The following is a 576,716-nucleotide window of genomic DNA, read 5'->3' on the forward strand; positions in this document are numbered from 1 at the left end:
CATCTGATTTAGAAGAATTTGTATTTTTAAAATTATACTAAACTTTAAGGCAAACATCTGGGTTGTATTATTTTAACTGAGTATTCTAAACCTAGCAAATTCTTTGATCCACATATAATACTTCAGCATAAAAGGCTAAATGATTTCTGCTTTCTGGTAAGGTATAGTACAAGAAAGTATTAAAGGAAATATGCAATCTTTCCTATGATATTAAGCCAAAGACACATCTTTTTATGACTTTAGCTTACTAAATTTAGTCATCCTCCCATGAGAAACCCACATGACATTTTTATAAAATCATCTTTGTATTTGGTCTTAAAACTGCAAAATAGAAGTAGCATTTTAAATGACTTTTAGTGGAGTTCCCAATGCCTTCTTGGCCAGTCTCCAACATCAGTGTTCCCTCTGTGAACTGCAAAAGGAAGAAACAGTACTTGTTCCAAATGAGCTCCCTGGAAACTAATGACTGGGAAAGTACCCAGGACACATCTGGCTATAGAAAAGCACTTCAGTGTCTGGTGTCTTGTTCTTGTAATTTAATCTCTTAGAAGGCAGGAAAAAGGGGGCATCACTTGTACATGGCCTCATTGGGTTACAGCAAATTTGTGAATGGCAAGACTCTTTCTAAAGGTGTCAAAACAACTCTGCAAAGATGATACTCTCTAATTGAATTGGAAAAGACTCAGATTGCAGGCCTGGTGTAGTGGCAGTCAATGAAATTAGACTTTATCAGAAATCCATTGAATTTCTGATTTACAAACTCCTCTTCCAATACCCAGTGCAAGAAATTACTCAGGGCTGCAAAACAGGTTTGTACCATCCAAAGATAAACTATTGGTGCTTATCAGGAACAAGAGAAGCCATAAGGCTATGCATTTTGAGGTTACAATCCTTTGTAGATTACATAACACATGCTTAATAGTTATGTCAAAAAATCTTCTGTTAGTGTATTCTAGTAGAGGCAATATGGTAAAGAATTCACTATGATGGGTAACATTTTATTCTTATATTTTTCTTTTCTTCTTATGATGTGGGATGCCCTTCTGTATATGTGTTGTTTTTATTGGTTAAAGAAGAAAGCTGTTTTGGCCACTGACTTAGCAGAATATAAGCAGGCTGGAAGAGAAGTATAGAGAGAGCAGGCAGAGTCAGGGTGGAATCATGTAGCTGCTGAAGGAGAAAGATACCACCATTTGAACCTTACTTGTAGTCCACAGCCTCATGATAATACACAGATTAATAGAAATGGGTTAATGTAAGATGTAAGAGATAGTTAATAAGAAGCCTGAGCTAATAGGCCATGCAGTATGGTAATTAATATAGTTTCGGTGTGATTATTTGGGTCTGGGAAGCCAGGAAATGAAGGAACAATCATGGTTTACAAAATGGCATGCAACCATGAGGCAACTACATCCACATACAACCTGAGAGAATTTGGGAAGGGACTCTAGACACAAAAGAACAGAGGTAAGCACTCCTTCTTGGTAGCAGTATTTTCTCAGGTGGTCTTTGTTTCTAGAGGCAAGCAGAGGTGCAGCTCCTTTAAGAGAATTCTTGCTGACACATCTCTAGCTACAAAAACTGAACAGTTTATTGAAGAATCAGCTTCCTAGTTTATGTGGGTAGCATAAAACTCTGGCAGTCTTTGGAGGTCCATCACTTAAACTGTGAGAAGCTTGGTACTAATTGCTTATTGACAACATAGACTTGTTGAGTTCCTGGAGCAGGGGCAGTGAGTATGGCTCACAGAGGTAGTGAACATGTCTCTGCCATGTTTGACAGGGTGGAACAAACAGACAGGGCCTCAAATTTGGTCCTAGTAATGCCCACATAGCATTAAAAAAGTGCACCTGGTCAGAAAATGTTTCAAAGAGTCATAGCTAATTTAAGATGTAAGAGTTAGTTAATGAGAATCCTGAGATAATAGGCCAAGCAGTATTAATTAATATAGTTTCTGTGTGGTTATTTGGGTCTGAGAAGTCAGAAAATGAATGAGCAGAATCTGTTTATATTCTTACTGTTATTTTTTTTCTGTCGTGTCAGCTATTACCTGTGTTTATATTTGTAAATAGAAAATTGGTATACAAAAATCAAGCATGGGAAGTTTACACATTTAATTTGTGTGTCAATTTTAATTTAAATAGATATATTAATGTAATCAATATGTTTGTGTGGAATTTACAATAAAATAAATGTATAGACAAATGGGCAAGCAAGTGAAATTTTTGCAAGAAAGATAGGACAAATGAAGGAACTACAGTGATTTCTTTAAAAGCACATGGGAAACTGCTATTTTTATAAATCATGAATCAATATGGATATGGGAACCATTGAAACAAAAATATAATTAAATTTATTCCATATTTAAGCTACTGTTAATTGTAAATATATTAAATGCTTCCTACAAAAAGAAAGAGAGACAGAAAATAACTGAATGGGGTTCATGGAAAAGGGATATCTGCTATATGCATGACAGATATTAGTCTTCACTTCATTTTGTGAAATTTAATTAAGAAAAAATTGTGTTAGACAATTTCTCAGGTAATGTTGGCTAGAATTAATCAGGATTTCTGCACTAAGATGCAGTTCATTAAATTAGTTTGGCAAGTTTATACATGAATGAGCACTTATAAAACCTTGAGAAACAGAAAAATGTGGGAAGGACAAATTATACATGAAATTTAAGGATTCACGCAAGGATGCTCATAATGAAAAGATGACAATTTGTTTTTAGTTAGCAGTTTTCTAATGTGTGGGTTTCAATCACTAAAGCCACTTGGGAAATAAGTGCCTCAGTAGTAGTAATAAGTGTCAAACTTAGAGAGGGCTTTTGTAATAGGGGTGGAATGAATCAAGAACACAAGAGTAAATAGTCTGCATGTGCTAAAAAAAGAAAACTAAGTCTGTGTCTTAAGTTACAGGGAGGCAATTAAATGTTTGGTGGTGTTTCTCTTCATACTGAGGCAGGAAAATGGAATGAAGTCATTGATTGGCCTGCTATAAAATGCCATTTTAGCTAGCAATTTACTCAGTTGTGCCTATGCACAATTACATTGTTTCTCTATTATTAGTAACCTAAGAGAGTATTTAAAGGATAAGTGTTTCTCATTCTTTTTGGAGTTAAAAAAAGTCATTGTTTTGAGAGAAGCCCAAGGGTGAATGAATTCAAAAAATAGAATTGGTAACCAAAAATGTTACAAATTAATATCACTATTTTTCTGAAACACATTTTATTTTTATTCTTTCCATAATTCATATAAGGTAGTTATATCACTCATAACTCCCCATCCTTGAACTCCTTTGAGACTAATGAACATGGAGGGTTCCGTGAATGTTGCTTATTTTCTTTTGCTTCTCTCTGATTGTTAAATGGAATAATTATATTGCTTGTGGAAATATTAAATTCTCTATAAGAATAAATCCTGTGCATTTTAATATTTTTTTCAGTAAAATTGAGGTACTTGGTAATACAGTAATTTTTGGTGTATTTCTGAGTAAATAGCAGTGTTATCTTAACCTGCACCTCAATTTAGAATAATATAGAACTGTTTTAAATGTGCAAGTTTCATCAAAATTATAAATCCAGTTTGTTATTCTCACATTTTATTAAAAACATGGTGAGTGAAATGTATTAGTAATAGAAGAAATAATGAATGCTAGATTTACCTATTTCAAACTCATTTAAATTTTATTTCTAAGTAATGTCATTATTTTATTTCAGAAACTTTAATTCTCTCACAAGAAATGTTAATAAGATTATAATTCTATTAATCATAGTGCTAAACATGAAAAATATTTAAAATATTCCCAGAAATATTGTGAAATTTCTTAAAATCAGAAAATTTCATTAGTTAATTTGTGTAAGTATTCAGAAACATACTCAAAAAACTTTCTGAGAGTTTTGTTATAGCACATTGGGGAAAGTTTATAAGTATAGAGACAGATATGTAATAATAATTAAATTTTGCAAATGTCTCACTCAATCCATTTTGTGACTGGTGCTATCACTTTGACTGTGAGAAAAAGAAGAAGAACAAGAAAATTAGAGGAAGTAGAAGAAGTAGAGGAGGAGGAGGAAGAGGAGGAGGAGGAAGAGGAGGAGAAAGAGGAGGAGTAAGAAAAAGTAGCAGCATCCATGGCAGCCCATTCTCTACCTGCCAGCAAGCAGCACAGGGATACAGGAAGGGGTCAAATCAAGTTATCCAGCCCAGTCATGTACAATTACCTACTTACTAGAGTCAAGCTGTTGTTTTTAACCTTACAAATTTGTCTATATAATATTTCCCCAAAATTTCAAAATACAGAGAATCAAAACAAGAGACTGAAAGACTATAATAGTTACAACTAACGTTAAGATCAAGTCAGACCTGACATTGATGATGCTAAATACTCTGTAAGAAAAAAAATTTAAATTTTTCTCTTTTAATATTGTTCTGCTTTTTTTCCAGTCAATGTTTTTTTTAACTGAGTGGATTAAGAATGTGCATTGCATTAAAGCTACTGTTATTGAAAACAATGGAAATATAGGATGAGATTGAAATTATTCTGCTTTTTTGTTAAAACTAGGTTATCTTTATCCATTGAGTTCATCCTACTCACAACTTGAATTTCTTTCCAAAGATCCTCCACACAATTATCTACAGTGTTTCTTAGCAATTCTGTAGTCATGTACTCAGTGAAGCTTATCAATAATAACTTCATTCTGCTTTTGTTTGCTTACTGGTATTACAGTATATTATCTTGACCCCACAAAACTTTTGAAAAATCCTTGTAAACAGACTTTTAAAAAGTCTAACTTTAGAGAAATAAAGTACTTTTGGGGAAAAGATTTTAGCGCAGAGTTTTATTCTTATTTAGTAACATGATGTTTACTTGAATAGATATTGCAGCCAAAGAATATTGTATTTTATATTTAGAAAATCAGCACAATATTCTGTGAAAAAATACTAAAAATATTTGTAACCATCTAATACATGCTATGGAAAGTTAGGCATTCTTTTTAGGACCCCAGTCATATCTCAGCAACTTAGATTGTTAGAAGAATTAGAAAAAAAAACACTTTTGTAAGACTTTCATCAGTATGACAAATACCTATGAAATATAATAAGAAAACTGCTATTTTGATTCATTATTTTAAAGATAGAACTCGTTTTTTTGACTGGTGCTTTCACTTTGAGTATAGCATGAGGAAGAATATTATGTCACTCAGTGTGTGATAAATAGACACAAAACATTTTTCTGGCTGCCAGGAAGCAGACAGAGATATAGGATGGGGTCAGAGCAAGTTACCAACCCATACAAGCCATAACTAATCATCTACATATTGGAGCCAAACTTTTGCTCCTAAAATATCCATAAACTGTTATACAAGCCTTGAGCATGTGAGCCTGAATGATTGCACCTTACACTCAAGATTTAACTAACTAAAACACGTCTTTTATCTCGAATATGTATATTACAATAAAAATCTTTTTATATTTCTTTCTGTGTTTCTCTGCTGTATTTGTGTCTCCTTCTTATGTGCTTTGCTTTTTCATTGTCTTTCATCTGCTTATTTGTCATGATATAATATTCTAAGATAAGATGCAATCAAGTAGGATCTCACTGATGGATCTATTATTGAAAACTATCTACATCTTTCATTCTAAAAATTTTTGAGATGAATATGTTTTTTTTTTTTTTGGTTTTTTTTTTTTTTTTTTTGGTTTTTTTTTTTTTTTTTTTTTTGGTTTTTTTCGAGACAAGGTTTCTCTGTGGCTTTGGAGCCGGTCCTGGAACTAGCTCTTGTAGACCAGGCTGGTCTCGAACTCACAGAGATCTGCCTGCCTCTGCCTCCCGAGTGCTGGGATTAAAGGCGTGCGCCACCACCGCCTGGCCTGAATATGTCTGTTTTTTTAACAGAATTCCCAAACCCATGTAAATTGTTACAAAAGCAGTAAATGTATTGATATTGGTAATCATATTAGTTATTAATTAGCCATTAATAGAAATTATATAAAACTTTATTATTATGTGAGATGATTCTCTTTTCTAATTATATTTTCTCATATATTTATAAATATACAATACAGAGCATCCACATGTACACAGATAACTTAATGTTTCAAAATCTATCATGCATTGTTTCAGCTCTCAATGTAAGAAAAAACCTGATAATATGGATTGTAATACAGAATTATAGATTTTCTCACATAAGCTTGATACCTAATGATAGAAACAGCATAATCGTCTCATTTTCAATATTTACATATTTTTCAAAATTTCATATTGAACGAGAAAAAATTGTCAACATATTCATTTGAGGATTAAAACCTGTCTAGAAGGTACATGTAGAATATTGAGCGGCTCCACTTATTTCTGCCTTATATGCCTCTCTATCAAATTATTAAAGAAACTTGAGAACAAAAAAGATTATTTTTTCTTACGTCTGTCATACAAAGATGGCAAGATTTTTCTGATTTTTGGCTGGATTATAATTTCTATTCTTTTGCTTTACTAAAATATTAAGTTTTGAAAATTGAATAAGTCATCAATAAAGCTGTTGTTTATTATATGACTTGTTCTTTGTTTGTTTGCTTGGTTTTGACTTATTAAAGGGTCTTACTTTATGACCTGGAACTCATTGTGTATATCAAGCTGGACTTGACTTTATGACAAACCTTCCACCTCTGTCTTCCTAGTGCTGTGATAACAGAAACACCAGCAATTTCAAGCTCTTTTCACTAAAACAGTAAAAGTTTAGGTGTATCCCTAAAAATATGATCATAGTTTATTTGAATCTAAAATAAAGCAGATTCTTTTAAAATACAAGCTGTGTTTTTTATTCAGAAAGAATTATCATCATCATCATCATCATCATCATCATTTGGTTTTTTGAGACAGGGTTTCTCTGTAGCTATGGAGTCTGCCCTCCAACTGAATCTTGTAGAGCAGGCTAGCCTCCAAATCACAGAAATCTGCCTGGCTCTGTCTCCTAAATGATAGAAATAAAGTTATGCTCCATCACTGCCTGACTGCCTGGCTATATATATATATATATATATATATATATATATTATCATAGTTAGACACCAATGTCACAATTAATATCTGAAAAGATATTTCTTTTAAAATGGAAAATTTCTTTTAATTTACTTATCTCTGCTGCAATACTCTGTGACATATTTAAAGCGTGAAATACCACAAAGTCATCATTGTTTTATTGATGCATTATTCTGATCTTGAGTAATTATTTGAACATATTTTTATATATGTATATGTGGTAGTTTGAATGAGATCTGTTTTCAGTATGTGCATATATATGAATATGTTTTCTCCATGGATCTGAAAAATGTCATCATTTTGCTTCCTACATCTGCTGCTATGCCTTCCCAGCCACTATTGACATTATCCCTCTAGAAACAAAAGCCAAAATAAACCCTTTGTTCCTTAAGTTCTTTTTGGCCATGGTATTTTATTACAGTACCAAAAGAGTAGTTAATATAATATATTATCATATTTATATATATGCTATATAATAATATATTGATTATTATAAATTAATATAATTATATAATATAATATTATATTAATGTTTAGTAATTTAAATAAACATAATACTATATTAATAGGTGCTATATTATGTTTTATAATATATGGTATATAATTATAATATATGATATTATATTATATATATGATTGTGCATGTATGTCTTTGAAGTCACATTTGCTCACCACAGATAGTTGCATTTTGAAGACATCTATGATGTCAATGTCTATCACCCTGTAGTATTTTGACTGTAAATATTGTATGTCTCTTAAATGTAGTTTGACCATCCATACTTATATAAAAATTTCTGCAAATAGCATTATGATGCACAGCTATTACTTCATAGTTTCACAGTTTTGCCTACATTTAGTACCTACATGACACTGCATATTAACATCTTCTCAAAATAAATTTAAAAATGTTCTCCAATACTAGATTTGTACAGTTTAATAATAATATCATTAATTCTTTCCCTTCTCTCATGAAGAATTTCTAAATTTTACTAGAATATGAAAAGGACTTTTTTTATTTTTAAGCTTTGTTGAAGATGATATCAAGATACCTGTATGTATGTTGAAAGTAAATTTTTGTAATAATTTTCATTAGAATTAGTTATTTAAAATTGATTAGTGTGCCTTCAGGATGAAAAAAATTTCAGATATAGAGCTCACTTTTTGCAACTTATTAAAAATCTCCATTCTTCACTGATATAGCAATACCTATCTTAAAATATATTATTGTTTCTACCAAAATAATTATATTAAAATTGTTTTAATAATAATATAATTAGTTTTGCTACTCATGTTAGATTTGGACTTAGCCCTGATTGTGGAAGAATAACATTTTGTATACTATTATCACAAAGAGATTCTTTTATTATATTCCAAAATATACTCACTTAGCTAGTATAATGTAAATTGATTGAAATGCATACCTGAGTATTTCCTTTGCTTATGATAATATTACATCCCAGATCTGCCAGTGATGTCTACTGAATAATCCTCAAAATAGCATCATATGTCATTGCAAGCTTACATATTTTTATGAGTCTGTCTCTGAGACTCTTTTGACTTTTTCTCAATATGTACACTGCCTGTCATGCTATCTAGGTGCATCAAACTTTCTCATGAAATTATGAAACTTCCTCTGCTCTTCTGTTTCCTTTGAACTAATTTCTATCATCACAGCATCATAGTCTTTTGGGGGAATTGTTATACCTTCCTAATATATACTCAGATTCTAACTTATCAGCACTTCCACTGTAATATTCTAGGCCTAAATGCCATCAAATGTGCACATTCATTATTGGCTAGCACTTAGAATATTTAACAGCATATTTTGGTCTACTTATTATGTTTTCTCAAAACTCTAGAGGAAGGAATTCATTTAAATTTCTTAACAATGACATAGAACTCTCAGTTGACATTTAACATGAGAAAGGATATGTAAACATTTTTACATTATCCTTTATATATTTTTTTAATTTTCTAATGATGTCTTTATTTTTAATTTCATTTTACTTTATAACCACAGTATGCTTTCCATACCTCCTCTCTCCTCCCCTCTCCTCCAACCAATCTCCCATCCATTCCTCCCAATGCCTAAGGTCTCCAGTGTGGTACTAACAAAGTCTGCTTAGATTAAGTTGGATCAGGACAAAAGCCCCTCCCCTGGCATTAAGACTGAGCATGACATCCCAACATAGGGAATAGACAAGCTAAGTCATGGACATGGAATAAATACTGGTACTATTGCCAGGGATTGCTCAGATAATCCAGTCTTCACCACTGTTTCTTCAATATTGAAGGCCTATTTTGGTCCCATGGAGGATCCACAGCTGTCAGTCTACAGTTTGTGATTTTTCAAGTTCAGCTCTCTCTGTAAGTTTTCCATCATCTTGAACTGCCTTGCTCATATATCATTCCTCCCTCTCTTCTACTGCATTCTCAGAGCTTGGCCTCATGCTTGGTTATGGATTCTCTGGTTTCATCACTTATTGAATGAAGGCTCTATGACAATAGTTGGGGTATTCATCAATCTAATTACAGGGGAAGGTCAGTTTGGGAAACTCCAACCTATTGATAGGAGTCTTAGTTGGGATATCTTGTGGATTCTTGCAAATTTCCTCTAACCCCATAGTGACATTCTCTATCAAAATCTCTTTCATCACCCTCCCATATCTCTCTATATGTTATTTTTTCATTGAGAATTTCATACATGTTTACAATATGCATTAATAACATGCATCCCTTTTACTCCTCCAAGTTTCCCAAAATTCCTTTACTTCATCCCTTCATGTCCTAATTTCTTTAAATAAAATTATGTATAAAATCTAATTGAATTCAGTAGGTTTTCTTTAAAATAGTCTCTATGACTGAATTTGACATAGACCTTTGTCATTCCCAACATTTTTCAGTAACCTTTTTAATATTCTTTAAGTACACATCTACGCCGATATTGTTTTCACTAATGATGTTTATTTTAAGAAATTATTATTTCCTTGGATGTCTAAATGACTCTTTTCCTTACTTATTTCATTGTTTTGTTCAAACATTACTTTTCAGTGATGAGCCTACTAAAATTTATCTCCTTTTGATTAACTACCAAATAATATCAACTTTTGGTTTGGTATTTGCTCACCTTCACTTCATTGTTCACAGTGTTTGTTGTTGTAGATCATGTGCTTATGCACTCGACTACTTATTTACCAACCATTTGTTTATCTTTAAATATCTTTTCATATACTATATTCTGATAACTGTTTCCTTTCCCTCAACTTCTTTTAGAATTGTTAGCCATTTCACAAACTTTTCTATTTTTTCTATAGTACCCAAAGAAATACTTTTTTCTTGGGGGGGGGTATTGAGATCTAGATTGTTCATTGTTTTAAATTTAGTTCTTAGGGTATTTATAATTACTGGAAATAAAATAATTTTATTCAGTGTTCAGCATATAAATAAGATGAACAGGTGATTATACTTAAAAATATTTCTCTTTAGTCCTCAATGGTTTCATACAGAGCAAAGAGTCAAAGTAAGACATAACAGAAATGATACACACTAATCAGGGACTTCAAATTCTAAACCAGAGCAGGAACATTGTGTGTTTAGCTGTGTGTTCAAGTTTCAAAGCATGAAGATCTTTTCTTTGTTTCAGTTTTTCCCTTCTGTCAGGAACATTTAAATTAACCTTGGTCTCTTCCGGCCAGTTCCTATATTTTCTTTAAGAAGACATATTATTTTTTTCAATCTATACAATAAATGATTTTACAAAGTTTCCATTAGTTTATCAAATGTAGTTCAGCAGTTCTAAAAATGTAAAAAAAAATAGTGTTATCTGGCTGTAAACAAGATAAATATTCACTATGGCTTCCTTTCAAGATTTAAAATACCTGGATGAAAGTAAGCTTTATAGTCTATAAAAGACATGGAGGGAACATATAGCCTTGCAGAAAAGCAAAGCAGTGAGAAAAGAATTAACTCTGCAAAGAAAACTTACAAAAGTGGCAATAAACACATTATTTTACAAATACATTAATATAAACACACTCATACACGCTCTTATTTTTTCTTACCTGTTAACTATAGGAGTGACTTTCAATGTTGTTATTGCTAAGGCACAGTAATTGTATATCTTTGTTAAATTGACAAAAATATACAATGTATAATAATCAAGAAAAGATAAAAGGTATTACTCTCTTTAAATATTTATATGTTGGGAATTTAGCATTCATTTTCAGTCATTTTAAGTATGCCAAGGATTATTTTAAACCAATAGTTATCCAATTACATTTTAATAAACCTAACAGAATTAATTCTTGCATTGTTTGGTATATTTTACTTAATATTTTGTCAATTTCTTGTTTCATGCATTTCTCAGTGGCTAACTGAGAAAAGAATTAACTCTTTATAGTCACTCAAGATGAGGGTATGTGCAAATCATAAGATTTCCATAAAGCCCCAATACAAGAGAGAAAAGGGGCTATATAAAAATCCTGGATATTGAGTAAAACATTTTGTGAAGAAAAAGGACAAAAGAAAATGTGATACATGATCAATACCTTGATATTATGAACAACACAAAGTAACATCTCTGGTTTCAGAGGCTTGCATTAGATATATGGGTAACTCAGTGGTTTGACCTGTGATGTTCGCATAGGAAGAGTTACCAATCTCAAGGAAAATAAACTCATTGTCCAAATATTTCTTATGATAAAATAATACTAAACTGGACAGCATGGCAATACCCATCTGTTGGGTTGATCTCTCTATAAAAAGAAAATTTCTTATTTTTTCTGAATAAATTTATTTTTTCCTTACACATATTTATCATTCATCTTGTGCTTGAGACAACAATTATGAAAGCTTCTGCCTATGGAACATTTGGTGAATCTGAACATTCTTTACCCTAGCTTCATGAAATAACTTTATCAATAGACAAAAATGGCTATATCACACTCCAGTACCTCACAACATAGTGATTATGCTTCAATTTCAATTTTCAAAGATATCAAATTTCTGTTGTTGCTTTCACAGTTGATGAAGTATGTGCCATTATATTAGAAACTGATTTTTAAAAATTCACATTTTAAAAAGCTTGAATTACTAGAAGTCTATAAAGAAACTACAATCAAACTACCAAAGTTGAATCAAGGAACAAGCAGAAAATGTAGCTACCCTAATAATTACCAAACATTAATCAGTTATTGAGGGTTTCCATTTAAATATAGCTCAGAATACAGTACCTTTGCACCTTATGCTTTAAAATACTTACCTAAATTTGTTCACAGAAGCAGGCTATTCAGGAAGTCAAGCATATCAATGTGGTGTGTGAAATGGAAAAATAAGAACTAAGTATATGTGAAATTGCCATAATGAAACTTAATATAAATTAATTTTGAAAAAAAAACCACAAAACCTCCCTTATCCAACACACACAGACTTACAAGAAATTTTCCTTCCCTTGGAGGACTTCTGGTAAACTTAATCTCAACTCTTCCATAGCTAAACAACTTATGAATTTTTATACACCCTGGTTCTTCCTTTTTCAAATAAATAGTATTTAACTTTTTTGCATTTTGTAGGTTCCCAAGGTTAAAAGATTTTAGATTATTTTAAATATCCCTTGAGCCGGGTGATGGTGGCGCACGCCTTTAATCCCAGTACTCGGGAGGCAGAGGCAAGCGGATCTCTGAGTTTGAGGCCAGCCTGGTCTACAAGAGCTAGTTCCAGGACAGGCTCTAAAAACTACAGGGAAACCCTGTCTCGATAAAAAAACAAAAAAAAAATCCCTTGAATGTTTAAATTATGTAAATTATAAAGATAGTTAACTTTTGAAAGTTGGAATATGTTTTATGTTGTGATATTAAAATAAGGCTTTTGGGACAAAAATTTTAAAAGTACTGCTTAGAGTTTTCTGTTTTTGTGTCAGTGCTAACTATATGTGTAAAATCCTAGCTTTTGTCAACTTGACAGAATTTTCAAAGTTGCAATGTGTTTTATATTGTGATATTAAAATAAGACCTTGGGGACAAAGATCTAAAAAGTACTGTTTAAAGAATTCTGTTTTGTGTCAATGTTAACAATAAGGGGAATGTCAAAACTTTTGTCAACTTAGCACAAATCTTGACATTTATGTAAGAGGTTATCTTAAGTGAGCAGTTTCCTCAAACATTGTGGGATTCCTGTGAAGCATTTTATTGATTGTTGGTTGATGTAAGAGAGTCATGTTCTTCATGGTTTTTATCACTCACAGGAAGGTGGTCCTGCATTTTATGTTTTAAAGCAAGACATACATAGCAAGGCAAGAAAAGCAAGTCATAAAGAAGTGATCCTCTGTGGTTTCTGCAGTATTCCTAGTGGTTTCTGCTTCAGTTCCTGCTCAGAATTGCTTGGATGATAAACTATAATATATAAATTGAAATAATTCCATCCCTCCCTATTTGCGTAGGAGGTTGCTTTTTTGTGTCCTGGGCAAGCAGGATGAACAAATGGTTCCCTGCAAATGATTGATGCCTCCGTGGCCAACTAAATCCAAGTAAGAATTCTAGACAGAAAAAAAATACAGAGTTTTACACAGCTTCTTGCTGTTTGTTGGTAGTTTGCTGGAGCTCCTTTAAGAGAGATTTTCCTGGCTCAGCCACAGCAGACAAAAAATGCTGCAGTTTTGAAATGCTGAGCTGTGTTAACAGTGTGAGCTCTGGCTGTGGAGACACAGACCATTTGTATAGAGTTTGTGAGCAAAGTGTTACTGCTTGCTTGGTGGAATTGGGGTAGTGTGCATGCAATTCAGAGGCACAAATGGCTCTGCCATGCTGGGCTGGGCAGAACAAGCACCAATTTACTATATTTGACCTAGCAATGGCAAAAACTTAAGATGTACTTATCATTTTAAAAAGCACTCCTGCGCCGGGCGGTGGTGGCACACGCCTTTAATCCCAGCACTCGGGAGGCAGAGGCAGGCGGATCTCTGTGTGTTTGAAGCCAGCCTGATCTACAAGAGCTAGTTCCAGGACAGGCTCTAAAAAAGCTGCAGAGAAACCCTGTCTCGAAAAATCAAAAAAAGAAAAAAAGAAAAAAAAAAGCACTCCTGGACAGTTAATAATTATAGATATGCAATAAAGACAAATCCAGATGATTCACAGTGTGGATAAATATACATAGGCTTGGGAAAGAGAAGAAAAAATGATAAAGAGTTATAAAAAGTAGTAATGGTTTATAAAAAAACAAAACAAAGTCGATAAAGAGACAGAGCACAGATAGTCATAGATTAAAAAGAGGAAAGGAAAATAAAAATGGAAAATCCACAAAGAGACTGGATTATGTATGTTACTTTGTTTTATTTATTTAGATTATAATATTATTTGAATTTTTGACTGTGAAGGAGCTAAGTACAGAGAGACATTCGATTGTATGAGATGCTAAGCTAAATCAGCATGTATATTATAAAGGTATAATGACATCCAAATTTGAGTCTAAGGATATGATATATTGGAAAAAAGGTTATTCTTTTTTTCTCCACAAAAGATGAGACCTTGTGGATTCATTCCAGGCTAATATGCTTTGATGTACCAAGATCCCCTGAAAGGTTCCAAAAATTACTTTGGCTAATAAACAGAAGGAAGCACTTTAGAGAGAAATAACTTCCCAAATATTGTTTATAATTATTTGTGTACATTCAAAGGGAGATATGCTATAGAGATGAGTAATTTGCTTTGGTAGAGATCTTGGTTTATTGATAGAAATTTAAGGTAAATTTTTGTTATATTATATATGTATATTTCTGATCTTGATTAAGGTATTGTGTTTTTGTGCCTCATGTAAAAATGTAATGTATAATTAAGAAATATAGGTAAATAGAGAATCCTCGATAATAGTCAAGCTTTTAATCATGTTAGTTAGATTTTCTTGATGTACAGAGATGTATTTCAGATAGCTAGGTATTCTTCAAATCTTTCAAAGACTATGGAATATGTCATTTAAAATGTTTTAATAACTTAAGACTTTTCATGGCAATGAAACACATTTGTTCCTGGCAGCACTAATTACTGCACAAGGAAGATTGGCAGTGAAGAGACTCCTTATGGTGTTGGTTAGCAATTTGGGAAATAAACTGCTATTGCCTAGACTGCTAAGCTGGACATGCAGGTTTCACAGAGAAATGACTGCAGAACTTGCCTAAAGGTAAGACAATCCTTTGTAGTTCCTGCTTCATGAAAGAGTCTGCGAAAAATTCTGCATGATACAGAAGAAAGTGACTGGACAGTCTTTGAAATTTCCTGCTTTGTGGGAATGTCTGCCAGACACTATAGGCCTGTAGGCTGAATATGGATACCCCAACAATACAGAATAACTTTGGTTATTCTTTGGTTATACTTTGCTGAAGTAGTGAGATGACTATGTCATTTCTAGAGTTTTGGAAGCTGCTTACAATGTACTTCCTGTTTACATAGGTAATATTATATCCTTCTGGAATCTTTGATGGAGTTGAAGAATTTATACTTATAGTTTTCCTTAGTTATGATAAAAGATGAAGTAGATATAAATACTGTAAATGTAATTCTTGCTTGATAAATTTTCTTATATGTAATTTTACTATGTTAAAGTTAAAACCTTCTTTTATTATTTAAACAGAAAAGGGGAAATGGTGTGAGAGGTCCTTCTGTCTGTGTGTTGGGAACTAGGGAAGGCTGAGAGGTTGCCCTCAGAAGGTGAGGGTGGATTGGGGTATATGGTTAATCCTGACGTCCTTTGCTCAGTTTGGCAGCAAAGGAAAGTCCAACCAAGAAAGAGGGGTGAACGAACAGGGTTGTCTCCGGCCGGGGGGGGGGGGGGGGGACGGGGACGTATGTATTGGGAAAAAATAGAAAGTATATAGCTTAAAAAGATAAGTGTACAGGTGTATGATATGTTGATTGTGTTGTCTTTTGTGTTCTGGACTGGAGAAAGACATTTGATTCTAGGAACTGCTAAGAAAGGTATCTTGACTTTAAAATATGGGCTTAGGAATTTGATGTTTTGGAAAGGAGGTTCTGTTTTTGTCTCTACATATGATGAGAGCCTAAGGATTTATTCGAGATTCATGTGGTTTGAATCCCCGAGACTTCCTGAAATGTTTCCGTAGAGTGTGAGCAGTGGTGGCTCCAAGGCCAAGTGGCTCCAGGCGGGTGCTGAGGGGCTGCTATGCATGCAAACCCTGGGACCTGCCTCAAGGACTGAAGAGGCACTAGGCCTGCTTCCAGCAAGGGCCTCAGGGTACAGAAGCGCAGCATGACCATGACTGGCGTCTGAACATGACTGGAAAATGGCAGTGAATTGCTGTAAATACCCCTAAGAATGCAGAGTCCCCACTCAGCAGGAAGTAGCCAGACAGAATAACAATGCCCAAATTCCCTAAGTGGGGCCCCTACAGTGGTTGCAGAGCAGCAAGCTAGCTTCCCTGAGTTCTGCTCCACTTCATGCACCAGTTTGGACACAGAACAAATGCAGCCAGGGCTAGAAGGCAGCTGGAGCAGAGCTTTGCTAGGTGGCTGTGATGGAAGGCACATTGCCCCAGCCCAGCCGGTGCCTAGCCTGGCAGATGCCACAGCAGTGCCAGAAGTATCAGCAAACGCAACAAGAAGTGCTGGAGCTGAGACAAGCTGAAGCACAGACCCCACTGGGCTGCCCAAGAATGCAGCAGCTGGACAAGGAAAAGGCAGTGGCAGTTCTAGGATCTGCATGCCAAAGTCTGCAGCAGAGCAAATTTAAGTCAACAGATTGCCCTATTGTAGGAGCAGGTGGATTTATTGCTAGTACAACAAATGTTCATTATTCCATTTGTATGACATCTGCTAATATTGCTAATTCCTCTTATGTCGTGAAACAACTCCATGGTTACTTGACTAGCCATTGAAATGTTACAATTAGCACACCAGATTGTACTGTTTATGCAAAGGGATGATTGAATACCATAGCTCAAATGAGAGGTGGGGTCCAGTGGTGACTGGGGACCCTACTGGCAATCTTTTTATCTTATTGTATTTTTCTTTCTTTTTTTTAAATTTTTTTTACCTTTTTTTCTCATTTTTTTTTATTAAAAATTTCCATCTCCTCCCCTCCTCCTCCCCCCTCCCTCCCCTCCCCTCCACCCGGAGCTGGGAGGACCTTGGACTTGGCAAGGTGAGGGGAGCCCTGATGGCTCTTTGCCTACTGGCAATCTTAACGCATGGTGCTGATGGAGGAGAGTTATCTGTCTATGTTTCTTTCATTGGTTAATTAATAAAGAAAACTGCCTTGGCCCTTTAAGAGAACAGAAAATTAGGTAGGTGGAGTAGACAGAACAGAATTGTGGGAACAAGGAAGTAGAGGGGGGGAGACGCTTCAGGCAGTCACCATAGTGAGTCTCCATGCTGCTCCTCTCCGAGATGGACGCAGATTAAGATCTCTCCTGGTAAGCCACAACTCGTGGTGCTACCCAAATTACTAAATATGGGTTAAAGGAAGATGTGAGAATTAACCAATAAGAGGCTGAAACTATGGGCCAGGCAGTGTTTTAAAAGAATACAGTTTCCGTGTAATTATTTCGGATAAAGGTAGCCGGTTGCTGGGAACTGGGCGGCGGGACGCAGCCCCGCCGCTTCACACTACAGATTGGCGCTCCAACGTGGTCACTAAATCCACTTAAAAACCTTGCCCGCTTGGGAAAAAAAGTACTCTGAGACCATGCCAATGGCTCACTGCTCCCTGCCTGCACCTGGGCAGATGGCGGAATCAGGCTTAGGCGAGCGGGACAGCATTTGCGGATTCCTGCCGCCATAGAGAGAGAGGTGTTTTCAAACTGCGCGGTGCTCTGCGCCTCAGATTCGGCTGTGACTTGGATTAAAAGAGTTTCTGTGCTGCACGCTCAGTCTCAGAATTAAACTGCTGAGTGCGGCTCCAATGTCGACTGCTGTGTGCCTGGAACTGTGTGCGGCTCAGGGGCACCAAATGACTGAGGCAGGAGCGGCTTTGGCTCTGCTCCGCCATGCTGAATTGTGCTGACCTCAGGCAGGAACTATCGTAATTACCATGATAACAGCGCAGTTAAGGTTTAGACTTGGCTATAAACAGGCAGTACCGTATTATTTTAAGAAGTGGTTAACCTTTTAAGAAATGCTCCTGGATAGTAAAAAATTACAGATTCACAATAGAAAAGATTCAGACATAAAAGACTTTTAAATGAGTCACAGTGTTGGATGAATGTATGTAGGCTTGAGAGAGAGAGAAGAAGAAAATATAAAAAATAAAGTTAATGCCTAAAAAAAAAAGGCTAAAGTCTTTAAAGAGACAGAATAAAGTAAAGTGATAGAATGAAAATAAGCCGCATAAAAATGGAAAATTCACAGAGAGTCTGGATTATGTATTTTGTTGTGTTTTCTTTGATTTTTTTGACTGTAAAGGAGCTAAGTACAGAGAGACATTTCATTATATGGGCTGCCAGTCTAGACCAGAATGGACATCTTAACGGTATGACTTCAGGATTTGGATCTAAGAACATGATGCTTTGGAAAAGAGTTTCTTCTTTTGTTTTCACAGAGGACGAGACTCTGTGGATTGCTTCTATCCCAATATGGTATGATAGACCACGCCCTCCTGAAAGGTTGCTGTGAACATCTTCAAAAAATTACTTCACTCAACTGCCAACTGAGAGGAACCTAGCACACAGGTTATACCATAAAAGACCTAAATAACAGCGCCCCCATTCAGCAGGAAGCAGTTTGGAGAGAAATAACTGCGCCCATTTTCCCAAATATTGCTTATAAATGTTCTTTTACATTTAAAGGGGGAGATGATAGAGATATGAATTTGCATTGGTATAGATTTTAAGGTCAATTTTGTTATATGTATATGTATTTCTGATCTTGATTAAGCTATTGTGATTATAGTTCATTTTAAAAACTGTAATGTATAATTAGGAAATATAGGTTGTTAATGGATAATCATTGATAATAGTTAAGCTTGTAGTCATGTTATTAGATTTTCTAGATATGTAGAGATATATTTCAGTTAGATAGACATTCTTCATATCTTTCAAAGACTGCAGAATATGGCATTTAATGTTTTAATAACTTAGGGTTTTTCATGACAATGAGACACGTCTGCTCCTGGCAGCACCAATCTACTTCAAGAGGAAGATGGGCATCGAAGAGGCTACTTATGGAGTTTGTTAGCCATTTGGGCAAGAAACTGCTCTTGCCTGGACTGTTGCATAAACTGGACACAAGGAACCCACAGAAAGAGGACTGCTAAACTTGCCTAAAGGTGAGATGGTCTCTCAGGGTTCCTGATTCGTGAAAGAGTCTGTGAGACATTCTGCAGGACACAGCAGAAAGTGACTGAACTGTCTTTGGAATTTTTCTGCTTCATGGAATTGTCTGCTGGATACTGTGGGCCTGAAGCCCGAAGATGGATGCCCCAACGGTACAGAGGAACTTTGGGTGACTGTCCAGGCAGCGAGTTGTCTCTGTCATTTCTAGAGTTTTATAAGTTACTTATTTCTTGTTTACTTAGGTAGCATTATATCCTTCTGGAGTCTTTGATGGAGTTGAAGAATGGTTCAATAGTTATAGATTTCCTTAGTTATGATAAAAGATAAAATAGATTTAAATATTGTAACTGTAATACTTGCTTGATAACTGTTTTGTTATATGTAATTTTGCTATGTTAAAGTTGAAGCCTTTCTTTTTTGTTTAAACAGAAAAAGGGGAAATGATGGAGGAGAGTTATCTGTCTATGTTTCTTTCATTGGTTAATTAATAAAGAAAACTGCCTTGGCCCTTTAAGAGAACAGAAAATTAGGTAGGTGGAGTAGACAGAACAGAATTGTGGGAACAAGGAAGTAGAGGGGGGGGAGACGCTTCAGGCAGTCACCATAGTGAGTCTCCATGCTGCTCCTCTCCGAGATGGACGCAGATTAAGATCTCTCCTGGTAAGCCACAACTCGTGGTGCTACCCAAATTACTAAATATGGGTTAAAGGAAGATGTGAGAATTAGCCTATAAGAGGCTACAGATAATGGGCCAGGCAGTGTTTTAAAAGAATACAGTTTCCGTGTAATTATTTCGGGTGTAAAGCTAGCCGGCGGCGGGTGGCGGGACGCAGCCCCGCCGCTTCACACTACATGGTGCCATGGGCATTCATCTTTAAATCCTGTGTAAGATCAGACAACCCATGAGAATGTAGCATATGGTCACTTAGCAGAAGCAGGATCAGCTGGGCTGCTAGGGAAGCCAAAAAGGTGCCTGAGCTAGAAGGTGTTTTCCATGCACTCAGCTGACAAGAATGAATGTGCCACGGGGGTATGGCAGCTGGGGTATGTTATTTAGGGGACTGCTGAAGGAGGACTGGTTTCTGACTGCTCCTGGGGTCATGGCAAAACCACTCCTAAAAGTCCCGAGTCTAATATGGTCACACTATAAAAAATTTAGGGGAGAGACGTTTGGAGCAGTGAGACCCCAGATCCTGAATTTCTTTTAATCCCCTGATCTGAGTGCCTACAACTGCTCTGAGCAGGAGACCTTCAGGAGTTCCTGATGATAGGAGAGTGGTTTCTGTTGGGTTTGGCTGGGGCGTGGCTCTCTCTATATAATCTGCCCCTGAACACAATAAGGTGGGGATTCTTGGGGAATTCAAGGATGACCCGTGTCACTGTCTGTCTGTCTGTGTGTCTGTGTATTTTAACCTCCAGCCCCTTGCCCGAATCTCGCGAACTGGGTGCCAGCGCACCAAATGCAGACACGGGGGCGTGGTGCGTGACAATATACAAAAGAAAAGGACAAAGACACAGAAAAGAGTCAGGATGGAAACTTAATGAATACTAAATTTGCCCATGTGTAGTTTTCATATGCTTTATATACCCCAACCCAAAAGGTGGGAACAAGGCAAGACTTCCACCTAATAAAGTAATTGCCTCCTCAATACTTGAAACATGAAGTAACTATATCTATGTTAAATAATTTGTTGTTTAGGCATAGCATGCAGTAACCAAAACTTAGGGCAAGCATCCTGTAGACAGCCACAGCCTGTGTCAAGCTTCCCATCATAACCTTGAAGGAACAAGATTAGGCCTGAATCTCTGAACTTTGTTCAAAGTGGAATGAATCCATGTCCATTGACTCGGACATATTCACCCTTTTAACAGTATTTATTAAAGCCTGTACTTCTGCTACGAGATGTATCTATGCCTGGCTTAGCTTGTCTTCTTCCACCTTCCAGATTTACCCATTATCAGTATATAAATTTTCTTATGCATGCTCTGTCTTAGATTACATGTACATGGAGGGGCCATTGACTACCATCCTCTAACTGTAAAGTGATAAGGGAGGGAGAATAGCTAAATGCAGTGCACCTCTGAGCCATCTTCCATTGACAGAGTTCCCTAATAATTAGAAAATCATAGGCAAGCAGATAATGTTTGGTGATACACATGATATGGCCACAATATCTTCTAATAAAGGAGTATAGGATGACCAAGATGAGATGGCCTATTTTAAGTCGGTCTAGGATGTCTTTAGCAGTTTTAGCTATGTTAAAATCTAAATTTGTCTTATTAAACATACCAATTCTAAGGACTCATTGGCATCATGTTAATTTTTCTCTGATAATCTCTAAACATTTTCAAATCAATAACATCTTCCTAATGAACCAAAGTAGGCACAAACATTAACAGGTCCATATCATAATTCTAGTATGAAAAATTAATGATAAAACATAATTTTTCATAATTCTCTTTTCTTTGTTCTAATCAAAATACATGAAAGTGTTTCAGTAATGTGTGATCTGTGTGTTTCTTTTATCTCCTATAGTTCAATAGCATTGATGTTTCTAACTTTCAAATATTAGTTTGAGCTGTTAAATTCCCATCAACAAAGCTTTTGTACTATTACTTCCCCATCAAATTGTGGGCTCCCTTTAGAACTTACATGAGGTTTATTATACTGAGGAGGGACTTTAGCTGCACATCATCTCTAAAATGGTGTTCAATTGTTTTAATGAGTCATTTTTTCACTGAGGCACCTGTTTTCCATGGTTTACATTTCAGCAGCAGACAAATGCTATACTAACAATAATGAGTTCTATGTCCGAAGATATAATATGTATAAAGTCCCAAACATTCAGTCAGTGTTCTTGGGTTGGCTGTCAAGTAAATACGATTCACTAATTTCTGGAAATCTGTGTAGCAGGTCTATCAAAAAGGCAGAAATCTTCAACTATAGCTATGATATACTTACCTTATCAGACTGCAGCATGATGACACCAGAGGAACAGAAAGTCAGGTTTTATTCTAACTCCTCTGTGGGGGCCTCAGCAGCTACTACATCAAAATGTCAGGCGTCCTTGGGCTGTACATATTTCAAAAAGAGTTTGGGGAGGCATCAAGTCTCATTTCTTCATACTCTTGACCACATATTGAAACAGAATTTGGTCCTGTCCATCATAGATTGTGGGTATAACACCGTCTTATTTCTTTTTTGAAGTTGTGTTTGCAAAGTTATATGAGCATGGTAATTGCATGCTTCTTCTGATCCAGCATTTGTTTTGGCAGCTTCCATGAGCTTCCTGGGGGAGCTAAAATCATTACTGCCTTTAAGAATCTCATTGAGGCCGGGCGGTGGTGGCGCACGCCTTTAATCCCAGCACTCGGGAGGCAGAGGCAGGCGGATCTCTGAGTTCAAGGCCAGCCTGGTCTACAAGAGCTAGTTCCAGGACAGGCTCTAGAAACTACAGGGAAACTCTGTCTCGAAAAACAAAAAACAAAAAACAAAACAAACAAACAAAAAAAGAATCTCATTGAGGGCCTCAAGATCCTAAGCAGACAACTTTAAATAGAGTCATAGCCACTGAATATCTCCCAATAACTTCTGAACATCATTCATAATTTGTAAACTATCTTTTTAATCTAAGTTGCAGCCCTCCAATTAAATGAAAGACAGCAAATTGCATTCTCACAGACTCTTAGGTTGGGATGTATTTGCATTTTATTTATTTATTGAAAACCATCTTTTCTCATTTTGCATATCAATCCCAGTCCCCAGTTGCTCTCTTCCTCCCATTTCCTCCACCTTCCCCTGCCATCCCATCACCCATCTACTCTTTAGAGAGGGTAAGGCATTTCATGAGGAGTCAACAAAGTATAGCACATTGATTTGAGGCAGGACTGAGGCCCTGGTCACTGTTATGTAGGCTGAGCAAGGTATACCTCCAAAGGGAATAGGTTCTGAAAAGTCAGTACAAACAGTAGGGATAAATCCACGTCTCACTGTCAGTGAACCCATAGTCTACCATAGCCATCCAACTGTTACCCACATTCAGAGGGCCTAGTTTAGTTCTATGCTGGTTCACTCATCATCAGGCCAGAGTTAGTGAGCTCTCATTATCTCAGGTAAGCTGTTTCAGTGAGTTTCCCCATCATGATCTTGACCTCTTTGCTTATATCTTCAATCACTCCACTGTTTGACTGGACTTTTGGACCTTGGCTCAGTTCTCAACTTTGGATCTCTGCCTCTGTTTCTATCAGTTGCTAGATGAAGGGTCTATAATGATATTTAAGATAGTCATCAAAGTGATTACAGGGTAAGGCCAGTTCAGGCACCCTTCCACTATTTCTTAGGGTCTTAACTGGGGCCCTCTTGGGAACTCCCGGTAATTTCTCTGGTCCCAAGATTCTTGCTAGCCCCATGGCTTGTTCAATCAAAATATCTTCTTCCTTGCTATCCATATCTATTCTTCTCCGATCTTAACAATTCTGTTCCCTCAGGTTCCCCTCCCAAATTTTGGTCTCCCCTCCTCCTCCCCTTCTGTCCTCTTTTTCCCCCATATCTCCATAATCCCAATTTCCCTAAGGGAAGTGTATTTGCATTTTCAGATGCTTGGCTGGCCTTGCATATCCTTGATACTGCAAGATCTGATGAAATCTTCTTAAATCCTGCATCAGTCTCCATTCTTCAGATTTCTTTTGAACACCCACAATGAGAGAATCCCTGCATCCCCTCCTCTGCAAAAGACCCACTCATATTGGCTCATCATGTTCACAGGCCATGCAGCCTCTTGCCATTTCCTGGACTTTGGAACTGAGAGCACATCCCTCCAAATTTTTCTGTCTCCTGTTTTTCCAGCTCCATGGACCAGATTCAGCCATGGAGGTGAGGAGTGTGATAACCTAAGGGGCAGAGAAGCTCACTCCCTCACTTGCCAACCAAGCAGCATTGCCAGCTAAAGAAGATGCTTGTAAATGTAGAAAGCACCAGCTACTGTCTGAGAATGTAGGGGCTTACCATCTCAATGGCATTTCATTGGCCATAGGCTTGGTCTGCCAAGAAGGACTGCTCTACTTTCTGCCTGGCTTGAGGTAAGTGGTGGCTGCTTGCCCTGTACTCTGTTGGCTCTCTGGCTTTTTCGCTCACTCAGCAGGCTTCCTAGTTTACTCAGCTGCAGCTGCTTCACCAAGACAACAGCTTCTGCAGATCAGCTTGACCTGGAGTGTAGTCCAAGGAGTGGTGGACTGTGTTCCATCTGGCTGGTTAGCTTAGTCCTGAAATAATCACATAGAAACTGTATTCATTCAAGTACTGCCTGGCCCTTTATCCCCAGCCCCTTATTGGCTAACTTTCACATACTAGTTTAACCCATCTCCATTAATGTGTATTGCCACTTGACTGTAGCTTACCAGCATGAGTCTAACCAGCATCCATCTCGGGCAGGAGAATCATGGCATCTGCCACACTGCCCTTCTTCCCAGCATTCTGTTTTATCTACTTTGCCTATCTAAGTCTGCTCTATCAAAAGGCCAAGGCAGTTTCTTTATTCAACCAATGAAAGCAACACATAGTAAGAAGGACCTCCTACACCACTGGAGCATAAACTGAGCCACACTTTGATTTCTCTAAGTCATGGAGCAGTCTAAAAATAACAGTGCTTGGGCTACCAGTGTGGGTGATGGACCAGAAATTTATGCCACCTGCAAACTATAAATCTCTGCATTTGCTCCACCCCAGCAAGCTCCTCTGGCTAGCAATATATATCCAAGCAAATGGACAGACAGCTGACTACTCTTTTCTAGTCCCATAAGTATAATTTTTATTTATAAAATTTTAGTCATGATATTTCCCTCCACTTTTGTACTTTTATTGTCTATTTGAGTAATCACTTCTCACCTCTACACCTGCAGTGTGATATTCATGTTCATGGTCTACTATGTTCTCCACCTGTACATATGTGCAGGTACCATCTTTCACAGATACCACCTTTGGGCGACATCTGTGGTCTTCAGCCTTAATGAGTTCTTACAATTCATAGGAGGGGCATATGGATTAGAAATTTTAGGCAGAGAGAACAAAGATACAAAAGAAATGGACAGAGGCACAGAATAGAGTTGGTAGGGCAAATCAGTGAATATTGAATTAGCCCATATTTATTTTCCATATGTTTTATGTACCCCAATCCAAAAGGTGAATGAAGTCAAGACTTCTAACAAGCAAAGTAAATGACTCTTCAATACCTGGAACATCAAGTAACTATATCCTGAGCTAATTATTTTGCTGTTTAGGCAGGACATGAAGTGACCATATATAAGGTGAGGTATCCCATAAGCATATACAGGCTGGATTAAACCTTATATCATAACCTTGAAGGAACAAGAATAAGCCTGAATTCTCTGACCTTTAGTCAAGTTGGAATAAATCTATATCTATGTGTTCAAACAGATATTAATTTTATAAACTTGCTTTTACCCTAAATTGGCCATTTTTGTTAAACAATTATCAAAATACACTAACATACACACATTATATTTTGGTCTAATTCATGAAAAATTATATAATTTAAGATTACATATATGCATTATCTTAGAGTGTTAAAGCTGTTTACATGGAAAAAAAGGCAAGTAAGATTAGGTACATTGTCCTCTTAAAGACAAGCTAAACAATCATATTGAACACAAAGTAGGATAGCAGTATTAAGAATGTGGAAAATATTTGTTATAATATTGTTTTTATATAACTATAATAAAATTATATACAACAACAAAAACAAATAAGTGATTATGATTTAGAAGACAGAAAGTGATGGAATTGAAGGGTGAAAGTGATGTAAGTATAATGCTCATATATGAAAATCTCCAAATAAATAAGTAAATAAAGAAGAAGTCTATACTGTTTTTAAAAAGAAAGATTGTTATGCATGGATTAAGTCTTGGAGAGGTTTTTAAAAGTTTTAAGGTAAATAATGTACTATTGAAATTTTCAAATTTATAGTGTTAGTGAAATTAAACTTCAAGGAACCTATATGTTCTTGCATGCCCATAGAAAGAGAGGAAATAAGCCGGGCGGTGGTGGCACACGCCTTTAATCCCAGCACTCGGGAGGCAGAGGCAGGAGGATCTCTGTGAGTTTGAGACCAGCCTGGTCTACAAGAGCTAGTTCCAGGACAGGCTCCAAAGCTACAGAGAAACCCTGTCTCGAAAAACAAAAACAAAAACAAAAAAAAAACAAAAAAAAAAGAAAGAGAGGAAATATTGAGATTGAAAATAGAGCAATTAGTAAACTGATTCATTACATGTATGATTTTTAAACAACTAGTATCTTTGGGTTCATTTTTCTTAAGGTGATACAAACTATGAAACTGTTACTTGATTAAACTGACCTTAAGTAGTACTGTGTACAGAAATTGAATGGCAGTTTTTTGATAGAATCACAATGTGACAGTTGTCTCTTGAAAATTTAGTGAGTTATGCATGAGTTTATTTCATACATCTCTAATTACATTTGAAGGTTTTTGAAATTCTATTTTACTCAAGAGGATTTTTGATGTTTTTTCTTTAAGTGAAAGAAGTACATATAACTAAAGCACTTTTAAAAGAAAATCTAACAATTTAACTACTTTAATTATTTTTTAATAAGATAGGGTAAAAGCTACTAGGGTAAGAGTTTCTCTTCCCAAGCTTTCTGGGGGTATTTATAGAGCTGCACATTCAACTGGGAACTCTACACAGAATCACTGCAATATATTTCTATAGCATTCAGATATTCTTTTCCTGGGGCTTCTCTTTGCCATTCTGATACCTTTTCTGCTTAGTGGGACTAAAATAATGGGATGAAATCTGCTAGTATTACCAAGAATACTACTGTAGTAGAAGCTGTGGACAGGCCTGCTTTTCATCCCCGCCTGGCTCCTGGCTGCCTGGCTAGCTTTATACCCGAAATAACAACACACAAATAGTATTCACTTAAACACTGCCTGGCCCATTAGCTCTAGCCTCTTATTGGCTAACTTTCACATCATGATTAACCCATTTCTAATAATCTGTATAGCACCATGAGGTGGTGTCTTACCGGGAAAGATTCAGTATGTCTGACCTGGTGGCTGGCTCCATGGCATCTGTCTCAGAGAAGAGAGGCACAGCATCTGACTAACTTCCCTTTTTCCCAGCATTCTGTTCTATCTACTCCACCTATCTAAATCCTGCCCTACCAAAAAGCCAAGGTAATTTCTTTATTAACCAATGAGAGTCCTTCATCATTTCCCCCTTTTCTGTTTAAACAAAAAAAGAAAGGTTTAAATTTAACATAGTAAAATTACATATAACAAAATAGTTATCAAGTAAGAATTATAGTTAAAAATATTTATATCTATCTTATCTTTTGTCATACCAAAGGAAAACAATAACTATCTATTCTTCAACTCCATCAAAGACTCCAGAAGGATATAATATTACCTAAGCAAACAAGAAATAAGCAACTTCCAAACTCTAGAAATGACAGAGACATCTTGCTGCCTGGAGAGTCACCCAATGTTCCTCTGTAATGTTGGGGTATCCATCTTCAGCCAACAGGCCCATAGAATCCAGCAGACTTCCATGAAGCAGGAAATTCCAAAGACAGTTCAGTCACTATCTGCTGTGTCCTGCAGAATGTCTTGTAGTGAGGAGCTGTGGGCTGTGCTCCTGCCACCCAGCTCCCGGCCACCTGGCTAGCTTATGCCCCAAAATAACAACACACAAATAGTATTCATTTAAACGTTGCCTGGCCCATTAGCTCTAGCCTCTTACTGGCTAACTCTCACATCTTGCTTAACCCATTTCTAATAATTTGTGTAGGACCACAAGGTGGTGGCTTACCAGGAAAGATACAGCATGTCTGTCCTGGTGGCTGGCTTCATGGCAACTGACCCAGAGAGGAGATGCATGGCGATTGACTAACTTCCCTTCTTCCCAGCATTCTGTTCTGTCTACTCCACCTATCTAAATCCTGCCCTATCAAAAAGCCAAAGCAGTTTCTTTATTAACCAATGAGAGTCCTCCATCATACTACCCATAATGCAGTAATTTTTTTATTTACATCATATGGTGTTGCTCAAATCAATGTGTTTTAATAAATTCTAAAATTTTTAGTGACATGTAATAACAAAATTATATACTGAAGAAATATACCAAAAATAGCTAATTTTGGAAGACTTCATTGGTTCTATGATATAGTTTGGTAACTGTTCCTGTGATAAAATAACATCAGAAACCATTTTGGGTGGAAAGAATTTATTTGGTTAGAGTTTTTCACAAAGAGCAGCCAACATAAGAACTTATGGCAACAGCCTGGAGCAAAGAACCAAAGAGGCTGTAAAAGGAATGACAGATCACTCACTGGCCTGCTTGCCCTGACTTGGGTTCTTACACTTCCTTATACAGCCCACGCTCACCTTATTGTGAATGGCACCATCCAAAGAGGTCTTGTTTTTCTATATTATTTTACAATAAAAAGGCCATGCAGACAGGCCCACAAGGCAAAACGATTAAAGCAATCCTTTCTTTGATGTTTCTCTTTCCAGATATGTCAAGTTGAGAGTCAAGATAAGCCAATATACACTCCAAACTCATTTTTAAATTTGCAAAAGTTTTAGAGATAAATTTATATCTAACATATTTATTTATATTTCATTTCTACCTATGTATAGAATCAAAACTACCCCTCCACAAAAGAAAAGCTAGTACCTGAATGTAACTATAATCATATAATGTCTATTTGTATATTTTCATGTTGTACTATTTTGTTTAAATCTAATGTATGTAGGCCAAAGTTAACTGATACAGCTCGAAATTTTCCTACATTTTGACAAATATAGTAATAAAACCAAAGCGAAACCATTCTAAATATTCAATACTATACTCTGAATTCTACAGCAAGAAATTATACAGTCAAACTTTTTAAAACACTAAAGCTTTTGAATACATGGAAGAAGGGAACACTGTAAGGACAGAAATGATAAGGAGAAAAAGAACACTAATTGAAATAGTGAAATGTTTATGACTAAGGTATACAATCAGTACATACTAATTAAAATTTAAGCACTGTAAATAAAGAGAAATATTCTTGAGTTTAATAACAAAAGATTATCTTTGAGCAGGACACATGGAGAAATTACTGTTTTATGAAACTGGAAGGATTCAAGAATTTTTTTAAAGAGGGAAGGCAATATGTGCAAGTATAGTTGAGATTAAAATAAGACCTGGTACTGGGCACTGTGCTCTAGCATTAAAGACAATACTGATTCCAAAATAAAAAGGAAAAATAGAGAAACTTAATTCACATGAAATCTTAAATATTCAGTATAATTTAACTATGTCCATAATAGGCCAAGTAAAAGAAAATCTCTATGAGATCAAATGGTGAATGTTACTAGGGAAGCTGTACTGCTTTTCATATCAATATATATCCCGCAATATAGTATTATTTATTTTAAGTGTTCCTACTCCTTAAAAGATCCATATATTTATAAAATATATATTGATTATATTAATCTACCACTACTTCCCTTAAACTTATTTTTAACATCCTTCACTCCACATTCCTCCCATTTTCATATATATATTTTTAATTTTTTGTTATTAGTACTCCTTTGATTATAATTAGTGCTGCCTGTCTGCACAAGGTTGTGTGTCCATCCAATGGGAAATAAACAGTATATGAAAAGTCACATTCACAAAGAGAGGAAATCTCCCTCCCTCAGGAGTCATCAATTGTCAGTAATTGTTGACTTGAGAAACATTCTTCCCCCATGGTAGAATTCTCACTTGAAGATAACTGCCTCTGCTAAGCGTTGGTGTGCCTGGCACATTGTGCACTTAAAATCTCTGAACTTTTAGAAAATCAACAGTAAGAGGAATAGATTACTTACTCATGGCTATTTTCTCCAAAATTTACCAGATGCTGTAGTCAATACTTTAGTCAAGGTTACATTCATCTAAAAACTTGACTACAATTAAGGATATGTTTATAGTAGCTCATTTGCATACATGAATATTATTTCCCATTTTCATGGAAATATTTTTTACTACTTTGCCACATCGACCTTTTCTTAGGACAGCTTCAGTGCTACCCACACATAGAATGGGTTTTCCTGCTTCAAATAAACTGATCAAAAAAAGCTCCTCAGAGGAGTGCCCAGTAACTTGTGTATTTTAAATGTTTGTGGATTCCATCAAGATGCTGTGTTGAGTAAGATAAAATCAGAAGATTACCTCAGTAAATATGTGTGGCTGAGACTATTAGCAAAAAGAATGTGTAGAATAGAGGCGTGTAGAAAAAATAGAATGTACACTAGACCTTCAGCTAGTCATGCTTCAGTATTAATAGATTATATATATATATATATATACTTATATGTGTGTGTTTTAATAATATATATATTCCAATTTTATTCAGACACATATTTATAAGAAGGACTACCTAAGTCATGATACTGTTGCTTAGACTATGGACAAAACAGTAAAGGATTGAGGTGAGAAGAAGTAATAGAGCAAGCAATAGCTTTTCATATAGTCATGCTACAGTATTAATAAGTTTAATATTATACATATAATAAATATATAAATGAATATATAATTATATATATATTTATTATATAAAATATATTATATTATTATTAAATATTATAGTTATATATTATTAAATATATAATTCTGTTAAACAATTTTTGTTTTAAATTATTTTTACATAATTTGTTTATATTGGTTTCTAGGAGGTGTAAACAAGGCAGCTCAAAACAAATTTCTCATATACTTGCAATTTTGTTGTTATTTTTATGTTTCTTGTTGACCAAGCCTTTCTTAGTATCTAGAATACAGTCCTCACTCTCCCTATTCACATCTTGTTGTCTGATGTAGTTACCTTCTTTGAAATGAGGTGTCTTCCTAGATAGACAAAATTATGTCAAGATATCTAGCTATTCCTAGATAAAGTATGTTTGAGATTCTGATTCTTTATTACTATTTTATAATCCATGGGCACCATTTCCATGTGTTGTATCTCAGTCTTCTCAATGTTTACTTTCATACCAAGGCTTTCACTTACTTCCACCACTCTCTTTACCATGGCCTGCAGCTCATTTGGACTATCATCAATTGTGCTATATTGGTTCTCCAAACAATTAACAATGGAATGCTCAGAACAATTAAATGTTCCTTAAAACAACAGCTGAGTGTGGTTGAGATAGCATGTCTTAGGAGGAGCTTAGGCATCACATGGAGTGATAGCCTATGCAAATGATGACATTAAAGAACATCTCCATCCACAGAGGGAAATAAACTACAGGATAGAACAAAGACACTTGAAATACTTCAGCCATGTTATGAGACTGAATGATGGCAGATACCCAAAGAGAGAGCTATTTGGAAGACTGCATGGGATAAGTTGAAGAGAAAGGCCCAAAAATCACTGGGTAGATTGTTGGGACTAATGAGTCCTGGCCTTCAGCTGCTCTTCCTTGTCTAGAGCCTTCTAATTGAAGTTACTAAAAGCTGTGCTTTACCTAGAGGATCAGATGTTAGGATTTTCACCTGTTGGCCATTGACTGGAGGCTATTTAAGCCTCCATGGTGCTATTAAATAAGGTCTTTTGGTACCAGTGTTGGAAGGTCTGTGTGTTGGTCTGTCTCTGTCCTCAACCTCCATTCCCTTGCCTGAAGCTCACGAACTGGGTTCTAGCACATAGAGTGCAGATAGGGAGCACAGTGCATGGCATAGACAGCATGAAGAAAGACTGTAGAACCTTTGGCATGACAATAGCACAGGCATCCAGGATTACCCAGGATAGGAAGAACTGGAGAACTGCCATAAATGTGCTGTCCATGAATCCTAAAGTATTGCCCGTCAATAAATAATGAAATGATATTCATGTTTGGCTTTCTGTATGTATTTGCACCACTTGTATGCCTACTATCTTAGAAAGCCAGGACCAAAAATTCAATATGCTGAAACTGGAATTGCTGAAAGTTGTGCGATACCAGGTAGATATTGATAATTTTACCCAGGTCCTCTGAAAGAGGAACAAGAGGTATTAACCACTCCACTCTGGAAAATGCAAGTTTTAAATTGTATTAGGTATAGAACTCAGAAATGTTTGTTGTACAATCGTAAATACTAACTTAAATGATATTTTAAGTTAAAAACTTTTAAATGAGTTTAAATTTGGGTAACTCAACTACTTTGCAAAAAATAAAGATATTTATAACTCAATGATAACATGATGAAGAGTGTATATATATACATGAAGATAAAGTATATATATATATATGTATATACATACATATACACACACACACACATATATATTCTTGAAGATCACAAACTAGTAAAACACATATACTAAAGGCTTTAGTTTGAACTGAAATTTGTGATTTATAGACTAATACTTCTAATGGTTATTTGTGTATTAGTGCTCATTTTAATCACAATATGCCACTAAAGTTATGCAAGACTCTGAATGAAGCAAAATGTTTAGAGGTAACAAAATTTAAGATCATACCCAGAAACAATAATGGGAGAATTCCAGTGTTTGTGTTACAGCAAACAAGTAAAAAGAAATTGAGGCACCGGGCAGTGGTGGCATCCCAGCACTTGGAAGACAGAGACAAGTGGAACTCTGTGAGTCTGAGGCAAGCCTGGACTACAACAGCTAGTTCCAGGACAGGCTCCAAAGCTGAAGAGAAACCTTGTCTTGAAAAAAACAAAAAAAAAGAGAGAAATTGAGGCAAAAATCCTACCAGAATAGACCAGGTTTATTTAAATTCTGTTAATAGATATAACATATCCAGACTATAAAAAATGTATGGCATTATTTCATAATATTTTATTTATTGTTATTTTATGTTTATGATAGTTTTGCCTCATGCATACATTGTACCACATGCATTTAGTAGACCATAAAATATGCAAACTTTCAGAAACTAGAATATAAATGATGATGAACTTCCACATGAGACCTGGGAAGCAAATCCAAGGTCCCTACATAATAGGAACTACACGTAACCACTGAACTCAGAAAGATTCACAATTTAAAGAGACATAACATCTGAAAAAGTCTCATGTATTAAAGAAAAAATAGAAAGAACAAAAATACTAAAGGGAACAAGATGAGAATTTGTAATATGAGGGCCTGTTAGTTGGGGTGTCCGTCCTGTGCAGGTCCTACAGCCGGTAAGCCACAAAGAAAATCACACAGGCAGTCTATATTAATAATAAACTGATTGGCCCATTAGCTCAGGCTTCTTAGTAGCTCCTGTATCTTATATTAACCCATTATTCTTATCTATGTTAGCCACATGGTTCAGTACTTTTTCAGCAGGGTAGGTCACATCTTACTTCTTTGGTGGTCTGGGCAGGACTGTAGAGGAATGGGCTTCCTCCTTCTCAGCATTCTCCTGTTCTCATTGCCCCAACCTTACTTCCTGTTTGGTTGTACCACCTATAATTCCTGCCTGGCAAATAAGTGTTTATTTAAAACATGATTAAGAGAATACAGACAGCTGGGCGGTGGTGGCGCACGCCTTTAATCCCAGCACTCGGGAGGCAGAGGCAGGCGGATCTCTGAGTTCGAGGCCAGCCTGGTCTACAAGAGCTAGTTCCAGGACAGGCTCTAGAAACTACAGGGAAACCCTGTCTCGAAAAACAAAAAAACAAAAAAACAAAAAAAAAACAAAAAAAGAGAATACAGACAATTATCTCACACCACTTCCCCCTCTTTTTTTTCTTGTGGAAACAAGAGAAAAATCCCTTTCCCAATGCAGCACATCTCCTGGCTTCCATGGCTTACATTGCAAGGTCAGCACATCCTTGAAATAAACTGTTTGATTTAGTTCAGCAGACTTTTCCATTATCCAATGTCTTGCCTACTCTCCCTGCAACAAGAATTAAAATTTAAGGATAATAAACTGTATCAGCAAGGAAAAAGTGAAATTACTTATTCATAGTTTAAAGTAAATACACAATGCAATTCTATGTAGAAAAATACTACTCACCATGTAATTAAAAATTGTGCTTCTATTATGATAAGTAAAGCACTTGAAATTGTCACAAGACAACCACAGAAAATAAATTCAAAAATTATTTAAAATATATCAAAGCACTGTAAATACATAGTAATACTAGGAAGATAGTATATTTTTCAATATGTATAGAAGAACCTAGTCTGAAACTTCAGGTTTTTTGAGAACACAAGCTGCAGAAGACTTTGGAAATCATCAGACGATAGATGTGGACAAATTTGACTGCTTGAAAACTGTAAGGTCTCTGTCACAGATCCTCTTACATTCTTTTATAAGTTTTAGCACTAGATCCTTTTTCCAGCTTTTCATGGCAAAGATCTAAGAAAAACCCATTCATGCTTCAGGCAAGTTGAAAGGAAAAGTTATCATTTTGAAATATACCAAGAACATTATGCTCTCTATAACAAAGTTCTTCCCTGGGGGAAAAGTACTTTACTACAGACATATATGACTTAGAGGAAGGGAAAATAGGAGAACTAAAATCTGCCCTAACATTTCTGACTCACAAGAGGGTAGAAGCAAAGGCTGTAAATCTCTTCTTAGCATAGAGGAAGAAATGAGGTTAATGAAAGAGGGAGAGGCAGAGATTGATTTAATCATAAGGTTACACATTGCTTGCCTTACATAATGCCTTAGCACAGTATCAGCAGAACTCAGATGTAACAGTCAATTATGGTGGAAAATACTTCAAGATGAATTCTGTATTGTAGTAGTGTCTAGGGAAACACAAAGGCACCAGGAACATAAAAGCAAATAAAATAGAAAAAAATTGAGGACTGACACCTAGAGCTGCAGTATGTATTAAATGCAGTGCAGGAAGGTAGAATAGAACTTTATAGGGATTCTCTTCCCCATAGAAACATTAATTTGAACACCTACCCATGCATGAAAATACCTTCACAACACCTATGGAAACTAGGTGAGAGATTTTTGTATCATTGTGCAATACAGATCTAGAAAAGGACACATTGAAAAGGACAGAATGAATGATTTTTTTCTTAACTGATAGTCCTTTTTTCATTCCAGAGGGCACAAATCAGTGATAAATAACATTAAAGGAAAGAAATAAGCTATAAGCTGCCCTAAATCCCAACCGTAATTTTTTTCATATAAAAACCTTTAGGGAGAATGCTTGCATGTCCTGAAAAACTAGGATGATATCCAAAGACTTGGTCTCCTGGACCACCATTGAATCATGTCAGGTTCTCCTGTTGTTTGCCTTATGATTATACAGAGGACAAGGCTGCTTGGTTTATATCCATACCAGACTAAATCTGATACCAAGCAACATGGAGATAGTAAAATGAGATCAAGGCATGTCTCAAAAACAAGATCAGCATAGCTACTTCATAACAATTTCAGCCTGCAAACAGAAGGAAGAGAGTAATAAAAACAGGGAGGTCTGACTGCTAAACAAAGAGATTACCAGCTAAAATTAACTTTCCCAAGCTTGAATAATCTATTATCTTTCACTATGCATGGGCATACTTTTATAAGGAACCAATTTGCTTGGCTGTAAACTTCTGAGCTTTCTACGTAGGTAGTCAACTTGGCTTAGGGAATCCTGAGGCCATATTTTGTAAAGTTCTTGCTTTTAAGTTTTGGTCTGTGCCTAATGAAAGGACTGAGGAAGTACAGGCCCTTTAGCTACAGAGAAAGCACAAAAGTTTGATACTAGAAAACATCATTTTGAGTGAGGTAACCCAGACCCAGAAAGACAATTATCACATGTACTCACTCATAAGTGGGTTTTAAACATAAAGCAAAGAACACCAGCCCACATATCACAATCCCAAAGAACCTAAACAACAATGAGGACCCTAAAAAGAGACATACTTAGATCTAATCTACATGGGTAGTAGAAAAAGACAAGATCTCCTAGGTAAATTGGGAACATAGGGACTTTGGGAGAGGGTTGAAGGGGAGAGGAGAGGCAGTGAGGGGAGCAGAGAAAAATGTAGGGCTCAATAAAAATTAATAAAAAATTTCAAAAAAGAATATTGTAACTATCAGTTAATTGCATATAACTTTTTTAAAAATTCGTATCTCTGGATGTGTAAAAAACTTGTTTTGAGTGATTGATAGTTCTACATACAGAGGTTGGTAAAATCTTACTCCTTTAATAAGGGGATACACAAGATAGACATAATATGAAGAGACAGGTTCCAAATATTTATCTCATTATTAACATTCATGAAAAAATTGTATGCTCTACTGTGTTTTCAATATAACTCTAAATTTAGGTTTTTGAAAAGTGTTATAAGCTACTAATAACCTAGCACCCAAAAGTGTTTCCCCAAGGTGCAGCAAACAAGTATTATAATTATCAGATTTGTAGACTTCAGAATTATCCACTCTCTGTGTGTATATTAGAGTTTATTAAACATACCTCTATGCAGAAGCATGTGGAATCAATGACACCATGGGTATCATTGTTCAATTCCCATGTACAATTTCCCCCTGAAACAAAGTCTCTCATTGAAACCTAGGGTTTCACAGACTATCTAACCTGTGAACCTAGGTTTCTGCATGGTTTGTCTTTATACTGCTTGGGAAATAACCTTGTGCTGCCATGCCCACATGTTTTTTTTTTCCCATTGGGTTTTAGGGATCATACTTAGATAGTATGCATATTCTATAAGCACATTTCTTATTCAGGTATCATTCTAGGCCAAAAATTGAGTATTCTATGTTAATACAAAAATTTTGCTCTGGTAGATGTTCTGATAGCTAACTGATCTTGGGGATTATCAATGATATTTAGTGGGATGAAGTATTTCTTTCAGTATTTATTTTATTTTGAATTGTGTTTGTGTGCGTGTGTGTGTGTGTGTGTGTGTGTGAGAGAGAGAGAGAGAGAGAGAGAGAGAGAGAGAGAGAGAGAGGGAGAGGGAGAGAGAGAGAAAGAGAACAAGTGCCATTTGAAGTAAGAGATATTGAACACTTCTGGGACTGATGCTGATAGTGGTTGTTGTCTTGAGTCTTGAGTAAGAACCAATACAGATGGTTACTATTCTAAGTTCACTAATTATATATATTAGTGATATATATATATATGTGTGTGTGTGTGTGTGTGTGTGTGTGTGTGTATGTGTGTGTGTATACCTGCATACATACATATAAATTTTATATGTATGTATATAGAATTTATTGAATTATCCTACTAAATATCAGCTAAGTAGTCCAACAATGGCTCTCTCGCGCTGAAAATGCTGTAATTGTGTAGTTGCTTAGTTCAAAAAAATTGAATTCTTAGTAATACCATATTTGAGCTGAAAGTCTAGAAGATTCCTGGAGAGCTGCTCATCTTTATTCTGCTTTGGAAGTCTGAAGGAGCTGGTACTAACAGTAATTAAATGTTACAGCAGTAGATGAACTTTCCAACAAGAATGAAGGCAAAGAGACAAAAAAAAAAAATGTTTCCTTCTTCTACATATATCTGGGCTGATACCAGAAGGTGTCTCCTACAGTTAGGATGAGTCTTTCTATTTCAAATCATTTGATCAAGAGAGTCCCTTAGAGGAGTGCCAAGAGGCTTCTGTTAGAGATGAGGTAAGCTAAAGTTAAGTTAGAATCCCGAGGTAGATCACTGGAATCCACACTGTAGCAGGAGAAATTTGATTACCACAAGTTAACCCTTGACCTCCATAAATCTCTGTCCTCAAAAATTCTCTCTGAACACATATACACACACACACACATACACAAACACACACACAGAGAGAAAGTAAATAAATGAATATGAGAAAAATATCAGTCTCTGAAGATATAGCTTCTAGGTAGCAGATGAAAACAGTCTTTATTTCAGCTACTACCAATTGTATCATAAGCAGTCACTAGAAGCAAACTATGAAAAGAAGAAGAAGTTAGTTTATCAAATTCACAGCATAGAGAAAACTATTTTTCTAAAATGTAGAGAAAAGGACACGCCTCCTGTGGATATTGACAGAACATGGCATATCAAGTTATAGTAAGACTAAACCAATGCCTTTTATCAAGGCTGATCAAGGCGAACTAGTATGAGGAACAGTCCCCAAAAGCCAGTATAAGAATCATAAACAACCCCCTGTTCTCACTATTAGGAGTCCTTTAAGAAGACGAAGCTATACAACTGCTGAATCTATGCAGATGGTCTAGGTCAGTTCCATAAAGGCTCCCTAATTGTCAGTACAGTATCTGAGAGCTCCTATGAGCCCAGATTAGTTGATTCTCTGGGTTTTCATTTGGTGTCCTTGACCCCTCTGGTGCCTAGAATCTCTCAAACCCTTATCCAAACTAACTAAAATGAAAAGAGAATATCCAAATTAACACAATCAGAAGGGAAAAGGGAAACATAATGACAATGATGAAATCCAAACATTCATTAATTCACAAAACGAAAATCTGTACTACATAAAATTGAAAAATCTAGAAGAAATGAAAAATTTCTTAACATTACCATTTTCCAAATTTAGATCAAATCTAGAAAAACAATTAAGTAGTTCTCACCTCCCAAGGTAATAGAATTATTCATTAAAATTCTCCCCCAACAAAAAGAATAAAAAGAAAAAAGGGGCAAGTTTATTTCATCATAGAATTCTACCAGACCTTCAAAAGCCAGCAAATACCAATATTTCTCAAATTATTCCAAAATATAGGAACAGAAGAAACATTTTATGATGCCACAGTCACTGTGATACCAAAAATACACAGATTCAAGAGAGAGAATTGCAATCTCTCCCATGAACACAGATGCAAAAATACTCAATAAAGAACTAACCTATAGAAGAACATGGGAGATCACTTCTTTTTCTGGTGTATTCTTCAATATCTTTATTCAAATATTTAAAGTTGTTGTCATGCAGGTATTTCACCTGTTTCATTAGAGTTACTCAAGAATAAAAAAATGTCCTGTTATTTTTATGTTATGTTATGTTATTTGTGGCCATTGTGAAGGGTGATGTTTTTCTGATTTCTTTGTCAATTAATTTATCATCAGAGGGCTACTGATTTTCTTTGAGATAATCTTGCATCCTGCTACATTTATGAAGGTGTTTATGAGTTGTAGGAGTTCCCATGTAGAATTTTTGTGGTCAATTATGAATACTGTCATATCATCAGCAAATAGGGAAAGTTTGACTTTTTTTCTTCTGATATGTATCACTTTGATCTTGTTTTGTTGTCTTAAATAAAGCACAAACTGAGTATAAAAAGAGATCCACACAGTCATTTAATTTAAGTGAATATCAGTCCCATCTTACAGATTTTCTTAAGTTGTCATTTCCAAGACACCAGATATTCCCTTTCATTCTTGGGAAGGAATGTTGCTTTCTTGGAATGAGTCAGTAGTTATTTCATTGAAAATCTACCCCATTTTCAATTTAACTGGTTAACAGCCCTGTATGTTAGGCCTTTGCTGTTGGAAGCTGGAATTTAGGAAAATGAAGACATTTTGAGACAATTTTGTCTGATGTGACTTTGCCTTCTGTGTTTTTAAATTTTATTATTATTATTTAAACATTATTTTTATTTAAAGTTTACATATATCTTGGTTGCATATATGTACGTGTGACCCTTGAGTACCTGGTGGATGAAAAGGCCAAAAAAGAGTGATGGATCCATCAAAACTAGATTTGTCAGTCTCAGTCTCATACTAATTCCCTAGCTGTAGGTCCAGAATATATGAGTTCCAACAAACTCAGGTCAACTCCCTCTGTAAATTTGTTCATCATGATCTTTACCCTCCTCGTACATATAATCATTCCTCCCTCTCTTAATCCCTCTCAAGATTCCCAGAACTTGGTTTAGTGCTTGGCAGTAGCTCTCCATGTCTGCTTGTATCAGTTAATTGATGAAGGCTCTATGATGACAATTAGGGTAATCCAATCTGAATAAAGGGGAAGGCTAGTTCAGGTGTCCTCTGAACTATTTCTACTAGTCTTACCTGAATGCATCTTGTGAGTCCCTGGGAGTTTCCCTGACAGTAGTTTTATCCCTAACCCCATAATGACACTTTTATTAAGATTACTTCTTTACTACTCCCGCCCTCTGTGTCATTCACAACTCAAATATCCTGTATCCCCATGCTGCCATCCTCCATCCCCTCCCTTCAAGCCATTCACTCCATTTTACCTAGGATATCATGTCTATTTTCTCTTCACAGGAAGATGCATGTATCCTTCTTAGTGTCTTTTTTTAACCTAGCTTCTCTGGGGTTGAGGATTGTAGCCTGGTTATCATTATTTTATATCTAATATCAACTTATAAGTGAGTACATACCATGTTTGTCTTTCTGCCTCTTGGTTACCTCTCTCAGGATTATTCTTTTGCTAGTTCCAATCATTTGCCTGCAAATTTCTTGATGTCATATTTTTTGATAGGTTATATTCCACCATATAGCTATATCATATTTTCCTTTCCCATTTTTCTATTGAGGAACATCTAGGTTGATTCAAGGTTATGGATGTTATGAATAATACTTCTATGAATATAATACAGCAAGTGTCCTTGTGGTATGATTGAACAAGTTTTGGGTATATGCCCCAAAGTGGTACTGCTGTATCTTGAGTTTGATTAACTGCCAGTTTTCTCCAAAACAATCATACTTATTTACCAACTGTCTATACAAATTTTCTCTTACACCAGCAGTGGAGGAGTGTTTTCCTTCCTTTATATTTTCTCCAACATAGGTTGTCATTAGAGTTTTTGATCTTATCCATTTTGACAGATGTAAGATGGTATCTCAGAGTTGTTGATTTGCATTTTCCTGATAGCTGAAAATATTGAACAATTGCTTAAGTGTATCTGAGTCATTCAAGATTCTTCTGTTGAGGGCTAGAGAGATGGATCAGAGGGTAAGAGCATTGGCTGCTCTGCCAGAGGTCCCAAGTTCAATTCCCAGCAACCACATGATGGCTCACAACCATCTGTAATGAGACCTGATGCCTTCCTTGCTTAATAAATAAATAAATAAATAAATAAATAAATAAATAAATAAATAAAATTTTTTTAAAAATTTAAAAAATTCTTCTGTTGAGAAAAAATCTGTTTAAAAATGAACCTCATTTTTAATGGGATTATTTGGAATTTTGATGGCTGGATACCTGAGTTCTTTTAATATTTTAGAGATTAGTCCTTTGTCAGATATGGGGTTGCTAATGATTTTTTCCCATTCCAAAGACTACCGTTTTGTAGTACATAGAGTTTTTCTCAACTTTAGGATGTCCCATTTATTAATTTTTGCTCTCAGTGTCTGTGCTACTGATGTTATATTGAGTAAGTATTCTCTTCTGCCATTGTTTTCAAATCTACTTCCCAGTTTCTCTTTCATCAGCTTGGATATAACTGGATTCATATTGAGGGCATTAACAATATTTGACTTGAGTTTTGTGCAGGTCAATCAATATCCATCTATTTGCATTCTTCTATATGCCATCATTCAGCACCATTTTTTGAAGATGCATTTTTTCATTGTTTATTTTTGTCTTCTTCATTAAAAATCAGGTGATGTGGGAGAGTCTTCTGTTTGTGTTGATTTCATTTGTTAATAAAAAAAAACTGCCGTGGCTCATTTAATAGGCCAGCCCTTAGGTGGGTGGAGTAGACAGAATAGGAAAAAGGAAGTGAGGTAGATGGCTCAAACAGATGTCATATCTCTCCTCTCTGAGCCAGACACTATGAAGCTCCAGCCCAAGATGGATGTATGCTAGAATCTTCCCAGTAAGGCACCACTTTGTGGTGCTACACAGATTATTAGATATGGGTTAATCAAGACATGAGTAAGAGGCTGAAACTAATGGGCCAGGCAGTGTTTAAACAAATACTATTTGTGTGTTGTTATTTCGGGGCATAAGCTAGACAGGAGGTCAGGAGCGGGGTGGGAAGAACATGGCCCGCTGCTCCTCACTACAGAATGGCGCCCACGTGGATAACTGAATCCAAAGAAAGCTTGGGAAAGAATAGAGTAAAGCATGGCTTCTTGGTGGCAGCAAATTCTCAGGTCTGCTCTGCTTGCTAAGAGAGGCATCCTGACTCAGCTTTAGCTGCAAAACTCTGCAGCTCTTTAAGAGGTCCTGCCACCAAACACTTAAGTGGTGTTGATGAAAAACTGACTGCATGCTTTTCAGTTTTCAGCCGTAGCAGGAAAAAAAGGTGTGCCGTTTTAAAATGCCAGCTTTCTGGGCCATCCTGCCAGGGCAAACTCTGACTCTTTCAAGCAGGCAGTCCTGAATATGGAGCTTCTGATTGTTGTTTAACACTGTTGCAGCTTGCTTGCTGGCAGGGACCTTGAAACACTGTAGAATTGTGGCAATAAACATGGCACTGGCTGATATCACAGCCACAAGGCTGGAATCGCAGAAAGCTAAGGAATGGGATGGATCTAGCTGTCAAAGCCATGGCTTTAGTCCTACCGATACTGTTTGGTAAATTAAAGACTCATATGGTCACAAAACAGAGATATACAATAAAAAAAAGATTCAAAGTCAAAGAAAACGTCTAAATGGTTTACAATGTGTTTAAAATATATGCAGACTAAAGTTTAAAGTTCTTAAAAGTAAAAAAAAAAAAAGATAGAAAGAGTAATTGGGTCTGGTAGTACACAACTTTAATCCCAACACTTGGGAGGCAGAGGTAGATTGACCTCTGACTTCAAGGTGTGGTAGCACACGCCTTTAATCCCAATGCTTGGGAGACAGAGACAGACACATCTCTGTGAGTTCAAGGTGTTGTAGCACACACCTTTAATCCCTGCACTGGGGAGGGACAGCCAGACAGATCTCTGTGATTTCAAGGACAGCCTGGTCAACAGAGTTATTCCAGGACAAAGATATACAGAGAATTTGTCTCAAAAAATAAAAATAAAAATAAAAGAAAAAGAGGTTAAAGTAAAGCCCTATAAAGATGGAAAGTACACAGAGAATCTTGATACTGTATACTATTATGCTCTCTTTAAATTGTTTGAATTCTGAGGAAGGAGCAACAGCTGGTAAAAGATATTTGTTTACAAATGCTGCTGAACTAATCCAAGATAGATATTTTGAAAATACCTTGACTTCAGAATTTGGATCTAAGGATATGATACTTTGGAAACGAGATTCTTCTTTTGTTTTGACAGAAAATGAGACCCTGTGGATTGCTTCTATCCCAATATGGTATGATAGACCATGCCCTCCTGAAATGTTTCTGTGAACACCCTCAAAAAATTACTTCACCCAGCTGATGACTGAGATGAACCTGGCACACAGGTTATACCATGAAAGATCTGATTAACAGTGCCCCCATTCAGCAGGAAGCAGTTTGGAGAGAAAAAACTGTGCCCATATTCCCAAATACTGTTCATAAATGTTCTTTTACATTTAAAGGGGAATGATATAGATATAAATAAGTTGGGTTGTTGTGAATTTCGGTTACTGATATTAATTTAATGTCAATCTTGTTTTATGTATTTCTGATCTTGATTAAGGTATTGTGATTGTGTAGTTCTTTTAAGAATGTAATGTATAATTAGGAAATATAGGTTGCTAATGGATAATCATTGATAATAGTAAAGCTTGTAGTCATGTTAGATTTTCTAGATATATAGATATATATTTCAGTTAGATAGGCATTTTTTTTTTTTTTTTGGTTTTTTGAGACAGGGTTTCTCTGTGGCTTTGGAGCCTTGTCCTGGAACTAGCTCTTGTAGACCAGGCTGGTCTCGAACTCACAGAGATCCGCCTGCCTCTGCCTCCCGAGTGCTGGGATTAAAGGCCTGCGCCACCACCGCCCGGCTTAGATAGGCATTTCTAATATCTTTCAAAGACTATAGAATATGGCATTTTAAATGTTTTAATAGCTTAGGGCTTTTCATGACAGTGAGACATATCTGCTCCTGGCAGCACCAGCTACTTCAAGAGGAAGATGGGCATCTAAGAGGCTCCTTATGGAGTTTGATAGCCATTTGGGCAAGAAACTGCTCTTGCCTGGACTATTGCATAAACTGGACACAGAGAACCCTCAGAGAGAAGACTGCTGAACTTGCCTATAGGTGAGATGATCTTTTGGGGTTCATGATTCATGAAAGAGTCTGTGAGACATTCTGCAGGACACTGCAGATACTGAGTGAACTATCTTTTGAATTTCCTGCATCATGGAAATGTCTGCTGGAAACTATGGGCCTGAAGGCCAAAGATGGATGCCCCAATGGTACAGAGAAACTTTGGGTGACTGTCCAGGCAGCGAGATGTCTCTGTGATTTCTAGAGTTTTGTAAGTTGCTTACTTCTCATTTACTTATGTAATATTATATCCTTCTCGAGTCTTTGATGGAGTTGAAGAATAGATAGATAGTTATAGTTGTTTACCTTTGTTATGATAAAAGATAAAATAGATATAAATATTGTAACTGTAATTCTTACTTGATAACTGTTTTGTTATATGTAATTTTGCTATGTTAAAGTTAAAGACTTTTTTGTTTAAACACAAAAAGGGGAAATGGTATGGGAGAGTCTTCTGTTTGTGTTGATTTCATTTGTTAATAAAGAAACTGCCATGGCCCATTTAATAGGCCAGCCCTTAGGTGGGTGGAGTAGACAGAACAGGAAGAAGGAAGTGAGGTAGATGGCTCAGACATATGCCATACCTCTCCTCTCTGAGACATGATGAAGCTCCAGCCCAAGATGGATATACGCTAGAATCTTCCCAGTAAGGCATTACTTCGTGGTGATATACAGATTATTAGATATGGGTTAATCAAGATGTGAGTAAGAGGCTGAAACTAATGGGCCAGGCAGTGTTTAAATGAATACAGTTTGTGTATTGTTATTTCGGGGCATAAGCTAGCCAGGAGGCCGGGAGCTGTGTGGCAGGAACGTGGCCCGCTGCTCCTCACTACAATCAGGTATTCACGGTTGTGTGCATTTATATCAGAGTCTTCAGTTCTGTTCCATTGATTTACATATTAGTTTTTATGTCAATACCAAACTGTTTTCAATACTATAGCTCTATAATAGATCAGTATATTAGCCATGAACCAAATTTGACTTATGAAAGATAATTCATTTTATGAGGCCTACCAACTAAATTCATTATGCTTTCTTATGATTAAACATTCAAAAAACTTTCCAATATATCATGTCTGGATATTATAAAAATTTCAATCATTCTAAAACATAAAAAAGTTAAATGGAGAGTCAATAAAAATCATTTTCAAAATGAAATATGGAGGATTCTTAGAAAATACAAACTAAAAATAACCATTCTCACAAGCTAAGCACTCTACTGCATACTAAAAATGACTAATGAAAAAACAGAGCAGTAGTAATGATACAGACAAAATCACAACATATAAAACAGCTACTAGAAATCCAACTGTCAAAATATAATACAATTTTTCTTGCATTATCAATAATTTTTTGAGAAGATTACAACTGCCTAGAACTCTAGCTCCAAGGGATACAACAACATCTATGGCTTTCTCAGGAAGACACATGTTGGGGATATATAGTGACACAGAAACACAAATATACATAAACATTAAAATAATAAACATAATATTTTTTTTTAAATCTTCCTTGACAGTAAAGGAAAGACAACAAAATATCACATACAAATGTGGTGAAGATTTGTACCCTGCCAGCAGGTCAGCTATTCAGGGTCCCTGAAGAGGCACCACCTGAAAGACATGGGCCAGAGAGAGAAATGAGACCAAGCAAGATTCTATTGTCAAGGTCTCCCTTATTAGGGTGATGGTTGCGGCTTATATATCCCTTGAATGAGGAACTTATCTTGGGGTGGGGGTAGCGCAGGTCACCTGGTGTAAGCCAAAACATGTGATTCGTTAACATTTTTTCAAGATAGTTGGAATATGGGGTGGGTTCCGTAAATAAATAGTTCTCAAGATAGTTGGGATGTGGGGCGGGTTCTCCGCAAACATCCTTAGGGCAATGACCCCTGCTATCTTTTTTTAGGACAATGGTCCCTAACGTATCCCCCTTCTTTTTATTATGGCAGGCATCTTTATCAAGTGGAGGGCATCAGGTCAGAGTCTAACCATGTTGTCAGACCTAGAGGAGAAGGGACTGGGACAAGGAAGACCTTCCTCTCAGGTGTTGGAGCAATTTTTCCTCTCCTGAGAACAGAGGGGTGCCTCATGGGTAGCATTAGTTATCTTTTATTTATATTTTTAATTTTGGCCCTTAATGATGGCCTGTGATGAGGGCTCCTGTCTTAGATCGAGTGGGGACCAGGTCTTTTCCCCCCTTACCCATCCTAGGGTTCCCAGGGCCCTGTCTTAGGTTGGGGGTAGGTCCTGCCACAAGTTGCCCATCCTTGGAGCTCCTCAAAATAAAAGGTATCTTTTATAGGTTGAGTAAAGATATAATTTGGACACCAATAACTCAATCTCCGGATATAAGAAGAAAGGGCACCTTCCAAACCCAGTATTCACCTTTTATTCTGGCCTATGGTATATACTCCTTTCCTAAGTACCTACTCCAACATAAGATTATGAATGCTGCTTGCCAAAAAATTTAAACCCAAACATTTTGCAGGGTGTATCAAACTATTTCCAACATCTATAAGCAGATACAAATATCATTAGGTCAATTCCCATAAGAGTACAATGACAGATATTGTTATATCAAAATACCACCAGTTTCAGTCTCTGAGCAACAGTTAAAAGCCTGATCTTCCCCCTTCTTAAGTGAAGAGGGGTTAAGATTTTAATCAAAATGAGTTTTGTGTCCCAAAGATTAAAACAGTCAGATGTATAGTCTGTATCTTAGCTCCAAAGCAAACAGAATTCAAACTGCAGAAAATTGTAGTCATCATAGTCAGATCATCTCAGCAGGGCATCCGTGCCTGTGTCTCAGGTTTGGAAGCAGCTCAGCTCTTCTTTGTGCTTCCAGGCAGGTGGGATTCCTGGGTGAGGTGAGCTGGATTCAGCTACCTGAAGCACATCTTGGCAATTATCTCAGCTGAATCTCTGGAGGTAGGATGTGTAGAGTGGTTTAGCAGGTCCTGCTATCAGGCATTTTTCTCCATGGGGGCAGGGAAAACTGGATTAGGATTCCTCTCCAACTCATTTCTCCTCTAATTCCTTTATGGGGTGTTTACAGCTACGACATCATCAAGTCCAGCTTTATTTTTTTTCTGTGAAAAAAGGCACAAACATATCCTCGACCCCAAATATATATAGATCGGGTCTTTTTTATAATGCATTGCAAGGGCTTTTTTACCTTGCCTAAGTAAAGGTCAGCTTGGTGTCATCATGTCAGATCTGTTTGCATCAGGATCTGTTTGCAATTTTTATAAGTTGCCTTCAAGGAGCCTTGGTACGCTCCACAATTTCTTTTTATTATTAACCATATATGTAGTTCTTGCATTGGAAGAGCCATTTGTAAAATTTAGTATAAAATCCTTTAAGGGATTTTTAGCTATAACATTAGCAAAATACAGTTGTGTGCATTGTATCAATGACCATCTGGGAAAAGATTATTGTTCTGGCCTTTGAATTGAGCAAACAAAATTGTCCAGGAATCAATCTTAAAATTATCAATTAATCTATTGTTTAGTATAAGAAACATTGATTATAGTCAATATTCGGTCAAACCATCTTCAAGATTTTATTCTGCCTTTTTGTATCAGACAGGCTACTGCTCTAAATTAAGACTTTAATATCTTAACTGGCAAAACTGGGAAGGTGTAGCCATAAACAGCATTTTGCTTTTTCATAAAACTGTTGTAGAATAAGTTTTACACTTAATACATACACTTGCCATAGCTGAATCATAATTAATGTACTGTACTTGTCTAATATTGTATACTTTACCTGCTTGAGTACCTGTTAGGCAGCATTTTTAGGCTCTCTATTGGAAATTGGCTCATTGTTTTTTGTAAGAATTTTACCTATTGGCTCAATATCTCCCATTAGAATATTATAACTAGGGCTTTAACCATTGTATATCTAATTCAAACTTTGTAAGCTATCCTCCTTTTAAGTTGCAAGCCTGCCTAGCAGATAGGAAAATGAAAAAGAAAGGCATTTTAACTAATGATTTGGGCCTCATTAGACATCAACATGTAGAAGAATAAAAAAGATCCACATCTATTTCCATGTACAAAACTCAAGTTTTAAATGAGTCAAAGGCCTCAACATATAAAAATTACATTGAACCTCACAGAGAAAAAAATTAGAAGTACACTTTGCCACATCTTAAACACAGCCTCAGTGGCACAAACATTGAGAGAAACTATGAATTATATCTCCTGAATTGAGAAACTTTTGTATAACAAACATAATATCAGCCTATAGAATGGGAAAAGATCTTTGCTTATCATAAACCCATTCCAAAAACATATGAAGAAGTCAGGAAATTAGTTATCAAAAAATTAATTCAATAAAATATATTACAAACCTAAACTGAAAACTCTCAAACAGACAAACTTAAAAATGCCTGAGAGACACTTAAAACATAACATGCTCAAACATAACATCCTTTAGCCATTAGAGAAATGCAAATCAAAACTCTGAGATTTCATCTTATCCTTGTAAAAATGACCAAGATTAAAAATTACTATTAACAATTTATGCTTAAGAAAATGTGGTAAAGAGAAAACTCCATTGCTGGAAGTGTAAAATAGCACAGCTGGTTTTGGATCATAGTATGGTTATTTTTTTAAATTAGGCAAATATCTACCTTAAAACTCAGCAATACGCCTTTTGGGCCTAAATACAAAAGTTGTTCAACCATACCATAAGGACATGTGCTCAGCTATGCTTACAGCAGAATTACTTTATCATAGCCAGAATCTGAAAACAACCCAAAATGTATCTCTTTTACACCTAGGACAAATGAGACATCATCCTTTTAAATAGCCATAAATACCACAAAATATCTTGGAGGAACTCTAAGCAAGCAGGACAGAATTTTGGGTCCTGTCATCTCTGCTTGTGAAGGGGGAAATGATTTTTATTTTTAACCATTATCACTTGTTAGAGTATAACTCTGGCCCTTGATAAATTTAATAAGGCCTGAGTCTCAGCAGTCTACCCTGAAGCAACACCTGGCAGCAGGAAAGGACCACAAGCTGAGACAACATGACTCCCACCCAAGAGCAGACCACATGAATGGAAAAACTTGTATGATAAGAACTTTAACTCTTTTAAGAGGAAAGAATTTAAACATTAGAAAATAAAAAGCTCTCCTATTTTCTTAGGAAAGTAGAAGAAACACAGCAAAAATGACAATCTCACTGAAAGCAATCTACAGATTCAGTGTAAATGTCCATTAAAAATTATAGCAACATTTCTCACAGAACTCACCTACAGATTTAATAGCAAAATTTCCCATAGAACTCAAAAGACCAAACCTCAACTTAATAAGGAAAAGATAAAAGCTCAGGATAGCCTAAACAATCTTAAAATTCTGTAAAATCAAGGAACTTTAAACTTTACTACAGAGCCACAGTACTAAAATCAATCCACCTTGGATACAAATTCACCTGCCTAAAAACAGCAGATTTTTGACAAAGAAGCAAAATTGTAAGATGGAAAAGAAGCATTTTAACTTGCTTATCTCAGAGGCTACTCTAAATTAAACCTGCTTTTTTTTCCCTTTAGCTGAAGCTGCGCCACATGGCAGGGGGTAGGACACAGGCTCACTTTGCCTGTTAGACTACTTTCCCCAGCTCTGGCGGGTGGATTTTTAACTATCTTTTTTATTTTAACTTGTAAATCATAAAATTAGGAGAATTTTTGAATCCTCTCTTCTGTTCTATAGACTGTGTGAGGTTAAATTTGCTCTCCAAAATTACTTTTGCTTCTGCTTGACTTTTACATGCAGGTGAGTTAGGTTAGCTGACTGTGTGCACGTGGCTCCTCAATCTCAGCCTTAACTTGTTGATTCTTGGGCCAAAAATCATTTTTTTCTTTTCCTTTTTTACTCATTTAGCATGCAATAATAGTTGCAATTCGACGTCTATCTCGCTTACTGATTCTCAATATCTCTGCCATTGTTCCTGCTCCATTCTTACTCCCTTTAGTTACCAACATATATAGCTGAATATATTTTACTTATCCCAATTATAACTTATTTACAAAGTTTTACTCCCGATTTAAATTCTGTCCTGCTTTTCTACATTTCTTTCTCTATTTTACATCTCTAATAAGAGCCCAGTAACTGAGGACAGCCTCTGGCACGGGGTCTCCATTTTTTAACATTTTACTAAGATCTTTCCCTATCTTGTCCCATGTCTGGGGGTGAATTCCTGTGCTGGTTAAAATTAACCAGGGGCATTTTCATCTATAAATCAGAAGAATTCAGCTAAATCTCTCTTTTTTTTAACTCTTACTCCTCTCTTCCTGAGTGACTATTGAAATTCTTTTATGAATTTCTCTTCCTTTGAAAGTGATTGTCCCATGTCTATAGACAACAATGAACCTGTGACTACCTCGTCCTGCAGACCTGTCCGAGTACCACAGCTGATCAGGACCTTATTTTTCTTCGTCCCGGGACTCGCCTTTGTCGTCTGATAGTTGGCCGTGCTTCAGGGTCCCTGTTGGGGTGCCACTGTACCTCACCAGTGGGTCAGCTATTCAGGGTACCTGAAGAGGCGCTACCTGCAAGACATGGGCTGGAGAGAGAAACGAGACCAAGCAAGATTCTATTGTCGAGGTCTCCCTTATTAGGGTGATGGTTGTGGCTTATATAGCCCTTGAATGAGAAACTTGGCTTGGGGTGGGGGTAGGGGTAGGAAGGAACTTTTCCAGGGTAGAGAAGGTCACCAGCCAGAACCCCTGGTGTAAGCCAAAACGTGATTCCATTAACATTTTTTAAGATAGTTAGAATATGGGGCGGGTTCCATAAACAAATAGTTCTCAAGATAGTTGGGATGTGGGGTGGGTTCTCCATAAACATCCTTAGGGCAATGACCCCTGCTATCTTTTTTTTTAGGACAATGGTCCCTAACAAAGATTTGTGAATCTTTTATTCATATACTTTTCTGCTATATTATACAGTCAAGGAACTACATTTTTCAGATAATCTATTAGTTTTGGTTAAAAAGTTGTACAATAGAAATCATCCAGATCGTGAATACATGCCTATATCATTGAAAAAAAGCAAAGTGCTTCCCATTACAGAAATGTCCAAATACAATCAAAGCTAATTTTCCCTTGTTAAAGACATTCTTCAGTGAAATTTCACACAAGTTATAATTGGCTTTTCATTTTTATTGTTTTCTCTGTGTGAGGTATATTATTCTTCCCTAAATGATTTCCAAAGAATTCTCCTATCATTCTGTTTCCATGATACCCAGGTAAAAAAATCAGCTACAACCAAACATGAACTGGTATAAAGAACACTCATTTAGCCATCTTTGCTTCTAAGTAAATTGAACAACCAGGTTTACTGTTAAACATGCTGGTGACAGAGTATTTATTTCAATACTGATATTCCAGAGAATTTTCAGAAAGGATCTTAAATGATGCAGCTATCTATATTTCCAACATGTCTGTGTATCTTTTAAAGCCATCTGTAGATGTGTTTTGTCATTTATTTTTATCTGATCACAGCAAAATCCTTTTATGCCTCAGATGCAGATTAAAAAAGTAAATGTAATACAACTATAATTGGGATCATGGGCATTTGATGTACATCATTTTCTAATCTATTTGTACTCCAGGGCCACCACTGTTCCATTCATACATATACAATTCCCTTTTAATATCAACTGCTACGGTACATGTCCAACTTTATGACTTTCTCTACCCAGGGAATTTCTTTAATGGGACACATCTCTCTCTTAATTCAAGGAGTTCTGTGTCTGTGATTGATTCAAATACAGGAATATTTCACAGTACATGAGTTTTTACATTTTTTAATGATTTGTGTTTATATATATGCACATATATACTGAAATTATATATATATATAAATATTGAATATATTAAATATATATTTTTAACAAAATCTTCAGCACCTATGTAGATCAGGAGGTACTAGGTAGTTAGGAGGTTTTCTTTATATTTTACTTCTAGGAGCATCAAGATTAAATAACTTTCATCACATATAAATATTAATCAAGCAATTCTTATTGCTGTCTTAACAATATAATTCTTTTTACAACTATGCCCATATTGCCATTTATAATTGGTGCTGCCTTTGGGCTTCAACCATCCTAATATCCTATTATTATAGTCCATTGCTTTTAGTTTACTCATTTCAGTATTTCCTGATTTATTGCTTATGTAACAGAAAGATTGCAGAAATATTTAGCATACTGAAGATCTCCCATTACATTTATTTTGCATGACCTTAATGACAAATAGATATTTTAAAATATGTGTAGTATATATAAAAATATCCTATACTATAAAAAACCACTCTAATATCTGTTACCCTTGCATACTTTATTCTCTTTCTCCACTTTGATGATAGCTATAAAATATTTTATTAGCTTAGTGACAAAGACCTTTTTTTTTCAAATAAGCATTTAAGCTGCTATAAATCATTTAATTACAAGACTAAATATCTGGTTTCTTTTTAACTAATTTATATTAATAAATTCAATATAGCCTAAAATTTAACTTCTTTTGCCATTTTAACATGCTGATAATATTCATTATCACATGTTCTATATGCATTCTTGTATGGACTGCTGCATACACTATGTATAAAGCTCATATTTTAATTTTTTTCTGTATCACACCACCTTTTGCATCATATTTTACATATAATATTATCTTTCTGCAACTTTATTGTATATTTATCTATAGAAGCTTAAGAGATGGTTGATTCAATGCTTCACATAGATTCCAAAAACAAGAGAAAAGTCAATGTCTCTGGTTAAAAGCATTTAGGAAGGGAAGGATTCTTTTATTTGGGGAAGACTTTCTTAAACATAAGGCACATACTTATACATTATGTTGATCAAAATATTGGCAAGCTCTAAAAATTACCACACAAAAACACCCAAAATAAAATTTTGACCAAAGATGAGTAGTCAGTGATAATAATGGTGACAAATTTAAACATTACACATGTATTATAAAATTTAACTTATAAATCAACATTTTTTGACAGACTTAAAAGCTACTCAAATATTCTGATGTGCAAAAGTTAGCATATCTTAAAAATACAGTTGAATTTTCTGGATGTGATGGGAAGTAGAAAAATACAAGATCTTCTGAGTAAATTGGGAGCATGAGGACCATGGGAGAGGGTTAAAGGGGAGGGAAAAGAGGGGATGGGAGAAGAGAAAAATTTAGAGCCCAATGAAATCAATAAAAAGACTATTTTGCTGACATCATGAGAAGAAAATGAAATCTTATGTATAATTCTTTCATTTAAATTTAACAAGATTTAACCTATGCATATAAGGATAAATATTTTTGTATTTTTATAATCATATAAATATTGGAAATTGCTTGTTAAATCTACAAATTTGACAGTAATTTAAAGTTATATAAATTCTGTTGTTGCAAAATCTATAAAAACTTCAACCTGTCTGTAAGAAATACTATAGGGAAATCATTTCTATTCCTTTATTTTTGTAAAGTTTTAGAAATTATGAAATGGAAGTAGTATACCTTATTAATACCCTGATTGATAGAATGATATAGGACTCAATTTAGAAGTAACTTTTTATTTTTGTCTCTTTTTTTACAACACAGCTGCAGCATCCCCTCCCTAGTCTTTCCTACTTCTACCTCCCCTCTTCCCCAGATTCATTCAACCTCTGGTTCCCCTCAGCAAAGTGCAGGCCTCCCAAAGAAATCAGCCAATTACAGCAAAATATGCTATAATATTTCTAAGCATATACCATCATATCAAAACTGGATGAAGCAACTCAGTAAAAGGAAAAGTTTGCCATTAGTAAACAAAAAGTATCAGAGAATCTCTGTCCCTCATTGTTAATAATTCCAATAAACTTTAAGTTATTAACAATACATATATGCAGGGAACCTAAGTCAGAACACTACAGGCTCTCTGATCTCTGCAAGCCCACACAAACCCACTTTAATTGATTTTGAAGGTCTTGTTCTCATTGTGTCACCAAACTTTCTAGTTCCTCTGATTCTTTCTTCTAATCTTAGCAGTTTTCCCTGAACTCCACATAATGTTTGGATGTGGGACTCTGCATATGCTTCAAACAGTTGTTGCATAAAGTCTCTGTGGTCTCTCATGAGGATTCTGCTAGCCTCCAGTTTCAGAACATTAGACAAGAAAAAATGTATTATTTTGTGGTTGTGTTGTTTTACCAATCCCTCTTCTTGATATGCCTTGCACGATTATAGAAGATAGCCTATTCAGGTTCCATATCCCCATTACCAGAATTTTTTCTAGTGTTACTCTTGAAAATGCCATGAATTTTCCATAATACTAAGGTTTCACCTTGCTCCCAAAATATCTGGAATTAGAGTACTCATTTTGTTCTCCCTTTATCACATTTTCTTTCATTTTCCTTATAATCACAGTTTTCCTTATGTTTATAATTAGTCCTTTTGACTAACTGAATCTTTATAGGTGTTGTCTTAGTTACTTTTTTACTACTTTAATACAATACCTTAACCAAGGAAAGCTTTAAAATAAATATGTTACTTGAGTTCATTCCCTCGGAGCTTTGAGTTACTTATGATTGGAATTTGTTGCATCATAAAGTTATCATTGTGCCAAAAATGCTTTTAAGCTGCAAGTAATAAACAGGGATAGTGAACTGGGCATCTAAATCTTCACAACCCACCCACAGTGAATTCTTCTGTTCTCTTAAGGTCATTGTCAATAGGGGTGGCTAATATCCATACTTTGTTGTTCAGGTATTGAGTAGTAGGATCTGGTTCTACCTCAAACAGAAGTGTAAGGATCCAACTAAGTTACTACTCCCTTGGGGAGATAACAATGGATTCCACTCAGGGAGTAGTTTGCCTACAGAATTTCTTGGTCTATTGTAAGAGCATTACTTGTCTTTTTCTAGCAACAAAATGTTTAAGTAAGGATTGATCCCCCAGTCTTCAACTGGTCTGTTCATTTCCTTGTATCATGATAATGCAGTCTTTATCTTGTTGTAGGAATTCTTACAGCCAGTATCCTTTAAGTTACTTTCCCTCTTACACATTGTAGTCAGAAGCTGCTTTTTGGTTCCCTGCTGCTCAGCCCCAAAATAATCACACTGAGACTATATTATTTAAATCACTGCTTGGCCCCTTTAGCTCTAGTTTCTTACTGACTAACTCTTACATATTCATTTAACATGTTTTTATTAATCTGAGTATCGCCACATGACAGTGGCTTATAGGCAAATTTCAGCATGTTTGACTATGGTGGCAAATCAATGGCACATCCCTAACTCTGTGCTTTTTTCCACTAGCATTCAACCGAGCTTTCCCTGCCTACCTAAGTTCTGCCTTGCTATAGGTCCAAAGCAGTTCTTTATTAATTAATAGTAATCACAACACACAGAAGGGACACCCACAACACCTTTCCTTTTCTGTTTAAATAAAATGGAAGGTTTTAAATTTAATATAGTAAAATTACATATAGCATAAAAGATATCAAACAAGAATTAAAGTTACAATATGTATATCTACATTATCTTTTATCATAACTGAGAAAAACTATAACTATAAATACTTCAACATTATCAAAGATTCCAGAAGGATATAATATTACCTAAGTAAACAGGAAATACATTGTAAGCAACTTCTAAAACTCTAGAATTAAAAGAGACATCTTGATGCCTGGGCAGTCATCCAAGGTTCTTCTGTAACATTGGAATATCCGTCTTCAACATATAGGTCCATAGTATCCAGCAGACTTGTTCAAAGCAGGAAATTTCAAAGACAGTTTTGCCTATATTGACAGTTTATCAGTCACTTTCTTCTGTATCCTGCAGAATGTCTGGCATACTCTTTCATGAAGCAGAAACCCTGAAAGGTCATCTTATCTTTAGGCAGGTTCAGAAGTCATTTCTTTGTGGGTCCTGCATGTCCAGTCAAGCAGTCCAGGCAAGAGCAGTTTCTTGCCCAAGTGGCTAACAAACTCCATAAGGAGCCTCTTCCATGCCTGTTATTCTCTTGTAGTGGCTTGGTGTTGCCAGAAGCAGATGTGTCTCAAGGTCATAAAAAGTATTAAGTCCTTAAACATTTTAAATACCATATTCTGAATGTCTGTGAGAAACTTGAAGAATACCTATCTAACAGAAATCTATCTCTATAAATCTATAAAATCTAACTAACATGACTACAAACTTGACTATTATAGATAACTATCAATTAACCTATATTGCTTAAATATATATCCACAAGACCTACATAATCAAGAGCAGAAGTATATATACATATAACAAAATTGACCTTAAATTTGTACCAATAAAACAAGATCCACACCAATGCAAATATCTGTAGCATATACCTCTTTAAATATAAACAATCATTTATAAACTATATCTGGAATCACATTTGCAGAACGAGGATCAAAGGCTAGGCGCCTCAATGAAATTATTAGACATATATACATGCCAGGAGATTCAGGATTTACAAAAGACAGTAGTAAAAATATTTGAAACAATTGAGAAAATTGTTGGAGCTGATGAGAAGGAAAAGAATGTACAGTATTTAACATCACCAGTAGCTGTCAAAGATTATTTACCCAGGGTTTTTAGCTTCCTACCCTGTAATCTACTCTGACAAAAGATAAAGTTCTAAAGACCTAAGAGGATCCAGAGAAGGTAGATGCATACCTATAGGAATGAATAATATAAAAATAATTAAGCAATAGTAACTTATGACTTGCGTTCTGCTTTGTTAAGGAAATGGTAAAGACATGGGCTTCTGGCATTAAAGCCACACCACATGACTGGCTTTACCTAGTTTCAGCAGGTCTGTGTGACAGGCCTCAGTTGATGTGGAAATGCTATTTCAGAGAAGAGGCAAAATTTTTAGAACTACAGGGAAAAGCAAAGGACTTAAGACTTTCTGAGATCTAATTTTTGGTTAGGGCACTAATGGTGACTCACAGAATCAAGCTCTTTACAATGAACAAATTTTGTTTATATGCCACAATGCAGCCTTAAAAGCCTGAGACAGGTTTCAAGAACTAGGAAGATGAAATGAATCATATACCAGGGTTAAACAGGGCCAGAGATAATGCTTTAGTGACTTTTTTAAAAGCTTAACAAAGGTTGTACAAATAGCAGTGACTACCCCAGATGCTAGATGAGTACTTATTGAATCTCTGGCTTTTGAAAATGCTAACATAGAATGCAAAATGATACTTGGACTTTTAAAGGTTAGATCAGCACCAATGGATGGATGGATCCTGCATAAAATGAGCATTAAGACATTTGGTTTTAATACTGAATCTTGAATAGGAGAAGCAATTTTCAAATGTATGAGGAAACATCAAAATGCCAAATGTTTTAATTGTGGTAGAGTAAGACATCTGAAAAAGGATTGTAGAAAAGGAATTTACAGGAATATTTCCTCGGGTAATAGCAGGAATGGGAGGACTCAGCCTTCAGGTATATATAGAAGATATCTCAAAGGCCAACATTGGACCAATGAATGTAGATCAACAAAAGACAAGGCAACCTGATGTCATTGGGAAACTCCTTGGGGGTCCTCTCACAAACTCCCAAGTCAAAAGTGGTCTAATCATTCCCAGTCACTGTGGCAGACACGTCTTACCAGGAAAATTTAAAAAATCCAGAGCCTACTGTAAAAAACCATACTGTTGTGGATGATGGAATAAACATGGAGAAAGAATAAAAATTCCAATAGGAAATAGGAAACATATATTCTAGCAGACTTCTATAAGTGAACAAATGTTAAAAGTATATATAAATTGTAATGCTGGGTTTGATAGACATTGGTGGAGACATGAGTATCATTACTTGAGAATCTTGGCATCCAAATTTTCCTCTCCAAGAGGCAGGTGTTCAACTCCTAGAAATTGGAAACCTATCTCAAATGAAACAAAGCAAAAAATGGGTTGAATGCACAGGGACAGAAGGACGGAGAAGAAGTCTGAGGCTTTTTGTGGCTAATATTACACTGAATTTATGGGGTCATGACCTGCTGCAACAATGGAATACCCAGATTAACATTCCTGCTGTCCCCAAAACACATATTTCTGGGAAGGATATTATAAGTTACTATATACAAAGGTCACCAGCCATTCAGGCTGCACAAGAACACAAAGCAGCTAGAAAACCTTTAGAGGTACCATTGACCATACCTTTAAAATGGTTAACTGAGAATCCAATATGGGTTAAACAGTGGCTGTTAATGGAAGAAAAAACTTCATACTTTAGAACAGCTGGTACAGGAGCAACTAGATGCTCAACATATTGAATAATCAATCAGCTCTTGGTATTCTCCTGTTTTTGTTTTTAAGAGAAATCTGGTAAATGGAGAATGGTAACAGATCAAAGAGTTATCAAGAAAGTAATTCAACCTATGGGCCCTCTACAAACTGGAATGCATCTGCCTTCTCTATTACCAAAAGGATGGTCTCTTATAGTTATTGATATAAAAGATTGTTTCTTCAATATACCTTTACAAGAAAAGGACAGAGAAAAATTTTCCTTCACAATGCCTACTTATAATACTTCTCAACCTACTAGTAGATACCAATGGACTATCCTTCCACAGGGAATGCTCAATAGCCTCACACTGTGCCAATATTTTGTAAGTCAGCTATTGGAAATAATACATAAAAAATAATAAATCTATAAGTTACCATTACATAGATGACATTTTCTGTCTGATTTAAACATAGATGCTTTAGAAAGGAGGTTTGAAGAAGTAGAGAATGTTTTGCCAAAATGGAGATTACAAATTGCTCCTGAAAAAACACAGAAAGGAGATTCTGTCAATTACCTAGGTTAAAAAATACGTTTACAGAAAATTAGAACACAAAGTCACAATTTAGCAGAGACCAATTGTAGACTCTTAATGACTTTGAAAGATTGTTAGAAGACATTTCCAGTCTACAACCAGCTGTTGGGATAACACCTGATCTAATATTTCATTTAAACAAAACCTTAGATGGTTACAAAGATTTAAATAGTCCCAGAGAATTAACAGCTAAAATGAGAAAAGGAATTGATTGTTGTTGAAAAAATTCCAGGAGGCACATATTGGTAGGATAAAACAAAATCTTAATTGCATTCTAGTCATAATGCCTTCCAGAATTTCCCCCACCAGAAATTTAATGAAGAGGGAAGATACTATCTAATCATGGATCTTTTAGCACATAAACCAAGTAAAAAATTAAAAACTTATGTGGAAAAGTAATCTGAATCAATTATAAAAAGAAAATTGAGGCTTTATCAATTAGCACATATAGACAAAGCAGAGATTATAGTGCCCTTTACTAGTGATGACATTATAAAAAATATGGAAAGACAATGAATCTTGACAAAAATCTTGTGCTAATGTTTTAGGAGAGATTAATATTAATTATCCAAAAAGTGATAAAATTAACCTTATATAGGAACTACTTGGATCCTTCTCCACATTGAATGTGTGATGTTCAGACAGGACAAGCAGGGTATAAGAAAAGACTGTCAAATCTTGCAAAGGCAGGGTAAGACAGTTTCGAAAATTTTTCTGCCTCTGAAAATGGTCCATCAGTTACTCTAAGCCTTAGCCAAAGTTGTTTGATTCTGTTGCAAGTGATTGCCCCAGTAGCCAGTTGTCTTTGTTATTTGTTGCACCTTTTGGAAGTTGCTTGACTGCACTTCCTGCTTACTCAAGTAATATAATTTCCCTTCTTGTGTCTTTGATGGGGTTTAAGATCAGAGATTTGTAGTTACTTTTCTCTTATGACTTGGACAAGTTATTTATAATACAAGACTTAAACTCCTTAGGATAAAATAATTACTGAAACATTTATCACATGTTTCTTAAATGATATTGTTCATGCTGTTTGTAATTCTTATTTTTATACCTGATATTTATTCTTATAGTATATAATGTTGTATTAGGCTCAGAACTTTCTTATTTAAACAAAGGGGGGTTCTATAGGAATATCTATAGCCAGTAGCCTTTAAGTTACCCACCCACTTGGGTATGGCCTTTTCTACTATATATACCATTGTAAAGTGTGTGTTTGCCCTCTCTCTGGCTGCGGGATTGGGTTGCTATGTCCCACTAAAGCAGAGGACTGTAATTTGTGAGTCTATCTCTAAATAAATAACTTTTTAATATACTAATTTCTGCACATTTATGGGATTTCATCTTAGTGTCTGTCTTCATTATCTTACACCTAATTTTCAGGGTTAGGTATTTTAAGAAAATGAAAATTAAATGCGGGTAGCTACCGTATTTACTGGAAGTCTCTCACCCTGATGCAATAAAATTTCTGTTTTATTATTTTCACTTACATCTCTACTTTCTTCAACTATTTTTCTAATCCCCATAACTGTATCCTAATAAGTGATATCCTTATAAAAGCTGGTCTCTGACAACCAAGTAATTCAATGCCATAACCTATGGGTGACATTCTCATTAAAACCACCATACTAAGTAAAACACATTTTAAAATGTTTTGTTACTCTAATGCTGTTGATACCAGTATTGTATCAGGGGGTGTGTTTTGACAGGCCTTAGTCTCCAGAGGTGTTATGTAATAGCCTATTTGTTTAACTATATAAAAATGTGCTAAATTTCTAATGCTGCCTATGTATAACTATGTAAAAATGTCCTGCATTTGCTTCACCTTGCCTGCCTAATGTACCTGGTTGGTCAAATAAAGTGCTAAGTGGCCAAGAACTAGGTTTTAGAGGGATAGGCAGGGCCAGGGTTTAGAAAGAATGAGTAGGATGAGGAATCTATGTTTGACAGAATGAGGGAGAACTCAGGGACTAACTACTCAGATAGCTGCCATACAGACAGACATAAGGGAAGCAGGAAAATAGAACATACAGACTGAGAGAAAGGTAAAAAGTTCAAGGGAAAACATAGATGAGGAAAATCATATTTAAAAAAATTATAAGAACTAGTGGTACAAGCCTAAACTAAGTCTGAGTTTTCAAAACTAATAAGTCTCTGTATCATGAAGGCTCAGTCCTACACTTAACACAAATATCATATCTTCTTTTTCCAAGGCTTAGAATCATATTGTAGTAAAGAATAAGAAAGAGCATTAAGTGGGAGTGGTGGTGAATACCTCAAGCAAACAGTGTCTTCTAGCAAAAACAAGTAAACTGCATGCATGGACATACAGTGGTTGTGAAAACATCTTAAAACATGTAAAATTTTAAGACTGGAAAAAATGCATTAACAGGGTAAATTAGGTACAAATTTTTACTCTTGGCAGAGAAGATATTGGCTAATCATTGTTACTTGGAGAGAAAATGTCAGGATTTTAAATTTTGTAGCCTCTAGTACATCTGCTATAGTAAGGTGAAAGGCAACATATTCAAGAATATTTGGGTGCAACAAATTGGTCTTGATAAGAAAAAATGATTCAAAATAAGTTAGTTGAGGGAGGGAGGTAGGATTGTTGGGGTATTAGGTATAGTGTTATAAAATTATATTGTAACAAACTCCCAAAAAGTATTTAAATATAAAAGAATCATTACATGTATCATAGGAAAATATCTTTAACATTGGTAATAAATCTGAGCAGTAGTTAATATTATTATTTTAATACATGTTCCTAATTAAACACTAGAAGCAAACTCACAATAAGTTAATAACTTTGAAGAAGATAAAAATAGCTGACATAAATTACATGTGTAATCTACTTCATCTAATATAGCCAACGTTCATTTAACAGGTAATTGTTATAAACTTAGTACTGTGAATTTTACTTAATTTACGTTAAAGATTTATAGTCCAGCCCTTATCATGTAACAGAATATCCATCAGAGGGGTGAAGGTATTTCAGACCAGTGGGCTGCAGAAGCCTGGGTCACAGAGCACAGACATTCCTCGACCCCCTAATCTTTCTGGTCATTCTGCAGGGGTTTCTCCCCGCAGCTACTGCTCTTCTCTTTCTATCCCATCACAGCTTCCCTGAGGCATGCCTCCCCTCCTTCAGGGCCACAAGACCCCTCAGCTCAGCCTGTACTGGGGCTGGGACCTGGTGGTGAGTGGTGGGAGATCCTCTCTTTCAATCAGCTTGCAAGTGGAAAGCTAGGCCTTTTGTCTGCAAGCTACCTGCCCAGCAAAGAACCCATATCCTGTGACATAAGAGCAATCAGAGGGGTACCTGCCCAACAAGGAGCCTTTATCCTGTAACAAAAGATCCATCGGAAGGGTCCCTGGCCAACAACAGGCCCTGATACTATTCCCGAAGAACTGTTGGAGAGCAAATGAAGGAAGAGATGGGCAGGCGCTAAGGCAAGAATTCCTCCAACAATCTGAAAAACAACATGAAAACACCAGAACCCAGCGATCTTACAACAGAAGGACATGAACACCCTAATCTAATAGAAGTGGGAAAAAATGACATTATGAAAGCCATGGAATCCCTTAAACAGGATATGAAAAACTCCCTTAAAGAAATGGATGAGAAGTATAACAGAAAGTTCGAAGAAATGAGTAAATCCATAAATGATCCCCTGGAAAACCAAGAAAAATCAATCAAACAGGTAATGGAAACAGTTCAAGAATTGAAAACTGAAATGGAGGCAAAGAAGAAAACATAAACGAAGGGCCGGATGGATATGGAAAATCTAGGTAAATGAACAGAGACTACAGAAACAAGCATAACGAATGAATACAAGAGATAGAAGAAAGAATCTCAGATTCTGACGATACCATAGAGAAAATAAATGCAGTAATCAAAGAAAAGAGCAAATCCAACAAATTCTCATCACAAAACATTCAGGAAATCTGGGACACTATAAAAAGACCAAACCTAAGAATAATAGGGGTAGATGAAGGAGAAGAATTACAGATCAAAGGCATAGAAAATATATTCAACAAAATTATGGAAAAAAAAAACTTTCCCAACCTTAAGAAAGATATTCCTATGAAGGTTCAAGAATCATACAGAACACTGAATAGACTGGATCAAAAAAAAAAAAATCCCCTCACCATATAATAATGAAAACACAAAACATAGAGATTAAAGAAAAAATATTAAGAGCTGCAAAGGAAAAAGGTTAAGTAACTTATAAAGGTAAACCTATCAGACTTACAGCGGACTTCTCTATGGAAACGATGGAAGCCAGAAGGTCCTGGATAGAGGCATTGCAGAAACTAAGAGACCATGGATGCAAGCCCAGACTACTATACCCAGCCAAGCTATCATTAACTATCAATGGGGAAAACAAAATATTCCAGGATAAAAACAAATTTAAACAATATATAGTATATAGCCACAAATCCAGACTTACAGAAAGGAATAAAAGGAAAATCACAACCCAAAAAATAGAACATTGCCAACACTGCCTACAATAACTCAGACATCTAGCGATCCTTCACAAGCACAACTCAAAGAAGGGAAACACACAAACTCTACTGCCCAAAAAAGAAAAAAAAACCTGATTCAACAAGCACTGGTCATTAGTATTATTTAATATCTAAAAAACCACAGACTAAGAGATTGGATATGAAAATAGGATACAATATTCTGCTGCTTACAAGAAACACACCTCAACACCACAAAGACAGACATCTACTCAGAGTAAAGGGTTGGGAAAAAGGGTTTTCAAGCAAATGGAATTAAGAAAACGGCAGGTGTGGCCATATTAATTTCAATGAGAATTGACTTCAAAATAATTCAGGCAGAAGAGATGGAGATGGACATTTTATACTCATAACAGGAATAATTCATCAGGATGAATACTCAATCTTGAATATCTATGCCCCTAATATAATAGCACCCACTTATGTAAAAGAAACACTTCTAGAACTCAAGGCAGTCATCAAATCACACACACTAATAGTAGGAGACTTCAACACTCCTCTCTCACCAATGGACAGGTCAATCAGACAGAAATCTAACAGAGAAATAAGAGAATTAATGGAAGTAATGAATCAAATGGACTTAACAGACATCTATAGAACATTCTACCCAAATAGGAAAGAATATACCTTCTTCTCTGCAGCTCCAATAACCTTCTCAAAAATTGACCACATACTCGGTAACAAAGCAAACTTTCACAGGTACAAAAAATATGAGTAACCACTTGTGTCTTGTTGGATCACCATGGATTAAAGCTAGAATTCAACAACAATGCTATCCCCAGAAAGCCTACACACTCATGCAAACTGAACAGTCAACTACTGAATCACTCCTGGGTCAAGGAAGAAATAAAGAAAGAAATTAAAGTCTTCCTGGAATTTAATGAAAAGAAAGATACAACATACTCAAACCTATGGGACACAATGAAAGCAGTGCTAAGAGGAAAGTTCATAGCACTAAAAGAGAGAAAACAAACATTCAAGGCTTAACAGCACACCCGAAAGCTCTAGAAAAAAAAAGAAGCAGACATACCAAGGAGGAGTACAAGACTGGAAATAATCAAACTGAGGGCGGAAATCAACAAAATAGAAACACAGTAAACAATCCAAAGAATCAATGAAAAAAAAGCTTGTTCTTGAAGAAAATCAACAAGATTGATAAACCCCTATCCAAACTAATCAAACAGCAGAGAGACAACATGCAAATTAATAAGACTACAAATGAAAAGGGCGACATTATCACAGACACAGAGGAAATTCGGAGAATCACTAGATTTTACTACAAAAGCCTGTATGCCACAAAATTGGAAATGTAAAAGAAATAGACATTTTTTTTAGATAAGTATCATATACCAAAGTTAAACCAAAATCAGGTGAACAGTCTAAATAGACCTGTTAGTCATGAAGAATTAGAAGCTGTTATCAAAAACCTCCTAACCAAAAAAAGCACAGGACCAGACAGTAACAATGCAGAATTATACCAGAGCATCCAAGAAGAGCTAATACCTATACTCCTTAATGTACTTCACAATATAGAAAGAGAGAGTAATTTCCAAATTCCTTTTATGAAGCCACAGTTACCCTGATACCAAAACCACACAAAGACTCAACCAAGAAAGAGCATTGCAGGCCAATCTCACTCATGACCATTGATGCAAAAATTCTCAATAAAATACTGGCAAACCGAATCCAAGAACACATTAGAAAAAATATCCATTATGATCAAGTAGGCTTCATCCTAGAAATGCAGGGCTGGCTCTACATACACAAATATATCAATGTAATCCATCATGTAAATAAACTGAAAGAAAAAAATATATGATCATTTCATTAGATGCTGAAAAAGCATTTGACAAAATTCAACACCCCTTTATGTTAAAGGTCTTGGAGAGATTAGGAATAATGGGTTTATATCTAAATATAATAAAGGCTATTTACAGCAAGCCAACAGCTAACATCAAACTAAATGGATAGAAACTCAAAGCCATTCAACTAAAATCAGGAACACAAGGCTGTCCACTCTCTCCATTTATCTTCAATATAGTGCTGGAAGTTCTTGCAATAGCAATAAGACAGCATAAGGAGATCAAGAGGATTCAAATTGGAAAGGAAGACGTTTAACTTTCGTTATTGGCAGATGATATGATAGTGTACATACCTGACCCCAAAAACTCTACCAAAGATCTCCTAGAGCTGATAAACACCTTTAGTATGTGGCAGGATACAAGATCAACTTCAAAAAATCAGTTGTCCTCCTATGTATAAAGGATAAAGAAGCAGAGAGAGAAATCATAGAAGCATCACATTTCAAGATAGCCACAAATAGTATAGAGTATCTTGGGGTAACTCTAACCAACGAAGTGAAAGATCCATGTGACAAAACTTTAATTCTTTGAAGAAAGAAAATGGAAAAGTATACCAGAAAATGGAAGGATATCCCTTGATCTTGGATTGGAAAGATCAACATAGTAAAAATGGCAATTCTACCAAAAGCAATCTATAGATTCAATGTAATCCCCATCAAAATTCTTCACAGACCTTGAGAGAACAATAATCAGCTTTATATGGAAAATAAAAAACCCTGGATAGCCAAAACAATCTTATACAATAAAGGAACTTCTGGAGGCATTACCATCCCTGACTTCAAACTCTATTACAGAGCTACAGTATTGAAAACAGCTCGGTATTGGCATAAAAACAGAAAAGTCGACCTATGGAATTGGATATAAGACCTGGATATTAACCCACAAACCTATGAACACCTGATTTTAGATAAAGGAGCTAAAAGTATACAATGGAAGAAAGAAAGCATCTTCAACAAATGGTCCTGGTATAACTGGATGTCAACCTGTAGAAGAATGAAAATAGATCCATATCTATCACCATGCACAAAACTCAAGTTCAAATGGCTTAAAGACTTCAATACTTCAATATCAATCTGAACACACTGAAACTGATAGAAGAGAAAGTGGGAAGTACTCTACAACAAATGGGCACAGGAGGCCACTTCCTATGTACAACCCCAGCAACACAGACATTAATGGCAACATTGAATAAATGGGACCTCCTGAAACTGAGAAGCTTCTGTAAAGCAAAGGACACTGTAATTAAGACAAAAGGGCTACCTACTGACTGGGAGAAGATCTTCACCAACCCCATAACAGACAAAGTTCTGATCTCCAAAATATATAAAGAACTCAAGAAACTAGACTTTAAAATGCTAATTAACCCTGTTATAAAATGGGGCACTGAACTGAGCAGAGAATTCTCAACAGAAGAAGTTCAAATGGCCAAAAGACACTTAAGGTCATGCTCAACCTCATTAGCGATCAGGGAAATATGAATAAAAACAACTTTGAGATACCATCATCTTACACCTGTAAGAATGGCTAAAATCAAAAACACTAATGATAGCCTTTGCTGGAGAGGATGTGGAGTAAGGGGTACTCTCATCCACTGCTGGTGGGAATGCAAACTTGTGCAGCTACTTTGGAAATCAGTGTGGTGGTTTCTCTGGAAATTGGAAATCAACCTACCCCAGGATCCAGCAATACTTCTATCATGAATATGCCCAAGGGATGCCTAATCATACTACAAAAGCATTTGTTCAACTATGTTCATAGCAGCATTTTTTGTAATAGCCAGAACCTGAAAACAACCTATATACCCTTCAATGGAAGAATGGATAAAGAAAGTGTGGAATATATACACAATAGAGTACTATTCAGTGGTAAAAATACAATGATTATCTTGAACTTTGCATGCAAATGAATGGAAATAGAAAACACTATTCTGAGTGAGGTGACCCAGACCCAAAAAGATGAATTTGGTATGTACTTACTCATAAGTTGATTCTAGACATAAATAAAGGTCAGTGAGCCTATAATTCGTGGTCCTATAGAAGCTAAATAAGAAGGTGAACCCAAAGATAAACATATAATTATCCTCCTAAATATTGGAAGGAGACAAGATTGCCAGGCAAAAATTGGAAACTAGGTGGTGGGTATAGGGTAGGGGTAAGGGGAGATGGAGAGATGGGGAGAGAAAAGTGAGGAGGGGTGGATGGGAAGACTCTGGGGGAATGGGATGGTTGAGATGGAGAAAGTATGGAAAGGGGAGCAGAGAAGAAGATATCTTAATTAAGGGAGTCATTTTAGAGTTGGTAAGAGACTTCACTCTAGAGGCGTTCCCAGTTATCCATGGAGATGTCCCCAGCTAGTTCCTTGGGCAGCTGAGGAGAGGGAGCCTGAAATGGCCCTTTCCTATAGCCATACTGATGAATATATTGCATATCACCATAGAAGCTTCAACTGGCAATGGATGGAGATAGATTCGGAGACCCTCATTGGAGCGCTGGACTGAGCTATCAAGGCCCAAATGAGGAGCTGAAGTAGGGAGAACCTGAGCAAAGAAGTCAGGACTGCTAGGGATGTGCCCACCCACAGAGACAGTGGGGCTGATCTAATGGGAGCTCACCAAGGTCAGCTCGACTGGGACTGAAAAAGCATGGGATCAAACCGGACTCTCTGGACGTGGTGGACAATGAGGGCTGACTAAGAAGCCAAGGACAATGGCACTGGGTTTGATCCTACTGCATGTACTGGCTTTTTGAGAACCTAGTCTGCTTGGATGCTCACCTTCCTAGACCTGGATGTAGGGGGGAGGACCTTGGACTTCCCACAGGGCAGGGAATTCTGACTGCTCTTTGGACTGGAGAGGGAGGGGGAGGGAAGTGGGGGGAATTTGGAGGTGGGGAGGAGTCAGAAATTTTTAATAATAAAACATTTTTTTTTAAAAAAAAAGATTTTCACACCCACAAAAAAGATTTATAGTGCATATTTTACACTTAAAGTACATCTCAGTTAGGACTAACTACTCTTATATTTTTTAAATGTTAACTGTGCATGGAAAAATCTTTTTAGTTTCAGGAGACTTTTTTTATTTGAACACGCAATTTTCTCATTAGAAGAGAAAATTGTTAAGAATAAATATTTTTTCATTCTTATATGTAATACTCTTGTTTTGGCAGTTTTTAGTCATTCCCTTCTTCCTTAAAATACAGTAGTTAGAAATGTATCTCACTTACCATTCCCTTTATTTTCTTCTTTAATTTGGATTTATTTTAAGAGGTGTAGTGTGGAGCTGTGGGCCGTGTGCCCACCGCCCTGCTCCTGGTTTATGCCCCTAAATAACAACACACAAACTATATTAATTTAAACACTGCCTGGCCCATTAGTTTCAGCTTCTTACTCACATCTTGACTAACCCATTTCGAATAATCTGTGTAACACCACAAAGTGGTGTCTTACTGGGAAAGATTCAGCATGTCTGACCTGGTGGCTGGCCTCATGGTGACTCGCTGAGAGAGGAGAGGCATGGCATCTGCCCCAGAGAGGAGAGGCAGAGCAATTGTCTGAGCCATCTACCTCACTTCCTTCTTCCTGTTCTGTCTACTCCACCTATCTAAATACTGCCCTATCAACAAGCCACGGCAGTTTGTTTATTAACCAATGAGAATCCTCCATCAAAGAGGAACTCTCAGATTTGAATATAAGTTGGTTAGCAGGCAATCTCCAAAAACATGTATTTTATTAGTTGCCTTTCTGTTGCTGTGATAAACTGCTGTGTCTATTGCAACTTATATAAAACAGTGTTTGTTTTGGCTTATTTTTCAAGATGTATAAGTTCATTTTAGGAAAACAGTGGAATTACAACAAAAATCAGGTATGGTGAGATAAACAAAAATCAGAGAGCTTACTTCTTGTACTGTAATTTCCAAACAGAGAGAGAAAGCTAGATACTGGGCAAGGAAAACACTCCCTAGAGATGCTCTTCCTCCCACAATGCTGCAACACCTAAAGCTCCCCCAGAGTGTCACCAGTGTCATGTTCAAATGAGAGTGAGTATGTGGGAGATTTCTCATTCATACCACCACACTTACAAAGCATATAATAAAGGTAAAATATTCTCACATTTATTAATCTGGACTTCACTCAATACATGGATAATAAGATCCTCAGTATTTTCTCATAGGAATTGGAAAAGGTATTCGGGCTTATATTGTTTTATGTCAATCATTGAATGTTGACAAATTTTAGAATATACTGTGCTTGGCACATGTGATTTGCATAAACAAGGCCCTAGTAACTGAGAAAGTCTTTAGGCATTTGGAAATAAAGTAAACTTGTAGTACAGTGGCCGTGCTTTTGTAGCTATGGGCAGATTATTGACAGAGAGATTTTAAACACTCAAATTTGCACACATAGACAGACAGATCTATATAAAAACTCTCAGTAAGTTGTGTGTAGAATACACAGTGGCAGAAATCATTATTGCAGGCCAAATATTTTTTTCTCTTCTTTTTTGGTCACATTAGACATCTTACTGGAGCCTCTGACCTCCTAGCAAAGGAACAGGGAATTCAGACAACTGTTGCATCACACACTTTTCAGAGACCAAACAATAAACCTAAACCCCAGGAAGTGTTTTTCAATAGACATTTTTAGCTCACCATCCTCTCACTTTCAACAAAAGAGTGTATCAACTGTTTTAAAAGATTTCTAAGAACACTGGATTGCAAAAAAGGGTCAAATATAAAGCAAGTATAACTAACACTACCAAAAGTTTTCCACAAGTATAGGTTTTATTTTATTTTCTCTTAATTGTGTTTTGTATTTGTCTCTATAGCCATGTATTATTTATTTTCTTTGGGAACAGAATTATCTTGTAAGACATAATTTAAATATTTTATTAAGAATCAGCAATGTTTTTAAACTAGTTTTGACATATTAATATTTTCTTATTATCCTCCTAGAGCTTTAAAAGAATATATAAATATAAGTTTTACTATGGAATTTTTGTTTGTCCTTATAATAATTGGAAACTCTCATTTGACAATTAATTACCTTAAATTAGTTTCCTCTATACTTCTGTAGGCTTTAAGTAGGTGCTTGTGGCATTGCTGGTTGCTCTGATGATCGAGTTTTGACTCTTATAATTGTCTGCAGCTTTTTTATACCAAACCCTTTTGCCCTCATGTCATGAAAAGTGGTTTCTTCTACTTTAGGCAAATTTCACTAAACAGCGTGTTTTCTTTTTTCTCTGAACTGTGTAGGATTATAGCAGTGACTAGTAAAACTTCATTGCTTAAAGCATGCCAAAGTGAGGCTAACATTGTTGAATTTTTAATGAAAGAACATTGAATAACCTGAATATCAGGCTTACAAAGATGCAGCCAGTGTTTGCAAATTATAATTGGAAATTTCTTGACAGAATATAGGGGCCCATTATGTAAGATGCAATACAGAAAGAGAATGGTTATTTTTAACTGTGCTAAATGTATCAGAAGTTTGAATACTTTGGCCTTTCCTCCATTTATTTTTCTGTATTTCAAAGAAGGTGGATAGTAGCAAGAACAAGGAATTTAGTTTTATGAATTTCTCAATAAACTAAAAGTTTACTGCAATATTCATTTTATAGACTTTTTTCTTATCTTTCCCTTTATAAAATGTTAGGACAATTGTATCATACTAATATGGGCCTAAATTGTATTTTTAGATATAATATATAATGAAAGTTATAATATTAACTAGTAATACTACTTCAAAGATTCATTAAACATTTGTTTAAGTTATCACAGCACTTTTATCTCATAAATTTTTATTTACTTGTCAGTTACATATTTTCTTTTTTACAAATTACTTTTTTAGTGTCTTGTGTCCCACTTAGATAAATTTGTGACATAAGTTCTAGTTTCTTTCCACTTCTATATAATTGTCACAATTTGTGTAATTTTAATTATATTATGCCATGGATCTAAAATTACTCTGAAATACTTAAGATTTTTCTCTTGGAACTCAACTTAGTTTTTTTCATATTTCTGATGAATATTAAACCTCAAATTTGTCAAAATGGGGTAATTTAGAAAATGCTTAATGATATTTATGTATTTAAAATTAAAATAAATACTTTTTGGCATTTAAGATAAATGATTTAGCTTTTGTAGTATACTATCACTTATTTGTTCCTATTTATCTCAGGTATAGTCAGATTTGCCAGACCCTGTCCCCTTTATTTTAACTTTCTAAACTGTTTTCACTCAGGAATTTGAATTGACTGTTCTGTTTCTCTGAGCCTGTTTCCCAAAGTAAGCTTATGCTAATTTCTTGTGTTCCAAAATGTTATTTCACTTAATGCTTAACCTAATAGTAGTTTGATCTTGTGTACAAACAAACATTCATGCAGGAGCAAAGACAGTGTTCATTTTGTGTTTTTTAACTGAAGTATGAACTGATATATGATAGTAATTACAACATCTTAGTATCAAAAGAAGGATACAATTTTAAATTATTTGTAAAAAAAATCCACTAAGAAGCTCAACCTTAATAACCATTAAAGGTATGCTATACATTAGATGACTATTTCATCCTAACTTACAACATTGTTTTCCTAATATCATGCCAAACTCTTAATCTTGTTAGTCAATTTCATGGCATCTGAACTCAACTAAAACACAATCCCCTGGAAATTCCTGTAAGGGATTTTCTGGATTATATTATTAAAGCAGAAGACCTACCCTAAATGTGGTGGGAACCTTCTAGTCATAGCTCATATAAAAGGAAATAGAAAAAAAAAAGAAAAAAAGAAAAAAAAAGAAAAAAAAGAAAAAAAAAAGAAAAAAAGGAAATAGAAAATGAAAACATCGTTTAATGTTCATTCTCAATATGTTAGAAGCTTACATCCACACTGTGCTGTGGGATCTCCTTTAGCCAGTAGCATTTAAGATCCCAGGCCACTTGGGTGTGGCCTCTTATACTATAAATGCCAACATAAAGCACATGTTCTCTCTCTCTCTCTCTCTCTCTCTCTCTCTCTCTCTCCTCTTTCTCTCTCTTCCAGCCTCTGAATTATGTTCCTGTTCCTCATTCATGCAGAGGATTGTGTTCTGTGAGTCTTACCCTAAATAAATAACACTTTATTATACTTAATCTTGAGCTAGTCGATGATTATTTTATATCATCCTTCATCATCTGGAACCCACATGGATCTCAACTCCATGCCTAACAATACCAGCCCAAAAAGCTCAAAAGTTCCATGGCTCAGAAGATCTCCCACCCCATGCCTGCCTGTCCTGATTTCACCTACAAAGTTTTTTTTTTTTTCTTTTTGCCAAAATTCTGGAGTTACTGCACAGTAGGCTCATACGTGCTTCCCCTGCCACACTATAATTTGTGCAGCTTCTGGCTTGTGTTCCATGCTCATGAGCTCTGAGCTCCTGGATATTCTGGTCACCAAAAAAAAATCTCTCTGTGTATGGAATTTATTTAATTGCTTTAAATTTGTGAAGCAAATCATATTTGTCATTATGTAACCAGGAACCAACACATGGAACCAAAGTGGTATCAACAGTCTCTAGTTGTTGCTAGTTGCATCTCCCAGACATGTGGCTGCAATCATGACACATGCTGGTCAATGAAGATTATTACACCTATAATATTTTACTGAAATATAGCAAAATAAGTAAATTAATACATTTTAAAGTTATATAACTTATTACAATATTATCATTCAGGTATGTAATAACCTTCTTACTATGGATGATATTCTGCATAGCTTATGGGATTATTCTGATACATCCATTTATTGGATATTGGGACTTACCTTTCTTTTTCATATTGTATTCTTAGGAAAATAGTTTGATAAAATAGCCAAAAATGAGGCAATTTTGAAACGATACTGTCTTTACAGACACATAATGAACTGCTAGAGGAAAAAAATAATACCAATGAAAAGAATAACATTAATTTTACAAATAAAACTCAATACATATCAAAGGGTACTGAAAAATTATCTGAAATAATTCATACTGTTGAATTTGACAATCAAAATCTGATAAAATTTATGATAGGTTAACCGATAGAGTATCTCTCCAAGATGGCAATCTGCATGCTATCCAAATAATGTCCAAGGAAGAGATGTTATCTTTAAAGGAAATTTTTTTATACTTTAGAATTACATGTGCGGAATGAGGACTAGAGGCTATGTGCTACAAATAAATCAGTGGAAATATATAACAGCAAATAGATTCAGGCATTATAAAAAGACAGTAGTAAAATGTTTTGACATGATTGAGGAAATTATCGGAGCTGATTTACAGGGAGAGAAGGTACAAGGACAGGATTTAGCCTGGCCAATATGTGTCAGAGCCAGAGATGACTTACCCAGGATGTTAGCTACATACCTTGTAATCACCTCTTAGAAAGTGTTAACATCTAAATGGCCAAAAGTATCCAAAATATGTAGATGGCTACTTATAAGTGCTACGCCCACGGCTGTCATGCCTGTGTAGCAGAAAAATGCCGCTAAGGTGAAACGATGCTGAAGGGTTGGGGTCTGCGCTCCCAGGAGCTGAGCCCCAGGCGGTTCCCTGGCAATCAGCCACAGTCATGATTACGGATCAGCAAACTCGCCTTCCTGGCGCTGTATTGAGCTTTCTGTTCCTTCTTTGTTTCTGTGTAGTGCTTTTATCTTGCCAGCAGATCAAGAAGTTCCAGGACATTACCAATAATAATAATCAAACTACTGAGGCATATTGGACTCTGGCTCGCTCTCTGGGAAAACTTATGGATACCCTAGAACAAAAGGAGCTCAAGATAGGAGAGGCTAGCCAGAATGAGAAACCCCAGGTGCATTTTAGATAAGAGAGAAAGGCAGGATTCTTGACATTAAGAAACCAATTATTCACTATTGAAGCAAGACTTGGGAGTAAAACACTAAAGAATGGTGTTTGGGGTTACCATGAGAACAGATATGATTTAGAGCTATGAGAAAGCAGTTGGTTAATGGTGTGAGATGGATTTCAAAGAAGAGCTCTGCTCACCTGGCCCTAACCACAAGACATACTGGAAACAATCAATTGTCTGTAATCAATTTTTCTCATGTAAAGCTTTTGATTATTGCCTATAATCATTCTTCTCATGTAATTTGTTTGCCAACTTCCTTCTGTGATCCTATAAAACTGATGCTTGAACTTCAGTAAATTTGCAGCAGCATATTCAACCTTATTGAGTGTGTCTGTCTGTCATTTCCTCACCGATTCCTGATTTCTCCTAGCCTTCACCTGACCCGCGGTCGGTGGTCTCCATGAGAGGCGGTCCGTGGCAATAAGTATGCATGATCTAAAAAAATATTAAGCTAGAAGTATGAGTTTATGGCTTACAGTCACAGTTTGTTAGGAAGCTGGTAAAGACAGACTTTCAGCAATAAGGTCACCCCACATGATTGCCATCAGTTAGTTGAGGTGGTCTGGAAGATAACACACAACTATTGGGGAAATGCTATTGGTGAAAAGAGGCAAAAAATTGAACAACAGGGATAAACAAAAGAATTTGAGGTTTCTCTAGATCAAATGCTTGGTAAGGATACTTATTCTGACTCACAGGATCAAGGTCTTTACAATGAAAACATCTTGTCCATACACCACACAACAGCCTTAAATGCCTGGGACAGAATTCAAGAACTAGGAAAATGAATATACCAGAGTAAAACAGGACCAGAGAAAACACTTGAGTTATTTTTTACAAAGATTAACTAAGGTTATACAAATAGGAATAGGAGACCCAGAAGTTAGATAGTTTTTTTTGCATCTCTGTCTTTTAAAAATTTCAACTTGTAATGAAAAACGGTACTTGGACCTTTAAATGTTAGATCAACACCAATGGATGAACAGATTGTGAATACAATGAACATTGGGATATATGAATATAATACTGAGCCTTTGGTAAGAAAAGCAATTTCCAAACATATGGCGAGACACCAAAATGCCAAATGTATTAATTGTGGTAGTATAGGACGTTTAAGAAGAGATTGTAGATCAGGAATTCTTAGAAATAATGTCTCCTCTAGTACTGACAAAACTAGAAGTTTTCAATCTTCTGGATTATGTAGAAGTACCAAAGACTAACATTTGACCAATGAATGTAGATCAAGAAAAGAAAGACAGGGTAACCTGATAGTGTTGGGAAACTCCTTGAGGAGTCTCTTGAAGATCCACAAGTCAAACATGGACCATTCATGCCCAGTGACTATGGAGGATATGTCACACCAGGAAATTTATAAAATCTAGTGCCTGCTGTTGAAAAGCATGCTGTTCTGGATGATGGAATGAACATCAAGGATGAATCAAAAATTCCAACAGAAAATAGGAAGCATATATTTAGGCAGACTTTAATAAATGATCAAAGACCAAAGCTAAAAGTGCATATAAATTACATAATAATCGAAAAATTACTAGATACAAGTGCTGGTGGTGATCTGGGCCTTTTGTCAGAGATACCTGCCCAGCAAGGTGCCAATATCCAGTAACAGAAGACTCAGCAGAGGGGTGAGTGTATTTCCGACCAACGGGCTGCAGAAGCCTGAGACAATGAGCACAGACATTCATCGACCCCCTAATATTTCCGGTCACTCTGCAGGGGTTTCTCCCTATGGCTACTGCCTTTCACTTCCTATCCCATCCCAGCATCCCTAAGGAACCCCTCCACTCCTTCAGGGCCACAAGAGGCCCCTGCTTGGCCCGTATTGGGGCTGGGACCCGGTGGTGAGTGGTTGGAGATCCTCTGTTTCACTCAGCTTGCAAGGCGAGCTGGGCCTTTTGTCTGAGATACCTGCCCAGCAAAGAACCCATATCCAGTAACAGAAGACCCAGCAGAGCTGTACCCAACAAGGAGCCCTTATCCTGTAACAGAAGATCCATCAGAAGGGTCCCTGGCCAACAAGGGCCATAATCCTGTACCAGAAGAACTATTGGAGAGCATTTGAAGAAAGAGATAGGCAGGCGCTAAGGCAAGAATTCCTCCAACAATCTGAAAAACAACATGAAAACACCAGAACCCAGCGATCTTACAACAGAAGGACTTGAACACCCTAATCTAGAAGAAGTGGGAAAAAATGACATTATGAAAGCCATGGAGTCCCTTAAACAGGATATGAAAAACTCCCTTAAAGAAATGGATGAGAAGTATAACAGAAAGTTCGAAGAAATGAGTAAATCCATAAATGATCCCCTGGAAAACCAAGAAAAATCAATCAAACAGGTAATGGAAACAGTTCAAGAATTGAAAACTGAAATGGAGGCAAAGAAGAAAACATAAACGAAGGGCCGGATGGATATGGAAAATCTAGGTAAATGAACAGAGACTACAGAAACAAGCATAACCAATAGAATACAAGAGATAGAAGAAAGAATCTCAGATTCTGAAGATACCATAGAGAAAATAAACACAGTGATCAAAGAAAACAGCAAATCCAACAAATTCTCATCACAAAGCATTCAGGAAATCTGGGACACAATAAAAAGACCAAACCTAAGAATAATAGGGGTAGATGAAGGGGTAGAATAACAGATCGAAGGCCCAGAAAATATGTTCAACAAAATTATAGAAGAAAACTTTCTCAACATAAAGAAAGATAGTCCTATGAAGGTTCAAGAATCATACAGAACACTGAATAAACTAGATAAAAAAACTTGCCCTCACCATATAATAAAACACAAAACATATAGATTAAAGAAAGAATATTAAGAGCTGCAAAGGAAAAAGGTCAAGTAACTTATAAAGGTAACCCTATCAGACTTATATTGGACTTCTCTATGGAAACCATGAAAGCCAGAAGGTCCTGGATAGAGGTACTACAGAAACTAAGTGACCAAGGATGCAAGCCCAGACTACAATACCCAGCCAAGCTATCATTCACTGCCAATGGAGGAAACAAAATATTTCAGGATAAAAACAAATTTAAACAATATATAGCCACAAATCCAGCCTTAAGAAAGTAATAGAAGGAAAATCACAACCCAAAGAACCCTAAAATGCCAACACTGCCTACAATAACTCAGTCATCTAGTGACCCCTGACCAGTACAACACAAAGAAACATAACATACAAACTCTACTACAAAAAAAAATGACCAGAGTTAACAACCACTGGTCATTAATATCTCTGAATATCAATGGACTCAATTCACCTATAAAAAGGCACAGTCTAAGATATTGGATATGAAAACAGGATCCAACATTCTGCTGCTTACAAGAAACACACCTCAACTACAAAGGCAGACATCTACTCAGAGTAAAGTGTTGGGAAAAGGTTTTTCAAGCAAATGGACCTAAGAAACCAGCAGGTGTGGCCATATTAATTTCTAACAAAATTGACTTTGAACTAAAATCAATCAGAAGAGATAGAAAGGGACATTTTATACTCCTAACCGGAATAACTCATCAGGATGAAGTCTCAATCCTGAATATCTATGCCCCTAATATAAAAGCACCCACTTAAGAAAAAAAAAAAAAAACACTTCTAGAACTCAAGGCAGTCATCAAACCACACACACTAATAGTAGGAGATTTCAACACTCCTCTCTCACCAATGGACAGGTCAATCAGACAGAAACCTAACAGAGAATCAAAAGAATTAATGGAGGTAATGAAACAAATGGACTTAAGAGACATCTATAGAACATTCCACCCAAATAGGAAAGAATATACCTTCTTCTCTGCAGCTCATGGAACCTTCTTGAAAATTAACCACATACTTGGTAACAAAGCAAACTTTCACAGATACAAAATAATATATTAGTAACCACCTGTGTCTTGTTCAATTGTATTAATTGTAATACAATTAATAATCCCAAAATTTGGAAAGCAGAGGCCTGGCAGATCTCTGTGAGTTCAAGAACAACGTGGTCTACAGAGTGAGTGCCAGGACATCCAAAGATATACAGAGAAACCTAGTCTCAAAAAGCCAAAAATTAAAAGTAAAATTTAAAGAAATAGAATTTAAAATAAATCCACATAATGATGGAAAACATACAGAGAATCTGGATACTGTATGCTATTGTGTTGTCTTTTAAATTATTTGAAGGCTGAGGAAGAAGCAAAAGCTGCTAAAAATATTTGATTTTAAATGTTACTGGATAAATTGAACATATATATTTTGAAAAGGCCTTGACTTCAAAATTTAAGTCAAAATGTTTTATGTTACTCTGGAGAAGACATTTTTCTTTTGTTTCCATGAGAAATGACAGTTTGTGGATTCATTCTGGGCTAAGGAAAACCTTGTTTAATCAAGGAATACCCCCTGAAGAATCTTCAATACTAGCAGATGGTCCAGATGATCCAACATTTCAGAGGACCTCTGTTGAAGTTTCCTTTGAGTTCTGCATCCAGAAAAGTTTCAAGACTGCTGGCTGAGATGATCAAACCTAACAAAATATTTCATTCAGGACTTGATCATAATTCAAAATTTTCTTTAGGCCCCCATAAGATTATCAGTGCTCCCAATCAGCAGTAAGTAACCTGGAAAACTTTTCCCACATTCCCAAAAAATGGATGATGTATGCTTGCCTTTGTTTATAATGTTGGTCACAAGTTGTTAAAGATAATAGTCAAGGGAAAAGCTAAACAAAGGAGATTCAATCCAGAGTTCCTGTTTTGAGAAAATGGCACAAGGACTGTGGGACAATGAACTGTACCCTGCCACTTATATTTTAATAAAATGCTGATATGTCAGTAGCCAGGTAGGAAGTTTAGGCAGGACAACCAGGCAGGAAATAGAGGTGGAGTGATGAGAACTGGAGAATTCTGGGAAGACCAAAGGCATAGTCAGCAGCCATCACACAGACACAGAGGAAACAATGTGAGAATGCCTTCCTGAAAAAGGTACCAAGCCATGTGGCAAACATAGAACAGAATAATGGGCTAATTTGAGATGTAAGAAAGCATTAATAAGAAGCATGAGCTAATAAGCCAACCATTATATGGCTAATATAAACCTCTGTGTGTTCCCTTGGGACTGTGCAGCTGCAGGACTAGGATGGACAGAAACCTATGTAAACAGTATGTGTTTGTGGGGGGAGGGGGATAGTGTGTATTTTCTTTCTTTGGGATTTGATGATGTGGAATTCTCTATTGTCTGTAATTTTGTAAGTGCAGCTAAGTACCTAAAGTTGGAGTTTTCTTTCCTCTGCTCTCTGTGGGGCTGGATTTATAGTTAAGTCTTGTTTAAATATCTTTTATTTTTCATGGAATATCTTGGTTTCTCCATCTATGGTGACTGACAGTTTCGTTGGATCTAGTATTCATGGCTGGTATCCTTGGCCTTTTCACGTTTACATAGTGTCTGTCCAGTAACTCCTGGCTTTCAGAAACTTTCTTGAGATGTCAGATGATATTATGATGGGTGTGCTTTTATATGTTACTTTGATATTTTTTGCAACTCTTAATATTATTTTTTTATTCTGTATATTTGATATTTTGAATATTATTTGGTAAGGGGATTTTTTTTTCCTTTGGTCCAGTCTGTTTGTTAGTTTGTATCTTGTATCTTCACAGGCATTTTTTTCTTTATGTTGGAATTTTTCTCTGATTTTGTTGTATATATTTTCTGTGACTTTGAGCTGGTATTCTTGTCTTTATTTCTATTATTCTTGTGTTTAGTTATTACCTGGCATCCCAGATTTTCTTGATGTTTTATGCTATGAAATTGGCTTTAATTGTTTTTTAACTGATGAATCTATTTTCTCTATTGTAACTTCAGCATCTAAGAATCTCTATTCTATGTCATTCATTCAGTTAGTTATGCTTGCATCTGTAGTTCCTGCTCATTTACTCAGATTTTCCATTTCCAGAATTCACTTAGTTTATGTTTTCTTTATTGTCTTGACTTTAATTTTTTTAGTCTTGAACTAGTTCCTTCACTTGCTTGAATGTTTTTTCTTGGTTTTCTTGATGTTCTTTAAGAGATATAATAATTTCTTCAAATTTTTGTTTGTCTATTCTTTGATTTCATTAAAGGAATATTTTTATTTCCTCTTTAAGATTCTCCATTATCTTCATAAAATTATTTTGGCAGTCATTTCCTCCTGCTCTTTCTACACTGGACAGGCTTGCTGTCACAGAACTACTAGGTTCTTGTGATGCCATATTTCTCTGTATGTTTTTAATGTATTCTTGCAATGAAGTTTACCTATCTCTTCTTATTACCTATTCATGCAGTGTTTGTGCCTACATGGATTGATTACATGGTAGAAGTTTGTGTTTAGGGGGTGAAATGTGTCTTAAAACTTGCAAGATCCAATGGAATTGATGGAAGAAATGCCTGTCCAGAGTCTCCTTTCATTTTGTCTTGCTTGTGAATCTGTTAGGGGTGAGAGAGGGGCACAGGGTATGCCCTGGTGACTAGAACATAGAGACAGGACTGTCCAACTGGGAGGCCAGCTACTCAGCTACTTATCTCATAGGTGCAGGTGGTGTCTGTGTATCAGACAGTCATTTGAGTTACAGGGGATGGTTGGTTTCAGGGGCAGAGTAAGATTTGTAGATTACAAGGACAGGTGGAGGTGGTGGAGTAGTGGCCTTCACAGAAGAACCTTGCTTGATTACTGCCTGGTATGTCTGTAATTGGCTGGGGAGAACATGGGGTGTGCCATGGGTTCTAGGGCCTAAGAATTGGGCTGTCTATCAGGGAGGCCATTCATCACCTCTTCATTTGAGAGATGTAAGAATTTTCTGTGTCTCGAAGAGCCCCTGGGGTTACAAAGGATGGATAAATTTGTGGGGGTCAAGTGAGATTTGCAGATTACAGGGTCCGATGGAGGTTGGTGGTGAAGCAGCCTTCCCATAAGAACCTTGCCTAATGACAGCCTAGTAGTGCTGATATGAGTAGGGGAGAGTCACAGTGTGTACCCTGGGTCCTATAGCTTAGGGACTGGGCTGTACAGCAGGAAGGCCAGTCACTCACCTCTTTGTCTGATCAATAAAGGCAGTATCTGTGTCCAGCTGTAAAATTTAAAATACTATTTCTATTTCACAAGGAGTTATATGTCTGTTAAAATTGCTTATCTGACCTTGGTTTACCCTTATGAGGGTAATTTTTTTAGATTTTCCAGTTTAGTATAAAATTTTGTTTGTTTTTATATGATTCCCCAAGTTTCCTTGCTATCTCTTATAATATTCTCATATTCAGTTTTTTATTTTATTAATTTGGATATTATTTCTTTGACATTTGGCTAAGGAGGCTATGGGTATCTCAATTTTTTCTCAAAGAATGAACACTTCATTTTGTTGATTCTCTATTATTATAATTATTTTTAATTCTACACCATTGGTTTTAGGCTTGAGCTTGATTATTTGTTTCTGTCCACAGTTTTTGCCTATTATTGTTTTTTGGGGGTGTTTCTAGAACATTCACATGTATAATTAAGATACACATATTGGATCTTTCCATACTTTTAGACACTTAGTACTAAGAATTGACCTTTTAGAAATTTTTTATTTGTATCCCACAGGCTTGTGTATATAATTTTTTATTTTTATAAACTTCAAAATACTTTTAAATTTATGACTAATCTCTGTATTTACTCATTTTTTTAACAATGAGCTATTGAGTTTCCATAAATTTGTATGCTTTTGTCATTTTTATAATTGTTAATATCTAGCTTTAATTAATGGTGGTCATCAATAATGGAGAATTTTGCTTTAATTTTCTCATAGCTGTTGAAACTTGCTTTTGAAGAAAGTTTGATGATATTTTTACAGCAAAGTATACATTTTAGTGTTTTTGTGTGGAATGGTTTGTACATGTCAAATGGATCCATTTATTTATAATCTTATTTACTTTCAGTATTTTTCTATTTACATTTAATTTTGATGACCTGTCTATTGATGCAAGTCTGATAATCCAATATCACTGTGCTAAATTCAGTATGTGATTTTAGCTGTAGTGGTGCCTAGTTTAGTAATGTGTGTGCCATTGTAATGGATTTATGATTGTTTAGAATTGTAATTTCTACTTGGTGGATTTTTTCTTTGTTAAATATGTAGTGACCTTCCTTATCTTCTCTGATTATTTTTTTTTATTTAAAGTCTATTATTTCAGATATTAAAATGTATACACAAACTGTAGGGCCCGGGTCTGCCCTTGTTCCTGGGGCTTACCTTGAGGACGGTTTCTGGTCAGATGACTAAGCATCCTGTTTGTTCCTGTGCTCCCTCTGCCCCGCCTGGTGATTTGTTGTAGGGCATTGTTGACTCTATTGTTGGTATGGTAATTTCCCACCTGCCTAGGTGGGAGTCCTTGTGCAGCAGTTAGATATGGTAATTTCCCACTTGCCTGGGTGGAATTCCTTGGGCAGGAGTGGGGTATATAAGATTTTCCCCAAGGCTAAATAAACGGCATTCGGCTGATCTCCTTTCGAATGACCCAGGTCTCTTTGTGTGTTCTTTCAATCTCCAGGCCCTTGTCCGACTCGCGTTAAGGTACAGTGGCGCGTGAACTGTACCGAGGGGGTAACACAGAATCGGGTGTTACAACAAACTTGACTCTAAGGAATATTTCATTGCAATATCTTTTTCAGTCATTTTACTCTTAGGTGATATCTGTCTTTGATGATAATTTTTTTTCAGCAGAAGGAATGTGCTGTTTTCAAATACAATCTTATCTGTATTTATTGGGCAGAATTGAGATGATTCATATTGGGAGTTATTAATGAGCTATGTTTATTAATTTCAGTTATTTTCTTGTGGAGGTTTCACTTCCTTCCCTCTTTTGATTAACTATTCTTGGATTATTTATTTTGTTTATCCTTTTGTATTTAAACAACTTCTTTAGGTTCAAGTTTTCTTCCTAATGCCACTGGTAGAGCTGTATTAGTGGTTAGAAATTGCTAAAATTTGGATTTGGCATTGAATTTTTTTCTTTCTCTGATGATTGTGTTAGGTATTTTGCTGTTTTACTCATTGTACAGATATTTATGGTCTCTGAGAGCTTGGAGAGCATGCATTCAAGTCCCTTTGGCTTTCATTATTTCCACTGTAAATAATGGACCTGCCTTGGTATGTGACTTGATATTTTTCTCTTTCAGCTTTTGATATGAAGTCGTTGTTCTTTATTTTAATGTTCTGATTTTTATATATTGGAAATAATTTCCTTTCTATCTCCATTCATCTTCTGTTCTATGTGCCACTTATACATTGAAAAACATTTTTTTTTTCTTTCTGGTGAGTAAAATTTCTTGTGTGATCTTGACAATATTTTCTGTACATTTGACCTAAATTTATTCTCTTTTCTCTATTTCCTTCATTCCTAGGTTTAGTCTTTTCATAGTGCCCAATAGTTCCTTGACAGTTTATGGGTTTTTTTTTTGTTTTAGAATTAATATATCATTTGATTTGTCTATCAATTTCTTCTATCTTATATTCTAGTCCTGAAGTTTTCTCTTATGTAACTTTTAGTCTGTTGTTGAGTCATAAATTTGTCACTTTAATTTGACACCCTGGGTTTTTATTTTCATTGTGATTGTCTCTAGTAATTGTTTTCTTTTGTGAAATAATATTTTTGCCTCCTAAAATTCTTTCATCAATTCATTCAAATGTTTGTTTTTATTTATAATTCTTCATTGAATAATTTATTCATATTATATTTTAGGTCATTGACCACATTCATAATTAGTCTTATCTTTATTGAGCATTGGGTATTTTGTTTTTATTTACCTTTACATATTTTAAGACAATTTTTCTATGTAGCTTTGGAGCCTGTCCTGAAACTACCTCTTGTATACCAGACTGACCTCAAACTCAGAAATTTGCTGCCTCTTCTGCCTGAGTGCTAGGATTCAAGAAATGTGCCACCACTACCCAGCTAGGTGTTTTGTTGTTTAGATGTTGGCTGTTGTTACCAAATCTGGATCCTATTCAAATATGGTGGCAGAGAGATACCTGGTAGGAAGTCTTTCTATAGGGTAGCATGTGTCAAAGTGGAAGGAATAGGTGCTGAAAGAGGCAGTGGTAAAGAACTATGCTTCCATTTTTCTGCCTCAAGAAGCAGGATTGTCAGGGACCATTTTCCTAAGGATAGATTTGTCAGGGACCATCGTCCTTACAGGGATAGCAGAGGTCATTGCCCTAAGGATGTTTACGGAGATCCCACCCCTCATCCCAAACTATCTTGAGAGCTATCCATTAAGGGAACCCACCCCTTACTCCAATGTTAATGAATCACATGCTTAGGCTTATACCAGGTGCTGGCTGATGACCTTCAGTTACCCTGGTAGAGTTCCTGCCTACCCCTACCTCCACCCCATTCAAGGGTATATAAGCTGTAACGTTCACCCCAATAAATGGAGACCTTGACAATAGAATCTTGCTTGGTCTCCATTCCTCTTCTTCAGCCCATGTCTTGCAGGTTAGCGCCCCTTCAGAGGACCCTGAATAGCTGACCCTGCCGGCGGGGTTACAGTGGCGCCTGAACAGGGACCCTGAAGTACGGCTAACTAACCGGACGACGAGGCGCAGTCCCGGGACGAAGGAAAATAAGGTCCTGACCAGCTGTGATACTCGGACAGGTCTGCAGGACGGAGGTAGGCGCAGGTTCGTTGTCGTCTATAGGACAAGGGACAATCGCTTCCAAAGGAAGAGAAATTCGTAGAGGAATTTCAACAGTAACTTAGGGAGAGAGGAGTAAGAGTTTAAAAAGAGAGACTTAGCTGAATTCTTTTGTTTTATAGATGAAAAATGCCCCTGGTTAATTTTAACCAGCCCAGGAATTCACCCCCAGACTTGGGACAAGGTAGGGAAAGATCTAAGGTAGGGAAAGATCTTAGTAAAATGTTAAAAAATGGTGACCCCGTGCTGAAGGCTATCCTCAGTTACTGGGCTCTTATTAGAGATGTAGCATAGAGAAAGAAATGTAGAAAAGCGGGACAAAAGTTAAATAGGGAGTAAAACTTTGTAAATAAGTTATAATGGGGATAAGGAAAAAGTATTCAGTTATATGTGTTGGTAACTAAAGGGTGTAAGAATGGAGCAGGAACAATGGCAGAGTTATTGAGAATCAGTAAGTGTGATAGATGTAGAATTGCAACTTTTATTACATGCTAAATGAACAAAAAAGGTAAAGAAAAAATGATTTTTGTGAGGAGCCACGTGCACACAGTCAGCTAACCTAACTCACCTGCAGGTAAAAGGCAAGCAGAAACAAGAGTAAGTTTAGAGAGTAAATTTAACCTCACACAGTCTATAGAACAGAGGAGAGGATTCAAAAACTTCTCCTAATTTTATGATTTACAAGCTAAAATAAAAAAGATAGTTAAAAATCCGCCCGCCAGAGCTCGGAAAGGCAGTCTAACAGGTAAAATGAGCCTGTGTTCTATCCCCTGCCATGCGGCGCAGCTTCAGCTAAAGGAAAAAGGACAGGTTTAAATTAAGGTAGCCTCTGAGATAAGCAAGTTAAAATGCTTCTTTTCCATTTCACAATTTTGCTTCTTTGTCAAAAATCTGCTGTTTGTAGGCAGGTGAATTTATACCCAAGGTGGATTGATTTCAGTACTGTGGTAAAGTTTAAAGTCAGATTGTAATACATTCTGAAGTTCCTTGATTGTACAGGATTTTAAGATTGTTTAGGCTATCCTAAGTTTTTGTGAGTTCTGTGAGAAATGTTGCTATAGTTTTTTAATGGACATTTACACTGAATCTGTAGATTGCTTTTAGTGAGATTGTCATTTTTGCTGTGTTTCTTCTACTTTACCAAGAAAATAGGAGATCTTTTATTTTCTAATGTCTTAAATTTTTTTTTCTTAAAAGAGTTAAAGTTATTATCATACAAGTTTTTCCATTTGTTTGGCCCGCTCTTGGGTGGGAGTCGAGTTATCTCAGCTTGTGGTCCTTTCTTGCTGCCAGGTGTTGCTTCAGGGTAGACTGCTGAGACTCAGGCCTTATTAAATTTATCAAGGGCCAGAGTTATACTCTAACAAGTGATAATGGTTAAAAATAAAAAAAAAACATTTACCCCTTCACAAACAGAAATGACAGGACCCAAACTTCTGTCCTGCTTGCTTAGAGTAACTCCAAGATATTTTATGGTATTTATGGCTATTTAAAAGGATGATGTCTCATTTATCCTAGGTGTAAAAGAGATACATTTGGGTTGTTTTCCGATTCTGACTATTATAAAGTAATTCTGCTGTAAGCATAGCTGAGCACATGTCCTTTTGGTATGGTTAAATAACTTTTGTATTTAGGCCCAAAAGGGGTATTGCTGAGTTTCAAGGTAGATAGTTGCCTAATTTTAAAAAATAACTATACTATGATCCAAAAGCAGCTGTGCTAGTTTGTACTTCCAGCAATGGAGTTTTTTCTTTACCCACATTTTCTTAAGTATAAGTTGTTAGTAATAATTTTTAATCTTGGTCATTTTTACAAGGATAAGATGAAATCTCAGAGTTTTGGTTTGCATTTCTCTGGTTAAAGGATGTTATGTTTGAGCATTTTTTTTAAAATGTCTCTTAGTCATTTTTAAGTTCGTCTGTTGAGAGTTTTCAGTTTATGTCTGTAACAAATATTTTTATTGGATTAATTTTTGATAACTAATTTCCTGAGTTCTTCATATATTTTTGAAATGGGTTTATGATAAGTAAAAATCTTTTCCCATTCTATAGGCTGATATTATGTTTGTTATACAAAAGTTTCTCAATTCAGGAGATATAATTTATTGTTTCTCTCATATGCCACCGAGGCTATGTTTAAGATGTGACAAAGTATACTTCTAATTTTTTCTCTGTGAGGTTCAATGTAATTTTTATATGTTGAGGCCTTTGACTCATTTAAACTTGAGTTTTGTACATGGAGATGGATATGGATCTATCTTCTTCTACATGCTGATGTCTAAGGAGGCCCAAATCATTAGTTAATGCTTCCTTTTTTCCATTTTCCTATCTGCTAGGCAGACTTACAACTTAAAAGGAGGATAGCTTACAAACATTTAATTAGATATACAATGATTAAAGCCCTAGTTATAATATTCTTATGGGAGATATTGAGCCAATAGGTAAAATTCTTACAAAAAATAATGAGCCAATTTCCAATAGAAAGATTAAAGAAGCTGCCTAACAGGTACTCAAACAGGTAAAGTGTACAATAATGTATAAGTACAGTATATTACAGCTATGGCAAAATGTATATTAAGTGTAAAACTTATTCAACAACAGTTTTATGAAAAAGCAAAATTCTGCTTTTGGGTAAACCTTCCCAGTTTTGCCAGTTAAGATATTAAAGTCTTAAATTAGAGGCTAAAGCCACACTTATAAGGGTAAAAGAAGCTATCTCTCAACAAGGCTCAGGATATTTTGATCCTGAAAAAAATCCTTTATCTATTGACATTTGCCACTGATTATATGCCATCAGGGCTCCTGTGGCAAGAGGAGCAGCGCTTCTTTGGATACATGTGCCTGCTACCTCATCCAAGGTTTTGCCCTTCTATCCCTTTTTAGTGAAGCATACCATCTCTAAATTAATGGCACAAGAGACCCTTTACCCCATACAAGGCAATGCCAAGACAGTATTGGCTCATGCTCTCTTTGTGCTTAATTTCCTAACTTTGGACAATCAAGGGCAGTCCACTGCGGACAGATTGTGGCACCCTTCTACCCAATCTACTTATGCACAAGCCCTATGGAAGGACCCCCTGTTGGGAGTCTGGGCTGGCCCTGACCCTGTGCTTATTTGGGGAAAAGGCCATGCATGTATTTATGATACCAAGGCTCCTTGGAAGCAACTTAAAAAAGTTGCAAACAGATCCTGATGCAAACAGATCTGACATGATAACATCAAGCTGATCTTTACTAACGCAAGGTAAAAAAGCCCTTGCAATGCATTATAAGAAAAAACCCGACCCATATATATTTGGGGTCGAGGATATGTTTATGTCTTGTTTCACAGAAAGAAAATAAAGCTGGACCTGATGTCATAGCTGTGGTCACCCCCTGGAGGAGTTCGAGGAGAGAGAGTTGGAGGAGAGTCCTTGGTCCAGTCTTCCCTGCCCCCAGGGAGAGAAGTGCCTGATAGCAGGACCTGCTATGCCACTCTACACATCCTGCCTCCAGAGATTCAGCTGAGATAATTGCCAAGGTGTGCTTCAGGTAGCTGAATCCAGCTCACCCCACCCAGGAATCCCACCTGCCCTGAAGCACAAACGCTGAGATGCTTCCAGACCTAAGATGCAGACACAGATGCCCTGCTGAGATGACCTGACCATTGGTGACTACAATTTTCTACAGTTTGAATCCTGTTTGCTTTAGCCTAAGATGCAGACTAAGCATCTGACTGTTTTAATCTTTGGGACACAAAACTCATTTTGATTAAAATCTTAACTCCTCTTCACTTAAGAAGGGGAAAGAGAGAGATTTTAACTGTTGCTCAGAGACTGGAACTGGTGGTGTTTTGATATAACAATGTCTCTCATTGTACTCTTACTGGAATTGACCTAATGATATTTGTAACTGCTTATAGATGTTGGGAAAAGTTTGACACACCCTGTAAAATGTTTGGGTTTAATGCATATGTTAAAAATTTTTAGATTTTGCCACATAAAACCCAGAGATATGTGTGCCTGTCCACGATAGGCATAGACACCAGCAAAACGGGTGTGAGACAAAGTACTGCAGGGAGAGGACCATGCATTCTGTCTCTCTACCTTTGCTACAGACCCCAAACCTGGAATCCATGGAAAAAATTTTTGGCAAGCAGCACTCGTAATCGTATGTTGGAGTAGACACTTAGGAAGGAGTTTATACCATAGGTCAGACTAAAAGGTGAATACTGGGTTTGGAAGGTACCCTTTATTCTTGTCCAGAGATGGAGTCATTGGTGTCCAAATTATATCTTTTATACCTTTTGTTTAAGAAGCTCCTCGCAGTCTTTTCATTAATAGTCCTCGCAGAGGCCCAATGACGGGAATATTGTGGAACCCTCCCCTGAACAGCACATCATACAGAGGCCGTACAGGCCGGCTCAACATGGCATGATGTCAGGGGATGAGGATTGCCCTCCACATAGCCTAAGACAGGGACCCTGCATTCAAAGACCTGCTTACTTTGGTCTTGCTAGATACCTTTTTGAGGAGCTTCAAGGACGGGCAACTGATGGCGGGACCGCCCCCAACCTAAGACAGGGCCCTGGGAACCCTATGATGGGTAATGGGGAGAAAAACCTGGTACCCACTCGACCTAAGACAAGAGCCCTCATCACAGGCCATCATTAAGGGCCAAAATATAATTAATACTACCCATAAGACACCCCTCTGTTCCCAGGAGAGGATAGGAGACTCCACTCCAGAGAAGGGTCCTCCTTGTCCCAGTCCCTTCTCCTATAGGTCTGACTATGTGGTTAGATTCTGACCAGTGCTCTCCACTTATTAGCTGCCTTCCTTAATAAAAGGAAGGGGGATTTGTCAGGGACCATTTTCCTAAGGATAGATTTGTCAGGGACCATCGTCCTTACAGGGATAGCAGAGGTCATTGCCCTAAGGATGTTTACGGAGATCCCACCCCTCATCCCAAACTATCTTGAGAGCTATCCATTAAGGGAACCCACCCCTTACTCCAATGTTAATGAATCACATGCTTAGGCTTATACCAGGTGCTGGCTGATGACCTTCAGTTACCCTGGTAGAGTTCCTGCCTACCCCTACCTCCACCCCATTCAAAGGTATATAAGCTGTAACGTTCACCCCAATAAATGGAGACCTTGACAATAGAATCTTGCTTGGTCTCCATTCCTCTTCTTCAGCCCATGTCTTGCAGGTTAGCGCCCCTTCAGAGGACCCTGAATAGCTGACCCTGCCGGCGGGGTTACACAGGATCTATAAATTTTATCATTGATATTTTTGTCAAACTGTTTTAATATTTAGAACTTTTAGAATTATTTTAGTTGTTTGAAAATTTTGTAAAATAGTTTTATCATATTTACCCATGATTCTTCCTAGACAAATTCCCACCTTTTTATACTACAACTTTATGTCCTTTAAAACTTCATTAATCTGTTATCTCAAATATCTGCTGTCCATATATTTGTGTGTGTGTGGGGGGGGTGTCGAGGCCCCTGTGGGCCCCAACAAAATAACTATTTTCCCTAACTAGACTGGAATGGAGTCGCGAGGAGTAATCAGATGCAGCTTGCATGGTCATCCTTGAAGGGCAAGATCTCTCCCCATTTATTCTCCAAACATTTTATATATCATCACAACAATTGAGCAGGGAAAACACATTAGGCTGTATCCTAGGTAACGAGGTGAATGGCCTTTTGTCAAGTCCACATCCACCTGTTTGCCAGTATCCTAGCTGTCACGTAGGCCATGAATTAGCATCTCTATAAGACATCCTCCAAATTACAAAAGGAAGGAGCACCAAACATCCTGATCAGCTTCAGCCAACACCTCTCCTCAGGTGATCTACATTAATAACAAAAGAAAATAGGAGCAGCACATCCAGGTTGTTGTTAGGCTGAGACAGCTTGTCTGCAAAGCTACTTGACCACCTCAGACGGGGCCTATGGCTCTTGTGCCATACTGAAATATGGGCCTACAGGGGGGGGGGGGTCATGCATTTTAACTTGGTCAACTTACAGTGAGCCATACAGTTAAAGAAATCTGACTTTCTAAGAAGTTGTCAACTATGCACAGCATTTAAGTTAATGTGGGACTAACAGTAACTACAGTAACTAGCATGGTCTTGAGCAACTCTTGTGCAGGTAACCACAGATAATGTAAGTTCATAGGAGTAGCAGTATTGTTATACTCGGATGGCACTGTTTTCTCTGAATATCCCTGACTACTACCCTTACAATCTTTCTGCCTACTCTTCTGTAACAGTTCCTGAACTTTGGAGAAAGGAAGACATAATTGTTAATGCAAATATGTACAAGAACACATAGTTCAGGAGTTCATGGGCCACATAAGTAAAACTACTACTATTTTGTTGCTAAATGAGAATAAAATCAAACTTCCTTTTGAATTAATATCTGCATATCAGTCATTATGGGCAACTCTCAGACCTGGTCATATAAATTTCTTTATGTCACTGATAGTGTTTTCTACTGGTATTTGATTTCTGTTTTAATAAATAAAGCTTGTCTGAAGATCAGAGTGCAAAGCTCAGCCATATAGGCCATATAGTGATGACACACACTTTAATCCCAGCAGTCACACTTTTTAACCATAGAGGCTGAGCAGGGGTTGTGCATGCATTTAATACCAAGAGTAGAGAGGAATATAAGTTGGGATGAGATGGGAACTCATTCTCTTTTGAGTCTGAAGATTTCATAGAGGTCAGAGTTCTGTAGGCTTGGTTGCTTTGCTGACCTTAAGCTTCAACCCCAATATCTGTCTCTGGGTTTTTGTAATCCATACTGCATTGTTTAATGTAGTTATGTACAGCTGTTCAAAATATAGAGAATAAGTGACTTGTGACCGTGCAGTACTCATACATGACTCACAAGTTCTTTTTATTTATCAACTCAATGTATTTTTTTTGTTTGTTTTTGTTTTTGTTTTTCGAGACAGGGTTTCTCTGTAGCTTTGGAGCCTGTCCTGGAACTAGCTCTTGTAGACCAGGCTGGTCTCGAACTCAGAGAGATCTGCCTGCCTCTGCCTCCCAAGTGCTGGGATTAAAGGCGTGCGCCACCACCGCCCGGCCAACTCAATGTATTTTTAATAACCTAAAACAGTCAGAGATATATCATGTTCAAAGTTTGAAAGGAACTATAATGATAAGTACTTAAGTTAAGGATGGTGATTTAACTAATATCTTTAGAAGGAAGGATTATCATAAAAATTATCAAGGTGGTTTTAAACATTATTTAAAAGTTAATTAATTTATTTTTTCAGCTCAATTTTAGTTTCTCCTAGTTCCCTCTTCTCTTTTCCATCCCTCTATTAACCTCTTCTCTTTGCCTATCCATGTTTTTTCCTTTTTTTCAGAAATGGACTGTACTCCCATGTATATCAGCCTGATATGATATATCAAGTTGCAGTAACACTGGCAACTCTTCTCTTATTAAGATTGAACAAGGCAACCCAGTAGGACAAAAAGGTCTCTAAAGCTATATCCATTTGAGACAGTCCCTGATAACACTGATAAGAGTTTCATATGAAGATCAAGCTACACATCTGTAACCTAAGTGCAGAGGGTCTAGGTCAATCCCATGCAAGCTTTGGGAGTTCAGTCTCTGTGAACTGCTATGATCCCAGTTGATTACATTGTTTTAGTTGTGGTGTACTGGACATCAATATCTCCCACAATCATTTCCCCTTCCCCTTTCACAGAATTCCCTGAGGTCAGTCTTATGTTTGCCTGTGGATATCTGCATTCTCTTCTATCCATGGCTGGATGAATTCTCTCTGCTGAAAATTATTTTGGGCTCTAGTCTATTAGTATAGCAGAATTTTATTAGGAAACATTTCATTGAAAATTTTTGCCAGTCATCTTTTGTTCATCAAAAGTATCTGGGCTATCCAGCCTCTGGGTTTTGACCTTCCAAAATTTTTCATGTGTGAACTTCCTCTCATGGTTTGGGTCTCAAACTAGTATAGTCTTTGCTTGAATATTCTGATAATTTATGTGCCATCTTTACCCTAGCATTCCTTGAAGGCAGGGAGAATTGTAGGTTTTAAGTTATGTGGCTAAATTAGGGACAATGGGAGTCTTGCCTTGTTACAAGAATTGGCTAGTTCAGTCTCTCTACTCCCTGCTCCGAGGAATCTTATCTAGGGTCTCCCTCATAGATTCCTTGGAGTTTCCATTGCAATAGGTTTCTAGTTCATGCCAGAGATGCCACTGATTCCAGTTGTCTTTCACAGCACTCTTTCCCTCTATCTTTCCACCATGTGATTCCTGCTTTTCTCATACTTACACCCAACCCAGGCTCACTCCCTGTCTACCAGTAATATCTATTCTATTTCTACTTCACAGTGAGATTTGTATGTGCCCCATTAGCTTCTTTGGATCTGTGGATTGTAGCATGCTCATCTTTATTTTGGAGTAAATATACACTTATATGGGAGTACATATCATGGTTGTTTTTCCTGATTTGGTTTACAACACTCAGGATAATCATTTCTAGTTCAATCCCTTTGCCTCCAAGTTGCATGATCTCATCTTTTTAAAGAGTTTAGTAATATCCCATTGTGTAAATATGCCACATTTTTATCCATTCTTTGATTGAGAAGAATTTTTCCAGTCCCTGAAAATTTTGTAAAAAGCTACTTAAGCAAGAGTCATTGTGATATGTCAGAGTATCCTTTCGGTATTTGTCAAGGAGTGGTGTAGCTGTGTCTTTTTTATTTAAATTTATTTATTTTTAATTAAAAATTTCCACTTCCTCTCCTCCTCCCTGACCCTACATTCCCCACCTCCTTCCTCCATTACCCCCTTCCTTAATTCCCCTCCCCCTCCCCCTCCAGTCCAAAGAGCAGTCAAGGTTTCCTGCCCTGTGAGAAGTCCAGGGTCCTCTCTCCTCCATCCAGTTCTAGGAAGGTGAGCATCCAACCAGACTAGGCTCCCACAAAGCCAGTACATGCAGTAGGATCAAAACCCAGTGCCATTGTCCTTGGCTTCTCAGTCAGTCCTCCTTGTTTGTCACATTCAGAGTCCCATTTGATCACATGCTATTTCAGTCCCAGATTAGCTGGCCTTGGTGAGCTCCCAGTAGATCAGCCCCACAATCCCAGTGAGTAGTCATACCACCCATGGTCCTGACTTCGTTGCTCATTTCTGCCTCCTTCTGCTCTGCATTTGGACCTTGGGAGCTCAGTCCAGTGTTCCAATGTGGTTCTCTGTCTTCAGCTTCATCCATCGCAAGATGAATGTTCTATGGTGATATGCAAGATATTCATCAGTATGGCTATAGGATAGGGCAATTTCAATCTCCCCCTCCTCAGCTGCCCAAGAATTTAGCTGTGGACATCTCCATGGACACCTGGGAACACCTCTAGAGTCAAGACTCTTGCCAACCCTAAAATGGCTCCCTTAATTAAGATATATACTTCCCTGCACCCATATCCCCCCTTCCTCCATCTCAACCGTCCCATTCCCACAAGCTCTCCCCATCCTCCCCTTCTCACTTTTTCTCCCCATCTCCCCTTATCCCAACCCCACAACCACAAACCAGTTTCCAATTTTTGTCTCCTTCCAATATCCAGGAGGAAAACTATATGTTTTTCTTTGGGTTCACCTTCTTATTTAGCTTCTCTAGGATCACAAATTATAGGCTCAATGTCCTTTATTTATGGCTAGAATTCACTAATGAGTGAGGACACAACATATTCATCTTTTTGGGTATGGATTACATCACTCAGGATAGTGTTTTCAATTTCCATCCATTTGCATGCAAAATTCAAGATGTCATTGTTTTTTACCAGTGAGTAGAACTCTAATGCGTATATATTCCACACTTTCTTCATCCATTCTTCCATTGAGGGGCATCTAGGTTGTTTCCAGGTTCTGGCTATTACAAATAATGCTGCTATGAGCATAGCTGAACAAATGCTTTTGTAGTATGATAGGGCATCTCTTGGGTATATTCCCAAGAGTGCTATAGCTGGATCCTGAGGTGGGTTGATCCTGAATTTTCTGAGAAATGGCCACACTGATTTCCAAAGTGGTTGCACATGTTTGCATTCCCACCAGCAATGGATGAGTGTTCCCCTTACTCCACAACCTCCCCAACAAATGCTATCATTGGTGTTTTTGATTTTAGCCATTCTGACAGGTGTAAGATGGTATCTCAACGTAGTTTTGATTAGCATTTCTCTGATCACTAAGGAGGTTGAACAAGACCTTAAGTGTCTTTTGGCCATTTGAACTTCTTCTGTTGAGAATTCTCTGTTCAGTGCCCCATTTTTTAATTTGGTTAATTGGCATTATAAAGTCTAGTTTCTTGAGTTCTTTATATAGTTTGGAAATCAGACCTTGGTCTATTGCAGGGTAGGTGAAGATCTTCTCCCAATCAGTAGGTTGCCTTTCTGTCTTAATGACAGTGTCCTTTGCTTTACAAAAGTTTCTCAGTTTTAGGAGGTCCCATTTATTCAATGTTGCCCTTATTGTCTGTGCTACTGGGTTTCTACATAGGGAAGTGGTCTCCTGTGCCCATGTGTTGTAGAATACTTCCAACTTTCTCTTCTATTAGGTTCAGTGTGTTCAGATTGATATTGAGGTCTTTAATCCATTTGGACTTGAGTTTTGTGCATTTTGATAGATATGGATCTATTTTCATTCTTCTACAGGTTGACATCCAGTTATGCCAGCACCATTTCTTAAAGATGCTTTCTTTCTTCCATTGTATACTTTTAGCTCCTTTGTCAAAAATCAGGTGTTCATAGGTTTGTGAGTTAAAATTCCATTGGTCAACATATTTTGTGTGTGTGTGTGTGCCAATACCAAGTTGTTTTCATTACTGTAGCTCTGTAATAGAGTTTGTAGTTGGGGATGATAATGCCTCCTGAAGTACCTTTATTGTATATGATTGTTTTGGCTATCCTGGATTTTTTTTCCATATAAAGTTGATTATTATTCTCTCAATATCTGTGAAGAATTTTGATGGGACCTTGATGGGGATTGCAAGGAAATTATAGATTGCCTTTGGTAGAATTCCCATTTTTACTATGTTGATCCTCCCAATCCAAGAGCAAGGGAGATCTTTCCATTTTCTGGTATCCTCTTCAATTTCTTTCTTCAAAGTCTTAAAGTTTTTATCAAGTAGATCTTTTAATTCCTTGGTTAGAGTTACCCCAAGATATTTTATGCTATTTGTGGCTATCGTAAAAGGTGATGTTTCTCTGATTTCCCTCTCTGCTTCTTTATCCTTTGTATATAGGAGGACAACTGATTTTTTGGAGTTGATCTTGTTTTCTGCCATGTTACTAAAGGTGTTTATCAGCTGTAGGAGTTCTTTGGTAGAGATTTGGGGGTCATTAATGTATACTATCATATCATCTGCAAATAGCAAAAGTTTGACTTCTTCCTTTCCTGTTCGAATCCCCTTGATCTCCTCATGCTGTCTTATTGCTATTGCTAGAACTTTAAGCACTATATTGAAGAGGTATGGAAAGAGTGGACAGCCTTGTCGTGTTCTTGATTTTAGTGGGATGGCTTTGAGTTTCTCTCAATTTAAGTTAATGTTAGCTGTCGGCTTGTTGTATATTGCATTTATTATATTTAGGAATGAACCTTGTATCCCTAATCTTTCCAAGACCCTTATCATAAAGGGGTGTTGAATGTTGTCAAATGCTTTTTTCTCATCTAATGAAATGAACATATTTTATTCCTTTAGTTTATTAATATGATGGATTACATTGATAGATTTTCATATGTTGAGCCAGCCCTGCCTCTCTGAAATGAAGCCTACGTGATCATAATGTATAATTTTTTGGATGTGTTCTTGGATTCGGTTTGCCAGTATTTTATTGAGAATTTTTACATTGATGTTCATGAGTGAGATTGGTCTGTAATTGTCTTTCTTGGTTAAGTCTTTGTGTGGGTTTGGTATCAGGGTGAATGTAGCTTCATCAAAGGAGTTTGACAGTGACTCTTCTGTTTCTATTTTGTGAAACACATTAAGGAGTATAGGTATTAGCTTTTCTTGGAAGTTCTGGCAGAATTCCGTATTGAAACCATGCGGTCCAGAGCTTTTTTGGTAGGGAGGTTTTGGATGACAGCCTCTAATTTCTTGCGACTTATGGGTCTATTTAAACTGTTTACCTGGTCTTGATTTAATTTGGGTATATGGTACTTATCTTAAAAAGTGTCCATTTCTTTCACATTTTCCAATTTTGTGACATACGGGCTTTTGTAGTAAGATGTAATTATGCTCTGAATTTCCTCTGCATTTGTGGTTATGTCCCCCTTTTCATTTCTGATCTTGTTAATTTGAGTGTTCTCTCTCCACCTTTTGATTAGTTTGGCTAGGGGTTTGTCAATCTTGTTGATTTTCTCCAGGAACCAGCTTTTTGTTTCATTGATTCTTTGGATTGTTTTCTGTGTTTCAATTTTGTTGATTTCAGCCCTCAGTATGATTATTTCCAGTCTTCTACTCCTCCTGAGTGAATCTGTTTATTTTTGTCTAGAGCTTTCAGCTGTGCAGTTAATCTCTAATGTGTGCTTTCTCCATTTTCTTTATGTGGGCACTTAGTGCTATGAACTTTCCTCTTAGCACTCCCTTCATAGTGTCCCATAGGTTTGGATATGATGTGTCTTTATTTTCATTAAATTCAAAGAAGACTGTAATTTCTTTCTTTATTTCTTCCTTGACCCAGGGGTGGTTCAGTTGTTAACTGTTCAATTTCCATGAGTTGTTGAATTCTCATTTTATTCCATGGTGATCCAATAGTACAGAGTTGGTTACTACAATATCTTTGTATCTATGGATCTTTGCTATGTTACCAATTACGTGATCAGTTTTTGAGAAAGTTCCATGTGATGCTGAGAAGAAAGCATCTTCTTTTCTGTTTGGGTGGAATGTTCTGTAGATTTCTGTTAAGTCCCTTGGGTTCATTATATCTGATAGTTCTCTTATTTCTCTGTTAAGTTTCTGTCTGCTTGACCTGTCCATTTGTGAGAGCAGAGTGTTGAAATCTCCTACTATTAAATAGAGTGGGGGGTTTGATGTATGCTTTGAGTTCTAGTAATGTTTCTTTTAAATATGTGGGTACTCTTATATTAGGGGCATAGATATTCAGGATAGAGACTTCCTCCTGATGAATTGTTCCTTTTAAGAGTACAAAGCTTCCATCTTCATATCTTCTGATTGATTTTAGTTTGAAATCAATCTGGTTAGATATTATCATAGCCCCACCCACTAGTATCTTTGGTCCATTTGTTTAGAAAACCTTTTCCTACCCCTTTAATCTGAGGTAGTGTCTGTTTTTGAGTTTGAGGTGTGTTTCTTGTAAACAGCAGAATGTTGGATCCTGATTTCATATCCATTCTCTTAACCTGTGCCTTTTTATGGGTGCATTGAGTCCATTGATATTAAGTGATATTAATGACCAGTGGTTGTTAACTCTGGTTATTTATTTATTTATTTATTTATTTATTTTGGTGGTACAGTTTGAGTCTTTCTCTTCTTTGAATTATGCTGGTGGAGGGTTGTCAGATGCTTGTGATATTATGGGTGTTTTTGCCTTCATTGGTTTGTGGTTTTACTTCCAGTATTTTTGTAAGGCTGTGTTTGTGGCAATGTATTGTTTAAATCTGTTTTTGTCCTGGAATATTTTGTTTTCTCCATCAATGGTAAATGCAAGCTTTGCTGGGTAGAGTAGTCTGGGCTTGCATCCATGTTCTCTTAGTGTCTGCACTACATCTATCCAAGACCTCCTGGCTTTCATGGTTTCCATTGAGAAGTCAGGTGTAATTCTGATAGGTTTCCCTTTATATGTTACTTGACCTTTTTCCTTTGCAGCTCTTAATATGTTCTTTATTCTGTATGTTTTGTGTTTTGATTATTATATGGCACATGGATGCTTTCTTTTGATCCAGTCTATTTGATGTTCTGTAGGCTTCTTGTACCTTCATAGGAATATCTTTCTTTAGGTTAGGAAAGTTTTCTTCTATAATTTTGTTGAATATATTTTCTGGGCCTTTGAGCTGTAATTCTTCTCCTTCTATCCCTATTATTCTTAGGTTTGGTCTTTTCATGGTGCCCCAGATTTCCTGGATATTTTCTGTTAAGAATTTGTTGGATTTATTTTGTTCTTTAATCAGTGAGTTCATTTCCTCTATAGTATCTTCAGAGTCTGAGATTCTTTCTTTTATCTCTTGTATTCTGTTGGTAATACTTGTCTCTGTAGTTCCTGTTCATTTACCCAGAATTTCCATATCCAGCCTTCCCTTGGTTTGTGTTTCCTTCATTACCTCCATTTCATTTTTCAAGTCTTGAACTGTTTCCCTTATCTGTTTGATTGTTTTTTTTTTCTTGTTTTTCTTTGGTATCTTTGAGAGATTTATCCATTTCCTCTACCTTTTTGTTTGTCATCTCCATTTTTTTCATGGCAGTTTTTCACCTCTTTTTTGAGGTCCTCTATTATTTTCATAAAGTTCTGTTTAAAATTGATTTCTTCTGTTTCTTCTGGAGTAGGGTGTTCAATTCTTCTTGTTTAGAGATCCCTGGATTCTGGTGATGTCATGGTGCCTTTCGGGTTGTTAGAAGAATTCTTGAATTGGCGCCTGCCCATCTCTTCCTTCAAGTGGAGCCAGGAGAGTCTAAATGTCCTGGTCCAGTCTTTGCTGTGACTGACTCTTTGGGAGGATCTACTCAGTGCAGGAACAGGAACTGTTCCTGTCTGGATGGAACTTCTCAGCACTGAAACAGGGATGCCTGGTAGCCCCCTCTGGGTGGATAGCCTGTCCGGATGGAACTCCTCAGCACTGAAACAGGGATGCCTGGTAGCCCCCTCTGGGTGGATAGCCTGTCCGGATGGAACTCCTCAGCACTGAAACAGGGATGCCTGGTAGCCCAGGGACACCGTGGACAAAAGGCTAGCTACGTCTTTAGGTAAGGTGATTACCATTTTTGTGAGTGACCATCACAAAAATTTTCAAATTGTCTGTAAAAGAGTTCACTCACACCAACAATGGAGCAGTGTTATTCTTCCTCTGATTATGAGCTATCATATGTATTTATATTAGCCCTTCTTGATGGAGGAGTGTCTATGTGTTACTTTCATTATTAATAAAGATACTGCCTTGGCCCTTTAAGAGAAAGAAAATTAGGTAGGCAGAGTAGACAGAACAGAATTGTGGGAAAAAGGAAGCAGAGTTGGGGAGACACTTCAGGCAGTTGCCATATGCAGTCACCATGCTTCTCCTCTCCAAGATGGATGCAGGTTAAGATCTCTCCTCGTAAGCCATACCTCGTGGTGCTACAAAGATTACTAAATATGGGTTAAAGGAAGATGTGAGAATTAGCCAATAAGAGGCTGAAACTATGGGCCAGGCAGTGTTTTAAAAGAATACAGTTTCCGTGTAATTATTTCGGGTGTAAAGCTAACCGGTGGCTGGGTGGCAGGACGCAGCCCGCAGCTCTTTCAACAGATTGGCGCTCCGACGTGATGGACTAAATCCACTTAAAAACCTGAGAGGGCTTTAAATAAAGGAGAGAGAGAGTTTAACACAGCTTTTTGCTGTTTGCCTGGACGTGCTGTAGAGAGATTTCCTGTTTCAGCAATAGTGGCAGAGAAAAAGCTGAGTCATTTTAAAACGCGGCTTCCTGGTGCTGTGCTGCCAGTGCAAACTCTGGCTATAAAGCATTTCAGTGGCTTTTATGGACTGGATGTTTGTGTGCCCACTTGGGATCCTAAAGAAAGTACTCTGAGACCATGCCGATGGCTCACTGCTCCCTGCCTGCACCTGGGCAGATGGCAAAATCAGGCTTAGGCAGGAGGAAGAAAATGGCGGATTTCTGCCACCATACAGAGAGATGTTTTGCACAGTGCTCTGCGTGTCAGATTTGGCTGTAACTTGGAAGAAAAGCATTTCTGTGCTGCACGCTCAGTCTCAGAATTAAACTGCTGAGTGAGGCTCCAATGTGGATTGCTGTGTGCCTGGAACTGTGTGCGGCTCAGGGGCACCAAATGACTGAGGCAGGAGCGGCTGAATTGTGCTGATCTCAGGCAGGATCTATTGTGATTACCATAATAACAGCGCAGTTAAGGTTTAGACTGGTATTATAGCTACATGGTGCAACCGATTCAGAGTCACAAGCAGCTCCGCTATGTTGGACTGGGCGGGGCAAGCACACAGTACCTGTTTTTGACCTAGGAATGTCACAGCTTAGATTCTTCAGTGCTTAGCGATTTAAAAGCACAAAACAAAAGTGCTCCTGGATAGTTAAAAAAAAATTACAGATTCACAATAGGACAGATTCAGACATAAAAACCTTTAAAGGGTCACAGTGTTGGATGAGTATACGTAGGCTTGAGAGAGAAAAAAAGAATATAGAGGATAAAGTTAATGCCTTTAGAAAAAAAGGTAGTCTTTAAAGAGACAGAATAAAGTAAAATGATAGAGTAAAAATAAGCCACGTAAAAATGGAAAATTCACAGAGAGTCTGGATTATGTATTTTATTGTGTTTTCTTTGAAATTTTTGACTGTAAAGGAGCTAAAAACAGAGAGACATTTCATTATATGGGCTGCCAGGCTAGACCAGAATGGACATCTTAATGGTATGACTTCAGAATTTGGATCTAAGAACATGATGCTTTGGAAAAGAGTTTCTTCTTTTGTTTTCACAGAGGATGACACCCTGTGGATTGCTTCTATCACAATATGGTATGATAGACCATGCCCTCCTGAAAAGTTGCTGTGAACACCTTCAAATAATTACTTCGCTCAACTGCCGACTGAGATGAACCTGGCAGACAGGTTATACCATGAAAGACCTAAATAACAACGCCCCCATTCAGCAGGAAGCAGTTTGGAGAGAAAAAACTGCGCCCATTTTCCCAAATATTGTTTATAAATGTTCTTTTACATTTAAAGGGGGAGATGATATAGATATGAATAATTTGCATTGGATGGATTTTAAGGTCAATTTGTTATATGTATATGTATTTCTGATCTTGATTAAGGTATTGTAATTGTGTAGTTCATTTAAAAATGTAGTGTATAATTAGGAAATATAGGTTGTTAATGGATAATCATTGATAATAGTTAAGCTTGTAGTCATGTTATTAGATTTTCTAGATATGTAGAGATATATTTCAGTTAGACATTCTTCATATCTTTCAAAGACTGCAGAATATGGCATTTAATGTTTTAATAACTTAGGGTTTTTCATGACAGTGATACACGTCTGCTCCTGGCAGCACCAATCTACTTCAAGAGGATGGGCATCAAAGAGGCTCCTTATAGAGTTTGATAGCCATTTGGGCAAGAAACTGCTCTTGCCTGGACTGTTGCATGAACTGGACACAAAGAACCCACAGAGAGAGGACTGCTGAACTTGCCTAAAGGTGAGATGGTCCTTCAGGGTTCCTGATTCATGAAAGAGTCTGCGAGACATTCTGCAGGACACAGCAGAAAGTGACTGAACTGTCTTTGGAATTTCCTGCTTCATGGAAATGTCTGCTGGAAACTATGGGCCTGAAGGCTGAAGATGGATGCCCCAACGGTACAGAAGAACTTTGGGTGACTGTCCAGGCAGCGAGTTGTCTCTGTCATTTCTAGAGTTTGAAAGTTGCATATGACTTGTTTACTTAGGTAATAGTATATCCTTCTGGAGCCTTTGATGGAGTTGAAGAATAAATAGTTATAGCTTTCCTTAGTTATGGTAAAAGATAAAATAGATTTAAATATTGTAACTGTAATTCTTGCTTGATAACTCTTTTGTTACATGTAATTTTACTATGTTAAAGTTAAAGCCTTTCTTTTTTGTTTAAACAGAAAAAGGGGAAATGATGGAGGAGTGTCTATATGTTACTTTCATTATTAATAAAGATACTGCCTTGGCCCTTTAAGAGACAGAAAATTAGGTAGGCAGAGTAGACAGAACAGAATTGTGGGAAAAAGGAAGCAGAGTTGGGGAGACACTTCAGGCAGTTGCCATATGCAGTCACCATGCTTCTCCTCTCCAAGATGGATGCAGGTTAAGATCTCTCCTCGTAAGCCATACCTCGTGGTGCTACAAAGATTACTAAATATGGGTTAAAGGAAGATGTGAGAATTAGCCAATAAGAGGCTGAAACTATGGGCCAGGCAGTGTTTTAAAAGAATACAGTTTCCGTGTAATTATTTCGGGTGTAAAGCTAGCCAGCGGCTGGGTGGCGGGATGCAGCCCGCAGCTCTTTCAACACCTTCTGACAGGTCTGTGTTGGAATCTAAGGGTTGTTTTCAATTGTATTTCCCTGATAGAAAAGGATATTGAATATTTGTAAGTGCTTCTCGCTCAGCCATTTGAGTTTTCTCTGTTGAAAATTCTCTATTTACATTTGTGCCCCATTTTAAGTAGATTTCTTTATTTGTTGGTGTCTAGTTTCTTGAGTTTTATATATTTTGTATATTATTTCTTTGTCAAATGTAAGTTTGGTGAAGGTATTTTCCCATTCTATAGGCTTCCACATTTTCCATTTGACGGTATTATTTGTCTAAGAGAAGCTTTACTGTTTCATGAGGTACATTTTATTCATTGTTAATACTAGTTCCTTTGTGATAGGTGTACTATTTAGAAAATTGTTTTCTGTGCCATTGCACTGAGACTATTCCCCCACTTTCTCTTCTATCAGGTTTAGTGTATCTGGATTTATGTTGAAGTCATTGATCCACCTTGACTTGAGATTTGTATAGACCTTGGCTTGAGTTTTGTGTAGGGTAATAAATGTGAATCAATTTTCACTTTTATACATGCTGTCCTCAAGTTAGATCACCACAATTTTTGGAAGATGCTTTCATTTTTTCATTGTATATTTTTTTATTTTGTCAGAAATCAAGTTTCCATATGTATGTAGATTTATGCTTGAGTTCTTTATTGTTTCCATTGACCTATCTGTTTTTACTCAAAATCCATGAAGCTTTTATTGCAACAGTTCTGTAGAATATTTTTAATTAGGGGTGATTAGATCTCCAAAATTTTTTATAATATAAGATTGCGTTAGCTCTCCTCTTTTTTGTTTGTTTGTTTTGCTTTTCCACATGAACTTGATTATTTATATTTCAAGTGATGTAAATGATTATGTTGGAATTTTGAAAGGATTTGTGTAGAATCTGTAGAATGCTTTGGATAAGATAGTCATTTTTACTATGTTTATCCTGTCAATTTACAACCGTGGGAGATCTTTTCATCGCCAGAGATTGTCTTCAATTGTTTCTAGAAAGACTTGAAATTCAAGTTATATTGCTTTTCACTTGCTTGACTGGAGTTACAACAAAATATTTTATATTGTCTGTGGCTATTTTCAAGGTTGTTGGTGCCCTAACTTCTTTCTCAGAGTGTTTGTTCTTTGAATAGAGGAGAGCTACTATTTCTTTGAGTTAATTTTGTGTTCACTTACTTCACTGAAATTATTTGCCAGCTGGAGATACCTGGTGGAAATTTTTGGGATCACTTATGGCTACTATCATATCCCCAGCTAAAACTTCAAGGCCTATATTGAATAGATATGGAAACAATTGAAAGCCTTGTCTTGTCACTGATTTTAGGGAAATTGTTTTACATTTCTCTTCATTTAATTTGATTTTATTTTTAGGTTAGCTGTAGCTTGCCTTTTTTATATTTATGTATATTCATTCTAATTCTGATCACTCCAAGACTTTTAACATGGAGTGTTAGATTTTTGTCAAAAGCTTTTCCAGCATTTAATGGATGAACATAGAGGTATGTTCTTTCAGTTTATTTATAAGGTGAACTACACTGACAGATTTTCACATGTTGGACCATCCATGTGTCTCTTGTAAAAGGCTTATTTGGTCATGGTAGATATTTTTTTACGTTTTCCTGGGATTGATTTGAGACTATTTTAATGAGTATTATTGCATCTATATTCATTAGGGAAATTGGTCTGTGGTGTTCTCTGTTGTGTCTTTATATGGTTTAGATGACAAGGTAACTGTGTCCCCCTGAAATGATTTTGCCAATGTCACTTATGTTTCTCTTTTGTGGAATACTTAGAGGAGTATTATTATTAGGTCTTCTTTAATATTCTGGTTTAATTTTCTGCTAAAACAAACTGGCCCTGAGGGTTTTTTTTTGTGGTTTTTTTTTTTTTTTGGTTGGGAGACATTTGATGACTGGTTTATCCACCATGAATCCTTGAACAAATTCACTGTACCAGCCATGAGTTATTTCCTTTGTAGCAGGCCTTAAATTCAACCATAGAGTTGGTTACCCCCTAAAATTTTTGACAGCATCAAAGTCGTCTGCACCTCTTGCCAAACCACTCATTATTTTAGATCAAAGCCTGAGAAGTTTATGGTAATTTCCCACAACAATTTTCATAGAACCTTCTGATATTTTGAAAAACACCCAGGAGAGAAGAAGTGTTATAAATTTGATATTGAGATATGCATATTAGATGGTGTTATGATCTGCTGCTGGCTTGTTCTGCCACTTAGGTACCCTGTCCCTTTAAGAGACAAACTCAGCTCACTCCTCCCCTTCTTCTGAGGCAATCAGATCTTCTGCCTCATCCATCCTGTCTCTCTCTCTCTCTTCCCATCCCTCTTATGAGGAGATAGCTGCTGCGTCTCTCCTTTTTCCTCCCTCTTTCTTTTCCCCCTCTCTCTTTTCCTATGTTTTTCTCTCTCTCTGTCTCTCCCTCTACTCCTTTTCCCTTCCCTTTCATAACCCCCTAAATAAGCTCTATACTAAAACTCTCTCTGCATGGCATATCTGTTTGTCTCTCACCTGCCAAGGGGAACAGCCGAGGCCCCTCCTGGGACTGGCCTAGCCCCTCATGGGACCTGCCGAGGCCTTAGGTGGTGGGACTAGGTCCTCTCATGGCCTGTTGCTGCCAATTGAGGAATGGGCTCTGGCTCCTTAGAAACTGCCATAGAGCAGGCCTTTGGTTTACCTGCTGATGCCCTGCTTGAGACACCAGCAATTTTAGAAAATAACAATGGTATTGTGACATGACTCTGACTTCTACACTCCACAGGTCACCTAGTGAGACCTCTGGGTGCTTACCAGATCACCCACCATGACCTCTCCAGGGACCGGCTGCCCCTCAGACATGCCAAGGCCTTGGTGGTGGAATATGCTGCCCTTGTGGCCTGTCGCTGGCACTTGGGTAACCTCTGCCACTTGAGTAAACTCTGGGTCACCCACTGCTGCTGGACTTGGGAAAACTGCCACTTTTTAAGAGAATACCATTGCTGCATGACTCGATCAGGCTCTCTCCAGCTTCCCTACCACCTGCAGGTGGGGCAGCTGAGGACATGTGACCCTGTTTTTGGACCATTTTCCATCATTGCAATTTGTAAGGTTCCCTTCTCCAAGTCAGCTTTCATTCACATTTACCTCTGGTTTCATCCCATAGCTACGAATGCGAAAGAAACACCCGGGGTGGTGCTCCCACTGTTAGAATTTTTTTTTTTTTTATCAGATCACCCAGAATGGTTCTCCTGCTGTTTGATATTTTGTTTTCTTTGTGCTGTTTGGCTCCCTTAGCACTGTACTCACTGAGCTGTGTGTTCATTTTTGGGGTCTCTGATTTTTTTTTGTTTATTTGATTTTTCATTTGTTTTGTTTTTCCTTTTGTACAACTTGTAAGTGGTGCCTGCTGTCAGAGACCACCCCGAGTGGCCACTAGCCCCTGGCTCCTGAGTTGATGGACCAGAAGCCAGCCACTCTCAATTATCAATCCCCTTCCCCAAGAAGAAGATGTGCTGCTGGAAGGCCTTGAGGTTTGTGTTGTTTTACACATTTTAAACTATGGGAAACAAACCCTCAAAAACTGTCAGCCACCAGCAAAGAGGACTATCAGTGTCTCACCACCCCCATCTCATACCCATCTGTTTCTCATTTTGCTGGGTATCCCCTTCCCCACCTGTCTGTAAAAACTTTTTCTCTTGCTCATATTCTATTCTATTCTATTCTATTCTATTCTATTCTATTCTATTCTATCCTATCCCATCCCATCCCATCCCATCCCATCCCATCCCATCCCATCCTATTCTATTCTATTCTATTCTATTCTATTCTATTCTATTCTATTCTATTCCATCCCATCCCATCCCATCCCATCCCATCCCATCCCATCCCATCCCATCCCATTCTATTCTATTCTATTCTATTCTATTCCATCCCTTCCACCGATACCACTGGTCCTGCAGAAACTTACATGTTTAATTGGATCCCTGAAGCAGCTATTTCCAGTTCCAGCCTTTGTTCCCAGCCACAGTTGGTGGTACAGCAACATGGAAACTCATGGAGCTAAGTAATTTTCTTCTCTACTTCATGTATGAAAGAATGTGTGAATGGTGTGGCCGCATAGGTATAATTCTGTTTCAAATGTGTTTACACATGGCCTCTATCTCTCTCTTGTTACTTTTTTAAAAACTCCATTCAAGAAAATGTGATTTTTCCATACAACACATGACTGCCACCATTTTGACTAAAGTCAAGTGACCTCACCACCCTGTAAACTGAGGGCCAGGCCAGGTGACCAAGTCCCACCATCTTTACTGAGGTATTCCCTGCCTAATCCCACTGTTTACTTGTGACTTTTCTCTAAATTCCACTTACTGACTCTGTTAGAGGTTTATTTTACACAGTGGCATACCTTTTGTAGAGTCCAACAAGAGCATCCGTTTCACCCAACTCCCATTTAATGTGTGTGTACATGCATGTGACTTGAATTAACTATGTATAAATATAAATTATCTTTACTCTGTGTATATGTGTATAAAACTTAAATTTAAGTGGGTATAAATTCATACATTTATTGTTAAATGTAATAATCATCTGTTCATTATATTTCATTCCAGACTAAGAAAACAATAATTCTCATGTTTTAAATTGATAGGTACTTTTAAGTTTCCTACAAAAAATACAGTATATTTAATTAAACCCTCCTTTAAAATATATTAAGCTGTTCTCTACTATTAAGTTATTAAGTTCTACTGTTAAGTTTATATTGCAAACAGTTTTTTTCCTTCTTTGTCTTTTACAAGAAATCTTACCTGTTAAGTTGAGGGCCAGTACAGTCAAGTTTGGAACCATCTCTCCAGGCAGATTCTATACTGTAGTTATACCTTATCTATACCTGATGAACAACCTTCAACTGCTCAGAGATCTGGGTAATATGGCATTTAGATGTTTAATAATTAAAAGAGTTTTCATAACAGAGAGAGACAGGTCGACTCCAAGCAGCAGCACTCTCTTTCCTCCAAAGAAGACAAAAGACTAATGGAAACAAAACAATGTCCATCTGCAATTTGTTCATCAACTGCCAAGCACTGAACACTGGGCAAAACTGTCTTTCATCTAAACTGAAGATCTCCAGACAGTAGACAGAATCGCTAGCATTGACAGCACAGCTGCTCAGGTCAAGGTCTAAAAGACCCTGGACATTTTCCAACCAAAAACCTAGGACAGGAGTGAAGAGACCAGCTACCCAGGATGTGACCAACACCCAGCTTTCTCACGTCTCTCCCCCAAATCAATGCCCACAAAGAAGCAGGAATCAATCTTGAGAATCTGCTTCTCAAATTCTTTTAGCCTGTTGTACCTAACTTCCTACCTTTTTATTATAAGAAAAAGATGGAAATAGATGATCTATTGCTGGCTTGTCCTGACACTTGGGTACCCTATCCCTTTAAGAGACAAGCACTACACAGTCCTCCCTTCTGCAGAGCAAGTAGAACTTCTTCTTTCTCCAGCCTGTTTTCTCACTTCCCATCCATCTCCTGAAGAGGTGGCTGCTACTCTCTCTCTCTTGATCTCTCTCCCTTATACTCTCTTTTTCTTTGCATCTCTCTCTTCTCCCCCTTCTTCTTTTTCACCTTTCCCTTTTCCCTCCATAACCCACTAAATAATCTCTATACTTAACCTCTCTCTGCATGGGGTATCTGTCTGTCTCTCACCCACCACAGTCTCCCAACTGTCTGAGACCTGCCAAGGCCTCACATAGTGGGACAAGATGCCCCCATAGCCCACTGCTGTATCAAGGGTACCCACCAAGGCTGCTTCAGCTCTGCCATGGCCTGAGGTCACCTACTGTGGTCCCTCATGGGACCAGCCTTCAACTGCCAACTCACCAAGACCTCTGGCCCATGATGTTCTCCCAAACATTGCTGCTCCACTCGGAAATCCTGTTGCTTTCTAGAGAATAGCAGTTGGAACATGTTATCTTTCCAGGTCTATGTTACTTCCTTTAGTACATTCTCCCACTCTATTGATTTATTTGTTTTTTTCATAATATCATATTTCCTTATAGTTGAATAAAATTCTATTGTATGTAAGTACATTTTCATTATAAATTTATCAGTAGTTGGACATCTATGCTGTTTCCATATTTCAGCCATTGTGATTATTGCAAGTTTGATCATGGAGCCATGTTTTTCTCTTTACTATAGAATGGACTATTTGGGGTATAATACCAGGAGTAATATAGTTAGGTGATATGGTCAATTCATTTCTAGTTATTCAAGCAATGGTCACATTGTTTTTTATAATGTGTGTTCCAATTTTTACTTTGACTAACAAAAAATGTATGAAGGGTCCCTGTTCACCATATCACAAAATATATTTGTTGTCTTTTATTTTCTTAATCTTATCCTCTTTTAAATATTTCCCAATGCTCATAATTGACAATCTTATTTTTACATGTTTTAATATATCAAAGTAATAGACATGCGATACTAGTCTTAAAAAAGGTTTTATGTGATTATTATTGAAAATATGCTGTACACCTTTTATTTGTTTATTTATAAAATTAAAATAAATATGATACGGAACAAAGAAATAAGATTGTACACCATTATCTGATTGTTGGAAATGTTATGTTATTTGGACAAGAAACAATGTAAATTGTATTCATATCCAATAATAGGCATTTTACACTGCTGTATTTATTTTTTTTGTGTGATTTCAGACCTTCATGATAAAGAATACATTAAGACCCAATATTTTTAAAAAGAATTTACAAATGAGAGATAGACAAAAATATCAAAACTTTACAAACATAATCCAAAGAGTTCACTTGGTGTTTAAGTGAGATGCAGTAAAATCACTGAAAAATACCACTCTATGGATAAAAAAAGAATTTATTGAGAAGCAAAACTTTCATGATCTCTCATGGAAGTAGATAAAACACCTCAGTTTGGAGACAGGCAGATTTTATAAAACAGTTAGCAGGGTAGAAAATTTGAGATGATGTAAGCTTTCTGGGACAATCAGGAACTATGTTCATTTTGCTCATGGCAGTTATCTGATAGGGAATGCCAAGAAGAAAATTTTCGGTTGTTGTTGTTTTGTTTATGTTAAGCAGAAAGTCACATAACAAAGGTTGTAAGAATGCAGGATTTTGGAACTATTTTCTTGTAAAAATCAGACCTAATGGCATCAAATTTCCATTTTAGGACACTGTCATCAACATTGTTATTTTGAGGCTCATTTTATGACCTAGCAATATTTGATAACTATTTCTGGGCATGGCATCTCTCTGCTATGTTTATTTTAAGTTTCTTTGTGTGTGTGTGTGTGTGTGTGTGTGTGTGTGTTTTGTCTTTTGAGAAAGAAACGGGAGATGCCAGAAAGGAAGTTAGGCACATACAGAGGAGAGGAGGATCTGGGAGGAGTTGACAAAGTGAAAGAATATAATAAAAATGATTTGTATAAAAATTAAATAGAAATAATAAATAGTAATGAAGATCAATAGTAAATGAAGATCAATTGTGAATGAAGATCAATTGTAAATGAAGATCAATAGTAAATTAATATCAATTAGAAAATAAAAGTTAAATTCACTGTAAGAAACCATAAAGGCTGTTACTCATTATTTTCAAATTCGTATAATTCATATGTTGAGGCTAGAAAACCCCTAAATCTATTAGTAAGTATTAGAAAGTACTTATAAAGTAAGACATACTTTTTTAAAGTGCAATTTTGAAATAAATATATAGAAATTTTTATCTAAATTTTTTCATCATTAATTTACTTCTAACAATATACAGTGAATCACATAGGAACTAACAATTGGTCAACAGCATAAGTAATTTTAGGGTTTCCCTTTCAAGGCTCATGTTTGTTATGGTTTTGGTCCCTGTCCCTTTAAGAGACAAGCCACGCCCACTCCCTCCCCCATCCGCTGAGGCAGGCTGATCTTCACCTTCTGGCCTGAGCTCACTCTCTTTTCCATCTTCCTCTCGGAGAGGCAGCTTCGCTTCTGCCTCTCTCCCCACTTCTCTGCTTCACCCCTCTCCTCCCCCCCCTCTCCCCTCTCTTCCCTCCCTCTCTCTCCCTCTCCCTCTCCCTCTCTCCTTTAATAAAACTTTATGCCTATTTTCTGTGTCTGTGCTGTTAAGCTGCCACCGCCACCGCCATTAATCTGCTGCCGCTGTTCACCGCCTCTCTGGTCACAAGTGTTCCGCGAGTCTGTCCTGGTCACATGTGTTCCGCGAGTCTCTGCGCAGCTGCCCAGATACTATCTTTTAAGAACAAAAATGTTCTTCTCACAAAAAAAGGGAAGCAAGGTTATTAGAGGTGGTAGATGACTTATTGCAGGGCACAGGGCAGCCTGGCCACACATAATATATCACAAGGCATGTAAGACACAGGCTGCACAGCTGTCATAGCAGGCAGCCCTGGGATCCAGGAAGTTACAAGCTGGCACTATGACAAACATAACATCCAAAAAGAAATTCCTAACATTCCACCCATTGTAGATAGGATCACTTGCAAGTACACACCTCTCACTTTTTACCAGGACACCCATAGATAATTGTCAGCCAGTCAGGAGTTCTAAAGCTTAGAAATTCCCCTATCTCTGCTACTATAAAAACTCAGCCTCAACCAAGCTTGGGGCTCTCCAATCACTCCAATATGTTAGACACATGGAGGGAGAGTCCAAGTTTTTAAACTTGTATAAGAATAAAGGCTCTTAGCCGGGCGGTGGTGGCGCACGCCTTTAATCCCAGCACTCGGGAGGCAGAGGCAGGCGGATCTCTGAGTTCGAGACCAGCCTGGTCTACAAGAGCTAGTTCCAGGACAGGCTCCAAAGCTACAGAGAAACCCTGTCTCGAAAAACAAAACAAACAAACAAACAAACAAACAAAAAAAGAATAAAGGCTCTTTGTTTTTACATACAGGACTGTTTCCTAGTTGGCTTTATTGAGACTCTGTGATCTGGCCATAGCATTTTGGACTGTCTGGTGTACATGGAGGATGCTGGTTTGTTTCCCAGCTGCCCAGACCAAAAATAATCACACAGAAACTATATTAATTACAACACACTTTGGCCAATTACTTAACCATATTTTTAAGCTGATTCTTATATGCTAAACTAATCCATTTTCATTATTTTGTATTTTACCACCAGGCTCACATTTTACCAGTAAGATTCCCTGATGTCTGTTTCCTTTGCCAGCTACATGGCTTCTCTCTAACATCATCTTCTTTTCTCCTCTATCTCTGCTCAGAATTCCCACCTTGCCCTATTCTGCACTGCCATAGGCCCAAAGCAGATTCTTTTTTAATCAATGGCAATAAAACATATTCACAGCATACAGAGGGGAATCCCACATGACTCTGGTATCCCCCCTGCCCATCAGGATCTCCAACTTGAAGAGACTTCAGTGAGACAGTAAATATTCTGTTTTCTCTGAGTAAGCTCTGTTTCATGTCTTTTTACTTTAAAAATCCTTTTGCAAGTATTCCCAAAATCTATGAAAGCCTGTCGATGGTTTAAGTTAACATGAGAATTATCACAGGCAAGGTACTTGGGGAGATGTCCCCAATGCCATTTTGTATTTGGGTTCCAGGACCCTTAAGTATGAGAGTGAATCTCTGGTTTCTGTAGGTAGATGTGTAGTGGATGCTCCCAGCATCTCAGTTTCACTTCTGTAGGTAGACATGCAGGTTGCACCAGCTTTCGTTTTTGGTTCAGTTTTGCCTCCAATTCCCTAAAGACTCTTGTTCTGTGTACTCTTTTGCTTCTGTCTTCTCTGTATCCTCTTTCTGACTTATGAGACTGATGTGATGGGACAGACTCAAGCACAACTTCTTTACCTTTGATATTGGATCACTAACAGGACTTTAGAGACAGAGCCATATGTATAAGAGTATATTTTACTAAAAGGGATGAGAAAAATATCCTCTGCCTGCCTTAAGCATTTCATTAAAAGGAGGAAGCCTTGGCCTCTAGTATGGGAGCAACACGGGCAGGTTTGCTATAGAAGCATGAGGCTCTCTTGGGCAGTATGCTTGTATGGATGGGTGGCTGGGCTATACAGACTACTTGTGACAGTGTAACATGACTGCCAGCCACAGCTGTAGGAGGCAAAAGTGCTCCATGAGTATTTTTAAAATGGAACAGAGAATCCAGGGTTAGTTGCTATGACTGGAAAAGTTAACAATCTTTTCCTTCCATGATGAGTGCCCACCCTGCCCCATCCTATGCTGGTGGATGGGTTTCCTCAACCTTCCCTGGGAGCTGTATGCCTTGACTTCTGGCCAAACCTGGCCAAGGTTTGTCTTCATGGGCCAAGGTCAATGAGTCACAATCACTGGCTATAAGTGTTAAACTGTAGTGGCCATGTTATAACAATATAGCCAGTATTCTTTCCACCAGAATAGATTCAGTCATTGAGATCCAATAGCTTATCAATGTCTGTCATCATTTAGAGGGGTTAATTATAAATTACTGTTGGCTATTGTATGAAAAAATATGTTAAAAATTTAACCATTTAGTTTAATTGCAATTAAGTTTTGTTCTGTTCATGGTTTTGACTATTTCTTTAAAAATTTATGAATGATTGTTTTCTTGAAAATTTTGTCTATGTAAAGTTTCTTGCAAGCATGGAGATGGGACAGAAAGGTTTGGATACTTTTGCTCTCTCTGCCACCCATCACTGATATGACTACATTTATGGGAGTAACCTCAGAATTTATCACTGAACTCTGTTTACTGGATTTGGGTTGGAAGAAATTCAGATGATTTTTTTAATTTAAACAATGATAAAATTGTTTTATGCTCTTCTTTATTGGCTTTATGATTGGATTATAGAACTTCCTTCACTATACCCATGCTTATTTAAAAAAGTTTTCTCTGTCACTCTGTCTGTCTGAGCCTGTGCCACAATGACAAGAAGAAAACAAAGCAGAACAATCAAAAAGTTATGTGGACATTCTGTATCTTCAGATTTATAAATTTATTTTGTTAAATATGGTTTAAAATCTGTTAAAATTGTAATAAAACTAGTTAAAAAGTTAATTAATAACACTGGAAATTGATAGCTTAAAAATCTATGCATGAGTAATTTTAAAAAATCCATAAGTCAAAATTTCTATTTGGATTTTGGATTGCAATTTTGTTAAATTTTAAAAAGTGGATGTCATGTAATTTTACCACCATCTTGACTAAAGGTGGTCACATGAATTGGGTCTAATTTGGAGGCAACAAGAGTTTTCCAAGATAGTTTGGATTGGGTAGTTTTTTTATGATGACTCATTTCACATTTTAAAAACAAGGTTTAAAATACATGTATAGGATTTAAAGTAGTAAATCTGTTACTCAATGCTTTTATACTCAAGAATATACATTGCTCTGCCAGCTACACTTTGTTAATTTAAGAGCCACTTTGGTGATAATGGTTATAAAGACATAAAGCAGTCATAGGAAGCATTTAATGTTTACAAATGTATGGCAGGACTAGTGTCCCAAAGAATTTGCAAGGGTGGTCCTTAACAGTTTTAGAAATGTTAGTGCCAGGTAATAGTAACCAGAAGCAATAGCTACCCTTCAACAGAGCAGGCTGAGATCTAAAAGAAACTATGTATATGCTATTTAAGGTGGAGCCAAAGAGATACTTTCTTCTTGATATTGGAGAAAGACATTTAAGAGATTTAATATATTTTAGAACAGATTTCAAAATATTTAAATTTACAAATCTATGGGACATTTTATTTATAAAATATTTTATATTGTTAATGATGGTATTTAAAATAAAAAGCTAAAAATTAGTGTCACAGCCATAGCACCAAATGCTAAACAGAATCTGAGATGCTCAATTCTTGTTAAGCAACAAGACAATGACCCAGGCAGTTTGATAGAGGGCTTGGAACAGCATCCAAGCCTATGGCCCTCAATCCTTTGAGGGTATTCAATGGTAACCTAGGACCACCTGAATGTCAGATGTTTAAATTGAAATTCATACCACTGACAAAACTGCAATTGTAAATTAACAATGAGAAAAAAAATTAATGGGGGAATCACCACAACATGGGAAATTATATTTAAATGTTAAAACCTTTTCAGAGAAAGTTCCTCTTCCCTCAGGGGGCTTGGAGAAAGCTTATGCTGCCTAGAAAGGTGCCACTCTCCTTATCTCTGGCAGAATTTGTGGCCCTTTTATTAGCACGTGACTGTTGTCCTTGGGCTCCCTTCTGTTCCCATTTTGCCCAGGGACATTTTGCTTGTCACCTTTCCTTTCCTTCTCTGGAGACAGCATTAACAGCTGGCTACAAATTTGTTCTGTTTTTACCCTTGGAAAGACTAAAATTCAATTTCTTTTTTATCTTCAAATCAAAATCATTATTTTTAAGGTTAAACCTGACATATTGTAAGGCTCTAGTCTTATGAATGCTGTAAACTTAATACAGACTGTTAGAAAAAATGAATAGTCATTCATTTTTAATGTACTAATAGAATTAATTACACAACAAACCTTATTTAGTTCCTGTATATGTTTTCAAAGTCAAATAAAAAAGTAGCTAGAAACAAAGTTTGCCTAATCAAATATATATAGACAGCCTTCATACTTTAGAGATCTGCAGAATATGGCATATAAAATGATGATTGAAAAGCTTATTACATTAGTCAGAGACACTGAGATCCTAGTAGTTACCCAAGGTCTCCACAGAAGATTATGGGACACCATGATGTATCCACCTGGATTAAGATGATCTGACCACTGTCCAAAATGCCCCAATGCAACCCCTGCTGCCAGGACCTATCCCAGACTGTGTAAAAACTGCAGGACATCAGAAAACTGATTGTACCACATTTGGCTAGACAAAATAAATTAGTTTTTTTTTTCTTTTTTCATGTCCCTCTTCTACAAAGAAAAACAATTCACCTTATGGGCCTGGCTAACACATTTTATTCTAACACTTGTGGCTCCAATGCTATGGATACCTGTATATCACTAACTGTATATGGACTCTGGTAACTGTCATTTTTAATAGATTTGGAAACTGCTTGGTCTGTACTCAGGTATACTTTATTTGTCCTTCTGGGATCTCTGATAATATTGATGGGTAGGCTACCTGTAACTTTGATATTTATCTATTTATCTGAGCAGCAGCAGGCATCCAGATCCCTCCACAAGGCTATAGCCAGCTTGTTAACTATATATATATATATATATATATATATATATATATATATATAATGTCTTGATGTTTCTAAAGCTACAAGAAATTATTTTAAAATATATATATAGGTCTGAAAATATACAGGTTCATAAGCTTTGAGGTTTTCAAAATGATCTAAGATATAAATATAGATTACAATAACATAAATAAATCATTAAGATATAAAAAATGATTCTGTTTTTTTTTCTCCTTCTATGGTATTGTGCTCATAAGCTGATAGAGCAATGACTACTTACTGCTTGGTTCATTTATTTTGGTTGTCATCTGGGTATAGACATTAAGGAATTTCTCATCAGGCCAAAGACATTTCTGTCAATCCATACCTGTCTATTTAGACAGTAACAATAATATACAGGAATTAGTCTATTCCGGGTGTTTTACAGATACTCATTATCTGCTTTTTTATGACATGGGTTTCAATATAAGCCTGAAATGATTAAATATATTATTTTTCTTTAAGCACATATATTTTAACTTCTCTTCCTAGTTTAAATTTGTCTCAATAGATTATCACTTGGCTGGCAAATCCATCTAAGCATCAGTTGATGACTAAAACTATAACTTGCTCTCAAAAACTGAGAGCTCTAGACATGCTGAAATCTGATGTGGACCAGTCCAACCCATGTAAAATCTTTCTGCCTCTACAACAGAGTCTGCAAATCAGATGCTTCTGATAAGTGCCCCATTGCCTGAATTCCCTTTTTATCTTGGCTATCCTTTCAATCTTCTTGGACCTGGATAACAAAGTCCCAATATCACTTCAAAGTAGTTACAGAAAAGAACGTATCATCCCACACAAACTGCCCAAAGTAGTTTAAAATTCTGAGACAAGGGAGAACTCCCTGGCATTTAGTATCCATTGACATACCAGAAAAATAAGTCAATTAATAAATTTATTAACTAAAGTAACTATGCAATAAGAGAAGACACTTGGTTTTCTTTATCCAGATTCAAAGAGGTGTTATATGACCTTAAACAACTATTATTTATATGTAAATCATTCAGGATTATCATCTGGTTGTACTCAAAGATCAAAAGTATATGAATTTAAAAATAACAATAGATGTAAATGTCACTGCCCCCCAAATCTGTAAGCTAGGGTACTGAGGTCCCAATACTACCCCCTTGAACCTCTAGGCAAGCAGGACCCATGATTGGACCCTGCCATTTATACTTGTGTAAAGGAGAGGAATGTGGGTCCCAGGCAGCCTGGCACACATAATGGGAAACAGGGAATGTGGGGCACAGATTGCTCAGCCACCATAGCAGCTAGCACTGGGATCCGGGAAAAGCCATAAACTGACAGCACCTAGGAAAAGACCATTCAAAGAAAATCCGTATCATTCTAAGCATTGTAAATAGGATCACTTTCCAGCACACATCCATTGCTTTCCACGAGGACAGAACTAGACAAATGTCAGCCAGTCAGGGTTCCTGAACATAATCAATCCCTGACCCCCTACCTTTGCTATTAAAAAAATCTATCCCCAACTGGGCTCAATACTCTCCAGTTGCTGCAATATTTTGGAAACACAGGGATTTCCAAGATTCAAACTTGTGCAAGAATAAAGACTCTTTACTTTTAGGTACAGGACTCAGTCTTCTGTTTGGTTTGGGGGGGTCTATGTGATCTGAGCATAACATTAAGAACTCACAGACTTTTCATCATGTCAATCACTAAGTTCTGTAAATGTTTAGAATGTCATTGAAGAAAATATTTATAAAAAGTACTTCATTAAATTTATAGGGCAGGCATGACTATTAACTGAAACTCTAATAAAAAATAGCTGAAACAATGTTAGAAATCTATTCTCCTTTTGTCTTTGTGTAGAGTCTGCTACACAAAGGCTCAGAAATGTGTTGTCATCAGGAGTGTGAGATTTTAAGCCAAGTATCAAAAACCAGTACAACCTTGACTTCAAAGTCAACACACTTTTCAAACAGAAACTTGGTTAATAAGGGGTTCAAAAGAATTTTCCATAATATTATGTTTAAGTTCATAAGATAATCTAAGTGAAAAATGTGACATTTAATAAGCAAAAGAGTAAATTGCCAAAACATAGTTAGGAATCTAGTTTGATTCATTGTGGATCTCAAAAAAATAATATCAAATATATTTTCCTCAATAAATTTATGTAATATAGAGCTAATTTTTCTCAAAAAGTATTATATAGTTTAAAGGTACTTCAAAATTAAAGGATCAATATTTTATCATATAATTATTATTTCCTTCACATTCCTATATAAAAAGTAAGTTAAGCCAGGTCATTAATTCTAGCTCCAGAAGCATCAAATTTTTAAGGCCATTGTAATAAATTTAGTGTGATCAAATAAGTAGTTGAGAAAATGTAGATACAGAGCAAAGAAAGAAAGAAAGAAAGAAAGAAAGAAAGAAAGAAAGAAAGAAAGAAAGAAAGGAAGAAAGAAAAACTGATATATAATAGATACATAGATTCACTGATAAAATATTTACCTGGTATTTTTTAAATTTCTTCATATTTTATGTTCCATCTCCAGCACTACTAATAACAATAAAGAAAACAAGCAGAATTGTTTGAGAAAGATAATAATTTGCTATTAATTCCTTTCCTGTTATGATAAAATTTCCTGATGAAAACAAATTGAAGGTAAAGTCTTTAGCTGCTTCATAATTACTCCTTACAGTCCATCATTGTAGGTACATCACAGTCTCAGTAATCTGAAGCAGCTTGCCATATTACATCAATGGCCAAAAGCAGGGAATGACAAATTGATATATGGATGAATATGATCAACTTGCCTTGTTCTATTTATTCAGTTAATGATTCAAAACCAAGGAAATGATGAGATCCATAGTGCTTAGGTCTTGCAACACAAAGTAGTTTAATTAACACAATTTCTCATTCATATGCTCTGAGACCAACTTCATCTAGAAAACTCATCATTGGGAATCCATTGCCAGGTGATTTTAGATTGTTATCAATTGATAATTAACACTAGCCATTGCATAATTTTTAGTTCCTTTCAGTAAACAAAAAAGGCTACTCCCACCTATCTTTTAATTATCCATCAACGGTAAGGTTATTTCAATATACATTTAGCAATTGGAGTGATATTATACAATGTTATTTTTGTTATAAAATGAAAAGCTTATGATTGGTCAGTTAAAATCATAACACTGCTAGGGTTTACTCTTCTAAGTATGTTTCCTGTGTATTGGAATGCAGAACATGTGCAGCATTGAATGTATTACCTGTCACAACATTTTCTCCAACTGGATAAATTATATCCCTCAGTTGGGTAGTACAAACATAATTCTGTAGCCATATGTTGTTTCAAAGAACTCCTGCTATGAAGGGATGCATTATTGATCATCTGTGTCTATGTGATACCCATATTCTTCTTCCTCAACTGAAATCTCATCACAAAATGTTTGTGCCCTTTTAAAGTAAACTTTTTGCTAGAGTTCATACTTCCAGGTATACATAAGTCCATTTTAAGTTAGAACCAGACCGTTCTGCAATCATCAGACTCCAATTTTATAAATATAACTTAACCATTATAGAAAGTTCATGCATGTTTAGAGAATATAAGAAAAAAATGTTGCATTTTTAAATCTACAAGCCTAAGGAAGAAGAATCTGAAGGATATTAGGATATATATATATATATATATATATATATATATATATATATAATTTATTCTTTTATTTTTTTATTTTTTTGGTTTTTCGAGACAGGGTTTCTCTGCAGCTTTTTTAGAGCCTGTCCTGGAACTAGCTCTTGTAGACCAGGCTGGCCTCAAACTCACAGAGATCCACCTGCCTCTGCCTCCCGAGTGCTGGGATTAAAGGCATGCGCCACCACCGCCCGGCTATTCTTTTATTTTTTTTTATTTATTTTTATTTTTTTTGTTTGTGTTTTGTTTTTTCGAGACAGGGTTTCTCTGTAGCTTTGCAGGAGCCTGTCCTGGAACTAGCTCTTGTAGACCAGGCTGGCCTCGAACTCACAGAGATCCGCCTGCCTCTGCCTCCCGAGTGCTGGGATTAAAGGCGTGCACCACCACCGCCCGGCTCTTTTATTTTTAAAACAACTTTTAAAATACCTCTCTCTGTATATATCTCTATCTCTATCTCTATATCTCTATCTCTATATCTATAACTATATCTATATCTATATTGTTGTGAAATTATCCTGGAATGAGAGTAAAATATCTAAGTAATAATTTCATTTCATTTTCATTGGATCTTATCTGAACTCTTGAAAATAGTAGTTAGTGCTTATAAGTAATAAGATCACTGAAGCACATCACAAAGTTCCAATTTCTTAATGTCTTAATAGAATAAATAAGCAATATAAGATAACTTGGTGTATGTTCTAGAGGAGTCCAATATTGCAAATGTTTGTCAGAGTGAAGAGAATTAATGAGGAATAAAGCATCAAAATGAATCCTAAATATTTCACAAATAATTATAAAGAACATTTTAATTTATACAGTACAGTTTCTGCATCTCTACAAGTAGTAGTATATTCTGTACAAAACTTCCTTGGTTAAATGCCCTGACCCAATGTTTCATAATGTCTCAGAGAATTATTTTTAACATAAAAATGTAAGAATACTCATTAACAACAGAATATTTTAAAAATCATGTTGTTTCTACATAACTACTAAAAAACATCAACCTCATTATTAAAAAAGCATGCATGTTTATTTTGATAAGTGAATTTGTAGTCTGCAGTCTTTTTTCTTCTGTATTTTTTTCTTTTCTGGCATTTTGAGAGATGCTTTCTCTAAATAACCATGACTGTCCTAGAACTCAGTCTGTAGACCACATTGGCTTTGAACTCAGAGATTTGCCTGCCTCTGCCTCCCAAATGTTCATATTAAAGTCCTGTGCCACTGCACCTGACTTACTGTTGCAATCTTGACACTAAGGGAATAAGTAGTATTCTTAATCAATGGAATACTTATATACACATATAAATCAAATGAGCAAATATAAATTAATAAAGGTCATTGATCTACAAATGGAAATAAAGAAATTAGTGATGTTTCTATTTTTGTATTATGACATTTTGATACATTGTTTTCTTATTGGCATCAATCTAATAAAAATATTAAAACATATATACATATATATGAAGAACATTATAAAATAAGAAATTAAAACATTGTTTATTGTTTCCAAATTTTAATGTCAGCTAATAATAACAAGCACAATATTATGAATATAAATCCATCACCTTGTTATTTGATGTATTAGAAGGAGCAGTGTAATAATCCAGCTTGCATGAAATAATTATATGCATGATAGTGTAGCTTGTTAAATGCTTGTATATTCTGCTTCAGATGCCTACGAACATGTTTAAAGGAAGTTGATATTACCCTATGCTGTAAATCATATTGAAATCCTGAAGCCTAGAATATTAAAATGTTACCATACTTGAATATATAATATTCAATGACAGGACTATATTAGAATAGAGCTCTTATTGTCAAGACCAATCTAGAACTACTGATGTTTTAGGAGTTTTAAATACAGATCAAAATGGAAAAAGAATGCGAAACACAAAAGAATGTGTAAGAGCAGAACTTCTGAAGAAATAACCCCTGATATATGAAGGCATAAGTCACAAACAATCCCACACCAGTTTGGAATTATGATTAATAGAATGGTTATGACTTAAGGAGGGAAAACTTACAGATCACTGTCCCACACAATAGCCCTCTGCGCAATCAGGAAGGGAGACTAGTCGCCAGAAGTGGAGCTGGAAGCCAGAGAGTGAACAGAGGGAAGTGGCAGCTTTTTAAAGAGAGGGAGACCATGCTCCTAATGGGGTGGTATCTCAGCAGGTATTGGCTGAAGGAGCAGAAGGAGCTCACGCAACACCTCCCCCTTTTTGTTTAAGAGAGTTCTAAACCTACTACGAAATTATATACAATAAGTACAAATATCCTATTTTAACTAGCTTGAGTCTTGCATAATAAATAACTTGGCCAAGTCATGAGAGGAAAGTAACTACATTTATGTAGTCTTCAACACCATTGATGATCTGAGAAGGGAAATAATGTTACCTGAGTAATTAGGAAGTACAATTAAATAACTTCCAAAACATGCAACAAATCACAGAGACAACTAGCTACCTGGGCAATCAACCAAGGTCACATTTGCAGTGTTGAAGCAACCAATTTTGGCTAAGGCCTAAACATAACTGACATACCATTTTCAAAGGCAAGAAACTTTTCAAAACTATCTTACCCTGTCTTGGCAGGATATGACAGTCCTGTATTATCCATTTATGGATACTCTGTATCTCTGTCAGTAGTCAAGGTAAGGGCTTTTCTTTACCCAAAGGCCAGTTCTACCAAGAAGAAGACAAGCTCCAAGTGGAGTGTCTTTTGTGCTCAGCCTTCTTTCAGGAAATGATCAGTGTTGCCAGGAGCAATTGTGTCTCACTACCATGAAACTGAGTTAGATTAAAGGCCATTTTCTACAGTTCTTTGAAGAGGTTGAAGATTATCTATCTATACTGAATATAATCTCTATGTATGTAAAAAACCTGATTAGTCTAATTATAAATAAAAAACATAGATGACTATTGATCTATATAATTCTCAATACCTATTTAACTTAAAGACTAAGACAATAAACAACCGTGCAATAAATGAGGACAATATGACCTCCAAATAAAATCAATGTACAAATATACAATGCATTATGGTAAAATATATATATATATATATATATATATATATATATATATATATATTGATACATAAACAGTATATAAGTATCTTAATCAGAGTTAGAAATGTATACTGCAATATGGTAAATATATATATATATATATACGTATATATATACATATATATACGTATATATATATATCAATACATAAAAAGTGTTTTAAACAGAGGTAGAAGCATACATGCATACAATAGTCAATATAATTTAACTTTGTATAAATATACAAGAATCGATACCAATATATTTGTCTATAAACAATAATTCACAGTGACAATTCTATTACCCCATCATCCAATTATCCCTCTTTTTTTTTCAAAAAGACCCTTCAGCTTATAAAATTCCTCCCCCAACCCTCCAACCCTCAACCGTATACTAATTATGATCTACCCTTAAATGATGTCCCTAAACCCAAGGACAAACTTTACTGGGAGAGGGGACATCGTCCTCTAGAATTACTTCCAGCTGTCATGGGGGCGACATTATTTCTGGGGGATCCTGTGAAAGTAAAATGATGGTTAAATGTCAAGTTCAATGACTTTTAAAATTGCAAATAATCTCTGAGTATTTTGTGCAGGTCTGGCCAGAATGTTGTACAAGATGTGCACCATTTCAGCTAACCAACTTGGAACTATCTTGTGCAGCTGGTACCCAAAACAGGTCTTGTAGTAGCTCTATCAGTATCATGACGTCATAATACCCAGGTGGAGTTGTTGTTATGGGGCCCCATCTTCTTCCTGGAAATTTCAAATGTCACTTCAGGAAAAACTCATTGTTCATTGTGAAAATCTTAACCATTAAACATACAGACATATACAGACATATATATATATATATATATATATATATATTCAATGAAAGGCATGATAGATATATTCAATGAAAGGTATGATAGATATGAAGAAAACCAAAGATGTTCTCTAAACTCATATTTCTTTCTGTCCCATATCATTGCTCTTGAAATGAGACAGAAACTCCAGAAACTCTGGGTTTTTCTTGTAACAACAGGCTTGGGATTAGAGAGGGACTGAGCCATAGTCCAATTCCAAAACCAGCTCTATAAATTTAGAAATATGATTTAGTATCTCTTACCTACAGAACCTATTAATTTTTCTTGATAGTCCCTATTGGGTAGTTATTTTTCCCTCTGTCAGTATTCAAACATCCAGAGTTCCTTGAATTTTTCAAAGAAGAATGTTTTCCTGTGGAGATAAGAACAGAACCCTGCCCCCATTCTATACAATTTTCCTACCACCTGTATGAATATCACCATTGTGGATGAGCAGTCATTTCAATTTTCCAAGAGGTTTCGACTCTTCAAATCAAACCTTTATTAATTTGGATGGTATACACAATTTTTCTTCTCCTGTGGAAACAAGAGCAAAACCTCTTCCCCAACATAGCACATCTCCTGGCTTCCATTGTGAGGTCAGCATATCTTTGAAATAAATCGGTTGATATAGTTCAGCAGACTTTTCCATTATCCAATGTCTTTCTGCCGCTGTTGTTCCTTTCTCATTAGCATTAAGAAAATTCAATGATAATAAAGCATTATGCAATCTATTTCTGGGGGTATTTTCTGTCCCTTTCTGTTTGTTCAACATATCCTTTATAGTACGATTTGATCCTTCTATAACTGCCTCACTGGTAGGATTACTTGGTATACCTGTAATGTGTCTTATATTATAATAATCAAAAAAGCGTTTCATTTTCTTAGATACATATGCTGGACCATTGTCTGTCTTTCTTTGTGCAGGTATACACATGATGGACATAACTTCCAATAAATGTGTGATTACTGAATCAGCCTTTTCTGAGCTTAGGGCAGTAGCCCATTGAAAACCTGAATATGTGTCTATGGTATGGTGTACATATTTTAATTTACCAAATTCCATAAAGTGGAACACATCCATCTGTAAGATTTCATTCCTTTTGGTACCCTTTGGGGTTCTCCCTGCAGGCAACAGTGTTTGATTATAGAAAGAAGAAGTAGGACATCTCTTTATAATGTCCTTAGCTTGTTGCCATGTAATGGAAAATTCTTTCTTTAGGCCTTTACTATTGACGTGATGCTTTTTATGAAATTCTGAGGACTATAACATGCTTCCAATCAATAATTGATCAATCTCAGCATTACCTTGTGCTAGAGGAACAAGCAGACACGTATGGGACCAGATGTGTGTTATGTACATGGGACAAAGCCTATTCCTGATTATGTCTTGTACCTGGATAAACAATGAAGTCAACTCTGTGTCATCTGGTATAAATTCAGCAGTTTCAATATGCAAGATAACTCTTTCTGCATATTGTGAACCTGTAACTATATTAAGAGGTTCTTTAAAATCCCTTAGCACCATAAAAATGGCATATAATACTGCCGTGTGGACAGAAATATAAGGGCTTTGTTCCACCTTACTCAATTCATCTGACTTGTAACCTGATTTCTCTGATTTATTTGCATCAGCATAAAATGTATGGGCTCCAGTTATTGGAGCATCATGGACGATTCAAGGAAGAATCCAAGAATTTCTCTTTATAAAGACAAGCCTATTGCTTTTGGGATAGTTGTTATTAATTTCTCCCCAAAAAATAGCACAAGCTCTTTGCCATGGTCCATTGCCTTCCCAAAACTTTTTTATCTCATCAGCAGTGAAAGGAGCTATAACTTCTGCTGGGTCTATGCCTGCTAATTGACAAAGTCTCAATTAACCTTTTATAATTAATTCAGAGACTTTTTCCACATAAGTTTTTTCTTTTTTAATTTTTTACTTGGTTTATGTGGTAAAAATATCCATTCTAAGATAATATCATCTCTCTGCATTAGGATTCCTGTAGGAGAGATTCTGGAAGGCAATATGACAAGAAAACAACTAAGCTTTGGATACACCCTATTGACATGTGCCTCTTCTAATTTCTCCTCAACCATTGTCAGTTCCTTTTCGGGATCAGCTGTTAGTTTTCTGGGACTATTCAAATCTTTATCACCATCTAAGGTTTTGTTTAAATAAACTATTAGATTAGGTGTTATCCAAACAGCAGGTCATAAACTGGAAATGTCTCCTAACAATCTTTGGATATCATTAAGAGTCTGTAACCGGTCTCTCCTAATTTGTGCCTTTTGCGTTTTAATTTTCTCTAACTCTATTCTGTAACCTAGGTAATTAACAGAATTTCCTCTTTGAATCTTTTCAGGGGCAATTTGTAATCCCCATTTAGGCAACACTTTCTTTACTTCTTCAAACATTCTTTCTAAAGTATCCTTATTCGAATCAGATAATAAAATGTCATCCATGTGATGATAAATTATGGACTTGGGAAATTACTTACGAATTATTTCCAATGGCTTACTTACAAAATATTGGCACAATGTGGGTCTATTGAGCATACCTTGTGGGATAATAGTCCATTGATATCTCCTAGTACGCTGAGAATTATTATAAGTAGGCACCGTGAAGGCAAATTTTTCTCTATCCTTTTCTTGTAACGGTACAGTGAAAAAACAATCTTTCAAATCAATAACTATAAGAGGACATTTTTTGATAATAGAGAAGGCAAAAGAATTCCAGATTGTACTGGGCCCATAGGTTGAATTACCTTGTTGACAGCTCTTAGATCTGTCACCGTTCTCCATTTACCAGATTTCTTTTTTATAACAAACACAGGAGAGTTCCAAGGGCTGGTAGGTTCTTCAATATGGTGAGCATCTAGTTGCTCTTATACCAGCTGTTACAATGCCTGTAATTTATCTTCAGCTAGAGGCCACTGTTTGATCCATATTGGCTTCTCAGTTAGCCATTTTAAAAGGAGGGCTGCTGGTACCTCTAAAGGTTTGCTATTTGCTGTATGTTCTTGTACAGCCTGAATGGCTGGTGACCTTTTTCCATAATACCTCATCATATCCTTCTCAGAATTATGAGTTCCTGGAAATACAGGAATGTTAATCTGGGTATTCCATTGCTGTAGAAGGTCACGGCCCCATATATTTATTACAATATTGGCTATATATGGCCCTAGTCTTCCTATTTGCCCTTCAGGCCTTATGCATTCAACCCATCTTGTGCTTTGCATTACACGAGATAGGGTTCCAATTCCCAGGAACTGAACATCTACCTCTTGAAGAGGTCAATTAAGATGCCATGATTCTGGAATAATGATACTTACATCCGCAACTGTGTCTAATAAGCCTTCAATAAAAATGCCATTTATACAGACTCTTAGCTTTGGTCTTTGATTGTTAATAGAAGTCTGTCAAAATATATGTTTACTCTGTCCTACTGGATTTTCTGACTCATCCTCCACATGTAATTCATCCTTTAGACCAGTACTACTTTTTACAGCAGAAATTGGAGCTTTTAGTTTTCTTGGTGAGGCACATTCTCCACTGTGACTGGAAATGACTGGGCCACTTCTGGCTTGGGGGCCTGTAAGAGTCCCTTCAAGGGATTTCCTGATGTTATTGGGTTGCCTTGTCTGTCTGTTGTTGACCTGCATTTGTTAGACCAATGTCGGACTTTACCGCATCTCCTACATATACCTGAAGCCCAAGGTCTCCTACTATTGTCCTTCCCAGAGGAGTTATTATTCCTAGAAATTCTTTGCCTGCAATCCCTTTTCAGATGTCCTAATTTACCACAATTAAAACAACTGACAGTTTGATGTCTCTCATTGCTTTGGAAATTGCTTCTCGTACCCAAGATTCATCATTATAGCTAAACATCTCAACATTGATTGTATGCTGAATCCATTCATCCATAGGTGCTCATCTTGACTTTAAAGGCCCAATTATCTTTTTGTAATCTATGTGTGCATTTTCAAAAGCTAGAGATTCAAGAAGTATTCGCCTGTTACCCCTATGTCCAGAGCTTTAATTAATCTTTGCAAAAAGTCAATAAAGTATTCTCTCTGTACCTGCCTAATCCTGGTATATGATTCGAACCTTTTCCCTGGATCTTGTATTCTATTCCAAGCATTTCAGGCTGACTTGTGACATAATGACAATACTTCATCATAAAAGTTTGGACCTAGCCGGGCGGTGGTGGCGCACGCCTTTAATCCCAGCACTCGGGAGGCAGAGGCAGGCGGATCTCTGTGAGTTCGAGGCCAGCCTGGTCTACAAGAGCTAGTTCCAGGACAGGCTCTAAAAAAGCTGCAGAGAAACCCTGTCTTGAAAAACCAAAAAAGAAAAAAGAAAAAAGAAAAAAAAAGTTTGGACCTGTGGATCATCATATGTTCCTACACCAAGAATTTGATCTTGGGAAACCTCCACACCTTTTGCTCTTCCTTGGTGTTCCATATGTTTGGATTTTTCTCTGAAATAAATTCCAAACATCAAGGAAGTTCCATCATCTAAAACTGCAGAAACTAACTGAAAGAAATCATGGGAGGTATATCTGACATTAGAAGCCCAAGTCCTTATCATTTCTTTTTGTTGTTGTTGTTGTTTTGTTTTTTTGTTTTTTTGTTTTTTTGTTTTTTCGAGACAGGGTTTCTCTGCAGCTTTAGAGCCTGTCCTGGAACTAGCTCTTGTAGACCAGGCTGGTCTCGAACTCACAGAGATCCGCCTGCCTCTGCCTCCCGAGTGCTGGGATTAAAGGCGTGCGCCACCACCGCCCGGCTCCTTATCATTTCTTTAACAAATGCAGAATGCAAGCAATAATTAATGACAGCTTGCTTAATTTCTTTTAGATCATTCATTCCTATTGGCATCTATCTAGCTTCTCTGACACCCTTTGAGCCTTTAGAAGTTGATGCTTTGTCAGAATAAATGACAGGGTATGTCACTAAAACCCTGGGTAAGCCAGTTCTAATAGCTGGTGGTGGCATTGTATTCTGTCCTTATGTCTTCTTACTCTGTTCACCAGCTCCAATAATCTCTTCAACCATTTCAAATCTTTTTATCATTGTCTCTTTTAAATCCTGAATCTCCTGACCTGCATGAGTTTCTAGTAAAGATTGTATGGTTCTTAAGAGTGCCATATTCTTCCTTAATGATAGAATATTGAAAAGAAAACTGAAACCTAGTAACCAGTAAATTAAGTTATCCCCATAGTCATATAAACCTTGCATGATATAATCCATTGAATTAGTAAACAAAGCAGTAAAATTTGCTTGCGTTGGAAATGAAAACTGCCATATTACCTATTATCCAGCAGGTGGTGCTGTTGCCAAATTGCGACTAGAACCTCTGCAAAGGTGACAAAAACGGGCTCCTGTTTCAGTGTCCACCTTAGTGTTTGTTAAAAACTGGGAAATGTGACTTGCTCAACAAAGTAAATGTAATTAAATCAATTCCATACATGGAACCAGAAACCTAGAATCCAGGGGTAGAGAAGAGCAACCCGGAAGCCACGTATGCCTCCATGTGACAGAGTCACCCTGAGGGGTTGCAGCTTTTGTCAACCGCTTGTGCTCTGGTTTGCACCACTTAAGTGCTGTGCTTGCAAGGGAGCTTTAACAACAACCCAGAAAAGAGCAAACCAGGCAGGCAGAGACTGTGGGGGCCTGTGGAGTTTAAATCCATGTGGGGAGACAAACGATAGTGTGCATGGGGACTTGAAGTCAATCTGAAGCGTGAAAAAGGAAAATATAAAGAATTGCAGCAAGAAAAGCCACTGTGTAATAGTTTATATTAAACTGCTGGCTCCACGCACAGGGCACAGGCCACAGCTTAGGGAAGGCTCATGCCAAACAGAGCTGGTGGCAGGCAGCCCAGGTGTTGGGGTGAGGGGGAAGGAGGGGTCCTAAAACCAAACTGTGTGTGCCAGATGAAGGCATAAGTCACAAACAATCCCACACCAGTTGGGAATTATAATTAATAAAATGGTTATTTATTTAAGGGGGGGGAAACTTACAGATCACCGTCCTACACAGCAGCCCTCTGCACAAACAGGAAGGGAGAGACTAGTCACCGGAAGTGGAGCAAGAAGCCAGAGAGATAGCAGAGGGCAGTGGCAGATTTTTAAAGATAGAGAGACCACACCCCTAATGGGCTGGTATCTCAGCAGCTACTGTCTGAAGGAGCAGAAGGAGCTCCCGCAACAGATATAACTAAATTTTAAAATATAGCCAACAGAAGTAAGAATACATATATTAATTTAGCTAGATATGATGAGTCATGATGTAATTCCTGCATTCAGGTAACCAAGGTAGAAAGATTTACAAGTTTAATGCTATGTATGACAGCCTATATCAAGAAATGATACTAAACAAATTCATGATACAATAGAAAAAGCATATTTTTTCAAAGACAAATAGTAGTTTTATTACAATAGCATGTGAAGAAAGTGGTAATTTAGTTCACACTACAATGTCATGAACATGAAATTCAATAAAGAATTCTATTAGAAAATTATAAGATTTTACATAAGATGACTAATAATCACTTGTTTCATAAGGATATCTTTAGAGAGAATCATAATCAGAATAATTACTTAAATGCCCTGCTTGATTTTATAGCATTCTGTTTCCTTATATATTTTAATTGTCAATTTTTGGTCTCAGATTCCTAAGAATTAATTTAGACACTTTTGTTAGTCAATAAATTAAATCCTCTGAAGCACTGAGCTTCACATTTTGAGGTATGAAAGTTACATAAAAGCACTGAAAACTTTACTTATCTTTCAAAGTAATTAAATTACTCTTTCTGTGCATCATTATTCACTTTTCACAAAGACTAAATAAGGTGATGAAAGCTTGTTATTTTTTGTATATCTAACATTTGTGAAATATTTCTTATGTTGTTATTATAATTCTAAACTGCTTTTTTGCAAATACTTTGTGTAATGAGAGAGACATTGAAGAATATTAATGTCAGTTTCTAATGTATTTCGAATTAAAGATGAAATTATAATTGATTAATAAGAAATAGCCTTATTATATCATATGATAAATAAAACTTAAAACTCTCTTTCTTCTGAGGAAAATGATTTATATTGACTTCTCATAGGTTAAGGGCAAAGGCATGAAGTTGTTGAGTTTGGTATGAAGGTCAAAGAATAATACAAATTTATGCAAGGCAGACTGTATTTACTGTAAACAGAAAGTGGAAGAAAACATTACTCCAGTCAGGAGTCACTATGCAATCAGTCTTCAATGACTCCCATACCAAAACATGTGAAAAGATCCTCGTTTTCAAGGGTGGCGATTTCCCCCTTAACTCGATGACCCAAACCAACAGATGCAATTAGCATGAGGTTATTTTATTAATTTCACAGGCGTCTGTGGGTGAATCAGCAGGTCTCGCCAACTGATCAGCCCGATCCAACTCTTTATTCAGCTTTTATAGGTTTACAGGTTACATGTGGGGGGGGGGGGGTTCTTAGTAACAGTAATTCTATTGGTAGGGGCTTGGGTCATTTTGGGGACAGTCCCATTTGTCTGTTCCCAGGTTTTCTCGCAAGGTATACTTTATCAATTTGACAGCTGTGATAAGGAGGTCTGAGATCTTAGTCCGGTCAGCTAATCTCTTGACCAGATGTATCCCATAAAATACCCTGCTGTGGTGCCAGTTGTCCATAAAGGAGACAGTATCTGACCCAAAGGTCACCTTATCTCTGTCTCCTAAAGGTTAGCTCAGTTCACCTCTGTCGTTTATCAGGACTGGCCAGGACACCATTCTAAATTTATAGGGGGGGGGGCGTTCTGGTCTTGTAAATGAAACAGCCAGTCGTAAAATGACCTAAGCTTCCCAAACATCTGAGAAAACAGCTCCCTGTGAGTGAATGATCCTTGATCTGCTGGAAAAGCTGCTGATGGTCTGTTCTCATTCTCCCAGACTTGCAACTATATATATATTCCTCATCTTTGGAATCCATATTTATTTATTTCTTGGACTCTTCACATGTACTGTAGTAGAAGGCACCAGGTCTTCATGCTTACAAAGAGCACTATGGAAAGCAGAAACATTAAATTCCCATGCCTTTCTTTTTAACAGACTATGAAGCGTGGTGGTAGGCTGGCAATGGGAAATAACCAAACTAGCCTTGTCAGAAATAATCAGCTTTAATAAAAGAAGGAAATGGGGCAAACTTACAGAGCCAGGGTTCCAACGAAGAGCAGGGAACCAAGAGGGAGGAGCTGACCCAAACATAGATCTTTTAAAGGTATTTTTTGCCCTGGAGAGGCCACGCCCCTCAGACAAGGGATTGGTCAGCTGCCCCATCCAAAATGGATTTTTATCTGTTTTCTACCTAACAAATTGGGATTTTATATAGATAATAACCTGGTGCTCTTCTACTATCTGTAAATCCAGTAATCACTGGAAGCACCCATTCTCATGAAAGACTCATAGACATTACAAAAGAGACTACAATTATATTTATTTTTGACACTTATTCTAAGCATTATTTCTCTATTAATATAGCATATTCTTATATAAGAGGTCATATTTATTTTGTCAATTACATGTTGTAGCCCAGCTTTCTAGGACCACCACCCTCCCTATAATGACATATCGATTTTTTTTTGTTTTTTTGAGACAGGTTTTATTTGTAGCTTTAGAGTCTGTCCTGGAACTAGCTCTTGTGGGCCAGGATAGCCTCAAACTCACAGAGGTCCACTTGCCTCTGCCACCCAAGTCCTGGGATTAAAAGTATGCATCACCACCACCCAGCAACATGTTGGCTTATTATTAATTGTGAATTCCCAAGCTTAGTTTAGGCTTATATTTAGCTACAGTTTTAAAATTAAGATTAACCTATTTCTATTATCTATGTTCTGCTCTTGGTATTGTTAACATCATCTATATACAATCCAGCTTTCCTGCTTGCTCTGTGTCTGTTTGTCTGGGCCAAAATTAGCTGTCTCACCACTCCTGCTTGCTGGTTTCCCTTTTCTTTCTGCTACCAACTCCACCTATTTCTCCTCTGCCTTGCTATTGGCCATTTAGCTTTATATTAGACCAGTCATGTGCCTTAGGAATACAAGGCAAAAGAGTAACACATTTTTATACAGTTAAACAAAAGCAGCACAAACAAATGTAACACACCTTTACATAGCTAAATAATTATTCTATTTTTTCAACAACATGTGCTTTGCAAAAGACTTTTTATACAGTCATGTATTTAAGTTTTATTATTATAATTGCCATCAGAAAACTTTTTCTCCAAAGCTTTACTGTGTTTAAGTATGTCAAAAATAAACTAATCAGAATCAACCCTTCTTGCCTCAGGTAGATCATTTCTCTGACAGCCATAGTGTTTGCAATGACTCCCACATACCAGGTATTTAAAATCATGGAAGTTGATTTGAAACCTTTGGGTTACACAAAACCCAATATCTAGATGAAAGAACAATTACTATTTTTTTTCATTTTCTTCTGTAACACTCATTCTTGGCTGATAAAGATATTTGTCATCTTCCCACAGTTTTCTATTTTTTCACTTTTCCATGGTATCACTTCTTTTTCTATAATTGTATCAGTGATAATGGGTTTTGATCCTACCATCATGACTTCACTAAACCATATTTCGTTAAACTTATTTCTTGATGGATTCACATTGCAGTTAAGAATGTTAAAGGCTTATTTTGCAAAATGGCAATATATACCATAACAGATGGCTTCATATCTTTTAGAGACATCTTATCATAGTCAATAAAATAAATATTAGGTAAATAATAAATGGTATGACAAGAAAGTAGAATCACATACATTGTCTTATTATGCTACATCAAAAGAAGTATGACCAGTTGAAGTGGACCATGGGAACCTGAAAAATATTAATAATTAGAAATTTCTACTAAATCCCCAAACTTGCCTATCCTGCACCTTCAGTGGAACTCTGAAACACAATGCTCTAATACTGAGGAGACTTAAGAGGTAGGCTCCCCCTTTACAAAACTCCATCCACTGGACCCTGCAAACTACTAACACCATACCACCCCCAAACTCACCTATCCTCCTGAAAACTCAGTGGAAGACTGAAACAAAGCTTCCTCCAATACTGAGGGGACCTAAGAGGTGAGTGAGCAACCATGGGGCAGAATGCCCCATTCACTAGGATCTCCACAGTGGGACAAAACCCTGGGTCCCTCAACTAACTCTCTAGGTTTTTCTATCCAGCCAACAGAAGGGTTTCCTGCAGATAGGCTCCCCCATTACTGAAGTCCATCCACTTGTCCCTCCAAGCTACTAACCCCACCCAACCCCCAAACTCACATATCCTCCTTCAAACTTGGTGGAACTCTGAAACACAGCTTGCTACAATACTGAGGAGACTAAGAGCTTGCTACAATACTGAGGGGACTAAGAGATTTCTATAATACTGAGGGGACCATGATCTTGCTATAACACTGAAGAGACCAAGAGAGAACCAAAAGAGTGAACCAAGAGAGAAGATCAAAAGAGTAGGTTTAGAGAGACTTCAGAGGCTTCTTGAGACACAGACACTGACAGTACATTTCAGAACAAGGAAAATTCCCAAACACTCAGACAGCAACTGTTAGGATTGGACTAAGACACAAAGACACTGCTGGTCTCATTTGAAGGAAGAGATGTGTAATCATCAATGCAAGAATCCATCCAACAACCTAAAAAGCAACATGGTAGCACCAGAACCCAGTGCTCTTACAACAGGAAGACTTGATCATTCTAACCCAGAAGAATCAGAAAAAAAATGACTTTAAATATAGCTTTATGAAAATGATGGAGAATTTTAAATGAAAAACTATCTTAAAGAAATGGAGAAAAAGACAAACAAAAAAACTTGAGAGAAATTAATACATCTCTCAAAGAAACCCCTGAAACCCCCCAAAAAATCAATCAAACAGGATAAGCAATCAGTTCAAGACTTGAAGACTGAAATAGAAACAACAAAGAAACACAAACTGAGGGAATTCTATACATGGAAATTCTGGATAAACCAATAGGACCTACAGAGACAAGTATAACCAACAGAATACAAGAAATAGAAGAAAAAAACTCAGGTGTTGAAGATACTGTAGAGGAAATAGACTCATTGATCAAAGAAAACATTAAATCCTGCTGCAGGAGCTCCTTCCGCTCCTTCAGCCAATTGCCTTTAAGATACCAGCCCACTTGGGTGTGGTCTATTTGCTTTGCAAAAAGCAGCAGGAGCCTTGTGCTCTCTCTCTTGCTTTGGAATCTGCTTCCAGCTACCAGACTCTTTTCCTGATTGTGCAGAGGGCTGTCATCTATACAATGATCTGTAAGATTTTCCCATTAAATAAACAACCCTTTTATTAATCAAAACTCCAAACTGGTGTGGGATTGTTTGGGGACTTATTTCTTTATCTGGTGTCTAATGTTTGGTCTTAGAAACAACTCCCCACCACACCACACCCCCCAGCTTTGCTGCCTGCCAAGCCCTCCCTCAGCAGGCGGGCGGCTTGTGCATGGAGCCAGCAGCAATCTCCACAACTCCGGAGATCTATGGTTCCAGACAGTCTCTGCCCACCTGGTTTGTGGTTTTAACCCCCTCCCCCTTGCAGCCAGCATTTAGGCAGCTAAAGTCAGAGTACAAGCATTTGCTGAAAGCTATAAACTCTCTGGGGCAAAAACTCCCTATGAGGTCCCAGCTCAATTAGACATGCCATTTGAAATCCCCTCCACAACAGAATGGAGCACTGCCACAATGGCTTTGTCACAACCCCCTGCATCCCCCTGCATCCAGTTGGAGAGGAGCAACAGGGCAGGTGCCCCCAGGGCAAGCTGTGCTGTTTATCAGCCACTAGAAGCTCCCTGGGTTTTTGTGCTCTGTGCCTGGACTCTGGGTTTTCTCCCTCTGTGTACTACATCTAACATTTCTAGTGAGATTTTAAAATAGGATTTGTCATGATACCCTTGCAATGGTTCCAGTCATGACTCAGAAAAAGTATCATCTTCTGGTTAACAGGTAAAATGGCAGGTTTCATTTTTAATTGGACATTTGCCGTGGTTTTTGCTGCCACTATGGAAGCAATCACAAGAGGCCTATATGCCTATGGAGATACCTCAATTTCCCGGTTATTATGTTTCAGGTTTCTTCTTCATATTATATCTTTATGGAAGTATATGGCATTAATTAATAGGATTAATACCATGTTAGGCAAAATTTATTCAATATGTAGGGGTACTAGGATCTTACCTGAGAGGGTCCAGGTTGTTGAATTTGACATTCAGAAGTTATCACAGAACTTTGATAAGGTAACAGACAGAATATACCTCCAGGATGGCAATTTATACTATGTTAGGAGCATTTCAAGGAGGAGATATTATCTTTGAAAGGAAAGATTAAGACCTTGGAATCACAGGTGCAGAATAGGGAACATAAAATTGATACTATAGGGAAATCACTAGAAACATTTGCAGGTCAAGAAATTCAAGCTTTATTAGAGATTATGATTAAGAGATTTGAAATGATTAAGGAAATTATTGGAGCTGATGAACAGGGTGAGAAGATACAAGGGCAGGACACACTGTCACCACCGGCTGCCAAACTGGATTACCCAGGATTTTAGTGACAAACCCTGTAATATACTCTGACAAAGCATCAACTTCTAAAGGCTTGAGGGGAGCCAAAGAAGCTAGCTGGGTGCTGGTAGGAATGAATGACCTAAAGGTAATTAAGCAAGCCATCGTTAATTGTGGCTTGTACTCTACATTTGTTAAGGAAATGATAAGAACTTGGGTTTCTAATGTCAGGGCTATGCCCCATGATTCCTCACAGTTAGCATCCACAGTGTTAGAAGATGGACCTTCCTTGATGTTTGCAATTTATTTCAGAGAAGAATCCAAACATATGAAACAGCAAGGGAGAGCAAAGGGTGTGGAGGTTTCCCAGGATCCAATTCTTTGTGTAGGAGCTTATGCTGATCCACAGGTCCAAGATCATTACAACGAAGAAGTATTGTCCCTATGTCACAAAGCAGCATTAAATGCTTGGGATACAATACCCAGAATAGGGAAGAAGATCAAGTCATATACCAGGGTTAGGCAGGGACTGGGAGAACCCTATAGTAACTTTTTGCAAAGATTAATTAAATCTCTGATCAAAGGAGTAACAGAACCAGCAGCTAGACAAATAGTTCTTGAATCTCTGGCCTTTGAAAATGCAAACTTAGAATGCAAGAAGATAATTGGGCCTTTAAAGTCTAGATCAGCACCATGGATGAATGGATTCAGCACACCATGAATTTTTTGACATTTAACTAAGATGATGAAGCTTTGGTAGGGGAAGCAATTTCCAAAGCAATGAGGGGACATCAACCTGCCAAAGATTTTAATTGTGGTAAATTAGGACATCTTAAAAGGTATTGCAGGCAAGGAATCTCTAGGAATCCTCATCTGGGAATGACAAGAATAAGAAACCTCGGCTTTCAGGTATATGAAGGAGGTTTGGTAAAGGACGACATTGGACCAATGAATGCAGATCAACAACAGACAGAAGAAGTAACCTGATACCATTGAGAAACTCCCTGAGGGGCCTCTTGTAAACTCCCAAGCTGAATGTGGCCCAGTCATTTCCAGTAACTGTGGAGGACATGAAAATACCAGAAAAATTTAAAAATATAGAACATTTTGTGCAAGACCAAAGGTTCTAAATGATGGCTCAAATTTGGAGCATAAGGCAGAAATTATAATAGGAAATAAGAAGCATATATTTTGGAAAGCCTCTATAAATTATCAGAAACCAAAGCTGAGAGTACGAATAAATGGAATTGTGATTGTTGGCCTGATAGATGCCGGAACAGATGTGAGTATTACCACTCCAGAATCTTGGCATCCAAATTGGCCTCTTCAAGAGGGAGATGTTTAATTACTGGGAATTGGAACCATATCATGAGTTAAACAAAGCACAAGATGGGTTGACTGTATTAGGCCAGAAAGTCTAAGTGAAAAGCTAAGGCCATAAGTAGCTGAAAGTGCAATACATTGATGGGGCCATGACCTGCTACAGCAACAATGGAATACTCAGATTAACATTCCTGCAGTCCAAAGAATTCATAATTCTGGGAAGGTTGTAATAAGCTACTATGCACAAAGGTCACCAGCCATTCAGGTTGTACAAAAACATAAAGAAACTAACAAACCTTTAGAGGTACCAACTGCCCTACCTTTAAAATGGCTAACCTAGAAGCCTCTAGTTGAAGATAAATTGCAGGCTTTAGAATGATTGGTACAGGAGCAATTAGATGCTCAACATATTGAGGAGTCAACTAGCCTTTGGAATGCTCCTGTTTGTTACAAAAAAGAAATCTGGAAAAGGGAGAATGGTGACAGATCTAACAGCTGTCAACAAGGTAATTGAACCTATGGGCCCTATACAGTCTGGAATTCCTCTGCCTTCTCTGTTACCAAAATGATGTCCTCTTATAGTTACTGATTTAAAGGACTGCTTCTTCACTATATCTTTACAAGAAAAGGATAGAGAAAAAAAGCCTTCACAGTTCCTACTTATAATAATTCTCAGCCTACTAGAAGATACCAGTGGACTATCCTGCCACAGGGGATGCTCATTATCCCAACCATGTGTCACTACTTTGTGAGTATTATTGGAAATAATATGTAGCTAATTTCCTACATCTATAATTAACCATTACATGGATGAGATTTTGCTATCTGATTTAAACAGATATATTAGAAAGAATATTTGAGGAAGTAAAGATAATTTTGCCTAAATGGGGATCACATATTGCTCCTGAAAAAGTTTCAAAGAGGGGATTCTGTTAATTACCTAGGTTACAGAATAAGTTTACAGAAAATTAGGACACAAAAGGCACAAATTAGGAGAGACCAATTATGGACACTTAATGACTTTCAAAGATTGTTGGGAGACATTTCCAGTCCATGACCAACTGTTGGGATAACACCTGATCTAATATTTCATTTAAATACAAATTTAGATGGTGATAAAGATTTGAATAGTCCCAGAGGATTAACAGCTGAAGCAGAAAAGGAAGTGACAATGGTTGAGGAAAAATATCAAGAGGCACATGAGGATAAGGTGAATCCAATTAGGAGTATTCTAGTCATAATGCCTTCCAGAATTTCTCCTACAAGAATTTTAATGCAGAGAGAAGATAATATTTTAGAATGGATCTTTTTACCACACAAACCAAGTAAAAAAAATTAAAACTTATGTGGAAAACGTCTCTGAATTAATTATAAAAGGTAAACTGACACTTTATCAACTAGCAGGCATAGACCCAGTAGAAAGTATAGTGCCTTTCACTACTGATGAAATAAAAAAGTCATGGGAAGATAACGAACCACAAAAAAGAGCTTGTGCTAATTTCTTAAGAGAAATTAATAGCAACTATCCCAAAAGTGGTAGACGTAACCTTATAAAGACAACTTCTTGGATTCTTCCTTGAATTGTACATGATGCTCCAATAACTGAAGCCCGTCAATTTTATACTGATGCTAATAAATCAGAGAAGGCAGGTTACAAATCAGACAACTTGAGTAAGGTGGAACAAAGCCCTTATAATTCTGTCCACAAGGCAGTATTATATGCTATTCTTATGGTGCTAAGGGATTTTAAAGAACCTCTTAATATTGTTATGAATTCACAATATGCAGAAAGTTATCTTGCATATTGAAACAACTGAATTTATACCAGATGATACAGAATTGACTTCAATGTTTATCTTGGTACAAGACATAATCAGGAATAGGCTTTGTCCAATATTTATAACAAATATCCAATCCCATATGGGTCTGCCAGGTCCTCTAGCACAAGTTAATGCAAAACTACATCAATTATTTATTGGAATCATGTTGCAGGCCTCATAATTTCATAAAAAATTACATCAATAGCAAAGGTTTAAAGAAAGAGTTTTCTATTACATGGCAACAAGCTAAGGAGATTATAAAGAGATGCCCTACTTGCTCTTGATATAACCAAACACCGCTACCAGCAGGGACCAACCTGAAGGGTACTCAAAGGAATGAAATCTTGTAGATGGGTGTGTTCTATTTTATAGAATTTGTAAAATTGAAATATGTACATTACACCATTGACACCTATCCAGGCATTCAATGGGCAACTGCTTTAAGCTCAGAAAAGACTGATTCAGTAATCACACATTTATTAGAAGTTATGACCATCCTGGGTATACCTGCACAAATAAAAACAGATAATTGCCCAGCTTATATCTCTAGGAAAATGAAATGATTTTTCTTTCTTATTTTGTTTTTTTATAATATAAAGTATGTTACAGGTCCACCAGACAATCCTACAGGTCCAGCAGTCATAGAAAGATCAAATCAAACTATAAAGGATATGTTAAACAAACAGAAATGGATGAAAAATGCCCCCAGAAATATATTACATAATGTTTTATTAACCTTGTATTTTCTTAATGCTAATGAGAAAGGAACAACAGCAGCAGAAAGACATTGGATAATGAAAAAAGTCTGCTGTACTAAATCAACCGGTTTAGTTTAAGGATGTGCTGACCTCACAATGGAAGCCAGGAGATGTGCTGTGTTGGGGAAGGGGTTTTGCTCCTGTTTCCACAGGAGAAGAAAAAATTTGGATACTATCAAAATTATTAAAAGTTCAGTTTGAAGAGGAGAAACCTCTTGGAAAGGTGAAATGACAGCTCATCCACAATGATGATAATCATACAGATGGTAAGAAAAACATAAAGGATGAGGGCAGGGCTCTATGCTTGTCTTAGCAGGAAAACACTCATCTGTAGATGGGAGAAGCAGGCAGGCCTGCTTTTCATCGTACCACCCAGTTTCCAGCCACCTGGCTAGCTTATGTCTGGAAATAAGAACACACAAATTGTATTCTTTTGTTTTTTTTTGTTTTTTGTTTTTTTGTTTTTGTTTTTGTTTTTGTTTTTCGAGACAGGGTTTCTCTGTAGCTTTGACAAATTGTATTCTTTTAAACACTGCTTAGCCCATTAGCTCTAGCCTCTTACTGGCTAACTCTCATATCTTGATTAACCCATATTTAGTAATCTGTGTAGCACAATGAGGGGTAGATTACCAGGAAGATTCTATCCTGCATCCATCTCAGAGTGGAGAGTCATGGCGACTGCCCAGAGAGGAGAGGCATGATTATTGACTAACTTCCCTTCTTCCCAGCATTCTGTTCTGTCTACTCCACCTATCTAAATTCTACCCTATCAAAAAGCTAAGGCAGTTTCTTAATTAACCAATTAGAGTCCTCCATCATTTACACTTTTTCTTTTTAAACAAAAAAGAAAGGCTTTAATTTTAACATAGTAAAATTTCATTTAAAAAAGTTATCAAGTAAGAATTACAGTACAATATTTATATCTATTTTATCTTTTATCATAACAAAGGAAAACAACTATTACTATCTACCTATTCTTCAACTCCATCAAAGACTCCAGAAGGATATAATATTACCCAAGTAAACCAGAAATAAGCAACTTCCAAACTGTAGTAATGACTTAGATATCTCGCTGCCTGGACAGTCACCCAAAGTTCCTCTCTATCATTGGGGCATCCATCTTTGGCCTACAGGCCCATAGTTTCCAGCAGACATTTCCATCAAGCAGAAAATTTCATAGGCTGTTCAGTCAGTATCTGCTGTGTCCTTCAGAATGTCTCCTAGACTCTTTCATAAATCAGGAACCCCAAAAGACCATCTCACCTTCAGGCAAGTTCATCAGTCCTCTCTCTGTGGGTTCTTTGTGTCCAGTTTATGTAACAGTCCAGGCAAGAGCAGTTTATTGCCCAAATGACTATCAAACTCCATAAGGAGTCTCTTCGATGCCATCTTCCTCTTGAAGTAGATTGGTGCTGCCAGGAGCAGACGCGTCTCAGTGTCATGAAAAGTCCTAAGTTATTAAAACATTTAAAATGCCATATTTTGTAGTCTAACTGAAATATATCTCTATGTATCTAGAAAATCCAACTAACATGACTACAAGTTTGACTTTTATTGATTATTCATTAGCAAACTATATTTCTTAATTATATATTACAATTTAAAAATGAACTACACAATCACAATAACTCAATCAGGAGCAGAAATACTTATACATATAACATAATTGACCTTAAATTTCTATCAATAAGGCAAAATTTATATCTATATCATATTCACCTTTAAATGTGAAAGAACATCCATAAGTAATATTTGGGAATATGGGCACAGTTTTTTTCTCCAAACTTCTTTGTGCTGAATGGGGATGCTGTTAATCAGATTTTTTTTTTGTTAATCAGATTTTCATGGTGTAACCTGTGTGCCAGGTTCATCTCAGTCATCAGTTGGGTGAAGTAATTTTCTGAAGGTGTTCACAGCAACCGTTCAGGAGGGCATGGTTTATCATACAATTTTGGGATAGAAGCAATCCACAGGGTCTCATTTTCTGTAAAAACAAAAGAAGAATCTCATTTCCAAAGTATCATATACTTAGATCCAAATTTTGAAGTCAAGGTATTTTTCAGAATATCTATCTTGGATTAATTCAGCAGCATTTATAAACAAATATCTTTTAGCAACTTCTGTTCCTTCCTCAGCATTCAAACAATTTAAAGAGAGCATAATTGCATACAGTATCAAGATTCTCTGTGTATTTTCCATCTTTGTGTGGCTTTATTTTATCGTCTATTTCATTTATTTTTACTTTTATTTTTTGAAACAAGTTCCTTGTAAATCTTTCTCTTGGAATAACTCTGTAGACCAGGCTGTACTTGAACTCACAAAGATCCATCTACCTCAGCCTCCCCAGTGCTGGGATTAAAGGTCTGTGCTACAAACCCTTGAACTCACAGAGATCTGTCTGTCTCTGCCTTCCAGGCATTGGGATTAAAGGTATGTTCCACCATACCCAACTTCTCTGTTTCTTTTTTCTTTTAATTATTATTTTTTAATAAAATTTCAGCCTCCCCCAGCCTCCTCCCCACCTCCGATTTCCCTCCCTCTTCACCCACTCCTCCCCCTCTCTCTCCAGTCTGAGGAGCAGTAAGTATTCCCTGCCCTGTGGGAAGTCCAAGGCCCTCCCCCCTCCATCCAGGTCTAGGAAGGTGAGCATCCAAACAGGCTAGGCCACTCCAAAGCCAGTACATGCAGTAGGATCAAAACCCAGTGCCATTGTCCTTGGCTTCTCAGCAGTCTTCATTGTCCAGTTGTTCAGGGAGTCCAGTTTTATCCCATGCTTTTTCAGTCCTAGTCCAGCTGGCCTTGTTGAGCTCCCATTAGGTCAGCCCCACCATCTCAGTAAGTGGGTGTACCCCTTGCAGTCCTGACTTCCTTGTTCATGTTCTCCCTCCTTCTGCTCCACATTTGAACCTTAGGAGCTAAGTCAGTTGCTCCAATGTGTGACTCTTTTTCTATCTCCATCCATCGCCAGATGAAGGTTCTATAGTGATATGTAAGATATTCATCATTATGGCTATAGGATCAAGCCATTTCAGGCTCCCTCTCCTCAGCTGCCCAAGGAACTATCTGGGGATATCTCCCTGGACACCTGGGAACCCCTCTAGAGTCAAGTCTCTTGCCAACCCTAAAATGGCTTCCTTAATTACGATATATACTTCCCTGATCCCATACCTACCCTTCCTTTATCCCAACCATACCATTCCCACAGGCTCTCCCCATCCTCCCCTTCACGCTTTACTCTCCCCATCTTCCCTTAGCCCCATACCACCCCACCCCCAAGTTTCCAGTTATTGCCCTGCATTCTGGTCTCCTTCTAATATCCAAGAGGATAACTATTGATGGAGGAGAGTTATCTGTCTATGTTTCTTTCATTGGTTAATTAATAAAGAAAACTGCCTTGGCCCTTTAAGAGAACAGAAAATTAGGTAGGCAGAGTAGACAGAACAGAATGCTGGGTAGCAGGAGTGGGGAGACGCTTCAGCAATTCACCATAGTGAGTCGCCATGCTTCTCCTCTCTGAGATGGACGCAGGTTAAGATCTCTCCTGGTAAGCCACACCTCGTGGTGCTACACGGATTACTAAATATGGGTTAAAGGAAGATGTGAGAATTAACCAATAAGAGGCTACAGATAATGGGCCAGGCAGTGTTTAAAAGAATACAGTTTCCGTGTAATTATTTTGGGTAAAGCTAGCCGGGTGGCGGGACACAGCCCGCCGCTTCACTCTACAGATTGGCGCTCCAACGTGATGGACTAAATCCACTTAAAAACCTGAGAGGGCTTTAAATAAAGGAGAGAGAGAGTTTAACACAGCTTTTTGCTGTTTGCCTGGACGTGCTGTAGAGAGATTTCCTGTTTCGGCAATAGCAGCAGAGAAAAAGCTGAGTCATTTTAAAACGCGGCTTCCTGGGGCTGTGCCGCCAGTGCGAACTCTGGCTTTAAAGCATTTCAGTGGCTTTTATGGACTGGATGTTTGTGTGCCTGCTTGGGATCGGAAAGAAAGTGCTCTGAGACCATGCCAATGGCTCACTGCTCCCCGCCTGCACCTGGGCAGATGGCGGAATCAGGCTTAGGTGAGCGGGAGAGCATGGCGGATTTCTGCCGATGTTTCCAGGCTGCGCGGTACTCTGCGCGTCAGATTTGGCTGTAACTTGGATGAAATGAGTTTCTGTGCCGCACACTCAGTCTCAGAATTAAAGTGCTGAGTGTGGCTCCTACCTGGAGGCCCCAGAGCTAGTAGAAAATGGTACATCCTCCATTTTGAAATTGGAGAGAGGTGGAGCCAACATCCAGAACAGCCCAGCGGCTCTGCAGCTCAGAGGTGCAACCGATTAAGAGTCACAAGCGGCTCCGCCATGTTGGACTGGGCGGGGCAAGCCCGCAGTACCTGTTTTTGACCTAGGAATGTCACAGCTTAGAGTCTTAAGTGCTTAGCAATGTAAAGGCTCAAATCAAACAAGTTTCTCGACAGTAAAAAAATTACAGATTCACAATAGGACAGATTCAGACATAAAAGACTTTTAAATGAGTCACAGTGTTGGATGAATGTATGTAGGCTTGAGAGAGAGAAGAAGAAAATATAAAAAATAAAGTTAATGCCTAAAAAAAGGCTTAAGTCTTTAAAGAGACAGAATAGTAAAGTGATAGAATGAAAATAAGCCGCATAAAAATGGAAAATTCACAAAGAGTCTGGATTATGTATTTTGTTGTGTTTTCTTTGATTTTTTTGACTGTAAAGGAGCTAAGTACAGAGAGACATTTCATTATATGGGCTGCCAGGCTAAACCAGAATGGACATTTTAATGGTATGACTTCAGGATTTGGATCTAAGAACATGATGCTTTGGAAAAGAGTTTCTTCTTTTGTTTTCACAGAGGACGAGACTCTGTGGATTGCTTCTATCCCAATATGGTATGATAGACCACGCCCTCCTGAAAGGTTGCTGTGAACATCTTCAAAAAATTAACTCACTCAACTGCCAACTGAGAGGAACCTAGCACACAGGTTACACCATGAAAGACCTAAATAACAGCGCCCCCATTCAGCAGGAAGCAGTTTGGAGAGAAAAAACTGCGCCCATTTTCCCAAATATTGCTTATAAATGTTCTTTTACATTTAAAGGGGGAGATGATAGAGATATGAATTTGCATTGGTATAGATTTTAAGGTCAATTTTGTTATATGTATATGTATTTCTGATCTTGATTAAGCTATTGTGATTGTAGTTCATTTTAAAAACTGTAATGTATAATTAGGAAATATAGGTTGTTAATGGATAATCATTGATAATAGTTAAGCTTGTAGTCATGTTATTAGATTTTCTAGATATGTAGAGATATATTTCAGTTAGATAGACATTCTTCATATCTTTCAAAGACTGCAGAATATGGCATTTAATTTTTTAATAACTTAGGGTTTTTCATGACAATGAGACACGTCTGCTCCTGGCAGCACCAATCTACTTCGAGAGGAAGATGGGCATCGAAGAGGCTACTTATGGAGTTTGTTAGCCATTTGGGCAAGAAACTGCTCTTGGCTGGACTGTTGCATAAACTGGACACAAAGAACCCGCAGAGAGAGGACTGCTGAACTTGCCTAAAGGTGAGATGGTCTCTCAGGGTTCCTGATTCGTGAAAGAGTCTGCGAGACGTTCTGCAGGACACAGCAGAAAGTGACTGAACTGTCTTTGGAATTTCCTGCTTCATGGAAATGTCTGCTGGATACTTATGGGCCTGTAGGCTGAAGATGGATGCCCCAACGGTACAGAGGAACTTTGGGTGACTGTCCAGGCAGCGAGTTGTCTCTGTCATTTCTAGAGTTTGAAAGTTACTTATTTCTTGTTTACTTAGGTAGCATTGTATCCTTCTGGAGTCTTTGATGGAATTGAAGAATAAATAGATAGTTATAGATTTCCTTAGTTATGATAAAAGATAAAATAGATTTAAATATTGTAACTGTAATACTTGCTTGTTAACTGTTTTGTTATATGTAATTTTGCTATGTTAAAGTTGAAGCCTTTCTTTTTTGTTTAAACAGAAAAAGGGGAAATGATGGAGGCGAGTTATCTGTCTATGCGTTACTTTCATTACTAATAAAGAAAACTGCCTTGGCCCTTTATGAGAACAGAAAATTAGGTAGGTGGAGTAGACAGAACAGAATTGTGGGAACAAGGAAGCAGAGTTGGGGAGACGCTTCAGGCAGTCTCCATAGGGAGTCTCCATGCTGCTCCCACTACAGATTGGCGCCCAAAGAAAACTGCCTTGGCCCTTTAAGAGAACAGAAAATTAGGTAGGCGGAGTAGACAGAACAGAATGCTGGGTAGCAGGAGTGGGGAGACGCTTCAGCAATTCGCCATAGTGAGTCGCCATGCTTCTCCTCTCTGAGATGGACGCAGGTTAAGATCTCTCCTGGTAAGCCACACCTCGTGGTGCTACCCAGATTACTAAATATGGGTTAAAGGAAGATGTGAGAATTAACCAATAAGAGGCTGAAACTATGGGCCAGGCAGTGTTTTAAAAGAATGCAGTTTCCGTGTAATTATTTCGGGTGTAAAGCTAGCCGCTGCCGGGTGGCGGGACACGGCCCCGCCGCTTCACACTACAAACTATATCTTTTTCTTTGGGTTCACCTTCTTATTTAGCTTCTCTAGGATCACGAATTATAGGCTCAATGTCCTTTATTTGTGGCTAGAAACCAATTGTGAGTGAGTACATTGAATGTTCATCTTTTGGGGTCTGGGTTACTTCACTCAGAATAGTGTTTTCTCTTTCCATCCATTTACAAGCAAAATTCAAGGTGTCATTGTTTTTACCACTGACTAGTACTCTAAAATGTATATATTCTACACTTTCTTCATCCCTTCTTCCATTGAAGGGCATCTAGGTTGTTTCCAGCTTGTGTCTATTACAAACAATGCTGCTATAAACAGTTGAACAAATGCTTTTGTAATATGCTAGGGCATCTCTTGGATATATTCCCAAGAGTGGAATTGCTTTGTCCTGGGGTAGGTTGACCCTGAATTTCCTGAGAAATGGGCACACTGCTTTCCAAAGTGATTGCACAAGTTTGCATTCCCACCAGCAGTGGATGAGTATACCCCTTACTCCACAACCTCTCCATCAGAGGTTTTCATTGGTGTTTTTGATTTTAACCATTCTGACAGGTGTAAGATGGTATCTCAAAGTTGGTTTGATTTGCAGTTCCCTGATCACTAAGGAGGTTGAACATGACCTTAAGTGTCTTTTGGCCATTTGAAGTTCTTCTGTTCAGAATTCTCTGGTCAGCTCAGGGCCCCATTTTTTAGTTGGGTTAATTGGCATTTTAAAGTCTAGTTTCTTGAGTTCTTTATATATTTTGGAGATCAGACTTTTGTCTGTTGTGGGGTTTGTGAAGAATTTCTCCCAGTCAGTAGGTTGCCTTTTTGTCTTAGTGACAGTGTCTTTTGCATTACAGAAACTTCTCAGTTTCAGGAGGTTCCATTTATTCAACATTGCCCTTAATGTCTGTACTGCTGGGGTTATAAGTAGGAAGTGAACTCCTGTGCCCATATGTTGTACAGTACTTCGAACTTTCTCCTCTAACAGGTTCAGTGTGTTCAGATTGATATTGAGGTCTTTAATCCATTTGGACTTGAGTTTTGTGCATTCTTCTACAGGTTCACATCCAGTTACGCCAGCACCATATCTTGAACATGCTTTCTTCCATTGTGTACTTTTAGCTCTTTTATCGAAAATCAGTTGTTCTTAGGTTTGTGGGTTAAAATCTGAGTCTTCTATTCTGTTCGGGTGGTCGAATTCTCTGTTTTTATGCCAATACCAAGCTGTTTTCAATACTGTAGCTCTGTAATAGAGTTTGAAGTCATGGATGGCAATGCCTCCAGAAGTTCCTTTATTCTTTAAGATTGTTTGGCTATCCTGGGTTTTTTGTTTTTCCATATAGAGTTGATTATTATTCTCTTAAGATCTGTGATGAATTTTGATGTGATCTTGATGGGGATTGCATTGAATCTATAGATTGCCTTTGGTAGAATTGCCATTTTTCCTATGTTGATCCTCCCAATCCAAGAGCAAGGGAGATCCTTCCATTTTGTAGTATCCTCTTCAATTTCTTTCTTCAAAGACTTAAAGTTCTTGTCAAATAGATCTTTCACTTCCTTGGTTAGAGTTACTCCAAGATAATTTATGCTATTTGTGGCTATCGTGAAAGGTGAAACTTCTCTGATTTCCCTGTCTGCTTCCTTATCCTTTGTGTATAGGAGGGCAACTGATTTTCTGGAGGTGATTTTATATCCTGCCATGTTACTAAAGGTGTTTATCAGCTGTAGGAGTTCTTTGGGGTTGTTTACGTACACTAACATATCATCTGAAATAACAAAAGTTTAATTTGTTCCTTTCCAATTCGAATCCCCTTGATCCCCTTATGTTGTCTTATTGGTATTGCTAGAACTTCAAAGCACTATACTGAAGAGTATGGAGAGAGTGGACAGCCTTGTCGTGTTCCTGAATTTAGTGGCATGGCTTTGAGTTTCTCTCTGTTTACTTTGATGTTAGCTCTCAGCTTGCCATAAATAGCCTTTATTATATTTAGGTCTCTCCAAGACCTTTATCATAAGGGGGTGTTGAATTTTGTCAAATACTTTTTCAGCATCTAATGGTTTTTTCCTTCAGTTTATGTATATGATGGATTAAATTGATAGATTTTCGTATGTTGAACCACCCCTGCATCTCTGGGATGAAGCCTACTTGATCATAGTGGATAATTTTTCTAACGTGTTCTTGGATTCCCTTTGCCATTATTTTATTGAGAATTTTTGCGTCAACGTTCATGAGTGAGTTTGGCTTGTAATTCTCTTTGTTGGTTGAGTCTTTGTGTGGTTTTGGTATCAGGGTAACTGTAGCTTCATAAAAGGAATTTGGCAATGACTCTTCTGTTTCTATATTATGAAATACATTATGAGTATAGGTGTTAGGTCTTTGTGGAAGTTCTGGTAGAATTCTGCATTGAAACCATATGGACCTGTGCTTTTTTTTGGTAGAGAGGTTTTTGATAACAGTTTCTAATTCTTCACAAATAACAGTACTATTTAGATTGTTCACCTGGTCATGGTTTAACTTTGGTACGTGATACTTATCTAAAAACAATGTCCAGCCGGGCGGTGGTGGCGCATGCCTTTAATCCTAGCACTCGGGAGGCAGAGGCAGGCGGATCTCTGTGAGTTCGAGACCAGCCTGGTCTACAAGAGCTAGTTCCAGGACAGGCTCCAAAACCACAGAGAAACCCTGTCTCGAAAAATCAAAAATAAATAAATAAATAAAAACAATGTCCATTTCTTTTCCATTTTCCAATTTTGTGGAATATAGGCTTTTGTAGTAAGATCTAATGATTCTCTGAATTTCTTCTGTGTCTGTGGTTATGTCCTTCTTTTCATTTCTGATCTTATTAATTGACATGTTATCTCTCTTCCTTTTGATATGTTTGGAATGGGGTTTGTCAATCTTGTTGCTTTTCTCCAAGAACCAGCTTTGTTTCATTGATTCTTTGATTTGTTTTCTGTTTTTCTATTTTGTTGATTTCTCCCCTCAGTTTGATTTTTTCCAGTCTTCTACTCCTCCTAGGTGAGTCTGCTTGTTTTTTTCTAGAGCTTTCAGGTGTGCTGTTAAGTCTCCAATGTGTGCTTTCTTTGTTTTCTTTAAGTGGGCACTTAGTGCTATGAACTTTCCTCTTAGCACTGCTTTCATAGTGTCCCAAAGGTTTCAGTATGTTGTGTCTTTATTTTCATCAAATTCAAGGAAGATTTTAATATCTTTCTTTATTTCTTCCCTGACCCAGGAGTGATTCAATAGTTGACTGTTCAGTTTCCATTAGTTTGGTGATCTGATAAGACACAGGTGGTTACTAATTTTTTTGTAACTGTGGAAGTTTGCTTTGTTACCGAGTATGTGGTCAATTTTCGAGAAGGTTCCATGATCTGCAGAGAAGAATGTATATTCTTCCCTATTTGTGTGGAATGTTCGATAGATGTCTGTTAAGTCCTTTTGGTTCATTACCTCCATTAATTCTCTTATTTCTCTGTTAGGTTTCTGTCTGATTGACCTTTCTATTGGTGTGAGAGGAATGTTGAAGTCTTCTACTATTAGTGTGTGTGGTTCGATATCTGTCTTGAGTTCTAGTAATGTTTCTTTTACATAAGTGGGTGCTTTTATATTAGGGGCATAGATATTCAGGATTGAGACTTCATCCTGATGAATTGTTCCTGTTATGAGTATAACATGTCCCTCTCCATCTCTTCTGATGATTTTCGTTTGAAGTCAACTTTGTTAGAAGTTAGTATGTCCACACCCACTTATTTCTTAGGTCCATTTGCTTGATAAACCTTTTCCCAACCCTTTACTCTGAGTAGATGTTTGTCTTTGTGGTTGACATGGGTTTCTTGTAAACAGCAGAATGTTGGATCCTGTTTTCGTATCCAATCCCTTAGCCTGTACCATTTTATAGGTGAGTTGAGTATATTGATATTAAATATTAAGGACCAGTGGTTATTAACTCCGTGTTTTTTTTTTTTTTTTTTTTTTTTTTTGGTAGTAGATTTTGTGTGTTACCCATCTGCAAGTTGTGCTGGTGAAGGGTGGCTAAATGTCAGAGTTATTGTGGGCATTGTTGTTCTTCTTGGATTTTGATTTTTCCTTTTATTACTTTCTGTAAGGCTGGATTTGTGGCTACGTATTGCTTATATCTGTTTTTACCCTGTAATATCTTGTTTTCTCCATCGATGGTAAATTCAAGCTTTGCTGGGTAGAGTAGCCTGGGTTTGCATCCATGTTCCCTTAGTGTCTGTAGCACATCTATACAAGACCTTCTGGCTTTCATGTTGTCCATTGAGAAGTCATGTGTAATTCTTATAGGTTTCCCTGTATATATTACTTGATCATTTTCTTTGCAGCTCTTAATATCTTTTCTTTATTCTGTATGTTTTGTGTTTTGATTATTATATGGAGCAGGGATGCTTTTTTTTGATCCTGTCTACTTTGTGTTCTGTAGGCTTCTTGTACCTTCATAGGAATATCCTTCTTTATGTTGGGAAAGTTTTCTTCTATAATTTTGTTGAATATATTTTCAGGGCCTTTGAGTTGTAATTCTCCTTCTTCTACAGCTATTATTCTTAGGTTTGGTCTTTTCACCGTGTCCCAGATTTCCTGGATGTTTTGTGTTAAGAATTTGTTGGATTTGTTTTGTTCTTTAATCAGTGAGTTTATTTCCACTATAGTATATTCAGAGTTTGAGATTCTTTCTTCTATCTCTTGTATTCTGTTGGTAGTACTCATCTCTATAGCTTCTGTTCATTTACCCAGAATTTCCATTTCCAGTCTTATCTCGAATTGTATTTTCCTCATTACCTCCATTTCATTTTTCAAGTCTTGAACTGTTTCCCTCACCTGTTTGATTTTTTTCTTGTTTTTCTTGGGTATCTTTGAGAGACTTATTCATTTCATCCATCTTTTTGTTTGTCATCTCCATTTATTTATGGCAGTTTTTCCCCTCCTTTTTAAGGTCCTCTATTATTTTCATAAAGTTCCATTTAAAGTTGATTTCTTCTGTTTCTTCTGGAGTAGGGTGTTCAATTCTTGTTGTTTCAGGATCCCTGTATTCTGGTGATGTCATGTTACCTTTCAGGTTGTTGGAGGAATTCTTGCATTGGAGCCTGCCCATCTCTTCCTTCAAATGGAGCCAGGATAGACTTGGTGTCTTGGTCCAATCTTTGATATGACTGACTGAGTGGATTTCCTCAGTGCAAGAGCAGGAACTGTTCCTGACTGGATGGAACTCCTCAGCACTGAATCAGAGATGCCTGGTAGCCCAAGGACACCCTGGACAAAAGGGTGAATGTGGGAGCAGGGCAGGGTCCAGTAGCACACAGCAGACCTTGCAGCACAAGCTGAATGTGTCAGTACTCCCTTGTGGGAATCTTCAGACCTGCCAGGCATGCTGCCTCTCACCCCTCTGGGTGGATGGCCTTGATTCAGGAACAGGGAACTGTTCCTGTGCCAAGGACCTTGCATACACTAGGGTAGGCTTGGGAGAGGCACAGACATGTGTATCAAAGACACTCCTGCAGCAGGAGCTGGGGGAGGGGGACTGTGCTCTCTTCCGGGACAGGCCGCCCTGGGATAGCACACACTCACCTGTCCAGATGGAACTCCTCAGCACTGAATCAGAGATGCTTGGTCGCCCAAGGGCAATGTGGACAAAAGGGCTCTCTTTCTTTTTTCTTTGTTTTCTTTTCCTTTTAAGAACTTTAACCTGTAGCCTGCATAGATTTTTAACACACTGTAAACCATTTAGACATTTTCTTCGACTTTGAATCTTTCTTTTACTGTATATCTCTCTTTTTGTGACCACATAGGTCTTTAATTTACCAAACAATATCGGTAGGACTAAAGCTGTGACTTTGGCGGCTGGATCCAGCCCATTCCTTAGCTTTCCAGCCTCATGGTGGAGGACCTACTGCAGCAATTTTTATTGCCACAACTCTATGGCATTTCAAGGTTCTTGCCAGCAAGCAAGCTGCAGCATTCTGCTCACAGACCACAGTCAGTCAGACTGCCTGCCTGAAAATGTCAGAGTTTGCCCTGGCAGAATAGCCCAGAAAGCCAGCATTTTAAAACGGCACAGCTTTTTTTCCTGAGAAGGCTGAAAAACGAAAAGCATGCATTCAGCTTTTCATCAACATCATTTAAGTGTTTCGTGGTAGAACCTCTTAAAAGAGCTGCAGGGTTTTGCAGCTAAAGCTGAGTCAGAAATCCTTTCTTAGATGAGAGTGCTTGATTGCCTGTAGCAAGCAGAGCAGACCCTAGAAATTGCTGCTACCAAGAAAATATGCTTTACTCTATTCTTTCCCAAGCTTTCTCAGGCTTTCTGTGGATCCAGTTATCCACATCTGGGTGCCATTTGTAGATGGCAGGCAGGCCTGCTTTTCATCCCACCCCCCCAGCTCCTGGCCACCTGGCTAGTTTATGCCCCGAAAAAAGAACACACAATTTGTATTCTTTTAAACACTGCTTAGCCCATTAGCTCTAGCCTCTTACTGGCTAACTCTCAGATCTTGATTAACCCATATTTATTTATCTGTATAGCACCACGAGGGGTGGCTTACCGGGAAGATTCTAGCCTGCATCCATCTCAGAGAGGAGAGTCATGGTGACTGCCCGGAGAGGAAAGGCATAATGATTGACTAACTTCCCTTCTTCCCAGCATTCTGTTCTGTCTACTCCACCTATATAAATTCTACCCTATCAAAAAAACAAGGCAGTTTCTTTATTAACCAATGAGAGTCCTCCATCACTCATCTCCAAAAAATTCAAGGGACTCTGAATATTGGAATACTGGCAGTTGAAAAAATATTTACCCAATAGGGATCACCAAAAATCCAAATAGGTTCTGTAAGTATAATATCAAAGATACACACACACATACACACTCTCTTGAAGGGGAAGCCTAGCCAAAAACCTTGTTTTGTAAGGCGTGTCCCCCTTGGTCTAAAGGCGTGTCCCCCTTAGGCGTGTCCCTCTTAGGTGTGTCCCCCTTAGGCTAATATTGACTTATAAAATCTTGCGGGCCTGTGGCCCGCCTGCTCTTTGTTTTCCTGCCCTCCTCGCTGGAACCTTGGATTTGTAAGTTTCCTTTCCTTTCCTTTATTAAAACTGAATTATATATATTAAAGCTTGTCTGGTGAATCATAACTGCCGATCAACCACACACCTTCATTTGGCGTCCAACTCGGGCATTTGGGAGCCTTCAGCTCCAGTTCCCACACTGCGTGGCAGGGATTCGGCCTTGGGCTCTTCAGAGCAGTTTCCCATACTAGCCTGTCCCAGCCCCGCTAGTACGGAGCGAAGGACGTGTGTGTGCGGGTGACTCAGTCCCAGCTCGCTAACCCCTCAGGCAGCACCAGTCCCGGCTGAGTTCAGCCTGGGCCCTGAACTGCCGGAGTCCCAGCATTCGAGCTCCGCCAGTACTGCAGACTCGGTTTGGCCGAGCGGTTACTGCCCTTGCCACCTACTGGCAGGGAATGGTCATTACAAGTAAAATTTCTTTTGATTAAAAAAAAAAATGTCTGACCATATCACCGTTGAAAGGTTCTGCAGTCTATTTAATTATACTATGGTAGAAATATTACAGGATACATATGATATTCCCATAACTTGGATGTTTATAGGGATTGCAATTTTTCTCGTATTTGGTTTCTCCCTTACATGGTTTGAAAATAGAAAAATGATAAAGTCCTTACAGAATGAAACCAGGATTCTTAGGACAGAGGTTGAATGCTTAAGAAAGGGCACAACTGTTTTGAGTGACAACCTTTAAGTCGGTCGAGGTATTTGCAAAATCAATTCAGACTGACACCAAGAAAGAGTTTGAAGGTCTCAAGGAAGGGAATAGGGCTTTGTCTGATATGACTCGGTCAAATGAGCAAAATTTAGAAAAACTACAGTCTGATATTAAGGAGAGATTCATTGCTGCGGAGGAGAGAACAGCTGATTTGGATCATAAACTTCAGTCCCTGTCTGAAACATTATCAGAGAGAATTAAAACTGCTGAATGTGAAAATCGGACTTTGTCTAAAGGATATGACAGATTGGCTGACAGATTGTCAATACAAGAAGGCACAATTCATGCCGTGAAAATTCTATCCAAGGATGAGATACTAACTCTACTGGACAAACTTCATGTTTTGGAATCCTCCATGAAGGCCTTGGAGCATAATTCTGGACAGGAGATCCAGGCCTTACAGAAGGCAATAGTAAGCAGATTAGAAAAGATTGAGGAAATTATAGACTGTGATGAACAGGAGCAATCGGTAGAAAGGCGAAATTTAACTCCGTCAATGAGTAAAACTCTCCGGGATAATTTCCATAAAGTTCTACCTGCCTTTTCAATAATAACGTCAGAAAAGGTGACTGGTTCCAAAAACCCTAAGGTCATCAAAAACCCTAAGGAATATACATGGGAACCAGTCTGTATGAATGATCTCAAAGAAATTAAACAAGCCATTATGAACTTTGGGCTACATTCGTCCTTTGTTAGAGAGATGCTCAAAACTTGGTCTATAAGCAATAAGGCAATGCCCCATGATTGGGTACAATTAGTATCAGCTGTTCTAGAGAGTGGGTCACATTAAATTGGAAATGCATGTTCAGACAAGAGGCTAAACTTTTAGAACAGCAGGAAAGAGCAAAGGGAATTGAGATCTCCCTAGATCAAATTCTAGGTGAAGGACTTTTCTCCGATCCTCTGGAACAAGCTAATTATGATAAACATACCTTATCCATATGTACTACAGCAGCCTTAAAGGCTTGGGACAGGGTTCAAGACCCAGGACAGAGACTGGAATCATATATCAGAGTTAAACAGGATCAGAGAGAACCCTTTAGTGATTTTTTACAAAGGCTAACTAAAGCTGTACAGATAGGGATATCTGACCCAGAAGCAAGACGTATAATAATTGAGTCTTTGGCTTATGAGAATGCCGATGTGGAGTGTAAAAGGATCCTGGGGCCTTTAAAGATGAGATCAGCACCCTTGGACGAATGGGTCTTACATACAATGAATGTTGAATCATTTGACTATGGCACTGAAGCATGGGTAGAAGAAGCAATTTCTAATGCAAAAAGGAAACATCAAGTTACCAAATGTTTTAATTGTGGCAAGATGGGATATATTAAAAGGAATTGCAGACAACGGATTTTCAGAAATAATAATAATAATAATAATAATAATAATAGCAATAATAATAATAATAATAATGCCTCTTCTAGAAATAACAGACGTAGGAGGACTCAGCCTTCAGGTATATGGAGATGTGGAAAAGGCAGACACTGGACAAATGAGTGCAGGTCAACAAGAGATAGACAAGGCAACCTGTTGCCACTGGGAAACTCAATGGGGGGCCTCTTGCAGGCCCCCATGGTGAATGTGGTCCAGTCATTTCCAGTTACTGCCGAGAACATGCCTCGTCAAGAAAATTAGAAAGCCCCATGCCTGCTGTTAAAAGCAAAAATGGCCTGAAAGATGAGTTACGTGTATTTTGGCAGACTTTTATACATGAACAAAGACCAAAGTTAAGAGTGTGTGTAAATGGCGTTTTTATTACTGGCCTACTGGACACAGGTGCGGATGTAAGTATCATTACTCCAGAATCTTGGCATCCGTATTGGCCTCTTCAGGATGTAAATGTTCAGTTCCTGGGAATTGGAACCCTATCTCAAGTAAGGCAGAGCACGAGATGGGTTGAATGCATAGGGCCAGAAGGACAAATAGGAAAATTAAGGCCATATGTAGCCAATATTGCAGTGAATTTATGGGGCCGTGACCTGTTGCAGCACTGGAATACCCAAATTAACATTCCTGCTGCTTCTACAGCCTATATCACTGAGGGAAATATTAAAAGATATTACAGAAGGCGGAAACCGGCGGTTCGGGCTATACAAGAATGCAAAGCAATTGATGGCTCTTCAGAGATACGAACACCACTGCCTCTAAAATGGTTGACTGAGAAACCAATATGGACAAAACAATGGCCTTTAGCTGAGGAAAAGTTGCAGGCTTTAGAACAGCTGGTACAAGAGCAATTAGATGCTCAACATATAGAAGAATCTACCAGCCCTTGGAGTTCTCCTGTATTTGTTGTTAAGAAAAAATCTGGTAAGTGGAGAATGGTGACAGATCTCAGGGCTATCAATAAGGTTATTCAACCTATGGGCTCTCTGCAATCTGGAATTCCTCTGCCATCTTTATTACCAAAAGGATGGCCTCTCATAATTATTGATTTAAAGGATTGTTTCTTCACCATACCTTTACAAGAAAAAGACAGAGAAAAGTTTGCCTTCACAGTGTCTACTTATAATAACTCTCAACCTACAAGGAGATACCAGTGGACTGTCCTCCCACAGGGCATGTTGAACTCTCCCACCCTGTGCCAATATTTTGTAAATCAACCATTGCAAATAATACGCAAGCAATTTCCCAAGTCGATAATTTATCATTACATGGATGATATTCTGTTATCTGATTCAAACATGGCTACTTTAGAAAGACTGTTTGAAGAAGTAAAAATACTTTTACCTAAATGGGGATTGCAGATTGCTCCTGAAAAAATTCAGAGAGGAGATTCTGTTAATTATCTAGGTTATAAAATAGGTTTGCAAAAAATTAAGACACAAAAAGCACAAATTAGGAGAGATCGGTTACGGACTCTCAATGACTTTCAAAGGTTGTTAGGAGACATTTCCAGCTTACGACCAGCTGTTGGCATAACACTTGATATGATAATTAATTTAAATAAAACCTTGGATGGTGAAAAAGACTTAAACAGTCCCAGAGAATTAACAGCTGAAGCAGAAAAGGAGCTGAGAATGATTGAGGAGAAAGTACAAGAGACACATGTGGACAGGGTGAATCCAGAGCTCAGTTGTATTCTCGTCATATTGCCTTCCAAAATTTCTTCTACAGGAATTTTAATGCAGAGAGATGATTTTATCTTAGAATGGATCTTTTTACCACATAAACCAAGTAAGAAAATAAAAACTTATGTGGAAAAAGTCTCTGAATTAATTATAAAAGGCAAATTGGGACTTCGTCAACTAGCAGGCATAGACCCAGCAGAAATTATAGTGCCTTTCACTGCTGATGAACTAAAAAAGTTGTGGGAAGATAACGAACCATGGCAAAGAGATTGCGCTAATTTTTTGGGAGAAATCAATAACAACTATCTAAAAAGCAAGAGGCTTAACTTTATAAAGAGAACTTCTTGGATTCTCCCTCAAGTCATCCGTGATGCTCCGATAACTGGAGCACGTACATTTTATACTGATGCTAATAAATCAGGGAAAGCAGGTTACAAATCAGAAGATTTGAGTAAGGTGGAACAAAGTCCTTATGATTCTGTCCAGAAGGCAGAATTATATGCCATTCTTATGGTGGTAAGGGATTTTAAAGAACCGCTTAATATAGTTACTGATTCACAATATGCAGAAAGAGTAATCTTACATATTGAAACTGCTGAATTTATACCTGATGATACAGAACTAACCTCATTGTTTACCCAGGTACAAGACATGATCAGGAACAGGCTTTGCCCTATGTATATAACACACATCCGATCCCATATGGGTCTGCCAGGTCCTCTAGCACAAGGTAATGCAGAAATTGATCAATTGTTGATTGGTAGTGTGCTGCAGGCCTCTGAATTTCATAAAAAACATCATGTCAATAGCAAAGGGTTGAAGAAACAGTTTTCTATTACATGGCAACAAGCTAAGGAAATTGTAAAGAAATGCCCTACTTGCTCTTTTTATAAACAAACACCACTGCCTGCAGGGGCTAATCCAAAGGGCACTCAAAGGAATGAAATCTGGCAGATGGATGTGTTTCACTTTGCAGAATTTCGCAAATTAAAATATGTACACCACACCATTGACACTTATTCAGGATTTCAATGGGCAACTGCTTTAAGCTCAGAAAAAGCTGATTCAGTAATCACTCATTTATTAGAAGTTATGGCCATCATGGGTATACCTACACAAATAAAGACGGATAATGGTCCAGCTTATGTCTCTAGGAAAATGAAACAGTTTTTTGCTTATTACAAAATTAAGCATGTTACAGGTATACCATACAATCCTACAGGTCAAGCAGTCATAGAAAGATCAAATAGAACTATAAAGGATATGTTAAACAAACAGAAAGGGGTGGAAAATACCCCTAGAAATAGGTTACATAGTGCTTTATTAACCTTGAATTTTCTCAACGCTAATGAGAAGGGGACAACGGCTGCAGAAAGACATTGGATAATGGAAAAGTCTGCTGAATTAAATCAACCAGTTTATTTCAAGGATGTGCTGACCTCTCAATGGAAGCCAGGAGATGTGCTGCGTTGGGGAAGGGGTTTTGCTCTTGTCTCCACAGGAGAGGAAAAATTGTGGATACCGTCAAAATTAATAAAGGTTCGGTTTGAAGAGAAGAAGCCCCTTGGAAAAGAAAAATAATTCATTCACAAGGATGATGATCATACTGATGGTAAGAAAAGCATATAGGTTGGGGGCAGGGTTCTTTTCTTATCTCTACAGGAAACCATTCATCTTCAAAGAACTTAAGGGACCCTGGATATTTAAATACTGATGCATGGACACTAGTTACAACCTAATATGGATCAACACAGAACCCGAATATGTTTAGTAAGTATAAAACATTTTTTTACATATATACAGTGCTTTTATTTATATGTATATAGAGCTGGTTTTGGAGTTGGACTATGGCTCAGTCCTTCTTCAATTTCAAGCCTGTTTATAAGAGATATCTCAGAGTTTCTGTCTCAGGTCAGGAGCCATGAAATGGGACAGAATAATAATAGTAATAATAATAATAATAATAATAATAATAACAATAATGATGATGATGATGATTATGATACTTGATAAACTTTCTTTGCCTTTCCTCATATCTGTGTCTGTCTTTATTATACCTTCCATCAAATATATATGTCTGTATACGTCTTTGTAGATAATGTTTACCTTTCCTGTAACAAACAACAAATTTTCCTTCAGTAATATTTGAAGTTTCCTGGATGAAGATGGGGCCCCACAACATCAATTTCACCTGGTTACTATGACGTCATGTTTTTAATAGCGCTAAAATTAGACCTTTTTTTTGGTTTTTTTTTTTGGTACCAACTACACAAGACAGTTTCAAATGGTGTACAATTTTGACAACACTCTGGCCGGACCTCCTCAAAACACTCAGAGGGTAGTTACAATTTCCTCGAACAAATGTTATTCTGGGAATTTTACCATCATTTGCTTTCATGGAACCCCCTGAGAAGAACGTCGCCCCCATGTCAGCTAGAAGCAATCTTAGAGGACGATGCCCCCTCTCCCAACAGAGTTTGCCCTCTGGTTTAGGGACATCATTTAGTAGTTGGTATAGGGTTGAGGGGATGGGGTAAGTATTATATGGACTCAGGGTTGTTTATGAAAAAAAAAGGGGGGGGGGAATTACCTGGTTTGATGGGATGATTGGTATTTGTAAATTATTGTTATTAGAAAATTGCATTAGTGTTGATTCTTGTATATTGAACATTGTATGTGAGTATGCTTCTACCTCTATTGTATGAGAGTATGCTTCTACCTCTGTTTAAAACAATTGTTATATTGAGATATTTATCATATTGCAATTGTACATTTGTTTAATGACATTGTTTACGTTTGGGGATATTGTCCTCATTTATTGCACAGTTGTTTTTCAGGTTTTTTAGATACATAGAAATTATATTTAGTATAGATAGTATAATCTTCGACCTCTTTGAAGAGTTGTAGAACATGGCCTTTAATCTAACCTAGAGTTTGGTACTTATGAGACACAATCACTCCTGGCAACACCACTCTACTCCAGAGAGAATGTTGAGCACCAAAGACACTCCACTGGGAGCTTGTCTTCTTCTTGGCAGAACTGGCCTTTGGGCAAAGAAAAGCCCATACCTCGACCACTGACAGAGTTTCAGAGTATCCGTAAATGGATAAAAACAGGATTGTCTTATCTTGCCAAGACAGGGTTGGACAGTTCTACAAAAAGTTCCTTGCCTTTGAAAAATGTTATGTCAGTTGTGTTAGGCCTTAGCCAAAGTTGGTTGCCTCAACATTGCAAAACGAAACTTTGGGTGACTGCCCAGGTAGTTAGTTGTCTCTGTCATTTGTTGCACATTTTGGAAGTTTCTTGTTTGTACTTCCTGGTTGCTTAAGTAATATTACTTCCCTTCTCAGATCTTTGATGGGGTTGAAGATTAGATAATTGTAGTTACCCTCTACATTATTTAGACTCCTTGAAATGAAATAGAATGCTTAGTAAAACTTTTGTTATATGTTTCTTCTTAATATTGTTTGTTGTTTGTAATTTTATATTTATTATTTGTTCCTATTGAATATAGTTGTATTTGGTTTGGTTCTGTCTTATTTAGACAAAAGGGGGAGATGAAGGGGAAGCCTAGCCAAAAACCTTGTTTTGTAAGGCGTGTCCCCCTTGGTCTAAAGGCGTGTCCCTCTTAGGCGTGTCCCTCTTAGGCGTGTCCCACTTAGGTGTGTCCCCCTTAGGTTAATATTGACTTATAAAATCTTGTGGGCCTGTGGCCCACTAGCTCTTTGTTTTCCTGCCCTCCTTGCTGGAACCTTGGATTTGTAAGTTCCCTTTCTTTTCCTTTATTAAAACTGAATTATATATATTAAAGCTTGTCTGGTGAATCATAACTGCCGATCAACCACGCACCTTCACTCTCTCTCTCTCTTTCTCTCTCTTTCTCTCACACCCACACACACACACATATATGTGTATGTATATGTATATAGCTGGTTTTACTGTTGGACTTTGGCTCAGTCCTTCTCTAATTCTGAATTCAGAAAACAGCTTTGCTTTTCTTCATACCTATCATACCTTTCATTGAATATATATTTAAGTATATGTCTATAAAATTAATGATTAAGTTTTCCACAATGAACAATGAATTTTCCTGCAGTGACATTTGAAGTTTCCAGGAAGAAGATGGGGCCCATATCTATAACTCCACCTGGTTGATATGATGTCATGATACTGATAGCACTACTACAAGACCTATTTTGGGTTCTAGCTGCATAAGATGATTCCAACTTGGTTAGCTGATATGGTGCACATATTTTACAACATTCTGGCCAGACTTCCACACCATATTCAGAGACTATTTGCAGTCTTATTAGACATTAATCTTAAAATTTAGCCATCAATTTATTTTCACAGGATCCACTAGAGAGAATGTCGCCCCCATGACAGTTGGAAGTAATTCTAGAGGATGATTTCCCCTTTCCTAGCAAAGTTTGTCCTCAGGTTTGGGGACATCATTCAGGGGTTGATTATAATTGGTGTATAGTTGAGGATTGCAGGAGTAATTTTATAATCTCAGAGATCTTTTTGAAAAAAAAGATGGAAAATTGGATGATAGTATAACAGATTGGTATTTGTAAGTTAATGTTTATAGATAATTATATTGGCATATATTATTGTATATGGATACAAAGTTAAATTATATTGAATATTGTATGCATACATGCTTCTATTTTTGAAACATTTTAATATATATATATATACATATATATATATACACACCATATTGCAGTGTACATTTCTATCTCTGATTAAGATACACATACACACACACACACACACACACATATATATATATATATATATATATATATAGAGAGAGAGAGAGAGAGACAGTAGTGTACATTTCTACCTCTGATCAAGATACTTGTACATTGCTTATATTTGGTGTTTATTGTCCTCATTTATTGCACAATTGTTTATTGTCTTAGTCTTTAAGTTAAATAGTTATTAAGAATTATAGATCAATAGTGATCTATGTTAAACTAATCAGATTTCTTAGATACATGGAGATTATATTATGCATAAATAGATAATCTTCAACCTCTTCAAAGAGCTGTAGGAAATGGCATTTAATCTAACTTAGAGTTCCGTAGTAGTGAGACACAATCACTCCTTGCAACACCGATCTATTGCTGAGAGATTGTTGAGCACCAACGATACTCCACTTGGAGCTTGTCTTCTTCTTGGCAAAACTGGCCTCTGGGCAAGGAACTGCCAATATCTCAACTACTGACAAAATACATAGTATCTGGAATGGATAAGCAGAACTGTCAACTCTTTCCAAGACAGGGTAAGATGGTTTTGAAAAAGTTCTTGCCTTTAAAAATAATCTGTCAGTTATTCTAGGCCTTAGCCAAAGTTGGTTGCTTCAATGCTGTAAACATGACTTTGGGTGACTACCCAGGTAACCAGTTGTCTCTGTGATTTGTTACATGTTTTGGAAGTTATTTGATTGTACTTCCTAATTACTCAGGTAACATTATTTCCCTTCTCTGATCTTCAATAGGGTTGAAGACTAGATAAAAGTAGTTACTTTCCTCTCATGACTTGGACAAGTTATTTATTATACAAGACTTAAGCTAGTTGGAATAGGATATTTGTACTTATTATATATAATTTCATAGTAGGTTTAGAACTCTCTTACTTAAACAAAAGGGGGAGGTGTTACGGGAGCTTCTTCTGCTCCTTCAGCCAATAGCCGCTGAGATACCAGCCCATTGGGGCGTGGTCTCCCTTTTTAAAAATTTGGCTACTTCCCTCCACTCGCTCTCTGGCTTCCGGCTCCACTTCTGATGACTAAGCTCCCTTCCTGATAGTGCAGAGGGCTGTTGTCTAGGACGGTGATCTGTAAGCTTTTCCCTTTAAATAAATAACTCTTTTATTAATCATAATTCCAAACTGATGTGGGATTGTTTTGCAAGTTTTTTTAAAATCAAACAAATTCTTAACACAAAACATCCATGAAATCTGGGACACCATGAAAAGACCAAACCTAAGAATAATAGGGGAAGAAGAAGAAGAAGAAGAAGAAGAAGAAGAAGAAGAAGAAGAAGAAGAAGAAGAAGAAGAAGAAGAAGAAGAAGAACTCCAGCTCAAAGGCACAGAAAACATATTCAACAATATCACAGAAGAAAACTTTCTCAACATAAATAAAGATATCCTTATGAAGTTACAATAGGCTTACACAATACCAAATAGACTGGATCAAAAAAAGTCCACTTGCCATGTAATAATCGAAATGCAAAACATACAGAATAAAGAATATTACGAACTGCAAAGGAAAAATGTCAAGTAACATATAAATGTTGACCTATCAGAAATATACCTGATTTCTCAAAGGAAACTATGAAAGCCAGAAGGTTCTGGGCTAATGTGCTTCAGATACTAAGAGACCATGGATGCAATCATAAACTATTATATCCAGCAAACTTTACAATCACCCTTGCTGAATAAAATAAGATATTCTATGACAAAAACAGATGTAAATAATATGTATCCACAGACCCAGCCCTACAAAAAGTACTAAAAAGAAAAGCCCTACCGAGAGAAGCTAACTGTACCAACAAAGGCACAGGCAACAGATAAGCCCCACCAGCAAAATCCAAAGAAAGGAAACACAAAAGCACTTCTCCCCAAAAAATAACAGGAATCAACAGCTACTAGTCTTTAATATTGCTTAATATTAATAGACTCAATTCACCTACAAAAAAGACACAGGATGAGTGAATGGATATGAAAAGAGGATTCAGTCTTCTGCTGTATACAAGAAACACAACTCATCTTGAAAGACAGACTCTACCTTAAAGTAAAGTGTTGGGAAAAGTTATTCCAGTAAAATGGACCTAAAACACAAGCAGGTGTAGTTATCCTAATATCTAACAAAATAGATTTCAAACTAAAATCAATCAGAAGTGATGGAGAAGGACACTTTATACTCATAACAGGAACAATCCATCAAGATGTAGTCTCAATCTTGAACATCTATGCCCCTAATGCAACAGAACCTACATATTTAAAAGAAACTTTTCTAAAACTTAAATTGCACATTAAACCCCACACACTAATAGTAAGAGATTTGAATACTTCACTCTTTCCAGTAAAAAGGTCAACCAGACAGAAACTTAATAGAGGAATAAGATAACTAACAGATGCTGATGACTGATATTTCTGTCATGCCCCATTCCCACAGTCATTTAGCCACAAAGAAATCACACAAAGGTCTATATTAGTTATAAACTGATTGGCCTACTAGCTCGGACTTCTAATTAGATCTTACAACTTATATTAGCCCATTATTCTTGTTCATGTTAGCCATGTGGCTCAGTACCTTATTTGGTGAGGCAGTCATATCTTGTTTTTATCCCTGTCTGGGTAACAACTAGATAATAAGCTTTTCCCTCCCTAGAATTCTCCCATTCTTGTTGCACCACCTCTGCTTCCTGCCTGGATATTTGCCAATCAGCATTTCATGAAAATACAATTGACTGGGTACAAACCATTGTCCCACAACAACATGTCAAAATCAAATGGACATAACAGACATCTATAAAACATTCCACCCAAACACAAAAGAATATACCTTCTTCTCAGCACCTCATGGAACCTTCTCTAAAACTACTCACATACTCAGTAACAAATCAAACCTCCACATATACAAAAAAATGGAAAAAGCCCCATGTCTTATCCAATCAACATGAATTAAATTAGAATTTAACAGCAATACTGCTCTCAAAAATCCTACAAACTCATGGAAATTGAACAGTGAACTACTGAACCACCCATTGATTAAGGAAGAAATAAAGAAATTAAAGACTTCCTCGAATTTAATAAAAATGAAGGCCAAATATATCCAAACCTATAGAACACTATGAAAGTGGTGCTACAAGGAAAGTTCAAAGCACCAAGTGCTCACATAAAGAAAATGGAGGAACAGCACACCTGAAAGCTCCAGAACAAAATGAAGCCAACTCACTCAGGAGGAGTAGAAGACATGAAATAATCAAACTGAGGGCTAAAACCAACAAAATAGAAACAAAGAAAACAATACAAAGATTCAGTGAAACAAAGAGCTGTTTCTTTGAGAAAAATCAACAAGATAGAAAAACACTTATCCAAACTACTTAAAAGACAGAGAGAGAACATCCAAATTAACAAAATCAGAAATGAAAAGGGGACATGTCAACAGACACTGAGGAAATTCAGAGAACCATTAGGTCCTACTACAAAATCTATACTCTACAAAATTGGAAAATGTAAAAGAAATGGACAGTATTCTAAGTGGATACTATATACCAACATTAAATTAAAAACAGGTGAACAATTTAAATAGATATACAAACTGCAAGGACATAGAAGCTGTCATCAAAAACCTCCCAAACAAACAAAGCCAAAGGACAGATATTCTTAGTGCAGAATTCTATTAGGACTTTCAAAAAGAACTAATACCTATATATTCCAAAGTGTTCTACATAAAGAAACAGAAGGAATACTGACAAACTCTTTTTATGAGGCTGAAGTTACCCTGATACCAAAACTACCCTAAGACCAAACCAAGAAAGAGAATTAGAGAACAATCTCACTCATGAACATGGATGGAAAAATACTCAGTACATACTGCCAATCCAAATATAAGAACACATCAAAAAAATCATCCACCATGATTAAGTCAGCATCATCTCAGAGATTTAGGGCTGGTTCAGCATATGAAAATCTATCAATGTAATCCATCATATAAATAAACTAGAAAAAAGAAACACATGATCATTTCATTAGATACTAAAAAAGCATTCAACAAAATCCAACAACCCTTAATGAGAAAGGTCTTAGAGTGATCAGGGACACAAGGAACATATCTACATATAATAAAAGCAGTATATAACAAACAGGCAGACAACATCGAATTAAATGGAGAGAAAATCAAAGCAACTACACTAAAATCAGGAACAAGGCTCTCCACTTTCCATATCTCAATATAGTTCTTGAAGTTCTGACAATAGCAATAAGACAAGAAAAGGAGATCGCGTGGATTCAAATTGGGAAGAAAGAAGTCAAACTTTTATTATTTTCAGATGACATGATTGCACATATAAGTGACCAAAAAAAACTCTAATGGAGAACTCCTAAAGCTGATAAATACCTCCAGTGATGTGGGAGAATACAAGATCAACTCACAAAAAAAAAAAAAAAAAAAAAAAAAAAAACAACTCAGTAGCCCTCTTATAACCAAATAATGAAGAAGCTATGAAGGAAATTAGAAAAATATCACCTTTTACAATAGTCACAAATAACATAAATATCTTTGGGTACCACTAATCAAATAAGTGAAAGGCCTAGTTGGCAATAACTTTAAGTCCTTGAACATAGAAATTGAAGAAGATACCATGCTGGAGGACGCTCATTGGTTAATAAAGAAACTGCCTTGGCTTTTCGATAGGGCAAGATTTAGATAGGTGGAGTAGACAGAATAGAATGCTGGGAAGAAGGAAAGTTAGTCTAATGCCATGTCTCTACAGTCACCATGAAGCCAGCAACCAGGTCAGACATGCTGAATTTTTCGCGGTAAGCCACCACCTTGTGGTGATACACAGATAACTAAATATGGGTTAAATCAAGATATGAGAATTAGCCAGTAAGAGGCTGAAACTAATGGGCCAGGCAATATTTAAATGAATACAGTTTTGTGTAATTATTTTGGGCATAGAGCTAGCCATGTGGGATCCAGACAGGATGAAAAGCAGACCTGCCCACACCTCATTACTACAGAATGGTGCCCATGCATGGATAACTGAATCCACAGAAAGCCTGAGAGAGCTTGGGAAAGAATAGAGGAAAGCATGTTTTCTTGGTAGCAGCAATTTCTAGGGTCTGCTCTGCTTGCTACAGGCAATCAAGCGCTCTCATCTAAGAAAGGCTTCCTGACTCAGCTTTAGCTGCAAAACCCTGCAGCTCTTTTAAGAGGTTCTACCACGAAACATTTAAATGATGTTGATGAAAAGCTGAATGCATGCTTTTCGGTTTTCAACCATCGCAGGAAAAAAAAGCTGTGCTGTTTTAAATGCTGGCTTTCTGGGCTATCTTGCCAGGGCAAACTCTGACTTTTTCAGGCAGGCGGTCTGACTAACTGTGGGCTGTGAGCAGAATTTTGCAGCTTGCTTGCTGACAGGGACCTTGAAATGCCATAGAGTTGTGGCAATAAAAATGGCTACAGTAGGTACCTCCACCATGAGGCTGGAAAGCTAAGGAATGGGCAGGATCCAGCCGCCAAAGTCACGGCTTTAGTCCTCTGCTTAGACTCATATAGTTAGAAAAAGAGAGATATACAGTAAAGAGAGATTCAAAGAGAAAAATCCTCTGAATGGTTTACAGTGTGTTTAAAAATATATGCAGGTTTGAAAAAGAAAAAAAAGTTAAAATTCTTAAAGTAAAGAAAGAGAGTAATTGGGTGTGGTGATACATGCCTTTAATCCCAATGCCTGGGAGGCAGAGACAGCCTGATCTCTGAGAGTTCAAGGACAGCCTGGTCTACAGAGTTATTCCAGGACAAAGATATACAGAGAACCTGTATCAAAAAATAAAAATAAAAATAAAAATAAATGAAATAGAGGTTAAGTAAAGTCACATAAAGATGGAAAATACATAGAGAATCTTGATACTGTATGTTATTATGCTCTCTTTGAATTGTTTGAATGCTGAGGAAGAAGCAACAGCTGCTAAAAGATATTTGTGCATAAATGCTGCTAAACTAATCCAAGATAGATATTTTAAAAATACCTTGACTTCAAAATTTGGATCTAAGTTAATGATGCTTTGGAAAAGTTCTTCTTCTGTTTTCACAGAGGATGAGACCCTGTGGATTGCTTCTATCCCAATATGGTATGATAGACCACTCCCTCCAGAAAGGTTGCTGTGAATACCCTCAAGAAATTACTTTGCTCAACTGCCGACTGAGATGAATCTAGCACACATGTTACACCATGAAATATCTGATTAACAACGCCCTCATGCAGCATGAAGCAATTTGGAGAGAAATAACTGCACCCATATTCCCAAATATTGTTTATAATGTTCTTTTACATTTAAAGGGGAATATAATATAGATATGAGTAATTTGCATTAATATGGATTTTGTTTTAGTGATTTAAATTTAAGGTCAATTTTGTTATATGTATATGTAGTTCTGATCTTGATTAAGGTATTGTGATTGTGTAGTTAATTTTAAAAATGTAATATATAATTAGGAAATATAGGTTGTTAATGAATAATCATCGATAATAGTCAAGCTTGTAATCATGTTAGTTAGATTTTCTAGATATATAAAGATGTATTTCAGTTAGATAGACATTCCTATTATCTTTCAAAGACTACAGAATATGGCATTTAATGTTTTAATAACTTAGGGCTTTTCATGACAATGAGACACGCCTGCTCCTGGCAGCACCAATCTACTTGAAGAGGAAGATGGGCACCTAAGAGGCTCCTTATGGAGTTGGATAGCCATTTGGGCAAGAAACTGCTCTTACCTGGAATGTTGCATAAACTGGACACAGAGTACCCCTCAGAGAAAAAACTGCTGAACTTGCCTAAAGGTGAGATGATGTTTTGGGGTTCTTGATTTATAAAAAAGTCTATGAGACATTCTGTAGGACACAGCAGAAAGTGACTGAACTGTCTTTGAATTTTCCTGCTTCATAGAAAGTCTGCTTGATACTGTGGGCCTGTAGGCCAAAGATGGATTCTCCAATGGTACAGAGGAACTTTGGGTGACTCTCCAGGCAGTGAGATGTCTCTGTCATTTCTAGAGTTTAGAAGTTGCTTATTTCTTGTTTACTTAGGTAATATTATATCCTTCTGGAGTCTTTGATGGAGTTGAAGAATGGTTAGTTATAGTTATGGTTTTCCATTCTTATGATAAAGATAAATAGATTGAAATATTGTTACTGTAATTCTTGCTTGATAACTATTTTGTTATATGTAATTTTACTAAGTTAAAGATAAAGCCTTTCTTTTTTTGTTTAAACAGGAAAAAGGGGAAATGATGGAGGACTCTCATTGGTTAATTAAGAAACTGCCTTGGCTTTTTGATAGGGCAAGATTTAGATTGGTGGAGTAGACAGAATAGAATGCTGGGAAGAAGGAAAGTTAGTCTAATGCCATGCCTCTCCTCTCTGAGACAGTCACCATGAAGCCAGCAACCAGGTCAGGCGTGCTGAATCTTTCACGGTAAGCCACCACCTTGTGGTGCTACACAGATAATTAAATATGGGTTAAATCGAGATATGAGAATTAGCCAGTAAGAGGCTGAAACTAATGGGCCAGGAAGTATTTAAATGAATACAGTTTTTGTGTAATTATTTCTGGCATAAAGCTAGCCATGTGGGATCCAGGCAGGACAAAAAGCAGACCTGCCCATTCCTCATTACTACAATACCAGAAAACTGAAAGATCTCCAATGCTCTTGGATATTTACGATCAACATAGTAAAAATGGCAATCCTACCAGAAGCAATCTATAGATTCAACGCAATCCCCATCAATATCCCAACATAATTCTTGACAGACCTTAAAAGGACAATAGTCAACTGCATATAGAAAAAAAATCAGGATAGCCAAAACAATCCTGTATATAAAAAAAAAAACTTCAAGATGAATCATCATCCTTGACATCAAGCTCTATTACAGACCTAGAGTAATGAAAACAGATTGGCACTGGTGTGAAATCAGGAAGATTGACTGCTGGGATCAAATCAAAGTCTTAAATATTAATATGCATACCTTGAACCCCGATTTCTGAAAATAAGCTAAAGTTATACATTGGGAAACAGAAGGTATCTTCAAGAAATGGTGCTAGCATAACAGGATGTCAACCTGTAGAAGAATGAAAATTGATCCTTATCTATCCCCATGCATAAAACTTTAGTCCACATGGATTAAACACCTCAATATAAATCTGACCACACTGAACCTGATAGAAGAGAAAGTGGGAAGTAGTCTTCAATGCATTGCCTCAGGAAACCACTTCCTAAATATGACCCCAGTAGTACAGATACTAAGAGCAACAATAAATAAATGAGACCTCCTGAAACTGCGAAGTTTCTGTAAAGCAAATGATAGAGTCAATAAGACAAAAAGGTACCTACTGAATAGAAAAAGTTCTTCAACCCACATCAGACAAAGAACTGATCTCTAAAATATGTAAAGAACTCAAAAAATTAGACATTAAAATAATAAACAACCCATTTTTCAAAAACAGGAAACAGAACTGAACAGAGAATTCTTAACAGAAGCATCTCAAATGGCCAAAAGATATTTAAAGAAATGTTTAACATCCTTAACCATGAGGGAAATGCAAATCAAACAACCGTTTGATACCATCTTACACCTGCCACAATGACTAAGACCCAAATCACCAATAATAGCCTATGATGGAGAGGATATGGAATAAGAACACTTATCCATTGATGTTCAGACTGCAAACATTTACAACCACTTTGGAAATGAGTATGGTGTTCTTGGGCATTTACTCAAAGTTGATCCATCATACCACAATGGCATTTTGTTCAACTATGTTCATAGCAGCATTGTTTGTAATGGCCAGAACCTGGAAACAGCCTAGATGCCCCTCAAACAAAAAATGGAATAAGAAAACATAGCAATTTATACATTAGAGTACTACTCAGCAGTAAAAAAAAAAATGACATTTTGAATTTCGCATGCAAACGATTGGAATTAGAAAACACTATCTAGAATCAGGTAACCCAGACCCCCCAAAAATGTATATGGTATGCACACACTCATAAGTGGATACTAGCTAAAAACAAAGAACATTGTGCCTATAGTTCGTGAACCTAGAGAAGCTAAGTAGTAAGGTGAACCCAAAGAAAAACATATATAGACTCACCTGGAAAGTGGAAACAGACAAGGTTGCTTGACAAAATTGGAAACATGGATATGGGGGAAGAAGGGAGCATGGAAGCATGATTGAGAAGCCATTATAGGGCTGGCTAAAAACCCGGCTCTAGATAAATTCCCAGGAATCTGCAATGATGATCTCAGCTAAGATTCTAAGCAATAGAGTAGAGGGAACCTGATTTTGACTTGTCCTGTAGTCAGACTGATGAATATCTTAAATATTACCATAGAATCTTCATCTACCAACTGATAGAAACAGAGACAAACCCACATCAGAGCACTGGGCTGAGCTCCCAAAGTCGAGATGAAGAGTAGGAGGAATGAGAATATGAGCATAGAAGTCAAGACCATGATGGGTTCACCCACTGAAACAGTCTACCTGAGATTATGGGAGCTCACAAACTTCAGTTGGACTGTGAAGGAATAAGCATAGGTCCAAACTAGTCCCTCTGATATTGGTTGACAGTTGCATGGCTTGGATAGACCAAAAGGCGACTGCCAGTGGCACCAGGATTTATCCCTATTGCATGCACTAGCTTTTTGGGAAACTATTCTCTTTGGAAGATACCTTTCTCAGCCTATATATAGTAGGGAGGACCTTGGAACTTCCTGAAAGCAGTATGTCTTAGCCTCTCTGAGGTTTGGATGGGGTGGGGTGGGTGGGTTTGTGGAGAGAATGGGAAGAGGGGATGGAATGGGAACTTAAAATGGTATGTATAATGGGAAAAATATTGCTTTTTTTCTTTTAAAAATACAAAACTAAAAATAATTACAGGAAGTGTCTACTAAATGAAAAGTGTTGAACAGTGTAAGTCTTTTTTTTTTTTTTTTTTTTTTTTCGAGACAGGGTTTCTCTGTAGCTTTGGAGCCTATCCTGGAACTAGCTCTTGTAGACCAGGCTGGCCTCAAACTCACAAAGATCCACCTGCCTCTGCCTCCTGAGTGCTGTGATTAAAGGCGTGTGATGAACAATATAAGTCAAACAATTATTAAGGAATTCCTTTCATTTTAAATGTTAAAATATAAATTGTTTGTCTTCTCCATACCAAAATTATTTTTGATAAATAAAGGAAATTTAGTGTTAACCATGCTTACTATAAATATATAAAATGTATCTAATAACCACTTAATTTATTTAATTTGATCAGAATATAAATTATATCATTATATCCTGTCAATTTATCTGTAAAATACAAGACTCCACAATTTCACAATATTGATATACCTGCTATAGGGTCCACTATATATATTATGTACATAGAGATTTTATTTCAAATTCTTAAATAAATTTGAGGAAACATGATACAACATATGTATGTGTAATATGTGTGTCATATCTGTGTGTTTAAATAAACAATGAGTCAGTCAAGTTCCTTAAGTTTAATCCAGATGGTTGTATTTACTGTTATTATGTAATTTTGTTTCTAAGTAAAATGTTATTATATTTTGAAGCACAATTTATCCTTTTAGTAATTCTACAATGGGACCTTTGATTTATTTGAGTTGAATAAATTATATCATTGAAAACATTAAACATACAATGAAATAGAAATAATGAAAGGGAGAGAGAGAAAAAAATCCATGGTTTTTATACTTCTACAGGCAAAGAGTATTTACAATCACCAGTCAACAAAACAAAAAACTTATTCATCCTGATATGTATTTCAAATAAGATTCCAATATTCCAATACATGACAGCTGAAGGAATAAAACTCAATCCACAAACAGGAAACCAGTACTCTTATAAAACTCAGAAACATAGTGCAGTACCTAGGACATGAAATTAGCCATCAAACTGTCTTAGAATAAGCCCATCAATCTTATTCTCTGTTAAAGGAACAACATAATGGAAAGGATCAGAAAATACATTGGACTTTGAAATAGAATTAATTTCATTTATGAATAAAATTTAAATGCATGCATTCACTTGAAAAGTGACTTTCTGATCCAGTATTCAACTGTTTTGATAACTGGTAGAGCATGCATGTTTGTTTACAGAAAACAAAAGAGGCATAAAATATATACCATCCAATATAGCTATAAAATGGGAAATATTTTAATTATTATGTCTTATGTATTGATGAAAGAAATTGTAGTAAGATTAATAAAACCCTGAGACAGATATTGGGGTTCAACCTGAAGGTTAGAAAAGCAAACCAGCCAGGCCATGGCTCTACTCTTCCTCACTCTGTAATGGAGACCCTGCTTCCAGGAATCTCAGAATGAGACTGCCTGAGAGATGTCTCCTCCTATCTTATATTCTTCCTTAGAACTGGGATTAAAAGCTTACAATACTACTGCCCAGTTTCTATGGCAAGTTAGTATGGCTATTGGAATTAAAGGTGTGTGTCACTACTGCCTGTTCTGGTCAATAAGGCTAAACAGGGTAGCTGTTCTACTCTCTGATCTTCAGACAAGCTTTACTTATTAAAATACAATTAAACTATCACTTAAAAATTTAACAAATGATAGGGAAATTGACAGGCTTTATTTTTATTTCCTGATAAAATTTTGTTAAATATGTTCTATATACACAATTCCAATGTGAATTGTAAGTCATAAAGGCAGGAGGAACAAGAAAAATGAAATTATATACATCATTTAGGAGCTCTAAGCAGATTACAGATATCCTGAATTAAAAATTGGACAAATGGGTCTCAAAATAAGTTTTTATTTGCAGGTTTTTTTTGTTATACTGATTTAGTTATGTTACAAATTGCATGTTTCTAATTACCAAGTGGAATGCTGGAAATTTAATAAAATGGTTTAGTTTAATTAGGAAGTAAATCAAAAGTCATTTGAATCTTGCATACTCAACTAAACTTGATGTTGTCAGTTTTAGCAGAACTTAGGCAATGTCTTTTTTGGTTTGTTTCAATATGAATTAATGCATGTGAATCTATTTACACCAAGTCTCAGTAGTATTTTGTTTTAGAGTTTTGCATTGTATAATAATTACATTAAATTAGAAATGTATATTGGTTTGAGTTCATATTGGAGGTTATGCCATTTAGTCTTCACTCAATTAGGCTTTTGAAGAAATGTCTTTGTTATGCCTTTGTTATCTTTCTAACATTTTTAGTATCATATGTCTCAATTCTTTTCGATCATACAATTAAATAAATCAACAGCAAAGTATTTTTCATTCATAAAATTAAACACATCGAAAGAAATATCTGAAGGAAAAAAGACAACAGTAAAAATTTTCATTTTTCATTTCTTGCAATGAAAATCAAAAATCTACTATTTGTACCACCAAATGCAACATTAAAGGAAAATTCCTCTAGGTAAATCTTTAAGTGCTTATTAACTTTACATTGAATTGTCTTTTTCTTTAGTTTGACCTGAGCTTCTACTTTAAAAATGAAATTCCTTCTTATGAAAGATATATCAATACATATGTATGTGAATGAATGTTGTCTATAATTAGGAAAGAACACACAAATATTAAGTCTTTCTATGATATAAAATTTATAAATTAAGTTGACTTATGAATCAGTAAATTTAAAAGTGTTTTTGAAAAGCAGGTATCATGGCATTTATGCAATAGTTCTAAAATTTGGTAGCTTGACATGAGGTTTTCTGTGAGTTACAGGCCAATCAGGAATATAGAGTAATATCTTGTTTTAAAGAAAAGCAAAATTTAAAATACAAAATGCAGAAGTTTCCATGAAAAAAAGTTGATCAATTCTTCAAAGGACTTTAATATTCTACTTTTATTTATGATTGCTTGATATGGCATTTTGTTATAACATAACTTAAATGTTCCCTGTGTTAGTAGGTTATATTATACTCATACTACATTCTTTCTATTTAAAATATTTCAGTATTTATTCATTTAACGGTTTGATAAATTTTATAAAGATATTTTCTATAAAGTTTATTATTTGTGTGTATGTGTTCTATTCAGCAATACTTCCATATTTCTTTTCCTTTCTCCATACTAGATCCTTTTTAAGGCCAAGATATCTTACTTCTACTTTCATGTCATACACATAAATAATTTACACATTAATGTAGAATAGGATCAACAGATGAAAGAAAATGTTTGATGTTTGTCTGTCTGAGTCTGAATGTTTTTACTTTCCTTTCAAGCCAATGACTAAATTGTACTCTAGGGTTGAGAAAATTTCTATTGTCCACTACACAGATACAGTGGTTTTTTTTATCCACTTATCTGTTGAGAGCTACCTAGGCTAATGTTTTGTGGACAGGCCCACAGGTATGTTGATATGAGTCTTTTAGGTATATAACCAGGAATGGAATATGGAACTTATTTGGTATTTTCTATTTTTTATTTTTAAAGGAATCTCCATAATGACTTGAACAACAAATAAGTCTTCCACTTTTCCTGCATCTTCACCACCATTAGTAGTTGTTTCATTCAATGATAGACATTCTAACAAGGATAAGGATGTATCCAAATGTAAAATCTAAATCTAAATCTAAATGTAACTCTGGTATAGGAGGACCTTCTTTCTATCGGTTGCTTGTACTGGTTAATGAATAAAGAAACTGCCTTGTCCTGATAGGGCAGAACTTAGGTAGGTTGGGAAGATGGAACTGAATTCTGAAAGGAAGAAAGCAGAGTCAGGGAGATGCCATGGATCTGCTATCAGAGTAAGACATGCTGCCAAAACTTATCCAGTAAGCCCCTGATACTTGGCTATACACAGATGAATAGAAATGGGTTAAAGTAAGATGTAAGACTTAGCCAATAAGAAGTTAGAGCAAATGGGCAAAGCATTGATTTTAATTAATACAGTTTCTGTGTGGTTATTTTGGGAATAAGCTAGCTGTGTGGCTGTGACAAACAAACAGGTCCTCCTCCTACAATTGGTGTTCCAACATATGCTTTCTAAATCCATGTAAAACCTAAGAAAGCTTCAAAAATAATTCTAGAAAATAATACAGATTAACACAGCTTTTTTTCTGTTTGCTGTCAGCGTGCAGCAGCTCCTTTACAAGAGATTTTCTTGTCAAAGCAGCATCAGATAAAAAGCCATGCCATGTAGAAATGCAGGCTTTCTGGGCCACGATGCCAGCGTGACCTCTGACTCAGGCAGGCGGTCCGGTTACAGATAATTTTAGTTGGGATTGTGAGCACAGTGCTGTGACTTGCTTGATGTCAACATGGACTCGCTGGGTGCCTGGAAATGGGGCAATGTGTGTGGTTCAGAGGCACAAGCATCTAAGAGGCACAAGAGGCACTGCCATTGCTGGACTGGATGGGGCATGTTGGCACTACCATATTTGATCTAGCAATGAAGCAGCTCAAAGTTTTAAAAAGTGCTTAGTATTTTAAAAAGCACTCCTGGAATGTAAACAATTACAGATTCACAATAGGACAGATTTAGACATAAAAGAAGTATAAATGTGTTACCATGTTGGATAAATGTATATAGGCTTGGGAGAGAGAAGAAAAAGAATATAGAGACTTAGAAATGAAATAAACCATTAAAAAGTCTTTAAAGAGACAGTACAGATAGTCATAGATTAAAAGGAGTAAAGAAAAATATACCACATAAAAATGGAAAATTCACAGAGAGTCTGAATTATGTATATTATTGTGTCTTCTTTGAATTTCTTCACTGTGATGGAACTAAGTACAAAGTGCTATTGAAGGGGCGTGGTCTATCGGCAATTATGATTAACCAGACTAGCTTTAATATATAATATTCAACTTTAATAAAGGAAAGAAAAGGGAACTTACAAAACCCAAGGTTTCAGAGAGGAGCACAGGAAATAAAGAGAGTGAAAACAAAAGCACACAGATGTTTTAAAGGTATTTGGGGCCCCGGAGGGGGCACGTCCCTCAGACAAAGGAATTGGTCAGCTCCCCCATCTTCTCCCCTTTTTGTCTAAATAAGACAGATTCAAAACCAAGTACAACTATATACAATGGGAACAGATAATACAATATTAAGCAAGAAACATATAACAAAAGTTTTACTAAGCATTCTACTTCAAGGAGTCTAAATAATGTAGAGAGTAGCTACAATTATTAAGAAATACAATTGGGCTCCAGTAATTGGAGCATCACAGATGATTTGAGGGAGAATCCAAGAAGTTCTCTTTATAAAGTTAAGCCTCTTGCTTTTTGGATAGTTATTATTAATTTCTCCTAAAAAATTAGCACAAGCTCTTTGCCATGGTTCATTATCTTCCCACAACTTTTTAAGTTCATCAGCAGTGAAAGACAATATAATTTCTTCTGGGTCTATGCCTGCTAGTTGACGAAGTCTCAATTTGCCTTTTATAGTTAATTCAGAAACTTTTTCCACATAAATTTTTATTTTCTTACTTGGTTTATGTGGCAGAAAAATCCATTCTAAGATAATATCATCTCTTTGCATTAAAAGTCCTGTAGGAGAAATTTTTGAAGGCAATATGACAAGAATACAACTGAGTTCTGGATTCACCCTATCCACATATGCCTCCTGTAATTTTTCTTCAACCATTGTCAGTTCTTTTTCTGCTTCAGCTGTTAATTCTCTGGGACTGTTTAAGTCTTTTTCACCATCCAAGGTTTTATTTAAATGAATTATCATATCAGGTGTTATTCCAACAGACGTTCATAGGCTAGAAATGTCTCCTAACAACCTTTGAAAGTCATTAAGAGTCCATAGCCGATCTCTCCTAATTTGTGCCTTTTGTGTCTTAATTTTTTGCAAACCTATTTTATAACCTAGATAATCAACAGAATCTCCTCTCTGAATTTTTTCAGGAGCAATCTGTAATCCCCATTTAGGTCAAAATATTTTTACTTCTTCAAACAGTCTTTCTAATGTATCCATGTTTGAATCAGATAACAGAATGTCATCCATGTAATGATAAATTATAGACTTTGGAAATTGCTTGCTTATTATTTGCAATGGTTGATTTATAAAGTATTGGCACAGGGTGGGAGAGTTCAACATGCACTGTGGGAGGACGGTCCAATGCTATCTCCTGGTAGGTTGAGAGTTATTATAAGTAGGCACTGTGAAGGCAAACTTTTCTCTATCTTTTTCTTTTAAAGGTATAGTGAAGAAACAGTCCTTTAAATCAATAACTATGAGAGGCCATCCTTTTGGTAATAAAGAGGGCAGAGGAATTCCAGATTGCAGAGAGCCCATAGGTTGAATAACCTTGTTGATAGCCCTGAGATCTGTCACCATTCTCCACTTACCAGATTTTTTTCTTAACCACAAATACAGGGGAATTCCAAAGGCTGGTAGATTCTTCTATATGTTGAGAATCCAATTGCTCTTGTACCAGCTGTTCTAAAGCCTGCAACTTTTCCTCAGCTAAAGGCCATTGCTTTGTCCATATTGGTTTCTCTGTCAACCATTTTAGAGGCAGGCCTGTTGGTATCTCTGAAGGGCCATCAATTGCTTTGTGTTCTTGTACAGTCCGAATGGCTGGTTTTTGCTGTCTGTAATATCTTCTAATATTTTCCTCAGATATATAGGCTCTAGAAGTAGCAGGAATATTAATTTGGGTATTCCATTGCTGCAATAGGTCATGGCCCCATAAATTCACTGCAATATTGGCTACATATGGCCTTAATTTTGTCCTTCTGTCCCTATGCATTCAACCCATCTCATGCTCTGTCTTACTCAAGATAGGGTTCCAATTCCCAGGAACTGATCATTTAGATCATGAAGAAGCCAATATGGATACCAAGATTCTGGAGTAATGATGCTTACATTAGCACCTGTGTCCAGCAGGCCAGTAATAAAAACGCCATTTACACCCACTCTTAGCTTTGGTCTTTAAAAACTTATAGAAGTCTGCCAAAATACATGTAACTCATCTTTCAGGCCGTTTTTGCTTTTAACAGCAGGCATGGGGCTTTCTGAATTTCCTGACAAGGCATGTTCTCTGCAGTAACCGGAAATGACTGGACCACATTCGCCATGGGGGCCTGAGAGAGGCCCCCCGTTGCATTTCCCAATGGCAATGGGTTGCCTTGTCTATCTCTTGTCGACCTACATTCATTCGTCCAATGTCTTCCTTTTCCACATCTCCTACATAAACCCAAAAGCTGAGTCCTCCTATTTCTGTTATTCCTGGAAGAGGCATAATAATAATAATAATAATAATAATAATAATAATAATAATAATAATAATAATAATAATAAATCCTTTGTCTACAGTTCCTTTTCATATGTCCCATTTTTCCACAATTAAAACATTTGGTATTTTGATGCCTTATTTTACCGTTGGAATTTGCTTCTTCTACCCATGCTTCAGTCCCATTGTCAAACATATCAACATTCATTGTATGCAAGACCCATTTATCCAAGGGCCCTCATCTGATCTTTAAAGGCCCCCAAATCCTTTTGCACTCCACATTCTCATAAGCTAAAGACTCAATTATTATAAGCCTTGCCTCTGGGTCAGATATCCTTATTTGTACAGCTTTAGTTAGTCTTTGTAAAAAGTCACTAAAGGGTTCTCTCTGACCATGTTTAATTCTGATATATGATTCCATTCTCTATCCTGAGTCATGAACCCTGTCCCAAGACTTTAACGCTGCTGTAGTACATATGGATAAGGTGTGTTCGTCATGATTAGCTTGTTCTAGAGGATCAGAAAAAAGTCCTTCACCTAGAATTTGATCTAGGGTAATCTCAATTCCCTTCATTCTTACCTGCTGTTCTAAAAGTCTAGCATCTTGTCTGAATATACACTTCCAATTTAATTGAGATCCGCTCTCTAGAAGCACTGAAATCAATTGAATCCAATCGTGTGAGAGTTTTTATTGCTGATAGACCATGTTTTTAGCATCTCTTTAACAAAGGAGCTATGTATCCCAAAATTCATAACAGCTTGTTTAATTTCTTTCAGATCATTTATATGGATGGGCTCCCATGTATTTTCCTTGATGACCCTAGGGTTTCTGGAACCAGTCACCTTCTATGAAGTTATTACTAAAAAGGCAGGTAGAGCTTTATGGAAATTATCCTGGAGAGTTTTTCTAACTTATGGAGTTAAAATTTGCCTTTCTACCATTTGCTCCTATTCATCAGAATTCAGAATTTCCTCAATCTTTTCGAATCTGTTTAAGATTGCCTTCTGCAAGGCCTGAATCTCCTGACCAGAATTATGTTGCAAGGACTTCATAGAGGATTCTAAGGTATGAAGTTTGTCAAATACAGATATTATTTCATCCTTGGATAGAATTTTCATGGTATATATTGTGCCTTCTTGTAATAACAATCTGTCATTCAATCTGTCATGTCCTTTAGACAAAATCTGATTGTCAAACTCAGCAGTTTTAATCCTCTCAGATAATGTTTCAGTTCCTACAGACAGGGACTGAAGTCTATGGTCCAAATCAGCTGTTCCCTCCTCTACAGCAATGAATCTCTCCTCAAAAGCAGTCTGAACATTTTCTAAATTTTGCTCAGTTAACAGAGTCATATCAGACAAAAATCTATTCCTTTCCTCGAGAACTTCAAACTCTTTCTCGATGTGGTTATTGTCAATCTGAATCGTTTTTGAAATTACCTCAACCATTTGGAAGTTGTCTCTCAAAACAGTCATGCCTTTTCTTAATTTTTCAGCTTCTGCTTTAAGAATGCTGGATTTGTCCTGTAAGCACTCTATCATCGTCCTATTTTCCAACCATGTTATAATGAAAAAAAATAAAAATAAGAAAAATGCCAAGCACTGTAAATATCCAACCAAAGAAAACTTCATTTGCATCCTGCAATAATTCAGCCATGTTGGAAATAAACAAACTGCAGAATTCTTCAACGGTAATATTGTCAGACATTTTCAATCAAATCTGTATTTATTTATCTTTTTATTTTGGGGGGCATTTTTATTAGAAATTTCTGCCTCTTCCTGCCTCCCATTTACCACCCCCTCCACCCTCCACTCCCCCTTCCTCTCCTGTCCGAAGAGCATTAAGGGTTCCCTGCCATGTGGGAAGTCCAAGTTCCTTTCCCCCTTCATGCAGGTCTAGGAAGGTGAGCATCCAAACAGGCTAGGCCACTCCAAAGCCAGTACATGCAGTAGGATCAAAACTCAGTGCCATTTTCCTTGGCTTCTCAGCAGCCATGTTCAGGGAGTCCGGTTTTAACCCGTGCTTTTTCAGTCCCAGGCCAGCTAGCCTTGGTGAGCTCCCATTAGATCAGCCCGACCATCTCGGTGGGTGGGGGAACCCCTCGCAGTCCTGACTTCCTTGCTCATGTTCTCCGTCCTTCTGTTCCTCATTTGGATCTTGGGAACTCAGTCCAGTGCACCAATGTGTGGCTCTGCCTCTATCTCCATCTATCACCAGATGAAGGTTCTATGGTGATATGCAAGATATTCATCAGTATGATTATAGGATCTGGCCTTTTCCCGCTCCCTCTACTCAGCTACACAGGAACTAGCTGGGGGCATCTCCCTGGATACTAGGGAACCCCTCTAAAGTCAAGTCTCTTGCCAAACCTAAAATGGCTCCCTTAATTAAGATATATACTTCCCAGCTCCCATATCCACCCTTTCTGTATCCCAACCATCCCATTCCCCCAAGCTCTCCCCATCCTCCCCGTCACACTTTTCTTTCCCTAAATCCCCTTACTCCCATCCCACCCTGGCCCAAGTTCCCAGTTTTTGCCCGGCAATCTTGACTACTTCCAACATCCATGAGGATAACTGTATGTTTTGCTTTGGGTTCACGTTCTTATTTAGCTTCTCTAGGATCACAAATTATAGGCTCGATAATTTTTTTTTATTTATGGCTAGAAACCAATTATGAGTGAGTACATCCCATGTTCATCTTTTTGGGTCTCGGTTACCTCACTCAGAATAGTGTTTTCTATTTCCATCCATTTACATGCAAAATTCAAGATATCATTGTTTTTTATCGCTGACTAGTACTCTAATATGTATATATTCCACAGTTTCTTCATCCATTCTTCCACTGAAGGGCATCTAAGTTGTTTCCAGGTTCTGGCTATTACAAATAGTGCTGCTATGAACATAGTTGAACAAATGTTTTTGTAATATGGTAGGGCATCTCTTGGGTATATTCCCAAGAGAGGAATTGCTGGGTCTTGGGTTAGGTTGATCCCAAATTTCCTGAGAAACCACCACACTGCTTTCCAAAGTGGTTGCACAAGTTTGCATTCCCACCAGCAATGGATGAGTGTTCCCCTTACTCCACAACCTCTCCAGCAAAGGCTATCATTGGTGTTTTTGATTCTAGCCATTCTGACAGGGGTAAGATGATATCTCAAAGTTGTTTTGATTTGCATTTTCCTTATCACTAAGGAGGTTAGCATAACCTTAAGTGTCTTTTGGCCATTTGAACTTCTTCTGTTGAGAATTCTCTGTTCAGTTCAGAGCCCCATTTTTAATTGGGTTAATTAGCATTTTAAAGTCTAATCCCTTGAGTTCCTTATATATTTTGGAGATCAGACCTTTGTCTGTTGCAGGGTTGGTGAAGATATTTTCACAGTCAGTAGGCTACATTTTTTTGTCTTAGTGACAGTGTCCTTTGGTTTACAGAAGCTGCTAAGCTTCAGGAGGTCCCATTTATTCAATGTTGCCCTTAAAGTGTGTGTTGCTGGGTTTATACATAAGAAGTGGTCTCTTGTGCCCATATGTTGTAGAGTACTTCCCACTTTCTCTTCTATCAGGCTCAGTGTGTTCAGATTAATATTGAGGTCTTTAATTAATTTGGACTTGAGTTTTGTGCATGGTGATAGATATAGATCTATTTTCATTCTTTACAGGTTGACATGAAGGTATGCCAGCACCGTTTCTTGAAGATGCCTTCCTTCTTCCATTGTGTACTTTTGGCTCCTTCATCAAAAATCAGGTGTTCATAGGTTTGTGGGTTAAAATCTGGGTCTTCTATTTGAATCCATTGGTCAACTTCTCTGTTTTTATGCCAATACCAAGCTGTTTTCAATACTGTAGCTCTATAATAGAGTTTGAAATCAGGGATGGTAATGCCTCCAGAAGTTCCTTTATTGTATAAGATTGTTTTGGCTATCCTTGGTGTCTTGTTTTTCCATATAAAGTTGATTTTTGTCCTCTCAATATCTGTAAAGAATTTTGATGTGTCCTTGATGGGGATTGCATTGAATCTATAGATTGCCTTTGGTAGAATTGCCATTTTTACAATGTTGATCCTCCCAATCCCAGAGCAAGGGAGATCCTTCCATTTTCTGGTACCTTCTTCAGTTTCTTTCTTCAAAGACTTAAAGTTCTTGTCAAATAGATCTTTCACTTCCTTGGTTACAGTTACCCCAAGATATTTTATGCTATTTGTGGCTATCGTGTAAGGTGATACTTCTCAGATTTCCCTCTCTGCATCTTTATGCTTTGTGTATAGGAGGTCAACTGATTTTTTGGAGTTGATCTTATATCCTGCCATGTTACTAAAGGAGTTCATCAGTTGTAGGAGTTCTTAGGTGGAGTTTTTGGGGTTGCTTATGTACACTATCATATCATCTGCAAATAAGAAAAGTTTAACTTGTTCCTTTCCAATTCAAACCCCTTGATCCCCTTATGTTGTCTTATTGCTATTGCTAGAATTTCAAGCACTATATTGAAGAGATAAAGAGAGAGTGGACAGCCTTTTCGTGTTCCTGAATTTAGTGGGATGGCCCTGAGTTTCTCTCCTTTTAATTTAATGTTAGCTGTCAGCTTGCTGTAAATAGCTTTCATTATATTTAGGAATGACCATTGTATCCCTAATCTCTCTAAGACCTTTATCATAAAGGGTATGAAATTATGTCAAATGCTTTTTTAGCATCTAATGAGATGGTCATATGGTTTTTTTCCTTCAGTTTATTTATTTTTTTTTTTTTTTTTTTTTTTTTTTTTTTTTGGTTTTTCGAGACAGGGTTTCTCTGTGGCTTTGGAGCCTGTCCTGGAACTAGCTCTTGTAGACCAGGCTGGTCTCGAACTCACAGAGATCCACCTGCCTCTGCCTCCCGAGTGCTGGGATTAAAGGCGCGCGCCACCACCGCCCGGCCCTTCAGTTTATTTTTATAATGGATTACATTGATAGATTTTCGTATGTTGAACCAGCCCTGCATCTCTGGGATGAAGCCTACTTGATCGTAGTGGATAATTTTTCTAATGTGTTCTTAGATTCGGTTTGCCATTATTTTATTGAGAATTTTTGCGTCGGTGTTCATGAGTGAGATTGGCCTGTAATTCTCTTTCTTGGTTGAATCTTTGTGTGGTTTTGGTATCAGGGTAACTGTAGCATCATAAAAGGAATTTGGCAATTACTCTTATCTTTCTATATTATGAAATACCTTAAGGAGTATAGGTATTAGGTCTTCTTGGAGGTTCAGGTAGAATTCTGCATCGAAACCATCTGGTCCTGGCCTTTTATTGGTAGCGAGATTTTTGATAACAGTTTCTAATTTTTTGCAACTAACAGGAGTATTTAGATTGTTCACCTGGTCCTGGTTTAACTTTGGTATATGGTACTTATCTAAAAAAATGTCCATTTCTTTTACATTGTCCAATTTTGTGGAATACAGGCTTTTGCAGTAAGATCTAATGATTCTCTGAATATCCTCTGTGTCTGTGCTTATGTCCCCCCTTTCATTTCTGATCTTATTAATTTGCTTGTTCTCTCTCTGCCATTCAATTAGTTTGGATAGGGGTTTGTCAATCTTGTTGATTTTCTCCAAGAACCAACTTTTTGTTTCATTGATTCTTTGGATTGTTTTCTGTGTTTCTATATTGTTCATTTCCGCCCTCATTTTGATTAATTTCAGTCTTCTACTCCTCCTAGGTGAGTCTGCTTCTTGTTTTTTCTAGAACTTTCAGGTATGTACTTTCTCTGTTTTCTTTAAGTGAGCACTTAGTGCTATGAACTTTACTCTTAGCACTGCTTTCATAGTGTCCCATAGGTTTGAATATTTTGTGTCTTTATTTTCATTATATTCAAGGAAGACTTTAAGTTCTTTCTTTATTTCTTCCTTGACCCAGGTGTGGTTCAGTAGTTGACTGTTTAGTTTCCATGAGTTTGTAGGCTTTCTGGGGATAGCATTGTTGTTGAATCCTAATTTTAATCCATGGTGATTTGATAAGACTCAGTGGTTACTAATATTTTTTGTAACTGTGGAAGTTTGCTTTGTTACCAAGTATATGGTTGTAGTGTGGAGCTGTGGGCCGGCTTCCCGCCGCCCTGCTTTCGGCCTCCTGACTAGCTTATGCCCCAAAATAATTACACAGAAACTGTATTCTTTTAAATACTGTCTGGCTCATTATTTTCAGCCTCTTACTCACATCTTGACTAATGCATATCGAATAATCTGTGTAACACCACAAAGTGGTGTCTTACCAGGAAAGTTTCAGCATGTCTGACCTGATGGCTGGCTTCATCGCATCTGGCATCTCTGAGGAGAGGCGTGGCATCTGCTTGAGGCATCTGCCTAACTTAGAAGTGGCGTGGCATCTTACTGATCCTTCTACCTCACTTCCTCTTCCTGTTCTGTCTACTCCACCCACCTAAGGGGCGGTCTATCAAATGGGCCAGGCAGTTTCTTTATTAGCCAATGAAATCAACTCAAACAGAAGACTCTCCCACATCATATGGTGAATTTTTGAATAGGTTCCATGAGCTGCAGAGAAGAAGGTGTATTCTTTCCTATGTGGGTGGAATGTTCTATAGATGTCTGTTAAGTCCATTTGGTTCATTACCTCCATTAAGTCTTTTAATTCTCTGTTAGGTTTCTGTCTGATTGACCTGTCCAATGGTAAGAGAGGTGTGTTGTAGTCTCCTACTATTAGTGTGTGTGGTTTGATGGCTGCCTTGAGTTCTAGTAATTTTTTTTTACATAAGTGGGTGCTTTTATATTAGGGGCATAGATATTCAGGATTGAGACTTGATCCTGATGAATTGTTCCTGTTATGAGTATAAAATGTCCCTCTCCATCTCTTCTGATTGATTTTCATTTGAAGTCAACTTTGTTGGAAATTAGTATGGCCACACCCGCTTGTTTCTTAGGGCCATTTGCTTGATAAACCTTTTCCCAACCCTTTACTCTGAGTAGATGTCTGTCTTTGTGGTTGAGGTATGTTTATTATATACAGCAGAATGTTGGATCCTGTTTTTGTATCCAATCTCTTAGCCTGTGCCTTTTTATAGGTGAATTGAGTTAATTGATATTAAGTGATATTAATGACCAGTGGATGTTAACTCTGGTAGTCATTTTTGTTGATAATAGAGATTGTGTGTTTCCCTTCTTTGAGATGTGCTGGTGAAGGGTCATTAGATGTCTGAGTTATCGTGGATATTGTTGGACTCCTTGGTTTGTAATTTTCTTTCTATTACTTTCTGTAAGGCTGGATTTGTGGCCACATATTGTTTAAATTTGTTTTTATCCTGGAAAATTTTGTTTTCTCCATTTATAATGAATGAAAACTTGGCTGGGTATATTAGTCTGAGCTTGTATCCATGGTCTCTTATTTTCTGTAGTACATCTATCCAGGACCTCCTGGCTTTCATGGTTTCCATAGAGAAGTCAGGTGTAAGTCTGTTAGGTTTACCTGTATAAGTTACTTGACCTTTTTCCTTTGCAGCTCTTAATATTCTTTCTTTATTCTGTTTGTTTTGTGTTTTGATTATTATATGGAGAGGGGATTTTTTTTTTTGATCCAGTCTATTCGGTTTTTTGTACGCTTCTTGAACCTTCATAGGAATATCTTTCTTTAGATTGGGAAAGTTCTCTTCTATAACTCCAATGGCAGGGACCCAGTGTAAATCTCCATTTTATGATCTCTTTCCATCTAATTTATGGCTGTGGGACTTTGCATCTGCTCCTATCAGCCACCAGAGGAAAATGGGATAGGCATCAATTTATGAGTACAGCAATCAATCTATGAGTACAGCAGAATATCATTAGGAATAATTTTGTTGATTATTTTCTACATATATTTTTAAATTTTGTTTAAAAATTACATGAGAACTTTTGCAACTATTTTCATCAGAAAAGTTTTTTTTATAATTTTTATTCAAAAAATAGGATGTATTTATTTACTTTTGTTGGCAGGATAAAATTGGCTTCATAGGATGAGTTTGATAGTATTTGTTTCCATTTTAAGGAATAGTTAGAAAAGGAGTTGTATTAGTTCATCTTTAAAGGTCAAGTATAATACAACTTTGAATCCATAAAGTAGTAGTCAGTTCAAAACAATAGCTCTTTTAGCTCCAACAACTTATCTGTAGGACAAAAATACGAGAATGTTTACTAAGATGTTTGTTCATGATAGGAATGAAAATAAAGCAAGTTAACGTAGATGAGATTAACATTAAAACAAAAGAAAGAATAAATAGAATGTAGGAGAAAAAATAGAACGGAGAATGATGAAAGTGAAAGGAAGTATCAATGTAAATTCAGCTATAGGGAAAAGAGGAGGGATCCAATTATACAACAAAAAGATACAAAACACCTAAGAAACAGACAGTTCCCTAGGTCTAGGTTAGCCCTATGATTAGACGAGACCCTATGCCAAATAAAAAGGGACAAATAAAGTACAGACAAGGCAGATGAAAAAATAGATATAGTTTTAATTATTATTTCTTTATATGTGGCTCTTTCTCAAATTTAGGGGATGACTCTATATTCAATTATTTGTCTAGGTATGCAGGGCCTGCTTCTATGCATTGTTTCTCTTTCTTCACTATTTTTGGAGGGTGGTTCTTCTAATGACAGTAGAACCTATGTTATATTATATTAGTGTGTTGATTTCTGTATTGTTTGTTATATAATAAGTTTTCAGTTCATGGATCAGACAATGGGTATTATAACAAGAGGCTTCTGTCAGTCTCTGAATACAGTAAAAGACAGCAAGTTTTCCAACTCTGTGTGCTAGAAAATAGGATCATTTATTAATTGTTAATTTAATCTTATCTCTATTTTGGGAAGCTTTGAATTCCACTCTAATTAATTGCTTTCATGAGACTGCTACTTCACATAATACAGCATAACTTTGATTCTGAGCTGTTCTCCTAAAGTTAAAAATATTTTTTATATCTAGGATCAAATACCACTCACCTGACATTTGCCCTATGTTTCCACAAAGATTATGCAAGGAAGTCATATATCACTTGAGCAGATAGCTGCTGACTTATTAGGAGTCCTTTTAATATGGCTTACCTCTGCTTTGCTGATGACATGCTGAGAAGTAAGGATTTTTTTCTATGTATGTTATATGCAGCCTCCAAGATTCCAGTCTTTTGTTCCAGTTGTCATCATAATTTTTGAATGTTTATTTGTTCTTTGGTTTTTAAGCAAAGATATGTGACTGCAATGAAGTCTTCCTATACTTTGTAAATTATCTGGTACTATAATATCTGTAAGTGTATGTACCTGTGGGAACACCATGAGATATCATGAAGACAAGAAGATAGGGTAGATATTATGGGATAAAAAAGAACTAAATACAGGTATAACCAGCTTATGAAAGATGTCTTATTGATTTTATAGCTTTAACTTTGTTGTGAGCTTTTCAGTTATTAGTTGTAGATAAGGTCATAAAATATATTTAATACTAAAACCATAAAATCCTGTGTAAAGGTCTACAACTTCAGAATGTTTATTCTAACTGTATATAAGTTAACAGAGATGCATAGACTTTGAGTTTAGTTAATTTAAGTACATGATATTTGTTTATTTATTTTTTTCTTTCAGGATATTTATATAGTAAAGATTATTTTAAAATAGTGAATGAAATATCTGGTACTAAGATTAGTCTGAATTTTCTCAGTTTCCTTCCTTGAGTTAAACCATGGTTCATACTTCTGGTGTAGATTCCAGCACACCTCCCAGGTAAGGCTACTTTTCCTGAAATGAGTATTGGTTTTCCTCTTCTTCTGTGACATTACTAAATTTTCTGTTTATTTCTTCATTAGTAAATCTAGTGATTTTTCATCCTTTATGCAACCCATAACTCACCAGCTTTCCAAGTAGTGCATTTCCTGGAGATTCAATAGTCTGTATATTAATGTTATCCAGCAATGTCTGCTTGCCTTGCTTGAATTTGAGGAAAGAAACTATAACAACAGGGTAATTCTTTGCTCTTTTATGAAACAAGATCCCAACCTGAAATGATGATTTGCTATATGAAAATTTTGAGATTGTGTTTTGACATGTAAGTAACTTGAAAGGCATCTTTCCTCTTGTTACAAGAAAAAGAAGATTCTTCAGACACAAAGCATTTACTAGTATCAGAATTAGTATTGATACAAATTTGTAATTACTAAAGTAGTAAATTTAAAATTTATTAAATGTTAAGTAGTCTTTTAATTAAAAAGGGAAAGCCAAAAGACTATGTCAGAAGAGAAGCTAGATTCTAAAAACATAATTTAAATTTTTACAAATGAAAAGTTGCAATTATAGAAAGAGTGCAAAGTAGACAAACTGAACATGGACATTCAAAGGAATTGTCTAAATATAAAAAAGAAACATAAAATAAAGGAAAGGATATATATTGATCTAGGAATTATAGTAATTAAAATGAAAAAATATAATTTTATGTACTACTACTACTAATAATAATATAATAATAATAATAATAATGATAATGAGGAAAGATAAAAGAGAAGTGAATGGAGCCATGAATCTGAATTATCCAAAAGACATAAAATAATGATCCATTTTCCAAAATTAAAGACATAAACTAGCAAATGTTGGGAGTGACTAACTAATAAGTAAAACATCACACATCGCATGGGTAAATTTAATAAATGAGAACTAATAACTGAATGATAAAAGTGTTAAATTTTTATAACTTACAGAATATACAACATAGAGATTACATCAAGAACAATGAAATTAAGGACATTGTGAAATAAAATCTTTAAAGTGCTTTAAAAATTAATGGTAAATATAGTATAAAGTGTTTCAAAGATGAGGCTGAAATAATATTCTTAATCAAATGTAAACAGATATTACATTTCAAAAACTAAAATGAGATATTGTTCAAATGTAATAATCAATTAATGTTATTACAAAAATGAGGATATGAGCTTCCTGGTCCTTAACACAGTAAAATATTGGAATGTTAAAGCAAAATATTAAAATTTTCTTGGTCATTCAATTTGAAGGATACTTTCCTGTTTGATTATGTAAATAGTCTCAAAAGTGTCATGAAATATATTTAAAACCTATTATGTAAAATGGTCAAGAATGAAGTCTGGCTTTGCTTCTTCCTTCCTTATTTCCTTTCTTCCTTGCTTTTTTCCTTCCTTCCTTTCTTCCTTTCTTCCTTCCTTCCTTCTTTCCTTTCTTCCTTGCTTTTTTCCTTCCTTCCTTCATTCATTTGTTCATTCCTTCTTTCATTATTTAGAAACTTTTCTTTCACCAATGTCATTACCATCTAATTCTGATTTGTCCTGGAGGCTAAATAATTCATGTTTGGATAAGATGGTAGATGGATTTCTGGTTACAGAGTTTGGCATTTTTAAGACTTTTTCTTATTTGACCACATGCTCATTCAGTCCAATTTCCGTTGACCTTGGTAAGCTCCCATTAGATCAGTCCTACCATCTCCAAGGGTGGATGCACCCTTCGCAGGCCTGACTTCCTTGTGATCAAACTGGACTCTCTCAATGTGGCTGACAATGAGGGCAGACCGAAAGCCAATGATAATGACACCAGATTTTGATTCTACTGTATGTACTGGCTTTTTGGGAGCCTAATCTGTTTGGATGTATGCCTCCATAGACCTGGATGGGGGAATTGGACTTTCCACAGGGCAGAGCACCCTGACATCTCTTAGGACTAGAAAGCAAGGGGGAGGTGGTGTGGAGGGAGTGGGAGGAAAATGGGAGAATGGGAGGTGAAAATTTTTAATTAAAAAAATGACTTTTTCCTTTGATGGCTAAATGAAAGTTCAATGAGTCTATGGATTAAGTTGTAAAGTTTGTTTTGTTTTATTTTCAAGGCAATAGTAATCATTTTATAAGGAATTTTCATCCAACAGAATAGGGACATAAAATAGTAAAAATATCTCAGTCTTTGCTCATTTATTGACTCCTTTCTCTCTCTCTCTCTCATGCCCTCCAACTTTCTCTGTCTCTCTGTCTCTCTGTCTCTCTGTCTCTCTCTGTCTCTGTCTGTCTGTCTGTCTCTCTCTGTGTGTGTGTGTGTGTGTGTGTGTGTTTGTGTGTGTGTTTGTACTTTATGATACTTCTCTAGAGCAATACGGTTCAGATTTCTGACTGGGTGTGCCAGCAGACCATACTGACACTTGGGATAGCAGTCTCTGAAGGTCTTATCCACTGCCTGGAGGGTTAATTAGATTTTCTTCCAGAAAATATCTTATTGATAATGACATCAGGCTTTCCTTGTGTGTTTGTTCCTTCTTTCATTTTTTTCATTGCTCCTTCCTTTCTTCTTCCCTTCATTCCCTTAATAGTCTTAATAGGGCTTCCATGGGCACTTATTCCAAATTTACTTTTTTAAATTACATGCTATTTTCTAATTTTTATGGAGAAATTGAATGTTTATATTCTGACTAGAAATGTATCTAAAATGTAAAATGTATATTGGACTTCATTGAAAAATCTATGCAGTTGTATTTAATTTTTAATGTTATTTACAAGTTAAAGTGGTACTAGGATATTATAAGCTTAAAAATAATTATATTAATAAAATAAGAAATGTCAAGTGAACACCATGTAGGTCTTTTGTTCTCATCTCTTGTTTCTTTCAGTTACATACTTCATAATTTATAACCTAGACACCATACTCTCCTGATTAACCTTGTACTAAATCTTGAAATTTGGTAAGGAGAATACTTAGCTGAGCTTTTACTACTAAAATCTCTTTCTTCTTGTTATTTTTAATGGAAACTAAGAAATTTTGTTATGTTCTGCAATTTAGAAAGTCGTCCATAAATTTAATTGTAGCCATTTATTACATTCAATATATATGACATTAGGAAAATTAAAAACCTGATATAAATAAATCTTCTAATCAAGATGTATATCTATTCTTTACAGCTGAATAACTTTCTTTACACACACACACACACACACACACACACACACACACACAATTTCCCCAACAGAAGTATTTTATTATTTTTTGTCATGTTTATCCTCATGTATCTATTTTAGAAATACTCTAAATTGATGGAGGAGGGTCATCTGTCTATCTGTTGTTTCATTGGTTAATTAATAAGGAAACTGCCTTGGCCCTTTAATAGGATGGAAAATTAGGTAGGCAGAGTAGACAGAACAGAACTGTGGAAGAAAGATAGCAGAGTCAGGCAAATGCCTCAGGCAGTCGCCATGCTTCTCCTCTCTGAGACAGGTTAAGATCTCTCCTGGTAAGCCACCATTCATGGTGCTACACAGATTACTAAATATAGGTTAAAGCAAGATGTGAGAATTAGCCAATAAGAGGCTGAAACTAATGGGCCCAGCAGTGTTTAAAAGAATACAGTTTCCATGTAATTATTTTGGGTAAAGCTAGCCAGGTGGTGGAATACAACCCGACGCTCCTGTCACAACACTAAATTGAATTATTTTTGCTTTTTTTCAGTTTTTAAGTTCTTGCTGCTGGTATTATTTGGCTTTATTACATCTTAAATACTTGCTATAATTAATGAAGCCAAACAGTACTTTCATTATTTTCTTTGTTTAAAGAAGCCATCTTGCTTTGCTCCTTATTAGTTTTCTGCCACTGCCTCCCAAGTATGTTTGTCACTGATGAAAGTCACCATATCTAGCTGAAGGAATTATTTTATGAAGATCAACAAGTGATTGAGTTGATATGTTCTTCCAGAGTACCAGTAAAATGTACAGATGAGTATTTTCACTAAGGATTTTAAACCAAATGTAAATTGATTTAAACCAAATGTAAATTGATTTAAAATCCTTTAAATTTTAAATAAAGTTAAAAATCTCTTCTGTTTCTATTATGTGAAACACATTAAGAAGTATAGGTATCAACTCTTCTTGGAAGTTCTGGTAAAATTCTGCATTAAAACCATCAGGTCCTGGGATTTTTGGGGGGGAGATTTTTTTTATGACAGCATATATTTTCTCACGACATATAGGTCTATTTAAATTGTTCACATGGTCTGGATTCAATTTTGGTATATTGTATTTATCTAAAAACAAGTCCATTTCGTTTATATTTTCAAACTTTGCAGCATATAGGCTTTTGTAGTAAGGCCTAATGATTCTCTGAATTTCCTCAGTGTCTGTTGTTATGTCCCCATTTTTATTTCTGATCTTGTTAATTTGTGTGTTCTCTCTCCGTCTTTTGATTAGTTTGGATAGGGGTTTGTAAATCTTGTTGATTTTCTCAAAGAACCATCACTTTGTTTCATTGATTCTTTGGATTCTTTTCTGTGTTTTTATTTTCTTAATTTCAGCCATCAGTTTAATTATTTCCAATCTTATACTCCTCCTGGGTGAGTCTGCTTTATTTTTTTAGATCTTTCAACTGTGCTGTTAAGTTTCTAATGTGAGCTTTCTTCATTTTTAAATGTGGACACTTAGTGCTATGAGCTTTCTCCTCTTAGCACTGCTTTCATAGTGTCCCATAGCTTTGGGTATATTGTGTCTTTATGTTCGTTGAATTCGGGAGATTTTAATTTCTTTCTTTATTTGTTCCCTGACCCAGGGGTTGTTCAGTAGTTGACTGTTTAGTTTCCATGAGTATGAAGTCTTTCTGGGGATAGAATTGTTGTTAAAATCCAACTTTATTCCACGGTGATCTGATAAGACACATGTGGTTACTATTTTCTTTTTTGTATCTGTGAATGCTTGCTTTGTTACTGAGTATGTGATCAATTTTTGAGAAGGTTCCATGAAAGCATAAGTCATAAACAATCACACACTGGTTTGGAATTATGCTTAATAGAGTAGTTATTTATTTAAAGGGGAAAACTTACAGATGACTGTCACAGACAACAGCCCTCTGCACAATCAGGAATGGATTCTAGTCCCCAGAAGCAGAGCCAGAAGCAAGAGAGGAATGTAGTACAGCACTGCCTATTTAAAGAGAGAGACCACGCCCCAATGGGTTAGTATCTCAGCAACTATTGGCTGAAGGAGCAGAAGTACGTCCCACAACACCTCCCTTTTTATGTAAGAGAGTTATAAATCTACTATGAAATGATATACAATAAGTACAAATATCCTATTCTAACTAGCTTAAGTACTGTATAATAAATAACTTGGCCAAGTCATAAGAGGAAAGTAACTACATTTATATAGTCTCAAAATCCCATTGAAGATCTGAGAATGAAAATAATGTTACCTGAGTAATTAGGAAGTGCAAACAAATGAATTTCAAAACATGCAACAAATCACAGAGACAACTAGCTACCTGAGAAACCACCCAAAGTCACATTTACAGTGCTGAAGCAACCAACTTTGGCTAAGGCCTAATGTAAATGATATACCATTTTCAAAGCCAAGAAACTTTTCAAAACTATCTTACCCTGTCTTGGCAGGATATGATAGTCCTGTTTTATCAATTTACGGATACTCTGTATGTCTGTCAGTGGTGGAGGTAAGGGCATTTCTGATATAGGTTGAATAATTTGCATTGGTATGAATTTTGCTTTATTGATAGAGATTTAAGGTCAATTTTGTTATATGTATATGTATTTTTAATACTGATTAAGGTATTGTGATTATGTAGTTCATTTTAAAAATGTAATGTATAATTAGGAAATATAGGCTGTTAATGGATAATCATCGATAATAGTTAAGCTTGTAGTCATGTTAGTTAGATTTTCTAGATGTGCATAGATATATTTCAGATAGGCATTCTTCATATCTTTCAAAGACTGCAGAATACGGCATTTAAGATGTTTTAATAACTTAGGGCTTTTCATGATAATGAGACACGTCTGCTCCTGGCAGCACCTATCTACTTCAAGAAGATGATGGGCATCAAAGAGGATCCTTATGACATTTGATAGCAATTTGCACAAGAAACTGCTCTTGCCTGGACTGTTGCAGAAACTGGACACAAAGAACCCACAGAGAGAGGACTGCTGAACTTGCCTAAATGTGAGATGATCTTTCGGGGTTCCTGATTCAAGAGTCTGCGAGACATTCTGAAGGACACAGCATATAGTGACTGAACTGCCTTCAAAATTTCCTGCTGCATAGAAATGTCTGCTGCATACTTATGGGCCTGTAGGCCGAAGATGGATGCCCCAATGGTAAAAAAGAACTTTCGGTGACTGTCCAGGTAGCAAGATGTCTCTGTGATTTCTAGAGTTTGGAAGTTGATAATTTCTTGCTTACTTTGGTAGTATTATATCTTTCTGGAGTCTTTGATGGAGTTGAAGAATGGATAGATATAGTTTTCCATTGTTATGATAAAAGATAAAATAGATATAAATATTGTAACTGTAATTCTTGCTTTATAACTGTTTTGTTATATGTAGTTTTACTATGTTAAAGTGAAAGCCTTTCTTTTTTGTTTAAACAGAAAAAGGGGAAATGATGTAGGTGTGTCTTCTATCTATCTGATGATTTCATTGGTTAATTAATAAAGAAACTGCCTTGGCCAGCCCTTAGGTGGGTGGAGTAGACAGAACAGGAAGAAGGAAGTGAGGTAGATGGCTCAGTCAGATGCCACGCCTCTCCTAAGTTAGTCAGACTGCTGTGCCTCTCCTCAGAGAGAGATGTGATGAAGCCAGCCACCAGGTCAGACATGCTGAATCTTTCCTGGTAAGACACCATTCGTGGTGTTACAAAGATTATTAAATATGGGTTAGTCAAGATGTGAGTAAGAGGTTGAAAATAATGGGCCAAGCAGTATTTAAAAGAATACAGTTTGTGTGTTGATACTTCGCGTGTAAAGGTAGCCGTGCAGGAGCCAGGGCAGCAGGAACGCAGCCCGTCTGCTCCTCACTACACATTTCATTACCCCAAGGCCAGTTCTGCCAAGAAGAAAGGCTCCATGTGGAGTGACTCTGCTGCTCAACATTCTTTCAGGAGTAGATCGGTGTTGCCAGGAGCAATTGTGTCTCACTAACACAGAACTCTGAGTTATATTAAAGGCCATTTTCTACAGCTCTTTGAAAAGTTTGAAGATTATATGTCTATATTGAATATAATCTCTATGTATCTAAATAATCTGATTAGTCTCATTATAAATGAGAAACATAGATGACTATTTTTTTTTTTTTGGTTTTTCGAGACAGGGTTTCTCTGTGGCTTTGGAGCCTGTCCTGGAACTAGCTCTTGTAGACCAGGCTGGTCTCGAACTCACAGAGATCCGCCTGCCTCTGCCTCCCGAGTGCTGGGATTGAAGGCGTGCGCCACCACCGCCTGGCTATGACTATTGATCTATATAATTCTCAATACCTATCTAACTTAAAGACTAAGACAATAACAACTGTGCAATAAATGAGGACAATATGACCTCCAAATGTAAATAATGTACAAGTATACATTGCAATACGGTATATATATATATATATATATATATATATATATATATATATGTGTGTGTGTGTGTGTGTGTGTGTGTGTATCTTAATCAGAGGTAGAAATGTACACTGCAATATAGTAAATATACACATATCAATACTATATATATATCAATACATAAAAAATATTTAAACAGAGGTAGAAGCATGCATGCATACAATAATCAATATAATTTAACTTTGTATACATATACAAGAGTCAATACCAATATAATTGTCTAAAAACAAAAACTCACAAGTACCAATCTATTATCCCATTATCCAATTATCCCTCTTCTTTTTTTCAAAAAGATCCCTGAGCTTATAAAATTCCTCCCCCAACCCTCAACCGTATACTAATTACAATCAACCCCTAAATGATGTCTCTAAACCCAAGAACAAACTTTACTGGGAGAGGGGACATCATCCTCTAGAATTACTTCCAGCTGTCTTGGGGGTGACATTCTTTCTGGGGGATCCTGTGAAAGTAAAATAATGGTTAAATTTCAAGATCAATGTCTTTTATAATTGCAAATAGTCTCTGAGTATTTTGTGCAGGTCTGGCCAGAATGTTGTATAAGATGTGCACTGTTGCAGGAGCTCCTTACCCTTCTTCAGCCAATAGCCGCTGAGAAACCAGCCCTTTGGGGCATGGTCTCTCTCTTTAAAAAACGTGGCCACTTCCCTCCACTTGCTCTCTGTGGGCGGGCTCCGCTTCTGGTGACTAGGCTCCCTTCCTGATTGCAAAGAGGGCTGTTGTCTGGGATGGTGACCTATAAGTTTTTCCCCTTCAAATAAATAACCATTCTATTAATCATAATTTTAAACTGGTGTGGGATTGCTTGTGACTTACGCCTTCAACTGGCACCCGAATGTTTGGTTTTATGACCACTCCTTCCCCTTCTTGGCTGCCTGCCGCCAGCTAGGCATGGCGTGAGCCCTCCCTCCCTCAGCCTTGGCCTATGCCTTGTGCGTGGAGCCAGCAGTTTAACATAAATTATCACGCAGTGGCTTTTCTTGCTGAAATTCTTTATATTTTCCCTTTACACGACTCAGATTGACCTCAAGTCCCCACACACCCTATCCTTTGCCTCCCCACGTGGATTTAAACTCCACAGGCCCACACAGTCTCTGTCCACCTGGCCTACTCTTTTCTGAGACGTTTTTAAATTTCCCTTGCAAGTGCAGCACTTAAGTGGCATGAACCAGAGCGCAAGCAGATGCTGAAAGCTGCAACCCCTTGGGGTGACTCTGTCACGTGGAGGCATATGCGGCTTCAGGGTTGCTCTTCTCTATCCCTGGATTCTGGGTTCTGCACAAGAACCATCTTGTGTAGCTGGTACCCAAAACAGGTCTTGTAGTAGCACTATCAGTATCATGACATCATATCACCTAGTTGGAGTTGTTGTTATGGAGATCCATCTTCTTCCTGAAAACTTCAAATGTCACTGCAGGAAAAACTCATTGTTCATTGTGAAAAACTTAAACATTAATCATATAGACATATATAGACATACATATATTCAATGAAAGGCATGATAGATATATTCAATGAAAGGTATGATAGATATGAAGAAAAGCAAAGATGTTTGCTAAACTCATATTTCTTTCTGTTCCATATCATGGCTCTTGACATGAGACAGAAACTCCAGAAACTCTGGTTTTTCTTTTAACAACAGGCTTAGAATTAGAGACGGACTGAGCCAGAGTCCAACTCCAAAATCAGCTCTATTAATTTAGAAATATGATTTAGTATTTTTTGTTTATGGAACCTATTCAGTTTTCTTGATAGTCCCTATTAGGTAGTTATTTTTTCCATCTGTCAGTATTCAAACATCCAGGGTCCCTTGAATTTTTCAAGATGAGTGTTTACCTGTGGAGATAAGAACAGAACCCTGCTCCCATTCTATATGTTTTTCTTACTACCTGTATGAATATCATCATTGTGGATGAGCTGTCATTTCACCTTTCCAAGAGGTTTCTCCTCTTCAAATAGAACCTTTATGAATTTGGATGGTATCCATAATTTTTCTTCTCCTGTGGAAAAAAGAGCAAAACCCCTTCCCCAATGTAGCATATCTCCTGGCTTCCATTGAAAGGTCAGCACATCTTTCAAATAAACCAGTTGATGTAGTTCAGCAGACATTTCTATTATCCAATGTCTCTCTGCCGCTGTTGTTCCTTTCTCATTAGCATTAAGAAAATCCAAGGTTAATAAAGCATTATGCAATCTATTTCTGGGGGTATTTTCTGTCCCTTTCTGTTTGTTCAGCATATCCTACTAGAAAAGTACTATTTGATCTTTTTATAACTGCCTGACCTGTAGGATTATTTGGTATACCTGTAATGTGTTTTATGTTATAATAAGCAAAAAAGCATTTCATTTTCTTAGATACATATGCTGGACTATTGTCTGTATTTGTGCAGGTATACCCATGATGACCATAACTTCCAATAAATGTGTAATTACCGAATGAGCCTTTTCTGAGCTCAAGGCAGTTGCCCATTGAAAAACTGAATATATGTCTATGTTGTGGTGTACATATTTTAATTTACCAAATTCCATAGAGTAGAACATATTCATATGCCATATTTCATTTCTTTGAGTACCCTTTGGGTTACTTCCTGCAGGCAACAGTGTTTGTTTATAGAAAGAACAAGTAGGACATCTTTTTATAATGTTCTTAGCTTGTTGCCATTTAATGGAAAACTCTTTCTTTAAGCCGTTACTATTGACGTGATTTTTTAATGAAATTCTGAGGCCTGCAGCATGCTACTAATCAATAATTGATCAATTTCAGTGTTAACTTGTGCTAGAGGACCAGAGAGACCCATATGGGACAGGATGTGTCTTATGTACATTGGACAAAGCCTTTTCCTAATTATGTCTTGTACCTGGATAAACAATGAAGTAAACTCTGTGTCATCTGGTATGAATTCAGTGGTTTCAATATGCAAAAGAACTCTTTCTGCATATTGTAATCCGTAACTATATTAAGAGATTCTATAAAATTCCTTAGCACCATAAAAATGGCATATAATTCTGCCTTGTGGAAAGAATTATAAGGGCTTTGTTCCACCTTACTGAATTCTTCCAATTTATAACCTGCTTTCCCTGATTTATTTGCATCAGTATAAAATGTATGAGCTCCTTTAGAAGGAACAGCGGGCTTGTCCCACCACCTGGCTCTTGCATGGCTAGCTTTACACCTGAAATAACAACACACAAATTTTATTATTTTAAACACTGCTTGGGCCCTTATTTCCAGCCTCTTATTGGCTAACTCTCACATCTTGATTAACCCATTTCTATTAATGTGTGTAGCACCACGAGGCGGTAGCTTATCAGAAAAGATCTCAACCTATGTCTGTCTCAGAGAGGGGATACATGGTGACGACCTGACTGCCTTCTTCTCATCATTCTGTTCTGTCTACTCTGCCTACCTAATTTTCTGTCCTATCAAAGGGCCAAGGCAGTTTCTTTATTAACCAATGAAAGTAACACAGACAGATGACCCTCCTCCACCAAGCTCCAGTTATTGGAGCATCACATACAATTCTAGAAAGAATGCAAAAAATTACCTTTATGAGGTTAAGTCTATCACTTTTGAGATAGTTGCTATTAATTTCTCACAAAAATATAGCAAAAGCTCTTTGCCATGGTTCATTGTCTTCCCATAACTTATTTATTTCCTCAGTAGTAAAAGGCACTATAATTTCTGCTGGATATATAACTGCTAGATGATCAAGTCTGAGTTTACCTTTTATAATTAATTCAGAAACTTCTTCTATATAAGTTTTAATTTTTTTTCTTGGTTTCTTAGGTATAAATATCCAGTCTAAAATAATATCTTCCCTCAGCATTAAAATTCCTGTAGGAGAAATTCTGGAAGGCACTATGACTAGGATACAACTAAGATTTGAGTTCCCTACTCACATGTGTCTCCTATAATTTTTCCTCAATCATTGTCAGTTCCTTTTCTGGATCAGCTGTCAATTTTATGGGGCTATTCAAATCTTTATCACCATCTAAGGTTTTGTTTAAATGAACTAATAGATCAGGTGTTATCCCAACAGCTGGTTGTAGACTGGAAATGTCTCCTAACAATCTTTGAAAGTCATTAAGAGTCAATAACTGGTCTCTCCTAATTTGTGCCTTTTGTGTCCTCATTTTCGGTAAACTTATTCTGTAACCTAGGTAATTAACAGAATCCCCTCTTTGAATCTTTTCAGGAGCAATTTGTAATCCCCATTTAGGAAAGACATTCTCTACTTCTTCAAACATCCTTTCTAAAATATCTTTATTTGGATCAGATGACAATATGTCATCTATGTAATGATAAATTATGGACTTGGGAAATTGCTTACGAATTATTTCTAATGGCTTACTTACAAAATATTGGCACAATGTGAGACTACTGAGCAGCCCCTGTGGGAGGAGGGTCCATTGATATCTCCTAGTAGGCTGAGAATTATTATAAGTAGGCACTGTGAAGGCAAATTTTTCTCCATCATTTCCTTATAAAGGTATAGTGAAAAATACAATCTTTCAAATCAATAACTATAAGAGGCCATTCTTTTGGTAATAGAGAAGGAAAAGGAATTCCGATTGTAGTGGACCCATAGGTTGAATTACCTTTTTGACAGCTCTTAGATCTGTCACCATTCTCTATTTACCAGATTTATTTTTTACAATAAACACAGGAGAATTCCAAGGGCTGATTGATTCTTCAATATGTTGAGCATCTAGTTGCTCTTGTACTAGCAGTTCCAAAGCCTGTAATTTATCTTCAGCTAGAGGCCACTGTTGGATCCATATTGGCTTCTCAGTTTGCCATTTTAAAGGTAGGGCTTCTGGGACTTCTAAAGGTTTTCTATTTGCTGTATGCTTTTGTACAGCCTGAATGGTTGGTGACCTTTTTCCATAATTCCTTATCATATCCTTTTCAGAATTATGAGTTCCTGGAACTACAGGAATGTTAATCTGGGTATTCCATTGTGGTAGCTGGTCATGGCCCCATAAATTTGTTGCAATATTGGCTATATATGGACTTTGTCTTCCTATTTGCCTTCAGGCCTTATGCATTCAATCCATCTTGTACTTTGTTTTGCACAAGATAGGGTTCCAGTTCCGAGGAACTGAACATCTACCTCTTGAAGAGGCCATTTTGTATGCCAAGATTCTGGAGTAATGATACTTACATCACCACCTGTGTCTAATAAGCCTTCAATAAAAATGCCATTACACAGACTCAGCTTGGGTTTTTGATCGTTAATAGAAGTCTGCCAAAATATACGTTTATTCTATCCTACTGGATTTTTTGACTCATCCTCTACCTATAACTCATCATTTAGACCAGTATTACTTTTTACAGCAGACATTGGAGTTTTTAATTTTCTTGGAGAGACACATTCTCTACTGTGACTGGGACTGACAGGGCCACTTTTGGCTTGTGGGTCTGCTAGAGGCCCCTCGAGGGATTTCCCGATGGTATTGGGTTGCCTTGTCTATCTGTTGTTGACCTACATTCTTTGGATCAATTTTGGCCTTTACCATATCTCCTATACATACGTGAAGACTGTTGTCTCCTTTTTTTGTCATTCCCAGAGGAGATACTATTCCTAAAAATTCTTTTTCTGCAATCCTATTGCAGATGTCCTAATTTACCACAATTAAAACACCTGGCAATTTGATATCTCCTCATTGCTTTGGGAATCACTACTCCTACCCAAGATTCATCATTATAGCCAAATGTCTCAACATTCATTATATGCTGAATCCATTCATCCATAGGTGCTGATCTAGACCTTAAAAGCCCAATTATTTTTTTGCATGTTATGTTTGCATTTTCAAAAGCTGGAGATTCAAGAAGTATTCATCTAGCTTCTGGGTCTATTACCCCTATGTCCAGAGCCTTAATTAATCTTTGCAAAAAGTCAATAAAGGGTTCTCTCTGTTCCTGCCTAATCCTGGTATATGATTCAACCTTTTCCCCTGGATCTTGTATCCCATTACAAGCATTCAAGGCTGCTTTGTGACATAGAGACAATACTTCTTTGTCATAAAGAGCTTGGACCTGTGGATCAGCATATGTTCCTACACCAAGAATTTCATCTTGGGAAACCTCCATACCTTTTGCTCTTCCTTGCTGTTCCATATGTTTGGATTCGTCTCTGAAATACATTCCAAATGTCAAGAAAGGTCCATAATCTAAAACTGCAGACACTAACAGAGAGAAATCATGGGGGTATCTCTGACATTAGAAGTCCAAGTCCTTATCATTTCCTTAACAAATGCAGAGTGCAAGCCATACTTAATGACAGCTTGCTTAATTTCCTTTAGATCACTCATTTCTATTGACGTCCATCTAATTTCTTTGACTCCGTTTGAGCCTTTAGAACTTGATGCTCTGTCAGAATAAATTACAGGGTATGTCACTAAAACCCTGGCTAAGCCAGTTCTAATAGCTGGTGGTGGCATTGTATTCTGTCCTTGTGCCTTCTTACTCTGTCCACCAGCTCCAATAATTTCTTCAAACATTTCAAATCTTTTTATCATTGTCTCTCTTAAATCCAGAATATCCTGACCTGTATGTATTTCTAGTGATTTCACTAAGGTATCAACTTTTTGACCCCATTCTGCACCTGTGATTCCGAGGCTTTATTTTTTTCCTTCAAACATAACATATTCTCCTTACACCATTCTTGTATACCATCTAGATTCCCATCTTGGAGGTATATTCTGCCTGTTACCTTATCAAAACTTTGTGATAATGTCTGAATGTCAAATTCAACAGCCTGACCCCTTTCAGGTAACTTCCTAGTACCTTTGGATATAGAGTCAATTTTGCCTATCATAGTATCCACTTGTTCAGATAACCTCTGATTTTCAATAATTTTAATCCTTTCAACTAGTCATTCATTATTATTCCATAGAGATTGTATCATTCTTAGGAGTACCATATTCTTCATTAATGATAGAATATGGAAAAGAAAACTGATACCTAGTAAGCAGTAAATTAAGGTATCCCCATAGTCATATAAAACTCGCATGATATAATCCATTGTATTAGTAAAGAAAGTAGTAAAATTTGCATTGGAAATGAAAACTGCCATATTACCTGTTATCTAGCAGGTGGCGATGTTGCCAAGTAATGACTATAACCGCGGCAAAGGTGACGGAAATGGGGTCCTGTTTCAGTGTGCACCTTAGTATTTGTTAAAAACTGGGAAAAATTAGTTGCTCAACAAAGTAAATGTAATTAAATCAATTCCATACATGGAACCAGAAACCCAGAATCCAGGCATAGAGAAGAGCAACCCAGAAGCCACGTATGACTCCACGTGAGAGTTGCCCGGAGGGGTAGCAGCTTTCGGCAACCACTTGTGCTATGATTCCTGCCACTTAAGTGCTGCACTTGCAAGGGAGATTTAAAAATGACTCAGAACATCAACGCAAAAATTCTCAATAAAATACTGGTAAACCGAATCCAAGAACACATTAGGAAAATTATCCATTATAATCAAGTAGGCTTCATCCCAGAAATGCAGGGTTGATTCAACATACGAAAATCTATCAATGTAATCTATCATATAAATAAACTGAAAGAAAAAAAAAACATGATCATTTCATTAGATGCCAAAAAAGCATTTGACAAAATTCAACACCCCTTTATGATAAAAGTATTGGAGAGATTAGGGATACGAGGTTCATAGAGAAATATAATAAAAGCTATTTACAACAAGCCGACAGCTAACATCAAATTAAATGGAGAGAAACTCAAAGCCATCCCACTAAAATCAGGAACACAAGAAGGTGGCCCACTCTCTCCATATCTCTTCAATATAGTGCTGGAAGTTCTTGCAATAGCAATAAGACAGCATAAGGAGATGAAGGGGATTAGAATTGGAAAGGAAGAAGTTAAACTTTCGTTATTTGTAGATGATATGATAGTGTACATAAGCGAACCCAAAAACTCTACCAAAGAACTCCTACAGCTGATAAACACCTTTAGCAATGTGGCATGATACAAGTTCAACTCCAAAAAATCAGTTGCCCTCCTATACACAAAGGATAAAGAAGCAGAGAGAGAAATCAGGGAAGCATCACCTTTCAGGATAGCCACAAATAGCAGAAAGTATGTTGGGGTAACTCTAACCAAGGAAGTGAAAGATCTATTTGACAAAAACTTTAAGTCTTTGAAGAAAGAAATTGAAGAGGATACCAGAAAATGAAAGGATCTCCCTTGCTCTTAGATTGGGAGGATCAAAATTGTAAAAATGGCAATTCTACCAAAAGCAATCTATAAATTTAAAGCAATCCCCATCAAAATCCCATCAAAATTCTTCACAGACCTTGAGAGAACAATAATCAACTTTATATGGAAAAATAAAAAAAAAAAAACCCCAGGATAGCCAAAACAATCTTATACAATAAAGGAACGTATGGAGGCATTACCATCCCTGACTTCAAATTTTATTACAGAGCTACAGTACTGAAAACAGCTTGGTATTAGCATAAAAACAGAGAAGTCGACTTATGGAATTGAATAGAAGACCATGATATTAACCCATACACCTATGAACACCTGATTTTCGACAAGGAAGCTAAAAGTATAGAATGGAAGAAAGAAAGCATCTTCAACAAATGGTGCTGGCATAACTGGATGTCAACTTGTAGAAGAATGAAAGTAGATCCATATCTATCACCATGCACAAAACTCAAGTCCAAATGAATTAATTAATTAATATTAAAACCTCAATATTAATCTGAACACACTGAGCCTGATAGAAGAGAAAGTGGGAAGTACTCTACAACACATGGGCACAGGAGACCACTTCCTATGTACAACCCCAACAGCACAGAAATTAAGGGCAACATTGAATAAATGGCACCTCCTGAAACTGAGAAGTTTCTGTAAAGCAAAGGACACTTCCATTAAGACATAAAGGCTTCCTACTGACTGGGAGAAGATCTTCACTAACCCCATAACAGACAAAGGTCTGATCTCCAAAATCTGTAAAGTACTCAAGAAACTAGACTTTAAAATGCTAATTAACCCAATTAAAAAATGGGGCACTGTACTGAACAGAGAATTCTCAACTGAAGAAGATCAAATGGCCAAAAGACACTTAAGGTCATGCTAACCTCCTTAGTGATGAGGGAAATGCAAATCAAAACAACTCTGAGATACCATCTTACACCTGTCAGAATAGCTAAAATCAAACACAGTAATGATAGCCTTTGCTGGAGAGTATGTAAAGTAAGGGGTACACTCATCATTGCTGATCGGAATGCAAACTTGTGCAAACACTTTGGAAATCAGTGTGGCGGTTTCTCAGGAAATTTGGGATCAACCTAACCCAGGATCCAGCAATACCCCTCCTGGGAATATACCCAAGAGATGCCCTATCATACTACAAAAGCATTTGTTCAACTATGTTCATAGCAGCATTATTTTTTAATAGCCAGAACCTGGAAACAACCTAGATGCCCTTCAATGGAAGAATGGATAAAGAAAGTGTGGAATATATACACATTAGAATACTACTAAGTAGTAAAAACATTGACATCTTGAACTTTGCATACAAATGGATGCAAATAGAAAACACTATTCTGAGTGAGGTAACCCAGAACCAAAAAGATGAATTTGGTATGTACTCACTCATAAGTGGATTCTAGACATAAATAATGGTCAGTGAGCCTATAATTCGTGATCCTAGAGAAGCTAAATAAGAAGGTGAACCCAAAGAAAAACATACAGTAATCCTCCTGGATATTGGAGGGAGACAAGGTTGCCAGGCAAAAATTTGAAACTAGGGGGTGAGGATGGGGTGGGGGTAAGAGGAGATGGGGGATGGGGAGAGAAAAGTGAGGAGGGGAGGATGGAGAGACCCTGGGGAAATAGGATGGTTGGGATGAAGGAAGGGTGGAAAGGGGAGCAAGCAAGAAGATATCTTAATTAAGGGAGCCATTTTAGAGTTGGCAAGAGACTTGACTCTAGAGGGCTTCCCAAGTATCCATGGAGATATCCCCAGGTAGATCCTTCGGCAGCTGAGGAGAGGGAGCCTGAAATGGCCCTTTAGGCAGCAAAGCAGCGGGAAGGGGAGGTTCTAAAACCAAATGTTTGGGTGCCAGATGAAGGCATAAGTCATAAACAATCTCACACCACTTCAGAATTATGATTAATAGAATAGTATTTATTTAAAGGGGAAAACTTACAGATCACCATCCCAGACTGAAGGTGCGTGGTTGATCGGCAGTTATGATTCACCAGACAAGCTTTAATATATATAATTCAGTTTTAATAAAGGAAAGGAAAGGGAACTTACAAATCCAAGGTTCCAGCGAGGAGCGCAGGAAAACAAAGAGCAGGCAGGCCACAGGCCCGCAAGATTTTATAAGTCAATATTAGCCTAAGGGGGACACGCCTAAGGGGGACACGCCTTTAGACCAAGGGGGACACGCCTTACAAAACAAGGTTTTTGGCTAGGCTTCCCCTTCATCTCCCCCTTTTGTCTAAATAAGACAGAACCAAACCAAATACAACCATATTCAATAGGAACAAATAATAAATATAAAATTACAAACAACAAACAATATTAAGAAGAAACATATAACAAAAGTTTTACTAAGCATTCTATTTCAAGGAGTCTAAATAATGTAGAGGGTAACTACAATTATCTAATCTTCAACCCCATCAAAGATCTGTGAAGGGAAGTAATATTACTTAAGCAACCAGGAAGTACAAACAAGAAACTTCCAAAATGTGCAACAAATGACAGAGAAAACTAACTACCTGGGCAGCCACCCAAAGTTTCGTTTTGCAACGTTGAGGCAACCAACTTTGGCTAAGGCCTAACACAACTGACATAACATTTTTCAAAGGCAAGGAACTTTTTGTAGAACTGTCCTACCCTGTCTTGGCAAGATAAGACAATCCTTTTTTATCCACTTATGGATATTCTGTATCTTTGTCAGTAGTTAATATGGGCTTTTCTTTGCCCAAAGGCCAGTTCTGCCAAGAAGAAGACAAGCTCTCAGTGGAGTGCCTTTGGTGCTCAACATTCTCTCGGGAGTAGAGCAGTGTTGTCAGGAGTGATTGTGTCTCATAAGTACAAAACTCTAGGTTAGATTAAAGGCCATTTTCTACAGCTCTTCAAAGAGGTTGAAGATTATACTATCTATACTAAATATAATTTCTATGTATCTAAAAAACCTGAAAAACAATTGTGCAATAAATGAGGACAATATCCCCAAACGTTAACAATGTCATTAAACAAATGTACAATTGCAATATGATAAATATCTCAATATAACAATTGTTTTAAACAGAGGTAGAACATACTCTCATACAATAGAGGAAGAAGCATACTCACATACAATGTTCAATATACAAGAATCAACAACAATGCAATTTTCTAATAACAATAATTCACAAATACCAATCATCCCATCAAACCAGGTAATCCCCCCCCTTTTTTCATAAACACCCTTGAGTCCATATAATACCTCCCCCATCCCCTCAACCCTATACCAACTACTAAATGATGTCCCTAAACCAGAGGGCAAACTCTGTTGGGAGAGGGGGCATCGTCCTCTAAGATTGCTTCCAGCTGACATGGGGGCGACGTTCTTCTCAGAGGGTCCCGTGAAAGCAAATGATGGTAAAATTCCCAGAATAACATTTGGTTGAGGAAATTGTAACTAGCCTCTGAGTGTTTTGAGGAGGTCCGGCCAGAGTGTTGTCAAAATTGTACACCATTTGAAACTGTCTTATGTAGTTGGTACCAAAAAAAAAACAAAAAAAAGGTCTAATTTTAGCGCTATTAAAGACATGACGTCATAGTAACCAGGTGAAATTGATGTTGTGAGGCCCCATCTTCATCCTGGAAACTTCAAAGATTACTGAAGGAAAATTTGTTGTTTGTTACAGGAAAGGTAAACATTATCTACAAAGACATATACAGACATATATATTCGATGGAAGGTATAATAAAGACTGTTGGGGCAGCTGGCCCAATCCCTTCTTTCAGGGGCGTGGCTGCCCCAGGGAAGTAGGATACCCTTAAATAGGATGGGGCACCGGAAGGAGCCCCGTTTGGCTCTCCCCCGCGTACCTTCTGCTCCGCTGGACCCTTGGTTCTGTAAGTTCCCTTATTTCCCCTTGTATTAAAACTGATTAATTATAAAAGGACTATCATGGTTATTCCCTAACCCCTACAACCGCCGGTACCGCCGGTATTGCCGGTACTTGCCTGTACATTTGCCGGTACATTTGGCATTTGGCGCTCCAACGTGGTGACTAAATCCACTTAAAAACCTTATGTGGGGCAGAACCCCGGGGGCAGTAAGTCTGCTGCGGTCTGCTCGCAATTCACAGGTGGGCTGAACCGCCCTAATTCTAATTCAGCTGATTGAGCCAGAGCTTTTACTTCCTGGTCTCCATACGGAGACAGCCCGCGGCTGAAAGACGCAGTATCCTCTGCTGCGCCTGGTCTGCTGCATTGCCCCGCCCAGGAGCTGTTTGCCCGTGTGTGCCCAGACCACCTTGCAGACCGCTCCGCACCACGAGACCAGACAAAACCGCAGCTCAATCCGGCCCCGCGGCGCGCGTCCCCACAGCCACAACCAACACGCTCAGCCCCATCCAGCCGCCGGTCGTTGGGAGTCCCGCGCGAGCGCGTTCCCCCTCCCTCCCACACGCAATTCTTGCAGGGACCCGAAGTTGATATTAAGCTAGCGGATCACTACCCGCTCGCCCACCAGCTATTTGTGCAGCTTTTGCAGGGATTCAACGTTGATTTCAGGCTAGCGAAACATCACCGCCTTGAACTCTATGCGGGAGGCCATCTTTGGTTTCCCAAAAACACGTGAAACTAGGTGCACTGCGCCATCTAGTGGCAGACAACAGTAATTACAGGTAATGTTTTCATTCGATTGAAATTAAGCATTAAGATTAAAAATGTCTGATAATATCACTATTAAAGGATTCTATAATTTGTTTAATTACATGATGACCGAATTTTTGAGCGATACAGATGTGGTTTCCTTTGGCTGGATATTTACAGGGCTTGGTATCTTCTTTATTTTTTTTTTCATTACAACATGGTTGGAAGATAAAAAAGAGATAGAGTATGCCGGGCGGTGGTGGCGCACGCCTTTAATCCCAGCACTCGGGAGGCAGAGGCAGGCGGATCTCTGTGAGTTCGAGGCCAGCCTGGTCTACAAGAGCTAGTTCCAGGACAGGCTCTAAAAAAGCTTCAGAGAAACCCTGTCTCGAAAAACCAAAAAAAAAAAAAAAGAGAGAGATAGAGTCCTTACAGGCAGGAGCTAAAAAACTAAACAAGGAAATAACTGGTTTGGAAAACACTAATAAACAGCTTGAAAAGACGGTTACAGCTCTCGAGGAAAGGAATAATAGACTTTCCTCTGAGATGGCTTTGTTAATTGAGAAATTTGAAACTTTCGAGGGGAAGTTTGAATCTCATGAGGAAAGGAATAACAGATCTCTCTCTGAGATGGCTTTATCACTTGAGAGGAAAATGCAAGGTATGGAGGCAGGAACAGCGGATCTGAATCATAAGTTACAATCCCTGTCGGTAAGAACTGAAACACTACCTGAGAATTTGAATCATAAGTTACAATCCCTTCGGTAGAAACTGAAACATTATCTGAGAAGATTCGAACTGTTGAATGTATTAACAAGACTTTATCAAAGAGCTATGAAAGATTGCTGGACAGAATTTCAATACAAGATGGCACAATTCATGCCATAAAAATTCTGTCCAAGGATGAGACGTTATCGGTGTTGGACAAACTTCATACCTTTGAATCCTCTATGAAAGCCTTGGAACATAATACTGGGCAAGAGATTTTACGTAGGAGATGTGGGAAAGGTAAACATTGGGACAGCGAATGCAGATCGTCAAGAGATAGGCAAGGAAATCTGCTGCAGGCGGGAAACGCCATGGGGGGGGGGCTCTCGCAGCCCCCCCCCCCATGGCGAATGTGGTCCAGTCATTTCCCGTTACAACGTAGAACATGCCTTGTCAGGACAATTAGAAATCCCCATGTCTGCTGTTGGAAGCAAAAATAGCCCAAAAGATGAATTACGTGTATTTTGGCAAACTTCTATAAGTGATCAAAGACCGAAGTTAAGAGTATGTGTAAATGGAATTTTCATTACTGGCCTGCTGGACACAGGAGCGGATGTTAGTATCATTACTCCAGAATCTTGGCATCCGTATTGGCCACTACAGGATGTAAATGTTCGACTTTTGGGAATTGGGACCCTATCTCGAGTAAGGCAAAGCACGAGATGGGTCAAATGCATTGGTCCTGAGGGACAAATAGGAAAATTAAGGCCATATGTAGCTAATATTGCAATAAATTTATGGGGTCGTGACCTATTGCAGCAATGGAATACTCAAATTAACATTCCTGCTGCCTCTAGAGCATATATTTCTGAGGAAAACATCAAAAGGTATTACAGATGGTGAAAACCAGCCATTCGGGCTGTACAAGAACACAAACCAATGGATGCCCCTCCAGAATCACCAACGGCCCTACCTCTAAAATGGTTGACTGAGAAACCAATATGGACAAAACAATGGCCTTTAGCTGAGGAAAAGTTGCAAGCTTTAGAACAGCTAGTACAAGAGCAATTAGATGCTCAACATATAGAAGAATTTACCAGCCCTTGGAATTCTCCTGTATTTGTGGTTAAGAAAAAATCTGGTAAATGGAGAATGGTGACGGATCTCAGAGCTATAAACAGGATTATTCGACCTATGGGCTCTCTGCAATCTGGACTTCCTCTGCCTTCTTTATTACCAAAAGGATGGCCTCTCATAGTTATTGATTTGAAGGACTGTTTCTTCACCATACCTTTACAAGAAAAAGATAGAGAAAAGTTTGCCTTCACAGTGCCTACTTATAATAACTCTCAACCTACCAAGAGATACCAGTGGACCGTCCTCCCACAGGGCATGTTGAACTCTCCCACCCTGTGCCAATACTTTGTGAATCAACCATTACAAATAATACACAAGATGTTTCCCAAATCCATTGTTTACCATTATGTAGATGACATCTTATTGTCTGATTCAAACGTGGATACCTTAGAGAGACTGATTGAAGAGGTAAAAATAGTTTTACCTAAATGGGGATTACAGATTGCTCCCGAAAAAATTCAGAGAGGAGATTCTGTTGATTATCTAGGTTATAGAATAGGTTTGCAAAAAATTAAGACACAAAAGGCACAAATTAGAAGAGATCAACTGGAAACTCTTAATGACTTTCAAAGGTTGTTGGGAGACATTTCCAGCCTTCGACCGGCTGTTGGGATAACACCTGATATGATAATTCACTTAAACAAAACCTTAGATGGGGAAAGAGACCTAAACAGTCCCAGAGAATTAACAGCTGAAGCAGAAAAAGAACTGACAATGGTTGAAGAAAGATTGCAAGAAGCACATGTGGATAGGGTGAATCCAGAACTCAGTTGTATTCTCGTCATATTGCCTTACAAAATTTCTCCTACAGGAATTTTAATGCAAAGAGATATTATCTTAAAGTGGATCTTTCTACCTCATAAGCCAAGTAAGAAATTAAAAACCTATGTGGAAAAGGTTTCTGAACTAATCATAAAAGGCAAATTGAGACTTCGTCAACTAGCAGGCATAGACCCAGCAGAAATCATAGTGCCTTTCACTGCTGATGAGATACAAAAATTGTGGGAAGATAATGAACCATGGCAAAGAGCTTGTGCTAACTTTTTAGGAGAAATTAATAACAACTATCCAAAAAGCAAAAGGCTTAACTTTATAAAGAGAACTTCTTGGATTCTTCCTCGAATTGTCCGTGATGCTCCAATAACTGGAGCCCGCACGTTTTATACTGATGCTAATAAATCAGGGAAAGCAGGCTACAAATCAGAAGACTTGAGTAAGGTGGAACAAAGTCCTTACGATTCTGTCCAAAAGGCAGAATTATATGCCATTCTTATGGTGGTAAGGGATTTTAAAGAACCGCTTAATATAGTTACTGATTCACAATATGCAGAAAGAGTAATCTTACATATTGAAACTGCTGAATTTATACCTGATGATACAGAACTAACCTCATTGTTTATCCAGGTACAAGACATGATCAGGAACAGGCATTGCCCTATGTATATAACACACATCCAATCCCATACAGGTCTGCCAGGTCCTCTAGCACAAGGTAATGCAGAAATTGATCAATTGTTGAATGATAGTGTGCTGCAGGCCTCTGAATTTCATAAAAAACATCATGTCAATAGCAAAGGCTTGAAGAAACAGTTTTCTACTACATGGCAACAAGCTAAGGAGATTGTAAAGAAATGCCCTACTTGCTCTTTCTGTAACCAAATACCACTGCCTGCAGGGGCTAATCCAAAGGGCACCAAAAGGAATGAAATCTGGCAGATGGATGTGTTCCATTTTGCAGAATTTGGAAAATTAAAATATGTACACCATACCATTGACACTTATTCAGGATTTCAATGGGCAACTGCTTTAAGCTCAGAAAAGGCCGATTAAGTAATCACTCACTTATTAGAAGTTATGGCCATCATGGGTATACCTGCACAAATAAAGACGGATAATGGTCCAGCTTATGTCTCTAGAAAAATGAAACCATTTTTTGCCTATTACAATATTAAGCATGTTACAGGCATACCCTACAATCCTACAGGTCAAGCAGTCATTGAAAGATCAAATAGGACTATAAAGGATATGTTGAACAAACAAAAGGGGGTGGAAAATACCCCCAGAAATAGATTACATAATGCTTTACTAACCTTGAATTTTCTCAACGCTAATGAGAAGGGGACAACGGCTGCAGAAAGACATTGGATAATGGAAAAGTCTGTTGAATTAAATCAACCAGTTTATTTCAAGGATGTGCTAACCTCACAATGGAAGCCAGGGGATGTGCTGCATTGGGGAAGGGGGTTTGCTCTTGTCTCCACAGGAGAAGAAAAATCGTGGATACCATCAAAGTTAATAAAGGTTCGGTTTGAAGAGGAGAAGCCCCTTGGAAAAGAAAAGTCACAATTTATTTAAGGATGGTGAACATACTGATGGTAAGAGACCTATAGTTCGGGGGCAGGGTTCTTTTCTTATCCCCACAGGAAGACGCTCACCTTCAAAGGACCTGAGGGACCCTGGATACCTTGAATATTGATGGATTGGAACCAATTGCAACCCATCAAGGATCAGCATTAACATTGGGTAAGCTCTGTGAGTATAAAAAACAATTTTTGAATGTGTGTCAATATGCATTTCTTCATAGATATTTAGAGCTGGTTTCTTGGAGTTGGACTCTGGCCCAGTCCCTCTCCAATTCCAAGCTTGTTTATAAGAGATTTCTCAGAGTTTCTGTCTCAGGTTAGGAGTCATATTATGAGACAGAATATTAATAACAATAATGTTAATAATGATACCAATATATTTGCCTTCTTTGCCTTCATTCATATCTATGGTTGTCTTTAATGCACCTTTCATTGAAGATATGCATGTATACGTCTGTATGTGTCTTTGTAGATAATGCTTATCTCTCTCGCAACAAACGACAAAATTTTTTCTTCAGTAATCTTTGCAGTTTCCAGGATGAAGATGGGGCCCCGCAACATCAACTCCAACTGGTTATTATGACGTCATGTTTTTGTAGCGCTAATATTTGATCTGTTTTTTGGTACCAATTGCACAGAACACTTTTGATTGGTGCACATTTTTGACAATATTCTGGCCTCATTTTCTAAAAAATTTAGAGGCTGGACACATTTTTCCTAGATGAAATGTTACCCTGGGTATTCTACCATCATTTGCTTTCACAGGAACCCCTGAGAAGAAAAGTCGCCCCTATGTCAGCTGGAAGCAATCTTAGATGACGATGCCCCACCTCCCAACAAAGTTTACCCTCAGGTTTAGGGACACTAATTGGTGGCTGGTATAGGGTTGTCGGGTTGTGGAAGGCTTTATATGGACTCAGGGGTATAAATTACATATATATATATATATATATATATATATATATATATATATATATGGGGGAGGGATTAACTGGTGATCTGAAGGAATAATTGATTTTTGTGAGTTATTGTTTTTTGAAAAACTATATGAGTGTTGATTCTTGTATATTGATATATTGAACATTGTATGAGAGTATGATGCTACCTCTGTTTGAAACAATTGTTATATTGACATTGTTTACTATATTGCAATGTACATCTCTACCTCTGATACTATTTATGTAATGACATTGTTTACTATATTGCAATGTACATTTCTACCTCAGATATTATTTATGTAATGACCCTGTTTACATTTGGAAATCATTGTCTTCATTTATTGTACAGTTGTCTCTTCTATTAGTCATAAAGTTACATAAGTGTTGAGAATCATATGTTGGTCATATTTATATTTAGGACAATCAGGTTTCTTAGACACATAGAGGTTGTATTTAGTATAGATAGCCTAATCTTCGACCTCTTTGAAGAGCTGTAGAACATGGCCTTTAATCTAACCTAGAGTTTTGTATTTATGAGACACAATCACTCCTGGCAACAATGCTCTACTCCCGAGAGAACGTTGAGCACCAATGACACTCCACTGGGAGTTTGTCTTCTACTTGGCAGAACTGGCCTTGGGGCAAAGAAAAGCCCATACCTCCATTACTGACTAAAGTACGAAATATCCATAAGTGGATAAAAAAGAATTGTCTTATCTTGCCAAGACAGGATAGGATAGTTCTACTAAAGGTTCCTTGCCATTGTATAATGGTATGTCAGGTGTTTTCAGGCCTCAGCCAAAGTTGGTTGCCTCAACATTGCTATCAAGACTTAGTGTGGTTGCCCTTGTAGTCAATTGTCTCTGTCTTCTGTTGCACATTTTGGAAGTTTCTCGTTTGTGCTTCCTGGTTGCTTTGGTAATTTTACTCTCCTTCTCAGATCTTTGATGGGGTTGAAGATTAGATAATGGTAGCTACCTTCTAGATTATTTAGACTTCCCAAAGTAGAGTGATTAGAAAAATTTTTTTTGTTACATACTCCTCGCCTGATATTGTTTACTTCTTGTAATTTTATATGATCTGTTCCCATTGTATATAGTTGTATTTGGTTTCTGAATCTGTCTTATTTAGACAAAAGGGGGAGATGTTGGGGCAGCTGGCCCAATCCCTGCGTTCAGGAGCATGGCTGCCCCAGGGAAGTAGGATACCCTTAAATAGGATCGGGGCGCCGGAAGGAGCTCCGTTTGGCTCTCCCCCGCGTACCTTCTGCTCTGCTGGACCCTTGGTTTTGTAAGTTCCCTTATTCCCCCTTGTATTAAAACTGATTAATTATAAAAGGACTATCGTGGTTATTCCCTAACCCCTACAACCACCTGTACCTCCGGTATCGCCGGTACTTGCCGGTACATTTGCCGGTACAAAAGACAGACACAGATATGAGGAAAGGCAAAGAAAGTTTATCAAGTATCATCATCATCATCATCATTATCATTATTATTATTATTATTATTACTATTACTATTATTATTCTGTCCCATTTCATGGCTCCTGACCTGAGACAGAAACTCTGAGATATCTCTTATAAACAGGCTTGTAATTGAAGAAGGACTGAGCCATAGTCCAACTCCAAAACCAGCTCTATATACATATAAATAAAAGCACTGTATATATGTAAAAAGATGTTTTATACTTACTAAACATATTCGGGTTCTGTGTTGATCCATATTAGGTTGTAACTAGTGTCCATGCATCAGTATTTAAATATCCAGGGTCCCTTAAGTTCTTTGAAGATGAATGGTTTCCTGTGGAGATAAGAAAAGAACCCTGCCCCCAACCTATATGCTTTTCTTACCATCAGTATGATCATCATCCTTGTGAATGAATTATTTTTCTTTTCCAAGGGGCTTCTTCTCTTCAAACCGAACCTTTATTAATTTTGACGGTATCCACAATTTTTCCTCTCCTGTGGAGACAAGAACAAAACCCCTTCCCCAACGCAGCACATCTCCTGGCTTCCATTGAGAGGTCAGCACATCCTTGAAATAAACTGGTTGATTTAATTCAGCAGACTTTTCCATTATCCAATGTCTTTCTGCAGCCGTTGTCCCCTTCTCATTAGCGTTGAGAAAATTCAAGGTTAGTAAAGCACTATGTAACCTATTTCTAGGGGTATTTTCCACCCCTTTCTGTTTGTTTAACATATCCTTTATAGTTCTATTTGATCTTTCTATGACTGCTTGACCTGTAGGATTGTATGGTATACCTGTAACATGCTTAATATTGTAATAAGCAAAAAACTGTTTCATTTTCCTAGAGACATAAGCTGGACCATTATCTGTCTTTATTTGTGTAGGTATACCCATGATGGCCATAACTTCTAATAAATGAGTGATTACTGAATCAGCTTTTTCTGAGCTTAAAGCAGTTGCCCATTGAAATCCTGAATAAGTGTCAATGGTGTGGTGTACATATTTTAATTTGCCAAATTCTGCAAAGTGAAACACATCCATCTGCCAGATTTCATTCCTTTGAGTGCCCTTTGAATTAGCCCCTGCAGGCAGTGGTGTTTGGTTATAAAAAGAGCAAGTAGGGCATTTCTTTACAATTTCCTTAGCTTGTTGCCATGTAATAGAAAACTGTTTCTTCAAGCCTTTGCTATTGACATGATGTTTTTTATGAAATTCAGAGGCCTGCAGCACACTACCATTCAACAATTGATCAATTTCTGCATTACCTTGTGCTAGAGGACCTGGCAGACCTGTATGGGATTGGATGTGTGTTATATACATAGGGCAATGCCTGTTCCTGATCATGTCTTGTACCTGGATAAACAATGAGGTTAGTTCTGTATCATCAGGTATAAATTCAGCAGTTTCAATATGTAAGATTACTCTTTCTGCATATTGTGAATCAGTAACTATATTAAGCGGTTCTTTAAAATCCCTTACCACCATAAGAATGGCATATAATTCTGCCTTCTGGACAGAATCATAAGGGCTTTGTTCCACCTTACTCAAATCTTCTGATTTGTAGCCTGCTTTCCCTGATTTATTAGCATCAGTATAAAATGTACGTGCTCCAGTTATCGGAGCATCACGGAAGATTCGAGGGAGAATCCAAGAAGTTCTCTTTATAAAGTTAAACCTCTTGCTTTTCGGATAGTTGTTATTGATTTCTCCCAAAAAATTAGCGCAAGCTCTTTGCCATGGTTCGTTATCTTCCCACAACTTTTTTAGTTCATCAGCAGTGAAAGGCACTATAATTTCTGCTGGGTCTATGCCTGCTAGTTGACGAAGTCTCAATTTGCCTTTTATAATTAATTCAGAGACTTTTTCCACATAAGTTTTTATTTTCTTACTTGGTTTATGTGGTAAAAAAATCCATTCTAAGATAAAATCATCTCTCTGCATTAAAATTCCTGTAGAAGAAATTTTGGAAGGCAATATGACGAGAATACAACTGAGCTCTGGATTCACCCTGTCCACATGTGTCTCTTGTAATTTCTCCTCAATCATTCTCAGCTACTTTTCGGCTTCAGCTGTTAATTCTCTGGGACTGTTTAAGTCTTTTTCACCATCCAAGGTTTTATTTAAATGAATTATCATATCAGGTGTTATGCCAACAGCTGGTCATAAGTGGAAATGTCTCCTAACAACCTTTGAAAGTCATTGAGAGTCCGTAACCGATCTCTCCTAATTTGTGCTTTTTGTGTCTTAATTTTTTGCAAACCTATTTTATAACCTAGATAATTAACAGAATCTCCTCTCCGAATTTTTTCAGGAGCAATCTGCAATCCCCATTTTGGTAAAAGTATTTTTACTTTTTCAAACAGTCTTTCTAAAGTAGCCATGTTTGAATCAGATAACAGAATATCATCCATGTAATGATAAATTATAGACTTGGGAAATTGCTTGCATATTATTTGCAATGGTTGATTTACAAAATATTGGCACAGGGTGGGAGAGTTCAACATGCCCTGTGGGAGGACGGTCCACTGGTATCTCCTTGTAGGTTGAGAGTTATTATAAGTAGGCACTATGAAGGCAAACTTTTCTCTGTTTTTTTCTTGTAAAGGTATAGTGAAGAAACAATCCTTTAAGTCAATAACTATGAGAGGCCATCCTTTTGGTAATAAAGATGGCAGAGGAATTCCAGATTGCAGAGAGCCCATAGGTTGAATAACCTTATTGATAGCCCTGAGATCTGTCACCATTCTCCACTTACCAGATTTTTTCTTAACAACAAATACAGGAGAATTCCAAGGGCTGGTAGATTCTTCTATATGTTGAGCATCTAATTGCTCTTGTACCAGCTGTTCTAAAGCCTGCAACTTTTCCTCAGCTAAAGGCCATTGTTTTGTCCATATTGGTTTCTCAGTCAACCATTTTAGTGGCAGTGCTGTTCGTATCTCTGAAGGGCCATCAATTGCTTTGCATTCTTGTACAGCCCGAACAGCCAGTTTCCACCTTCTGTAATATCTTTTAATATTTTCCTCAGTGATATAGGCTCTAGAAGCAGCAGGAATGTTAATTTGGGTATTCCAGTGCTGCAACAGGTCACGGCCCCATAAATTCACTGCAATATTGGCTACATATGGCCTTAATTTTCCTATTTGTCCACCTGGTCCTATGCATTCAACCCATCTCGTGCTCTGCCTTACTTGAGATAGGGTTCCAATTCCCAGGAACTGAACATTTATGTCCTGAAGAGGCCAATACAGATGCCAAGATTCTGGAGTAATGATACTTACATCCGCACCTGTGTCCAGTAGGTCAGTAATAAAAACGCCATTTATACACACTCTTAACTTTGGTCTTTGTTCATTTATAAAAGTCTGCCAAAATAAATGTAACTCATCTTTCAGGCCATTTTTGTTTTTAACAGCAGGCATGGGGCTTTCTAATTTTCCTGACGAGGCATGTTCTCTGCAATAACCGGAAATGACTGGACCACATTCGCCATGGGGGCCTGCGAGAGGCCCCCCATTGAGTTTCCCAGTGGCAACAGGTTGCCTTGTCTATCTCTTGTTGACCTGCACTCATTTGTCCAGTGTCTGCCTTTTCCACATCTCCTACATATACCTGAAGGCTGAGTCCTCCTACATCTGTTATTTTTAGAAGAAGCATTATTATTATTATTATTATTTCTGAAAATCCGTTGTCTGCAATTTCTTTTAATATGTCCCATCTTGCCATCATTAAAACATTTGGTAACTTGATGCCTCCTTTTTGCATTAGAAATTGCTTCTTCTACCCATGCTTCAGTGCCATAGTCAAATGATTCAACATTCATTGTATGCAATACCCATTCGTCCAAGGGCGCTGACCTCATCTTTAAAGGCACCAGGATCCTTTTACACTCCACATTGGCATTCTCATAAGCCAAAGACTCAATTATTATACGTCTTGCTTCTGGGTCAGATATCCCTATTTGTACAGCTTTAGTTAGCCTTTGTAAAAAATCACTAAAGGGTTCTCTCTAACCCTGTTTAACTCTGATATATGATTCCAGTCTCTATCCTGGGTCTTGAGCCCTGTCCCAAGCCTTTAAGGCTGCTGTAGTACATATGGATAAGGTGTGTTCATCATAATTAGCTTGTTCTAAAGGATTGGAGAAAAATCCTTCACCTAGAATTTGATCTAGGGAGATCTCAATTCCCTTTGCTCTTTCCTGCTGTTCTAAAAGTTTAGCCTCTTGTCTGAACATGCATTTCCAATTTAATTGTGACCCACTCTCTAGAACAGGTGATACTAATTGTACCCAATCATGGGGCATTGCCTTATTGCTTATAGACCAAGTTTTGAGCATCTCTCTAACAAAGGACGAATGTAGCCCAATGTTCATAATGGCTTGTTTAATTTCTTTGAGATCATTCATACGGACGGGTTCCCATGTATATTCCTTGATGACCTTAGGGTTTTTGGAACCAGTCACCTTTTCTGACATTATTATTGGAAAGGCAGGTAGAACTTTATGGAAATTATTCCGGAGAGTTTTACTCATTGACGGAGTTAAATTTCGCCTTTCTACCGTTTGCTCCTGTTCATCACAGTCTATAATTTCCTCAATCTTTTCTAATCTGCTTACTATTGCCTTCTGTAAGGCCTGGATCTCCTGTCCAGAATTATGCTCCAAGGCCTTCATGGAGGATTCCAAAACATGAAGTTTGTCCAGTAGAGTTAGTATCTCATCCCTGGATAGAATTTTCATGGCATGAATTGTGCCTTCTTGTATTGACAATCTGTCAGCCAATCTGTCATATCCTTTAGACAAAGTCCGATTTTCACATTCAGCAGTTTTAATTCTCTCTGATAATGTTTCAGACAGGGACTGAAGTTTACGATCCAAATCAGCTGTTCTCTCCTCCACAGCAATGAATCTCTCCTTAATATCAGACTGTAGTTTTTCTAAATTTTGCTCATTTGACAGAGTCATATCAGACAAAGCCCTATTCCCTTCCTTGAGAACTTCAAACTCTTTCTTGTTGTCAATCTGAATTGTTTTTGCAAATACCTCGACCAACTTAAAGTTGTCACTCAAAACAGTTGTGCCCTTTCTTAAGCATTCAACCTCTGTCCTAAGAATCCTGGTTTCATTCTGTAAGGACTTTATCATTTTTCTATTTTCAAACCATGTAAGGGAGAAACCAAATACGAGAAAAATTGCAAGCCCTATAAATATCCAAGTTATGGGAATATCATATGTATCCTGCAATATTTCTACCATAGTATAATTAAATAGGCTGCAGAAGCTTTCAACGGTGATATGGTCAGACATTTTTTTTTTTAATCAAAAGAAATTTTACCTGTAATGACCGTTCCCTGCCAGTAGGTGGCGAGGGCAGTAACCGCTCAGCCAAACCGAGTCTGCAGTACAGGTGGAACTCGAATGTTGGGATGCAGGCAGTAACTGCTAGTCTCAGGCAGGTCAGGGCCCAGGCTGAACTCAGCCGGGACTGGTGCTGCCTGAGGGGTTAGTGAGCTCCAACTGAGTCACCCGCACTGCGTCCTTTGCTTCATACAAGCAGGGCTGGGAGGGAGTAGTCTGGGAAACTGCTCTGAAGCAATCAAGAGCCCAAGGCCGAGTCCCTGCCACGCAGTGCGGGAACTGGAGCTAAAGGCTCCCAAATGCCCGAGTTGGACGCCAAATGAAGGTGTGTGGTTGATCGGCAGTTATGATTCACCAGACAAGCTTTAATATATATAATTCAGTTTTAATAAAGGAAAGGAAAGGGAACTTACAAATCCAAGGTTCCAGCGAGGAGCGCAGGAAAACAAAGAGCAGGCAGGCCGCAGGCCCGCAAGATTTTATAAGTCAATATTAGCCTAAGGGGGACACGCCTAAGGGGAACATGCCTTTAGACCAAGGGGGACACGCCTTACAAAACAAGGTTTTTGGCTAGGCTTCCCCTTCACCAGACAACAGCACTCTGTGCAATCAGGAAAGGAGCCTAGTTGCCGGCTGCGGGGCCAGAAGCAAGAGAGGCAATGGAGGACAGCTGCTGCTTTTTTAAAGAGAGAGAGACCATGCCCCAATGGGCTGGAATCTCAGCAGCTATTGGCTGAAGGAGCGGAAGGAGCTCCTGCATCAGTTCCATGAAATGCTGAGAAGAAGGAATATTGTTTCCTATTTGAGTGGAATGTTCTATGTACTATATGCAAAGCCAATTAACTAATTAGAACTTAAATTAGTATGGAGATAATTGAATGTTAAAGATTCATATATTAATTAAAATTAATCTTATTCTATGATTAGTACCCAAAATAATCATCCTTTCCTTAAAAATACCAGAATATATTAAGTTAACAAAATTTAAGTTTCTACCAATCAAAAGGTGAAGAATGCCATTGAACAGCATATGAGATTTATATATATTTCCCCTGCTTTTCAACAACACGGTTACTTAATTTTCCAACAACACAACTTGAAAAATGCCTTGCTTGATAGCTTTCTTTGGTCTATTGCTATAAAAACTTTTAAAACTGCCTAAATGTTGACACATTGAATTTGGGGTAGACTTAATCTGTGTTCCTGGGTGATAACTTATGCTTTCCTTCAGAATAAACAATTTTTCTCCAAGTTGATCCAAGAGCTATATTTCTGCATTCAGGCCATACAATTAATAAATGGAATAAAAGAATGTGGTAAATAGAACTGATGTTGTTCTTTAATCTGCTTTATACATTTATTATGCCAATATCAGAAAGAATATACTAAGTTTTATGAGGCTTCTGATAACCAGGTAAATAAGAATGCTGAACACATATGACATTTGTAATTCTTAGCATCTACCATCTTGTTAATTCTATAGTGTCCAATTTACCATTTATAAATATAGAAGTCATTTTCATGCATTTATTTGGTCATTTATTTGATATTTAGAGATTGACACAAATACACTTTTTATTATATTCATGTGTCATTAATGAATGACAATAGTTAAGAGAAGATGATTTCAGGATACTTGAATAGCATGCTTCAATATGAAAGTAATTTCATGAATTTTATAGTCTAAAAACCAAGAAAAGTCATAAATGAAGACATTTTTAAATACACTGGTAAGAAGCTCAGATATTATAACAAAGCAGGTAAAATTGTTACAAGTTACTTACATGTGATTTTATCACATTGTTAGCTTTGGGCTTGGAGCAAGCAAGAAATCACTGTCTCTAGTTAATACATTCCAAAAATTTTACATGAGACAAAGAAATGGAAACTAGAAGTTGAACAAAATAATTTAGTCCTAGATGTGCCAAATTCCAGTTCTATATAACTATGGAGCTACAATAATTCTGTCAAACTTTTAGAATCCATAATTTATTTTTGTTTCTGCATAATGTACATAGATAGATAAGAAAGAGTCTTTCTAGGAAGTTCTGTTTCCATTTTTATACCATAAATTCATCCAGATATTTTACACTATTACAAGAAGCATTTCTATTCAATCTCTTTTGTGGAAATCTACAAACCACTTCTTTAGAAAGGGTACTTAAATACCATCTTATTTAATTTTCTCAGATTATTTATAAGTTACTGATGAGCAATATTTATATTTCAAATTATAAATATGTCATCAGATAAGCAATGGTTAGAAAGAGTTATCTACCTCTGCATTACTGAAAACAGCAGCAATTTCTGTTATTAACACATCAGGAACTTTTCAAAATAAGGCTAATCTCATGCATGTTTTCTAATGAAATATCTTTTGTAAGAAACTAACAGATAAACAGAGGTATTTCATTAAGTCTACTTTAATAGCAAAAGTAAACACCAAATATGTTTTTAATGAATTGAACCAATTAGTGGTTAAAATCAGAGAGATTCATTCAATTTAGTTAAGAATGAGGGCTCCTAAAGAGCCAAGATACAAACACAGCATCTAGCTTCATACTCAGAGCGAGTACAGAGAAAAGGGATTAATTTATGCTCCTCTTAGATGGATTAAAGTCATTTGGCACAAATTGTAAAGTTCCTTTCTTCTCCCTCTTTCTTGAACATAGTCCTATTTACTATTAAACTCTCAGGCTGGGAAGTGAAGAGAGGAAGTAGCTAGAAGAGGGAATAATTCATACATTTATTTCTGCCTTTGGTGTAAATATCCTGTGCACCTGCAGCTTCAAGACAGTTATGGAAATAGAAGTGCTTAGAAATTCAAAGTGAGTTTATAAAGTGTATGTTTTACCATGCAAATCATGTTCTTCACACACCTGTATAGAGTTAAGCAAAAAGGTTTATTTGGGAAAATATCTTAATTTCCTACCTTTGTACATTTTACCTTTGTGAATATATGACAAAAATCACAATCAGTCAATACATAGTTTATTTCAGAATACTGTTCTACTTTGTTTTCTGTGAGCCTTGAGAGTTGTGAAATGAATTAAAGTGTAGCAGACACAAAAGAACTGTGCATTAATGAGAATTCACAGAGAGATGTATTCAGCCATTTGCACTTTGGTTCATGAATAACAAGTGACCATTCATGCTGCTAAGTAAGAAAACTAGCCACAAAGGTGAGAAAAGATAGTGATTTAGAAGAAAATGCAGTAAGCAGGGATTCTTTCAAACCTCAGGGTGCTTTTCATTTGCTTAATGGCTTAGCTGAGAACCTGACTATACAAGTGTTAGCAAATCAACATCTTTTCTTTACAGTAACCCTTAACCCCAGGAACTCAGTAAAAATTATGCTTACAGGGTGGTAGGCTTTTCAGAGTCCAATTGCTGAGCTTTCTGCTGGTGTCCAGTAGGGCTTGGTTTTTGATCTTTAGTGTAAATATGATTTTCTATGTAGAAACCTCACAAAAGATTTTAAGACGCATACCATATGAAAGCTGGGAAATAGACAATAATTTCACTTCATACAAAGGTGTACTATTTTCTATGATACGTATCAGGATATTATACAGTTGATCAAAACATGTATTCTTTTTTGCCATTTATTTAAGTAAATTTTGATTGTTCACTGATATGGGACTAGCAATAAGTCTTCCTAAAGGACACGATATTAAAAAAAAGTATTTATTAAATTGAGCTGAAAGTGAAGAAGGGGGAAAATCAGATAGAAAAGACAAGAATGTGTAATAGACTAAGGCCCCACCTTATTCTATAAAGCACATTTGTTTCATAATGCTATAAGAAATAGAGATATAAATGAACATCCAGCTAAAGTTTGAGAACATAGATATTGTTTATCATAAGTGAAAGCATAAACTGGTAAATGCTGGTTTGACTATTAATTTTAAGAGCAGATACAAGAAAGAAATATACAAAAAGATGACATATACTTTGATCAGGAAATTTAATAAATGACTGTGACAGTAGGAAAAAAACTTTAGAAAGTCATTCTTAAGACAAAGAAATTTGTAATTTTTTTCTTAATATTTGTTGTCAGCATAAAATGGTCTGATTGGCAAGATATTAAGGTTGAGAAAATTCACCTTTCAACCAATGAGTAAAAGGACAGAACTTGGGTTTAAGCTAGATTATTCAAAGGCAAACATGAGGTATGAAGAGAATTTTAGGTCTCAAATCTCAGTTTTGAACAGATGAGGTGTGCATGAGACTTTGTGGAAAACAAAGGGGTTACTTCAAGACTGTACACTCAAAGCCCCTACACTGGACCATGTGTCTTCAGAACAGAAGCACCTCTCCTGTCCTTTTAAAGTTAATTTTGACCAGAAAGACTGTGATTGATAGTTTTATGTCAACTTGACACAAGCCAAAGTCATTTGAGAGAAAGAAATCTGAATTAGAAAAATGCCTTAATAAAATTGAGTCCCAGAAATTCTCGTGGTGATCTTTCAGATGTGTAGAATGAGGATTTTCATGGGAAAGCATCTGCCTTTCTTCCAGGTTGTAACCAATTTATGTGAGATGAAAGAATCTGTAGTGAGCCTTTTGGCTGAAACCCTGTACCCCGGAGCTTGAAGACTTCTAAAAGATTTTCTGTTACAGATCTACATTCCTCTACATTGATTGAAGCTATGACATCATCTACATTTTAGAACAGGATGCTTTGTGGATATTTTTTGTGGAAATTCCAAAATGTCTTCACTCAGAGTTTCATCAAACAACATTGCTGAGTTTTTAAGTCCATGTTATTTGTTCAGTATATCCACATTCAGAGTCAATCCATTCAAAGGTAAATATGGGTTGGAAGATGAGGGCTAATGGTAGGCAAAAAAAGCATCTTTGAGATCTAGAATAACATAGATCTTCCTTTTAGGGCACAGGGACCACATGATCTGGTGGATGTATGGGTTCGGTATTGTGGGATAGATGATTTCCACCCATATGTGGTCTTCCCTTAAATCCAATACTGGTTGAAAGTCTCGGTTTTGACCTTCTCTCAATACATATATACATATATACAAGCACATGTATATATGTGTGTATATATGAATGTATATATGTGTATATATATACATATAAAATGCACACATAGAGAATGGATTCACTATAAGAGTCAAAGAGGAACTGACTTCAAACAGGTTTTACTGAAGGTAGAGGCAGAGAATTGATAACCACTACAGGTGGTTAGAAAATATATTAAGGACCCATTTGAAGTGTAGATAGCCTGCAAATTGTTTAGCATAAAGGTTGAGGTCTAGAACCTTGAAAAAGGTGCAGGACCCTTGATGCAAGAGGCCAGACAAGATTCAGATGAGAAAACTTATAAATGGCAATTTGATTTGGCCTTGGCAAGCAGTGGGGTTCATAAAGATTTGAAATCCAAGAATAGTAGTGAGTTCATCTTTTGCTAGTTGTCAGATACTTCCTCAGGTCATCACTGCAGTGTTTTGTCTTTGTTTCTTTATGTGAACTGAAGAAGCTATATTGAGTTGTAGGTCTTATGTTTGATAAATTTTCAGATTATTCTGGTTTTCATTTGCATATGGGCTCTTCAGTTCTTAATCTACTTTGATAGGTTTTGGGGGAGTACCATTTTAGCTTCCAGAATAAGTTACTTGCTCTCACTTTAGCTTCTAGAATAAGTTACTTGCTACAACTTTAGTTTCAAGAATAAGTTACTTGCTACTGCTTACTTCTCTATACATCTTGGAAGAGTTGCAAAAGTAGTGTTCATGTGTACCACAAAATACAGAGTAATTTTTCTCTTTCATGTCTTTTTAAAATAGAATGAAATGCAGTTTTGTAATATAGAGTAAACCAGAGAAAGTCACCACATGAAAGTTGTTTAAGTAACATTTAGTGACAAATAATAGATAGTGGAAAGTCTAATCTCTATACTTCAAAGGGTAAATAAAAGTTGGATGAAAACTTGATAGGTTCATCTTGAAACTTATTTTTTCTGTCATTCTATCATTTTGGCTGAAAGTGTAACAATAAGATGTCTTTTATCACTTTTTATTTGAACCATCCTGTTTTCCTGGAAAGTCTTTAGCTGTTTTTCTTGAATCACTCTGTATTTCAGAAAAAGTAGGAACTTCTGCAGATTACTTTATGCTGATAGAATAATATTAATAAACTTCTCACCTTTTATCTTTTTTTTTTGATTTTTCGAGACAGGGTTTCTCTGTGGCTTTGGAGCCTGTCCTGGAAGTAGCTCTTGTAGACCAGGCTGGCCTCGAACTCACAGAGATCCACCTACCTCTGCCTCCTGAGTGCTGGGATTAAAGGAGTGCACCACCACCGCCCGGCTTCACCTTTTATCTTTTTTAATTCAATTTTTTTCATTTTACATACCAACCCTAGTTCCCCCTCCTTCCCCTTCTCCTATTCCCCACATTTTCCCATTTCCACCCCATTCTTTGGTGGGAGGTAAGTCCTCCCTTGGGTAGTCAAAAAGTCTAGCAAACCAAGCTCTATTCACAGGGCTGTATAAGTCTACATTCTTTCTACTTTTCTCTGTTTTCTAAACATTCTTTCCTTAACACATTGAGTTTCCCCAAAATTTTGTGTGCTTATTGCTTTGCTGTTCCCTACTGTGTGATTGCTTTTTGAGAAGTTGTCTGACCTCCACTCCAAATTAAACATCATTGCTGCTTTATTCTTTCTCTTCTTCATTCTATCTGTAGCTGTTGAGATGTACTGGCTGCCCTCCCCAGCAGGAGGGGCATTTTTTAAAAACTATATTTGAAGTGCCATTCAAATTCCAGGAACTCTATTATTACATTCTTTTATTAATGACACTAAAATCTCCATGATGGAATCCTTACTTCTCATGAAGCAGACAGATACCATCCTGAGAAACGTATTGTCCTGTTAGGCTACAAGTACTTTGTTGAACCAATTCAAAGAACCAGTATAAAGACAATAATCAATCTCTTCACACCTTGAGCTGAGCCAATTAATTATCCAATGCTTTTGCTCCTGGATTCATGGTCAAAACTGGATTCAGGTTTTCATCTACTTATACTGAAACTTCTAGTCATTATCCTTTTTTTTCTGGGAATACAGTATATTTCTTTTTTTTCCCATGGTTTATTTTTTTTTATATTTAAAATTTCCATCTCCTCCCCTCCTCCTCCCCCCTTCCCTCCCCTCTCCTCCACCCCATACCCGCCCTCCCTCCCTCTCCAGGCCAAGGAGCCATCAGGGTTCCCTACTCTATGTAAGACCAAGGTTCCTTCCAACTCCCCCCAGGTCCAGGAAGGTGATCGACCAAGCTGAGAAGGCTCCCAGAGAGCCCATCAATGCAGAGGAATCAGGAGCCCAGCGCCATTGTCCTTTGCTTCTCAGTCAGCTCCCACTGTCGGCCACATTCAGAGAGTCCGGTTTTGGTCGCATGTTCCATCAGTCCCATTCCAACTGGAGTTGGTGATCCCCATTAGTTCTGTCCCACCGTCTATTTGAGTGAGGTAACCCAGACCCAAAAAGATGAACATGGGATGTACTCACTCATATCTCGGTTTCTAGCCATAATTAAAGGACATCAAGCCTATAATTTGGGATCCTTGAGAAGATAATAAGAAGGTGAACCCCCGCCAAAAAATATAGTAATCCTCCTGATATTGGAAGTAGACACGATCGCCAGGCAAGGAGATTGGGAACTTGAGGGTAGGGCGAGATGCGGCCAAGGTAAGATGCGGATGAGAAAAGCGTGAAGGGGAGAATGGGGGGAGCTCGGGGAATGGGATGCTGGGGATACAGGAAGGTGTGGTATTGGAGCAGGGAAGCATATATCTTATTTAGGGAACCATCTGAGGGGTTGTCAAGAGACTTGACCCTAGAGGGGTTCCCAGGTTTCTAGGGAGACGCCCCAGTTAGTTCCTTGGGCAATGAGGAAGAGGGAGCCTGAAAAGGCCAGTTCCTATAGCCATACTGATGAATTTCTTGCATATCACCATAGAACCTCCACCTGGTGAGAGATGAAGAAAATGACAGAGCCCCACATTGGAGCACCGGTCTGAGTTCCCAAGGTCCTGATGAGGAGCAGAAAGAGAGAGAACATGAGAAAGAAAGTCAGGACCGTGAGGGAACCTCTACCTGGCGATAGATGAAGAAAATGACTGAGCCCCACATTGGAGCACTGAACTGAGCTCCCAAGGTCCTGGTGAGGTGCAGGAGAGAGAACATGAGAAAGAAAGTCATTATCCTTAAGAAGAGCTTGAGATCATTATTTCTAAAGAACTAATCACCATACACTTCTTTTTTTTGTCACCATACACTTCTAAGGATTGTTACAACAACAATTTCAGCTCTAAGAAGGAGGGTAAATAAAATTTGACCATATTTTCTATTTAGTATTAAAAATTATTGTTATTTACTGTGAAAAATTAAAAGATGTCAAACAAACTACAAACTTCCCCTCTCAAATAAACCCCACCACTCACTGCCAATAAAGAATATACTGAATCAGCTAATTTAAAATAGATTCAAACAGCTTTGAAAATATATAAGTAACAACCTGACAGAGTCATGCAAAATCATAGCTCCCATTGTAAGGAAAATTAAGACATAATTTATGCTTGAGTCATTCTGATGTGACTGTTGTTTCAGGAACATAAATTTAGTTTATCTCAAATGCATAGTCTAACTTGGAAAGAAGGTACATGAATTTTTTATAGTTTTACAGAACAGAGGAAGTCATGCCAAGAGAAGTTTCAAATACAATGGTGTGTATATCATAGGTATATACTTATAAGATGGAGGAAACCCCAGAAGCTATCTGAATGAAATTCGTAGCATGCAGGTTAGTGAAAACATAGTTTGACTATTAAGGTAATAGATTCCAGTTTAGTTGTCACAAGATGTAAGTTCAGGCAAAAAGGTGGACTAAGTAATTGATGTTATAGAGTGTTAGAACTAGCAAAAGATTATGTGATTAATCTCAGGTTCCTATGATATTTCAATCTCTCCTCAGTCCTGAAATTGTAATCCATTAGTCTCTTATGATACAGCTTCTTTTCAGTTTTTATTCATGATAGAATACTATACTAAAAAAACAAAGAATCTGAAGAATAGAGAAATAAATTTTAATTTTGAAGTTTAATTTAAATATTAATAAGAAAAATGCACTCATGTGTCTCAAAATAAAATGTGATCAAGCAGGAAAAGTATCTGAAATTTAAGCTAATTCATTTTTGATTACCCAGTCTGAGAAATAGAAGCAGGGGAATGAAGAAAAATACTCAGCTGTGGAACTTTACCATGCATATGAATTTGTACTTAATGGGACACAGGAAACTAAAGACACTGAGAAGGATCAGTAGGGATAGCTAAATAATAAAATAAAAGCCATTTAAACTTGCACAGAACATGTATCTGTATATACAGGGAACTAAACTAAATAAAAACGAATACATACTTGTTGAAAGTTAGAAATGAAAAATCTTGAATCAAAAAGATAGAAAGGAATTCATGTACACAGAATCTTCATTGTTCTTCAGAAATCCAGTCAGAGCTAGTTAATTTTGTAATCCCAGAGACAAATTTTGTAATACCAGTATATTAGAGGTTAAGATAGAAACCTTGGAACTGGAGTTATGAATAGTTTTAGTCCCCTTGTAGGTCTTAGGATGTTTGGGTCCTCTTGCAAGAACAGTCAATACAAATAAGACCATGTGTCATAACAAAACAAAACACTGAAATACACATATGAAGGTACACAGTATTGAAAAGAAAGTACATGATAGAAAATTCTATCTGGGAAAAACAAATCAAGTGAAAGACAATAAACTGTCATGGTCCAGTGGCAGCCCAGACCATAAATTATTTCTCTGGTCCAGCGTGGAGGTGCAGGAAGACACAGCTCACATGGCTTTATAGGGAGGAAGATTCTCAGTGATCACTAATGAAATTCTGAGTTCACATCCTGAAAATTTCCTCTTGTTTATTCTCCAAACAACCTTTATACCAAAACATAAACTGAGGGAGAAATTCATTTGAATTCTGTTTCTTAGGTAACCAGGTGAATGGCTGTTAGTCACATCCACATCTTTGACCACACCTTTCTATGCCCAGTTGGCCATGTCTCCCTGGTCTTCCTGCTCTATATGCTACTTCTGTCATGTAGGCCTGAATTAGCATCTCTATTCAGGCATCATCCAAATTACAAAAAAGAGCAAAATAACACCCTGACCCTTTGTTAGGGTAGTGACAACCTACTGGAAGGCTATGTGACTACTTTAGGAATGACATATGGCTTGGGAATGTTGCTATCAAATCATATAGAAATATGGGTCTATAGTAAACATCCAATTACACAAGTTAAACTAAATGTACTAAAAGCTAAAACACTTAATAATGCTTTAAGAAATATTTATAGTGTAAAAAATACTATTCTTTGTAAAAGCACATTGATACAAAGTACATATAAGATGCTAAGTACAACAGATTGAAATAACTCTAAAGGGGCTGGAAAGATTGTTTTATTTCCCTCCAGCAGACCAAAGTTCAATTTTCAGTGCTCAAATTAGAGCTCATAGTAGTCTGTTATCCCAGCTCCAGACATGGTACACAGACCTACATAAAGGCAAACACACTTGCACAGAATTTCTTTAAAAAAAATTACAAAACTTCCTGTAGCCATACCAAAGTCAAGATTAAAATCAAAGATAAAAAGAAAATTGAAATTATCAAGGAAAAGTGACTCATTAAATAAAGATATCAAACACAATCCTTTCTAGCTTTAACTTAGGTTACTAGAAACATGCAGCAAGTGCTTTTTCACATGTTGAGCCATATCGCCAGCTTTTTATTTTCCATTATTTTTAAAAATTTTTCCATTATTTTTTAAATGCTTATTGTATTATGTTTTAATTAATTTTGATTATATACACAGATATGTGAAAATTTAGCAACATTTTTTCAGAAAGTTTGCTTTATTATAATAAACTCATGGTTACATACCTATTTTAATATGAAATCTAAAATAATTAAAGCAATATTTTATTCTGGTTTCTGTTCCTTACATCTTATTTCATTACATGCTTTCTGTTTTACTATCACTGAAGTATTTTCCACAAATTTACATTAGTCTTTGAATTAACTGTTTTTCACAAAATGAATTATTTCCAATATATTTCATGACATATTTGTATAGGACCCAATTATCTAATCATCTCAGTAGTTTATCTTGAAAGGATTCATTTTAATTTAGCCTAGAAAATGCAAAATTAATGACAATATCTGCTATTTCAACTGAATCAATTTGTAGCTATAGCTTAAAAATGTTTTTACACACATAATTGTTTCCCAAGGAATGTACAAGAAATTTATACTGTTTCAATATTGCTAGATTTGGAAAGAAATGCTTTGAAGGTTACTTTCTACTTAATTGGACACATACTTTTGGATCTAACAATATACAGTAGTTTATAAACTCTTCTAACACAGGCTTCCTTCTCAGGGTAATAAAGAAATGTTGTTCTCACATGCTGACAAGTCTTTCTGTGTGGCAGAAATGAAGTTATTCTTTTAGATTTGTGCTGCTTAATTTGAATCCCTAGCCAAAATGACTTTTATATGTGAAAATGGGTTTCAGATTCCTTATAAGATAAACTTCTGCCTCTTGTGCATTTATAAGTCTTTATTTTCACCTAGTCTACATTCCATATGATCATTTTTGTTGAGAACTTACCAAGATATTTTAAAGTTTATTCACATTTATTTCCTTGATGTTGAATAAAGCACATGGTTGTTTGATTCCTAATAACACTTAGTTCAAAGTACGAGCTTTGCATTGGAAATATGGATAATTGATTAGTCATTTTAAAGACTTTTAGCTTATATAAATAGTTTATATATTATGCCACAGAGAGAGTAACTGTTGAATGAAGAAGTGATGTCAAAACATAAATATTTCTTTTTTAATTGAATGAACTCTTTTAGTTTATTAGGAACATGAATATCATACAACAAAATTAATACCCAGATTATTCATTTCCTTACTTTATATTAGCTTTATATTATAAATATTTTTATCTATGCAAACAATGGTTGAACAGGTTCCAAAATTATATAAAGAAAATTGTAATTGAAGAGAAAAAACATTCTGTAGAAATTATAAATTCTTTCTTATAATTTCTAAACGTGAATCTAATTTGATATTAATTTCATTAACTTATGATTATTTCAAAACTATTTTCCCATAAAATCAGCATTTTTCTATTTTTTCAAAATCCATCTTTACATAAATTTTACTTAGAGTAGCAGAAATACATTTGAATTTATTTTACAATTTAAATAATCATGAAATTTGTTTTTGAAAAGATTATAATCTGAGGACCAGAGTCAGAAGGTCAGAGGAATGCAGAATGATAGTAAATTTTATTGTGCCATGATAATTTTTCCAAATTATATTATGATATTTGGTACGCTATAAACATTTAAATTACACAAGTATAATTTTTCAGTTGATTCACTATATAAAAATTGTATGTCAATGGAATCTAATATAACAACATGGCTATGAATTAGCCCTATTTTCTATCATTATGCTAAAATACTTGTTATGGAGTATTTTATTTAAAAACACACATGGATTTGGTGTGTATGCTGTATATTGGAGCTTCAGATGTCCTGTAGTTTATCCTTTCATACAACACATTTCTAGAAAATAGCATCATGAAAAATTAAACAGAGGAGAGAAAAAAATCATGAGATGAAATTCTAAAGGGCCTTGGTGATCATGTTCCCCACTTTTATAACAATACATCAAAGCATCTCCTCTGTGATAATTACTAATATTTTGTATATCATATAAAGTAACATAGAAGGTTAAAATGCAATAATAGAATGGGTTTAAAGTCATTTCAGAAAACAAAATTTTACATGATTGGAAGGCTCTATCCTTTGAATGAATAGATAAGAGATCATAATATGGAGATAATTCAGAAAATATAAAGAATAAAGCTGAAATTACACCATATATTTAACCACATATAAGATATAATATTCTGGTTGTACTATAATAATCACATGCTACCTAAGGTCAGCCATACTATCTAATAATTTTGTACATTTAAATAAACAAATTAAATATATCACATTAAAATTAAGTTAAAACAGAAAACATGATAAGATAATGATGTCTTTAGAAAGTCTAATAATCTTCAATTGTGAATATATAAATATGGGTTCGAGAAAAATTATATTTTATTACATATATGTAACAAGAGACACTTAAACAAGATATAAAAATACCTCCTACAAATCAGCAATAGGAAAAGTACTTCAATTAAATTTTGTCAAAAGGGTTAAACAGATACTTTGAAAAGATAATAAGTGTACATAGTCTACAACCATCAGAAATTGCTTTTCAAACTTAATAGTAACTGAAGAATGCAATATATAGCCACAGTTATAGATCACACTGTCAAAACAAATTCATGTAACAGGCTCTACTAAAAGTGTCTAATATTAATAATTGGCATTTATTATATGTCATAAAATTACTAATAAAATCACGTGGAATGAGATAAGTTGTTTAAAATATACATGCCTTACCTATGACATGCAAGCTATATTTGTAGGGAAAATCTACCGTTAATAATTGACTAGAAGAAAGGATATATATGTGTAACTTTATCCAATATATTAAAATATACACATAACCAACACAAGCCTTTAGATAGCAGATATCGAGATTAAAAAAAACAGATGATCCTTTCTGTAGGCTAAGACAGTGAATAGCACATATAGAGATTCTCAATGAGTAATGACTATCAGTGATTGTCAACATGTGATTAAGATGTGGCAGTGTTTAGTTTATAAACTAGGGAGTTCTTTCAATGCACAAATGTTAAATATGGACATGTCTTCTTTTTTCTTTTAATGAATATATAGTTCTCTTTCCTATTTACTTTAAGTTTGATTTGAGGTCTCTTTTCTTACATATTAAAATGACTATACTGGCTAAATTCTTAGGTCCTTTTGTGTGGAAATCATTTCCATCCTTTTACCTTGAGGGTAGTATCTATTCTTGATGTTAAGGATTGTTTCTTGGATGCAGATGTATGGGTTTTGCTTTTGGTAGTTAGTATTTGTTTGTATTCTATTTCTTTATAGTCAAGAATATGTTGTATTTAAAAATGACAAAACAAAAACAAAGACAAATTTTCTTTCTGACAAAGTCATGAAATTTTTTGAAGATATTTGTCATTTAATTTTGAAGAATCACAAAAAGCAAAATTACAAAGAGACTAAATTACAAAGTTGTCAAGATTTTACAAAAAGGAAAATTACTAAATTTCAGAAACTAAGACTCATTATGGCTAAAATCTGTACCTCAGAAGTACCAGAAGGGCTATGAAATAGATATTTTTTGATATCTATAAATATTTTTTAAAAAATAAATGTAGAAGCTCATCATTATAGTTAGTAGTTAAATAAAACCATTTTCTCTTGTTTATTAGGACACATTAATGCAATTCTATGGAAGCATAACATTACAACATATTATTAAAGGTCCTTCTTACCTTTCCTTATATTTTTGGAAAGCATCATAATGTAATTGTTTAGAAAAACAAGTAATATATTTCCTGTGAATTTTAGAGAGGTCTGGTTAAGATAATTCTTTGTGTAAAGGTATTGCAGCCAAGCTTCAAGATATGAACTTAATTCCCATGAAAAACATGCTAGAAACAGAAAAAATGACTCCTAATGTCCATCCCTTAACTTCCACATATACATATGTTTTATATGTGTGCTTATATACAAACACACACACGTATGCATGCATAGAAAACCACAGAGGAGAGAAACACACACACACAAACAAATGAATTCAAAATGTATGCTGCAGGGTTATTTCATTGTTCTTTTCTGTCTGGATCTCAGATTCATAAGTTAGATGCATATATAAAAGTCATTTTTAATAAAACTGCAAGGAATCAACTTTAAAAATTTAGGTTTAAAATGCCTCTTACAATCAGTGGATATTGTTATGTAGCCAAAGATGACCTAGGAATATATTTATGTATGCCCAATGATGTCATGCAATTCACTACAAATCACCTATTTCTGCCTTATGAATGATATAATTACTGGTATGCAAAACAATGTCTGCCTAAATCATTGTTGAATTTGGTTTACATCACATAGACTGAGGTATCTAAACACTTTTGTCACCAATTCGAGACACTGTTTGAGAACAAATAGAGACCACTGAGATACTTTCCATACTAGTTTGTTCAGCTTTTGTCTTATATACATCTTAAACCAATTACCAGGTTTGGCCTTGTCCATATAAGCTGTGGAGTTGCAGTGATATCCTGGGAAGCCTGGCTATACTTAGAGTCATAATAGGACATTTCTGGAGGGTGAGTCCACAATAAGACATCTCAGAAGAAATGGAGTTGCAGTAGGACAGCTCTGAAGGAGTAAGGCCACAATATGACCACTCCGGAGGGGTAGAGTAGCAATAGGCCAGCTCTGGAGGGGTAGAGCCACAATAGGACAGATCTCAAGGAGTAGAACCACAATAGGACAGCTCTGGATGCAAGAGCTGCAATAGGACAACTCAGATCTGGAGAATACAGCAACAATAGGACAACTCTGGAGGCTGGAACCACAATAGGACAGTTTAGCCCTGGGGGGAAGTCTCTGACTATTGGGAAGCCAGGCTACCAAGAGCTGCAATAAGGCAGCTTCAGCCCCTGGAGGAATGTGTGTCCAGACTCTTGGGAAGCCAGGTTGCCTGAAGTTAGTGTGTGATGGGGGATGATCTCCCCACAAGATACAGCAATACTGCTCTCTTCTGGAGAGCCACTACATTCCCATAAGGTAATGCCATAGAAGAGCTATTTACTTCTTCTCCAGCCCAAGGTGTTACTTCTTTTGTTAACATTCTGCTAAATTGGAAGCCTCTGAATAAATGTAGCAATCTTCTCCCCCTCTGGCCAATATTGTTAACATTTCTACTCAGCCTGGCTTAGCAAACTGTACAAACCAGGTTCTCCTGTTCTTCTATTCTGATCCATCTTGCTCACCCCCTCCCCTAAGTGTGCTTTTCAGCAAGAAATTTCATCTCATTCCCCTAAGGAATGTCCAAGTCATGTTCTTCTCTTCTGCACTGGCAAATGAAGATCATCACCAAAGACTTTTGAGAAAGATTTATTTGTGAAGGAGGAGTTGAGGAGAGTAGCTACCTCTGCCAGGGAGGGAAAAACCACAGCCTCTAAATGAACAGGTTGAGAAACCCATACAGGGTTTCTTAGGGGTGCAGTTTTCCCAAGAAAAAGAGGGATTGGTTAATTTTTCCCTGCTCCGGAACTAGTTAGTTTAGTTAATCAGAGTTAGAGATGGCTCTGATTTCATGGCCAAACCATGTTTCTTTCACTGGTCCCTTTTTAGTTCTTTTTTTTTTTGATTCTAATCTTAGAACTAGGACATATTTCTTCCACTGACTCTGATTCTAGGGACAAAGTATGTTTCTTTGGCACTTGTTTCAGAGTCAGGGCATTTTTTTTATTCTGGGGTCAAAGATGGAGATGTTTTATTTCCCTCACTCAGGGCCTCAGATCCAACGTTGTTTTTTATCACTAGCACTGGGTTCCAAGTCAGAGTGCTCAGTATTGGTTAGTTGCCTCTAGTTGTCCCTTTTACCCTACACTGCACCCTCTCGCATCATTCAGAAAGAAAATGCACCACAGGCTTGATCACAGGTGACATATTTAGGAGGTGGAACATTGCTGAAGGAAGTACATCACTGGGCATGAACTAAGCAAGTCCATAGCCTTGCCCCAATTACAATTTTCTATCTCTACATTCTGTTTGTGGTTGAAGGTGTGATACATCAGCTTTATTCTCTAGCAGTCTGCTGTGACTTCCATCTCAACATATATACACCATCTGGAGCAATAAGTCCAAATCTATTATTTCTTTTATAAATAGTTTTTGATCATTATGTTTTATCATAGCAATAAAAAGCAAACTAGAACACCTTACTAATCATTAGAAATCCTCATACATGATATTTAAGAGTCTAGACATATTTCCATTAATGAGAATGTTCATAACAGGTCTTTTGCCTTCAATTAAAATTACTAAATGGGCTGGGCAGTGTTAGAGCACACTTTATATCACTGTACTTGGGAGGCAGATGCAGGCAGATCTCTTTGAGTCTGATGGCAGCCTGGTCTACAAAAGCATGTCAAGGACAGACTCCAAAGCTACAGAAAAACCCTGTTTTAAAACACAAACACACACACACACCACACACACACACACACACACACACACACACATATATATATATTTTCCTACCCCTCTTCCATGCCCTCCTCCTACCTCCCTACCCAGCCCCATACATTCCTCCAAGAGCTAAGGCACATTACTTTGGTAAGTACAATGCCCTCCCTACTATATCTAGGAAGAGCAAGGTATCCATCCAAACAGAATAGAATGTGCGTGTGCGTGTGTGTGTGTGTGTGTGTGTGTGTGTGTGTGTGTGTGTGTGTGTATATTAAAGGGGGAAATTCTATGTTAGTTAAGTAGTTGGAAGTGAAACATCTATAAAGATTTTAAACTCTGAAGTAGCAATTACAAAAACCATGGGTATAATTATATTGGTTTCTTGAAATTTTATTTCTTTTTAAATTTCATCTTGTTTTCTCTCTTATTACAAATTAGGAGTTAGAAAATTTGTGGATAGGCATGGTTGTGTGTGTAGTTGTTTTTGGACTATGCTCTAAAAATGGGGACTAATTCTATAAAATAACAAGTTCAATTCTGTTAACATGAGTAATCAAAAGTCAGGTGACTAGAAATTATGTCAAATAATGATTTTGTAAAGTTAAAAGTAATTATCAACTTGGATTAGGTAGTTTGAATTTAACTTTAATATGATAGTGAAATGATAGCTAATGACTTGGGTAATACAGAATGGGTGCTGTTAAGATTGGGACTAACCCATTCCAAGTCCATGACTGCACAACTATAATCTCTGTACTATGGTGGCAGAGGTGTAGGATCATAGTTAAAGAAACGTCTTTTTTTTGTCTTCATGGGACTATTTTTTTTAATTTAATTTATTTTTTTTATTTAAAAAGAAAACAAATTATCTTTTTGTATTTTACATACCAATTCCAGTTTTTTTATCCTACCCCTCTTTCTATTCCCTCCTCCTATCTCCCTACCCAGCCCCATACATTCCTCAGAGAGGGTAAGGCACATTACTTTGGGTAAGGACCAATGTCCTCCCTACTATATCTAGGAAGAGCAAGGTATCCATCCAAACAGAATAGATTCCCTAAAAGCCAGTACAAACAGAAGGCATAAGTCCTAGTGCCACTGTCAGTGGCCCTCTAGTTGGCCCCAGCCATAAAAACTGTCACTCACATTCAGAGGGTTTAGTTTGGACTTATGTTGGTTTTTTCTTTGTCCAGCTGGAGTGAGTGAGCTCCCATTAGCACAGATAAAATATTTCAATGGGTTCCCCATCATGGTCCTGATGCCTTTTCTCATATTCTCACTCCTCCTACTCTTGATATGGACTTTAGAAGCTCAGTCCAGTGCTCCATTGTAGGTCTCTGCTTCTGTGTCAAACAGTTACTGGTTAAAGGTTCTATGGCTAAGATAAAAAAGACCAATGATAACTTATGCTGAGAAGGATGTGGAGTAAGCGGAATATTCCTCCATTGCTGCTGGGAATGCAAACTTGTACAAACACTCTGGAAAGCAGAATGGCGCTTTCTCAGATAATTGGAAATCAACCTAACTCAGGATCCAGCATATACCCAAAGGATGCTCAATCATATTACAAGGACATCTGTTCAAGTATGTTCATAGCAGCATTATTTGTAATAGTGAGAAAGAACATAGATGCCTTTCAACTGAAGAATGGATAAAGAAAATGGGGCACATTTACACAGTAAAAACAATGACATCTTGAATTTTTCATGCAAATAGATATAATTAGGAAAAAAAGTCCTAAGTGAGGTAACCCAGACACCGAAAGATGAACATGGTATATACTCACTCATAAATGGATACTATCTGTAAACCAAAGGATATTGAGCTGATAGTCCGATGACCTTAGAGAAGCTAAGTAACAAGGTGAACCCTAAGGAAAAATACATGGATCTACAAGGAAAGGAGAAATAGAAAAGATTAGTGGAGAAAATTGGGATCATGGGGGTGGGGCAAAAAGTGAGGGTAGGCCGGGCTGTGGTGGCGCACGCCTTTAATCCCAGCACTCGGGAGGCAGAGGCAGACCGGATCCTCTGAGTTCGAGACCAGCCTGGTCTACAAGAGCTAGCTCCAGGACAGGCTCCAAAGCCACAGAGAAACTCTGTCTCGAAAAACCAAAAAAAAAAAAAAAAGTGAGGGTAGAAGAGGATAAAGTGGGGAGAAGGGGGAGTAGAGGAGAATTTGAGGGAATGGGATAGTCAAGATGGAAGTAGGAAAAAAAGAGAGAGCAAGGAAAGTGATATTTTGATTGAAGGGGCCATTATATAAATAGCAAGAAACCTGGCATTAGAGAAATTCCCAGGACTCCACAAGGATGATCACAGCTAAGACTATAGAGGAAAGGGTGCCCAAAACTGGCCTTTCCCTCTTGTCAGATTGATGAATATCTGAAATGTCACCAAAGAAATGTCTTTTTTATAAAAATCATGCAGGCCAAGAAATTCAGGAAATTAAATTTTGTCTCCAACTCACAGTTGTATCAACAATAGGGTATTTTGACTTAAATAGTAAGAAATTGCTAGCTTTGTATATTGCTTTTAGCTCAGAACTGGCAAGGCAGAGTCTGACATATTTCTCTGAGTTCTACATAAGTCTGGGCAACTTCATCAGAACCTGTCTCATAACAATAACAAATGAGGAAGGTGTTATGGGAATAAATTCTACAATAAATAATTATTGATATTTTAGATCGGATAAGTTTTCATTGTGTAAGCTGGATCCATAAATACTTACTCTGCCAATTAAAAAATGTAATTTTATTTAATTTTAAGCTTTGATAATTACTGAGTTATTTTAAAGCTTCATAATTTTTCTGAATAGATATACAAATTGTATGTCATGTTAAATAAATAGTTTCCTCTTTCACAAAAGTCCCAAATTGACTCTGTTAATTAGTGAAAAATCAAGGATTTAATTACAAAATCTATGAATCAAGTTAAAAATTATTCATTGGGCAATTTGATGGATTACAATCAGGAAATTTCAAGTAGTCTCTATATCACTTTTGGAACATTTAAAAAAATCTTCATTTATTCTAAAAGCATATTTAAGAATGTTATTAAAAGCAATTTGCAGAAGTCACAGTCCATTTGTCTGGGAGACTCTCTGATCCACTCCTTTTTTCATGAAATATATCTGGGTAATGTAATGAACAAACTGAACATTTACCTCAGGAATTTGAGTTTGTCCAATATACTTGGAACTGAGGTAATCACAGAAGCTAGCCTTTGGTCATCAATGGGGAGTGGGCTGTCTAAACCTTAATCCAACCTACATATTTTGAAGATTGATGTGGGAGGTGGTGCATGCTGTGAAAATGTTTCATTGCCATTGGTTAAAAAAGAAAACTGCGTTCAGGCAATGACTTATAGAGTAATCCACAGCCATGTTATGATAACAGATTAATGGAGGCAGGTTAGTTTAGGATACAAGAGCTAGCAAAAAACATGCTTAAACTAATGAACAAACAGTATTGCAAATAATATAGCTTCTGTGTGTTTATTGCAGGACCATGTGGGGCAGATATCTCTGCCAAGAAAAAATACCTTGGCTTTAAAATTTAAATCAAAAGGTATGTTATTTTGGAGAAAAGTATTTGCTTTGGTTTTAAAAGTAAATGAGAGGCTGTGGATTCATTCTGGGTTAAGAAAAATAAAGAAGGTTTGATTCAGGAAATCTCCCCTGAAAAATATCTCCAGTGGGAAAAGACAGCCCAGTTAATACAATGTTTCAGGGAACCTCTGTTGCAGTTTCTTCTGAGTTCTGCATCCAGAACAGTTTCAAGGCTGCTGGCTGAGATGATCCAGTCCAGAGTCTTCCAGTGTGAACTTGGCCATAATCCTAAATTTTCTTTTGGTCCCCATAACAATACCAGCACCCCCAATAAGTAAGAAGTAGCCTAGAAAACTATGTCCACAATCCCCCCAAAAATTGATTATGGATTTGTGTCTTTGTTTAGTGTGTTGGTTACAAGTCATTATGGACAATGATCAGGAAAAAATATAAACAAAGGAGATTAGGTTCAGAGTCTTTTTTTGAAAAGAAAAAAAGGGGGACTGTTATGGGATAATGCTTTTGTACTCTTGTAAAGATTTGTTGTTTGTATTGGTTTAATGATACTCTTTGTGGCAAGTAGCCAAGCAGAAAGTATAAGTGCGACAACCAAACTAAGAGAATTCTGGGAAGAGGTAAGACAGAAACTCAAATATAATGCAGAAATAGAGAGAACAAGATGAGAAAGCCTTACTGAGAAAAGATACCAAGCCACATCACTAAACATATATAAGAATTATTGGCTAATCTATGATGTAAGAACTAGTTAATAATAAGACTTAATTAATAGTGAAAACAGTTTAAACTTAATATAAGCTTCTGTGTGCTTCTTTGGGACCAAATGGCTGCTAGACAGAGTAGGACAGGAAATTATGTACAGATATACCCGATACTATTTTTCAAATCATAATATTGGCAGATGCTTGGCAGTGTACATGTGGAGGTCCTCTTCACTTTATTTGAAATAGAGTCTCTTATTCATTGCTAAATATACCCACATAGCTGGTCTTGAAATCTTCTGTGGTTTCTTCAATCTTCATCTCACATTCTGTCTGAGAATAACACAAAATGATAGTTTATACACTGTATCACCTGACCTTAATTTATGTTCTAGGAATCTAAACACAGATTCTAAACTTTGCATTGCAAACTAATATATCTTCTTTCCATACACATACACCTATTACTTCAAAGGTGGATACCCTATTTTGTATGATATCTGAACACTACACATAAAAATTTTTCAAACTTGTCTTTGTCAGTGTGTGCAATTTGGAATGCACACTATTATTTGAATGCATGTAGGATGTTAAACCAAAGGTGTCATGATGGTACATAATCAGGAAGGTTTCTTACAAATTGAAGGTCAAAGATATAACTGAGAATCTAAATTCCAACAAAATTATTGGAAAAGTAAAACATATTTGGTAATCTTGGCTCTTGTGAATATAAAAGTACAAAGTCAGTGTAATTAACTTTTCTACTGATTCTCCAAAGAGTGTTGTATGCTTATATTGCTAGACAAAACTATAACATATCTAGATTTGCAAATGTTAATTATGTATCATTGTATTTCAAAATCAGACAGTATGCAGATCAAAAGTGATTCAGAATGTTTGGCCCTGGCAAATGTGTAAATTTTATTTACACCCAATGGAAAAAATGGCATATAAAAAGACAGAAGTGAAGTACAGAAACAGCTGTGGTCATTACAGTTCAGCAGATCCCTTATTGGAAAAAAAAGCAAAGCCTTTTCTCAAAAATAATTTATCTCTTGACTTAAATTTTGAAGTCAAGACATTTTCAATATATAGGTAGGAATAATATAACAGCATCTATAATTAAATATCTTTGTAGTAGCTATTGCTCCTTCCTCAGCAGTCAAACAATTCAAAATCAACCCCAATACAGAATTCAAATTCTCTATGTATTTTCTATCTTTACATAACATTTTAAAAACTCTATTTCTTTATTTTTACTTTTAATTTTTTAGGCTTTTGAAACAGGGGTTCTCTATGTACATTTGGCTGTTCTGGAATTCACTTTTCAGACCCAGGCTAGCAGCCTTCAATTCACAGAGATCTACTTGTGTCTGCCTCCAAAGTGCTCAGATTAATGGTACTGGATTAATGGTATGTGCCATCCTGCCCAGCTACTCCACTTTTTTAAGGACTTCATCTATCCTTTTTGTTTTCTCTCTCAATTCTATGTAAAATTTTAAGCACACTATAAGAAATTTAGAAGAAATGCTTTTACCATCTAAATCTGTCTTTTCTATATATGTATTTACCTTTCTTTGAATTTATTAGTCTTTATTCTACTAATAGGTATGACTATAGCATACATATGCTATATGCAGGCTGGCTCTACCCCATTGCTTGGGTATTTGAGAGTGTAGCTTAATGCCAGAGATACTGGTGGGGAGACAGGTTTATAGGCCACAACTACTGAATTTCTAAGTCATGCCATAACCAAGAAACCTGATGACAGCTGCTAATAAATACTATATAATTGTTTTGTGACAGAGCCTTATAAAAACAGCTGCAACATTTTTGCTATTAAAGCTTAGATAGGAAGACTCTATTGAAGGAACTACTTCCAGGTGGTGGTGGTACATACTTTTAATTCCAGCACTCTGGAGGCAGAAGCAGGCAGATCTCTGTGAGTTTGAGACCAAACTGGTCTACAAAACCTATTTCCAGGACAGCCTCCAATGCTAAAGAGAAACCTTGTTTCAAATAAACCAACTAAATAAGTAAATAGATAAATAAATAAATAAATAAATAAATAGATGGACCACCCCTCTCTTTGCAGTAAACAAACAGTGCCTACTAGAGAAAAGATAGTTACTAAGAAGATGCACTTGACTATTTTCTTTTCTATCTTTTTTATTTTTTTAAATAAAGCTTATTCTGGCTCTATGTAGAAATTCTTGCCAAATGTGTGGGCATCATTTGTAGACAGAATTTTTTCTCCTCCCTGGTACACCAGCCAGTCAGTACAAAAGAAACACACAGAAGCTTATATTAATTGTAAACTGGACAATTTGCTCAGGCTTATTATTAACTAGCTCGTACAACTTAAATTAGGTCTTAATTCTTATCTCTGTTTAGTGATGTGATTTGGTATCTTTTCTTGGTAAGGATTTTCATTTTCTTTCCTCTGCTTCTGGATGATGACATCATTTCTGCATTACTTCATCCAAGAATTATCTTAGTATGGTTGCCCTGCCTACATTTCTTGCCTGACTATTGAGCAGTCAGCATTTTATTAAACCAATATGAGTGCCAAATATTTGTAGTGTACAAAAGAACTATCCCACAGGATGTATGGAATATCAAGTTAGAGAAAAAAATATGAATTGACCTAAGCTTCTCAGTGAGCTGAAACTCTAAATTAGTAAGTATTTGATTTCAACATGTTTTTAATTCTAATAAATGCATGATCAAAAAATTATAAACAATTCCATTTAAAAGCTGAGCAATTATTCCCTAAACATTTTTATGTACACACTAAATTATTTTAATTATCTAAATAGTGTATTGAAAGTTTTCTAAATTTCATAAAATTTCAATTATTTTACTATAATATTTTGAAATGTTGCTTTGAAGGAAATGCTTAGATTTTCCCAAATAGGTCCTAACCCCTATTCAATTAGCAACAGGAATCAGATGAAGAGTTTAAATTAAGCATAGCAATTTAGGCTGAATAATATATAAATTATGTTTCTTCACACTTATATGACTTGCTTCATAAAAAGTAAAGAATGCCTCCAAAAAATTTCTCTGAAAATTTATGACTTTATATCGATAATGAAATGAAATTTATGTTTAGCATGCAATATGTACATGTGGTAATTTATTCTTGTTCACCATGGAATATGTGTGTGTATGTGTGTATTTGATATATTTAATGTATATGTGTTTGTGTATTCCATGTGTTATATGTTACTTTTCCTGTTATTGGGCCCAAATGATTCACCAAGGAAAGATTTTTTCCCCACACAGTTAAAAAGAATATAGTCTATCTTCAAACTCTATTACAGAGTTACAGTACTAAAAAGAGCCTGGTATTGGCATAAAAACTGATAAAAGGACCAATGGAACTGAATCAAAGACCCAGATATCATTCAATACACTTATAAATTCCAGATTTTTTTTACAAAAAAGTAAACAACATTAAAATGGATAAAAGAAAGCATATTCAAAAATGGTGCTGGTACAACTGGATGTCATCATGTAGAAGAATAAAAATAGATTCAAATCTATAGCCATACATAAAACTCAAGTGCAAATTGATCAAAGACCTCAACATAAAACAAACCACTCTGAACCTTATAGAAGAGAAATTTCAAAATACATTCAAATGCATTGGCACAGGAGACAACTTTCTAAATATAACCCCAGTAGCATAGACACTGAGATAAACAATAAATGGTACTTTCTGAAACTGAAAAGCTTCCTTAAAGTAAAGAACATGGTCAACAAGACAAAATGACAGCTTACACAATGGGGAAATATCTTCACCAATGCCACATTGGACAAAGGGATGGTCTCCAAAATATATGAAGAATTCAAGAAATTGGTCATCAAAAGAACAAATAATCTATAAAAAATTCAGTACAGACATAACTCTTAACAGTGGAATCTCAAATAGCTGAAAGACACTTAAGGAAAAGTTCAACATCCTTAGTCATCAGAGTAATGCATATCAAAACAACTCTGTGATCCTATCTTACACCTGTAAGAATCTCTAAGATCAGAAACACTCGTGACAACTTATACTGGAGAGTATGTGGGGGTAAATAGAACACTTGTCCATTGCTGGTGGAAGTGCCAACTGGTATAGATGCTTTGGATTTCAGTAAGGCAATTTCTCAGAGAATTAGGAAGTAACCTACTTCAATATCCATTAAAACAACTTTTGGGAATACACCCAAAGGATGTTCAGTCATACCACAAGGACATGTGCTCAGCTATGTTTATAACAGCATTGTCTGTTATAGCCAGAACCTAGAAAAAAACCTAAATGTTTCTCTACCAAAGAATGGATAAGAAAAATGTGGTACATTTAAACAACGGAGTATTACACAGCAGAAAAAAACATCTTGAAATTGTGGGCAAATGGCTGAATCTAGAAACATCATATTGAGTGAGAAAAAATAAACAGCCTACATTTCACAATCACAGAGAACATAGACAACAAAAAACTCAAGAGGGCAATTGGGCAGGAGTTCCTTTGTTTCAATAGCCTGCCTGCAGAAGGTCCCTGGACAGCAAGGGAAACTGATCCTGAACCAGAAGATCCATTGAGGAGCATTCCAAGGAAGACATGGGCAGGTACCAATGCAAGAATCCCTCCAACAATCTGAAAAACAACATGAAAACACTGAACCCAGCGAACTTACAACAGGAGGACTTGAACACCTTAATTAAGAAAAGTAGAAAAATTGACTTTATGGAAGTGATAGAGTCCTTTAAACAGGAGGTGAAAAACTCCCTTAAATAAATAGATGAGAAAAATAACAAAAAGTTTGAAGAAATGAGAAAATCCATAAATGATATCCTAGGAAACCAAGAAAGAACAATCAAACAGATGTTTGGAAACCATTCAAGACATGAAAACTGAAATGGAGGAAATGAAGAACACAAACCAAGGGCCGGCTGGATATGGAAAATCTAAGTAAATGAACAGAGACTACAGAAACAACCATAACGAACGGAACACAAGAGATAGAAGAAAGAATCTCAGATTCTGAAGATACCATAAAGAAAATAAAACATTGATTAAGAAAACACAAATCTAACAAATTCTCATCACAAAATATTCAGGAAATCTGGGACACAATAAAAAAGACCAAACCTAAGAATAATAAAGGTAGATGAATGAGAAGAATTACAGCTCAAAGCCCCAGAAAATATATTCAAATTATAGAAGAAAACTTTCCCAACCTAAAGAAAGATATTTCTATGCAGGTTCAAGAAGTATACAGAACACAGAATAGATTGGATCAAAAAAAATCCCATTGCCATATAATAATTAAAACACAAAACATACAGAATTAAGAAAGAATATTAAGAGCTGCAAAGGAAAAAGATCAAGTAACTTATAAAGGTAAACCTATCAGATTTAAACCTGACTTCTCTAGGGAAACCATGAAACCCAGAAGGTCCTGGATAGATGTACTGTAGAAATAAAGAGACCATGGATGCAAGCCCAGACTACTATACCCAGCCAAGCTTTCATTCACTATCAATGGAGAAAAACAACTATTCCAGGATAAAACAAAGTTAATAATAGGTAGCCACAAATCCAGCCTTACAGAAAGTAGTAGAAGGAAAATCACAAACCAAGGAGTCCAACAATACACACAATAACTCAGACATCTAGTGACCCTTCACCAGCACAACTCAAACAAGGGAAACACACAAACTCTACTACCAAAAAAATAATAATAAGTGGAGTTAAGAACCACTGGTCATTAATATCACTTAATATCAATGGACTCAATTCACCTATAGAAAGGCACAGGCTAAGAGATTGGCTAAAAAATCAGGATCCAACATTCTGCTGTTTACAAGAAACACACCTCAATCACAAAGACAGACATCTATTCAGAGTAAAGGGTTGGGAATTATCATTTATCAAACAAATGAACCTAAGAAACAAGTGGGTGTGGCCATACTAAATTCTAACAAAGGTGACTTCAAATTAAAATCAATCAGAAGAGATGGAGAGGGACATTTTATACTCATAACAGGAACAATCCATCAGAATAAATTCTCAATCTTGAATATCTATGCCCCAAATATAAAAGCACCCACTTATGTAAAAGAAACATGACTAGATCTCAAGGCAGCCATCAAACCACACACACTATTAGTAGGAGACTTCAACACTCCTCTCTCACCAATGGACAGGTCAATCAGACAGAAACCTAATAGAGAAATAAGAGACTAAATGAAGGTAATAAATCAAATGGACTTAACAGACATCTATAGAACATCCCATCCAAATAGGAAAAAATATACCTTCTTCTCTGTAGCTCACAGAAGCTTCTTGAAAATTGACCACATACTCGGTAACAAAGCAAACTTCCACAGAAACAAAAAAAAACATTAGTAACCACCTGTGTCTTATCGGATCACCATGGAATAAATTTAGAATTTAACAATAATTTTACACACAAAAAGCCAACAAACACATGGAAGCTGAACAGTCAACTACTGAACCACCCCTGGGTCGAGGAAGAAATAAGAAAGACATTAAAGTCTTCCTTGAATTCAATGAAAATAAAGACATAACATAACCAAACCTATGGGACATTATGAAAGCAGTGCTAAGAGGAAAGTTCATAGCCCTAAGTGTCCCATTAAGAAAACAGAGAAAGCTCACTTTAGAGACTTAACAGCACAGCTGAAAGTTCTAGTAAAAAGAAGCAGACACACCCAGGAGGAGTAGAAAATTGGAAATAATCAACCTGAAGGCTGAAATCAACAAAATAGAAACACAGAAAACAATCCAAAGAATCAATGAAACAAAGAGCTGGTTCTTTGAGAAAGTCAACAAGATTGACAAACCTTTATCCAAATTAATCAAAAGGTAGAGAGAGAACATGCAAATTAACAAGATCGGAAATGAAAAAGGGGGACATAACAACAGACACTGAAGAAATCCAGAGAATCATTAGGTCTTACTACAAAAGCTTATATGCCACAAAGTTTGAAAATGTAAAAGAAATGGACTTGTTTTTAGATAAGTACCACTTAAAAATTAAATCAAGACCAGATGAACAATTTAAATAGACCTATCAGCCATGTGGAAATAGAGGCTGTCATAAAAAAATAAACCCAACCAAAAAATAGTCTAGGACCTGATGGTTCTAATGCAGAAAATTATCAGAACTTTCAGGAAGAGCTGATACCTATTCTCCTTAATGTGTTTCACATAATAGAAACAGAAGAGTCATTGTCAAACTCTTTTTATAAAGCTACAGTCACCCTGATTCCAAAATCACACAAATACCCAACCAAGAAAGAGAATTATAGACCAATCTCACTCATGAACATCAATGCAAAAATTCTCAATAAAATTCTGGCAAACAGAATCCAAGAACACATTTTAAAAAGTATCCATTATGATAAAGTAGGCTTCATCCCACAGATGCAGGGCTGGTTCAACATATAAAAATCTATCAATATAATCCATCATATAAATAAAGTGAAAGAAAAAAACATATGATCATTTCATTAGATGTGGAATAAGCGTTTGACAAAATTCAACACCCCTTTATGATAAAGGTTTTGGAGAGGTTAGGGATAGAAGGATCATACCTAAATATAATAAAAACAATATATAGCAAGCCAACAGCTAATATCAAATTAAATGGAGAGAAATTTAAATTCATTCCACTAAATTCAGGAACAAGGAAAGGCTGTCCACTCTCACCTTATCTCTTCAACATAGTTCTTGAAGTTCTAGCAATAGCAATAAGACAACATCAGGAGATCAAGGGGATTCAAATCGGAAAGGAAGAAGTCAAACTTTCGTTATTTGCAGATGATAAGATAGTGTACATTAGTGACCCCCAAACCTCTATGAAAGAACTCCTACAGCTAATAAATACCTTCAGTGAATTGGCAGGCTACAAGATCACCTTCAAAAAATCAGTAGCCCTCCTATACACAAAGGACATAGAAGCAGAGATGGAATTCAGAGAAACTCCAAATTTTACGATAGCCACAAATATCATAATGCATCTTGGGGTAACTCTAACCAAGAAAGTGAAAGATCTATTTGACAAGAACTTTAAGGCATTGAAGAAAGAAATTGAAGAGGACACCAGAAAATGGAAAGACCTCCCATTCTCTTGGATGGGTAGGATCAACATAGTAAAAATGCCAATTCTACCAAAGGCAATCTATAAGTTCAACGCAATCCCCTTTAAAATCCCAACAAAATTATTCACAGACCTTGAGAGAAAAATAATCAACTTTATTGGGAAAAACAAAAAACCCAGGATAGCCAAAATAATCTTATACAATAAAGGAACTTCTGGAGGCATTATCATCCCTGACTTCAAACTCTATTACAGAGCTACAGTAAGGAAAACAGCTTGGTACTGGAATAAAAACAAAGAAATCGACCAATGGAATCAAATAGAAGACATAGATATTAACCCACAAACCTATGAACACCTGATTTTTGACAAAGGACCTAAACGTATACAATGGAAGAAAGAAAGCATCTTCAACAAATGTTGCTGGCAGAACTGGTTGTCAACCTGTAGAAGAATGAAAATAGATCCATATCTATCACCATGCACAAAACTCAAGTCCAAATGGATTAAAGATCTCAATATCAATCTGAATACACTCAACCTGATAGAAGAAAAAGTGGGAGATATTCTACAACAATGGGCACAGGAGACCCCTTCTTATGTATTATCTCTGCAGCACAGAAAATAAGGGCAACATTGAATAAATGGGACCTCCTGAACCTGAGAAGTTTCTGTAAAGCAAAGAACACTGTTATTAAGACAAAAAGGCAACCTAGTGATTGGGAGAAGATCTTTACCAACCCCGCAACAGACAAAGGTTTGATCTCCAAAATATATAAAGAACTCTAGAAACTAGACTTCAGAATGCTAATTAACCCAATTAAAAAATGGGTTACTGATCTGAACAGAGAATTCTCAACTGAAGAAGTTCAAATGGCCAAAAGACAGTTAAGGTCATGCTCAACCTCTTTAGTGATCAGGGAAATACAAATCAAAAAAACTTTGTGATACCATCTTACACCTGTCAGAATGGCTAAAATCAAAAACACCAATGAAAGCCTTTGCTGGAGAGGAAGTGGAGTAAGGTTAACACTCATCCATTGCTGGTGGGATTGCAAACTTGTGCAACCACTTTGGAAATCAATGTGCTGGTTTCTCAGGAAATTCCAGATCAACCTACACCAGGATCCAGCAAAACCACTCCTGGAAATATACCCAAGATATGCTCTATCATATTACAAAAGCATTTGTTCAACTATGTTCATAGAAGCATTATTTATAATAGCTAGAGTCTGGAAACAACCTAGATGCCCCTCAATGAAAGAATGGATAAAGAAAGTGTGGAATATATATGCATTAGAGTACTACTCAGTGGTAAAAAAAACGACATCTTGAAGTTTGCATGCAAATGGATGGAAATAGATAACACTATCCTGAGTGAAGATAACCAGACCCAAGAAGATGAATATGGTATATGCTCACTCCTTAGTGGATTCTAGACATATATGAAGGACATTTCTATAATTCATGATCCTAGAGAAGCTAAATAGGAAGATGAACACCCCCCCCAAAAAAAAACATGTAGTTATCCTCCTGGATATTGGAAGTAGACAAGATTTCCAGGCAAAAATGGAGAGCTTGGGGTGGGGGTGGGATAGGGGTAAGGGAAGATGGGGAAAGAGAAGTGAGAAGGGGAGAATGGGGAGAACTTGGGGGAATGGGGCAGTTGGTATGGAGGAGGAGTGGATATGGGAGCAGGGATGTATATATCTTAATTAAGGGATCCATTTGAGGGTTGGAAAGAGACCGGACTCTAAAGGGCTTCCCAGGTGTCCAAGGAAATGTCCCCAGATTGTTCCTTGTGCAGCTGAGGAGAGGGCACCTGAACTGGCCCTATACTATAGCCACTCTGATGAATATCTTCTATACCACCATAGAACCTTCATCTGGCGATGGATGGAGATAGAGACAGAGACCCACATTGGAGCACTGGACTGAGCTCCCAAGGTCCAAATGAGGAGGAGAAGGAGAGAGAACATGAACAAGGAAGTCAGGTCCACTAGGGGTGTGCCTACCCAAAGTGACGGTGGGGCATTCTAATGGGAACTCACCAAGGCCAGCTGGACTGGGTCTGATGGAGCATGTGATCAAACTGGACTCTATGAACATGGCTTACATGGAGGGCTGACTGGGAAGCCAAGGACAATGGCACTGGGCTTTGATTCTAGTCCATGTACTGGCTTTGTGGGAACCTAGTCTGTTTGGATGTTCACCTTCCTAGACCTTTATGGAGCAGGGAGGACCTTGGACTTCCCACAGGGCAGGGAACCCTGACTGTTCTTTGGACCAGAAAGGGAGGAGAAGGGAGAATGGGGTAAGGGGAAGGGAAATGGGAAGAGTGGAGGAGGTAAAAATTTGTAATAATAATAATAATAATAATAATAATAATAATAATAATAATAAAAGAAAAAAAACAAAAAACCAAAGAACCCCAAGAGAGAATGGGAAAAAAGAAAAGGGCAAGATATCCTACATAATGGGCAATTATAGAAGGGGAGGGGAAAGGTAGGGAAGGCAGCAGAGAAAAATATATAGCTCAATAAAAAAATAAAAGAAAAGAATAAAGCCTATCATTATGGGAAAGACATGCAATAATTCATGGTGGTAGAAATATCCTACTTGACCCCTTTGTACTTTGGAAAATAGTGAAACGGAATAATTCATTCATTTGCCTTTTATTCTCCCATTTTATCAATTTTAAGTCAGACTCTTTAGGATATTATGACCCATACATCCTCTCTATTAAGATAAATTTATCTAAACACTTCCTTCATGAGACCAAGAAATATATCACTTAGGTTATTACATATTATGTTCAACAAATATTAAATCTAACCCTAAAAGTGTGCAAATTAGCCCAACCTTGTTATTGATCAAGATAAATTGAGAGAGTAATTTCAGAATTACTGATAATCATTTCTGCTGGCGAACAAATCCAAAATGGAGTATATTGGATAACTATTTATCAAATATTCTAAATGTTGAATTTATCAAAAGCAAATAATTTGTATCACATTCCAAGCACAGTTTCTGATATATATCAGACTTTGTTAAAAAAATAAAATTCTTTAAGTTTGTGTTCCACATTAATAAAACAAAATAAAATCAAATCACATAAACAAACAAAATACTGTTTTAATAAATCACACACAATGTTAGATTTAGTAATATTAAAAGGAAAAGTATGCCCCAAAGACAAGAATCAAGTTAAAAAATTAAGAAGTTCCATATCTCTATAATTACATAAATCATCTATAGGTTATGTGATATTTGCTGGCTAGGCAGGAGCAAACAACTGCTCACCCCAGATATGGTACCAAACACACTTCAAAGAAAGAATTTATATAAATTTAACTTGAAAAATAATACAAAATGGAGTATAGGTAAAAAGTAACTTAAATGATTTTGGACAACTCAAAGCCAGTTTTATCTTCAAATACCCACTCAAGCATGTTTGACAGCTCCAGAAATCCTGAGTGACAGAGCTTCAGTCTTGTTGTATTTGCAGATCAATAGGTTATAAAAAATTCTTCTGCACAACAGTTATTGCTGCTTACAGATCCTGGACAGCAGGCACCTTGTCAATGTAGTCACTTTCAGGGACTTCCTGAAACTCGTTGATTGCTTATGTTCCAACTGTTAAATTATGTCTGTCAAAAATAGATTGTTTCAATTTGGAACTTGCTAAGACTTATCAAATTTCCCACTAAGGCAGAAATACTTCAGTTTGGAAGATATTGCTACAAAGCACTGCAAAATTTACAATAAAATAAAATATTTAGCTGCATTTATAAAAAATAAAGACTGACTTCTTATATCTAATACAAGAATATATAAGGATTGCACTAGTGTGAAATATTATGATGTTGAAGCAAATGAAATTAAAAAGATGACTACTTAATAAGATTATTAGAGCAGAAGAATTAAATAAAAAAAAACCCTAACATTTACATCAATATCTTTTGAGAGGGGATGCTTACATAATTATGGAATGCTTTTAAGAGCAATGACTACAATATTTTAGATGTATATATTATATATATTAGAAAGACATAAAGTTGAATAAATTTAGTCAACTTTAAAAGTACAAGCTGCTTCCAATCTTCACTAATTTACTATTTATAAATATAATTATTAGTAAATATTGACTTTCTATAGTTTTATATTTAGTGATTATCTGATTATTTTGAGGTTACCACATTTATTGGTAAGCCCATGAGTATAATTGATGATAATACACTGATGGCATTAAATGCCTCTTTTTATAATTAATAGGAAACATGAATGAACTTTTTGTCCTTCTCTTGAATTATCAGGAAAATCTTATTATTCCTCCTTATCAAATTGATTGTAAAATCTAAATAGGCTAAATGATTTCAGTTTCTGTAAATTCTTCTTCCAATTACTAGTATCATTTGTATTTTACAAGTGCTCAGGGTTACAACTTTTGTACCTATTTTCCATAAACAGGGATATATGAAGCTGAGCACAACTATTTGTCTGTAAGTCGTGCTCTTTAATTACTGTTCCTGCTGTCTTTTCATATTCTGTTAGCTAATATGTGTCATTATCCTTCAGCATGCCAAGATCTACTTCCAATTGGCCCCTTTACATTGTCTAATGATGGGGCCATATTCTAAAAGAAGCCTAGACAATGAAATAATAAGCATAAATAATACTATGTGAACTTAATAGACCACAGTAGCATTAGTTACAAGCAACTTAAATCTGAGAATATAAGAGATCAGGATAAAACAGCTTTCATTAAGTGTAATTTAAGTCACTAACACCATGAAGGGGTTGGGACCAACTGAATCTTTTTATCAGGTAATGTTATAGGTTCTTAAAAGGGAAACTCTGAAATTTATTATTAAGGAAGTATTCATTATGAGCATTTAACAGATTATTTATAGGCTACTTTGTATTGGTAACATTAAATGTTATACATAGCACATCTACATTTTATATTTTACATTATATTCTATTTTTCATTGCTCTAGTTTTAATTGATTTTATATTATACAGGTTTAATTAAAGAAAGAATAAGAAAAACTAAAATTTATTTATTAAATATACATTTAAGGAAATAAAATAATAAAGCATCATCTTTAATCCAGTCTTATCTTCCTTAAAGAAAAGGAATAGTCATAGTGACAGTGGAGCACATTCTGTTCCTTCAGCCAATAGTCTTTAAGATACTAGCCCACTTGGGTGTGGTCAAAAACTCCAGTAGGACAGAGGAAACATATATTCTGGCAACATCTATAAATGAAAAAAGACCAATGCTAAGAGATTGTATAAATGACATTTTTATTGAAGGCTTATTAGACATGAGCGTGGATGTATCATTACTCCATAATCTTGACATCTGAATTGGCCTCTTCAGGAGGTAGATGATCAATTCTTGGGAATTGGAACTATATCTGGGGTAAAAAAAAAAAAAAAAAAAAAAAAAAAAAAAAAAAAAAAGCACTAGATGGGTTGAATGCATAGGACCAGAAGGGCAAATAGGGAGAGTAAGGCCATATATAGATAATTTGCAGTAAATTAGTAGGGCCATGACCTATTGCAGCAATGGAATATCCAGATTAACATTCATGTAGCCACCAAAACTTATGGTTATAAGGAAAATATTAGAAGATATTATAGATGATGTACACCATCTATTTGGGCTGTACAAGAACACAAAGCAATTCATAAGCCTTCAGAGGTACTAACAGCCCTAACTGTAAAATGGTTAACTGAGAAACCAATATGAGTTAAGCAATGACCTCTAGTTGAGAAAAAGTTACAGGCTTTAGAACAGCTGGTAAAAGAGCAACTAGATGCTTCACATATAGAAGAATCTACCAGCCATTGGAATTCTCCTGTATTTGTTGTTAGAAAGAAATCTGGAAAATGGAGAATGGTGGCAGATCTTAGAGCTATCAACAAGGTTATTCGACCTATGGGCCCTCTACTATCTGGAATTTCTCTACATTTTCTGTTACCAAAGGGGTGACCTCTCATAGTTACTGATTTAAAAGATTGTTTCTTCACTATACCTTTACAAGAAAAGGGTAGAAATAAGTTTGCCTTCACAGTGCCTACTTGTAATAATGATCATCCTACTAGGAGATATTAATAGACCGTGCTCCCACAGGGAATGCCTCACCCTTTCCTGTTACTTTGTCAGCCAGCCATTGGAAATAATAAGCAAGCAATTTATTAAGTCTACAATCTACCATTAAATAGATGATATTTTGTTATCTGATTCAAATAAAGATAATTTAGAAAGGATGTTTGGAGAAGCAAATAAAGTCTTTCCTAAATGAAGATTACAAATTGCCACTGAAAAGATTCAAAATGGAGATTCGGTTAATTACCTAGGTTACAGAACAGGTTTCCAGAAAATTAAAACACAAAAGGAAAAAAAAAAATAGGAGAGACAGGTTGCAGACTCTTAATGACTTTTAAAGATTATTGGGAGACATTTCCAGTCTATAACCAGCTGTTGAGATAACAGCTACTCTTATAATTCATTTAAACTAAACATTAGATGATGATAAAGACTTGAATAGTCCCAGAGAATTAACAGCTGAAGCAGAAACAGAATTGATGATTATTGAGGAGAAATTACAGGATGCAAAATTGATAGGGAAAATCCAAATCTTAATTGTATTCTAGACATATTGCCTTCCAGAATTTCTCCTACAGGAATATTAATAGAGAGGGACAATATTATCTTAGAATGTATCTTTTTACCACAGAAGCAAAGTAAAAAAATAAAAACTCATGTGGAAAAAGTCTCTGAATTAATTATAAAAGGTAAATTGAGACTTTGTCAATTAGCAGATATAGACACAGCAGAGATTATAGTAACTTTCACTACTGTCAAATAAAAATGTTATGGGAAGACAATGAACCATGAAAAAGGGCTTGTGCTAATGTTTTGGGAGAAATTAATAGGAATTATCCCAAAAGTGTAGTGAAGAGGCAAGCAGGCCTGCTTTTCGTCCCACCCGGCTACAGCACGACTAGCTTTTTACACCCGAAATAACAACACACAAAATTGTATTTATTTAAACACTGCCTGGCCCATTAGGTTCAGCCTCTTATTAGCTAATTCTCACATCTTGCTTTAACCCATATTTAGTAATGTGTGTAGCACCACAAGGTAGTGGCTTATCTGGAAAGATTCAGCATGTATGACCTGGTGGCTGGCTCCATGATGTCTGTCTCAGAGGAGAGCCATGGAGATTGCCTGAAGTGTCTGACTAACTTCCATTCTTCCCAGCATTCTGTTCTGTCTACTCCACCTATCTACATCCTGCCCAATCAAAAAGCCAAGGCAGTTTATTAACCAATGAGAGTTCTCCAGCATTTCCCCCTTTTCTGTTTAAACAAAAAAGAAAGGCTTTAAATTTAACATAGTAAAATGTCATATAACAAAACAGTTATCAAGTAAGAATTACAGTAACAATATTTATATCTGTTTTATCTTTTATCATATCTAAGGAATACCATAACTATCTATCTATTCTTCAACTCCATCAAAGACTCCAGAAGGATATAATATTACCTAAGTAAACAAGAAATAAGCAACCTCCAAATTCTAGAAATGACAGAGACATCTTGCTACCTAGACAGTCACCCAAAGTTCCTCTGTACCATTGGGGCATCCATCTTCGGCCTACAGGCCCACAGTATCCAGCAGACTTTTCCATGAAGCAGGAAATTTCAAAGGCAGTTCAGTCACTATCTGCTGTGTCCTGCAGAATGTCTCACAGACTCTTTTATAAATCAGGAACCCCGAAAGATCATTTCACCTTTAGGCAAGTTCAGCAGTACTCTTTCTGAAGGTTCTCTGTATCCAGTTTATGGAACAGTCTAGGCAAGAGCAGTTTCTTGCCCAAATGGCTATCAAACTCCATAAGGAGCCTCTTAGATGCCCATCTTCCTCTTGAAGTAGATTGGTGCTGCCAGGAGCAGATGTGTCTCATTGTCATTGAAAGTCCTATGTTATTAAAACATTTAAAATGCCATATTCTGTAGTCTTTGGAAGATATGAAGTATGCCTATCTAACTGAAATATATCTCTATATATCTAGAAAATCTAACATGACTACAAACTTGACTATTATCAATGACTATCCGTTAACAACTGATATACATTACAGTTTTAAATGAACGACACAATCACAATACATTAATCAGTATCAGAAATACATATACATATAACAAAATTGACCTTAAATTTATATCAATAGAGCAAAATTTATACCAATGTAAATTATTCATATCTATATCATTTCCCCCTTTAAATGTAAGAGAACATTTATAAACAATATTTGGGAACATGGGCACAGTTTTTTTCTCCAAACTGCTTCCTGCTGAATGGGGGAACTGTTAATCAGATCTTTCATGGTATAACCTGTGTGCTAGGTTCATCTCAGTTGGCAGTTGTGTAAAGTAATTTTTTGAGGGTGTTCACAGCAACCTTTAAGAAAGGAGTGGTCTATCATACCATATTGGGATAGAAGCATTCCAGAGGGTCTTACCCTCTGTGAAAACAAAAGGAGAACTTTTCCAAAGCATCATAACCTTAGATCAACATTTTGAAGTCAAGGTATTTTCAAAATATATATCTTGGATTAGTTCAGCAGCATTTATAAACAAATATCTTTTAGCAGCCATCACTTCTTTCTTAGCATTCAAACAATTCAAAGAGAGCAAAATAACATACAGTATCAAGATTCTCTGTGTATATTCCATCTTTATGCGGCTTTACTTAACCTCTGTTTCTTTTATTTTTACTTTTACTTTTTGAGACAGGATCTCTGTATATCCTTGTCCTCAAATAACTCTTTAGACCAGGCTGTCCTTGAACTCTCAGACATCCGTCTCTGCCTCCCAAGTATTGGGTTTAGAGGTGTGTCCTGCCATACCTTGAAGTCACAGAGGTCAATCTACCTCTGCCTCCCAAGTGTTGGGATCAAAGGTGTGTACCACCACACCCAACTTCTCTCTTTCTTTTTTCTTTGTTTTTTCTTTTTACTTTTAAATACTTTAACCTTTAGCCTGCCTACATTTTTAACACACTCTAAACCATTTAGACGTTTTCTTTGACTTTGAATCTTTCTTTTACTGTATAGCTCTCTTTTTGTAACCACATGAGTCTTTAATTCACCAAAAAATATCGGAAGGACTAAAGCTGTGGCTTTGGAATCTGGATACAGAACATTTTTTTAGCTTTCTGCGATTCCCATCTCATGGAGGGGGTACTGGCTGTAGCCATGTTTATCACCACAACTCTATAGTGTTTCAAGGTCCTTGCCAGCAAGCAAGCAGCAGCATTCCCCTCACAGACCACAGTCAGTCAGACCACCTGCCTGAAAGAGTCAGAGTTTGTCCTGGCAGGATGGCCCAGAAAGTCAGCATTTTAAAATGGCACAGCTTTTTATCCTGCTAGGTCTGAAAACCAAATAACACGTGTTCAGCTGTTCATCAACACCATTTAAGTGTTTCGTGGCAGGACCTCTTAAAAGAGCTGCAGGGTTTTGCAGCTAAAGCTGAGTCAGGAAGCCTCTCTTAGATGAGAACACTTGTTTGCCTCTAGCAAGCAGAGCAGACACAAGAAATTGCTGCTACCAAGAGAACATGCTTTACTCTATTCTTTCCCAAGCTTTCTCAGGCTTTCTGTGGATTCAGTTATCCATGTCTGGGTGTCATTCTGTAGTGAAGAGGTGAGCAGGCCTTCTTTTCATCCTGCCCAGATCCCACACAGCTAGCTCTACACCAGAAATAACAACACACAAAATTGTATTCATTTAAACACTGCCTGGCCCATTAGTTTCAGCCTCTTATTAGCTAATTCTCACATCTTGCTTTAACTCATATTTATTAATGTGTGTAGCACCACAAGGTGGTGGCTTATCTGGAAAGATTCAGCATGTATGACCTGGTGGTTGGCTGCATGGTGTCTGTCTCAGAGGAGAGGCATGGAGATTGCCTGAAAAGTCTAACTAACTTCCCTTCTTCCCAGCATTCTGTTCTGTTTACTCCACCTATCTACATCCTGACCAATCAAAAAGCCAAGGCAGTTTCTTTATTAACCAATGATAGTCCTCCATCACAAAAGTGATAGATTTAATCTTATAATGAGAACTTCCTAGATTCTTCCCCAATTTGTGCATGATGCATAAATAACTGGAGACTGGAATTTTATACTAATGCAAATAAATCAGGGAAGGAAGGTTACAAACCAGAAGAATTAAGTAAGGTGTAACAAAGCCCATATAATTAAGTCCAGAAGGGAGAATTATATGCTATTCTTATGGTACTAAGGGATTCTAAAGAACCTCTCAATATAGTTTCTGATTCACAATATGCAGAAAGAGTTGTATTACATATAGAAAACTGCTGAATTTATAGCAGATGAAGTGGAATTGACTTCATTGTTTATCCAGGGACAAGTCATAATCAGAAATAGCCTTTGTCCTATATACATAACATAAAGGAGTTAGTCACAAAACAATCCCACAACAGTTTGGACTTATGATTAATAAAATGTTTATTTGTTTAAAGATGAAAATTTACAGATCACCATCATAGACAATAGCCTTCTGCATGACCAGGAAAAGAGACTGATAGGCAGAAACAGAGTCCAAAGCAAGAGAGGGAGTGCTCGGCTACTGCTGCTTTTTTAAGCCAAAAATATCACACCCAAGTGGGCTGGTATCTTAAAGGCTATTGGCTGAAGGAGTAGAAGGAGCTCCCACACCAACTCCATCTTTCATTTAATTAAGAGAGTTCTAAAACTATTATAAACTTATATACAATAAGAACAAATATCCTATTCTATCTTAAGTCTTATATAATAAATAACGGCCAAGTCATGAGACAAAAGTAATTACTTTTATCTAGTCTTCAACCCCATTAAAGATCCGAGAAGGGAAATAATGTTACCTGAGTAATTAGGAAGTGCAATCAAACAACTTCCAAAACATGCAAAAAATGACAGAGACAACTGGCTACCTGGGCAATCACCCAAAATCACGTTTGCAGTATTGAAGCAACCAACTTTGGATAAGTCCTAGAATAACTGACAGATTATTTTTAAAGGCAAGAAATTTTTCAAAACTATCCTACCATGTTTTGGCAAGATTTGACAGTTCTGCTTATCCATTTCCAGATACTATGTATTGTGTCAGTAGTTAAGGTATGGGCAGTTCCTTGCCCAGAGGCCAGTTTTGCCTAGAAGGAGACAAGCTCCAAGTGGAGTGTCTTTGGTGCTCAACAATCTCACAGGAATAGATTGGTGTTGACAGGAGCGAATTGTGTTTTGCTATGAGGGAACTCTAAGTTAGATTAAATGCCATTTTCTACAGCTCTTTGAAGAGGTTGAAAATTATATATTTATACAGAATATAATCTTTATGCATCTAAAGAAGCCAATTAGTCTAACTATAAATATAACAAACATAGACAACTATTATTCTAGAATTCTTAATACGTATCTAATGTAAAGACTAAGACAATACACAACTGTGCAATAAATGAGGACAATGACCTCCACTGTAAACAATGTACAAGTATCTTGATCAGAGGTAGAAATGTACACTGCAAAATGGCAAATATATATCAATACATAAACAATATATAAGTATCTTAATTATAGGTAGAAATGTACACTATATATATATATATATATATATCTCAATACATAAAAATGTTTTGAACAGAGGTAGAAGCATGCATGCACACAGTATTCAATATAATTTAACTTTGTATACATATACAAGTATCTATGTCAATATAATTGTCTATAAACAAAAACTCACAAATGCCAATCTGTTATCCCATCATCCAATTTTCCCTCTTTTATTTCAAACAGATCCCTGTGCTTATAAAATTCCTCCTCCAAACCTCAACTAAATACCAATTATAATCATGTCCCTAAACCCAAGGACAAACTTTGCTAGGAGAGGGGATGTCGTCCTCTAGAATTACTTCCAGCTGTCATGGGGGCGATATTCTTTCTAGGGGATCCTGTGAAAGTAAAATAATGGTTAAATTTCAAGATTAATGTCTAGTAAAATTGCAAAGATCCTCTGAGTATTTTGTGGAGGTCTGGTCAGATGTTGTAAAAGATGTGCATCATTTCAGCTAACCAAGTTGGAACTGTCTTGTGAAGCTGGTACCCAAAGCAGGTCTTGCTATCAGTATCATGACATCATATCAATCAGGTGGAGCTGTTGTTATGGGGCCCCATCATCTTTCTGGAAACTTCAAAGGTTGCTGTAGGGATATTCATTGTTGTGGAAAACTTAAACATTAATTATATAGACATATACAGACTATATATTTAATGAAAGTTCTGATAGATATAAAGAAAAGCAAAATTGTTTTCTAAATTCTTTTTTCCTTCTGTCCCATATCATGGCTTCTTACATGAGACAGAAACTCTGGGTTTTTCTCTTAACAACAGGCTTGGAATAAGAGAAGGACTGAGCCAGAGTCCAACTCTAAAACCAGATCTATAAATTTAGAAATATAAACACATACACACACATATGTATTGGGTAGTTATTTTCTACCTTCCAGTATTCAAACATCCATGGTCCCTTGAATTTTTTGAAGATGAATGTTTTCCTGCAAAGACAAGAACAGAACCCCGATTCCATCCTATATATTTTTCCTACGACCTGTATGATTATCATCATTGTGGATGAGTTGTCCTGTCTCTTTTCCAAGAGGTTTCTCTTCTTCAAACCGAGCCTTTATTAATTTTGATGGTATCCACAATTTTTCTTCTTCTGTGGAAACAAGAGCAAAACCCCTTCCCCAATTTAGCATATCTCCTGGCTTCCAATACAGGATCAGCACATCCTTGAAATAAACCAGTTATTTTAGTTAGCAGACTTTTCCATTATGCAATATCTTTCTGCTGCTGTTGTTCCTTTCTCATTAGCGTTAAAATTCAAGGTTAATAAGGCATTATGTAATCTATTTCTGGGGGCATTTTCCACTCCTTTCTGTTTGTTTTACATATCCTTTATAGTTCGATTTGATCTTTCTATGATTGCTTGACCTGTAGGTTTGTGTGGTATACCTGTAACATGCTTAATATTATAATAAGCAAAAAAGTTTCATTTTCCTAGAGACATTAGCTGGACTATTGTCTGTTTTTATTTGTGCAAGTATACCCATGATGGCCATAACTTGTAATAAATGTGTGATTACTGAATTAGCTTTTTCTGAGCTTAAATCAGTTCCCCATTGAAAGCCTGAATAAGTGTCAATGGTGTGATGTACATATTTAATATTCCAAATTCTGCAAAGTGGAACACATCCATCTGCCAGATTTCATTACTTTGAGTACCCTTCAGGTTAGTCCCTGCAGGTAGTTGTGTTTGATTATATAAAGAGCAAGTAGTGCATCTCTTTATAATTTCCTTAACTTGTTGCCATGTAATATAAAACTCTTTCTTTAGACCTTTGCTATTGATTTGATTTTTTATGCAATTCTGAGGAGTGCAACATGCTTCTGATCAATAATTGATCAATTTCTGCATTACCTTGTGCTAGAGGACCTGGCAGATACATATGGGATCAGATGTGTGTTATGTATATTGGACAAAGACTATTCCTGATTATGTCTTGTACCTGGATAAACAATAAAGTCAATTCTGTATCATCTGGTATAAATTCAGTGGTTTCAATATGCAAGATAACTCTTTCTGCCTATTGTGAATCATTAAATATATTAAGAGGATCTCTAAACTCCCTTAGCACCATCAGAATGGCATATAATTCTGCCTTCTGGACAGAATTATAAGGGCTTTGTTCCACCTTACTCACTTTGTCTGATTTGTAATATGGTTTCCCTTGATTAATTAGCATCAGTATAAAATGAGCAGGCACCAGTTATTGGAACATCACGTACAATTCGATGAAGAATCCAAGAAGTTCTCTTTATAAGGTTCAGTCTATCACTTTTGGGATAGTTGTTATTAATTTCTCCCAAAATATTAACACAAGCTCTTTGCAATGGTTCATTGTCTTTCCATAACTTTTTATTTCATCAGTAGTGAAATGCACTATAATTTCTGCTGGGTCTATGCCTGCTAGTTGATGAAGTCTCAGTTTACCTTTTATAATTAATTCAGAGATCTTTTCCACATAAGTTTTAAAATTTTTACTTTGTTTCAGTGGTAAAAAGTCCATTCTAAAATAATATCTTCCCTCTGCATTAAAATTTCTGTAGAAGAAATTCTGGAAGGTGATATGACTAGAATACAAGTACGGTTTGGATTCACCCTATCCACATGTGCCTCCTGTAATTTTTCATCAAATATTGTCAGTTCCTTTTCTGCTTCAGCTGTTAATTCTCTAGGACTATTCAAACTTCATCACCATCTAAAGTTTTGTTTAAATGAATTATTAGATCAGGTGTTATCCCAACAGCTGGTCATAGACTGGGAATTTCTCCTAACAAACTTTGAAAGTCATTAAGAGTCTTTAATTGGTCTCTCCTAATTTGTGCCTTTTATGTTCTAATTTTCCGTAAATCTATTCTGTAACCTAGGTAATTAACAGAATCTCTTCTTTGAATCTTTTCAGGAGCAATTTGTAATCTCCATTTAGGCAAGACTATCTTTACTTCCTTAAACATGCTTTCTAAAGTATCTGTTTGAATCAAATAGCAAAATGTCATCCATGTAATGGTAAATTGTAGACTTAGGAAATTGCCTATGTATTATTTCCAACTGCTGACTCACAAAGTATTGACACATTGTTGGGCTGGAACTGATGCAGTGGTGTCACAACAAATCCTGTTTTAAAAACTGTCCTGATATTTGTTTAAAACCTGGGGAAATTTGAGTCACTCGAGAGGTTAGATGTAGTACAGAGAGCAAAAACCCGAGTCCAGGCACAGGAAACAAAAATCCGGGGAGCTTCTACTGGCTGATAAACAACACTGCTTACCCTGGGTTCCTGCCCTGCTTCTCCCCTCAGACCCGATGCAGGGGGCCATGACACAGCCACTGTGAGAGCTGCGGAATGAGTGTCCAGCATCCTTATAATGGGACAAAGGGTCATGCTGCAAACACTGCTGTGGCAGCGCTCCACTCAGTTGTGGTGGTGATTTCAAACTGTGCATCTATCTGAGCCACTGGGATGTCACAGGGAGTTTTTGCCTCAAGGGGTTTTCAACATTTGGCAACCACTAACGCTTGTGCTCTGACTCACACACTGCCTAAGCACTCCGCTGCAAGAGGGATTTAAAAACCACTCGGTGGGACAGATCTAACGGGAGACCACCAAGTCCAGTTGAAATGGCACTGATGGAACAGGGGACCAAACCGGACTCTCTGAATGTGGCTGACGGTGGAGGAGGACTGAGAAACCAAGGACAACAGCAATGAACATGAACTCTACAGCATGGACGGGCTCACTGTGAGCCTTGTCAGTTTGGTTGCTCACCTTCCTGGACTTAGGGGGAGCTGGGAGGACCTTGGACTTAACATAGTGAAGGGAACCCTGATGGCTCTTTGTCTTGGAGAGGGGTGGAGTGGGGGTATTGGTGGAAGGGAGGGAAGGGAAGGGGGAGGAGGAGGGAAGGAGATGGAAATCTTTAATAAAAAAAATGAGGAAAAAAAAGGAAAGTCTGGAATATGTGTATTATTGGTACAGAGAGAAATTTCATTGTATTACCTAATAAGATAAACCAACATATATAATTTAAAGGCATCTTCTCTTCAAAATTTGGATCTATGGATGTTTCTTTGGAAAAAAAAAGTTCTTCTTTTGTATCCACAAAGGATAAGAATCTATGGAATCCTTCCAGACTAATGTGGTTTGATTGACAAAGACCCTCTGAAAGGTCACAGGAATATCCCCCAAATAATTTTGCCCAACAAGAAAACATGATGCATTTTAGAGAGAAATATGCCCAAATTCCATAAATGATTACTTATAAAATTTTGTTTACATTTAAAGGCAGATATGCTATAGAGATGGATATTTGCATTGTTATAGATCTTGTTTTATTGACACAAATTTAAGGTCAATTTTGATATACATATATGCTTTTGATTAAGGTATTATGTTTATGCAACTCATTTAAAAATGTAATATATAGTTGAGAAATATAGATTGGACAATAGATAATAATCTATAATAGCCAAGCTTGTAGTCATATTAGTTATTATATATATATATATATATATATATATAATTAAATATATATATTATACATATATTTCAGTTAGGTAGGTATTCTTCAAATTTTTCAAAGACCTTCAGAATATGGCATTTAAAATGTTTTATGAATGTAGCATTTTCATGACAATGAGATACATCTGCTCCTGGCAGCACCAATCTACTTCAAAAAGAAGATGGGCATTGAAGAGGATCCTTATATATTTTGTGAAACATTTAGGCAAAAAAACTGTTCCTGCGTTGACTATTTGATGTTATGCTCTATAAACTGAACATGTAGGACCCACAGAAAAATGACTGATAAACTTGCCTAAATGTGAGATGATCCTTTGGGCTTTCTGCTTCCAGAAAAAGTCTACCAAACATTCTATAGTTCATAGAAGAAATTAACTGGCAAACTGCCAATATATGATGTGGAACTGTCCTTGAAATTTTCTGTTTCATGGAAAAGTCTTCAGGATCCTAGGCGATAGTAGGCTGAAGACATATGCTACAATATAACAGAAAAACTTTGAGTGACTATCCAGGAAGCAAGATTCTATGTCAATTTTAGAATTTTGGAAGTTGCTTACAATGTATGTACTTTCTGTTAACTTAGGTAATATTATATCCTTATGTAGTCTTTGATGGCATTGAAGAATAGATAGTTATAGTTATAGTTTTCCTTAGGATAGTTTTCCTTAAAGGATAAAGTAGATATAAATATTATCAATTTAATTGTTGCTTGATACCTGTTTTGTTATATGTAATTTTATGATGTTGATGTTAAAACTTTTCTTTTTATTAAACAAAAAGGGGAAATGTTGTGGGAAATCCTTCTATGTGTTGCTTTTATTGATCAATGAATAAATCTGTTTCTGCAAGCGGCTTAGCAATACAGCATGGAAGGATTTCCAAGCAGATAGAGAAGGAGAGAGTAGGTGGAGTCATTGGGAAGCCATGTACCCATTGCAGGGGACAGATGTGACAGAACCTTGCTGGTAAGCCACAGTCATATGGCAATACAGAGTTTAATAGAATTAGGTTATCCAAAGATAAATGAGGTACATAGCAATACCCTTAAGTGATTGACCAAGCAGTGATTTGAATAATATAGTTTCTGGGTAATTATTTTGTGATCTGGGCAGCTGTAGATGAAATACCTGCCTCCCCAACATGCATCTTAATAGCAAGAGGTATAAAAAATTAATACCTACATCACAGTGACATAGTCATGATCATATTTTCAATGAAAATACTTACCATAAATGTTACTTGGAAGATTGGAGCAATTCTTTAGTACTTAAGAGCACTCATTGAGATTGTAGTAGACTCAGATTTAGTTCCCAGCATCCATATGGCAACACATATAAGTCCATAACTCTAGGTCCAGGGAATAAAATGTCCTCTTCTGATCTCTGTAGTCACCAGACACCCACATGTTGTGCATACATACTAGCATTCATATGGCAACGTATATTAGTATATAACTCTAGGTTCAGGGAGTAAAATGCTCTCTGCCAATGTCTGTAGGCACTTAGATACCCCTCTTTTCTAAGATTGGAGACAATTTCTCTCTATATAAAGAGTGCTTAATTTTTTTTTTTTTTTTTTTTTTTTTTTTTTTTTTTCTCATGGTTTATTTTTTTTTTATATTTAAAAATTTCCATCTCCTTCCCTCCTCCTCCCCCCTCCCTCCCTTCCTTCTCCCCTTTCTCTCCCCTCCTTCTCCCCCTTCCCTCCCCTCCCCTCCACCCACACCTCCCCTCCCTCCCTCTCAAGGCCAAGGAGCCATCAGGGTTCCCCACTCTATGCCAAGACCAAGGTCCTCCCAACTCCCCCCAGGTCCAGGAAGGCGATCGACCAAGCTGAAAAGGCTCCCACAGAGCCCGTCCATGAAGAAGAATCAGAGCCCAGAGCCATTTTCCTTTGCTTCTCAGTCAGCCCCCGCTGTTGGCCACACTCAGAGAGACGGGTTTGGTCGCATGATCCATCAGTCCCATTCCAACTGGAGCTGGTGATCTCCCATTAGTTCTGTCCCACCGTCTCCATGAGTGAACGCACCCCTCTCGTTCCTGACTTTCTCCCTCATGTTCTCGCTCCTTCTGCTCCTCATCGGGACCTTGGGAGCTCAGTCCAGTGCTCCAATGTGGGGCTCAGTCACCTTCCCCATCTGTCGCCAGCTGGAGGTTCCCTCATGGTCCTGACTTTCTTTCTCATGTTCTCTCTCCTTCTGCTCCTCATCAGGACCTTGGGAGCTCAGTCCGGTGCTCCAAGGTGGGGCTCTGTCATTTTCTTCATCTATCGTCAGGTGGAGGTTCTATGGTGATATGCAAGAAATTCATCAGTATGGCTATAGGAACTGGCCTTTTCAGGCTCCCTCTCCTCAGCTGCCCAAGGAACCAACCGGGGGCGTCTCCCTGGAAACCTGGGAACCCCTCTAGGGTCAAGTCTCTTGACAACCCTCAGGTAGCTCCTTAAATTCAGATATATGCTTCACTGCTCTCATATCCACCCTTCCTATATCCCAAGCACCCCATTCCTCCGAGCTCCCCCCGCTCTCCCCTTCACACTTTTCTCTCCCCATCTTCCCTTGGCCCAGTCTTGCCCAACCCTCAAGTTCCCAATTTTGCCTGGCGATCGTGTCTACTTCCAATATCCAGGAGGATTACTATATCTTTTTTGGGAGTTCACCTTCTTATTATCTTCTCAAGGATCCCAAACTTATAGGCTCGATGTCCTATAATCATGGCTAGAAACCGAATATGAGTGAGTACATCCCATGTTCATCTTTATGGGTCTGGGTTACCTCACTCAGAATAGTGTTTCTATTTCCATCCATTTGCCTGCAAAATTCAAGATGTCATTGTTTTTTACCGCTGAGTAGTATTCTAGCATGTATATATTCCACAGTTTCTTCATCCATTCTTCCACTGAAGGGCATCTAGGCTGTCTCCAGGATCTGGCTATTACAAATAATGCTGCTATGAACATAGATGAGCATATGCTTTTGTTGTATGATTGGGCATCTCTTGGGTAGATTCCCAATAGTGGAATTGCTGGGTCCTGGGGTAGGTTGATCCCGAATTTCCTGAGAAACCGCCACACAGCTTTCCAAAGTGGTTGCACAAGTTTGCATTCCCACCAGCAATGGATGAGTGTGCCCCTTACCCCACAACCTCTCCAGCAAAGGTTATTATTGGTGTTTTGGATTTTAGCCAATCTGACAGGTGTGAGATGATATCTCAAAGTTGTTTTGATTTGCATTTCCCTGATAGCTAGGGAGGTTGAGCATGACCTTAAGTGTCTTTTGGCCATTCGAACTTCTTCTGTTGAGAATTCTCTGTTCAGTTCATCGCCCCATTTTTTAATTGGGTTAATTGGCATTTTACCGTCTAGTCTCTTGAGTTCCTTATATATTTTAGAGATCAGACCTTTGTCAGTTGCAGGGTTGGTGAAGATCTTTTCCCAGTCAGTAGGCTGCCTTTGTGTCTTAGTGACAATGTCCTTTGCTTTACAGAAGCTGCTCAACTTCAGGAGGTCCCATTTATTCAATGTTGCCCTTAAAGTCTGTGCAGCTGGGGTTATGCATAGGAAACGGTTCCCTGTGCCCATTTGTTGTAGAGTACTTCCCACTTTCTCCTCTATCAATCTCAATGTGTTCAAATTAATATTGAGGTCTTTAATCCATTTGGACTTGAGTTTTGTGCATGGTGATAGATATGGATCTACTTTCATTCTTCTACAGGTTGACATCCAGTTATGCCAGCACCATTTGTTGAAGATGCCCTCTTTTTTCCATTGTGTACTTTTGGCTCCTTTATCAAAAATCAGGTGTTCATAGGTTTGTGGTTTAAGATCCGGGTCTTCTATACGATTCCATTGGTCAACTTCTCTGTTCTTATGCCAATACCAAGCCGTTTTCAATACTGTAGCTCTGTAATAGAGTTTGAAGTCAGGGATGGTAATGCCTCCAGAAGTACCTTTATTGTATAAGATTTTTTTGGCTATCCTGGGTTTCTTGTTTTTCCATATAAAGTTGATTATTGTCTTCTCAATCTCTGTGAAGAATTTTAATGGGACCTTGATTGGGATTGCATTGAATCTATAGATTGCTTTTGGTAGAATTGCCATTTTTACTATGTTGATCCTCCCAATCCACGAGCAGGGGAGATCCTTCCATTTTCTGGTATCCTCTTCAATTTCTTTCTTCAAAGACTTAAAGTTCTTGTCATATAAATCCTTCACTTCCTTGGTTAGCGATACTCCCAGATATCTTATGCTATTTGTGGCTATTGTGAAAGGTGATACTTCTCTGATTTCCCTCTCTGCTTCCTTATCCTTTGTGTATAGGAGGGCGACTGATTTTTTGGAGTTGATCTTGTATCCTGCCACGTTACTGAAGGAGTTTATCAGCTGTAGGAGTTCTTTGGTGGAGTTTTTGGGGTCGCTTATGTATACTATCATATCATCTGCAAATAATGAAAGTTTAACTTCTTCCTTTCCAAATTGGATCCCCTTGATTCCCTTATGTTGTCTTATTGCTATTGCTAGAACTTCAAGCACTATATTGAAGAGATAAGGAGAGAGTGGACAGCCTTGTCGTGTTCCTGAATTTAGTGGGATAGCCTTGAGTTTCTCTCCGTTTAATTTGATGTTAGCTGTCGGTTTGCTGTAAATAGCATTTATTATATTTAGGAATGACCCTTGTATCCCTAATCTCTCCAAGACCTTTATCATAAAAGGGTGCTGAATTTTGTCAAATGCTTTTTCAGCATCTAATGAGATGACCATATGGTTTTTTTCCTTCAGTTTGTTTATATGATGGATTACATTAATAGATTTTCGTATGTTGAACCAGCCCTGCATCTCTGGGATGAAGCCTACTTGATCGTAATGGATAATTTTTCTAATGTGTTCTTGGATTCGGTTTGCCAGTATTTTATTGAGAATTTTTGCGTCCATGTTCATGAGTGAGATTGGCCTGTAATTCTCTTTCTTGGTTGAGTCTTTGTGTGGTTTAGGTATCAGGGTAACTGTAGCTTCATAGAAGGAATTTGGCAGTGACTCTTGTGTTTCTATATTATGAAATACCTTAAGGAGTATAGGTATTAGGTCTTCTTGGAAGTTCTGGTAGAATTCCGCATTGAAACCATCTGGTCCTGGGCTCTTTTTGGTAGGGAGGTTTCTGATAACAGTTTCTAATTCTTCGCGACTAACAGGACGATTTAGAGCATTTACCTGGTCCTGGTTTAACTTTGGTATATGGTATTTATCTAAAAAACTGTCCATTTCTTTTACATTTTCCAATTTTGTGGCATACAGGCTTTTGTAGTAAGATCTAATGATTTTCTGAATTTCCTCTGTGTCTGTGGTTATGTCCCCCTTTTCATTTCTGATCTTGTTAATTTGCGTGTTCTCCCTCTGCCGTTTGATTAGATTGGCTAAGGGTTTGTCAATCTTGTTGATTTTCTCCAAGAACCAGCTTCTTGTTTCATTGATTCTTTGGATTGTTTTCTGTGTTTCTATTTTGTTGATTTCTGCCCTCAGTTTGATTATTTCCAGTCTTCTACTTCTCCTAGGTGAGTCTGCTTCTTTTTTTCCAGAGCTTTCAGGTGTGCTGTTAAGTCACCAATGAGTGCTTTCTCCGTTTTCTTTAAGTGGGTACTTAGTGCTATGAACTTTCCTCTTAGCACTGCTTTCATTGTGTCCCATAGGTTTGAGTATGTTGTGTCTTTGTTTTCATTAAATTCAAGAAAGACTTTAATTTCTTTCTTTATTTCTTCCTTGACCCAGGTGTGGGTCAGTAGTTGACTGTTCAGTTTCCATGAGTTTGTGGGCCTTCTGGGGGTAGCATTGTTGTTGAATTCTAATTTTAATCCATGGTGATCCGATAAGACACAGGTGGTTACTAATATTGTTTTGTAACTGTGGAAGTTTGCTTTGTTACCAAGTATATGGTCAATTTTCGAAAAGGTTCCATGAGCCGCAGAGAAGAAGGTATATTCTTTCCTATTTGGGTGGAATGTTCTATAGATGTCTGTTAAGTCCATTTGGTTCATTACCTCCATTAAGTCTTTCAATTCTCTGTTAGGTTTCTGTCTGATTGACCTGTCCATTGGTGAGAGAGGAGTGTTGAAGTCTCCAACTATTAGTGTGTGTGGTTTGATGGCTGCCTTGAGTTCTAGAAGTGTTTCTTTTACATAAGTGGGAGCTTTTATATTAGGGGCATAGATATTCAGGATTGAGACTTCATTCTGAAGGATTTTTCCTGTTATGAGTATAAAGTGTCCCTTTCCATCTCTTCTGATTGATTTTAGTTTGAAGTCAACTTTGTTGGAAATTAGTATGGCCACCCCCGCTTGTTTCTTAGGGCCATTTGCTTGATAAACCTTTTCCCAACCCTTTACTCTGAGTAGGTGCCTGTCTTTGTGGTTGAGGTGTGTTTCTTGTAAACAGCAAAATGTTGGATTCTGTTTTCGTATCCAGTCTCTTAGCCTGTGCCTTTTTATAGGTGAATTGAGTCCATTGATATTAAGTGATATTAATGACCAGTGGTTGTTAACTTCAGTCATTTTTAGTAGTAGAGTTTGTGTGTTTCCCTTCTTCTAGTTGTGCTGGTGAAGGGTCGCTAGATGCCTGAGTTATTGTCGGCGTTGTTGGACTCCCTGGTTTGTGATTTTCCTTCTATTACTTTCTGCAAGGCTGGATTTGTGGCTGCGTATTGTTTAAATCTGTTTTTGTCCTGGAATATCTTGTTTTCTCCATCAATGGTGAATGCAAGCTTTGCTGGGTATAATAGTCTAGGCTTGCATCCATGTTCCCTAAGTGTCTGTAGCACATCTATCCAAGCTCTTCTGGCTTTCATGGTTTCCATTGAGAAATCAGGTGTAATTCTGATAGGTTTCCCTTTATATGTTACTTGACCTTTTTCCTTTGCAGCTCTTAATATCTGTTCTTTATTCTGTATGTTTTGTGTTTTGATTATTATATGGCGTGGGGATGCTTTCTTTTGATCCAGTCTATTTGGTGTTCTGTAGGCTTCTTGTACCTTCATAGGAACATCCTTCTTTAGGTTGGGGAAGTTTTCTTCTATAATTTTGTTGAATATGTTTTCTGGGCCTTTGAGTTGTAATTCTTCTCCTTCTTCTACCCCAATTATTCTTAGGTTTGGTCTTTTCATGGTGTCCCAGATTTCCTGAATGTTTTGTGTTAAGAATTTGTTAGATTTGTTTAGTTCTTTAATCTGTGAGTTTATTTCTTCTATAGTATCTTCAGAGTCCGAGATTCTTTCTTCCATCTCTTGTATTCGGTTGGAAATACTTGTCTCTGAAGTTTCTGTTCGTTTACTCAGAGTTTCCATTTCCAGTCGTCCCTCAGATTGTGTTTTCTTCAATACCTCCATTTCATTTATCAGGTCTTGTACTGTTTCCCTTACCTGTTTGATTGCTTTTTCTTGTTTTTCTTGTTTTTCTTGGGTATCTTTGAGAGATTTATTTATTTCGTCTACCTTTTTGTTTGTCATCTCCATTTCTTTATGGCAGTTTTTTACCTCCTGTTTAAGGTCCTCTATTATTTTTATAAAGTACTGTTTAATGTCGGTTTCTTCTATATCTTCTGGGGTAGGGTGTTCAATTCTTGTTGTTTCGGGATGTCTGGCTTGTGGTGATGTCATGTTGCCTTTCATGTTGTTGGAGGAGCTCCTGCATTGGCGCCTGCCCATCTCTTCCCCAAAGAATGATGGATCCTTCTGCAGACTGTGAGGTCCCCTTGCAGGCCAAGCAGCTCTCAGACAAAGGCCTACCTTGCTCCGGGCAGTCAAATGAAGGAGGGGACCTCCCACCGGCCTGGGAGCACTCAATTCCAGGTCCCCAGAGCCCAAACAGGCTGAGCCCAAAGAACGATGGATCCTCCTGCAGACTTTCAGGTCCCCTTGCAGGCCAAGCAGCTCTCAGACAAAGGCCTACCTTGCTCCGGGCAGTCAAATGAAGGAGGGGACCTCCCACCGGCCTGGGTGCACTCAATTCCAGGTCCCCAGAGCCCAATCGGGCTGAGCTGTGGGATTTTGTGGCCCCAAAGACGGGAGGATGAGGAAGGGGGAGGGGGGGAGGATTCTGGGTGCAAGCTGGGAAGGGACAGGGAGAGAGAGGCAGTATCCGGGGAGAATAACCCCTGCAGGAAGAGCAGGAAGTGTGCTGGTGGCAGGGGGGGTTGTGGAGAGTCGGTGTTCCCTCTCCGGGCAGCTGCCGCGGTTCGGGCACTCACTCCTCACTCACCCCAAAGAACGATGGATCCTCCTGCAGATTTTCAGGTCCCCTTGCAGGCCAAGCAGCTCTCGGACAAAGGCCTACCTTGCTCCGGGCAGTCAAATGAAGGAGGGGACCTCCCACCGGCCTGGGTGCACTCAATTCCAGGTCCCCAGAGCCCAAACAGGCTGAGCTGTGGGATTTTGTGGCCCCAAAGACGGGAGGATGAGGAAGGGGGAGGGGGGGAGGATTCTGGGTGCAAGCTGGGAAGGGACAGGGAGAGAGAGGCGGTAACCGGGGAGAATAACCCCTGCAGGAAGAGCAGGAAGTGTGCTGGTGGCAGGGGGGGTTGTGGAGAGTCGGTGGTCCCTCTCCGGGCAGCTGCCGCGGTTCGGGCACTCACTCCTCACTCACCCCAAAGAACGATGGATCCTCCTGCAGATTTTCAGGTCCCCTTGCAGGCCAAGCAGCTCTCAGACAAAGGCCTACCTTGCACCGGGCAGTCAAATGAAGGAGGGGACCTCCCACCGGCCTGGGTGCACTCAATTCCAGGTCCCCAGAGCCCAAACAGGCTGAGCTGTGGGATTTTGTGGCCCCAAAGACGGGAGGATGAGGAAGGGGGAGGGGGGGAGGATTCTGGGTGCAAGCTGGGAAGGGACAGGGAGAGAGAGGCAGTATCCGGGGAGAATAACCCCTGCAGGAAGAGCAGGAAGTGTGCTGGTGGCAGGGGGGGTTGTGGAGAGTCGGTGGTCCCTCTCCGGGCAGCTGCCGCGGTTCGGGCACTCACTCCTCACTCACCCCAAAGAACGATAGATCCTCCTGCAGATTTTCAGGTCCCCTTGCAGGCCAAGCAGCTCTCAGACAAAGGCCTACCTTGCTCCGGGCAGTCAAATGAAGGAGGGGACCTCCCACCGGCCTGGGTGCACTCAATTCCCGGTCCCCAGAGCCCAATCAGGCTGAGCTGTGGGATTTTGTGGCCCCAAAGACGGGAGGATGAGGAAGGGGGAGGGGGGGAGGATTCTGGGTGCAAGCTGGGAAGGGACAGGGAGAGAGAGGCAGTATCCGGGGAGAATAACCCCTGCAGGAAGAGCAGGAAGTGTGCTGGTGGCAGGGGGGGTTGTGGAGAGTCGGTGGTCCCTCTCCGGGCAGCTGCCGCGGTTCGGGCACTCACTCCTCACTCACCCCAAAGAACGATAGATCCTCCTGCAGATTTTCAGGTCCCCTTGCAGGCCAAGCAGCTCTCGGACAAAGGCCTACCTTGCTCCGGGCAGTCAAATGAAGGAGGGGACCTCCCACCGGCCTGGGTGCACTCAATTCCCGGTCCCCAGAGCCCAATCAGGCTGAGCTGTGGGATTTTGTGGCCCCAAAGACGGGAGGATGAGGAAGGGGGAGGGGGGGAGGATTCTGGGTGCAAGCTGGGAAGGGACAGGGAGAGAGAGGCAGTATCCGGGGAGAATAACCCCTGCAGGAAGAGCAGGAAGTGTGCTGGTGGCAGGGGGGGTTGTGGAGAGTCGGTGGTCCCTCTCCGGGCAGCTGCCGCGGTTCGGGCACTCACTCCTCACTCACCCCAAAGAACGATGGATCCTCCTGCAGATTTTCAGGTCCCCTTGCAGGCCAAGCAGCTCTCAGACAAAGGCCTACCTTGCTCCGGGCAGTCAAATGAAGGAGGGGACCTCCCACTGGCCTGGGTGCACTCAATTCCAGGTCCCCAGAGCCCAAACAGGCTGAGCTGTGGGATTTTGTGGCCCCAAAGACGGGAGGATGAGGAAGGGGGAGGGGGGGAGGATTCTGGGTGCAAGCTGGGAAGGGACCGAGTGCTCAATTCTTAAAGTCTATAATAAGAAAGAAGGTCCTTTGTTCTCTGAAATACTTTTTATCTCACCATTGTAATATTTTCTGTAATTGGTCAGCAATTACTAAAAAACATTTCCCTATATCAAACCCAAAAGAATCTTTACTATTTAAAACTTGAATCTAGTTCAGGATGTCCCTTGACTCCTTGGTTCTCATGATCTCTCATAAAATAATGTAGGTGAACCACATAAAGCACTTCATAGAAGGTAGAGCTTACTACAGAGATAACTAGCATTTTCAGAGGTGAAGGTGGACAAAAGGAAAAATTAATTAGCAAAATACAGTCTCACACAATATTAAGGGCTGAAAGTGAGCAAAGGGTAAATGGTTATCATGTCCATCAACATTTGAGATAGGCTTTATACTATTTTTCTAATGCCTTTCAAAGAGACAGTTTTCACCCAGGTTTTTTCTTGTTATTGTTGTTGTTGTTTGTTTGTTTTTTTCTATCCAGAGGATTGTCAGGCCCATTTGGATTGACTCTCATAAGAAAAGACAATGGTCCTGATTTTATAGGAAATCTTCTCGTGAGAAAGTAAACTTTCTATTAATGAATTCGGAGCAGTTCAGAATAGCAAGGCTCTACCAGAGTCAGAGCTAAGATGAGGATCTCATTCTTTTGGTCAATAATCAGAGTCATACAGTTTTGGCTCTTGATTTTATAAGCTGTGGATAAAAAGGAAGGGACCTACTAGAATGATAATATTTAACTAGTCACTTAATGTAACATGAGGGCTAGGCTTGTTGGGGTATCTGTCCTGCCCAGTTCCCACAGCCAGCAAATCCCAGAGAATCATACAGAGAGTCTGCATTAGATATAAACTGATTGGCCACTTAGCTCAGGCTTCTTATTAATGCTTATAGCTTACAGTAACACATTAATATTATCTATGTTAGTCACATGGCTCAGTACAATTGTCAATGAGGCAGGTCACATCCTGCTTCTTTGGTGGTCTGGGCAGGACTGCCAGAGGGAGCTTCCTGCTTCCCAGAATACTCCTGTTCTCATTGCCCCACCTCGGCTTCCTTTCTGGTTTTCCCACCTAAACTTCCTGTCTGGCTAATGGCCAATCAGGGTTTATTTAAAACATGATTGACAGAATACAAACAGTTCTCCCACACCACTTCCCCCTCTTTTTTTTTAAACAAAGTAAAATATCCGTAGTCCATTTTTTGGGAATGTGGGTATAGTATTCAATGCTACTTCCAGCTGTTTGGGGGAGCTGATAATCTTATGGGGACCTAAAGAAAATTTAGAGTTATGATTAAGGCCTGACTGGAGTGTCCTGTGAGTCTTGATCATCTCAGGCAATGGTCTTGAACCTGTTCTGGATGTAGAACTCTGTCATCTGGACCATCTGTACCTACCAGAGATTTCTCAGGTAGTCTTCCTTGACCAAACCTGATTTTTCTTAGCTCAGAATGAATCCTCTCATTTCCTATGGAAACAAAAGCAAAATCTGTTCTCCAAAGTAACATACCACTTGACTTCAATTTTGAAGTCAAGGTATTTTCAAAATACCTATCTTGAATTAATCCAGCAGCATTAGTAAAGAAATATCTTTTCACAGCTGTTGCTCCTTCCTCAGCATTCAAACAATTCAAAGGAAGCATAATAACATACAGTATCCAGATTCTTTGTGTATTTTCCATCTTTATGTGGCTTTATTTTAAACTCTATTTATTTTTATTTTTAATTTTTGGCTTTTTGAGACAGGATTTCTATGTATCTTTGTCCTGGAAATCCCTCTGTAGGCCAGGCTGTTCCTGAACTCACAGAGATCTGCCTGTCTCTGCCTCCTCAGTGCTGGCATTAAAGTTGTATGTTACCATACCTTGAACTCACAAAGATCTGTCTGTCTCTGCCTCCAAGGAACCGGTGTTGAAGATGTGTGCTACTACACCTAGAACTCACAATGATCTGTCTATCTCTGCCTCCAAGGCATTGGGATTAAAGGCATGTATCACCACACCCAACTACTATTTCTCTCTTTTTTTAATTTAAGGACTTTAGCCTTTAGCCTGCATATAATTTAACACACTGTAAATACATTTAAATGTTTTCTTCCTCTTTGAATATCTCTTTACTGTATATCTCTTTTTTTTTTCTGAACACACAAGTCTTTAATTTACCAGGCAATATGGGTAGGATTAAAGCTGTGGCTTTGATGGCCTGATCCAGCCCATTTCTTAGCTTTAGTGAGATTCCAGCATCAGCATTGTCGCTAAAGTACTAGCCAGAGCCTTGTTTATTGCCCCAACTCTATGGCATTTCAAGGTCCCTGCCAGCAAGCAAGCTGCAGCAGTGTGCTCACAAACCACATTCAAATGCTCCGTAGTCAGACTGCCTGTCTGAAAAAGTCAGAGTTTGCCCTGGCAGGATGGCCCAAAGAGCCAGCATTTTAAAAAAAGTGTGGCTTTTTTTCTCTTTGGCTGAAAAACCAAAAAGCATGCAGTCAGCTTTTCATCAACACTGTTTAAATGTTTCATAGCAGGATGTCTTAAAAGAGCTGCAAGATTTTGAAGCTAAAGCTGAGTCAGGAAGCTTCTCTTAAATAAGAGCACTTATTTGCCTCTAGCAAGCAGAACAGACCCATGAAATTGCTTCTACCAAGAAGCCATGCATTACTTTATTCTTTTCTGCCTAGAATTACTTCCCAAGGCTTTATGTGGATATAGCTGTCTACATGGGAGCCATTCTGTAAAATAAGGGCCTGGCTTGTTGGGGTTTCTGTCCTGCCTAGTTTCCACAGCCAGCAAGTCCCAAAGAATCACACAGAGTGTCTGCATTAGATATAAACTGATTGGCCACTTAGCTCAGGCTTCTTATTATTGCTTATAGCTTACAGTAACACATTAATCTTATCTATGTTAGTCACATGGCTCAGTACCATTTTCAGTGGGACAGGTCACATCCTGCTTTTTTGGTGATTTGGGCAGGACTGCCAGAGGGAGTGTACTGCTTCCCAGAATACTCCTGTTCTCATTGCCCCACCTCTACTTCCTGTCTGGTTTTCCCTGGCTAATGGCCAATCAGGGTTTATTTAAAACATGATTGACATAATACGAACAGTTCTCCTGAACCAACTTAATAATATAATACTTTGGAAAAGATAAACGTATAGGTGGGAAATAAGTATCAGCTCAGAGAAAAGACAGGAAAGTAGAAAAATTAAATAAATAGAGGATTTTGGAATAATGAAAGTATTCTGTGTAATACTTGTTGTAAGACAAATATTCTGCATTTTGTTTCAGGTTAATAGACACAAGGGACATTTTCTACTTCTTTATAAATTGTCTGCAATGCTAGTGACATGACTCACTGGAGATTGCATTTAATCACTTTTACCCTGAACCAAAATAAACACTTCTTTTGAGAATTGGGTGGGGCATTTTGTCACCCCCCAACAAGAAAAGTAACTAAGACAATTGTCAGTTTCTTTAGGTTTTACTATCATGATTTTATAAAGATCTCTAAATTCTTGCATTTTGCCTAGCTGTAACACCTGCATAGAAAAGAGGATGCTGTGGTCTGCTAATAGCATGAGCAGTACTTGGGTCTACTTGAAGCAGGGCTACATCAGAGAACTATTTTTCTTAGGCCATGGCAAGTGAGTGGGATGTTCCAGAATTATCTTATAAGATCATTTTCTGAAAATAATTAAAGCAGATTTCAATTTTCTGAGATAAGTTCTTGACCAGGCTGGCATTAAACATGCAATGATGGTTGAGCTTGTATTTCTGTGAGTGCTGTAATGACAAATACCAGCTACTATTTTTTCCCAGATTTATAATTTTTATATCTCCAAAGCATACACATTATTCATCTAGCTTGTGTAATATGAATAAGTAAGGGTAGATACTAGTCTCCATTTTTTTAATTTTGTTTTTGCTTTTGTTTTCAAGACAGGGCATCACTGTGCAACCTTGGATGTCTTCAAACTCACTTTGTAGCCTATGCTAGCATCAAACTCACAAATGTATACCTGCATCTGCCTCTTGATGCATGGATTAAAAATGTCCACCATCAACAACAGGCACCAGCACAATTTGTAATAAAATCCTCATTTTGGGGGGAATTTGCCATAATATTCCATGTGCTTATGTTATTGTTACTTTGAAATCAAAGTGTTGAACAACTTTAAAGCCTGAACTAGAGAGGATTATAAGACATATGGAGACAGCTCTCAAGCACAGTCTCATTCTGAGATTTCTGGAGGCAGGGGAGCCATTTCAAACTGACATCAAGGTAAGAGTCAGTAGCTGGCTACTATGCTTTTCTGGTCTTCAGGTTGAACCCCAATTTCAGTCTCTGAGTTTTGAATTAATCATGGATCAAGAAAGAAATGCTGAGAAACGTGTCAAAGATATTGATAATATTTTGCATTATACTCCACAATAGATTTCCTATAAATTTTAATAGAATAAAATAAAGTTATACATACATCCAAATGTATACACTGTTAGATAAATGAAAGACAAGAGATAGATCAGATAGAGTGTTGCATACACATATGAAAAAGTCATACACAAATATGAAATAAAGGGGATCATACACGTACCTGTGAAGAAAATGAATGAACAAAAAAGTATGATTATTTAAATTTTGTATAACATATTTATCAGTTAATATGTGGAATCAGATATATTATGTATGTGCTGGAGCTACATGATATAAACTCTAACCTAAACAATCCATTTTATGTGTATTAATTTGCATTTGTGATACATTTCTGAGGAGTATAAACATTATTTAAATACCGTAAAGGTTTCCAGAAATAAGGTTTTTCATAACATGGTAGTAATTGTAGTAGCTAAATCTGTTTAATAAAGTAGAGATCCTTTGAGAAGGATGCTAGTTTTTGGTTACTGCAAAGAAAACAAGTGATTATTATAATTTAACCTCAGACAATGATTGTTTTTTTTTTCTTGTTGAGAAGTTAAGCCAGATGAATTTTGGAAGCCCAGGTAAATGTCAGCAGAAATGGAATCGGGAAGTTATATGTCTTTGCCTATGAAAAAGATTTTTTTCTATTTCTCCTATCTCTCCTTATCCCTTTACCTATGTATATTGTGTAATCTGGTTTGAGAAACTGAGCATTTTCAAATATTCTTTATCTACCTATGATGCTTGTGGTAGCACTGAACCCAAGTCAGCTTATTGAGGGTAGAAGAATGGAAGTCTGGGAGGTAGGGACATCCTATATTGAACTCATACTTTTGAATTCAGCTCATCATATTTTTATGAACAATGATAATCATTGTATAACGTACAATGCATTCCATTTGGAGTCATCAGAAATTCCTAAACATCATAATAACATCAGAAGAGTGTAAGGGAGGTAAAAAATGTATAGTAAAAGCTAGAAAGATCAAAAGTGTACACAATCAAATGGTTACATATCTTGTATGTTTGTGCATCTGTGTTAGGCTGCAATAGATTTCTTAAATCATTCATTGTAGATTTACAATGAAAATTCAAAAAAGATAGATAATTCCTTACTTCTCAAATTTTAAAAAAAAGCATTAGTCATTTTTCTTTTCTTGGCTTCTGTATAAAAATATCAAATGAAAATAGACACAGTTTCCAATCTTATTAAAATGATGAATTTATAGGATTATGCATGCTATAATTAAAATATTCCAAACTCTACATAACTGTAATATATAGTGAGAATAAATATCCAATTGATTTTTGTTTATAATTACAACTCTCATCTGTTTAAAGTGTCAACATACCTCAAAAAATCTTAAAACAGTTTTTCTCCACATAAAACAAAAATATTTACTAAATTGATATATATATGCTTATATACACATACATGTATATATTGTCTATATATGTATATACATGTATATACGTATATAAATACATGTATATATATAAAACTTGATAATACAGCCATGCAACAGATGAAAAAGTTTGGTATTTCCGCTTGTCTCCCATTGCTAGCATTAAAGAAAAGTGCTTAACACCATTCATTTATCTGTTGACAGCAGAGATAATATAATATAATATAATGCATAGTGGATGATTTTTATTTTGCAATTTCTAATTCAGAGTGTGCATGAGTATAAAGGCAGTCCCAATGACCTAAGGAAAGTCTACATGAAATCTAGAAAGATGAGTAAATAAATCTTCACTTTAATGGTATATGAAGATTAGTATAGCATCCTAAGGATTTCTTCCTTCCTTTCTTTCTTTCTTTCTTTCTTTCTTTCTTTCTTTCTTTCTTTCTTTCTTTCTCTCCTCCTCATGATCCTCCTCCTTCCCCTTCTTCTTTTTCTTGTGGTATAGAAGGTCCTTCTGTATTTGTGTTGCCTTTATTAGTTAATAAAGAAACTGCTTTGGGCCTAGCTGATAGTACAGAACTTAGGTAGGTGGAGAAGACAGAACTGAATTCTGGGAGGAAGAAAGCAGAGTAAGGAAGAAGCCATAGACCCACTTCCAGTGATAGACGTGCTGAGACTTTGCTGGTAGGCCATGACCTCATGGTCATACACAAATTAATGAAGATGGGTTAAATTAATATGTAAGAGTTAGCCAATAAGAAATTAAAGCTAATGGGCCAAACAGTGATTTAATTAATATAATTTCTGTGTGATTATTTCAGGGCTAAAAGCTAGCAGGGCAGCCTGGACAAACAAGTGGGCCTCTCCTTGCAACACTCTTATTTTCTTCCTCTTCCTTATTAGCGTTATTATAATCATTATCATCATCTTTATTATTTTGTAAGACACAAGGCCAAAATCCCATTTACTACAAACATAACATATTTTCTTTTCAAAGTTCTTAGAAGCCAAGGAAGAGTCGGAGGAATCAGATGAAGATATGGGATTTGGTCTCTTTGACTAATCCTCTCAAAGCAGCCAATTCAGACAGCTTAATCCAAGAAACATGGAAATAAAAGCTTACTTCTGTTAAAAAAAAAAAAAAAAAAAAAAAAAAAAAAAAAAAAATCTTGAATGCATAGTCTACAGCCTGTAGCCATTCTCTGAATTGACTTTTCCTTTTGGATTTTTCTGACAATCAATTTAGCATGAGAGGATCATGGCAATAATATGTCAATTGACCTGACAAAATCATATGTCATATATTGTGATGTCTCTTTTTTAAGAATGTGCAGATAATTTGTTTCAACAGAGAAGGCACTGTATCCCTTATTTTTTCTCTTTTCCTTAAAGATATACTTGATCAAAATTGGTAGATGGGATATAAGAAAGTGAGAAAAGAAGGCAGTTTTCATAGTATATAATATAATAAAAGTACTTTTACTTCTATTTATGGATTTTGATAATCATTGCTTTAGGTTTATGTATCTGTTTAGCAATTCATCAAGATTGATTTGATTAACAATATCAGATTACATTGATTATCTTATAACTTTTAACATAATTGTTTAAGTTCTGTGATAAAGGTTTGAAAGAATCAGAAGTCAGTGTATTGGCTCAAATGTGGTTTACATACAAGGTTCTGGGAAAATAGTTGGTTTCTGGGATCCTTTAAGTTGTTAGCAAATGCTAGTTTCCATGCTTATGAAATGAGGTCCTTTCTGGTTTTCCTTTCATTTACTGAAGGGATAATTTTAGACTCTTGAATATTAGATTCTAGTTGAATGTACTATAAACATGCTGAAACATGTCATAGTACCCCTTAGATAATACTATTTTAATCTTATATATCCATTAACATCTTTGTAAAATATATCTAGTAACACTAATGTAATCATGGAACTAAGTATAATTTTTGAAAGTACTTTGAAAACAGTTTTTTCTATATGTGTAACAGAATCCCATGGCAAGAGAAGGGTTTCACACTCAATTCTTTTTTTTTTTTTTTGTTTTTGTTTTTGTTTTTTTGTTTTTTCGAGACAGGGTTTCTCTGCAGCTTTTTTAGAGCCTGTCCTGGAACTAGCTCTTGTAGACCAGGCTGGCCTCGAACTCACAAAGATCCGCCTGCCTCTGCCTCCCGAGTGCTGGGATTAAAGGCGTGCGCCACCACCGCCTGGCTCACACTCAATTCTTAACATCAGATTGGACACATCTACCACAGTGAATATTTATCATTTCTTTATTGAATGTTTACAGTAAAATTTCTATTAGCTTTTAAAATAATTTTCTTAATGTTCTTTCTAAAAACCAGAGGGATAACTATTAACTTTGGGTGTATCTGGAAAAATCTCTTTTGCCAAAGAAATTTTTAAAAATCATAGGTCATTATCTCAAATTCACAGCCCTTGAGATTTGGATTAAAGTGTCTTGGGGAATAATAGTCAAAGTTTTTCTACAACAATATAAATTAGCTCATTTTGACTGTCACCAGAAACAATTTATTTGTTGTGATACTAATTTGCCAATTAGTATTGGCTCTTAATGCAGGACTTTTTGACACATATTCTGAGAGTTTTTTCTTCGATACAGAGTGGTGAATAATTGACTTCTTTTCTCTTCTGAGAACGAAAGTATAAATAGATCACATCGGATACCCTTTCTCTCTTATTTTAGCTTTTTAACTCCACAGCTTTGAGCAGATTTCTATGATATTTAAAATGAGATATTTACAATAACTTTGGATAAAATAATTATAACCACGAACATGTCATATATTTTGTAAACCCTATTATATGTACAACAATAATAGTTTACTTATGAAGTATGAAAAACATTGTGAAAAAATGAAAAAAGTACAAAAAAGGAAAAACAGTTTCTATGTTGGGGCCTACACCCCCTAACATAATGGTGCCAGCAACGTGGTGCTGACCACTGAAACCTAAGACGAAAGAGAACGTGGTGCTGATGACTGAACCCAGAGAAAAGCTGAAGAAATAAAAAGAGGTACGAAAGAGAACGTGGTGCCTACCACTGAACCCCAAGAAAAGCCAGAGAAAGGACAAGATGAGAAATACTGTGAATGCTGACCGCTGAACCCTGAGAAAAGCCGGAGAAAGGACAGAGGAGAACGCGAGGCTGATCTGCAAACCCCAAAAAACAAGGAAGAAGGAACCAGACATGAGGAACCCACAAGAAAAAATTGTTGGACATGAGTAATGTGTGCTTAGATAATGAAATGGGACAGTAATGTTGGGAATAAAATTTGTAAATATAAAAATATGGGTCAAGGAGAAAGCAATCGAATGGCTATGCAGTTGATTGAAGATATATTAAGAGACAGAGAAGAGAGAGTACAGCAGCATCAGATACAGGAATGCTTAGAATTCATAGAGGAGATATGCCATCAGTTTTCATAGTGTAGGACCTTAGACATAGCCGCATGAAAAGAGGTAGGAATAAGAATCCAACAACATTATTGTAATTATGGACCAGAAAGCATCCTTAAAGTTATGCCTTATTTCTGGATGCTAATAGAGAAAAGGTTGGACTGAGATCCTGACCAGCAGGAGTTAATTCCATCTGCTCCGCCCGAGGAGTTGCTAGATACTCTTTCAGAACAGAGCAGTTACAAAAGGTCAGAGACTGATGATTCAGGCCTTGAAAGGGAGTCTTCATATCTCTCACTAGCAAACAGCAACACTGAGAGACAAAGACATGAGGACAGGGTTCAGAAAGAAATAAAAGGCTTGAGAAGGATGGTAACCTCGATATCATGCAGATTTGGAACTATGCAGATACAGGATTCTTGTCAGAACTATAGTCTTCCTACAGGAATGGCAGGCTTAGATCTGCCCTCAGTTCAAAGTACACCGAAGGTGAAGCAGAGGCATAGAGATAGCAGTGAATCTCCTCTACAAGCTTGTATCAGAGAAGCCACTAGCAGAGGAGAAGAGATACAAGGATTTCAGTTGTTCCCAATAATAGAGCAGAGAGATGCAGAAGGAAATCTGTTTAGAGTACATACTGCTATATCCTTTAAGTTACTCAAAGAACTAAAAACTGCTTGCAGTCAATACAGTGCCATGGCATCCTTTCCCCAGACACTGGTGGAAATTATATCTGTAAAAGCTCTGCCACCAGTGGATTGGAAGCAGATAGCCAAGGCTTGCCTGTCAGGAGGAGATTATCTATTGTGGAAGACTGAATTTACAGAACAAAGTCAAACCACAGCTAAGAGAAACAGGACCCAGCAGATTCCTATTTCATATGAGATGCTGGCAGGCAAAGAACCCTATACAGGAGCAAATTAGCAGCTAGAATATGATATGGTAACATATGTCCAGATCAGTGCAGCGGCCAAGAAGGCCTAGAGTAAACTTCCATCATCAAAAGAACAGACTGAGGAGTTATCTAGTATAAGACAGGGACCAGATGAGTTATTTCAAGATTTTGTATCCATAATAACACAGGCATCTAATAGATTGATTGGAGACTCAGAAGCAGGACAGATAATAATTACACAGTTAGCATTTGAGAACACCAATGCTATATGTAAAGCAGCTATAAATCTTTTAAGAAGCACGGAAATGTTGTAGATTATATCTGAATTTTCTCGGATATTGGCCAACCATATATACAAGGAATGGCATTAGCTGCTCCCTTACAGGGAAAGACAATTAATGATGTTTTATCCCAGCAAGGAGACCTAGCCCTGGGGAGAAAGCAAGCTACAGGAATACCTGGAGGCTGTTTAGGAAGCGGTCTTATGGAACATCAGGTTAGACAATGTTCTGAAAGGAAAGCAAGCCCTAGAAGAAAAAAAAAAGGGAACAGAATTGTGTAGGAGTGCAGGAGAGGAAAACATTGGACTAGCAAGTGCAGATTAAAAAGAGATGATCTAGAAAATCCCCTTTCAGAAAATGGATTCAGGGGCCAGCCTCACGCCCCTCAACAAGTTTATGAGGCAATCCAGCAATCTGCACCCCCACAAGGAGATCTGTACAGGACTTTTTCAGAGCCACCTCAGGTAGCACAGGGCTTGACCTCAGTTCATCCATATACACGGTTATAACACCTGAGATGGGGATGAAAGCTCTTACCACAGGGATATATGGGCCTTTACCAAAAGACACTGTAGGATTACTGCTATGGAGAAGTAGCTCAACTATGTAAGGGATCTTTGTGACTCCTGGAGTCATAGATGCTGACTTTGAGAGAGAAATCAAGATGATTATTCACTCACCAAATGGAATTTCTGTAGTTAAGGGTGGAGAGAGGCTTGCACAATTAATATTACTTCCAGCTGTGCAAATAAATAATCAGAGTAAGAAAGTAAAGAGAGGAGAAGACATATTTGGGTCATCTGGTGCATTTTGGTACAGACCAGAGCTCACTTTGCTTATAAATGGAAATAATTTTCTGTCCTCCTAGATACTGGCACAGATATTTCAGTTATAACTACCAACCAGTGGATATCTAAGTGGCCAAAAATGGAGACTATTACACAGGTACAAGGAATTGGTAAGACTAGAAATCCTGAGCAGAGTAGTAATGAACTGCATTGGAAAGATGAGGAAGGCCATGAAGGAACTTTTAACCCATATATTATTCCTTATTTACCTGTGAACTTATGGGGCAGAGATAGCGTGTCCAGAATGTGAGTATATTTATATTCTCCTAGCATGTCTGTTACTAATCAGATGTTTCAACAAGGATTATTACCTAATCAAGGTCTAGGCAAGGACAATAAGGGAAAGGTTGATCTTGTAGTACCAGAAAACATAACTCCTAAATCAGGATTAGGGTATCTTTAGGAGAGGTCACTGAAAGATCTGCACTTCATGCAGAACCGATAATATGGAAAAGTGATGAGCCTGTATGGGTGAGTCAGTGGCCTCTAACACAAGAAAAATTACAAGCTGCATAGCAGTTAGTGCAGAAACCACTGGATAGTGTACATATTTCACCATCTAATTCACCATGGAACTCTCCAATTTTGTTAGTAAAAAGAAATCAGGAAAGTGTAGATTAATTCAGGATTTACGAGAGGTTAATGCAACCATACAGCCAATGGGAGCATTACAACCTGCACTGCTGTCTCCAGCAGCCATACCAAAGGGCACATAAAATTATTTTAGACTTCAAAGATTTTTTTATACCATTTCTTTAGTGCCACAAGATTGTCAAAGATTTGCTTTTATCATTCCTTCAGTTAATTTCAGAGAGCCAATGAGGCGATAACAATGGAGTGTTTTACCCAGGGCATGTAAAATAGTACCACTTTATGGCAGAAGTTTATGTCTCAAGCTATACAGAAGGTTAGAAATCAATTTCTACAGGTCTATGTTATTTATTTCATGGATGACATTCTGCTGGGTCATAGAGATAAGGATATTTTACTAAAGACATATGGATTGTTACAAAAGAGCATAAGACATGCAGGGTTAATTATTGCCCCTGAGATGCACCCACACCCACCTTTCCAATAGCTAGGTCATATGTTATACCACAAAGAAATTAAGCCTCAGAAGGTAGAAATCAGGAAGGATGACTTGAAAACTCTTAATGACTTTCAAGGGTTATTAGGAAATATACAATGGCTAAGGCCTTATTTAAGGTTTCCTACAAGAGACCTTGATGCTTTAAGTGAAATCCTTAAAAGAGATAGTGATCCAAATTCCAGCAGGCAACTTTCAGAAGCTTCCAGACAGACCCTCTCATGGATAGAGCTGGCTATACAGGAACAACAGGTGTGCTACATTGATTACAGCCAAACATGGCAGGCATATAATTTACCTACAAGACTCACTCTTACAGCAGTCTTATGGCAGAATAGACCACTTTTGTGGCTGCATCTGCCTGTATCACCAGTTAAAGTATTAAATCCTTATTATGAAGCAATAGCATGCTTAGCTCAGAAAAGCAGAATAGAATCTAGGAAATATTTTGGCAAAGAACCAGCTGTAATCAATGTTCCTTACACTAAGCAGCAAATTGAATGGTTATTTCAAAATAGTAATTCTTGGGCAATTACATTTGCTCAGTTTCAAGGTCAGATTAATAATCTTTTCCCAGCTGACCAGTTACTGCATTTTACTCAACAGCATTCATTTACTGTTTCCTAAAACAGTAGCAAAGAATTTCATAAAGCATGCTTTGTTGATTTTCACTGATGGTTCATCTAATGGGAAGGCTGCTTATGTAGTCAATGGTGAAGGACACGTGATACAGAAAGAACCAGATTCAGCTCAAATAGTTGAGCTGCGAGCAGTAGATCTAGTATTTAAGAATTTTGCTAATAAGGCTTTTAATCTATATACTGAGAACTGGTATATTTATGATGTTACAAATCTTGAAAACAGTGCCATATATAGGAACTAGCAATGAACAAGTTAAGATATTGATGCAGCAGATTCAGCAAGCCATACAATATAGAAAATTACCATGTTTTGTGGGACATATTAGAGGACATTCAAGTCTTCCTGGTTCATTAGCTGAAGGTAATGCTCTAGCTGATGAACTTACAAAAAAATAATTGCTCTATCTCAGATTGAACTTGCACAGCAATCACATGCTTTGCACCATCAAAACATCTTAAGTTTAAGAAAGAAATTTAAGCTGTCCAGAGAAGGTGCTCATCAAATTATTAAGCAATGTGAAAGATGCCCACAATATCTACCTGTGCCTCATTTGGGGGTAAATCCCCGAGGACTGCTTCCTAATCATTTATGGCAGATGGATATAACTCATGTTACTGAGCTTGGAAAGTTGAGATATGTGCATGTGACAATTGATACATATTCAGGATTCATGTTGGCCACAGCACAAACTGGGAAAGCCTCCAAGCATGTAATAAACTTATTGCTTGAAATTCTTTTCATGCATGGGAACCCCAAAAGTAATAAAGATGGACTGTAGTGAGGAGACAAGCAGGCCTGCTTTTCGTCCCACCTGGCTCCCACACGGCTAGCTTTACACCCGAAATAACAACACACAAATTGTATTCATTTAAACACTGCTTGGCCCATTAGCTCTAGCCTCTTATTGGCTAGTTCTCACATCTTGATTAACCCATTTCTAATGATCTGTGTAACACCACGAGGTGGTTGCTTACTGGGAAAGATTAAGCATGTCTGACCTGGCGGCTGGCCCCATGGTGTCTGTGTCACTGCCTTCTTCCTCCTAGAATTCTGTTCTATCTTCCCTGCCTACCTATATTCTGACCTATCAGGCTAAGCAGTTTTCTTTATTAATTAGCCAATGAAAGCAACAGATAGATAGAAGATCCACCTACATCAACAGACAATGCGTCTGGGTTTGTTAACAAAGCTTTTCAAAGATTTTGTACTCAATGGAATATCGGTCATAAGACTGTTATTCCTTATAATTTTCAAGGACAAGTAATTGTGGAGCAGGAACCTAGCTCCTTGAAAACACAACTCAAGAAAATAAAGACAGGGGAGTTGTATCCTCAGACGCCATACAATGCCTTAAATCATGCTTTGTTTATGCTAAACTTTCTGAATTCAGCAGCGATCAGCTACAGACAGATTGTGGCATAATGATACAAAAAAACACATTTGCTAAAGCAAGGTGGAGGGACCATTGCACTGGAATGTGGAAAGGGCCTGATCCCATATTAATATGGGGTCAAGGGAACGTGTGTGTTTTCTCCCAGGATAAAAAGCCAGATGGCTTCCAGATTGTCTGATTTAGTACATTCAGCAGAAGGACAACCAACCTGAGGACCACTTAGCTGACAGCTGCCTAGCAGGAGAAAAGGAATAATGACTCTAGGAGGAACCAGTAATCCAGTTTTTGCAGCCCCCACAGAGAAGAGCGCCTGGTGCCATTCTGCCTCCAGAGACTTTGGACAAAATGATGCTGCTGAGATGGAGCTGACTACGATATCTGCAGCTGGCTGTGATTTGAAACCAGCTGCTTTAGAACTAAGATACAAATTGAACATTTGAGTGTTCTCCATTTCTGGGACACAGAACTCATTTTGAATAAAATATTAAACCTAAAAACTAAGACCTAAGCTTTCCCCTCAGGGAAAGAAAGACTCAAAATAAAGAATGACTAAATCCCCTCTTCACTTAACAGTGGGGCAGACTAGGGGTTTAACAGCTGCTCAGAGACTGAAAATGGTATTTGATAACAGCTAATGGTATTATGCTTTTAACGATAATGACCTGATGTTTGCAAATAAGATGATGAGAAAAGATCTGGTATTGACCAATGGTCCTAATACTTCGGTACTGACTGAAAAGAATATGAAATTATGATAAAGGAAAAGATAATTGGAGAGTTGGTACTGACCAACAAAATATGATATTATGATATGGAAAAAGATAATTGGAGATTTGGTATTGACCAATGATGTGGAAAACTTACGATTGTGACTTGCTGCTATTTGCAATTACTGAAAAGAGGTTGTGACCGTGAATGTTGAGTGCTGATGCATAATGCTGAGAATGTCTAAGTGATTCTATGAACCAGACAAAGAAACATTTCCAACTCGGGTGATTCTACTCTCCTTTAAAATAGGAGACTGTAGCCTTTTGGAACATAATTATTCATAAAGCATTATGATTTATGCAGACAAAAGGTATAGCTATTGAGACAGAGGGCCTGAAAATATATTTCTCTCTATTAATCTCTTTTCTTTATAGAGGTCAGCATTCAATGATGGGTTTAAAGGTTCTTCTTCCCAGATGCCTAAAACAGGGGCTCACATAAGACAAATGCCTGTTTCCAAAGATGGGAAAATTTGGGTAAAAGGAAGAAGATTTTGCCCAAGCCAGGTGTGATCTATCTGTCCTGTTGTAGAAGCACAGGGTTTATTAAAATTTAATAGGAGAAAGTGTATTGTGGACCCATATTTCATATAAGATAATTTACAGGCAGGCTCACTGGCCACTAGGCAGCTGTAATCCTGCCAAACAAGCAAGACAGCCACCTAACAAAGGCCAGGATGTATTTATTACTCCTTCTCCTTTGTTAAAAGGTAGATTGCCTGGGGAGAGGTGTTTTCCAAAGCTGGTAAATTAAGTTGCAGGTGTTTCCCTAGCCCTGCATCCCTCCCCCCCAGAAAGAGAATATTAATGAGGATCCAACTTGGTTTACCTGGGGTGTTAAAAGGTGTTTTGGAGAATAAATGCAAATAGTTCTTCAGGATGGATGAAGCCTGAGACGTCCTTCCATGATGACTGTGTGAACTGTGTCTCATTATTTCTCGTGCCTCTGTACCAGTCCAGTGAGGGAAAATAGTTTTTATGTTGGGGCCTACTGCCCCTGACAAGTGTGTAAATAGGATTTAATGTGTTTCAGGAATAGAAATGATATCTTACATTCAAAATGCAATGTTGCACGTTTTGGATAGAAAATACAGGCACAATCTTTTCTTTTTGAATACATAACAATGATTTATTGCTAATGAAATAGTATGCTAATTTAATACAATGTTTGGACTTCTTTACATCACACAAATGACACATATTGTTGTCTCTACTAGAAGAAACTTCTATTCATAGTGTAAAACTTGTGGTGCATTCTTTTAAATATGAGTATGGTTTTCTTACTCAGGCCCTAAGTAGAAATATGTTGGGAGCATTACAAAAATACGCTTATTACAAAGTCTCTTCCAAATTATTTATTTACTTTAGAAGCAAAAACGTTAAACAGGCTGAGAAGTGGTGGCATATGCCTTTAATCCCAGCACTCAGAAAGTAGAAGAAGGCAGATCTTTGTGATTTTGAGGCCAACTTTGTCTATAAGAGCTACTTTCAGGAAAGGCTCATAAGCTACAGAGGAACCCTGCCTCAAAAAAAAAAATGATAAATAGGAAAACAGTCTGGAAATTTCTTCACTGTGGACTGAAAACAAAGTATGACCACAAAGGTATTGAATAATCTTCAGAAAGTGGCTCTATTAACTGAGGGGTGGGGAGCTTGTGAGATACCTAAATTTATCAAATGGTTACTTTACTAATGAATCCATAACTTGATAGAATTTCTGATATTTGAGCTATTGAAAGTTTGGTTGGGAGATAACTTGGAGGATGTCTTTAGAAAACATCTCCTCTGGCAAGATTTACCTGCTGTCTATGTGGTTTCCATTTTCTTGTGTGCCTATCTGACATGAGTAATCTGTTTGGTTACATACTGTGCTCACTACCAGGATGCTCTATTTCTATGTAAAGGTCTGCCTGCTTGGAGATTAGTGATTGTGATTCTCATGGGAACGGCAGACAAGGACTACGTCTCCCAGAAGGCCTCTGTGTGCAGAAGGCTTCTGCAGTGCAAGCACAGATCACAGTTTCACCCCACCGGACCAGAAAACTACATTTCCCAGGAACACTGCAACATACAACTGCGCCTGTGCAAGCCCCTTTTAAAAGTTACAAACCCCGCCATACACTCTCTCTCTCTCTCTCTCTCTCTCTCTCTCTCTCTCTCTCTCTCTCTCTCTCTCTCTCTCTCTCTCCTCTTCTTTCACCACCGCCCCCCTTTGGCCCCTTTACCCCCACTATGGAACACCCCCTTCCCTAATAAACAACCTTTCCACGCACATGGTCAAGTCCCGGGTTCCTCCGCGGTAAACACAAGCCAGAAAGAAACACAACAGTGATGAAGGATGAAAACTTCAGAATATCTTATCCAAAACAAATCATTCAGCCTTTATTCATTAGTGTCAAAGACCTAAAAATGTCATTAAATTATAAGAGTAAATAATTGTGTAAAATTTTCAATTGGTGCTTGAATTTATTATACAACAGAAATATTGACTAGAGAAAACGACTACGTAACACTGGATATTGAGGCAATAGGTTTGTTGACAATGTTATGGATTTAAAATGTCTAAAATGAAAAGTTTAGCATATTATTATGTAGTTTATTTTTTTTTTAATTTTTGTGTATGTTTGTGCTCTTGCATGTGTGTTTGTGCACCGTATGCATTCAGCTCCTGCATAGGTCAAGAATAGGGCAACCAAGTCCCTGGTTCTAAAGTTGAAAGAAATTGTGAGACACCTCCTATGAGTACTATGAACTGAATCCTAGTTCTCTGCAACAGCAGTAAGCACTCATAAAGGCTGAGCATCTCTCAGACTTCATAAATAACTAATTTACAATGTTCTCTAAGGTCTTTGTTATTCTTGAAAACTTACTTTGACAGTCTATCTATGCTCCTTTCTGAAACAGTGATAGTTTATCAGGCTTGTACAAGTAATGTGAATATAAAGTTGAAAAGCTATACCAGATTGATACTAATTATGGCTTAAATTTGTGTAATGATTCAGACTTTTTTCCCTCCTTTATTTCAACAAGTCACTTTGAATACTTTAGACCTCCGTATAAGCTTTCAAAAAGTTTTTCACAAGAAAAATTATCTAAATTTAGAGAGCCACTCTGGCAATTCCAAACATCTTTCATGTTCTAAAAATTATTAAAATGGAATTATTATCAAACTATACATGTTAATATACTATGTTAATACAAATTAATCAGAATGTTTACTAAAATAATATTTCCTTATGTTCTGATGCCTTATATAAATTTTCTGGGATATCTCTGCTTCATAAGAACTTATATTGTGTTCCAAATTATTAACACAAGACTATGTTTTTATTTTAATAATTTTTAATCATATTTAAAAATACTGAATATTTTTATTTTCTAACCTTTCATTGGTATCACAAATGACCATTATTATTAAACGTGAAGTCCTCAAATTTGCCATTTGGCTTAGTTATTTTATAATGCTGTGATAAAACATCAAAACCAATGCAACAAATAGAAGAGTCTATTTGGAAGTTTTAGTTTCAGAGGGTGTGAGTCTCATGGGAACAGCAGACAAGGACTACGTCTCCCAGAAGGCCTCTGTGTGCAGAAGGCTCCTTCGCACAAGCGCAGATCACAGTTTCACCCCACCGGACCGAAAAACTACATTTCCCAGGAACACTGCAACATACAACCAAGCCTGTACAAGCCCCCTTTAAAAGTTAAAACCCCGCCATGTTCTCTCTCTCTCTCTCTCTCTCTCTCTCTCTCTCTCTCTCTCTCTCTCTCTCTCTCTCTCTCTTCTTTTCTTTCGCCACCCCCTTTGGCCCCTTTACCCCCACTATGGAACACCCCCTTCCCTAATAAATAACCTTCCCACCCACGAGGTTGAGTCCCGGGTTCCTTCCTCCAACTCTGCTGTAAACCCAAGCCGCAGGAAGAAACACAACAGATGGTAAGTCTAAGAACCTCACAGTGCAGAGAATGTCCACAAGCAGGTAGACATGGTGCTGAAAAAGTAGCTAAGAGATAACATTTAAATCCACAAGCATGAGTCAGAGAAGTAGTTAACGGGCAAAAACTTTGGCTTTTGAAATCTGAAAGTCATCCTTTAGTGACATGTCTCCTCTAAAAAAGCCCACACCTCCTAATTTTTCACAAACAGCTCACCTCACCAACTGGGAACCAGATATGCAAATATATGAGTTTATGCAGCACATTCTCATTGAAACCATCACATTTCTTTTCCTGGCACTGTTAGGTTTGTTGCCGTATTATAATGCAAAATTCATTTTGTCCAACTTCAAATGTCTCCCTAGTTTTTCACAATCTCAACTGAGTTTCAAAGTCTAAAGTTTCTTCTGAGACACAAGATAATTTCTCTTTTTAATATTTATCTGTGATATACTATATCATAATCACTGTTTCCCCTCCCTTCCATCCCTCCTAGTTTTTCTTTCCTACCTCACTTCTCCTCCAAACCCACCCCCACTGCCTCCCCTTAAATAAAAAAGCAGGACACTCAGGGACATTGGCCAACAGTGAGGTGCAGGCTACCACAAGACCAGATAAATTCTATCACATAATGTCTGGACAGCACAAACCAATAAGAGGAAAAAGTGTCCCAAAAACAGGCAAAAGAAATTGACAGAGCTCACTCCCACTTTTAAGAATGCCACAATAACACCAAGCTACTCAGTCATAACACATATACACACTCACACACAAACACACAGACACAGACACAGAAACACACACACATACACACAAACACACATATATGCGGAGGACCTTGGTTAGATCCCTACATATTTCGAGATTTCTACAAGCCACAAATGAGTACTGGTCAGTTGACTCTGTGGCCATTTTTTGAGGTTTCCCTGACCCCTCTAGGTTTTCTGATCCTTGCTCTCCTACTGTAGGACTCCCCAACCACCTCTTAATGTTTAGTTGAGACCCCCGGCATCTGTTCTCATCGATTGCTGGTTTAAGCTTCTGTAGTCTCTGGGATGATGGTTCTGCTAGGCTCTGTTCCCAGAACACTTTTCAGGCAGAAAAAACTATACATAGAAGGTTCTGTGGCTGGCTTGGTGCCCCAATTCCTCCACTTGAGTTCTTGACTGTTTTCAGAAAATGGGCAATGAATACTCTCTCCCCTATTACTAAGAGATGTTACTAGGGTTATTCTCATGGATTCCATGGAGATTAATTGGAACTAGGTTTTCCCAGTTCCATTCATTTCTCCCAGTATTTTCTCCCTCACATCATTCATGCCTCTATTCCCAATCCTACCCACCTATAAAATCTATTCTGTCCCCTTCCCAAGAATATCCTTGCATCACCCCTTAAACCTTTATTGTTATTTGGACACTCTATGTCTGTGATCCATAACATGGTAATCTTTTATTTTACATCTAATATACATTTATGAATGAGTACATACCATGTTTATTTTTCTGGGTCTGGGTTACCTCACTCAGGATGAATTTTTCTCTTTCCATCCATTTACCAGCATATTCCATGATGTCATTGTTTTTAACATCTGTGTAAATACTGCATTGTATAAATGTACTGTATTTTCCTTATCAGTTCTTTGAGGGACATCTAGGTTGTTTCAGTTTACTGACTATTATTCATAAAGCTTCTATGAAAGAGTTGAGCAAATGTCCTTTTGAAAGAATGGAGTATCCTTTGGGTATATACCCATTAGTGGTATAGTCAAAATATGAGGTAGATCAATTCTCAAATTTCTGAGAAATCACCATATTGATTTTCAAAGCGCACTTACAATTTGCACTCACTCCAGTTATAGATGTCTTGCTTGACATCCTTCCCAGTCCCAGATGTCACATAGGTTCTTGATCTTAGCCATTCTGACAGGTGTAACATGGAATCTTAGATTCGTTTTGATTCACATTTCTCTCATGGCTAATCATGTTAAACATTGCTTTAAGTGTTTCTTGGCCATTTCCCATTCTTCTGTTGAGAATTGTCTGTTTAGAACTGTATCTCATTTATATTTGGATTATTTTCTTAGTCAATGCCAAGTTTCTTGAATTCTTAATATAGCTTGGATATTAGCTCTCTGTAAATATAAAGTTTGTAAATTTTTTCCCTTTATGTGGGCTTACATTTATCTTATTTACAGTGTTCTTTGCTTATAGAAACTTTTAAGATTGATGAGGTCTCTCTTATTAATTGTTGATCATCTGAATGCCTGCACTTTAGTATTATGTTCAGGAAGTTTTCTCTTCTTCATATGCACTTAAGATTATTCCCCTCTTTCTCTTCTATCAGTTTCAGTCTATCTGGGTTTGTGGTGATGTTTTTCATCATCTTGGAATTGAGTTTTTTGTAGGATGGAATATACAAATCTATTTGGATTCTTTTATATACCAACATTCAGTTAGGCCAGGATCATTTTTTGAAGATGTTTTTTTATTGTTCCATTGTGTATTTCTGGCTTAGTTAGCAAAAATTAGGAGTCTGTAGATGTATGGATTTATATCTGGGTTTCCAAATCTGTCTATTTTATGCTGATATAATTTAGGTTTTATGACTACAGCTTTGTATTAAAGCTTGAAATCAGGGATGGGAATACTTCCAAATATATCTTTTATTGTATTACATTGTTAAATCTATCTCATTTTTTCTCTATGAAGTTGACTATTATTCTCACAAGGTCTTTAAAAAATTGTGTTGGAATTTTGTTGGGGATTGGGTTAAATCTTTGGATTGCTTTTGGTAAGATTGCCAATTTTATCATAATAATCATACCAGTACATGAACAGGGAAGATTACTCTAACTTCTGATATATTCTTTAATTTATTTCTTCAACAATTTGACTTTTTTTTATTCATGTCTTTCACTTGCTTGGTTAGAGGTATAACAAGATGCCTTGTATCTTTATGGCTGTTGTGAAGGTTATTCTTTCCCTGGTTTCTTTCTCAGGCCATATATCATTTGTATAAAGCGTAGCTACTCTTTAAAGTTAATTTTGTATTCAGCCACATTACTGAAGGTGTTTGTCAGCTCTAGGAGATCTCTGGTAGAATTTTTAGGAACACACACACACACACACACACACACACACACACACACACACACATATATATATATATATATATATATATATATATAATCATCCCAAATGCAAATAGCCATACTTTGACTTCTTCCTTTCTAATTTTTATCCCTTTGATCACCTTTGTTGTCTTATTGCTATTGCAAGATAGTCAAGCACTATACTGAATAGATATTAAGAGAGTGGACAACCTTGTCTTGTTCCTAATTTTAGTTGAACTACTTTGAGTTTCTCTTTTTGATTTGATGACTGTAGGTTTGTTGTAAATTTTCATTATTATTAATGTCTCTTTATCAATAAGCTCTTCAAAACATTTTTTCATGAAATGATACTGGATTTTATCAAAATATTATTTATCATCTAAGGAAATGTTCATGTTTTATTTCCTCTTTCAGTTTGTTTATCTGGTAGATTATAGTGGCAGATTTTTTTGTGTGTATACTGAGTATTTCCTGTATCCTTAAGATGACTCCTACTTGATCATTATGCATGATTTTTGATGTATTCTTGGACTTATTTTGTGAGTATTTTATTGAGTATTTTTGTATTTTTATGGAGTAATAATGGCCTTGTTAGAGGAAATCTGTCACTGTGGGTTTGGCTCTGACTTTTTCTATGCTCAGGATACTTGCAAATATTTCCAACTATTTCCCTTTCCTTACATGATGTAGGAATCTTAACTACTTCTCCAACACCATGTTTATAATTGACTAAACTTCTGAAGCTATAAGCTACCACTCCAATTAAATATTTTCCTTTATAAGAGTTGCCAGGATCATGGTGACTGTTCAAAGCAATAGAAATCATACCTAAAACGCATGCTCTTTGAATTGTATTTGTATATGTTTTAAATTCTTTTTTTATTTCTTAGCAGCATTTTCATTTCAAAATTAATATAAACTATTTCCTTTATGTCATTAGAATTTGAATATGACTTCTGCTTATCTTTTTTCAGTACAAACCTTGATTCCAACATTGAATTTTCTGGGGCTCTTTTTCTTTTCTCTCTCTCTCTCTCTCTCTCTCTCTCTCTCTCTCTCTCTTTCTCTCTCTCTCTCTTTCTGTATTTCTCAACTTATACATATTTCTTCTCTATTTTTTCTCTCTCTCTATATATGTATATATATCATTACATATGTATGCATGAATCTATGTATATACTATTTATTTTGCCTTTGTTTTTGTTTATTGCAGACCTGTATAAGACTGACTGCTAATAATCAACTAACAGAGTCAATATTATGTTGTGTTGAATCTCCCCTAACAATGAAATTGGGAAGATTATTATGAAAAGAACAAAAAAATCCTTTGCTAGGATTCCATAAGAGTAGTTGTTAGTTTTGTTGTTAATATTGTTCCATACTCTAAAACCTTTTAAATTGGGTTCCCACAATCTACTTATCTCTCTTTCAGCAATACTATCTTCCAAATCCCTACTATGATGTTTAAGTAGGTTCTGCTTACTACATTCTACTACTTTCCTAGTTCCAGGTTCCAAAGTCTTCCACACACCTCCAAAAATCAGCCTGCTGAGGTCTATCACAGCAATAATACATTCCCTGGTACTGACTTCTAACATAAGCACTTTTCTATTGTTGTGATAAGAAACCATGACCAAGGCAAGTTAGCTAAAAAATGATTTATGAGCTTATACTTTATTAAAATCCATGAATCTCTTGTCAGGAAGCATGGCACAGGCATGCAAGAACCTGTTGGAGCATGAGTTGAGAGCTTACATTTTATTCTACATGCATGAGGAAGAAAATGAGATAACTGGGAATTAATGGGCTTTAAGCCCCAAATAAAATTACCAGTAACCTGCCTCTTCCAAAGGTATCTACTAATTATTTCCAAACAGTTCCACCAATTTGGTACCAAATATATATATATATATATATATATATATATATATATATATATATATATGCCTATGGTGAATATTATCTTTCAATTTACCACATTATCTGAATGATAATTAGCAAAACAAATCGAAACTACTTTCAAGAACCCTATTCCATTTAAAAAGGTCAACTTAGACTCATGTACTCCAATGTATTTATTGTAGAAACTTCCAAAACTTGTTTTAGATATATGTCTCTCTGAATCACTTTACTGAAACCTTTCTTAAGGACACGGCAGATAAAATTAAGTGATGAAATTAAATTGTCTAATGAAACACCCATAAAGAAGTCACACTTTATAGTGAACTTTGCAAGGGTGATTAATAAATTATAGCTTCAATGGCTGTAGAGATGCTAGAATAATTCAGGTTTGGTAGTTGATTAAAATTATCTTGATCTATCCTTAGTCCCCCTTAAAAGCAATTGGTCATTCATGTGTTTTGAATCAAAAATCCTTCCAAGTAAAAGAAAAATAAACATTCAAAATGTATTAACAATACCCTACTCAGTGGAAAGCAATCAAAGTTTCGAGAATGTCCTTATATAAATTTTCATCACTCTACCTTACCCAACCTACATATAATTTCAAACAAATTTCTGGAAAAGTTTTTTTTTTATTTTTTTATAAATAAAATTTTAATTTTTTTCAAATTTTCACCTCTTCCCCTCCTCCCATTTCCCTTCCCCTCTCTCATCCCCCTTCCCTTCCATCCCCAGTCCAAGGAGCAGTCAGGGTTTCCTGCCCTGTGGGAAGTCTAAGTTCCTCCCCCATCCATCCAGGTCTAGGAAGGTGAGGATCCAAACAGACTAGGTTGCCACAAAGCCAGTACATACAGTAGAATCAAAACCGAGTGCCATTGTCCTTGGCTTCCCAGTCAGCCCTCCTTGTCAGCCAGCAACACCACTCCTAGGAGTGTACCCAAGAGATGTCCTATCATAATACAAAAGGATTTGTTCAACTATGTTCATAGCAGCTTTATTTGTAATAGCCAGATCCTGGAAACAACCTAGATGCCCCTCAATGGAAGAATGGATAAAGAAAGTGTGGAATATATACGCATTAGAGTACTACTCAGTGGTAAAAAAAACAATGACATCTTGAATTTTGTATGCAAATGGATGGAAATATAAAACACCATCCTGAGTGAGGTATCCCAGACACAAAAAGATGAATATGGTATGTACTCACTCATTAGTGGATTCTAGCCATAGAATTGAGCCTATATTTCATGATCCTATAGAAGCTAGATAGGAAGGTGAACCCAAAGAAAATCATGTAGTTATCCTCCTGGATATTGGAAGTAGACAAGATTGCCAGGCAAAAATTGAGAACTTGGGGGTAGGTGCAGGATGGGGGTAAAGGAAGATGGGGAGAGAGAAGTGAGAAGGAGAGGATGGGGAGAGCTTGGGGGAATGGGACAGTTGGGATGGAGGAAGAGTGGATATGGAATCAGGGAAGTATATATCTTTATTAAGGGAGCCATTTGAAGGTAGGTAAGAGATTGGACTCTAGAGGGGTTCCCAGGTGCCCAAGGAGATGTCCCCAGCTTGCTCCTTGAGCAGCTGAGGAGAGGGGGCCTGAATTGGCCCTTTACTATAGCCACACTGATAATTATCTTGCATATCACCATACAACCTTCATCTGATGTTGGATGGAGATAGAGACAGAGACCCACATTGGAGCACTGCACTGAGCTCCCAAGGTCCAAATGAGGAACAGAAGGAGGGGGAACATGAACAAGGAAGTCAGGACCGTGATGGGTGCAACCATTTACCGAGACAATGGGACTGATCCAATGGGACCTCACCAAGCCAACTGGACTGGGAATGATGTGGAAAAACCGGACTCTCTGAATGTGGCTGACAAGGAGGGCTGACTGAGAAAAGTTTCTTGATATTTGTCTTTTACACACATATGGGACTTGATGTGACTAAGACAATGAGAGAATCAAGAAAGGATAAACCAACAAAAATAAACAGAAAATCTAGGATTCAGTCGGCTATGCTCTGATGGAGCAGTAGCAGTTATTTTGCAAAGACTGAGAACGTTAACATTTTTTCTACATTCAACACATGGGGAGTAAGGGTTTGATATCCCTTTCAGCCTCACTCTGGAAAAAAAAAACTTTACTGATTACTCTGGGTCTGACACACTGGTCTCTTGGAGATACCTGTAACCTTGTCAAATGATGTACATTCACATGCAAATTCTCTCTGCATTCATTTTTTTTGTTTCTTAAATGTTCATGATGAATCTCTGTGCATAATCTAGGGGTGATTTACTGAATGCTTAATGCTTAACACCAGACTGAGAAGGAAGCATGCACCACAGCCTTGGGTCTAAATTATTTGGATTACTGGATTAAAAACTGAAAGAAGACAGAAAAATGAACCAGTAATATCTGATTCCTATAACATGACACTATCAGAGATGCCTTCCATAGCTGTGCTAGAATAACCAGACAACTATACTATTGTCCAGTAAGAGGAACAGTCATACAATGTCCCTGAAGCAGGTAATAGCTGGCTAGTTTTCACTAACCGGGGAATATCCAAACAGGTCACACAAATAAATCCCTGTTTCTATAGCTAAGAGTGCCACAGGTGTGGAAGAAATATACCATGAAGTGTGAACATAATTCTTCTGGGCTTTCAGTTAGTAACACAGTTTATTTGTTTTGAAGCAAAATACTCTCAATGTCTATATGTCAGTATGTTAAGTAGTTGTTAAGCTTTCAAAGAATATTATAGTTAGTTGCAGGATCCTTTGTGACTCACATGGCAAGGCCTATAAGGCAGAGCTTCACCTAGATCCAATTTCATAGAACTTGCCCTTTTTTGAAGAAATGGCCATGGATTTATAGAATCATATATAAGACCCCAAAATCCAAAAGCAAAATGGGCATACACTTATGCCTTTCAGATGTTTATTTAACTTATCAATTATTGAGTTTTCTCCAAATCAGTCAAATTTATTGTCAATTTTCCTGGCATCAAAGTGATGTCTATTGAACATAGTCTAAGATTGGATCAAGCTACAAAGTTGTTTCCTTCTTCAGTTCTTCAAAATCCAGTTTAAAGTGCTAACACCTATCTATAACTTTACTTAATCCATGTTTTACAATCAAAATTGAGAATTACACTTCTTTATTTCTCTTTGTTTTTACCATTAAATTTACTCTTTCTTTGTGTACTTCTATTGAAAATATTTTTTTCTCTGACTGATGCAAGTTACCTTTTGTCAGGTTTCCCTACTTTGAGCACAGATGGGACTTGATCTGACTGAGTCAATGTGGGGATGAAGAAAGGATAGATGTGCAGACATTAATACAGTAAAGAAGGCATCAAATGGTCTACATTCACTGTGATATAGTAGAACCAACTACACAACAGAACTCTGGAAACTTAGTACCTATTTACAGTGTAGGAGGCAAGGTTTAGTTATTTTCTTCATAGGTAGTTTTTATAGGTAAACAGTCTCAAGTTGTGGTCCTCTGAAGGAACACACAATGGCCAATATCAAAAACACTGATGACAACTTATGCTGAAGAGGTTGTGGGGTAAAGAGAACACTACTGCATTGCTGGTGAGAATGCAAGCTGGAAGATACCCCTTTGATGTCAGTGTGGCAATTTCTCAGAAAATTAGAAAACAACCTTCCTCAAGACCCAGTAATACCAGTTTTGGGTATATATCTAAAGGATGATCAATGGTGCCACAAGGACACATGTGCAACTATGTTCATAGCAGCATTGTTTGTCATAACCAGAACCTGAAAACAACATAGTTGCCCCTCAACCAAAGAATGGAAAAGAAAAATGTGGTATATTTACACAATGGATTATTACACATCAGAAAAAATAACATCTTGAAAATTTCCGGCAAAAATATGGAGTTAGAAAACATCATTTTATGTGTGGTAGCCCAGACACAGAAAGACAATTATCACATGTACTTACTCATAAGTGGTTTTTAAACATAAAGCAAAGAAAACCAGCCTAAAAATCATAATCCCAGACAATCTAGACAACAATGAGGACCCTAGGAGAAACATACATAGATCTAATCTACATGGGTAGTAGAAAAAGACAAGACCTCCTGAGTAAATTGGTAGCATGGGGATCTTGGAAGAGGGTTGAAGAGGAGGGGAAAGGCAGAGAAGGGAGCAAACAAATATGTAGATCTCAATAAAAATCAATTTAAAAAAGAAAAGAATGAAAGAAAAGGAGATAAAAATTGTCTTAGAATTATTAGGATAAAAAGCTCCTGAAAATTAAACAGTTTCTTTCTTGGGCCAGAGCCAGAAATCTCCCTGGGCTTTTTATAACTTCAAGTTTGTTAGCGATCAGAGATTCCAGATGTATTTAAGCCAAAATATATTTGGCTTAACTATTGACAGAGGCCAGAGATATCAGAAGGTATAAGGAGTATGGTTTGGTTTTCCTGATCTTTTTAGCTCTAAACAAATAACCCTTTCCAGTCAACTATTCATGAACATGTTACTGAAACTGCCAGACATATGGCTAACAAAATGGGAATTGGATTAACCAGTTCATTCTCTCCTCCACTATTCCAGCTAGTAAAGCCTTCTTAAGTTGACAAACGTGATGCTCAGTGGAATCCCAAACATACCAATCCCTCCTATTTTAAGGACAGCTTTTTCTTCTTTCTTTTGATATTGTAAACTATCAACTTAATAGTGCATATGAAGACTCTAGAACCAAAAGGAGCAAACATACTCTAGAGGTGTAGAGAAGAGTTAATAACTAGAGGGCTTAAATAAATAAAAAAGAAATGAAGAGAAAAGTACAAAGAATCAGTGTCATGGAGTTGATTCTTTGTCAAAATCAATAAGGTATTGCAAAACCTCATGTAATCTAAGTCACAGACAGAAAGAATATTCAAATTATGATCTAAAAATCTAAAATGAAACATGGATATAACAACAGAGAGACAGTAAATTTAAATAAAATTTAGGTTGTATTTCAAAAATGCTATAGTCTACAAAATTAGAAAGGGTAAAGGAAGTGGGCAATTTTCTGGATAAACACAAGTTACTAGAATAAAATCAAGATCAGATAAACAATTTAAATTGACCTATAACAACTAAATAAATAGAAGCAGTCAGTAAAATCTCCCCACCAAAAGAAAGAAAAGATGCTTTTAGTGCAGAATTCAATAAGAAGCTGACACCAATACTCTTAAATTATTGCACAGCAGAAACAAAACATAATCAACTAATTCATTTTATGAGACCAATGTCACCCTAATACCCCTAACAAACAAAAATTCAACAAAAAAGATAATTGCAGACCAATTTGCCTCATGAGCATTGATGCATAAATAATCAATAAAATGCTTATAAACCAAATCCAGGAATACATAAAAAATCTACCATGATTAAGTATCATCCCAAAGAATCAGGGATAATTCAACACATGAAAATATGTCAATGTAATCTAACATATAAACAAGCTGAAAGAAAAGTAAAACATGATGATCTCAGTAGAGGCCTAAGTAGAACCTAAGAGAAAGTTGAAAATAGCTTTGAAAACATTTGTTCAGTGAACAATTTTTTGAACAGAACACCAATAGTGTAGGCATTAAGAATAACAAGAAATGGGACTTCATGAAACTGAAAAGTTTTTGGAAGGAAAGGCATACTATCCATAGAACAAATTGATAACCTATGAAATGGCAAATGATTTTTACCAACTCTACACCTGGCAGAGGGGTAATATTCAAAATATATTTTAAAAGACTAAAGAAATTAGGCATCAAAAAAGCAAATAATCCAATTAAAATGGGCAGCAGAAGGAAACAGAGTTGTCAACAGAGAAAATAGCGAAGAATCTGTTAAAGAAATGTTCCATATTCTTAGCTAGCAAATAAAAATGAATTAAAACAACTCTGAGATTTCATCTTACACTTGGAAAAATGGCTAAAATCAAAACCACAAGTGACAGCTCATGGTGGCTATGATATGTAGCAAGGTGGAATACTTCTTCATTTCTGGTGGAAGTGCAAACTTGTAGAGACTCTATGGAAATCAGTAAGGAGATTCTTCAGATCAAGTTCCAGCTATACCATTCCTGTGCATATACTCTAAATCCTACCACAAGGACACTTGCTGAAGTATGTTCATAGTAGCTTTATTATTAATATACAGTGACTGGAAACTATCTAGATGTCCCTTAATCAAGACTGAATAAAAAAGTGGTACATTTACACAATGAAAAATTACTCTATCATAAAAATATCATACAATGTATTGGGAAAATGAATGGAACTTGAACAAGTCATCTTGAGTGTGTTAACTCAAACTGAAAAAGAAAAGGATGATTACAATAAGTGTCTAACACAATTGTAATCAGGTAGTCTTGGTCTGGCAACTGGTGGAAACAGATGCAGAAAGCCACAGTCAAATGGTAGGTAAAGCTCAGGAAATCCTGTAAAAAAGGGGAAAGAAGAAATTCAGCAGCCAAATTGGTCAAGAACAACACAAGAAAAATGACAAAAGTAAACACATACGGGATCATAAGAGCTTATAGATTGTGGAGGAGGGTCATCAGTCTATGTGTTACTTTCATTGGTTAATAAAGAAACTGCCTTGGCCCTTTGAGAGGAAAGAAAATTAGGTAGGCAGAGTAGACAGAACAGAATTGTGGGAAAAAGAAAGCAGAGTCAGGCAGATGCCTCAGGCAGTCACCATGCCTCTCCTCTCTGAGACAGATGCAGGTTAAGATCTTTCCTGGTAAGCCAACACTTCGTGGTGCTACATGGATTACCACATATGGGTTAGTCAAGATGTGAGAGTTAGCCAATAAGAGGCCAAAACTAATGGGCCAAGTGTTTACATGAATACAGTTTCCATGTAGTTATTTCCGGTGTAAAGCTAGCCATGTGGGAGCTGGGCGGGAACGCAGCCCACTGCTCCTTCAACAATAGATACTGCATTGACAACCATCATGCCTCAGTGGGACCAACATAGGCCCTCTGCATATATGTTACAGTTGTGTAACTTGGTCTTCTTGTGAAACTTCTAACAATGGGAGCAGGAGCTGTCTCTGACTCTTTTGCCTGCTTTGCATCACTTTTCTCATACTGAGTTGCCTTGCCTAGCCATAATATGAGGGAAGGTGGCTAATTTTACTGCAGTTTGATAAGTCAAATTTTATTGATATGCATGGTATGCTGCCCTCTTCTGGGCAGAAACAGACATGTGGTTGGGATAGCAGAATGGAGGTTGGGGGATTGGGCAGAGAAAAGAAAGCAGAACTCTTAGTCAGCAAATAATAATAATAACAATAATGGTGATGCTGCTGCTGGCAATAATAATAGATTTTGCACTCTTTAAAAAGCCCAAAGGTCATTGATACACTGAAAGTTGTATGTGACCATTAGCATCTGCTTTCTAATACATAAGGTAAAGTCCTATCCAAGAGCCATGAATGTCCCTGTCAATCTGAAGATGCCTCAATAAGCCCATGATGTGATTAGTTAAGGGTAAAGTCTTTAAAGAGAAGGAGTACAGATAGTTATAGATTAAAAGAAATAAATAAAAATAAGTCACATAAAAATGGAAAATTCACAGAGGGTCTGGATTATGTATTTTATTGTATTTTCTTTGAATATTTTGACTGTTTTGAATATTTTGAGCTAAATACAAAGAGACATTTCATTGTATGGTCTGCTAAACAATTATGTTCTAAAGGTATCATGACTTCCAAATTTGGGTCTAAGGAAATGATGCTTTGGAGAGGGTCTTCTTTTGTTTTCACAGAGGATGAGACCCTGTGGATTGCTTCTATCCCAATATGGTATAATAGACCACACCATCCTGAAAGGTCACTGTGAACATCTTCTGAAAATTACTTCACTCAACTGCCGACGGAGATGAACATGGTACACAGGTTATACCATGAAAGACGTGAATAACAGTGCCCCCATTCAGCAAGAAACAGTTTGGAGAGAAATAACTTCGCCCATATTTCCAAATATTGTTTATAAAAGTTCTTTTACATTTAAAGGGGGTATGATATAGATATGAATAATTTGCATTGGTATGAATTTTAAGGTCAATTTTGTTATATGTATATGTATTTCTGCTCTTGATTAAAGTATTGTGATTATGTAATTCATTTAAAAATGTAATGTATAATTAAGAAATATGGGTTAATAGATAATCATCAATAATAGTCAAGCTTGTAGTCATGTTAGTTAGATTTTCTAGATGTATAGAGATATATATCTATATTTAGTTAAATAGGCATTCTTTATATCTTTCAAAGACTATGGAATATGACATTTAATGTTTTAATAGCTTAGGGATTTTCATGACAATGAGTCACGTCTTCTCCTGAAAGCACCAATCTACTTCGAGAGGAAGATGGGCATCGAAGAGGATCCTTATGGAGTTGGTTAACCATTTCAGCAAAAAAAACTGTTCTTGCCTGAACTGATGCATAAATTGGACACAGAGAACCCACAGAGAGAGGACTACTGAACTTGCCTAAAGGTGAGATGATCTTTCAGGGTTCTTGATTCATGAAAGATTCTGCGAGACATTCTGTAGGACACAGCAGAAAATGACTGAACTGTCTTTGAATTTTCCTGCTTCATGGAAATGTCTGCTGGATACTATGGGCCTGAAGACCGAAGATGGATGTCCCAATGGTACAAAGAACTTTGGGTGACTGTACAGTCAGCAAGATGTCTCATTTCTACAATTTTGGAAGTTGCTCACTTCTTGTTTACTTAGGTAATATATCTTTCTGGAGTCTTTGATGGAGCTAAAAAATAGATAGATAGTTATAGTTTTCCATTGTTATGATAAAAGATAAAATAGATATAAATATTATAACTGTAATTCTTACTTGATAACTGTTTTGTTATATGTAATTTTACTATGTTAAAGTTAAAGCCTTTCTTTTTTGTTTAAACAGAAAAAGGGGAAATGATGGAGGAGGGTCATCTGTCTATGTGTTACTTTCATTGGTTAATAAAGAAACTGCCTTGGCCCTTTAGTACGACAGAAAATTAGGTAGGCAGAGTAGACAGAACAGAATTGTGGGAGAAAGAAAACAGAGTCAGGCAGACCCTTCAGGTAGTCGCCATAGCTCTCCTCTCCAAGATGGATGCAGGCTAAGAATGTTCCCAGTAAACCACACCACCTCATGGTGCTACACACATTATTAGAAATGGGTTAGTCAGGATGTGAGAGTTAGCCAAAATAAGAGGCTACAGATACCATGCCAGGCAATGTTTAAAGAAATACAGTTTCCATGTAATTATTTCAGGTGTAAAGCTATCTGGGTGGTGGGATGCAGCCTGCCGTTCCTTCTACATTTTTCTATCTTCTTAATAGCTTTAGCAATATCAACCACCATAATCTTATAGTCTGTTCATATGCTGACCATCCTTTGAATTTTAATTTGGTTTAAACAATCTTCATGAGGATTGTTTTGGCTATCCTGGGATTTTGTTTTTCCATATAAAGTTTTTTATTGTTCTCTCAAGGTCTGTGAAGAATTTTGTTGGGATTTTGATGAGGATTGCATCGAATCTATAGAATGCTTTTGGTAGATTGCCATTTTTACTATGTTGATCCTTACAATCCAAGAGCATGGGATCCTTCCTTTTTCTGGCATCCTCTTCAATTTCTTTCTTCAAAGCCTTAAAGTTCTGGTCAAATAGATCTTTCACATATCCCTGACTTCAAACTCTATTACAGAGCTACAGTAATGAAAACAGCTTGGTATTGGCACAATAACAAAGATATTGACCAATGGAATTGAATCGAAGATGCAGATATTAATACACAAAACTATGAATACCTGCTTTTCAACAAAGGAGCTAAAATTATACAATGGAAGAAAGAAAAAATCTTTAAAAAATGGTGCTGGCATAACTGGACATCAACCTATAGAAGAATGAATATAGATCCATATCTATCACCATGCACAAAACTCAAGTCCAAATGGATTAAAGACCTCAATATTAATCTGACCACACTTAACCTGATAAAAGAGAAAGTGGGAAGTAGTCTACAAGACATGGGCACAGGAGAAAACTTCCTACGTAGAACCCCAGTAGCACAGACAATAAGAGCAACAATGAATAAATGGGACCTCCTGAAACTGAGAAGCTTCTGTAAAGCAAAGGATACTGTCATTAAGTCAAAAAGACAACCTACTGCTTGGAAGAATATCTTCACCAATCCTACATCAGAAAAAGGTCTGATCTCCAGAATATATAAAGAACTGAAGAAACTAGAAAGTAAAACTCTAATTAATCCAATTAAAAAATGAGGTACTGAATTGAACAGAGAATTCCCAGCAGAAGTTCAAATGGCCAAAAGACACGTAAGGTCCTGTCAACCTCCTTAGAGATCAGGGAAATGCAAATCAAAACATCTTTGATATACCACCTTACACCTGTTAAAATGGCTAAAATAAAAAAAAAAAACACCAATGGTAGCCTATGCTGGAGAGGATATAGAGTAAAGGAAGCACTCATCCATTGTTACTGGGAATGCAAACTTGTGCAACCACTTTGGAAATCAGTGTGGCAGTTTCTCAGGAAACTGGGTGTCAACCTACCTCAGGATCCACCAATTCCACTCTTGGGAATATACCCAAGGGATGCTCAATCATACTACAAAAGCATTTGTTTAACTATGTTCATAGCAGCACTATTTGTAATAGCCAAAACCTGGAATCAACCTAGGTGCCTCTCAATAGAATGGATATAGAAGGTGTGGCACATATACACTTTAGAGTTTTACTCAGTGGTAAAAAAAAAATTGACATCTTGAATTTTGCATTCACATGTATAGAAATAGAAAATACTTTACTGAGTGAGATAACCCACACCCAAAAAGATGAATATGATGTGTACCCATTCATAAGTGCATTCTAGCCATAAATAAAGGACATTGAAACTATAATTCTTGATCCTAGAGAAGCTAAATAAGAAGGTGAACCCAAAGAAAAACATATAGTTATCCTCCTGGATATTAGAAGTAGACAAGATTGCCAGGCAAAAGTTGGGACCATGGGGGTGGGGATGGGGTGGGGGTTAGGGGAGATGGGGAGAGAGAAGGGAGAAGGGGAGGATTGGGGAGAGCTTGGGGGAATGGGATGGTTGGGATGGAGGAAGGGTGGATATGGGAGCAGGGAAGTAGATATCTTAATTAAGGGAGCCATTTTAGGGTTGGCAAGAGACTTGACTCTAGAGGGGTTCCCATGTATCCAAGGAAATGTCCCTAGCTTGTTCCTTGGGCAGCTGAGGAGAGGGTATCTGAACTGGCCCTATCCTATAGCCACACTGATGAATATCTTGCAAATCACCATAGAATCTTCATCTTGTTATGGATGGAGATAGAGACAGAAACCCACATTGGAGCATTGGATGGAGCTCCCAAGCTCCAGATGAAGAACAGAAGGAGGGAGAACATGAGCAAGGAAGTCAGGACAGTGAGGGGTGTGCCCACCCACTGTGATGGTGGGACTGATCTAATGTGAGCACACCAAGGACAGCTGGACTGGGAATAATGGAGCATGTGATCAAACCGGACTCTCTGAATGTAGCTGACAATGAGGGCTGACGGAGAAGCCAAAGACAATGGCACTGGGTTTTGATTCTACTGCATGGACTGGCCTTGTGGGAGCCTAGTCTACTTGGATGCTCACCGTCCTAGACCTGGATGGAGCCGGAGGACTTTAGACTTCCCACAGGGCAGGGAAACTTGACTGCTCTTAGGACTGGAGAGGGAAGGGGAGTGGTAATGGGGGGAGTGGGACTGAAATGGGAGGAGGGGAGAAGGTGAAAATTTTAATAAATTAAAAAAAGTATAAATAAGAAGCCTGAGATAACTGGCCAATCAGTTTTATAATTAAAAATAAATAAATTACAAAAAAGAATACACATTCACATTCAAAATAAAACTCAATTTGTGTAACTATTTAGAAGAAAAAAATCTTAGTGAGCCCTTTTGTAATCAAACTTTTATTTTTGTTTTCTCTTTATTTTTCTACATAATACACTCCATGAAGGAAGGGGATTTTGATGTTTATGCTAATAGATCATTATTTTGTATTACAGCATTTTCAAAGAAAGCATAAATAAGTGAAGGAATGAGTAAAATATATATACAAATGGGAAAAAGAAAAAAAATTAAAAAAATAAAAATATAAAATTTCATTTCTTTTGTTATCTTGCTATTTTCCTTCTAATAAACTCCATTTTCAAATGTTGACAATTCAAAATTATGTGACTTTAGAGCCATTTCATATTAAGAATAGAAAGTTCTTTTTAACAGAGACATGCACACAACAGTTTTAATTTGTGTAGAATCATAATAAAGTTAATGTTCTGTGCCATACACATTCTCTCTCTCTCTCTCTCTCTCTCTCTCTCTCTCTCTCTCTCTCACACACACACACACACACACACACACACACACAAATACACACACACACATATACACAACACACACTCACACACACACAGAGAGATTTTTAACTGATGAAGAAGTTTACCCAGAGTTTAAAGACATGTACAGTCTCATCCTATTCAGTACTTTGATTTTATCATTCAAAACAAAGATACAAGAAACTGAATGAGAAAGACAATATAAAAGACTTCTGGTTTAGGAAAAATGATGTTAAAGAAGGGAAAGACCCTTCTTGTAGCTGATGCCTTTTTTTTTGTTTTTTGTTTTTGTTTTTCGAGACAGGGTTTCTCTGTAGCTTTGGAGCCTGTCCTGGAACTAGCTCTTGTAGACCAGGCTGGTCTCGAACTCACAGAGATCCGCCTGCCTCTGCCTCCCGAGTGCTGGGATTAAAGGAATGTGCCACCACCGCCCGGCTTAGCTGATGCCTTTAAGAACATAAGTTGACTCCTATTTTTGAATACTGAATTTGATTGCCTGCAGTCAGCTTTAAAAGCACATACAGAATACATATTTTGTTGAATTCTTTAAAGTGCAGAAGGTGAAGGGCTGTTGTTAGTTGGAGTTCTTCCAGAAGACAATTCATTGTCAAGCCATGCTTAGTTCTTATGAGAGGTTAACTTCCCAGCATGAATATGACACTAAAGAGATAATCATCAGTTTTTCTGTTTCTTGACGAAGCTTTCATCCACAGTTGAACTTTCTTCTTTTCTTTAAAACTACATACTGCTGTAGTCCCTGCAGGAAAGTCGGATCTCTGTTGATCAATCTTAGCTCAAGGAGAAGAATTTAATCTTTATTTATAGCACTTGTTAAGTACCCACAAGACATAGCAAGGTCATGGTCCTAAGTAAGGACTTAGACCTATCCAAGATATACAGAAATAATGCAACTTTTGTGTCCTCTGGAAATTATATTCTAAAGTATAGATCCAAGATCCTTGGAAACTATAACTATTGGTACTAAAATGGTAAAAGAAAGTGTGTCTTAAAAAGCAATGCAATCTAGTTAATTCTAATGGTTAATCGAATAGAAACTCAGCATTAAAGATAATTGAACAGATACATTCTGAACTAGGACAAAGCATTTTGCATTTCTATCTTCACATTTTCAAAAATGGAGTGCTCTTAATATTCTCTAGATATTAGTACCCTCAGAAACATTCAAAATTCTAGAATCAGACCTTAGCTTAAAAACAAGCAAAATCAGCCGGGCGGTTGTGGCGCATGCCTTTAATCCCAGGACTCAGGAGGCAGAGGCAGGTGGATCTCTATGAGTTCGAGGCCAGCCTGGTCTACAAGAGCTAGTTCCAGGACAGGCTCCAAAGCCACAGAGAAATCCTGTCTCAAAAAAATCAAAAAAAAAAAAAAAAAAAAGCAAAATCCCTGCTGATTTTCTGATTTTATCCAGACTTTAAGTACGAAACAAAACCCCTTATCCTATCCAGCTAGGATATGATGTATGACACAATACTATGATGTATTTCTGCCTCATATAATAAAACCACATTGTACAATTTTGAACATATATTAAGATAATCAGTTATGTCACTGACAAAAGAATCTTACCATTATTATTTTTTATACATCTAGCTATGAGACCCAACATTATGATGTATGCCTATCTCATATAATAAAACAACATTGCAAAATTTTGAACATATATCAAGATAGTCCTCAGGGCAGCTGGTACAATCAAGTGGCCCTGCCCCCTGCAACAGCACCCACATAGCCAATTAAATCCATGTAAAATATGAGAGAGCTTCAAAAGTGATTCTAGACAAAAAAAAAGAATTTTTAACGCACGTGCTTGCTGTTTGCTAGCGACATGCCATAGCATCTTTTTTTAAAAAAATTAAATTTATTTATTTTTAATTAAAAATTTACACCTCCTCCCCTCTTCTCATTTCCTTCCCACTCACCCCTCAACCTTCCCTTCCCTCTCCAGTCCAAAGAGCAGTCAAGGTTCCCTGCCCTGTGGAAATTCCAAGGTCCTACCCCCTCCATCTAGGTCTAGGAAGGTGAGCAATGCCATAGCTTCTTTAAGAGAGATTTTTCTGATTCAGCTGTAGCAGGAAAAAAAGCCACAGCCATTTTAAAATGTTGCCAGCACAAACACTGACTCTTCCATACAGGAGCACTTGCTATAGAACATTTAAGTTCTGTTGTGAGCAGACTGCTGCAGCTTGGCATGGACAGACTGTGTTCCAAGAGATGGGGCACTGTACATGTCTCTCTGAGGTGTTCAGCAGCTCTGCCATGTTGGACTGTGCAGAAAGAGCAGGAAGTAATGTATATATCATAGGAATTGCTCAGCTTTAGTTTTATACTGGGAAGGCAAGAAGATAGTACCATATTTGACCTAGTAATAATGCAGTTTAGATCCATAAGCACTTAGCATTTTAAAAGTACAAAGCAAAGCACTCCTGGACAGTAAAGAATTATAGATAATGCAATGAGGACAGATTCAGAAATAAAAGAATTCTAAATGAGTCACAGTATTGGATAAATGTATGTAGGCTTGGAAGAGAAAAAGAGTATAGAGAGTCATAAAATAAAGCTAATGTTTAAAAAATTGTAAAGTCTTTGAAGAGAGAGAGTACAGATAATCATAGACTAAGAGGAGGAGTAAAGAAAAATAAGCCATGTAAAGATAAAAAATTAACAGAGAATATGGATTGTTTATATTATTGTGTTATCTTTGAATTTTTTTACTGTGAATGAGGAAAGTACAGAGAGAAATTTCATTTTATGGGCTGTTAACCTAAACCAGCATAATTCTAAAGGTATCATGATTCTGAAATTTGGGTCTAAGGATATGTTGCTTTGGAAAGGAGATTCATCTTTTGTTTTTATAGAAGATGAGACCCTGTGGATTGTTTCTAGACCAATATAGTTTGATAGATCACATGCCTCTGAAAGGTTGCTGTGAACACTATCAAAAAGTCAAAAATTAATTCACCCAACTGCTGACTGAGATGAACCTAGCATACAGGATAAGCTGTAAAAGACCTGATTAACAGCACCACCATCAGGAAACAATATGGACAAATCTACACCCATATTCCAAAATATTGTCTATAAATGTTTGTTTACATCTAAAGAGAGATAAGCTATAGAGATTTGCATTGGTATAGATATTTGTTTATTGATAACATTTAAGATCAGTTTTATTATACTGTATATAACTATTTCTGCCCTTGATTGAGTTATTGTGTTTGTGTAGTTCATTTAAAAATGAAATGTATAATTAAAATATAGGTTAATAAATAATCATCTATAATAGTCAAGCTTATAGTCTTGTAAGTTAGATTTTCTAGATGTATAGAGATATATTTCAGTTAGATAATTATTCTTCAAATCTCTTAGAGACCTTCAGAATATGACATTTAAAATGTTTTAAAAATTTAGAACTTTTCATGACAGTGAGACACATCTGCTCCAGGCAGCACCTATCTACTTCAAGAGGAAGATGGGCATCTAAGAGGCTCCTTATAGAGTTTGTTAGATAAAATGGACATGCAGAATCCACAGAGAAATGACAGCTGAACTTGCCTAAAGGTGAGAAGATCCTTTGGGTTCCTGCTTCATGAAAGAGTCTGCGAGATTTTCTGTAGGATACAGAAGAAAGTGACTGAACTGTCTTTGATATTTTCTGCTTCATGAAAAGTTTGCTGAATACCATGGGCCCATAGACTGAAGATGGATGCCCCAATGGTACAGAAGAAGTTTTGGTGACTGTCCAGGGAGTGAGAAGTCTCTGTCAATTCTAGAGTTTTAGAAGTTGCTTAAAATGTACTTCCTTGTAGTGAGGAGCGGCGGGCTGTGTTCCTGTGAGGCTCCCGGCCACCTGGCTAGATTATGCCCCAAAATAACCACACACAAATTGTATTCATTTAAACACTGCTTGGCCCATTAGCTTCAGCCTCTTACTGGCTAACTCTCACATTTTGATTAACCCATTTCTAATAATCTGTGTAGCACCACGAAGTGGTGTCTTACCGGGAAAGATTCAGCATGTCTGACTTGGTGGCTGGCTTCATGGAGACTGTCCCAGAGAGGAGAAGCAGGGCCATTGCCCGAGACATCTGCCTCATGCCCAGCATCCTGTTCTGTCTACTCCACCCACCTATGTTCTAACCTATCAGGCCAAGCAGTTTCTTTATTAATTAACCAATGAAACAGCAGATAGATAGAAACACTCCTCCATCACTTCCTGTTTACTTAGGTAATATATCTTTCTGGAGTCTTTAATAAAGTTGAAGATTAGATAGAAAATTACAGTTATAATTTTCCTTAGTTATTATAAAAGATAAAGTAGGTATAAGTATTGTAATTGTATTTTTTTTCTAAAATTTTACTATGTTAAAACCTTACTTTTTGTTTAAACAGAAAAAAGAAAAATGATGTAGGAGGTCCTTATGTCTATGTGTTGCTTTTATTGGTTAATAAAGGAACTGCATTGGGCCTATAGAAGGAACGTTCCTATAGGGGAATGGAACTAGGTAGGGAAAACTAAATGGAATGCTGGGAGAAAAAAGGCAGAGTGAGGATATACCATGGATCTGTGGCTGGAGGTAGATGTGCTAAAAATTTGCTGGTAGGCCATGACCTCGTGGTGACATACAGATTAATATAAATGGGTTAAATTAAGATGTAAGTTAGCCAATAAGAAGATAGAGCTTATGGACAAAGCAGTGTTGTAATCACTATAGTTTCTGTGTGGTTATTTTTGGTTCTGGGCAGCTGAGACAAACAAGTGTCCCTGCCTCTTACAGTAGTCAATTATGTCAATGGCAAAAGAATCTTACCATTACTATCATTGTGTGTTTTTTTTTTTTATTTGAAGCAGGGTTTCTCTGTAGCTTTGGAGCCAGTCTTGGAATTCCTTATGTAAATTAGGCTGGCCTTGAACTCACAGAAATCCTTCTATCTTTGCCTCCTGAGTGCTGGGAATAAAAGCATGTGAAACCACCCCCAATGTCCATTATTCATTATAAGATTTTTTTCTAAATGAATTAAATACTAAATTTCTGAAAAACTTGCAATATACAGCCTAAAGGGCCAGTTAATATTGTTAACCTAACTCAAAATTGAGTCGATTTCCTATTATGTGAAAGTAATGATTCTTTATTTTTAAGACTTTAAAAAAATGTTTAATCATATGAATGTAGCATGTGTATATGTGGGCATGTACATATGAGCACAGGTGCTCAAAGCAGCCAGAGAGTCTTTAATTCTATGCATCAATTTATAGGTATAGGTGTCAGGGAGTGAAATGAAAGGTGTACATGGAAGTAAATTTGAATATTCTGCAAAAGCTGTATATGCTCTTCACTACTGAATAATCATCTCTCATGCGCACAATTTTTTCCTGAGATGTTAAAATGTATGATAATGAATGTCATCACATTTCTTGTATAAGTACTGGATTTGTTCTTATATGTCTAAACAATAATCTCTGGAAATCTCCAAATAGTTGTATTTACAATGATGTCTCAGTTATGTGTGAAAGAAATAGATTCAGGTTTCACTCAAAAAACTGTTCTTGTAGAACCTGAGTGGATCTTAGCAGACACACTGGATGTCACACAACAGCAAGCTTCTTGACAGCCATTGCTTAATTATGATATATGACATATGGACCTGTACTCATTTTCACATAGCCTCACAAAGTCACTCAAGTAAAAATAAAAATAAATTATTTTAAGAAACAATTTTTAAGTAACTCTAATTTGCACAAAAGTCCAAGAAAAATAGGATTATTTTTCTTTTAAATTATATGAGCCATAAATCAACAAATACAAAAAGAAACTCAAAAATTTTAAGGTGTAGTATAACATCAGATGTAATTTATACTTATGAGTATACACAATTCTTTCAATTAAGATATCTTCTTCTTTCCTGCTCCCATATCTGCCCTTCCTCCATCTCAATCATCCCACTCCTCCAAGCTCTCCCCAATCCTTTCCTTCTCCCTTCTCTCTCCCCCTCCCCCTTTCCTGCTACCCTACTCCCCATCCCCATGCTCCCAACTTTTGCCCAGTGATCTTCTTTGCTTCCAATTTCCAGGAAGATCTATTTATGTTTTTCTTTGGGTTCACTTCATTATTTAGCTTCTCCAGGATTGTGAACTATAGGCTCAATGTCCTTTCTTTAGAGCTAGTATCGACTAATGAGTGAGTACACATCATATTCATCTTTTTGGGTCCGGGTTATCTTATTCAGGTTTCTATGTCTATCCATTGCATGCAAAATTCAAGATGTCATTATTTTTTAATCATTGAGTAGTACTCTAATGTATATATGTTCCACACTTTCTTTATCCATTCTTCCATTGAGGGGCATCTAGGTTGTTTCCAGGTTCTGACTATTACAAATAATGCTGCTATGAATATAGTTGAACAACTGATTTTGTGGTATGATTGGACATCTCTTGGGTATATTCCCAAGAGTGGTATTGCTGGATCTAGAGGTAGGTTGACTCCCAATTTCCTGAGACACCACCACACTGATTTCCAAAGTTGTTGCACAAGTTTTCATTACCACCAACAATGGATGAGTGTTCCCCTTACTCCACATCCTCTCCAGCATAGGATATCATTGGTGTTTTGATTTTAGCCATTCGGACATGTGTAAGATGGTATTTCAAAGTTGTTTTGTTTTGCATTTCCCTGATCTCTAAGGAAGCTGAACATGATCTTAAGTATCTTTTGGCCATTTGAAATTCTTCTATTGAGAATTCTCTGCTCAGTTTAGTACCCCATTTTTTAATTAGATTATTTAGAATTGTAATGTCTAGTTTTTTGAGCTCTTTATATATTTTGGAGATCAGACCTTTGTATGATGTAGCTTTGGCTCTAGAAGGGATCCCAGGTGTCTACAGGAATGTAACTAGCTAGGTCCTTGGGCAGTAGAGGAGAGGGTGCCTGAACTGGCCTTGTCCCGTAGTCACACTGATGAATATCTCGAATATCACCATAAAACCTTTGTCCAGCAATGGTTGGAGATAGAGACAGAGACCCACATTGGAGCACTGGACTGAGCTCCCAAAGTCCAGTTCAAGAGCAGACGGAGGGAGAACATGAGCAAGAAAGTCAGGACCGTGAGGGGTTGGTTCACCTACTGAGACAATGTGCCTGATCTAATGGGAGTTCACCAAAGCCAGGTGGACTGGGACTGAATGATCGTGTCTACAAATCAGACTCTGAATGTGGCTGACAATGAAGACTGACTGAGAAGCCAAAGATAATGGCACTGGGATTTTTTTCTACTGCATGTACTGGATTTTGGGGACCCTAGTCTGTTTGGATGCACACTTTCCTAGGCCTGAATGGAGGGGGTAGATGCTTGGACTTCTTACAGGGCAGGATACCCTGCCCTCTCTTAGGACTGGAGGGGGAGGGAGGAGGATGAGTGGGGGAGCTGGAGGGAAATAGGAGGAGGGGCGGAAGTGGAAATTTTGAATGCTATTATCTATAAAGCAATTAAAATTTCTTTCCAAAATCTTCAGTGGAAGAAGTACTTTGTAAATTATCATTTTCTCTAGACACTTAGCTGGGAAAACAAATGACAAGAGATACTGTTCTTCAAAGTTTTTCATAATTTATTTACATTATGTAAATAAATTGTAGACAAACAGTTTCAATGACACTAATACTATGACTAGCTTCAAGACATAAAGATATTTCTAAGTGCTAATGGAATACACAAATTGGAAGATGTTAATTTGCATTTAAAATAGAAAATTCTATGTAATTTTATTACTGATTAAATAAAGTCCACTAAGATTGCATGACAAATTATTTGAAAATATTTTAAAGAGAATGAGATTTTCTTCCCTTAATATAATCATTGATATGTCATAAAAATAATACCTTTCCCAATACCAAATATTTTAGCTCTATAAAAGTATATATGGGTAACATCAGAGACAGAACAGGTGGCACTTTTGTACTTATTATATAGATAAATATGCATGTGTGTGTATATATATGTGTGTGTGTGTGTGTGTGTGTATGTGTGTGTGTGTGTGTGTGTGTGTGTGTCTAATGCCTGCAGTAAGAATAATGAAAATGGAGACAATGAGTTTGAGAAAATACAAGCTAAGTATATGGGAGGAATTGGAAAGAGGATAGGAAAAGGGTAAAATTATGTAATAATATAAGCTTAACATAAAAGAAATAATTTAAAATAAGACCTTTTCATTCTAAAATTTCCAATGCAGGAAACCTTACAAAGAGAATAAAATGTACTAAAAATATTGCCACTTTCACACAAAGAAAACAAGTAATTTCCTCTACACCATCTATGAAAATAGTTTTGAATATAAAAGTAGGCTTCTGTCTATGTGATCAACCAGATTTGCAATCTGTAATCCCCCAACTCTAAATTTGTGAATATTTTGATTAAATAGGTGTATCAATACTCCTTCATGGACATTTAAATTTGTTATTTTTTATTTTCCCAAATTACTTATTTTATTGCATTTTAATTATTAATATTTATTTTAAAATTTCTATTCATTTTGCATATCTATCATTGTTTCCCCTCCCTCCCTTCATCCTGCTCCCCATCACCATACCCAACACATACCCATAAATTCCTGAGAAAGTGCAGGGTCTCCAAAGAGCAATCAACAAAGCCTGATACATCAAGATGAGGCAGGACCAAGCACTAGCCCCTGTATCAAGACTGAGCAAGGCATTCCACCATAAGGAATGAGTTCTTAAAAGGCAGCCCATGTACCTGGGGTAGATCCTGGTCCTACTGTCAGCGGACCCCACAAAAATGTCAAGCCACACTGCTGTTATTCAGATACAACAGCCCTGGCTTGGTCTCATGCAGTTTGGCTAATGTTGGGCTAGAGTCTGTAAGGTCCCAGGAGCTCAGATCAACTGACTTTGTGTGTTTCCTCCTCATTATCTTGACACCTCTTGCTCACATAATCTCTTATCCCTCTCTAAGACTGGATTCCTGCAGCTTGTCCTCATGTTTGGTTGTGGATCTCTGCATCTACTTCCATCAGTTATTGGATGAATTCTCTTTAATGACAATTGTAATAGTCTCCAATCTAATTACAGCAGATGGCCAGTTCAAGTGAACCATCTCCAGTATTACTAGGAGTCTTAGCTGGGGTCATCCTGTGGATTTTTGAGAATTTTACTGGTGTCGGGTTCCTCCTCACACAACATTATACTATGATTTTTAAAATATTTGTATATATGCTGTCTTTCCTTCATGTATTTTCATGTACATATTTTGTTCTTGCAGTTGGTATCAGAAGAAGCCATTAAATCCCATGCAACTAGAATTTTGGATATTTGTGAGCCTTTATGTGGTTGCTGGTAACCAAATCCTGGTCCTCCATAAGATCAAGAAGTGGGATTAACATCTGAGCTATCTGTACAACCTCTACGTATGAAAATTAAGATTATATATAAAGCATGAAATTTCCCAAGATTTTCATACTTTGTAAAAGTTTTCTAAACATTTCTGAAGAAACTGCAAGTAGAGGTGCTTGTGCTTGTAAAAAACTTTTGGGTATACTTGTGATTGTGTATAATCTGGATCACAAGATTATATGAACTAGAATAAAAGATTTTATTCCCAAAGAGCAGAATTAGAAGACAGGATGCTAAGAACTATGTCTCTGTATAAATTCTGTCCAAACTTGGGATCTGGAAAAGAAAAAGATGTCTTGCTTTAAAACCTAATTTTTTTCAGGAATGAAGTCAAAATTGTAACTGCCACAGAAGAGAAAAAGAAAACCTTTAGATCATTTTCTTCTCTTAAGTTTTCAAGCACCATATTAAATTACAGTGAAGAGTATGGATACTCTTGTATTATTCCAAATTATAGAGTTAATGTTTCCTGATTTTGTCATGTGGTTAATTATTAGCAGTACTTTTAGTATATATAACCACTATTATTATGAGATATGTTCCCTCTTTTTTACAATTCATCCAGAACATTTTAAAACAAAGGCACAATAAAAATTATTTTTTCTGCCTTCTTTGAGATGATTAAATTATTTCTACCCTTAAGACTATTTATATGATGCATTGTTTTTTTGATTTGCATACATTAAAACAACTTTCCATCTCTGCAATTGAGTCCACTTGGTCATGATTTATGATTTTAGTGTGTTCTGGGGATAATTTTCCATGTGTTTAGTTGACAATTTTTATATCTGTGCTCATTAAAAATTTGGTTCTACATTTTATTTGGTTATGTAATCTGGTATATTTTGTTTATGGGATACTAAGAATACATAGAATTTATTTAGTATTTCTTCTCCATTTGTGTTTTGTTTGAAACCTTTTAGTATTAGCTTTTCTTCAAAAGTGTAATAGAGTTTAGCACTGACTCTATCTTGTCCTGAACTTTTCTTTGTGGAAGTTACTTTTAATTACAACTTCAAAGTCAATGAGTGTAATGAATCTGTATAAGTTATTAATGTCTTCTGACTTTAATTTTAATAAGTCACACACTTTTTGAAATTTATTCATTCCTTCTAGATTATCTAACTTTTTCAAAAAACAATTTCCAAAATATTAATGGATAATGTTTTGGTTTTCACTGAAAGAAAGCATTGAAATAATTTACAGTCTTTTTTTTAATGACAAGTAAAAGGCATGTATGATGAAAACTTCAAGACTTTGAAGAAAGTATGCTGTAGGAATATCTGCAGCCAGTAGACTTTAAGTCGCAGGACATTTTATACTATATATGCTTATATATGCTTATATAAAGACCTCTCTTATGTCTGTGGAATTTTGGATGCTGCTTCCTGTTCAAGCAAAACATTGTTATTTGATTCTATCTCTAAATAAATAACCCTCTATTATTTTCAATTCTGAACTTGTGTGGGATTTCTTTTAAGCATCCTTCTTCATCTGGTGCCCCATGTGGATTCATGTTCCACACCTATTGGGGTGGATGGCCTAAAAGCCTAACTAGTCCATATCCCAGATAGTCTTCTACCAATGCCCACATGTCTTGTTTATAAATAAGTGTTTTTGTTTTTGTTGTTGCTGTTTTTGTTTTTGTTTTGTAAAACTCCCACTATAGTGGAGCGATTTGCAAATTTCTCAAGCTTGTGAACCCCTGCACTGCTGCATTCCCTGTAGCATCCCTTGCCGTGTGCCTACTTACACAACTAGCTTGCAGCTTCAGATTTGTACTCTTGGCTCCTGAGATCTGGGCTTCTTGCGCTGTATATGGAATTGATTTAATTGCTTTTAATTTGTTAAAAAAAGCATATTTCTCAGTATCCTCTACACCAAGGCAGGGATAACTAAGTTGCTCAGGACTATTCGTAGCACCAGGTTGCACCACTAATTGCAACTAGAAACCTGAAGAATAATAAAGATTATTACACCTAAAACAATGTACCAGATCTCATAACAGTAATTAATAAATCAATATATATATATATATATATATATATATATATATATATATATATGCAGACTACATTAACATTGAAACTTCTAATAACTTTTTTATTAATTATATGCTTCAAGGCTTATATGGTTACGACGATACATCCATTTCTTAGATAATGGGACTCAGGTTTTTTTTCTTCATATTATATCCTTTAGAAAATAGTTTGATAACAGAGCCAATAATGAGGCACTTTTAGGAATGATACAGTCTTTACAGACTAATAATTAACAGCTAGCTGACAGGATTAATACTGTCGAAAATCAAAAGTCATTGGAAAAAATTAATACTATTGAAAAGGGAAACATTAATTTGACAGGCAATCTTCATGCTATACAAATAATGTCCAAGGATGAAATGTTACCATTAAAAGAAAAACTTCACACCTTGTAATCACATATGCAAAATGATGATCAAAGGCTAGGTGCCTCAATGAAATCACTAGAAATATATATAGGCCAGGAGATTCAGGCTTTAAAAAAGACCCTAGTAGAAAGATTTGAAATGATTGAGGAAATATTGGAGCTGATGAACATAGGAAGATGGCACAAAAACAAGAATCAACCTCACCAGTAGCTCTCATAGATGACTTATCCAGAGTTTTAGCTTCCTCACTGTAATGTGCTCCGACAAAGCATCAAGTTCTAAAAAACCAAAATAATCCAAAGAAAGTAGATGGATACATATAAGAATGAATGATCTAAAAGAAAAGAAGAAAGCTGCCATAACTTATGGCTTGCATTCTGCATTTTTTAAGGAGATGATAAAGATATGGACTTCTAGTTTAAAACAATGCCACAAGACTAGATTCAGTTAGTTTCAACAGTCCTAGATGATGTGTCTCAATTGATGTTTAAATGCTATTTTAGAGACAATGCTAAAATTTTAGAACAAATGGGAAAAGCAAAAGGCCTTGAGATTTCCCAAGATAAAATTCTTGGTGAGGGCACTTATTCTGATCCACAGATTCAAGGTATTTACAATGAACAAATCTTATCCCTATGCCACAAAGCAGCCTTAAATGCTTGGGACAGGATTCAAGAAGAAGAAACATATTGAATCATATCCCAGGGTTCAACAGGGCCATATAAAATGCTTTAGTGTCTTTTTACATAGATTAACTAAGGCTATACAAATAGGAGTAATGGACCTAGATGTTAGACGAGTACTTATTGAATCTCTGGCCTTTGAAAATGCCAATTTAGAATGCAAAAAAAGATACTTGGGCCTTTTTTTTACTACTATACAAACGAGGAGATACTTGGGCCTTTTACAGTTAGATCAGCACCAACATCTGAAAGCCTCCTTCATACAATGGATATTGAGACACTTGAATATAATACTGAATCTTGGGTAGGAGAAGCAATTTCTAAAGGTATGAGGAGAAATAAAAATGCCAAATGTTTTAATTGTGGTAGAATAGAACATCCAAGAAGTGATTGTAGACAAGGAATTCCAAGGAATAATATCTCCTCTGAAAATGACAAGAATAGGAGGACTCAGCCTTCAGGTATATGTAGAAAGTATGACAAAGGATCGCATTTGACTGGTGAATGCAGATCAACAAAAGACAAACAAAGCAACCTGATACCATCAGGAGACTGCTTGAGGGGCCTCTCCCAGGCCTCCAAGCCAAAGGTGGTCCAGTCATTCCTAGTCACTGTGGCAGACATGTCTCAAAGGAAAATTAAAAATATCCAGAGACTTCTGTAAAACACCACACTGATCTGTATGATGGAATAACCCTAGAGGATAAATCAAAATTTATTTTGATTATTTTATTTTTTATAAGAAATAGGAACCATATATACTGGCAAAATAAATGATCAAAGGCCAAAGCTAAGAGTGCATAAAAATGGCATTGTAATTGTGGGTTTGTTAGACACAAGTGTGAACGTGAGTATCATTACTCCAAAATCTTGGCATACAAAGTGGTTTCTTTAAGAGGCAAATGTTCAATTACTAGTAATAGGAACCTTATTTCACGTTAAACAACGAACAAGATGGTTTGAATGCATACGGACCGAATGTCAGAGAGGAAAGCTGAGGCCATATGTGGTTAATGCTGCAGTAAATTTATGGGATTGTGACCTAAATTTATGGGATGGTGACCTGCTACAGCAATTGAATACCCAGATTAACCTTCCTGCAGTCCTAGGAACTCAAAATTCTGGAAAGAATATTATTAAGTACTATATACAAACATCACCAGCCATTCAGGCTGTACAAGAAAAAAAAGGAACTAGCCAACATTTAGAGGTACCAACAACTCTAACTTTAAAATCATTAATTGAGAAACAAATATGAGATAAACAGTTTCCTCTAACTTAAAAAAAGCTGCAGGCTTTAGAACAGCTGGAACAAGAGCAACTAGATGTTTGCCATATTGAAGAATCTACCAGGCCTTGTAATTCTTCTATATTTATTTTTAAAAAGAAATATGGTAAGTGGAGAATGGTGACAGATCTAATATCTGTAAACAAGGTAATTTAACCTATGGGCCCTCTAAAATCTAGAATTCCTCTGCCTTCTCTATTACCAAAAGGATGGCCTCCTATAATTATTGATATCATAGATTGTTTCTTTACTATACATTTATAAGAAAAGGATAAAGAAAAATTTGACTTCACAGTGCCTACTTATAATAATTCTCAGCCTACTAGGAGACACCAGTGGATACTTCTCAAACAGGGAATAATCAAGAGCAACAGTCTGTGCTAATACTTTGTCAGTCAGTTATTTTTAATAATTCTTAAACAGTTTCTTAAGTCTATAATCTACCATTATATGGATGATATTTTGTTATCTGAATCAAATGCAGATATTTTAGAATGTTTGAAGAAGTAAATAAAGTTTTGCCTAAATGTGGATGACAAATTGCTCCTGAAAAAAAATACAGAGAGGAGGTTCTATCAATTTCCTAAGTTATAAAATAAGTTTATAGAAAATGAGAACACAAAAGGCAAAAATTATTAAAGACTAACTATGAACTCCAAATGACTTTCAAAGATTGTTAGGAGACATTTCTAGTCCATGACCAGCTGTTGGGATAACATATGACCTCATAGTTCATTTAAACAAAACCTTAAATGGTGATAAAGGCTTGAATAGTCGCAGAGAATTCACAGCTGAAGCAGAAAAGGAATTGACAATTTTTGAGGAGAAATTACATAAGGCACATGTGGATAGCATGAATCAAAATCTTAATAACATTTTAGTCATATTGCCTTCCGGAATTTTCCCTACAGTAATTTTAATGCAAAGGGAAGATATTATCTTAGAATAGCTATTTTTACCTCATAAACATAGTAAAACAATTAGAAACTTATGTGGAAAAAGTCTCTGAAATAATTATAAAAGGGAAAATTGAGACTTTGTTGATTAGCAGGCATAGACCCAGCAGAGATTATAATTTCTTTTACTGCTGATAAAATTAAGAAAAAAAGGTATGAGAAGACAATACACATTGGCAGAGATTGTGCTAATTTATTGGGAGAAATTAAAAACAATTATCCCAAAATCAATAGACTTAGCCCTATAAAAAGAACTTCATGGGTTTGTCCCAGGATTGTATGTGATACACTAATAACTGGAGCTTGTACATTTTATACTGTTGCAAGTACCTTAGAAATATCAGGTTACAAATCAGAAGATTTAAGTAAGGTGAAACAATGCAATTATAATTCTGTCCAAAAGGAATAATTATATGTTATTGTCATGATACTAAGGAATTTTAAAGAACCTCTCAATATAGTTATTGATTCTCGGTATGCAGAGAGAGTTGTCTTGCATATTGAAACTGCTGAATTCATACCAGATGATACAGAATTGACTTCATTATTCATACAAGTTCAAGATATAATCAGGAATAGATTTTGTCCCATATGTATAACACACATCCAATCCCATATGGGTCTGCAATGTCCTCTAGCACAAAGTAATACAGAAATTGATCAATTATTGTTTGAAAGTATGCTGAAGGCCTCAGAATTCTATAAGAAACATCATGTCATTAACAACAGATTCAAGAAAAAATGTTTTCTATTGCATGGCAACAAGCTAAGAAGGTTATAAAAAGATGCCTTACTTGTTCTTTCTATAACCAAACATGGCTATCTGCAGGGACCAACCCAATGGGTTCTCAAATGAATAAAATCTGAAAGATGGATGTGTTCTGTTGTGGGACCATGGTCTATATTCTTTCAATTATATTTAAATAAATGCTGATTGTCCAGTAGCCAGGCAGGAATTATAGTAGGGATGACCAGACAGGAAGTAGAGGTGAGTCAAGGAAAAGAGGAGAAATCTGTAAAGGAGGAAGCCATTTCCTCTGGAGTCCTGACCAGATCACAGAAGAAGCAAGATATGACTGCCTCACTGAAAAAAAAGGTATTATAGCCAGGCGGTGGTGGTGCACGCCTTTAATCCCAGCACTCGGGAGGCAGAGGCAGGCGGATCTCTGAGTTCGAGGCCAGCCTGGTCTACAAGAGCTAGTTCCAGGACAGGCTCTAGAAACTACAGGGAAACCCTGTCTCGAAAAACCAAAAAAAAAAAAAAGGTATTGAGCCATGTGGCTAACACAGATAAGAATAATAGGCAAATAATAATAATAATAATAATAATAATAATAATAATAACAATAACAAAAAATAAGAATAAGTTATGAGTTAATAAGAAGCCTGAGTTAATGGACCAATGAGTTTATAACTAATGTAGAACTCTATGTGATTTCTTTGGGAATTAAAGTTTGTGGGAACCAGGTAGGACAGAAAACTCAGACAACAAATGGTGCCCACATGGACAACTGCATCCACATAAAGCATGAAAGAGCTCAGGAAGTAATTCTAGACAGAAAATAATAGAGTAAAGCATGTCTTTTTGGTAACAGCAATTTTTGGGTGTGCTCTGCTTGCTAGAGGCAAACAAGTGCTCTCATTTAGTAGAGGCTTCCTGACTCAGCTTTAGCTGCAAAACCGTGTAGCTCTTTTAAGATGTCCTGCCACAAAATACTCAAATGGTGTTGATGAAAAGCTGACCACATGCTTTTTGGTGTTGGCAGAGACCATGAAATGTCATAAAGTTGTGGCAATAAACATGACAGCCGGTACCTTTGCCATGAGGCTGGAATCTCAGAAAGCTAATGAATGGACTGGATCTAGCCATCAAAGCCACAGCTTTAATCTTCTCCATTTTGCTTACCAAACAAAAGACTCACATGGTCAGAAAAAGAGAGTTATACAGTAAAGAGAAATTTAAAGAAGAAAACCTCTAAATGCTTTACAATGTGTTAAAAATATATGCAGGCTTGGAAGAGAAAAGAAAAAGGTGAAAGTCCTTAAAAGAAAAAAGAAAAAATGAGAGTACTTGGGTGTGGCGGCATTTACCTTTAATCCCAGCACTTGGGAGTCAGAGTCCACAGACCTCTGTGAGTTCAAGATGTGGTGGCACATACCTTTAATCCCAACACTTGGGAGGCAGAGGCAGAAAGATGTCTGTGAATTCAAGGTGTGGTAGCACACACCTTTAACCCCAGCACTTGGGAGGCAGAAGCAGGTGGACCCCTGTGAGGTCAAGGACAGCCTGGTCTACAGAGGGAGTTCTAGGACAGCCAAAGATATACAAAGCACCAGGCTCAAAAAGCCAAAAGTTAAAAGTAAAAATAAAAGAAAGAGAGGTTATAATAAAGGCACATAAAGATGAAAAATATATAGAGAATCTGAATGCTTTATGTTATTATGCTCTCTTTGAATTGTTTGAATGCTGAGGAAGAAACAACAGCTGCTAAAAGATATTTGTTTATAAATGCTGCTGAATTAATCCAAGATAGGTATTTTGGAAATACCTTGACCTCAAAATTTAAGTCAAAAGATATGTTATTTTGGAGAACAGGTTTTGCTTTTCTTTCCACAGAAAATGTGGGGCTATGGATTTATTCTGAGTTAAGAAAAAAATCAGGTTTGATCAAGGAAGACCACCTGAGAAATTTCCGGTAGGAACAGATGGCCCAGATGTCTCAGTTCTACATTCAGAAAAAAATCAAAACATTTGCCTGAGATGATCAATCCTCACAGGATTCTCCAGTCAGGACTTGATCATAACTCTAAAATTTCTTCAGGTCCCCATAAGATTATCAGTGCCTTCATCCAGCAGGAAGTAGCCTGAAAAACTATGTCCACATTCTAAAAAAATGGACTATGTATATTCTTATATTTTTTTAAAGAGGGGGAAGTAGTGTTGGACCATGGTCTGCATTCTGCCAAATACATTTTACAGAAATGCTGATTGGCCAGTATCCAGGCAGGAAGTATAGTAGGGACAACCAGACAGAAAGTAGAGATGAGTCAAGGAGAATAGAATTCAGATAAGGAGGAAGCCCATTCCTCTGGAGTCCTGATCTGATCACAGAAAAAGCAAGATAGGGACTGAGCCATGTGGCTAACAAAGATAAGAATAATAGGCTAATATAAGTTATAAGAGTCAATAAGAAGCCTGAGATAATTGGCCAATCAGTTTATAACTAATGTAGACCTCTGTGTGATTTCTTTGGGACCTAACGATTGTGGGAACCAGGTAGGACAGTAAACTCAGACAACAGTGTTCCACTCATCAGAATTTAGAAAATTAAAATATGTGCACCACATCATAGACACATATTCAGGTTTTTAATGGACAACTGCGTTAAGCTCAGAAAAGTCTGATTCAGTAATCACCTATTTATTGGAAGTTATGGCTATCATGGGTATGCCTGCACAGATAAAGACAGATAATGGTCCAGCATATTTCTCTAAGAAAATGAAACATTTTTTGCTTATTATAATATTAAGCATATTACAGGTATACCACATAATCTTAGAGGTCAGGCAGTAATAGAAAGATCAAAACAATCTATAAAGCACATGTTAAACAAACAGAAAAGGGATGGAAAATTCCGTGAGAAATAGATTACATAATGCGTTATTAACCTTGAATTTTCTTAACGCTAATGAGTAAGGGACAACAGCAGCAGAGACTCAATGGATAATAGAAAATGCTTCTAAATTAATTTAGCCGGTATATTTCAAGGACAAGTTGACCTCACAATGGGAGCCAGGAGATGTGTTATGTTGGGAAAAGGGTTTAGATCTTGTTTAAACAGGAAAAGAAAAGTCATGGATATCATCAAAATTTATAAAGATTCAGTGTGAGAAAGAAAAATCTTTTGAGAAATGATAGATCATCCACAGAGATGACAACTAATCAGGTGGTAAGGAAACCTCATAAGTATCGGGGCAGGGTTCTGTTTGTGTCTTTACAGAAAATACTCATCTTCAAAAATGTCAGGAGAACCTGGACATCTAGATGCCTAAACAGGAAAAGATAATTATCCAGATAGGATCACCAAGTAAAGAGAATTATGACTTATGAGGCCATATCATCTGAGGGTATGACTATCAAAACAAACTAAAATAATAATCATGATTCACTTAAAAATCAAAGCTGGCTTTGGAGTTGTACACTGGCTCTGTCCTTCTCTAAGTCCAAGCATGTTGTTAAAATAAAACTTCAAAGTTTCTTTCTCATGTCAGGAGCCATGATATGGAATAGAAAGAAAAAATTTAAAAAAAATACTGTACTTCATACCTATTTTGTCTCTATTGTACCTTTCATTGAATGCATATGTCTGTATAAATGATGTTTAAATTTTCCACAATGAACAATGAATTTTCCTGCAGTAATCTTTGAAGCTTCCAGGAATAAGATGGAGCCCCACAACAATGAGTCCACCTGGTTGATATGATATCATGATGCTGCTCAATATGGTTCCAACTTGGTTAGCTGAAACGGTTCACATTTTTACATATTTCTGGTTACAACTCCAAATAAGAACCTCAGAAAAACTCTACCAAACACTCAGAGACTATTTGCAAGTATACCAGATAGTAACCTTGGAACTTAACCATCACTTTACTTTCACAGGGTCCCATAGAACGAACACCACCCCCATGACAGCTGAAACTAATTCTTGAAGACAGCATTCCTTCTCCAAATAAAGTTTGTCCTCAGGGTTATGGATATTATTTAGGGGTTGATTTTAACTGTTATAGGGCTATGGGTTGAGGGTAATTATGTAGGCTCAAGGATATATTTGAAAAAAAGGTGTAGATTTTTTTCAAGGTGGCCTATAATTATTACCTTTAGTTAGGCTGCTTCAATACACCATAGTTAATGTAAATCCTTACTGAAAGCAAAAGCCTCATGTGCTGAAACTATTCTGGCAAATATTTTGACTGTCTTGCTATTACTTCAGTCCCATCATCAAACAATTTTGTTAATTCTCATAATCTTTAAAAGATAACAGATGATTTACTGACTAAGGTTTACCTAAAGTTTAAAATGGTAATATCAGTTATTTATTGATCGATAACAAGCCAACAATAAACTTTTTTGATAAAACAGTCATTTGCCATGTGTAAAAATTGCACATACAGGAATGATTAATTGTTGTCTTGGAACTTCTTATCTTTACTATTTCAGTATAGTTTGTTCACTGTGCAGTAGAGAAAATGGGTTATCTATATGATCATAGGTGTTACTTGAAATAAATGAAAAGAGGCATCTCAAAAAGAACAGCGTGAGAAATGATAATAAATATGATGATTGGGGAACTGAAAAATGGTACTTAAAAATGGATAACACTTTACCTAATAGTATTCAAATATAAATTGTGACATAAAGTCACAAGCAGAAGCGAAATCTCAGTAGGGAGCAATGGAATGCAGAATATTTTATGGAGATTTATGAGTGATCATGTATTTTAACATGAAAGGACAATAAAATATATCAGGCAAGTAATAGCAGAAAATTATTTATAAAATTTTGCTGAGACTAGATAATGAATAACATAAACTCTGTAATAAGCTTGGACCAATCTACATTTTTTAATACAGAAATAATAGAGTTGTGCTATATTGACACATCATGGAGAAAAACATCAAGAACTGATTGAGTAAAATAATAATAGGTCCTTTATACATTGAAATTTGTATAATTTCAAAATTATTTTTCAAAATTATCAGAATATATACATATATAAATTTAATAATTTAAATGCACAAATATAAATAAGTACAGATAGATGATAGCAGGAAGCCAATGAAGGGATAGATATAGATGATAGCCAGAAGACCATGGATACCTATAGCTACATAAACAAATGCACCATAAGAGACATACAATAAGAATAAAAATTTATTCATATAATTGAAAGACTGTGGGAGCATTAGTTTCAAATAATTTTATATATTATATATAGTTGATGTAAGTTTATGTGTCAAATTACATAACATCCTACTGGATATTCAACATTTTTATCTTACCATTATCCATTAATTGGTGACTTTTAAAGCTAATAATGGAAGTTACTAATAAATAAAATTTATTTAAATGTATTCATTGCATATGTCTTTAAAATGTTCCAAGTATACACATGTATATATATTGAGGGAAACAATGTATCAGTAGAAAATAAATTTTCTTGAGCATATTTATGATAGACTGAAATTGTACACATAGTACAACTAAGTATAAATGTAAAGATTTATTTTTGCCCTTACACCTAAAATGTACAAATGCTCATCAAATGAGACAAAAGTCAACGAAGTAGAGAAGTCTGCCTTTGAAGATTTTTTGCTTAAATGTCACAACATCTTAATACCTACAGATCCTTAAATTACAAATAAAATAAAATTGTAAACTTTAAAAAATATAAAACCTGGCTTTCAGTGTCTATGCTTTATATTTAGAGACAATAAAACATTCTTAAAGAATCATTTTACTCTTCTAATTAATTATTAGTACATTTGTGGTTTAGGTCATTAATATTAGTTCTGAAAGTGTTTAATACATTCTGAGAAACTAGTTAGAACTAAGAAACTTAGACTTGCTAAGTAGCTATAAATTTGACTTGTAATTTGATCAACAAAACTTCATTTCTTTAATAATTTAAAATATTTATCAGATGTTTTCCTTATCAAAAATGAAAGGAAATATACAGGATAAAGCACGTACTTAACATGATCTGAGGAAAATGCACATGGAGAAAACATTTAAGTTCTTCATAACTGTAACAAAAACAATATGAAAGACTGTGACTATGTCATCATGAGCAGAGTCAGCCTCGTCTCATGGAAGAACTGTGGCCTAGTTGCTATTAGTCAAAATAGAATTTATCATAATCACAAATGGGTTTACTTTGCTACAAATTAAATGGTGATAATGTCTGATGCTAAACATTAACACAAAATTGAATAATCAGGAAAAATCTTTTTTCTCTAAAATAAATAATAGCAGTGAAATTTGTAAGTCACAAACAAGTGAGATCTATACTAATTCTGCAATTTTCATTGCCAAAGGCTATATTAAACAGCAACAGCCTCACTTTCTCATTCTTAAAAATTACTAAAATTACTTGATAATTAGATAATTATAAATGTTAAATGTATAAAGTGTTCATAAAAATACTCTTGCATATGTGTTATCATGATGCCTTTTATTACCTGTTAACTTGATTACATCTGAAAAACTTAAAGTTCAAGTAGCTTGGTGTACTTGAGTTATTTTTTCACAATGTTATCTTTTGATTAAGCCTGTAATCAGATCTCTTGAGTTGTAAAGATTCATTTTTAACCTGGAACAAACCTTCTGCTGGCAGTTTATAGAGCATATGGAAGAAAGAAATTTTCTATCACTGTTTTCTTGCTTTTGCTTTCATGGGCAAGTCAATTCCTGAATGGGCATTAGAGCCTAGTTCTCTGGGTTTCTGGTATATACTGAGAACTATCTAAGACATTTAGTTTTTTTGTTGTTTTTTTGTGATTACCTAGTGAATTATTGGACATTCCATTGGACATTCCACTGGTAGCATTGGTCAACATTCAGCCATTGTTGGATTAGCTGGGTCACAACCTGTAAAGTATGTGTTTGTGTGTGTGTGTGTGTGTGTGTGTGTGTGTGTGTGTGTGTGTGTGTAGAAATGACTATAAATTTTTCTACAAATCATTTTCTTCTAGGGAACTGTGACTAATACAGACATTGGAACCAGAATCAGGTCTAGAGCAAAATAAGAAAAGGACAATTTTTTTAAGTGGTTGGAATAAACATTCCAATTTACCAACAGCTACAGTTACTGACACCTATTCAGTTACTAAAACATCTAGAAGCTGAGTGTGTCTGGAAAACCCATGACATGAATAATTTTATAGCCTTAAGCAATAAAATAAAATAAAATAAAGAAAAAGAACACATTGGATTATCCTGATGCTGGAACTTTGAAAGACAACCTATATGGTGACTCTATATAAAAAAGACTGACAATTTGTAGAAAAATAAGGAAAATGTTGACACTGGTTTCTACCTGTATCTCCAGATGAAGAGACAAACAAAAAATATGTTCAATGATAAAATTTACCATCTTTGAGCATCACAGAATAAGTTTCTGGATGATATGGAATGAAGTGATAAAAATCATCAGGTTCAGAGTCATACCATCTATAAGTTTCTAAGTGTGCCTTGGAAGAGAATCTTCTCTCTATCAGTCACAGAACTTAAGTGTGGGCAACAAAGACCAAATCCCTCTAAAATTCAAGAGTCAGCACTTAGAAGTGGTATGATGTTGAAGTAAGTGCACTGATTGGTTAAAGAAAAATTAATCATTTAACTTGACATGGAGATGTATGGGAGAACACTATTGAAGTTGAGAAATTTGAATCTTCATATTCTCATGGGGTTGTCTCATTTGAGGTAATAGTCTCTCCACCCTTAGCAGATGATATACTCCCACCCACACACCATGAAATAATTTGATGAAGTTAATCCTTTACTGTCTACTAAACCAGCAGCAAATTTCTCCAAAGGAGATCATAGATGAGACAATATTGAAATTTCTAATGGCTTACAAGACACATAATCAGAATAAGAGTACAGTAGCCAGACTTCTGGATAGGAGGTATAAAGTGTAGTCTATGAAGATATGCACTACAGTACTAATGAGCTTAATGAGAATAATAATTCAATCAAGCAGAAAATATGGGGAATATATGTGGGAATGGAATTTACAGTGTGGGAGAACAGAAAAATCTTGATGAGGCTAAGTTTATCGTTAGAGCTCCACTGTGTAGAAATTAGAGGCTTAATTTGCAAGATTGCATAGCTCAAACAAATATCAAAAGTTGGTTTGAATAGTTTTTTGAAGCATTTTGTAAAAGATGGCCTAATGAGAATGATCTGGAGATGTCTGATATCCCTAGGCTTAGTACTGATGTAAGGATTTTAAGGCTCAGGAAACTTCAATGCTAGACTGAGTACAATATAAAAAATCTCATTGTCCACACTGGGAAGGCCTCAGACATTCCTTTCACTAATGCTATACGATGCAAAATGCTGAAAAGGGCACTAGCCCATATGAAGAGCTTTGTTGTTGTTCTATTCCTTGTGCCAGACTTGTTTGAGAGACACCACTATTCAGTTGTATAAAGTAAGTGCAATAAGTTTAATTGGATCTCAAAGTAACAGGGTCCAAATAACTGCCTTGAACTGCCAAATGAAAGATGACTATAGTTATTATAATTGGGATCATAGACAAAGAGATGTCCAAATTTCCCTGACCTATAATGATCATCATAGACAAAGTGAATTTATCTGGACAAGATTAATGTATCATTGGTATCAGCTAATCAATCATGGTATCTCCAGACATGAAATAAATAAGAAGCCTTTTTGTTATTGTTGTTTGACCAGAATATATAGAAAAACTCTCCAACATGTTATGCCGTATTTTGGCAAAAGGGAATCTCTGCTCAGGCAATTTCCAGACTTGAGACAATTTATAATTTCAAACCCCCTTGAGTAAAGGGAGAAACAGGTTCCACTGAGAAATAATCTTGGCAAAATAGATAAAGATTTACTGTTAGGCTTTCTCCAGTCCTTTGCGAGTGGAACCTCCAACATTTTACAAGGGTAACTGTATACTAGGGTAAAGCAAACTATCAGTCCTTCTGGGTTCAATTGGATACTTCTTAACTGACAATGGTTCCATGAGATCACAAGAAGCATTGTGGGATCCTCACTAAAATAGTGATTTATGGAGATCTGATGATAAATTGAGTTTTGCTGAAGTCAGATTCACAATATGTTCAGTGGGTCTCTGAACTCATTCTGTGATTACTTCCCTAGTTCCAGAAAGCAAAATTAACATTCATTTACATATAGCTTTGAATTTTATGTTCATATATGAATATGTATGAAATGCATAAATATGTAGATACATTCATATATGCATAGATAGAAATATGTACATATATATTTAATGTATATAATCTGAGAGAATTCTCGTGTTGCTTCCCTGACTTCTGGAGTAAGGGATAGTGCAATTGGGAAGGCTAAAGTCAAGTCTTTAGAGTTGCCTCTGCCCAGAAAAATAGTGAGTCAAAAACAGTATTGCATCTTTGAAGAAAAAGAAAAATTGGTGCCACCATAACGACTTAAAAGATGCAGGGATGATGGTTCTCATTAAATCTCCCTTTAACTATCATATCTGGCAAGTGCAGAAGACAGAAGGACCATGGAGAATGACAGTTGGTTATTGAGAACTCAGCTAGTTAGCATGACTCCAATTGAATCTCTTGTACTAGATGTGATATCTTTACTTGAACAGATTAACATATCTCTTATTACACTGCATACAGCTATTGATCTAGGAAATGCCTTTTTTTTCCATACCCATCTGTAAGGTCTATAAGAAGCAATTTTCTTACAGCTAGTAATGACAGCATGATACTTTTAGAGTTTTACCTCAAGGATGTATTGATTCTACAGCTTTTTGTCATAACTTAGATAAAACAGGACATTGATCTTCTGTATTGTTCACAAAATATCACATTGGTTCACTATATTGGCAATATTTTTCTGATTTGAAAAAGTGAGCAGAAAGTAGAAAGCACTTTGGACTTGTTGGTAACACATATGTACATCACAGGATGGGAAGAATCTAATGACTATTCAATAATCTTTTTTCTCAGTGAATTTCTTAAGAGTCCAGTAGTGTGGGGCATGCAAAGGTACTCCTTCAAAGGTGAAGGATAAATTATTGCATTTGGTTCCTCCCACCATCAAGAAATAAGGATAACATTTAGTGGACATATTTTGATTGTAGAGACAGCAAAGCCTCGATGGGATGTGTTACTCTAGCCCATATAGCAAGTGACTGATATTTGTGTGAAGCCTGTGGCAGGAGAAAGTTCATCAACAGCTTCAGGCTGTTGTGAAGGCTGCTCTACAATTTGAACCATATGACCCAGCAGACCTGATGATACTTGAGTTGTCAGTGAAAGATAGGAATGCTCTTTGGAGCCTTAGGAAGGTTTCTAAGGAGTATGACAAAAGAGACCTTTCGGAATTTTTGAGAAAGCCTCTAATACTACAGACAACTATTATCCTTTTAAGAGACATATTTGTTGTATCATTTGGACTTAGTTGAAATTGAATGATTGGCAATGGGCCAGCAAGTTTTGATGTGACCTGAGCTGCTGATCATGAACTGGTTGCTACCAGCCATACCAAGTTATAAGTAGTACATGCACAAAAGCAAAAGCAATATATTATAAAGAAGAAGTGATATATATATATATATATATATATATACTCATGGAGGTTCTTCAGGCACAACAGAGTAACATGATGTAGATCCTCCCACTGCAGTGTTATCTTCTGACAAGCATTCACCTGTAGCCTCATGAAGTGTGCCCTATGATCAGTTAAGTGAAGAAAAAAGGTTAGAGCCTGGTTTACTGATGGTTATGCATGTCATATAGGCACTATACTGAATTTGACAGCTACAACAATACAACAACTTTCTAAGACAGTTGTGAAAGACACTGGAATAGCAAAATCTTCACTGTGGGCAGAACTTCTGTCAGCACATGGTCATATATTTTGTTTGGAAAATAACATAGGAAGATATGTAGTTTTTCAGTGCTTTATGGGGAGTAATCAATGTACTAGCTACATAGTCAGAGACTTGGAAAAGTATGAGTGAAAAATTGATGAGAAAGTTATCTGCAGAAGAAGTAATGTGAAAAGATCTTCTCAAAAGGTCAAATGAAGTCAAGATATTTTAGTCCCATAAAAAAGATTATTGAAAGGTGACTTTAGCAGAAGAATTCAAAAATCAAGTATATAGGATACCCATTCTGTTGACAGTCTGCTTCTTTCCCCTGTAATGAAGGTTATGCATAGGAAAAATGACATGAACTTGTAGCCAACACTGACTTGGCTACAGCTGCTGCTGTATACCAGATATTCCAACAATAGATACCAATATTGAGGTCCAGATTTGGCACCATATACCAGAGTGATCAGTCAGTGACCTGCTGGCCCATTAACTATGATAGAGCACTTCCTCTGCAGAAAAGACAAAACTTTGTCTTTTCTGAAGAAAATAATTTTCTGGTCATGAACTTGTAGTCACAGGATGTTCTTTCATTTCTGGCTTCCCAGACCTGAATAATCACAAAAAAACTATATTAAATACAACACTGTTTGGCTTATTAGCTCATGCTTCTTATTGGCTAGCTCTTATATCATGAATTAACTCATTTCTACTAATCTGTGTATCACCACAAGGCTCATGGTTTGCCAGTAAGTTTCAGGGACAACAGAGTAACATGAAGGAGATCCTCCCACTGCAGTGTTATCTTCTGACAAGCATTCACCTGTAGCCTCATTAAGTGTGCCCTATGATCAGTTAAGTGAAGAAAAAAGATTAGAGCCTGGTGTCTGTCTCTTTTCACAGACACATGGCATCTCTCTGACTCTGCTTACTCTTTCTATATATCTTTGTTCAAATTCCCTGGCTGGCTATATTCTGCCCTGCCATAAAACTAAAGCAGAATTTTTATTAACCAATGGTAAAAAATAATATTCACAGCACACTGTCAGGAATCCCACATCACCTCCTGTTTTCTCTAAAAATAAAAAAGAAGGTTTTAACTTTAACATAGTAAAATTTCATTTACAAACAATTATCAAACAAGAATAATAGTTACAATACTTAGTCCACTTATATTTGGCAAACTAAGGAAAACACTATATCATCATATAATCTTTGTGAGCCTAAAGTTTTTTATCTATTTTATCTTTTATAATTAAAACTATCTTTTTAAATTTCATCAAAGAGTCCAGAAAGATATATTTCCTAAGTAAACATTAAGTACATTGTAAGCAACTTCCAAAACTCTATAACTGAAAGAGGCATCTCGCTACCTTGACAGTCACTCAAATTTCTATTATGTGTTGGCATCCTTCTTCAGCCTATAGGCCCACATTATTTCACAGACTTTTCCATGATCTCTTATGTCATGTACTGACAAAGCTCATCAGTTGCTTGCTTCTGTGTCCTGCAAAGTGTTTGGAAGTTCTCTAATAAAGTAGGAACCTCAAAGGATCATCTCACCTTCTTTTGTCAAGTTCAGCAGTCATTTTTCTGTAGATCCTTCATGTCCAATTCATACAGTATGCCATCATCAGTCCAGGCAAGAGCAGTTTCTTGCCCAAATGGTTAACAAACTCCATAAGGAAACTACAATGCCCATATTCTTTGTGAAATAATTGGTGCTGCAAGGAGAAGACATGTCTCAGTTTTGAGAAATGTCTAAGTTCCTAAACTATTTTAAATACCATATTCTTTTAGACTTTGAAAGATATCAAGAATACCTATCCATCTGAAGTATATCACTGTACATTTAGATGACTATATATTAACCCATATTTATTAATTATACATTACATTTTGAATGAGTTGCACAAACTCAATACTTTAATCAAGAGTAAAAATAAGCATATAAAAATGGAACTTAAATGTGTTCAATAAAATAAGATTCATAACAATGCAAAGTATTCATCTCTATAGTATAATCCCCTTTACATGTAAACAGACATTTGTAAGCAAACATTTAGGGAATTTGTACATTATTCCCTAGACTACTTACTGTTTTATGTGGATACTGATAATAAGGTCTTTCCTTGGAACATCCTGTTTTGTAAGTCAATCTCAGCCAGCAGTCCTGAAACTGTCATGGATGTTGAACCATCAAGGGATCTTGTATGATGAAACCATATTAGCTAATAAGGAATAAACAGCACTTTATCCTCTAAGGAGAGAAAAACAAACTCTTTTCCAAAGCAACATATACTTAAACCTAAATTTTGAAGTCAAGATACCTGTAAAACATATATACTGGTTTAGCTTAGCAGCCTGTACAATGAAATATCTCTCTATACTTATCTAATTCACAGTCAAAAAATTCAATGAAAACACATTAATATATATGATCCAGACTCTCTGTATATTTTTTATTCCTTTAATGTTTGACTGTGTGTACTCTGTCTTTTTAAAGACTTTGTTTTACTTTTTTATATAACTATCTTTATACCTTTTCCTTCTCTCCCAAGCCTAAGAACATTCATTAAACACTGTATTTTGAGAGTTTTTTCATCTGAATCTTTCTTTATTGTGTATCTATAATCATTTTCTAACCAGGAGCTCTATAAAATGGTAAGCAGTTTGGTCACAATGGCCCTGGATACTGGTTCTGCCTCTTTCAGCCTTACAATATGGCCAGCTCTAGGATTGCTGGGTGGTAGCCATCTTCACTACCGTAACTCTGAGAAGCAGTTGGACCATGCTGCCACCAAGTAACTTGCAGCATGCTGTCACAAGCCCCATTCAAGGGCTCATTCTCCTGAAAGAGCCAGAGCTGTTTGTGCAACTTGGAAAAACCAGGAAGTTTTCTTAAAGGAGCTGCACAGTTTTTGCTACTACCACTGAATCAGGAAGCCTTCTCTTAATGGACTCTTACCTCTGTTTGCTTCTACCCATGCTGAACTCTGTTTCTTTTTTCTCTGTGTGTGTCTAGAATTACTTTTCAAGCTATCTCAGGTTTTATGTGGATGTAGCTGCCCCACATTAGCATACCATTTTGTAGTCTGAGGCTGCTAATTCATTCTCTAAGCTCCCACACCTGAAATAATTGCACAGAAACCATATTAATTACAACACTGTTTGGCCAATTAGCTCATGCATATTTATAGCTTACTCTTACATCTTGAATTAAGGCATTTCTATTAATCTATGTATCACCACAATGCTTGTAGTGTACCAGTAAGTTACTCCAGCATCTGTCTCCTTTGGTAGCTACATGCCATATCTCTGACTCTGCCAACTTCTTCTTTATATCTCTGTTTAGACTTCCCACCTAGATATATTTTGTCCTGACATAGGCCCAAAGAAGATTCTTTATTAACCAATGGTAATAAAACATATTCACAGCATTCATAAGGGAATTGCACATTATGAACTTGCCTTTTCTTTCTTTTTTTAAAATTAATATTTATTTATTATTATTTTTTTAATTTTTTATTAAAATGTCCATCTCCTCCCCTCCTCCCACTTCCCTACCCTCCCATCCAACCACATCCCCACTCCCTCCCTCTCCAGGCCAAAGAGCATCAGGGTTCCCTACACTATGGGTAGTTCAAGGTCTTCCCAACTTCCCCCAGGTCCAGGAAGGTGAGCATCCAAACTGACAAGGTTCCCACAGAGCCTGTCCATGCAGTAGGATCAAAGCCCAGCATCATTGTCCTTGGCTTCTCAGTCATTATCCACCATCAGCCACATTCAAAGAGTCAGGTTTGATCACATGCTCCATCAGCCCCATTCCAACTGGCCTTGGTGATCTCCCATTAGATCTGTCCCACCGTCTCAGTGGGTGAACATACCCCTCACAGTCTTGACTTCCTTCCTCATGTTCTCCCTCCTTCTGCTCCTCATTAGGACTTTGGGAGCTCAGTCCAGTGCTCCAGTGTGGGTCTCTGTCTCTATCTACATCCATCACCAGATGAAGGTTCTATGGAAACATGCAAGATAATCATCAGTGTGGCTATAGGACAAGGCCAGTTCAGGCACCATTTCCTCTGTTGCCCAAGCTACAAAGCTGGGGACATCTCCTTGGAAACCTGGGAACCCCTCTAGAGGCAAGTCCCTTGCCAATTCTAAAATGGCTCCTGTAATTAAGATATATACCTCCCTGCTCTCCCAACCATCCCTCCTCCATCCCAACCCTCTCATTCAGTCAAGCTCTCCCCATCCTCTCTTTCTCCCTTCTCTCCCACATCTCCCCTTATCTCCACCTCACCCGCACCCTCATGCTCCCAACCCCTGCCCGGCAATTTTGTCAATTTCCAGTATCCAGGATGATAACAATGTTTTTCTTTGGATTCACCTTCTTATTTAGCTTCTCTAGGATCAAGAATTATAGGCTCTATGTCCTTTATTTATGGCTAGAATCCACTTATGAGTGAGTACATACCATATTCCTCTTTTTGTGTCTGGGTTACCTCACTCAGTAAAGTGTTTTCTATTTCCATCCATTTGCATGCAAAATTTAAGATGTCATTGTTTTTTTACCGCTGAGTAGAACTCTAAAGTGTATATGTGCCACACCTTCTTTATCCATTCTTCTATTGAGGAGCACCTAGGTTGTTTCCAGGTTCTGGCTATTACAAATAGTGCTGCTATGAACATTGTTGAACAAATGCTTTTGTAGTATGATTGGGCATCTCTTAGGTATATTTCCAAGAGTGGAATTGCTGGGTACTATAGTAGGTTGACTCCCAGTTTCCTGAGAAACCTCCACACTGATCTCCAAAGTGGTTGCACAAGTTTGCATTCCCACTAACAATGTATTAGTGTTTCCCTTACTCCACATCCACTCCAGCATAGGCTATCAATGGTGTTTTTGATTTTAGCCATTCTGACAGGCATAAGATGGTATCTTAGAGTTGTTTTGATTTGCATTTACCTAATTGCTAAGGAGGTTGAGCATGACCTGAAGTGTCTTTTAGCCATTCGAACATCTTCTGTTGAGAATTCTCTGTTCAGTTCAATGCTTCATTTTTAATTGGGTTAATTAGCATTTTAAAGTCTAATTTCTTGAATTCTTTATGTATTTTGGAGATCAGACCTTTGTCTGATGTGGAGTTGGTGAAGATCTCCCAGTCAGTAGGTTGCCTTTTTTTCTTAATGACAGTGTCCTTTGCTTTACAGAAGCTTCTCAGCTTCAGGAGTTCCCATTTATTCATTGTTGCTTTTATTGTCTGGGCTACTGGGGTTCTACATAGGAAGTGGTCTCCTGTGCCCATGTGTTGTAGACTACTTCCCACTTTCACTTCTATCAGATTCAGTGTGGTCAGATTAATATTGAGGTCTTTAATTCATTTGGGCTTGAGTTTTTTGCATGGTGATAGAAATGGAGCTACTTTCATTCTTCTACAGGTTTACATCCAGTTATGCCAGCACCATTTGTTAAAGATGGTTTCTTTCTTCCATTGTATACTTTTAGCTCCTTTGTTGAAAATCAGGCTTTCATAGGTTTGTGGATTAATATCTGAGTCTTTGATTCAATTCCATTGGTCAACATCCCTGTTTTTGTGCCAATACCAAGCTGTTTTCATTACTGTAGCTCTGTAATAGAGTTTGAAGTCAGGAATAGTAATGCCTCTGGAAGTAATTTTATTGTATAGGATTGTTTTGGCTATCCTGTTTTTTTTGTTTGTTTTGTTTTTCCATATAAAGTTGATTACTGTTCTCTCAAGGTCTGTGAAGAATTTTGTTGGGATTTTGATGGGATTGCACTGAATCTATAGATTGCTTTTGGTGGAATTGCCATTTTTACTATATTCATTCTCCCAATCCAAGAGCAAGGGAGATCCTTCCATTTTCTGATATCCTCTTCAATTTCTTTCTTCAAAGAGTTAAAGTTCTTGTCAAATAGATCTTTCACTTCCTTGGTTAGAGTTCCCCCAAGATACTTTATGCTATTTGTGGCTATCATGAAAGGTGATGTTTCTCTGATTTCTCTCTGTTTTCTTTATCTTTTGTGTATAGGAGGGCAACTGATTTTCTACATTTGACGTTTCTGAGAAAATCACCATCTGTGGACTAACAGAATGTCTTATCCACCATCATGTGTTTCCACATAATATTCCTTCTGACCAAGTAACTCAGTTCACAACTATAGAAGCTCAGTTATAAGCTCATGGCCATTAAATCCATTGCTCTTACTCTGTTCCCCACCATCCTGAAACATTTGCCATGATAAAATGTTGAAATGGCTTTTTGAAGATATAGATTTATTATTTATTAGCTTGGAAGCCTTAGAAAGAGTACTTCATAAAGTATGATAAGCTTTGCATCAGTGTCCAATTTATGGTATGGTTTCTTTTTTACCCAGGATTCATGTGTCTAAGAATCAGGGATGGAAAGGGAATATGTACTACTCACTATTACCGCTAGAGACCCACTAGGACAATATTGCATCCTGTTTCTGTGACCTTAAGTTTAGCTGTCCTAGAAGTTTAATTTTTGGTTATTTTCATTTATTTATAAATTTTATTTATTTATTTTTATTTACCAACTGCAGTTTCTTCTCCTTCTTCTCTTCAAATTTCTATTCCCTTCCTAGCCATCCTTTCTGCCCATGCCAACCCCCAAAATCTACTTCTTCTCATTTCTTTTCAGAGAAGGGCAAGTTTTCATAAATGCCAACAAAACATGGTGTATCATGTAGGACTAAGCACTTTCCTTTGTATTAAGGCTTTCAAGACAACCCAGTATGAGAAATAAGCTACCAAATGCCTGTCAAAGCATTAGAGACAACTTCTGCTCTCATAGAAGTGCCCTAAGATAAATAAGCTCTGCAACTATCACATATATGTTGGGCACATGAAGCCTCCCTCTCTAATTGTTAGTTTCGACTCTGTGAGCACAGATGAGCACAACTTAGTGGATTCTGTGTATTTCCTATGATGTCCCCAACTCCCCTGTCTCATGTAATTTTTCATCCCTGTCTTCAATAGGATTCCCTAAGCTGGTATTAGTTTCCACAAGTTATTGGATTAGGCGTCTATGTTGAAAATTCTGCTAGGCACCAATATATGAACACAGTAGAATATCATTAGGCAGCAATACATTGACATTTTTTTTTATTCTGCCAAATATGTTTGGTTCATTCCTATGTCTCTCAGCTATCCAGCCTATGGGTTCTCTCATTCTGGAAAGTGTTATTGATGAGCATAATCTCTTGGCATGGTTCTCAGTATGGACCAGACTATTGCTGGCCACTTCTCTAATCTCTGTACCACACTTACCCTAGTATAATCCATAGGCAGGACAGATTATAGGTTAAAGATTATGTTACTTGGTTGAACTCCTAAATCCTTCACTAGAAGTCTTACCTGATCACAGGAGATGACCAATTAAAGAGTGTAGTAAGGAATATTAACAGGGTCATCCTGTAGATACCTGGGACTTCCTCTTGCAACAGGTTTTTAACTTACCCTGAAATACCCCTTTATAGACATCAATATCAATCCTCCCCCATCCATACATCTTCACCTTTAACCCGCATGTTGCCATCCAAACTGTCCCCAGTCCATCAATGAGATCACTTCAATTTATGTTTTGCAAAAAGATTCCACATCGTCTTTTGAGGTATTCTTATTACCTAGCCTTTCAAGGTCTGTGGATTGTAACATGGTTATCCTTTATCATACAGCTAACATCCACTTATAAGTGGGTATATATCATGCTTGTTTTTCTTCATTTCAGTTATTTCACTCAGGGTGATTGTTTCTAGTTTCATCCACTTGCCTTCAAATTTCATGAAGTCATTTTCTAAACTGTTGATTAATATTTTATTATGTAGATGTACTACATTTTCTTTATTCGTTATTCAGTTAAGGTTGTTTATCCATTCTACATTGTTTCCAGGTTCTGGCTGTTACAAATAAAACTGCTGTGAACATCATGGAGCAAGGGGGCTTGTCATATGATTGAGCATCCCATGGGTATATTCTCAAGAGAGACATATCTGGGTCTTTTAGTATATTGCTTCTCAATTAGTGATCCTATAGCAGAATGCCACAAGCTTTCCATTGAACTGGGAGTTTTGACTAATTTTTCATTATTTTGGATTTCTGATGACATTAAGCCAAAAGATAAGAAAGGAATAACAAATGATGGAAGTATTTTCTGTTTGTTTGTGACAGATGATCAAAAGGAAATTGAATTGCTTCCCTAAAATGGATCTGAGAAATATTACATCTGGAGTCTGGAGATCATTTTGGGCATCTCCTGATGCTACTATGTCTGGTGATTAAATTTGATAGAAAACTATAACAACCTAATGCTAGCACTGACCCTTCAGGAAAGACACTATGGGTCACTCTTTCCAGAAAAGAATCAAGATCTGTTGAGGTGTTTGCTGAAAATGGAATAAATACAGAATGGGTAGTATAAATTAGTTATAAATATAAGCAATGATCATATGATTATTTGTAGAAATGAGGAATATAATTGACATCAATTTTTCTATAATATTTTGTTGAGAATGTGTGTGGTTAAGTGTGATTTCTTCCTTCAATATTTAAACCAGGAAATATAACATCAATAAGAAGAATATCAGTGGTTATCATATTTTAAGTTGTGATACTAAAGGTATGACCCTAATGGACATTGCTAATCATTCTAAAATTTATAGTGAATTTGAGGTTATGCAAGGGATATTTCTATCATAGTAGGTTGAATTTTATCCCAGATAAATATATAATGCATTTGCAATTGTAGTTATATCATGTTATGAGTAACTATCATTAAGTTATTGCAATGATTTGTAAAATTATTTAATAGGATATGATTATGTTACAAGTTGACATGGTATAGAGTTGTGATTGCTATTTTTAATTGTCAACTTGACTACATATGAAATCAACTAAAATACAGATAATGGGCACACTTTTGAAGGATTTTTTTTCCCTTTAGGTAATTTAGGTGGAAAGAACTACCTATAATCCAGATCTCCTGAGATGGTAAAATCTTTATTTAATCTGAGCCTAGCCTTCTTCTAGCACCCTATAAAGGTCTTATATGAAGGTAGCTTGTTCTCTTAGCCTGCTTAGTCTCACTTTCCCTGGAAAGTCCATGTCTTCATAGTCATTAGAGCCTTATTTTCTCGAGATTCTGATTTATAATGAAAACCAGATGAGCTCCATATTGTTGACTTTATAACTATTGGAATCATGGATTTGTTTTGGTATAGAGACATTGAAATATGTGGGAAACAGAATGTAAGACAACTTAATAAATATATATATTCTATAATCAGATCTGTTCCTCTACAGAACCCTGAATTATATAAGCATTCACATAGACACACACAAAAACATATGTATATGTATAATATATATATATGAACATGCGTGTTTGTGTGTGTGTGTGTGTAAGCTCTTCTAGTATTCTGTCCTGGTTTAATAACTATAATAATTTTGGTCATTTATATCAGAAATGTGAAGAGGCATCACAGTTTAAAGTTACCAAATACAAATAATATGAAATATAAATAATATTACTTTCATTGTATTAAGATTGGTATTATAATGAAAACAATATTTCTTGTTACATTTATTACAAAATCAGAAGAAGTTTGTCAAATTTTGTTTGCCTTGTAAATTTCTTGTGATTTCCCTTTGATCAAATAAAATCTCAAAAGATATTGTCATGAACAAAAGGCAAAGATGATATGTAGAATTTCCCAAATATATGTGATCTGGGAACTTTAATTGCTGTTGAAACTGATAGGACTAGTACTCATAAATCACTGCTTGGGTAGGACAACTGTTATCTAAGGCTTCATTGGATTTAACTTCAAATGGCTGATATTTATTAAGTAGTCAAAGTGAATTAAGCAGCTTTAAATGCACACTCATTTGTTTTTTATTCCAACAGTATTTCCATTATTAGCTAATAGCTTTATGTATTCACCAGTGATATACAATTGAAATAAAACTTTCAGATTCCTTAAGTTTAAGGAAATCTTTAAAATCAAACTACATTTATGTAATTGATTTTTCAGGATATAGTTTTCCAAATTAGTATTTTTTATAGAGTGTAACTCTGTTTTGTTTTGTATAGTTTAAATGTTGCTCTAAGAAAACACCAATGGCCCTCATTTTTCAGGAATGATTCAATTGAATCACTGGCTAGTTTTATAGTATAAGAATGTGTTATCTATCAAATATTCCATTAAAATTACAATAAATTTTGAAATATACTGAGAATTGGGCAGTTCATTTTCTGAATTTCAAACATTCTCTGAAAAATTAAGAGATTTGTCATGTTTAGATTTTGTCTAAATATCCGTAATAAAATAAGACTCAAAAATTTATTTTTTATCTGTTATAAGTCTATCAGAATGAAAATTTGATGGGTCTATATTAGCAGACTACATAATCTGATTATATATTTTAAAACAGAAACAAACAAATTCTTACAAATCTTACAGAAATTATATTAGTTTAATCAATGCACACATGAATACATCAAATCTTCATTTATATCTATAGTAAACAAGATCGCTTGATGACATAAATTCAATGGAGTTATATTTTAGCACATATTATATAAGTCATGAATTGTCTTCACTTAAAAATAAACCTTACAACTTATTTAAGAAGAGTGCAATGGGCTGGAGAGATGGCTCAGTGGTTAAGAGCACTGACTGTTCTTCCAGAGGACCTGAGTTCAATTCCCAGCAAACACATGGTGGCTCACAATCATCTGTAATGAGATCTGATGCCCTCATCTGGCCTGCAGGCATACATGGAGGTGGATTTTTGTGTACATAATAAATAAATAAAATCTTTAAAAAAAAGAAGCGTGCAAGCTATAAAATGTTATAACTATGTAGTTACTTGAAGAATATGTTAGAATTCTTAAATTCAACATTCGTTTTACGTTATGGCCACATGTTCTTGTAGAGAAACACGGATGTGAAATTTCAACTAAGAAAATAATACTTTGTTTATAATTATTCACCTTGTACCCAATCATGCATTCAATTTTAGAAATACATTTTATGTGTAAGTTAAGGTTGATCTGTCATATTTCCCCTTTCTATTCATGTAGATGTTTATTGAAAGATAGGCCTAGAGGGGATCTTGAAAGGTCAATAGTCCATTTACTGCATTTAAACAAGACTAAATCTAAAAAAGGCACAAAACACCTGTATTCAGCAGGGTGAAAACTCTTGACTTTTAATTCCCCTTATAAAAACAATCAATATGGAAAAATAAAAAAGAAACTAATTTTCTAATCATGCCTTTATTTTCAGTTCTTTCATTTTTAGCCAAATTAAATTTATTCAGGTTCTCTTCTTTTTCTGTTTCCTGTATTTGCAGGTGCATTTTAACTGTATACAAAACATGACACAGTTCACAGCAATTGTAATAATCCAACTGTGTTTCTCCTAATTAATGCCACATGGTTTTCATGCATTAAAAGGACACACTTAACAAAGAACTCAAGATTAAACCCAAGACTAGAAAGTACTTTATCATAAATATACATGAAAATTTCCAAAATCAACTATTTGTACCAATTGTTTTTAGACATTTATAAAAATATAAATGATAACTTCCCTAAGCTTATTTGATTCTATAATTCTTGTACAAGAATATGAAATATAAGAATCACCTGAAATCTCATTGCTTAGAAATATCTTAAGAGATCATTATTATAATATATGGTATATGCTAATGTATACATGTTTTATACAAGTCAATTAATGCAATGTTAATGTTCATAATGTGAATATCCCAAATATGAATATATACACAAAAATAATTTGATGAAGAGTAAGTTATATCATCATTAAATTGAAAATTAGCTTTTAATAATAATATCTTGTATTTATCCATACCATTATCATTTCTAAATGAATGTAAAATAATATAAATCCTAATTATCTGGATTAATATTATGTTTTTAAAAACCTGAATTTATAACATAGGCTAGCATACAGATAACCCTCGTGTACGTATGCATATATGTACATACAAACGCATATATATTAGATATGTGTGAGTTTCTATTTACTTGTATATATTGAAGGTGATAATATTTTCTTTAGTTGCAAATTTCTTTAGTTTTAGGAAAGATTGCATGGTTATTTTCAGAATTTGAAGATATATGGACATACCTGCAAATTGAATAATACTCCATGACCTCTTTGTTATATTTAAGAATATTTTAATATGTCTTGAAATTAATTATAAATTAAAATTTGGTAGTATATATGAAATTCCTATTATTGTTTTTTTGATTCTTAGAAAATATAGTAATAGAACCAAAACTTGACTAGTAATAATCTCTTTGGCAACAATCATTGATCTATGTACAAAAGAAAAAATTTTTTTTGTTTGTTTTTCGAGACAGGGTTTCTCTGTGGCTTTGGAGCCTGTCCTGGAACTAGCTCTTGTAGACCAGGCTGGTCTCGAACTCACAGAGATCCGCCTGCCTCTGCCTCCCGAGTGCTGGGATTAAAGGCGTGCGCCACCACCGCCCGGCAAAAGAAAATATTTTTATCTATTCAAAAAACAACCAAGTGCTTAACAGTTACCCAGTGTGTTCTAATACTTTGAGTATTTATGAATCATGCTCTTATGGAAATATAATTCAATGAAGTAGCTACTAAAGTATAAAGAATTGAAAGAACACCAATACTGGTAACTATTAACTCTTAAAACTTTACTAAACTTAGATATTTCAATTTATTTAATTGGAGTGTCTAATCTAGACAACCAATTCTATATTTGTTATAATAAAATATAATATTTTATTAATGGAAATTATGTTTTCTCTTTTAATGCTACAAACTTATTTTTAAGGACAGTAGAATGATTGGCACCATGCAATCACTTATAAGTTGTCAGTTTTCTTCAGTCACTTGTGAAAATTGTTGAGATTTGCATTTAGGCAAGAGTGTTTGGAAACAACTTACAAAACAGTCTCTAAATATAGGCACAGAAAAAAACATTTTAATTATGGCAGCTAGATTTCTTTTGCATTTTACAAACATAACATTTTGCAAATGTGCGTGAATTTGCTAATTTTTTACCTCTTCCTAAATATCTGATTACTGATCTGTAACTATCTCCTATTCTTGTTTTAACTTATTTATTAAAAATTTCCACCTCCTCCCATCCTCTCATTTTCCTCCCACTCCCCCACTCCTCACCCTTTTCCTCTCCAGTCCTAACAGAGGGGAGGGTACCCTGCCCTGTGGGAAGTCCAAGGCCCTCCCCCCTCCATCCAGGTCTAGGAAGATGTGCATCCAAACAGACTAGGCTCTCAAAAAGCCAGTACATGCAGTAGAATCAAAACCTGGTGTCATTATCATTGGCTTCTCAGTCAGCCCTCATTGTTAGCCACATTCAGAGAGTTTGGTTTGATCACAAGCTCGTTCAGTCCCAGTCCAGCTGGCCTTGGTGTGCTCCCATTAGATCAGTCCCATCATCTCCATGGGTGGACACACCCCTAGTGGTCCTGACTTGTTGGGGCAGCTGGCACAATCCCTGCGTTCAGGGGCGTGGCTGCCCCAGGGGAGTAGGGTACCCTCAAAAAGGATTGGGGCGCCAGAAGGGGCCCTGTTTTTCTGTCCCCGCGTTACCTTCTACTTCGCTGGACCCTTGGTTCTGTAAGTTCCCTTATTTCTCCTTTTATTAAAACTGATTTATTTTAAAAGGACTGTTTTGGTTATTTCCAAACCCCTCCGACCACCGGTACACGCTGGTACACTTGGCGCCCGCTACGTGGGGCAGAACCCCGGGGAAAGTACCCACTGGAGACCACCCCTACCCCACAGTCTGCTGCAGTGGGCAGATTTCTACTCGCAATTTGCAGGCGGGCTGAACCGGCTCAATTCTAGTCAGCAGATTGAGCGGTACCCAACCTGCTGCTTTGCTCCGCCCAGGAGCTGTTCCCCCTTGTTTGTTTAAAGCCCCGTCCAGCCACCGGTTGTTGGGAGCTCCGCGCGCACATGCCCCTCCCCCCCAGGGTGCCAGGGCGCCCTCCAAATTGTTTGTGAAGCTCTTGCAGAGATTCAACGTTGATATTAAGCTAGCGTATCTCTGCCTGCTCGCCCGCCAGCTGTTTGTGCAGCTTTTGCAGAGATTCAACGTTGATTTTAAGCTAGCGGATCACCGCCGCAGCTTCTCCAGCCACTGTGAACTCTGCGTGCGATGCCATCTTTGGTTTCCCAAAAACACATGAACCTAGGTGCACTGCGCCATCTATTGGCAGACAACGGTAATTACAGGTAATTTTTTATTTGATTGAAATTAAGCATTCCAATTGAAAATGTCTGATAATATCACTATTAAAGGATTCTATAATTTGTTTAATTACATGATGACTGAATTTTTGAGCGATACAGATGTGGTTTCCTTTGGCTGGATATTTACAGGGCTTGGTATCTTCTTTATTTTTATTTTTTTCATTACAACGTGGTTGGAAGATAGAAAAGTGATAGAGTCCTTACAGGCAGGAGTTAAAAAACTAAACAAGGACATAACTGGTTTGGAAAACACTAATAAACAGCTTGAAAAGACAGTTGCAGCTCTCGAGGAAAGGAATAATAGAGTTTCCTCTGAGATGGCTTTGTCAATTGAGAAAAATATGCAAGAGTTTTGTAAATGATTTGAAGCTTTCGAGGAGAAGTTTGAATCTCATGAGGAAAGGAATAACAGATCTCTCTCTGAGATGGCTTTACCACTTGAGAGGAAAATGCAAGATATGGAGGCAGGAACAGCGGATCTGAATCATAAGTCACAATCCCTGTCGGTAGGAACTGAAACATTATCTGAGAATTTGAATCATAAGTTGCAATCCCTGTCGGTAGGAACTGAAACATTATCTGAGAAGATTCGAACCGTTGAATGTATTAACAAGACTTTATCAAAGGGCTATGAAAGATTACTGGACAGAATTTCAATACAAGATGGCACCATTCATGCCATAAAAATTCTGTCAAAGGATGAGACGTTATCGGTGTTGGACAAACTTCATACCTTTGAATCCTCTATGAAAGCCTTGGAACATAATACTGGGCAAGAGATTGAGGCATTGCAGAAGGCAATGGTAAATAGATTTGAAAAGATCGAGGAAATTATGGACTCTCATGAACAGGAGCAAATAGTACAGAAGAAAGTCCCAACCCCATCGATAAATAGAACTCTCCGGGATAGCTTTAACAGAACTCTACCTATTTTCCCAGTGATAACTACAGAAAAGGTGACTGGTTCTAAAAACCCTAAGGTCACCAAGGAATATAAATGGGAACCCATCCGTATGAATGATCTGAAAGAAATTAAACAAGCTGTTATGAATTTTGGGATGCATAGCTCCTTTGTTAAGGAGATGCTAAAGTCTTGGTCCATAACCATGAACCCCACACCAAGGGACTGGTTGGACCTAGTCTCAGCAGTTTTAGAGAACGGACCTCAATTGAGTGGGAAGTGTATGTTCAGACAAGAGGCTAGGCTTTTAGAACAGCAGGAAAGATCAAAGGGAGTTGACATCACCCTAGATCAAATTATGGGTGAATGACTTTATTCTGATCCTCTAGAACAAGCTAATTATGATGAACACACTTTATCCATATGTACTACCTCAGCCTTGAAGGCTTGGGACAGGGTTCAAGACCCAAGACAGAGAACAGAATCATATATCAGAGTTAAACAGGGTCTAAGAGATCCATTTGTTGACTTTTTACATAGACTAACTAAAGCTGTACAAATAGGGATATCTGACCCAGAAGCAAGGCATGTAATAATTGAGTCCTTGGCTTATGAGAATGCCAATGTAGAGTGCAAAAGGGTTTTGACGCCTCTAAAGATCAGATCAGCACCCCTGGAGGAATGGGTCTTACATACAATGAATATTGAATCGGCTGAGTTTCACACCGACACCTGGGTAGAAGAAGCCATTGCCAAAGGTAAAAGGAGACATCAAAATACCAAATGTTTTAATTGTGGCAGAATGGGACATATGAAACGGAATTGCAGACAAAGGATTTACAGAAATAATAATAATAATAATAATGCCTTTTCCAGGAATAACAGGAATAGGAGGCCTCAGCCTTCAGGGTTATGTAGGAGATGTGGGAAAGGTAGGCACTGGGACAGTGAATGCAGATCGTCAAGAGATAGGCAAGGAAATCCGCTGCAGGTGGGAAATGCTATGGGGGGCCTCTCGCAGGCCCCCATGGCGAACGTGGTACAGTCATTTCCCGTTACATCGGAGAACATGCCTTGTCAGGACAATTAGAAATCCCCATGTCTGCTGTTAGAAGCAAAAATAGCTCGAAAGATGAATTACGTGTATTTTGGCAAACTTCTATAAGTGATCAAAGACCAAAGTTAAGAATGTGTGTAAATGGCATTTTCATTACTGGCCTGCTGGACACAGGAGCGGATGTTAGTATCATTACTCCAGAATCTTGGCATCCGTATTGGCCACTACCGGATGTAAATGTTCGACTCTTGGGAATTGGGACCCTATCTCGAGTAAGACAAAGTACGAGATGGGTTAAATGCATAGGACTAGAAGGACAAATAGGAAAATTAAGGCCATATGTAGCTAATATTGCAGTAAATTTATGGGATCGTGACTTATTGCAGCAATGGAATACTCAAATTAACATTCCTGCTGCTTCTAGAGAACATATTTCTGAGGAAAACATCAAAAGGTATTACAGATGGCGAAAACCAGCCATTCGGGCTGTACAAGAACACAAACCAATGGATGCCCCTCCAGAATCACCAACGGCCCTACCTCTAAAATGGTTGACTGAGAAACCGATATGGACAAAACAATGGCCTTTATCTGAGGAAAAGTTGCAAGCTTTAGAACAGCTAGTACAAGAGCAATTGGATTATCAGCATATAGAAGAATCTACCAGCCCTTGGAATTCTCCTGTATTTGTGGTTAAGAAAAAATCTGGTAAATGGAGAATGGTGACGGATCTCAGAGCTATTAACAGGATTATTCAACCTATGGGCTCTCTGCAATCTGGACTTCCTCTGCCTTCTTTATTACCAAAAGGATGGCCTCTCATAGTTATTGATTTGAAGGACTGTTTCTTCACCATACCTTTACAAGAAAAAGATAGAGAAAAGTTTGCCTTCACAGTGCCTACTTATAATAACTCTCAACCTACCAAGAGATACCAGTGGACCGTCCTCCCACAGGGCATGTTGAACTCCCCCACCCTGTGCCAATACTTTGTAAATCAACCATTACAAATAATATGCAAGATGTTTCCCAAATCTATCATCTATCATTATGTGGATGACATCTTATTGTCTGATCCAAACATGGATACCTTAGAAAGACTGTTTGAAGAGGTGAAAATAGTTCTGCATACATGGGGATTACAGATTGCTCCTGAAAAGATTCAGAGAGGAGATTCTGTTGATTATCTAGGTGATAGAATAGGCTTGCAAAAAATTAAGACACAAAAGGCACAAATTAGGAGGGATCAACTACAAACTCTTAATGACTTTCAAAGGTTGTTGGGAGACATTTCCAGCCTTCGACCGGCTGTTGGGATAACACCTGATATGATAATTCACTTAAACAAAAGCTTAGATGGGGAAAGAGACCTAAACAGTCCCAGAGAATTAACAGCTGAAGCAGAAAAAGAACTGACAATGGTTGAAGAAAGATTGCAGGAAGCACATGTGGATAGGGTGAATCCAGAACTCAGTTGTATTCTCGTCATATTGCCTTCCAAAATTTCTCCTACAGGAATTTTAATGCAAAGAGATGATATTATCTTAGAGTGGATCTTTCTACCTCATAAGCCAAGTAAGAAATTAAAAACCTATGTGGAAAAGGTTTCTGAACTAATCATAAAAGGCAAATTGAGACTTCGTCAACTTGCCTTTCACCGCTGATGAGATACGAAAATTGTGGGAAGATAATGAACCATGGCAAAGAGCTTGTGCTAACTTTTTAGGAGAAATTAATAACAACTATCCAAAAAGCAAAAGGCTTAGCTTTATAAAGAGAACTTCTTGAATTCTTCCTCGAATTGTCCGTGATGCTCCAATAACTGGAGTCCGCACGTTTTATACTGATGCTAATAAATCAGGGAAGGCAGGCTACAAATCAGAAGACTTGAGTAAGGTGGAACAAAGTCCTTACGATTCTGTCCAAAAGGCAGAGTTATTTGCCATTCTTATGGTGCTAAGGGATTTTAAGGAACCTCTTAACATTGTTACTGACTCACAATATGCAGAAAGAGTTATCTTACATATTGAAACTGCTGAATTCATACCTGATGATACTGAACTAACCTCATTGTTTATCCAGGTACAAGAAATGATCAGGAACAGACTTTGCCCTATGTATATAACACACATCCGATCCCATACGGGTCTGCCAGGTCCTTTAGCACAAGGTAATGCAGAAATTGATCAGTTATTGATTGGTAGTGTGCTGCAGGCTTCCGAATTTCATGAAAAGCATGTCAATAGCAAAGGCTTGAAGAAAGAGTTTTCTATTACATGGCAACAAGCTAAGGAGATTGTAAAGAAATGCCCTACTTGCTCTTTCTATAACCAAGCACCACTGCCTGCAGGAACTAACCCAAAGGGCACTAAAAGGAAAGAAATCTGGCAGATGGATGTGTTCCACTTCGCAGAATTTGGAAAATTAAAATATGTACACCATACCATTGACACTTATTCAGGATTCCAATGGGCAACTGCTTTAAGCTCAGAAAAGGCCGATTCAGTAATCACTGACTTGTTAGAAGTTATGGCCATCATGGTTATACCTGCACAAATAAAGACGGATAATGGTCCAGCTTATGTCTCTAGGAAAATGAAACGGTTTTTTGCTTATTACAACATTAAGCGTGTTACAGGTATACCCTACAATCCTACAGGTCAAGCAGTCATTGAAAGATCAAATAGGACTATAAAGGATATGTTGAACAAACAAAAGGGGGTGGAAAATACCCCCAGAAATAGATTACATAATGCTTTACTAACCTTGAATTTTCTCAACACTAATGAGAAGGGGACAACGGCTGCAGAAAGACATTGGATAATGGAAAAGTCTGTTGAATTAAATCAACCAGTTTATTTGAAGGATGTGCTGACCTCACAATGGAACCCAGGGGATGTGCTGCGTTGGGGAAGGGGTTTTGCTCTTGTCTCCACAGGAGAAGAAAAATCGTGGATACCATCAAAGTTAATAAAGGTTCGGTTTGAAGAGGAGAAGCCCCTTGGAAAAGAAAAATAACAATTCATGCACAAGGATGGTGAACATACTGATGGTAAGAGACCTATAGTTCAGGGGCAGGGTTCTTTTCTTATCTCTACAGGAAGACGCTCACCTTCAAAGGATCTGAGGGACCCTGGATATCTTGAATACTGATGGATGGAAACCAATTGCAATCCATCAAGGATCAGCATTAACATTGGATAAGCTCCGTGAGTATAAAAAACAATTTTTGAATGTGTGTCAATATGCATTTCTTTATAGATATTTAGAGCTGGTTTCTTGGAGATGGACTCTGGCCCAGTCCCCTCCAATTCCAAGCTTGTTTATAAAATATTTCTCAGAGTTTCTTTCTCAGGTTAGGAGTCATGTTATGAGACAGAATAATAGTAACAATAATGTTGATAATGGTACCAATATATTTGCCTTCTTTGCCTTCCCTCATATCTATGTTTGTCTTTAATGCACCTTTCATTGAAGATATGCACGTATATGTCTGTAGGTGTCTTTGTAGATAATTCTTATCTTTCTCGCAACAAACGACAATTTTTTTCTTCAGTAATCTTTGCAGTTTCCAGGATGAAGATGGGGCCCCGCAATATCAACTCCAACTGGTTATTATGACGTCATGTTTTTGTAGCGCTAATATTTGGCCTGTTTTTTGGTACCAGCTGCACAGAACACTTTTGAATAGTGCACATTTTGACAACATTCTGGCCTGATTTCCTAAAAATATTCAGAGGCTGGACACATTTTTCCTAGATGAAATGTTACCCTGGGTATTTTACCATCTTTTGCTTTCACAGGACCCCCTGAGAAGAAAAGTCGCCCCTATGTCAGCTGGAAGCAATCTTAGATGACGACGCCCCCCCTCCCAACATAGTTTACCCTCAGGTTTAGGGACACTAATTGGTGGCTGGTATAGGGTTGTCGGGTTGTGGAAGGCTTTATATGGACTCAGGGGTATAAATTATGTATATATATTTATATCAAATAAGGGGGGGGAGGGATTAACTGGTGATCTGAAGGAATAAATGATTTTTGTGAGTTATTGTTTTTTGAAAACTATATGAGTGTTGATTCTTGTATATTGATATATTGAACATTGTATGAGAGTATGATACTACCTCTGTTTGAAACAATTTTTATATTGACATTGTATACCATATTGCAATGTACATCTCTACCTCTGATATTATTTATGTAATGATATTGTTTACTATATTGCAATATACATTTGTACCTCAGATATTATTTATGTAATGACCCTGTTTACATTTGGAAATCATTATCTTCATTTATTGCACAGTTGTCTATTCTATTAGTCATACAGTTAGATAAGTGTTGAGAATTATATTTTGGTCATATTTATATTTAGGATAATCAGGTTTTTTAGACACATAGAGGTTGTATTTAGTATAGATAGCATAATCTTCGACCTCTTTGAAGAGCTGTAGAACATGGCCTTTAATCTAACCTAGAGTTTTGTAATTATGAGACAGAATCACTCCTGGCAACAATGCTCTACTCCTGAGAGAACGTTGAGCACCAAAGACACTCCACTGGGAGTTTGTCTTCTTCTTGGCAGAACTGGCCTTTGGGCAAAGAAAAGCCCATACCTCCATTACTGACTAAGCTATGAAATATCCATAAGTGGATAAAACAGAATTGTCTTATCTTGCCAAGACAGGATAGGATAGTTCTACTAAAGGTTCCTTGCCGTTGTATAATGGTATGTCAGGTTTTATCAGGCCTCAGCCAAAGTTGGTTGCCTCAACATTGCTATCAAGATTTCGTGTGGTTTCCCAGGTAGTCAATTGTCTCTGTCTTCTGTTGCACATTTTGGAAGTTTCTCGTTTGTGCTTCCTGGTTGCTTTGGTAATATTACTTTCCTTCTCAGATCTTTGATGGGGTTGAAGATTAGATAATGGTAGCTACCTTCTACATTATTTAGACTTCCAAAAGTAGAGTGATTAGTAAAATTTTTTGTTATATGCTCCTAGCCTGATATTGTTTACTTCTTGTAATTTTATATGATCTGTTCCCGTTGTATATAGTTGTATTTGGTTTCTGAATCTGCCTTATTTAGACAAAAGGGGGAGATGTTGGGGCAGCTGGCCCAATCCCTGCGTTTAGGGGCGTGGCTGCCCCAGTGGAGTAGGGTACCCTTAAAAAGGATCGGGGCACCGGAAGGGGCCCTGTTTTTCTGTCCCCCGCGTTACCTTCTGCTTCGCTGGACCCTTGGTTCTGTAAGTTCCCTTATTTCTCCTTTTATTAAAACTGATTTATTTTAAAAGGACTATTTTGGTTATTTCCAAACCCCTCCGACCACCGGTAAATGCCGGTACACTGACTTCCTTGCTCATGTTCTCCCTCCTTCTGCTCTTTATCTGGGCCTTGGGAGCTCAGTCCAGTGTTCCATTGTGGGTCTCTGTCCCTATCTCCATCCATGGCCAGATGAAGGTTCTATGGTGATATGCAAGATATTGATCAGCATGGCTTTATTCAGCTATGTTCATAGCAGCACTATTTGTAATAGTCAGAACCTGGAAACAACTTACGTATCCCTCAATAGAAGAATGGATAAAGAAGGTGTGGCACATATACACTTTAGAGTTCTACTCAGAGGTAACAAACAATGGCATCTTGAATTTTGCATGCAAATGGATGGAAATAGAAAACACTTTACTGGGTGAGATGGTATGTACTCGTAAGTGGATTCTAGCCATAAACAAAGGACATTGAGGCTATTATTCATGATCCTAGAGAAGCTAAATAAGAAGGTGAACCCAAAGAAAAGCATATTTATGCTCCTGGATATTGGAAGTAGACAAGATCACCGGGCAAAAGTTGGAAGCACAGGGGTGGGGGTGGTGTTGGGGGAAGGGGAGATGATGAGAGAGAAGGGAGAAGGGGAGGATTGGGGAGAGCTTGGGTGAATGGGATGGTTGAGGTAGAAGAAGTGTGGATATGGGAGCAGGGAAGAATATATCTTAACTAAGGGAGCCATTTTAGGGTTGGCAAAAGACCTGGCCCTAGAGGGGTTGCCAGGTGTCCAAGGGGATTTCCCCAGCTATGTCCTTGGGCAGCAGAGGAGAGGGTGCCTGAACTGGCCTTTTCCCATAGCTATACTAAATTTTCTACACTGTTTAGTGACTCTGTACTCATAGGTCGATTCACACTGTGACAGTGCCAAATTTCAAGGTGCTGATGATTTTTAGATTATAGAAAATTATTGATTTTTATTATATAGAACAAGTGAAATGAACAAATAAACAAAGAAAATTATTGCATGAAAAAATAGATTGCAACATATTTTTCTTCTATACCCACAGACTTTCAAATATACTAACCACTGGGAGGAACCTTAAAAGAAGAGAAAAATGTCTCTTTAACATAAATTTTATTGAAAGATAAGATAATAGAAGTTTCTCAGTCTTAAAGCTTGATTCATTTCTTCAAAAATTTCTTTTAAAAATGTATATTTTATTTATGTTTCTGTGTGCTACTGAGTATATATGTTTACCATGTGTGATCAATAGAGAAGACCGTGTGTACTTTAAATACCTTAATTTTCTGAAACATTGATCTTATTACTAGCATATTCAACACTGACAGCTATTATAATTTGGTAATTTCAATTGAGCCAATCATTGAATCGACTCACATAATAATATTCCTAAAAATGTATCTTCAAAGTATCTTTAAAAGAAAGTAAACTTTAAACTCTGAAAATTATTGATTCTAAATTGAGTACAGATCAATTTCTACTGAGAGTCAGGACACAAAACACAGACTAGACTACCCACATATTTTCTGTCTAAAATAAACTCACTAAGTTAAGGTACAAAATGAAAAAGAAGCAAAAATAAATTACTGTAATTAAATTGCAATGTTTAATTCTATTTCTTTGGCTCCATCTTTAAATATTTCCTTTTTTTTTCATTTTTCACTCCCTCTTCCCTTCTTGCTTTCTTGCCTTCATGCCTTTCTCTTGATCAAATTACTTCCTCTTTTTAGCTTACTCTTCTTGAATGGAAATTGTAGTATGAAATATGTAATGTAATTACTTTGAACTTTGTACTTACATGTTCACTCTCAAAGTAAATTTAATTATTCCAAATATTAAATGATAACATTTTTAAAGATAATGCCCACATTGTCATTCTCTGATTGTAGTAATGAGCTCTTTCTCTGCATATCTATTTACAGACTCTCCAGAATGTATTCCTACGTTACCCTGTAGCACAAATTCTAATTATTCTTAATAAATAAAATCTGGAATCAGATATAAAGGGATGAAAACTGAAGGATCAGAGAAGCAGTGCAGCCATACAATAGAGGGACCTTTTATTCCTACCAGTATTCAAACCAAAGGGGCAATACTATCCTCAGACTGCATGTTCAGACTGCAACTGTCTCCACCAGACCTCAGAATGCACTGAGCTTCTGTCTCTTCTCTTATTTTATTCCTCTCTCTGCTCAGCTATATCAATTCTGTCTCTACATCCCTAGGACTTGGATTAAAGGCATCAGATCCTAAGTGCTGGGATCAACTTTTTGTGAGCTCTGTTTCTTTTCAGACATAGTCAATCTTTTGTAGCCCAGGGTGGCCTTGAACTAACCAAGATCCCTCTGCCTCTGTGTCCACAATCCTGAGATTAAAGGTGTGTTACACAACTCCCTGGCCTCTAGTGGCTTAGTTATGCACTCTAATCTTCAGGCAAGCTTTACTTGTTAAAATATAAACAAAACGTCATTACATTTCCTTTTCTGTCTAAATAAAAAAGAAGGCTTTAACTAATATAAGAAAATCTATATAAAATAAAATATGTATGATAATTATCTACAAGAATACAGGATGTAAATATATTAAAAATGTCTAGTTGACAAGTTCAGAGAAAAATACCCCATTATCTATCTTACCTTGGTGAGTTCAAAATGCTGTACCTAATTTACTTTCTATTCTAACTTGCACTACTAATTAAAAATTAGCTTTTTATATCTCTCAACCTCCTAGAGTTTACATTTATTTAGTGAATTTCTTTTCTGAGTCTAGTAAACAAGAAATACTTTAACTGTAACTATCTAGTATTCTACTCCTTCAAGAAGAAAATAATATTAACTGTGTACGCAGGAAGTGTGAGCAAATAACTTCCAAAATATGTGTTAAATGACAAAAACTGCTGGCAGCCTAGACAGTCACCCATGGTTCCTCTGCATCATCAGGGTATGTATCTTTGGCCTACAGGTCTAGAAATATTCTAAAGACATATATATATATATATATATATATATATATATATATATCAGAATTTTTGAAGAACTGTCCTTATTTGTTTTGGCAAAGATTTGTAGACACTCTCTTTTATGTCCTTCTTGTAAATTTGGACAGCATCCATCAGGAATTGAAGCAAGAGCATAATTTTCCCAAGTGACTTACTTTTGCTACAAATAAGTAAATTCCATGTGGAAGTTTTCTTTGATGTCTATTATTTTTCTCTGAAGTAGAATGGTATTGCCATGAGAAAACATGTCTCATTGTCATAAAAAAGAGCCTATGTTATTAAAACATCTTAAATTCCATACTCTATAGATCTCTGAATTGTTTGAAGACACTATGTCTATTTAAAATAAATCTGACATTTAAACATACTTAAGATTATTATAAGTTTGATTGTAATAGGTGACTACCTACTAAACTTTATTTTCTTTTTATCCTAAAGAGTTTTTAGTAGTAACTTCCAAGAATTAGAAATGTGCATTACATTGTTCATCGATTTGTATAGGTAGAATATCTTGAATATTAGTAGAGATGTATGTACAGTACAGATGAAAAAATTAATCTCAAATTTGTATCAATATATAATATACAAAAGTCCAATGCAATGCAAAATATTTAGAATTAACAGGGTTTATTTTGCAAAAGTAGATTAAATAATTTAGCTTTTTATCTTGTATCTATATCTTTCTTTTTTTCTTTTCAGAGTAGATTCGATAATCTACTCTTCATAATATATCTATTTTCCCTTATTTAAAAACAAGAATCCTGAATCTATTCTCATTTGTTTAACTTTTTACTAACCATTTTCAATAACTTATTGTAACCAATCCCCCTAAACAATGACAAATACCCAAAATTCATTGAATGATGAAAAACAACCTATCCCACCTCTTGGGAATATGGGGCATAGTGTTCTTTAAGTGAATTCCTTTGATGTTATTTAATGGGATCCTGAAAAGAATTTTGGGTTATATTTCAAAGTCCTGGGAGAGGTAGCTGTATCGTATTTTTGTTCAGCCTTTGCATATGGGAAAGTTTAGGGCTTGTCTCAAGTCCTAGCTAGAGTAGTATGTGAGACTAGATCATCTCAACTAGCCCCCTCAAATGGTCCTGAGCAGTTTGTAGTATAAAGTTCATCTTTAGGTGGTGTTTTACAGCTTAATGGTGTTATCATAATCCTGGAGGAATCATCATTGTGAGGTCCCATCCTCCTTTTGATGATGGTCATGGTTAGGCATGGAGGCATGGTCATGGTTACATACTCCCAAAATTATGTACATAAAGGTTTATGAAACTTTTTTTTAAAGAATTAGTTTAGTACTCTATATGACCATTTGTTGGTAAAAGGGCCACTACCAGTAAAGCAAAAAAAAAAAAAAAAAAAATCAACCAATTCCAGAACAGGAAACCAATTAATCCCTAAGAATCCTGACTCTGAACCTCAAACCACTGAAAGAAATACAACCCTGGATCTGAGACCTGAGCCAAGGAAAGAAACATCTTCAGTCCTGAACCCAGAACCATAGAAACATGCCCTGACTTTGAAACCAGTGCTGAAGAAACATACCCTAACCAGCGGCAGTAAAAAAAAAAATATGCCCTGGCCCTAAATTTTAGAGCCAAAGAGCTAAAAGGACCAATGAAGAAATACAGTTTGACTCTGAAATCAGACCCATCTCTCTTCCCCCTGACCACTAAGCTAACCAGTTCCTGAGTAGGGAAAACTAACCAAGTGCTCTTCTCCCTGGACAATCTCTACCCTAAGAAGGCCTATATAAATTCCTCTGCATATTTAGTTGGGAGCTGTCCTTTATCATTCTGGCAGAGACGTCACCCTCTCCTGAACTTCTCCTTCCTAACCTCCTTCTCAAAAAGAGCCTTGGGTAATGATTCCATGTTCTGGTGCAAATGGAAGAACCTGGCTGAGACATTTTCTTAGGGGACTAAGCTGAAAAACCTTGCTGAAATTCTCTTTTATGGGGCTGATAAAGGCTGAGCAGAAACAGTAACAAATTTCACTGCAGCTAGAGGAGATTGCTACATTTCTATAAGCTCTTCTGTTTAGCAGGGGTGTTAGCAAAAGAAGTAACATCTTTGGCCAAAGAGATAGCTCGGCTAAGAGGTTCCCTTAGGGGAACAGAACAGAACTCAGCTGTAGTGGTTCTTCAGAAATGAATGGGATTGCTATTTCTTGCAGGGAGACCATCCACAACCTCAGCCCAACTTCAGTGATCCTGGCTTTCTGAGAAATCAGGACACTTTTCCCTCCAGGGCTGAACTGTTGTATTGTGGCTCTAGTCTTCAAGCATCCCTATTGTGTTCTTCCCCTTCATAACTGTCGGATTGTAGCTCTAGGTAGCGTGGTGTCTGGACAAATCAGGATACCTTTCCCCCTAGAGCTGAACTGTCCTATTGTGGATCCAACCTCTAGAGCTCTCCTATTGTGGCTCTATCCCTACAGGGCTGCCCTAGTGCAGCTCTGCAACTCCAGAGATGTCCTATTGTGGCTCTATCCATCCAGAGCTGTGCTATTGTGTTTCTAACTTTCTAGAGCTGGGCTCTCCTATTAAGGCTCTAATTGTAACCAGGCTTCCTGATAGGTCAGGATATCATTGCAGGTCAAGAGTTGTGACACACACAATCCTCTACACCATTAATATTATGATGTATGCAATATGTATAAATCTTATAATATTTATAGATTAAGATGATCCTAGAGAAGCTAATTAGGAAGGTGAACCCCCCCAAAAAAACATGTAGTTATCCTCCTGGTTATTGGAAGGAGACAAGATTGCCAGACAAAAATTGAGAGCTTAGGGGTGGCGGCAGGATGGGGGTAAGGAGAGATGGGGAGAGAGAAGTGAGAAGGGAAGGATGGGGAGAGCTTGGGGGAATGGGACAGTTGAGATGGAGAAAGAGTGGATATCAGATATATAATCAGGGAAGTATATATCTTAATTAAGGGAGCCATTTGAAGGTAGGGAAGAGATTGGACTCTAGAGGGGTTCCCAGGTGTCCAAGGAGATGTCCCAGCTTGCCTCCTTGAGCAGCTGAGGAGATGGGGCCTGAACTGGTCCTTTACTATAGCCACACTGATGATTATCTTGCATATCACCATAGAACCTTCATCTGGCGATGGATGGAGATAGAGACAGAGAACCCACATTGGAGCACTGGACTGAGCTCCCAAGGTTCAAATGAGGAGCAGAAGGAGGGAGAACATGAGCAAGGAAGTCAGGACCGCCAGGGGTGCACCCACCCACTGAGATGGTGGGGCTGATCTAATGGGAGCTCAAACAAGGCCAGCTGGACTGGGACTGAAAAAGCATGGGATGAAACTGGACTCCCAGAGCATGGCTGACAAGGAGGGCTGAGAAACTAAGGATAATGGCACTGGGTTTTGATTCTACTGTATGTACTGGCTTGTGGGAACCTAGTCTGTTGGATCCTCACCTTCCTAGACCTGGATGGATGGGGAAGGACTTGGACTTCCCATAGGGGCAGGGGAACCCTGACTGCTCCTTAGACTGGAGAGGGCGGAGGAGGGGGGATGGGGAGAAGGGAAGGAAAATGGGAGGGGAGGAGGTGAAAATTTATAAAAGTATATAATTTAATAACAAAGAAAAAAGAAAAAACAAAGAGTCAATAGCAAACCAAAATATTATGAATTAGTGCAATAAAATATTTCTCAAATTTTGTTTTTTTTTTCCATGTCATTTATCTGGTGGCTCTTAAAACATGAGACAGAGATTTGGGATTTTACTTTTACTAACATGTTTGAATTTATAGAAGGTAAGAGCCACACTACAATTCCAAAGGCAAAACTTTAATTTTTAATTGGAGTAGGACTACAAAAAGACCATTTGCATTATATATTTGTAGAGAAAAAGCAGAAGCAAACATTTGGGAGGATTATATATTTTTACTGTTAGAAATGTGATATGTCAATACTCTAGTTTACTTTTTCTTGAGATATTATTTCTGGATGTTTTCTACTTTTTCTTCAGATTTCCCCTTTTCCAGTAGTCTTCAGATCCTTAGATGAATGCTTTTATTCATCCTGATAAGACAGAATCAAAACCCTTCCCAACCCTAATTTTGGGGAGGTTCCCTTTTGGCAAGTTACATCGATCAAATGAAAATTATTTGTTAGTTTTATAGGTCATTTTGGATTATATGGCCATGCTGCTTGATACTTCTAATTAAGAGGTGTCTCTTGTTCAAATCAAATCTTTTTTTTCAATTTTGATGACATGCATAGATTTTCTCCTCCTTTGGAAATAAAAGCAAAATCCCTTCCCATGTAACAGATGTCCTTGTTTCCATTCTGAGGTCAGTGCATCTTTAAAGTATACACATCTGATTTAATTCAGTATTTTTTCTATATTTCAGTATCTCTCCACAGGTGTTATTCATTTTTCATTAGCATTTGTAAAATTCAAAGTTATTAAATCATTATACAGTTTATTTTGGTGGTTTTTATTACCGATTTCATTTATTCAGCATATTCTTTAGAGTTCAATTTGATCTTTCTATAACTATTTGCCCTGAAGTATTTTGTAGCTTAACTGTAATTTGCTTTATATTGTAATAAGCAAAATTTTTTATTTTCTTAGAGAAATATGCTGTGACATTGTCCCTCTTATTTGTACAGGTATACTATACCCATGATGGCTTTACCTTCTAGCAAATGTGTGATTACTGGATAGGCTCTTTCCAAATTCAAAAGAGTTGTTCATTGAAAACCTGAAAAGTTATCAATGTTTTGTGTATTTATTTTAATTTTCCAAAGTCTACAAAATAAACTATGTCCATCTGCCAGATTTCCTTACTTATATTCACATTAGTAAATCATGATTAATAAAACCTCAGAGACAGATATTGGGTTTCAAACTGAAGAGTAGAATAGCAAAGCAGCCAGGCACTGGCTCTTACATCAAATTCAGTTTGAAAATGGTGATCCTGCCTCCAGGAAACCTCATAATGAGACCAAGACTAAGAGTTTTCTCCTCCCATCTTATAATCCTTTCTAAGTTTCTGGGATAAGAGCACGCACCACTACTGCCCAGTTTCTATGGCAAGCTAGCGTGGCTACTAGGATTAAGGTATGTGTCATTGTGGCTACTGGGATTAAAGTGTGGTATCATTGCTGTTTGGTCTGTAAGACTGCCTAGTGTGGCTGTTTACTTTTCTGATCCTCAGGTAAGGTTTATTTATTAAAATACAAATGAAATGCTAACATTTCATTTGTAACATTGTGGGTTACTTCCTGCAGGCAGTTGTATTTGGTTGTATAAAGAATAAGTAGGACATTCCTTAAAATTTCCCTCTCTTGTTGCTTTGTGTAGGAAAAGTTTTCTTTACATTGCTATTAAAATGATTTTTTTGTATAAATTTTGAGGCCTCCACCACATTTTCAATTGAGTTTATAAATTTCTCCATTGCCTTGTGCTTGAGGAACTGACAGACATATTTTGGGTCTGATGTGTGTTATGGTATGCAGGATGACTCTTATTCCTGATTATTTCTTGTAACTGAATAAATAGTAAAGTCAGTTCTGTATTGTTAGTATATTAGGCATCTGTACTTGCATGACCTTGGGGTGTATATCCATCAGCTTGTAGGCACTAAGTGCACCTCTTGTGCACATTCACTATATTCCCTGTTAAAAGGGACCTGCTTACCTCCTATCTATCATTCTTCTGTCGCAGTCTGTCTGTATGTCTCTCTCTTTTATACCCTGCAACTCCTGTCCCCAGAGCCAGTCTTCCTTATCTCCCCACCTTTTCCCATTCACTTTCCCTATATAAAATTCCTCAACTAGAGCTCTGTAGCATGAAAGTCTTTCCCTCCCACATCACTTTTTCTAATGACAACATGTATTATCTTGTATAAAATTCAGCAATTTCAATATGCAAAACAACTCTTTTTTTCAAAAACAACTCTTCTGCATATTGTGCATCAATAACTATGTTGATAGGTTCCTTAAAATCCATTAATATCATGAAAATAGCATATCATTTTGACTTTTGACAGAATCATAAGGGCTTAAATTCACTTTACTTAGATTTTCTGATTTTTATCAGGCCTTCTTTGATTGATTTTAATCAGTATAGAATGTAGTGGCTCCAGATATTGGGTTTCCAATACTATGCAAGGAAGGATCCACTTAGCACTCGTTTTAAGTTGTATTCTCTTGCTTTTTGACACATATTGCCAATGTCTCCCAAAAATTTATAGCAAGCTCATTTCCAGGGTTCACTTGTGCCCACAATTTGTAAATTCCATCATTATTAATATGCACTACATTACTGCTGGGTGTATTCCTACTAATTGATTAAGTATCAATTTTCCTTTTAAAATCAACTCAGAAACCTTTTACATATAAATTTTTAATTTTGACTCAGTTAATGTGGTAAAAATCTCCATTCTAAGCTAATATCTTCCCCTGTATTACATTTTCTGTAGGAAAATGCTTAGATGGTGATATACCCAGAATGAAAATTGAAATTCAGATCTACAAGACCCACATATATATATTCTGTAAGTTCTCTTATATCAAAGCCCATTTCTCTCCCAGATTCAGCTGATAATTTCATATTACTATTCCAGTCCTTGTCCACCCCCTAAGATTTGAACAAAGCAATCAGTTCATCCGAAATTACCACCCCAATATTGGGGCCATAGATAGGAAATGCTCCATAGAAATCTTTGAAAATCAGTTAGGGTATACATTCAACCTCTCCTAATTTGTAACTTTTGTGATCTACATTTTTTGTATATGTATTTTACAAACTAAACAATTAAGAGATTCCCCTTTTTGTATTTTTTCAGGATCAATTTGTAATCCCCCTAAAGGAATACTTTACTTTTCAAACATTCTTCTAAATATCCACATTTGAATGAAATAAAATGTCATCTGTGTACTGATAAAATGTAGATTGAATAAATTGTTTACATATCATTTTTAACAGTGGGGCTAGTATCATTTCCTATGAGAGAATATTTCAGCAGACTGAGAATTATTAAAAGCAGACACTATGAAGACCAAATTTTCTCTATCTTTTTCTTTTAAAGGTATAGTCAGAAACAATCTTTACAATTAATAATTTTTAATAGCTCATCATTTAGGCAATAAAAAAGCAATGGAATTCCAGACTGTACAGAGCTCAATGGCTAAATCAGCTCTATAATAGCTCTTGGATCTGTTACCATTATTTATTTTCCAAATTTCTATTTTATCAACAAATAGAGGAGAATTCCTAAGTCTGATTGATTCTTCAATATGCTGAGCATTAACTGCTCCTGTACCAACTGCTCTAAGACCTGCAGTTCTCTATTGTCAAAAGTCCTTGTGAAGCCAAATGCAGTGTGTTTTTTCAACAATTTTAAAGGTAAAATTGCTGCTGCCTTTGTAAGATCAGCAGCTATTAGGCACTATTCTTGTGCAGCCTGAATATTCAGTGACTGTTCTTTATTATACCTTGTAATATTTTCCCCAAAATATATGTTGATGTATGTTTTTCCCGTGACTAGAGAAACTTTAATATGAGTATTCCATTGCTGTAACAAATCATGTCCCCACATATTTGTTGCTATTGTAGCCACATATGGCTTTTTTTTCTGTAGTTCTGACCCTGTATATTCAACCCATCTCATACTTTGTTAACCTGAGATAGAATTCCAATTCCTAAGAGTGAAACATTTATATACTAAAGAAGACAATTTGGGATGCCAAGATCTGGTGCAATTATTGTTACAATCTGCACTTCTGTCTACCAGAACTTCAGTGACAGTGTTTATTTATTTGTATTTCTAATTTTGGTCTTTGTTCATTACAGAAGTTTGCCACAATATTTGCTTTAATGGATTTTCCTGAATCTTTGTTATCTCTTGTATAGTTATTCTGTTATCTAAAGCACTATGATCATTACAATAGGCATTAGGTTTAGTTGCATTGGGATATTAGTTTCCCCCATGATTATGACAGGAACAATTGATCCATATTTGATAGGGGGCCTGAAAAAGGCTCCTCAAGAGTTTCTGACAGAAAACAGTTTTCTTTCTTTTATTTTTAAAAAAGAAAAACAAACTTTTTAAGTATACATACCAATCCAATTTCCCACTCTCTCCCTTCCTCCTTTTTCCTCCATCCCACCCACCATTACCTCCTCAGAGAGGGTAAGCACATTGCTTAAGGGTATATACAAGGTCCTACCCTATTATATCTAGGGCTGAGCAAGGTATCCATCCAAACAGAATAGGTTCCCAAAGTGCCAGTTCTCCAGTAGGGATAGAGGAGAGGGCCCCAAATTTGCTATGTCCTGTAGTCAGAATGATGAATATTATAACAGCAAACTGTTATCTTGAATGCTTCTTGTTGATCTAGATTAATTGTCCAAAACTTGCCTTTGCCATATCGTCTGCGAAATCCAGAGGGAGGGACATTCTGAAAGGATCACACTAGAAAAGACATTGTTTTCTAGGAATGCCCTGTTTTGTTCCCTTTTAAGGTGACCTTGTTTGTTCAACTTAGACACTTGACATTTTGATTTTTCCTCCAAGCCACAGGAAATCACAACTCGTATCCAAATTATCATGATCATGAGATCAATATTGATTGTATATCATATCCATTCCTCCAAGGGTGCTGATCCTTGGCTTTAAAGGTATAATTATTATATTTCATCTAGAATTAGCATTTCAAAACCAGAAATCAATTTTTTTTACCTTCTAAATTAGGTTTCATTCTATTTACTGCTAATGTCAATCTTTGTAAGAATGAGTGAAGGGGTTTCTGTGCTGAGGAGTTTCCATCCAGGCAGGTGAGTGTGTGCTATCCAGGAGCAGACTGTCCCACAAGAGAGGACAGCCCCCACCCCAGCTCCTGCTGCAGGATTTCTCTGTTCCACTTGACCCTGCCCTGCCCTGCCCTTGCCTCCACGTCTGCCCATGTGTCTGAGGGTAGCCTTGAATACAAGGTATCCCTATTCCATGCTGAGGAGTTTCATCCAGGCAGCATAGTGTGTGCTATCGCAAGCAGACTTTCCTGGAAGAGAGCACAGCCTCCCACCCCAGCTTCCTGCTGCAGGGATTTCTCTGTTCCACTTGACCCTGCCCTGCCCCCACATCCACCTATGTGTCTAAGGGTGACCTTGGAATACCAGGTATCCCTGTTTCAGTGCTGAGGGGTTTAATCCAGAGGGACAGGAACAGTTCCTGCTCCTGAACTGAGGAGATCCACCAGAGAGTCAGTCACACAACAGACCAGACACCAAGACTCTCTTGGCTCCATTTGAAGGAAGATATGGGGCAGTGCCAATGCAACAATTCCTCCAACAACCTGAAAGTCAACATGACATCACCAGAACAAGGGATCACGAACAGAAAATGAACACCCAACTCCAGAAGAAATCGACTTTAAAAGAACATTATGAAAATATTAGAGGACCTTAAACAGGAGGTGAAAAAATGCCATAAAGAAATAGAGTTGGCAACAAAATGATTGAGGAAATGGATAAATCTCTCAAAGATACCCAAGAAAAACAAGGAAAATAAGAAAAAGCAATTGAACAGGTTAGGGAAACAGTTCAAGACTTGAAAAATGAAATGGAGGTAATGAAGAAAACACAAACCGAGGGAAGGCTGGAGATGGAAAATCTGGGTAAATGAACAGGAACTGCAGAGACAAGTATTACCAACGAATACAAGAGATAGAAGAAAGGATCTCAGACTCTGAAGATACTACAGAGGAAATAAACTCACTGATTAAAGAACAAAACAAATCCAACAAATTCTTAACACAAAACATCCAGGAAATCTGGGATACTGTGAAAAGACCAAACCTAAGAATAATAGGAGTAGAAGAAGGAGAAGAGTTACAAATCAAAGGCCCAGAAAATATATTCAACAAAATTATAGAAGAAAACTTTCCCAACCTAAAGAAGGATATTCCTATGAAGGTACAAGAAGAATACAGAACACCAATTGGACTGGATCAGAAAAAGGCATTCTCTTGCCATATAATAATCAAAACAAAAACATACAGAATAAAGAACAAATATTAAGAGCTGTAAGGGGAAAAAGTAAATTAAAATATAAAGGGAAACCTATCAGAATTACACCTGACTTCTCAATGGAAACCATGAAAGCTAGAAGGTCTTGGATAGATGCACTGCAGACATTAAGAGACCATGGATCCAAGCCCAGACTACTATATCCAGCAAAGCTTGCATTCACCATCGATGGAGAAAGCAAGATATTCCAGGACAAAAGCATATTTAAACAATACATTACCACAAACCCAGCCTTAGAAGGAAAATCACAAACCAAGGAAACCAGCAACACCCATAATAACACAAACATCTGACAACCTTCCATCAGCACAACTCTAAAATGGGAAACACACAAACTCTACCACCAGAAAAAATAACTGGAGTTAGCAACCACTGGAGTTTGATATCACTTAATATCAATGGGCTTAATACACCTATAAAAAGGCACAGCTAAGAGAGTGGATACAAAATCAGGACCCAACCTTCTGCTGTTACAAGAAACATACCTCAAACTTAAAGACAGACAATACCTCAGAGTAAAGGGTTGGGAAAATGTTTCCAATCAAATGGACCAAAAAACAAGCGGGTGTGGCAATACTAATATCTAACAAATTGATTTCAAACTGAAATCAATCAGAAGAGAAGGAGATGGATACTTTATACTCATAACAGGAACAATTCATCAGGAGGAAGTATCTATCCTAAATATTTATGCCCCTAATATAAAAACACCCACTTATGTAAAAGAAACATTACTAGAACTCAAAGCATACATTAAACCCCACACTCTAATAGTAGGAGATTTCAACACTGCACTCTCACCAATGGATAGGTCAACCAGACAGAACCTCAGCAGAGAAATAAGAGAACTATCAGATGTAATGAACCAAATGGACCTAACAGACATCTACAGAACATTCCACCTAAACAGAAAAGACTATACCTTCTTCTCAGCATCGCATGGAACCTTCTCAAAAATTGATCACATAATTGGTAACAAAGCAAACATCCATAGATGCAAAGAAATTGTAGTAACCACCTGTGTACTATCAGATCACCATGGAATAGAGCTAGAATTCAACAACAATTCTCACCCCAGAAAGCCTACAAACCCATGAAAACTGAACAGTCAACTACTGAACAACACCTGGGTCAAGAAAGAAATAAAGAAATTAAAATTTTCCTTGAATTCAGTGAAACAAAGACACATCATACCCAAACATATGGGACACTATGAAAGCAGTGCTAAGAGGAAAGTTCATAGCACTAAGTGCCCACATAAAGAAAATGGAGAAAGCACACATTAGAGACTTAACAGCACAGCTGAAAGCTCTAGAAAAAAAAGAAGCAGATTCACCCAGGAAGAGTAGAAGACTGGAAATAATCAAACTGAGGACAGAAATCAACAAAATAGAAACACAGAAAACAATCCAAAGAATCAATGAAACAAAAAGCTGGTTCTTGGAGAAAATCAACAAGATTGACAAACCCCTAGCCAAACTAATCAAATGGCAGAGAGAGAACACGCAAATTAACAAGATCAGAAATGCCCCCCCCCACCTCAAGTCCAGCGGACCCCAAGGCTTCAGGATCAGAGAGCTATGAAAAGTGTCTGCCCAGGCACTTCCGGTTTTTCTTCCCACAATCCCTCTGCTGCTGCTGCTGCTGCTCAGGAGGTCAGATCAGCCACTGATGGTAACACCAGCACCACTCCGCCCACCTCTGCCAAGAAGAGAAAGTTAAACAGTAACAGCAGTAGCAGCAGTAGCAGCAGTAACAGTAGTAACAAGAGAGAAGACTTTCATTCCACCTCTTCCACCCCTCCACAACCTAGAGATTCGGCGTCCCCTTCAACCTCGTCCTGCTGCCTCGGGGTTCCAGTGGCCACTTCCAGCCACGTACCGATACAGAAGAAGCTGCGTTTTGAAGACACCCTGGAGTTTTGTAGGGTTTGAAACGAAATGGCTGAGGAATCTTCTTCCTCATCTTCCTCATCATCGCCCACTGCTGCAACCTCACAGCAGCAGCAGCAACAGCAGCAGCAGCAGCAACTTAAAAATAATAAGAGTATATTAATTTCTTCTATGGCTTCAGTGCACCATGCAAACGGCCTGTATAAATCATCTTCCACGGTCTCTAGCTTTGCTAACAGCAAGCCTGGCTCAGCTAAGAAGTTAGTGATCAAGAACTTTAAAGATAAGCCTAAATTACCAGAAAACTATACAGATGAGACATGGCAGAAGCTGAAAGAAGCAGTGGAAGCTATTCAGAATAGTACTTCAATTAAGTACAATTTAGAAGAACTCTACCAGGCTGTAGAAAATCTTTGTTCTTACAAGATTTCTGCAAATTTGTATATGCAGCTAAGACAGATCTGTGAAGATCACATCAAAGCACAGATTCATCAATTCAGAGAGGATTCATTGGATAGTGTTCTTTTTCTAAAAAAGATTGATAAATGCTGGCAAAATCATTGTAGGCAAATGATAATGATCAGGAGCATTTTTTTATTTCTGGATAGAACTTATGTTCTTCAGAATTCCATGCTACCCTCCATTTGGGACATGGGATTAGAGTTATTTAGGGCTCATATTATAAGTGATCAAAAAGTTCAGACGAAAACAGTTGATGGCATCCTTCTCTTGATTGAGAGAGAGCAGAATGGTGAAGCAATCAATAGAAGTTTACTTCGAAGCCTTTTAAGTATGCTGTCTGATTTGCAAATTTACCAAGACTCTTTTGAACAACGATTTTTGGAAGAAACTAACCGACTTTATGCAGCGGAAGGTCAAAAGTTAATGCAAGAAAGAGAGGTTCCTGAGTATCTTCATCATGTTAATAAACGCCTAGAAGAAGAAGCAGACAGACTTATTACTTACTTAGATCAGACCACCCAGAAGTCACTAATTGCTTCTGTTGAGAAACAACTTCTAGGTGAACATTTAACAGCAATACTTCAGAAAGGTTTAAATAACCTTCTTGATGAAAATCGAATTCAAGATCTGTCTCTTCTGTATCAGCTCTTCAGTAGAGTTTGAGGTGGAGTTCAGGTTCTCTTACAGCAGTGGATTGAGTATATCAAGGCTTTTGGAAGTACTATTATTATTAATCCTGAAAAAGATAAAACCATGGTTCAAGAATTGTTGGACTTTAAAGATAAAGTTGACCATATAATTGATACCTGCTTTCTGAAAAATGAAAAATTTATCAATGCTATGAAAGAAGCATTTGAAACATTCATTAATAAAAGACCGAATAAACCAGCTGAACTGATAGCTAAATATGTAGATTCAAAACTTCGTGCTGGCAATAAAGAAGCTACAGATGAAGAGCTTGAGAAAATGCTGGATAAAATAATGATTATATTTAGATTTATCTATGGCAAAGATGTTTTTGAGGCCTTCTATAAGAAAGATTTAGCCAAACGCCTATTAGTTGGCAAGAGTGCATCTGTAGATGCTGAAAAATCAATGCTGTCTAAACTGAAACATGAATGTGGAGCTGCATTCACCAGCAAGCTTGAGGGGATGTTTAAAGACATGGAACTTTCAAAAGACATCATGATTCAGTTCAAACAGTATATGCAGAACCAGAATGTACCTGGCAATATTGAATTAACTGTGAATATCCTGACAATGGGTTACTCGCCAACATATGTACCTATGGAGGTCCATTTGCCACCAGAGATGGTAAAGCTTCAGGAAATTTTCAAGACATTTTACTTAGGCAAACACAGTGGCACGAAACTCCAGTGGCAGTCAACTTTGGGACACTGTGTGCTAAAAGCTGAATTTAAAGAGGGCAAAAAAGAACTTCAGGTCTCTCTTTTTCAAACCCTGGTACTGCTAATGTTTAATGAAGGGGAGGAGTTCAGTTTAGAAGATATCAAGCAAGCTACTGGGATAGAGGATGGAGAATTAAGGAGAACACTGCAGTCACTAGCCTGTGGCAAAGCTAGAGTTCTGACTAAAAATCCAAAGGGCAAAGATATTGAAGATGGTGACAAATTCATTTGTAATGACGATTTCAAACACAAACTATTCAGGATTAAGATCAATAAAATCCAAATGAAAGAAACGGTTGAAGAACAAGCAAGCACTACAGAAAGAGTATTTCAAGACAGACAATACCAAATTGATGCTGTGATTGTCCGAATTATGAACATGAGGAAAACACTTAGCCACAATCTTCTTGTTTCAGAAGTCTACAATCAGCTAAAATTTCCAGTAAAACCTGCAGATCTAAAGAAGAGAATAGAATCCCTAATTGATCGGGACTACATGGAAAGAGATAAAGAAAACCCAAACCAGTACAACTATATCACATAGAATGTTGGCCTTGGAACATTTGTTGTCATATGCCATAGCCATTGGATAAACTAACTTGTTGAATCAAAAAAAAAAAAAAAAAAAAAAAACAAGATCAGAAATGAAAAGGGGGACATAACCACAGACACAGAGGAAATTCAGAGAATCATTAGATCTTACTACAAAAGCCTGTATGCCACAAAATTGGAAAATGTGAAAGAAATGGACACTTTTTTAGATAAGTACAATATACCAAAATTAAATCAAGATCAGGTGAACAGTTTAAATATATCTGTAAGCCACGAGGAATTAGAAGCTGTCATCAGAAACCTCCCTACCAAAAAGAGCCCTGGACCAGATGGTATCAATGCAGAATTCTACCAGAACTTCCAAGGGGAGCTAATACCTATACTCCTTAATGAGTTTCACAAAATAGAAACTGAGAAGTCATTGCCAAACTCCTTTTATGAAGCTACAGTCACCTTGTTACCAAAACCACACAAAGACTTACCCAAGAAAGAGAACTACAGACCAATCTCACTCATGAACATCGATGCAAAAATTCTCAATAAAATACTGGCAAACCGAATCCACGAACACATCCAAAAAATCATACGTTATGATCAAATAGGCTTCATTCCAGAGAGACAGGGCTGGTTAAACATACAAAAATCTATCAATGTAGTCCATCATATAAATAAACTGAAGGAAAACAAACATATGATCATTTCATTAGATGATGAAAAAGCATTTGACAAAATTCAACACCCCTTTATGATAATGGTCTTGGACAGATTATGGATAGAAGGTTCATTCCTAAATACAATAAAAGCAATATACAGCAAGCAGACAGCTAACATTAAATTAAATGGAGAAAAACTCAAAGCCATCCTACTAAAATCAGGAACAAGACGAGGCTGTACTCTCGCTCCATACCTCTTCAATATAGTACTTGAAGTTCTAGCAATAGCAATAACATAGTATAAGGATATCAAGGGGATACGAATTGGAAAGGAAGAAGTCAAATTTTCGTTTTTTGCAGATGACATGATAGTATACATAAGTGACACCAAAAACTCTACCAAAGAAGTCCTACATCTGACAAACACCTTTAGCAATGTGGCAGGATACAAGATCCAAAAAATCAGTTGCCCTCCTTTACACAAAGGATAAAGAAGCAGAGAGGGAAATCAGAGAAACATCACCTTTCACAATAGCCACAATAGTATAAAGTATCTTGGGGTAACTCTAACCAAGGAAGTGAAAGATCTATTTGACAAGAACTTTAAGTCTTTGAAGAAAGAAATTGAAGAGGATACCAGAAAATGGAAGGATCTTCTTTGCTCTTGGATTGCAAGGATCAATATAGTAAAAATGGCAATTCTACCAAAAGAAATCTGTAGATTCAATGCAATCCCCATCAAAATCCCAACAAAATTTTTCACAGACCTTGAGAGAACAGTAATCAATTTTATATGGAAAAGCAAAAACCCCAGGATAGCCAAAACAATCCTATACAATAAAAGTACTTCTGGAGGTATTACTATCCCTGACTTCAAACTCTATTACAGAGCCACAGTAATGAAAACAGCTTGGTATTGGCACAATAACAGGGATGTTGACCAATGGAATTGAATCAAAGACTCAGATATTAACCCACAAACCTATGAACACCTGATTTTCGACAAAGAAGCTAAAAGTATACAATGGAAGAAAGAAACCATCTTTAACAAATGGTGCTGGCATAACTGGATGTAAACCTGTAGAAGAATGAAAGTAGATCCATTTCTATCACCATGCACGAAACTCAAGCCCAAATGTATTAAGGACCTCAATATTAATCTGACCACACTGAATCTGATAGAAGTGAAAGTGGGAAGTAGTCTACAACACATGGGCACAGGAGACCACTTCTTATGTAGAACCCCAGTAGCCCAGACAATAAAAGCAACAATGAATAAGTGGGAACTCCTGAAGCTGAGAAGCTTTTGTAAAGCAAAGGACACTGTCATTGAGACAAAAAGGCACCCTACTGACTGGGAGAAGATCTTCACCAACCCCACATCAGACAAAGGTCTGATCTCCAAAATATATAAAGAACCCAAGAAACTAGACTTTAAAATGCTAATTAACTCAATTAGAAATGGGGCATTGAACTGAACAGAGAATTCTCAACAGAAGATGTTCGAATGGCTAAAAGACACTTCAGGTCATGCTCAACCTCCTTAGCAATTAGGGAAATGCAAATCAAAACAACTCTAAGATACCATCTTATGCCTGTCAGAATGGCTAAAATCAAAAACACCATTGATAGCCTATGCTGGAGTGGATGTGGAGTAAGGGCAACACTAATACATTGTTGGTGGGAATGCAAACTTGTGCAACCACTTTGGAGATCAGTGTGGAGGTTTCTCAGGAAACTGGGAGTCAACCTACTATAGTACCCAGCCATTCCACTCTTGGAAATATACCTAAGAGATGCCCAATCATACTACAAAAGCATTTGTTCAACAATGTTCATAGCAGCACTATTTGTAATAGCCAGAACCTGGAAACAACCTAGGTGCCCCTCAATAGAAGAATGGATAAAGAAGGTGTGGCACATATACACTTTAGAGTTCTACTCAGCGGTAGAAAACAATGACATCTTGAATTTTGCATGCAAACGGATGGAAATAGAAAACACTTTACTGAGTGAGGTAATCCAGACACAAAAAGAGGAATATGGTATGTACTCACTCATAAGTGGATTCTAGCCATAAATAAAGTACATAGAGCCTATAATTCTTGATCCTAGAGAAGCTAAATAAGTAGGTGAACCCAAAGAAATAATATTGCTATCATTCTACATATTGGAAATGGATAAAATTGCCAGGCTGGTTTGGGAGCATGGGGGTGGGGGTGAGGTGGGGATAATGGGAGATGCGGGGAGAGAAGGGAGAAGGAGAGGATGGGGAGAACTTGAGGAAATGGATTGGTTGGGATGGAGGAGGGGGTGGTTGGGGGAGCAGGGAAGTATATATCTTAATTATGGGAGACATTTTAGGGTTGGCAACAGTCTGAACTCTAGATGGGTTCCCAGGTGTCTAAGGAGAAATCCCCAGCTTGTTTATTGGGCAGCAGAGGAAAGGATGCCTGAACTGGCCTTGTCCTATAGCCACACTGATGATTATCTTCCATATTACCAGAGAACCTTCATCTGTTGATGGATGGAGATAGAGACAGAGACCGACATTGGAGCACTGGACTGAGCTCCCAAGGTCCTGATGAGGAGCAGAAGGAGGGAGAACATGAGAAAGAAAGTCAGGACTGTGAGGAGTGCGTTCACCCACTGAGACGGTAGGACAGAACTAACAGATCACCAAGACGATTTGTAATGGGACTGATGGAACATACTATCAAACTGGACTCTTTGAATGTGGGACGGTGGAGGCTGACTGAGAAGCCAAGGACAATGGCGATGGTTTTGATTCTATGGCATGGATGGGCTCTGTGTGAGCCTTGGCAGTTTGGATGCTTACCTTCCTGGACCTGGGGGGATTTGGGAGGACCTTGGACTAAAAATAGTGTAGGGAACCCTGATTGCTCTTTGGCCTGGAGAGGGAGGGAGTGGGGGTATTGGTGGAGGGGAAGGGAGGGAAGTGGGAGGAAGGGAGGAGATGGAAATTTTTAATAAATAATGAAAAAAAAAAGAAATGAGTGAAGCTTCTTTCAGACCTTGCACGACTTGCGTAAATGAATCAATCTTCTTTCTTACTTCTTCAATTCTGTGCCAAACATTCAAATCTGCTATGCAGCATGAAGCCCTGCCTGGCCCATTAGTTTCAGCCTCTTATTGTCTAATTCTCACATCTTGAATAACCCATATTTAATAATCTGTATAATACCACGAGGTGGTGTCTTACAGGGAAGATTCTAGCCTGCATTCATCTCGGAGAGAAGAGTCATGGCTACTGCTTGAGTAATCTGACTAACTTTCCTCTTTGCTCTTTCCCAGCAATGTGTTCTGTCTACTCCACCTATCAAAATCCTGCCCTATCAAAAAGCCAAGACAGTTTCTTTATTAACCAATGAGAGTCCTCCATCAGGTCTGGGTTACCTCACTCAGGATAGTGTTTTCTAATTCCATCCACTTGCTTGCAAAATTCAAGATGTCATTGTTTTTTACTGCTGAGTAGTACTCTAATGTGGAAATTGCCACACTTTCTTTATACATTCTTCAGTCGTGGTGCATCTAGGTTTTTTTCCAGGTTCAGGGTATTACAAATAGTGCTGCCATAAATACAGTTGAACAAACGCTTTTGTAGCATAATTAAACATTTTGGGGTATATTACCAAGAGTGGTTTTGCTGGATCCTAAGGTAGGTTGATTCCCAATTTTCTGAGAAACTACCATACTGATTTCCAAAGTGGTTGAGATGGGGAAGAGGAGGGAAGAAGGGGAGGGTTGGGGAGAACTTAAAGAAAAGGGACAGTTGAGATAAAGTAAGGACATATATGAGGGCAAGGAAAGAGATATCTTGATTGAGGAACCCATTATGGCATTAGCAAGAAACCTGGCTCTAGTAAAATTCCCAGGAATTCACAAGGATTACCCCAAGCTAATACCCTAAGCAATAGAGGAAAGGGTGCCAGAACTAGCCTTTCCCTGTAGCCAAACTGATGATTATCTTAAATATTACCATAGAACATTCATCCAAAAACAGATGAAAACAGAGACAAAGACCCACATTGGAGCACTGAACTAAACTATCAAGGTCCAGCTAAGGAGTAGTAGGAATGAGAATATGAACAAAGAGGTAAAAACCATGAAGGGTTAATCCACTGAAACAGTTTACCTGAGTTAATGGGAGCTTACCAAGTCCATCTGGACTGGGAAGAAAAAAGCATAGGACCAAATTAATCCCGCTGAATATGGTTGACAGTTGTATGGCTGAGGCAGACTGAGAGACAATGGCAGTGGCACTGGGATATATCTCCATTGCATGTACTGGATTTTTGGAATCCTATTCTTTTTTAATGTACCTTGCTAAGCCTAGATGTAGTGAGGATGGCCTTGGCACAAAGCAAAGTGCCCTATCCTCTCTTAGGATTAGAGGGGTTGGGTGATAGGGGTTGTAGAGGGAATGGAAGGAGGGGAGGGAGTGGGAATTTGGATTGGTATTTTAAAAACAATCTAATAAATAAAAAAAGAAAAGAAAAAAGAATTCTCTGATGGAGGAGAGTTATCTGTCTATGTTACTTTCATTGGTTAATTAATAAAAAAAAACTGCCTTGGCCCTTTAAGAGAACAAAAAATTAGGTAGGCGGAATAGACAGAACAGAATTCTGGGAGAGTTGGGAGATGCTTCAGGCAGTCGCCATAGTGAGTCTCCATGCTTCTCCTCTCTGAGATGGACGCAGGTTAAGATCTCTCCTGGTAAGCCACACCTTGTGGTGCTACACGGATTACTAAATATGGGTTAAAGGAAGATATGATGCTGTGCCGCCAGTGCAAACTGTGGCTATAAAACATTTCAGTGGCTTTTATGGGCCTGGATATTTGTGTTCCCACTTGGGATAGGAAGGAGAGTGCACTGAGACTGGACCAATGGCTCCCTGCTCCCTGCCTGCACCTGAACAAATGGAGAAATCAGGCTTAGGCGAGCAGGAGAGCATGGCGGATTTCTGCCGCCATATAGAGAGATGTTTTCAGACTGCGCAGTGCTCTGTGCATCAGATTTGGCTGTAACTTGGATGAAAAGAGTTTCTGTGCTGCACGCTCAGTCTCAGAATTAAACTGCTGAGTGCGGCTCCAATGTGGACTGCTGTGTACCTGGAACTGTGTGCGGCTCAGGGCACCAAATGACTGAGACAGGAGCGGCTCGGCTCTGCTCTGCCATGCTGAACTGTGCTGATCTCAGGCAGGAACTATCTATTGTAATTACCATGATAACAGCGCAGTTAAGGTTTAGACTTGGCTGGAAACAGGCGGTACCATATTACCTCTACGTGGCGCAACTTAAGTTTTTAAGAAGTGCTTAACCTTTTAAGAAGTGCTCCTGGATAGTAAAAAAATTACAGGTTCACAATAGGAAAGATTCAGACATAAAAGGCCTTTAAATGGCTCACAATGTTGGATAAATATACGTAGGCTTGAGAGAGAGAAAAAAATATAGATAATAAAGTTAATGCTTTAAAAAAAGATAAAGTCTTTAAAGAGACAGAGTACAGATAGTTATAGATTAAAAAAAGTAAAATGATAGAATAAAAATAAGCCACGTAAAAATGGAAAATTCACGGAGAGTCTGGATTATGTATTTTGTTGTGTTTTCTTTGATTTTTTTGACTGTAAAGGAGCTAAGTACAGAGAGACATTTCATTATATGTTCTGCCAAGCTAAACCAGAATGGATATTATAACGGTATGACTTCAGAATTTGGATCTAAGAATATGATGCTTTGGAAAAGAGTTTCTTCTTTTGTTTTCACAGAGGAGGAGACTCTGTGGATTGCTTCTATCCCAATATGGTATAATAGACCATGCCCTCCTAAAAGGTTGCTGTGAACATCTTCAAAAAATTATTTCACTCAACTGCCAACTGAGAGAAACCTAGCACAGAGGTTACACCATAAAAGACCTAAATAACAGCGCCCCCATTCAGCAGAAAGCAGTTTGGAGAGAAATAACTACGCCCATTTTCCCAAATATTGTTTATAAATGTTCTTTTACATTTAAAGGGGGATATAATACAGATATGAATAATTTGCAATGGTATGGATTTTAAGGTCAGTTTGTTATATGTATATGTATTTCTGATCTTGATTAAGCTATTTTGATTGTGTAGTTCATTTTAAAAACTGTAATGTATAATTAGGAAATATAGGTTGTTAATGGATAATCATCGATAATAGTCAAGCTTTGTTAATGGATAATCATCGATAATAGTCAAGCTTGTAGTCATGTTAGTTAGATTTTCTAGATATATAGAGATATACTTTAGTTAAGTAGGCATTCTTCATATCTTTCAATAGTCAAACTTGTAGTCATGTTAGTTAGATTTTCTAGATGTGCATAGATATATTTCAGATAGGCATTCTTCATATCTTTCAAAGACTGCAGAATATGACATTTAATGTTTTAATAACTTAGGGCTTTTCATGACAATGAGACATGTCTGCTCCTGGCAGCACCAATCTACTTCAAGAGGAAGATGGGCATCGAAGAGGCTCCTTATGGAGTTTGATAGCCATTTGGGCAAGAAACTGCTCTTACCTGGACTGTTACATAAACTGGACACAAGGAACCCACAGAAAGAGGACTGTTTAACTTGCCTAAAGGTGAGATGGCCTTTTGGGGTTCCTGATTCATTAAAGAGTCTGTGAGACGTTCTGCAGGACACAGCAGAAAGTGACTGAACTGTCTTTGGAATTTCCTGCTTCATGGAAATGTCTGCTGGATACTTATGGGCCTGTAGGCTAAAGATGGATGCCCCAACGGTACAGAGGAACTTTGGGTGACTGTCCAGGCAGCGAGTTGTCTCTGTCATTTCTAGAGTTTGAAAGTTGCATATGACTTGTTTACTTAGGTAATATTATATCCTTCTGGAGTCTTTCATGGAGTTGAAGAATAAATAGATAGTTATAGCTTTCTTTAGTTATGATAAAGGGTAAAATAGATTTAAATATTGTAACTGTAATACTTGCTTGATAACTGTTTTGTTATATGTAATTTTGCTATGTTAAAGTTGAAGCCTTTCTTTTTTGTTTAAACAGAAAAAGGGGAAATGATGGAGGAGAGTTAACTGTCTATGTTACTTTCATTGGTTAATTAATAAAAAAACTGCCTTGGCCCTTTAAGAGAACAAAAAATTAGGTAGGCGGAATAGACAGAACAGAATTCTGGGAGAGTTGGGGAGACGCTTCAGGCAGTCACCATAGTGAGTCTCCTTGCTTCTCCTCTCTGAGATGGACGCAGGTTAAGATCTCTCCTGGTAAGCCACACCTTGTGGTGCTACACAGATTACTAAATATGGGTTAAAGGAAGATATGAGAATTAACCAATAAGAGGCTGAAACTATGGGCCAGGCAATGATTTAAAAGAATACAGTTTCCGTGTAATTATTTCGGGTGTAAAGCTAGCCGGCGGCCGGGTGGCGGGACGCAGCCCCACTGCTCCATTCTACAATTCTCAAATTTCTTACTTAATCTGCCACCAATGATCATGAAGAAGGAAGGTTGACTACTGCTGTGTAGAACACTAAAACTCTAACTGGATTTCCAGGTAGTTACCTAGTTCAGCAGCAATCCAAGAATGCTGTCCAGGGAAATTCTACCCACAGAGAGAAAATGAAAACCTAGATAGTGGGGCTGTGGTATGGAGTTCCATCCTATGGTGGTGGCTGCACAGTCAGAATTAAGTTGCTTTTTCATGAATTTTTACCCCAAAAGTTGGAGACCAGATGTACCATGAAATATTTTCTCTTAATAAAATCTCTGAGTCAGATATTTGGAGGTATTAGCTCAAGGATCAGAAAAGCATTTCATCCAGCAACTAGAGAGACATTTTAAAGTTTCCAATGCTCAGATCAAAGGAGCAATACTGTTCTCAGACTGTATCCTCAGACTCTGTCTCCACCAGATGTCAGACTGCACTTAGATCCTGATTTCTCCCGTTAAATTTTTCTCCCTGCCTAACTCCCTAGTGCTGCTACTAAAGGCAATGGATCCAAAGTGTTGGAATCACCTTTGCGTGACTTCTGTTTCTCTTTTACACATATTCAATATTGTGCAGCACACAGTGGCCTTGAACTAACAAGAGGTCTCTCTGCCTCTGCCTCTGTCTCCCATATCCTGGGATTAAAGGTGCATTACATCACTCCTTAACCTCTAGTGGCTTAGTTCTGCACTCTGATTTTCAGGAAGTTTGTTAGTTAATCATAAGTATTATTATTCACCCTTGCTATACTAAGATTCTATTTATAGTTGCCCCAAGATATAATCTTTTATGAAGCTTGTCTCTAGACTACTATATATTTTTGGAATAAAAAGTATTATATAGAATAGTGGATATACTCAGAATATGTTTAATCTCTATGAATAAGCATAGTTCTTAAACAATATTTTCAGATTAGTGTTTTGGTTATCTATGACTTGACAACTTTTTCTTCTTAATATTTGGTGGTGAAATAGCAGATGTCCATTCCTAGTATTTCTGACTATGTTTATCTGTATTCCTTTTTCTTTCTTCCTTAAGGAGACCAATGATATAACAAAGAAGAGAGAGAGTAAAAGAAAGCAAGAGAAAGAATGTATTCTAGTGTTCCTTAAATCTCTTCCTATTCTCTCTGTATGTATCTTAATCAGTAGTTTGGCAGTCAGTAATGGAGAAGGTTTGCAAAGACAGTCTTTAAATATTAACAAAACGCACATATCTGACTGCAGATACAAGTAGCATCATATCATTTCTTTTAAATTTACTTTTTCATTTTATATATAGGTTCTTTCAAATATTTCTATTTCTGTTTGTCCCACTAAAATTTTAATAACAGGAATAATAATAATAATTTAATCACATGAATAATATTTGGTGTATTTTATTACTCATTGAAAAATGATTTTATATCATTAGTTGCTGTCACAATATAAACTCTTTGCTTTAGTGTATAGTTTTTGTAAAATTAAATTAATATTTTAAAGCATAAAAAGTACCATTGTACCCAAATAAAAATATTGTTCAAGCTTTCTAATAAAGAAATAACTGCCAGATGCAGAAAGTTATATAACTAACTAATGTTATCATGCAAAAATATCTACTGCAAAAATGGCTTTACATAAATTCAAAATACTCCTCAGAACCCGAGGAAAATGCCAAGTACTTACCCCTCAGTATTTGTTCAAAAAGATGGAGATTAAAAATATAACAATATTAAGAAAAGTTAGAAATTTCTGAAGAATGCTCCTTCAAATTACTACATCCTCTAAATCCTACAACAAGTCTAACCAGTCTAATTCAGTGTTAGTTGAACTGCAGAGAAGAAATTCTTATGAAGGTGGCCTAAGGCAGATAAAAAATCATGAGCTCATTTTACATAAAATATTATAGTACAAGGAATGTCAGTAACAGACTACAGGAAATGGATCTAAGTCTAGACATTTTTAAAGAAATAACATCTGCTAAATAAGTACTCTGAAAAGAGACAATGAAATGATGGGATAAAAGATGCAGCTGATAATTTAGTGCTTCAAGAAAAAACACTGAAATAGAAGGTTCAAACTTTCTTTCAAACAACAAAAACATATAATGTGAAAAATCAGGATTATTTTGGTACTAGACTAACAGAAGGCTAACCTGAAATGACTATTTTGAACCCAAATTCCATTTATAAAAAGATAAACATAAAATTTTAAAGTTAATATGATAAAAATGTAAGCATTTATATTTGTAAAAAGAAAAAATTACATCTATTATAAATGAGCTGAAATGGTTTTCACAACTTAAAAATGTTTCTGCAAAAGTATGCATGGACATAGATGTAGATACACATTTTATAAGAATTTGCTTACAGAGAACAGGGTATAAAAGAACAAACACATTAAAGTAGGATTAAAGACTCAGGTATTTCAATTGCTTGTGTACCATATTTTTGGCACACTTGAATAAGCAAGAAAAATATATATTATTTCCTAAATAAGCTCAATAATGTTAGTAATTTAGAGCACTGCATCCTGATTTTTGAGGAAAATGACACAGTACTGATTTTACTACACTGCTCTGATTAAGTTTATTATTATAAAAAATTGTAGTTCTTTAGGTGTGGCAATATAAGAGTTTTATTATTTGGCAGTCAATAATAATATATATTTCACAAACCAAGATAAGTTAAATATTATATTCTTTTACTGAGGTAATGAGATAATTTGCAAACTGTCTTGTTTATAACTCATATTTGTCCCTCTTACTAGATTTCTTCCAGTTTCATGTATTTTTCTGCACCATGTATTGAAACACACAAAACATTGGTGTCCTTAAAAAAAACCTTTCATATTTGATGCAATTCTTAAATTTTAAAAAAGATACCGAACTTCCAGAAATTTAGTGTACTTGTAATAAAATTCTTTTGATTGATAGATAGTAAAATAGCTACAGTTTTTTAAAGACTTCTTTCTTTGTGAATACTATAAGTTTTAAAGTTTGAATTATTAACATTATTGAAATTTGAAACTATGAATAAAATTGTGTAAATTCCTAACAATGAACTAGCAACTCCATATTCCTTCCACGTTTTTTTATTTATATTGAACATGTGTGATTTATTCATATTGGTACTGAGGTATTCATTTTTTACTTATTTAATAACTAATAGATTAAGTTTCTTTGTTGCTGTAGACATATGAGAATGAAGGACTTTGTTGCCAGCTCATCCTAAAGTGTAAAAATTGTCTGACTCTTTCATATATACATCTATACACACACACACACACACACACACACACACACACACACACACATAGAGGGTATTTAGAAGTACTTGGCAACACTGATTTTTTTTATTTTTAAATTGAAATAGCTCTATATCTCCTTTTCCCTTTCTTTCCTCATTCCCCTACCTGTTAACCTCCCTTGAATCTAATATGACTCTTTCAATCTTAAGTTGATAGCCTATTTTTCTCTTAATAAATTTCTTACATACACATATATTTATATTTATGCATATGGGTGTATGTTTGAAATCTACTGAGTTCACTTATTTTATATTTTTGTATGTATTTATTTCATGTCAGACTACTCAGTACTGGATACCAATAAGGAGGCTCATCCACAGGAGTCCTAATTCTTCTTCTAGCAATCAATATTTGCTTAAACTCCTTTGCCAACTTGTTGGAACCAATGAAACTAACCTCTTCCCATGTTAGCATGTCTCTTGTTATTTTCAGTTATGAATCTTGCTTATAGCATCAAAATAAATTTGTTTACTCAATGATAATCCAAATAATTAAATTGCAATGGTATTAAAAATATATGCATATATCAAAATTTGAAAATATTTTTTTCAAAACAAATATGACTAATACAAAGCTTTCTTCATATCAAGTCTTCATAATATCCACCAGTATCTGATACTTATTTTTCCACAGAAAAATAGAGCAGTCTTATGTTTGCTATTCTTAAGCATTATAATGAAGGATAAATATATGAACATCACTTGGAAAAATTATTTTATTTTGTTCTCAAATAAAAACAATACTTTATATCCTCTGCTTTAACCATTTTGAAATAGTTCTCATGCTTGGATAAGTTAAGTAGATCATCAACTAGTTAAAACAGTTGATAAATGAAAATGTAGCTAGTTGCTACATTGAATGAATTTCTTATTTTTATGTAAATTTTCTTGTTAATTATTTTAAGACTTGCAATTTTTATAATGAGTACTCCATATTTTTAGATTTAATTTACCATAGGTAATACCATTAAGAATACCTCCATCACTCTTCCTCTAACATCAAAGACAAAGAAGAGCAAGAGTAACCCACTAGTGCAATCATATCAGTAGCAATTCCATCTTAGAGCTCAGTTGCAGTCATAGTACAATGAGTCACAGAACAATTTAGAAAAAAATTCCTGTAAACATGTCTGAATAGAGCCTTTATGGCACATCTAGTATCAGTTAGTGTCATGTTCTCTGGTCAGACAAGCTTTTAATCTACAAAAAAACAGCTTTGGTGTGGTAATAGTGGAGAACAAAACACTTTTTTGAGACTGTTTAGTTCCAGAACACATATATGTATCCCATATTAGTATTAGTTTACTTGAGAAAGAGAGAGTCTCTAGCTGTCATCCCCAAATCTTTGGAATCATAGTTCTATATAAATGAATGTTGAAATGTGTTGTCTCAGAGTTTGCCCTGACACCAGTCAAAGATATGTGCTCCAGTGAAAAAAGATCATATTTTTCCAGATACAATGCCATAAGAAAAATATATTGTGGTGAGCCCTTGAGTCTCTTCAGGGCCAGGAAATCTAGATTAGGTGTACACCAAACTGTAGATAGGAGCTAAAGCTCAGATATGATACTAGAGAAGGAGCTGAGAGTTCTACGTTAGGGAGAGCAGAGAGCAGGAAAAGGATGCTGTACTGGATATTTCTTGAACATCGGAGACTATAAAGTCACTTTAGTAGCCAACCTTCTCTAAGAATATCACACCTATTCCAACAAGACCACACTTTTTCAATAGTTCCAGTACCTAGGATCCTATGTGGCAATTTTCATTGAAACTAAAACAATTTGATTGGCCTTTGCTGTGATTAAAAAAGTACAAAATTAGTGTGCTTGTTTGGATTTAGGAGGCAGTACATTCATTTTGTTTGGATTTAGGAGGAAGTACATTCATTATGTTGGTATATTATTCTAGCTCATATACTCAATGACTTGAAAAGCTAGTATTTTTAACTGTGGCCTAGTATAAGAAAGGTTCTATAACTTACCCCAGCTGCCATGCTGACTTCTGTACTACTTACATTATATGATCTGGCAGATCTGATGGTACTTGAGTGTCACCAGAAGATTGGGATGTTCTTTGCAGAATTGATAGGCAGTCAGAGATGAATCTTAGTATATGCTTCCAGAATTAGAGGAGTGGTATAACAATCTTCTATGCATAATTACTTACCCATAAAGAGATAGCTTTTTTGTTTTCCACTGGGCCTTAGTGTAATAAACACTTAACAATTAGCCATCAAGTTACCATGGGATTAACTGATGTTTCCTTTATGATCTGAGTGCTATGAGACCTAACAACTCATAACAATATACTACATAGCAGAAACACATTACTAAGAGAAAATAGTAAATACATGATCAATATAGAGCATGATTGGAATTCATAATAAAATACAGGACTAATGGATCAAATGCCTAAACTTCCTACTCCAAGATTCAATGTCTTCTCTCCTTAGGGAGCATCTTTATAACTGAACAAAATCAAATTTTGGTGTCTAGATATTCTAAATGCCAAGTGGCTTTCTGCTTAATTAAAGTCCCATTTCTGGGACATTCTTGAAGGAGGTTGGCAATAGCAAGCATTCATGGTAGGCTGAACTCTGGAAAAGGTTATGACCATACTTTATTCTAGGAAGAAAAAAATGTGGTCAGATGTGTAATTATACAATAATGTATAGGCTAAAGTAATTGAATAATTTGGAAAGTTTGTGGGTAAGATTCTTTGGAGAAATCTACAAATGATGTGAAGATACTTCTGTCCCATTAATGGCCACCCAAAAGTGACTTCAGTTGAAAAAAAACTTCAATAATGAAATAGGCAAGTAGATATATGCCTTAGAAATGATAATAAAGGCTTTGATCACCGTTCCACCCAAGAACCAAGACATAATGAGTTTCTTACTGAGTTAGAAGGAATATTAAATGAGTAATAGAAGAATAAATACAGTTATAAAAAGCAGCTGTGTTCACATGACCAGTTATAAAAACAAATTTTTTAGCTGTCCTTTTTTTTGCCTGAAATACCTGCCCAGCAAGGAGCCATTAGCCTGTAACAGAAGACCCAGCTGAGGGTGAGTGTCTTTCTGCAGACAGTCCACGACCTCCTAATCATTCTAATCATTCTGCAGGGGTTTCTCCCCACGCCTTCTGCCCTTCTCTTCCTATCCCATCCCAGCGTCCCTAAAGCACCTCTCCACTCCTTAGGGGCAATAAAACCGCCCTGCTCAGCCCTTTGTGGCTGGGAGCCATTCGGTTGTGAGGGGCAGGAAATCTTCTGTTTCACCCAGCTTGCCAGCTGGGCCTTTTGTCTGATACTCCACCCCATCCTGCCCCCTCCATTGCCCTTTTGTCCCTGCAGTTTCCATAGGCGACCAGGAATCCCTGATTCATTGCTGTGGAGTTCCATCTGGATGGGTAAGTGTTTGCTATCCTGGGGTGACCTGCCCTGGAAGAGAGCACAGCCCTCCTCCCCCAGCATCTGGTGCAGGGGTGTCTTGGGTACACATGTCCTGCCTCTCCCAAGCTCTCCCTAGTATATACAAGTATCCTGCTCCTATACCAAGGCCATCCACCCAGAGGGGTGAGAGTGTGCCCTCCAGGCAAGTCTAAGGATTCCCGCAAGGCAGTGCTGGCTTCTTCAGATTGTGCTGCAAGGAATAGCTCCTGCTCCAGCACTGAGGAGATCCACCTAGACTCACTCACAGCAAAGACTGGACTAAGACACCAAGTTTCTCCTAGCTCCATTTGAAGGAAGAGATGGGCAGGCACCAATGCAAGAAGTCCTACAACAGCCCGAAAGGCAACATGACATCACGAGAATCCAGGCATCCAGAAACAACAAGAATTGAACACCCTACTCCAGAAGAAATAAAAGAAATCGACCTTAAACAGTACTTTATGAAAATAACAGAGGATCTTAAACAGGAGGTAAAAAACTGCCATAAAGAAATGGAGATGACAAACAAAAAGGTAGACGAAATAAATAAATCTCTCAAAGATACCCAAGAAAAGCAAGAAAAACAAGAAAAAGCAATCAAGCAGGTAAGGGAAACAGTACAAAACCTGAAAAATGAAATGGAGGTAATGAAGAAAATGCAATCTGAGGGAAGACTGGAAATGGAAATTCTGAGTAAATGAACAGAAACTACAGAGACAAGTATTACCAACAGAATACAAGAGATGAAAGAAAGAATCTTGGACTCTGAAGATACTATAGAGGAAATAAACTCAGAGCTTAAAGAACAAAACAAATCCAACAAATTCTTAACACAAAACATCCAGGAAATCTGGGACACCATGAAAAGACCAAACCTAAGAATAATTGGGGTAGAAGGAGAAGAATTACAACTCAAAGGCCCTGAAAATATATTCAACAAAATTATAGAAGAAAATTTCCCCAACCAAAGAAGGATATTCCTATGAAAGTACAAGAAGCCTACAGAAAACCAAATAGACTGGATCAAAAGAAAACATCCCTCGCCATATAAAAATCAAAACACAAAACATAGAGAATAAAGAACAGATATTAAGAGCTGCAAAGAAAAAAGGTCAAGTAATATATAAAGAGAAACCTATCAGAATTACACCTGACTTCTCAATGGAAACCATGAAAGCCAGAAGGTCTTGGACAGATGTGCTACAGACACTAAGGGAACATGGATGCAAGCCAAGACTACTATACCCAGCAAAGCTAGCATTCACCATCAATGGAGAAAAAAAGATATTCCAGGACAAAAACAGATTTAAGCCCCTCCTTCATTAGTCTGCCTGCAGCAAGGTAGGCCCTTTGTCAGCGAGCTGCTTGGCCTGCAAGGAGAACTGACAGTCTGCCAGAGGTTCTATCATTCATTGGGGTGAGTGAAGAGTGAGTGCCTGAACTGCGCGGCTGCCCAGAGAGGAACCACCGACATTCCCCAAATCTCCCCCCCCACCCGCACACTTCCTGCTCTTCCTGAAGGGGTTATTCTCCCCAGATACTGCCTCTCTCTTCCTGTTGCTTCCCAGCTTGCTCCAGAACCAATCCCACCACCACCCCCCTGCCTCATCCTCCCGTCTTTGGGGCCACAAAATCCCACAGCTCAGCCTGTTTGGGCGCCTAGGACCTGGAATTGAGTGCACCCAGGCCGGTGGGAGGCCCCCTCCTTCATTAGTCTGCCTGCAGCAAGGTAGGCCCTTTGTCAGCGAGCTGCTTGGTCTGCAAGGAGACCTGACAGTCTGCCAGAGCATCCATCATTCATTGGGGTGAGTGAATTGAATTCATTGGGGTGAATTGAACTTCTAAAAGAAGACCCAAAGGGGATTATTCAGAGGAAGAAATGGGCAAGCGCCAAGGCTAGAATTCCTCCAACAATTTGAAAAACAACATGAAAGCACCAGAACCCAGCAAACTTATAACAGGAGGACTTGAACACACTAATCAAGAAGAAGTAGAAAAAATTGACTTTATGAAAGTAATAGAGTCCCTTGAATAGGAGGTGAAAAATTCCTTAAGGAAATGGGTGAGAAGAATAACAAAAAGTTTGAAGAATTGAGTAAATCCGTAAATGATATCCTAGGAAACCAGGAAAAAACAATCAAACAGATAATGGAAACAGTGCAAGACTTGAAAACTGAAATGGAGGCAAGGAAGAAAACACAACCCGAGGGCCAGCTGGATATGGAAAATCTATGTAAACAAACAGAGACTACAAAAACAAGCATAACCAACAGAATACAAGAGATAGAAGAAAGAATCTCAGATTCTGAAGATACCATAGAGAAAATAAAAGCACTGATCAAAGAAAACAGCAAATCCAACAAATTCTCATCACAAAACATTCAGGAAATCTGGGACACAATAAGAAGACCAGACCTAAGAATAATAGGCATAGAAGAAGGAGAAGAAATATAGCTCAATGGTCCAGAAAATATATTTAATAAAATTATAGACGAAAACTTCCCAAACCTAAAGAAAGATATTCCTATTAAGGTTCAAGAAGCTTACAGAACACCAAATAGACTGGATGAAAAAAACACCATCCCCTCACCATATTATAATCAAAACACAAAACCTACAGAATAAAGAAAGAATATTAAGAGCTGCAAAGGAAAAAGGTCAAGTAACATGTAAAGGTAAACCTATCAGACTAACACCTGACTTCTCTATGGAAACCATGAGAGCCAGAAGGTCCTGGATACATGTTTTGCAGAAACTAAGAGACCATGGATGCAAACCCAGATTAATATACCCAGCCAAGCTTTCATTCACTATAAATGGAGAAAACAAAACATTCCAGGATAGAAACAAATTTAAACAATACATAGCCACAAATCCAGCCTTACAGAAAGTAATAGAAGGAAATTCACAAACAAAGGAGTCCAGGATTGCCCAAAATAACTCAGACATCAAGTGACCCTTCACCAGCACATCTCAAAGAAAGGAAACACACAATCTCTACTACCAAATAAAAAATGACAACCGGAGTTAACATCCACTGGTCATTAATATCAATTAATATCAATGGACTCAATTCACCTATAAAAAGGCACAGGCTAAGATATTGGATACGAAAACAGGATTCAACATTCTGCTGTTTACAAGAAACACACCTCAACAACAAAGAAAGACATCTACTCAGAGTAAAGGGTTGGGAAAAGGTTTATCAAGCAAATGGACCTAAGAAACAAGCGGGTGTGGCCATACTAATTTCTAACAAAGTTGACTTCAAACTAAAATCAATCAGAAGAGATGGAAAGGGACACTTTATACTCATTACAGGAAAAATCCATCAGAATGAAGTCTCAATCCTGAATATCTATGCCCCTAATATAAAAGCACCCACTTATATGAAAGAAACATTACTAGAACTCAAGGCAGCCATCAAACCAAATACACTGCTAGTGGGAGACTTCAACACTCCTCTCTCACCAATGGACAGGTCAATTCGACAGAAACCTAACAGAAAATTAAGAGACTTAATAGAGGTAATGAACCAAATGGACTTAACAGACATCTATAGAACATTCCACCCAAATAGGAAAAAATATACCTTCTTCTCCGTGGCTCATGGAACCTTTTCGAAAATTGACCTTATACTTGGTAACAAAGCAAACTTGCACAGTTACAAAAAATATGAGTAACCACTTGTGTCTTATCTGATCACCATGGATTAAAATTAGAATTCAACAACAATGCTACTCCCAGAAAGCCCACAAACACATGGAAACTGAAGAGTCAACTACTGAACCACACCTGGGTCAAGGAAGAAATAAAGAAAGAAATTAAAGTCGTTCTTGAATTTAATGAAAACAAAGACACAACCTACTCAAACCTATGGGACACAATGAAAGCAGTGCTAAGAGGAAAGTTCATAGCACTGAGTGCCCACTTAACGAAAATGGAGAAAGTACACATTGGAGACTTAACAGCACATCTGAAAGCTCTAGAAAAAAAGAATCAGATTCACCTAGGAGGAAATAAACTGAGGGCAGAAATCAACAAAATAGAAACACAGAAAACAACCCAAAGAATCAATGAAACAAAAAGCTGGTTCTTGGAGAAAATCAACAAGATTGACAAGCCCCTAGCCAAACTAATGAAATGGCAGAGAGAAAACACAAATTAATAAGATCAGAAATGAAAAGGGGGACATAACCACAGACACAGAGGAAATTCAGAGAATCATTAGATCTCATTACAAAAGCCTGTATGTATGCCACAAAATTGGAAAATATAAAAGAAACTTATATTTCTTTTAGATAAGTACCATATACCAAAGTTAAACCAGGACCAGGTGAATGCTCTAAATAGTCCTGTTAGTCGCGAAGAATTAGAAACTATTATCAAAAACCTCCCTACCAAAAAGAGCCCAGGACCAGATGGTTTCAATGCATCCCAGAGATGCAGGGCTGGTTCAACATACGAAAATCTATCAATGTAATCCATCATATAAATAAACTGAAGGAAAAAAACATATGATCATCTCATTAGATGCTGAAAAAGCATTTGACAAAATTCAACACCCCTTTATGATAAAGGTCTTGGAGAGATTAGGGATACAAGGGTCATTCCTAAATATAATAAAGGCTAATTACAGCAAGCCGACAGCTAACATCAAATTAAACAGAGAGAAACTCAAGGCCATCCCACTAAATTCAGGAACACGACAAGTCCGTCCACTCTCTCCTTAACTCTTCAATATAGTGCTTGAAGTTCTAGCAATAGCAATAAGACAACATAAGGGAATCAAGGGGATTCGATTTGGAAAGGAAGAAGTTAAACTTTCGTTATTTGCAGATGATATGATAGTGTACAAAAGCGACCCCAAAAACTCTGCCAAAGAACTCCTACAGCTGATAAACTCCTTCAGTAAAGTGGCAGGATACAAGATCAACTCCAAAAAATCAGTTGCCCTCCTTTACACAAAGGATAAAGAAGCAGAGAGGGAACTCAGAAAAACATCACTTTTCGCAATAGCCACAAATAGTATAAAGTATCTTAGAGTAACTCTAACAAAGGAAGTAAAGTACCTATTTGACAAGAACTTTAAGTCTTTGAAGAAAGAAATTGAAGAGGATACCAGAAAATGGAAGGATCTCCCTTGCTTGTGGATTGGGAGGATCAACATAGTAAAAATGGCATTTCTACCAAAAGCAATCTATAGATTCAATGCAATCCCCATAAAGGTCCCATCAAAATTCCTCACAGAATTTGAGAGGACAATAATCAACTTTATATGGAAAAACAAGAAACCCAGGATAGCCAAAACAATCTTATAATAATAAAGGTACTTCTGGAGGCATTACCATCCCTGATTTCAAACTCTATTACAGAGCTACAGTATTGAAAACAGCTTGGTATTGGCACAAAAACAGAGAAGTCGACAAATGGAATCAAATAGAAGACCCGGATCTTAATCCACAAACCTACGAACACCTGATTTTTGATAAAGGAGCCAAAAGTACACAATGGAAGAAAGAGGGCATCTTCAACAAATGCTGCTGGCATAAGTGGATGTCAACCCGTAGAAGAATGAAAGTAGATCCATTTCTATCACCATGCACAAAACTCAAGTCCAAATGGATTAAAGACCTCAATATTAATCTGAACACACTGAGCTTGATAGAGGAGAAAGTGGGAAGTACTCTACAACAAATGGGCACAAGAGACCGTTTCCTTCGTATAACCCCAGCAGCACAGACATTAAGGGCAACATTGAATAAATAGGACCTCCTGAAGCTGAGCAGTTCTGTAAAGCAAAGGACACTGACACTAAGACACAAAGGCAGCCTACTGACTGGGAAAAGTTCTTCACCAACCCTGCAACTGACAAAGGTCTGATCTCTAAAATATATAAGGAACTCAAGAGACTAGACTTTAAAATGTCAATTAACCCAATTAAAAAATGGGGAGCTGAACTGAATAGAGAATTCTCAACAGAAGAAGTTCAAATGGCCAAAAGACACTTAAAGTCATGCTCAACCTCCTTATCTATCAGAGAAATGCAAATCAAAACAACGTTGAGATACCATCATACACCTGTCAGATTGGCTAAAATCAAAAACACAAATGATAGCCATTGCTGTAGAGTTTTGGGGGTAAAGGGGACACTCATCCATTGCTGGTGGGAATGCACACTTGTGCAACCACTTTGGAAAGCAGTGTGTTGGTTTCTCAGGAAATTCAGGATCAACCTACCCCAGGACCCAGTAATTCCACTCTTGGGAATTTACCCAAGAGATGCCCAATCATACTACAAAATCATCTGCTCAACTATGGTCATAGCAGCATTATTTGTAATAACCAGATCCTGGAAACAACCCAGTTGCCCTTCAGTGGAAGAATGGATGAAGAAACTGTGGAATATATACATGTTAAAATACTACTTAGTGGTAAAAATAATGACATCTTGAATTTTGCATGCAAATGGATGGAAATAGAAAACACTATTCTGAATGAGGTAACCTAGACCCAAATTGATGAACATGGAATGTACTCACTCATACTTTGATTTCTAGCCATAATTAAAGGACATCGAGCTTATAATTCAGGATCCTTGAGAAAATAATAAGAAGGTGAACCCAAAGAAAAACATATAGTAATCCTCCTTGATATTGGAAGTAGACAAGATCACAGGGCAAAATTGGGAACTTGGGTGTTGGGTGGGACTGGGTCAAGGGGAGATGGGGAGAGAACAGAGTGAAGGGGAGAATGGGGAGAGCTCTGGGGAATGGGATTCTTGGGATATAAGAAGGCTGGATACGGGAGCAGGGAAGCATATATCTTAATTAAGGGAGCCGTCTGAGGGTTGTCAAGAGACTTGACTCTAGAGGGGTTCCCAGGTTTCCAGGGAGATGCCCACCAGCTAGTTCCTTGGGCAGCTGAGGAGAGGGAGCCTGAAAAGGCCAGTTCCTATAGCCATACTGATGGATTTCTTGCATATCACCATAGAACCTCCACCTGGCGATGGGTGGATAAATTGACAGAGCCCCACATTGGAGCAGCGGACTGAGCTCCAAAGGTCCTGATGAGGAGCAGAAGGAGGGAGAACATGAGAAAGAAAGTCATGACCGTGAAGAGTGCGTTCACCCATGGAGACGGTGGGACAGAACTAACTCCAGTTGGAATGGGACTGATGGAACATGTGACCAAACCGGACTCTCTGAATGTGGCCAATGGTAGAGGCTGACTGAGAAGCCAAGGACAATGGTGATGGGATTGGATTCTATGGCGTGGATGGGCTCTGTGTGGGCCTTGTCAGCTTGGTTGCTCACCTTCCTGGACCTGGGGGGATTTGGGAGGACCTTGGCGTTAACATAGAGTAGGGAACCCTGATGTCTCCTTGGCCTGGAGAGGGAGCGAGTGGGGGTAAGGGTGGAGGGGAGGGGAGGGAAGGGTGAGGAGGAGGGGAGGAAATGTAAATTTTTAATAAAAAAAATTTTTAGCTGTCATGAATGTTCCCTATTTTCAAAAATTATAATTGTGTGCATATATAAATATATTTATACATGTATAGTATATATTCTATTTTCTTTAAGTTTCTTAATCATATAACAGATTAATATCAGTGCTTGACTATTGTTTAATAAATATGATCAAGTTTAAGTCATAGACTATTAGAAAGAAGCATTTCTTAAAAGTCCTTGAGGTCTATTCTTGGAGATGTTTTAACATTTTAAGTTAAATGTTAACTTAACTTAAGATATATATATATATAATGATATATATATATATATATATATATATATATATATATATGGACAGATATATAAGGATAGGAGGAATGATGATCTTTTTAGTATCTTTGTTTAGCAATTAATTATGACATATGCTGTAATTTTGTGTCAACTCAAAAAAAGGTTATATTTGTAATAGTAGATCATGATTGTCAGTCTGACAGTATTTGTAATCACATGAGAGAAAAAACCTCTAGGTGCAACTGTAAGGGATTTCCAAAGAGGCTTAACACACAGAGGGAGATGTTTCTTCAAAATAAGTAGCCTTTTCTTTGAGGTTGCACTTTTATAAAGCAATCTGAGGAAAACAACAATCTGTCTTACTGCCTTTTATTTTTATCTCACAGCTACTGTATTTTACACCCCTGCCACTATCCTCCACTGACATCATAATCTAGTCTTACCAGCTTTGTAATAAGAAAGGCATATTACTCTTTCTCCAGTGATCAGGTACTTCAACCTTATTTGGTACCAGAGTCCTGTTGATGGATAATACTATTTCTAGGTGATATTTTTATTCTAGGTGATTTTTTTTTATTTTTCCTCTATAACAAACAATATTAAATCTGAAAGAAACTTGGACCAAAATTTATAATTAATACTAAAACAGTGACAAAACAGATACCAGACTCCTAGAAAATCAATACGTGAGTATTTTCCATTGTTTGCAAAATGGGTCAGAGAAAATAAACAGTATGTCTATAATTTCTGGAAAAAGATATGGACAAATATCTCCTAGGAGTTGAGATTAAATATTTAGGTCAGAATAAATAAGGAAAGCTACAGCAATTTGTGATTATAAAAACCTCCTGGGAACAATAGATCAGAAAAGAAGAAAGAAACTATGCTTCAAAACATCCCGAAGAAAAGAAATTTTAAAAACTAAAATGTATGACTCATGAGATAGTTTAGCAAGCAAAAGAGCTTACCAAACAAGCTTGATGATTTGAGTTTAATTGTCCAGTTCATATCTAAAACTGGAAGGATAGAACCAACTCCAAAATGTTAAGTTGTATTCTAACCTCTAACCTAAACATGAAAGCTTCCTCTTGAATGAACACACACACACACACACACACACACACACACACAGACACACACACACACACACACACACACACACACACACAGACAAACACACAGACATGGCATACATGTATACATATCATAAGTTAAGAAAAAGAAAGAACCTGAAACATAACTTCTGATGTGGTTTCCATTCCAAGGCCAATAAACAGTGATGCTTTAAAACTTGGGGGAGTCAAGACAATTGTAGTATTATTATATTCTTAGGATATATTGACACAATGAACATTGGTGCTTGATATTTCTGGCAACAAGTTTTGCTCTAATGGTTATAACTTCTTAGAGACAAAGACTGTCTTTGTGTTTGAATTGTATAGATAGTAATTTAATGTGGTATTACTTGAGAGGGCTAGTTGCAGGACAGGCACCAAAGCTACAGAGAAACCCTGTCTGGAAAACCACTCCCACAAAAAAAGAGAGGGATCATTAGATAGCTTTACATTAGGTTTCACACATATTGAAGGATTTCTCTGTGTTATATTGATTATTAAAAGCTTTCCTTTTTCATAAAGATAAGGAATTCCAATTAATTGCATACTTATTAAAATATACCAATATTGGAAATAAGTGATATACTTAACTTCTTTTAATCTTAGTTCTTGCAGAAAGTAATGGGAATAATTATCTATAATTGTCAGTTTCTAAAACAGACTATACCATTTAAAAGGGAAATATTGTCACAATTTCATGTTTATTTATCTTTGCTTTGCTTATAAGAGCATGGGAAATATTGTTTTATCAATAAAAATCCACTTAAACCTCAAGGGTTCAGGCTTTCATTTTAAATATAAAATGTTCTCCTTGTGAGGTCTAAAGAAAATCTCCTCCAAAAAACATTTAAAAATTTAAAAAGCATGGCAGTAAATTGAGCATAAATAATTTTATACAACATTCATTTGAAAAGTTGTCTAAAGAAATCAGAAACATATGGTGTCATATTTCAAGCTTCAAAACACAACATAACCCAGGAAATGCTAATTTGAAAGAATAAGATTTATAGCCCAACTTTCAAGTTCCAATTAGGCTTTGCAAAACATGAGTTTGGAATGACTGCACTTTTAATAAATCTTGTAGATATAAAAGTAGGACAAATATTAATATGAAACCTCAATCGGGACAGCTTGTATTGCATAAACTTTCATTTAGTTATAATAGCATACAGAGAAAATTCATCTGAGATACAATATTAACAAATCTCATTAAAGAGAAAAGAACTGTTGAATACATATCTGAGAACAGTTTTGAGTAAGCTTTCACTATGTCTCCAAGAGTTAATAGAAAAAATTGTAAAAGGGTTAAAGCAATTTTAAAATTACAAATATTCTAATGAAAAAATGTAAAAAAAAATGTTACGAAGAATCTTAATTAATGGCTGTTTAATTAATGACTTGGGCCATTCAATTTAAACTTTTATCAAAGCTCTTAATTAGAAGACTTAATAAATGAATTATCCACTTCACTCAACTGTTTCTAGCTTAGTATTTCCTTTTCCTTCCTATTTGGGAGTAGGAGGACTACATGAGTTTGCTATTCTGGTAATCATGGAGACATAATGATTATTATATTTTTGTCTGAGTCTATATCTATAAAATCCTGTGCATGTGTGATCTTGCCTTATTAGTTGTTTTCAAAAAGCATTTACATATTAAATATCTTAGAATAAATATCTTAGATTCAGGTATTCTAGGTAGTTAATTTTTATAATAACTGTAAAGTTACCAGAAAAAGTTTTGATCTTGCTATACTCAAAAGCATGTACACAATCTCCAGTTGCAAAATTCCCCAATGTAATGATAAAAGTTTTAGATGAGAAAATATAGCCAAAAATATGAGAAGCTACATCCTTGTTCTGCAATATGACTTAGACATCTGGAGTTATGTTAATGGGGATATGTTTTGTATGGCTACCCTTTTTCTCCCTTGTTGAGTCAGACTCTGCTTTTTTTGTGTTTCAGCTGAGTGGAGCTTTCTTTTCAATCTTAGAGCAACTCTGTATCATATGTGAATGGGATGTCAAATTGTACAAAGCCCAACTAAGGAAAGGGTATTCTGAGTCTACAGACAGGGATTTGATTGTTACTATGTCAAACATGATTGCTTTTTTGCTATATATATTTCTATCTATTACCCTCATAAAATTATATATATATATATATATGTGTGTGTGTGTGTGTGTGTGTGTGTGACATTATTCAGAATTCACAGGTTTTATTTATGGATTTAGGAATATATGTAAATAAACAGATACACATACATATATTTGTGTGCATGTGTGTGTATTGCAAAAAAATAAAATAGTTCATGAATTTGAAAGGGGCAAGTAGTCATATATGAGAGGGATTTGAGAAATGAAAGGGAAGGAGGAAATGATGCAATTTCCTTATTTAATCAAAAAATAAAAGGCATAATTAAAAAAAAACTAAAATTTATATTGTATTAGTCAGTATTCTCTAGATTAACAGAATTTGTTGGATCAGGACCTCTGACATTACTTGTTTCTGGGCAATCAGGAAACATTGCTTGGTTTTCCATCATTAGCTAGATATTATCAGGACCTTTGGCAGCACTCCAAGTTTGCTCCTTCTGGCCTGTTATGCCTTAACTTCCTACATAGTCACACTTTTTCATTTATTATGTGACCACTCATCGGGAGCCCGAGTTTTTGCTCAGGCATTGTTTACCTTGCCTCAGGAGGGTTCAACAACTCAACAGTGCCTGTCTTTGGTTTTCCTGCCCAACAAGATCTTACCTGTTATTGACTATGGCCCTAAAAGAGCATTCCTTTCTGAAGAGCTGCCAGGGATGGGGACAAGGCAATAGACTTTTGAATTACAAATAACTAGGTATAGATAACCTTCTATGGAGAACTGCAAAAAGGATACCTGAGTCTTTAGTACCTGGACTTGCCTTAGTTGCTGTCCATTGATGTCAGAGATGCTGCAGGAAACATTTAAAGAGAATAAGGATTAATAATACCACCCGATCAATTAATGCTTATATGAACATCAAGGAGGGGTCCAATAGCCATTTTATCTTATGCCAAACTTTTTCAAAAATGGAGGAGGCAAAGACAATAACCTCACCCTTAATAAATCAATCTGATTATGGTGAATTGATAGCATGAAAAGGAGTATATACATTATCAATTCTGGGTTATTACTTGATGGTAGCACATTGATCCATGACTGGGCATATATCTCTTACTGGGACTGATATTGGCATTGTGAACATCTGAGAAAAACCACAAGAATACCTTCTCCTAGTGGTTAACAGTTGCCTGGCAGCTTCCATTGGGGGAAATGGGCTCTCTCCATCTCACTACAGGCAGGGGTGTGTTTGTTAGCAGAGATGTCCAGTGCTTATAAGCTAGGTTGATCCCCTGGTTATCAAAACTGTGAAAGTTCATATGAAAAGGAGCTCTGTTAAGGGCAGATGAGGACCCTTCCTAGCCTCTGGTGAGACAGTTATGGCCAACAGCTCCTTAAGAGCTCTGTTGGTCCTCTCCATATTGGCTTGTATATATATGGGATTTATTATAATGACTTACAGGTTGAAGTCAAGCTGAACCACCAATGGCTAGGTGTGATGCGAAAGTCCAAGATTCTAGTAGTTGCTTAGTACTGAAAGGCTGGCTTTCTTACCTGGTACCTTATATATGTAGAAATTCTGAAGTAACAGGCTTCAATGCTAATAAAGAATGGATGTTATAACAAGGTGGGTGCAAGCAGGCAAAGAGCAAAAGCATCCTTTTTTGCCCTTACATAGACTTCTAGCAGATAATCTGGCCCATATTAAATTAATGACTTCTCACCTCACAATTTTAATGAATATTAGCATATCTTACTAAATTTGGTTGTTTTCAATCTTTACTCTTCTGGCTATTCATGCTTTCATTTTCTGGTGTTCCTCTACCCAGCTCCCAAATAGATGCACATAGAGACACATTATTACTTATAAATGCCCAGACTTAGCTTTGATTGTTTCTAACCAGCTTTTCTTAAATTATCCAATATTTTGCCTCTGGGATTTTCATCTTTCTATATTTCTGCATACATTTTTTTAACTTCTGACTCCATTGCTGGCTGTGTAGCTGGTTGTTTGTTCCCAGACACCCTCTTTCCCTTTTATTGTTTCTTGATTCTGTCCTCCAAGAATTCATCTTCTAATTATTCTCTCTGCCTGCCAGCCCTGGCTAACTTTTCTCTGCCTAGGTACTGACCATTCAGCTCCTTATTAGATTAGTCATGCCTTTTAGATAGGCAAAGTTATACAGCTTCACAGAGTTAAACAAATGTAACATAAAAGAATGCAACATGAATGGAATATGGTGATATTTTCCTGTCAAATACTTCCTCAGCTCCAGTGCTGTATTTCTTTTACAGGATACATGATGTGCTCTATGTTAACCATATTGTCTTTCTATACATTTTGCCATATTCCTTACAGATTTGTATTTTTTTTTTCGAGACAGGTTTTCCCTGTAGTTTCTAGAGCCTGTCCTGGAACTAGCTCTTGTAGACCAGGCTGGCCTCAAACTCAGAGATCCGTCTGCCTCTGCCTCCCGAGTGCTGGGATTAAAGGCGAGCACCACCACCGCTTGGCAATTCCTTACAGATTTTTAAAAATCCTGGAATATCTTTGAAGCTCTCATAGAACCTGTGAGAGCACTTCCCTACCAGGTGACCTTGAACTGATGTGGACAGGATATAGTGGCTAGTTGATGGAAGTCTTCTTCAGTGAAGAAAAATTGTATATATGCGATTGTTGTTTTGGAGACATTGTTCCAATAAAATTACTACAAGCTCTTTGCCAGGGTTAACTTTCTTCCTATAATTTCTTAATTTTATCTTTACAAGAAGGTACTATAATTTCTGATGGATCTATGCCTGATAATTGACAAAGTCTCTACTTTCCTTTTAGAATTAATACAGAGACCTTTTCCACATACGTTTTTAATTTTTTACTCAATTTACGAAGTAAAAAGATAATATCTTCCCTCTGCATTAAAATTTCTGTAGGGTAATTTTTAGAGGGTATTATGAACAGAATACAGTTAAGATTCAGATACACATGATCCACAAGTGTTCTCTGTAATTTCTCTTCAATCAAATTTAATTCTCTCTCAGGTTCAGCTAATAGTTCCCTGGGTAGGCAGATTCATCTGCTTCTGTCTCTCAGTTACTTAGTTTAAAGGAATGTACCTCCAGTGTCTGACCTCTAGTGCCTTTGCGTTACTCCTCTGATATTTAGGTGAGCATTATTTGTCAAATCAATAATAAATTATCATTATAATCAAATATACAAGAACTTTTAAATATATAATCAATTTATTAAGTACACACATATGTATTATGTGTTTAATATATAGGTAATTATATGTAAACATATATAAGATTGTGTGAACAATTATTTACATGAATGCACATTTTATTTTAGATAAATGCAATGCTATAAAGGAGCATTTCAACTGGAATAATCTTATTTATTTATTTATTTATTTATTTTTAAAAATTTTCGCCTCCTCCCGGCCTCCCATTTCCCTCCCTCTCCCCCAACTCCTCTCCCCCTCCCTCTCCAGCCCGAAGAGCAGTAAGGGTTCCCTGCCCTGCAGGAAGTCCACGGTCTTCCCCCCTCCATCCAGGTCTAGGAAGGTGAGCATCCACACAGGCTAGACCCCTCCAAAGCCAGTACATGCAGTAGCATCAAAACCCAGTGCCATTGTCCTTGGCTTTTCAGCAGCCCTCATTGTCCTCCATGTTCTGGGAGTCTGGTTTTATTCCATGCTTTTTCAGTCCCAGTCCAGCTGGCCTTGGTGAGCTCCCATTAGATCAGCCCCACCATCTCAGTGGGTGGGTGCACTCCTCGCGGTCCTGACTTCCTTGCTCATGTTCTCCCTCCTTCTTCTCCTCCTTTGGACCTTGGGAGCTCAGTCCGGTGCTCCAATATTGGGCTCTGTCTCTATCTCCATCCATCGCCAGATGAAGGTTCTATGCTGATATGCAAGATATTCATCATTATGGCTTAGGATCAGGCCATTTCAGTCTCCCTCTCCTCAGCTGCCCAAGGACCTAGCTGGGGATATCTCCCTGAATACCTGGGAACCCCTCTAGAGTCAAGACTCTGTTCTTATGCCAATACCAAGCCGTTTTCAATACTGTAGCTCTGTAATAGAGTTTGAAGTCAGGGATGGTAATGCCTCCAGAAGTACCTTTATTGTATAAGATTTTTTTGGCTATCCTGGGTTTCTTGTTTTTCCATATAAAGTTGATTATTGTCTTCTCAATCTCTGTGAAGAATTTTAATGGGACCTTGATTGGGATTGCATTGAATCTATAGATTGCTTTTGGTAGAATTGCCATTTTTACTATGTTGATCCTCCCAATCCACGAGCAGGGGAGATCCTTCCATTTTCTGGTATCCTCTTCAATTTCTTTCTTCAAAGACTTAAAGTTCTTGTCATATAAATCCTTCACTTCCTTGGTTAGCGATACTCCCAGATATCTTATGCTATTTGTGGCTATTGTGAAAGGTGATACTTCTCTGATTTCCCTCTCTGCTTCCTTATCCTTTGTGTATAGGAGGGCGACTGATTTTTTGGAGTTGATCTTGTATCCTGCCACGTTACTGAAGGAGTTTATCAGCTGTAGGAGTTCTTTGGTGGAGTTTTTGGGGTCGCTTATGTATACTATCATATCATCTGCAAATAATGAAAGTTTAACTTCTTCCTTTCCAAATTGGATCCCCTTGATTCCCTTATGTTGTCTTATTGCTATTGCTAGAACTTCAAGCACTATATTGAAGAGATAAGGAGAGAGTGGACAGCCTTGTCGTGTTCCTGAATTTAGTGGGATAGCCTTGAGTTTCTCTCCGTTTAATTTGATGTTAGCTGTCGGTTTGCTGTAAATAGCTTTTATTATATTTAGGAATGACCCTTGTATCCCTAATCTCTCCAAGACCTTTATCATAAAAGGGTGCTGAATTTTGTCAAATGCTTTTTCAGCATCTAATGAGATGACCATATGGTTTTTTTCCTTCAGTTTGTTTATATGATGGATTACATTAATAGATTTTCGTATGTTGAACCAGCCCTGCATCTCTGGGATGAAGCCTACTTGATCGTAATGGATAATTTTTCTAATGTGTTCTTGGATTCGGTTTGCCAGTATTTTATTGAGAATTTATTGGCATAAGAACAGAGAAGTTGACCAATGGAATCGTATAGAAGACCCGGATCTTAAACCACAAACCTATGAACACCTGATTTTTGATAAAGGAGCCAAAAGTACACAATGGAAAAAAGAGGGCATCTTCAACAAATGGTGCTGGCATAACTGGATGTCAACCTGTAGAAGAATGAAGGTAGATCCATATCTATCACCATGCACAAAACTCAAGTCCAAATGGATTAAAGACCTCAATATTAATTTGAACACATTGAGATTGATAGAGGAGAAAGTGGGAAGTACTCTACAACAAATGGGCACAGGGAACCGTTTCCTATGCATAACCCCAGCTGCACAGACTTTAAGGGCAACATTGAATAAATGGGACCTCCTGAAGTTGAGCAGCTTCTGTAAAGCAAAGGACATTGTCACTAAGACACAAAGGCAGCCTACTGACTGGGAAAAGATCTTCACCAACCCTGCAACTGACAAAGGTCTGATCTCTAAAATATATAAGGAACTCAAGAGACTAGACGGTAAAATGCCAATTAACCCAATTAAAAAATGGGGCGATGAACTGAACAGAGAATTCTCAACAGAAGAAGTTCGAATGGCCAAAAGACACTTAAGGTCATGCTCAACCTCCCTAGCTATCAGGGAAATGCAAATCAAAACAACTTTGAGATATCATCTCACACCTGTCAGATTGGCTAAAATCCAAAACACCAATAATAACCTTTGCTGGAGAGGTTGTGGGGTAAGGGGCACACTCATCCATTGCTGGTGGGAATGCAAACTTGTGCAACCACTTTGGAAAGCAGTGTGGCGGTTTCTCAGGAAATTCGGGATCAACCTACCCCAGGACCCAGCAATTCCACTATTGGGAATCTACCCAAGAGATGCCCAATCATACAACAAAAGCATATGCTCATCTATGTTCATAGCAGCATTATTTGTAATAGCCAGATCCTGGAGACAGCCTAGATGCCCTTCAGTGGAAGAATGGATGAAGAAACTGTGGAATATATACATGCTAGAATACTACTCAGCGGTAAAAAACAATGACATCTTGAATTTTGCAGGCAAATGGATGGAAATAGAAAACACTATTCTGAGTGAGGTAACCCAGACCCATAAAGATGAACATGGGATGTACTCACTCATATTCGGTTTCTAGCCATGATTATAGGACATCGAGCCTATAAGTTTGGGATCCTTGAGAAGATAATAAGAAGGTGAACTCCCAAAAAAGATATAGTAATCCTCCTGGATATTGGAAGTAGACACGATCGCCAGGCAAAATTGGGAACTTGAGGGTTGGGCAAGACTGGGCCAAGGGAAGATGGGGAGAGAAAAGTGTGAAGGGGAGAGCGGGGGGAGCTCGGAGGAATGGGGTGCTTGGGATATAGGAAGGGTGGATATGAGAGCAGTGAAGCATATATCTGAATTTAAGGAGCTACCTGAGGGTTGTCAAGAGACTTGACCCTAGAGGGGTTCCCAGGTTTCCAGGGAGACGCCCCCAGTTAGTTCCTTGGGCAGCTGAGGAGAGGGAGCCTGAAAAGGCCAGTTCCTATAGCCATACTGATGAATTTCTTGCATATCACCATAGAACCTCCACCTGACGATAGATGAAGAAAATGACAGAGCCCCACCTTGGAGCACCGGACTGAGCTCCCAAGGTCCTGATGAGGAGCAGAAGGAGAGAGAACATGAGAAAGAAAGTCAGGACCGTGAGGGAACCTCCAGCTGGCGACAGATGGGGAAGGTGACTGAGCCCCACATTGGAGCACTGGACTGAGCTCCCAAGGTCCCGATGAGGAGCAGAAGGAGCGAGAACATGAGGGAGAAAGTCAGGAACGAGAGGGGTGCGTTCACTCATGGAGACGGTGGGACAGAACTAATGGGAGATCACCAACTCCAGTTGGAATGGGACTGATGGATCATGCGACCAAACCCGTCTCTCTGAGTGTGGCCAACAGCGGGGGCTGACTGAGAAGCAAAGGAAAATGGCTCTGGGCTCTGATTCTTCTTCATGGACGGGCTCTGTGGGAGCCTTCTCAGCTTGGTCGATCACCTTCCTGGACCTGGGGGGAGTTGGGAGGACCTTGGTCTTAGCATAGAGTGGGGAACCCTGATGGCTCCTTGGCCTTGAGAGGGAGGGAGGGGAGGTATGGGTGGAGGGGAGGGGAGGGAAGGGGGAGAAGGAGGGGAGAGAAAGGGGAGAAGGAGGGGAGGGAGGGGGGAGGAGGAGGGAAGGAGATGGAAATAAAAAAAAAAAAATAGAGTCAAGACTCTTGCCAACCCTAAAATGGCTCCCTTAATTAAGATATATACTTCCTTGCTCCCATGTCCACCCTTCTTCTATCCCAACTATCCCATTCCCCCACACTCTCCCCATCCTCCTCTTCAGAGTTTTCTCTCCCCATCTCCCCTAAGCCCCATCCCACCCCACCCCCAAGTTCCCAATTTTCTCCCGGCAATCTTTTCTCCTTCCAATATCGAAGAGGATAACTATATGTTTTTCTTTGGGTTCACCTTCTTATTTAGCTTCTCTAGGATCACAAATAATAAATAGGCTCAATGTTCTTTAGTTATGGCTAGAAACCAATTATGAATGAGTACATCCCATGTTCATCTTTTTGGGTCTGGGTTGCCTCACTCAGAATAGTGTTTTCTATTTCCATCCATTTGCATGCAAACTTCAAGATGTCATTGCTTTTTACCGCAGAGTAGTACTCTAAAATGTATATGTTCCACACTTTCTTCATCCATTCTTCCACTGAAGGGCATCTAGGTTGTTTCCACGTTCTGGCTATTACTAATAATGTTGCTATGAACATAGTTGAACAAATGCTTTTGTAATATGGTAGGGCATCTCTTCGGTATATTCCCAAGAGTGGTATTGCTGGGTCCTGGGGTAGGTTGTTCCCAAATTTCCTGAGAAAACGCCACACTGCTTTCCAAAGTGGTTGCACAAGTTGCGTTCCCACCAGCAATGGATGAGTGTACCCCTTACTCCACAACCTCGCCAGCAAAGGCTATCATTGGTGTTTTTTATTTTAGCCAATCTGACAGGTGCAAGATGGTATCTCAAAGTTGTTTTGATTTGCATTTCCCTGATTGCTAAGGAGGTTGAGCATGACCTTAAGTGTCTTTTGGCCATTCAAACTTCTTCTGTGAGTTCATATATAGAAGTGATGCATAGTCCAGTGGTGGTGGTGCACATCTTTAATCCCAGCACTCTGGAGTCAGAGGAGTTTGATCTCTGTGAGTTCCAGGCAAGCCTGGTCTATAGGAACTAGTTTCAAGGCAGCTAGTACAGTCAAAAAGAGAAACCTTGTTTTAAAAAAAAACAAAAACAAAAAAGATACATATGCATTATATGTGTTTATCTTATTTGATTTCTAAAAATAATGGTTAATATACTCACTGTTTGCTAGAAACAACAACTAGATTAATCAAGATATGAGACAAATAGAAGTTCAAAAGGCAAAGAGAAAAACAGAAACTGTTTGAAATTATGTTGCCTGCAATTTCAGATGATACAAAAAAGTAATGGAGACTTTCATGATATTTAACAGCCCTCTGAGATTAACATAAAAAATATATTGTGTCAAATGACCGGTGCTTCATAGATGTTAGAGTATCTACCTTGCAAATTTTGCTAGCAGTAACTTTTGTACACACTAAAGACTCAAGAGCCTGCTAGCTATTGATTATTAAATTCTCTATATCACAACTGGGGAAATTGAGGAATAAATAAATTTTGGGGAATGTGATTTTATAGACTTATTGCAGTACTGTTTGGACATTGTGAAATCTATACATAAACCCTTACAAAATGTTATTATTATAATCTTTCTGAGTAAGAGTAATTGAAAAGTAAATATCAGTTACACATAAGAAAGTTTCATTGAGTTTCTTGTTGCTTTAAATCACCCAAACATACACAACAAAATTAAGCATGAAATCAAAAAGTCTAAACCCAAACTTTGAAACCCACATGCACACAGACAGACAGACAGACAGACAGACAGACAGACACAAACACACACACACACACACACACACACACACACACACACACACACACACTATTCTGAAAAATCTTAGGAATCTTATAGTGTATACATAATAAAGTCCAAAGTCCTTAAATCATTCAAAGTGTTTCTGAATTGGAATAATCAACAAGAGAAAGTAGCTTCCTGCCTCCATGTATTGCTATTTTGTTACTTTTCACCTATGCACAATTTTAAATTGTAGCCTTATCATCTGTAGATCTACTTAACATTGCAAAGGAGCTTTCTAATATTCACTCATGCCTTAATCTTCAGTGATATTAAGCATTTCTGTAAGTTTTTCTTCAGTTTTGAATAAATATTCCAATATTCTCAACTGATAATTTCAAAAATGGATCTTCTTTCTGTTTTTCCCAATTCTTCCAATCTATGTACACTGACAAATTTCTACCTTTATGGGAGTTAAGATTTATATATTGCTTTATAGCTAGATGATACAAATTCTTTCCCCTTATTTTACCATTAAATTGGAAGCTATAACCTAGCCTTTGGTTCAGTCTCTATGGGACCCCATTTTTATCTCATTTTCTGTACTTGATTTTTGAGAACAAACATATGCAAACATACAGATTTCTTCTTAAAAAACTTAAGTTCAATTCAATAAAATAAGTAAATATGCAAATATAATTTTCAAAGAGTACATTCTATAGTTTTTCTGAAAAATATTTGTTTCCACTTGTAATGAGAAACTCAAACACTTTGCAATGATACAAAACACATCTCTCTAATTTCTACCCCCTGAAAAAAGGAATCATGCTGTCTATTGACTAAAATCTCAATAACTCTCTACCTTCCCTTAAGTAACATTTGTTGTTTCTCTTGGATTTTCTCTTTGTTCTATGTCTATTAAGTAAGATGACAAACAACTTGGCTGGCTGTTCGCTGGCCAATGGATCTCTTATACCATGACAGAGAATACCATTTCAAAATAATATTTATTAAATTAACTGCTTTAAATTTTAGAACAGTTGAAGTTCTAATGTCAGTAAGTATATGTTGTAGAGAACTCTCATCTCCCACCCCTTTACTCCAGTATATTTCTTCCACTGTTGAAATCCATTTTAAGGTTAGTTTGTGAAAATTGATACTATGTAATATATCATTTAAAATGAAAATGAGGACAGGTCTAAATTATCATCTATTTTGGGGTCAAAATTATCTCAGGACCTGTACCTCAAGGCATGTAGGACAAAGAAAAGCCTGACATAAATTTGAAGGTTAATCTCAAAGCTAACGAGATTGAGACAGCAAAATCTAGGAAGACACCCCTCCAGTGAGAGGGAGGGTTTGGCTGTCTCTCATTGGCTGGAGATGTCACTTAACCTATATAAACTGATGCTCACAGTAATAAACTGAATTCCTACTTTGACGTGACTCCCTATCACTTCTGATTGTCCTGCATCGTGGGGCTGCAGATATGATTGCCCTGCTTTGTGGGGCTGCAGAATGGGCACATAGTTCACTCACATTTCCCTGAGGAATAATGCTAAGAAACCGTGGCCACTGGTGCCCAACATTGGGCAACTGGTCCCAGGGCAAAGCAATCAGTCAAGGTGAGTGGGACTTCATGATAGGTAATGCATTTATATAGTCTTCAACCCCATCGAAGATCTGAGAATGAAAATAATGTTACCTAAGTAATTAGGAAGTGCATTCAAACAACTTCTAAATCACAGAGACAACTAGCTACCTGGACAATCACCCAAAGTCACGTTTGCAGTGTTGAAACAACCAACTTTGGCTAAGGCCTAACATAACTGACATACCATTTTCAAAGGCAAGAAACTTTTCAGAACTATCTTACCCTGTCTTGGCAGGATATGACAGTCCTGTTTTATCCATTTATGGATGCTCTGTATCTGTCAGTGGTTGAGGTATGGGCATTTCTTTGCCCAAAGGCCAGTTCTGCCAAGAAGAAAGGCCCCACGTTGGGCGCCAAATGATGGCGTAAATCACAAACAATCCCACACCAGTTTGGAATTATGATTAACAGAATGGTTATTTATTTAAAGGGGAAAAAACTTACAGATCACCGTCCCAGACAACAGCCCTCTGCGCAATCAGGAAGGGAGCCTAGTCGTCAGAAGTGGAGCCGGAAGCCAGAGAGCGAGCAGAGGGAAGTGGCCGCATTTTTAAAAAGAGAGACCACGCCCCAATGGGCTGGTATCTCAGCGGCTATTGGCTGAAGGAGCAGAAGGAGCTCCCACAACAAGAGTCTAATCTCAGACAGTTGCAAGCAAGGTAACTTCTAAAAAATATAAAATTTTAAACAAAGTATCAGATAATCTCAAGAATATGAATTATTTTCCAAAGTAGTTGCACAAGTTTGCATTCCCACCAGCAATGGATGAATGTACCCCTTACTTCACAAACTCTCCAGCAAAGGCTATCATTAGTGTTTTTGATTTTAGCCATTTAGGTCTAAGATGGTATCTCAAAGTTGTTTTGATTTGCATTTCCCTGATCGCTAAGGAGGTTGAGCATGACCTTAAGTGTCTTTTGGCCATTTGAACTTCTTATGTTGAGAATTCTCTGTTCAGTTCAGTTCCCCATTTTTTTTAATTAGGTTAATTGGCATTTTAAAGTCTAGTTTCTTGAGTTCTTTATATATTTTAGAGATCTGACCTTTGTTGCGGGGTTGGTGAAGATCCCAGTCATTAGGTTGCCTTTTTCTCTTAGTGACACTGTCCTTTGCTTTATAGAAGCTTCTCAGTTTCAGGAGGTCCCATTTATTCAATGTTGCCGTTAATATCTGTGCTGCTGGGGTTATACGTAGGAAGCAGTTTCCTGTGCCCATATGTTGTAGAGTACTTCCCACTTTGTCTTCTATCACTTTCAGTGTGTTCAGATTGATATTGAGGTCTTTAATCCATTTGGACTTGAGTTTTGTGCATGGTGATAGATATGGATTTACTTTCATTCTTCTACAGGTTGACATCCAGTTATGCCAGCACCATTTGTTGACGGTGCTTGCTTTCTTCCATTGTGTACTTTTAGCTCCTTTATTGAATATCAGGTGTTCATAGGTTTGTGGTTTAAGATCCTGGTCTTCTATTCGATTCCATTGGTCAACTTCTCTGTTTTTTATACTAATACCAAGCTGTTTTCAATACTGTAGCTCTGTAATAGAGTTTGAAGTAAGGGTTGGTAATGCCTCTAGAAGTTCCTTTATTGTATAAGATTGTTTTGGCTATCCTGGGTTTCTTGTTTTTCCATATAAAGTTGATTATTGTCCTCTCAAGATCTGTGAAGAATTTTGATGGAACCTTGATGGAGATTGCATTGAATCTATAGATTGCATTTAGTAGAATTGCCATTTTTACTATGTTGATCCTCGTAATCCAAAAGCAAGGGAGATCCTTCCATTTTCTGGTATCCTCTTCAATTTCTTTCTTGTTCAAATAGATCTTTCACTTCCTTGGTTAGAGTAAGCCCAAGATACTTTATACTATTTGTGGCTATCGTGAAAGGGGATGCTTCTCTGATTTCCCTCTCTGCTTCCTTATCCTTTCTTTATAGGGGGGCAACTGTTTTTTTGGAGTTGATCTTGTATCCTACTACATTACTAAAGGTGTTTATCAGCTGGAGTAGTTCTTTGGTGGAGTTTTTGGGTCGCTTATGTACACTATCATATCATCTGCAAATAATGAAAGTTTGACTTCTTCCATTCCAAGTCAAATCCCCTTGATCTCCTTATGTTGTCTTATTGCTATTGCTAGAACTTCAAGTGCTATATTGAAGAGATATGGAGAGAGTGGACAGCCTTGTCATGTTCCTGAATTTAAAGCAGTGTGGTGGTTTCTCAGGAAATTTGGGATCAACCTACCCCAGGATCCAGCAATACCACTCTTGGGAATATACCGAAAAGATACCCTATTATATTACAAAAGCATTTGTTCAACTTTGTTCATAGCAGCATTATTTGTAATAGCCAGAACCTGGAAACAACCTAGATGACCTTCAATGGAAGAATGGATGAAGAAAGTGTGGAATATATACATATTAGAGTACTACTTGGTGGTACAAAACAATGACATATGAATTTTGTATGCAAATGGTTTGAAAGAGAAAACATTATCCTGAGTGAGGTAACCCAGACCCAAAAAAGATGAACTTGTGAAGTACTCATTCATAATTGGTTTCTAGTCGTAAATAAAGGGCATTGAGCCTATAATTTGTGATCCTAGAGAAGCTAAATAAGAAGGTGAACCCAAAGAAAAACATATAGTTATCCTCCTGGATATTGGAAGTAGGCAAGATTGCTGAGCAAAAATTAGGAACTTAGGGGAGGGTTGGGATGGGGTTAAGAGGAGATGGGAAGAGAAAATTGTGAAGGGGAGGATGGGGAGAGGTTGAGGTAATGGATGGTTGGGATAAAGGAAGGGTGCATATGGGAGCAGGGAAGTATATATCTTAATTAAGGGACCCATTTCAGGGTTGGCAAGAGACTTGACTCTAGAGGGATTCCCAGGTGTTCAGGGAGATGTACCCAGCTAGTTCCTTGGGCAGCTGAGGAGAGGGAAACTGAAATGGCCCGATCCTATAGCCATACTGATGAATATCTTACATATCACCATAGAACCTTTATCTGGCGATGGATGGAGATAGAGACAGAGACCCACATTGGAGATCCCAAGGTCCAAATGAGGAGCAGAAGGAGGAAGAACATGAGCAAGGAAGTCAGGACCGCCAGGGGTGCACCCACCCACTGAGATGGTGGGGCTGATCTAATGGGAACTCACCAAGGCCAGCTGGAATGGGACTGAAAAAGCATGGGATAAAACCAGACTCCCTGAATATGGAGGACAATGAGGACTGCTGAGAAGCCAAGGACAATGGCACTGGGCTTTGTTCCTACTGCATGTACTGGCTTAGTGGGGGGGGTGGCTAGCCTGTTTGGATGCTCACCTTCCAAGGCCTGGATGGAGAGGGAAGGACCTTGGACTTCCCACAGGGCAGGGAACCCTTAATGCTCTTTGGACTGGAGAGGGAGGGAGAGGGCAGTGGGAGGGGGGGAAATGGGAGGCAGGGAGGAGGCAAAAATTTTTAATAAAAAAATAATAAAAAGAACATGAATTATTTATACTCTATGATCCAGTATATTTCCTATGAAGTTCTTTTTACATGAAAAGTGACCAAATATAGATTCAGATTTTGTAAAGCTAAGGAAAGTGTTGAGTTTATTAAAAGACTCTTTCTTCAATTCACCATAGTATATTTCAATAGCTACCAATAAATCAGCTTTTATTCTATACCTCCTTTGGCTTTCTATGGAAAGAGTAAAGTATAGAAAGAAGGTTTAGGACTACTTACTGAAATATTTCACATGGGGTTTCAGACTTAGCACTCCTAGTTTAAAATTACTTTTAAGAGGCTACTAAGATGATTCATGGGTAAAAGTGCTGCCAAACTTCCTGAACTGATGTCAAACTCTGAAAGCCCCATGTTAGATGAAAATTATTGATTGTAAAAGTTCTTTGCACACATTCTGTGTTATACATGCATATATGTATTTGCACAAATACATCTGCACATATATAAGTAAGAAAATAGATAAGTGTTTGTAAAATAATGAAAGAAATAAAAAAATTTTACCACAGTTACAAAAGTGATTTTTGAAATAATTGAATTTGTTTGTTTAAACCTCTAGTAGTTTATGGTTTGGAATTATTTGTCTTGGGACAATATTTACATTTCTGTCACCCATGTTGAGTTATCTGAATCTTTCTGTTGTGATTTTGGATACCAAGGTTATAATCAACAAACAGTAACTGATTTCAGATATTTTTCAAAATATTATTGGACTCATTTTCTTCTCACCTATAAAGTCAGTAATACAGATTAAATGATTATTTTGCTATCATAAGAGAGCTACTCTCCAGAAATCTACAAAGTATAGAAAAATATTTTATAAAGATACTATCATTTTATTCTCACCATTTTCTCATGTTGTCATAGTTTCTATCAAGAGTACAAACACTGTTAGAGTTAAAATATTATAAGAAATTAATATTAAAATAATAATACATGCTGAGAAGTTAGAAGTAATTCCACAGTCTGAAAATCACTCCTGAGTATATACTTATTTGCACAGATCAGAACCTGGAAATAAGTATACATTTCAGAAGGAGGAGATTATCAAGTCTTTTAAAAGTGTTACTTCATCTTAGTTCATGAGCAGGAGGAGTGTTGCTGTGATACAGAAATAACCAGCATGTTGTAGGCACTAAGAAAGCCACAAAGAATAGAATATAGCCTATAGGTATATCATGTATGAAATTAGCTATCAAATAATATTATATGCAAAAGACTGTCTTTATACTCTAAGGAGAAGAGACTGCCCATCTTTTATGATTTACTTTATTTTGAATAGGTCATTAAAATTATGTATTGGTTCAAGGGCCAAATTTGGACAGCAAGGGGGAGATTATTTCATATTATCTTTTTTTTTTCTCAAAAATAAAGCAGGCAGTACAGATTTTAAGTGTTACATATGTATCTTTCTGGTGTTATACAGTTACTTAATGAATCTTTATATTTAACATATACTTAAGGCTTCTTTGATTTTTCAACTTATAGGAAAACGGTTACCTAGAGTGATACCATACACCAGTGTACACATAGAAAGCTAATGGCATGTTATATCCATAATAATTTAAAATATCCATGCACTCAGAAATATTGACTTATATTAACACAATATAGGCTCCCTACTGAATACCAATGCGTAGGAGGAAGGCCCGCTTCTTGGTTCCCGGCAGCCCAGCTTGCTCAGCCCCAAAATAATCACACAGAAACTGTATTCATTAAATCATTGCTTGACCCATTTTCTCTAGCTTCTTATTGGCTAATTCTTACATATTAATTTAACCCATTTCTATTAATCTGTGAATCACCATGAGGCCGTGGCTTACCAAGTAAAATTTCTGCATGCCTATCTCCAGCAGCTCCATGGCTGCTCCCTCACTCCACTTTCTTCCTCCCTTCATTCAGTTCTGTTTTCCCTGCCTACTTAAATTCTGCCTTATCAACAGGCCAAGGTAGTTTCTTTATTCATTAACCAATAAAAGCAACATATAGACAGAAAAAAATTCCATGCCACCCATATTGTAGATTGATAGAAGCAGCAGTATAAAAATATAGAAAAATAAGTACTTCAACATGTTACAGTGTCTTCTTTCAAAAATAGTATTAATAGAATGTTGGTACAAGGTCCTTGAATAAAGTCATGTGATGAAATATTTTATGAACTTTTGTCTCAGTTATGGTTTCTATGGCTGTGATTAAACACCATGAACAAAAAGTAAGCTGGAGAGCACAAGATTTATTTAGCTCATACTTTCACATTGCTGTTCATCAATGGATGTAGTCATGACAGGAAGTTAAACAGGACAGGGTCCTAGAGTCAAGAGCTGATTTAGAAGTCATGGAGGGATGCTGATTACTGGTTGGCTTCAAATGGCTTATTCAGCCTGCTTTGTTATATAATCCAGGAACATCAGGCCAGGGATGGCAATACCCACAATGGGCTGGATTCTCCCCATCAAACAAACATTGAGAAATTCCTTTAGAGCAGGATGCAATGAAGGTATTTCCTCAACTGAGGTACCTACCTCTCGTATTACTTCAGCTTGTGCCAAGTTGACATGTGAAACCAGCAAATAGAACTGATCCCTTATTAGCATGACACACACAATATATCACTATTAAACTGCAATACATCCTTTCTTATTCATTCCCAATATCTTACAGAAAAATCATGAATAACTTTTGGGGGCTTGGTTTTGAAACTGGGTTTCTCAGTGTAACTTTGTATCCTATTCTGGAACTTGCTTTGTAGACCAGGCTGGATTGAAATCACAGAGATCTGCCTGCCTCCCTGTGATTAAAATCATCTGCTATCACAACCTGGCTTACTTTTTATCTTTTTCTTTTGTATTTTTGAGACAGGGTTTCTCTGTGTAGTTTTTGAGCATTTCCTGGCATTTCCTCTGTAGACCATGCTGGTCTCAGTCTCACTGAGATTCATCTGTGTGCCTCTCGAGTGCTGAGATTAAAGGCATGCACAACCACCACTTTAAAAGTCACACAATCTTTTTGCAAATTCAAACACACTAAAAATTCAGGCTTTTAATATAGCCAATCTTGAATGCATTAGCAAGAACTTAAAGATGGTACTTATACTGTGTGGAGGTTATTAGTAAATTCATTGGAATAAGTAATTTCTAGTACATTCTCACAAACTCACTACCAACAAAATCTATTTGACCCATCTTGAATCGAGTAAATTGGAAAGATCAGTCAAAATGGAAAAAAAAATGTATGTTTATATACTTTTTAAATAGGACCAAATCTTGTAAGAGGGCATTAAAAATCAAAACAGCAAATCTCTTTTAAAATTCAATGTCTTGAGTTCTAGAAGTGTTTCTTTTACATAAGTGGGAGCTTTTATATTAGGGGCATAGATATTCAGGATTGAGACTTCATTCTGATGGATTTTTCCTGTTATGAGTATAAAGTGTCCCTTTCCATCTCTTCTGATTGATTTTAGTTTGAAGTCAACTTTGTTAGAAATTAGTATGGCCACACTGGCTTGTTTCTTAGGGCCATTTGCTTGATAAACCTTTTCCCAACCCTTTACTCTGAGTAGGTGTCTGTCTTTGTGGTTGAGGTGTGTTTCTTGTAAACAGCAAAATGTTGGATCCTGTTTTGGTATCCAGTCTCTGGGATGCTTGGGATACAGGAAGGGTGGATATGGGAGCAGGGAAGCATATATCTTAATTTAGGGAGCCACCTGAGGGTTGTCAAGAGACTTGACGCTAGAGGGGTTCCCAGGTTTCCAGGGAGACAACCCCAGTTAGTTCCTTGGGCAGCTGAGGAGAGGGAGCGTGAAAAGGCCAGTTCCTATAGCCATACTGATGAATTTCTTGCATATCACCATAGAACCTCCACCTGGCGGTAGATGAAGAAAATGACAGAGCCCCACATTGGAGCACCGGACTGAGCTCCTAAGGTCCTGATGAGGAGCAGAAGGAGAGAGAACATGAGAAAGAAATTCAGGACCGTGAGGGAACCTCCACCTGGCGATAGATGAAGAAAATGACTGAGCCCCACATTGGAGCACTGGACTGAGCTCCCAAGGTCCTGATGAGGAGCAGAAGGAGAGAGAACATGAGAAAGAAAGTCAGGAACGTGAGGGGTGTGTTCACTCATGGAGACAGTGGGACAGAACTAATGGGAGATCACCAACTCCAGTTGGAATGGGACTGATGGATCATGTGACCAAACCCGTCTCTCTGAATGTGGCCAACAGTGGGGGCTGACTGAGAAGCAAAGGACAATGGCACTGGGCTCTGATTCTTCTGCATGGACGGGCTCTGTGGGAGCCTTCTCAGCTTGGTCGATCAACTTCCTGGACCTGGGGGGAGTTGGGAGGACCTTGGTCTTAGCATAGAGTAGGGAACCCTGATGGCTCCTTGGCCTTGAGAGGGAGGGAGGGGAGGTATGGGTGGAGGGGAGGGGAGGGAAGGGGGAGAAGGAGGGGAGGGAAGGGAGAGGAGGAGGGGAGGGAAGGGGGAGGAGGAGGGGAGGAGATGGAATTTTTTAAATATAAAAAATAAACCATAAAAAAAGAAAAAAAAGAAAAAAAATTCAATGTCTTTTAAAATTAAATGTCTCTCAAGCTTGGGCTTCAGTAAAATACTTTTTTGCTTCAAGAGGAGAAAAATCAAGGCATAGTAACAGTCAAATCAAAGCAAAACCAAATTCCAACCATTCAGTGTCTGAGATCCACTCATGAACTCTGGACTTCTCCAAAAGGCTTGGACCACTTTTCTGACCCTGCCCTGTGCAGCACACACATCTTTTACAATTTTTATCATCTCTATGACACCCCAGTCAAAGAACTTCAGGCACTGGAGATTTATTTGAAAAGCTATGCTTCTTTATGGTCACATTATCCTTTATGTAGAATAATTTTATTTGTATACACATAACACATGTAAGTTGTATATATACAAATATGTAATGTATATTATATATAAAAATATTATATAATAGCTTTCCATATAGAATTTTCATACAAACTTGTTGTCAAACTTTTATATTTATATATAAATAAATTTTGTAGGAATCATTTGAAGAAGAGAATAAAAGTAACTTTAATAGTCCATAGTATTTATTTGTAGTATATTCATGATAAAATAAGGAAGTGAACAGGAATGGAACTTGTTTTACAAACCTTGTTATTACATTTTCTTTGGAGACAGGGTATCACTAAGTTGCTTGCCTTGAACTAGTACTCATCAGGTGCAGGCTACTAAATAATTGATTAGACAAGGCAATTTCATTATCTCTGTCTTAGATTTTTATAATTTGATATTTATTGAGACTTTCTAATTTAAATATTTTCTTATATGTTTGCATGTAATTTATTAACATTTAATCATTTTAATACAGAATCATGATATATACTAATACTAAATAGTAACTTAAACCCTTTGAAATTAAAGTCTTTTATATGAATTTTAAAGGCATATATCATAGATTATCTTGACAAACAGGCAAATACACGCAAAGATATAACATAAATAAATATATATTAAATATCTATAGCATTAACTTTTTATATGTCCATCTGTCTGACTGCTTGTCTATCAATTTTTCTATGTATGTATGTATGTATGTATATATGTATGTATGTATGTATTTATATATGTGTGTATGTATGTATGTATCTGTCTGTCTATCATCTATCTATCTATCTATCTATCTATCTATCTATCTATCTATCTATCATCTATCTATCTTTCTGCATATTTATGGACAGTATATATACTGTATTAACAAAATAAATAGTTTCTTGGGTGGCTGAATCATCTGACATTTTGAAAGTTGGAGTGATGTGGAAACCTCTTATTAATCTAAGTAAAAAATAAACTGATGACATCAATAGCATGATCTTTTCAAATCTGTCACTATCTTAGAACTTCATCAGATTTTGAGAACATATTAGTCAGAATAACATGGTATTTGGAAAGAGCCATTTCTATTTCAGTCTTTGATAATTTCCTGTGGATGACTTGGTTTGGAATCTAAATCATTTTCTGTACAGAGGCAGAAGACATAGATTAAGAAAATGAAAAATAAATCAATTTGAGATGATTCTTTTTTGAGTCATATAGTTGTTTATAGATTTTTATTAAATGAAATCTGTTCAAAGAGAAAGTTTCCTGACTCTGGTTTCCAAGTGTCAAGTCTCAGTCACTAAATAATATATTTATAATAAGCTAACTAATATGCTGTCTTGTTATTTTCATTTCCAATTCTTTTTTTCACTTATGAAGGAACTTTTTCTAATTATGTTCAAATTAGCAAAGTTTATAGTCACAAAATAGTAGGTACTTTAATAAACATTTCTGCAATCTACTTTTTTCTTTTACTCTCTGATATATTCCAATTTTATTTCTACTTCTGTGCAAGGTTAACATAGTTAAAATTGGTTATTATTCTTTTCTAAAGATGCCATTAAAAATCATATTATAATTGTCCAAATATGGAATAATTGTTTGAAAGATTTTTCTGTGATCATCATGTTATTTTGTACTGATGTTTAAAACTTTGACTTATAAATTTATAAGTTCATAAACTGAAATTTGAATTTATTAGTTAAACTTGAATGAATAACAATTACATGGTTTTAAAGAGCACATTAAAATGTCCTAGTATCTTTATAAACTCTCTTTAACCTTCTGCAATTGAATTAATGCTTGTTTATCTTTTCTTGTGTTTGGTATTTATGTTCCCTTTTTGTTTGCTTTCCAAAGTTTTTACATACTTAAGAAAAATTTCTAGGATAAGTTTGACTATAGCTATAAAAGTGGTCTAATTCAACTTTAAGATCTAAAAAATTTCCTAGCGCCATGGTTTCCAAATTCATACTTTCAGCCTTGAAATTTTGTCTTAGAATCCATAACATGATTAATACGATATATCCTATTTCATAAGTTGTATATATTTATCATTAAGTTCACATTTAACATATTTAAAAGAAAACTTTAAATTTTTTCTCAACCTTTCCCTGCCAAATGAAATTTTTAAGCAGAGTAAACTGGTATCCTCTTTCATTCAAGCCTTTATTCAAAGACGTTTGAAAAAAATAGTAAGATCTCTTTCCCTAGTCATAAAAGTTCACTTTATTTGCAAAGCTATTGTGTCAAACTTTAAAATATATATCAAATATAATTTATTTTTTCATCTTTCACTGTTCTTTGTTACCAAAAGTGACCATTATCTCTCAACTAGAATCAGTAAGTTTCTCTAAACTACTGAGTCATCTGGCCTTTTGGAAAATCTATTCTTATCATAGCCTTAATATAAGTTGCATTTAAAATTAAAAATTCAAATTTGAACAGGGAATAAAATGAATCTGTACTTCTCTTACTCAGGAGGCACAGGTTTAAGGATAAGATGCTCAAGATCACTATGGGCTACATGATATATACTAATACTAAATATGTAACTTTAAAATACATATTACATAGAGAGTTCAAAACCAATTTTGCATCAGAGTTTTTTAGAAAAACATATTGAAATGATTTATATATATATATATATATATATATATATATATTTGTGTGTGTGTATGTATGTATGTATGTATACATATAGCTATGTATACATATATGATGTAGTATGTCCTTCTGCATATGTGTTGCTCTTATTTGTTGATGAATAAAGCTGTTTCTGCTAAAGGCTTTGCAGAGTATATCCAGGCAGGAAATCCAAACAGAATTAGAGAGAGAAAATAGGCAGAGTCAAGGAAACACCACATAGTCATTGAAAATAAATGAAAAAACATTATAGGTAAGCCACAGCCTCATGGCAATACATAGATGAATAGAAATGGATTAATTTAAGATGTAAAAGGACTATTCCTGAACCATTGGCCAAATAGTTATGTGTTTATTATGGTTTCTGTGTGATTATTTGTATCTCGGCAGCCAGAATGTGTGCTCTCTGTTTACTTAATGGTGCCCAATATTCAGCAACTCAATCATGTAAAAACTGAGAGAGCTTGGGAAGGGATTCTAGACACATTTTTATCTTTATTGTTAGTTCTTTTAAGGATTTGTTAATAATAGCTTTCCTCAGCTCTTGAACAAGGTCCTTCAGATATACACTGTGGTCTTCTTTATATACTAATGACAGTGACCCTAGCTTTTTCTTTTCTCACATCAAGATCACAAAAGTCTTGACAAGCCCTCTGTGCCTTATCGATCAGCAAATACCATAGAGACAGCTTTAACATTCTGCAGACTCTACACTATTTCAAAAGTCTACTAGGCAATTTTCCAAACCAATGTCCTACCAGATAAATGTCCTATGGTTTACACAAAGAACACCAACCTCTTGAGAGAGACCTTTAAAATTTTCATTGACACCAATCCTTTCAAGTTACTCTTTGCTGCTAAATTAAAAACTATCTTCTTTGATATACTAGTGTGTAACCTTTGACAATCTTGCTCTTGATTGTGCTCTCCTTTCCTTTGCTAGGCTCACTCCACAGAACTTCTATAACCTACAGACTTATACACCAGGATAGATTCTACCACATACACATAACTAAAAAAAAGACATGATCTTTAAATCCCAAGTCTGTATTTCCTTTTCATTGACCAATAAGGCAAAAGAAATTAATAATGTAATCTTTTCATTTTCACAACACATAATTAAATATATGACAATTCCCATATTTTTTCATTCACATTAATGTAAGTTCAGTATAGTTCTTCTTACAATTGTATATTAACACTTACAAAAACTACAAGAAGATGAAATTGGTGCAAGCAAATTTGAAAGATCTGAAAGTTCTATTTGACTTATTTAGTAAAAGAACAAAAAAAGATAAGAATCTTCAAATGGAAATTTTGAGGATGGGGTAGTTTCATTTAAATATATCACTTTCATCTTGCAAAATTTTCAATGAATAAAATTAATTGCAAAGTGTTATTGTCTTTTAAAATATATTTTATTCCTCATAAATTAATAATCTAAAGAATGGTTTAATTACTTCAAATTATAGTAGTCTTCATAATTTGCCAGTGTTGTAAGAACCAAATTATTTTTATTGTCCTGAATATACTTACCTTCTTTTTCCCCTCATCCAGGACTTCACAATCATTTTAAAAAGACTTATGCAATAAGTGAAAACAACATAAATTATAGACTCAATTAACAATTAATGTGGAGCCGGGCGGTGGTGGCGCATGCCTTTAATCCCAGCACTTGGGAGGCAGAGGCAGGCGGATCTCTGTGAGTTCGAGGCCAGCCTGGTCTACAAGAGCTAGTTCCAGGACAGGCTCTAAAAAAGCTACAGAGAAACCCTGTCTCGAAAAACCAAAAAAAAAAAAAAAACAAAAAAAAACAATTAATGTAGAAAATTTTCATTTCAATTCACATAATATGCAGAATATTTCATTTCAATGAGTTCATTATTTGGGACTTTTTTTCTGTGAACCTTTTCCTAAATAATTTAACAACATAGCATCATTTTAACGTTATTGCCCATATTTCATATCAGATATTTAAGATTAACCCAAATAATTCATTATTTTATTACTAAAGTTTAACTATCATAGATGGTGCTCAATAATATCACATTAGCCAAGAATTGCAAAATATTCTAGAATTAAAAGGATAAAACTTCCCTTAGAAGGTCTCCATTGATAAAATTCACTATCTTCATCCAATATATATAATTCAGATCACATTTCAATTCAATTACATGTAGAAAATATAATGCATAAAGAAAATTCAATATAACTGTGTCTATCCATAATACACTGCATTAAAATGAAAAAAAAAGAAAATCAAGAAGAAACTTCTTTTAGTTAAAATGTTTGTCAAATCCTATTGCATAGATGGACAAATATGTACTTCAATGACATGTTTGCCAGTATGTACTACTACATAGAAAAGTTCCTCATACATATCCAGTGCAGCAATTTCAGCACATTTTTCTCTTTTAACCTATAATTGGTTGATAATAGGTGCTTTAGTACAAAAATTGTGAATTATCTCTTGCAGTTATATTCTGTTCATGTTTCATATTCCATGTAAAATTTAGTACACATTCCTACTGATGCTCCATTTTATCCCATTAAGAACAACTTTCTGTTCACAAAGCATTCTCCTCTTTGCTGATTCAAGAACTTGTAGCAGTCTTATCAAACCCATAAAATAAATAGAAAGGCTTCCATGGAATATCTGCATGCACAAAATGTTTTAAGAACCTTCAAAGGGTTTATAATATTTTTAATTGTGTTAGGCTTTTGATACTGCAACATTAAATCACTTTTATCTATTTACTGCTTTGTTGTACTTTGCAGGAATCCTATCCAATAATCAGTATTCAAGTTTAAATATATCACCAATAATTTGCTGCTCTTTGTTATATTACTATTCCTTGTTGACTGTGCAGTATCTGTTTCTCATATTGCATCAAATAAACTAAATTGAAAGTTCAATACATAGGACTTTAGTGATTCTCTCATATATTTAAACAATGATTGAATGTGGCTCTGTCCTCATTTAAAACCACCGTTCCCTTAAACATATCTGTGTCATTCTTAAGACTTAACGAGCATCATAAGAAATTTCCAACATGGAGCCCTTAGAATTTTCTTAAGCTTGATAGTTCAAAAACCAAATTTTTATTAAAGCTTCCTTGAGTTGGATTATTTGACACCTCTTGTCACAGTCCAATTTGTATGCTTAGTTACAATAATATCAAGCCTAATTTTTTTTCTAAACAAAGAGAATTTATTTTTAAGGTATGAAAAGAAACTCAGTAGCAGGAAGCTCAGGTTTGTACATGATCCTAACTACTGGCAACAGGGAGCCAGGATCTTCCCAACTTTGAATTCTGCTGTTCTTAAAATGTGGATGCTTTCATGTTCAAGAGTATCCAGTGGTCATAGAGAACCTGCTGGCTGCCAAACCAGTTTGACAGTCGGAAGGGCAGAAGGTGAAAAGATAAAGAGATTCTTGCTATAACATTGCCTTTCATTAAGAATGGGTTATCTCCCCCAGAAATTTCTGCCTACATAGGTACCTCACTGGATAGAATTATGTCATACCATTACTGTAGCTCCTAAAAATGTAAGAAATTAGCTATTTTTACTTTGGTATGTTAATATCTTAAATAAATTTTAATATTGTGAGAAAACAGTAGATCTTTTTAAGGTCACCCATCATTTTATGTACTTGAAATAACTATCAAGAAAAAAAATCTACATGTCAAAACATCTTGGAATATTTTAGCCTTATTCACACTATCAACCATATATACACCATAGGTTTCTAAATATTTATAAATAATTTTGAATTCCAGAAGGAATTTAAAGAGCTTCATATTCCTGTTATATATCCATTGTCATGTAGAATATTATTGATACTGATGAATTAATTTGTGTTCTCTAGCCTCTGATTTTTAATAAACCTTATCTTTCACATTTACCACAGAAACAAAATGAAATTGAGAACTTTCAAGTCAGAGCACTAAAATTTTCTACCTTAAACATATTCCTGTTATTTTTGATCAGATTTTTTCTGTATGCATTACCTATAACCATATAATTTTTAAACCATAATTTATGATTATATCAAGTATCAGCAAAAATTTTAGTAGTTCTCATGTTGTGCAATGAGTTCACAAGACTATTCCTTTCAAATTGCAGGTATCACAGAAAAATTCCTCTGCTAGTAGATGATGAAAATTATGACACATTATCTCTGCATCTGTAATCTTTGGGTTAATTTACATTGACACTATTGAATTTTAGGTTTGAGGCATGTCAAATGCATGTGTACTATCTAATTTCAGTTTTGATGCTGCTTAATGACTGATTATACCGAATACAAAACAATATTTACCAATCTCTTCATAAATTGCCAGTGCAGAAACACATAAAATCATCTTAATATTATTCCCATTGTAAAAGTTTCTAAAGGTTATAAATTTATAGGTTATAAATGTGAGATCTTCCTCTGTTTTCTGTGAATTTTTCTTTACCATTACCTAATAAAGAAATGGCTTTGGCCAACAGCAGGGCAGAATACAGCAAGGCAGGAAATCCAAATAGAGATAAAGGAAGAAAGAATACAGTATCAGGAAAATGCCCTGTAACCACCCAAGAAAAAAGATGTAACAAACCTTGAGCCTATTTGTAAAATATAAAATAATAGAAATTGGTTAATATAAGATGTAAGAGTTAGATAATAAGTATCCTGGGCTAGTAGGCCAGACAGTGTTGTAGGTAATACTGTTTCTGTGTGATTTTCAGGTCTGGGTGGCCAGGAAATCAAAATGCAGTCTCTACTTACAAAAGTACAGTATATCTTTACAGGTTATATATCACCTGTGAAAAAAATCTAAGTAAAATTATTCCTATATAGAAACACTGCAGGAGTATTGAATGTGTAACATTTCTCATTCTAAATACATGTGTAATTTAAAGTTACACATATCCACTGAGATATTATGAAAGATTAAATGATACCATACATGCTAGTAAACTACATAGGCAATATCTTTCCATCATCTATCTATCTGTCTGTCTGTCTCTCTCTCTCCATATATATATACAGATAGATGGATAGATATAAACGTTCATATAATAAAGTCTATAGAGCAAGAAAACAGAAAATTGGCATTGATGACAGTATTAAACTAAAGTAGTAATGTACTATTATAAAATTGACAAACCACTAATGATTCTCATTCGAAATGGTATGCACCTGGAATGTACAAGATTTCATTATGCTATGTAACATCACACAAATTAAAAAAAGCTATTAGTTAATTATTTGTAGAACTTTAAGTAATATTTTTTACTGTAATTGACAATAGCTGGAATCACAGAACTCAAAATCATGAATAAGGAGGGTGCTCTATCCAGTTAAAAGATATGCTGTTCATTTTAGATGTTGTCTGTACTTTTATAATACTCAGACTTGTCTTGAACTTTCTTTCACTTTCATGAGAAATACTCATTTCATCAAGTTTACAGACATAGTCTTACTCTTTTTTGTCTGTACAAATTTTATTTTTTTCTAATAATTTATTACTTTATAAAAATACCATTCAACTTTTTCACTTCCCTAACACTCCCCCATTAACCTCCTTCACCCACCAGTCCAAGAGAGGGCAGGGTACCTTGCCCTGTGGGAAGTCCAAGGCCTTCCCCCCTCCATTCAGACTAAGGCATCTAAATAGAATAGGATCCCAAAAAGCCAGTACATGAAGTAGAGACAAATCCCAGTTTCATTATCATTGGCATCTCAGTCTGCCTCAATTGTGAGCCACATTCACAGGGTCCAGTTTGATCCCATGCTTGTTCAGTCCCATTCCAGCTGGATTTGGTGAGCTCCCATTAGCTCAGTTACACTGTTTCAGTGGTTGGACCAAGCCCTCGTGGTCCTGACTTCCTTGCTCATATTCTCCCTCCTTCTTCTCTTCAGCTGGACTTTGGGAGCTCAGTCCAGGGCTCCGATGTGTGTGTGTCTGTCTCTATCTCCATCTGTCCTGGATGAAGGTTCTATAGTGATATTCATGATAGTCATCAGTCTGACTACAGGACAAGGCCAGTTCAGTCACCCTCTCCTCCACTGCCCAGGGTCCTAGCAGGAGAAATCCCCAAGGATATCTGGGAACCCCTCTAGAGCCAAGCCCCTTGCCAACCTCAAAAGCCTCCCTTAATTAAGATATCATCTTCCCTGCTCCCATATCCGTCCTTCCTCCATCTCAACCAACCAACTCCCACAAGCTTTCCCCAACCCTCCCCATCTCCCTTCTTTCTCTCCCTCCCCCACCCCACCCCACCCCTAGGCTCCCTACTTTTGCCTGGCGATCTTGTCTGCTTCCAATTCCCAGGAGTATATATGATTTTCTTTGGGTTCACCTTTTTACTTAGCTTCTCTAGGATCGTAAACTATATGCTCAATGTCCTTTGTTCATGGCTAGAATCCACTAATAAGTGAGTGCATACCATATTCATATTTTTGGGTCTGGGTTATCTCACTCAGGATAGTGTTTTCTATTTCCATCCATTTGCATGCAAAATACAAGATGTCAGTTTTTTTCCACTGATTAGTACTCTAATGTGTGGATGTGCCATATTGTCTTTTTCCAGTCTTCCATTGGGGAGCATCTAGGTTGTTTTCAGGTTATGGCTATTACAAATAATACTGCTATGAACATAGCTGAACAAATGTTTTTGTAGTATGATTGGGCATGTCTTGGGTACATTACCAAGAGTGGTATTGTTAGATCCTGAGGTAGGTTGATTCCCAATTTTCTGAGAAACTGCTACACTGATTTCAAAGTGATTGTACAAATTTGTCTTCCCACCAGCAATGAATGAGTGTTTGTTCCCCTTACTCCACATCCGGTTCAGCATAGGTTATCATTGGTGTTTTTTATTTTAGCCATTCTGGCAGGTGTAAGATGGTATCTCAAAGTTATTTTGATTTGCATTTCCCTGATAGCGAAGGAAGTTGAACATTTTCTAAAGTATCTTTTGGCCATTGAATTCTTTAGTTGGAAATTCTCTGTTTAGTTCAGTATACCATTTTTAATTGGGTTATTTAGAATTTTAGTGTATAATTTCTTGAATTCTTTACATATTTTTGAGATCATACTTTTGTCTGATGCGGGGTGGTGAAGATCTTCTCCCATTCAGTAGGTGGCCTTTTTGTCTTAATGACTATGTCCTTTGCTTTGTAGAAGCTTCTCAGTTTTAGGAGGTCCCATTTATTCAATGTTGCTCTTATGGTCTGTGATAATGGGGTTATTTGTAGGAAGAAGTTTCCTGTGCCCATGTATTGCAGGCTACTTCCCACATTCTCTTCTATCAGGTTCAGTGTAGTCAGATTTATATTGATGTGTTTAATCCATTTGGACTTGAGTTTTGTGCATAGTGATTGATATGGATCTATTTTTGTTCTTCTACAGGTTGACATCCAGTTATGCCAGCACCATTTGTTAATGATGCTATCTTTCTTCCATTGTATAATTTTAGCTTCTTTGTCAAATTTCAGGTGTTCATGAGTTTCTAGATTAATATCTAGGTCTTCAATTCTAATCCATTTTTCAACATCTCTGTTTTTATGCCAATACTAAGCTGTTTTCATTACTGTAGCTCTGTAATAGAGTTTGAAGTCAGGGATGATAATGCCTCTAGAAGTTCCCTTACTGTATATGATTGTTTTGGATATCCTGGTTTTTTTTCCATATAAAGTTGATTATTGTTCTCTAAAAGTCTGTGAAGAATTGTCTTGGTATTTTGATGGGGATTGCACTGAATCTATAGATTACCTTTTGTAGAATTGTCATTTTTTACTATGTTTATCCTACTGATGCAAGAGCATGAGAGATCTTTCCATTTTCTGGTATATTCATTTTTTTTTCTTCAAAGCCTTAAAGTTCTTGTCAAAAAGATATTTCACTTCCTTGGTTAGTGTTAACCCAAGATACTTTATGCTATTTGTGGCTATTGTGAAAGGTGATATTTCTCTGAGTTCCTCCTCAGCTTTTCTATGTTTTGTGGATAGGAGGGCCACTGATGTTTTTTAGTTGATCTTGTATCCTGCCACATCATTGAAGGTATTTTTTAGCTGTAGAAGTTCTCTGGTAAAGTTTTTGGTGTGACTTATATATTCTATCATATCTGCAAATAATGAAAGTTTGACTTGTTCCTTTCCAAATCAAATCCCCTTGATCTCCTAAAGTTGTGTTTTTGCTATCGCTAGAACTTTAAGCATTATATTGAAGAGATATGGAGAGAGTGGACAGCCTTGTCTTGTTCCTGAGTTGGTGAAATCACTTTGAGTTTCTCTCCATTTAATATGATGTTGGCTGTTGGCTTGCAGTATATTGCTTTTATTATATTTAGATATGATCCTTGTATCCCTAATCTCTCCAAGACCTTTATCATAAAGGGATGTTGAATTTTTGTCAAATGCTTTTTTGGCATGTAATGAAATGAAATGTTTTTATTTCTTTCAGTTTATTTATATGATGGATTACATTGATAGATTTTTGTATGTGGAACCAATCCTGCATCTCTAGGATGAAGTCTGCTTGATCATAATGGATGATATTTTTGAACTGTTTTGAATTTGGTTTGCTAGTATTTTATTGAGAATTTTTGCATCGATATTCATGAGTGAGATTGGTCTGTAATTCTCTTTCTTGGTTGAGTCTTTGTGTGGTTTTGGTATCAGGGTAACAGTAGCTTCATAAAAAAGAGTTTGGCAATGACTCTTCTGTTTCTATTATGTGGAACAATTAAGCAGTATAGGTATTAGCTCTTCTTAAAAGTTCTGGTAGGGTTCTGCACTAAAACCATCTGGTCCTGGGATTTTTTGGGTTGGAAGGCTTTTGATGACAGTTTCTATTTCCTTGTGACTTATAGGTCTATTTAAATTATTCACCTGCTCTTGATTTAATATTGGTATATGTTATTTATCTTAAAAATGTCCATTTCTTTTACATTTTTTCATTTTCTAGCATACAGGCTTTTGTAGTAAGACCTAATGATGCTCTGAATTTACTCAGTGTCTGTTGTTATGTCCCACTTTTCATTTCTGGTCTTGCTAATTTGAGTGTTCTCTCTCTGCCGTTTGATTAGTTTGGCTAGGGGTTTGTCAATCTTGTTGATTTTCTCAAAGAACCAGCTCTTTCTTTCATTGATTCTTTGGATTGTTTTCTGTGTTTCTATTTTGTTGATTTCAGCCCTCAGTTTATTTCCAGTCTTCCACTCCTCCTTGGTGCATCTGCTTCTTTTTATTCTAGAACATTCAGCTGTGCTGTGAAGTCTCTAATGTGAGCTTTCCCCATTTTCTTTATGTGGGCACTTAGTGCTATGAATTTTCCTCTTAGCACTGCTTTCCTAGTGTCTCATGGGTCTGGGTATGTTGTGTCTTCTTTTTCATTGAATTCAAGGAAGACTTTAATTTCTTCTCCATGTTCTTTATGTGGGCACTTAGTGCTATGAACTTTCCTCTTAGCACTGCTTTCATAGTGTCCCATAGGTTTGGGTATGTTGTGTCTTCATTTTCATTGAATTCAAGAAAGACTTTCTTTCTTTCTTTCTTTCTTTCTTTCTTTCTTTCTTTCTTTCTTTCTTTCTTTCTTCCTTGACCCAGGGATGGTTCATTGGTTGACTGTACAGTTTCCATGATTTTGTATGCTTCCTGGGGGTGTAATTGTTGTTAAATTCTAACTTTACTCCATGGTGATCCAATAAGTCATGGATTGTTACTCCAACATTTTTGTATCTGTGGATGTGTGCTTTGTTACAGAATATGTGATCAATTTTAGACAAGGTTTAATGAGATGCTGAGAAGAAGGTATATTCTTTCCTGTTTGGGTGGAATGTTCTATAGATGTCTGTTAAGTCCATTTGATTCATTACATCTGCTAGTTCTCTTATTTCTCTGTTATTTATCTATCTGGTTGACCTGCCCATTAGTGAGAGAAGAGTGTTGAAATCTCCTACTATTAGTGTGTGGGGTTTGATGTATAATTTGACTTCTAGTAATGTTTCTTTTACCTATGTGGGTGCTATTATATTAGGGACATAGATATTCAGGAATGAGACTTCATCTTGATGAATTGTTCTTGATATGAGTATAGAGTATCCTTCTCCATCTCTTCTGATTGATTTTAGTTTGAAACAAATTTTGTTAGATATTAAGATAGCCACACACACTTGCTTCTTACATCCATTTGCTTGGAAAATCTTTTCCTAACCCTTTACTCTGAGGTAGTGTCTGTCTTTGAGGTTGAGGTGTGTTTCTTGTAAAGAGCAGAATGTTGGACCCTCTTTTCATATCCATTCTCTTAACCTGTGCCTTTTTATAGGTGAATTGAGTCCATTGATATTAAGTGATATTAATGACCAGAGGTAGTTTACTGTGATTATTATTATTTTTTTTTTTGGTGGTAGTATTTCTGTGTTTTCTTGGGCCAGAGCAGGATTGAAGCAACAAATTCCACAGGAGTGGGACTAATCCAGCTGCCTTGGATGGAGTGGGCCTGAGGAAGCAAGCTCCATGGGAGCAGAAGCCTGGAGCCAATCCAGCCCAAGAACACTGGCAGAGTAAGGTCTGAGACAAAGATCTGGTGCAAAGACAGCAAACTCCACCAGAACAGGTACATGGGAGAAACTGCTGAGCTTGTGAGCCAAAGTCAGAGACCACTGAGGGTCTGATGTGAATCTGGAACCTTCAAGGGGTAGACCCAAGCCAGGAACCCTGAGGGTCTGGGCATGTGACTAGGGCCTCCCAGGAGCTAGGCCTGAGCCAGGACCTCTGCCAGTCCTGTTATGATGCTGGGACCTACAAGAGAGTGGGCAGGAACCAGAGATCTCTGCAGGGCCAGGAATGAGTATGGGACCTCACGGGGAGTTAAGCCTGAGCCAGGACCTCTGTGGTACTTGACACACCTGAGCCTGGGAACTCCAAGGCAGTAGACCAGAGACAGTAACTTTTGCAGGACCAAATCCAAGCCAGGGTCCTCTTGAGGAAGGGATCCAGATCAGCATTTACAAAACTAGGTCAAAGCCAGTAACCTAAGCCAAAGTACTCCTGAGACAGCAAAATTCCAAGGGAGCAGAGCAAAGTAGAGGAACACTGAACTATCTCAAGGAAAATGGAGTAATTAAAACTGTGGCACTGATTTTCTCTCCCCATCTTCCCTTGGCCCAGTCTCGCCCAACCCTCAAGTTCCCAATTTTGCCTGGCGATCGTGTCTACTTCCAATATCCAGGAGGATTACTATATCTTTTTTTGGGAGTTCACCTTCTTATTATCTTCTCAAGGATCCCAAATTTATAGGCTCAATGTCCTTTAATTATGGCTAGAAACCGATTATGAGTGAGTACATCCCATGTTCATCTTTTTGGGTCTGGGTTACCTCACTCAGAATAGTGTTTTCTATTTCCATCCATTTGCCTGCAAAATTCAAGATGTCATTGTTTTTTACCGCTGAGTAGTATTCTAGCATGTATATATTCCAGTTTCTTCATCCATTCTTCCACTGAAGGGCATCTAGGTTGTTTCCAGGATCTGGCTATTACAAATAATGCTGCTATAAACATAGATGAGCATATGCTTTTGTTGTATGATTGGGCATCTCTTGGGTAGATTCCCAATAGTGGAATTGCTGGGTCCTGGGGTAGGTTGATCCCGAATTTCTTGAGAAACCGCCACACTGCTTTCCAAAGTGGTTGCACAAGTGTGCATTCCCACCAGCAATGGATGAGTGTACCCCTTACCCCACAACCTCTCCAGCAAAGGTTATTATTGGTGTTTTGGATTTTAGCCAATCTGACAGGTGTAAGATGATATCTCAAAGTTGTTTTGATTTGCATTTCCCTGATAGCTAGGGAGGTTGAGCATGACCTTAAGTGTCTTTTGGCCATTCGAACTTCTTCTGTTGAGAATTCTCTGTTCAGTTCAGCGCCCCAATTTTTAATTGGGTTAATTGGCATTTTACCGTCTAGTCTCTTGAGTTCCTTATATATTTTAGAGATCAGACCTTTGTCAGTTGCAGGGTTGGTGAAGATCTTTTCCCAGTCAGTAGGCTGCCTTTGTGTCTTTGTGAAGGGGAGAATGGGGGGAGCTCGGAGGAATGGGATGCTCGGGATATAGGAAGGGTGGATATGGGAGCAGGGAAGCATATATCTTAATTTAAGGAGCTACCTGAGGGTTGTCAAGAGACTTGACCCTAGAGGGGTTCCCAGGTTTCCAGGGAGACGCCCCCAGTTAGTTCCTTGGGCAGCTGAGGAGAGTGAGCCTGAAAAGGCCAGTTCCTATAACCATACTGATGAATTTCTTGCATATCACCATAGAACCTCCACCTGACGATAGATGAAGAAAATGACAGAGCCCCACACTGGAGCACCGGACTGAGCTCCCAAGGTCCTGATGAGGAGCAGAAGGAGGGAGAACATGAGAAAGAAAGTCAGGACCGTGAGGGAACCTCCAGCTGGCGACAGATGGGGAAGGTGACTGAGCCCCACATTGGAGCACTGGACTAAGCTCCCAAGGTCCTGATGAGGAGCAGAAGGAGCGAGAACATGAGGGAGAAAGTCAGGAACGTGAGGGGTGTGTTCACTCATGGAGATGGTGGGACAGACCTAAAGGGAGATCACCAACTCCAGTTGGAATGGGACTGATGGATCATGCGACCAAACCCGTCTCTCTGAATGTGGCCAACAGCGGGGGCTGACTGAGAAGCAAAGGACATTGGCGCTGGGCTCTGATTCTTCTGCATGGACGGGCTCTGTGGGAGCCTTCTCAGCTTGGTCGATCACCTTCCTGGACCTGGGGGGAGTTGGGAGGACCTTGGACTTAGCATAGAGTGGGGAACCCTGATGGCTCCTTGGCCTTGAGAGGGAGGGAGGGGAGGTATGGGTGGAGGGAAGGGGAGGGAAGGGGGAGAAGGAGGGGCGGGAAGGGGGAGGAGGAGCGGAGGGAGGGGGAGGAGGAGGGAAGGAGATGGAAATTTTTAAATATAAAAAAAAAATAAACCATGAGAAAAAAAATAAATAAAACTGTGGCACTGAATATACCACAAGGCACAACCATCTGAGATTTTGATTCATTGACACCTAGAAGATTAATAAACAGAATCTCAGACAGCCTCATCCACACCTATTAGAGAAAACGATGAATAGAAAAGGTAAGAACACATACAACACCATAAAGAGCAACACAATAACAGTAAAACCTAAAGATCCAATAATAGCAAGACCTGAACAACCAAACATAGAAGAAGCAGAAGAAAATGACCTAAAAATAACTTCAAGAGAATGTTTGAAACTCTTTAAAAGGAAATGAGAAATTCCCTTAAAGAAATGGTGGAAAAGACAAACAAAAAATTGAAGACATAAGCAAATCCCTTAAAGAAAACCAAGAAAAATAATCAAACACATGAAAGAAACTATTCAACACTTGAAAACTAAAATAGAGACAATAAAGAAAACACAAGCTGGTGGAATTATAGAAACAGAAATCATGAGAAAAATGATCAGGAACAACAAAGGTAAACATGAAAAACAGAATATAAGAGACAGAAGAGAGAATCTCAAGCGCTAAAGATACAATAGAGGAAATAGAATCATCAGTTAAAGAAAATATTAAATCTAACAAAAGCTTAACCCAAAATATCCAAGAAATACGGCACACCATGAAAAGCCAAATCTAAGAATAATAAGTATAGAAGAAGGAGAAGAAGTTCAACTCAAAAGCACAGAAAATATATTTAAGATCATAGAAGACATCTTTCCCAACCTAAAGAAAGATATACAGATGAACATACAAGAAGCTTATAGAGCACCAAATAGGCTGGATCAAAAAATAGTCCCCTGCCACATAATAATTAACAGACTAAACATACAGAGTAAAGAAAGAATATTAAGAGCTGCAAAGGAAAAAAGGCTAAGTAACATTAAAGGTAGACCTATCAGAATTATATTGACTTCTCATTGGAGACAATGAAAGTCAGAAGCGTTATACAGATATTAAGACACCATTAAGAGACCATGAATTCCAGCCCAGACTATTATACCCAGAAAAACTTTCAATCACCATAGAAGAACAAAACAAAATATTTCATGACAAAACTAAATTTCACCAATAACTATCCACAAATCCAGTTCTACTCAAAATACTAGAAAAAGATCCCCAACCAAAGAAAGTTTACTACACCAACCAAAACACAGACAATTGATGGTCTCAGCAGAAAATCCCCAAAGAAGGGATTAAAATACACAATTAACATCACCAACAATGAAAACTAAATTAACAGGAGATAGCAATCACTGGTAATTAATATCCCTTAATGTAAATGGACTCAACTAACCTATAAAAAGGCACAGGCTAACAGATTGGATAAGAAAACAGAATCCATCCTTCTTATACATACAACAAACTCATCTCACCCTCAAAGACAGCCATCATCTCAGAGTAAAGGGTTGGGAAAAAATACTTCAATCAAATGGACCTAAGAAACAAGTGGGTTTAGTTATCCTAATATCTAACAAAATAGACTTCATACTTAAAACAATCAGAAGAGACAGAGAGGTCAGTTTATATTAGTCACAGGAACAATCCAACAAGAGGAAATTTCTATAATGAACATCTATGCCCCCAATACAAGAGCACCCTCATATATAAAAGAAACACTTCTAAAGCTTAAATCATACATTAAACCCCACAAACTAATAGTGGGTTACTTAAAAGACATCTATAGAATATTATACCAAAACAGAAAAAGATATACCTTCTTCTCAGCACCTCATGGGACCTTCTCAAAAAATTTTGTAACATTTTGGCAACAAACTTGGTAACCAAACAAACCTCAACAAATACAAAAAACATTGGAATAACCCAATGTACTTTATCAGATCACCATGATTTAAAATTAGAAGTCAACAGCATTACTTGTTGTAATATGGAGAGGCAGCAGAGATCTGTATTAATTAAATTGCTGCATGGCCCATTATCTCCAGCCCCTTAATGGCTAACTCTCACATATTGATCTAGCCCATTTCTAATAAACTGCAATGCCACTTGATTGTGGCTTACCGGCATGAGTCTAACAAGCATCTGTCTCAGAGAGGAGAGCCATGGTATCTGCCACACTGCCTTCTTCCTCCCAGAATTCTGTTCTGTCTACTCCAGCCACCTAAGGGCTGGCCTATCAAAAGGCCAAGGCAGCTTCTTTATTTAAGCAATGAAAGTAACACATAGACAGAAGACACTCTTATACTAATTCCAAAAAAAACCTCCCACAAACATATGGAAACTAAACAATGCTCAACTGAATCATCAATGGGTCAAAAAAGAAATAAAGAGAGAAATTAAAAACTTCTTAAAATTCAATGAAAATGACCACACAACACACCCAAATTTGTCTGACACAATGAAAACAGTGTTAAGGGAAAAGTTCATAGCACTAAATGTGTACATAAAGAATCTGAAAAATTCCACACTAGTGAATTAAAGGAACATTTGACAACTTTAAAACAAAAAAGATGCAAACTCACCTAAGAGCAGGAAATAATCAAATTGAGACCTGAAATCAACAAAATAGAAACAAACCAACAATATAAAGAATCAATGAGACAAAGAGTTGGTTCTTTGAGAAAATTAACAAAATAGACAAACCTTTATTCAAACTAACCAAAAGGCAGAGAGAGAATATCAAGATTAACAAAATCGGAAAAGAAAAGGGGGACATAGCAACAAACATGGAAGAAATACAGAGACTCATCAGGTCATATTTTCAAAAACCTGTACTTTACAAAATTGGAAAACTTGAAGGAAATGGACAACTTTCTGGATAAGTATCAACTACCAAAATTAAATCAAGACCAGATAAACAAATTAAGCATCTCTGTAACTGCTGAAGAAGTAGAAACAGTCATCAAAAGTCTCCCAAACAAAAAAAGCCCAGGACCACATGGTTTCAGCTCAGAATTATACAAGACTTTTAAAGAAGAACTAATATCAATACTCCTCAAAATATTCCACACAATAGAAACAGAAGGAACATTGTCAAACACTCTTTTTAATGAGGTTACAATTACCCAGATACCCAAACCACAGAAAGACATTACCACAAAAGAGAATTACAGACCAATCTCTCACTCATGAACATTGATGCAGAAATACAAAATAAATTACTGGCAAGCTGAATCCAAGAACACACCAGAACCATCATCCTACATGATCAAGTTGGCTTCATCCCAGAGATGCAGGGATGGTTCATGAAATGAAAATCTGTCAACATAATCCACCATAAAAAAACAGAAAAATTAAAAACCATATGATTATCACATTAGATACCAAAAAAGCTTACAACAAAATACAACATCCCTTCATGATAAAAGTATTGAAAAGAGCAAGGATACAAGAAACATACCTAAACATAATAAAGGCAATATACAGCAAGCTAAAAGCCAACATCAAACTAAATGGAGAGAAATTCCAAGTGATTCCACTGAAATCAGGAAAAAGACAAGGTTTTCTACTCTTTCCATATCTATTCTATATAATTCTTGATGTCCTAGCTAGAGCAATAAGACACCAAAAGGAGATCAAGGAGATACAAATTGAAAAAGAAGAAGTCAAACTCTCACTGCTTGCTGATAACATGACAGTTTACATAAGCCATCCCAAAAATTCTACAAAGGAACTTCTAAGACTCATAAACACTTTTAGTAATATAGCAGGATACAAGATTAACTTAAAAAAATCAATAGCCTTCCTGTACACAGATGATAAAATGGCTGTGAAAGAAATCAGAGAAACAACACCTATCACAATAGCCACAAATAGCATAAAATATCTCAGAGTAACTCCAACCAAACTAGTGGAATACTTGTATGACAGGAACTTCAAACCTCTGAAGAAAGAAATTGAAGAAGACACCAGAAAGTAGAAAGATATTCCATGTTCTTAGGTAGGCAGAATTAACATAGTAAAAATGGCAATTGTATGAAAAGTAATCTACAGATTCAATGCAATGCCCATCAAAATCCTAGCAAAATTCTTCACAGACCTCAAAAGAACAGTACTCAACTACATATGGAAAAGCAAAAAATCCAGGATAGCCAAAATAATCCTGTACAATAAAAGAACTTTTGGAGTCATCACAATCCCTGACTTCAAACTCTACTACAGAGCTACAGTACTGAAAACAGCATGGTATTGGCATAAGAAGAGAAAGGAGGGCCAGTGTAACTGAATAGAAGTCCTAGATATTAATCCACACTCTTTTGAACACCTGTGACAAAGAAGCAAAAAATACCAAATGGAAAAATGAAAGCATTTGTTCAACTATGTTCATAGCAGCATTATTTGTAATAGCCAGAACCTGGAAACAACCTAGATGCCCTTCAGTGGAAGAATGGATGAAGAAACTATGGAATATATACATGTTATAATACTACTCAGCGGTAAAAAACAATGACATCTTGAATTTTGCATGCAAATGGATGGAAATAGAAAACACTATTCTGAGTGAGGTAACCCAGACCCAAAAAGATGAACATGGGATGTACTCACTCATAATCGTTTTCTAGCCATAATTAAAGGACATCGAGCCTATAATTTGGGATCCTTGAGAAGATAATAAGAAGGTGAACCCAAAGAAAAACATATAGTAATCCTCCTGGATATTGGAAGTAGACACGATCGCCGGGCAAAAATTGGGAACTTGAGGGTGGGGCGAGATGGGGCCAAGGGAAGATGGGGAGAGAAAAGCATGAAGGGGAGAATGGGGGGAGCTCGGAGGAATGGGATGCTTGGGATACAGGAAGGGTGGATATGGGAGCAGGGAAGCATATATCTTAATTTAGGGTGTTATCTGAGGGTTGTCAAGAGACTTGACTCTAGAGGGGTTCCCGGGTTTCCAGGGAAACGCCCCCAGCTAGTTCCTTGGGCAGGTGAGGAGAGAGAGCGTGAAAAGACCAGTTCCTATAGCCATACTGATGAATTTCTTGCATATCACCATAGAACCTCCACCTGGCGATAGATGAAGAAAATGACTGAGCTCCCAAGGTCCTGATGAGGAGCAGAAGGAGGGAGAACATGAGAAAGAAAGTCAGGACCGTTAGGGGTGCGGTCACCCATGGAGACGGTGGGACAGAATTAACGGGAGATCACCAACACCAGTTGGAATGGGATGATGGAACATGAGACCAAACCGGACTCTCTAAATGTGGCCAACGGTGGAGGCTGACTGAGAAGCCAAGGACAAAGGCACTGGGCTTTGATTTTTCTGCATGGACGGGCTAGGTGGGAGCCTTCTCAGCTTGGTTGATCACTTTCCTGGACCTGGGGGGAATTGGGAGGACCTTGGTCTTAACATAGAGTAGGGAACCCCGATGGCTCCTTGTCCAGGGAGGAAGAGGGTATGGGTGGAGGGGAGGGGAGGGGAGGGGAGGGGAGGGGGAGAAGGAGGGGAGAAGATGGAAATTTTTAAATATAAAAAAAATAAACCAGGGGGCTGGAGAGATGACTCAAAGGTTAAGAGCATTGCCTGCTCTTCCAAAGGTCCTGAGTTCAATTCCCAGCAACCACATGGTGGCTCACAACCATCTGTAATGGGGTCTGGTGCCCTCTTCTGGCCTGCAGACATACACACAGACAGAATATTGTATGCATAATAAATAAATAAATATTTTAAAAAAATAAACCATATAGAAAAAAAAGCACATAATCCAATATAAAAAATGGAGTACAGACACAAACAGAGAACTCTTAACAGAGGAATCTAAAATGGCTGAAAGACACTTAAGGAAATGTTCAACAACCTTAGTCATCAGAGAAATACAAATCAAAACAACTCTGACATTCAATCTTATACCTGTAAGAATGGACAAAAACAAAAACATTGATAGCAGCTTATGCTGAAGACATTGTGGGGAAAAGGGAACACTTCTCCATTGCTGGTGGGAATGCAAACTGGTACAGTCCCTTTGGATGTCAATGTTGCAATTTCTCAGAAAATTAGGGAAAAAAAAACCTTCCTCAAGATCCAGGAATATCACTTTTGATTATATATCCAAAGTATGCTCAATACTGCCTAAAGAACATGTGCTTAACTATGTTCATAGCAGCACTGTTTATCATTGCCAGAACCTAGAAACAACCTAAATGCCCCTTGACCAAATGAGGGATAAGAAAAATGTGCTACATTTACACAATGGAGTACTACACAGCAGAAAAAAATTAACATCTTGAATTTTGCAGGAAAATGAATGGAGCTAGAAAACATTATTTTGAGAGAGGTAACCCAGACAAAAAAAGACAATTATCACATGTACTCACTCATAGTTGGTTTTTAAACATAAAGCAAAGAAAAACAGCCCATAAACCACAATCCTAGAGAATGTAGACAACATTGATGACAATAAGAGGGACTTACAAAGATCTAATCTACATGGCAAGTAGAATAATACAAGATCTCCTGAGTAAATTGGGAGCATGAGGACCTTGGGGAAGGCTTGAAGGGGGGGAAGGGAAAGGCACAGTAACAATCAATTTAAAAAAAGAAATTATAAAGGAAAATTATTCCCTAAACTTAACATTGTCCTCTGTTCTGCCAAAATTGTACCAGGTTCATGAGATGAGAGATGGTTCCACAGAGCCAGTAATGTAAAGTGAAACCACCAGCTACCCTAGGACATGGCCAACTTTCCAGTTTTCTCAGGTCCCCCAAAGATGGTTGATGCCCCAGTTCATCAACAATAGTCTCAAGAACTCAATGCTCTCATATGCCTAATTACCCACATGTAATTCCTCACCTTTTTTAATAAATAAAAAAGATAGAAATGTTAACATCCAGAAAAAAAAACCCTTACATTAAACCTGAGTGAAGGGTAGGCAGTATCCTGAAACCATCTACTTCCCTCTCTTTTTTCTCTTCCCCTCTTTCTCTTTGTCTCTTCTCTCTCCATTTCTTTTTCTCTTCCTTCTCCCATCCATGTTATCTCAATATAACTCTTCACTTAAGCTTTTCCTGCATGGCATATTTGTCACTTCCCCAGCATGGGGCATCTAGCTTCCACTCACCATGGTCTATTGTCTTCATAATCACTGTGTTCTGTCACCTTCTGCAGTTTGGACTAACCTGCTGCCAAGTTCTCTCTTGCACATAAATTAATATAGAAAACCCTCTTTAAAAGTTTTCAATTATACATCCAACATTCAGTTATAAAAATATATATTATCATTCCAAAATAGAGGATTTTGGCATATTATGGAAATGAAGTGGAAAAGTAATACTGAAAACCAGCAGGACAGTATCCAAATTCTGTAACTATGTGTTTAATAGTAACAGACTCATATGACAGTTCACTTATATCTTTACATACTTCAACATACTTCTCTTTCCTGAAATTGTTTCTACTCCTTGTTTTCAGCTACCCTTGACAGATCTATGGGAGAAAGATTCCAAAATACCTTACTTCTTTATTCTTTGTGACTCTAAAGCCAGAAAGACATGATCAACAGCTAAGTGTTCCAGCCTGCTTAAGACAGGACCTTGTCCCTTCCTATATTCACAGTCACATAAACTTTGTTGCTACTTTATAGGAACCAAAAAAAATAGATATTTACTTTCACAAGTTGTAAGTAAATTTTACTGGGTGGAGACTTACCAATAGGGTACAATTACCCCATTCTATTTTGGATAAGGCCTTTAAAAAAAACTTCCCATTTTTTCTTTACTAGCTGTGAATTCAACATTAAGTTTCCTAATGTCCTTTTTCTCCTCAAATTGAGCATCCTTTATTTTTGTCACACTTACTTATTCTATTGCATAGCTGAATAACAGAGATTGAAAATAAACATTTCAAAAAGTCACTATTAGAGTATTTTGAAATCTTTGGTAAGTAAATAATTCATTTTGTTCAATTTTACTTCAGGCAAATATTTAGAATCAGTGCAGAAAGCAATCTTGTTCTTTGACAAACTTTCTCAAGGATGGTATCTGTTCTACTGGAGTCTCTCACTCACCTCCACATTGTTGAAGAAGCTCCATTTCTGTCTCTCTCCAAAATAAGCCCACTCGGAGTGTCTCCAAACAAATCAAAGGCAAAAAATAGTCCAGTTCCACACTCTTGGAGATTATTGAAACTTCCTCCTCTGTTACTGCCAGCTGTACTAATTACTAATCACTCAGCTTTTTAACATACTTGGGCACATACTCAGGTTGTGGTGGACATACCATTTCACCTTGAATACACAATCTATAAAAATTTACTGCTCTGCCTCATTGTGTGACTTCTATCCCTCATTCTCTAAGACCAGTAAACCTACCCAGGATTTGGTTTGTTCAATATACCTTTTTATATACTTTTTTCAATTTGGTTTGAGTTGGCTTTCTACACCAGCTGAGGGACTTATTGTCAGGGCATAGAAATCCTATTAGTCTCTAGCACAGTCACTAACATTGTCATTCCCTCTGAAACCACTTGAGGTGGGCATCCATAGTTTACATTTCTCTCAGCACTGTTTTATTACACTTCTTACTAAAATAAACATTAAACCTGGCTTATAGTGTTCAAATGCTCTCATATTTCTTTCACATTAGTTAAAAAAAAGAAAAGAAAGAAAAGACAAAAGCAAACAAATAACAAACAAAAACATTGTAAGGCATGTTACAATATACCAATTCCTGATACCAATGTCTTTCTTGGCTAGTTTAGTTTTCTAGTTCTATAAAAGAATATCATGATAAAGACAATATAAATATAAGAAAGATTTTTAGGTCCTTATAGTTTCAGAGGGCTGATTAGTGTCCATTATCATTATGACAGGGAGCATGGCACCAGCCTGACAGACATGGTGCTCAAATAGTATCTCAGAACCTGAAAAGTTCTATAACTTTATCCACAAGTATGAATAATAGATAACTAGAAAGGATTGTCATTGACTTTTAAACCTGAAAGATCTTTTACTCCTCCAAAAGACCATACTTCCTAATTCTTTCCAAATATCTCCATCAACAGGGAAATAAACACTTAAACATATGAGACTTTGGGGTGCATTCTCATTCAAGCAACCATAATTATTTTAAACCAAACATTCAACTTTGAAAACATATACTTACAAATAATGGTATATGAACTGAATATGTATTATTTGTGTATTTGGAAATATCTATATTCATCTATCTTTATATATGCATGTACCAATATTGTAAAATTATTAAACAAAAAGAGTACATGAATTTGAAAAGGAGGATAAGATATACATAAGAAGGTATGAAAGGGAGAAAATTACACATTTATATTTTAATCCAAAAAAATAAAATACAGAATTGACCTCCTGTATGTCATCACCATTATAAAAATAGAACCTTCATCCAGCAATAGATGGAGATAGAGAGAAAGGCCCACATTGGAGACCTAGACTGAGCTCCCAAGGTCCAGATGAAGAGCAGAAGGAGGGAGAAGATCAGCAAGAAAGTCAGAACAACAGCAAGGGGTGCATCCACCCACTGAGACAGTGTCACTGATCTAATGGGAGTTCACCAAGGCCAGCTGGACTGGGACTGAATGAACTTTTGATCAAACTGGACTCTCTGAATGTGGCTGACAATGGAGGCTGACTGAGAAACCAATGATAATGGCACTGGGGTTTGATTCTACTGCATGTACTGGCTTTAAGGGATCCTAGTCTGTTTGGATGCACACATTCCTAGACCTGGATGGAGTGGAGAGGGCCTTGGACTTCCCACAGGGCAGGGTACCCTGCCTTCTCTTAAGATTGTAGAGGGAAGTGGGAAGGGGAGTGGGGGGAGAGGGAGGAAAATGGTAGGAGGTGGAAATTTTTAATTAAAAAAAGCTTTACTGGTGAAAAAATAAAATAAATAAAAATAAAAAGATAAATTATTTATACCTTGTATAGTGAGGTAGAATAAAATAATTTGAACCTCTTACTTTTTGTATTATAACTATTTGCTTAGTGTTCTTTAAGTAAGATTATTTGTTAGGATATAAAAATGTAAGAAACCAGTAACATGAGTTCTAATTGGTCTTAATAATAAAAACATAGTGTTAGATATCGGGGTAAATGCTCAAAGATCAAAGAAGCAGAGGATCAACCACTAGAGAAACCTTTTATCTCTACTGAATTTTCAGACCAAAGTAGGCAAAATCCTCTCTCCAGGAATCCTCAGATAAGAGTGCCTTCAGTTTATGGTTTCTTATTGCTCCTTATACTTTCAGTTCTAGTTTGCAGTATAGCAATTCCTTTCCCTGAATTACTAGGGGATTTATCAAGCCATATAAAATGCCAACCCCAGTCAAAAGGCTACCAGGGATTTGAGAACTGCCACAAGATTCTACATTTCATGAAGACCTCTACACTGAGAAACTAGGGAATAGTTACTCTCTCCAAGGACAAACCCTATGAAAGATTGCCTAAACTCAAGCAAAAAGAAGATATCATAAATTTGAGAGAAAGTAGAGGTGGCACTAGAGGATGTTGAATGGGAACATGAAGAGTTCAAAATGCTCCAAATACATTTGTTTTGTAAGAAAATTTAAAGTAAAAGAAATTAAATTATTAGGATTAAGACATGATAATATATAATTTGCACTCTAGTCCATTATGAAATAACCAAGAATACCAGATACAAGAAAGGTTAAGAATGATTTGTATATGTCTACCATTCAAATTGTCTTGGATCATGGACATTAGAAACTATTCTTGTTCCTGATAATTGCAGAGATGGGAAAATCAATTCTCTATACCATTCTCTCTTCAGGCACTATAAAGACTGTATACTCTAAGAAATACTTTACATATTCAAAATCTTCCATATCATCCACAATGTAGAATCCACTAGGCCACACCTTTCCTTGGAACAGCCCAACAAATTTTCTTTTTGGAGTTTTCTACTTATCAATACTTACTATACTACTGTTTTGATTAATTATATCTTAATTAGAATTAGTCTGTCTCTAAAGTAAGCTATTTTCTTCAAGGTGACAAGACTCTAGTGACCATGATACATTACAGCATTTACCAAGTTTTTTAATAAACATATTTAGCAAAAATGTATGTTAAATATGAATGAATGTAACTAGCATAAATTTGTGAAAATTAGATTAATAAGAGTATACTATGTTATGAATTTTAAAAATTCATGTGAAATTTTTATATTTCTATAATTGTACATAGATTAATTAGTATTAGCAATAATCTTAGATATTTTGGTTTTGCTGTTTTATTTATTGAAATTTTCATGGTTACATGTAATATATTTTGTCATCAAATGCTATCTCTTTCTCATTATCTCTAGTGTTTCATAAGTTGTCTTTCTCACAGCATAAGTTTTCCATTTAATTAATATTGAGCAACCTATAGATAACCTATCAGTTGCCACATACAAAATGAAATATTCCTCTTCAGTAAAGTCCATCAACTACAAATAACTCTTCACTCAGGGGTGAGATATCAAGAGCTTCCACCATTATCCATGATAGAATGTAATCAAATTTTATTTTATAAAGATCATAAATAAGTAATCAGAGATTGTGTGAGTTGATACCTGCAGAAACCATGTCACATGTATAAGTCAGAATTCTAGACTTTTCCTCTCCATATTCTTTCTGTTACACCCCTGCTCTACAATGTTCCCTGTATCTTGTGTCTTTGGGGGGCAATTGTTTGTTTATTAATTTAGAGTTATTATGAAGAAATTATTAACTTCTTATAGAAAAATTGTATAAAGAGACAAATTAATTCTAACTTTATTGTTTTGGAATAATTATTTCATATGAAATAATAGTATTTTACCTCTTAATTTGAATGATGCATTCTAGTATGTTATTAAATAATTTTAGCTATAAAATCAACATAAATATTTCAAAAATCAAGTATTATTCTTATTACTATGGAGCCAAGAAACTGGTATCATTCTGCATTAGATTTCAAGGGCTGTGTGTCAAAGGAAAAAAAATCCAAAGAAATTAAAATAGACGATGTTATAGAGATAGAAGTAGAAAGTTAAAAAGCTTAGGTTTTATCAATATTTTATTCTCTCTCATGGTTCTAGGAAAAAACTTTCATAACTTACTTCAAATTCTGGTGCTTCTCAGCAATTCTTCACATTAATTGAATACAGTTCTGCAGGTTTTTCCTTGGTTTGCATTTTTATATAGATCTGCTCTCTCTCTCTCTGTCTCTCTGTCTCTCTCTCTCTCTGTCTCTCTCTCTTTCTGTCTCTCTCCCTCTTACACACACACACACACACACACACACACACACACTCACTCTCTTTCTGTCTTTCTTCTCTCCATTACCACTTTCTCCCTTGAACATATATATCATTTTTAAAATTCCACAATTTTGGGTTGGCTATTTAGAAGTCAGATATTTTGCTCATTTTCTTTGCATATTTATGTTTGGAATATTTGGAATATTTTAAATGCCTTTTGCACTACAATGTAACTTCTTATAAATAGATATTTGTCTTGTTGGTAATAATTTCCTCATAGTAAAATATATGTGCTAATTTCATAATTAAAATTATATTATATTATAAGAGTATGCTATTTAATTCTCTTTACAAGATAAGTTTCATAATTTTCAAGAAGTAATGCAGCTTAAAATGATATTTTATTATTTTCTTCATAAGAGATAGGTGTCAACAGTAACATTTATAAAATATTATTCAGTTTTGGCTTTTTTTTTTTTTTTGGTTTTTCGAGACAGGGTTTCCCTGTAGTTTCTAGAGCCTGTCCTGGAACTAGCTCTTGTAGACCAGGCTGGCCTGGAACTCACAGAGATCCGCCTGCCTCTGCCTCCCGAGTGCTGGGATTAAAGGCGTGCGCCACCACTACCTGGCTTAGTTTTGGCTTTTTTTGACAGAAAACATTATTCCTGCATACACACAGATGGACAATTATTATTACAGTATTTTTCTGGTTTTTTGTTGTACTGACTAAAAACTATGTATCCTTACACCTAATAAATTAGAAAAGGGAGTCTAAGTTAGAGTATTCTCTATTGGACCATCTGCAATTTGCATCATGAATCACATTTTGACATAGTCTAATGAGATATCAATAGTGTGTTAGCGAGACACTACAGTGCTTTCTAAGTACTAGGTTAACATAAAGTGCAGAGACAAAATACCAATCATCATTCTATGTGAAGGGATTCATTTCTCCTTTATTTTTTTCAAAATTACTTCATGAATATTAACATAGTTGTCAAATACATGTTGAAAGTTGAAGTTTTTTTAAACTGGTTATCACTTAAAAGGAGGATTTAATTTCTACTCAAGTATGTAACTATAATTATTATTTTATCTTCCAATAATTTATCTTTAAAACATGCCTTCACCACATATTTTGTGAATAATAAAATGAGTCAACATATTTAGATAAAAGTATTATTGATTTTATATTGTCAATAAGATTACATTTTATCAAACACAAGTAGTTTATTTTTAAATGAATCGGATGCTTACCACAGGCATACAGAATTAACTTGTTTATTATGCTTTAACTAAATCTTTTAGTGAGACAAGAGATAGGATGAAATGTATGATTAAACATTTTGAATTTATTCATAAACAGTATTTAGCTTCAAAATGGCTTAGCAAAATTAATGTATTATTATAAGAACTTTTTGTAAGAAAACAATTTGATGTCAGCAAAACAAATATTTAAAGAAACAAATTTGATGATTTTCTTTCACTATAATATGTAGTATATTTATTTGATAATATAAAAATTCATCCACAAGGATGTAAATAGCTGTTAATATGAACATCAGATATTTACATAAGTAAAGCAGTTGTCAAAGGCACAGAGTATGTTAAAATACTGGCAGGGAATAAATAACAATTTTTTTAATATACTCAGAGAATCTTGTTTTCAAATAGGCATGGTAATCAATAAGGGCACAAATGTTAACATTACAAGCTGCATACTATTACATATCACATTGGCCAAAGATTCAGAGGACATGCAAATAATCATAAAGAATATATTGTCATATACGTTAATAAAAGAATGAACCTAGGTGAATATTGATATATTTTTATGATTCATTGTTGCTTCACTATATCAGTAATTTTAGTAATATTAAAAATGAAGGTAAAAATACAGATTTTATAAACATAAACATTTTTTTCAGGTATTGTATACATACTAATGTTTATATTCAAGAAAAAGTATCAAATTTATTATTAATGCTCACTTACATGGCTGGTTTTCCTATAAAGGCCCATTTGCAATGGAGTTGCCTCTGTGATCTCATGAATAAATGAAGGAATGCACAAAAAATTGATCCCACCGTTATTTCTTTCTTCCTAAAATAAGTAAGGTAACATTCACTTTGGGGAACTGACAGAGAACCAAAGAAGTCAATTGTAAAATCAAATGCCATTTGCTTCAAAAACTGCCACTGCTGGGGAGAATGTATCTCCACGCTTAACTGTTGTTACTCACAGAACTGTTGGGGCTTCACTTCATGGTTAAGAGAGTCTCAGTCTTATTTCTAGCAAAGTAAAGAGAAAGAAACTGGTACCAACATCCTCTTAGCGCTGCTAATGCTTCCTTTGCATCCTCAGCGCGAGCTTCAGATGGTTTCTTCACAGTGGTCAAGGACCAGGCACTGAAGGTACATTTCAACAAGGGACACACCCTGCTCTACTGTGGGAAAATGGAGAACTAGGAATTAGAATGGAGAATCTCTGCCCTTATAAAGTCATCCTGAGACACACAGCATTACAGACGCACGACTTACAGTTTCCATGATAACTCTTTCCTATGCCTTGGTGATTTTTTTCTGCACTTCATTTTCTTTTCTTTACCACCAGAAAAGCTTTGAGATGTTGACTCAATAAGAAAAAAACAAAAAACCCAAAAACAAAAACTCTACTTGAACCTGAAGCTCTGGCTTGGTTTGATACCTCACCTCATTTAAATATAAAGAATAAACTTTGCATATCCAAAGGATGCTTATTATGAACTAAGATTAAGTATGGTGGCTACTTCACACACATCTAACCAACCACTCCGCCAAAAGATCCAGTGCCACATTTTAAGGATACCAGTATTATTGTGGGACAAGAACAGCAAAAGCTCTTATTTTGGAAATTGGTTGGAGGATCAGTTAAAGGTCACATAGAGCAGACATGGAAAACAAGGCACAGGCCTATATTGGAGAACACTAAGATTTCCCAAAGTAAGGAACCATTTGCCATGTCCATGGAATAAGATCTTTACACAGGAAGACACAATGTACAATCCCATGCCCCTTCGATCTAAGAGAACCTCAAGCAAGGACAGAAATTCCTCTGTTCTCTTCAAGAACACTGCAGTGGTGGACACAGAGGAGAAAGAACTGTGCCACTCTCTGTCTAGAAATTGCAAAACACCTGTCCACTCTCTGCCCTAGTCCCAGGGCCCAGAGCAGCTTAGAAACAGAAGACCTGCACACGAGCTAAAAACAGATTATGGAGGAGGAGCTTGCTGGGCTTGTGGCTGAAAAGGACACAAATGGTGACTTCAAGCAGTAAAAGCATAAGGGAAGACATACACAGGGAACTTTTGGGGCTTCGGGCACGAGCAAAATATAGACAGGGAATGGGAGTCACTTCAGGGGAAGCTGGTGCCCTGGGAGAAAGGAAGACAGACAGCAAGCAGCTAGTGAGGATTTCGTGCGTGTGTGTGTGTGTGTGCGCGCGCGCGCGCGCGTGTGTGTGTGTGTGTGTGTGTGTGTGTGTGTGTGTGTGTCACAGCATGCGCATGGAGCATCAGGAGGCAACTCACAAGAGGTGACTCTCTCCTTTCACCATGTGTGGACCCCTGGGATTAACCTCAGAGTTGTCATGTTTGACAGCAAAAGCCTTTACCCACTTGCAGGCTCTAGCTTTGCGTTATTGGCACAGGGTCTCTCATTGGGCTCACTGACTAGGCTAGGCTGCCTGGCCAGAAAGTCAGAAGGATCTTCCTGTCTCTGGCTCCCCAGCACTGATATTACAACCATATGCTATCACACCTGTCATGTTACATAGGTTCTAGAGTTGTTAATCAGGTCCTCATGCTTGCGAGACAATGCCTTTGCTAACTGGTCTATCATTATAGGACCGAAATCTTCATTCTTTTTTAAATTTAATTTAATCTAATTCAATGTTTATAAAAGAAAACAAACTGTCTTTTTTCATTTTACATACCAATCCCAGTTCCCAATTTCTCTCCTCCTTCTTTTCACTCCTCCTACCTTCCAACCTACCCCCCAACCACTCCACAGAGAGGGTAAGGCACATTACTTTGGGGAAGGTCCAAGGCCCTCCCTCCTATATCTAGACTGAGCAAGGTATCCATCCAAAGAGAATAGGTTCCCAAACAGCCAGTACAAGCAGTAGAAATAAATATTTGTGCCACAGCCAGTGACCCTGAAATCTGCCCCAGCCATACAACTGTCACCCATATTCAGAGGGACTAATTTGGACCTATGTTCTTTCCTTCCCTGTCTTTTTGAAGTTGGTGAACTCCCATTGGCTCAGGTAAACTGTTTCAGTGGGTGTCCCCATCATGGTCTTGACCTCTTTGCTCATATTCTCACTCCTCCCACTCTTCAACTGGACCTTGGGAGCTCAGTCCAGTGTTCTGCTGTGGGTCTCTGCCTCTGCTTCCATCAGTTGCTGGATGAAAGTTCTATAGTGATATTTAAGATATTCATCAGTCTGACTAAAGGGCAAGGCCAAATCTTGGAACCATCTAAATCTCCATTCTTAAATTTGTGTCTCACATAGATCTATACTTTTGAGAGTCAAATAAAACTGCATTGGATATACATGCTTGCTGTCTGCAGTAGGAATTCCTACAGCCTGTAGCCTTTAAGTTACCTGCCTACTTGAGCTTGGCCTCTTATAGTACTTGTGCTGATGTAAGTGTGCGTCCAGCCTCTATTCTGGCTGTGGGATTAGGTTGCTGTTCTTTGTCCCAGCAGAGGATTCTGACTTGTGAGTCTACCCCTAAATAAATAGCCATCTATTATTCTCAATTCTGACTTAGTGTGGTATTTCTTTTAAGCATCCTTCTTAATTTGGTGCCCATGTGGATTTGGACTCCACACCTACTGCATGGACAGCCTAAAGGCCTAGCTGATCCAAGGCCCAGAATGTCTTCCAACCCTGCCTGCTTTGCTTGCTTTTACCTAAGAGGTTTCTTGTTGTTTTTTTTTGTTGTTGTTGTTCTTGTTTTGTTTTGTAGAACCCCTGCCACAGCAGAGCTTACTGCATGTGGTGACTTGGTAATTTCCTAAGTCCACTTATGTCCCACACCCACACTGCCACCTTCCCTGGCTCAGTTCCCTGGTGTGGTTCCTTGCCATGTGGCAAATTATGCAACTTCCAGTTGTGCTCCCTGCCCATGAGTTCTGGGTTTCTTGCTTCATGTATGGAATTGATTTAATTGCTTTAAATTTGTTAGGCAAAGCATATTCCTCAGTATTTAACCAGTACCAAGGTGGGAAACTAAAGCAGCTCAGGACCATTCCTGTCACCACCAGTTACATCACTGCTAGTCCTGACTCTGCAACCTCGACATCTGCTGGACAATAAAGACCATTACACCTAATGATTTCATAACAAGTAATTAATAAGTCAATAAGGAAGACTATGTTAATATTGAAACTTTTAGTAACTTTTTTGCTAATACTATGGATTTTATTCTGCGAGGCTTATACGGTTATGTTGATACTTCCATCTATTGGACATTGGGATTCAGTTTTTTCTTCATATTATATCATTAAGGAAGAATGTGGCACTTTTAGAAATGATACAGTCTTTACAGACTAATAATGAACAGCTAGTTGACAGGATTAATACCATCAAAAATTAAAAGTTCCCTGAAAGATTAATACTATTGAAAAGGGTAACATTAATTTCACAGACAAAGTTGAATTCATATCTGAAAGTACTAAGAAATTATCTGAAAGAATTCATGCTGTACCATTTAACAATCAAAACTTGTTAAAAAGTTATGATAGGTAAGCAGATAGAGTTTCTCTCCAGGATGGCAAACTGCACACTATCCAAATAATGTCCAAGGATGCGGTGTTATCTTTAAAGGAGAAACTTCAGACTTTGGAATCACATGTGCTAGGTGCCTCAATGAAATCACTAGAAATATATACAGGACAGGAGATTCAGGCTTTACAAAAGACAATAGTAACAAGATTTGAAATGATTGAGGAAATTATTAAAGCTGAAGAATAGGGAAATTAGGCACATGGACAGGATTCAACATCACCAGTAGTTGTCAGAGATGACTTTCACAAGGTCTTAGCTTCCTACCCTGCAATCTACTCTGACAAGCATCAAGTTCTAAAGGCCCAAAAGGATCCAAAGAATGTAAATGGATACCTATAGGATCAATGATCTAAAAGAAATTAAGCAAGCTGTCATAACTTATGGCTTGCATTCCTCATCTGTTAGGGAGATGATAAAGACATGGGCTTCTAGCATCAAGGCAATAGCACATTACTCGATTCAGTTAGTTTATGCAGTCCTGGATTATGGGTCACAGTTGATGTTTAGATGTTATTTCAAGGAAAAGGCTAAAATTTTAGAACAACAGGGAAATACAAAAGGACTTGAGACTTCCCAAGATCAAATTCTTTTTGAAGGCACTTATGCTCACACAGGCTCAAGCTCTTTATGATGAACAAATGTTGTTCCTATGCCACAAAGCAGCCTTAAATGCTTTGGACAGGATTCAAGAACTAGGAAAATGAATTGAATAATTTACCAGAGTTCAACATGGCCAAAGAGAACACTTTAGTGACTTTTAAAAAAGATTAACTGAGGCTGTACAAATAGGAGTAACAGACCCAGATGCTAGATGAATACTTATTGAATTTCTGGCTTTTGAAAATGCCAGCTAAGAATGCAAAAAAATACTTGGGCCTTTAAAGGTTAAATTAGTATCTATGGATGAATGGATTCTGTATAAAATGAACATTGAGACATTTGAGTATAATACTGAATCTTGGGTAGGAGAAGCAATTTCTAAAGAATGAGGAGACGTCAAAATGACAAATGTTTTAACTGTGGTAGAATAGGACATCTGAGAAGTGATTTTAGGCACAGAATTCCTATGAGTAATATCTCCTCTGGGAATAGCAAGAAATAGGACTCAGCCTTCAGGTATATGTAGAAGTGTGACAAAGGCTAACATTGGACCAATGAATGTAGATCAACAAAAGACAGACAAGGCAACCTAATATGATTGGAAAATCGTTGAGGGACCTTTCACAGACCCCCAGGTCAAAAGTGGCCCAGTCATTCCCAGTCACTGTGGAGGACATGTCTCACCAAGAAAATTAAAAAAAAAAATCCAGAGCCTTCTGTTAAAGACCATACTGTTTATTCTAGATGATGGCATAAACATGGAGGATAAATCAAAAATTCTGATAGGAAATAGGAAACATATATTCTGGAAGACTTCTATAAATGATCAAAGGCCAAAGCTAAGAATGCCTATAAATGGTATTGTAATTGTTGGTTTGGTAGACACAGGTGTGGATATGAATATCATTACTCCAGAATCTTGGCATCCAAATTGGCCTCTTCCAAGAGGCAGATGCACAATTACTAGGAATTGGAACCATATCTCAAGTTAAACAAAGCACTAGATGGGTTGACTGCATTGGTCCAGAAGGTAAGAGAGGAAAGCAGTAAATGTATGGGGTTGTGACCAGCTGCAGCAATAGAATACCCAGATTAACATTCCTGCAGTCCCAGTAACTTATAATTCTAGAAAGGATATTATAAGGTACTATGTACAAAGGTCACCAGCCATTCAGGCTGTACAAGAATAAAAAGCAACTAGCAAACCTTTAGAGGTGCCCACAGCCCTACTTTTAAAATGGTGGTGAGAAACCAATATGGGTCAAACAGTGGTCATTAACAGTAGATAAACTGCAGGCTTTAGAACAGCTGGTAAAAGAGCAACTGGATGATTACCATATTCAAGAAAATATCAGCCCTTGGAATTCTCCTGTATTTGTTGTTAAAAAGAAACTGGTTAATGGAGACTGGTGACAGATCTAAGAGCTGTCAATAAGGTAATTCAACCTATGGGTCCACTACAGTCTGGAATTCCTCTGCCTTCCCTATTACCAATAGTATAGCCTCTTATATTGATTTGAAAGATTCTTTCTTCACTATACCTTTACAAGAAAAGGATAGAGAAAAAATTTTCTTCACAGTGCCTACTTATAATAATTCTCAGCCTACTAGAAGATATCAATATCCTGTCCCCACATAGGGAATGCTCATTATGCCCACATTGTGCCTATACTTTGTAAGTCAGCCATTGGAAATAATACGGAAGCAAATTCCTAAGTCTATAATTTACAATTACATGGATGAAATTTTGCTATCTGATTTAAATATAGATATTTTAAAAAGAATGTTTGAAGAAATAAAGTTTTGCCAAAATATGCAGTGAACCCCCCTGGCCAGCAGGGAAGAACAACCACCAGTCGAGGATTCTTCTCAAATCACGTTTTATTGGAGCCTCTTGGTTAAAGCGAGAGCAGGAAGCGAGGGGCCCCGAAGACTAAATGGCAGCTGCTTATATAGGGAGAGCAGACACGGGTTGTGCCTGGATTGGCTACTCGCTTGTCTTTTGATGCCCCCGGCCACGGGAATGGCCATGATTACTGCGCACTACTGCGCATGCGAGAGGTTCTGTCTACAGCCTTGCCTAATATGGAGTTGTTTACTCGGTGGTGCAGGGGTTCCGTGCCATCTTGTAATGGCGTCCGGCAAATTGGCTTCCTGCAAAAATGGGGATTACAAATTGCTCTGAAAAAATACAGAGAGGAGATTCTGTCAATTACCCAGATTACAAAATAGGTTTATATCAAATTAGGACACAAAAGCACAAATTAGAAAAGACCTGCTGCACACTTGTAATGACTTTCAAAGATTCTTAGGAGAAATTTTCAGTCTATGACCCGCTGTTGTGATAACACCTCATCTAATAATTTATTTAAACAAAACCTTAGTTGGTGACAAAGACTTGAATCGTCCCAGAGAATTAACAGCTGAAGCAGAAAAGGAATTGACAATTGTTGAGGAGAAATTACAGTAGGCACATGTGGATAAGGTGAATCCAAATCTTAAGTGTATTTTAGTTGCATTGCCTTCCAGAATTTCTCCTACAGGAATTTTAATGTGGAGAGACGATACTAGATTAGAATGTATCTTTTTACCACATAAACCAAATAAAAAATTAAAAACATGTGTGGAAAAAGTCTCTGAATTAATTATAAAAGGTAAATTGAGATTTCATCAACTAGCAGGTATAGACCCAGCAGAGATTGTAATGCCTTTCACTATTGGTAAAATAAAAAAGTTATGGGAAGACAATGAACCATGGCAAAGAGCTTGTGCTATTTTGGGGAGAGAAATTAATAGCAATTATCCCAAAAGCAATATACTTAACCTTATAAAAAGATCTTCTTGGATTATTCTTCAAATTGTACGTGATGCTCCAATAACTGGAGCACATACATTTTATACTGATGCAAATAAATCAGGGAAGGCAGGTTACATATCAGAAAAATTAAGGAAGGTAGAACAAAGCCCTTATAATTCTGTCTAGAAGGCAGAATTATATCCTAACCTCATGGTGCTAAGGGATTTTAAAGAACCTCTTAATATAGTTACTAATTCACAATATGCAGAAAGAGTTGTCTTCCATATTGAAACCACTGAATTTATACCAGATGATACAGAATTGACTTCATTGTTTATCCAGGTACAAGACATAATCAGGAAAAGGCTTTGTCCTGTATACATAACACACATCCAATCCTATATGGGTCTGCCAGGTCCTCTAGCACAAGGTTAATACAGAAATTGATCAGTTATGGATTGGAAATGTGTTGTAGGCCTCAGAATTTCATAAAAACATCATGTCAATAGCAAAGGTTTAAAGAAAGAGTTTTCTATTACATGGCAACAAGCTAAGGAGATTATAAAGAGGTGTCCTACTTGTTCTTTCTATAACAAAACACCACTACAGGCAAGGATTAACCCAAAGGCTACTCAAGGGAATGAAACCTGGCAGATGGATGTATTCCACTCTTCAGAATTTGGAAAATTAAAATATGTACACCACACCATTGACACTTATTCAGGTCTTCAGTGAGCAACTGATTTAAGCACAGAAAAGTTTGATTCAATAATCACACAGTTATTAGAAGTTATGGCCATCATGGGTATACCTTCTCAAATAAAGACAGATATTATTTCAGCATATGTCTCTAAGAAAATGAAACAGTTTTTTTGCTTATTATAATATAAAGCATATTACAGATATACCACACAATCCTACAGGTCAGACAGTTATAGAAAGATCAAATTGAACTATAAAGTATATGTTAAACAAACACAAAGGGGTGGAAAATATCCCCAGAAATAGATTACATGATGTCTTAATTAACCTTGAATTTTCTTAATGCTAATGAGAAAGGAACAACATCAGCAGAGAGACATTGGATAATAGAAAAGTCTTCTGTATTATATCAGCCAGTTTATTTAAAGGATGTGTTGACCTCACAATGGAAACCAGGAGATGTGCTACGTTGGGGAAGGGGTTTTGCTCTTTTTTCCACAGAAGAAGAAAAACTATGGACATCATCAAAATTAATAAAGATTTGGCTTGAAAAAGAGAAACCTCTTGAGAAAATTAAATGACAGCTCATCCACAACAGTGACAGCCATACAGGTAGTAAGGAAAACAGGCAGGGTTCTGTTTCTGTCTTTGTGGGAAAATACTCATCTTCAAAAATTCAAGAGACCCTGGATGTTTGAATGCTGACAGATGGAAAAATAACTATCCACTAAGGATCGTTGAGAAAAAGGAATAGGATTTATGAGGCCAGGTAACTGATACACATATATTTAAACATATAAATGTATATACATATGAATATATAGACCTGGTTTTAGAGTTGGACAATGGCTCTGTCCTCTACATCCAAGCATGTTGTTAAAAGTAATATTCAGAATTTCTGTCTCATGTCAAGAACCATCTTATATGGGACAGAAAGAAAAAAGAATTTAGAAAAAAATTTACTTTTAGAAAAAACTTGCTTTTCTTCATATCTGTTTTGTCTATCATGTACCTTTCATTGAATATATATGTCTGTATATGTCTATATAAATAATGTTTACATTTTCCACAATGAACAATGAATTTTCCTGCAGTAATCTTTGAAGTTTCCAAGATGAAGACGGAGCCAAACAGCAACTCCACCTGGTAGATATGATGTCATGATGCTTTTAGTGCTACTATAAGACCTGTTTTGGGTACCTGTAGTGTGGAGCTGCGGGCTGCATTCCTGCCCAGCTCCCGGCCACCGGCTAGCTTATGCCCCGAAATAACAACACACAAACTGTATTCATTTAAACACTGCCTGGCCCATTAATTCCAGCCTCTTATTAGCTAATTCTCACATCTCTTGCTTTAACCCATATCTAATAATGTATGTAACACCACAAGTGGTGTCTTACTGGGAAAGATTCAGCATGTCTAACCTGGAGGCTGGCCTCATGGTGACTGGCTCAGAGAGGAGCGGTATGGTGATTGCCCGAGGCATCTGCCTCACTTCCCTCTTCCCAGCATTCTGTTCTGTCTACTCCACCTAGACATCATCCATTTTGTCAGTGGTCTATCCTTGGGCAGTTCCTTGCCCAAAGGCCAGTTGTGCCAAGAAAAAAACAAGCTTGAAGTAAAGTATGTTCAATGCTCAACATTCTCTCAGGAATACATTGGTGCTGCCAGAAGCAATTGTGTTTTATGTCACAGAACCCTAAGTTACTTAAATGCCATATTCTAGAGATCTTTGAAGTGGTTGAAGTTTACTTATCTATGCAGAATACAACATTTATATATCTACAGGACCTGATTAATCTAACTGTAAGTATGACAAGCATGAATGACTACTGACCTATAATTCTTAGTACCATTATATTTTAAAGACTAAGACTTTATATTAGAATATTTAAAATATCTTTAAGCAACTATGCAACAAATGAGGACAATGACTTCAAAATTTAAACAATCTCTAATTATCTTGATCAGAGGTATAAATGTACATTATAATATGATAAATATATCCAAAAATTATATCAATATTCAAAATATCTGAAGCAGAGGTATAAGAATGCATGCACACAATATGACAAAATAACATTGCCTAGGTGTACAAATATTGTAGACAGAAATAGTTTCCTGCTTCGTGGAAAAGTCTTCTGTACAGTATGTGCCTGTAGTCTGAAGATGGATGCCTATATGTCAGAGAAATATTTTGGGTGACTGTCCAGGCAGTGGGAGGTCTCTGTCAATTCAAGAGTTTTTGAAGTTGCTTTCATGATGGAGGAGAGTTATCTGTCTATGTTACTTTCATTGGTTAATTAATAAAGAAAACTGCCTTGGCCCTTTAAGAGAACAGAAAATTAGGTAGGCGGAGTAGACAGAACAGAATTCTGGGAAAGAGTTGGGGAGACGCTTCAGGCAGTCGCCATGATTCTCCTCTCCGAGATGGATGCAGGTTAAGATCTCTCCTGGTAAGCCACACCTCGTGGTGCTACACAGATTACTAAATATGGGTTAAAGGAAGATGTGAGAATTAACCAATAAGAGGCTGAAACTATGGGCCAGGCAGTGTTTTAAAAGAATACAGTTTCCGTGTAATTATTTCGAGTGTAAAGCTAGCCAGTGGCCGGGAGCTGGGGCAGCGGGAAGGTGGCCCGCAGCTCCACATTACAGAATGGCACCCAACGTGGATAACTGAATCCACAGAAAGCTTGAGAAAGGTGGGAAAGAATAGAGTAAAGCATGTTTTCTTGGTCGCAGCAGTTTCTCGGGTTTGGCTAGCAAGCGCTCTCATCTAAGAGAGGCTTACTGACTCAGCTTTAGCTGCAAAACCGTGCAGCTCTTTTAAGAGGTCCTGCCACAAAAAACTTAAGTGGTATTGATGAAAAGCTGAACGTGTGTTTTTCGGTTTTCAGACATAGCAAAAAAAAAAAAAAAAAAAAAAAAAAAAAAAAAAAAAAAAAAAAAAAAAAAAAAAAAAAAAAAAGCTGTGCTGTTTTAAAATGCCAGCTATCTGGGCCGTCCTGCAAGGGTAAACTCTGACTCTTTCAAGCAGGCGGTCCTTACTATGGAGCTTTTGATTGTTGTTTAATACTGTTGCAGCTTGCTTGCTAGCAAGGACCTTGAAACGCCACAGAGTTGTGGTAATAAAAATTGCTCTAGTAAGTACCTCTGCCATGAGGCTGGAAAGCTAGGGAATGGGCTGGATCTAGCCGCCAAAGTCACGGCTTTAGTCCTACTGATATTGTTTGGTGAAGTAAAGACTCATGTAGTCAGAAAGAGGGATATACAGTAAAAGAAAAATTCAAAGTCGAAGAAAATGTCTAAGTGGTTTACACTGTGTTAAAAATATATGCAGGCTAAAGGTTAAAGTTCTTAAAAGTAAAAAAGGAAAAAGAAAAAGAAAAAAAGGAAGTAGTTTGTTGTGGTAGTACACACCTTTAATCCCAACACTTGTGAGGTAAAGGTAGATTGACCTCTGTGACTTCAAGGTGTGGCAGGACACACCTTTAATCCCAATGCCTGGGAGGCAGAGACAGACAGATCTCTGTGAGTTCAAGGTGTGGTAGCATACACCTTTAATCCCAGCACTTGGGAAGCAGAGACAGTGGATCTCTGTGAGTTCAAGGACAGCCTGGTCTACAGAGTTATTCCTGGACAGAAATATACAGGGAACCTGTCTCAAAAAGTAAAAGTAAAAATAAAAGAAATAGAGGTTAAGTAAAGTCACATAAAGATGGAAAATATACAGAGAATCTTGATACTGTATACTATTATGCTCTCTTTGAATTGTTTGAATGCTGAGGAAGGAGCAACAGCTGCTAAAAGATATTTGTCTATAAATGCTGCTGAACTAATCCAAGAAAGATATCTTGAAAATACCTTGACTTCAGAATTTGGATCTAAGGATATGATACTTTGGAAAAGAGATTATTCTTTTGTTTTTACAGAAAATGAGACCGTATGGATTGCTTCTATCCCAATATGGTATGATAGACCACGCCCTCCTGAAAGGCTGCAGTGAACACCTTCAGAAAATTACTTCACCCAACTGATGACCGAGATGAACCTAGCACACAGGTTACACCATGAAAGATCTGATTAACAGCGCCCCCATTCAGCAGGAAGCAGTTTGGAGAGAAATAACTGTGCCCATTTTCCCAAATATTGTTTATAAATGTTCTTTTACATTTAAAGGGGGAGATGATATAGATATGAATTTGCATTGGTATAGATTTTAAGGTCAATTTTGTTATATGTATATGTATTTCTGATCTTGATTAAGCTATTGTGATTGTAGTTCATTTTAAAGAATGTAATGTATAATTAGGAAATATAGGTTGTTAATGGATAATCATTGATTAATAGTCAAGCTTGTAGTCATGTTAGTCATTTTCTAGATGTGCATAGATATATTTCAGATAGGCATTCTTCATATCTTTCAAAGACTACAGAATATGGCATTTAATGTTTTAATAACTTAGGGTTTTTCATGACAATGAGACACGTCTGCTCCTGGCAACACCAATCTACTTCTAGAGGAAGATGGGCATTGAAGAGGCTACTTATGGAGTTTGTTAGCCATTTGGGCAAGAAACTGCTCTTGCCTGGACTGTTGCATAAACTGGACACAAAGAACCCACAGAGAGAGGACTGCTGAACTTGCCTAAAGGTGAGATGGTCTTTCGGGGTTCCTGATTCATGAAAGAGTCTGCAAGACGTTCTGAAGGACACAGCAGAAAGTGACTGAACTGTCTTTGGAATTTCCTGCTTCATGGAAATGTCTGCTGGATACTTATGGGCCTGTAGGCTGAAGATGGATGCCCCAACGGTACAGAGGAACTTTGGGTGACTGTCCAGGCAGCGAGTTGTCTCTGTCATTTCTAGAGTTTGAAAGTTGCAAATGACTTGTTTACTTCGGTAATATTATATCCTTCTGGAGTCTTTCATGGAGTTGAAGAATAAATAGATAGTTATAGCTTTCCTTAGTTATGATAAAAGATAAAATAAATCTAAATATTGTAACTGTAATACTTGCTTGATAACTGTTTTGTTATATGTAATTTTGCTATGTTAAAGTTAAAGCCTTTCTTTTTTGTTTAAATAGAAAAAGGGGAAATGATGGAGGAGAGTTATCTGTCTATGTTACTTTCATTGGTTAATTAATAAAGAAAACTGCCTTGGCCCTTTAAGAGAACAGAAAATTAGGTAGGCGGAGTAGACAGAACAGAATTCTGGGAAAGAGTTGGGGAGACGCTTCAGGCAGTCGCCATGATTCTCCTCTCCGAGATGGATGCAGGTTAAGATCTCTCCTGGTAAGCCACACCTCGTGGTGCTACACAGATTACTAAATATGGGTTAAAGGAAGATGTGAGAATTAACCAATAAGAGGCTGAAACTATGGGCCAGGCAGTGTTTTAAAAGAATACAGTTTCCATGTAATTATTTCGGGTGTAAAGCTAGCCAGTGGCCGGGAGCTGGGGCGGCGGGAAGGCGGCCTTCAGCTCCACACTACATTTTCAATGTACTTCTTGTTTACTTAGGTAATATTATATCCTTCTGGAGTCTTTGATGGAGCTGAAGAATTTATAGTTATAATTTTCCTTAGTTATGATAAGAGATAAAATAAATATAAATATTTAACTGTAATTATTGCTTAAGACCTGTTTTTTATGTAATTTTTATGTTAAAATAAAAACCTTTTTTATTTAAACAGAAAAGGGGTGGAAATATGGGAGTCCTCTTTGTATGCTGTGATTTCCATTTATGAATAAAGAAACTGATTGGATTTATAGCATGGCATAACTTAGATAGGCAGGGAAAACTAAAATGAATGCTGGGAGAAAGAAGGGTAAAGTCAAAGAGAAGCCATGGAGCTGCCAGAGATAGATGCTGGGAGATTTACCCAGTAAGCCACAGCGACGTGGAGATATACAGGTAAATAGAAATGGGTTAAATGAAGATGTAAGAGTTAGCCAGTACGAAGCAAGAGCTAATGGGCCAAGCAGTGATTTAAATAGTATAGTCTCATTGTGATTATTTTGGAGAGAAGCAGTCAGGAACCAACAAGCAGCTTCCTCCAATAATATCAGGTATATTTACTAATTTTTTGCAATATTTGAAACTAAACATTTTAAAGATTTTGGTTATTTACTTTACACATATGGGTGTTGGATTGCATATGTATATATTTCCAAATATGTTTCTAGTCCATACAAAGTTCAGCAGGAAACAATATATGCATTTTTTAAAAGTTTCCCTATTTCCAAGTGATTCATTGTGGTGACATCTTGTTTATATTAGAACAAATAAAGCTTGCCTAAAAATCAGAGGGCAGAGCTAGCCAAAAGTTAACCATAAAGGACTGGATGTTGCGACCGCCTCAACCAGCAAGGAAGACACGACACAGACTCTTCTTTCTGCAGTTTATTCGGGAACCTTGAACAATCTTCTGAACCCCGGGAAAAGCCAGCCCACAGCTAAAATAGCCTCTGAAGAGCCAGCCCCAGCAAGCCACGTGGGAAATGCGGATAGGTCCAGGTTCGCGAAAGCAAGCCACATTCTCAACCTAAACCATATATGGGAAAGTATATGACTGAGAGCATATACTCAACCTAAGCCATATATGGGGATAGTATGTGACTGAGAGCACATTCTCAGACTAGGTCATATATGGGGATAGTACGTGACTGAGAGCACTCACCCACGAGGGGGGTGGAGGGCGGAAACAAGCTCCAGCTTCAAAGCACAGCACAGCACAGCTCTCTACAGTTTCCCCTTTTTGTTTTAATGCCACAGGTAAGAGTAGAGGCCTGCTCTCTGTGAACCAAGAGCTTTGCACTGATCTTCCCTGGATGTCTTCCACGCAGGGAGTTCCAGGCCATCTCGATGCCATTTTCCAGTGGTGGGGTCTTGGGCATCAACCCACATGCATTAGGCATGCCCTTCTCAAGGTTGGTGGACAGCCGTCCTTGAGTGCAGTGCCTTGCCTTGCACCCTGAATGCGTCAAATTAATGTTTCATAGTAGCTAACCACGCATGGGGAAATTGGCCAGCTTCTACAGCTGCAAAAGCTTGTATATTCACGGCTGCATTGTGATGCTGAGAATCTCTAATCCGACAGATGCACCACAGACAAGCTAGGGAGACCATTATCATGAGACCAGTCAATGCTCCTAAACCCGCCCACTCCTTCAGATGGTTCATCGCAGTGGAAATCCAGGACGAAAGTCCTTCAGACATTTCGGCATCCACTCGGGTAGAATTCACAGTAACAATGGCCATCCTTAGTTGTTCGATCCAATTACCTAAAAGATAACTAGACAATTGTGTAGACAAATTTGCAGCACAGGTAGATTTCTCATATTGTACACTAGTCACACAAAGCCCAGCATATTTCCATTGGCAGCCCAGTTGGGCCAGCTGCCAGAGAATATCAATTTTCTCCTGTACCAGATCAATTCTCTGATTAATCACCATCAGTCCCCCTTTTAATTACGCATAAATGTCTTTTTGAACGTCCAGGGCCAATGCAACATTGGCGGAAAGATCATTCAAAGTCTGTGCAGTCTGCACAGTATGGCTCATGGCAATTGCTGCAGTGGTAGCCCCGACCGCTGCTAAGGAAATGGCAGTGATGATGGCAGTGGTAATTCTGAAATCTCTTCTTTGTCTAAATAAAGTTATGGTATGAGGGGCATCCACTGGAACAGGTAACCATCGTGGCATAAGGGTGATAACTGCATATCTAAACTGACTGGCATTCCAACATTGGGCATAAAAGCAACTAACATTATCACAATGAGTTGGCTCTATCTTGCTTATAATAAACAAAAAGGGAGGGTAAACACATACAGGGGTGGAATTATAAGTAATATTATAAACTGCCCTAGCCCCTTCAAGCCCACTTGAACTGAATATATGGTAGTGACTCCGTCTGAGATCTTGACGGTCTGGTGTTGCGAGGACTTAGGGCTGTCAGGCTCCCATGGGCGAGAGGAACTCCAGGTAAACTGGCTAACACCATGAACCCCTCTGCCAATCATGATCATGGGTTCTAAATTCAAACAGCTACCATTAATTCCACACAGCAGCCAATTATCAAAAGGATTAGACACATAGCTTTGAAAGGGATTTTGATCACTGAAATTAAACACTGCAAAGCTTTTATTGAAAACTGTGCTAATCCCTGGGGAAAAGGAAAAGCGCTGCGCTTTGTCAACCCAAGTTACTGTGTGGGACTGACAACCAGTCCAAGGCCAGAATTTTCCCCAATTTGCTCCCCAGCAATAGGGAGCCCACTTCGGTTGGCGTGGAGGGATACCATAGCCCATTTTAGCAGGCCACCGTCCCGATATCCAGGTGGCATTTGCCGAGTGACAGGGGCCACCAGAATCCGGGGGCAAATCAAACCAGCCAGCTGTTTGGTTATACAAGGGAATGCAGGAAGATACTTCAGAAATATTATGGACTATATAAAAACATAAGGTCCCTTCTAAGTTGAAAGATCTATTTTCTCCTATGGGGGCTAAATCCATTTCTAATGGCAAATAAGGAACATCAAGGCTTTTATTGCTGCTAAACAAACGGGGAAACAGCTTAGTATCCTGGCGATTTGGCATTGGCCGTGGAAACATGGAAAGAATCCCCCATCTCAGCTCCATCTGTCTGATGGAGGAGAGTTATCTGTCTATGTTTCTTTCATTGGTTAATTAATAAAGAAAACTGCCTTGGCCCTTTAAGAGACAAAATTAGGTAGGTGGAGTAGACAGAACAGAATTGTGGGAACAAGGAAGTAGAGTTGGGGAGACGCTTCGCATTCGCCATAGTGAGTCTCCATGCTGCTCCTCTCCGAGATGGACGCAGGTTAAGATCTCTCCTGGTAAGCCACACCTCGTGGTGCTACCCAGATTGCTAAATATGGGTTAAAGGAAGATGTGAGAATTAGCCAATAAGAGGCTGAAACTATGGGCCAGGCAGTATTTAAAAGAATACAGTTTTCCGTGTAATTATTTTGGGTAAAGCTAGCCGGGTGGCGGGACATGGCCCCGCCGCTTCACACTACAGATTGGCGCTCCAACATGGTGACTAAATCCACGTAAAAACCTGTAAAAGCTTCAAATAAAGGAGAGAGAGTGTTTAACACAGCTTTTTGCTGTTTGCCTGGACGTACTATAGAGAGATTTCCTGTTTCGGCAATAGCGACAGAGAAAAAGCTGAGTCATTTTAAAACGCGGCTTCCTTGTGCTGTGCTGCCAGTGCAAACTCTGGCTTTAAAGCATTTCAATGGCTTTTATGGACTGGATGTTTGTGTGCCTGCTTGGGATTGGAAAGAAAGTGCTCTGAGATGATGCCAATGGCTCACTGCTCCCCACCTGCACCTGGGCAGATGGCGGAATCAGGCTTAGGCAAGCTGGAGAGCATGGCGGATTCCTGCCGCCATAGAGATGTTTTCAGACTGCGCGGTGCTCTGCGTGTCAGATTTGGCTGTAACTTGGATGAAAAGAGTTTCTGTGCTGCACGCTCAGTCTCAGAATTAAACTGCTGAGTGCGGCTCCAATGTCGACTGCTGTGTGCCTGGAACTGTGTGCGGCTCAGGGGCACCAAATGACTGAGGCAGGAGCGGCTTTGGCTCTGCCTCGCCATGCTGAATTGTGCTGAGCTCAGACAGGTCTATCGCAATTACCATAATAACAGCGCAGTTAAGGTTTAGACTTGGCTGTAAACAGGCCTTACCGTATTACCTCTACCTGGCGCAACTTAAGATTTTAAGAAGTGGTTAACCTTTTAAGAAATGCTCCTGGATAGTAAAAAATTACAGATTCACAATAGAAAAGATTCAGACATAGAAGGCCTTTAAATGGCTCACGTAGGCTTAAAAGAGAGAAAAAGAAAATATAGAGAATAAAGTTAATGCCTTAAAAAAAAAGGTTAAAGTCTTTAAAGAGACAGAGTACAGATAGTTATAGATTAAAAGAAGTAAAGTGATAGAGTAAAAATAAGCCACGTAAAAATGGAAAATTCACAGAGAGTCTGGATTATGTATTTTGTTGTGTTTTCTTTGATTTTTTTGAGTGTAAAGGAGCTAAGTACAGAGAGACATTTCATTATATGGGCTGCCAGGCTAGACCAAAATGGACATCTTAACGGTATGACTTCAGGATTTGGATCTAAGAACATGATGCTTTGGAAAAGAGTTTCTTCTTTTGTTTTCACAGAGGACGAGACTCTGTGGATTGCTTCTATCCCAATATGGTATGATAGACCACGCCCTCCTGAAAGGTTGCTGTAAACATCTTCAAAAAATTACTTCACTCAACTGCCAACTGAGAGGAACCTAGCACACAGGTTACACCATGAAAGACCTAAATAACAGTGCCCCCATTCAGCAGGAAGCAGTTTGGAGAGAAAAAAACTGCGCCCATTTTCCCAAATATTGTTTATAAATGTTCTTTTACATTTAAAGGGGGAGATGATATAGATATGAATTTGCATTGGTATAGATTTTAAGGTCAATTTTGTTATATGTATATGTATTTCTGATCTTGATTAAGCTATTGTGATTGTAGTTCATTTTAAAAATTGTAATGTATAATTAGGAAATATAGGTTGTTAATGGATAATCATTGATAATAGTTAAGCTTATAGTCATGTTATTAGATTTTCTAGATATGTAGAGACATATTTCAGTTAGATAGACATTCTTCATATCTTTCAAAGACTGCAGAATATGGCATTTAATGTTTTAATAACTTAGGGTTTTTCATGACAATGAGACACGTCTGCTCCTGGCAGCACCAATCTACTTCAAGAGGAAGATGGGCATCGAAGAGGCTACTTATGGAGTTTGTTAGCCATTTGGGCAAGAAACTGCTCTTGCCTGGACTGTTGCATAAACTGGACACAAGGAACCCACAGAAAGAGGACTGCTAAACTTGCCTAAAGGTGAGATGGTCTCTCAGGGTTCCTGATTCGTGAAAGAGTCTGCGAGACGTTCTGCAGGACACAGCAGAAAGTGACTGAACTGTCTTTGGAATTTTTCTGCTTCATGGAAATGTCTGCTGGATACTGTGGGCCTGAAGCCCGAAGATGGATGCCCCGACGGTACAGAGGAACTTTGGGTGACTGTCCAGGCAGCGAGTTGTCTCTGTCATTTCTAGAGTTTTATAAGTTACTTATTTCTTGTTTACTTAGGTAGCATTATATCCTTCTGGAGTCTTTGATGGAGTTGAAGAATAAATAGTTATAGATTTCCTTAGTTATGATAAAAGATAAAATAGATTTAAATATTGTAACTGTAATTCTTGCTTGATAACTGTTTTGTTACATGTAATTTTGCTATGTTAAAGTTGAAGCCTTTCTTTTTTGTTTAAACAGAAAAAGGGGAAATGATGGAGGAGAGTTATCTGTCTATGTTTCTTTCATTGGTTAATTAATAAAGAAAACTGCCTTGCCCCTTTAAGAGACAAAATTAGGTAGGTGGAGTAGACAGAACAGAATTGTGGGAACAAGGAAGTAGAGTTGGGGAGACGCTTCAGGCATTCGCCATAGTGAGTCTCCATGCTGCTCCTCTCCGAGATGGAAGCAGGTTAAGATCTCTCCTGGTAAGCCACACCTCGTGGTGCTACCCAGATTACTAAATATGGGTTAAAGGAAGATGTGAGAATTAGCCAATAAGAGGCTGAAACTATGGGCCAGGCAGTATTTAAAAGAATACAGTTTTCCGTGTAATTATTTTGGGTAAAGCTAGCCGGGTGGCGGGACATGGCCCCGCCGCTTTCACACTACATCTGTCCGTTTGGAATCACCAGTAAGATGAGCCATAGTACAGTCAGTGCCAGTCTCCTGATCCTCATGGTCTTGGACTCGTCTGATCAATCGTTCAAGGATCCACAAGGGGTCCTGTCGGTCCTGGGGAAAAACACAAACGGAACCTCGTGCCCATGCCAGCACGGGATCAGGCCCGTGCAAGAGCCCTGTCAGAATATCTTTCCATTTTACCATCCCTTGTACATGACTATGGGGGTTTTGATGTCTATCAGCTGCAGAGCGACCTTGAGCATCCAAATTTTAAAAATTAATGGTAAATAAGGCAAGGGAAAGTCTCTCCCTCGGGGTATGGCCGTGGCCTATTCCCTTTTTTGTTTTTTGCAGGCACTCTTTGAGTGTAGGATGAGCACATTCCACAATGCCTTGACATTGAGGGTTATAAGGTAGGCCATGAATAAGCTGTACCTCCATTTGGTGGCAAAAGGAGGAGAAACTTTGACCTGCGTAAGTAGGTCCATTATCAGTCTTTAATTGGGAAGGTTTGCCCCAAGCTGCACATGCTTCTAGGCAGTGGGTAATCACATTACGTGCCTTTTCTTCCATGAGAGGCGTGGCATGTATCACGCCCGAGCAGGTGTCCACTGAAACATGCACATATTTAAGGTTGCCAAATTCGGAAATATGTGTCACATCCATCTGCCAGATCTTAAGAGGCAGAAGACCTCTGGGATTTACCCCTATGCTAGGCGAATGCAAATGATTTACACATTGAGGGCAATCTAAAACCACTTGTCGAGCATCTGCTCGAGAAAGGCAGAATTTTTGTTGCAATGCTTTTGTGTTAACATGAAAAGTTTTGTGAAAAACCCTTGCCTTCTCCACGGTGGAACTCAGGAATATACATTCCTTCCTAGTCCATAGGTCAACTATATTGTTCCCCTCACACAGGGGACCTGGTAGACCTGTATGAGCTCTAATATGCTGAACGTAAAAACAATTTTTTCTTTGCCAAATTAGATTCTGTAACTGTTGAAATAGAAGGCAGACTGAACTGGAGCTTTTAATAGGACCAGCTACTTCTAAAATCTTAAGGGCTTTTACCACATAAGCAGAATCTGATATCAAATTAAAAGCAAAAGAGCAAGCCTTAGAAACCTCTATTACAATTTTTAACTCTATAATCTGAGGAGAACCAGGTTGAAATTGATGCATTACAGGTTCCTGTTTATTTATCATATATACCCCACAGCCTGCCTTAGATACATCTGTAAACACATTCGGGGACACGGGAATAGGCTGTGAAGATGTCATCTTAGGGAATATCACAGGATGCTCCCTAAAAAAATCCCAACAATGGATGTTTAAGGTAATGATTATCTATATCGCCATCGAAATTACATTGCAAGATAGCCCAATCATCTATTGTGGCACACAAAATCTTAACTTGATGACTTGATGACTGGAATAAGGCACTATAATAGTTACAGAGGCAACCCCAAAATATTGTAAGCACTGCTGAATTCCGGTCAAGGCTAAAGTCACTACAGCAGTAGTATAATGCTAAAGAGATTTTGCTGGAGATATCTTAGGATAAATCCAAAGCAATGGCCCATTCTGCCACAACCTGTGGGTTGGTAATATGAGGGAAGAATGCATAAAGCAACATCTTGATCCTCTTGTATCCTTTGTAAGAAGGCATCTTGTAATCTATTCTCTACCCTTTTCAATGCTTCTCATGCCTCAGTAGTCAATTGTCTTGGGGAGTCTAAAGCGGAATCTCCATTTAAAACATTATACAAGGGTTTTAACTCATAATTCAGTAATTTTAGATAACATCTTATCCAATTTATGTCCCATAACAGCTTTTGAAAATCATTTAGCGTCTTTAAACCATCTTTTCTCAATTCTATCTTTTGAGGTATAATCTGTTTCTCACAAATTCTTGCTCCTAAATAATTAACAATTTTATCCTTTTGTGCCTTTTCAGGGGCTATATACAGCCCTTTCTTTTTAAGCAATTTAACTGTCTCCACATAGGCCTGATCCAGCATTTGTTCACTCTTAGCAGCCAGCAATATATCATTCATATAATGAACGCATCTTAGAGTGGGAAATTTTTCTCGCAGGGGCACAATAGCCTCCCCTACATACAGCTGGCACATAGTAGGGCTTTTGGACATACCTTGTGGTAAGACAACCCACTCATATCTTTTGTCTGGTTCCTCATGATTATGAGAAGGAACTGTAAAGGCAAATCTCTCACTAACCTTATAAAACAAGGGAATGGAGAAAAAACAATCTTTTATATCTATCACAATAATAGGCCAGGAAGCAGGCAAAGAGGATAGCAGTGGCAACCCGCGTTGCACCGGTCCCATGATCTACATTTGATTGTTAATAGCTCACAGATCATGCAATAGGTGCCACTTTCCTGATTTTTTCTTAATTACGAAAATAGGCGTATTCCAGGGGGAAATGGATGGTTTAATATGGCCCAGGGTTAATTGTTCTGTGATCAAATCATTGGCAGCCATGAGCTTCTCAGAGGAAAGAGGCCACTGAGGAACCCACACTGGCTTCTCTGTTTTCCAAGTAATGGGAATTCCTTCCCCAGTGGCCCCTACGAAAAACCAAGCTCTTGTCTAAAAGGGTGTTGCTGTACTGATATAGGATCCTTTTGTCCCTGTAATCTCTTTCTTAATCCGAAGCTTGGATGATAGCCCATCCTTGTCATCATCTGTTGTGAGGCTGGGGAATATTCATTACTAAGCTTAAATCCCATGTCTTTCAGCAGATCCCTCCCCCACAGGGAAATAGGGAGTTCTAATACATAAGGCTGAATACTGCCTGAATGGCCTTCATCATCATTCCACTGCAAGTGCCTAGCACTCATGTCAGGGGCCTTAGCATAGCCCAGGCCTTGCAGGGTCTGTGAGGAGGCTTGAATAGGCCACCCTGATGGCCAATCATTCTTTGCTATAATACTTTTGTCAGTGTCTGTATCCAACAGGCCAAGTATACAGTTCCCATCTATCTTGAGTGACAAGACTGGGCGTTGGTCTAAATCAAGGGACAGGAATGGTAAATCCACACCCGAGGAGCCAAAACCTTTGTCTCCCCTTTCCTTAGGGCAGGCTTCAAACCGTCCATGAAGACTGGGAAGGAGAGTAAGCTGAGCAATCCGATCTCCAGGGGAAATTGCAGAAATGCCTCTGGGTGACTCTACCATAAATTCCAGGATGAACTCTTAGGCCCCTCAGTGTTGTGGAGGACCTTCCTATTAGCAGCCCTACTGATCCTGGGTCAAGAGGCCCCCTAAAGTCTGAATCCACCAGCTGGACCCCCATTTGGGGGGTGAATACGAGTCTGGGGTGGCGTGGAGGTCCAGTCCTGCTGAGCCTGTAGTGGCTCTCCATGGTCCTTCGGATGTCAGAGAGAAGGCCACACCCCTTGGCTCTTGTCTTGGTTCTGACTCTCGACCAACCCAAATATTTGTGGGCCCTGGGGGCGGGGGCCCTGCTGCCCATTTATTGAACTGGAGCTTTTAGCCGTTTGAGGTAAGGCCTGACCATTTATGTCCTTCACAGACCAGCATTCATTTGCCCAGTGCTTCCCCATTTTGCATCTAGGACAAATGTCTGGTTGAGCTAGTGGTTGGCCATTTGGCCCCTGGGGGGCACCTCCTCTCTCTGGACATTGCCGTTTTAAATGTCCTACTTGGCCACATTTAAAGCAGGCACCAGAAATTGTTCTTTTCCCTTGTGTTAGCTGAACTACCACCACTGCTAGGCCTGCATTAGTGAGCGGCCCTCCTATTTCCCTACAAACCTTCATCCATTCCTCAAGGCCTCGGCTTTTGTAAGGAGTTATAGCATTTTTTCATTCTTTTGTACATTGTTCATATACTAATTGCTTTGTCAGCGGCATGGCCTGATCTGGATCCCCAAAAAGTTTACCTGCAGCCTCAACCATGAGAGCAACAAAATCAGAGAATGGTTCAGTAGGGCCCTGTATGATCTTGGTAAGATTGCCATTCACTTCACCTTTGTTGGGCAAAGCCTTCCAGGCTCTAATGCCAATTCTATTAACTTGTTCAAAAACTTGAACTGGATATCCAGTCTGCTGATTGGCAAAGCAACCCTGACCAAGTAGCATATCTCTGTCCCAAGCAGCATTCCCTGCTGCTTGATTGGCAGCGGCCTCCTCGTTTGCAAACTCTATTAAAAAGGCTCTCCAGTCTAAATATTGTCCTGGGCTCAGACAAGCACGAGCAAGCCCACTCCAGGCACTGGGCATCATGCAATATCGATTCAGGGCTTCTACTTGCGCCAATGTGAAGGAAGCATTAGTCCCATAGGTTCTCACGGACTCAGCCAAGGATTTAATAATTTTAAAGTCTAAAGGTTCTTCATACCTGTTCCTTTGAGGGTCTTGAAACACTCGATATGCTAGCCGCAGCTCAGTTCTCACTGCTTTCCAGACGCCCGGACAAAAGGTATGTCCGGAGCCACCCTGACCTCTTTCCATATAAGGAGGAGTGGCAGAAGGGATCATGGGGCAGAGCGGCAGGGCCCTTGGCCCCTTCTCCTTTTTTCTTTCCCTTTTTCTTAATTTTACCTTTTCCATTTTTTCTATGAGCGCCTGTAGCTCCTCATCTGACTCAGCCGATTCTGGACTTCCCTCCTGTGACTTCTAAATCAGAAAGGTCTGGGTATAACTTTCCCTCTTTTGATAGCTCTTCTCACTGCCTGCCCTCTCTGACTTTTCTGATCTCTCTTCTTGCAGCATCTCTAGCGCGGCCTGTCCATTTTCCACCGCTTCACTGCAACACTGACCCTCAAGGCAGCTCCTAATGAGCTTCGAAATAGGTCCGACGCCAGTTTTAAGAGTCCCTTGTTCATATGCAAATTCTAAATCCTTCCCTAACTTTTCCGACCCAGTCGACAAGCTCCCTGAGACTGCAAACCAGGTGCAATGGTGTAGCACTCCTCTAAAATTCTTTCTAAGGTACTCCTTTTAATCTTTAAATTATTAGAATGAAGCAGCTCATTAAGAGCCAAAAAAATTGGGTGCGACTGAGAAGCGCCCATATTTTACTGTTTCCCCTCCTACTTTCGGCTTGTGAACTCATGAAACAGCTCTCCGCTCTCTCTTTATCTACAGAATAGAGCTACTACCCAGCTCTTGACAGGGATTCCCAAACCTTCTCTGGGAAATCACCCGCTCTTGTCATGGTTGCTCTTTCTTTATTTACAGAACAGAGCAATTACCCCCACCCCCCTCTAGTCGCTGATTCCCACCTTACCTGGGAACTCACCAGTGCACTGCCTCTACCATAGAAAGTTCTGAGTCTTTGATAAAAGAAGTAGTGTCCCCGGACAGGCCAGCACTTGTGCGACCGCCTCAACCAGCAAGGAAGACACGACACAGACTCTTCTTTCTGCAGTTTATTCGGGAACCTTGAACAATCTTCTGAACCCTGGGAAAAGCCAGCCCACAGCTAAAATAGCCTCTGAATAGCCAGCCCCAGCAAGCCACGTGGGAAATGCGGATAGGTCCAAGTTCGCGGAAAGCAAGCCACATTCTCAACCTAAACCATATATGGGAAAGTATATGACTGAGAGCATATACTCAACCTAAGCCATATATGGGGATAGTATGTGACTGGGAGCACATTCTCAGACTAGGCCATATATGGGGATAGTACGTGACTGAGAGCACTCACCCACGAGGGGGGTGGAGGGCAGAAACAAGCACCAGCTTCAAAGCGCAGCACAGCACAGCTCTCTACAACTGGGGATCTCTACAATGATATGGCAGAGTAGAGAGAGGAATATAAGTTAGAAAGAGACAGGAAGTCAGTCCTTTTTGGCTGAGGAGTTGGCAAGATAAGAATCAGCAGTGGCTTGTTCCTTTATTTCTCTTATCTTTCAGAATTTGTCCTGATAGCTGACTGTGTGTTTTATTGCTAACAACAGTTAAAACTCACAACTAAATACAATTTTGTATTGCATGTGCCCTTTTGTAAATTTCACTAAATAAAATGTAAAGAAAAGACTTGCAAATTATTATGTTTGTACTATGTAGGGTAACTATTACTGTGATGAACATAACTAACACAAACTTTGAAAGAAAGGGGTTACTTGCTTTGGTTTTAAGCATAGTTTCTCATCATTGTAGGATGTCAGTACAAGAACTAAAACAGGGCAGGAACTTGGAGTCAGGAGCTGGTGCAGAGGTACTAGAGAAGTTCTGCTTCTTGTTTTACTCATCATTTCTTGTTCACTCTGATTTTATAAAACTCATAACCACTAGTCCACAGATGGTACCAAGCAAAACGGGCTCCACCCTCCCCAACCGATCACCGATTAAGAAAGTGTCTTATAGTGTAGAAGGAGCAGCAGAGAGCTGCTTCCCACCACCCGGCTAGCTTTACTCAAAATAATTACATGGAAACTGTATTTATTTAAACATTGTTTGGCCCATTAGTTTTAACCTCTTAAACACTGCCTGGCCCATTAGTTTTAGCCTCTTATTGGCTAATTTTACATCTTCCTTAGCCCATTTTTATTAATGTGTGTAGCACCACGAGATGGTAGCTTACCAGGAGAGATCTTAACCTGCTTCTGTCTCAGAGAGAAGAGGCACTGGCAACTGCCTGAGGCATCTGCCTGACTCTGCATTCTTCCTCCCAGCATTTTGCTCTGTCTACTCTGCCTACCTGATTTTCTGTCCTATTAAAGGGCCAAGGCAGTTTCTTTATTAACCAATAAAAGTAACACATAGACAGATGACCCTCCTCCATCATTATAGACAGAGTTTTTATTGTAGTTTCTCAATTGGTATTCCATTTTTTCAGATAATTATAACTTATCTCAAGGTGATACAAAACTACCAGTATAATATGTTTTAAGTTGTGAAAGCAATAATTTTCTGACAATATCCCCAAGCTATAAAAGAAAGAAAAGATGTTTAAAAATATTTTTAATTTTACTTCTTAGTATAACTACAATAAGAATGTTTTCATTTTGAAATTACAATGTTGCAATTACTAAAATTATTTTAGTGTAAAAATGAATAATAATGCCAGCTTTGGTTATGCATACTGGTAGAATATTTTCAAAGAAGTGGAGGCAAGAAGATCATGAGTACAGTTCTAGCATAAGTTACATATTAGCTGTGTAGTTGTATTCCATGCTTTAATCCCAGCATAATGGAGAGAGTGGCAGTTGGAAGTCTCTGATTTTGATGCTTTCCTTGTCTACAAAGCAAGATTCAGTACAGTCAAAGCCATTACTAAGAGATATCATGTGTAGAAGAAAATTAATAAAAACAATATGAGATAACATAATCGACGATTTAAAATGATATTACTTTAAAATTTTTATATTTAACTAATATATTAAATATAGTTATATATTAAGAAAATATAATCACTATTTTCTAAAATTTATTGCATTCAATTTTAATTTACCTTTCCCATTTCTCCCTTCATTACTGCATATTTAAACATGTATGTATATGATATAAATATTATATGGTATAATTAATGTAGAATATATAATACATGATATAATATACACTGTATATTAAAATTATCTGCAAAATTGTATGATTTATATTTCATATAAAACAAGCAAATATGTATATACTTAGGTAACATTATTCTAAATAGTTGAGAGATTAAAAATTTAATCACAATATTGCTTTCATAATAGACACACAATCCTGTGACAGTGATTCTTACATTTTAAATCCATAAACCTATAGAATAATAGTCACTTATGACTGCTTTTCAGACAATGAAATCTATGTTGCATAACTGCAAAATATTTCTAAAAAACTCATAAATTTTAAGAACAGATAAAAAGGGATAAAGCTTATTGAAATAATAATTGTAGGGGTCATGCTTGCCATATTCTTAACATGAGCTTCATTTTTTGTTTTCTGATATATCCTTCATATTTTATGATATCAGCTTTCAGACAACCTATCTCTGATTAAAATAAATAATCCTGAAGAGTAGGATAAAGTGAGTCTTATATTTCTATACATTATTATTTGGCTGTATTTTGTGGTCAAATTTACAGATATAAAGAATATAGCATAATATTGTGTGTAATTTCCTACTGACATGATTTTTTTCATAGTTTTGCTTAATACTCTTTAGTTTCTTGCTCAAAATAAAATCTAAACTACTGTTCAGATTGAAATATGTTTATTGTAATATTTTTTTCAGATTACAATTTTCTTTTTTCTATAGTGTAAATCTTATTGCCCACTAACTTGAAACAAATTATTAAAATATTTTCAAGTCTTTCAAGAAAAGTACTTAGCAGATTCAGTATAAAAATTGAAGATAAATTTAAGTCCATGCTATACACACTTAGGAAATCTTTAATATTTATCAAGTCCTTTGTGTCTTTTAATAGCACGTGTATTATTAGGTCATTTGCATTTTTCAATATTTATTTGGAAATGTCTATGTATGTATTTTGTGTGTGTGTGTGTTTTGTTTTGATTCATAGAATAAGCATTCTACTAAAGTGTCTTAGCTCTTTAATAGGTATTTATTTAAATAAACACCACTGTAAATTATTAGTCTCCTATGATAATTCAAGTTGTTCTTTTCATTCTGATTTAAAGGTTGAAAGGGAACAATTTTATATTTTCAGAGTTGAACATGCTGAGAAGTAGAGAATAATGTCAGTATATGTATGACATTCATTACATATACTGGTTTTCAAGAATCATTTTAGTGTTTAAATTTCAACATGGTTCAAGATAACTGTATTTAGAGAGACAGTGCTGAAATTCAAATTCTTTGCCTTTATTCTTTGTGATGGAGGATGCAAAAAATTTTTGAAGTGAAAGACTGCTACTGGATCTACCAAAAATAGCTCATTTAAAAAGTATCCTATCTCACATTAGTTAATTTTAAATATTTGAAATTATAATGCAGCACTGTCAATGTCTTCTATTTAACGGAGTTTTAAGAATTGTGTCTGAGGAACTTGCTAGCCATTTTGCAGTGATTTAAATACTGATTTTTTTTTCAGGAAAGAAAATAGCACATTTACCACTTTTCTTCAAAATTCATTTTTTCATTCTTTTCCTCTTAGGTTTCTCTATCTCTGGGTATATTTGTGGATATATATATATATATATATATATATATATATATATATATATAATACATTCTTAGAGATCAGACAAATAGACTATAACTATCTTACACTTCTACAAGCAATAACTAGATTGAGAAAAAATTATGTAACAAAAGGACTATATATATATGCTATACACACTTAGGAAATCTTTGTTATTTATCAAGTCCTTTGTGTCTCTTAATAGCACATGTAATACTAGGTCATTTGCATTTTTCATTATTCATTTGGAAATGTCTATGTATGTATTTTGTGTCTGTGTTTTGTTTTTATTCATAGAATAAGCATTCTACTAAAGTGTCTTAGCTCTTTAATAGGTATTTATTTAAATAAACACTACTGTAAACTGTTAGTCTCTTATGATAATTCAAGATGTTCTTCTCATTCTGATTTAAAGGTTGATTAAATTAAATCCTGATTTAAAGGATATATATATATATATATATATATATATATCCTTCCTATGCAGTTAATATTTGTTTATCTTAGAAAACAGAAAATAGAAAATAGAAATTTTTTAAGAATAACAATTGTACAGTGGAATGAGTGGAACATGGACAAATTTGCATGTTTTCTCTCCAATATATCTCTTTTTAATACCTTTTTGAAAATTTATACTGTGTGTTATGTATAGTTTATTTAAATATTGGATAGTAAAGACTTTGTTTCAACTTTGTTCTCTGTTTTTCTGAGACTTAGCCTCTAAATATCTGTAATTTTAAAATGTATAAGATTTTCTTTTTGATTATGCATACAGGCACCACTCAGGTATATGTAACCTTTCGTATTGTGACATAACATTGTCATCAACAAATGCCATAGGCTGTACTATTTGAGAGATTCAGTTTCTTCTGAAAAAGTTGTCTACTATTTCCCAATTTCCTCTTAGGAGCTCCTACCTCTTAAAAGTTCCAATGCTTATTACAGTAACACAGAGACACATATTTACGACAAAGATTCTAGCACATCAACTTTAGTTAGTAGAAAATTTCAACATATTATATTTATTATTGAATAACTTCATATATACACACACACATACATACATACATACATACATACATACATACATGCAATCATATATACTTTGTATTTTGGTCTTCTTTTCTCTCCAATATTTTCTCCAAAGCTGTCAATGCCCTACACATTACTTCTCTCTCAATAGTATATCCCCCTTTTTAATTCCTTGGGAATAAATATAGATACTGATATATACATGGGTCCAATTAGTGATTCTGATATAATACATAGGTGTGCATCTGTCTTAGGCTTTCTATTGGTGTGATGAGACACCATGAACATGGCAACTCTTATAAAGTAAAACATTTCATTGGGGCTGTATTATATTTTCAGCTGTTTATAGTCTATTATCATCATGTTAGGGCATGGTTGTGGGAGGGCAGATATGTTGCTGAAGTAGGAGTTGAGAGTCTACATCATGGTTTACAGGCAGCAAAAAGTCAGTGTGTACCACATCCTGAGCATAGCTTGAACATAGGAGAGTTCAAAGTCCAGCCCTACAGTGACACTTCCACCAACAAGGCAAAGCCATACCTTTTAGTGCTGCCATTCCATATAGGAACCATTGTTTTGACCACCACTAGGACCATCCACTACAGAATTTTTTGACCTATGAAAGGACACATCTCTGAAGAAAACTAATAAAATTTCTTTTATTTTACAGCAATCAATTTTCATTAGTACCCCAAGTAGAGATGGGGAACTCATTCATTCTTCCCTCCATCCAAAATTACATGAAGTTTTCTGGGATAGAATATAATACATGCTAGTGGTTTGACACAAAATTTTAGAGTATTATGAAAGCAATGTGCATGTACCAGTTTAAGATAATGTATATTGTTCTAAATTAATGAAGATATTTTAATGCTCTAGAAATTTTTACATAGTCAAAGTGATGACACAGAATATTTCAAATAAAATAATTTACATTTTTTGTTTACTTTCTTTAAGAAATTCTAAAATCACTAAGAATGTTTAATGAAAATGAATGTATTCATAGTAATAATAGAAAATAGATTTTTATATGTTCTAACAATTTTCATTTTATTGTTTCCTTTCAGGTATTAAATGATTCCTAAGTTATTTATTGAATCATTAGGCAAAATATTACTGCAAAATTTAATACAGACATAGTGAATTATATATTCAACATATATATTACATTTTCTGTATATTCAGCACATTGTGTATTATATGCTATATATTTTTGTTAAATTGATAATAGCATATAATGTAATGGATTTAATTAAAAATTGTAATATATAATTTTTCATATTTTGTTCCTGTGTATTCCCATGATACATTGAAATTCTCAATTTCCATCTACTTTCTTATTGGTGATTATCTTGCCCTTTTACTTAAATGCCAAATGAATTATATTGACCTAAGATTTTTATCAATCATTCCTTCTTTATGTATGCTGCTTCCTTCTCATAATTCATGATATAATTTACAGTAGTAAAAATGTGATTATATACCCCCCCACACACTTCCTGCTCTTCCTGCAGGGCTTATTCTCCCCGGATACTGCCTCTTTCTTCCTGTCCCTTGCCAGCTTGCACCCAGAACCCCCCCTTCATCCTCCCGTCTTTGGGGCCACAAAATCCCACAGCTCAGCCTGTTTGGGCACCTGGACCGGGAATTGAGTGCACCCAGGCCGGTGGGAGGTCCCCTGTTTCAATAGTCTGCCTGCAGCAAGGTAGGCCCTTTGTCAGTGAGCCACTTGGCCAGCAAAGAGACATATCTACCAGAAGATCCATCATTCATTGGGGTGAGTGAATTGAATTCATTGGGGTGAATTGAATTTGTAAAAGAAGACCTAAAGGGGATTATTCAGAGGAAGAAATGGGCAGGCGCCAAGGCAAGAATTCCTCCAACAATTTGAAAAACAACATGAAAGCACGAGAACCCAGTGAACTTATAACAGGAGGACTTGAACACACTAATCAAGAAGTAGAAAAAACTGACTTTATGAAAGTAATACAGTCCCTTAAACAGGAGGTGAAAAACTCCCTTAAGGAAATGGACGAGAAGAATAACAAAAAGTTTGAAAAATTGAGTAAATCCGTAAATGATATCCTAGGAAACCAAGACAAAACAATCAAACAGATAATGGAAACAGTGCAAGACTTGAAAACTGAAATGGAGGCAAGGAAGAAAACACAACCCGAGGGCCAACTGGATTTGGAAAATCTATGTAAACGAACAGAGACTACAGAAACAAGCATAACCAACAGAATACAAGAGATAGAAGAAAGAATCTCAGATTCTGAAGATAACATTGAGAAAATAAACACACTCATCAAAGAAAACAGCAAATCCAATACATTCTCATCACAAAACATTCAGGAAATCTGGGACACAATAAAAAGACCAAACCTAAGAATAATAGGCATAGAAGAAGGAGAAGAATTACAGCTCAATGGCCCAGAAAATATATTTAATAAAATTATAGAAGAAAACTTCCCAAACCTAAAGAAAGATATTCCTATTAAGGTTCAAGAAGCTTACAGAACACCAAATAGACTGGATCAAAAAAAAAATCATCCCCTCGCCATATTATAATCAAAACACAAAACCTACAGAATAAAGAAAGAATATTAAGAGCTGCAAAGGAAAAAGGTCAAGTAACATATAAAGGAAAACCTATCAGACTAACACCTGACTTCTCTATGGAAACCATCAAAGCCAGAAGGTCCTGGATAGATGTTTTGCAGAAACTAAGAGACCATGGATGCAAGCCCAGATTACTATACCCAGCCAAGCTTTCATTCACTATAAATGGAGAAAACAAAATATTCCAGGATAGAAACAAATTTAAACAATATGTAGCCACAAATCCAGCCTTACAGAAAGTAATAGAAGGAAATTCACAAACAAAGGAGTCCAGCATTGCCCAAAATAACTCAGACATCTAGTGACCCTTCACCAGCACATCTCAAAGAAAGGAAAAACACAATCTCTACTACCAAATAAAAAATGACAACCGGAGATAACATCCACTGGTCATTAATATCACTTAATATCAATGGACTCAATTCACCTCTAAAAAGACACAGGCTAAGAGATTGGATACGAAAACAGGATCCAACATTCTGCTGTTTACAAGAAACACACCTCAACCACAAAGACAGACATCTACTCAGAGTAAAGGGTTGGGAAAAGGTCTATCAAGCAAATGGACCTAAGAAACATGCGGGTGTGGCCATACTAATTTCTAACAAAGTTGACTTCAAACTAAAATCAATCAAAAGAGATGGAAAGGGACACTTTATACTCATTACAGGAAAAATCTATCAGAATGAAGTCTCAATCCTGAATATCTATGCCCCTAATACAAAAGTACCCACTTATATAAAAGAAACATTACCAGAACTCAAGGCAGCCATCAAACCAAACACACTGATAGTGGGAGACTTCAACACTCCTCTTTCACCAATGGACAGGTCAATTTGACAGAAACCTAACAGAGAATTAAGAGACTTAATAGAGGTAATGAACCAAATGGACTTAACAGACATCTATAGAACATTCGACCCAAACAGGAAAGAATATACCTTCTTCTCTGTGGCTCATGGAACCTTTTCGAAAATTGACTACATACTCGGTAACAAAGCAAACTTCCACAGTTACAAAAACATATTAGTAACCACCTGCATCTTATCGGGTCACCATGGATTAAAATTAGAATTAAACAACAATGCTACCCCCAGAAAGCCTACAAACTCATGGAAACTGAACAGTCAACTACTGAACCACACCTGGCTCAAGGAAGAAATAAAGAAAGAAATTAAAGTCTTTCTTGAATTTAATGAAAATAAAGACACAGCATACTCAAACTTATGGGACACTATGAAAGCAGTGCTAAGAGGAAAATTCATAGCACTAAGTGCCCACTTAAAAAAAAAAACGGAGAAAGCACACATTGGAGACTTAACAGCACACCTGAAAGCTTTAGAGAAGAAAGAAGCAGACTCACCTAGGAGGAGTAGAAGACTGGAAATTATCAAACTGAGGGCAGAAATCAACAAAATAGAAACACAGAAAACAATCCAAAGAATCAATGAAACAAAAAGCTGGTTCTTGGAGAAAATCAAGATTGACAAACACCTAGCCAAACTAATCAAATGGCAGATAGAGAACACACAAATTAATAAGATCAGAAATGAAAAATGGGACATAACCACAGACACAGAGGAATTTCATAGAATCATTAGATCTTACTACAAAAGCCTGTATGCCACAAAATTGGAAAATGTAAAAGAAATGGACACTTTTTTAGATAAGTACCATATACCAAAGTTAAACCAGGACCAGGTAAATGCTCTAAATAATCCTGTTAGTCACGAAGAATTAGAAACTGTTATCAGAAACCTCCCTACCAAAAAGAGCCCAGGAACAGATGGTTTCAATGCAGAATTCTACCAGAACTTCCAAGAAGACCTAATACCTATACTCCTTAAGGTATTTCATAATATAGAAACAGAACAGTCATTGCCAAATTCCTTCTATAAAGCTACAATTACCCTGATACCTAAACCACACAAAGACTCAACCAAGAAAGAGAATTACAGGCCAATCTCACTTATGAACATCGATGCAAAAATTCTCAATAAAATACTGGCAAACAGAATCCAAGAACACATTAGAAAAATTATCCACTATGATCAAGCAGGCTTCATCCCAGAGATGCAGAGCTGGTTCAACATACGAAAATCTATCAATGTAATCCATCATATAAATAAACTGAAGGATAAAAACCATATGATCATCTCATTAGATGCAGAAAAAGCATTTGACAAAATTCAGCACCCCTTTATGATAAAGGTCTTGGAGAGATTAGTGATACAGGGGTCATTCCTAAATATAATAAAGGCTACTTACAGCAAGCTGACAGCTAACATCAAATTAAATGGAGAGAAACTCAAGGCCATCCCACTAAATTCAGGAAAGCGACAAGGCTGTCCACTCTCTCCTTATCTCTTCAATATAGTGCTTGAAGTTTTAGCAATAGCAATAAGACAACATAAGGGGATTAAAGGGATTCTAATTGAAAAGGAAGAAGTTAAACTTTCATTATTTGCAGATGATATGATAGTGTACATAAGCGACCCCAAAAACTCCACCAAAGAACTCCTACAGCTGATAAACTCCTTCAGTAATGTGGCAGGATACAAGATCAACTCCAGAAAATCAGTTGCCCTCCTATACACAAAGGATAAGGAAGCAGAGAGGGAAATCAGAGAAGTATCACCATTCACGATAGCCACAAATACCATAAAATATCTTGGGGTAATTCTAACCAAGGAAGTGAAAGACCTATTTGACAAGAACTTTAAGTCTTTGAAGAAAGAAATTGAAGAGGACACCAGAAAATGGAAGGATCTCCCTTGCTCTTGGATTGGGAGGATCAACATAGTAAAAATGGCAATACTACCAAAGGCAATCTATAGATTTAATGCAATCCCCTTAAAGATCCCATCAAAATTCTTCACAGATCTTGAGAGGACAATAATCAACTTTATATGGAAGAACAAGAAACCCAGGATAGCCAAAACAATCTTATACAATAAAGGAACTTCTGGAGGCATTACCATCCCTGACTTCAAACTCTATTACAGAGCTACAGTATTGAAAACAGCTTGGTATTGGCATAAAAATGGAGAAGTCAACCAATGGAATCGAATAGAAGACACAGATCTTAACCCATAAACCTATGAACACCTGATTTTTGATAAAGGAGCAAAAAGCACACAATGGAAGAAAGAAAGCATCTTCAACAAATGGTGCTGGCATAACTGGATATCAACCTGTAGAAGAATGAAAGTAGATCCGTGTCTATCACCATGCACAAAACTCAAGTCCAAATGGATTAAAGATCTCAATATCAATCTGAACACACTAAACCTGTTAGAGGAGAAAGTGGGAAGTACTCTACAACATTTGGGCACCAGAGACCGCTTCCTACGTATAGCCCCAGCAGCACAGACATTAAGGGCAACATTGAATAAATGGGACCTCCTGAAGCTGAGCAGCTTCTGTAAAGCAAAGGACACTGTCACTAAGTCAAAAAGGCAGCCTACTGACTGGGAAAAGATCTTCACCAACCCCGCAACAGACAAAGGCCTGATCTCCAAAATATATAAGGAACTCAAGAAACTAGACTTTAAAATGCTAATTAACCCAATTAAAAAATTGGGCACTGAACTGAACAGAGAATTCTCAACAGAAGATGTTCGAATGGCCAAAAGACACTTAAGGGCATGCTCAACCTCCTTAGCAATCAGGGAAATGCAAATTAAAACAACGCTGAGATACCATCTTACACCTGTCAGAATGGCTAAAATCAAAAAAAAAAATGATAGCCTTTGCTGGAGAGGATGTGGAGTAAGGGGTACACTCATCCATTGCTGGTGGGAATGCAAACGTGTGCAACCACTTTGGAAAGCAGTGTGGAGGTTTCTCAGGAAATTTGGGATCAACCTACCCCAGGACCCAGCAATCCCACTATTGGGAATTTACCCAAGAGATGCCCAATCATATTACAAAAGCATTTGTTCAACTATGTTTATAGCAGTATTATTTGTAATAGCCAGAACCTGCAAACAACCTAGATGCCCTTCAGTGGAAGAATGGATGAAGAAAGAGTGGAATATATACATATTAGAGTACTACTCAGTGATAAAAAAAAAAACAATGACATCTTGAATTTTGCATGCAAATGGATGGAAATAGAAAACACCATCCTGATCGAGGTACCCCAGGCCCAAAAAGATGAACATGGGATGTACTCACTCATAATTGGTTTCTAGCCATAAATAAAGGACATCGAGCCTATAATTCGTAAAAAAAATCCTAGAGAAGCTATATAAGAAGGTGAACCCAAAGAAAAACATATAGTTATTCTCCTGGATATTGGAAGTAGACAAGATTGCCGGACAAAAAATGGGAACATGGGAGTGGGGTGGGATGGGGGGATGTGGGGATGGGTAGAGAAAAGTGTGAAGTGGAGGATGGGAAGAGCTTGGGGGAATAGGATGGTGGGGATATAGGAAGGATGGATATGGGAACAAGGAATTATATATCTTAGTTAAGGGAGCCATTCTAGGGTTGGCAGAGACTTGACTCTAGAGGGGTTCCCAGGTGTCCAGGAAGACACCCCCAGCTAGTTCCTTGGGCAGCTGAGGAGAGGGTGCCAGAAATGTCCAGATCCTATTGTCATACTCATGAATATCTTGCATATCACCATAGAACCTTCACCTGGCATTGGATGGAGAAAATGACAAAGCCCCACATAGGAGCACCAGACTGAGCTCTCAAGGTCCTGATGAGGAGCAAAAGGAGGGAGATCATGAGCAAGGAAGTCAGGACCGCAAGAAGTGCTTTTACCCATTGAGACGGTGGGACAGATCTATCGGGAGACCACCAAGTCCAGTTGGAATGGGACTGATGGAATGTGGCTGACGGTGGAGGAGGACTGAGAAACCAAGGACAATGGCAATGAACATGAACTCTACAGCATGGACGGGCTCACTGTGAGCCTTGTCAGTTTGGCTGCTCACCTTCCTGGACTTAGGGTTAGCTGGGAGGACCTTGGACTTAACATAGTGAAGGGAACCCTGATGGCTCTTTGTCTTTGGAGAGGGGTGGAGTGGGGGTATGGGTGGAAGGGAGGGGAGGGAAGGGGGAGGAGGAGGGGAGGAGATGGAAATCTTGAATAAAAAAATGAGAAAAATAAATATATAAAATAAAATATAAAAAAGAAAATAAAATTTCTAAATATTGGTTTTCTCTCAAAAAGCATTAATTTATAATATTCTACAAAGTAAAGTGACATAATGATCTCTAACACAAATGCTCTACATACATATTCAGCAGGATTATGTATAGTATTTATCACTGAGGTCAATGTAGTTTCTTTCTACCGATGTTGTATAATATTTTGAAGTTGTTTATATTTAGGTTTCACTAAGAACATGCAAACAAATTAGTGTGAAGGCGGGTTGAATTTCCTAGAGATTGTTTTCTCCCGAAATTATCATTTTTGCCCTATAAAATGAAGTAACATTATAAGCAGTAGATCATCAGACTACAATATAAACAAGGCATATTATTTATTTTTAAATAATAAATTATATTTAGATTAATTTTATGCAAAGTACTTTCACTATTTTCAACCTCCCCCCAGATATACCCTCTACACTATCACTACAAACTTAAAGTTTAGTAGGATAAATTATAGAATACTGGGACTATGAATGGTGAAATGGGAAGAATAGTGAGTATGCTTTAATTCAGTAGGTGGGTAGGTCACTAAAGAGCTCTAACAATGCCAAAACAATATTTGGAAAACAATATTATTATGTATGTTTTATAATTATATTATTAATATATTATTAATAATTAAATATATATATATATATACATATATATGTTTCTAGCATACATATATTTTTGTTAACTCATCAAGTCTAATTTGTGTTGATCAACTACTCTGAATAACTTCCAGGCACAGGAAGGAAGTTGAACAAATGAACTCATCGTAATTATGACAGCATATATAAAACCCTTGAAAATTCTAGTCAGGCAAAATATCCAGCATAGATGGGGGGAGGTTTGATAGTTTCTGGGAGAGGTAAAGTTATCTTTCTACACAAACAAGTTCTGCAAGAAGGAATAGGTCAGAAAAATTAGAGGACAAATATTTGTAAAAAAATGTCAGAACTTTTTCATTTTCATGATGTCATATTTATAAATTATTCATCCTAATCCATATCCTATCACTATTCCATTCAATAAGTTGCTGTCTGTGTCAATGCATTCAAGACTATTTTTTTGCTTCTCTTCTATCAGATTCAGTATATACGGGTTTATGTTGAAGGCTTTGATCTACTTGAACATTAGGACAGTATAATAGTTATATATCTATTTAATTGTTCTGTATGCTGACCTTCAATTAGATCAGCACCACCTTTTTTGAATATGCTTCAATTTCTCTGTTGTGTATTTCTTGATTTTTTTCTCATTTTCCTATCTATGTTTGAGTAATTTTTCACCCATATGAGATTTTCGGTGGTAGTGAGAATTACATCCACCAAAGAAACTGTACAATCCAAATGCTTTCTATTACAGCTTTTTTATTGATTTTTATTAAGCTCTACATTTTTGTCTGCTCCCCTCCCTTTCTCTCCTCTCCCCCTTTCAACACTCTCCCCAAGGTCCACATGCTCCCATTTTACTCAAGAGATCTTGTCTTTTTCTACTTCCCATGTAGATTAGATCTGTGTAAGTCTCTCTTAGTGTCCTCATTGTTGTCTAATTTCTGTGGGATTGTGATTTGTAGGTTAGTTTTCTTTGCTTTATGTTTAAAAGCCACTTATAAGTGAGTAAAGGTGATGATTGTCTTTCTGTGACTGGGTTACCTCTCAAAATAATGTTTTCTAAATCCATCAATTTTCCTGCAAAATTCAAGATTTCATTATTTTTTTCTGCTATGTAGTACTCCATTGTGTAAATATATCACATTTTCCTTATCCATTCTATGTTTGAGGGGCATTTGAGTTGTTTCCATGTTCTGATATGACAAACAATGCTGCTATGAACATAGTTGAGCACATATCCTTGTGGCACAGTTGAACATTCTTTGGATATATACCCGAAAGTGGTATTACTGGGTCTTGAGGAAAATTGTTTCCTATTTTTTGAGAAATCTCCACACTAACATCCAAAGGGGCTGTACCAGCTTGCACTCCCACCAGCAATGCAGAAGTGTTCTCTTTTCCCCATAACATCCCCAACCTAAGTTGTCACCAGTGTTTTTGATTTTGGCCATTCTTTCAGGTGTAAGATGGAATCTCAGACTTGTTTGGATTTGCATTTCTCTGATAACTAAGGATATTGAACATTTCCTTAAGTGTCTTTCAGCCATTTTAGATTCCTCTGTTAAGAGTTCTCTGTTTAGGTCTATACTCCATTTTTTTTTTATTGGACTATTTGTTTTTTCGATGCCCAATTTGTTGAGTTCTTTGTATATTTTGGAGATCAGACCTCTGTCTGAAGTGGGGTTAGTGAAGATATTTTCCCACTCTGTAGGCTGACATGTTGACTTGTTGACCACATCCTTTGCTTTGGAGAAGCTTTTAAGTTTCAGGAAGTCTCATTTATTAATTGTTTCTCTAAGGGTCTGTGCTGCTGGGGTTATATTTAGGAAGTGGTCTCCTGTGCCAATAAGTTCAAGTTTACTTCCCAGTTTCTCTTCTATAAGGTTCAGTGTAGCTGGCTTTATGTTGAGGTCTTTGATCCATTTGGACTTTAGTTTTGTGCTTGGTGATAGATATGGGTCTATTTTCATCCTTCTACATGTTGATATCCAGTTGTGTCAGTACCATTTGTTAAATATGCTTTCTTTTCTCCATTTGATATTTTTTGCTTCTTTGTCAAAAAATAGGTGTTTGAAGGTGTGTGGATTAATATCTGGGTTTTCTATTTAGTTCCCTTGTTCCTCCTGTCTGTTCTTATACCAATATCAGGCTGTTTTAAGTAGTGTAGCTCTGTAGTAGAGTTTGAAGTCAGGGATTTGGATGTCTCCAGAAGTTCTTTTATTGTACAGCATTATTTTGGTGATCCTGGGATTTTTGCTTTGCGATATGAAGTTGAGTACCATTCTTTCTAGGTCTGTGAAGAATTTTGCTGGGATTTTGATGGGCATTGCACCAATTTTGCAGATCGTTTTTCGTAAGATAGCCATTTTTACTATGTAAATTCTGCCTACCAAAGAGCATGGGAGAGCTTACCATATTCTGGTGTCCTCTTTAATTTCTCTCTTCAAAGATTTTAAATTCTTATCATACATGTATTCAACTTGTTTGGTTAGAGTTATTCCCAGATATTTTATGCTGTTTGTAGTCAGTGTGAAGGGTGATATTTCTTTACCAGCCCTTTTATAGTCTGTGTACAGGAGGTCTACTAATTTTTTGAGTTAATCTTGTATACTGCTACATTACTGAAAGTGTTTATCAGTTGTAGAAGTTCAGCGGTAGAATCCTTGGGATTGCTTATGTGAACTATCATATCATCAGCAAACAATGAAGAGTTTGAATTCTTCTTTTCTGATTTGTATCCCCTTGATCTCCTTTTGTTGTCTTACCGCTCTAGCTAGGACCTCAAAAACTATATTGAATAGATATGGAGAGAGTGGAAAACCTTGTCTAGTTCCTGGTTTCAGCAAATCACTGGGAGTTTCTCTCCATTTCATTTGATGTTGGCTATTGGCTTGCTGTATATTGACTTTATTATGTTAAGGTATGTTTCTTGTATCCCTGCTCTCTCCAATGTCTTTTTTTCAAAAGGATGTTGTTGTATTTTGTCAAAAGCTTTTTCAGCATCTAATAATATGATCATGTGGTTCTTATTTTTCACTTTGTTTATATAGTGTATTACATTGACAGATATTCCTATGTTGAAACATCCTTGCATCTCCGACTTGATCATGGTGGATGATGATTCTGATGTGTTCTTGGATTCGATTTGCCATTATTTTATTTAGTATTTTTGCATCAATGTTCGTGAGTGAAATTGGTCTTTAATTCTTTTTCTTAGTAATGTCTTTCTGTGGTTTGAGTGTCAGGGTAATTGTAGCCTTATAAAAAGAGTTTGGCAATGTTCCTTCTGTTTCTATTGTGTGGAATAATTTGAGGCTTATTGGTATTAGTTCTTCTTTGAAAGTCATAGAATTCTGAGCTGAAACCATCTGTTACTGGGCTTTTTTTGTTTGGATATATAGGTCTGTTTAATTTCCTTATCTGGTCTTGATTTAATTTTGGTAAGTGATAATTATCTAGAAAGTTGTCCATATCCTTTAAGTTTTCCATTTTTTGTAGAGTACAGGCTTTCAAAATATGACCTGATATTTCTCTGTATTTCCTCCATGTCTGTTGTTATGTCCCCCTTTTCATTTCCAATTTTCTTAATGTAGATATTCTCTTTTTCTGCCTTTTGGTTATTTTGGATAAAAGTTTGTCTGTTTTGTTGATTTTCTTCTAAGAACCAACTAGTTGTCTCATTGGTTCTTTGTATTGTTTTCTTCGTTTGAATTTTGTTGATTTCAGCTCTCAATTTGATTATTTCCTACTTCCTAGTTCTCTTAAGTGAGTTTGCTTCTTTTTGTTCTACAATTTAAATGTTCTGTTTATTCACTAGTTTGGGATTTTTCCATCTTCTTTATGTAAGCATTTAGTTCTATGATCTTTTTTTCTTAACACTGCTTTCATTATGTCCCATATATTTGGGTATATTGTGTGGTCATTCTCATTGAATTTTAGAAAGTCTTAAATTTCTCCCTTTATTTCTTCCTTTACCCATTGGTGATTCCAGTGACCATTGTTTAATTTCCATGTGTTTATGGGTTTTCTGGAATTAGTATTGCTATTAACTTCTAGTTTTAAACCATGGTGATTTGATATGGTACATTGGGTTATTCCAATTATTTTTGTATTTGTTGAGGTGTTTTGTTACCAAGTATGTGGTCAATTTTTGAGAAGGTTCCATGAGGTGGTGAGAAGAAGGTATATTCTTTCTGTTTGGGTGGAATATTCTATAGATGTCTGTTAAGTCCATTTTTGTCATAACCTCTGTTTGTTCCCTTGTTTTTCTGTTCATTTTTCGTCTGACTGACCTGTACAGTGGTAAGAGGGGAATGTCGAAGTCTCCCACTATTAGTGTGTGGGGTTTAATGTATGATTTAAGCTTTGGAAGTGTTTCTTTTACATATGAGGGTGTCCTTGTATTTGGGGCATAGATGTTCAGTATTGAGATTCCCTCTAGATGGATTTTTCCTGCAACTAATACGAAATGACAAGAATAATTTTAAAATGAATTAAGATAAATACCAAAAAATCAAAATATGACAAAAAAGTAAATAAAAGATGAAAAATCAAAGAAAATCATGTAGACAGAAAAACACATGTTAATATACAAAGGAATCTCATGAAGATCTAAAACTAGATTCTAAAATATATAATAAGCAAAATACCTGTACAAAAAATGCTTGACCTAACATTGAGCTCAAAAATTATCTCAGCATATGCTTTTGATTGTTTTGTGTGTTTTACATCTATGATGATCTTTCATTTATAGTGGTTTGGTTTCCCAGTGGGAATCCCTGGGAGAAAAATCATTTTTCAGTTACAAGTGACTATCAGTTGGAAATAATTTTTGAGTTAGCAAGAGGTGTATGTGACCAGTTCTCCCTTCATCTTTAGGACACCAATAATACAGACCAATGTAGGCCCTATTCATGATGTTCTGTAAGTTTACATATCCCTAGTGCTGTTATGTGTAGAATGCCTTTATTCCTTGGTTTTCTGTTTTCCCTCTAACTCTTATACTTTCTATGGCTTCTCTTCCTGAGAATTCCTTGAACCCTGAGGGTAGGGATTTGATGAAGATATCCCATTTAGGAGTAAGTGTTCCAACTTCTCTCACTTTCTACACATTATTTTGTTGTAGGTCTCTGTATAAATTTCTACCTATTGCAGTAAGATTCTCTGATGATGACTAAGATCCTGATCTATGCATGTATCAGAATGTTATTAAGAGTCATTTTATCTCTACATTCCTTTATCATGACTATGGTATTTTTCCCTAGGTCATAGCCTATCTAACCCCAAATTCCTGACCACCAAAGCAGTATAAGTCAATGGTTCAAATATGTGGAAAGTGCCTTAAAGCCCATCAGGCACTTGTTGGTTACTTCCACCAAGATTGTGCCACTATTGACCCAGAATATAATACAAGCAGGTCAGCATTGTGTATCAAAAGTTATGCAACTGGTTTGACTTTTACATTTTCCTCTAGTAGTATACAGAGTTTCTTCCAGTACCATAAACACTAACTGTAAGGATGAATGAACCAGTTAGACACCAACTAAAGTTCTCTAGTTTTAATGAATTTTATATTTTTTTGTCTTCAACAATAAGGCCTTTTCATCAGTTTTTAAGAAATGAAACAATAGCCTTTATGTTTTTCTATGTGGTTTGAGGTTTCCAATGAAACAATAGCCTTTATGTTTTTCTGTGTGGTTTGAGGTTTCCAATGAACCCCCATAGCCGATAACTTAATTAGATATAAACTATTCCTGATAATATATGATTCATTTGATTACAAGTTTTATCAAGATGGGCTCTACCTGCCCTGTTATTTGTCAGTTTCATTCAGATACTCTTTATATATCTATATAATAGGAAGATCCTACTGTATCAGGATTTCCTGTGACCCCTCAAATTAGTGAAAGTTTCCACTATATTGTCTTTCCATAGAGCCTCAAATGGCTTTTAGTTTTATTTGATATTCCTCCTTCCAACCCCTTCACAGCCCACCTTGTTTCTCTCTCTCTCTCTCTCCCTCTCTCTCTCATTGAAATTCCTATTCCAGTTTCTCTTTTACCCATTCATAAATATATATTATATATTTCTATGGAACAATCCACATTGTGGATATTTTACATGGTGAATATTTGTTGTTGTCATTGGTTTAATAAAGGATTAACTGGTAAATAAGAAGATAGGAAGAAGGAAAGCCAAACTGAGAACACACTGGTAGGAAGAAAGGCAAGGTCAACAAGAAATGCAGAGAGAATCAAGATGAATACCCTGAAAAAAAGTTATTGCTATTTGGTAAAGCATGAATAAGAAATATGGTTAATTTTATTTAAAATGGCTAGTTAGTAACAAACCTAAACTATCAGCTGAGCATATATAATTAATAATAAATCTCTTTATGGTTGCTAGGGAGCAGGTTAACTGGGCAAAAACGTCTACTATCACATGATTCTCACCATCAGGCAATGCTGTGGGACAATGGTCTGTGTCCTGTCAATTGTATTTTAAACAAATTCTAATTGGCCAGTAGCAGGCAGGAAGTATATGCAGGACAATTAGGCGGGGATTATAGGCAGGGAGACAAGAACAGGAGAACTCTGGGGAGATAATTCTGCTTTCTGTAGTCCTGGCCCAGCCAGAGAAGAAGCAAGATATGACTGCCTCACTGAAAAAGATACTGAGTCATGTGGCTAACATATACTAGAATAATGGGCTAATATATGTTGTAAGAGTTAATAAGAAGCCTGAGCTAAGGGGACAATCAGTTTTTAACAAATGCAGACCTCTGTGTGATTTCTTTGGGACCTAACAACTGAGTGAACCAGACAGGACAGAAACCCCAACAACAAGGCAACATATAAATACATAAAACCTAAGAAATCTTAATATAAGTTACCAGACACACAAAAAGTGGAGCCAAATGTGGCTTTTGAGTCTCACAGTCTCATACCAGCCACAAAACTAAGTCATATTTCCTAACAGAATTCTTCAAGATGGAGGCAGCCACCAGCAGGGATGCACAACCATCATGAACTAAGCTGAGCCAGGCTGATGATTGACAAATTAGCTTAACATTTATCACATGCTATCAGAGAACATTACAGATGCTTACTGAAAACATATCCAGACAGAAAATAAAATGTGAAATATGATGCAATTGTGTTTAAAAATGTACAACATTTTAGGAGAGAAAGAAGAAGGGGTATAGACAGTCATGGAAAACACAGTTTAAAAATAATAAAGTCCTTTAAAATAAATAGTTAATTTTTAAAAATCTGAAAATGGAAAATAGCCATTTACAAAAGTATTAGAAAGAATGGTAGTGGCACCTACCCCGACCCAGAAGTATCAGAGAGAGAGAGAGAGGTAATGTTGCTGAGTCCCAGGTGCCACACCAGAAGCATCAGACAGAGAGAAAGAGAGAGAGAGAGAGAGAGAGAGAGAGAGACAGACAGACAGAGAGACAGAGAGACAGAGAGACAGAGACAGAGAGACAGAGAGACAGAGAGAGACAGAGACAGAGAGACAGAGAGACAGAGACAGAGAGAGAGACAGAGAGAGAAAGCATAGTAGCAGACCATACCAGCTTGAATATATTAGAATATTGATAGAGACAGCATGACAGCAAATCAAACCTGGCCCTGGCTCAGAAGCATCAGAAAGAGAGGGAATGCAACAGCAGCCCTGACTCTGGTCCAGATGCATCAAGGTAAGAGATAGAATGGTGGTTTCCCTTGCCAGGAAGACTCAGAGAGGAAGAGATTATACTGGTCCCCCCAGCTGTAGCCAGGAAGCATTAGAAAGTGAGGGAGCAAGGTTGTAGTGCTGGTCCCCACTCACAAGCATCAGAGAAGGCATCCAAGCATTGGCAGCAATGATTTGCAGAAAATGTATTAAGAAATCCTTCTTGGAACCTTTGTCCCAGACAGCATCTAATGCCATCTTTTGTATGAGATACCCCACCACATAAGTTATCACCAGAGCAGTGTTCCCAAATACACTTGGTGAAGCAACTAACTAAACCTCAGTCAGCATCTGCAACTGGAATAGTGATCATCTGAGGTTCAGCCATACTGGCTCCTGGTGAAGCAATCAATGATGCCACAGCCACCAACTGTACCAACTGCAGGAATCCGCTGAAGCACAGGTTCCACCTACAATGATTGGAGGAAGAGATGGGTAGACAAAAGTGCAAGAATACACTCAAGAATATAAAAAAGAAATATAGCACCACAAATAACTAGTAGTTTTACAACAAGAACTAGACATCCTAAAACAGATAAAGCAGAAGAAAATGACCATGAAATTAATTTCATGAAGATGATTGAGACCCTTAAAAAGGAATTGAAAAATTCCCTTAAAGAAATGGAGAAAAAGGCAACCAAAAATTGGAAGAAGTCAACAAATCTCTTAAAGAAAACCAAGAAAGGCTATCAAACCGATGAAGGAAACAGAGCAAGACTTAAAAACAGAAATAGAAGCAATAAAGAAAACATAAACCAAAAGAATTCTTCAAATGGAAAATATATTTAAAAGACCAGGAACTATAGAAACGAACATAAACAACAGAATACTAAGAAGGGAGAGACAAACTCAGGCTTGAAGATACAATAGAGAAATTAATGTCATTGTTAAAAGAAAATGTTTAATTCAGCAAATTTTAACCTAAAATATCCAGGAAATCCGGGAAATCATGAATATATTGAACCTAGAAATGATGGGGATATAAAAAAGAGAAGTTCAACTCGAAGTCACAGAAAATGTATTCAACAATATCATAGAAGAAAGCTTTCTCAACCTAAAAAAAGGCAAACATATAAAAGTAAAATAAGCTTACAGAACACCAATTAGACTAGACAAAAAATAAGTTTCTCTGCCTCTTATAATCAAAACACTAAATATACAGAATAAAGAATATTAAGAGCTTTAAGGAAACAGGCCAAGTAACATATAAGTCAACATACAATTCATACCTATCATACCACAAACAAATTTTCAATAGAAATAATAAAAGCCATAATGTCCTGGACAGGCATTATGAAGACAAATTTGAGAAGACAGATGCCAGCCCAGGCTACTATACCCAAGAAAGCTTTTAATCACCAAAAATTAAAACATATAATCTTTATATAATCATATAAAACATATTCCAAGAAACAGCCGTATTTTAACAATGAATACCCACAAATATAGCCCCAAAGAAAGTAGTAGAAGAAAAATTCCAACCCACAGAAATTAAGTACACCCCGAATAAAACAGGAAATTGATAATTTCACAAAATCAAACCCCAAAAAGGGAAACACATACACAATACCAACAACAACAACCAAAACAAAAATTACAGGAACTAGCAATCACTGCTCATTAATATACCATAATGATCAGTGAAATCAATTTGCCTATAAAAAGACACAGAGTAACAGATTGGATAAAAAAAAACAGAATATATCGTTTGTCTGTATACAAGAAACACATCTTAACTTCAATGACTGTCATTAACTCAGAAAAAGATGTTTAGAAATTAGTTTCCCATCAAATGGACCTAAGAAACAAGTTGTTATAGATATCCTAATATCTAACAAAATAAAGTTCAAAATAAAGTAATCAAAAGAAATAAAGTTTTTAAATATTTAAATAAAAATTTTGTCAAGATGAAGTCTCAGTTTTGAACCTCTATTATATATGTCCCAAATACAAGAGCACCTATCTTTGTAAAAGAAACATTACTAAAACATTACTGAGCTTTACTAAATCAAACATCAAGCCCCAGGCACTAATAGTAGGAGACTTCAACACTCCAATATCACCAATGGAAAGGTCTGCCAGACAGAAATTTAGCAGAGGAATAAAAGACCTAGCAGAAATTATGAATGAAAAGGACTTAACAGGCATTTAAAGAACATTCCACCCAAACACAAATGAATATACCTTCTTCTCAGTACTGTTATAGGTAGGAGGGCCTGCTTGTTTATCCCCAATGCCTAGCTTGCTTAGCCCCAAAATAACCACACAGAAACTGTAATTAAAATACTGCTTGGCCCATTAGCTCTAACCTCTTATCTCCCCCTGTGGGTTAAGATCGTTGGCACCAGAAGTGATTAGCATTTCTCCCTGTAAACATTTACAGGCCCTCATCATTTCCTTATCTCTTCCTATCAGCTAAGGATGTCTCTAGACCTGACATTCCAGCATCTTACTTCCCCCATGCCTTTTTGATATATAATCCTCCTCAGAAAAATAAAGTAGATAGCTTGATCAGAATACAGACTTGCTGGCTGTTTCTCTGGTCTCTTGCCCCTTTCTTTCCTCCCTCTTCCAGGTTCATACTCCCGTTTGTGTCCCACTGGTTAGGACACTATGTGTTCCCAACCTGGAGGACAAACTTGGGAGAGGGGCTAGAATTCTTTCCTGCTGTCATGGGGGCAATGTTCTCTTTATGGAATACTGCAAAAGTAAAGTGATGGCTAAGTTTCAAGTTTACTGTCCAGTATAGTTGCAAATGATTTCCACATGGTCAATAAGCTTTTTTCCAAAGTTCTTATTTGGCATTCTGGCCAGAACATTATGTGAAGATGCATTACTTCAGTAGCTGGTACCCAAAAAACCAGTCTCATAGTAGTGCTATCACGAACATAATGTCATCTCAACAAGCTGGGTTTGTTGCTGTGGGGCCCCATCTTCTTTTTGGAAACTTCAAAGATTACTGCAGGAAAAGGATCTGTAAAAAACTCTATTGTTCATTGTGGAAAAAATAACCGATATTCATTAGACATACATTCAATAAAGAATACAATATAAACAAAATAGTTATAGTATTGTGATGTCTCCTTATACCATTGGAAATTGCTTCTCCTACCCAAGTTTTAGTACTATAGTCAAGTGTTCCAACATTCATTGGATGCAAGATCCATTTATCCATTGGTGCTGACCTGACCTTTAAAGGCTCAAGGATCTTTTTTGCATTTTAAGTTGGCATTTTCAAAAGCCAAAGATTTAATTAATACAAGTTTATCTTTTGGGTCTGTTATCCCTAATTGCATAGCCTTAGTTAACCCTTATAAAAAGTCACTAAAAGTTTCTCTCTGACCCTGTTTCACCCCAATATATGATTCAACTCTTTCTTAGATTCTGAATCCTGTCCCAAGCATTTAAAGCTGCTGTGCTATATAGGGACAAGGAGTATTCACTGTAAAGATCTTGATCCCGAGGATCAGAGTGAAGTCCCTTGCCCAGAATTTGATCTTAGAAAATTTCAAGTCCTTTTGCTTTTCCCTGTTGCTCTAATTTTTTTTGCCTCTTTCTGCCAGTAGCATGCCCAATATAATTGCAGTCCAATTTCTAGGACTGCTACGAATAACTGAGTCTAGTAAAGTCAGATCTCCTGTCCAGTGTTTTGTTCTAATGCCTTCATTGAGGATTCCACGTAAGAAGTCTGTCAAGTAGAAATAATGTCTCATACTTGGACATAATTTTTATAGCATATATATTACCTTCCTGGAGAGACATTCTATCAGTCAATCTATCATAACCCTTTGACAGAGTCTGATTAATACATTTATTAGCAGTACAAATTCTCTCAATGTCTCAGCACCTGGTGCAGGACAGAAACCCAGACAACAAATGGTACCCAACGTGGGACTGACGGCTGAATAATGATAAACACAAAAGAAGGACCAGACACATGGAGGAGAATGTGAGGAACCCACAAGAAAAAAATTGCACCTCAGCCAGGTGGTGGTGGAGCATGCCTTTAATCCCAGCACTCAGGAGGCAGAGGCAGGTAGATCTCTGAGTTCGAGGTCAGCCTGGTCTACAAGAGCTAGTTCCAGGACAGGCTCTGGAAACTACAGGGAAACCCTTTCTCGAAAAACCAAAAAAAAAAAAAAAATGCACCACAGGTGAATAGGCAAATAATGATCGCTTAGAAATAAGTTGTAGAATTTAAAAATAAAAGAGAAGTAGGAAAGGAAAAATCGGAAGTAAAACTTGTAAATAATAGGACAAGGAAGAAGAAATCAAATGGCTATACAGTTGATTGAAGATATATTATAGGATTGAGGAGCAAGAGTACAACATCAGATAAGAGAATTTTTAGAATTTATAGAGGAGCTATGCCCTTGGTTTTCTGAGTGCGGGACTTTAGACACTGCAGCATGGAAAGAAGTTGGGATAAGAATTCAACTGTCTGCACAGTTTCTCAAATGTATTTTGATAGGTAGAGGAATTGAAATGTTACAGAAACAAAGACAGAGATTTCTAGTTTTTAAATATTATATTTCTTCCCCCACACTAGTGGCTTATCTACCACCAAATTTGGGCTGCTCTGGGACTTGGAGAGGCAAAAGTAAGGCCTTGTCTTCACCACCACAACTGGCTTTCTTTTTTTTAGGATAGTATCTAGAGGGAATTTCAGTGAGTACTGAAAATTTATCCATGTTTTATTTCCAATAGCTTAATATACCCCTGATTTCTAAGGGTAGGAGTAGAACAAAAGGACTGCATTAACATATAAATTGAAAGTCATGGGGTACATTCATTGCTCACGCCCTTGTCTCTTGCCCTAGACCAAACACTCCCTGGGTGGAATCCCAAGTTATTTCCATAAAGGGAACTAGAATCTAAGTGAATCCTTAGACTTTTGTTTTAGGTAGGAACCAACTACTTCCCTATTTAGGAGTCTGAGGTCTGGCAACTAGCCAAACCTGTTTAGAGTAGCCTTGAAAGAGCAGAACTCTGATTTATAACTAGACAGGACAGGAAAGAATAGAGTAAAGCATGGCTTCTTGGTAGCAGCAATTTCTCAGATCTAGAGGCAAGCATTCCCATTTAAGAGAGGATTCCTGACTCAGCTTTAGCTTCTTAAAGAGGTCCTGCCACAAAACAGTTAATAGTGTTGATAAAAGCTGGCCACATACTTTTTGGTTTTCAGCAATAGCAGGAAAAAAAGCTGCATCATTTTAAAATGCCGGCTTTCTATGCCATGCTGCCAGTGCAAACTCTGACTCTTTGAGGCAGGAAGTCCAGCTACAGAAAGAATATTTGAGTATTTTTTGTGGACAGAGTGTTGCGGCTTGCTTGCTATCAAGGAACCTGAAACATCATAGAGTTGTAATAAACATGGCTCTTGCCCATACCTGGAATTTTAGAAAGCCAAGGAATGGGCTGGATTCAGCCATCAAAGCCATGTCTTTAATCCACTCCGTATTGCTTAGCAAATTAAAGACTCATGTTGCCAAAAAAAGAGAGACATAGAGTAAAGAGAGAGATAAAGATAAAGAAAACCACTAAATGGTTTACAGTGTGTTAAAATATGTGCAGGCTAAAGGTTAAAGTCCTTAAAATAAAAAAGAAAGAGAGTAGTTGGGAGTGGTGGTACACACCTTTAATCCCAACACTTGGTAGACAGAGGCAGGCAGACCTCTGTCAGTTCAAGACATGGTAGCACACACCTTTCATCCCATCACTTTGGAGGCAGAGGGGGGTGTATCTCTGTGAGTTCAAAGACAGCCTGGTCTACAGAGGGAGTTCCAAGACAGACAAAGGTTTACAGAGAACCTGTCTCAAAAAATAAAAGTAAAAATAGAAGAAATAGAGGTTGCTGGGTGGTGGTGGTGCACGCCTTTAATCCCAGAACTCGGGAGGCAGAGGCAGGCGGATCTCTGTGAGTTCGAGGCCAGCCTGGTCTACAAGAGCTAGGTCCAGGACAGGCTCTAAAAAAGCTGCAGAGAAACCCTGTCTCAAAAAACAAAAAAAAAAAAAAAAAAAAAAAAAGAAAGAAATAGAGGTTAAATTAAAGCCACATGAAGATGGAAAATACAGGTTCCTGCTCTGAATCCATTTGAAGGAAGAGATGGGCAGGCACCAATGCAAGAACTCCTCCAACAACCTGAAAGGCAACATGACATCACCAGTATCCAGGCTTCCCGAAAAAACAAGAATTGAATACCCTACTCTAGAAGAAATAGAAGAAATCAACCTTAAACAGTACTTTAGGAAAATAATAGAGGAACTTAAACAGGAGGTAAAAATCTGCCATAAAGAAATGGAGATGACAAACAAAAAGGTAGACGAAATAAATAAATCTCTCAAAGATTCGCAAGAAAAACAGAAAAACAAGAAAAAGCAATCAAAGAGGTAAGGGAAACGGTTCAAGACCTGAAAAATGAAATGGAGGTAATGAAGAAAACACAATCAGAGGGAAGACTGAAAATGGAAATTCTGAGTAAACAAACAGAAACTACAGAGACAAGTATTACCAACAGAATACAAGAAATGAAAGAAAGAATCTCAGATTATGAAGATGCTATAGAGGAAATAAACTCACTAATTAAAGAACAAAACAAATCCAAAAAATTCTCAACAACAAATTAATGTCCAGGAAATCTGGGACACCATGAAAAGACCAAACCTAAGAATAAATGGGGTAGAAAAAGGAGAAGAATTACAGCTCAAAGGCCAAGAAAATATATTCAACAAAATTATAGAAGAAAATTTCCCCAACCTAAAGAAGTATATTCCTATGAAGTTACAAGAAGCATACAGAACACAAAATAGACAGGATCAAAGGAAAGCATCCACACGACATATAATAATCAAAACACAAAACATACAGAATAAAGAACAGATATTAAGAGCTGCAAAGGAAAAAGGTCAAGTAACATATAAAGGGAAACCTATCAGAATTACATCCGACTTCTCAATGGAAACCATGAAAGCCAGAACGTCTTAGATAGATGTGCTACAGACACTAAAGGAACATGGATGCAAGCCTAGACTACTATACCCAGCAAAGATTGCATTCACCGTCGATGGATGGAACAAGATATTCCAGGACAAAAACAGATTTAAACAATACATAGCCAGAAATCCAGCCTTGCAGAAAGTAATAGAAGGAAAATCAAAAAAAAAAAGGACTCCAACAATGCCCAAAAATAACTCAGATATCTAGCAACCCTTCAACAGCACAGCTAGAAGAAGGGAAACACACAAACTCTACTACAAAAAAATTTACTAGAGTTAACAACCACTGATCATTAACATCACTTAATATCAATGGACTCAATTCACCTATAAAAAGGCACAGGTCAAGAGATTGGATACAAAAACAGGATCCGACATTCTGCTGTTTACAAGAAACACACCTCAACCACAAAGGCAGATATCTACTCAGAATAAAGGTTTGGGAAAAGGTTTATCAAGCAAATAGACCTAAGAAACAAGCCGGTGTGGCCACACTAATTTCTAACAAAGTTCACTTCAAACTAAAATCAATCAGAAGAGATGGAAAGGGACACTTTATACTCATAACAGGGAAAATCCATAATAATGAAGTCTCAATCCTGAATATCTATGCCCCTAATATAAAAGCACCCACTTATGTAAAAGAAAAATTACAAGAACACAAGGCCATCAAACCACACACACTAATAGTAGGAGACGTCAACACTCCTCTCTCACCAATGGACAGGGGAATCAGACAGAAACCTAACAGAGAATTAAAAGACTTAATGGAGGTAATGATTCAAATGGACTTAACAGACATCTATAGAATATTCCACCCAAATAGGAAAGAATATAACTTTTTTCTCTGTGGCTAATGGAACATTTTCGAAAATTGACCACATACTCGGTAACCTCCTTACCAAAAAAAAAAAAAAAAAAAAAAAAAAAAAAAAAAAAAAAAAGAAAAAAAAAAAAAGGAGCAGATGATTTCAATGCAGAATTCTACCAGAACTTCCAAGAAGACCTAATACCTATACTCCTTAATGTATTTCATTTCATAATATAGAAACAGAAGAGTCATTGCCAAATTCCTTTTATGAAGCTATAGTTACCCTGATACCTAAACCACACAAAGACTCAACCAAGAAAGAGAATAGGCCAATCTCACTCATGAACATCAATGCAAAAATATTCAATAAAATACTGGCAAACTAAATCCAAGAACACATTAGAAAATTTATCCACTACATTCAAGTAGGCTTCATCCCAGAGATGCAGGTCTGGTTCAACATACAAAAATCTATCAATGTAATCCATCATATAAATAAACTGAAGGAAAAAAAAAACATATGATCATCTCATTAGATGCTGAAAAATCAATTGACAAAATTCAACACCCCTTTATGATAAATGTCTTGGAGAGAATAGGAATAAAATGATCATTCCTAAATGTAATAAAGGTTATTTACAGCAAGCCAACAGCTAACATCAAATTAAATGGAGAAAAACTCAAGGCCATTCCACTAAATTCAGGAACACGACAAGGCTGTCCACTCTCTCCTTATCTCTTCAATATAGTGCTTGAAGTTTTAGCAATAGCAATAAGACAACATAAGGGGATTAAAGGGATTCTAATTGAAAAGGAAGAAGTTAAACTTTCATTATTTGCAGATGATATGATAGTGTACATAAGCGACCCCAAAAACTCCACCAAAGAACTCCTACAGCTGATAAACTCCTTCAGTAATGTGGCAGGATACAAGATCAACTCCAGAAAATCAGTTGCCCTCCTATACACAAAGGATAAGGAAGCAGAGAGGGAAATCAGAGAAGTATCACCTTTCAGGATAGCCACAAATAGCAAAAAATATCTTGGGGTAACTCTAACCAAGGAAGTAAAGGATCTATTTGACAAGAACTTTAAGTCTTTGAAGAAAGAAATAGAAGAGGATACCAGAAAATGGAAGGATCTCCCTTGTTCATGGATTGGGAGGATCATCATAGTAAAAATGGCAATTCTACCAAAAGCAATCTATAGATTCAATGCAATCACCATCAAGGTCCCATCATCATTCTTCACAGATCTTGAGAGGACAATAATCAACTTTATATGGAAAAACAAGAAACCCAGGATAGCCAAAACAATCTTATACAATAAATTAACTTCTGGAGGCATTACCTTCCCTGACTTCAAACTTTATTACAGGGCTACAGTATTGAAAACAGCTTGGTATTGGCATAAAAATAGGGAAGTCGAACAATAGAATCAAATAGAGGACCTGAATCTTAACCCACAAACCCATGAACAGCTGATTTTTGATAAAGGATCTAAAAGTACATAATGGAAGAAAGAGAGCATCTTCAACAAATGGTGCTGGCATAACTGGATGTCAACCTGTAGAAGAATGAAAGTAGATCCATATCTATCACCATGCACAAAACTCAAGTCCAAGTGGATTAAAGACCACAATATTAATCTGAACACACTGAGCCTGATAGAGGAGAAAGTAGGAAGTACTCTACAACATATGGGCACAGGAGACAACTTCCTACGTATAACCCCAGCAGCACAGACATTAAGGGCAACATTGAATAAATGGGACCTCCTGAAGCTGAGCAGCTTCTGTAAAGCAAAGGACACTGTCACTAAGACAAAAAGGCAGCCTACTGACTGGGAAAAGATCTTCACCAACCCCGCAACAGATAAAGGTCTGATCTTCAAAATATATAAGGAACTCAAGAAACTAGACTTCAAAATGCTAATTAACCCAATTAAAAAATGGGGCTCTGAACTGAACAGAGAATTTTCAACAGAAGAATTTCAAATGGCCAAAAGACACTTAAGGTCATGTTCAACCTCCTTAGCGATCAGGGAAATGCAAATCAAAACAAATTTGAGATACCATCTTACACCTGTCAGAATGGCTAAAATCAAAAACACCAATGATAGCCTTTGCTGGAGTGGTTGTGGAGTAAGGGGTATACTCATCCACTGTTGGTGGGAATGCACACTTGTGCAACCACTTTGGAAAGCAGTGTGGCGGTTTCTCAGGAAATTCGGAATCAACCTACCCCAGGACCCAGCAACTCCACTCTTGGGAATCTACCCAAGAGATGCCCTATCATATTACAAAGCATTTGTTCAACTATGTTTATAGCAGTATTATTTGTAATAGCCAGAACCTGGAAACAACCTAGATGCCCTTCAGTGGAAGAATGGATGAAGAAACTGTGGAATATATACATCCTAGAATACTACTCCGCGGTAAAAAACAATGACATCTTGAATTTTGCATGCAAATGTATGGAAATAGAAAACACTATTCTGAGTGAGGTAACCCAGACTCAAAACGATGAACATGGGATGTATTCACTTGTAATGGGTTTCTAGTCATAAATAAAGGACATCAAGCCTATAATTCATGATCCTAGAGAAGATAAATAAGAAGGTGGATCCAAAGCAAAACATATAGTTATCCTCCTGGATATTGGAAGTAGTCAAGATTGCCGGGCAAAAATTGGGAACTTGGGGGTGGGGTGGGATGGGGGTAAGGGGAGATGGGGAGAGAAAAGTGTGAAGGGGAGAATGGGGAGAGCTTGGGTGAATGGGATGGTTGGGATATAGGATGGGTGGATATGGGTGCAGGGAAGTATATTTCTTAATTAAGGGAGCCATTTTAGGGTTGTCAAGAGACTTGACTCTGGAGGGGTTCCCAGGTATCCAGGGAGATGCACCCAGCTAGTTCCTTGTTCAGCTGAGGAGAGGGAGCCGGAAAAGGCCAGATTCTATAGTCATACTGATGAATGTCTTGCATATCACCATAGAACCTTCATCTGGCGATAGATGGATATAGAGACAGAGCCACACATTGGCGCACCAGACTGAGCATTCAAGGTCCAAAAGAGGATCAGAAGGAGGGAGATCATGAGCAAGAAGTCAGGATTACGAGGGGTGCTCCCACCTACCGAGGTGGTAATGGGAGGTCACCAAGGCCAGCTGGACTGGGACTGAAAAAGCACAGGATACAACCAGACTCCCTGAACATGGCAAACAATGATGGCTGCTGAGAAGCCAAGGACAATGGCACTGGATTTGGATCCTACTACATATACTGGCTTTGGGGGGGGCCTAGCCTGTTTGGATGCTCACTTTCCTAGACTTGGATGGAGGGGGGAGGAACTTGGACTTCCCAAAGGGCAGGGAATCCTTACTGCTCTTTGGACAGGAGAGGGAGGAGGAGTGGAGGCCGGAGGGGCCTGTAAATGGGAGGCAAGGAGGAGGCAGAAATTTTTAATAAAAAAAAATAAATAAAAGTATCTATAGGAAATAAAGATAGAAAATACACAGAGAATCTGGATACTGTATGTTATTATGCTCTCTTTGAATTGTTTGAATGCTGAGAAAGGAGCAACAGGTGCTAAAAGATATTTGTTCATAAATGCTGCTAAATTAATCCAAAAAAAGTATTTTGATAATACCTTGACTTCAAAATTGAAGTCAAAGGTATGTTACTTTGGAGAAGAGATTTTCCTTTTATTTCCTCAGGAAATAAGAGGTTGTGGATTCATTCTGAGTTAAAAAAAAATCAGGTTTGATCAAGGAAGACTATCTGAGAAATCTCCGGTAGGAACAAATGGCCCAGATGTCTGAGTTATACATCCAGAACAGATTCAAGACCGCTGACTGAGATGATCAAGACTCACAGAATATTCCAGTCAGGACTTGATCGTAATTATAACTTTTTTAAAGGTCCCCATATGATTATCAGTGTCCTCAACCATCAGGAATTAGCCTGGAAGACTATACCCACATTCCCAAAAACTGGACTATGGATGTTCCTGGTTTTTTTGTTTTTGAGTTTGTTTTTGTTTTTGTTTTTGTTTTGAGGGGGAAGTGGTGTGGGTCAACTGTCTATATTCTGTCAATTAGGTTTTAAATAAACACTGATTGGCAAGTAGCCAGGCAGGAAGTATAGGCAGGACAATCAGACAGGAAATAGAGGCAGTTCAATAAAAACAGGAGAATTCTTGGAATAAAGAAGCCCATTTCTCCCCAGTCCTTCCCCAACCAGAGAAGAAGGAAGATGTGATTCCCCTGCTAAAATAGGTACCGAGGCATGTGGCTAACATAGATAAGAATAATGGGTTAATATAAATTTTAAGTGTTAATAAGAACCCTGAGATAATGGGCCAATCAATTTATCATTAATATAGACTTCTGTGTGATTTCTTTGGGGATAAATCGCTGTGGGATCTGGTGGGAGGACAGAAACCAGGCAGGACAGAAACCCACACAACAAATACCCTCTGTCATTGACAGGGTTTTGTTTATGAAATTGGCTGTATCCTTCTCTAGAATGCTGAATTTTTTTCTTAGTTGGTCATTTTCAGTCTGGAAAGACTGTATTATTTCTAAAAGTACATCAGTTGACCGGGTTTTGTTTGTAAAATTGGTTTTATCCTTCTCCAGAGTGCTGAATTTCCCTTTTAATTGATCATTGTCAGTCTGTGAAGACTGAATTATTTCTTAAAGTACCTCATTCTTGGAGCTATTATTAAACAATGTTTTTCAGGATAAAATATGAAGGACAAAGTAATCCTAAGAATCAAATAGAGGGGTTTAAGAGGGAAATCATATAAACCTTGCATATCTTTGTACATGATACAAGAAAAAAAGATATTGAATTCCTGGATGGTTAAAATGTCCATAATTTTTCTTTATAAATTTTAAAATTATATTTTAAATTATAAATCTTACCTGTGGTTGAATGAGCTGGAATAGGTGTAATAACCATTACCTGCCAGTAGGTGTCATGGTGCACTTGGAGCCTCATGGCTGGTTTGAATCTAATTTTAGTGTTAAATAATAAAAGATATGCTCAGATTAAAATCATTTATTTAGCCTAAACCACAGAATGTTTGCCCTGTGGAGGTCCCAGATTGAATGGCGGCTGCACAAGTACTAAAATAACAAGATAGCAATGCCAAACAGAGGCATCTGGGGAAGCCCAGGGGAGCCCATATCTCACCTGAGTTTCTGCAGTGCAGAAAAATGAAACCAGAGCAGCTCAATGTACTCAGTTACCTTGGCCCTCAATTGGATGGCTCTGAGGTGTTTAATGAGGAAATATGAAGGACCTCAGCTATCAGCTATTCAGTGATATTTCATGGGAATTCTCTACCCAAAATGAATGGTGAGGTGGAGACTGACTATGGCTGGTCAGAGCTGCCAGAGACTCTAACCCCATGTTAGGTGACAACTGTAGAAATTAGATCGATTCAGGAAATAACCAGGCTAGCTATAGGATAAAGCAATTATATTTTTATTTATTATAAGGGGAAAACTCACAAAACAGGAATAAGAAGTCCAAGCTCATCTGTGCCCCACAGAAATGACAGAAAGAGTGAGCACCTGGGCTGTGCACCCATTTTACTCCTGGTTCCAGAAAGCTGCACCTTAACTTGGATCCACCTCTTAGATATAATTGGCTAACAAGGTTTCCCTAACTAACTTACAAATGTTTGAAGATAAAAATTACCGAGGACAGCTTATATTGGAGAGGATGTGAAATCAGGATAATATGCTTCTACTACTACTGCAGGTACAAACTTGAACAGCCACTTTAGAATATCAATATGTTTGTTTCTCAGAAAACTGGGAATCAATCTACCTCAAGACTCAGTGATGTCACTCTTGGACATATATCCAGAAGAAACTGTATCATACTACAAGAACACTTGCTCAAAAATATTCATAGCAGCAGTATTTGTAATAGCTAGAACCTAGAAACAATCTAGATGCTATTCAACAGAATAATAAATATATAAAATGTGGTACATTTTCACAATATAGTACTTCTCTGCAGTAAAAAAATAATGACATCATGAAATCTGCAGTAAAATGGATATAATTAGAAACAAATATCCCCAGTGAGGTAACCCAGACTTAGAAAGACAAATACTGTTTGTACTCATTCATACATGAATATTAGATGTAAAGCAGAGGATAACTGAACTAAAATCTACAGCTCCTGAAATGCTAGAACCCCTTTCCAATAATTGATGACACCAGATGTAGAAACACAGAACCATGAACCAAGCTGAATTCTGGGAATCCAGGCAAAGAGGAAATACATGGAACAAGGGAGATCAATATCATAATGGAAAAATCTACAGAGACAGCTGAACCAAGCTTGTAAAATCTAATGAACTATGGACAGGCAGCTGTAGAGACTTTATGGGCCAGAACTAGACCTTACATATGCAGGAGACAGTTGTAAAGCTTGGGCTTTCTGAGGGGCATCTGGTAATAGGACTAGTATTTATCCCTGGTGCATTAGCTATTTTGTTATAGCCCATTCCTGATTAAGAGCCTTCAAGCTCAAACTTACCACAGGCTTGGTCCTGCATCAACTTAATTTGCCAAAACAAACTATGTTAACTCCCTCTGGGAGGACTTACCTATTGAGAGGAGTGGATGGGTTGAGAGTTGGTTGAAGGAGGGTTAGAAGGGAGAAGTTTGGTTGAAATGTAAAATTAAATTAAAAAATAAATTAATAAAAATAAAGATGGAAATGCATGGGGAGATGGGATTCTGTATGTTACTATGTTGTCTTTAAATATATTGATTGCTAATAAACAAATATTAGCTGCTGAGATTCATTGAATTATTAAAACTGGTAATTTAAACCAATCCATATATTTTGAAACTGTCTTAACTTCAAATTATACATAAAAAATAAATAAGTAAGTTTGTGGAGGTTACTCTTATTTCTACATGAATTCAGAAGCTATGAATTCATTTCAGGTTGATATGGGTCAAGTTCAATAAGAGAAATTCCCCTAGAAATCCTGTCTATAAACATAAAGAAATCAACTAAGATTAACTGTAAGACATGCAATGTATATTTTAGTTGCTCAAACATAAAACAAAAAATCATCTTTGATTAACTTGGGTGCAATCAATAATACCTTTACTCATCTTAATTCAAATAAATATGTTACCTTTGAAACTTTATGTATTTTCAGATCATGTGAAACAGACTTCAATGAAAAGAAATGACCCTGGTGATCTACCATCACAAAATGACTCTGTGGCAGTTCTCTTAGAGTTCTGCACCCAGAACACCTTGAAGGCTGCTTACTGAGAAGGGGAAGTCTCAGACTACTCCAGCCAAAATTTTATCCTTATGCTGTATTTTATCAGGGTCCCCAAAAGATGCAATGAACCCAGACAACAAGAAGGAGTTTAGAGAAAACAATACCCGTATTTTCAAAAGATGAGTTATGAAGGTTTGCCATCATTTATTGTGGTTGGTTACAAGTTACTTTTGGTGATTATCAGAAAAAAAGCCAAAAAATGTTAAATTCATAGCTATCTTTCTAAAAAAAGGAGGGCTGTAATATAGAAATAATGAGATAAAAAGGTAGATTATTAAATTAACTTTTATCCATACATTTATATGGATTTTGTACAAATTTAAAATTATTTTCTTTACACTCTGTATATATTACTACTCTGGTTTGGGTCATTGTGCTTATAAAGCTCATTTTAAAAATAAAATGTATAATTAAGAACTAAAAGTTATTTTCTATAATGATCAAACTTATAGTCATATTAAGTATGTTTTCAAGGTAAAATAGATATATTTAGATAGATAGATTGTCTTCAAACACTAAAAAGACCTATATAATATGAACTTTAAAATGTTTAACAGCATAGGGTTTTCATAAGAGTGAATCAATTATACTATTGACAGAACCAACCTAATTCACAGAAGAGGATTGGAATTGAAGAAATAACATATGGAGTTCACTTTCATTGTGAACAAAGTTAACCACTGGGGAAAAACTGTCTTATCCTCAATTGCTAACAGTATACTGTCCAGACCATACCAGCAAGATGCAAAACAAAGTGACTGCCAAACTTTGCTAAGACAAGGTAGGGTAGTCCTTCAACATTCCCTGCTTCTCAGAAATGTCTGTCAGATATATTAGACTGTACAGCAAAGAGATGCCATAACATTAAAGAAAAACTTTTGGTGACTTTCTAGGCAGCCTGATGTTCCCTCGCATTAAGTAGCATTAAACCCTTCTTTGATGAAGTTAAAGACTAAATACTTAGACTTGAATTTTTTTTAGGTATTTTAAAGATAAATTAGCCATATAATTTTATCCTCATAAAGATGATATAGATAAAATAAGATAAGATAAAATAGATTTTTTTCTAAGTTTTCTGAATGTAAATGAATTGGATATTGTAAACTGTCATTCTTACTTGGTAACTCTGTTTATTCTATAGAATTTTACTATGTTAAAGTTAAAACCTTCATTTTCAAATGCATAAAAGGAAGATATTCTGTGGAACATCCTTTATTAATGCTGTGAATATTTTTGTTCTTATTAATTTAATGAAGGGCTGCCTGGCAGATAGCTAGGCAGGAAGTTAGACGGAAGAGCCAAACCAAGAGGACACTGGTAGGAAGTAAAACAGGATCACTAGGAGACACAGAGAAGCAAGATGAACATGCTAGACAGAAAAAAATGGTACTGCATTATGGCAATATATAAATGAGAAATATGGGATAATTTCAGTTAAACAGCTGGTTAGTAATAATTTAAGCTGTTCTCTGAGCATATATAATTAAAAGTAAGTCTCTTTATGGTTATTTGGAAGTGATCTGCCAGGAAGAAAAACTCTGCCTATACTATATCTCATTCCAATGGAAATCTACTCCACAAGACATTAACTCTCTATTAACCATGTATGGTTATATGGTCCATAACTTGTTTATAAGTTATTTAATATCTAAAATCTACATATAAGTAAATACCAATCATATTCATCCTTAAGTATATTAGTTATTACACTCTGAAATGCTTTTTTTGCTTTATCCACTTACCTGTGAATTTCAATTTCACAATTCTTTTTACACTTGAGTAAATATTCAATTGTATAAAAGTACCAATTATTCTTTAACCATTCCCCTGTTAATGGACACCTGGGATGTTTCAAATTATTATTAGAGAAGTCATGAACATGGATGAGAAAATAACTCTGTAATAGAATATAGAGTCCTAATACAGGAAATATACCTATATAGACAAGTATTTCCAGAAGCAATAAAGCAGGATGTTGAGGAAGATCAATGACCCATATTTAAAAGAACAGGCACACTGATTTCCACACAGTTAGTCTGATACCTAAGGAATACAAAGAACCAGAAAATAATAACATACTTTTAGATACCTGTATTCAAGAAAATTGGGAAATCTAAAGGAAAGGAATTTTTTTCTCTACTTGATATACCTACCAAAAGTTAAGTAAAAATTAGACAACAATTTAAACAGACCTATACCCCATAGTGAAATAGAAACAGTAATTTAAATCTCCCACCACAAAAAAATACTCAGGGCCAGATGATTTTAGCACAGAATTCTACCATATTGTCAATGAGAGATCATGCCAATACTTCTCAAATGTTTGCTGAAAATAGAAGCAGAAGGACCATTGCACAATTAGTTTTATATTACCATATTTACCCTGATACTTAAGCTGCATGAATACCTAACAGAGAAATATAATTTGATATGGGATTGTCCTTGGATGCAATGAATATATTAAATTACCATTGGTTAATAAAAGAAGCTGCTTTGTCCTACGACAGGGAAGAATATAGCAATGTAGGAAATCCACACAGAGATAGAGGAAGAAAGAGGAGTCTGATAGACTCCATGTATCTGCCAAAAGAGAAAGAAGCCAGAACATTACTGGGAAGCCATAGATTTTTGGTGATACACAGATTAATATAAATATTATTATAAATATGTTATTTTAAGATATAATGGCTAGAAAGGCATATGCCTGAGACATTGCACACAAAGTGTTGTAATTAATATAATTTTTGTGTGATTATTTGTGAGTAGTTGGGAAATGCAAGTGAAGTCTCTGTTTACAAAATGACAATCAATGTTCAGCAATGTACATCCACATAAAGCCTAAGAAGATTTGAAAAAAAAAGACTTTTAGACCCACAAAACATGAGTTAATTGGAGCTTCTTGGTAGCCATACTTTTTTCAGGTAAGCTCTGTTTGCTGACTGCTTAAAGAGACATAGGTTTTTAAAGAGCTGACTTCCTGGTTTGTGCTAGTTGTAAGAATGGGTCTGGCTCTGTTTTGAGGTCCTGCTAATGAGCAGTTAAATGGAGTTTGAGAGCAGCATGCTAGAAGCTGCTTAATGGAAATGTAGGCAATGTGGAGCTAAGGCAGTGAGCATGGCTCACAGAGCTGGTGGTGAAAGTAACTCTGCCATATTGGACTGGAAAAAGCCAAAGGCAAAACTTCAACTTTATACCTAGCCATGCTGATTACAATTTTAAGAAGCACTTCTGTTACAAAAATAATTACAGATACACAATAAAGACAGATTCAAACAGAAATAAACCTTTGAATGGTCATACTGTATTAAAAATGTATGTAGGCTTAAGAAATGGGTTTATTCCATTTTAAAAAGAGATTTAAAAAATAAAAGTCTTTAAAGAAACAGAAAAAGTAAATCAAAAAGTACAGACAGTCATAGATTAAAACAGTAAGGATAATAAAATAAACATTAGTGTCATACCACCTCCTGCAGAGTCTATGTGATTTCTTGTATAAGATGTGGCGCCAGCTTCAAAGAAGAGTGCCCACAGAGAAGGTATGAGTCTGCTATGCTTCCTGCATCAGAACTATTGTACTTTTGGCATTACCTGCTTGTGTTTAAAGAAGTACAATCTGGTTTCTTCTGGAAGGGAAGATAGTATGTTTCCAGAGTCTAATGAGGAGGCCTTGCCATATGCAGGAGTATATGATGCTAATGGAGAAAGATGGGTTAACATTTAAGGGAAAAACATTATCCAGGTTTAATCTGGTGTTTAGTAAATGAAGAAAAAAGACAAAATTAATTACTTAAGACAGATTCAGCAAAGAATGGATAAGGACAATAATAGAAAGATAAATGCCTATAACATCTTGAGATTGTTTTTAGGAAAGATTTGAAAAGGAGTTACAAATATGGAGGAGAAGGAAGGAAATTCTTCTGCATAGACTACAGAAATATAAAAAGATTGTAGACTGTGTGACTATTAAACACAATTGATTGTTCTTAGGTCAAAATGCCATGAACTCATATGTTGCAGGAATTCCTACTACCAGTAGCCTTTAAGTTACCCTCCCACTTGGGTGTGGCCTCATACTAACTATGCTGTTGTAAAGCGTGCATCCGGCCCCTCTTTTCCAGCTGTGGGATTCAATTGCTATTTTTCGTTCCAGCAGAGAATTGTGATTTGTAAGTCTACTCCTAAATAAATAACCCTCTATTATTCTTAATTATGAGCTAGCTTGGGATTTATATTAAGCATCCCTCTTCATGTGGGACTTCACATGGATTTGGACTTTATACCTACCAGGTGGACAGCATAAAGGCCTAACTGGTCCATGGTCCAGAATGTCTCCCAACCCTGCCTGCTTGGCTTGATTTTACATAAATGGTTTTTTGTCACACTCCTGCCACAGTGAAGCTTACTGCCTGTGGTACATGGAAATTTCCCAAACATACACAAGACCCCCCAACCACTCTGCTATACTCCCTGGCATTGTTCCCTGGTGCAGTTTCTTGCCGCAGGGCAACTTGTACAGCTTCTGGTTTTGTGTTCCCTGCCCATGAATTCTGGTTTTATTCCCTCTGTGTATGGAATTGATTTAATTGCTTTTTTATGTCAAGCAAAGCATATGTCTTAGTATCTAACCAGTACCAACGTGGGAAACTAAAGCAGTTCAGGACCATTTGTGTTGCCACCAGTAGCAATGCTGCTAGTTGCAACTCTACAACCATGACATCTGATGAACCATAAAGATTATTACACGTAAAACAATTTACTGGATCTCATAACAGGTAATTAATAATTCAATATGGCAGGTTACATTAACATTGAAACTTTTAGCATCGTTTTCACCTATACTATGCATTATATTCTACAAGATGTATATTGTTATGGTGATACATCCATTTATTGGGACTCAGTTTTTTTCATCATACTATATCCTTAAGAAAGAATGTGGCACTTTTAAATACGATACTGTCTTTACAGCCTAATAATGAACAGCTAGTTAACAGAATTAGTACCATCAAAAATAAAAAAGTTACCTAAAACATTAATACTATTGAAAAGGGTAGGGGCTGGAGAGATGGCTCAGCGGTTAAAAGCATTGCCTGCTCTTCCAAAGGTCCTGAGTTCAATTCCCAGCAACCACATGGTGGCTCACAACCATCTGTAATAGAATCTGGTGCCCTCTTCTGGCCTGCTGGCATACACACAGACATAATATTAAATAATAAATAAATAAATAAATATTAAAAAAAGAAAAGGGTAACATTAATTTGACAGACAAAATTGAATCCATGTCTAAGGGTACTGAGAAATTACCTGATAGAATTCATACTGTTGAATTTGACAATCAAAATTTTTTAAAAAAATGTTATGGTAGATTAGCAGATAGAGTATCTCTCCAGGATGGCAATCTGCATGCTATCTACGTAATGTCCAAGGATGAGGACATCCTTTAAAGGAAAATCTTCTGACCTTGAAATCACATGTGCAGAATGAGGACCAGAGGCTAGATGCCTCAATAATATCACTAGTAATATGTACAGACCAGGAGATTCAGATTTTACAAAAGACAGTAGTAAAAAATTGAAATGATTGAGGAAATTTTTGGAGCTGATGAACAGGGAAAGAAGGCACAAGGACAGGATTCAACATCATCAGTAGCTATCAAAGATGACTTACCCAGAGTTTTAGCTTCCTACCCTGTAATCTACTCTTACAAAGCTTCTAAAGGTCCAAAAGGATCCAAAGAATGTAGATGTATACTGATAGGAATGAATAATATAAAAGAAATTAAGCAAGCTATTGTAACTTATGGCTTGAATGCCACATTTGTTAGGGAGAGGTTAAAGACATGAACTTCTAGCTTTAAGGTGACACCACATGATTGGTTCCAGTTAGTTTCAGCAGTTCTGGATGTTGGGCTCTAGGTGATATTTAAATGTTATTTCAAAGATGAGTCAAAAAAATTAAAACAACAGGGAAAATCAAAAGGACTTGAGACTTCCCAAGATCAAATACTTGGAGAGGGCACTTATACTGACCCACAGTTTCAAGCACTTTACAATGAACAAATCTTGTCCCTATGCCACAAAACAGTCTTTATGTTTTGGATAGGTTTCAAGAATCAAGAAAATGTATTGAACCATATATCAGGGTAAAATAGGGACAGAGAGAACCCTTTAGTGACTTTTCCACAGATTAACTAAGGCTGTACAAATAGGAGTAATGGACCCAGATGTTTGATTAGCCCCTATGGATGAATGGATCCTGCATACAATGAACATTGAGACATTTGATGATAATATTGAATCTTGAGTAGGAGAACCAATTCTGAAAGGAATGAGGAGACATCAAAATGCCATTTTTAAAAATTATGGTAAAATAGGACATCTGAGAAGGGATTATAGGCAAGGAATTCATAGGAACAATATCTGCTCTGGAAATGGGAAGATTATGAGGACTTAGCCTTCAGATATATGCAGAAGGAGTGGCAAAGGCCGATATTGGACAAATGAATGCAGATCAATAAAAGACAGACAAAGAAACCTGATACCATTGGGAAAGTCCTTGAGGTGTCGCTTGCAGGCCCCCAAGCCAAAAGTGGTTTGGTCATTCCCAGTCACTGTGCCAGGCATGTCTCACCAGGAAAATTAAAAATCCAGAGCCTTCAGTAAAAGACCATAGTGCTCTGGATGTTGGAATAAACATGGATGATAAATCAAAAATTTCAATAGGAAATAAGAAACATGTTCTGGCAAACTTCTATAAATGACCAAAGACCAAAGCTAAGAGTGTATATAAATGGCATTGTAATTGTTGGTTTCATAGTCTCAGGTGTGGATGTGAGTATCATCACTCCAGAATCTTGGTATCCCAATTGGCCTCTTCAAAAGGCAGATGTTAAATTACTAAGAATTGGAACCATATCTCAAGTTAAACAAAGCATGAGATTGTTTGACTTCATAGGGTCAGAAGGTCAGAGAGGGAAGCTGAGGCTATATGTGGCTAATATTGCAGTAAATCTTGGGGTCCTTACCTGATGCATCAATAGAATACCCAGATTAACATTCCTGTAGTCCCAGAAACTCATAGTTCTGGGAAGGATATTGTAAGGTACTATACACAAAGGTCACCAGCCATTTAGGCTGTACAAGAACACGAAGCAACTAGAAAAATGTTAGAAGTACCTACAGCCCTACCTTTAAACATAAACCAAGGAAAACCAGCCTACAAATCACAACCCAGAAAAACTTAGACAACAATGAGGACAGTAAGAGAGACTTACATAGATCTAATCTACATGGGAAGTAGAAAAAGTCAATATCTCCAGAGTAAATTGGGAGCATGGAGACCTTGGGGGAGGGTTGAAAGGAGAGGGAGAGGCAGAGAAAAATGTGGAGCTTAATAAAAATCAATAAAAATGATTAACTGAGAAACCAATATGAGTTAAACAATGGCTACTAACTGAACAAAAGCTGTAGGTTTAGAATAGCTGGCAAAAGAGCAACTAGAAGCTCACCATGAAAAATCAACCAGCCCTTGGAATTCTCCTGTATTTGTTGTTAAAGAAAATCTGGTAAATGGAGAATGGTGACAGGTCTAAGAGCTGTCAATAAGAGAATTCAATCCTCTACAATCTGGAATTCCTCTGCCTTCTCTATTACCAAAAGGATAGTCTCTTATACTTATTGATTTAAAAGATTGTTTATTCACTATACCTTTACAAGAAAAGGATAGAGAAAAAATTGCCTTCACAGTGCCTACTTATAATAATGCTCAGCTTACTGGGAGCTATCAATGGGCCATCCTCCCACAGGGAATGCTCAGTAGCCCTACTCTGTGTCAGTACTTTGTTGATGTAGGACTCTTATTGGTTAATAAAGAAACTGCCTTGGCTTTTTGATAGGGCAGGATTTAGATAGGTGGAGTAGACAGAACAGAATTCTGGGAAGAAGGAAAGTTAGACAATCGCCATGCCTCTCCTCTCTGGGACAGATGCAAACAGAGCCAGCCGCCAGGTCAGACATGCTGAATCCTTCCTGGTAAGCCACCACTTCGTGGTGCTACACACATTACTAAATATGGATTAAACCAAGATGTAATAATTAGCTAATAAGAGGCTGAAACTAATGGGCCAGGCAGTGTTTAAATGAATACAATTTGTGTGTTGTTATTTCCAGGGCTAAGCTAGCCAGGTGGCTGGGAGCTGGGCAGCAGGAACACAGCCCACTGCTCATCACTACATTTTGTCAGTCAGTCATTGGAAATAATATGTAAGTAATTTCCCAAGTCTATAATTTACCATTACATGGGTGATATTTACTGACATCTGATTCAAACATAGATACTTTAGAAAGAATGTTTGAAGAAGTAAAGAAAGTTTTGCCAAAATAGGGATTACAAGTTGCGCATGAAAAAAATTAAGAGAGGAGATTCTGTCAATTACCTAGGATATAAAATAGGTTTACAGAAAATTAGAACACAAAAGGCACAATTTAGGAGAGACCAGTTGTGGACTCTAAATGACTTTCAAAGATTTTTAGGAGACATTTCTAGTCTACAACTGGCTTTTTGGATAACAACTGATCTAATAATTTATTTAAACAAAACCTTAGATAGTAATAAAGTCTTGAATAGTCCCAGAAATTTAACAGGTGAAACAAAAAAGTAATTGAAAATTGTTGAGGAGAAATAGCAGGAGGTACATGTGGATAGAGTGAATCCAAATCTTAATTGTAGTCTAGTCATATTGCCTTCCAGAATTTCTATTACAGGAATTTTAATGCGGAGCAATATTATGTTGGAATGGATCTTTTATACCACATAAACCAAGTGAGAAATTAAAAACTTACATGGAAAAAAGTCTCTGAATTAATTATAAAATCTAAATTGAGACTTTGTCAATTAGCAGGTATAGACCCAACAGATAATATAGTGCCTCTTACTATTGATGAAATAAAAAAAAGTTATAGGAAAACAATGAACCATGGAAAAGAGCTTGTGCCAGTTTTGGGGGAAAATTAAAAGCAATTATCCCAAAGTAGTAGACTTAAGCTTATAAAGAGAACCTCTTGGATTATTCACTGAATTGTACATGTTGCTCTAATAACTGGAGCCTGTACATTTTTTACTGATGCAAATAAATCATGGAAGGCTGGTTACAAAACAGAAAAATTAAGTAAGGTGGAACAAAGCCCTTATAATTCTGTCCAAAAGGCAGAATTATATGCTATTCTCAGGGTGCTTAGGGACTTTAAAAAATCCTCTTAATATAATTACTTATTCACAATATGTAGAAAGAGTTATTTTGCATATTGATACCACTACCAGATGATACAGAATTGACTTCATTATTTATTCAGCTGCAAGATATAATCAGAAATAAGCTTTGTCCTATATACTTAACATACATTCAATCCCATATGGTATGCCAGGTCCTCTAGCATAAGGTAATGCAGTAATTGATCAATTATTGATTGGAATCACATTGCAGTCCTAAGAATTTCATAAAAAAATTATGTCAATAGGAAAGGTTTAAAGAAAAAGTTTTCTATTACATGGCAACAAGATAAGGAAATTATAAAGAGATATTCTACTTTCTCTTTCTATAACAAAACCCTGCTACCTGCAGGTACTAATACAAAGGATACTTAAAGAAATGAAATCTGGCACATGGATGTGTTCCAATTGCAAAATTTGGAAAATTAAAATATGTACACCACACCATTGACACTTATTCAGGTTTTCAATGGATAGCTGCCTTAAACTCAGAAAAGACTGATTCAGTAATCACATGTGCTTTAGAAGTTATGGCCATCATTGTTATGCCTGCAGAATTAAACACAGATAATGGTTAAGCATATGTCTCTAAGAAAATGAAAACAGTTTTTGCTTATTATAATATTAAGCATATTACAGGTCTACCACACAATCCTACATATCAGGCAATTATAGAAAGTTCAAATTGAACTATAGAGGATATGTTAAAAAATACAAAAGGGTGGAAAATACCTCCAGAAAAAGGTACATAATGATTTATTAACCTTGAGTTTTCTTAACACTAATGAGAAAGGAACAACAGCAGCAGTGAGACACTGTATAATAGAAAAATCTTCTGAATTACATCAGCCAGTATATTTCAAGGATGTGTTGACCACACAGTGGAAGTCAGGAGATGGGTTATGTTGGGGAAGGGGTTTTGCTCTTTTTTCAACAGGAAAAGAAAAGTTTTATATACCATCAATATTAATAAAGATTCGGTCTGAAAAAGAGAAATCTCTTGAGAAATGATGGCTCATCCACAGAGGTAACAACCAATCAGTTTTTAAGGAAACCTCATAAAGGTTAGGGCAGGGTTCTTTTCTTGTCTTTTCAGGAAAATACTCATCTTTAAAAAGTCAAGAGAGCCTGGGCATCTTGATGCCTAAAGAGAAAAAGATAACTATCCAGATAGAATAACCAAGCAAAGAGAATTATGGCTTATGAGGATATATCATCATCTGAAGATAAGAATCTAAAAATGTGAACTAAATAATAATCATGATTCACTTAAAAATCAAAGCTGGCCTTGGAGTTGGACACTGGCTCTGACTTTCTCTAAATTCAAGCATGTTGTTAAAATAAAACTTCAGAGTTTCTGTCTCATGTCAGTAGCCATGATAGGGCCCACAATAACTCCATATGATTGATATGATGTTATGACACTGATAGCACTATGATAAGATCTGTTTTAGGTACCAGCTGCTCAAGATGGTTCCAAATTGGTTAGCTTAAATGTTGTACATTTTTACAACGTTATCACCAGAATTCCCAATAGGAACCTTAGAAAATCCATACCGAATACTCAGAGACTATTTGCAATTATACCAGACCATAGTCTTAGAAACAAACCATTGTTTTACTTTCACAGGATCCCATAGAAAGAACACTGCCCCCATGACAGCTGAAAGTATTTCTAGAAGATGATGTCCCCTCCCCCAAAAAAGGTTATCCTTAGGTTTAGGGACATCATTTAGGGGTTGATTATAATTGGTATAGGATTGGGATTTGGGGGGATTATATAGGCTCAGAGATCTCTTTAGAAAGATGACAGTGGGGAATTGGATGGGATAAGAGATTAGTGTGAGCTTACTTACAATAATAATAATAGAATGAATACTTGTGAGCTATTATATTTACAGGCAATTAGCATTAGTATGATAATAATGGCTTCTAAGACTATATATATAGATACTGTTATTAAAATAACAAATTCTGAAAACTCTTGCTTTTATCAGTAATTTCACTTGTGCAATAACAGCTTTGATATTTCCCTATTATTGTCTTTTTCATCAATACAACAAAAAAGGAAGCAAAGTGAGAAAATGAGAAAATTTAAAAAACAAAACTGATTATTTAAAATAATAATAGAATGGTAAAAATACAATCTTGTCAATATCTTCAGGTAAAAGAAAACCTAATCTAGTAACTGAAAATGAGATGAGGGTTCAGTGTGATGATTTTACTGCTCAATAGATAAAATCATTTGCTGACAATTCTAATACTTTTCATTCGATCTCTGAGTAAAAAGAGAAAAGTATAATTAAAGCAAGTTGTTCTTCAACATAGACATGTTACATTATAAAAACTTCTACACACACACAAACACAATCACATGCACATGCATGTACATGCAGACAAAATAAATAGTAAATGTGATTTCACTTTGGAAAAAGGATGAAAATCACATCAATGATACTTCAAAATACCAAGAAGTTATCATGTAAAATTATTAATTTATATTTGACAACCTAAATAAAACCATTTTCAGTTACAAAACTTCACCAATACTGGCTTCTTTGGCTTTTGAAGACAATCAAATATTAAGATATAAATCAATCTTTAAAAAGTTCATCAACAAAAGAGAAACAAAAGACACTTCTCAACTAATTTCTTCAAGCCAACACTGGATTTTTTTCCCAAAATCAAATGAAACTAACACTGGCAAAATTAAGAAGCAATATTCCCTGTAAGGCTGCTAAATGTATGAATTTAAATCTGTCACATATTTCCAGTATTTACTCATTAAGGAAGTTGGAAATTGAAACTAATCAAAATTTATTCAGTGATTATGAATGAAACTGTGACATTTCTGTACTGTCTGCTATTGTATATATAAATCAAAATATAAATGTGTACAAATTGATGCTCAAATGATATGAAAAATTAAAAATGAACACAAATAACCATACATATGACCAGATGCATAATGACATGGATATCTTCAAAAAATATATGGCTCATTGATTTTGTCTTTGGTGGAGCATAATTATTACAGAAAACTTTGATGATATAAGTGAATCAACAAGTCTTCTTTTTGTACTCTCATGAGGTACTATCTATTATATTCATAAGGATACCATGGTCATAGGACAGCATACTTCCCTATAGTAGACATGTTTTCAACATTAGTCCTCTTTAAAATAATGAAAGAAAGTACAGGTTTGTTGATACAGAAATGAATAACAGTAATATTAATCTATCAGATATACTTTGCCAAGTTACACTTTCCTATATGTTACATTATGTACAGCAGCTGTCTGTATCATCATTACAATACATAAAATTATGCCTTGAGCTATCTTATAATAACAGTTTTTTAACCAAGAAATATGAATGTTCAAATCCAATACAATGGTATGGGCTCAGTGTAATAAATCCTAAGTCTGTGTTGGCATAAAAATTATTATACAGAATCTGACCTTTAAGCATATGTTATAAATATCATAATTAAAATAAAATTTAGTTATTTTAGGATCAAGAATAGCAGTGGGATATTAAATATGAAATAACAAAAAACAAGTTTCTTATAATGAAGTAAAGGTTATACATTATGATTAAGCTGGAAAGTATATTATATATATAATTATGAAAAGTTAATGAACTAATTCATTTAAAGACAGAATTTAATTATATGTAGAATATCCAAGAAAAAAGAAAGTAATTGCTTAAAAAGAATAAGCAGATAAAAGAAAACTAAATCACAAAATGTTTTTCTATTTTTCTGCTTTATTCACTATGCCTTACTTCATCACAAATAATGAACAGTTTTTAAAGTGTTTTTCCTTCTTGAAATGTTCTTTTCAATATTAAAAAAAAATGAAACAACTGTTAATGACTCCTGTCCCATACAGTAATACCAGTGCCCACATAGCCAACCAGAGTTATTTAATAATCTAAATTTATCACCATTAATTTGTATTTCAAATTAACTATATTAATATGACAACACATCTGATTTGAAACTAAGAGAAGTCATTATAAACATATGTCTTCTTGAGGACTTAGTTTTAAAATGAATATATTTAGCATATTGATAAAGTAGCAACATTTTTTGTTTGTTTATTTTTCAAGACAGGTTTTTACTGTGTAACAGTCATGGCTGTCCTGGAATTTGCTTGGTAGAGCAGGCTTGCCTCAACATCACTGACATCCATCTGCCTTGGTCTCCCAAGGACTGGAAATAAACGTGTGTGACTCCACTATCCAGCATACTTTTAAATAGTTATGTTATAAAAACAGAAATTCTGAATAATAATACTATGTAGGAAAGGTCAGGATGGACAGACAATACAGCACCTGAAATGATCCTCTCACAGACAACAAAACATAAATAAACACTCAAAAACCAAGGCCCTGCCTGCTATATCTAGGATGAGCAAGGTGTCCATCCAAAGAGAATTTTGATAAAGAAGCTAAAATTATACAATGTAAAAAAAGAAAGCATCTTCAACAAATGGTGCTGTCATAATTGAATATCAACATGTAGAAGAATGAAAACACATCCATTTCTATCTCTATGCGTGAAATTCAAGTCCAAATAGATTAAAGACCTCAATATAAACCTGGCCACACTGAACCTGATAGAAGAGAATGGGGAAAGTAGCCTTCAATCCATAGACATAGGAGAACACTTTCCAAATATAGCATCTGTAACATAGACACTAGGAGCAATGATAAATAAATGGGACCTCCTGAAACTGAAAAGCTTATGTAAATCAAAAGACACAGTCAAAAAGACAAAAAGGAAACCTACTAAATGGGAAAATATATTCAACAATGCCACATCAGACAGAGGTCTGTTCTCCAAAATATGTAAAGAACTCAAGAAATTAGAAATCAAAATTACAAATAACCTAATTTTAAATGAGGTACAGAACTAAACAGGGAATTCTCAATAGAAGAATTTCAAATGGAAAGACACTTATGGAAATGTTCAACATCTTTAGTCATCAGGACAGTCCAAATCAATACAAATCTGACATATCATCTTAACACTAGCCAGAATTATAGCTTATGCAGGAGAGAATGTGGAGTGAGAGGACACTCCTCCAATGCTGGTGGAAATGTAAACTTGTACAATCACTTTGGAAATAATTATGGTGGTTTCTTAGAAAACTGTGAATCAACCTACCTCAGGACTCAGCAATATGACTCTTGGGCATATGCCTAAAAGATGCTCAATCATACTACTAGGCTTTTTTCTTATAAAATAAATTGGGTGGTCAATAGCATAGCAAAATAAGTTTTTTGCAAACTTTTAAAATGAGGCTTTAGAAACTTTTTAGAAGCATCTAAAAATGAGTAGCCAAACTTAAATTAATTTTAAAATAAGTCTTTTGGGAAATTTACTAGAACACCTTATTTACATCTATTTTGGTAAGGTTCTAAAGAACACTGAAAATGAGAACATTGAAATTCTTTAGTGACTCCTATGTAATTCTACAGTCCTCACAGTATTTCAGAGTTACAAAATAAACTGTTTTGGAAATTTGTTATCTTTCTGAAATGGCTGTTATTAAGAGAGGTTTTAAAAGTATAGAATAGCATATTACTGTAGAGTAGCAAATTATGTAATCCATATACATTTTGAAAACAATAGCTTTGCATTTCATAAAATTTCTACAAAATGTTAAATTTGACCTAGGTTCCTTAAGTAAACATTTGATAACTAGAAAATGTCTTCTTTACCATTTTTATATTATATTATTTTACTTCATGAAAATAATCATTTTCCCATTGCTGTTCATTGATTAAACCTGTTGAGGTTAAATTAAACTTCAGCATTTCATTTCTATTGTAGTCCTAAGAATGCCAACATAGTTTTATATTTACATTTCATGGGTGCAATTAAAGATTTCTAAAAGTAATCACCTCCAAGATCATTTTGAAGCTGTAACAATGATGAAAGTCAATTATAAATTAATTTTGAGGTAGGATTTCTGAAAAAAATCATAATTCCAAAACAAGTTCTATGAGATAATCATATAGTATTGTAGGAGGATCTTCTATGTGTTACTTTCATTGGTTAAATAAAGAGACTACCTTGGCCTTTTGATAGGGCAGAAAATTAGGTGGGCAGAGTAAACAAAACGGAATGCTGGGAGGAAGGAAGGCAGAGAGCCACCATGGAGCCAGCTGCCAGGTCAGACATGCTGAATCTCTTTTTGTGGTGATACACAGATTTAATAGAAATGGCTTGATAAAGATATTTGAATTAGCCACTAAGAGGGAGAACTAATGGGCCAGGCAGTGATTTAATTAATACCATTTCCGTGTGGTTATTTCGTGTATATGCTAGTCAGGTGAAGCGGAACAAGGAGCCTGTACCTCCTACAACAACATAGAAACCATATTATTTGCAGTACTGTTTAGCCAATAGATTAAGCATATTTCTGGTTAAATCTTATATGGTAAATTAACTCATCACCATTAGTCTGTGCATCACAGCAAGGTTGTAACTTACTGGCAAAGTTTTGGTGGGCTCCAGCAGAGTTGTCTGTCTCTGGTAGCAGCTTCATGGCTACTCTCTGACTCTGCCTACTCTCTCTATATTTTGCAACCTGGCTATAATCTGTTAAGTCATTTGCCCAAAGCAGCTTTTTTATTCATTAACCAATAAAAGCCACCCATATATAGAAGGACTTTGCAAACCATTTCCCCTTTCATTTTTAAATAAAACGGATGGTTTTAACTTTTTTTTTTTTTTTTTTTTTGGTTTTTCGAGACAGGGTTTCCCTGTAGTTTCTAGAGCCTGTCCTGGAACTAGCTCTTGTAGACCAGGCTGGCCTTGAACTCATAGATCCGGGTTTTAACTTTAACATAGCAAGATTACATATAACAAAACAGGTATCAAGCAAGAATTACAGTTATAATATTTATGGTCTACTTTATCTTTTATCATAACTAAGGAAAGCTATAATTTTAAATTCCTTTTCTTCAATATTACATTATAATATATTACATAATCCCATACTAATACATGATATAAAGAGAGCACAGTTAGAAAACAATTGTAAAACTATACAAGAGTATGCAAGTTAGAAAGCCACGTTTCAATTTTAATTTATCTATTAGATTGCATTCTTTGATTTTAGAAATTTTATTATGTATTCCTGAGCCCCACTTTTATACCCACTATAAATGTTTTTAGAATAAAAACGTATACTTGAAATGTAAAAGTTAATGCTTTATATTTGTAACTATTAGTAAACAATAAAGTTACCAATTGGTAGTTATTAGTTACCACTATCAATAAAAATGAATGTTTATACATTTATGTTGCATACTTAGCTTCTATCCTATCAGCAAACTAAACAAATATGTATTTATGATATATCTTCCAAAATAAATCATTAATCCTGTTATTTATTATTATTTTCCATTACTTCTTATTTATTTAAAGAGGTAAAATGGGAAGAAAAAAAGCTGTATATTATTGCAAATTAATTATCTTACTATACCAACTCTGAAAGCTTTCAATTTATTTTCCTTATTGATAACAAGGGAAATATATGCAGTAATGTGATATGTTAATTTTAATCAATAAATTTATATGGAATGCATTTAATTTGTAATATTTCATAATTAAAGTTTGTATTTTCCCTTATCCTGAATGACATACATATATTTTAAAGTTTCAAGTTCAAATTTTTGTTTGGATAGTCATTTGTGTTATAATAAATTCCTAAATATATGCAGTCAATGATGAAGTATAAGGAAAACCAAATCCATTATCAAAATTTTCTTCTAGGGACCCTTTTATCACAATAAATACTCTTTTTCATTCTCATTCTTGGTACTCACATATTTATTTCTCTTTCTTTTAATTTTGTCTCCCTTATAGATTCCCCTATACATATGGAACCATATTTCCCTTAGCAAAATCAATATCATAATTAGCTATAGTATTGAACAAATTAATTATGTTCCTTTTTCTAGGTATTACATATTATGCTATGTTTATACATGTATCACAACTTGGTTATCAGATACCCAATTAAAGATTCACTAAATATTTTAATTTCAAGGAATTTTTCTATGGACCTACTCTAAACATATTGTTCTAACTTTTATACTGTATATATTTATATTTTACCTAGACAAAGATCTAAAAGTGAATTGTCAATATATGTTTAATATAGTTTTATATTTATAAGAATATATGATTTTTGAAAAATACTAAATTTTTAGTCACTTTCCATATTCTCTTCTATGATGTTCAGTGTGGCTCAATTTATTTTGAGTTCTTTGATCCATTTGTGCTAGAGCTTGTCTATGGTAATATATAGGTATCTATTTGCTTCCTTCTACATTTTGATACCCAGTTATGCCAGCACCATTTGTTGAAGATGCTTTTGTTTTTCTGTTGTATATGTTTAGCTTCTTTGACAAAAATCAGGTGTTCATAAATGTATAGATTAATATCAAGGGTCATTTATTAAGTTGCTTTGGTTCACCTGTCATTTTTTTGTACCAATATGAAGCTGCTTCTATTACTATAGCTCTATAGTAGAGCTTGAAGTCAGGGATGGTGATGCTTCTTGAACTTCCTGTATTATACAAAACTCCTTTGGCTATCCTGGGTTACTTTGTTTTTTCCATTTGAAGTTGAATATTGTTCTTTGAAGGTCTGTGAAGAATTGTTTGTGTCACTTTTTCATATAACTGGTTAATCTTGCAAATTATTGATATTTTATAGTTAAATCTCAAAGCTATACATGCAAAGGAAAATTTGGGTTTTTCACTTTCTTTATAAAACATATATACTTCACAACAAAGCTTATAATTCAGCAGAAAGAAATACTTTGACCTATTGTCGCATACAAGAAGATTGTTATAACAGTTTTTACAAATGCCTATTTCTTCACATGTATTACACATTTAATTCCATTATGATTTTACTTTTGAGAACTAAATTGAAAAGGTAGATAACTTTCTTACAATTATTTTTCTTTTTATGAAAAACCCTAAATATAACCTTAAATGATGTATTAATAAATTCACAGACTATCCAGAATATTTCACCTCATCTTAAAATGAATATATAATTATTTGGGGAATTGCAAAATTCAAAACAGAAATATTTTTACTGTCAGATTTTAAGGATTTAAGAAAGAGTAATGTATGAAATTAAAATTAAAGATATGCAAGGAACATGTCTGACTAGGGAGACATATAGAAAAATACAGGTGCTATAAATTTTGATATATAAATGAATAAAGCCTTATGAAATATTAGCTATGTGGGCAATTTTGGAAAATATAATTCTAAATCTAGGAGGAAATAAGTTTATGGTTATGTGTAAGTGGCTGAATTAAGAAAATATGGGTATCAACAAGAATTAAATTAATATACATTACTAGGCTGTGGTCATATAAGCTTAAAATATCTATCTGAATATAATATGATACTGAACATATATTCCCTATTAAGAGTGACATAAACATAGGCAAAGAAAAAGTCATAAACATACTTCCTTTATTATTAACTGTCTCAAAAAAAAACAATTTTTTAACATCAGTATTATACTCTTTTTTTATTTTTATTTTATTAAAAATTTCCGCCTCCCATTTACCCCCCTCCCCCTCCACTCCCCCTCCCTCTCCTGTCCAAAGAACAGTAAGGGTTCCTTGCCCTGTGGGAAGTCCAAGTTCCTCCCCCCTCCATCCAGGTCCAGGAAGGTGAGCATCCAAACAGGCTAGTTCCCCCCCAAAGCCAGTATGCGTAGTAGGATCCAAATCCAATGTCATTGTCCTTGGCTTTTCAGCAGCCCTCATTGTCCGCCATGTTCAGGGAGTCCGGTTTTATCCCATGCTTTTTCAGTCCCAGTCCAGCTGGCCTTGGTAAGCTCCGAATAGATCAGCCCCACCATCTCAGTGGATGGGAGCACCCCTCGCAGTCCAGACTGAGAAACAATTTATTTTTTATGTCTATGATTTCATAAAAATTCCAAATGTTAATTATTATATACAATGTGTAAATTCATAAAAATAGATATTCCATTATTCTCTTTGAATTCATGAATCAATCACAAACATTGAAGATATTACATATATTATCATGCCATAAATTAAGAATGAAATTAATAAAGATTAAATAGCTCAATAAAGATCATTCTAATTATTCTTGTTATATCAAATTTATCATGTAAATAAATATATTTAAATATTGATGAAATGTTTTTATCTTTTTGTTTACAGTTCATGCTTTATTTGTTTAATAAATGTATCTGTATAAATATAAATACCCATTTTATATTTTTATTTAGTGAAAGTTTTAGATTTTCTCTTTTAGCTATGAAAATATTCTATTCATAATCGTTCACTGATTTATACATATGGTTTGGCATTTTCTCAAGTTTTCATTTATAAAAATTTTGTATGTCAGAGGAGACAGGAGGGCATTTTCCTGGGAAAATTTATGTAACAGCTAAGAATACAAATTGGGGCAGGCAGTTTTTTCTTTCTCTTTTGGGGTTTTAGGAAAGTCAAACTTTCACCATCAGATTCGATGGCAAGCCTCCCAATCCTCTAAACCATTGTGCCAGCCTAGAATGTTTCCTTTAAAAAAAAACAGCACTCTCCTTGAATAGGAAAATATATTAGATGCCAGGAAATTACATTTGCCAAGAAAGAAAGTCTTAAATTATGAATCTCTAAAGAATATGTCATGGCTTTGTGGAATATTGTTCTACAAAAGACAAATGAATAGAAAAAGAAGATGGAAAATATTTTCCATAGAGTTATAATCTGTTTAGTTACAGGTTTAAAATATTACTAATGAATGAGCAGTCCACAAAGAAATTTAAATCATTATAATATACCTATTTTTTAATAATTAAATATGTTTGTTTGTTAAATATACACTTGACATTGATATTTTAGTTACAACTTAGTAATTAAAAATATTATTTAAATCATTTTTAAGAATTATAATCCACAGTATCAATTTAATAAGAAAATGAAAGTATGTTTGTAAAATATATGATTCAAATATAAGTATTCCTTTTATGATTTTTTTCATGCTAGTAAAAAATTGAGAGCATTTATTTTATATTGTACACTAAGAGTCATAAAACAGAGGAAATAAATAAAAAGATAAAAATATTACCTGTCATTTATTCTACTGAGTAGGAATGACATAATTCAAAGTTTTATGGCAGTATTTCCCTATAATTTCATATTGTATATAATTTAATAATGAAATGACTTTAAGTATTTAGATATTCTTCCCAAGAATAAAGTAAATATATAGTATATCTTAGAAACAACAAATGTTGTGACTTTCATTCTCGGGTCTATTAAGTTAATATAAATTATAATACATTCAGTATAATATCAGAAATACTTGTTAACAAAAGAGAAATTGTCAATATATAGAGAAGACAAAGATGGTTGCAGAGATGATTTAGTAGTTAAGAACAGTCTCTCTTCTTCCAGTACCCATTTAAATGGCTCAAAAGCAATTACTTATAATTCCAGACCTTGGATGATCTGATGAGCTATTTTGACCTCTTTGAATGTACACAGCACACAAACATGCATTCTTTCTCCCCCTTTCTCTCTTTTCCTCTCACACTTGCCAATTTAAATAGCTAAACATCATTTTCTTAAAGAATGATTCTTATAACCCAATCTAGAATTTGCCTTATAGATTATTTTTTATCTTGCTCAGTATATCATTTCCAAGGATATAAATGTAAAAATTGTTGCCATTTCTTCTCTGAATATTAGTTATTTTGAGAGATGAAGACAATACCTTTTGTGTCATAGTGATATTAACATGATTTTTTTGTGTACCAGCCTTGACAAAATTATCTCTTGCCAGGGTAGGGACATGTGAATTTTGAAATATAAGTAAAGAATATTAAGACGAATAATAATAACAGAAACCATAGAAAGTACCAGCAGGGCATTCCAGTAAATACTGAAATCCCCTCCATTTATTTTTCCATAGCTTTTATACCCAATGTAAATGGGGGAAGAATGTAACAAAAGACTTTATTAACATGATACAAAGGACAACTCAATCAGTCAATTCCTTTAACACTCTGCAATAGCAAGTCATTAGCATTTAATTGTTCAGGCAGAATAGCTGCTCTGGACCACACATCCTGAAGGCAGTCACTTTTCGGTTGACATTATAGTTACAAAAGAAGGACCAAGGAGTAGAAAATAAATAAGAGATTGGAGAGCTGAGGGTTAAGTGGAATATTTAAAACATACTCCTTCCTGCAAGGCTCAATAGTTATCACAGAACAGGGGGTGGAAATACTCTAAGAGCCAGAGGCAGTAGATAGCTACACAAAAAGTTTGCTTTCTGTATAAAATAGTGCAGTTCTACATATGAAGTCACAGAAGTTTTGACAGGCTGCACAATACCTGTGCAAGCTCCAGACACACAAAATACCATCATTGAGATGAATTGGTTGGAATTATGTCCAATTTCTCTCTGAGAAGTTGCCAGAAATTAATAGCTGCATTTAAACAGAAAGTTTCTCTTATATATGTAATCCCTGGAACTATGATTCCACATATGGGCATATGGATGTCACAAATCAGACTTGATGGACTTTGAAAAAAGACATATAGAGAACAGAGTTATAATGTGAAACAATTTGGGAAAAGGGTGAATATGATGAAAATACATTGTATGAAATTCTCAAATGATTAGTTTGTTTATTTTCAATAGAGAAAATTAACACCTTTCTCAATGTTTCAGAATTTAAAGAGCTTGCTGTAGTGTAATCTTTGCTTCCAAAACCTGCCTTGCCAAATTTTATATGAAACTGAGAAAGGGAAAAAAGTATAAGTGGGTAGTGAAATAATATGTGATTGTTAAAAATACTGTGCCTTCACTCTGAACATTTGCAAAACTAATATGAGAGATCAACATTTTTGATGGTATTAGGTAAAAAAGCATTGGAAATCTGCTTTATATAAAATTTTTAATAGCAATGTTTGTTATAAAATGAGAGGTGACTAATATCTTTCCAATCATTCATACACACACAGTAGAAAAACTTAGCCATATAATGGGAAAGTTTACCTAAAATTCAAATGATATTTCAAATTCAATGTGGCAAAATTTGTAAAATAGGACAAGAGACTTATTTTGACATTAATGCTTTCATCTTAATCAATTTAAATTAATTAGAAATATTATTTAATATCTGAAAAACTGATAAAAAACAAAAATATTTCCAATGATAGAAGTTTGTAGAAAAAGTTTTAATAATGATATTTATTTTATTCAAATTGATATGCCTTCTTAAATAGTTGCATATGATACTTAACAGTTTTGGAATATTAAGTTTGTAAGTAAATATACTTGATACCTGGATTGAAGTATTTGTTGGCAGCCAAGGCAAAGTTAGAATTAATCATTGTTCAGGCCAGCTGCAGTGAAGGTTGCTGGCTCAGGCATGCTACCTCAGAGGTAGCTGATTTATGCTTGGTTCAATTGAGAGCTGAAATCAACAAAATAAAAACAAAGTAAACAATACAAAGAATCAATGAGAAAAAGAGTTGGTTCTTCAAGAAAATCAACAAAATAGACAAACTTTTATGCAAACTAACCAAAAGGCAGAAAGGGAATATACAAATTAAGAAATTTGGAAATGAAAAGGGGGACATAACAACAGACATGGAGGAAATACAAAGAATCATTAGGTCATATTTTGAAAACCTGTACTCCACAAAAATGGGAAACTTAAAGGAAATGGACAACTCTCTGGATAAATATCACTTATCAAAATTAAATCAAGACCAGATAAGCAAATTAACTGACCTATAACTGCTGAAGAAATAGAAGCAGTCATCAAAAGTCTCCCAAGCCAAAAAAAAGCCCAGGACCAGATAGTTTCAGCTCAGAATTCTACAAGACTTTCAAAGAAGAACTAATACCAATAAGCCTCAAATTATTATAGAAGGAACAATGCCAAACTCTTTTTATGAGGCTACAATTACCCTGATACTCAAAGCAACCTGTAAACATGCAAACCAAAACTTTACAGCTAATGACTAGGTCAATAAATAACACACAGTTCTCCATAAAAGAAAAACAGAGAACAGTTGTTTTTTAAATGATCAACTCCTTTTCCATAAGAAAGACAAACCATCTCACAAAATTAAGAATAAATAAGAATTGCTATTATGAAGTAAATAATTGACAATTAATATTGGTGAGGATAAGGTAAAAGAGGAACCCTTATATACAATTATATGCAGTAAGATTGGAATAATAACTGGGTTAAACTCTCTGGAAGTTTCTAAAAAAAAGCAAACCAACCATAAAATTTGAATTAATCTAAAACCAATGAATGCCTTTCCTGGAAATAATATTCAAGTATTTTATGTTCTACCAGAGATGTATTTTTAGCCATGTTTTTTTAAGTTCTTTTCACTTTTTAATTAAAAATTGCTTTTTTCAAACAATATATTCTGTTCATCTTTTCCCTTCACTTTTCTCCTCTGAGATTCTTCCCCTCTCCTCACTCTTAAAAACCCATACCTTATTTCTCTGTGTCTTAAAAAAGAAAAACAGGCTAATAAAAAAGAAAATAATAAAACTACCTAACAAATAAAGCAAAGAAGTGCCTGCAAATTCAGAGACACACACATAAAAACACAAATTTCAAAACGATAATATACAAGCAAAAGTCCAGTAAGGTAAAAATATACTACAAAAAGCAATATTAGAAAACAATATTCAAGCCAGGTGGTGGTGGTGCACGCCTTTAATCCCAGCACTCGGGAGGCAGAGGCAGGCGGATCTCTGAGTTCGAGGCCAGCTTGGTCTACAAGAGCTAGTTCCAGGACAGGCTCTAGAAACTACAGGGAAACACTGTCTCGAAAAACCAAAAATATATATATATATATTCAAAATTGAGTTATTTTTTTTTGTTGGCCATCAATTGTTGGGCATAGGGCCTGCCTCTAAGTGTGGTTTGTATACCCAGTGAAATTCTTTAAGGACAAAAAATGATTGTTTTAATCGGTGTGTCTATTTAGGACTGAACAGGTGTGGGATCAGGTGGGACAGAAACTTCATGCTTCATGGATGCCTAACTATAGACTTATCCATACTGACTGCTGTTCATGGTACTAGAAGGCACTCTTCATTGCACCAGAGGTAAACATCAACATAGTTACAAACTCTTTGGGCAATAATGGCATACATTTTTCCCCACAATTCTCTTAGTATGGTTGCATTGACTATAGTTCCTCCTGATTATTGTTCTATCAGCTTTTTATTAAAGCAGTATGAGTGAAAAATCTTTGCAATATACAAAAGCATTATATCACATCATTTCACCATTTTTCATTTCAAAACAAGACCCTGAATCTATTCTCCTTTGTTTATATTTTCCTGACCATTATCTATAACAACTTGTAAACAATACACTAAACAAAGACAAACAACTATAATCCATTTTGAGAATGTGGGCATAATTTTCTTTGCTACATCCTGCTGATTCGGGTCACTTTTAATTGTATGAAGACCTAATGAAAATTTAGGATTATGATCAAGTCCTGACTGGAGTATACTGTGAGGCTGAATCATCTTATCCAGAAGTCTTAAAGCTATTCTGAATGCCTATAACTGGGCCTACTTCTCCATGTTCAATGAGATATATAAGCAATGTCTTAGCAGTAGAGTCATACCATAAAAATGTGGGAAGCAATCAATTGCTTTGGTAATCACCTGGGTACTTAGTGGTACCCATGATACCCCTATGGCAAAAAAACTTAATTATATGTAACCCATTCCTGGTACTGCAAGTTTCAGGTGGTAGTGAAAGAGGCCTATCTGTCACTTTTCTCAACAATTATTTGGTGATTCAATATTATGTTCATATAGGTATATATTTTAAGAAGCTTATACTATAGCAGTTTTCAAAATGTCATATAAAATGGCCCTTAGGGTTTAGATATTCCTCTGTGTAACCACTTTCCCTGCTCATCTTGGTTTATTCCTCTCATTTCAATATCCCACTGTGCCTCTCTAACTAGATATACCATTTTCTCTTAATTAGAAAAACCTTTCTTTACACAAAATTCCTTACTCTATACATAACCTCTGTAGTTACACTGACATTGACATAAGAATCTAAGGCTTAAAAGCTAACATCCACATAGCAGACAATATATACCATATTTGCAATTTTTAGTCTGAGTTATCATGCTCAGGATATTTTTCCATTCCTCATCAACTTACTTGCAGATTTCATTTCTAACAGCTGAATAATTTCCCATTGTATAAATGTACCATATTTTGTTGTATATTGATAAACTTTTAGGTTGTTTCTAATTTCTGGCTATTGTGAACAGATTGCAATGAACATGGCTGACCAAGTGTCTCTGTAGTAAAATGTAAAGTCAATTGTGTATTTGCCAAAAAGTGATATAGCTGGGTCTTGTGATAGATCTATTCTGAACTCTCAGATAATCAATCACACTGATTTGCATAGTGGCTGTTCAAGTTTGTACTCCTACCATCAGTGCATACATATCCCCCATTCCCCACATCCTCAACAGCATGAACTGTAAATTGTTTAAACAATATTGCCAATTCTGACTGGTATAAGATTAAATTTCATTTTTTTATTTCCATTTCTCTGATGAGTAAGAATGTTTAGCATTTCTTTAAGTGTTTCTCAGAAATGTGTGTGTATTTCATTTTTTGTGAGCTCTGTTTTGTTCTGTACCCCATTTCAATTGTGAAAGTTTTCCTTTAGATATCTAGAACTATATGTGTATATATATATATATATATATATATATATATATATATATATATTAGTTCTTTATATATTTTGGATATTAGTATTCCAACACATGTATGATTAGTAAAAATCTTTCCCTTTCTGTACCCTGCTGCATTTTTCAAGTGATGATGTCCTTTGGTACACGGAAGTGCTTCAGTTTCATCAGGTATCATTTGTTAATTGTTTGCTGTGCATATACTCTTAAGTGTTCTTTTAAGATAGTCTTTTCCTGTGCCAATGGGTACAAGACTACTTGCCAATTTATTTACTACAATTTAATATATCTGGCCTTACATTGAGGTTCTTCATCCATTTAGAAATGAGTTTTGTACAAACTGATAAATATGTATCTATTTGCAATCATCTACATAATGCCATCCAGTTTAACCAGCACCATTTGTTGAAGAGGTTGTCAATTCTTCCAGTGTTTATTTCTCTCCTCCTTATAAAAGATCATGTGTCTATAGGTGTGTGGACTTATGCTTGGGTATTCTATTCAATTCTACCAATAAGCCTGACTCTCATGCTGAAGTCAAGTTATTTTTAATCTTGACATTAAGTATGGTGACACCTCTATCAGTTCTTTAATGATTTCAATTAATTTATATATCCTATCTTTTTGTGTTTCAACATTTAGTTTGAAATTGTCATTTCAAGTTAGTGAAGAACTGTGTTGTGATTTTGATGGGGATTGCATTTAATCTGTATTCCAAGTTTGATTAGATGGTCATTTTTTATTATAATATTACCAACCCATAAGAATGGGACACCTTTCAATACTCTGATTTTTTTTTACAATTTCTTTCTTCAATGTCTTAAAGTTTTTATTTTGCATATATTCCACTTTCTTGGTTAGAAACCCCAAGATATTTTATAAAGTTATTGTGAAAAGGTATTTTTCCCCTGATTTCTTTCTCCATCATTTTGTAGTTTACTTGTAGGAAGGATAATGGTTTTGTGCTCTGATTTTTCTATCCTGCTACTTTTCTGCAAATATTTATACATTGAAGACTTTTTCCTGTGGTGGTATGTATAAAATGACACCATCTGTAAATAATAATACTTTTATTCTTCCTTTCAAATTTGTATCCCTTAGATCTCCTTCAGTTTTCTTTTCACTGTAACTTAGACTTCAAGTAGTATATTGAATAGGTATATAGAGAGTTGGGATCTTTGTCTTACTCCTGATTTTAGCAGAAATGCTTTGAGTTTCTCTTTATTTGGGTTGACAATGGCTGTGTGCTTTCTATAAATTGCCTTTATTATGATGAGCTCTCAGTATCCTGAGTATCTCCAGAATATTTATCATGAAGAGTTGTTGAATTTTGTCCAAGCCTTTTCTGCTTCTAATAAAATAATGATGTAGTTTTTGTCTTTCAGTCTATTTATATGGTGTATTACATTTATCAATAGCAAAAATAATCAATCAAGATGACCATAAACAAATGAATTTATAATTAAAATGAGGATATACATACAATGAAATTTTATTCAGTTTTAAAGGAATATTAAATACAGAGGGACTGGATGGATCTGTAAAATATTATATTGAGACTATCCAGGCTCAAAAAGACAAAATATCTCATGTTCTTTGTCATATGTAGGTCTTAGGTTTGAAATATCAAATAAATGTGGGTTTACTATAGGTGCATGGCTTGAGGCCAAGGAACTGCAATGGAGTCTATAATATGGGAAACAAAAGAGAGGCTTTGAGGCATTTTGTGGAGAAAGTAGTAAAATTTATGAGACTTGAATACAGAAGAAATTATTGAAACAATATAATCTATTCTGGAAGAGGGAGGAGTGATATGGGAAAATGAAGATAGGCCTAAGAACATAAAGATGTTTCTCCTGTCATTATTTCTCAATGTTGGACTTGTATAGCATTTACTCTCTATTTATTATAATAGGAACCTAGGATCAAGGCTCGGTATGAAACATGCTTGCTTTACAAATCTCAGAACCATTCTAAAATACTGTACAGTAGCAGATATTTAGAACCCACACACCAGGGAGTGGAGGTTGAACGATTTTTAAGACTTGCCTTTTAGTCAATCAAGCTGAAATTCTGAGCTACAGGTTCAGTGAGACACTGTAAAATCATGAGGTGGAGAATGATTGAAGAAGACACTTGTGGTCAGTACCTTCCCTGTATGCACATATGGTTATGCATGTACTTGTACATACATATGAACACACTTGCATACACTCCTCACATGGAAATATAACAAATACTAAAAAGAAAAGTGAGAGCATTTTTAGGCATACGTTGTAAAAAAAATCATCAGATACAAAATTGAAAAAAAAAATTAAAATGTCTTTTTTTCCTCATTTTTTTATTAAAAATTTCTATCTCCTCCCCTCCTCCTCCCCCTTCCCTCCCCTCCCTTCCACCCATACCCCCACTCCCTCCCTCTCCAGGCCAAAGAGCCATCAGGGTTCCCTTCACTATGTTAAGTCTTTTATGTATCGTTTTATGCTGTGAGCTTATTAACTTATTGATCAAAGTCATCTAAATGAGATATGCTCAATTGTTGTGTGACTGTCATTTAGGAAATGTAAATATCTCTTGATCTCAGTGAGACACTGAAAATAGTCTGAAGAAACCATTTCAAATTCATCATAGTAACCTAGTGAGTTATTGATGTTACTTAGGAGAGTCATTTAGGGATAACAACATGAATGATTCACAGGGAACTATATGAACCAAAAAATCCACTCCATTATAGGTGATAATTCAGGAAAAAAAAATATCCCTAGGTCTTGTTTAAGAACTTGAAAGCAACCGTACTGTCATTTCTCACTGACACAGTTAGTACTTATGTAATGTTGAAAGGGTCCTTTAGGTTTTCTATTTTAGAAACTTACTGATACATGTAAGTTTCATTTACATCCTGGTCTCATGAATTTCCTTCCTCCACATATGATTTACCTAAAATAAAATAGCTACATAACACTGATGTATCAGTTGTACAAACATAGCTTTTATATTTCATTTTCTTGTGTTGTATTTTCTGTGATCTAGCATACCACATTACTTTTCCGAGCTTATTTTGCAGTCATATTAAGGCAGTCTCTACTTACAAACAATTTGGAGATCTTGCAGTATGTTAGCCCTCTCTGAGTTTATGTAAGACAGAAAACAGATAAATAAAAGTTTATATAAATAATTCTATTTGTTACAGGTTTAAAAAGAGAAAGAGAAGATAGGGTTCAAAACAAATAATTTCCTATGATTTTTATCTGCTACTGAGTTCAATTCCAAATTTTGTCATAATATTATGTATCATATAACCATTTATATATTCATTTTGTTGTATTTGATGTCTGCCTTTAATCAAATGCACACCTTTCTTGTTTTCTTTGAATACATACTACTAGGGTATCTTTGTAGCAATAAGCTAACCTAGAACTGATAATGCTTCTCTTTTCCCACTATTAATTTGAAAATTACACATATACTCTGACATTCCTATTTATCTTTTGCACATTTCTATTCAACATAAGTTTTTATTTTAATAATCACATATTCTTCAACAATTTCATATTTAAATGTAATGTACCTTTACCATATCCACCTTTCCTTCCTTCTCTCTAAATGAATACCTCCCTCCAAAATGTCAAGACCTTTACCAAATATCAAATTTCCAAGAAGCAAAACTCCCAGTGACTGCATGAGAAAAGAAATTGACTCTGATCAGGAACAGGGTAGTTCTAAAAGGAAGCAACAGACCTTGGAGTTTTGAAAAGAGTTTATCTAGGGAAATCTTATAACTTCTGCATTTTTACCAAAAGGAAGCATATTTTCCCTTTTTCTATCCTTAGCTATGAAAAAAATCTTAAAGCGTGTAATCTCCATTCTGTCAAACTATTATAACTTTGTTTCTGGGCTCTGCATCCTGATCATTGTGTAACCAGATCTTGAGATGCCACATGTCACATTGAATAAAGCTTGTTCTAACTTCTGAGGTCAATCTAAGTTCTCCTTATTTATTTCTGCCAACAAATTTCATTCTTACCTTTGGTGATGAAATTAGGCAAGTACTTTCTGGGATAATTACAGCCTTTAAGCCAACCTTCTTTCTTATGTCCTATCTCCTATTTCTCATATTTCCTTAAACTTTCTTTTCCTTTTATTGTATTGAAATATCTATTTTTCTCAACTCACCTCTTCCCCTCTTCACTCCCTTTCTACCCTCTTGAATGACTCCCACACTTGCAATTTACTCAGGAGATCCAATCATTGACTACTTCCCATGTAGATTAGATCCATGTATGGCTCTCTAAGGTCCTCTTTGTTGTCTAGATTCTCTGGGCTTATGAATTGTAGATTGTTTTTTCTTTGCTTTATCTCTAAAAGCCACTTATGAGTGAATACATATGATATTTGTCTTTCTGGGTCTGGGTTGCCTCGCTCGTGATGTTTTTATGATCCATACATTTGCCTGAAAATTTCAAGATGTCATTATTTTTTTTCTGCTGTGTAGTACACCATTGCATAAATAAACCCATTTTCCTTATTCATTCTTTGGTAGAGGGGCATTTAGGTTGCTTCCCTGTTCTGGGTATTACAAGTAATGTTGCTGTGAACATAGTTGAGTATATGACCTATGATTGAGCACCTTTTGGTATAACATTCAAAAGTACTCTGTCTTCAGAACTCACTATACCTAAATGACAGCTGGAATGCCACTCAGAGACCTTCCCCCACCTGGGGCCATGTTTTTAGCAGCCTTGTTTTTATATAAGGAGATTAAGAGTTTTGTGAAGATATATTGGAAGTCATTATAGACATGAGTGGTAAATTCCCTTTTCCTTATCTTCTTACTCAGCCTCCAACACTTGAGAAGGCCGTCAATGTTACTTACAGAGCCACAATCCATACTAGCCATTCTTCTGCTTCGAAAGCAAGTAAGTTTGGACCCTGTCAATCCCCCCAGTTATGCTGGAAATTCATCTTCTTTACAGGACAGGGAAAGTTTCATTTTTTATATTTTTATTATTATTATTAAAAATTTCCACCTCCTTCCCATCTCCCATTTCCTTCCCCTCCCTTAACTCCCCTCCTCCTCCCTTTCCAGTCCAAGGAACAGTCAGGGTTCCCTGCCCTGCGGGAAGTCCAAGGTCCAACCCCTCCATCCAGGTCCAGGAAGATGCACATCTAAACAGACTAGGCTCCCCCAAAGCCAGTACATGCAGAAGGATTAAAACCCAGTGCCATTGTTCTTGGCTTCTCAGTCAGCCCTCATTGTCCGTCATGTTCATAGAATCCATTTTGATCCCATGCTTTTTCAGTCCCAGTTGAGCTGGCCTTGGTGAGCTCCCATTAGACCAGCCCCACTGTCTCAGTGGTTGGGTGCCCTCCATGCGGTCCTGACTTCCTTGCTCATGTTCTCCCTCCTTAAGCTCCTCATTTAGGCCTTCGGAGCTCAGTCCTGCACTCCGGTGTGAGTCTCTGTCTCTATCTCCATCCATCGTCAGATGACGCTTCTATGGTGATATGCAAGATATTCACCATTATGGCTATAGGAAAGGGCCTTTAACAACACTTGAGAAACTATGGAAGCACTGACCTACCAAAATTTCTACCTCTGTACGGTGTGCAGGAGTGAGAAACTAGCCTGGCCTATTAAGATCTTCAAAATGGGCCATCTTTCTCCTATGTCCACAGAAAAGCCTTTGCTTATCTTCTATAAAATTTCAAACAATAGGGCCTCAAATAATTTCTTAAAACATGTCATCTAAATGGATTTTTATTCAAATCTGACATCAATATCCACTTCACAACCCAAACTATTGGTTTTAATTTCTCATGCTTGAACCCAATATTCTGTGAATCTTCAATTCTTTTTTCCAATGAATTGACAAATGGACAGAGGTTCCTTATTTCTAGTCGTTCTTTCATTTTTGCTCCTGTCCTTCCCTTTGTTTTCCAGACTTCCCTAACCAGATCATATTAGCTTTGAGCTTCTAAACCAAATGACCCAGAAGTTCTCTTGGATCCTGATCCTGCAGATGAGTCCCCTCCTTATCAAACTTCACCTGAGGGTTCCTCTACTCTTTCTCTCACTACAATTCTGGACTTGCTTTCTCTTCTGCACGGTCTCCTTTCTCTTCCCCTGACCTACCAAATGTCTTTTCTTAGTTAAAAAATATATCACCTATCCTCACCCCTTACTCCCAACATCCCTTCTCCACTCCCATTTTCTTCAATTTACCAACATTTTTTCTTTCCTGCATTCTTTTTTTGTAGGGGGGACAGCATGTCTCTGTAGCTTTGGAACCTGTACACTTTCCTGCATTCTTTACCTTTCCCCTCTATCCTCATATTGACTGAATCCCTAACTGTAGTTTCAGACTATCCTACTAAATACAATTTTTTTCTCATTTTTTTTATTAAAAATTTCCATCTACTCCCCTCCTCTTCCCCCTTCCCTCCCCTCCCTTCCACCCATACCCCCACTCCCTCCCTCTCCAAGCCAAAGAGCCATCAGGGTTCCCTTCACTATGTTAAGTCCAAGGTCTTCCCAACTCCCCCTAAGTCCAGGAAGTTGAGCAACCAAACTGATAAGGCTCAAAGTGAGCCCATCCATGCTGTAGAGATCAAGCTCATCGCCGTTGTCCTTGGTTTCTCAGTTCTCCTCCACCGTCAGCCACATTTAGAGAGTCCAGTTTGGTCTCGTGTTCCATCAGTCCCATTCCAACTGGACTTGGTGGTATCCCGTTAGATCTGTCCCACCATCTCAATGGGTAAACACACCCCTCACGGTCCTGACTTCCTTGCTCATGATCTCCCTCCTTTTGCTCCTCAAAAGGACGTTGGGAGCTCAGTCCGGTGCACCTATGTGGGACTCTGTCATTTTCTCCATCCAACACCAGGTGAAGGTTCTATGGTAATACGCAAGATATTCATGAGTATGGCAATAGGATCTGGACATTTCTGGAACCCTCTCCTCAGCTGCCCAAGGAACTACATGGGGGCATCGTCCTGGACACCTGGGAACTCCTCTAGGGTCAAGTCTCTGCCAACCCTAGAATGGCTCCCTTAATTAAGATATATAATTCCTTGTTCCCATATCCACCGTTCCTATATCCCAACCATCCTATTCCCCCAAGCTCTTTCCATCCTCCACTTCACACTTTTCTCTCCCCATCCCCCCATTCCCCCATCCCACCCCACCCACAAGTTCCCATTTTTTGTCCAGCAATCTTGTCTACTTCCAATGTCCAGGACGAGAACTATATGTTTTTCTTTGGATTCACCTTCTTATTTAGCTTCTCTAGGATTTTTACAAATTATAGGCTCGATGACCTTTATTTATGGCTAGAAACCAATTATGAGTGAGTACATCACATGTTCATATTTTTGGGCCTGCGTTAACTCACTCAGGATGGTGTTTTCTATTTCCATCCATTTGCATGCAAAATTCAAGATGTCACTGTTTTTTTAGCACCGAGTAGTACTCTAATATGTATATATTCCACAGTTTCTTCATCCATTCTTCCACTGAAGGGCATCTAGGTTGTTTGCAGGTTCTGGCTATTACAAATAATGCTGCTATGAACATAATTGAGCAAATGCTTTTGTAATATGATTGGGCATCTCTTGGGTAGATTCCAAACAGTGGAATTGCTGGGTCCTGGGGTAGGTTGATCCTGAATTTCCTGAGAAACCTCCACACTGCTTTCCAAAGTGGTTGCACAAGTTTGCATTCCCACCAGCAATGGATGAGTGTACCCCTTACTCCACAACCTCTCCAGCAAATGCTATCATTGGTGTTTTTGATTTTAGCCAATCTGACAGGTGTAAGATGGTATATCAACATTGTTTTGATTTTCATTTCCCTGATAGCTAAGGAGATTGAGCAAGAACTTAAGTGTCTTTTGGCCATTCGACCTTCTTCTGTTGAGAATTCTCTGTTCAGTTCAGCGGCCCAGTTTTTAATTGGGTTAATTAGCATTTTAAAGTCTAGTCTCTTGAGTTCCTTATATATTTTAGAGATCAGACCTTTGTCTGTTGCAGGGTTGGGGAAGATCTTTTCCCAGTCAGTAGGCTGCCTTTGTGTCTTAATGACAGTGTCCTTTGCTCTACAGAAGCTGCTCAGCTTCAGGAGGTCGCATTTATTCAATGTTGCCCTTAATGTCTGTGCAGCTGGGGTTATGCGTAGGAAACGGTCTCCTGTGCCCTCTTGTTGTAGAGTACTTCCCACTTTCTCCTCTATCAAGCTCAGTGTGTTCAGATTAATATTGTGGTCTTTAATCCATTTGGACTTGAGTTTTGTGCATGGTGATAGATATGGATCTACTTTCATTTTTCTACAGGGTGACATTCAGTTATGCCAGCACCATTTGTTTAACATGCTTTCTTTCTTCCATTGTGTGCTTTTAGCTCCTTTATCGAAAATCACGTGTTCAGAGGTTTGTGGGTTAAGATCCTGGTCTTCTATTCGATTCCATTGGTCGACTTCTCCATTTTTATGCGAATACCAAGCTGTTTACAATACTGTAGCTCTGTAATAGAGTTTGAAGTCAGGGATGGTAATGCCTCCAGAAGTTCCTTTATTGTATAAGATTGTTTTGGCTATCCTGGGTTTCTTGTTCTTCCATATAAAGTTGATTATTGTCCTCTCAAGATCTGTGAAGTATTTTGATGGGATCTTTAAGGGGATTGCATTAAATCTATAGATTGCCTTTGGTAGTATTGCCATTTTTACTATATTGTTCCTCCCAATCCAAGAGCAAGGGAGATCCTTCCATTTTCTGGTATCCTCTTCAATTTCTTTCTTCAAAGACTTAAAGTTCTTGTCAAATAGGTCTTTCACTTCCTTGGTTAGAGTTACCCCAAGATATTTTATGCTATTTGTGGCTATCGTGAAAGGTGACACTTCTCTGATTTCCCTCTCTGCTTCCTTATACTTTGTATATTGGAGGGCGACTGATTTTTTGGAGTTGATCTTGTATCCTGCCACGATACTAAAGGAGTTTATCAGCTGTAGGAGTTCTTTGGTGGAGTTTTTGGGGTCGCTTGTGTACACTATCATATCATCTGCAAATAACGAAAGTTTAACTTCTTCCTTTCCAATTTGAATCCCTTTAATCCCGTTGTGTTGTCTTATTGCTATTGCTATACTTTCAAGCACTATATTGAAGAGATAAGGAGAGAGTGGACAACCTTGTCGTGTTCCTTAATTTAGTGGGATGGCCTTGAGTTTCTCTCCATTTAATTTGATGTTAGCTGTCGGCTTGCTGTAAATAGCATTTATTATATTTAGGAATGATCCTTGTATCCCTAATCTCTCCAAGACCTTTATCATAAAAAGGTGTTGAATTTTGTCAAATGCTTTTTCAGCATCTAATGAGATGATCATATGGTTTTTATCATTCAGTTTATTTATATGATGGATTACTTTGATAGATTTTCGTATGTTGAACCAGACCTGCTTCTCTGGGATGAAGCCTACTTGATCATAGTGTATAATTTTTCTAATGTGTTCTTGGATTCTGTTTGCCAGAATTTTATTGAGAATTTTTGCATCGATGTTCATGAGTAAGATTGGCCTGTAATCCTCTTTCTTCATTGAGTCTTTGTGTGGTTTAGGTATCAGGGTAACTGTAGCTTCATAGAAGGAATTTGTCAGTGACTCTTGTGTTTCTATATTATGAAATACCTTAAGGAGTATAGGTATTAGGTCTTCTCGGAAGTTCTGCTAGAATTCCACATTGAAACCATCTGGTCCTGGGCTCTTTTTGGTAGGGAGGTTTCTGATAACAGTTTCTAATTCTTCGCAACTAACAGGACTATTTAGATTGTTCACCTGGTCCTGGTTTAATTTTCGTGTATGGTACTTATCTAAAAAAGTGTTCATTTCTTTTACATTTTCCAATTTTTTGGCATACCGGCTTTTGTAGTAAGATCTAATGATCCTCTGAATTTCCTCTGTGTCTGTGGTTATATCCCCCTTTTCATTTCTAATCTTATTAATTTGTGTGTTCTCTCTCTGCCGTTTGATTAGTTTCCATAGGGGTTTGTCAATCTTGTTGATTTTCTCCAAGAACCAGCTTTTTGTTTCATTGATTCTTTGGATTGTTTTCTGTGTTTCTATTTTGTTGATTTCAGCCCTCAGTTTGATAATTTCCACTCTTCTACTCCTCCTAGGTGTGTCTGCTTCTTTCTTTTCTAGAGCTTTCAGGTGTGCTGTTAAGTCTCCAATGTTTGCTTTCTCCATTTTTCTTAAGTGGGTACTTAGTGCTATGAATTTTCCTCTTAGCACTGCTTTCATAGTGTCCCATAGGTTTGAGTATGTTGTGTATTTATTTTCATTAAATTCAAGAAAGTCTTTAATTTCTTTCTTTATTTCTTCCTTGACCCAGGTGTGGTTCAGTAGTTGACTTTTCAGTTTCCATGAGTTTGTAGGTTTTCTGGGGGTAGCATTGTTGTTGAATTCTAATTTTAATCCATGGTGATCCGATAAGATGCAGGTGGTTACTAATATGTTTTTGTAACTGTGGAAGTTTGCTTTGTTACCGAGTATGTGATCAATTTTCGAAAAGGTTCCATGAGCCACAGAGAAGAAGGTATATTCTTTCCTGTTTGGGTGAAATGTTCTATAGATGTCTGTTAAGTCCATTTGGTTCATTACCTCTATTAAGTCTCTTAATTCTCTGTTAGGTTTCTGTCTGATTGACCTGTCCATTGGTGAGAGAGGAGTGTTGAAGTCTCCCACTATCACTGTGTTTGGTTTGATGGCTGCCTTGAGTTCTAGTAATGTTTCTTTTACATAAGTGGGAGCTTTTATATTAGGGGCATAGATATTTAGGATTGAGACTTCATGCTGATGGATTTTTCCTGTAATGAGTATAAAGTTTCCCTTTCCATCTCTTCTGATTGATTTTAGTTTGAAGTCAACTTTGTTAGAAATTAGTATGGCCACACCGGCTTGTTTCTTAGGTCCATTTGCTTGATAAACCTTTTCCCAACCCTTTTCTCTGAGTAGATGTCTGTCTTTGTTGTTGAGGTGTGTTTCTTGTAAACAGCAGAATGTTGGATTCTGTTTTCGTATCCAATCTCTTAGCCTGTGCCTTTTTATAGGTGAATTGAATCCATTGATATTAAGTGATATTAATGACCAGTGGATGTTAACTCCGGTTGTCATTTTTTATTTGGTATTAGAGATTGTGTGTTTCCTTTCTTTGAGATGTGCTGGTGAAGGGTTGCTAGATGTCTCAGTTATTTTGGGCAATGCTGGACTCCTTGGTTTGTGAATTCCCTTCTATTACTTTCTGTAAGGCTGGATTTGTGGCTAAGTATTGTTTAAATTTGTTTTTATCTTGGAATATTTTGTTTTCTCCATTTATAGTGAACGAAAGCTTGGCTGGGTATAGTAATCTGGGCTTGCATCCATGGTCTCTTAGTTTCTGCAAAACATCTATCCAGGACCTTCTGGCTTTTATGGTTTCCATAGAGAAGTCAGTTGTTAGTCTGATAGGTTTACCTTTATATGTTACTTGACCTTTTTCCTTTGCAGCTCTTAATATTCTTTCTTTATTCTGTATGTTTTGTGTTTTGATTATAATATGGTGAGGGGATGATATTTTTTGATCCAGTCTATTTGTTGTTCTGTAAGCTTCTTGTACCTTAATAGGAATATCTTTCTTTAGGTTTGGGAAGTTTTCTTCTATAATTTTATTAAATATATTTTCTGGACCATTGAACTGTAATTCTTCTCCTTCTTCTACACCTATTATTCTTACGTTTGGTCTTTTTATTGTGTCCCAGATTTCCTGAATGTTTTGTGATGAGAATTTGTTGGATTTGCTGTTTTCTTTGATCAGTGCGTTTATTTTCTCAATGGTATCTTCAGAATCTGAGATTCTTTCTTCTATCTCTTGTATTCTGTTGGTTATGCTTGTTTCTGTAGTCTCTGTTTGTTTACATAGATTTTCCATATCCAGCTGGCCCTTGGTTTATGTTTTCTTCCTTGCCTCCATTTCAGTTTTCAAGTCTTGCACTGCTTCCATTATCTGTTTGATTGTTTTCTCTTGGTTTCCTAGGATATCATTTACGGATTTACTAATTCTTCAAACTTTTTGTTATTCTTCTCATCCATTTCCTTAAGGGAGTTTTTCACCTCCTGTTTAAGGGACTCTATTACTTTCATAAAGTCAATTTTTTTCTACTTCTTCTTGATTAGTGTGTTTAGGTCCTCCTGTTATAAGTTCGTTGGGTTCTGGTGCTTTCATGTTGTTTTTCAAATTGTTGGAGGAATTCTTGCCTTGGCACCTGCCCATTTCGTCCTCTGAATAATCCCCTTTGGGTCTTCTATTAGAAGTTCAATTCACCCCAATGAATTCAATTCACTCACCCCAATGAATGATGGATCTTCTGGTAGACAGTCAGGTCTCCTTGCAGGCCAAACAGCTCGCTGACAAAGGGTCTACCTTGCTGCAGGCAGGCTATTGAAACAGGGGACCTCCCACTGGCCTGGGTGCACTCAATTTCCATCCTGGCACCCAAACAGGCTGAGATGTGGTATTTTGTGTCCCCAAAGATGGGAGGATGAAGTGGGGGGGGGGTTCTGAGTGCAAGCTGGGAAGGGACAGGAAGAGTGAGGCAGTATCCGGGGAGAATAACCCCTGCAGGAAGAGCAGGAAGTATGTGTGTGTGTGTGGGGGGGGCTTAGGGTATGTCGGTGGTCACTCTCCGGGCAGCTGCCGTGTTTCAGGCACTCCCTCACCCCAATGAATGATGGATTTTCTGGCAGACAGTCAGGTCTCCTTGCAGGCCAAACAGCTCGCTGACAAAGGGCCTACCTTGCTGCAGGCAGGCCCAATGAATGATGGATCTTCTGGTAGACAGTCAGGTTTCCTTGCTGGCCAAGCAGCTAGGTGACAAAGGGCCTACCTTGCTGCAGGCAGGCTATTGAAGCAGGGGACCTCTCACTGACCTGGGTGCACTCAATTCCTGGTCCTGGTGCCCAAACAGGCTGGGCTGTGGCGCCCAAACAGGCTGGGCTGTCCTAAATACAATTTTGTAGCCCAACTCCCAACCCATTTCTGGACAATGACTCTCTACATACATCTTCTCTCCAAACTGTCACTGTCCCTCCAAGCTGAAAACCAAAATCTTCTTTCTCCCTTTGATTCTACTTTTGTTCCATTTGCTAATCACATATCCCACTCCTAAGACTACCCCTCCTTTCTATTTTCCCTTAACAAACTTGTAGTTTTAGACAGTCTCATCTGTGTTCATAGTCAACTTTTCAATGTGTATCTTCCAAGTAGAGGAATGATTGTGCCTTTCTTTCAAAAGCCTTTCTATATTTCACAAGGGTATTTTTGGATTTTTTTTTTTGTATTTTTTTGTTTTGTTTTGTTTTTGTTTGTTTTTTTTTCTTTTTTTTCTTTTTTTTTGGTTTATTTTTTTATATTTAAAATTTTCCATCTCCTCCCCTCTTCCTCCCCCTTCCCTCCCCTCTCCTTTCCCCATACCCACCTCCCTCCCTTTTCAGGCCAAGGAGCCATTGGGGTTCCCTACTCTATGTTAAGACCATGGTCCTCCCAACTCCCCCCGGTTCCAGGAAGGTAATCAATCAAGCTGAGAAGGCTCCCACAGAGCCTGTCCATGCAGAAGAGTCAAAGATCAGCGACTTTGTCCTTGGCTTCTCTGTCAGCCTCCACCATTGGCCACATTCAGAGAGTCTGGTTTGGTCTCATGTTCCATCAGTCCCAATCCACCTGGAGTTGGTGATCTCCCGTTAGTTCTGTCCCACCTTCTCCATGGGTGAACGCACCCCTCATGGTCCTGACTTTCTTTCTCATGTTCTTTCTCCTTCTGCTCCTCATCAGGACCTTGGGAGCTAAGTCCAGTGCTCCAAAGTGGGGCTCAGTCATTTTCTTCATCTATCGCCAGGTGGAGGTTCTTATTATCTTCTCAAGGATCCCGAATTATAGGCTCGATGTTCTTTAATTATGGCTAGAAACCGATTGTGAGTGAGTACATCCCATGTTCATCTTTTTGGGTCTGGGTTACCTCACTAAGAATAGTGTTTTCTATTTCCATACATTTGCATGCAAAATTCAAGATGTCATTGTTTTTTACCGCTGAGTAGTATTCTAGCATGTATATATTCCACAGTTTCTTCATCCATTCTTCCACTGAAGGGCATCTAGGTTGTTTCCAGGATCTGGCTATTACAAATAATGCTGCTATGAACATAATTGAGCAAATGCTTTTGTAATATGATTGGGCATCTCTTGGGTAGATTCCCAGTAGTGGAATTGCTGGGTCCTGGGGTAGGTTGATCCCGAATTTCCTGAGAAACCGCCACACTGCTTTCCAAAGTGGTTGCACAAGTGTGCATTCCCACCAGCAATGGATGAGTGTACCCCTTTCCCCACAACCTCTCCAGCAAAAGTTATTATTGGTGTTTTTGATTTTAGCCAATCTGACAGGTGTAAGATGGTATCTCAACGTTGTTTTGATTTTCATTTCCCTGATAGCTAAGGAGGTTGGGCATGAACTTAAGTGTCTTTTGGCCATTCGACCTTCTTCTGTTGAGAATTCTCTGTTCAGTTCAGCGGCCCATTTTTTAATTGGGTTAATTAGCATTTTAAAGTCTAGTCTCTTGATTTCCTTATATATTTTAGAGATCAGACCTTTGGCAGTTGCAGGGTTGGTGAAGATATTTTCCCAGTCAGTAGGCTGCCTTTGTGTGTTAGTGACAATGTCCTTTGCTTTACAGAAGCTGCTCAGCTTCAGGAGGTCGCATTTATTCAATGTTGCCCTTAATGTCTGTGCAGCTGGGGTTATGCGTAGGAAACGGTCTCCTGTGCCCTCTTGTTGTAGAGTACTTCCCACTTTCTCCTCTATCAAGCTCAGTGTGTTCAGATTAATATTGAGGTCTTTAATCCATTTGGACTTGAGTTTTGTGCATGGTGATAGATATGGATCTACTTTCATTCTTCTACAGGTTGACATCCAGTTATGCCAGCACCATTTGTTGAAGATGCCCTCTTTCTTCCATTGTGTACTTTTGGCTCCTTTATCAAAAATCAGGTGTTCGTAGGTTTGTGGTTTAAGATCCGGGTCATCTATACGATTCCATTGGTCAACTTCTCTGTTTTTATGCCAATACCAAGCTGTTTTCAATAATGTAGCTCTGTAATAGAGTTTGAAATCATGGATGGTAGTGCCTCCAGAAATTCCTTTATTGTATAAGATTGTTTTGGCTATCCTGGGTTTCTTGTTCTTCCATATAAAGTTGATTATTGTCCTCTCAATATCTGTGAAGAATTTTGATGGGACCTTGATGGGGATTGCATTGAATCTATAGATTACTTTTGGTAGAATTGCCATTTTTACTATGTTGATCCTCCCAATCCACGAGCAGGGGAGATCCTTCCATTTTCTGGTATCCTCTTCAATTTCTTTCTTCAAATACTTAAAGTTCTTGTCAAATAAATCCTTCACTTCCTTGGTTAGAGGTACTCCCAGATATCTTATGCTATTTGTGGCTATTGTGAAAGGTGATACTTCTCTGACTTCCCTCTCTGCTTTCTTATCCTTTGTGTAAAGGAGGGCGACTGATTTTTTGGAGTTGATCATGTAATGTGCCACGTTACTGAAGGAGTTTATCAGCTGTAGGAGTTCTTTGGTGGAGTTTTTGGGGTCGCTTATGTACACTATCATATCATCTGCAAATAACAAAAGTTTAACTTCTTCCTTTCCAAATCAAATCCCCTTGATTCCCTATGTTGTCTTATTGCTATTGCTATACTTTCAAGCACTATATTGAAGAGATAAGGAGACAGTGGACAGCCTTACCGTGTTCCTGAATTTATTGGGATAGTCTTGAGTTTCTCTCCATTAAATTTGATGTTAGCTGTCTGCTTGCTGTAAATAGCTTTTATTATATTTAGGAATGACCCTTGTATCCCTAATCTCTCCAAGACCTGTATCATAAAAGGGTGCTGAATTTTGTCAAATGCTTTTTCAGCATCTAATGAGATGACCATATTTTTTTTTCCTTCAGTTTATTTATATGATGGATTACATTGATAGATTTTTGTATGTTGAACCAGCCCAGCATCTCTGGGATGAAGCCTACTTCATCGTAGTGGATAATTTTTCTAATGTGTTCTTGGATTCTGTTTGCCAGAATTTTATTGAGAATTTTTGCATCGATGTTCATGAGTGAGATTGGCCTGTAATTCTCTTTCTTCATTGAGTCTTTGTGTGGTTTAGGTATCAGGGTAACTGTAGCTTCATAGAAGGAATTTGTCAGTGACTCTTGTGTTTCTATATTATGAAATACCTTAAGGAGTATAGGTATTAGGTCATCTTGGAAGTTCTGCTAGAATTCCACATTGAAACCATCTGGTCCTGGGCTCTTTTTGGTAGGGAGGTTTCTGATAACAGTTTCTAATTCTTCGTGACTAACAGGACTATTTAGAGCATTTACCTTGTCCTAGTTTAACTTTGGTATATGATATTCATCTAAAAAACTGTCCATTTCTTTTACATTTTCCAATTTTGTGGCATACCGGCTTTTGTAGTAAGATCTAATGATCCTCTGAATTTCCTCTGTGTCTGTGGTTATATCCCCCTTTTCATTTCTGATCTTATTAATTTGAGTGTTCTCCCTCTGCCATTTGATTAGTTTGGCTAAGGGTTTGTCAATCTTGTTGATTTTCTCCAAGAACCAGCTTTTTGTTTCATTGATTCTTTGGATTGTTTTCTGTGTTTCTATTTTGTTGATTTCTGTCCTCAGTTTGATTATTTCCTGTCTTCTACTTCTCCTAGGTGAGTTTGCTTCTTTTTTTTCCAGAGGTTTCAGGTGTTCTGTTAAGTCACCAATGAGTGCTTTCTCCGTTTTCTTTAAGTGGGCACTTAGTGCTATGAACTTTCCTCTTAGCACTGCTTTCACTGTGTCCCATAGGTTTGAGTATGTTGTGTCTTTGTTTTCATTAAATTCAAGAAAGTCTTTAATTTCTTTTTTTTATTTCTTCCTTGACCCAGGTGTGGTTCAGTAGTTGACTGTTCAGTTTCCATGAGTTTGTAGGCTTTCTGGGGGTAGCATTGTTGTTGAATTCTAATTTTAATCCATGGTGATGTGATAAGACACAGGTGGTTACTAATATTTTTTTGTAACTGTGGAAGTTTGCTTTGTTACCAAGTATATGGTCAATTTTCGAAAAGGTTCCATGAGCCGCAGAGAAGAAGGTATATTCTTTCCTATTTGGGTGAAATGTTCTATAGATGTCTGTTAAGTCTATTTGTTTCATTACCTCTATTAAGTCTTTCAATTCTCTGTTAGGTTTCTGTCTGATTTACCTGTCCATTGGTGAGAGAGGAGTGTTGACGTCTCCTACTATTAGTGTGTGTGGTTTGATGGCTGACTTGAGATCTAGAAGTGTTTCTTTTACATAAGTGGGAGCTTTTATATTAGGGGCATAGATATTTAGGATTGAGACTTCATTCTGAAGGATTTTTCCTGTTATGAGTATAAAGTTTCCCTTTCCATCTCATCTGATTGATTTTAGTTTGAAGTCAACTTTGTTAGAAATTAGTATGGCCACACCGGCTTGTTTCTTAGGTCCATTTGCTTGATAAACCTTTTCCCAACCCTTTACTCTGAGTAGATGTCTGTCTTTGTGGTTGAGGTGTGTTTCTTGTAAACAGCAGAATGTTGGATTCTGTTTTCGTATCCAATCTCTTAGCCTGTGCCTTTTTATAGGTGAATTGAATCCATTGATATTAAGTGATATTAATGACCAGTGGTTGTTAACTCCGGTCATTTTTTCGTAGTAGAGTTTGTGTGTTTCCTTTCTTCTAGTTGTGCTGGTGAAGGGTTGCTAGATGCATGAGTTATTTTTGGCGTTGTTGGACTCCTTGGTTTGTGATTTTCCTTCTATTACTTTCTGCAAGGCTGGATTTGTGGCTACATATTGTTTAAATCTGTTTTTGTCCTGGAATATCTTGTTTTCTCCATCAATGGTCAATGCAAGCTTTTGTGGGTATAGTAGTCTAGGCTTTTATCCATGTTCCCTTAGTGTCTGTAGCACATCTATCCAAGCTCTTCTGGCTTTCATGGTTTCCAATGAGAAATCAGGTGTAATTCTGATAGGTTTCCCTTTATATGCTGCTTGACCTTTTTCCTTTGCAGCTCTAAATATCTGTTCTTTATTCTGTATGTTTTGTGTTTTGATTATTATATGGCGTGGGGATGCTTTTTTTTTTGATCCAGTCTATTTGGTGTTCTGTAGGCTTCTTGTCCCTTCATAGGAGTATCCTTCTTTAGGTTGGGGAAGTTTTCTTTTATAATTTTGTTGAGTATATTTTCTGGGCCTTTGAGTTGTAATTTTTCTCCTTCTTCTATACCTATTATTCTTAGGTTTGGTCATTTTATTGTGTCCCAGATTTCCTGAATGTTTTGTGATGAGAATTTGTTGGATTTGCTGTTTTGTATTTTTTTAAAGACAGGGTATCTCTGTGTGGCCCTGAATGTCCTAAAACTTGCTGAAACAACCAGAGACCATGTTGGCATCAAGCTCAGATGTCCAATTACCTCTGCCTCCCTAGTTCTGGAATTAAAGACTTCTATTACCACCACCTAGCCTGAAAATGATTTTTTCATGATTCACACGGCCTATTATTAACTCTGGTATCATATCTATTTTGTTTACATTTCCATTTTACACCTAATGAAACAGGCAGTATCTGTCAGTCAGCTACTCAATTTGTTGACAATTTATATCAACAAAACTTAATATTGCCTATGGAAAGGATGATACCATCTGATAAGAATCAAATAGAAATTACCAAACAAACCAGGCTAGCGACAGACACAAGAGAGACTGTATAATCCCATGCCAACTACTCAGAATTAAAAACAACATCTACAGCCAGGTTAAATATTACAAAATTAGGGAAATCACCCAGAAGATCAATGCAATCCCCTCTCTTTTCATGACCTCATAGTGTCGTTAATAAACATACTCAAGACTCTACTGTCTTCAAGGACCTGCCTTTTTTTCACATTCAATTTATCTCTCAGTCACCCTAGATAATTGTAAAAGTACTTCAAAAATTCAAACCACATTTCAAGGAACCTTATATATGTCATCTATTTCTGTTTTACTTGATATTGGGCTTCTGTCTTCTTGCTCCTAAACTTTCAGAACTGCTCCTCCCATTGTAAATATAGAGGGCCTATATAAAAACCAAAAATTATTTCAGCATTCCACTGCACATTTGGAAAACTAATGATGTTCATTGTCTTCTTTATATTCCTTATCTCTTTCCAAACTCCACTTTCAGGATAGGACATTCTTAAATAAGAGGGGATACTCATTTCTTCACCCCTGCAGTGGATAAACAAAATAAAATGACCCAGACCCAAACATGAGGCAGAATGAGAGGAACACTGTCAAAGAGGCAGCGGAATGATTATAGGAGCAAGAGAGACTGAGTATGCCATGAGAACAGACCCCACAGTTTCAACTAACCTGGGCTCCTGGGGGCTCACAGAGAATGATGCTGCAGCAATAATGGAAACCATGTGGATCCTCACTAGATTCTCTGCATACATACTATGGTTGTATAGCTTGAGGATTTTGTGGTATTCCTAACAGTGGGATCGGGTGTGTCTCTGACTATTTGTTTGCTCTTGGGACACCCTTCCTCTTATTGGGTTGTCTCATTCAGCATTGATTTGAGGATTTGTGTCTAGATTTATTGCATCTTGTTATGCCACATTGTGTTGGTATCACTAGAAGGCCTTCTTGTTTTAGAAAAGTAAAAGAGCAACAGTGGATCTGGGAGTGAGAGGAAGTAGGAGGGAGTGACTTAAAAAAGGTGTTGGTAGGGGAGACTGCAGTAGGGATGTACTACTGTATGAGAGAAGAATAAATAAAACAAAAAGGGGGGAATGAAAAAAGAAAAAAATAGGTTTTCATCAGCTAGGGGAAAAAAGACATTAACACCAAAGATTCCATTCTGAATAAAATATTAAGACTGTATCCATATATTTCTAACACATTTCTATACTACGGAACTGAAGGGAGTTAACTTTCTTACATCATCTGAGAGATAAAGCACATTCATGTGAATTTAAAAATGGTAAAGGAGCCTAGAGTTGGTGGCCCATGCCTTTAATCCCAACACATAGAAGGCAGATCCACTTAGGTGGATCTCTAAGTTCAAGGAAAGTCTGGTCTACAGAGCAGCTACCAAGACAGCCAGAACTGCTCAGAGAAACCCTGTTTTGAGTAATCAATTGTACTAATATTAAATTATATTAATTTAGTAAAATAATAGATTGTACTAATTTTCAACTTACTGACAATATGGTACCACAAGTAACTAACTATTTCTCTCATTATTTATGGCTTTATTTGTTTGTTTTTTTGAAACAGTATTCCTTGGTGTAGCTCTGACTGTCCTAGAACTATCTCTGGAGACCAGCTAACCTCAAATACATAGAGATCTTCATGCACCACCATCACTTGGCTGTTTTTTATACACAGAATTTTTTATAATTTAGATACAGAATGTTTTATAAGACTTTGGGGGGGGCCGGGCGGTGGTGGCGCACGCCTTTAATCCCAGCACTCGGGAGGCAGAGGCAGGTGGATCTCTGTGAGTTCGAGACCAGCCTGGTCTACAAGAGCTTGTTCCAGGACAGGCTCCAAAGCCGCAGAGAAACCCTGTCTTGAAAAACCAAAAAAAAAAAAAAAAAGACTTTGGGGGGTAAATAGTTAATAGTATAATTTCTGTGACTTTTTCAGATGTCCTTATTCTATTATTATTATTATTATTATTATTACAAATTTTAACCTTCTGCTCTCCTCCCATTTCCTCCCCCTCCAGTCCAAAGAGAAGTCAGGGTTCCCTGCCCTGTGGGAAGTTCAAGATCCTCCCCACTCCATCCAGGTCTAGGAAGGTGAGGATCCAAACAAACTAGGTTCCCTCAAAGCCAGTACATGGAGTAGAATCAAAACCCAGTGCCATTGTCCTTGGCTTCTCAGTAAGCCCTCCTTGTCAGCCACGTTCAGAGAGTCTGGTTTGATCATATGCTCCATAAGTCCCAGTCTAGCTGGTCTTGGTGAGTTCCCATTAGAACGGCCCCACCATCGCATTAGTTGCCTCACTCAGGATAATGTTTTCTATTTCCATCCATTTGCATGTAAAATTCAAGATGTCTTTGTTTTTTTACCACTGAGTAGTACTTTAATGTGTATATATTCCACACATTCTTTATCCATTCTTCCATTGAGGGGCATTTAGATTGTTTCCAGGTTCTGGCTATTACAAATAGTGCTGCTATGAACATAGTTGAACAAATGCTTTTGTAGTATGACAGGGCATCTCTTGGGTATATTCCCAGGAGTGGGATTGCTGGGTCCTGGGGTAGGTTGATCCCAAATTTCCTGAGAAACCTCCACACTGATTTCCAAAGTGGTTGCACAAGTTTGCATTCCCACCAGCAATGGATGAGTGTACCCCTTACTCCACATCCTCTCCAGCAAAGGCTATCATTGGTATTTTTGATTTTAGCCATTCTGACAGGTGTAAGATGGTATCTCAAATTTGTTTTGATTTGCATTTCCCTGATTGCTAAGGAGGTTGAGCATGACCTTAAGTGTCTTTTGGCCATTTGAACTTCTTTAGTTGAGAATTCTCTGTTCAGATCAGTACCCCATTTTTTAATTGGGTTAATTAGCATTTTAATGTCTAGTTTCTTGAGTTCTTTATATATTTTGGAGATCAGACCTTTGTCTATTACGGGGTTGGTGAAGATCTTCTCCCAATCAGTAGGTTGCTTTTTTGTCTTAATGACAGTGTCCTTTGCTTTACAGAAGTTTCTCAGTTTTTCGAGGTCCCATTTATTCATTGTTGCCCTTATTGTCTGTGCTACAAGGGTTATACGTAGGAAGTGGTCTCCTGTGCCCATATGTTGTAGACTACTTCCTACTTTCTCTTCTCTCAGATTCAGTGTGGTCAGATTAATATTGAGATCATTAATCCATTTGGACTTGAGTTTTGTGCATGGAGATAGATATGGATCTATTTTTATTTTTCTACAGTTTAACATCCAGTTCTGCCAGAACCATTTGTTGAAGATGCTTTCTTTCTTCCACTATATACTTTTACCTCCTTTGTCAAATACCAGGTGATCAAAGGTGTGTGGGTTAATATCCCAGTCTTCTATTTAATTCCATTGGTTGACTTCTCTGTTTTTATGACAGTACCAAGCTGTTTTTATTACTGTAGCTTTTTAATAGAGTTTGAAGTCAGGGATGGTAATGCCTCCAGAAGCTCCTGTATTGTATAAGATTATTTTGGCTATCCTGATTTTTTTTGTTTTTCCTTATAAAGTTGATTATTGTTCTCTCATGGTCTGTGAATAATTTTGTTGGGATTTTAATGGGGATTACATTGAATTTATAGATTGTCTTTGGTAGAAATGCCATTTTTACTATGTTGATCTACCCATCCAAGGGCATCGGAGGTCTTTTCATTTTCTGGTGTCCTCTTCAATTTCTTTCTTCAATTCCTTAAAGTTCTTGTGAAATAGATCTTTCACTTCCTTGGTTACAGTTACCACAAGATACTTTATGCTATTTGTGACTATGGTGAATGGTGATGTTTCTCTGATTTCCCTCTCTGCTTCTCTATCCTTTGTGTATAAGAGGGCTACTGATTTTTTTTGAGTTGATCTTGTAACCTGCCACTTCACTGAAGTTATTTATCAGCTGTGGGAGTTCTTTGGTAGAGGTTTGTGGGTCACTAATGTACACTATCATATCATCTGCAAATAATGAAAGTTTGAATTCTTCCTTTCCAATTCAAATCCTCTTGATCTCCCGATGTTGTCTTTTTGCTATTGTTTGAACTTCAAGAACTATGTTGAAGAGATACAGTGAGAGTAGACAGCCTTTTCTTGTTCCTGAATTTAGTGTAATGGCTTTGAGTTTCTCTCCATTTAATTTGATATTAGCTGTTGGCTTGCTGTATATTGCTTTTATTATATTTAGGCATGAACATTGTATCCCTAAACTCTCCAAAACTTTTATCATAAAGGGGTGTTGAACTTTGTCAAATGCTTTTTCTGCAGCTAATGAAATGATCATATGATTTTTTTCTTTCATTTTATTTATATAATGGATTACATGGATAGATTTGCTCTCAGAGGTCTGAGTGGTTCCACAATGCTGGACTGGGCATGGTAAGCCCACAGTACCTGGTTTTGACCTAGGAATGTTACATCTTAGATTCCTAAGTGCTTAGCAATTTAAAACTGCAAAGCAAAACTGTTCTTGGACAGTAAATAATTACAGATTCACAATAGGACAGATTCAGACATAAAAGACCTCTAAATTGGTCACAGTGTTAGATAAATGTACATAGACTTCAAAAAAGAGTATAATCATGAACTAAAGTTAATGGTTAAAAAAGGGTAGTCTTTAAAGAGACAGAGTAAAGTAAGAGTAAAAATAAACCATGTAAAAATGGAAAACTTACAGAGACTTGATTATGTTTGTTATTGTGTTTTCTTTAAATTTTTTTACTGAAGGGGAGGATGGGGAGAGCTTGGGGTAATGGGATGGTTGGGATATAGGAATGGTGGATATGGGAGCAGGAAAACATATATTTTAATTAATGGAGCCATTTTAGGGTTGTCAAGAGACTTGACTCCAGAGGGGTTCCCAAGTATCCAGGGAGATGCCCCAATCTACTTCCTTGGGCATTTGAGCAGAGGGAGCCGGAAAAGGCCAGATCTTCTAGCCATACTGATGAATATCTTGCATATCACCATAGAACCTTCATCTGGCTATGGATGGAGATAGAGACAGAGCCCCACATTGGAGTACCAGACTGAGCTCCCAAGGTCCTGATGAGGAGCAGAAGGAGGGAGAACATGAAAAAGTCAGTCAGAACCGTGAGGGGTGCGTTCACTCACTGAGGCGGTGGGACAGAACTAATGGGAGATCACCAAGACCAGTTGGAATGGGACTGATGGAACATGCGATCAAACCGGACTCTCTGAATGTGGCTGACGGTGGAGGCTGACTTAGAAGCCAAGGACAATGGCGATGGGATTTGATTCTATGGCATGGAAGGGCTCTATGTAAGCCTTGTCAGTTTGGATGTTCACCTTCCAGGACCTGGGGGGAGTTGGGAGGACCTTGGACTTAACATAGTGTAGGGAACCCTGATGGCTCTTTGGCCTGGAGAGGAAGGGAGTAGGGGTATGGGTGGAGGGGAGGGAAGGGAAGGGGGAGGAGGGGAGGAGATGGAAATTTTTAATAAAAAAATGAGAAAAAAATTTACTGTATAGGAGCTAAGTACAGAAGGACTTTTTATGTGTTGCTAAGCTAATCCAACATGTATATTATAAAAGTGTTATGACTTCAAAATTTTTGTCTAGGTATATGATGCTTTGGAAAAGAGGTTCTTATGTTTTCACAGAGGATGAGACCCTGTTGATTACTTCTAGACCAATATGGTATGATAGACCATGCCCTCCTGAAAAGTTGCCATAAACACCCTCAGAAAATTACTTCATACAGCTTCTGACTGAGATGAACCTAGCACACAGGATACACCGTGATGGACTTGATTAACAGTACCCCCCATGTATCAGAAAAAAATGGAGAGAAATAACTATGTCCATATTCCCAAATATTGTTTATAAATGTTCCTTTACATTTAAAAAGGGATATGATATAGAGATGATTAATTTGCATTGGTGTAAACCTTTATTTGTTAATACAAATTTAAGGTCAGTTTTGTTATATGTATATGTATTTTTGATTTGATTAAGGTATTGTGATTGTATAGTTTATTTAAAAATGTAATGTATTACTAAGAAATATAGGTAATAGATAATCATCTATACTATAGTATATTTTGATTATTTATGGTTTTTCTACTTTTATAATGTGTTTACAGTATTTCCACCTTAGAATAGTTGTTATTGCCTAAAATGTGTAAGACAAATTATAGTAAACCACAAACAAAAAAATTCTATGAAATAAAACTAAAATGATGTTGAAAGCATCAAAATAATCTGTCTGAGTAATTCATTTAAGCACCAAGGAAAACTGTAAAACAGAGGAAAAAAGAAAGTCATAGAAATTCTAGAAAATGTTATAAAATGCATATGACAAGATTATTACCTGTGAATCACTATCTCAAAGAAAAGTGGACAAAATTTTTGAAATCATTGTGAACAGATATAAAAACAAGGTAAAAATCTCTGATCCTCATAAGAATATCACCCACAAATATTATTTTATTGACATACATCCCCTAAAAAATAAGGGAAGCAAATGTAATATTTCATGAAATTAGAAGTAAAAGAAAAAAATCTGCCTTTTTATGAAATAAAATAGGCATTCCATCAGAATAAAGAAAAAAAGGAAATCATTATCTAACCATAAAGAGATCAATTCAAGAAAAAGAAGAATCAGTTGTAAATACATATTTTCCCTTTATTGGAACACCCTACTATATAAGATATTAGTAGAAGTACAGGAATATCACTTCTATACATTATTAGTTGGAAAATTTGAATGTCATATTGAATAATGGACATACAATTCAAAAAGAAAAGTCAATGAAGAACTATCAGAGTGAAACTGTAGCTGAAATTGATCTAAGAAATATCTGTAGAACATTCCATATAATATTTTCTGAACAAATGTTCTCATCAATGCATAAACAATTCTCTAATGAAGATCATATAATATGGCTAAAAATAATCTTAAACATAAACAAAATATTAAAATCCTATAAAATATTTTTTTTTTTTTGGTTTTTCGAGACAGGGTTTCTCTGCAGCTTTTTTTAGAGCCTGTCCTTTAACTAGCTCTTGTAGACCAGGCTGGCCTCAAACTCACAGAGATCTGCCTGCCTCTGCCTCCTGAGTGCTGGGATTAAAGGCGTGCGCCACCACCGCCCGGCAAAATATTTTTATAACAAATAAGAAAATATTAGAAAAAAAATAAAAGTACATTGGAACAAAGTTATTCAATTTTAAAATTGTTTACCAGAAAGAAATCAAGCAAAGCATTTGAAAATTTCTTTATATGTATTAAAATAGAGTAAGAAAGCACAAAATTCGATGAGGTAAAACAAAAATGGTATAAATGAGAAATTTATAACAATAAATTACCATTTGAAAATTGTGGGACTATACCAAGATAGATCTCAGAGAACCAATGTATTACTAACCTTTTTCTTCCAGTAAGCAAAGCAATAAGTTAAAACAAGGTACAAAAATAGTAGAAGGAAAGTGAAGCGTGGTGGTCAGCGGAGATTGGAAATAACCAAAAATAGCCTTTTTTGAATGAATCAGTTTTAATAAAGGGAGCAAATGGGGTACACTTACAGAGCCAAGGTTCTAGCGAAGCAGAGAACCAAGCAGAAAGAAAAAAGGGCTGGTCTTCTATAAATTTGGGATCCTTGAGAAGATAATAAGAAGAACCTCCACCTGACGATAGATGAAGAAAATGACAGAGCCCCACATTGGAGCACCGGACTGAGCTCCCAAGGTCCTGATGAGGAGCAGAAGGAGAGAGAACATGAGAAAGAAAGTCAGGACCGTGAGGGAACCTCCAGCTGGCGACAGATGGGAAAGGTGACTGAGCCCCACATTGGAGCACTGGACTGAGCTCCCAAGGTCCCGATGAGGAGCAGAAGGAGCGAGAACATGAGGGAGAAAGTCAGGAACGAGAGGGGTGCGTTCACTCATGGAAACGGTGGGACAGAACTAATGGGAGATCACCAACTCCAGTTGGAATGGGACTGATGGATCATGTGACCAAACCCGTCTCTCTGAGTGTGGCCAACAGCGGGGGCTGACTGAGAAGCAAAGGACAATGGCTCTGGGCTCTGATTGTTCTTCATGGACGGGCTCTGTGGGAGCCTTCTCAGCTTGGTCGATCACCTTCCTGGACCTGGGGGGAGTTGGGAGGACCTTGGTCTTAGCATAGAGTGGGGAACCCTGATGGCTCCTTGGCCTTGAGAGGGAGGGAGGGGAGGTATGGGTGGAGGGGAGGGGAGGGAAGGGGGAGAAGGAGGGGAGGGAAGGGGGAGGAGGAGGGGAGGGAGGGGGGAGGAGGAGGGAAGGAGATGGAAAATAAAAAAAAAAAGAATCTAGCAAGAAATTAAGAGAAATAGAAGTCCCCATCTGTTGTGTAGATGTTTCTTCCGGATGCAGGTGACCGTTGCCACCTTAAAAAGTCAAAGCAGCAATAACAAGTTGATCAAGAGAGGGGCAGGGTTCATAGAGTCACAAAGCTCTAGAGTCCCCTCTGCTTCCTAAGATTAAAGTTAACTGCGGCTGGAGAGATGGCTCAGAGGTTAAGAGCATTGCCTGCTCTTCCAAAGGTCCTGAGTTTGATTCCCAGCAACTACATGGTGGCTCACAACCATCTCTAATGGGGTCCGGTGCCCTCTTCTGGCGTGCAGGCATACACACAGACAGAATATTGTATACATAATAAATAAATAAATAAATAAACATTTTTAAAAAAGGAAAAAAAAAAGATTAAGGTTAACTATTGCTGTGCAGAGGGGAGCCTTCCTCTGTGGTGTAGTTATTGGCAAATGTCCCTGTATTTCTAAATAATCCCAATTAAACCCATTGGTTCAGTTAGCTCATCTTGGGCAGAAGTGTTTCTTTCATCTTTCACTGTCCTCTCTGTGCTGGAGGAGGAGAAGTAGGCTGTCAAGGAGCCTTCTTGTAACATGGTGCAGTATCCTAAGCACAGGTCCACCTAGCGGCGGTCTGGCAATGCCACCTCCATAATCAGAGAATAAATGTCCTTATTGTGAAAAATAAAGTAAGCTAATGTTTTAACTCCTAAAATGCAAAGCATGTAGTAGTAGGCAAAGAGACTACAAAGCAGAAGATAAGTTCTCCCCCCACTGGGAAACATCCCATCTAATTTGAAGGCTCCAATAATTACAATGATGAGTTGCTCTTCTTCCCCCAGGGGGATGATGGAATACTGTCAGAGCCCTTAGACGGGCATGTGTGTCACCCTAAGCATTTAGCAATTTTTTTTTCATCAAAACACTATTCTTTGTCAAGGAAAAAAAGATTTTAAGCCAAGGAAGCACTTGTTCGTTTCAATTCATTCATGAAATCTATTAATCTTTTCATCTGTAAATTTGTAAGTTGTGGTTATTGAGAAATCTTTAGTATAAGAACATTCTAAGCTTTACACTCAACGGCCCAGCCACGATAGGTATATTCTTAACAGAAAGGGCTAAACGTGGTCAAAAAGTCATTTTCCTTAGACCTCTGAGGTCCTAGTGGACTGACGTGCTTCTCTAGCCAGTTACAGGATGAGGTGGCCACTGGGCCGTGTTCACGTGAACACCGGCGGGCTTTCACGTGATCACTGGTGGGCTTTCCCAATTCAGTAACGATAATTATTATGATTTCCTTCTTTAGAAAGCAACCGATGTATCCTAGTTTACATTGTCTGTGACTTAATACCACCTAAATCATCCGAGAATGGAGTCTCAATTGAGGAATTTCCCAGGTCAGGTTGGCCTTTGGGTATGTCCGCTGGGGATTGTCTTTTTGTTAACTGATATAGGATGGCCCAACCCACTGTGGGTGGCACTATTCCCTGGACAGATAGATGATCCTGTGCTATGTCAGAAAGCCAGCTGAGCGTGAGCCCGTGAGGAAGCCAGCTACCGAGCAGTTTCATCTATGGTCTCTGCTGTTCTTCCTTGGCTGTGAATGAGTTCTTTGATTAGGGATAGTGCTGTGTGGGATAGCAAACAGATGTGGCTCCAAGGTCCTGCTTGACTTCCTTCAATGCTAAGCTATAATCTGTGGGGGAAAACAGACCCTCCCTCCCCCGAGCTGCATCTGATGGTGGTGTTTGGCGCGACAGCAGAACGAATACGTTTTTCCTTATGGACGTGATCCAGTGACTCCACATTGTCCTCCGTGCTCATGAGTTTCCATGGGGGACTGCAGAGAAGAGTTGGTGGTTTAGAGCACACACTGCTTTTGCCGGGGACTGAATGAAGTTCAGCTGATCTGTACAGGCAGGGGAGGGCACATAATTGCCTGTTAACTCCTGGGGATCTGATGCCCCCTTCTGGCTCCTTCAGGCACTACATTCACATGCATGCCTCCCTGCCCTTGCCCACACACCTATGAACACATTAAAGTTGAATGAATCAAAAAAAAAAAAAAAAAAAGGGCTGGGCCTCCCCCAAACCCGGTTCTTTTAAAGGTATGTTTTGCCCCTGGAGCAGCCACACCCCTCAGACAAGGGATTGGTCAGCCGCCCCAACATCTCCCCCTTTTGTCTAAATAAGACAGATTCAAAAACCAAATACAACTATATACAATGGGAACAGATCATAAAAAATTACAAGAAGCAAACAACATTAAGCAAGGAACATATAACAGAAATTTTACTAAACATTCTACTTCAGGGAGTCTAAATAATGTAGAGGGTAGCTACAATTATCTAATCTTCAACCCCCTCAAAGATATTAGAAGGGAAGTAATATTACTAAAGCAACCAGGAAGTATAAATGAGAAACTTCCAAAATGTGCAACACAACTGACTACCTGGGCAAACACACAAAGTCACATTAGCAATGTTGAGGCAACCAACATTGGCTAAGGCCTAACACAACCAGATATACCATTTTTCAATGGCAAGGAACCTTTAGTAGAACTATCCTATCCTGTCTTGGCAAGATAAGGCAATTCTGTTTTATCCACTTATGGATATTTTGTATCTTTGTCAGTAGTCAAAGTATGGGCTTTTCTTTGCCCAAAGGCCTGTTCTGCCAAAAAGAAGACAAACTCCCAGTGGAGTGTCTTTGGTGCTCAACGTTCTCTCGGGAATACAGCAGGAGTGATTGTGTCTCATAAGTACAAAACTCTAGGTTAGATTAAAGGCCATGTTCTACAGCTCTTCGAAGAGGTCGAAGATTATACTATCTATACTAAATATAGTCTCTATGTATCTAAAAAACCTGATTATCCTAAATATAAATATGACAAACATATAATTCTCAACACCTCTCTAACTTTACGACTAATAGAATAACAAACTGTGCAATAAATGAAGACAATGATTTCCAAATATAAACAAGGTCATTACATAAATAATATCTGAGGTAGAAATGTACATTGCAATATGGTAAACAATGCCATTACATAAATAATATCAGAGGTGGAAATGTACATTGCAATATGGTATATATCTCAATAAAATAATTATTTCAAACAGAGGTAGGATCATACTCTCATACAATGTTCAATATATCAATATACAAGAATCAGCACCAATACAGTTTTCTAAAAAACAATAACTCACAAATATCAATCATTCCTTCAGACCAGTTAATCCCTATATATATATATATACACACACATATATATACATATATATATACACACACATATATATACATATATATACATATATATACATATATATACATATATACATATATACATATATACATATATACATATATACATATATGCATATATACATATATACATATATACATATATACATATATATACATACATACACACACACACATATACATATATACATATACCCCTGAGTCCATATAATACCTCCCTCATGCCGGGCGGTGGTGGCGCATGCCTTTAATCCCAGCACTCAGGAGGCAGAGGCAGGTGGATCTCTGAGTTCGAGGCCATCCTGGTCTACAAGAGCTAGTTCCAGGACAGGCTATAGAAACTACAGGGAAACCCTGTCTCGAAAAACAAAACAAAACAAAACAAAATACCTCCCTCATCCCCTCAACCTTATACCAACCACCAATTAGTGTCCCTAAACCTGAGGGCAAACTCTGTTTGGAGAGGGGGCATCATCATCTAAGATTGCTTCCTGCTGCCATAGGGGCGACTTTCTTCTCAGGGGCTTCTGTGAAAGCAAATGATGGTAAAATACCCAGGGTAACATTTGATCTAGGAAGAATGTATCTAGCCTCTGAATGTTTTGAGGAGATCCAGCCAGTGTGTTGTCAAAAATGTGCACTATTCAAAAGTGTCCCATGCAATTGGTACCAAAAAACAGGTCTAATTTTAGCGCTATAAAAATATGATGTGATAATAATCAGTTGGAGTTGATGTTGTGGGGTCCCATCTTCATCCTAGAAACTTCAAAGATTACTGAAGAAAAAATTTGTTGTTTGTTACGGGAAAGGTAAACATTATCTACAGAGACATATACATATATATTCAATGAAAGGTGTATTAAAGACAGACACAGATATGAGGTAAGGCAAAAAAGGCAAATATATTATTATTATTATTATTATTATTATTATTCTGTCCCAAAACATGACTCCTGACCTGAGATAGAAACTCTGAGAAATCTCTTATAAACAGGCATGGAATTGGAGAGGGACTGGGCCAGAGTCCAACTCCAAAAACCAGCTCTAAATATTTATAAATAAATGCACATTGAGACACATTTAAAAAATTGTTTTTCATACTCATGGAACTTATCCAGTGTTATTGCTGATCCTTGGTAGGTTGTAACTGGTTTCCATCCATCAGTATTTAGATATCCAGGGTCCTTCAAATCCTTTGAGGATGAGTGTTTTCCTGTGGAGATAAGAAAAGAACCCTGCCCCCAAACTATGTTTCTCTTACCATCAGTATGATCACCATCCTTGTGTATAAATTGTTATTTTTCTTTTCCAAGGGGCTTCTCCTCTTCAAACCGAACCTTTATTAATTTTGATGGTATCCACAATTTTTCTTCTCCTGTGGAGACAAGAGCAAAACCACTTCCCCAACACAGCACATCCCCTGGCTTCCATTGCGATGTCAGCACATCCTTGAAATAAACTGGTTGATTTAATTCAGCAGACTTTTCCATTATCCAATGTCTTTCTGCAGCCTTTGTCCCCTTCTCATTAGCGTTGAGAAAATTCAAGTTTAATAAAGCATTATGTAATCTATTTCTGGGGGTATTTTCCACCCCTTTCTATTTGTTTAACATATCCTTTATAGTTCTATTTGATCTTTCAATGACTGTTTGACCCATAGGATTATAGGGTTTACCTGTAACATGCTTAACATTGTAATAAGCAAAAAAACATTTCATTTTCCTAGAGACATAAGCTGGACCATTATCCGTCTTTATTTGTGCAGGTATACCCATGATGGCCATAACTTCTAATAAATGAGTGATTACTGAATCGGCCTTCTCTGAACTTAAAGCAATTGCCCATTGGAAACCTGAATAAGTGTCAATGGTATGGTGTACATATTTTAATTTGCCAAATTCTGCAAAGTGGAACACATCCATCTGCCAGATTTCACTCCTTTTAGTGCCCTTTGGATTAGCCTGTGCAGGCAGTGGTGTTTGGTTATAGAAAGAGGAAGTAGGGCATTTCTTTACAATCTCTTTAGCTTGTTTCCATGTAATAGAAAACTCTTTCTTCAAGCCTTTGCTATTGACATGATGCTTTTCATAAAATTGAGAAGCTTGCAGGACACTACCAATCAATAATTGATCAATATCTGCATTACCTTGTGCTAAAGGACCTGGCAGACCCATATGGGATCAGATGTGTGTTATATACATAGGACAAAGCCTGTTCCTGATCATGTCTTGTACCTGGATAAACAATGAGTTTAGTTCAGTATCATCAGGTATAAATTCAGCAGTTTCAATATGTAAGATAACTCTTTCTGCATATTGTGAGTCAGTAACAATATTAAGAGTTTCTTTAAAATCCCGTAGCACCATAAGAATGGAATATAATTCTGCCTTTTAGACAGAATCATAAGGACTTTTTTCCACCTTACTCAAGTCTTCTGATTTGTAGCCTGCCTTCCCTGATTTATTAGCATCAGTATAAAATGTACGGGCTCCAATTATTGGAGCATCATGGATGATTCGAGGAAGAATCCAAGAAGTTCTCTTTATAAAGTTAAGCCTCTTGCTTTTTGGATAGTTGTTATTAATTTCTCCTAAAAAGTTAGCATAAGCTCTTTGCCATGGTTCATTGTCTTCCCATAATTTTTTATCTCATCAACAGTGAAAGGCACTATGATTTCTGCTGGGTTCATGCCTGCTGGTTGACAAAGTCTCAATTTGCCTTTTATAATTAATTCAGAAACTTTTTCCATATAAGTTTTTATTTTCTTACTTGGTTTATGCAGTAGAAAGATCCACTCTAAGATAATATCATCTCTTTGAATTAAAAGTCCTGTAGGAAAAATTTTTGAAGGCAATATGATGAGAATACAACTGAGTTCTGGATTCACCCTATCAACATATGCTTCCCGTAACTTTTCTTCAACCATTGTCAGTTCTTTTTCCACTTCAGCTGTTAATTCTCTGGGACTGTTTAAGTCTCTTTCACCATCTATGGTTTTATTTAAATGAATTATCATATCAGGTGTTATCCCAACAGCTGGTCGATGGCTGGAAATGTCTCCCAACAACCTTTGAAAGTCATTAAGAGTCCGTAGTCGATCTCTCTTAATTTGTGCCTTTTGTGTCTTGATTTTTTGCAAACCTATTTTATAACCTAGATAATCAACATAATCTCCTCTCTGAATTTTTTCAAGAGCAATCTGCAATCCCCATTTAGGTAAAACTATTTTTACTTCTACAAAGAGTCTTTCCAAGGTATCCATGTTTGAATCAGATATCATGATATCGTCCATGTAATGAAAAATTATAGACTTTGGAAATTGCTTACATATTATTTGTAATGGTTGATTTACAAAGTATTGGCACGGGGTGGGAGAGTTCAACATGCCCTGTGGAAGGACGGTCCACTGGTATCTCCTGGTAGGTTGAGAGTTATTATAAGTAGGCACTGTGAAGGCAAACTTTTCTATCTTTTTCTTGTAAAGGTATGGTGAAGAACCAGTCCTTTAAATCAATAACTATGAGAGGCTATCCTTTTGGTAATAAAGAGGGCAGAGGAAGTCCAGATTGCAGAGAGCCCATAGGCTGAATAACCTTGTTGATAGCTCTGAGATCTGTCACCATTCTCCATTTACCAGATTTTTCTTCACCACAAATACAGGAGAATTCCAAGGGCTGGTAGATTCTTCTATATGTTGAGCATCCAATTGCTCTTGTACCAGCTGTTCTAAAGCCTGCAACTTTTCTTCAGCTAAAGGCCATTGCTTTGTCCATATTGCTTTCTCAATCAACCATTTTAGAGGTAGGGCTGTTGGTATTTCTGGAGGGGCATCATTTGCTTTGTGTTCTTGTACAGCCTGAATGGCTGGTTTTCGCCATCTCTAATATCTTTTAATGTTTTCCTCAGAAATATAGGCTCTAGATGTAGCAGGAATGTTAATTTGGGTATTCCATTGCTGCAATAGGTCACGGCCCCATAAATTCACTGCAATATTAGCTACATATGGCCTTAATTTTCCTATTTGTCCTTCTCTCCCTATGCATTCAACCTATCTTGTGCTTTGCCTTACTCGAGATAGGGTTCCACTTCCCAAGAACTGAACATTTATGTCCTGTAGAGGCCAATACAGATGCCG

General features: G+C 36.8%; 2 protein-coding genes across 2 annotated transcripts; one reads left to right on the forward strand and one right to left on the reverse strand.

Annotated features, from left to right (window-relative positions):
- Nucleotides 1-377,749: 377,749 nt before the first annotated feature.
- On the forward strand, nt 377,750-380,176 carry LOC119804924 (cullin-4B-like). The gene is given in 1 exon segment (XM_038316706.2): nt 377,750-380,176. A coding segment is annotated over 1 exon segment (2,367 nt). The 5' UTR covers nt 377,750-377,764; the 3' UTR covers nt 380,132-380,176.
- A 97,072-nt stretch (nt 380,177-477,248) lies between these two features.
- On the reverse strand, nt 477,249-477,857 carry LOC121677025 (endogenous retrovirus group K member 7 Pro protein-like). Its single transcript, XM_042054337.1, has one exon. The coding sequence runs from the start codon at nt 477,855-477,857 to the stop codon at nt 477,249-477,251; it is 609 nt and encodes a 202-aa protein (XP_041910271.1).
- Between the last annotated feature and the right edge of the window lie 98,859 nt (nt 477,858-576,716).

The sequence above is a fragment of the Arvicola amphibius genome, chromosome X (assembly GCF_903992535.2).
Source record: "Arvicola amphibius chromosome X, mArvAmp1.2, whole genome shotgun sequence".
Lineage (NCBI taxonomy): Eukaryota > Metazoa > Chordata > Mammalia > Rodentia > Cricetidae > Arvicola > Arvicola amphibius.

Excerpts from the sequence above, each read along its gene's own strand:
- LOC121677025 (XM_042054337.1), bottom strand. The coding sequence starts at position 477,857 with ATGGTAGAGTCACCCAGAGGCATTTCTGCAATTTCCCCTGGAGATCGG.